General features: G+C 38.7%; 22 protein-coding genes, 1 long non-coding RNA gene and 2 other non-coding genes across 31 annotated transcripts; 12 read left to right on the forward strand and 13 right to left on the reverse strand.

The window, feature by feature from the left end:
- Window positions 1-6,151: 6,151 nt before the first annotated feature.
- LOC139953850 (uncharacterized) lies at window positions 6,152-11,755 on the forward strand. Its single transcript, XM_071953430.1, has 5 exons — window positions 6,152-6,427; window positions 7,683-7,787; window positions 8,643-8,735; window positions 9,756-10,022; window positions 10,596-11,755. Exons 1-5 carry the CDS (start codon window positions 6,310-6,312, stop codon window positions 10,853-10,855), a joined length of 843 nt encoding a protein of 280 aa, XP_071809531.1. The 5' UTR covers window positions 6,152-6,309; the 3' UTR covers window positions 10,856-11,755.
- A 16,526-nt stretch (window positions 11,756-28,281) lies between these two features.
- On the forward strand, window positions 28,282-33,605 carry LOC139954047 (uncharacterized). The gene is made up of 5 exons (XM_071953710.1): window positions 28,282-28,307; window positions 29,383-29,489; window positions 30,928-31,017; window positions 32,304-32,564; window positions 33,118-33,605. The coding sequence occupies exons 1-5, from the start codon at window positions 28,282-28,284 to the stop codon at window positions 33,375-33,377; spliced, it is 744 nt and encodes a 247-aa protein (XP_071809811.1). The 3' UTR covers window positions 33,378-33,605.
- Window positions 33,606-35,734: 2,129 nt separating this feature from the next.
- On the forward strand, window positions 35,735-44,549 carry LOC139953926 (uncharacterized). Its single transcript, XM_071953534.1, has 8 exons — window positions 35,735-35,838; window positions 37,234-37,496; window positions 38,072-38,795; window positions 39,199-39,444; window positions 40,203-40,414; window positions 41,007-41,082; window positions 41,972-42,097; window positions 42,205-44,549. The coding sequence occupies exons 2-8, from the start codon at window positions 37,255-37,257 to the stop codon at window positions 42,304-42,306; spliced, it is 1,728 nt and encodes a 575-aa protein (XP_071809635.1). The 5' UTR covers window positions 35,735-35,838; window positions 37,234-37,254; the 3' UTR covers window positions 42,307-44,549.
- Window positions 44,550-47,200: 2,651 nt separating this feature from the next.
- Window positions 47,201-62,769, reverse strand: LOC139953725 (uncharacterized). Its single transcript, XM_071953254.1, has 15 exons — window positions 62,598-62,769; window positions 61,315-61,464; window positions 60,456-60,617; window positions 59,703-59,800; window positions 59,136-59,218; window positions 58,046-58,177; window positions 57,724-57,800; window positions 56,321-56,528; window positions 55,290-55,376; window positions 54,542-54,975; window positions 53,956-54,064; window positions 53,222-53,677; window positions 52,824-53,024; window positions 49,934-50,098; window positions 47,201-49,683 (listed from the first exon to the last, which is right to left on the reverse strand). The coding sequence occupies exons 1-15, from the start codon at window positions 62,712-62,714 to the stop codon at window positions 49,583-49,585; spliced, it is 2,580 nt and encodes an 859-aa protein (XP_071809355.1). The 5' UTR covers window positions 62,715-62,769; the 3' UTR covers window positions 47,201-49,582.
- A 1,424-nt stretch (window positions 62,770-64,193) lies between these two features.
- Window positions 64,194-77,639, reverse strand: LOC139953707 (uncharacterized). The gene is made up of 9 exons (XM_071953230.1): window positions 77,525-77,639; window positions 76,145-76,291; window positions 75,504-75,669; window positions 73,050-73,159; window positions 72,359-72,522; window positions 71,987-72,006; window positions 71,441-71,577; window positions 70,863-71,050; window positions 64,194-70,381 (listed from the first exon to the last, which is right to left on the reverse strand). Exons 2-9 carry the CDS (start codon window positions 76,288-76,290, stop codon window positions 68,769-68,771), a joined length of 2,544 nt encoding a protein of 847 aa, XP_071809331.1. The 5' UTR covers window position 76,291; window positions 77,525-77,639; the 3' UTR covers window positions 64,194-68,768.
- A 1,850-nt stretch (window positions 77,640-79,489) lies between these two features.
- Window positions 79,490-96,060, forward strand: LOC139953968 (uncharacterized). The gene is made up of 3 exons (XM_071953585.1): window positions 79,490-79,986; window positions 89,285-89,366; window positions 94,730-96,060. The coding sequence occupies exons 1-3, from the start codon at window positions 79,927-79,929 to the stop codon at window positions 95,323-95,325; spliced, it is 738 nt and encodes a 245-aa protein (XP_071809686.1). The 5' UTR covers window positions 79,490-79,926; the 3' UTR covers window positions 95,326-96,060.
- On the reverse strand, window positions 87,315-87,396 carry Trnas-uga (transfer RNA serine (anticodon UGA)). The gene has a single exon. It is a non-coding gene; the product is annotated as a tRNA-Ser (tRNA).
- Trnas-uga (transfer RNA serine (anticodon UGA)) lies at window positions 87,842-87,923 on the reverse strand. The gene has a single exon. It is a non-coding gene; the product is annotated as a tRNA-Ser (tRNA).
- A 150-nt stretch (window positions 96,061-96,210) lies between the features above and the next one.
- LOC139953969 (COMM domain-containing protein 9-like) lies at window positions 96,211-104,196 on the reverse strand. Of its 2 annotated transcripts, XM_071953586.1 has the most exons (8): window positions 104,040-104,196; window positions 101,885-102,016; window positions 101,017-101,101; window positions 99,639-99,693; window positions 99,026-99,060; window positions 97,972-98,075; window positions 97,397-97,496; window positions 96,211-96,856 (listed from the first exon to the last, which is right to left on the reverse strand). In XM_071953586.1, the coding sequence occupies exons 1-8, from the start codon at window positions 104,082-104,084 to the stop codon at window positions 96,759-96,761; spliced, it is 654 nt and encodes a 217-aa protein (XP_071809687.1). In that variant the 5' UTR covers window positions 104,085-104,196; the 3' UTR covers window positions 96,211-96,758. The 2 variants fall into 2 exon arrangements, with proteins under 2 accessions (XP_071809687.1, XP_071809688.1); XM_071953587.1 differs by having other exon boundaries at window positions 96,211-97,496.
- A 2,254-nt stretch (window positions 104,197-106,450) lies between these two features.
- Window positions 106,451-125,794, forward strand: LOC139953966 (TNF receptor-associated factor 6-like). The gene is made up of 7 exons (XM_071953583.1): window positions 106,451-106,616; window positions 109,292-109,599; window positions 114,211-114,256; window positions 116,698-116,796; window positions 117,938-118,099; window positions 118,912-119,061; window positions 119,616-125,794. Exons 1-7 carry the CDS (start codon window positions 106,587-106,589, stop codon window positions 120,810-120,812), a joined length of 1,992 nt encoding a protein of 663 aa, XP_071809684.1. The 5' UTR covers window positions 106,451-106,586; the 3' UTR covers window positions 120,813-125,794.
- A 1,581-nt stretch (window positions 125,795-127,375) lies between these two features.
- On the reverse strand, window positions 127,376-138,759 carry LOC139953861 (protein lin-7 homolog C-like). Its single transcript, XM_071953445.1, has 6 exons — window positions 138,697-138,759; window positions 134,614-134,655; window positions 132,792-132,940; window positions 131,436-131,645; window positions 130,429-130,598; window positions 127,376-130,131 (listed from the first exon to the last, which is right to left on the reverse strand). The coding sequence occupies exons 1-6, from the start codon at window positions 138,752-138,754 to the stop codon at window positions 130,125-130,127; spliced, it is 636 nt and encodes a 211-aa protein (XP_071809546.1). The 5' UTR covers window positions 138,755-138,759; the 3' UTR covers window positions 127,376-130,124.
- Window positions 138,760-139,086: 327 nt separating this feature from the next.
- Window positions 139,087-146,311, forward strand: LOC139953688 (sorting and assembly machinery component 50 homolog B-like). The gene is made up of 12 exons (XM_071953200.1): window positions 139,087-139,223; window positions 139,925-140,023; window positions 140,113-140,302; window positions 140,432-140,538; window positions 140,946-141,079; window positions 141,481-141,568; window positions 142,109-142,237; window positions 142,813-142,977; window positions 143,320-143,458; window positions 143,959-144,105; window positions 144,218-144,362; window positions 144,821-146,311. Exons 1-12 carry the CDS (start codon window positions 139,203-139,205, stop codon window positions 144,864-144,866), a joined length of 1,410 nt encoding a protein of 469 aa, XP_071809301.1. The 5' UTR covers window positions 139,087-139,202; the 3' UTR covers window positions 144,867-146,311.
- A 57-nt stretch (window positions 146,312-146,368) lies between these two features.
- Window positions 146,369-152,759, reverse strand: LOC139953689 (transmembrane protein 53-like). 2 transcript variants are annotated; one of them, XR_011788002.1, is made up of 5 exons: window positions 152,606-152,759; window positions 151,576-151,833; window positions 150,264-150,509; window positions 147,081-149,968; window positions 146,369-146,997 (listed from the first exon to the last, which is right to left on the reverse strand). XR_011788002.1 is itself a non-coding variant. In XM_071953201.1 (4 exons), exons 1-4 carry the CDS (start codon window positions 152,663-152,665, stop codon window positions 149,546-149,548), a joined length of 987 nt encoding a protein of 328 aa, XP_071809302.1. In that variant the 5' UTR covers window positions 152,666-152,759; the 3' UTR covers window positions 146,369-149,545. The 2 variants fall into 2 exon arrangements, 1 of the variants encoding a protein (XP_071809302.1); XM_071953201.1 differs by having other exon boundaries at window positions 146,369-149,968.
- A 555-nt stretch (window positions 152,760-153,314) lies between these two features.
- LOC139953967 (branched-chain-amino-acid aminotransferase, cytosolic-like) lies at window positions 153,315-168,292 on the reverse strand. The gene is made up of 11 exons (XM_071953584.1): window positions 168,059-168,292; window positions 164,562-164,618; window positions 164,091-164,291; window positions 163,088-163,198; window positions 161,792-161,911; window positions 159,936-160,099; window positions 159,198-159,343; window positions 158,495-158,580; window positions 157,323-157,391; window positions 156,533-156,679; window positions 153,315-156,070 (listed from the first exon to the last, which is right to left on the reverse strand). Exons 1-11 carry the CDS (start codon window positions 168,110-168,112, stop codon window positions 156,029-156,031), a joined length of 1,197 nt encoding a protein of 398 aa, XP_071809685.1. The 5' UTR covers window positions 168,113-168,292; the 3' UTR covers window positions 153,315-156,028.
- Window positions 168,293-168,568: 276 nt separating this feature from the next.
- Window positions 168,569-171,960, reverse strand: LOC139953703 (archaemetzincin-2-like). Its single transcript, XM_071953224.1, has 2 exons — window positions 170,304-171,960; window positions 168,569-169,862 (listed from the first exon to the last, which is right to left on the reverse strand). The coding sequence occupies exons 1-2, from the start codon at window positions 171,126-171,128 to the stop codon at window positions 169,569-169,571; spliced, it is 1,119 nt and encodes a 372-aa protein (XP_071809325.1). The 5' UTR covers window positions 171,129-171,960; the 3' UTR covers window positions 168,569-169,568.
- Window positions 171,961-173,509: 1,549 nt separating this feature from the next.
- Window positions 173,510-181,455, forward strand: LOC139953720 (1-aminocyclopropane-1-carboxylate synthase-like protein 1). The gene is made up of 12 exons (XM_071953246.1): window positions 173,510-174,144; window positions 174,701-174,760; window positions 175,403-175,549; window positions 175,740-175,806; window positions 176,236-176,333; window positions 177,110-177,187; window positions 177,385-177,485; window positions 177,916-178,057; window positions 178,354-178,495; window positions 179,098-179,240; window positions 179,594-179,747; window positions 180,514-181,455. Exons 1-12 carry the CDS (start codon window positions 174,022-174,024, stop codon window positions 180,546-180,548), a joined length of 1,290 nt encoding a protein of 429 aa, XP_071809347.1. The 5' UTR covers window positions 173,510-174,021; the 3' UTR covers window positions 180,549-181,455.
- A 1,758-nt stretch (window positions 181,456-183,213) lies between these two features.
- LOC139953953 (choline/ethanolaminephosphotransferase 1-like) lies at window positions 183,214-219,407 on the reverse strand. Its single transcript, XM_071953563.1, has 18 exons — window positions 219,055-219,407; window positions 218,137-218,284; window positions 216,805-216,946; window positions 215,980-216,064; window positions 215,153-215,281; window positions 214,192-214,350; window positions 213,489-213,614; window positions 212,934-213,064; window positions 193,991-194,145; window positions 193,342-193,530; window positions 191,993-192,108; window positions 191,226-191,324; window positions 189,869-189,934; window positions 189,372-189,452; window positions 188,274-188,384; window positions 187,392-187,487; window positions 186,841-186,951; window positions 183,214-185,762 (listed from the first exon to the last, which is right to left on the reverse strand). Exons 1-18 carry the CDS (start codon window positions 219,397-219,399, stop codon window positions 185,718-185,720), a joined length of 2,334 nt encoding a protein of 777 aa, XP_071809664.1. The 5' UTR covers window positions 219,400-219,407; the 3' UTR covers window positions 183,214-185,717.
- Window positions 196,636-212,927, forward strand: LOC139953954 (uncharacterized oxidoreductase YjmC-like). Of its 2 annotated transcripts, none has more exons than XM_071953564.1 (11): window positions 196,636-197,500; window positions 198,633-198,790; window positions 199,472-199,660; window positions 200,016-200,131; window positions 200,649-200,747; window positions 201,375-201,440; window positions 202,317-202,397; window positions 203,000-203,107; window positions 203,406-203,501; window positions 204,289-204,399; window positions 204,859-212,927. In XM_071953564.1, exons 1-11 carry the CDS (start codon window positions 197,439-197,441, stop codon window positions 204,910-204,912), a joined length of 1,140 nt encoding a protein of 379 aa, XP_071809665.1. In that variant the 5' UTR covers window positions 196,636-197,438; the 3' UTR covers window positions 204,913-212,927. The 2 variants fall into 2 exon arrangements, with proteins under 2 accessions (XP_071809665.1, XP_071809666.1); XM_071953565.1 differs by having other exon boundaries at window positions 198,636-198,790.
- Window positions 219,408-224,175: 4,768 nt separating the features above from the next.
- LOC139953955 (uncharacterized) lies at window positions 224,176-280,727 on the forward strand. Its single transcript, XM_071953566.1, has 3 exons — window positions 224,176-224,314; window positions 260,942-261,066; window positions 276,286-280,727. The coding sequence occupies exons 2-3, from the start codon at window positions 260,967-260,969 to the stop codon at window positions 276,633-276,635; spliced, it is 450 nt and encodes a 149-aa protein (XP_071809667.1). The 5' UTR covers window positions 224,176-224,314; window positions 260,942-260,966; the 3' UTR covers window positions 276,636-280,727.
- Window positions 280,728-283,844: 3,117 nt separating this feature from the next.
- On the reverse strand, window positions 283,845-313,103 carry LOC139953722 (uncharacterized). Of its 4 annotated transcripts, none has more exons than XM_071953248.1 (7): window positions 312,942-313,103; window positions 292,114-292,203; window positions 291,924-291,972; window positions 290,642-290,731; window positions 289,333-289,404; window positions 285,329-285,443; window positions 283,845-284,903 (listed from the first exon to the last, which is right to left on the reverse strand). In XM_071953248.1, the coding sequence occupies exons 2-7, from the start codon at window positions 292,198-292,200 to the stop codon at window positions 284,897-284,899; spliced, it is 420 nt and encodes a 139-aa protein (XP_071809349.1). In that variant the 5' UTR covers window positions 292,201-292,203; window positions 312,942-313,103; the 3' UTR covers window positions 283,845-284,896. The 4 variants fall into 4 exon arrangements, with proteins under 4 accessions (XP_071809349.1, XP_071809350.1, XP_071809352.1 ...); XM_071953249.1 differs by lacking the exon at window positions 312,942-313,103 and adding an exon at window positions 310,262-310,339; XM_071953251.1 differs by lacking the exon at window positions 289,333-289,404.
- A 24,293-nt stretch (window positions 313,104-337,396) lies between these two features.
- On the forward strand, window positions 337,397-340,992 carry LOC139953495 (uncharacterized). Its single transcript, XR_011787981.1, has 3 exons — window positions 337,397-337,506; window positions 339,182-339,259; window positions 340,638-340,992. It is a non-coding gene; the product is annotated as an uncharacterized lncRNA (long non-coding RNA).
- An 86,740-nt stretch (window positions 340,993-427,732) lies between these two features.
- Window positions 427,733-437,076, forward strand: LOC139953913 (uncharacterized). The gene is made up of 4 exons (XM_071953517.1): window positions 427,733-427,952; window positions 434,014-434,121; window positions 435,057-435,134; window positions 435,886-437,076. Exons 2-4 carry the CDS (start codon window positions 434,036-434,038, stop codon window positions 436,085-436,087), a joined length of 366 nt encoding a protein of 121 aa, XP_071809618.1. The 5' UTR covers window positions 427,733-427,952; window positions 434,014-434,035; the 3' UTR covers window positions 436,088-437,076.
- Window positions 437,077-438,775: 1,699 nt separating this feature from the next.
- LOC139953912 (uncharacterized) lies at window positions 438,776-445,783 on the reverse strand. The gene is made up of 4 exons (XM_071953516.1): window positions 445,390-445,783; window positions 441,556-441,693; window positions 440,528-440,602; window positions 438,776-439,291 (listed from the first exon to the last, which is right to left on the reverse strand). Exons 2-4 carry the CDS (start codon window positions 441,651-441,653, stop codon window positions 439,093-439,095), a joined length of 372 nt encoding a protein of 123 aa, XP_071809617.1. The 5' UTR covers window positions 441,654-441,693; window positions 445,390-445,783; the 3' UTR covers window positions 438,776-439,092.
- A 3,611-nt stretch (window positions 445,784-449,394) lies between these two features.
- On the reverse strand, window positions 449,395-489,382 carry LOC139953869 (uncharacterized). The gene is made up of 5 exons (XM_071953457.1): window positions 488,997-489,382; window positions 464,201-464,314; window positions 457,253-457,368; window positions 455,008-455,088; window positions 449,395-454,205 (listed from the first exon to the last, which is right to left on the reverse strand). The coding sequence occupies exons 3-5, from the start codon at window positions 457,342-457,344 to the stop codon at window positions 454,040-454,042; spliced, it is 339 nt and encodes a 112-aa protein (XP_071809558.1). The 5' UTR covers window positions 457,345-457,368; window positions 464,201-464,314; window positions 488,997-489,382; the 3' UTR covers window positions 449,395-454,039.
- Window positions 489,383-523,701: 34,319 nt separating this feature from the next.
- LOC139953752 (uncharacterized) lies at window positions 523,702-545,023 on the forward strand. Its single transcript, XM_071953299.1, has 12 exons — window positions 523,702-524,172; window positions 526,543-528,533; window positions 532,920-533,063; window positions 539,281-539,563; window positions 540,100-540,285; window positions 541,158-541,324; window positions 541,677-541,839; window positions 542,401-542,549; window positions 543,157-543,295; window positions 543,487-543,696; window positions 544,152-544,318; window positions 544,506-545,023. Exons 2-12 carry the CDS (start codon window positions 526,567-526,569, stop codon window positions 544,729-544,731), a joined length of 3,801 nt encoding a protein of 1,266 aa, XP_071809400.1. The 5' UTR covers window positions 523,702-524,172; window positions 526,543-526,566; the 3' UTR covers window positions 544,732-545,023.
- Window positions 545,024-550,988: the final 5,965 nt, after the last annotated feature.

The following is a 550,988-nucleotide window of genomic DNA, read 5'->3' on the forward strand; positions in this document are numbered from 1 at the left end:
TTATAAGATTATTTTTAGTATATTTCTATTTTTACATTATATTTTATTTTGGCCGCTTGCTATGCCGACCTCCACTTACGTTCATACCTAAGTTTGTAAGCCTTAAAAAACAGTTTTGTCATTAAAAAAGTGTTTTAATTTTGTTTTATAGTAAAAAGTGTAGAGTTTATTTGGGCAGCTTGCCGTGTCCGACCTTAACTTATACTCTGACTTTATATTTATGTGCAAGTTTGTAAGCCATAAAACAGTACTCGCTCCGTCTTTAAAAACTTTCTTGTTTTGCTATATAGGCCTAATATTTTGTTTGAGAAAAAAACAATAAACGAATTGCATGAGCTGAGTTAACTCAAGTCTACTTAAGTAGTAATTTTGGTATTAAAACAATTTTTGACTATCCCGTATAATATACGGGATAGTCAAAATGCTTGTAATCTGTGTTTAATTAGCAACATGGGATATTTAAAGACAGTGGACACTATTGGTAATTGTCAAAGACTAGCCTTCACAGTTGGTATATCTCAACATATGCATAAAATAAACCTGTGAAAATTTGAGCTCAATCGGTCATCAAAGTTGCGAGATAATTATGAAAGAAAAATAACCCTTGTAACACGAAGTTGTGTGCGTTTAGATGGTTGATTTCGAGACCTTAAGCTCTAAATCTGAGGTCTCGAAATCAAATTTGTCGAAAATTACTTCTTTCTCGAAAACTATGGCACTTCAGAGGGAGCCGTTTCTCACAATTTTTTATACCATCAATCTCTCCCCATTACTCGTCACGAAGAAAGGTTGTATGCCAATAATTATTTTGAGTAATTACCAATAGTGTCCACTGCCTTTAACCCATATCGACTTGCATGCTGCTAACGACACTTCAGGAAAATCACGATCAAAGTGTACTTTGAAACTTGCAAGGAGCAAATGTTTTGGGTTTACCGCCATCATTGGCTTTGATTTAGTCATGGGTAAGAACTCCATGATTAAAGGCAGTGGACACTATTGGTAATTACTCAAAATAATTATTAGCATAAAACCTTACTTGGTAACAAATAATGGGGAGCTGATGATGGTATTAAACATTGTGAGAAATGGCTCCCTCTGAAGTAACCTAGTTTTCGAGAAAGAAGTAATTTTCCACCAATTTGATTTCGAGACCTCAGATTTAGAAATTGAGGTCTCGAAATCAAGCATCTGAAAGCACACAACTTCGTGTGACAAGGGTATTTTGTCTTTCATTATTATCTCGCAACTTCGACAACCAATTGAGCTCAAATTTTCACAGGTTTGTTATTTTATGCATATGTTGGGATACACCAAGTGAGAAGACTGATCTTTGACAATTACCAATAGTGTATAGCGTCTTTAAGTGAACATCTGACGTCACACTTTGAGGCTCGTGAATTACATCAGAGAGTGGCCATCAAGCCTTGGTCAATCCCCGTCCATAGTCACCTTTACCTACATCTTTCGCAGACGGTCGAAAGTTAAAGGAACACGTTGCCTTGGATCGGACGAGTTGGTCTATTAAAAGCGTTTTAAACCGTTTGTTATGAAATGCATATGGTTAGAAAGATGTTTTCACTCGAAATTGCACGGTTTTCCTTTTACGTCGCGAACTATCACGGTCGGCCATTTATGGGAGTCAAAATTTTGACTCCCATAAATGGCCGACTGTGTTAGTCGACAGGGTAAAAAGAAAACCGTGCAATTTCGAGGCATATTAATGTGTAGATCATTGTATTCTACTTTTACAAATCTTTCTAACCATATACATTTTACAACAAACGGTTACAGAACGATTTTCAAAGACCAACTCGACAGATCCAAGGCAACGTGTTCCTTTATGCTGCCAAACGTCACCTCGGACCAATCGAAACACAGATACAGAGAGCTTACGTCACAGTGCACGTTCATCCAATGAAATCATTGCATATAGGATTTGAAATCATTGTACTGAGCAAGAGGTTCGGGGGTGTCGCCCTAGGTTTTTCCCGTCTAAATGCGCCAGTCCGGGGTTTTATTCTAGATTTTATTATTATTATTATTTTTTCTGGGGGGGGGGGAGCATGACTTTGTGTCAAGGCGTGGTATTTGTTCCATCGTATTTGTGTTTACTTTGCGTCGCAACTGTTTTACATTTTTACCGCGTCTTCTACATTGTTATTATTGGGAGTGTCATTTTGTTCTGTTGCTTGTTTACTGTGGGTTTCCCGCCCCATTGAGAGAGCATGAGGCTTGGGTAGCCAACCATAGGGTTTTGCCGTCGAGTTGCGCCATTGTTTTTTTTTTTGTCGTAGATTTAAATAATGTATGATTTTTTTCTCTTGCGGGGGGGGGGGGGGGGGGCATGACCTTGTCTTCAGGTGTGGTATTTTTTCCATCGTAACTTTACTTTGCGTCGCAACTGTTTTTTAAAGCTTTTTTTACATCGGTTTTTATTTGGGAGTGACATCTTTCTGTCGCATTGTTACTATGGGCTTTCCCGGCAAATTGCAACACTTATCCACTTATTTTAGCACCGGCTTATTGGTTTGATGAATGCTCCGTTGAATCAGCATTCAACAGTCAAAAGAAATGATTCAATTTCTCCAGTTTAGCATTCACTGGCCAAAATAGTAAGATTATTCAAGTTTCAAAAGTTTAAAGCAATCGCACAACATCGGTAAACAGTTTTGTCCAAATGCCTACACTTCGTGTGTCACAACTTGTATATAAAATAACAAACCTGTAAAAATTTAGGCTCAATCGGTCATCGGAGTCGGGAGAAAATAACGGGAAAACCAACCCTTGTATCCGCACGTTTCGCCGTGTCATGACATGTGTTTAAAATGAATCGGTTATTCTCGATATCGAGAATTGATAATTGTTTTAATGTTTCCTCAAAAAGTGAAGCATTTCATGGAATAATATTTCAAGGGAAGTCTTTCACCATTACCTTCTATAAACCCTATAAGTTATTTATAAATCTGTAAACTTTTGGTTCTGTTCAGAAAGTGTCCAATGGCTTTAAATAGCATTTACGTCAAAAACAAATTCGCTCAAGTACTTACTTTAATACACAAACACCATACAGAATAGAAGTGTATGAGAGCATGAAATTGCATCTTTTAAAATACCATTATCGTCAATATTTAATAACAAGGCTTTAAAAATTCACAAACAAAGGACATGCAATAAACCGTGTAAGTCTAATAAAGCGATGAGTCCAGTTTATATTGTCTGATGAAGCAGTCACTAAATTATATCCGGATGACAAAAATTTCTTTCGGGGGAAGGCAAGGGCACTCTTTTTATGAAACAAAAACATTTGTACATAGAACTTACACGGTTTAAAGACCCTGGACACTATTGGTAATAGTCAAAGACCAGTCTTCTCACTTGGTGTATCTCAACATTCATAAAATTACAAACCTGTGAAGGTTTGAGCTCAAAAAGTTGCAGGATAATAATGAAAGAAAAAAACCCTTGTCACACGAAGTTGTGTGCTATCAGATTGTTGATTTCGAGACCTCAAATTCTAAATCTGAGGTCTAAATTCGCGGAACTTCTTTCTCGAAAACTATACGTCACTCCAGAGGGAGCCGTTTCTCACAATGGTTTATACTATCAACCTCTTCCCATTACTCGTTACCAAGTAAGGTTTTATGCTAATAATTGTTTTGAGTTATTGCCAATCGTGTTCACTGCCTTTGGTAGAAAGCTTCCCTCGAAATATTACCCGCTGAGAACTGAGACGAAGACTATTTTTCGTGATATTGTTAAACTAAACCATCAGGGTACATACGTATTATATTCTTAATTCGTTGTGCGTTGTATATCTTGTGCTTTTTTGTATCTACCTGTTGTTACATTTTCATATTTGGAGTGTTTAAAAAAAGAATTGAGTGAGCAATGCAATTTCTTCTTTTGGAGATCAATAAAGTTGTCTTATGTCTTGGACGGTTCATTCTATGACATCAAGAAATTTGAGCCACCCCCCCAATCACGACAATGATGATTTTTTTTATTTTTTATTATTAATTAAAGAATATTTGCACAGATCAACTTGACCCTTTCTGCATGCCCTTAACGTCAATCGATGAAATAAGTAATCAATTGATTCATTAAATAAGCGTTAAAGGCAGTGGACACTATTGGTAATTACTCACAATAATTATCAGCATAAAACCTCACTTGGTAACGAGTAATATGGGAAAAGGTTGACAAGGGTGTTTTTTTCTTGCAAAGTTATCTCGCAACTCCGACGACCAATCGAGCTCAAATTTTCACGTATGATGATATACAAGTGAGCAGACTGGTCTTTGACAATTACCAATAGTGTCCACTGTCTTTAAAGCCATTATACAATTTCGGTAAACAGTATTGTCCAAGTCCCACACTTCGTGTATCACAACTTATATATAAAACAACAAACCTGTGAAAATTTAGGCTCAATCGGTCATCGGAGTCGGGAGAAAATAACGGGAAAACCCGATCTTATTTCCGCGCGTTTCGCCGTGTCATGACATGTGTTTAAAATAAATCCGTAATTCTCGCTAACGAGAATTTATATTGTTTTACTGTTTCTCAAAAAGTAAAGCATTTCATGGACTAATATTTCAAGAGAAGTCTTTCACCATTACCTTCTGTAAACCCTGATTATTTGTAAATCTGTGAACTTTTTCCTTTTTTTCTGTACCGAAAGGGTTAACAAGGTAAGGAATTTAGATATTTTGTACAAAATAATAATAATAGTAAGAATATAATTATTAACTTAACTTTTGTTCTTTTTTTTCACGCAAATATCTTGCTCTTCCGTTGGTATAAATTTTCCAACATAATGTATTATTCACTGCACATGGCACACATTTGTGATATATAATTTACGGCTGCGTCAAAACGATCGCTGGTTAAATTGGTTCCTTTCCTTTATCTATTTGACCGTGTTGTGTTGGCATTGATCTTTCTGATTAAAAATTGATTTTCTTTTGTGTTGGTCGTGTATAGTATTATTGCCTTTATAACGACAGCTTTACTCTTTGCTCTGCCGCGTTGAAGTAAAAAGCTCTAGACATGCTTGGTAATAGTCTTAAAGGGATGTTGCAGTGAATTAAAATAAAACACTTAACTTTGCTGTCGTTTATTTCTGATATAAGTATCGAACATTAATCAAATGTGTTTTCTTTATCCCCGACATATCTCAATTGCGTAGTTAGCGAATAAGTCATGCCCCCCTTTTTGTGGATTGTTACCGCCCCCTACCATCGACGTCACGTCGGGAATTCAAACATATCGTCGGCAAAAAGAGTCTGGTCCCTAACTACACGCGCCTAGGTTCCAGGCCACACAGTGCACACGTCTCTATATGCACACAGCCAGGGGGGCCCGACGGCTCGGGTTACCGACATGACGTCACGTTTATGCAAATGAAGGACCCCTTTTAGAGACGGGGTGGGTTCCCTAATCTCTTGAAAACCATTTTTAAAATACTTGCGCATTTAATAAAAAATATAAAAAAATATTTCAGGTTTAAAAAGTCATGTTTAATGTCAAGTGTCAAGTCGTGAACTTTGCTGAATTTCATTTAAACATTTTCCAAGGATAAGGAATTCGAGTCATATTATTATTATAAATAGATTTTAATTGTGTAAAAAAAACCAATCATTTCGAATACCCTATCCAGCGCTTTTCTGAGAGATTTGCGAAAAGCTCCGTTACGTAATCACTCTCAAAACATCATAGTTTGGAGCTGTTGAAAGACCAGTATACTCGCTTGGTATTATCTCAATAAGTATAAAATAACAAACCTGTGAAATGTGGGCTCAATTAGTTATCGAAGGTGCACTACTTGATGTGCTTTCAAATGCATAAATAAAAGGCTTCAGGTGAAGCATTATGTTATTTTGAGAGAGAAATTACCTCTTTCTCAAAAACTAATTACTTCAAAACAACAGTTTTCACAATGTTTTATACTATCAACAGCTCTCCATTGCTCGTTACCACAGTAGTTTTTTTAGCAAATAATTATTTTGAGTAATTACCAATAGTGTACGGTGCCTTTAATTGAGCTGTTAATTTCGCCAAGCCATGCGATAAAAAGACTATAAGTATAATAGAAGCATTGCCATCGTTTCATTGGTAGTGCCGCTGCATCCGCCCTTCACTCGCTGACGGGATAATGGAATAATAACAATTAAGGAACAATTATAACGAAACGTCGGGTTAGTTTTCCGAGTGGATTGTCTCCCGCTGCAGCAAACAGGTCGGAATTCATTTTCGTGTAAGAATGTGTTAACTGGATGAGATTGGAATATAAAACTCGGTTGGAAAATGGTTTTGTTGAAGAGATTTGTCAGGCGACGCCTTTTCAGGGGAGATGTGGATATTCTTCTGGTGCGTATTGCGTTTCTTTGTTGCTTTCTACGCGATGGACAAAGTGAACTACAAGGTAAGGGAACTTATTTCAATTCAATTCAATTCAATTCAATTCAATTATAAAGGAGCTCTCTTCTCCCAGTATTTGACATAGTTTGTCTTCTCACTCTCATTTTACTATTGACTAGTTGTCAGCAAATATTTTTTAAATTATTACTTGAAATAATTATTATCATTGTTATTGGTATTATTAGCGTTGTTTAATTATTGTTCTCATCATTGTTGTCTTCATCATGTCTGTCTTTGTTCTTATTGTCTGTCCGTTCGTTCTTGTCCCCGTTTATTATCTGTCTACAGGCATCTCAACATACGCCTCGGCCTCCATACTCTTTTTATTTACTTTTCTATGCCTCATTAAATAACTTTGTTTATTGGTTATTTCTTTAAGCAAAAGTGTTTGTACTGTTTTCATGAAGTATGGAATTAAATGTAAGTTTGAATGAATGAATGAATGAACTAAAAGGCACTTGTTAATTGTCAAAGACCAGTAATCTCTGTATCCCAACATATGCATAAAATAACAATGTGAAAATTTTGACTCAATCGGTCATCGAAGCCGTGTTGCAAGAGAATAGTGAAAAAAAAAACACCCTTGTAGCACATGTGTTTTCATAATGATAATAAAACGGCTTCAGCTAAAGTCTTACTTTTGAGTGAGAAATTACCTCTTTCTCAAAAACTACGTTTACTTCAGTGGGAGCCGTTTCCCACAATGTCTTATTCTATCAACATTGCTTATTACCAAGTATCAAAATAATTATTAGCATAAAACCTTACTTGGTAACGAATAACGGGGAGAGGTTGATAGTATAAAACATTGTGAGAAACGGCTCCCTCTGAAGTGACGTAGTTTTCGAGAAAGAAGTAATTTTCAACGAGTTTGATATCGAAACCTCAAGTTTAGAATTTGAGGTCTCGAAATCAAGCATCTGAAAGCACACAACTTCCGGCGACAAGGGTGTTTTTTTCTTTCATTATTATCTCGCAACTTTGATGACCGATTGAGCTTAAATTTTCACAGGTTTGTTATTTTATGCATATGTTGAGATACACCAAGTGAGAAGACTGGTCTTCGACAATTACCAATAGTGTCGATTGTGTTTGGGTGTGCGTGTGTGTGTTTCCCCCGCAAACAATGCTTTTTACACAACAAGCAACTCCAATGTTAAGCCATCGGTTAATAACCAGTTTCAAAACTTTTTTAGTGTTAACGTTGTGTTTGGCAAAAAAAAATACTCCTTTTCTTCCCCCCTTTTTTGACCACCAAGCTTTTTCGTTGACTGGAAAGTCTACGTTACAGAGTACCACACATTCTGGTTCGTATACGTCGCAGATGGCAACTGATGGTAATCTAGCAACTTTCGCACATACTGGTAAGCCTATAGGATTCTCACTCACATGAGGTTGGGGTATTTCTTAAGGCCCGGTCACACAGGCCCCGATAACGAGAACGAAAACGAGAACGATAAAAATGCACGCCCTCGATTGGTTGAATGAGCGTGGGCGTATTCTGCGTGGAGCAAGTCAACCAATCGAGGGCGTGCAATTTTTATCGTTCTCGTTTTCGTTCTCGTTATCGGGGCCTGTGTGACCGGGCCTTTTATCCTCGGCTTTAGCTCCGGGTTTTTTCTTTTGCAAGTCGCAAGACACACAAGGCATGTGGACGATTTCACAAAGAGTTAGGACTAGTCATAGGAGAAATCATAACACCCCTTTCTGCCTGTTCATTTGTTTAGAGCGCGTCACATGATATGTCTTAATAGTTTTACTACACGGCGGCCGTGTGATAGTGCATCGTTTGCCGTGTGATAGTGCATCGTTTGCCGTCACACTGCGTGCAGTACCCAGACGTCTTTTTACCCACCTCGATCCCAATCAGTTGTGCATCTATATGTATCTGAAACGCGCGTACGAACGTACATGAAAAAGGTCTTTAGGACACTGGCTCCGGCCTGGGCCCAAATTCACAGAGTTGCTTAAGCACACAAAAGTAGTTAAGCACAACTAAATTATGCCTATAGTAGAATAAGGTGACAAGCCACGATACCATGTATCGTGTACACAATTAGTGACTATAGATACACCAAAGCCATATGTCTAAGCAGCTTTAAGCAGCTTTAAAACTGTATGCAGAAAAGACCTGCAAGCAAAGATGCATTATTTCATGTGATATCCTATGTACACATCGTTGACATTTATATTCTCACTTGGGTGTTTTCGTGTCTTAGGGCCTAGTGACCCTCATCCATGGTGGAAACTTGACTTGGGCGGTGAACACTGCTTGGGCCAAATCACAGTTGTACTCCGAAGAGATTGCTGCGGTAAGAATATTGTGTACATTCATTCAGGGTGTGATAATTTTTTGTTAGCTGAAGCGTTCACGGCCTTTGATGTATCCCTCCTCATGGACTAGGAGTGCGTTTTGGCGACCCCAACCAGAAACATTGGTCATCGGTTGAGCGTTTTCGCGAGTTCGGTTGAGCACGGTGACGATGCGGTTCAGACCAACCGGTAACCGACTTGTTGAGTCGGTAGGGCTTTGGTTGAGGTTGCCGAAACGCACTCCTTATATAACGCGTGGAATGAGGTGCATGCTGTTCTAGCTAGCGATCAAGTTTGATCGCTAGCCAGACCAGCGTGCACCTCATTACAGTTGCGCTTGCACAATAAGCATTTGCGAAATGTCTAAATGGCATTCATTTATATATTTTTTTGCAGTTTCAGTTAATGTTGCTCCAGCATTCACCCTAATGTCATCTTTCCTTTTCTTCTATGTCTACCTCAGTCTTTTTCTTTTCTCTGTCTGTGTTCCCTTAATGAAAGTGAAAATCATTCTGTGTCACTCTTTTTAATAATAATATTAACCGTATTTTATAACGCGCCTTTTTCTAAAGGATACGAAGTTTCTGAATTGTGAGACCTAATCCTTAGCACCATGTAATGGGTTACAAGGTGCCGTGGCGCAATATGCAGCCAATCAAACAAGGAACACCGGGGCGAACCCCTTCTCTTTCCGATAAGTGCACTGAGCTCTTTTACATGCGTTTACACAACACATGGAACCAACGGTTTAACGTCCCATCCGAAGGACGAAGGACGAAGCAATGGTTTGAGTGAAATTGGAAGGAACTTCACTCTAAATCGAGTTGAAAGTACTAGTCTTTCACTATAAAGAGAGTTGTCCGCCGTATGGCTCTTTGCAACTGTGATATGACGGACAAAACGAGTGGTTTCTTCCTAATGTCATCTCTTCATCTTCTTCTCTGTCTACCTCTTGTCGTTTTCCCTTTCCTTGGTTGCCAATCCATTCTTCATTGCGCTATTCCACTTTTGTTCTATAGGTTTTCGTTTCATTGGGGCTACGGCACGAGCCGGGCTTACCTCAGACTACGCCGTCAACCAGCGATGCGGTGAACCAGCCACGTCATCACAGGCCACTGCTGGGGCCACAAATATATTTTTGTGTGATCCGCCAGTGGTGGCCCGTTGGATAAGCTTCGATATTGACCGCTCTTTACCGGGTGTAAACCCGAACGAAGCATATCTGCAGCTTGCTGAGGTGTCGGTGAAGGTATATACACGGGAGTGTGACCCTACAACAACCCCAGGTGAGCGAGTTTCTATTTGCATCAAGACACTTCATCACTTTTCAAAGGCACCGAGGGTGGATTTCACAAAAAAGTTAAGACAAGTCTCATCTCGAGTTAGGATGAGTTAATCCTCCTTAACTTAGGACTAGCCTTTTTAAAATGTCATTATCTCATGGAGGCAGAAACCCCTGGACACCTTTGGTAATTGTCAAAGACAAGTATTCTCACTTGGTGTATCTCAACATTGTGTATAACATATACACATGAAAATTGTGAAAATTTGGGCTCAATTTGTTGATCATCGACGTGAGAATATTGAAAAAAAAAACACCCTTACTTTGTGAGCATTACTTTGTGTGCTTTCAGATGCACATGCAAGGCTTCAGCTGAAGTATTTTATTATTTGAGTGAGACCTTTGCCCTCACAGACGCACATTTACTCCTGGGTAAGGAGAAGTTATAATAGCTATCTTGCTCAAGGCCGTGTCAACGGGATGTGAACCCATTGTTAGCCGAACAGAGCAAAGTGGGTGTGGTTTGTAGTGGATACCTTACGATTAACAATAATGTGTTTAATCTGTCTTGAAACAGTGCCCCCCACAACGTTCAAACTGAGGTCTGCGTTTTTCGCTGCTCTACACAAAGGTTACAAGATGGGTAACCCAGGCCCTCTATCGTCGGATTCAGCACGGCGCCTCACCCAATGCGCAGGATACTGCATGAAGCACTCTCGCTGTTTCTCGTTTGATTTCTCGAGAGTTCACGGACAGTGCCATCTGTATAGTGTGAATGCTTCTGATGTCCAGCCTGTTGAAGACGTGGAGTTCGTTATTTATGAAATGATGCCCTGAGCTATCAGCGCTTACTGTTGAATGAGATACATGCTGGGGCCAATTTCATAGAGCTGCTTAAGCAAAATACAAAATGCTTAAGCACTAAAATAGCTAAAAAAGTTCATGTCGTATACTTTGCTTGGGACTGGTATTTAGCTGTTGTTTACTTAGCATAACAATTGAGTGGATTTATGGCTTGTAATATGATTTTACTAATTGCTGGCACACAAATTACATAAATAAAATGTGTAAGCGACCGCGTGGGCGGCAGACAATGGAAGCATAATTAATTTAGGTGTTAAATATTTTACGATGCACACGGTTCATGTGTGAGTGATAATGATATGAATGGTAAACTATCGATTCCTTTGACTTCTCTGTCTACATTGAAGAATTTGGTTAAAGCCATTATACACTTTCGGTTAACAGTATTGTCCAAGTCCCACACTTCGTGTATTAAAACTTATACTTATATGTAAAATAACAATCCTGTGGAAATTTAGGCTCAATCGGACATCGGAGTCGGGAGAAAATAACGGGAAAATCCATTCCTGTTTTCGCGCGTTTCGCCGTGTCATGTCATGTGTTTATAACAAATTCGAAATTCTCGCTGACGAGAATTTATATTGTTTTACCGTTTTTTTCAAAAAGTGAAGCATTTCATGGACTAATATTTCAAGAGAAGGCTTACACCACTACCTGCTGTAAACCCTGTAAATTATGTGAAAATTTGTGAACTTTTATTTTTTTTCTGAACCGAAAGGGTCCAATGGCTTTAAGGAGAAGTGTAGATTCAATGACAATTACCAAAATTGTCCGGTGTCTTCAATAAAAAATCTTATACACTAATATTTTTCGATGAAATTTAAAGGAACACGTTGCCTTGGACCGGACGAGTTGGTCAAAACAAAAGCCCTGTAACCGTTTTTTATATAATGCATATGGTTGGAAAGATGTTTTAAAAGTAGCATACAATGATCCACACAAGTTTGCCTCCAAATTGCGTGGTTTTCCTTCTACTGTGCGAACTATCACCGTCGGCCATTTATGGGAGTCAAAATTTTGACCCCCATAAATGGCCGACGTGTTAGTCGACGAGGTAAAAGGAAAACCACGCAATTTCGAGGCATGTTTGTGTGGATCATTGTATTCTACTTTTACAACATCTTTCTACCCACATGCATTTTATAAAAAACGGTTACAAAAGACCAACTCGACCGATCCAAGGCAACGTGTTCCTTTAAGTTAAGAATTATAATATAGGCCAATTTTGATATATCTCATGCCCTGACGTATGATATCAACTTTGACCTTGCTTCTGTAGCGGATGTTTTAATTATTCACAAGTAAAATGTATATAACTAAATGTGACGCATGGGAATTTAGTTTGCTTTCACAATTTTCGTAAAAAAGTTGTACCCTTTAGTACCGGCAACGCACGAGTTTGCTGAAAAAGTAATGCGTTTTTAATGGCTCTCGTTAACGGTGGTCGGTAATGTTTATGGCGATTATTTTTGTATACGGTTAAAGGCAGTAGACACTAGTCTTCATCTCAGTGCTCAGCGGGTAATATTTTGAGGGAAGCTTTCTACCATCATTATCTTTAAAAGCAGTGGACACTATTGGTAATTACTCTAAATAATTATCAGCATAAAACCTCCCATGGTAACGAGTAATGGGGAGAGGTTAATAGTATAAAACATTGTAAGAAACGGCTCCCTCTGAAGTAACGTTGTTTTCGAGAAAGAAGTAATTTTCCACGAATTTGATTTCGAGACCTCGAGTTTAGAAACATCATTAGCGTGGACATTTTACAAGGTTAAAGGAATATTTTAGAAATATTGTTTTGCCATCCAGCAAGTTATGTATCCACCATATAATTATACTTCTGACAATTCTGTAGCAGTTTTAGATCGATCGGCCATCTGGGTCACGGGAAAATAATTATGAATAATTTATTAGGCCTACATCTTTTCACGACATCGATTCAAACAATTAATAGAACGCTTCCTGAGCGATAAACTCCAAACGAGAATTTTTTTTTCTCTCATGAAATATAACTCTGACATTTTAGACAGGAATATTATTAGTTTTCTACTCATCTTTAGACACTGTAAATTTAATGTAAAATGTGATCGTTCCTCACATTATATATGTTTTTGTCATTTGATTTTAATTAATTGTTTTCTTAATCTGTCCTTGACTGTCTTCAACTTAGTTTGTTTATTATTCTCCTTTTCTGAACTATATTGAAATAAATGTTGATTGAATTGAAATCGAATCTTAGACGAGGTGTTTTCTTACCTTTTATGTAATGTTCCTTTTACTGTGAGGGGGTGGGGTTAATAATGAGCTAAAACCAACTAGATGAATTAAAGAAACTGTCTATTTGTCGTAATGGAATATAAATAAACCTACATCAATTGCCGAATGGAGAGTTTGTCAAATGGCAGAACTGGTTGGGGGGGGGGGGGGGGGGTGCAAAGAAAAGTTTTAATTTACCGGAGGTGCCCCCCGATTGGAATAAAATGGTTAAAGGAACACGTTGCCTTGGATCGGACGAGTTGGTCTATAAAAAAAGCGTTTTTAACCGTTTGTTATAAAAAGCATATGGTTGGAAAGATGTTTTAAAAGTAGCATACAATGATCCACACAAGTTTGCCTCGAAATTGCGTGGTTTTCCTTTTACTGTGCGAACTAACACGGTCGGCCATTTATGGGAGTCAAAAATTTGACTCCCATAAATGGCCGACTGTGTTAGTCGACGAGGTAAAAGGAAAACCGTACAATTTCGAGGCATGTTTGTGTGGATCATTGTATTCTACTTTTACAGCATCTTTCTACCTATATACATTTTATAACAAACGCTTTTCAAAGACCAACTCGACCGATCCAAGGCAACGTGTTCCTTTAACCATCGTACCTCCTAAAATATAACCCCAATTTTAGCTCTGTATTAATTAGACTCAACTTTTTGTTCACGAACATTACGTTTTTGGTGTAAGTTTTAGCGCCTCAGTTTGTGCAGTGTCACAGCCCCCCCCCCCACCCCAACCTAAATGCAGATAGGTTATTGCTAATAGGATGGTGTTTAAATTGAACAACTAAACAAAACAAGTCAGTTACAGATAGTCTCAGAGCGGGTGGTTTCAGTTATAGTATTCTTTACTTTATTTTCTTAAAGGATAGTTACAAATACAATTACACAATTTCATATTTAATGTCAGACAATTCAGTGGAAGGTTCAATATAGTTCACACCAATACTTCGTTGAATTACTTAGTCTTCTTTATTAATTACATAGTTGTATCACTAGTAGGCCTATATACGTAAGGAAATGGCGCACAATTTGAACATAGATTTCTTACATGCGGTTAAGTTTCAAGAACTGTCTTTGCCATGACAAGTTGTTTTAAAGTCTAGTAAACAAAATTACCATCTCTACATCATTTTACATAATATTATTGACCATTAACATGAGTTTACGTCATGTCAAACTACCCTGTCATCTAATAAAATTCTGTAGAATTGTAAAACATTTTTCATGTGACAATTCAAAAACAAGCACAAACATGAAACGGTTTACAATTTGAACGTAGATTTGTTGCCATGTGTTGAATGGTGGATGTGCTAAGACCAGTAAACAATTGAAGTTATGTATGACGTCATTTTCAGTATAGGGCGCCCTCGGCTAGTTACACGGTCATAAAAAGACAACTCACTGGCTGAGCAATCCTGCGCGTGCCTACACACAGCTAGCGGTGCGTTTCCATTATGCAAGATGACGTCATAGCATAAGATCCATAAATATAGTGAGTGCAGTTATTGGGGTTAGAGTGAGTTAGGATTAGTGTTAGGATTAATGAGTTTGGATTAATGAGTTAGGATTTAGTGATTTAGGATGACGGTAGTGCAAGTGTGGTGAGGGTTCGCATTGCAACTGATTCTACTTTAGCATCTTGTAAAACATACATTTTTATCCATTTTGCACTTTAATATTTCCCACACATCTTGTCATCTCTCTAAACTTGTATTCTTAAAGGGTTTGGGCTACTTTTTTGTAGGACACGATACACAATAGACCTTATCGCAAATACCAATGCGCAAGCGCAGACTGTTGAATGAGGTGCATTGTGGCATATATATGAATCAAATTTGTAATCAGCTAGACCACAATGCACCTAATTCCAAGCTTTACGCGCGCGCCCCAGTATTTGCGAAAAGGTCTATGTCCAATGTAAATTCTGTGGACATTGTGTTTTGTGTTGCAAGAAAAAGTAATAATAATAATAGACCGTTTTTATATAGCGCTTTTCACGCCGGAGGGCGTCTCAAAGCGCTTCCGACATTACTACCCCTGGTCACTGGGCCTTAAATCATTCTTTAAACCATCTCAGCTCCCTGGGGAGTATACAGCCTGTGCGACAAATACATGCGCTACTCGGCTAAACCAATCACAAGAACCACCTCTGCCCTCACAGGTACCCATTTACCCCTGGGTGGAGAGAAGCAATTATAGTTAAGTGTCTTGCTCAGGGACACAAGTGTCACGACCGGGATTCGAACTCACACTCTGCTGAACAGAAGCATCAGAGCTTGAGTTCGGTGCTCTTATCCACTCGGCCACGACACCCGAACCCTTATTAACTGTACACTGAATCATTCAACATCCACAGAACACAAGTTATTGAATCCGATGATTTTGATTTTCATTCATATTCCAGCAATGTTTGGCATCAAACCAGGTGTAGCAGATTTTATGCAGTCAACTAATGTGAATGCCAAGTTAAGACAAAAATGATATTGGATTCTGATGGATTCAGGGAACTGATTAAACTATACTAAAAACCAACACTGCAAAAAAATGGGGTGTTAAAATTGCCACAATGGGTGTTGTCATTGTTATGGGTGCCGCTGATCGATTCAAAATTGACACCACATGGTGTTAAAATAACACTAATTTCTGCCGAGTGATTACATTGGTGTTTGTTTTACACGATGTGATGTTAATAATTCGCTTTTTGGTATGTATATGTGACAACAAACATGGTGTCAATGTAAACACACCAGCTTTTTTGCAGGGTAGGATCGGAGTAAACAATAAACTGAGGGCATTTTCCAAACCCCGTCTTGGGCTCTGGCTCCTGTGCAGCAGCGTGAATTTTGCCTGGTGATCCGAACACCAAACAGAGTCAGTGCCTGAGCCCAAGTCGATGTTTGGAAAAGGCTATAAGATAGTCTTCTTCTCGAGTGTCATCATACAGTCTGCAGTAGGGCGCCATCATGGTCCAGCTGAGCTCATTTGAATAGTTGACCTTGTGGGGATTCATCTGGCTAGACTTGATGCAGTCGTCCCGGTTGCAAAATTCAAAGGCGTTGCTTGTCATCATCAGCAAAGTGTATCAAACTGTGGGAGAAAATTAATGATTTTTATTCACAGCAAATATTTCAAAAACTTGTTATTGTCTTGATGCTGCCACCTGTCACCAACTCCGACTATATTCCTTCAATGGGAGACTTTGGAACGCTAGGTGGCAGCAGACTTACCAGGTAAATTTCCATTGTTTACGTAGTTCTGAGCATGCGCACTTTACCGAGAACAATGGATTTTACCTGGTAAGTCTGCTGCCACCAAGCGTCCCAAAAGTCTCCCATTGCTCAGACACGATCTGACGTTTACACAGCAGTGACTTTTGTGTCCTGTCAAAAACGTAAACACAATTTTGAAAGTTGATTCCATGAATTGAATGGCTGTCTTTGTTTGTTGAAAAAGAATGAAAATTAGACTACAAAAACAAAAGTATTCTTAAAAAAGATGACGTTTTCAAGCCTTCACAAATATGATGGTTTGTGATTGGAACTCTTTCATAAATTTACCAAAAATTTGGGATGAGCTCGCAGGAAACGTTTGAAAGTAAAACACTCCCATGCTTAGGTGAGGTTTGCGGTAGCACCATGTGTAAATCTCTTTGAGGTATAATCTTGGTTCTAAAAAAAACGGTGGTTGAAACGTTGTTTCAGAACCAACACTACTCAAAGATGTTGAAAAATGGTGGTACTGTTTTTAGTTGTTGTAACCAATAACTGTTTCGGTCAATGGCCAGTGAACAGCTAATGACAAGTTCAACCGAAACAGTTATTTGTTGCGACCGCCAAAACGCACCGACCTAGCTCTCGCTATTCAAAGTTTCAAATTCTGCTTACTTCCATGCTGTCTGTTGTTGACTATCCTTCGTCGATGCGATGCACATTACAGCACCTCCGGTTGTGGTCCTCACTGCACAACTGCCGAACAGAGGAAAACAACAAAAGCATCTGACGATTTTGTTACTATGCAAAAAAAAAAAAAAAAATCGCAAAACGAGATGAATATTATTTCAAGACTGGGGCATTTATTGCTTAACTTCAGAAACACCGAGCAATAAACTTCATTGTTGAGATGCTTGCACTCTGGGAGGTTTATTGTTTTTATCTTGTTGCTTTGAAGTGTCAAATGAAGAAACAAATATCTCTGCTGGTTACAGGCAAAAAGGCAAGAGATTCCTTTTAGAGATTCAACAAACTATATAAATTTCTGATGCTTTTTCAGAAGAATTATCCGGGGGTTAGTATTCAGTGGTCACATCAAAATCAAGTTGAGGTTTGCCGTCATTCCTTGCAACCTTTTAGCAAACTGTCTAGATTTAGGGAAACTGAGTTAATAGACTCTCCTTTAACAATAACCAGGGGTGGATTTCACAAAGAGTTAAGACTAGTCTTATCTCGAGTTAGGAAAAGTCCTAACTTAAGACTAGCCCTAAATTTTTAATATCTCCTAGGACTATAGTCCTAACCTAACTCTTTGTGAAATCCACCCTGGTACTTTACCTTTTTACAAACCAGTTACTTAACCTTTGCAGCTAAAACCTGACCTCATTGACCTGGTTGACCTCAGGTCACACATCAACTACATAAAAGATAGAATAAGTCTTCTACTCATGTGCTGTCTCCGTAGTCATGCATCTGCTGGTATATCATCGTGGCTGAAGATGCAAGTACTTCGACCAGTTCCTCATCTTTAGAAGAAAACAATCTGCATTTGGAAGAAAATTATCTGAAGAGGTTAGTTATTGCGGTCATGTCAAGCCAGAGGCTTGACCTTTACGCAAATACCAATTGCGCAAGCGCTGACTGTTGAATGGGGTGCATGCTGGTCTAGCTAGCGATCAAACTTGACCGTTAGCTAGACCAGCATGCACGTGCGTGCATGAGTATTTGAGATAAGGTCTATGTGTTTACCCTGAAACCTTACCAAGCTGTCATCATCTACGATGTCTCAGAGTTGCCACCAAAGGATTTTTTTATTTACATCTTACCAGGAATGTTCGTATAGTAGACTTTGGAACGCTAGGTGGCAGCAGACTTACCAGGTAAATGGCCATTGTTCACGTATTTTTGAGCATGCGCGCATTACCGAGAACAATGGATTTTTCCCGGTAAGTCTGCTGCCACCAAGCGTCCCGAAAATCCCCTCTGCTGCAAACACCGCATCATTTGAAGATATCAAACTGGGGGGGAAAAAAAAAATTAAAATCATGTGGAGGGAAATGTTAGAAACTGTGGAGCGAAATCGTATAAGGCCCGGTCACACAAGCCCCGATAATGAGAACGATAAAAATGTACGCCCTCGTTTGGTTGAAATGCCCACGCTCATTTAACCAATCGAGGGCGTGCATTTTTATCTTTCTCGTTTTCGTTCTTGGTGAATGGAGGAAAGAATTCACAATTAAAACGGATTTTGTTTGTTACTTTAATTTTTATTTTATTGATTTCCTTCAAGTGCTACATAAGTATTACAGCTATTTTGAAATTGTTTTCCTCTTGTTTTTTTTGAACACCTTTTTGTCTTTGCTTTCTTTCCCTACTCGCATAAATTGTTTATATGGACTCGGTAAACAGTGGGAAATAATTCACAATTAAAACAGATTTTGTTTGATACTTCACTTTTTATTTTATTGAATTCCTTCAATTCAATTACTACATAAAATTACAGATATTTTGAATTATTTAACCTCTTTTTGCATACCTTTATGTCTTTGTTTTCTTTCCCTACTCGCATAAATTGTTTTTCGCAGCACCAATAAATGGTCTCGGTAAACGGGGGAAATAATTCACAATTAAAACAGATTTTGTTTGTTAGTTCACTTTTTATTTTATTGATTCCCTTCAATTCAATTACAACATAAAATTACAGATATTTTGAATAACTTCGTTTTGCACACCTTTGTTGTTTTGTTTCTTTCCCTAATCGCGTAGACATGGTGAATGGGGAAATAATTCACAACTAAAACAAAAATTGTTTGTTACTTCACTTTTATATTTTATTGATTTTCTTGAATTTTTAATACTACGCTTTAATTATAAAATCATGACAATTATTACAGAAACATGACAACTGGCGACTCGAAGTTACAACACCAAAAGAAATTTCCATATGGACCAGTCTTCTAATTAAAAAAAAGCATCATTGGCTTCGACCAATATGCACCTCTAGGAGACGCCTGAGACAGTGTGACATCGCCAAGAAAGATAAACATGTTAGGGACAACATCAACAAGTTTGGTTAGCATCTTGGAGTGGGGGTCGGGATTACAAAGGGGAGGGACTCTGCAAGAGAACGGTTAGATCTTCATCTACCTTTCGCCGTCTTCTTGATGCTCTCTCTCTGTCTTGTCTCCATTTTTGACAAACTTGGGGTATCCGACCTCCTTATATTTTCGTCAGTATTCTCATCTGGTTTTTTTTTAAATGGTCAATGGGCAGTGTATTTTTTTTCTAAACAATGTGAACTTTTCATTAAAATAATACTGATCGCATAGTTTTTGCATATTTTTGTTGATGTTAATGGTAAATAATCATTGTTTTGTTTTTTAACAATGTCAGCTTTTCATTAACAAAAAAATGGAATCGCATTAGCAAGAAAGGGCTTATCACCAGGTCAGGCGTTCCAATTATCATTTTCAAAACCAATTTAGTGTGGAGTGCAGTGGTTTACCTAAGTGGGATCGAAAACAAAAAAATGCACCTCATTTTGCCTATTAAACTTTTGGTGCTGGTGGTCCGACATTGGATAATGATATTGGAGAATTGAGACCACACACTAGCCAAACTGCGTAGTAAAGGGTTTTTAAAAATGAACAGTGGCCGGTCGGATACAGCAATTTGTCCCTACCTTGGTCCATTGGTGACTTGCTTAGTTCATCCAGATCCACAGACACAAACCACACAATCCATAGATAAAAAAATGCAATACCGCCCTCTCTCGTCACAGTCTCTGTAGTCTGTCGTCAGGCACTCACTAAAAAAATAACGAAAAACACACAACAATAATGAATATATATTGCACATGGAAGTATTACAAACAAGCGCAGAGACCAAACTCCCACAAAAAAAGAACTAATCGTAAACAAATTGGTCTTGAAGTTGGATTGGTGAAGATGACTGCTAAACAATGAGGGGGGTATTTCATATTAGAAGCCATTCAATATAATAATGGAATATTCTGCAACATCACCAACATTATCCCCAAGCACGGACTCCTTTTTACAAACGAAAAAAGTCCATGAGTAGGGCGTCAACAGCACATGCATTACCGTTCCTCAATAATTAGCGCAACCTCGGAATGGTGTTCATTATTGAATCTACATGTACTGGTTGTCAACGTGAACACTTACCTAATTTCTGCTGGATTTTCGGCTGAAAGAAGTGAGCTTTTCACCCGTTGGTTCCTTAACGCCTAACCGCACACGTTCTCGCAGAGTTACAACTGTTAAAACCAGTTTGTTTGTTAAGATGATCTTCCCGTCAAGGGAACTCGGCACACTCCCACAAGGGGATGTCAAGGCCAAGCTGGCCGCAACAGCCAATCTCTCTCTCATACAAACATTGATTTATTAAGTTCATCAGAAATGCAGCGGCCTAGACCCGTCGTACAGCTGAGAAGGTTCACACCCAGCCCGTGGTGGTGCAGTCGTTGTTCAGTACTGACAAAATGGCCATGCGGTCTTAATACGCATTGAGTGCTTTGAAAATGGCGCACAAACTCCCTGTGTGCATCAGTGCATAAAACTTCCAACGACAGTTATGCAGGTTGCTGAATGCAATAACTGTCTTCGCTACATTGTTCCGGTGATTTGCATGTTTACCATTCTTATGAATGGCTACTTATGTAACAGTTATTTCCAGGTTTGTATTCTGCCTGTCGTCGCTATTATGCAGATTAATGTAGAAAACGAGTCATTCCAACAGCTTTTCTAACCACACACTTCACCTGGGCCCAATTTCATAGAGTTGCCTAAACTCAAAATGTTGCTTAAGCAAAACTATCCTTGCTTAGTAAATTCATATTACCGGCCAAGACTAATTGTTATGATAAGTAAACAACAGCTAAATACCAGTCACAAGGAATTTATATGGCATTAAACTTTTGCCAGTAACTTGTGAAAAATAAGCGATCTATTTTCGTGCTTAAGCATTTTTTTTGCTTTATGAAACTCAGGCCCCTGTTCGGAACTCCCTCTGGAGTCTGGACTTGGTATTATTCTCCAATTTGTTTTAAGATTATTAACTTCAGGTTCTTATTTTGCTTTTTTTGTAGCCATTTTCCAAATGCAGTGGAATTTTCTTTTTTTTTGCGGGGGGGGGGGATTTGCTTGTAGAATGATTTGTTTGTAATAAAAAAAAAATGAAGTGAAGAGAGACTGGAAATAAACAGAAGAGCTGGCAAATTTGGAGCTGATGGGAGCCCCACCCACAATCCTGAGCAACACGACTAGAATAAGGGATGGCACATAACATGTCATCGAATTCCACCAATCAAATGACAATAAACATGTTCCAGGCACGAGTACATTTAGCTAGGTTTTAAACCCTTCAAGCCCTTTTCACACTGTATCTCTGTTCCCCGTGGATTACAGCCCCGGGGAGGCATTATATTGAATTCTGTTTAACCCAGCGTCACCCCGGGGCAAACGTTCACACTGTCCCCGGGGTTCCGGTTGCAAGTTTGAAGAATACCCCAGGCTTTTACCGCTCACCCCAACTCTACAGTAGAGCGGAGAAGTCAAATTTCCCGGGAAAGATCTGGGGTATTGTAATCAAAAGTGATTAGAAAGTGACAGTAGTTATTCACCGGAGTTGACATTTTGATAAAGCTCTTATTACCAGGGCCCAATTTCAAAGAGCTGCTAAGCACACAAATTTGCTTAGCATGAAATTTCTTCCCTGATAAAAACAGGATTACCAACCAAATTTCCGTATGTTGCATATTGCTTGTTATTAGTATTCAGCTGTTGTTTGCTTATCCTAAAAATCACGTGGAAATTTGGTTTGTAATCCTGCTTTTTAATCAAGTGAGAAATTTCATGCTAAGCAATTTTTGTGCTTAGCAGCTCTATGAAATTGGGCCCAGGGGGTCAGGTGGTCGCAACACAAGCGTTAGTAACAATGGTGTTCTCTTTGTTTGTTTTTCTTTTGTTCTGAAAAAACCCGAGTATTGGTCTGGCGTCTTCATAATTTTGCCAATTTGCCACCGACCGTGACCGCAATCTAACTGTACTAATACCCTGCCACTATGTGTAACGCGCGGAAATAAATAAAAGACAGTTAAAATAACAGGTCTTCTTAACTTCTGGATTAGATATTTTTCAAGATTGCAGGACGGGTTTATTCTCTCACCCCGATCACTGTGCAGGAGAGTTGCATCATTTTGAAAATGTCTTTGATGTGGAAATTTTTCCAGCGGTTTCTTTTCATGGGGGATTTTGATGTTTTTCTGGTTGTGTGTCTTTGCTGTTTTCTCAAGGATGCGGATGGTAAACTCGAACGTAAGTCTTTTGAGCTTTGCAGGTTTAACCCATATCCGCCTGAAGTGCTATTCACACGATATACATTTAACTGGGGTCTCTTGTTTAACCTCAGCATGGTTGTAAAATGTAGCAATGTGTGACAATATTTTGGAGAATTTGGAAATTATTACCAATATTGTTCTTTCACACGAGGTACATTTACGGCTAAGGCGCGCGCGTCTGCTATTCTGCGCGTCTGTGGTTCACTCGAAAGCTAATGTTTAAGGTGTTACTACAAACCTCTTATTAAAGGTACTGGACACTTTTGTTTAAAGCCCATGGTTTCATTAACACTATTGGTAATTACTCAAAATAATTGTGAGCATAAAAACTTACTTGGTGACGAGTAATGGAGAGCTGTTGATAGTATAAAACATTATGAGACACTGCTCCCTTTGAAGTAACGTACTTATCGAGAAAGAAGTAATTTTCACTAAAATTATTTGATGTTAAATTTTTTCGAGATCTCAGAATTAGATTTTGAGATGCCGAAATCAACCATCTGAAGGCACATAACTTCCTGTGACCTGGGTGTTTTTTTTCCATTATTCTCTCGCATACTTCGACAACCCAAACTAATTATCACATTTTCACATTTTTTGTTAATTTGTGCATCAAGTGAGAAGACTGGCTCGACAGTTACCAAAGGTGTCCACAGTGTCTTTAAGACAATGACATGTTTTTTGATAGATTCTCAAGCAATCTTTGTCTTATTCAAAAAGGTGTCCTGGTGAACACTATAGTAAACCAGGGCAACAGCACCAAATACAAAGAACAATAAAAACGTATAAACAAAATAGGCAAAACAAAAGCAGATTTTTATAAACATGAGAACAAATCCGCAATTAACAGAAAATAACAAGCTGCAGAATGGGGGTAATTACAAAGATATGTAATGGGTTAGAATAGTCGAATACCCGCGGCGGGGCTTGCACCTACTTGTGTAAAAATGACGCTTGGCAATTTTATTATATTCCCACCGATCATCAAGCAATCAATGTTTCTGGAAAGTCTACGTCACAGAGTTCAACATATGACTTCCGGTTTAAATCACCAAATGCTATCAATCGAAACTATGAAACTTTCAAGCCACACAGGTGAGTGTTTTCATATTCATACTTCAGGTAAAATCCATCGTACTCGGGAATAGGGAGCTTTCGATTTCGAGACGGTAGGCACACACGACGCATTTTTTCCCCAGGGAAGATGAGACCACTTAAGGCCCGGTCACACAAGCCCCGATAACGAGAACGAAACGATAACGAAAACGATAACGATACAAATGCACGCCCTCGATTGGTTGAATGAGCGTGGGCGTATTCTGCGTGGAGCATTTCAACCAATCGAGGGCGTGCATTTGTATCGTTCTCGTTTTCGTTCTCGTTATCGGGGCCTGTGTGACCGGGCCTTAAGTATCAAGTGACGTGTTTTACCTACTTTCTCACGTGGTGCAATTCCTACCAATGATGCACTCAGTGCGGTGGTGTGAACAAAGACGAAATACGGAATGTAGGCTAATGAGGCTACATGTTAATGCATGGAGCTGACGTGGAGACACATGTACATGTACATGTACTTATCTGCAATACAAGTATAGGGGGTACTTAAACACGCTTGGTTGGTTACCCCCATGTGAGAAATAAGGGGGCGGAATAAGCTATAAGGGATTGCTGATAACAATAGAGGGTGCGTTTCAGCTTCGGGGATAAAGAATATTATTATTTTTTTTAATTTTTATTTCTATTTACTTGATTTGTTTGTTGCTTTCTTTTTCTTCTCCATATTTTCAAAGTTGGCAAGAAAGGCCATCATCCGTGGTGGAAAATTGAGATCTGCGTCCTTCGCTGCTCTACACAAAGGTTACAAGATGGCAAACCCCGGCCCTCTATCGTCGGATTCAGCACGGCGCCTCACCCAGTGCGCAGGATACTGCATGAAACACTCTCGCTGTTTCTCATTTGACTTCTCGAGAGTGCACGAGATCTGCCACATGTACAGTGTAAATGCTTCTGAGGTCCTGCCGATTGAAGATGCAGAGTTTTCTATTCATGAGATTCAGCAGTAAGCATAGTCTTGGCCAAAGACGTCAGTGAATGAGCAAGTACTGCACACCGTGTTTAAAAGATGCAAGCACTGCTTCAGACAGCTTTATTCAAGTACTTGTAGCAGCAGGTTTGGGGAGTTGTTACATAAGAGTGGACTAACCATTAGGACCTGGTTGTCACTATTTTCATGTCTAAAAGATGTAAGCATATGCAAAATGACGTCATAAGGTCATTCTCGCTCGGGTATTCTCTGATGGGCCGAACCGCTGTGGAGTTTAGTATTTAGTGCCATCCGTAGTGTATCAAATCGCATTATTGTACTTAGTTCATTGATACTACAGCTTTTATAGTAGACTTGTGGACAAGTCGTTAAAGGTCAGTCGCGGTGATAGCGTTCCGACTCTCTCCGAGATTCCCGCGGTATTCTTGTGAGACTGCTGGCCCCGAAAGACTACTGCCCTCACGACTACGGCCCCATTAAAACGGGGAGTATAAGTTGGTCAGCCAGCAGTTCGCGAGAGAGCAGTGTTCTCGCGAGAGGACCGCCACGACTCGACTATCTCACCACGTCTGACAATTAACGACTTGTCCACAAGTCTACCTTTATAGCAATGGTTAATTCACAATTCATTAAATTTCGCATTATCTATACTATACAGGTCACTATTTCATGCGCTAGCGACCGGTCCTTCAGCAAAAAAAATAGTAAAACGAAAAAATTAAAAAAATCGCAAGGCTACTTAGTTTTCAGAATAGCAAAAAGGACACTTGGATCGATGCCACTACTGTGACTTGTTTTGGGTGGGTTGCTATTTGAAAACGAATAAACAAAGGGATGTGTCCATAATGATCAATTTATTAGTAAAATAATTAGTGTATGACACTTGTAGAAAGTATTTGTTATTAAATCAAAGCTATGTTCGCAACAGTTGGTGAGATGAAATACACTTCAAAGGCACTGGAAACTGTTGGTAATTACTCAAAATTTTAGTTATGCTAAAAAACTTATTCATAAATACCTCAGACAGTTTTGTTATTCCTGTTAGTGGAGAGCGCGTCACCTGGGTGTGTATAAACCTTTGTTTATGACCGGTAAAAAGTGTTGAAACATGGGCGTGACACGCGAGCTTGCACCTGTATAAGACAGTTTCTTCACTCCTTTTGGTCGAGAGCAACGGCCTGGGCCCAATTTCATAGAGCTGCTTAAGCACAAAATGTTGCTTAAGCGAAAAAATCCTTGCTTTGTAAAATCAGATTACCGGCCGAGACTCCACTCAATTGTTATGCTAAGTAAACAACAGCTAAATACCAGACACAAGCATGTATATGGCATGAAATTTTGGCCAGTAACATGTGTAAAATAAGTGAGCTACTTTCGTGCTTAAGCAAATTTTTTGCTTAAGCAGCTCTATGAAATTGGCCCCTGGTGGACAGTTGTGCCACATCATGCGATACGCGCGACGCGCACAGCATTCCCTTATAAGGAGTTGTTTACCCAAGGGCGGCAGAGGGCCTTACCATTTCATAGTTGGAGGGGTGTCATTTTGTGTTGAAAGAAATCATTGAACAATCTATAGTCTTTGCATTTAATTTACTTTTTGACCAAAAATGTTGATGTTTTTTGACCGAAAAGTTATTTATGAATGGGAATTGTGGAGAGCTGTTGATAGCATACAACATTGTGAGAAACGGCTCCCTCTGAAGTAACGCAGCTTTTCAGAAAGAGGTAATTTCTCACTCAAATAATAAAATACTTCGGCTGAAGCCTTTTTTGAAGCTTCTGAAAGCACACAAATTTGCGCAACAATGTTTTTTTTCCCTTCTAATTATCTCCCTTGCATCTTCGATGACCATATTATTAAATGAGTCAAAACTGTCACTGATTTGTCATTTTTATGCATATTATGTTGGGATACACCAAGTAAGAATAATGGTCTTTGACAATTACCCAACGTGTCCAGTGCCTTACGAGTGACATCATCATGACGTCATCGTGTGTAACGTGTCACTCATTTGTGGGAGTGCAAATTTGATGGAGTTTTAATGTCGGTGCCCTTTATGGACATTGACATGTACTTATAAGCGCGTCTATGTTGCCATAGTAACGAATGAAATGAGACAACAGGGTTACTATGGCCACGCAGCTGTACTGAGTTGATTTAACATATCAGAGTTGACACTTGTACCGTTGTGGGAAGACGCTTTATAAGATCATTGGCTGGAGAGTGTGGTTTAGGCCCTAATTCTGTTTTTGGAAATGTTTCGGGCATGGAGTGTTTTCAGGCGACGCCTTTTCAGGGGAGATGTGGATATTCTTCTGGTGCGTGTTGCGTTTCTTTGTTGCTTTCTACGCGATGGACAAAGTGAACTACAAGGTATGGGAACTTATTTCAATTCATTACTCAAAATCATTGTTAGCATAAAACCGTACTTGGTAACTAACAAAGGAGAGCTGTTGATAGTACAAAACATTGTAAGAAATGGCTCCCTATGATGAAGTAACGTATTTTTCGAAAAAAGAAATAATTTTCCACAAATTTGATTTCGAGACCTCAGAATTTGATTTTGAGGTCCCGGAATCAAGCCTGACAGCACACAACTTCGTGCGACAAGGGTGGTTTTTCTTCCATTATTATCTCGCAACAAATTTTCAGTGGTTTTGTATTTTGTGCATAATATGTTGAGATACACTAAGTGAGAAGACCGATCTTTGACAATTACCAAAGGTGTCCTTTGTCTGTAAAGGGTTTTGATATCCTTTTGTAGATCAAGTTTTATTTATTGCAGAAAATGAATCCCTTCTCCCTGTGAATGAAGATGTATGTATCTTAAAGGCAGTGGACACTATTGGTAATCACTCAAAATAACTATTAGCATAAAACCTTTCTTGGTGACCAGTAATGGGGAGAGGTTGATGGTATAAAACATTGTGAGAAATTGCTCCCTCTGAAGTGCCATAGTTTTCGAGACAGAAGTAATTTGCCACGAATTTGATTTCGAGACCTCAAGTTTAGAATTTGAGGCCTCGAAATCAACTATTCTAAACGCACACAACTTCCTGTGACAAGGGTGTTTTTTCTTTCATTATTATCTCGGAAGTCCGACGACCGATTGAGCTCAAATTTTCACATGTTTGTTATTTTATGCATATGTTGAGATACAACAAGTGAGAAGACTTATCTTTGACAATTACCAATAGTGTCCACTGCCTTTAAATAACTTACATGTAGAAGTTTCAGCTTCATATTTTCTCTACAGCACCTCATCAAACAAAATGTTATATCGTAAGCAATTAATTCTAACCAAAATTATCTTCAAACCGTTTAAGTTTAATGTGGCCATGGTGTTTTGTGTCGTACACAAAAGGTACCCACATTTCAGGAAAACCTTTATTTCCATATACTCTTGTACATTAGCAAATATTGTACCAGTTACGATAAAGAACAAAGTCAAATAACTAATTAGTGCAAATCAAATTTAAGTAAGTTAAACCTTGAAGAAATCAGCCTTTATTATGAAGACGAAGGCCAAGGAGAACAGGTGAGACGTTTTGAGGTTTGAATTTTTGAGTACTTTTTATGTTGTGATCAACGGGGTGATATGATTCTCATCCAGTGTCTGATTTCACAATGACTGGCCTTACATGGTCTGTTTATACGTTTGGTATAGGGTGCGTTCGATTAGCTTCCCTGGGTCGACCCCGCGATGCTCACTCGGGTGAGCCCCTGACAAGAGCTAATCCAACGATCACACTCGCCCTCTCGTGGTAACGTCACACCTCGGGTCACCCCCAAGTGACCCACTCCACAAGCAGGGCACTGGGGGCTGTCCCCAGTGAGCCACTGGAATGACGTCAAAGCTATTCGAACGAACCGGGGGCAGACCGGGGTTGACCCAGGGAAGCTAAACGAACGCACCCATTGACTCTGACTATGAATGACAATAGTCAAAGCTCACTTGGTATTAAGGGATACAGCAGCTTTTGCCAATAACGTGTTTTTTTTTTTTTATTTTTTTTTTACTTTTCACTTTGAAGTAGGATAACACTTCGTATTTCCCCCCCCCCAAAAAAATAATACAGTTGTGTTCTGTCATTAACCATTGATTTTACATAATGCATAAACTTGTCCTTTCTTTGTTTATACATTCGCTGGCATCAACACTACCAGGTCCACGTACAATGTCCACAGATTTTTACATCAAACTCACACAGTTTACAGATTATGATGGTAGAAAGCTTCCCTAAAAATATTACTTGCTGAGGTGCTGTAGTTTTTTGAGGAATGAGTAAAACAAAGTAAGAAAACAATTTTTTGTGACATTGTTTTACTCGCTTCTCAAAAACTACAGCACCTCAGCGAGTAATAATGGTCTAAGGGAAGCTATCTACCATCATTACCTCGAACCCGTGTTAGTTTAACGTAAATCTGTGGACATTGTGTTTTGTGTAAACAAAAAGGAACCCAAATCCAGTGGTTAAATTCACTGTAAAAAAAAACCCAATGTTTGATTCCGTTTTTTTCTCTTTTTGTTCTTTTTTTCTTTTTACAATATTGTGTACGTTTAACGTTGTGCATGCATGACGTCAACGTTTCTTACACGTACAAGATCTTAGAGTGATTGGAAAGCCTACGTCACAGAGTACGACTTATCATTCCGCCACATACTATTTTCCATCTTGGAAAGCTAATGATGGCAATGAGTACAGTTTCAGCCACACGGGTAAGTTTACTTCAGTTAGCAACTTGTTGATTAAGAATTTAAAGCACTGAGCACTATTGGTAGTTACTGTTAGCATAAAAATGTTCTTGTTAAAGACAGTGGACACTATTGGTAATTGTCAAAGGCCAGTCTTTTCACTTGGTGTATAATCTCAACATACATATGCATAAAATAACAAACCTGTGGAAATTTGAGCTAATATGGTCGTCGGAGCTGCGAGATAACTATGAAAGAAAAAATCACCCTTGTCACACGAAGTTGTGTGCTTTCAGATGCTTGATTTCGAGAACTCAAATTCTAAACTTGAGGTCTCAAAATCAAATTCGTGGAAAATTACTTCTTTCTCGAAAACTACGTCACTTCAGAGGGAGCCATTTCTCACAATGTTTTATACTATCAATAGCTCCCCATTACTCGTTACCAAATGAGGTTTTATGCTGATAATTTATTTTAGTAATTACCAATAGTGTCCAATGCCTTTAACGATCAATGGAGAGCAGCTGTTGATAGTATAAAACATTGTGAGAAACGGTTCCCTCTGAAGTAACTCGAAATCAAGCATCTGAAAGCACACAACTTTGTGTGACAAGGGCGTTTTATCTTATTATTATTATCTCGCAACTTCGATGACCATTAGAGTTCAAATTTTCACTTGTTATTTTCTGCATATTATGAGATACACCAAGACAGAGAGGACTGGTCTTTGACAATATTATCAAAGGGGTACAGTGTCTTTAAAGGAGCGTTACAGAGGTGGTAAGAAGAAAAAAACAAATCGTGAAGATCACAGATTTAAATAAAACTGGCCCGGTCGAATGATGATGATAGTAGAAAACATCCCTTGAAATAGATGAGAAATAAATAATCTTATTTTGCGTTTGCAGTTTATCGCTTTCTGTGCGTTTTACTCATTTTTATTTGCATCGATGTCATACAAAATAATGTTTTATTTCGATTGCAATCAATGGGAAACTTTGGAGCGCTAGGTGAAGCAGACGAACAGGTAAATTCCCATCGTTTACGTAGTTCTGAGCATGAGCACATTACCGAGAACAATGGATTTTACCTGGTAAGTCTGCTGCCACCTAGCGTTCAAAAGTCTCCCATTCCTGCTTGTTCGAGAATCATTTTATGTTTTTCGCTGATAGTAAGCATTACAATAGCTAAGAAAAAATTCACTTATTTGGTGAGTGGCCTCCTTTGGTGGCATATAGACCTTATGCATTGAAGTCATCCAGCGGCCATTTTAGTGGAAAAACGGTGACGAAACAATCGAAACGCACAGATTTGTACGCGCGGCGCACATGATTGGTCAATGAACAACCTCCTTTTGACCTCTAGGTGAGGGCGCCCTACTGAAATGACGTCATGTGCATAAGGTCTATTGTAATGTGGGGTTTTGTTTAATTAAACTATAGCTCTGTTTTTCGTGTATTAGCCAATGACGATCCTCATCCGTGGTGGAAACTTGACTTGGGCGGTGAACACTGCTTGGGCCAAATTACAGTTCGACTCCGAAACTGCTGCGGTAAGAAAACGTATACTCTTCCACGTTCGCTTCCGTCAAATCGATAAAACTCGGTTGCAAACCCTGAGCAAGTTCGAGTGTGCACAATGGTTAACTAAAGGTTGACCATTTTGACTCGAACCCAGGCTGGTTGACCATTGGTTGACTACTGTGGTCGACCATTTGGAACCAGCCTCGAGCCCATGGTTTCTTCACTGGTCCCAACAGCATGTTCCATTCTAACATGTGTTAAGCGCAGAGGGGAACCAGTGACACTTTAGCGAAAAGAGGTGGAAGGTTGACTAGACTACCAAACGACTCGTTCGGGTGAGTACGTCACCGCGCATGTGCGTTGCTAGTCTGTGGTCGACCACTGGTGGACTAAAATGTGCGCACTCGAACTTGCTTCCTATTGTTGTATTTGTCGAAAACATTTTTTTTACTCGACACTAAAGTTATAATGTGGAGGGGCCGGGGCCGAGGAGTGTTTTATATAATAGTAATATCGAAGTCTAATACAGCTCACGTATTAGTTTTACTCAGGTACTCAGGGCGCGTAGAACGCAAGTTTGTATACAGCAAGATTTGAATTCTGAGACCCAATTACGTGGCAAACTAAAAGGGTTTCGAGGTACAACAGCGCATTTAGCAGACAGCCAGGAGCACCGGGGCGAACCCTTCTGTTTCGATAATAAGTGCATTGGGTTCTTTTGCATGCGTTACACAACACATTGGATGAACGGCTTTACGTCCAATCCGAAGGACGAAGAAATGGTTTAAGTGTCTTGCTTAAGGATACAAGAGTCACGGTTTGAGATCTTCCATTAGTTAGAAGATGTATACAGTAACTTTGTTGAGGTTGCATTTTGGGAACTAGTCTGGTCAGATAAGTAGCCGGGCAACAACTATGTCGTCTCAGCAGAAAAAAACGTTTGGTAAAGTGTGACTTAATGGGAGACTATTGAACGCTAGGTGGCAGCAGACTTACCAAGTAAACTGCCATTGTTCACGTAGTTTTGAACATGCGCACGTTATCCGGGACGTTTGATTTTACCTGGGGTCTTTCTCAAACCACGGCTTGGGCTCCGGCTCAGGCTCCGCGCTGTGTGCGCAGCTCGGCCTTTAGCCTGCATTTCAAGCGCGTATTGCTGCTTGTACCTGCACGCGGAGCCTGAGCCGGAGCCTAAGCCGAGGTTTGAGAAAGGCCCCAGGTAAGTCCCAAAAAGTCCCCCATATGGACACGACCTTAGGCTGCTGCCACCTAACGTCTTAAAGGTTCCCATTGTTTTATAACATTTTTGCTGTAGGTTATCGTTTCATTGGAGCCACGGCACGAGCCGGGCTTTCCTCGAACTGCACTGTCAATCAGCGATGCGGTGAGCCAGCCACGTCGTCACAGAGCCAATCGGGTGCCACAATTCCATTCCTGTGTGATCCGCCGGTGATAGCGAGGTGGATCAGCCTCGATGTGGATCCTTCTTGGCCGGGTGTAACCGAGGCGGTCTTGCAGCTTGCCGAGGTGTCGGTGATGGTGCATGAACGGGACTGTGACCCTACAACAACCCCGGGTGAGCGAGTTTGAATTTGTTTTACTAGTTGGCCTAATGTGTGACTTGAAGGAAGACTTTTGAACGCTAGGTGGCAGCAGACTTACCAGGTAAACTTCCATTGTTTACGCAGTTTCTTGAAGTTCTTATAGTTGCATTTCATTAAACGTTTTTATGACGAGTGACAACCACTGATTAGTGCAAGTTGTCCTGTAGAAATCTGTCCCCATTACTATGGGAAATTAACATGGGCTGAAAATGATGATTCAAAAGAGGGCGCTATCAGACGTAGTTTGTACACAGTTAGCCGTTTTGGCGAACATCATCTCCGGGGGGCAGAATCTCCTGCCAGTCAGAACCCCTTGGTGGCAGCAGACTTACCAGGTGAACCCATTGTCTTAAACAATCGGCACATGCTCAGTAAACGAAGTAAACAATAGGTATTCCCATTGTATATCTGCTACCACCTAGCGTTCTAAAGTCTTCAATTTTGATTGTGTGGGCATGGATTGAAAGTGGCATTTGCATCGCGAAAGAACTAAACACATGCTTGTTTTTATTACTTTAAAAACAGTACCCGATACATCGCCCAAACTGAGATCTGCGTCCTTTGCTGCTCTACACAAAGGTTACAAGATGGTAAACCCAGGCCCTCTGTCGTCCGATTCAGCACGGCGCCTCACCCAGTGCGCAGGATACTGCATGAAACACTCTCGCTGTTTCTCGTTTGACTTCTCGAGAGTTCACGGACAGTGTCATCTGTATAGTGTGAATGCCTCAGACGTCCAGCCAGTTGCAGATGCAGAGTTTTCTATCTATGAGATACAGCACTAAATAACCCGTTTTTCACCTGAGTTTATGACTTCAAATTGATTTGTCATTATTTTAATTTCCACTACACACTTCGTGGTTAAAAGGGTGTCACAACATTAAATAATTGTAAGAGCAAACACATACATCTCCACAGATTTTAACACAACTTGCATGGTTTAAAGATGGTCAAGATGTTAAACTTCCATTGAACTGTTTTTATTTCAAATGCTTTGATATAGTTTTTGAGAAAATAAGTTAAAAACAGTTTGTCCCAAAAATGTTTGCACTCTCGGTCTATATTGGTTTGAGTCGGGGTTCTCAAGATGGTTTACAATAAATGACAAAAGTAAAGGCATGGGGCAGCACGGCTGGGTCACATCCCCCCCCCCAAAAAAAAAAAAAAAAAAAAAAAAAAACTACCCAAACTTATTATGCCTAAACGTCATACACACACAATTGTCTTTTCTCTTCTTCACCAATAAGTAATTTTTCGAGTTAGATTTTAATGCAGTCCTGTACACATTACTTTAGTCACAAGTTTTCGCTTTAATTTGAATTTCTCAGTCTCGGATGGTCCCATTACTACAACGCATGTAAAATAATCCAGGAGTGGATTTCACAAAGAGTTAGGACTAATCCTAACTTACGACTAGTCCTAGGAGATATACAAATTGCATGGATAGTCCTAAGTTAGGACGAGTAAATGGCTAACTCGAGATAAGACTAGTCCAAACTCTTTGTGAAATCCACCCCAGTGCACTTAAAGAAGAAGGGGTTCGCCCGGTTTTCCTGACTGTGGCTGCTAAAAAAGATTATGTGCCGTAGCACCTTACAAACCCTTCAGGTGCTACCTTTTTGGGTCTCATAATTCACTACTTCAAACATTTCTGAAAGTTTGTATAAAATACACAGCGGGCCTTGATCTACCTTGTAGATACGTGCGCTATTGTAAAGCCATTATACACTTTCGGAACAGAAAAAAAAAGTTCACAGATTTACAAATAACTTACAGGGTTTACAGAAGGTAATGGTAAAAGACTTCTCTTGAAATACTATTCCATGAAATGCTTTACTTTTTGAAAAAACATTAAAACGATCAATTCTCGACATCGAGAATTACGGATTTATAGTAAACACAATGTCATGACACGGCGAAACGTGCGGTAACAAGGGTGGGTTTTCCCGTTATCTTCTCCCGACTCCCGATGACCGATTGAGCCTAAATTTTCACAGGTTTGTTATTTTATATATAAGTTGTGATACACGAAGTGTGGGCCTTGGACGACACTGTTTACCAAAAGGGTCCATTACTGGCTTTAATAAGCCTTCGATATTATAATAAGATTATTATTAACCTCCAGATGAGGGAACCCTGGTACCTTATTTTTTGTTGTTCAATAACGTTCCTAAGGATCTGCAATAATTTTATGATTTATTTCGAGTTGGTCTGATTAAACACACCACCACGCATTCATCATCAAATACCTTTTGTTGTTCTACTTTTAGTCGAATGTGAACGCTTCAGTTGTTTGGTTTCCTAATTGCAATAACACCATGAGTTGGTAAATTGGAGAGAAGTTATCGAGCTTTGTTTCCGCATGAATGAACGGTAGCTCTCCGCCGTTAATGAATCCACCTGCCACTCGTGGCTATCCTATGAGCGGAGGCGGCTATAGATGTAAGGCTTCTTTTGACCTCGGATCAAAACACACAGCATTGGAAAGCTTACGTCACATCACCGTTATCCAATGAAATCATTTTTGGGACTTTCTATTGACTAGTGCCTGTCTTTATCTTTGCTGATAAAGACAGGGGACCTGCGAAGTCACTAACCTTTGACCTCAGTGTGAGCGCTATTTGAGCTTCTGACGTAATAATTTTATGAAGATGGGGTATTGAGTCTTTAGTAAGGCTAAACTGGGATGGTGCAGTGGCGTCACAGCCGTGCATGGTACGGTGCACGTGAAGAAAGAAAATGGACAAAGTGGTAGACCATGGTATTTGCAGATGATTATTTGCACGAACTCACCCACCCCAGCCATGTTGATGGTGAAGACCGAAGACTTCTCTTTGTTCTCCCATTGTTTGGACATCCCCATTGTTTTTGTACACAAAATCTACCGAGGACTGTCCCCGCCTTATTGTGACTTTTTCCCGGATCCCTTTTGTTAAAGTCCTCTGTTATCAATAGCAGACATTACACACACACAAAAGAGGGATTACAAGTAATCAGTTTGGTGCACGATTCTTTGCCAATCCGGCACACACCGGCGCACAGAAAGCCCGGATTGATCAGCAGCTGCGCTACATTGATTTCGAAAACGCAAATGCATCAGTCAATAGAGGGCGCTAGATGACATTTTGAGCATGTGATTTGTAAACATTCTTCAGCCATGACAAGGAAGTAACGAAGGCTCTCCGCAAAACAGGACTAGTTTTGCATTGAGATTGTTTCCAAAAGACCCGAGAAATGACGGTAGAGGTAACCAAATTTAACTTTGAGGCGCTGTTTACAGCTTTGTAATATTTCGTGATTGTCTGTTTACTTTGACTGCTTTGCATTTTTGCACTGGGGGTTGCAAATGCTTTTTAAAGTTTTGAATTCATCAAAATTTTACATAACAAACTGGCCCGCCCACTCTTTCTTATCTACACGGTAGATATTCCCTTCTTGTGTGGGAGTTTACCGAGTTCCCTTGACGGGAGGCTAGATCATCTAAACAAACATGCTTTTTATGGGCCCCCTCCAACTCCATCACCTTGTGCTCTGTATGTTTTTTGTTGTTGCTTGTTTTCCGTAATTTATATTTTGCCTTTCCTTTACTTGTAAATGTAGTAGTATTAATATTATACATTTTAACATTAAAGTATATCATTATTCCATTTGCTTGTAAAACATAGTTCTTTATTCACTGCTAATTGTTTTGTTTATTTGTTTGGATTTGGAAATAAAGTTAATTGAATTGAATTAAATTGAACTCAAACAAACAATTAAAAAAAAACCAAAAAAAAAAAACAGCCCTAAACCCTTATGAACCTTTCACTGATGGAAGACGACTTTTTCTTCAAATCAACTCAAGTCAAAGATTCGATAGAACTTAGAAGTTAAAACTATTGAGGTTCGTTCCGCTATTGTCTTCACCAGAAAGCGGAATAAACCTCATCATAGTTCTACTTCCTGGGAATAGGAGATGGAAGACTAGGCCCAGTAACTGAGGCTAGTATTTTCGAGACTGATAATAACAAATTTCGAAAAAAAAAGTACAGCGCACCTGTTACTGGGTGTCACTCTAATAGTGGAGGACGAATTTTCCTCCTTGATCTAATAATGAAAGACCAACTTCAAGCCTTTCTAGTTGGGTGAATAACACACTAGAATAATTCCAGCTAATGACATTGCTGATTGATGATTGAGGACTGACGAAAAAATGAGATGAACAAACAAGTTTCAAAACTAATTGGCATCAGTGAATGCACTATCAATTTTTTTTTTATATTCGATGCCATTTTGTTTGTAATGCGTGGGTTTACATGCGTGGGGTGGAGAGATTGGTGATTCTTTAGCAAGGTTGGTGTCTCTTCTAACAATACTGCTTTTTCCGCAATTAAGTCTTAGGCCTACTATCTTTTCTTATAGTGAAAAATCTCACTTAGAATGCACACCTAAAAATGGCACAAAATGAAATGTTGTTCTGCCCATCGAGTGTTTTAAAAGCACTATCATTCAAAAAGACAATGAATGAATCCATCAATCAATCAGTCAATTTTGGTAATGTTGTGTGTCATGGCCCAAGTTGTAAGTTCAAATCCTGTTAACTAGCAAATTCAGTTAATTAGCAAATTCAGTTAATTAGTTTTTGTTTAAATTTTATCACAGGAGATGTGCTGAGAAAGAACCATGGAGCTTAGCCATTACATCATGAAGTTTCCCGCCTACTGGCGAGGCGTCTTTGCCCCCCTCAGCAAAGACAACGCCCCAATCATTGGGGCCAACACCTGGATGCTTGAAAATCGTGAGGGCGCTCACACACTCCACAGCATGCGTACGACGGGTAGTCATAGCAACCAGGTCGACTGGGTCGGTTTTGTTGTTGCTCTGAGTGAGATTGAGCCGGTGGAAAGTGGGGACTGCCTTATTTTGTAAGTGTGCAAATGGACAAAATGCAGTTCTAAGTTTTGTTCAATGGAGCTGTTTGACTTTAAGGGAAGGTTTACGTTTTGTAACCACTCCTTAAACTAATGGTATTCAACACTTAGGGCCTACTTGTGGACTGTTGCAGGCTGGCAAAGTTTATATTTAAAGAAACCATAAGAGATGATGTTGAATGGTCATGCAGTTGGAGGGTTGACTGTGTACTGCATTATAGAACATTCACTGCATAATATCATATTGCAGGCGAGCATAGTTTTTCTTTCATGCAATATCACAGTAGATGATCTTATTGTTGGTCACACAGTAGGAGGGTTGACTGTGTACATCTAGATGCAATCACCACATGATACCATATTTCAGGCTGGCATACATGTAGTTTTCAAAACCAAAGTGCAATTGGCAGACAGTAGGAGGGTTGACTGTGTACTGTAGATATTTTCACCACATATTGCAGGCTGGCATAGTTTATCTATCATTCAAAACGCAGTTGATGATTTGAATGGTCAGACAATAGGAGGGTTAACTTCTTTGACTTTGTATGTTCATTTTTGTGTTATCACAGCTTGCCAAGAATTCTTCTTTTTCCTGTAAACATCCAGAGAAACACATTGGCCTTTCTCTCTGAACATCTGACAGAAGTTCCTGTCATATATCTTGATAAACTCCTTCAATCCTTGACCAATCAGAAGCTGACTGATGAATGGATAAAACTTCATCTCCGAAAAATCCAGGACTACGTTTGCTGGCGGCAGTGCCAATATTTCAATACAGGGTTTTGTGCGGACGATCAGAAAGCTAAGCTGACCAAAGCATCGTGGATCACTTTCACAAATATCTGCCAACAAATCAGGGACCATGATAACAGCTGCAAAAAGGATGCTGCAAGTAAGCTGCAATTTGATTGGCTGCCAGAAGCATTAACGACCAATCAGAGGGATTGTGGACACCACGGTCGTTTCGCAGCAGAGAGGGTGACAATAGAGAAAAGAAAAATGGTGGCTGAGATGTCGGTGGACGCCCAAATGGAAGAGGTTGAGGGCAGTCCTATGAAGAAGCGAAAAGCAGAGGAGGGTCGAACCACTCCCGATGTCATCATCATTGATTCGGACTCGCATTCCCCGATGGAACTTGGTGTCATCGACCAAGTCGAGAGAGTTGACGAGGATCTGTTAAGAAGCCAAACTACAGACAGCAAAGAGGCTGCTGGTCTGAGGGGCAGAGAAACGGGAGTAGCTGCGTATCGTCTCCATGACAACATGGATGATGTTATTGATGCTGTTACCAGGGTAAGAATGAGATTTAATTTCTTCCAAACATCTTAAAGAAACAAGGAGACACAACATGAAACTCAAGAAATATTCCTTCAGGCTAAACTAAAAGAAATTCTTCTTCTGACAAAGGGTCATAGATCTATAGAAGAAGTGAAGAATCTCTCTTAAGAAGCAGACTAAACAGCGCCCACTACTCGGGTTTAAGGAGGTAATAGGACAATACATGGGCTACTAATGGGCTTAACCCTCCTACTGATAGACCATTCAAAACCATTCAAAATAATTTAAACTCTCACATTTCACCATTGCTATTGCACACACATGGCATAACCATTTGAAAACAGCGTTGAGCATACTACATACTACTACCACTAAAAGCCATTCAGATGGTTTAAAAGGTAAACTCTTTTTTTTTCAGAACACTTTGACTGCAATTAAGAAACTTTTGAGTGACCCGTCAGCGGCTGAAACGCTACCACCTGACCTACTGAGACTACTCATTGATTGTCCATCGCACCACTTAGAAGCATACTGTGATTTTCTGATGCTAGACTCCATTCCAGCCGTTGGTTTGAATGCCTTGGCCCAAGAACTGACATGGTTCAAACTGGAGCTGAGTCATCTCAGCGCTGTCATTTTGGCAAGACGATGTTTCCTTAAACAGGTAAAGCCAATAGGGACCTTGACAATGGGGCCTTTATCTCTTATCCCCGTCAGGTACAGCCCTAGGGATGCCCCAGGGTTGCCCTGGGCACTTTCTTACCAGGTTCTGGTTGCACGCTTCAAGACTACCCAGGGATATAACCTCTTCCCCCCCACCCCAGACCAGGGTTGCTACTCCAAGGAATATGCCCATTTCCTGGGGCAGACGGAGGGTTAAGTAATCATAGGGTGCGTTCGTTTAGCTTCCCTGGGTCTACCCCGCGGTGCTCACTCGGGTGAGCCCCTGACAAGAGCTAAACGAACGACCACTCACTGCTCTCATAGTGACGCTGTTTACCTGGGGTCAGCCCCCAAGTGACCCACTCCAAGAGCAGGGCACTGGGGGCTGACCTGGGTGAGCCCCTGAAATGACGTCACAGGCTATTAGAACGCACCGGGGTAGACCGAGGATGACCCAGGGAAGCTAAACGAATGCACCCATTGTGGCAACCTCGGGATGTGAAAAGGGCTATAGTCCAGGATAAGGTCTACTACCCACAGTTAATTCACCTTGTTTGAAATTTGCATGTCACAGAAACCCTGGAGGAGCAAGTTCATAGTGCCTGGGCATTACATTGTTTACAAACCGCGGAGACAAGTTAGATCGCTATAAACTTGAAAACTGGAAAGTTTTTTTTTTTCTTTTTAATTGATTGGCAAGCATATTCCTTTTCTCTATAAAATATAATTTTTTTATTTCATTTTGATTTTGTACTTTAGATACAGGCTCTAAATCAGACAGCTCCTAGATCGCTCATCTCAGCTGTTGTCAACCACACTAAAGCATTTCCAAAACCAATGATAGAGGGCGCTTTAGTCCCCGCGTTGACCGAGGAAGGTCACTATGGGGGTGTGCCTGCACAGCAGTGCGACCTGGTTGCTAAAGTGGTTAAGGAAGCATTGACCAATGAGGAAAGAGTACATCTCGTTGGGTGAGTTGTGATTGGTTGACTCACTCTTACAGAGCAAAACTTACTCCCCTAGATTTCTGTATAGACCCCCTTGCATATGATGTCACACTCTCAAAACCGTCAAAAGGCAGATCTTTGTGCGCATGCACTCAGCGTTTCACATTATGCAAGGGGGTGTATTGTTTTCTATACCTTACACAACGCGGAACGCATCTCTGAACAATGCGAAACCACAATATTGCAATAATTTTGGAGTCAAATCTTTTGTGCATATTGGTGGTTGCACGATTTTGACTCCCAAAATGGCGATTATGGTGCATGTGTAATTGCTGTGCGTTAGACAAGGAGTGACCAGGGCTGTATGCAAGGGCAAGGGCACCAAGGCATTTTCTCTTTGGCAAAGGGCACCCTATGAGGAAATTGTAAATTTCTACTGGAGCATTTCAAGGGCACCAAGGCAATGGCAAGGGGCAACAGAGGCAATCGCCTTCATTGCCTCCGTGAAGTATCAGGCCTGGGATTGACATAATAACTAAAAGGGATTCTACATGTAGTGATAAGGTAATTTCTAAAAAAATTTAACTAAAATAAATGTCTTGTGTTTTGTTTCCAGGAAGATCTTTTCAGTTGCAGGGTTACAGTGGTCTGAAGACCTGACAATATTTATCCAGACAGTTGTCGGTTGCAAGGTAAGTGTTATGGTTGAGATGTTGAACTGGTTTACCGTATTCAACTGGTTAAAGACAATGTACAGTGTACACTATTGGTAAATGTCAAAGACCAGTCTTCTCACTTGGTGTATCTCAACATATGCATAAAATAACAAACCTGTGAAAATTTGAGCTCAATCGGTCATAGAAGTTGCGAGATATGAATGAAAGAAAAAACACCCTTGTCACACGAAGTTGTGTGCTTTCTAATGCTTGATTTCGAGACCTCAAGTTCTAAACTTGATGTCTCGAAATCAAATTCGTAGAAAATTACTTCTCTCTCGAAAACTACGTCACTTCAGAGGGAGTTGTTTCTCACAATGTTTTATACCATCAACCTCTCCCTATTACTCATCACCAAGAAAGGTTTTATGCTAATAATTATTTTGTTACTGGTTGTTGTGATCGAAGCAGTAATCTGTGGCACTGACTAATAAATCAAAGAAATGACAGTGAAGTTTGACGAGGATTACTGGACAGCATTGTGGGCAGATCAGCATAGGGGAGATTTTGGACATACTGTGACCAATGTCACAGGTAAGGGCTGCATAAATACAAGCAAAGACTATTACAATAACAGTTTTCTGCTTAGCAAACATGTGCTGGGTACCGGTCATAAATGCTACATGTTACATAGTATTTTGGCTGGTAACCCAAGTCTGATAAGCATCATACTACTGTGCTTGGCTGCTTTTTATGCTTATAAGCAGCTCCATGACATTGGGCTTCTTATTTCCTGAGCTCACATTTCAAAGATGGAAAACTGTTTATCTGTGAGGTAAATCAAAAATTGGGTGGTTTGCATATTTTTTCTTCTTGTAAGAATACTCTTCGTAAATTGATTTATTTCTTCACAATTTTGTTTTAGCTGGAACTGAATGCTGAGAGCCTGGATGCTTTCATAGTCGCCCTGGAGCATCACGGCACCTCCCAGAAGTCATGCGCCAAGTTTGCCAAGCTTCTATTGGCTGCCGTCAATCGATTCTCCAAACAGGTGGGTTGGTTTTAAAATAATCAATAAGGTTGTGATTGGTGGCACGCAGTTTGGTTTAGTCTGGTTAGTCATGTATGTGTGACCTAAATTCTTTGTTTTGTTTGCAGATCTCCCCAACAAGCCATGCTGCGCTTCAGCGACTCGCCGATGCAAATCAGACATTCTTAAAGAAAGCTCTAATCACTGCACTCAAGCGGGTCAAAGGTTAAAAGGTCAACCTGAGAGTCACTGATATGAACAGAATTATAGACCTTTCTTTTGATGACAAAAAAACTGCACTGGTTGGCATGGACAGCAGAATGTAAGCAATACGTTAAAACGTGTTAACAGATATTGTGACAAAATTTTACAGTCTCCTGACGATGACTAGAGCAAGCTAGTCGAAATGTTGAGACCAATTTAAGAACTCACTCCGCGGAAGTGCAGTTAATAACGACCCTATAAGCTAAAGTAGTAGTCCCGGCCAATTTACTATACCTTCCGCCCAGGTAGTAGTTAAAAAGAAGGACAGTTCTTTTCAGAACTGAGAGAACTGAGAAGTCTCCCAAACAATCCGATAAATCCACTCCGCGGTAGTAGAATAAAGCAATCAGTTCTCTAAAGAACAAACTCTACCTAGCAAGTAGATACACACATGGCGTTACTGCAAACCAAATATTATATATTTTACATTTCTGCAAACTTTTAATTAAAAAAAAAACTTCCCATGGTTGGTTGCTTTGTTTTAAAACAAATTTAATATTTTTTAAATATTTGCCTTACATTGTTACACTAAAACAATATCAATTCTCGATAGCGAGAATTACGGATTTATTTTAAACACATGTCATGACACGGCGAAACGTGCAGAAACAAGGATGGGTTTTCCCGTTATTTTCTCCCGGCTTCGATGACCGATTGAGCCTAAATTTGCACATGTTTGTTATTTTGTATATAAGTTGTGATACACGAAGTGTGGGCTTTTGGAAAAAAATGTTTACCAAAAGTGTCCAATGGCTTTAAAAGAGCCGGCATGGTCTCAATGTTTCGAACAACACGATTGTACCCGCAAGTTTACTATTAATGTATAGTTATCTACTATAAAGTGGGGTCATGCGGCGGGCCCTACATGAAGACACAAAAACTAGCCAACCTTTTTCCTATGAAACGCTGCCAAAATGGCCCTCTCCTTGGCAAACTATAGAGGGCGGTCTGTATCTGTACTGTGAAACCCACGTGTATGGTGTGCCAAGTTGTAGTTTAAGTAAGTCCATTTCTGGGACAGTTTGAAAGTGTCTCTGGTAATTATTTTTAAATGTAGGAAATTTTAAATTTTAAATTTTAAATTGACCACAGGACAGCTTGTATTTCATTTATGCATTATGGTGACTAATTTATTAAGTTTATTGCGCTGTGTTGTGCTATTATAGAAAATTTGCTTCCTTTTGATGCCCAATATTTAATAAATTTTTACTAAGACCCCGTAGGTCTTAGAGAACTCTGCAGTTTTTAACAGGGTAGTTGCTGGAGATTACAATTCGGTTAGTTCTCCACAAAAATCTAGTTGAATTTGAGTTATTAATGAGCAAACATTGCAGTTTTTAAATTTCGTGCGGTGTGCCATTTTTTTGACGAAGCAAACTTTGTTCCTTGCCTGATTGATTTTTGCAAAGGGTACACTGTGCAATCTTTGTTATTCAACAACTCTTACCACTTCGCAATGGTTAGGTAAGGACACAAGTGTCACGACCGGGACTTGAACCCTCACTCTGCTTATCAGAAACACCAGAACTTGAGTCAGGTTAGACTGGGCCCCTGTCTTTATCCGCAAGGATAAAAGACAGGTCCAAGCTTCTCAGATCCAGTGATTCCATTGGATACAATGATATTTGATAAACGTGCACAGTGACATGAGCTTTCCATAGATGCCCAAACAGTTCATTCCCGTCACGTCTGCAATAGAATTGGACTGCGTGTCTCTATCTGAAATGCATGGGGTTAAAGGTCAAAACATACGCCGGTTTTGATGCCGGTCTCTGGCGTTATTCATGAGCCTCAAAGTGTGACGTCAGATGTTCTTGTCCGCCCGGCCACAGCATGTCATAAATGTAGGTAAAGATGGAAAATGTTGGAACAAATTTTACGCCAACAGTTCCGATGCTATTGTATAAGGCATACGTCTACATAGAACATGATAATCATACCAACACGTAGAACTAATTTTCCTTTGAAAGTAGCACGCAGGGATCGCAAATAATAGGCTGCTCGACGTTTAAGCACTTTGCTATGAATAAAAAGAGCAAAGTTGAATAAATTTTGGATCAAAGGGTTTTTATAAGTTATGCAATAATTTATAACAAAAATAAACTTTACTTTTATAATATAAAGTTGTACAAATATTTCTATAAACCAGATAATTTTACTGTTGTGAAATTGAAATTTGAATAAAACAATTACTTGAATGGAAAAATTATTTGAAGAGCTGAGTGATAAACTCATTTAAGTATTTCACTGTTCAAAATTTGTGTTCATATTCACTTTTTAAAGGGAAAAAAAGACACCACAGAAAACAGCAGTTGAAGCCAAGAATGAAATGACAATACCACATTTTCAATAAAATCAACTTACTTTGTTGTTTTAATTTTTTTTATTCATGAAATTGCAAGCTAGTTCCAAAGAAAAGCATGACAGTTTCAGCAGATATTGGCTCACCCTCGATCATGTGACACCCATGTGACTCAAATCGAGTCACATGACACACACTTGCTATACAGAATTACAGCTTTTTTGTCACCATGACAAAAAACACAAAAGAAAATGAAAAGAAAATTTACTTCACAAAAACATAGCATTTCTATGGTTTGTTTCTGAAACATTAGCAGACAAAATAAATTTGATTTCACCTTTTTCTCAAACTTAATGTAAAGTAAACCAATATGTAAATATTATTTTAATAACGTTAGCAAAACAAAGTCCTTTTTGAAAAAAGTAACAAAACTAACAAAAACACACGGTGCACAATGACTGTGCCTCCTTTCAACTCGGCTGCAATCAACTCCACAGAGTTGCTAAGCATGAACAAACCCTGCTTAGCAGAATCGGCACCAGTTAAGTTGCCATGTAGACACCGCATATGACTGGTTCCCTATCAACCAAGTATGGCAAACTCTTTAGCTTAACAGCTTCATGAAATAGGTACCCAGGGGCTCATTTCATAGCGCCGCTAACTGGTAAGCAAATTTTCGTGCTAACTATATCAGGAAATTTTGTTTAAGCATAAGTGTACTTCACAGGTTAACAAGAAAGTCAGGCAGTCAGCTCACAAATACATTCACCATACATTTCCATTGTTACCTCTTTCATTTTCATAACATAAGCACCAGAGGGTAAGCATGTGCTTACAGTTAGCAGAGCCATGAAATTGAAACTCACACAGTAAGCACAAAAGCAGCCGTTAAGCAGCTCTATGAAATTAGGCCCCTGTCCTCAAGACACCAACTACAAGTTCTATAACATTGCAAACGGACTTTACATCTTGTCTCCTTAAAGTCGAAAAGTAAATTACAAAGTTAACACATACAGATTGTACATTACACTTACTGAATATAAGACTCGCATTACGCGTTTTTCTATCTACATAGACACATGATTTGAAATCACATAAAATGGTGGTCTGGATGACAACAAAGGGCGCTCTTCAGATTCCAATAACTAACAAAAAGTTTCATACTGAGAGATTTAACATGTTGGGTGTGTCAGCCTTTTAAAAAAATTTTCTTAACACAAACGTGAAATCTGAGGCCGTGATCAAATTAGCAACTTCAGCTACGGCTACATTTCCGCATCATCATGCGTTGAAGAATGATCCATACCTGGCAACAGCCGTAACCGCCAATTCAGATACGGCCTAATTCATGTAAAGAGTAGAGCGCCCTCACATGTCAAAAACATACACATGACCAAATAGATATCTTATCTGATATCTGCCCTGCCCTTTTTCAAAACCAAATTTTCGGCTTTGACTCTGTCCTAGAGTCTACGCCAGAACCAAAACCAATGCTGTAGTTTCAAAAAGGGCCATTATAGCAATAAAGAAATGAGTTGGGTACCAGTCGCAGCAATGGTAAACGTATTGTATTTTGGCCGGTAACCTATTTTTGCTATGCAAAAGTTTTCTAAGCTTTAGCAGGTTTTTGTGCTTACATGCTTTATGACTCTGAGACCAGGTCTTGAATTTCATGGCTCAGCTTCAAGCAATATTCGGCCCTCAGCAATCGCAATATTCTTCAAAAGCAAGGACTGCTTATTAAAGTGAAACACATACTTCAGCAAAAATTCCTCTGGCTACCCTTAGAAACTGTTTTACATGTAGCACAGATTTGTACTCTTCCATAACTGCCCGTCTTTTATGCTTAGAGTAGAAGAGCAATGATACTGGGCCCAGAGTTAAATTTTATAAAGCAGGTAAGCACAGAAGAAAACAGTTACCGGCCAACATTCCACACAGTTTACATCATTCCCACTGGTGCCCCACTCATTTTCTGCTTAGCAAAGGATTTAGCTAAGCAGCATTTTCTGCTACTCAGCTTAATGAAACTGGGTCCTGATCAGGGACTTAGGAGAAGTTTCTGTGCAGAAAAAGTTGTAGATTACAAACTTTTTAATCGGCCAATATTTTAACTTTATTTCAACTACCCCTCATGGTAAAATTGATACCACTCTCAAAAGTTAAACTACAGCGGACAATGCCACAGTATTATCACCTATTATTATTAAGGTGCTAGTGCAAGATATAATGATGAAAAAGTGACACAAAAAGAAACAAAATTCTGTGAAGAAGACAAAAAGTAGCCAATCTGTGTAAAAACAACTTTTTCTGCACAAAATCTTTTGGAAAAAAAAGAAAAGAAAAAAAAAAGAAAAGGTAGTTGAGGTCACATAATTGCTAAGCAAAATAGTGGATTGGTTTGCTTAGTACAATTAAAGTTAGTTGCTGAACAACTGTGAAGAGAATGACCTCACTCTGATCCGAAGCCAATTTAAAAAAACTTCAAAGTGGAACATCCTTTCTCCCAACCCAACCCCACCCCCACCCCCCCCCCCCCAAAAAAAAAAAAAAAAAAAAAAAACAATAAAAAAACCCCAACCAAACAACCAATCAGAGAACCGGTCAAAAACGTGGTTGACATATAATTTAGCATCTTAGTTGGTAAACTGTTACATAATTTTTCATCAATCTAACCGTTTTAGTATTTAGCTCTTTCTTTTGACACTAAATATTTTGTTGGGGTATAAATTGCCAGAACATTTTAATTGTTGTTGGGCCTTTTTAAAACCTTAACTTTAGATGCTGTGGCAACAATTACAACCTGGCCTGAAACTTCACTGATCTCTGCACAAAACCAGGATCGGGAAAACAACAAACATTTGAAAGTCTGCCAGTTCTTGTAAATTGGTGTATTAAAAATAGTAGCAGTGAGGTCTGTTAGCTCTTTTCAATTTAAAATTTGTAAGGTCAAAAAGCTAAAAGTAAACACCAAGTTTATTTATTTAGCACATTGGTAAAATAAGCAAGACTGTGTGTTCATTCTGCACACAAAAGTCATTTCACAGAATATGCAATCTTCCACCACTAACAAAACGACTAACGGGGGGTTTCCCTATGATGTCATAACCAACTTCAGCTATTTAGTCAGGTTCCCTGGCTGCTGCATGACAAAATTACCATCAGACAAAAAAAGGGCCAGGCATCTTTACAAACTGCACTGACGACCTTATAGTTCCAATTCGACGAACTGAATGTAGCATAACACCACATCAAATTACATCCCCAGGGTGTTCTCTTATACAAAAAAAAAAGAAGTTTCTTACAAGAAGTCATAAGAACTGGAAAACTCTAACAACAAATTTGTGTAACATTATTCATGTAAAAAAAAAACATGCACATGGGGGTCGCCCGGCACTTAGCACAGACGGAACAAACTTTTGCGCATTTTGTGATCGTTTCCCAACAGTTTCGTGTGCATTTATAACGAAACGACCCATCTCTACAATTACAATAAGGAGACGTTTCCGCATCTCTCGGACTTAAAGGAACATTACAGAATTGGTAAGAAACACAAAGCGTGAAGATCACAGATTTACATAAAACTTAAACGGTCTAATGACGATGATAGTTGAAAACATCCCATGAAATATTTCTGTATGAAATTTCATATTTGATGAGAAATAAATAATCTAATTTCGCGTTTGGGGTTTATCGCTCACTGAGCGTTTTATTCATTTTTGTTTTGGCATCAATTTAAAACTTCTACAGGTTTGTCAGTTTATGTATATGGTGGATTACATAGAGTGCTTACACTGCCAGTAACTTATTTGCTAGCAACGCCAATTCTGTCATGTTCCTTTAACATCTGTCTAATGGACCCTTTTATGATATACTCCAATAACAGTAAAAAAAAAAAAAAAAAAAAAAAAAAAACTACAAAAAGTACACACAAATTTCAATTGTTATACAACTGTAAAAGGCCATACTTGGTAGCGTCTTTTTTAGGAGTTGGGATTAAAACAAGTACCATTTTCAATTTGGCATTTTTATGGAACTTGGTTTTTTTTTTTAAGTAAAGAGGGAATATTCAAGGTTCTTGAATAGTTTCAGGATCTAGAAAAAAACTACTTTTTAAATATTGTGATATGAAGGTACCAAAAGTTCACGACAATATTCGATAATTATACAATATTTTGGAAAATTTTCACTTCTTTCCGCTGCAATTTAACCTCGAGGGGACAGAGTGATGGGATTGTTATGTCTAGGGTTGATCTTATATAACTCAGAGATCACCTTTTTTTATGGCCGGGGGTACAAAATTTACTCAAAAAAATAAACCAAAACCAAATTATTTAGTGAGGGAATTTGCATATTTTAAGAATTAATTTACTGTTATTTATTGAAGGAATGGCACATATCTACCTTGGGAGAATATACCTTACAAAATTATGTTTGGAAAAGTTGTTTGTGATAAATTTATTTTGGAAAAGTTGTGTGATAAATATTTTGCATATGGCAACTATTGCTCACTACAAATGAAATAATAACTACGTAACCAAAACAAACCATTTTTATTTTTTTTACTGAACAAATATCACCCTTCCCCCTTCACATTAGATGGGTACCTATGATGTAATGATTAAAGCCATTGACACTATAACCAATCCTTCCGGGTGCAAGACAAACAAAAAATGGCTGCCACACAAAAACAAAAATTCATAACCTACAAAATGGGACGTGAACTCCATGCAGCTTTGACTCTGGCTACACCAAGGTAGCCAAAAGCCAATAGCTAAAGCCAACACAAGTTCAATTTGGAAAAACTGCTTTACAAAATGGGACATGGATTTTGCTCAAATTTCTCAAAAATGGAACATGGATTTTGCTCACATTTCTCAAAGCTCTTCTCCTTTTTCCATACTCCAAACACGCTCACTACTTTCTTCAGGGAGGTGGGTTTAGACCGTCAACTGCGAAGATTGGGGCTTGAATCCGGTGCTGCCCCCGCGACCTCGGAAGTTACTTTGACCTCTGACCCCTCCTGGTCCTCCGCGCGCTCCTGGTAAAGAGAAAAAAATAAACATCAAAGTGTATTAAAGCTATTATCGCCTTCTTTAAACTCCTGGTAAACAAACACATCCAAATGAGTTGTAGGTATTAAGCTAGGATTGAGGGCATTTTCATTTTGCAAAGGGCACTTCTATTGGAAAGGACTTTAGAAAACTTTTGAAGGGGCACCAAGGCCACGACCATGGGGAACAAAGGACATGACCTCTGGTTGTTTTTCTCTTTATAATGAGTGACCTTACCTCTTGGTGCGCCCCGTTGGGTCGTCACCCTCCTATTGTTGTAGCCTCCATAGTTAGGATCTTGGGGCCGGTTAAAGGTATTATAGTTCTGGCTTGAGTTTCCAAAGGGCATGTCTTGCGCCCTCTGTTGAAAGTTGTCCCTTGGGAGGTACGAGTTGTACCCTCCTACAACAAGCAAGAATGGTATAGTCTTATTCAAGGTCGAAACAATGATAAACAATATTTATTTAGTGAAAACAATCGAACTAAAAAGGCGCTTAAGGCTCGCCTAAATAAAACTAAACTCCCCCACTGGGGTCGTCAGATATAGCTTAAACTGTAAAAAAAAAAAGAAAAAAAAAAAAAACACTCAAAATTGTAAAATTACTATTGATGAAACTCAAACATAACCTCCGGGGCGCTCCTGCAAACAGCAAGATTGGAATATTACTACTCAATATCAAATCAATGATAAGCAATATTTAATACGTGATAAAATCAACCTAAAAAGACGCTTAGTATATCTTGGCATTCCATGCCATAATCTAGGCACTAGATTAATTTGCACATTGAGTAGCACACCATTTAGGCCTATGATACTTTAGTTGTTCAGCATGTGGGGTGTCATGGCCGAGCGGATAAGAGCACCGAATTCAAGCTCTGATGCTTCTGTTCAGCAGAGTGTGGGTTCGAATCCCGGTCGTGACACTTGTGTCTCTGAGCAAGACACTTAACTATAATTGCTTCTCTCCACCCAGGGGTAAATGGGTACCTGTGAGGGCAGAGATGGTTCTTGTGGTTGATTTAGCCGAGTAGCGCATATTAATGTTGCACAGGCTGCATACTCCCTACCAGGGAGCTGAGATGGTTTAAGGAGTGATTTAAGGCCCAGTGACCAGGGGTAATAATGTGAAGCGCTTTGGGACGCCCTCCGGGTGTGAAAAGCGCTATATAAAAACGGGTTATTATTATTATTATTATTGATACCATAGAGCTATATATATATTGACTAGAGCGCTAACACCCCGTTATACACGCACTGACGTTTTGAAGCCGTGTGGGCGCATCCATGTTTATGTACAAACCAATACAAAAGCTTGAAATTTTGTACGGCAATTGTACGGCTATTTGCATGATAGAGCGTCTGTTCTTTTTTATGTGCCATCGAGGCAAAAAATGCAGTAAATGTGAACGCACAATCTGCTGATTGGCGCACAAACTGCGAGCGCGATGTGCGTCATGATTAAAAGGCGGGTATACCTTCTTTTTTTAGGGTTTTCGTAGCGCGGACGCACGCGAGTGGACAGTTGCGTACGTATACGTACACGCCGAATGTAAAATAATCGCGGCAATGTGTGTTCTCTTAAAATTCCGAATTCACGCAACACACCAAACATGTCTGCGCCCAGAGTGGCTTCAAAACGCAGAGCAAGTTAGCGCTCTAGTCAATATAAATAGCTCTATGGATGATACCGATATGGCGGACACAATGCTACATCAATATAAAGGTTTGGGTAAATGTGTGTGTATACACCAAAACCAAACAGTACACTCCTATTACATCCACCATACCTCAATAAGGCTTTTAACCACAATTGAATAAATCTGGAAACTTTTGATGTGAGGTCTTGTATGGTTTGAAATGGAACACAAAGGCCAATAAAATTGAAAAATTATGATTGATTAAACTTAAGCAATTACCTCTACTCTACCCTCACTATTCTATCTCTAAGCTCTTACTGCTAAGCCTATAACACAACACACTTCCTGAACAATGCTCAATCTTAAAGGAACACGTTGCCTTGGATCGGTCGAGTTGGTCTTTGAAAAGCGTTTGTAACCGTTTTTGATAAAAAGCATATGGGTAGAAAGATATTGTAAAAGTAGAATACAGTGATCCACACAAACATGCCTCGAAATTGCACGGTTTTCCTTTTACCTCGTCGACTAACACGGTCGGCCATTTATGGGGGTCAAGTTTTTGACTCCCATAAATGGCCGACCGTGTTAGTTCGCACAGTAAAAAGAAAACCACGCAATTTCGAGGCAAACTTGTGTGGATCATTGTATTCTACTTTTAAAACATCTTTCCAACCATATGCATTGTGTAAAAAACCAGTTACAAACCCTTTTTATAGACCAACTCGTCCGATCCAAGGCAACGTGTTCCTTTAACAGCAACGATCAAAATATAAAATAAAAACGCATTCAGTAGAAAACACAATTAATAATAACAATGACAGTAGGACTTTTGTAAAGTGCCTAAAGTGCCTAAAAAAAAAACATACAATGGGAGAAAGAAACAAATTACAAATAAGCAGATTACATAAGAGCTGCTTTAAACAAATTGTATCCTCATAGACAAAATTGACACCAGCTCAACATTTGGTAAAAATATATTAAATCACAAATTTCAAATAAAACCACAGTTATGAACATGAGATTTTCATCAGGAAAATTTTAACAAATCAATACATATCGCACAACAAACACAAATAACAATTCTGCCTGTAAAGACAATTATAGCAAACATACTTGTGTCATTACTTTTCACATAAGCTATAAATACAATGGCTGAATAAATTGTGCCCCCCTTCTTCATATCAAAAGTTGATAAAAACAACACAACCTATCAAGTCCCAGTATTCTCCACGCATGAGTTTTGGGAGAATCGGTCGCCCTTAAAAAGTTTAAGACCGCCCTGCCAAAGAATTGGCCCAAAAAATTGAAAAATAATCAATGGAGCGCAACTTCAATTGCAGCGCTGAGTGCACGTATAGATTTTCTTCGAGACAGATTTCTTTCCGCCGTGCACTCACTCAACAAAGGCAGTGTTTGGTGAGCTCGCTGATCGCCAAACTTTACAAGACCTTAGTCACAACCTCACAAGAACATTTCCTTTAGAGCTTACCTCTTGGGCTTTGGTTGGGGTTGGCGGGCGGGTACCGCCCTCCGCCCCTTCCTCCCATGTATGACATGCCTCCCCTGTTGCCACGGTAACTGGTGTTGGTGATGTTACCTCTGCCCCCTCTTGGGTTGCCGCGGCCGTTTCCTCCTCTTGGCTGGTAGGTGTTCGAATAGGAGGATTGGTACGAGGGGTAGGATGAGGGCCCTATAAAAAACCAATTATAACAAAAACTTAAACCTTACAAGACTTTACATGAACAAGATTAGAAATGTATGGGCATCTTGTGATGATTATACAGAAATGAAATGGTCTCTGTAGGGGTTTATCACTCAAGGAAGTTTGGGTTAAAGGTCAGCAGTAAGGGTCAAAGGGTACATCAATACTCGTCCAAACCCTCATACCTGTGCTATTGCTTGATTGGTTATCTGATGGCTGTTCCATGCTGTCCGCCTGCTCCCCCTGTGGAGACTTTGACGCCGCCGTCTCCGCCTTTGGGCTGCCGCTGTCACGCTCGCTCGTCTTCTCCGCCTGGGGGGTTGAATCCGTCGATTGGAATGTCCCCATCTCCGTCTGTGATTGGTCGATCGCCGACTGCTGCATGGCCTGCATCTGAGGTGACGACCTCGTGGAGTTGGTCATCTGGAACGGCGGAGCGCTGGCGTTCATGGTCGACTTCTGGGCAAGGGGGTTGTTGTTGCCTTGTTGCCCGTTTGGATGCCCCGAAGAGGAGCTCATGTCCCCGCTGTGGTGTTGTTGTTGTTGTTGCATCGAGGCGGAGGGGTGTTCCGTGTGGGATGATGAGTTACCCATTTGGGAGGTATGTTGGCTGTTTGGGTCTGATGACATTTGACTTTGGCCTTCAGGGGGAAAAACAAAACAAATATTGATCAAACTGTGGTCAGGGATGTAATAGGCCGAGTGCGAAGCCTGCTTACATACATTTATCTTTGGTTTTGAAAGCCCTACTCAGCAATCTGAGGTGTTACATATGGTATTATCTTCGTTTTCTTATTATAATAATAATATCTTGAAAATGAAGTTGTTTTGCAGCAGCAATCAATCAGCGCCATACAGAGCTGTACAAATGTTAGAAAACTAACCCTCAAGCTAAAAAGAAAACATAATAATATTTTACCCGATAGGTTCTGTGACGATAGCGATTGTGAGTAACTGGGGCCAGATCCCATGGATGACATGGAGCTCTGCTGCCCTAGCATTGAGGCCTGCAAACTTGAAGACTTGTCCTAAAAAAATAAAATAAAAGTATGAGAGAATAAAGGAATGATAAACAGAAAGATGGCCAAATCTTTTTCTGAAATTATTAAATGATCTTGATGTTTCAACAAAGGTAAATAATACCAAAAAGTTATTCAAGATGAAAAAGAAAAACTTGTCATCGTAGTTGCAATAAGATAATAAAATAAAACACACCCCTAAACCTTTGCATTAGCTCTTTTTCAAAAACTAGGTTTCTTCATATGGAGTTGTTTCACACACTGTTTAGTACTACTAACAGCTCTCTGTTGCTCGTTACCAAGTAAATTTGTATCTTAAATACATTTTGAGTAATTACCAAACAAGTCCAGTGCCTTCAAAAAAGGGTTACCACTAAGAGAGGCTATTATTAAAAAATTTCAAATTTCCGAACAAACCTACTGTCAAACTGTTTCCATGTTTGACAAACCTCTGGTTGAGTGTTGTGCTCAACTAACGAATATTACCTCTGCACTGGAGTGTTGTGCATCACCTGGCGGACTCGGGAACTCTGGAAGGTCACTTATCTGCTGATGCTGCGTCGACAGAATCGTCTGCGATTGTGAAAGTCCGTCTATCGTTTGCTGGCCCGGCTGGGTCGAGTGTCCGCGCTGCTGTCCTCCGTGACCGGCCTGTGCGCCCAAACTGGACGACTGCCCTAAGCTCTGTCCAGGCAACTGGCCGTGTTGGTGCCCGTGGCTCTGTGGCTGGACCATGTTGGATTGTTGGGTCTCGTACGGGGACTGCATTTGGTAACCGGGGTCGGACACCATGCCTGATTGGGTGTCGTATGCTGGGTGTGTCGGGAGTTGTGAGGGATGGCTGGGGTCGGAGAGGGGCATGTCCATCGTCTGTGGTTGGTTGAGCTGGTCGAGGGATTGGCGCTGCTGCATCGATTGTTCTGAAATGAGAAAAGTTGTTCATTCAATTCATGGTGTTTTGTTGCCAAACGGTCAAGCACACTGGATTTAAGCTATGGCTGGTGTTGCTGATCAGTGGGTTCAAGTCCTGGGCCCAGTTTCATCGAGCTGCTTAAGCACAAAAAGTAGCCAAGAACAAAATTATGCTTACCAGAATAAAGTTACCAGCAAAAATACCATGTCACATGTACAATTTGTGACTGGTACCATGCTTATTTTTCCTAAGCAACAAAATTTTCAGCAAAATTGTCCGATTAAGCAGCTCTATAAAATAAGTATTTGACTCTTGACTTACCAGCTTGTTGGTGGTTTAGTGCATTATATCCCTGAGGTGGTAGGTATGACTGGGACACTGAAACAACGGCTGGGTCCATGTGAGGAGCTAAAAATTGAAAGCAAACACAAACCAGGTTATTGGTATTAAAGTAGATTTGTTGGTGATAAAAATCATCATTGTTAATTCTAGTCTGAAATCTTAATGATTATAAAGTACATACTAGAACCGTTTATTTCTGTGGAACACTTCCATCATGCGTTTAAGTATAATACGTCCTTAGCGAGACCCTTATCAACAGTAATAGCTGTAGTCATAGCAACCAATAGACCGATTCATTAAGCTTCGCCCCATTGTGTATTGACCAATCACAACCCATTGCACAACCAAAAGTCCGACACTATAAAGTCTGACATGCGTGCATGTGTGCTTGGCATGCGCAACAGAGTTGTGTAGAATGGCATTGAAAAGGCTCATGTGTTCTTGCTCACACGTGCGCCCCGGGCCGAGCCTAATGGATCGGTGTATTCGTATATAGCTGAACCAAAGCCTTGGTTGTGAATTGGGTCCAAAACCCTTAAACTCATTGCATGCATGTTTGTTGGGCTCCCGATTTACCATCACCATTTAAAGGAACACGTTGCCTTGGATCGGTCGAGTTGGTCTTTGAAAAGCGTTTGTAACCGTTTTTTATAAAATGCATATGGATAGAAAGATGTTGTAAAAGTAGAATACAATGATCCACACAAACATGCCTCGAAATTGTAAGGTTTTCCTTTTACCTCGTCGACTAACACGGTCGGCCATACTCCCATAAATGGCCGACCGTGTTAGTTCGCACAGTAACAGGAAAACCACGCAATTTCGAGGCAAACTTGTGTGGATCATTGTATTCTACTTTTTCAACATCTTTCCAACCATATGCAATTTATAAAAAAACGATTACAAACGCTTTTCAAAGACCAACTCGACCGATCCAAGGCAACGTGTTCCTTTAAACAGCCAACACACATTTCAACCCCCCCCCCTCCTCCCCAGCACAAATCACTTACAATTTTCGTATTCAAGCATTGAGTCTTGCATGAAGTTGAAGCTTCCCTGCTGAACGGACGCCAAGATGTCAGACCCATGACCTTTGACCTTGTGGGGTGGCATCTCAATGGGCTTGGGGAAGGCGTGGTCCACAGGCTGCTGCACTCTGGACATGGGCGGCTCCTCGGGCGTGGGTGGGATGACTACTGGCGGGAGGGACGATGTCACCTGGGGATAGATCAAAATCCAAAAATATACAATGTATATATTTTAGAAATAAAGTATAAATTAATCTAGTTTAATCCCCACACCCACAACAGTTGGGGTGACGGGGCTTTTTCTCATGCTGGTCCTTTACTTTGGAATAATCTGCCTCTTAATATCCGTAACATGTCCTCTATTCATAAGTTCAAAGAGGCCCTCAAAACCCACTTTTTCACAGCTGCTTTTCATTAATTTTGTGTTTCTTCCTTGCGCCATGAGCATCACTTGTGGTGGATACCGGCGCTCTATAAGTGTTCATATTATTATTATTATTTAAAGTTGTTTTTATAAATTCATCACTGTAACTATCTGATGTAAGTAACACCCCCTTTTTTTCCACAGGTCCCTCATACCTATTTTTAAAATCATCATACCTTTGATCTTGCTATTCTTATTAATTGACCATTGTTAGTTGCATCATGATGCAACTTGCTCTCTAATCCTACCCTTTCATGTCTTCCTGCATTGTTGTCGAACAAAACATTTACCACTTTTATGGTCCAGTAACCCATCCTTTCATTCTAAACATCCTTTGTCCTCGCCACTTCACTCCTATTGGTTCATTCCCCTCTCTTTTTCTATAAATGGATATGTATTTGTTTGTACTTGTTTTATGCCTCTGAAGAAGGTCCGGATTGGATCGAAAGCTAAGGCCATCTACCCTATTCATTATATTTTAGAAATAATACATATAGTTTTATTTTTTAACCCTTATACCCAGGGCTCAATTTAAAACTTGACCACGGTGTTGGGGCAGTAAGTTCACAATAGGACAAGCCCGGTGGTCGTGTGTTTTTCATTTGAATGAGATATCTCTGTGAAAATATCTTTGTGAATAGTGTCGACTGTGAATGTGATAACTATCTTTCAACTCTGCTGTTTCAAGAGTATCGAGTATACTTTACCAACAAATAAAAATTCAATAGATCTTCTCCGAGTGCTTGTTCAACTAATTTGATTGTGGTTTTGTAAAATAAATTTCCAGCTACATGCCCTGTAGTCTTACAGATTTTCACCCAAAATTCGAGCCTATTTTTATTTTATGCATACGTTGGGAAACATTGAGGAAGAAAACTGGTCACTGTCAAAATACCAAATGTGCCCAGTCCCTTTATAACAAAAAGTATATCTAAATAAAATAATTTTTGGAACATCTTACCTCAGGTGCCTCTGGAGGCGGTACCTGGTCCTGCTGAATCACAACAAAGTCATCCTCGGGCGTTTCCTCCACCGGAGCTGTCAACAACAACAAAAACAAAAATTGCAAATGTGTACTTAACGTCACTAGACATTCTTCGCTTGTAGATCATTCTCAGATCCCGATCAATGGTCTTCAAGCTTGCTCTATTCTGCACAATACATTGGCGAGAGCCACGGAGTAATCTGCAATAAAGGTCTATATTGGCTCAGGACAGACTTTACTTTTAAGTGCAATTCTTGTTAGGGTTGTGGGGGGCGGGGGGTTATAACCAGTTACCCACCTGAGCTTGGGTCTGGATCTTGAGTGGGCTCCTCTTCAATCTCTTCAACCTCCTCCTCAGTGGGCTCAGTCGGTAGGTTGTCGAGGTAGCCGCAGCCATTAATCTGGGTTACCATTTCCTTCAGTGCCTTGTCTGTTAGTTTTAATGCTTGATAAGGAAATCAATGCTAACTAGTTGGGATGGTTAATTGGCTAAACGATTAAACTGTACCAAAAAAACCTGTAGAAATCTGTAGGGAAATCAATTTTAACTAGTTGGGATGGTTAATTGGTTAAACGGTTAAACTGTACAAAAAAACCCTGTAGAAATCTGTAAGGAAATCAATTCTAACTAGTCAGGATGGTTAATTGGCTAAACGGTTAAACTGTACAAAAAAAACCTGTCGAAATCTGTAAGGAAATCAATTCTAACTAGTTGGGATGGTTAATTGGCTAAACGGTTAAACTGTACGAAAAAAACCTGTAGAAATCTGTAAGGAAATCAATGCTAACCAGTTGGGATGGTTAATTGGTTAAACGGTTAAACTGTACAAAAAAACCTGTAGAAATCTGTAAGGAAATCAATTCTAACTAGTTGGGATGGTTAATTGGTTAAACGGTTAAATTGTACAAAAAAAACCTGTAGAAATCTGTAAGGAAATCAATTCTAACTAGTTGGGATGGTTAATTGGCTAAACGGTTAAACTGTACGAAAAAAACCTGTCGAAATCTGTAAGCTTTAGGAACATTCCTTAAAGGGTTTGGGTACTTTTTGTACGACACAGACAAAAATGTCACAGATTTACATTAAAATAACACGGTTTTAAGATAATGATGATATAGAAAGCTTCCCTTAAGATATTATTTGCTGAGGTGTTATAGTTTCTGAGACAGGAATAAGAACAATTCACAAATTCTTTTTAATTGGACTCTCCTGAAAACATTTTCACTTGTTTTCTCAAAAACTTAACAATTAATGGAGCTGAATCTTCTACATGTACATTATATTACATGCATCTTCATTCACAGTGAGAAGGAATTCATGTCATGGCCAAAAGCTTTATCTACAAAAGGTGTTAAAAACGCTTAAAAAAAAATATTTCAAAGGATACAAGTTGTGCCGAGGACTTCTTTTTCATCTTCTTTGATGTAGCTGTTCAGATGCTCACTTGCTGCCGTAACTTTAGTCTCAAAGCTGAGAAAAAAACACACAAAAACTCGCTTAGCACAAAACTTTTGCTTAACGAAAATAAATTAGCAAAAAAAGGTTACCAGCCAGAATACCACACATTACCATTGCTGCAACTGGTACACAGGTCATTTCTTGTTGAAGCAGAATTTTCTGCTGAATGAAATTGGGCCCTTGACCCGCTAGCTAGTTACTGAGAAAGTTAATTAATGGCAAATCCTGTAATCCGGAATGTGACAGCCTGTTGGAAAAAAAAAATTATGAACGAAATTCATTAACCTTTGGTTTTAAAAACCCCAATTTACATCTGGGGTGTTCCATATGGTTTTACCTTCATGTTCTTGTGAATTTTATCAAAGTTGTTAATAAAAAATATAACAAATAAAAAACCATCCCTAGTGTAAGGGATGTCTGGTTTCCTGTACCGGTATCATGAGGATGTATGGTATTTTTGATAGCCTTATCTAGAGTACCAATCTAAGCGGCTCACCTGACTTCCTTTCCTTCCGTCTCCTCCTCGTCCTCTCTGGCCGGGTTAATGAGCTTGTAAAACTCGTCAAGATGGTTCACTTGATCCTCAGTCAGTTTCTGTTGAAGGAAGGGCGACAGATTAGAAGGAAAAAAAGGAAATGAGAATCACAATTTCTGGGAATGACAACGCAAGAGTACCAGGGGATGGTGCACAAAATGGGATTTTAGTGCGGGATCAGTGGTTTTGGTTATGCAGAAAGGGTTTGCGTAAAAATGTTTGCACATTCTGTCAATCTAGCAGTGCCAGTTCAGTCTAGCGCCCTCTTGAGGTCGCTCTTTGTGCTCTCCTTGTTATGACATCTCTGTAATTGTAAGTGATTATACCTGACCTGTTGGCAGTATTAAAAGCCGTAGTTTCTCATGAAATCAAGTTTTTTTTATATCATGTATGTTTGGACAACTACTACTCCCATAGTGGAGCAGGAATAGTTTGATAAATTGTCACCCATCGTGCAGGAATGGTTTACCTAATTTGCTAATAGAGTGCAGGAATGGTGTGCGCATTATGTCGATTGTGCAGGAATTGTTTGCACAATTTGATTATCGTGCAGGAATGGTTTGCCTAATTTGCCAATAGTGCAGGAATGGTGTGCGCATTATGCCCATTGTGCAGGAACTGTTTGCACATGTTGATGATCATGCAGGAATGGTTTGCGCCCGGACAGAATTTAACCCATGTGGAGAACCCTGAACGGGGAAAGTGTTGACTCACCACTGCGCCATTCTTTCCTTCTAAGAAGTCGTTGCGTATGTGGTCCATACCCAGGGTGTTGAGGATGCTATTGAGGAGGATGACGTCCTGAATCTTCCGTAACTCTTGCTCGTGCTTCAGGGCGTTCTCTCGTTTCACTTGCTTCTTCGACACTTTAGTGGTCTAGGAAAGGCATGAAAAGATTTTTGTTTAATAAGAATAAGAAAAGCATTACCAAAAAAATGTATGACGCTTCATAAAGAAGCCTGTGTCATAGAAAAATCTTTCCCCTAGATGTTCTGTCCCCAAAATGGAAAATTAACATGGGATGAAGGAGGGTGATTCAAAGGAGGGCGAAGTTCATACTCTTGGGGAGGGGGTAAAAATCTCCTGCCAAGCCTAAACTTGTACTTGTAGTTTCAAGGGGCAGGCAAATTAATATTATGCAAGGACAGCCAGGCAACAGCCACATCAACTTCTTACAAACAGGCATGATGCTTCAAAACAGGCAGTACCCTGGGTACAAACAGGCCATGATGCCCCATGAAACGTCTTAATAGAAATTGACCATTACCTCATAGAGGTGCCCTTCACAAAGGAGAACCTGCCTCTGTGCCCTTGTCCTTTTTAAGAACAAAGCATCAGGCCTGCATTAAAATAATTATGATTAATGTTGCCTGCCTAGGGGCGCCCTTCTTGGGGCACAAGCCTTCTTTGCAACTGACTGTATCTGCCACTGGGGACTGACGAACTGAAGCAATAAATTTAAGTCGGAAATGCTTTGACTTTCAACAAATCTTGTGATCCTTCCGATTCCCCCTCCGTGCCCCCACCCCCTTCTCAAGCTAAAAGATGAAAGCATCCCTATATATAGCCTTACCTCCGACATGGTCACCGTAAACGTCTTATGCAACTCCTTGGCAAACTCCAAGTTGCTGACCACCTCATCAAAGTGAGACGCAGCCTGCACTTGGTCCTTGGTCAGTTCCTGACCATCCTTGACCATGTCTCGATACTGCTGTAACTTGACCTGTGGACGATGACCAGAAAGATTATCAAAGTCACAAATCACACTTTTGGGTGGACATAAATCATGCGAATTTTACACTTTTTAAGTCTTGAAGCTTTCATTGTCCATACAATGTTGCATGAAAATGGCGAATCTCCAAGAATCTGACCAAATTGGTACACGTAGGTCCGGACTCGGTGGACAAAAAAATAAATAATATAAATTAAAAGAGAGCACAATTCAAATTAAGTCTTGATGGTCGTCAATCAAGCGGAAAATAGCAATTTTGTGTATATGTATATGACAGATGGGGCTAGCATCAATCACCGCAGTTTCCTGGGTTGGTGAAAAACAACCATTAACATTTATTGTCCACGTTAAAAAACATAGAAAATGACATCCACTGGCCAAATACAAGGAATAAAGTGTTTCATGTCACTGTTTTGTATTTGTAATTGTGGTGTTTGTTAATGGTAATGAGTCAAATAAGGCAAACAAAATTAATTGGATTTGATTTATTCACAAAAGTAAAGAAAAATATTTATTAAAAAGTGATTTTTTTTAAACAAGAGAAAGAATGTTTGTCATGTTTGTAATACCTAATAAAAAAATATTAATATTCTATCATTTTTTTTCTTCAAAAAAACAAAAATATATTACAAAAGAAAACAAGCAAAATATTCTAGCTTGAGTAAAAAAGAATCATATATTAAACCGAAACTAAACATGATGAATGATAATGAAAGTTCACTTCAACAATTCAAAGTTCAATAGTTTGTCAATGTCAGACAAAACATCACCTGACTGACTGATCGATTGATCGAACGGATTGATCATTCGTCTTCAAATTCATTCAACAATTTACAAAACGGTTTTCAAAAATTGGAAAAAACATTTTGATTCTATAAAATCGAATATATCAGCCGTTGACATGAATTTTCACATAAAATCTACAATTTTCAACAAAATCCTTTGTTATCGCCACCAGCAAAAAAAAATAGTCACTCAAAAATTTCATTTCGTCATCGTTTATGACCAACCTTTGTCACACACGCATTGCAATACAAAACAACGGGCTGACTGTTCTTCCGGTCTGAAACACAACGTCACTTTTGGAACAACATTTTCGAGCGAAACCTCAGAACAAAACCTACCTTCCTCTTCTCCAAATTTCTCATTTTCTTCTCCATGATGGCCATAAGTTGCGAGGGGAAGTCTGTTGCCCCTTGCGGGGCATTTTGAGGGGTTGGTTTTGACGAAGCAGCGGGCATATCTGACCGGAGTTTGTCTTCAATTCAGCGCAATGAGATTTTTAGCAATGTCCGAATTGCGTTTTATTTCACGTGTTTCACATAGTGCTCACCCTGTACCTAGCTGCCATAAACAATTTCCCGAGATGCATCACACCAAGCTTAACATTAATTTACAGTAATTTCTTAATTAAAAAATTGTCACAAATGTTTCTAACTAAACAGAACAACTGATATATTAATTTGATTATATTAGACTATTTTTTTTAATAAAAGGCTCATATTTTAAATTTACAAACGCACAGTCGATTAAACTTTGGGACAATTAAAACTGCGGTAAAAATGACGTCATATTTAAAGGTGTTTCCTTCCTCGGCCGGCACACACTGGCGGACGGGTTGGTCCATTAATACCGGTCCATGAGTCTATTTATTACTCTAGAAAGTTTAAAATTTGAGTAAATTGAGGGATGGAGATGGTTGGAGATCAACTTATAGTTCTCCACGATAATCCACCACCAGCAGTGTTTATTATTGTTGCGCCCATTCATTTATTTTTTTTTTAAATAATGCACACCCATCCCCACTTGACACACACAAGACAATGGGAGCTACGAGTACTAGGCTCCTCGCCTGGGGGGGGGGGGGGGGGGGGGCGTTGCAGGCTACCGGGTGTGGCTAGCTGATCATGATGTGATAGACTCACTCATTTATTGAGACAATAGTCTACTCCTTGTTCCATATTCCCACATGGTTATACCCTTCATTGCCGGCCATCCTACAAGGCCCGCCCTTCCCTCTGTCTGGACATTTTTTTTTTCATGGGCGGCCAAAAGGGCAAACTGTTATAAATTTATAAACAAAGACACTCGACAACAATCGAAGAAAATTGTTTCCAGACAGAGAACAATTCGCAATCAAACTTTATTATTAAAAAAAGACTCTGAATCAAACCATGATCAAACTAGAGGAAAACGCAATCAAAAATCTATTAAAGCAAACAAATTAATAATAATGTAGTCTTGATTGGCGACGCTGTTTTTTTCTTTCCAAGCCATAACAGAGGGGCCTAGAGGGCGCAACATCGACTGTTGACTCGGAGGGACTGGGCAAGTCTATAAACCTATTTTTTTGTGTGTGTGGTAAAGAAATATCTCTTCTCCAGTAAATCGTGTTGTGACATTGGCGACTAAATAAAATGATCATCGCCAAATACAGGCACCTCATATGAGGAAATTTTAAAGGGACTTTTGGGTGCTGTTTTTTTTTTTTTTCACCCTCCCTTTAAATTTGGTTAAACATGGACATGCCTAGGGTAATAATGCGAAAGTATTATCATAAAATCCACAAAACAATGTTTATCAGTTCACCACTCAAAATAAATAAGTTTATTATTCACAAAAAATCACAACTCCAAGAACCGTTCCTTATTGTTGTATACATGGGTATAATATACTCTCCATATTGTGTAAAATAAATAAGTTCATCCTATCCTAGTATCTCAAATTGTTTATTCGCTTTAATGTGCTTAGTAATTAACACGACAAGTAAAAGTCTGTCCAAAAACAAAAAGTGACTCTCAACAGTGCTTGTACAGGCAATATTGGAAATTTCTCTGGGGCCGATTTCACAAAGCAATAAAATTTGTATAAGATTTGTATTGTCTCATCACACTTTACTTAGTAACTACGATTGATTTGCAGTTAAGATCAATCTTAGCTCTTTGTGAAATCGACCCATGGTGTCCATTTGAAAGCTGACCTGTCACCTCGCTAAATGGACTTTACTTTTGAGTGATACAAAATACAGAGAAAGTTCTCTACTGCTTTCTCACCAAGTAGGCATTGTATTCAGTTTAAACTTAAAAAAAAAAGTGACTTTTATTAGTTTTCTTGATAAGTAAATTCACCTGTAAATCAGCATTACCTTAACTAAAACCTAACAATGACCAAACTTTTAGTGTAAAAACAAGAAATAATGTCATTATGTTGGTCCTGTTCCCTAAATGCAATGGCAACCATAAAGACTAATTCTCTCTAACAAAATTAGTGCCAGACTAGTATTTCACCCCCCTCCCCTCCAGTTTGGTTGCATGAAAAATTCAACACTTTTTACCACAAATTCAAGTACCATTAACAATTTTGTTGTAGAAATTCCATTAAAAATCTGAAGGAGAAAACACCACTTCAACTTTATAGTCACATTTCTCACACCAGTTTTAACTTTCTGTGCTTCGCAAATATTATTGGTGTTCGATTGGCCTGATTTTGTAAAGATGTTGAGCAGAAAATATTAAGCAAAATAATAACAGGGCACCAGCTATAAAAATGGGATTGGAACTGCTGGTTTCCAGTTTATGCTTAGCAGTACTTCTCTGGCTTAAAGACACTGGACACTTTTGGCAATTGTCAAAGACCAGTCTTCTTACTTGGTGTATCTCAACATACACATAAAATAACAAACCTGTGACAATTTGAGCTCAATTGGTCGTCGAAGTTGCAAGATAATAATGAAAGAAAAAACACCCTTGTCACACGAAGTTGTGTGCCGTTAGATGCTTGATTTCGAGACCTCAAAATTCTAAATCTGAGGTCTCAAAATCAAATCCGTGGAAAATTACTTTTTTTCTCAAAAACTACTTTCTTTCAGAGGGAGCCTTTTCTCACAATGTTTTATACTATTAACCTCTCATCTACCCATTTACCAAGTAAGTTTTTTTGCTAACAACTATTTTGAGTATTTACCAATATAGTGTCCACTGCCTTTAAGTGAATTGTGCAGCTTTCACAAATTCATGTTGAGTTTAACGCATACCAGCATAATTCTTAGGAACAAACATAATTATGCAAATCATTCAAGCATTCAATAACTTTTATTGATAGAGTAACTACCAGCTAAAGTTTGTTTTCACATAAAGTCTGGGTTTGATTTTCAAGAAAATGTCCACTACACTGCTTTCGAGACTGCTTTACTTCTTTCATTGAAATTTAACGGTTCAATAAGAAGAAAAAAACTGAAATTAAAAAAGCAACCACATGCCTTTGTTTTGATGTAACCTAGTCCAGTGGCTTAGTCAAGCCCATTATTTGGCTTTTTGATAAGTCAAATAAATACTTCAACTATCATACAATTCATTAAGCTGTATTCAGTTATAAACACATCAATAACTGTAATTAATTCATAAGGGGATAACTTTAAATTGCACCTTTGAAATTTTTGCCATCTTTGATGACACAAGCTGCATACTCAAGATTTTTAAGAATCAAATGAAACAATTGACCAACTTCAATCAAAGCTCACAGTACATACCAGTACCAAGCCTTTAGACAAGTATTTATGTCTCAAATTCTGACAGAGTTGATGAAATAGCATTCATAAACCTTCTCGCTTATTTTGGTTGTTCCAATCAAAATATAGAAGGTGCAAACAAACCCCAACAAAAAATAGACACTTGTTTTCACTGAACCTGATTTTAGATAAAGTTTCACAGGTTGGTAGCAAGGGCTTTTTGACAATTAAAGGCAGTGGACACTATTGGTATTTACTCAAAATAATTATCATCATAAAACCTCTCTTGATTACGAGTATTGGGGAGAGGTTGATAGTATAAAACATTGTGAGAAACGGCTCCCTCTGAAGTGACGTAGTTTTCGAGAAAGAAGTAATTTTCCACGAATTTGATTTTGAGACCTCAAGTTTAGAATTTGATGGTCTCGAAATCAAGCATCAGAAAGCACACAACTTCGTGTGACAAGGTTTTTTTTTCTTCTTTCATTAACATCTCGCAACTTTGACGACCGATTGAGCTCAATTTTTCGCAGGTTTATTATTTTATGCATATGTTGAGATACACCAAGTGAGAAGACTGGTCTTTGACAAGTACCAATAGTGTCCACTGTCTTTAAGGATAGCATGAAATGGATTTTTTTTAAATCTTTTTTTATGTTCTTCAGAATTTCCGGGCCTGGAGTTTCAACTTTGAAAGGTCATTAACGATTTTTCAAAGGGAACTTCAATTGGAAAGTCTATGGGAAACCTTTTGAACATGCACCGAGCCCAAGACCAGGGCAACAGAGATTGATGCAGGCCTGTATGTTTCGGTTTTGAAAGGGCAAGGGCACCAAGGCATTTTCTCCTTGGTAAAGGGCACCATATAAGGACATTGTAAATATCCACTGGAGCATTTCAAAGGGCACCAAAGCAAAGACTGAGGAGCAAAGAGGCAACATACCTTTTTCATGGTGCTACCATTTTGATGTTCTCCTATTCAAATAAATGCAACCAAAACGAGGTTGGAATAGGAAATACATGTAGTCTGGTTCCTCTTTGTACATGTTGTCCAATCAATGTAAGCATTCATTACTGTTATTGGATACAGGGAACATGCCCAATATGGTGGCACCACGATAATGGTCTATCACCATCGTTGCCGCCATGAAGTATCGGGCCTGAATCAAGGACAAAACCAGGGCAACAGAGAGGGCAATGCTCTGATCCAATTGGTGTACATGAAGTGCCCTCCACTGGTGACTTATAAAAAAAAACAGACATTTTGTCTCAACGATAAACAGCTGCAAACAAACTTTAAATAAACGAATAAAATCATAAAAATTTGATAATCCACTAAAAGATACTTTTATAGTTCTGTTTTTAAACCTAACTAATCCATTATACGAGATTCTTCTCCTCGGCAAATAAATAAAAGGGATGGGTAGGGTAGGGCTTAGCATAATGGATAAATATTTTCAATATTGACTCTATTTTATTAATTCTGTACGGAGCTAAATATTACTAGCAAGAAAAATTATATCTTGTCACTAAAATGTCAAAATAAAGTTTTGTTAATTTCTGGTACAATTCTAGTCCTTCACAACATCACTTTCATATATGCAAGTTTATTTGTTTGTATAGTGAGATAATGCTGATAAACTCCTCAGTATGAAAGACATGGTAACCCAAAAATTTATTAAAACCGATCAACTAAAAATTTCCAACAGGGAATCCTGCGATACATTTGTGCCATACACAAAAAAGTTCATAGAGTGGTTATAAAGAAGGAAAAATGAAGAAATCTGCGGACAGCAGTTTAGTCTAGAGAACACATCAAGTTTCGACAGAATTCCGAGTTAAAAACACGCCACACCTGAAAAAACTGACAAATACCCTGATTACCTTTTGAAATATAGAAGACAAATCCTTGTAATTTTTGGGGTGGAAGATTTTTGCACACGCTTATTGATTGGCTTGTCCAATATGGAAAGTTAATTTCCAAAATTATAGTGCCCAGTCAGTTTGGCCAAACAAAAAAAGTTTGTGTCAGGGCAGACAAAGTTGGTGTCTAAAATGGAGTCATCCGCGTTCAGTGTTGTAAGTGTAGCCTCGATGGGCAGTGTTGGGCGGAACTGCCTAGAACTTACAAATTTCGCCCAGCACTCTGAGCAAAATACACTGTCCTGCCCAGCACAGATTTCCCCCAGATTGCCTTTCAGCAATGATGGCCCCATATCTAACCATGAATAATTTTGTCGAACCGCTCGCCATTGGTGAACTAAATTTGATTTAGGGCTCACCTTTAAAATTGTTCTACCTACAACACTGTCCACGTTGTTAATGTTTTTGTTATTTTGGGGGTTGAACAAAGACAAATTGACTTGAATGGGGATCAAACCTACGACCTCCGAATTAACGTTTAGTTCTTTTTGTAAGAATTTTCAGAGTGTGGGGTGGAAGGTTTTTCGTGTATATTTTGTGACTATTGTCAACGAAAATTGAAACGACAAGGATCTATGTATTAGTTTTATAAACAAATATTGAATTCATTTCATTCGTGCATTGATGCAGAGTATAATCACTCGGTGAAATCTGGCTATTCCACCCCTTAGGAAATGGAATAGTCCAGATTCCTACTTGTGATTACTGTACATGTACACTCTACAACAATGTACTACTTTAGTATCAAATATATTTTGAAGACATGTTTGAAACAATTTCTCTTAATTTTTTTAGTCTCTATAAGGACTGGATTTAATACTTCTGGAAAAAAAAGTGAATAAAAAATGTTGCAGCAAGACAAAGTTCATAGAGGCTTTGCTTTCTTAAGATAGCTACTGTCAGTTTTCGGAACATGGAAATCCATTGCTTCCTTATCGAAAATCAACCTGACCTTCCGCGTGTTTCTATTCTCCAGCGGTTTCGTAAAGAGTTTTAAGGTTTGCGTTGTCGGGCTTGTTCCGACGACCCCGTTAGACTGATCATCTTTGGGATAGAAATTCTTAACTTCACTGGGGTTGATTTGCTTTGGGGAGCTGACCTTCTGCGTTCTTTGACACAAGGGGTGAGGTGGAATCTCGTAGAGGTGTCGCAACTGTGACATGCTGCGCGGCGCGAACTGGAGACTTGTCTTTTTATATTCAGGGCCGTCAAATTGAAGGTTGACGCGAGCTTTGTGCACCCCTGGAGAACTTGGCTGCGATCCTAACGCTAAGGGCGAGGTAGGTGAGTGCGTGGATTTGGACGACGGGATGACGAAGCGCGCTGCTCGAGTCAATCGACTCGGCGAGTCAGGGATGGAGATGGTGAGCTTCTCCGGTGAACTCTCGCAGGAACTCGATGACTGTCTTGAGGAAACCTCATCCTCTGATGATGTGATCATCTCTTCGATGCATCCGTTGGGGTCTTTCATTCGGATTTTCAGTTTGGGGATTTTTTGCACTGCTTCGGCGATAAGTTCTGCGTCGTATTTTGTCATTTTCCGCTTTGGTAAAATCAGCGGAGGCACTTCTAATCCTCCATGATGTTTGTTGTCTTTTCTGGACGGATCCGAGATGAAGTTCCTTGAATCCGTACCTTTACAGGGTTTCTTTCCACCATGAGCTTTAGTTCTGTTCAGTCCAGATTCCATCAGATTACGTTTTACCGAGTGCACTCCTCGTTCACGTGGTACCCCACGAATCTTTAGTTTTGTCTCGCAGTCTGAGATCTCCGACTCATAGGTCAGGTTATTTTCAACCTTCTTCAGGATCTTCAAAGAAGGCAACTGTTTCGACTTGAACATCACTTCACTGTTCGTACTACTGCAATTGGACTGTTGATCAAGTGCCAATCCCGCTTCTGACACTAGTCGCGTCCGAGACCTAAGCCCGGGTATATCCCTTGCTGCTTCACCAACATAGGTTTCCTGAGACAACTGAGGCATTTCCTGTGCCTCTTCTTTCACAGACGTCCTCTTTTTAAGGCAATCACTCGACCTTCTTCGCTCTTTTCTTGAGATAATCTCACAGTTTGCCTCATTTTCATCGACCAACTCTCCATTTAGATGAGCCTCTTCAACCTTCGGCGATGGAACAGGCTCCTCATTCATCGACATCCTCCTCTCACGAACCTCTCTAGATCGCCTCCTCTCCTCTTGGCGAAGCTTCGAGGCGTACCTCACGCCTCCCTCCTCCACGGCCAGAGTTCCGTCCTCTTTTATTTTGTGAGGCGTCAAGACTACTTTGGCTTCCCTGAGTTTGTAGCCTTCGGCGACAAGGAGTTGAGCGTCGAACTTGGAGAGGCACTTTTTCTCGGCGATGAGATCTACAAGAGTTTGATTGGCCTGGATGGACGGCGAGAGAGGCTGTGACTGAGACAGAGAGCGTGTCCGACTCCAGGGGCAGGATTGTCCATCAGAGCTGCTACTACTTTCAGAATCTGAGAACAAAAATTAGAAAAAATAAATTTGAACAACACATCCGTCTTAAACTGATCTTATCCTAAACCTCAAGAAGTGGCTTTGGAACACTGTCAAAATTAGTCCAGGACAACCAGTGGGCAAGGTTCAGGACAAGGTTGCTTACCCACCCACTAATTATTCACCCTGTGATCCCAAGTGGGTCCTGTGTGATGGTTGTGTATTGCATGTAAAAGAACCCAATGCACTTATTGAAAAGATCAATGTTCCTGGTTTGATTGGCTGCATATTGCCCCACAGCACCTTGTAAAACATTACATGGTGCTATGTTAAAGGAGTAGGTCTCATAATTCAAAACAGAGTCCCACATATCTTGAAGGAAATACAGAAAGTTGAATTCCCTTGAGCGTTATGAGTGAAGAATATGAGAGCTATATAAGAAGCCACAACTTTATTATAAGCAAGTTGTTGTTCGATTCTTTGTATTTCTCCGTTACCTACCACTTCGTCGGAGCAGCCTTGACGGCAAGACAGACTTGATCAATGCACTCTCCTCCTGGATGACCCCACCGTCCTCCTCGTTCTTGGCTTTCTGCCAGCGAAGTCGTCGGTCAGTGTCCCTCAGGCTGTACTTGTTTTCATCGGTCTTGACTGGGGTGTCTTTGGGAGTGAATGCACCCAACTGCCTCCTGATGAGATAGGAGAAAGGAAAAGCCTTAAAGTACAGACATGCGAATTTCCTTGCGCCACAATTGGAAGGGGGAGCGTGTACTGATATTTGAACAAGGCTTTATTTTAGACCTAGAATCTTGGCAATGTTCATCACATTGAGAAATACAGGTTCTAACAAAAAAAGTGAACAATTTCCTTTTTGATGACTGGTTTACTTCTATGAGAAAATGTGACGACTTAACAAAACTTTGAGAAAATTTTGAAATTGGGAAAACAAAAATCATGAGAAATATCACTTGCCCATTAATTTACGCATCACTCAACTTTTGTACCATTAGCTAGCGTCAGGGACACTAACAGTAAAATGGAGTCAATTTTTTAAAAGCTTGATGCTGACCCTCACTCACCTTTCGCACGTTTCACATTCACAGTAACAGTTGCCTTCACCAAAGAATCCGTCACCATAGAAACAGGTGATTTCCTCCCCGGGTTCAATGTCACGCAGTACTTTGACGCAAGCCGTATCACGACCGGTTGATACAAACTAAATGGAAAATGTCAACAGTTGATAATGATGATTTTAATTGTGAATGTGTTCAAACGGGGAGGGAAGGAGAAGAGGTTGTTTAAGAACTGGGCCAAATTTCATAAAGCTATTAAGGTAAAATTGAGTAAGGCACAAGTCACAACAATTTAAACCTAATGTAATTTTGGCAGGTAACCTGTTTCTGTTAAGCAATATTTTTTGTGCTTAGAAGGTTTTTGCGCTGAAAGGCTTACAGGCCCAATTTCATTGCTCTGCTCACAGTAAGCAAAGAATAAGCACTTGCGGAAGCAGTGAATTCTGCATCACGTGTATTTCAAGAGTTAGAAGGGAGTTTACTAAATATGGTTTGGGGGAGAAAGGTGGGAGAGAAAAGGTGGGAATTAATAACAATGAAAATTCTACATACCTTGCAGTTTGGCCGACAATCTGTAGAGTAACAGACAAAATAATTTCATTAGTTGACATACGAATGAGGAACAGTTGGTTAAAGTTTTTCCAACAGGTCAAGAAAAAAAAGAAAATGAAAAAAAAAGTTTATAAGTGTGTTGTTGAGTAAATGGATGATTTCCATTGCAACAACTCTATGTGATTTTTTGACACCATATCGGGATTGTGTCACAAAACAAGTACCATCATTTACAAAAGCTTCTGGGTCACTTTTAATAAAAAAATAAATACAAAAAATTCAATGAAATGATCCCTTTTCTTTGAGGAGGGGAGAAACAAAATAGAATTGGAAAGTATTAAAAGCAAGAAACAAATCTAATTATTTTATTACCGTGATTTATAAAAGCTGCTGGGCCGAGCCAGAGTTGAGCGCAGTTCTTCCTCGTTGAGAACATGACGCTAAAATCGTTGACACCAGTCTTGAGGGAGTTCTCCTCGCACTCAGTCAACTCCGCGATGCAGCCAACTAGATTTGGTATCGTGTCGTTCTTACTCCTGTTAACCAAAAGTTGAATGGGAAAATGTATGTTATCTTTTAACATTTTTTGTGCAGATCCTTTACCAAAATATCAGCCAGATTTTGTTACATCCACGTAACAATGGTGCAAAAAGAGACAAATTTTTGCAAGAGTGAGTGAATGAGAGCTTACTTGTTCACCGATACAATGAGGCCTTACAAACAATACTTTTGTTTCCTGTAGCCAGATCAACCATTCAAACCTGCCGACAGAATTTGTATCAAATTTCTACGATTTGAAAAGATGAAAAATTGTTTTTCCTGACCAATTACATGTGTCACTTCTATACTATCAAAATATAAGTCAAACTAATTTTGGTTTTTCCCTTACACCCATGTGTGTTAGCACTGAAATAACTGAAATATTTTGTGCATACTTTTTGAATAATAATGCACTAAAGCATCATGTGAAATATCCTTTGATCGCATGAAATCAATTGAACTAAAAACTGAATTACCATACAAGCTACATGTAGGCTAAAATTTACACTAAATTGTCACTTACCAGTTTTGCGTGGCTACGATCTTTCCCCCGGCGCCCTCAAGTGAGTAACGGAAGCACGACTTTACCTCAAAACCCGACGTCTTGTCAAACATTGCCAGGTAACGGAAAACCTAAAAATTAAGCCAAAAGCAATCAAATTTACACAGCTGACTACCACGTACCAGTAAAATGTTTTGGACTGAGTGAAAGTTCACACCAATTAAACACAAAATGTTGCTATTTCAAATTCGGAAATATAAAACTGTCTCTGGAATGCAGTTACAGAGCAAACTCCTCATAAAGATTTTAAGACCAACTAATTGGTGATTAGGTGAGTGTCAACTATAAAATGAGTGAAATATTTATTAATCAACAGCTGTAGGAGCCAAAAATAGACTCTGGAGACAATAATGGATCTTAAAATAGCACAGATAAACTACTCAGTAGTGAAGCAAGGGGAGGAAGCCTTCCATTTAGAAGGGCAATTGACATCATCAAGGGAATTCCCCTGTTCATGTTCAATGGTGTGCATTGTATATGCAACAGCATCTGTTTATAAACAGATCCCTATACATTACATATGTACAGATGTACACATTGCACAACACATAAAACGTATCCTGAATATTATTACCATTGTTGCTAACAAACCCAAACATGCCAAATGGTTTCAGCCCCCACAACTCATGCAACTCTGGCCTAAAAAAAAAAACTGCAACATCCTGAATATTATTACCATTGTTGCTAACAAACCCAAACATGCCAAATGGTTTCAGCCCCCACAACTCATGCAACTCTGGCCTAAAAAAAAAAATGCAACATCCTGAATATTATTACCATTGTTGCTAACAAACCCAAACATGCCAAATGGTTTCAGCCCCCACAACTCATGCAACTCTGGCCTAAAAAAAAAAAACTGCAACATTGTTTTTATATTTTGTGGAGACACTGATCATTTCGTGTGTATGTAAAAACACCCACAACTGTATCCTGAATATTATTACCATTGTTGCTAACAAACCCAAACATGCCAAATGGTTTCAGCCCCCACAACTCATGCAACTCTGGCCTAAAAAAAAAAAAACTGCAACATTGTTTTTATATTTTGTGGAGACACTGATCATTTCGTGTGTATGTAAAAACACCCACAACAGTCTGGATACCATACCTGAGTGCCAGTATTCGTACTATCTTGCAATCAGGGAGATTTTGGTCAACTTATCAGGGAGGTTTATAGAATTACATTCAATATAATAGGGAAAGTTTTCCAACAATCAGGGAGATTTTCAACTTTGTTTATCAGAACATGGAAATATTCTTATGTTTTCAGGGAATGTTTTGCAGGATCAGAGAGAGCTGGCAGCTCTGGGATATTAAAAAAAGGAAAATATGAAGCGTCTCTCGTAGAAGAGTGATCTTTAAAGTGATTCAACTCTGATAATATCAGTGACTGATTTCCTTGTATAGCAGAGCAAAATGATTTGCAAAATGTCTCAGTTGCTACTCAAAAATCACCATTTGCTACTCAATATTACCATTCAGTGTGCACAAAATTTGTCAAATATTTTTCTATGCAAAAGTGCTGGATGAAATTTTTCCCTGAATATCACAAATAATTAGGTAAACATGGTAAAGACACTAGATCTACAATGTAGCTTGGTGGTGCAGATTAGAATCAAAACCATGCGGTTTTGGACTAGACGAAATGAGCTGCAAAAAAGTGAGGAATTCCCCTTTTCCCAACTTCTAAAAACCAAACATCAACAAAACCAAACCCCCTCAAGCGAAACACCCTTTCTGCAAAATACTGGGTATATTGTATTTCCTGTCTACACAATGTGTGGTGTTTCAGGTTTTTTTCCCCCATGGGTCGATTGCATTGCAACTATGAGTTGAAATAGAAACCAAAGGCACATGAAGTCACAAACCCTGGTCTTATGAAACTCAACATTAAACAACCAGTGTTGTCTGATTGTACTGAAACTGAAAAAAGAAATCCTATAAGGCCAACGAAAACAGGATGTCATGTACAAACAACTGTAAAAAAAACAACATGTTGTGTAAATAAGCTTGGGCGACTTGTGCAACTGCGACTAGTGTCGCAAGTTAACTTTTGTCTGTGTCTGGACTGCTGTGTAAACTTCCGCGGAGCAAGACTTTAAGAAACCTGGGGTGGATTTCACAAAGGGTTAAGACTAACCTTATCTTGAGTTAGGATGAGTTACTCGTTTAACTCGGGACTAGCCCTAAATTTGACCCAGAACCCTTATTTCTTTTCACTGAGCAATCTTTCTTTCATCAGGATTTTTTGCCCCAACCCAATTCAAATTATTTTTTCATGAAGCGTGATTTTGTTCTTCTTTTTCTGTTTTATAAATTGCGCAAATTCGTGGATCTGCGGAAGGGTTGTTTTGAGCTACAAGCCCTTTGCGCTATAAAAATGAATAAATTTTGAATTAAATTGAAAGAACTCACATGCTGTTTGAAAATCATCCTCTGATGTTTTGACTTGTTGAGGAAGAACACCCTCGCCCAGTCGCCTGAGATGAGACTCTTGTACGCCTTCTCGTAGTTCTGATTTTTTTTGAAGCGGAGGATGATATCTTTAAGGAAGTCTTTCCTTGCATCGGCAGGGCGGAACCTGAATGGAGAGATGGTAATAATTACTGTAATAATTGGAGTAGACTTAGAAACACAAAGCCGCTTGGCTCGGCCATGTAGTACGGCAGGGTGGTCTTGCAGTAGCAGTGCTTGACAGAACCCCACTTGGACACGGTCATTAGAAGACCCAATCTCTGCTAGAACAACGGACTATATTTCATATAGCTGCTAAGCACAAAAATGTGCTTAGTACAAAAATGTGCTTAGCATGAAATTTCTGCCTCGATAAAAAAAGGATTACCAACCAAATTTCCACGTAGTTTTCAGGATAAGCAAACAACAGCTGAATACCAGTAATAAGAAATATGCAACAATTTGAGATTTGGTTGGTAGTCCTGTTTTTGTCAAGAAAGAAATTTCATGCTAACTAAATTTAGCTCGATGAAATTTGGGCCCTGTGGAGTACACACCATCCAATGTGAAATAGTTTGATAAGTCGCATAGCCTGTTCTTACCTTGTGTTCATCTTGTGAGTAGTGAAGTTGAGGAAGGGGTCTAATACCAGGCTAGTTGCCAGATCATCACTCTCTCCCAATTCCTTCCAGTTCATGCCAGAGCTTGGTTTGAGCGGCCAGCCGGGCCCCATACCCTCAACACCCATCCTGTGTTAAGGTAAGGTTACAAATAAAATTAACAACAAAGTTTACAGTCAATGTATCTACTCCACGGCAGTAGAATAAGCAAGACAGTTCCCTAAGAACAACTCTACCTGGCAAGTAGATACACACATGGTAACACACATGGTGTTACCGCAAACCAAATATCCAAAGTTTACAGTCACTACAGAATCTACATTAAAAGTATGCAGTTTTTGTAAAATGCTTCATAACAATAAAATGGGTGTTTGTAGACCTACACGTTTGTCCGAATTATTTGTTTACATAGCACAAGTTGCAAGGGTTTATAATTTTTTTTTTTTTTAACCTTTGCGCATCGGCCGGAATTTGCACGGATCATCACATAAGTCACACGTACATGTACATGTATATCAGCCCGACACTAGGTTGTGCATTGACATGTATGGAGAGAACCCTGCGCACAACACTGTATATTACTATTAGGCTACTATAGCTTTGTCTTAAAAATTTTTTATTTAAAAGATCAATTTGTGAGCATTTGGCCGAAGTGAGCCTAAAAAACTTTGATACATTTTCAAGTTTGTTTTACACTTTTCATTTTATTATTTATTTTTTTATTTTTAGAATTCATTCATTTTTATTTTTATTTTTTTATTTTTAGAATTCATTGTCATGATTGATTTGATTGTTGTAGATACAAATGCCAAACAATTTAGGCCTATTCTGTATTATTCATTGATTTTGTACCGGAAACCAAATTCATTTGAATTTATAATTCATATTAGGAATAATATTTATCTCAAACATTTCGAATAAAAATACAAACAATACATACATGACGTCATGTGAGTTAGTTAGGGGAATGAATTTACGTCATCATCACCCTGCTGCGCGCACCACCCGATTGTCAATTTACAATTTCCTTATTAAAATTAAAAACCAAAACGTCTACATTTCCCTCCACAACAAATCCGAAATTCTAAACTTTCGAATAAAGTCTACGACAAATTTAACATACGATCGAAATTTTGAATCCCTCCTTCAAAAAACATAGTTTTAATTTTACAAATCAGAATTCAAATTTTGGGGCGGTTAGTAATTTATGCAAACGAAATTCCCTTTACGTAGTTAGAGATGCCGTTCAATGAAAATTGATCGATTTCCGAAAGTCATCGTCATATAAACAGACAAAACCTCACAATTACGCCAAAATTCATTGAACTTAGAACATTTTTTTCAAAGAAGAAATATTCTTACCTTGAAGAAGGAGGGTCTTTACAACTTCAGTCCCCACAAATTCCAAGCAAATTCGTAGCTTTAGCGGAAATTCTGTGCGGTGTTTCATTCACTCATTTGAAAAAATACGGAGGGCATAAAATGGCGGAGCGCCGAACCACTCAACATTATTCCTACGCCTTTACGCGTAAGTAGTTCCTCTTAGTTCTTAAAAACTTGCATATTCATCGAAATTTTGAACATAGTCAAACAACAAAGCAGTGAAAAATAAACAAAATATGTTCATAGGTAAAATTATGCTGAAATAATTTGTTTTACCGGAGTTTTATTGATGAACCCAATTGCGCATTAGTCACTACTACGCTTGGGTTAACAGGCCCATTTACGTCAGGGGTGTAAAGGTTCGGTTTACACAAAGCATGGAGGTTGTTGTGGTACGGTAACAATACAAAATTTTGTTTTTAACCCCGCCCATCTCATCTTTATTGAGTTATCTATTTCACTTACAGTGATTTTAAATATAACGGTATTTTCGTTCGTGAGTTAAGCATTTAAAACTATGCCTGTAAGCAGAGTCTGCATTTTCGTTCGAACAATAGTTTTATGTTCCCCAAGTTTTTGTAGAGGAAAATAAAAATTAAGTGTTGAAAAAGAAAGTTAATTAAAAAGGTGAAAACTATCTTTTTTTTTATATAAGTTAGGCCGGCAGCGACGCGACTTGAGCAAACTCCTCAATTCAAATTCATCAAAAGAATCAACTACTTCCTCCGAAAGGAGAAAACCCTTTAGTGAAGTTGACGCAAGAAAATAATTCAACTTTAGTCGCGTTTTAGGCGCATGCCCTCTATATACCGAACAGTGATGGCAACTTTCAATGCATGTTGTTTCAATCTACCGCGATAATTCGGTATATTATTATTCGATAATTGATACGCTTTCATTGTGTCAATCTCATCTTTAAAAATTGTAGTTTTTTTTTTGTTTTTTGTTTTTTTTTAAATAGGTTTTTTGTTTTTAGTGCGGCGCTACGTTCTGCAACAGCTCGGTGTTCCCTTAAGCAGACCTGGAGCAGCGTGCGGAGAGCGTCACTGCCGTCCGGAGATAGAGAGGGCGCCAGGTAAAGCAATCAAACCGTAGATGTAATGAGAGTTGAGCACCCCGCCTTTTTTTTTAGGGTGGGGCGTCAGGGGATCAGTGCCTGGTCTATACGCCTGTGAGTCTTTGAAGACTTTTGTATCGATTCTCAAGGAGAGAGAACACTTCGTCCAGTTGTATACTGCATGCCACTAAAATACTTCTAAGAAAAAGTGTTCGTACGGCTGCGCTGCCACGGCTAAAAAAAAAAACGACACCCGACAGCAGCTGGAGCTGTTGCGAAAACGCATCGGCGCATTTTCACGAATCATCAACGGTTTCGAGCACAACAATTATTTGCTAAGCACATAAAACGTCCGAAGTCCATAGAATTACATGTGACTAGTGCCCCACCCATTTTTGCCTAGAGAAATCTGCTAAGCAAATAATGAAATTGGGCCCATAATTATGTCTCAGTGGCAGACTTGAATAAAACATGCATACTTTTCGCCAACAATCCCTTTAAATACTGGCGAGGTGGACGTTAATTTATCAACATCATTAAACCGACAGTGAAATAATATTGAACATTTTACTTTTTCTCTCACACTGTGGGACATAGTCTTGGTTCGAGACCCTTATGTTTCTCGCGAGTACCAGGCTATCAACTTGAGAACCGCAGGACAGCGGTGAGAGCGCGCCCTCTTGTGATAGCACCACGGAGAGATATAAATGACGGGAGAGTCTTGAACCAAGCCTACGTACGTGTGAGCTGGAGACCGTGAGGTAGGCGGTCACATCGTCTACAAAATAAATAAAAAATACTCGATCCCATGATAGACATTTTGGAACAGCTGTTAAAAAACGATTGCATTCGTGTCGTCGGTATTGGACTTTGACGCTGCTTTAAAAAAAAACACGTCGATGGATGGATGGAGGAAAAACATACTTTCAGTTTTAGGTCACTGAGAGAAATAATAAATTACGGCACAGACGTATCTGATGTGGGAATTACTAAGAGTGTACAATATTGTACTATAAAGAGACAGTTACGCAACTAGTTAAATGCAGTGATTTCAGATTCGTGTACGAAACACATGCAACCCGGATATTTTACGGGATTTTTTTCAAGCGCTCGTGTTGTGTTGATGTGTTTAATTCACATATTGATCATTTTCAATTGAAAGGCCACATGACCAGTCGCCTCGGTGTAGTGGCTCGTCCACATCATCGGTTGATATTTTTGTTCCACGTTGACACAAATAATTTCTGTATACCCGACTTGAAATGAGAAACAGGCGAGTGTTTTTGGACTGAAAGCGCTCGTGTTCCGGGAAAGGTGGCGAAAAATGGCATCGGATGCTACCGGGGAAAGTGTTCAAACCACGGCGTGTGACGCTACGGATAAGGTAGGGTTTGTCTTTCTTCTCTTTCGACGAGTTTTTTTCCCCAAAAAGGGGCGAGGAGTTCAACACTCTTTCTCAAATGTGTTCCATAAATTTAGTGATGGCAAAAGTTCATGATTTGTTTTATTGTTTTTGTTTATTGCTCTATTGTACGCCCTAATAACTATTATTTTCGTTTAGTTAACTTTGATATAATTATAATTCTGCTGGTAGGTTACGTAACTGTAATAATATACCCCCCATTGGGCCCGTAATAACCCCACCCACTGCAAAGATACCGGTCTACAGGGAAAACAACATTTTCAATAACCATTGTATGGATAGTTCCCTCTCAGGAATTTGTATGCCACAAATAATTATACATTAACTTTCCGTTTTTCAGTTACAGTTAATAAACAAAGTGGACACTATTGGTAAACGCTCAAAATAATTATTGACATAAAAACGTACTTGGTTTAGAAGCAATGGGGAGAGGTTGGTAGTATAAAACAGGCGAGAAACGGCTCCCTCTGAAGTAACGTAGTTTTCGATAAAGAAGTCTTTTTCCACGAATTTGATTTCGATACCTCAGCTTTAGAACTTGAGGGCTCGAAATCAAGCATCTGAATGCACACAACTTCGTGTGACAAGGGTGTTTTTTTCTTTCATTGTTATCTCGCAACTTCGACGACCAATTGAGCTCAAATTTTCCCCAGGTTTGTTATTTTATGCATAATGTTGAGATACACCGAGTGCGAAGACTGGTCTTTGCCAATTACCATGTAGTGTCCATTGTCTTTAATGTGTTTTTTGCAATGATTTTCCCCATACGACAATAATCAACATGTCGTCACAGTTTTCACGAAGGGACAATATTGTAAAAAATCAATAAAAACTCACTTTGATTTTTTTTGGTGGTTTCGAATTAGTTTAACGGTATCTAACATTTCTCTAATTTATAGACCTAAAAGTCGTCTAGTTTCTTAGATATGCTAAGATGGTGAAGGACAAAAACCTCAAGATCCTTGATTTGCGTTTTCACGAACAGTTTCCTTTCTGTGCGTTAAAGACACGGCTGGCACAGCGCCAAAAAACAGTGCTCCGGTTTATACCTGTTACCTACATTGTTTAACGCGCGCGCGCCCCAAACGGGCACAAAATGGCCACAACTTGTTTTTTCGTTTTCACGAACAGCCACTTTGTGTATTGCTCTAACGCATGGAAATGTCCCCTTGCATAGCAAAAAAGTAGGAGATCCGGCTTTTGCGTTTTCACGAACAGCAACACGACGCGCTGCACACAGACCACATTTTTTACAGTTTTCACGAAGAGGCACTTTTGTTAATTGAATAATTACTCATTAATTAAACCATTATAAACAAAATTGGAAACAGATTTGTATGATTTAGGATCTCTACTTTCCTGATATGTAAAAAAATTTCAAAGATTTAACATCGAAAAGTCTACGAACCAGTGATTTCAAAATTAGCTTAACTTCAAACGCGATGTTCTCCAAACATACATTTTGGGCTGCAGGGGACAAATTGTCCCTTCGTGAAAACGGTGACGATGTGTTTTATATGGTGGACGACCCACCATTCAACAATGCACTGCAAATTTTCGGCAAAATAAAAACATGTCTGGTCACTGCACTGGGGCATGGAATAGCAGCTCCCTCACAACATATAGAAAACAATAACAAAAATGAAAAGAAGAAAATCATGTCTTGCTGATTCATTTATTAAAAATAAATTGTAGGTAGTGTTTTTCAAATGTTTTTATGAATAGGTTTGACAACCCCTTGGTAAAAGCACAAAGCATCACGTGCCCACAGTGAAAATAGGCGAGGTGCCCCCGGCAAAAGCACTTTCGGAGAGTAACAGCGCGTCCCACGATAGCCACTTCTGTGGCTCCATTCTCGTCCCATATAATGCGTAAAATAATCCTCACTGCCTTTTCTTGGTCCCCTTTTCTGATTACCGGCTACCGTCGATTTTCGCTCTGACACACAAAAATGTATTGATAAGTCAGGGTACACGACGTACTTTCTTTCGATGAGTATGTGTTAGGCATATCGAGCCTTGGGGCGGGACGCATGTGAATCTAAATTTAGGACCTCCAATTTTGATTGAATCAGTGCGTGGAAAACTTGTTATCGACACATTTTTGTTTTTCTCACGAGAAAATATATAGGTAACTTTGCAACCTGCTCACTAACCAAGATGACTTATTGGTAAAAAATGGTTAATGGCCTGACGTCTTGACCTAGTATTATTAATACTAAACCATGCAGAGTCTTTCCCGAACTAGGCTAAATCTTCCCAAATGGATTTAACCTCAGATGACTGTGTACATATTATTTTGAGAAATTACAACATCAAACACAGTAAACGAATTCAAGTCATTTTACGAGGCCAAAGTCCGCACTTTCCGACAGCCTGCAAGTTTCTTTTTTATAGCCTACTCCTCAACGTTCGTTTTTTTTTAAGTTTCTTTTTTACAATGTTTTATACTATCAACAGCTGTCCATTGCTCACTAACAAGTACGTTTTATGCCAACAATTAATTGGAGTAATTACTATTGTGTATACAGTGCGGAGTGCCTTCAGCTTTCAGAATATTGAGTTATTTTATCCTTACTAAATCCTGTACACATTTAAAAATTACATGCATTGTTGACACAGTTCAAGTGTAACTTAAATAATACCATTTGGAGATTCGGAAACAGCAGGTTATAATCTAGGCGCATCCTACTTATGTATTTATTTATTTATTTATTTATTTATTTATTTATGTGTTCGTTTCTTACGAAACGTAGTGTGAAAATAGGTCTCCGCAAAATGCAAACTCAAGTCAACATTGTGTTGCGCACACTACCGTCACACATAAAGTTGTTTAAATTGCGAATTGCGGGTTGCAGAACCTATGGTTGTTTAAATTGCAAATTGCAGATGATATTTGCCCTAGCCAAACATTGTCAGACAAAATAGCTTTATAATGACATTTCCCTTTGAGCTGGTCACGAATGTTATATGCCCCAAATTCAGCTTCAAAACAAAAACACAATTCTTTTTTTGTCGGAAGTGCGTTTTGTTATTCTACACCGAATTATATGGGTATGTATTCCTTGAAGCAGCATTCAGAGCATCAGACTAAAAATTAGTTAAAGGAACACGTTGCCTTGGATCGGTCGAGTTGGTCTTTCAAAAGCGTTTGTAACCGTTTGTTATAAAACAATTATGGTTAGAAAGATGTTGTAAAAGTAGAATACAATGATCCACACACATTGCCTCGAAATTGCGTGGTTTTCCTTTTAATTTGCGAACTAACACGGTCGGCCATTTATGGGAGTCAAATATTTGACTCCCATAAATGGCCGACCGTGTTTGTCGACGAGGTAAGAGGAAAACCACACAATTTCGAGTGATACTTGTGTGGATCATTATATTCTACTTTTAAAACATCTTTCTAACAATATGCAATTTATAACAAACGGTTACATACGCTTTTTAAAGACCAACTCGACCGATCCAAGGCAACGTGTTCCTTTAATATATTTGATGATAAACGCATGCAGTGCAATTGTGTTAGTGGTTACCGCGTTGATAAATTATCTATTGATAGTATTGATAGTTATAACATTATTTCTATATAAGCATAAATACAGGTTTGCATTATATCAATATGGTGACCTTCGTGCATCAGTATGTTATATATATTAATTTTACATCCGCAATTAGTAAAACACATTAACGGAGCTGGAACACACGCAGAGGCTCGTACATATCACATTATTTATACCTAATATAGGTTTTATTATATAGATTGTTATATTTATTCAAATCAAATACTACATTTACGTTCATATGTACTTATTTTACAAATCTGTCATGCAGATTAAATTTTAAACTTTATTATTAAAATGGGATTTGTAGTTATGTGAGAACACTGAATGAGTAGTGTAAACGTGGGTTCGACAAAATATATAACAGGCATAATAAGTTGTTGTCTCTGTAATTTTCTGCAGTTGCAGCCTTATTCGATTTCAAGTATTTGCTTCTGCAGTCCCTCAATGCCACCTTGAGGTGGAGGTGGAATTGAGGGACTGCACATTCGTTTAGACCTCAGGGGCCTATTAACCATCCAACTACGCATTTCTAGCCATGTGAAATCGGCATTCAATTTAGCAGAACCACACAACCACCACGAGGCTGTAAATCATTAGGACGACCATAATATTTGATTTATGTTGTCTCGTTTCACCCTCTTCAAATTGTGACATTAAAGGCAGTGGACACTATTGGTAATTACTCAAAATAATTATTATCATAAACCCTCACTTGGTGACGAGTAATGGGGAGAGGTTGATGGTATAAAACATTATGAGAAACGGCTCCCTCTGAAGTGCCACAGTTTTCGAGAAAGAAGTAATTTTCCACGAATTTGATTTCGAGACCTCAAGTTTAGAACTTGAGGTCTCGAAATCAAATCTAAACGCACACAACTTCGTGTGACAAGGGTATTTTTTCTTTCATTATTATCTCGCAAGTTCGATGACCGATTGAGCTTAAATTTTCACAGGTTTGTTATTTTATGCATATGTTGAGATACACCAACCGTGAAGGCTAGTCTTTGACAATTACCAATAGTGTCCACTGCCTTTAGTTTTGAATGTTCATTTATTATTAGCATATCCCAAGTATAGGAAAAATGATCATAGGACAGTCACGACTCACAACTGAAAATCACCAAAGCGAAGCTAAATCACATAACAGTGATACAATCACGCCTAGCCTGAGGCAAAACGGGCAACTTGGAGGCAACTGCGGTGATGCACATGCCTACAGGTCCACTTTGGCAGCACATGAGTAATTCTCCAAACATGGTCTTTTCACGTCCCTAAGAAAAATGTGGGAACAAAATAATGTGACTGCCCTTTCTTCTTGAAAATTAATTTTGACTGCATACAACTGGTTGCATGTAAGTTGCTTCGTGCGGAATGGCCTTAGAATGCACTTATCACATCAGGGAACTATTCCCAGACCACTTGGGGGCAACCAACTGCAGTGCGTGCTTCAAAGGACCACTTTGGTAGCACTTGGGTATTTTTTTCTTCAAGCAATGTCCATGACCCCCAAAGAAAAATGTGTGAACACTGAAATGTAACTGCCCTTTCTTCTTTGGCGATTGACTGCAACTGATTGCGTGTAAATCTCGTCGTGTGACATGCCCTTAGTAGCACACCAGCTGGGCCCAATTTCATAGCGCTGCTTAGCGGCCGATTTTGTGCTTACTGTGCAATTTCTATTTCATAGCGCTGCTAACCTTCCGCCGGTGCTTATCCCACGAAAATAAATGACGTCACAATGCAAATCCACGGTAAACACGCAATATGGCCCCCATTTTTTCTGCTTACCTGTGAAATACGCTAAGGCTTAAGCAATTTGTTCTGCTACAGTAAGCACGCAAATTTGCTTACCGTTAAGCAGCGCTATGAAATTGGGCCCAGGTAACTTTTTACAAGCAACTTGGAGGCAACCAACTGCAGTGCATACTACGCAGGATCACTTTAGTAGCACATGAGTAATTTTGTCAAACAATATCTTACGACCGGCGTCGCATGCAATAATGTCCTCTATGCAATGCTACCCGGAGGACATTATTGCATATGCAATATGCAAAACCGCGGACGCTGCTGCTGTGTTCGGCCAGACACATTTGCATATGCAGTTGTGTCAGCCCCGTGCAAAACCGTCCTTGCAGTAAATTAAACGCCCTTGGTCGACGGAACACGTTTGCCATTTTGTTTACAAGCTAAGTGCATGTCAACGGCATGGGAAATGTTCGACCGTTGTACATGTACATGTCATGTACATGTCCACCGGACGGTTTTTGCGTACCCCCGGACTCGATTGCATATGCAAAAGTGTCCGGAGCGGACAGTGTTGCATGGCGGACACAACTTTGCATCTGACACCGGCTCCAAGAAAATTAATTATGAACATAATGTGAACAAGAGAACACAGCACGTACAACATGAGAAATTGCTTGCCCATGCCTGAACTGCATTTTGGAGTTTCACAATAATCTAACAAAAAAACACGTATATTTTAGGCCTGCAACGTTCATTTAATCACCATGAATGATATGGTCGATAGCAAACTGGTTTACCCGTTACACAGCTGCAGCGCATCTGTAGATGTGACGTCACCAAGTGTGATTGTTGTACCAAGCTGTTCTAACACAGAGGATTTGGATTGCATTGAGTGCATCATAATAATGGAGTGTACGTAATGAAATATATGCGCATTCAAAGCGATGAAAGGGTTCATTTATATAGTCTGATGAATAAATCCTTTATCTTACAGACATTGGACACTATTGGTAATTGTCAAAGACTAGTCTTCACAGTTGGTGTATCTCAACATTATGCATAAAATAACAAACCTGTGAACATTTTAACTCGATTGGTCGTCGGAGTTGTGAGATAATAGCGAAAGAAAAAACATTTGTCACACGAAGTTGTGTGCTTTCAGATGCTTGTTTTCGAGACCTCAAATCCAAAATTTGAGGTCTCGAAATAAAATTCGTGGAAAATGACCTCTTCCTTGAAAACTACGTTACTTCAGAGGGAGCCATTTATCACAATGTTATACTATCAACAGCTCCCCATTTCTCGTTACCGAGAAAGGTTTATGCTAATAATTATTTTGGGTAATTACCAATAGTGTCCACTGCCTTAAAAAAAAAACAGCGACATGGTTTTACAACTAATATTTGGATAGACATGCCATGGATCATGTAGATGAGTAAATACTCCAACAATAAGTTACAATAAATAATAACATTTTATTTCAGTGAGAAGCACGCAGCTGTTGATATTTTCAACTGCCACCCCTGAGAAAGGATTCCCTTCGAAGCATTAGTGGGTGCGTTCGTTTAGCTTCCCTGGGTCGACCCCGGTGTGTGGCGGTTTTTTTTTCCAGGACAAACGTGGGTGTAATTATCTGCACACGTTCATCCTGGGAAAAACCAAGGGAAGCTAAACAAACGAACCCAATTAGGTTTGAATAAAAAAAAAATAAAAACAGACAAATCGTTACTCAGATTTCGTCGGTTCGATGTTTGCGAATGCGAGTGCTCTGTGAAATTTGGGCAAGTTTAAAACTTTTAAAACTATAAGCTGGTTTGGTTCTCGCATGAGCAAAAACCGGCTCTGCTCAGTGCCACGCACTCACAAAACAGAATTCTAACATGATGTCACTGCAAACCTCACTTTCTGAGTTCCCCTGATTCTACCACTAAACAAAAAGCTAGGTAAGAGCCGACTCTAAAACACAGGCAAAAAAGAACGTCGCGGGCAGGGTTCGAACCTACGCGGGGAAACCCCATTGGATTTCAAGTCCAACGCCTTAACCACTCGGCCACCGCGACTTATGAATATCAAATAAGCCTCTAAGTAGAGAAACTTGAAGAACCTTTGTGAATTTAGCTTATCACAAACAAACAAAATTGTGCATGGTCTAAATCTGAGGTCTCGAAATCAAATTCGTGGAAAGTAATTGTTTTTCTCGAAAACTTTAGTTTTATGGCACTTCAGAGGGAACCGTTTCTCACGATGTTTTATACCCACAACCTCTCCCCATTACTCGTCACCACTAAAGGTTTTATGCTAATACAATAAATATTTTGAGTAATTACCAACAGTGTCCACTGCCTTTAATCACATGAGGACTATAAACCAAAAGTTTGGCTGTATTTAAATACTTTGTATCTTTAACTAATAAGACACTTTACCGGCTGTTTCATAGTTTGGAAACTCGGTCTGAAGTGCACATATGCAGGATGAAGAACACTAACTATAAATGCAACAAAAGAACGTCGCGGGCAGGGTTCGAACCTACGCGGGGAATCCCCATTGGATTTCAAGTCCAACGCCTTAACCACTCGGCCACCGCGACTTGTGAACAATTTTGCAAGGCCACTGTAAACCAGCTTGAAGAATTTAATTAATTCGAATTCCTCATCGTTTTATTAAAAATTGTGGTGTATAGCTACATAAATAGATGGTTATTTTATTTAAATGCTCTGGACACATTTTGGGTATTTGCAAAGACCAGAATTCCCGTCATGAAAGCCGCAAGATAAGAATTTAAAAAAAAAATTTTTTGGTGTGCGCCTTTAGATGCATGTGATCGTTAATAAGTAAGTTTTTTATACCAACAATTATTTTGAGTAATTACTAATAATAATGTCTAGTGCCTGCAGTCAAGGAGGCGGGAAACATTCTAGCCATCCCTTCTGAAAAAATCGCTTTGGATATGAAAACAAAAATCAAATCAAAGTCTTCGTCCCCAACAAAGCGCCAGCTACAAGAGGGATGATGTTTCAACTTGACGTGCCAACAACACGATGTTCGCTTGCGTTTTGTCAATACGCATTGTTGAAATTAAAAATGTAACACTTCACTTGAAATTAGAGCTGCGCTAAAATGAGGTCGAATTTCGGGTGATAATGGGACAAGTTGCCTTGGATCGGGCAAGTTGGTCTATGAAAAGCACATGTAACACCGTTTGTTATCAAATGCACACCCGTCGTGGTTTTTTTTTTTTATATAATTAGATTTTCTTGTCTTAGTTTCCAGATGTCATGTATTTTGTGGAGTGTAGTGTTTTTGTACTGTTTTCTGGTAGATACCAACTGTATGTAAGTTTTGTAAACTTGATGAATTAAAGCCCGAAATGAATTTCTCTTCGTGGATAATGAAGTGAATTGAATTTGAATTTGATGCGGTTAGAAAGATTGTTTTAAAAGTAGAATATACTGATCAACATAATGTCTTGAAATTGCGAGGTTTTCCTTTTACTCTGCGAACTAACACGGTCGACCATTTTGTGGAATCTAAAATTTGAAAAGCTGAAATTGCAGCACATTAAAAATGCGCTAAATTTATGGACATTTTCGAAACCGCGGGTTTTGGCCGAGTCTCTACCATGCGCAAGTTCACTTATTGGGCTTAACGATACGGTGTGTTAAAGAGCAAGTTGCAGAGCCCCCTAGCCTATGAGCCATAGTTTAGAAAGCTCACACTAGATAAGGTATTTCATGTCACACGACCGCTTAAAGCTAGAGTCAATATGGTTAGAAACACGAACCGATGTCAATATTGCACCTTTGTATCTCATCAGTTGCCATGGTAACTCATGACGCACAAAAAAGTGACTGTTATAAATAAATGAAAAGATAATTTTACACTTTATGCGTACACTTCGTTGCTGTCAGTGTTTGAAAAACGAATAAAAGAAAATTTCCATTCATACAGGAAAATGGAGTAATTCACAAGAAACCAGATTCGGAGAAGGAGGTGTCAAAGGAAAAAGATGGAGAGAAAGGTGAAACAGAAGGTAAATGTAAAATAAGAATCTGTCTGTGGTTTAAAGGCAGTGGATACTATTGGTAATTACTCAAAATAATTGTTATCATAAAACCTTACTTGGTAACGAGTAATGGGGAGAGGTTGATGGTATAAAACATTGCGAGAAACTGCTCCCTCTGAAGTGGAGTAGTTTTCGAGAAAGAAGTTATTTTCCACGAATTTGATTTCGAGACCTCAAGTTTAGAATTTGAGGTCTCGAATCAACCATCTAAACGAACACAACTTCGTGAGACAAGGGTGTTTTTTCTTTCATATTTATCTCGCAACTCCGATAACCAATCGAGCTCAAATTTTCACAGGTTTGTTATTTTTATGCATATGTTGAGATACAGCAAGTGAGAAGACTGGTCTTTGACATTTATCAATAGTGTCCACTGGCTTTAAAGGATTTGGGTACCTTTTCAAAATGTCCATAGATTTACATTAAACTAATAGGGTTTGAAGATAATGATAGTGGAAAGCTTCCCTTCAAATATTACTTACTGAGGTGCTGTAGTTTTTGAGAAATGAGTAAAACAATGTCATGAAGTTTTTAAATGATTAAGATAATTTTCGCCTCATGAGACGAAAATTATTTTCATGACATTGTTTTACTCATTTCCCAAAAACTACAGCACCTCAGCACGCAATATTTTCAGGAAAGTTTTCTACTATCATTAATTTCAAACTGTGTATAAGTTTAGTGTAAATCTGTGGACAGTGTTTTTTTTTGTCCTAGAAAAGTTACATAGACCCTTTAAAGGGGCTTTTGGAATTACCAAAACAGGCCTGACTCACAGTGACTACACGAGTGCGCCATGAGAAGTGTTACTGCAGTAACTTTTCTCAGGTTCAAATTTTGGGGCATAAAAACGTATAATTACAACCACATTACTTCGAGGTGAAATTTTTCTCGAAAGCTGCTGTACCGGCTTCTAACCAACCGTTTTTATTACCATAAATTTTTAAGAGTGATTACCTTATACATTCCCTTTAAGTTGTTAATGGAGTTTAAGCCTACCCAGTGATGTATGCTCGACTGATGGTGGAGACAATTTTGAGACACAAGATTGGGAAAGAGATACGGAAGGGTGGAGAAACTCGTGTTCAAACGAGCTTTCCATTGACACCAAATTTGTAGAACTGTGAAAGGAAAAATGCGAAGCCCACCGAACTCCCTTCTGTATAGAAGTTGTCAATGGAGTTTACTCAGTGATGTATGCGTGATTGATAGAGACAACTTACTTAGAGACACGATTAGGAAAGATACGGCATGGTGGAGAAACCCGTGTTCAAACGAGCTTTCCATTGATACCAATTAATTTGTAGAACTGTGAAAGGAAAAATGCGAAAACTCATCAAAGTCCCTACTAAAGTTGTTAATGGAGTTTACTCAGTGATGTATGCGTGACTGATTGATGGTAGAGACCATTTGTGAGACACGATTAGGAAAGATACGGCTTGCGGGAAACTCGTGTTCAAACGAGCTTTCCATTTATATCAAACTTGTAGAACTGTGATAGGAAAAATGCGAAAACCCACCGATCTCCCGACTAAAGTTGTTAATGGAGTTTATTCAATGATGTGCGTAATTTGATACACAAGATTAGGAAAGATACGGTAGAAGAAGAACAAATAATATTTGAAGAACAAATAATGATTACGTTTTTGATGGAGAGAAACTGGAGAGATGTGTGACAAATCGACAGTCCACTGATAAGAAACAACAAAGGTGATTTGGAAATGATGACGATGAGGTCGATGCAAACAAGATGGAAATAATATACAACGAGAGGTTTTATTACCCAACATTTGATTTGAGGATCATCAAGTAAAAAAAGTACAAGTGAACTTTACTACTGTGAATGGTAGAGATAATGTTGACAATAAATAAAGAAGGTGAAATATAAAAAAGGGAGGTTACAGAGCGCCGGCCTCGGGTGCGTTCGTTTAGCTCCCCTGGGTCGACCCCGGTGTGTGGCGGGTTTTTTTTCCCCAAGGACGAACGTGGGTAATTATCTGCACACGTTCATCCTGGAAAAAAAAAAAAAAAAAAAAAAAAAAAAACGCCACACACCGGGGTCGACCCTCAAAATAATTTTATAATAGACATTGAGAGCTGGTCAAAAGACCAGTATTCCCAATTGGTGTATCCCAACATAGGCATAACATAACAAATCTGTAAAAATTTGAACTAAATTGGTCATCGAAGTTGCAAGAGGACAATGAAAGAAAAAACAACCTTGTTGCGTTACTTTTGGGTGATTTCAGATGCATAATAAAAGGCTTCAGCTGAAGTATTTTACTATTCGAGTGAGAAATTACCTCTTTCTCAAAAACCACGTTTCTTCAGAGGGAGCCGTCTATCACAATGTTTTAACAACTCTCCATTACTAAGTTAAAATTAAGTTTTTATGCTAAACAGGTTCATATTTAACTGTATTTTTTTTAGATTTGGTTATTTTTCAAATTTACAGCTTAAAATTGTCATTATGGTCTGTAAATTGCTCTCGAAACAGGATTTTAAAGCAACAAATTTTTGTTTTACCATTTTTTCCTCCAAATCGTGAAAAATATGCTGTAGATTTTACGACTCAATCTAATTTTGCTATGCTAACTTTTTTCAAAATGGATAAATCACACGTATTTATTGCATTATATCACACTCGTTGTCGTGTTTTAGTTTCAAGGGATACAACAATCTATCCCTTCCTTTTTTTCGGTTGTTTTTTAGCAGCAAAGGATAAACAAATCTATCCCTTCCACTTTTCAGCTTGACTTGAGCACCAAAGGATAAACAAATATTTCCCCTCCTCTTTTTGGCTAAGTTTGTGCTCCCGATATTGACGTTGTTCTCCCAAAGGTATTTTATGGAGAAAAACAGTATAGTTTTAACATTTTTTATTTAATTGTGAACCTGTTTATATTTGGTTATTTGTCAAGTATCTTAAAATATTCATTATGGTCTGAGAATTGCTCTCGAAACAGGATTTTAAAGCAATAAGTTTTTGTTTTACCATGTTGTCCTCCAAATCGTGAAAAACATGATGTAGATTTTACGAATCAATCTAATTTTGCTATGCTAACGTTTTAACCCTTTAGTCCCTGCACCGCCCGAGTTTGCTGAAATCCAATTTCTCAAGATTCTTGCAGTAAATTACTGGAATCGTAGTTCAAATTTTAAAAGATAGCCATGGCTTAATGTGTATGCACAATTTTTAACCCTTTCGGTAATAGTACAAGTTTTCATGGGAACAATAAATGCCTCACGTTAAACGGCTATGGTAATTTTTATGGCGAATATTTTTGTGCACGGATAAAATGAACACAATAGCTTTTCAAGGCTTTTGTCTGGCTGGCTCAATTCTCATACTGATTAAATGCGAAGGCGTTAATTTTCGACAATATCATCATAAATGATGAATAGTTTCCTGTTTACTAATGAGCGTTTTATTTTTCGTAAGAGCTAAATTATTTCATCATCATTAGCTTCGACAAGTCAACTGTGAAGGGAGAATTAATAACGATCTATAACAACTAGATATATAACAAATGCGTAGACCTACTAATGACTATCGAGTTTTCTTTTGATGTACCTTTTTTTCTCTACAAACACAAGCTAGCGAGGTTTCCTCGTACCGCATACAGTGTATCGCTATATGCGGCTGAGCGGTACAGTGGCTAAATGGTTAAAAATAGATAAATTCCACTTATTTGTTACAATATATCGCACATTTTGCCGTGTTTGAGTTTCAAGGTATAAATAAATCTACCCCTCCTACTTTTTGGTTGGTTTTGAGCAGCAAAGGATAAACAAATTTATCCCTTCCACTTTTCAGCTTGATTTGAGCACCAAAGGATAAACAAATCTAACCCTCCTTTTTCTTGCTAAGTTTGTGCACCCGATACTGAGTTTGTTCTCCCAAAAATATTTTATGCAGAAAAACAGCATAATTTCAACACTATTAAAACATCTTTGAGAAAATTTGCTATATATTACTGAAAAGGGCAAAAAATTAAAAATCATAGTTAATTGTGAACCTGTTGCTAACATATTATTTGAGATAATTACCAATAGTGTCCAGTGCATGTAAACGATATGCAGCAAGATCACTTGTCGTTTTCGTTCAATTCAGCAGAGCAATTACAGCAGGCGATTGAAGCCATTCAGATCAAGGGGATTCAAGACAGCCTTAGAGACTTATCTTTTTTAATGAATAATTTTCAGCTCATTTCCATTTTGGATTACCGTTCAGTCTCCATTGCTCATTACCAAGTTAAAGGGAGGGCACAGGGGTGGATTTCACAAAAGTAGTCCTAACTTAGGACTAGTCCTAGGCAATGCCAAGAGATAGGACCAGTCCTAAGTTAGGATGAGTTACTGGTCCTAACTTAGGACCAGTCCTATCTCTCAGCATTGCCTAGGACTAGTCCTAAGTTAGGACTACGTTTGTGAAATCCACCCCAGGTTTTGTAATTGTCAAAGACCAGTCTTCTCACTTGGTGTATCCCATCATAACCATAAAACAACAAGCCTGTGAAGATTTGGGCTCAATTGGTCATCAAAGTTGCGAGAAAATGATGAAAGAAAAAACACCCTTATGGGACGAATTTGTGTGCTTTCAGATAAGAATAAACGACTTTTAGCTAGAAGTCTTTTATTATGTTAGTGAGAAATTAGCTCTTTCTCAAAAACTACGTTACTTCAGAGGGAGTCGTTTCCCACAATGTTTTATATTATCAACAGCTCTCCAATGCTAGTTACCAAGTCAGTTTTTAAGTTAATATTTGTATTGAGTAATTACCAAACGTGTACCTTCCTTCAAATAAAAAGAGAACTGTATTTTGAACTTGTGGAAATTATCATGAAAAGAGGTTGAAGGAGGTTGTGGGGACAAAGGGAGAAAAGTAGACGGGATGTTAAAACCCTTTCATCCCTACACAGCTGGGTTTGCTGACAAATGCCGAGTGCGTTTTGGCGACCCGAACACAGAAACTTTTGGTCATCGGTTGAGCGTTTTCGCGTGTTCGGTTGAGGCGCAGTGACGATGCTGTTCAGACCAACCGGTAACCGACATGTGGACTCGGTTGGGCTTGATTGGGGGTCCACAAAACACACTCTATAATATAGGTGTGCGGTTTTCAAAAATCATGTAGTAAATTACTAGAATTGTGGTTCACATTCCTTTAAAGATACCAATTGCTTATTATATCATATTTCACAATTATCACCGTGTTCGATAGTGTCATAGATTGATGTTGAAAAAAAAAGTGACAAATCCATAGAGATGAATATCACTGTAATTTGAAAAAGGTCAAACGCTGCTTTGGTTTTTCATCTTCGTTGCACAGGTCTGGTAATGGACTCTTTGAGGTCTCCAAGGCAAACCCGTGTGCGTCGCATCTCACTGGAGCTCAGACTATCTGCAAGCTCCAGTGTAGAAAACTTCAAAAAGGCTGGCAAGGGACTCTCGTCCGGGCTTCATAACGTCGCCAACAAGCTACCCGTGCCAAGATCACTCCAACGGCGCAGCCGAAGTTACGAAAATCTAGAGGAGAACAGTCTCCTCCATCCGGACACCCCAAAGAAAGCAGACGGAGGCGATGGGGATATAAGAAAGAGCAAATCTACGGAGAATTTAAAGAAGATTAAAGACGAGAAGGAGGATGGGAGTCGTGGGGATAAGCGATTCTTGCGGAGAAAGTGGGAGGCTAGGAAGAACAGACAGCAACAAGAGAACAAATCCGACTGCGAGAAAGCGGAGAAGACTAGTGCCGAGGATACTGTCAGTGATGACGCGCATGCACCAGAAGACGATGGGTTGGCTGTAGACTCCATTCCAATCGTTTTTGAGCCTCTTACACTAGGACAGCGCCCTCTGACGCCCACTGTCACCATTTGCCTTACGGATGATGAAAATAGAAACACTAACCCATTTCTAGATTGAGAAATGATAAGATGGACTGATCAGGGCCCAATTTCATAGAGCTGCTTAAGCAGAAAACATGTGCTTTGGAAGTTTTAATGCTTAAATACTTTAAGAAATTAGGCCATTTTATAGATCTGTTAAGCAAAACGAATACTGCTTTGCTAAGCCAAAAATGAGTTGGGCACCAGCTGAAACATTGTTCACTTTATTGAATTTTGGTTGGTAACAAGCTTTGTATGTGCTAAGCAAGATTTTATGGTTACGTTCTTTAAGAAATTGGGCACAGGGCCTGATTTCATAGAGCTGCTAAGCAAAAAAAAATGAGTTGGGCACCTGTTGCAACAAGGTTAACTTTAATGAATTTTGGTTGGTACACGTTTGATTGTCAAATACCAATTTTCTCACTTGGTGTATCCCACAAACCAGTATGTGAAAGTTTGGACTTAATTGGTCATCAAACTTGCAAGAGAAAAACACCCTTGTTGCGTTACTATGTGTGCTTTCAGCTGCATATTAAAAGGCTTCAATTTCTCGCTGAAGTGTTGAACTTTTCAGAGATGTTTTGTGCAATAGCAGTATCCTTTTTTCAAACTGTTGTTTTATGCCTGCAGAGAAATGACATTTTATTAGTTATATTTGAAAATAAAAATTCTTCTATTGGTGCTGGTAAAGTCTTCTATAAAAATTGTTATTATAAATCTACATGAACTTGTTACTAATTTAATATTGTTTTTCGCATAACCTTTATTGTAAGTTGTCAGGTACCCTGTACATACGTTGATGACAATAGCAGTTAATCTCATTTCCTATAGAGGAACCAGACTATCTTTTCCATCTAGCAAAGGTTTGGGGTTATTTTGTTGATTTGAAAAATGTTGTCACACCTTGAACAAAACATAAAGATCATTCAAAATGATACATTTATTGTACAATATATTTTTAATACTATATTCAAAAAGCTTTTACAATCATTATCCTCTTTTTTTCAGTGACTGTTTTCTGAAATAATGTAAGAAAAAATAGATGACCATTAAAGGAACACGTTGCCTTGGATCGGTCGAGTTGGTCTTTGAAAAGCGTTTGTAACCGTTTTTTATAAAATGCATATGGGTAGAAAGATGTTGTAAAAGTAGAATACAATGATCCACACAAACATGCCTCGAAATTGCGTGGTTTTCCTTTTACCTCGTCGACTAACACGTTGGCCATTTATGGGGGTCAAAATTTTGACTCCCATAAATGGCCGACCGTGTTAGTTCGCACAGTAGAAGGAAAACCACGCAATTTCGAGGCAAACTTGTGTGGATCATTGTATTCTACTTTTAAAACATCTTTCCAACCATATGCATTATATACAAAACGGTTACAAACGCTTTTGTTTTGACCAACTCGTCCGATCCAAGGCAACGTGTTCCTTTAAAACAAGCGTTGCGTAACAGAACTACTGATCTTCAACAACGAGCAACTTTGAGGGCACACATTAAGACAACTACTAACCATAAACGCTCATGCGCAGTGTCGCACTCACTCAAACAACTCATTCGGAAGCCTAGTTACAATAGAAAATAACAATACTGATAAGTTGTCTTAAGATGAAGTTTATTCCTTTGTGAAATCGAGCCATGATGGTTTTGAAAAGCTACGTTGTTGGTCTTTCCACAATTATGTAAAACTCTTTGTTGTTAATGTTATTAAAACAAAAATCAACAGCACATCGTCCGTGGTTTATTGTCTTAAGTAAAGACTGCAAAAATAGAGCTCGGAGAAGGGTTGTTGTGCAGTTGTCTAAAAGAACCCAGAATAGAACACTTATCACCTAAGAGGTTAGATGTTAACTCCCAAGGTTTCTGGTTCAAGTAGTAAGCACTCTGGTTGACAGGTATCCTCAGGCTTGCCAGCAATAGTGATTAAGTTGTGCTCAGCATTCTCTGTGATTCCCTAACCCCTTTGCCCCCATTCATGATCTTCCCAAACTCCCCCAAAAATAATTCTCCCCCGTTTAAAAATCTCATATTATATTACAAAAAATAATAATGGGACTTCAAAAACTATTTCTTGGCCACGGAATTTAACTGGTCTCTTATTTTACCGAGTCCGTCGAGCATGGTGTCTAACGTCTCTTTGCTGAGCTCAACATTCATGGTTGACGTGTCTGGAGCAACGTCCACTCTGGTTGCATTCTCTTGGACCTATGGACACAAAATGTGAAGGTCAGATTTAAAGGTAGGGTCATAGATTGGCAAACAATTCAAAATTTAACATAAGAGCTTAATATTTCAGTTGGTAGTCACCGACACATTAATTTTTGTTTCTTTTTGGGGGCTGATGCTAAAAAATGCATTATTTTAATATTCATGAGTAAAAGTGTGACGTAATGTCTGGCAGAAATTTCAATGTTGCACAAAAAGTGGACAGAATTTGGGATATCTATAAATGTATTTCCAATACTTATTTTACTACGAAGTTACTTCCATGTTGTCTGAATTGATTTCTTTTTAGTATTTTCCATTAACTCAACCCTTCCTTAACAAAATGGACAAAACTAGGGAAAGTCCGCGTTTGATTGGTTAATAATCGTTCAGCACTTTGCATACAAGTTATGAATGTAAAAGACTCATGTGCGTGGTCTCCCTGCCCAGGATCTATGTTTAAGAGGTTTCTTACTTTGAGTTGGAGTACACATGTTGGCACGGACATTCTGGCCAGGGTGTCTGAAGACGTCTTGATATCGACCCGCCAATCAAAGTCAACAAGGCGTGGCAAGGAGACTTCGTGGGAGAAGAAAGGAAAGACAAATACAAAGGGTTTAATTTTTTTCTGTTCCATAAGTGTATAATGGCTTTAACAGCAAAATGAAAAGCATTATAAGAAAACAAAAAACTTGGGAGTATATTCCCAACTAAAGCCCACAACAAATTTATATAAAATTAGGCCAGACCAGCTGTTACCTAAATGAAACCATTAAAAATACTGCAAACAACTTCATGTATACTTAACACCAATTAATAAGGACACACATTTCAAACTGCTGGTGATGAGTTGCCTGGTGATACATGCAACAAACCATGAACAAAAAAACAGTTAATCGAATAATCAATTTCAAACATTCTGGAGTTTTTAATGAGTCTCTGCAATGTCTCGGACCTAGACTATCCGAGACCTTGCTGAGACCACGACATTCGAGACATAAAAACTGCCAAGACCTGAAAAATAATATGGTCTCGAGACCGAGACGGAGACCTCCAACACTGAACACCAACACAAAATCGCCGGACTTGTCCAGTCATTAGTTTAAAATACCTGCAGTTGATTTCACCAAACTCTTCCTAACTTAGGATTAATCTTAGGAATTAGGACCGGTAGTTCCCTATCCAAAGGCGTAGGACGCATTGAACCCATCCTAAGTTAGGGTGGGTTACTCGTCTTTACTCGTTCTAACTCGAGTTAGGATCAAACTTTGCGTTTCGTCAAAATGGCTGCTGGCCAGATACTTAAATCACCAGCCTCAGGTCTGTGGCCCAGTGTTAAACTAAGCCCTGATTGATGTTAACAAAAATAAGTTCACAAAAGAAGACGGTATGAGACCTGGGTCAATGGATAGCAGAGAAAAAGGAATTCAAAGTCGTAGGCAAGAAAAGACAAGATGATGGAGAAAAGTACGATTCACATAAATATACTAAATTTGAAGAAATAATGGAAATCACAAATTGTGACTTACTCTGGCTGTTGATAGATCTATTCCTCCATGTTGGCCTGAAAAAAAGAAGAAGGGGAACACAAAATAAAATGCAAGACAAACCAAAACAAGAAAACAACAAACACTAAGCAAAAAGGATGTCTAGTATTTGTTGTCCACCAAGTAATAACAAGTGATAACTTAAAGGCACTGGACACTCTCGATAATTACTCAAAATTAGCATAAAAAACTTACATAGTAACGAGCAATGGAGAGCTGTTGATAGTAAAAAACAATCATTGTGAAAAATGGCTCCCTCTGAAGTAACATAGTTTTTGAGAAAGAGGTATTTTTTTTTACTCAAATATTCATAGACTGCATGCCTGAAGCCTTTTCTATGGCATCTGAAAGCACACAAATTTGTGCCAGAAGTTTTTTTCTTTCTTTCCTTATAAATTCTCTTGCACCTTAATGACCAATTGAGTCAAAATGTTCACAGATATGTTACTTTATGTATATGCTGGAATAGACCAAGTGAGAATACTGGTGTTTGACAAAGGTGTCCATTGCCTTTAAACAAGGGTATGCAAAACAAACAAACAAAAGAAATAAAATCTTATATTAATAAGTTAAAACAAATCCTCTCTTCACTTACAGACTTTCTGTGATGATTTTTGTGAGAAGATCTTTTAAATTCTTGTGGAATTCACCTTAAAGAAAAGAGGGGAGCAGAGAAAGAAAAATTAACAAACAAGTTTCATCCTTTTGAGAATGTTTACCAAACATATTCAGTAGTGCCCAAGTCCAAAAACCCACAGCCATAAAAGAAACAATTTGAGTGTAATTTTATTTCTGCTAAGCATCATTTGTCTGTGCTTAGCAAATCTGCTACACCACATATTTGTTGTGTACCCCGTGTGCAGATAGCACGTTATTGTAAAATGCACTATTAGAAGAACTTGTTACTTTTATTTAGCGCGCATATTCATCACTCAGTGACGCTTAAAGGAACACGAACACGTTGCCTTGGATTGGTCGAGTTGGTCTTTGAAAAGCGTTTGTAACCGTTTTTTTATAAAATGCATATGGGTAGAAAGATGTTGTAAAAGTAGAATACAATGATCCACACAAACATGCCTCGAAATTGCGCGGTTTTCCTTTTACCTCGTCGACTAACACGTCGGCCATTTATGGGGGTCAAAATTTTGACTCCCATAAATGGCCAACCGTGTTAGTTTGCACAGTAGAAGGAAAACCACGCAATTTCGAGGCAAACTTGTGTGGATCATTGTATTCTTCTTTTAAAACATCTTTCCAACCATATGCATTTTATAAAAAACGGTTACAAACGCTTTTGTTTTGACCAACTCGTCCGATCCAAGGCAACGTGTTCCTTTAAGGCACTTTAACATACAGTATTTTCCTGCAAGGTATGTAGGACTGGGTTTAAATTATGAGATCTACTTCTTTTACATAGTACAATGTAATGGTTGACAATGTGCATGGTGTAAAACTATTACTCTTATATCCTTGCGGTACCCGCTGCCAAAACATAGGATTCGAACTGCCTCTAGCTACCGGGCAACCTCGGTAGTCTAGTTGGTAAGACACTGCTCTAGAATTGCAAGGGTCGTGGGTTCGAATCCAACCTGAGTAACATGCCTGTGATATTTTTTCACAGGACTCGGGGAAGTACTGAGAGTATACAAGGCTAACACACATCGGTGTACGGGTAAAAACCAAATATTAATATTCTTTATCCCCCGGTGCAAATTTAACATCTCTTATATCGTTGCGGTACCCGCTGCCAAAACATAGGATTCGAACTGCCTCTAGCTGCCGGGCAACCTCGGTAGTCTAATTGGTAAGACACTGCTCTAGAATTGCAAGGGTTGTGGGTTCGAATCCAACCTGAGTAACATGCCTGTGATATTTTTTCACAGAACTCGGGAAAGTACTGAGTATACAGTGCTAACACACATCGGTGTACGGGTAAAAACCAAATATTAATATTACTTGGAAATGATATTTACTTGGAAAGACGCTTTGGACAGAGGTGGCATCAGTACAGCCAATGAAGAGAACATTTCGGATGAGTTTGCTGAGAGAACACAACAACTGCAAGGCAAATACAAACAGATGTTAAAGGCAGTGGACACTATTGGTAATCACTCAAAATAATTGTTAGAATAAAAACTTACTTGGTTACGAGTAATGGGGAGAGGTTGGTAGTATAAAACATTGTGAGAAACTGCTCCCTCTGAAGTGACGTAGTTTTTGAGAAAGAAGTAATTTTCCACGAACTTGATTTCGAGACCTCTAATGTAGATTTTGAGGTCTTCAAATCAAGCATCTGAAAGCACACAGCTTCGTCTGACAAGGGTGTTTTTTCTTTTATTATTATCTCGCAACTTCGGCGACCAATTGAACTCAAATTTTCTGTTATTTTATGCATATGTTGAGAAACACCAAGTGAAAACACTGGTCTTTGACAATTACACAATACCAATAGTGCCAGTGTCTTTAACAATACCTCATAAATTCCACCAATACTCAAAAGCAATTACAGTCACAATTTAAACAACAACAAAATGAATTAGACAACGCTCTCCTGACCTCCTTGTCAAGTTCCTTCGTGGAAGTTTCAGGGATGAAAACCTACAAAGTATCAAGTACAAATAAATATAAACACTGCAAACTGCAATTTTTTTTTACTGTAATTGTCTCTCTGCATAATGTGCGCAAACTGTTTATTTGTTCGTTATTGTATGCCTTTGTGGTTTAAAGGTTTTCGGTATTTTTGTATTTTTAAATATTTTTAGACTCGCAAGCTGAAGTGAATTTCACTGTATATGTGTGACAATAAAAAAACAATTGAATCAAATTGAGCTAAATTTCTACCTTGTTGGCTTCGTCATCCGATGCAGAGAGTTGTTCAGCAATTTTGTGGACTACTTCAGTTGGAGGTTGGATGAGGTCTTTATACAAGACCGCCTGGTCACATAAACGGACCACGATGTCTCTGGAACTAGCCTGCATGGGGACCAGGTAAATGTTAGGTTTAGTTACATACCAGTGAGCAGTAGCTTCGGCCGAGTAAAAAAAGAAACATGTTTAGGGCTGGGTTTCTCCAAAAAAGGAAGGAGGGGCTTTTTGTTTTTTATTTCAAGATGGCCGCCATTATTTTTAAAATGTCAAACACCCATTGTTTTTTTCTACTGCTCAAACACATAATACATAAATAAAACATTTTGGACAAGACATTCAGACAAGACATTCAGATTAATTTAGCTGAGATCCTTTAAAATAACAATTTTCTCATAAAAAAATAAAAAAATAAAAATTCATAATTTCTTTTTTTAAATGTGCATAAAAAAAGTTTTAAAAAGAGTATAAAAGAAAAAAACGAGGCGGCCTCTAAAAAGGAAGCGAGCGGCGACAAGTGAGCTGGGCAAAATTTGTTGTGCTCAGTCACCTGGCTGGTATGAAAATGCAAAAATAGTCAAAATTTAAAAAAATTAATTCAGAACCCCAGTGACTGCACTTGGTCTCGTATAGTTGGTTATGTCTGATTTAACAATTCACTTCTTAGATTAAAAGTTGATTTTGATTCTAAAGAAAAAGTAGATTATAGCCACTCAGACCTGCACTTTTTAGCTAAAATACATCCATTTTCCACTTTTTAATTAAAGGAACACGTTGCCTTGGATCGGACGAGTTGGACTACAAAAAGCTTTTGAACCCGTTTGTTATGAAATGCATATGGTTAGAAAGATGTTTTAAAAGTAGAATGTAATGATCCACACAAGTATCACTCAAAATTTCACGGTTTTCTTTTTACGTCGCGAACTATCACCGTCGGCCATTTATGGGAGTCAAAATTTTGACTCCCATAAATGGCCGACCGTGTTATTGGACGAGGTAAAAAGAAAACCACGCAATTTCGAGGCATACTTGTGTAGATCATTGTATTCTACTTTTACAACATCTTTCTAACCATTATGCATTTTATAACAAACGGTTACAAAACGCTTTTCAACGACCAACTCGACCGATCCAAGGCAACGTGTTCCTTTAAGGCTGCTCGTGCCATTCCCCTTTATTTTGGGTGCGTTGGATTAGCTTCCCTAGGTCGACCCCGGTCTGCCCCCTAATGCGTTCGAATAGCTTCAACGTCATTCCAGGGGGTCACCCAGGTCAGCCCCCAGTGCTCTGCTTGTGGAGTGGGTCACTTGGGGCTGGCCCCAGGTGCATGGACGTCACCACGACTACGAACGACGAGAGGTACGGTAAGGTAACCGGTAAAAAGAGAAAGTACTTATTTTTATCCCTTTGCTTATTTATTTCTTGCATAAATTCTTGATCTTATTAAAAGAAACAAAGAAACATCTCAATAACTTTTAACTTTTAAAAGAAACATCTCAATAACTTTTAACGAAAAAGTTTCAGTATCATGGCGCCACCACTTTTTCATTCGATATGAAATAACGTAGGAACTTATTTACCTGATTGATATATCCCTTTTTGTAAAAATGAGGGATAACTTTCCGTATGGCGCCAACGCTTTTTTACAAATTTTTACAAAAAGGGATATCTCATTGCATTGAGGCAAATTATATACTTTATTATTTCATAATCATACCGAATGTCGAATGAAAAAGTGGTGGCGCCATACAGAAACTTTTCCAAAATGAGTGAAAAAGTGATGGCGCCGAACGGAAAGTTATCCCTTTTAACTTTTAATTAACTCTTGATTACTAACAAGAGTCTTGTAAGTTGTTGTTATTAAATTATAAATAAATGCATGGTAAAAATTAATGTCACTCAAGCATGTTGACAAGGCCGGTTCCTAGTCGGTCGCGCGATGGAAATCTTGCGCGCGATCCTAGGACTGAAACACAAACCTGTGTCATTTTATGATCGATTGCGCGTCAAGATTTCCATCGCGCGACCGACTATAACTCGGCCTTCTTTAGCAATCACACCAACATAAATTGAAAGCAATGTTTCCCAACTCAGCCCACAAATCTAATCTATCTCAGCTCATTATACTCACCTTTAGAAGTAAATTCAAGCTTTCATAATCAATTGTTTCTGCCATACTTAACCGAAAATAGACGGAAAAAAGTGGAGACAATGTCAAAGGAAGTGAACTCCTCGCTCAAAACAGCACCAACCTATCGAGCACTATTCCCAGACGTACGAATAGTTGAACCAGTTCAAATCTCCACAAACTTGTAGGCACCTGACTAAGAAAAAATAATGTGCATGCCTTTCAGTCAACAGGGGGCGCTGCACAATCAAGAAGTCTACGGGATGTGAGGGGGCGTGGCTGATTCATTGTTTATCATGCATGCCACGGTCTGGGCCCAGTTTGAACCCCAACTCAGAGGAGGTCTGGCGGGGTATTATTTTTGTTTTTATCAGTCTGGTGTGGGTTTTCTTCATTGGGATTTTCCCTCCGTTTATCTTAAACTGAACATGTTCTTCTCTTTTTCTATTTTATCATGTTATAATTAATTAATTTTGTGTGTGCTACATTGCAATTTCAAGGTTTGAACTATGGATCTGGCATGTTGATGGAGGAAGGAGTCCTAGATAGAACCATGGAGCTACGAGAATATAGCTCCATGATCATCGAGACCACTGGAGAAAGAACGAAAGAACAGATAGGAAAGGATTGAACGTAAACAAAAATAATGTTTACCAAACTGATTATTGTCCATGGGAGATAAACCAATAGAATATGAATAGGCATTTCACGAGGGCGCAAATCCTTCCTGCTGCGCGTAAAAAACAAAACCAGTCAACAACCAACCAAACAAAAAGCAAACAAGCAAACAAAACGATTATAAGCAATAAAACAAGCAATAAATTGACCTAGATAATCTTTGGTCTTCAAATCCTCGGTGTAAAGATATGTGAGTCAGTTGATGCATGATAATCTGATTTCAGTCATGTAGTTTCCAATCATAGACACTATAAAATAGTACAAATCGCTCATAAATTCCAAGTCCGAGAGGCTAATAGCCCAGCTTTTGCATGAGCCGGTCTGGGTCTATCTTTATTCATGGAGGTAGTTTTGCACGGGAATCACAGAAATTCTTAAAGGAACACGTTGCCTTGGATCGGACGAGTTGGTCTATTAAAAGCGTTTGAAACCGTTTGTTATGAAATGCATATGGTTAGAAAGATGTTTTAAAAGTAGAATATAATGATCCACACAAGTATCACTCGAAACTGCACGGTTTTCCTTTTACGTCGCGAACTATCACGGTCGGCCATTTATGGGAGTCAAAATTTTGACTCCCATAATTAATGGCCGACCGTGTTAGTCGACAGGGTAAAAAGAAAACCACACAATTTCGAGGCATATTTGTGTAGATCATTGTATTCTACTTTTACAATATCTTTCTAACCATATACATTTTACAACAAACGGTTACAGAACGATTTTCAAAGACCAACTCGACCGATCCAAGGCAACGTGTTCCTTTAAGGGTACACACTTTTGATCGAAATTGACCACTTACTCACAAACAATTTCCTTTTGCAATTATAAATTTAGCTAAATAAAAATAAGCCCTACTTGTTGACCCGTTGCATCACGTGGACGTGGCTGATAAAAATTGGCGGTTGTAAAGTGCGCCCTCATTTTTATTTTTGTGGAATTTGGCTTTTATTCCCGCTTATCTAGAGGTCAAGAGTGCTTTTCTTTCACTTGTTTATATAATTGATACTAAAAATGCAATGGAATGCACTTCATGGTTTGAGTGCCGTCACGTTGTGTACTTAAGAAAGACGTTTGCGCTTATACTGACCAATACAATCTTAAAAAGTCTTCAAAGAATTAGAACATACTTGCCCGGAATGACCGTAGGATTACAACAAGCATGATCGAGCATATCCCGTAGAACCGGTATAGATACGGGAAATTCCCTATTCTTAGAATTGCACGTGAGGGAGTTTCCCGGTAGTTCATGAATAGATTGCGGTGAAATGCATGAGTGGGCGATAGCAACTATTACGAAATACACGTCCGTTGCTACTCGTAATTCCCCTACTGCATACTGAGTCGTGGCAGAATGTCAGTCGAGCTGATGACCATTTTTGGTTTTCGTAAGTGGAGTTTTGACTTTCTGAAAATACTAAAATAGGGCACAGTCAGTGGGAATTCTTGGTTGGGCCGTGTATGTATAGTTTAGGACTTGATTTGGCCGGGTTAAGATTGTGAAGAGATGAGTTGGCATTGTTCATGGGATTACGCTGCATTTGCATAAACTGTGGACTTCATTGTTATTTACCGGTACTTGTGCACCTCTGTACCCGTACGGGGTATCACCTTGGCCCGATTAGCTTGGTGAATGGTCAGTGAGCAACCCGGATATGGAATCGAAGTGTGTTGTTCCAGGTAGGTGTGAGGTAGAATGGTTTATGATGATCACAATGACACTGGCTGTCTCTCAGTGCAGAGCCATACTCAGTCAAATGATGTTACTGGGTGTTTTTTGGTCAGCTTTATGGATGGTGGTTTTCTCTCAAAATTGTTCGTTTTCTTCAGTTTTCTTGAAATTGGATTTTTATATTATAGAAGACGGACGAAATGGAGTTCCATGTTCCAAGTTACATACATGTAAGTACTGTATTTGAAATGATCTGGGACAGACTATGTCTGGGACCATTGAACAAAATCAATCAACATTTTTTTTTCATTTATTATTTATTTAAATTTTACTTGTGAACTCACGGACTGGTAAATGTTTTACCAAATCCAAGCCAAGCATACTACAACTATGATGAGTTTCGCTCCGCTAACTTGGAGACGATAGCGGAACGAACCTCATAGTTCCAGGAGGAGTATAGCTAGACCCAGTAACTGGTTCGACTGAGAGTGTCAAAATTTCAAAAAAAGGAGTACAGCGCCCCAATTACTGGGTCTAGAGTATAGCCTACTTGTTGAGGCTAGCCTATAGTACATGTTTCCGTTTTGTAAAATTCGTAAAGTATATTTTGTACAAGATACATCTTTGGAAATAGTTGTGATGATCGTAACCCTCGATCCTCTTGACGAAGGATTGAGGGTAAGGATCATTGCAACTACTCCTAGCACTATGAGGTTCGTTCGGCTGTCGTCTCCACGGTAGCGGAACGAACCTCATAGTTCTAGGAATAATCTAGGAGTAGTACACATGTGTGTCTTCCGGGATTAAACAAAATAACTAGTTTGGAACATTGCCATGGAATTGCAGGGTGCTTTCCCAACTTTTAAAGTTGAAGGTTTTAAATTTGAGGGGTGGCGAGGGGGAGGGAACAATGTGAGTGGTAACTCAGAATGAAATACATGAATTTGGTAAGAGGTGATGAAAAAAAAACATGGCGCAGACAGATTTAAACCTTGCTATTTTGAGACTACATGAATATTCTACTGCAATATAGGAGAAGATTTTTGGTATTCGAGAGACTTCTATACTGCCGCAGAATAGATTTTTCAGAATTCAGGACACATCGCACTTCTGAAAACAACCGTCCTTCTATTAACTGCCTTCTGCCTACTCCTAGAACTATTTGGTTTGTTCCGCTATCGTCTCCACGAAGTGCGGAAAGAACCTCCATAGTTCTAGGAGTAGGCAGAAGGTAGAAAATCAGCTGGAGTACTACAGTTTGCCTAGTGGATCGAGGGGACTTCTCGTTGAAACTCAATGCCACAGATTGAGTTCTTAATTGGGTTTAACGTATCGACTAGCTTGCTCAGGAGACTGAGGACACAACACAGACTATGGAACTCTAACAACCTGGGCCCAATGTCAAGGCTCAACTTACTGTAAGCACAGAATCGGCGCTTACATACATGTAAGCAGGGAATTCTGTGGTTACGGCAAGCGTATTTCACGGGTTAGCGGCAAATTTTGGCTTTTGCGCGTGCATACTCCACATTACTAGGCATTCTATGCTTACAAGGCTAGCACAGAAATTGGGCGCTTGCAGGTAAGCGGGGAATCTTGATTGTAAGCACAGAATTTGGCGGTAAGCAGAGTCATGAAATTGGGCCCTGGAAAATGCAATGTTCAAATCCCATGGTCTACTTCCAGTCAAAGTATGTGGTGACAATTTAAAGAGAGAACTTAGATAACTAACACTTCCTGAAGTTGATTTAGTGTTTGGTAATTCACAGTGATCCAACTTATCTTTTACTTTTGTTCAATACAGTTTTATAAAGAAACCTGTTGACGTAAGCTTTCACTTTTGGTCATTGTTTTCTAATCACAGATTGTAAATTTACAGAACATTATGTCATCATAGAAAGCCGGTCTTTTTAAATCTTTTCCCGAAGCGCTGTCAAAGTTTCAGATCAGTTTCAGACTAATTTCCTCTTCCAGAATCAGTCTGGCAAAAAAAAAAAAAAACCCAAAGAGAAACACAAAGCTACTCAGTGTTCAGTGTTCCAACCCCAGCAAAGTATTCTTTGGAGAACAACAACCTTTACCCCCCCCATAACTAGACAAAAGTTTATACTTATCTTTTGTTGACCATCGTCTGGTCTCTGGTGACTGATTTCAAGGGCGGATCGTTGTACATGTACCTGTTTTTATACTTCCGGGACTCCAAACTTTATCGATAGAGTGATTCTAAAAGAAACCATCCTGTCTATTTGTAGTGTTCGGCATGGCCCATTTAACACAGTTGAAGCACGTTGCCAAAACTAGACTGGCCTACGGCTGTAGAGTTTAGCTGTATCTAGACACCAATTCGGATACAACAATTTCTTAGAACTCTACAGTCTTCCTAACAACCAGATTTCCTGTCTTCCATGCCTCTAAAACACCGCAGCCTGGATCGAGACGCTGTCTACAAAGTCTTGTTCTATCACCCCCATTCTGAAACAACTACACTGGCTCCCTATCTCTCAACGAATCATCTTCAAGCTGATGCTCATTGTCCACAAAGCACTTAACGGGAAGGCTCCCCACTGTACATGTATCTCAGAACTGCTTCAAGTTTACACTTCGTCAAGGAATCTTTGATCCAGTTCCATGCTTTTCCTCATTGAACCCAAGTCGTGAAACTTTGGGGTGACTTTTCTTTACCTGCGCCACTCATCTGGAACTCTCTATCACTTAATCTTAGATCTTGTCTTGTACCACAAAATACAAATCTTTTCTAAAAGCTTATCTTATGTCACAGGTTTTCAAGGACTAATAATTTTGTTGTGTCTGTTTTTTTAAAATATATTTTATAGTCTTTATGTTTAAGGTATAGGTATACAAATTGTAATTAATTTTGTTTTTAAATTTTTATTTGTCATCCCAGATCAGAAGATGTCCGCAACTTCTTGATACACGATTCGTTAAAGCGATGGAAGGTAAAAGCGACAAGGAGCTTGCCCTAGAAGAGGACTACCACCCTCCTCCCCAGAGTGCAAGTTTTCACCCAACCCCCGGCCCAACCTTGGACTCGTACGGCAGCATTAATGAGAGCACCGAGGGCTATGACCTCAAATTCGAGCCCCGACTCGAGCCCAAGTATGAGTGCCCCATCTGTCTGATGTGCTTGCGGGAGCCGATGCAAACAGAATGTGGGCACCGGTTTTGTGGCGCGTGCATAATACGATCACTCAGGTAAGTTTAGAGCGTTGGTTTTAATTTTTCGACCACCTGAACATAATAATAATAATCGGTTTTTAATAGCGCTTTACATTCCCGAAGGGTGTCAAAGCACTTCCAACATTATAACCCCTGGTCACTGGGCCTTAAATCATTCCTTAAAGCTTTTGGACACTTTCGGTACAGACAAAAAAATACAAGTTTAATGCTGAAAGGTAATGGTGAAAGACTTCTCTTGAAATTTTATTCCATGAAATGCTTTACTTTTTGAGAAAACATTAAAACAATATCAATTCTCGATGTTGAAAATTACGGATTTATTTTAAACACATGTCATGACACGGCGAAACGTGCGGAAACAAGGGTGGGTTTTCCTGTTATTTCCTCCCGACTCCGATGACCAATTGAGCCTAAATTTTCACAGGTTTGTTATTTTATATAGAAGTTGTGATACAGGACGTGTGGGCCTTGGACAACACTGTTTACACAAAGTTTCCAATGGCTTTAAACCATCTCAGCACCCTAGGGAGTATGCCTGTGCAACATGTGCTACTAAGCTAAATAAATCACAAGAACCATCTCTGCCCTCACAGGTACCCATTTACTGGATGGAGAGAAGCATTTACAAGTGTCATGACCGGGATTGGAACCCACACTCTGCTGATCTAAAACACCAGAGCTTGAGTTCGGTGCCCTTGTCCTGCAATGTGTTTGAAATCCATTCTCCAAATTAGGCTTTGAAAGCATGGCTTGCAACAGAAAGTAGAAGCTGTGGCTCTGAAAATTAGTCTTGATTTATTTCATTTTTGCAGTGGCAATCATATCTGCACATGGCTGCCTGCCCAAAAGCTTGGTGTCATGTAAATCTTTAAAATGAAAAAAATACATCTTCCCAACTTGTTTTCAAGCGTTGCCAACAGTGACACTGACATTTAAAGATGTGTGTTACATTGGAAAGAGTAAAAATTTAAATATTCACAGATTCAAAATATGGTTATTTTTTATGGTAGGAAAATCCCTTTGAAATGTTTTTGCTCAAAATGCAGTTTTAGAGAAATAAGTAAAACAATTATTCTTCATCTCGTGAGTCAAAAACTCAATATTTGAAAACAGTGACAAATTTAGTTTGTTTTGCCACTATTTTTGCTGACAGTTACTCCGGGACCAATTGAGCTTAACTTTTTACAGATTTGCTATTTCATATACACGTTGGGTCGCATCAAGTGTGGATTATACCTTGGCCTTTGACCAGTGTCAGAGCCAGGGTGGGCGGTGCTGGGCAGGCCTGCCCAGGACTCACAGGTTTTGGCCAGTGCTCTCCGAGCAAAATACATTGTGCCACCCAGCAACGATTTCAAAATATTGTCCACTGTGCATTGATCTGGGACACAGCTAAAGATAAGGATTGTCAGAGAAAGAACACAGTCAAAAGGCCAACTTTTGCATGGCCCCATACCATGAACATATTACTGGAAACCTGGCCCCACTTCAGCAATAATGGCACCATTTTAAAAACATGAATAATTTTGTTGATCCACTCGCCCCCTGGTGGACTTCCCAAAAAACTGGATATTATTGCCCGCCACTCAAATTGGTCTAGCTACAATTCCCTGCCTTTGACAATTGCAATGTGACACATGTGCACTCCAGGGCTAAGCTTCATAGAAGAAAATACAATACAATGAGTCTTGAAGGTCATTTAGAGTAAAGTTAGGTGTCAAAAAGGGAAATTCCCTTCGCAGTCTCTGAACGTGATTGTAGGAGATCGCACACACCAGTGTGAATAACCCTTTCCCTTGGCTGATCTACAGGACAGGGATATTGTTTCGTTATGCGTCGTTCAAAATTAAAAAGCACATCGGGATTTAGAATAAGGTTTAAAAAAAAAAAGTCTTGACTTTGGGGTGTGGTTTGGTAGATCATGGTGGAACCTTTTGGTATTGTCTGGGGATTGCTGTACGTATTCACCATGATTTGAATTTCTGCTTATGGTAAAGCTTTGGTGATTGTAGGAGATCGCACATACCAGTGTGGATAACCCTTTCCCTTGGCTGATCTACAGGACAGGGGTGTGTTTTGTTATCATGCGTCTCGTTCAAAACTAAAAAGCGCATCGTGATTTGGAATAAGGTTTTAAAAAAGAAGTCTTGACTTTGGAGTGTGGTTTGGTAGATCATGGTGGAAGCTTTTGGTATTGCATCTTGTCTGGGGACTGCTGTTTGTTTTCTCCATGATTTGAATTTCTGCTTCTGGTAAAGCTGTGGTGGGCAGTGACACCTTCTACTGACAGGTATGACTTGTAGTACTCTTTGGGTGGGTTCGAATCTCACCCGAGTAATATGCCTGTGATATTTTTTTCACAGGACTCGGGAATTTGTTTTTTTTAATTGTAACTTTTGTATGCAAGTTCGCCCCAAACAAGGCTTAAAGGCAGTGGACACTATTGGTAATATGGCACTTCAGAGGGAGCCGTTTCTCACAATGTTTTATACCATCAACCTCTCCCCATTACTCGTACTTAATAAAGGTTTTATGCTAATAATTATTTTGAGTAATTACCAATAGTGTCCAATGCCTTTAAAGCCACTCTAGGTAAGGGCTACAAGAAGACAAACAAACAAACAAACAAACAAACAAACAAACAAACAAACAAACAAACAAACAAACAAACAAACAGGCAAGGAGTTCCAAAGAGATAGTGGAATAAAGTTGTTGGAATGGCTCTTTGGTCTACATCTAACAAATCAAGAGTGTATGGATGGAAGGAATTATAACGAGTATACAGTGCTAAAACACATCAGTGTGTGATGGGTGTTAAACCAAAATTAGTATTCTTTATCCCCAATGCAAATTTAACATCTATTAAATATATTGCAGTATTCTGTACTGTAATATTTTACGATGAGGTGATTGATTTCATAGATGGAAATTTGCATCGGGGTTAAAGAATATTAATTTTAGGCTTTAACCCATAAACACAGCGATGTGTGTAAGCATTGTATACTCAGTACTTTCCAGAGTCCTGTAAAAAAAATCACAGGCAAATTACTCGGGTGGGATTAGAACCCACGACCCTTGCAATTCTAGAGCAGTGTCTTACCAACTAGACTACCGAGACTGCCTGGTAACTAGAGGCAGTTCGAATCCTATCTCTTAGCAGTGGCCACCGCAATGGTTTTATGTTAAATTTGCATCGGGGATAAAGAGTTTTAATTTTGGTGTAACCCATACATGTATCAGGCATGCAACTGTAACTTCACCAAAATAGAGGAAATTACAAAATTATGACTTTGTATAGTATTAATTTTTTTTCCAATTTTGAAACTGAGAGTAGCAAAAGAGGAAATCAGGCAAAAGAGGAAAAAAGAGGGAAAACAGAGGGGAAAAAAAGGAAAAGTTGCATGCCTGCATGTACACACCGATACGTGTTAGAAGCACCTTCTGCAACTCAGATCTGCACAAAAAGTTAAAATTCTAAGACATTTTTCGAGCCAGGTTTTTTTGGCGCAATGTCAAGGAATTTTGACAAAAAAGATGAGCTTCCTCTCAGGTTGAAAGTGTCTCCCCGATGAAGTGATTCATTTCCTAGTAAGAAAACTAGGCCACGGAAATCGGAACTTCAGGGATCATATTGAGCCCCTTCCTCTCCCCATAGTTTGGTGGAAGTTGATTGGTTGATTGGTGATGAGAAGTTGTATTTCCTGTCGGAGGGGGGGATACATGTAGCCCTGGGTGAGAGGCTGACACCAGACAGACGTCTAGTAGATCCCTACACTTCTGGGCATGATCCGGTCTGGTGCCTGAGTAGCCCAAACCTTGCAGGATTCATCCAAATACAGTCTCTACATGCCTTGAGTTTTGTTCTAGTAGGGGCACAGCAATTTTCCTGTGGTAAGGGGGCCGGGGCACACCTTGAAGACAATTTACATTTGAGGCTGACAACAGAGACGCCTAGATCGTAACTAACACTTCTGGGCATGATTCCAATCTGGTTCCTGAGTAGCCCAAACACAGTGTCTGCATGCATTGAGTTTCGATCTTGAAGGGGCGCAGCAATTCTCCTCATGTAAGGGGGCACCTCCTATGAGGATGATTTAAAAATTTGTATGTGAACTTTGCAAAGGGGATATCACAGCAAAAGCACCTCTAGGGTACCAAGTGCTGCAATTGCTTGTGGGTGGCCCCTGGTTATTTAGGCTGTCCTCTGGAAACTTCTTTCAGAGCTGCGGTTTTCAACCTTCCTGCCAGCTTCTGGTGAAGAGTCAGCGCCTCTGGTACTACAGCTTAGAGCAAGTTCAAGTGACACACTTAGTCGCCCCATGATTGACCACTGATGACCAGCAACACACATGCGCAGTGACGTACTCACTCGAACGACTCTAAACGATACCCTGGTCTTCAACACTTCCATTGCATTCCGCCTTTTCGCTATGTGTCACTGGTTCCCTCTGCGCTTTACACATGTAAGCATGGAACAGGCAATCAGGACCATGGAAGAAACTATGTTCCTCCTGAGTCTGGTTCCAAATGGTCTGGACCGCAGGCCCGAGAACAAATCTATATTTAAGTAACTCTTTTGAAGCATTATTTTTATTTATTTATTATTATTATTATTTTTTTTTACAGGGATGCAGGCAGCCGATGTCCCGTAGATCAGCTTCCATTACAAAAGGTTGGTAACCCTTTTTAAAAAATAAAACATTATATGTTCAAATGATTTTTTTTTAAATAAATAATAATTACAAGATTTATAGAGCACTAAATGTATGTTTTTAAGTGCTATTGAAATCAGATTAACAAAGCAGATGGGGTTTTAAAAGTAATGATTTAAAAGTGTCCAATGAAGGTGCCGCTCAATGTCGATGAAGTTGCACGAGAATAATGAAAGAAAAAACACCCTTGTTGCACAAATTTGTGTGCTTTCAGATGCATAATAAAGGGCTTCAGGCCTGATTGTCAGGCCTGAAGTTTTTATTATTTGAGCGAGAAGTTACCTCTTTCTCAAAAACGACATTACTTCAGAGCGAGCCGTTTCTCACAATGATTTCTACTATCAACAGCTCTCCATTTGCTTGTTACAAAGTAAGTTAAATATTATTTTTTAGTAATTGCCAAATTAGTGTCCAGTGCCTTTAAACCAGGATGTCATCTTTTTATTCCTGTCGACTTCTCGCTACCCAGGTTTATGACTATCGGTCACGCAGAGTGCGTACTCACAAGCTCTTACAAAATTAAAACAAATTGAAAGGGGAAAACCCTCAAAACATCTGGGATTTTCTGTTTAATGCATTGAGCAGGATTGCCAACAAAATTCTAAAGTGAAGTTGTTCTTCTAGTTGTGGGATGTAGTGATTTCTGCTCTATCAGCCAGGCTTCTGATGGATGATACCCAAGCCTACATCAGGGCTGTATGCTTCGTTTTTGAAAGGGCAAGGGCACCAAGGCATTTTCTTCTTGGCACCCTATGATGAATCTGCAAATTTGTACTGGAGCATTTCAAGGGCACCAAGGCAATGACCAGGGGACACGGAGGCAATCGCCTTCGTTGCCTCCAGGAAGTATCAGGCCTGCTACATTTGTTACATGGATTGTAAAAGGGGTAACCCTGTTTCAGCCCCAGGAGAGCTAGTAGGTGGCAACGGCCCCTGGAAAAGTAGTTGATTGTGCTCCAATCAACTATTGTCGCCCACACCTTAGTGTGGCCTTTAGGCTTGTGTGTCTGGCGACTTGCATACAACAACATATTGAAAAAAGTTATTGGATCAGGAACCAAACATATATATTTTTATCTTATGCAGTTTTTTTCTTGTGTTTAGCACAGATTTTAATTACTATTTTGTTTCCGAAAAGTTTCGTTTTTGGTGTTTTTAAAGAATTTCATAAATAACTTATTTATTCATTTGGTCTTTATTCATTTATTTTTGGACCCCCATCTGTGAAACATAAAAAGCAACAAAAAGAGAAGGGAGAAAAAAGTAAATTTACCCAAAGTAAAGCAGAAATTTGTTAATGAACTGACCGAGTCTCTTTGGACTTGTTAATGCGTGTGTTTTGTTTTGTTGTGTCCTTTTGTTGCGTCATTAGCCGTCCAGAAAAACTTTTTTTTTTGCATGTATACCCGTAGGTCCTTATGGTTGGTATGCAGGTTGCAACAGTTCATTCTCTTTCTCACAAGTTAAAGCAGCTGATAAACAAAGCCCAGAAAATTAATTATTATATATTGTTATGACATTCTTTTTATGAGCTCATAATGAGTTTCAATTTCAACATGAACTTTTTTCCTTGGTTAAGTTTTGTGACATGTTTTTAAAAAACTAAACTGAAAAAAGTGATACCAAGTAAACATTCGAAAAACCACAAGTGCCGCTTGTTGTGTTTTGAGTTTCATAGTTCAGCATTCAGCAATGGGGGCCTGGGTTTTTCATCCTGCAGCAGTTCTTAGTAATCTTTGAACAATCCACTTTTGTGGTTGTGCAGATTTGCTCCCAGTTTCCCCTATTGTTGGCAGGGGTTTCCCCAAGTGTGTAGGGAAATACCTGGTAGAGAATTGTGGTCGAACTCAATTGTGTTCAAAACTGATTGTGTTGACTTTGAGCACTTGCGGTTATCTATGATCCGGGTCATCACAAAGGGGGGCGCCCTGGGAATCGTGGAATCGGCAAGTTTTACCATGAACAAGTTTTGCTCTTTGAAAAACGCAAACACTGTGATTGGGGCAGTTCGTTGTAGCTCTTTTCATCATGTTCTTAAAATTGAGCTACATACACTTGAATGGCAACATTATTTGCTTGTATTTTGCAAGTTTCAAGCAGAATGTACAGCACCCAGGGGAGCATGGAATCGGCAAGTTTTACCATGAACAAGTTTTGCTTTTAAAAGACGCAAACATTGTGATTCCGGGCAGTTATTTGTAATTCTTTTCATCATGTTACGAGCCTCAAACACAAGGGCACACAATAATATGCTCTTTTCCAAGCAAAGCGTACAGTCAATCCAGCTATGTGCGTTCTGCACGTTAATCCGGAGGTCGTTGGTTCAAATCCTGCTTTATAGTAAAGTTTTCTTTGTTCAAGCCCAAAAATACTGAACATTTTTTTCTCTTTCTTGTTTTAGATGTTTCCAGATCTTTGTGTTCGAAGAGAAATAATGGACTTGATGGCGCATTGTCCCCACACCGATTGTGTCGACATCATTGAACTGCGAAACATGGAGGTAAATATCATTTCTAGGTGTCCCCCCCCCCCCCCAAAGTTGTTTGTTTTTCCCGGTCGACCGATTACATTTGCATCTTGACCAATTTTTTTAAAACTTTAATATTTTTATTTCACAATTTTCAGTTAAAGCCATTATACACTTTCGGTACAATAAAAATATTAAAAAAAGTTCACAGATTTACAAATTACTTACAGGGTTTATAGAAGGTAATGCTGAAAGACTTCTATTTAAATATTATTCCATTAAATGCTTTACTTTTTGAGAAAACATTAAAACAATATCAATTCTCGACAGCGAGAATTACAAATTTATTTTGAACACTTTATGTTATAACAGGAGGAAACGTGCGGAAAAAAGGGTGGGTTTTCCCCGTTTTTTTTTCCCGACACCGATGACTGCTTGAGCCTAAATTTTCACATGTTTGTTATTTTATATAGAAGTTGTGATACACGAAGTGTGGGCCTTGGACAATACTGTTTACCGAAAGGGTCCAATGGCTTTAAACATCTCAAAACTTTTTGTTAATTTGGAACAGGAAGAAATATACAGCAATTTTCCAACCCACAGTACATGTATTTATGCATTCCGCACTTGTAAGTCTGGGTCCAATTTCATAGAGCTTCTTAAGCAGAAAATATTGCTAAACACCTTTGTGCTTAGCAGAAATGAGCAGCATCCATTGGGCATGTGACATGATAATTAATGGGCTTGTAACCTTATTCTGGTAAGCAACCTTGTATTGTGCTTAGCTTCTTTTAGCAATTTGGCCCGTGTTAAAATGTCAGTACTACAGAAGTGGTATTCACTCTTCAGCTGGGGCCAATTTTGTAGAGCTGCTTAAGCAAAAAAAATTGCTTAAGCACGAAAATAGCTCGCTTATTTTACACATGTTACTGCCCAAAATTTCATGGCATATACCTTGCTTATGACTAGTATTTAGCTGTTGTTTACTTAGCATAACAATTGAGTGAAGTCTTGGCCGGTAATCTGATTTTACTAAGTAATGAATTTTTTGCTTTAGCAAAATTGTTTGCTTAAGCAGGTATAGCAGGTATCTCAACATCCGCAGTTGGTTAATTGGCATGCAGTTCGCAACAGCTAACTCTATTTTTCTCGTTTTCTTTTATTAAAACTTCAGGCTCATCAAGAAATGTGCCCGTTTGGGCTGCAGTCCTGCCCGAACCAATGCAGTGAGATGGTGCAACGTCGGTCCATGGGGGATCATATAAGAACGACCTGCCCAAAAAGAGAAATCAACTGTGATTCCTGTGATGCTTTGATCTCCTTTGATCACAAACAGGTAATTATTTTAAAGGGTTTTGAAATACCTTTTTGTAGATCAAGTTTTTTGCCATGACATGAATCGTTCTACTCACTGTGAATGAAGATGTATGAAATACAATTTACCTGTAGAAGTTTCAGCTTTAGTAGTTGTCAAGTTTTTGCGAGAAAAAAAAATCACAGAGCAATGTTTTCAGGAGAGCCGTGTAAACCCGTTGTCCTGCTCTTGAACTACTACCTGGGCAGAAAATAGAAAATCAGCTCTGAACTACTACGTACTTTAGATTTTAGTGGATCTATTATTAACTTCAAAACAGCGGAGTGAGTTTGGTTTAAAAGATTAGGTTACTCTTTGTTGTTGAATCAAATCAGTCGCGCTCATCTAGGATTGCACCCTCGCTTATAAAACAAGAACAGAATCACATTAACTATAGAAACACCTCACTTAATAATAAAAAGGAAAATGGATTAATTTAAACTGACACAAATGTTTCACGAGTGATGAGGTCTTAGAGCAGAAGGCAAAATGGTGCGCTCTTGTGATGAGACAGGGAGGCCTACCCAGCGCAGCTGTAGATGGTCTGCCTACAGGTACAATACGAGGCAGAGGCCGCCCTAAGCTGGGCTGCATAGACAACGTCACAAAGTGGAGTGGAAGAAGCGTCGAAGAACTGAGAAGAGCAGCGATTGAAAGCCACCAGGTGATGGCGGCAACTCCAGGAGTGCGCCCCCATTACAATCTGAGGACGAGGCGGCCATGGACGCAAGTCTATTCCGAATGATGATGATGAAATGTTTAAATAAAACATGGATTTTTGTCACCCTTTATAGGTACATCTTGACACCTGTCCGAAGGTCACCATATCATGTGATTACTGCAAGGAGTCCATGCTTCGGGAGACGATGATGACGCACCTTAAGAACCTCTGCCCCAAGATGGTCATTCTGTGTCGGTTTCATGCAATAGGCTGCACTGAGAGGGTGAGTCACACTCTAAGAGACGAGAAATGTCAGACTTGTGTCTGAAACCTGACACTTTTAAAGTCTTAAGAAGTAGATTTTTATATTTAGAAAACCCCCCAGTATGTTTTTGTTTTCATCTGGCAGACTTTAAAAGAATATCATTTTTGTTCTATACCCATGTACACACTGATACATGTGTACTAAGTGCTAAATGCTCAGTACTTTCCTGAACAAAAACAAAAATTATGCAAGTTTGCCCTAAACAAAGGCTAAGGCCACTCTTGGTATGGGGCTACAAGAAGAACACTTATTTAAAGAGAAAAGAACCCTGGGGAGCTGAAGGTAGGAATTGATATTCAGTCTAGATTGTAGGATGGAAGGAAACATGCACCAGGGGGTCCCAAAGAGATGCAGTACATGTAATAAAGCTGTTGGAATGGCTCCTTGTTCAACATCTCAGCAGATCAAGAGTGTATGGATGAGAAAATGCAAATTAATTTTTATTGAATGGACCATTTTCATGCTGAAACTATCAATGACAGACTTGTTTCCTCCTTTCCATTGACACACAGTTGGAGCGGGAGCTAATGCCAGGTCACTTAAAGTCCTCGATGGAACAGCACATGGAACTTATGGCATCACAACTAGAGCATATCCAGGTCGCTCCCAAACGTACATCATCAAGCCATCAAGAATACGAGGCGCCAGACTTGTCAATGTTTGAACATCACGAATATTCAGTCTACCCCCCGTACGCAACAAAATTTCAAACGCCGGACCCCTTTCCGACGACATCAACTTCTGGTTTTTCGACGTGCCAAACGCCGATTTTCACGCCTCCTTTCGTATCACCATCGACAAAACCTGAAGAGGCTGAGGTAGAGACGCTGAGAGCAAAGATGCCAGAATCGGCGAAGCTTAAGCGGGCGGATTTCAAGTCGTCTGTGAGCGTCCCGCCATCTGGGGACAACAAGCCTGTCATGCGTCGGTTTGCGTCGGCCGATCATCGGGTCCCAACAGTGGCCTCCATGGATCCCAGGGGTGTTGACCATCGATACTCAACTGGCGATCGCAGCGTACAGCTCCGCCACTTTCCCTCGTTCGAGCAAGAGCAGGGCGTGTCGCCCGACGGTGACCTTGCGAGGAGCTTTCAGAGGATGGAGGCGGAACATCGCTCTCTGAGGGAAAAGATGAAAGTTCAAGAGCAGTGGGCGGCAATGCAGAAGCAAGAGATGATCTCAATGCACTTGAGCACACAACACAAGATAAAGGAGCTCTCGGAGTCGCTGTCGAAACTGGAAACGAGATTGTGCGGCGGAGAGTTCTTCTGGAGGTTGGAAGGGTACTCTGAGCTTCTGCGAGAGGCGTCGAAAGGAGAGACCAGCGTCTGTCACAGCCAGGGATTCTACACCAGTTTCTACGGTTATAAACTGTGTCTGCGCGTCAACTTCAACTCCCCAAGCAGCGGGCATAGTCAGCACATCTCGTTGTTTGTGCACTTCATGAAGGGAGAGTTTGACGACATACTGGACTGGCCGTTCAGCGGTACAATCACTCTATCGATTCTCGACCAGAACGAAGACACATCGAAACGGAAGCCCATTTGTGAAACACTCGTCGCCAAACCCGAACTGGCAGCTTTCCTTCGGCCAAGAACGAATAGAAACCACAAAGGGTTTGGTTACATGGAGTTTGCCCCGCTGGAAATGTTAACCAGCGGCGCGTACATAAAGAATGATAGCGTGATAGTCAAGGTTAAAGTTCATTGACCCCGGTCAGAGTTTAATGATCAATTTAATTTATGCAAGGGCCGCATACTTCATTGACCCCGTGTCAGAGTTTAATGATCAATTTAATTTATGCAAGGGCCGCATACTTCCCAGAAAGTTGAAATTGGTTCAGCTTCGATTGATGACATTGTTAATCTTTACTGACCTTAATTACTAATAATAATAATAATCAATAACAACAACCAATAACAACAACAAAAAGTGGTCACCAAGATTAGCTATAGAATGAAAAATCATGAAAATTGTGAAAATAAAGCTCCCTGAATGTACAGATTTAGAGGATAGACTCTGTACATCATTTCAAATAGATATCTGAAGGTTGGTCCTTGTTAAAGATGCTATGTCAGATTTTTGGCCCCAAACATTAAAAAATAGATTTTTTTGAGTGAAGGGTATTTCAGAAAGAGTATCACCCGCTCTAATGAAAAAAAGTTCAACTTTTACTTTTAATGGTCAGGAACCATGTCAAAAATTTAAAACGTTTTTTATAACCTGATATATTGTCGGGATCCCGACAAAAACTAATTTTGAACACTTTATTTCACTGCTACTAATAATTGGCGGACTTTTTCGAGCAATCGCTCAAATGGAAGCTTGTAACTGTCTCGACCCCAATCAAAATACCTATTGAATTTTAAATCAAAATTTTTGGTAAAATCGGCCAAAAATCTGACATAGCATCTTTAAGGGGTGGACACACAGGCCTCGATTGGTTGAATTAGGGGGCAATCTAACCAATACAATGCATTCTCTTTGCGTCGTGATCGTTTTCGTTATCGCTGTAGTGGGACTCGGTCTTTGAGGTAAGTTTGCCTCTAATCTTAAGCTACAGGGATATCATTGAAAAATCCTGAAGTCGGGAAAAACAACAACCAACCACATACCTAAATAAATCAGGGCCCAATTTCATGGCTCTGCTTACCGTAAGCACAGAATCCTCGCTTACGGAAGCAGGGAATTCTGTGCCAACTGCAAGTGTATTTCACTGCTTAAGCGGCGAATTTTGGCTTCTGTGCGTGCGTACTCCACGTTACTAGGCATTCTCCGCTTACAAGGCAAGCGCAGAATTGCACATAAGCGGGGAATCGTGATCGTAAGCGCAGAATTCGGCGGTAAGCAGAACCATGAAACTGGGCTCAGCTGTGTTTTTGGGTTAGTACCATTTTCTTGATAGAATCCTAGGGAGGACCCTGCTACATGTACATGAGACGAGAATTTGTTAATATTAAATTTACTATAACCCTGTTTAGAGGAAGCATATTTACTGGTTCACGGTATGTTGTATTTAAATTTAAACCCTAAAAAACTGAATGGTGAAGAGATAAATTATTTATGTCTACATGTATATTATACCCTATAACCTCACAGCAGAACCAAGATTAATTTGATGATGTTGTCATGTGATAGATATTGTAGGAAATTGTCTCAAAATAAAAAGTAAAAAAAAAAAATAATAATAACAATAGTATCAAAGTCTTATATAGCGCACGTATCTACCAAACAAGGTACTCATCAGGCTGAGTATATACAAACTTTCAGAAAGATAGGTTATTGAAGTGATGAATTCTGAGACCCAATTATTTAGCATACAGCAGCCACAGCCAGGAACACCGGGGCGAACCCATTCTCTTTTCGATAAGTGCACTGGGTTCTTTTAATAATAATAATAACAAGTTCTTATATAGCGCATTTCACAATAAACCATATCAATGCGCTTTACATTAGTCCCCTGGTCATTGGGCCAATAAACATCCCTTTAATCTTTCCCATTTAGGGAGTATACAGCCCCGAGCTGCCGTGGCGCTCCGAAAGCTTTTCATTCACAATATCAAACTCTACCCTCGCAGGTACCCATTTATACCCCTGGGTGAAGAGAAGCAATTATAGTAAAGTATCTTGCTCAAGGACACAAGTGTCACGACCGGGATTCGAACCCATACTCCGGTGAATTAGCACCAGAACTTGAATTCGATGCTCTTAACCACGCGGCCGCGACACTCTTTTACATGCGTTACGCAACACATGAGGCCAACGGCTTTACGTCCCATCAGAAGGACGAAGCAATGGTTAAGTGTCTTGCTTAAGGACACAAGTGTCACGGCTGGGGATTCGAACCCATACTCTGCTGATCAGAAACACCAGAGTTTGCATTCTAAATGAAGCGTCGTGCATTCGAAATAAAGCGGTTTTGCAAAACATAGTTGTAGTGTTGGTATTTGTAGCTAAACGACTTGGCGGTTTTCCTTGTAAAAGCTTATAGTCAGTCAAATCAAAGCTGCTGTAATTTTCAAAACAAATTTATTGGAATTGTCATCGGTTGTACAAGCGCAGCATGCTGTTTACATCAAAACTTGCAAAAGAATCTCACTGAAACACATGTGCACTAATTTAGCAAAATAAATAACTTTAATCAAGAAACAAATTTATTGGAATTGCCATTGGTGTATACTGTTGGGAGTGGAAATGTAAGCAAATTACTTTTGAGCATGTGTTTAAAAAAAAAGAGGATTCAAACACATGCATTCGCAGCGTGCTGTTTTCACCAAAACTTGCAAGAGAATCTTTCTGAAAACATAAGAACTAATTTCCACAAAATGTTCACTCATAAATATTTTTAAAATAGAAACAAGTTTATTGGAATTGTCATTGGTTGTATACTGGTGTGGAAATGCAAGCAAAAAAACATAGAGTACTTGTTTAAAAAATGTGCTTCGAAAACATGCAATCGCAGAGAGCTATTTTCACCCAAATTTGCCCTTGGAAAAAAAATCTGCAAAATTGTGGTTCAAGGATTTGGGTACTTTTTCAAAATGTCCACAGATTTACATTAAACTAACAGGGTTTGAAGATAATGATAGTAGAAAGCTTGCCTTCAAGTATTACTTACTGAGGTGCTGTAGTTTTTGAGAAATGAGTAAAACAAGTCACAAAATAATTTTCGTCTCAGTGAGACGGAAATTATTTTAACATGTAAAAATGTATTAACCATTTATGATATTATAACATAACATACCATAATTGGTTAATAAATTTTAACATGCTAAAACAGACCCAAAAAAATTATGACATTGTTTTACTCATTTCTCAAAAACTACAGCACCTCAGTAAGTAATATTTTAAGGGAGATTTTTTACCATCATTATCTTCAAACTGTGTAAGTTTGTGGATATTGTGTTTTGTACATAAAAGCCTTTAAAAGCTACACACCACATGTAGGTCAGCCCTTAAAATCAGTTAAACTGTCCTTCTATTTTGTAAAAAAGTACCAAATATAATGGCTGTAAAAAGTGATGTCGGAAACATATGTATGATAAAAAAGAAAATTGTCTAAATTGGTAAAGCAATTGATGAAACATCTGTGCTCTGCTTAGTGGGTATGCTTCGCTTCAATGATGTTTTCTGGATATACACATGTAGGTATCAAAGAATTTATATAGGCCCTATTCTGCATTATAAATATCAAAAGGGGATTTCCCCAAAACAGTCCCAGATGATTTCCCATGCATTGGAACGAGAAGCATTTGAATGGGTTCAGAGGGCAGACTGAAGGTCATGAGTTAGTGATTGCAGAATAAAAAAAATAAAAAAATAAATTAAAAGTATGCTACAGTGGAATTTAGTGTTGTTCAATGGAAATAATATTAACAGGTATTTATAATGCGCCAAATCAATCTTAAAGGCAGTGGACACTATTGGTAATTACTCAAAATAATTATTAGCATAAAACCTTACTTGGTAATGGGGAGAGGTTGGTAGTATAAAACATTGTGAGAAACGGCTCCCTCTGAAGTGGAATACTTTTTGAGAAAGAAGTAATTTTCGGCGAATTTGATTTCCAGACCTCAAGTTTAGAATTTGAGGTCCCGAAACCAAGCATCTGAAAGCACACAACTTCGTTTGACAAGGGTGTTTTTTCTTTCATTATTATCTCGCAACTCCGACGACCAATCGAGCTCAAATTTTCACAGGTTTGTTATTTTATGCATATGTTAAGATACAGCAAGTGAGAAGACTGGTCTTTGACAATTACCAATAGTGTCCAGTGGCTTTAATAGAAAGCACACAGTTTTAAGGGTAGCACTCCCTGTCTGTGTGTGTAATAATTATATTATTGGTGGACATGTAATGAATAGAGCGATCTTTAGTGCTTTACAAGAAAAACAGCACAATAAGCGAATAAAAATCTGAAAAGCTGCGATATACATGTACATGAACATGTAGGCGATGTGACGTATCTTTACATTCAAACTGCCCTCTGTTGACAAAACACTGTATACGCCATGTTTTGTCGGGCAAAAAGACGCGTAGTCATGGTAAGATTGCGTGTACTTTCTACCTGGCTGCCAAAACACAAATTATGTTATGGTTTTCGAGTGATTTCAGAGGTCACATCGTCTATAGCCTGAAAGCCTAATAAACCCTACACCATAAGAACAAGTATTGTGTTCAATTCAATGTTCCTAATTTTTGTCCAAAGCACCAAATATCATCCCTAAAAAGGAGAATCTCCTAGTTCTTGTTACTTTATTTAAATTTTCTCAGGTATATATTTAAAAAACTGGAATGGATGCAATCTTCGTCCTAAAAGAGCATCAATGTGCCATCCTTTTAGGAGATTTAAAAGCGCTGGACAATGGTAATTACTAAAAATAATTATTAGCATATAAAACCTCGCTTGGTAACGAGTAATGGGGAGCTGTTGATAGTATAAAACATGGTGAGAAACGGCTCCCACTGAAGTAACATAGTTTTTCTAGAAAGAAGTAATTTTCCACTAAAATATTTGAACTTGATTTTGAGACCTTGGAACTAGATTTTGAGGTCTCGAAATCAAGCATCTGAAAGCACACAACTCCGTGTGACAAGGTTGTTTTTTTCTTTCATTATTATCTTGCAACTTGACCAATTGAGCTCAAATTTTCACAGATTTGATATTTTGGGCAGATGTTGAGATACACCAAGTGAGAAGACTGATCTTTGACAATTACCAATAGTGTCCAGTGTCTTTAAAAGCGCTGAACACAAAAGTAAGGTTTTATGGTCTTTTAGTTTTTATTAATTACCGAAGGTACATGTATACCCTCCAAACCGGAGACCAAACTGAATCTTTGCAGAGCCAACACTCCCTCATAAGAGAATTATTGCATGGTTGTACTCTTTAGTTAACTATTATTTATAGTTTATTCTTATCTGGTATACCCTCCCGTTAAATGTAATACAATTAGTGAAAGGTTTTAATTGATTAATTTTTTTTAAGCTCAGTTACTTGAACGATGTCAAACATGTCTATATACTCGACAGCAAGATGTAAAATGCACGTTGCATAAAAGGAAAAAAATAGGTACAGTGTACCACACAGCAGTCACCAATAAAAAAAGGTCAATGTTTTAAACTAAAACCGAATGTCTGTGTCTGTGATTATTTGAAGAAATGCCACGACCTGGACTCGAACCCACCCTCTGCTGACAAGAAATACCAGGGCCTAATTTCATAGCGCTGCTTAGTCTTGGTTACTCGTTACGTAACGTAACATAACGTAACAACGCAACGTAACATAATGCAACGTAAACGTAATGTAATTGTATAGCGCTGCTCAACTGCACAAGTTGCTATTTCATAGCGTTGCTTAGTCTTGGTTACTTGTAACGTAACAAAACGTAACGCAATGTAACGTAACGTAACGTAGCGTAACATAACGCAACATAACTCAACGTAACGTAACATACTGCAACGTAAACGTAATGTAACATGATAACCAGACAGACGGCATCCTTTTTCTTCTTTATTTCATTTCGGTTGACGACTGTGGAAGCTGGAAATTTAACTTATAATCGACTTACGCATAGCTAGCGGGCGATACGACGCACTGCCCGTAGTGAGGCTGGGAAATAATCTAAGTAAAGGTCTTGGAGCAAGACTAACGCTGCTTACCGTAAGCACACAAAAAGGCATTCTGACCTTCTGTTACCTTCATGAAAATGAATGAAGCAAAACAATGTAAATTCATGGTGAACGAACAAGCTGGCACCCTATTTTTCTTTTTTAACCTTCAAAATTAGGTTGTCTTTTAGGTGGCATGGTTGGCTTGTGCGTAAAGCGCTCGCCTCTCACCAAGGTGACCCGGTTCGACTCCCAGTCAGGGCCATACATGTATGTGAGTTGAGTTGTGCGTTGGTTCTCTGCTGTGCCACGAGGGTTTTCCAGACAATCCGGTTTTCCTCCCTCAGGAAAAAAATCAAACACTTTCGATCTTGGCTGTGCTCCGTGGTCATAATGGGTTGATGTGGCTGGCAGCTGAATGCGCCCTTGCATGCCTGCTTCTCGAACACACTGTAGCCGCGTCCTTCGCAATTCAGCTCTAGCTGCGAGTAAAGACGATTAGCCCCCCAAATTATTATTATTATTATTATTATTATAATTAGGCTAGCTATAGTTAGGCCTGCTATAGTGAGCACAGAAATTGGCTCCAGAGCTTGAGTCTGGTGCACTTAACAGCTCGGCAACGACACACAACAAAAATAAAAATGTAAGAAAAGAAAGCGACACTTACTGATAAGTTCTTTAATATTAGTGTTTATATTTCTCATACAATTAAATGGTTAACATATCAGACTACCATTAACAAGTTAAAAATAATGTACATAAATTAAGTCATCAATCTACACCAGTATGGCTTCTATATTTGGGGGAAAGCCAAAGGTGGGTGTTCAGGTTGGTATAGTGGCGTCTGGTCTCGCCTTCCCCCTCTAGGACCCCGGTTCGAATCCCACCGGGGGCACTATGTGGATTGGCTATTTTGGCTATTCGGTCCTTACCTGACTGGTTGGGTTTTCCCGGGAATAACTTTCTAGGGCTTTCCTCCCATATCTAAAACCGAAACCTCTTCATCGTCTTCTCTCTCAAGCGCGTCACACGCGACGACTGATGCCACGCTCACCATGTTGGTGGGCAGTTAGGTTTACGTGTGTTAACGCCGCGTCGCCTAAAATGTGCACTTCACTGCAGAACGCACAGCATAGAGTTATATATAAAAACGCACAGTAAATTGCACACCAGTATGGGGCATTCAAGATTTTTCTAAAGATGACGTCAGGTGAAATGGGTCATTAGACCCCTTGCATAACGTGAAAACGTTACACTGACGCGCACATTTTCACGCAAAAAGAACAGCTAACGTCCAACCATTTGACCCCAGTGAGGGTGTTTTTTTGACCTCAGTGAGGGCGTCTTTTGAGCGTGTGACATCACATGCAGGGGGTCAAATGGGTTCAGCGACTTAGTTCGCTTTTCTGAGAGTCCTTTGCTTCACAACCAGAATCAATCAATAAATGAAATAAAGAGGAGTCAGTAGAAATTAACTCTTACAAAGAAACCGTGGAAAAAATTCCAACTTGATTTTGAAAAGTTGATACTAGCAGATCGTTATATTTGATATCCACACAAAATCTATCCTTTCGATTCGGTAAAGAGCTTTTAAAAATGTTTTGTAATAAACCAGTATTAAACAAATTATGAATCAAGATTCAAGGTTAGTGCACCTTTAATCCCTCCCTTAAAGGGAGGGTCCCTTTAAAGAAGTCACCAAAAATATTGACAAAATAGGGGGACTGCCACCATAGGGCTAGATAGCTCAGTTAGTAGAGCGCTGGCAAGTCATCCGGAGGTCGTTGGTTCGATTTCCACTCTAGTCAACATTCTTTGTTCAACCCCAAAATCATTTAAAAGTAAATGATTTCAAAGATTCGATCTTAAAAGCTCAAATAAGGTGCCAGAGAGTGCTCCTTTAATTTGTCCCTTAAAGGTGGAGTCCATCTATAGAGGAAGCTGCTACAAATTAACGACTTCCCAAAATCTTTCTGAACAAACGACTTACTGTTTAACGACAATTCCCCACATCCTTGGGAATGACGTCAAAACAAAACCAAGCGTTTGTTTTGAGAAGCAACGTCGGGGGTCATCAATTCTCGAACAAAATGACAATCGCTTCTTCTAGACTTGCTAAGTATACTTGGTGACACATACTTAAGATGTCAAAATTTTGTTCATGGATAATTGGGAGATGACAAAGGCACCCCTTCCTCCCCTTTTTGCTGCCGCACCCTTTCTTTCCTCAACACCCAAACAAGACAAGAGCAATATGGTTGTGCTGTTCAGACTGGGATTGCCAACCCTTGGCCTGCAGTACAATGTTTATTTCGAGCCCTGGCCCTTCTTTTCAGTCATGTAAAATATGTAGAAGTCAGCAATTTTGACGCCTTTAAAATTTACAAAAACTGTTAGACACGCTATTATTGCCAGATCCTGCCTGGCATCCTGTATACCTAATGTCTACATTATTAAACCTCCTACTCCTGGGATTGTTTTCCAGCAAGTTGACCGACCATTTGAAACCATTCAACTGTATGGTGGCACAACTGTGCACAGAACTGACTGTGTACTGTGTAATATGCATTCACCACATGTTATCGAATTGCAGGCTGGTATCATTTATCTATCATTTAAAACCACAGTGGATTATATTAAACGGTCACACAGTAGAAGGGTTGACTTACCCGTCTGGGCTCATTTATCCAGAATTCAAAACCAAAGTGGATGATTTTGAAAAGTCAAACAGTAGGAGGGTTGACTATGTAGTGTAGATTTATTCACAACTTAAGGTATCATTATTGCAGGTTGGCAGAGTTTATATCATTCAAAACCACAGGCAGTGATAATAATAAATGGTCACACAGTAGGAGGGTTAATTCCTTCAATGCTGATAAACGTATATATATAGTATCATGACACTCGGTAATAAATATTTTGATTGATATAAAAAAAAGGAAAATGAAAAGAAATAAATTTGATGATCTACAAATCCTCAGGTAAGTATTTACAACTTTAAATCATAACTATCAATGAATCAAATGCGTTAACTTTGAATCGACAAAGCGCCCTCTAACGGAAATTGCTGCTAACTTTAAATTCAAATTCTTTTTAACCAATCCATCTAAATAAAAAACAGATGGTTGCCCTAAGAGATAATTCTACTCGAGACAAAAAAAAAAAAAAAAATGGAATATAAAAAAAAATGTCCACTTAATTTGCGCCAATCTTCAAATTTGTACAGCGCACTCCATAGTCAGCTGACATACTTAAAGTAATAGCTTTTTTTGAATACTAATTAATGTTAAAAATCGTGAAAATCCAGAAAGTTTACATACAGTTAGGGCACATACGATGACGATAACTCGTGACTTATTGAGACCACAAACCCACAACGCTTGATGATGAAGAATATATTGGTAGAAATTACACACTGTGAGAGACAAAAACAAAAATCCATATGCATTAAAAACATCAGAAAGTTGACAATCTGTAAAGATGAAATTGCATGCCTGATACTTTACAGAGGCAACGGAAGCGATTGCCTCTGTGGCCCCTGGTCATTGCTTTGGTGCCCTTGAAATGCTACAGCAGAAATTTACAATTTCCTCATAGGGTGCCCTTTACCAAGGAGAAAATGACTTAGTGCCCTTTGCCCCTTAAAAACGAAAGCATACAGCCCTGACAGTGGATTATATTAAATGGTCATACAGTAGGAGGGTTAACTAACCTGTCTGGACTCATTTGGTTAATGTTATGTCGGCGCGCTGCCCTTTGTCGGTCAAATCTTGCTTCCATCTCTTCCAAAACCTTCGGTGTGTAACGAACGACGAGCTTGACCCTGTCCTTGGCCGATTTCAAAAGTTCTACAGCTTTTTCATGTTGTTCTCCTTCAACGGACTATAATAAAAAATAATAATTATATTAATATAGTTTTTATATAGGGCAACATTCTGCCTAAAAAGGTAGTCAAGGCACTTTACAGATATAAAGATGTGAAACACGAAGCCATTAAACATGCCGATAAATATAAAACAACTTTAAACAGAAAAAGGAACTTCATGATCCTCTTAAAAACACGTAACCACTAAAAACTTAAACTATAGTGCTGCAAAAACAGCCCACCATACAATAAGGCCTAATACAAGAAAACACAATTAAGAAGTTAACTCAAAGCTGTGAACCTGAACATAAGTTCTGAAACTTCTAAAGTACTAAAAAATAATGACCTGTCTCTAAAATGTACAATAGTAAAATTAGAAAAATTACGAAGAGTTAAATTAAATATACAAGAAATCAATCCAGTGATCTCAGCCATGACATGCAAAAAACACATAATAATAACAATAACAACAATAATAGGTATTTATATAGCACTGTTATATACAAAAAGATTAAAGCGCTGAACTGAAAGACGAGAATCAAGCAGACAAAGATAAGCAATACGAAAACCAAAAATATTTAAAGACGTTTCCTGAAAATGTCCATAATAATACATGTAATAATTATAATAATAGTTAACCATTTTTATATAGTGCGTAACACATAGTGATAAAACATGTCTCTGTGCGCTGCAGAGAAAAAGACAACAAAATACAAATACATGTAGGTACCCCAAAAAAAATTCATGAATAAAATTTCAAAATAGGTGCGTCTTTAAAGCAATCTTAAACTTATCAATGGAATCAATGTAGCAGATAGTCGATAAAAGAAGTATTCCTGATAATAATTTCTTACAATTCCGTTGACGGACAACAACTGGTCTCCTCTCTTCAGCCCTCTGTGTCGGTCCGCCACGCCACCGGGGATGATTCTTGAGATGTAGATGGGTGAGTTCTGCTCCCGGCCCCCCATCACGTTGAAGCCAAGCCCCTCATCTGTCTTGGGAAGTTCGACGACGCGGGGATGGGCGTGGCCTTCACTTGCTGCGAAGGCTGCTACTGTTGCCTTTAGAAAAGGGGGTTAAAAGTGCGACTACAAATTAGGATCAGTTTCTGATTGTTATAGTTAAATTGTTTGACAGTTTTTGCAACATTATGAACTTATTTTTTAAAGAGTTAAAGGCAGTGTACACTATTGGTAATTACTCAAAATTAGACTGTTAGCATAAAACCTTTCTTGATAACAAGTAATGGGTAGAGGTTGATAATATAAAACCTCTGAAGTGACGTAGTTTTCGAGAAAGAAGTAGTTATCCATGAATTTGATTTCGAAACCTCAGATTTAGAAATTGAGGTCTCGAAATCAAGCATGTGAAAGCACACAACGTCGTTTGACAAGGGTGTTTTTTTTCTTTCATTATTATCTCGCAACTTCGATGACCGATTGAGCTCAAACTTTCACAGGTTTGTTATTTCATGCATATGTTGAGACACACCAAGTGAGAAGACTGGTCTTTGACAATTACCAAACGTGTCCACTGCCTTTAAACTTTGCCTGGGCCTCATTATATAAACAGATGTGATAGGCTGTTGAAAAAAAACCTGGAACCATTAGCGCAAAGGGTGAAAGCTTGCGAGTGCAAAAGCTTGCGGGTTTGAAGTCTGCTTACATACATTAATCTCTTGTTTTGAAAGCACTACTCTGAAATATGGAGTGTTTCATATATGCTTCTGTCTTCATTTTCCTATGAATTTGATCCAAGCTATAAAAAAACAAAACCAAAACAAAGAAATCAAATCCCTGATAAAGCAGCACAAAGAGATCTTCCTACTTAAATGCAGGGTACCAGGCTAAGTGCCATGTTGACTTTGAAGGATTGATTACTTCGTAACATCAAGACCAAACCTTCTCTTTTTCAGAGCCAACACTCCCTAAAAATGAATTATTACACGGTTGTACATGTACCAGCTAAGCTTGGGCGATATCAATTTATTTTATTCACAATATATCGCCTACAATATATCGCGATATTCGATATCAAAATCGTTTCCAAATTAGTATTGCGATATTCGATAATGTCGTGATATCGCCCAAGCTTAGTACCAGCAAGTTAATATTATTTATAGTTTATTCTTTGGATTGACCGTTTGTTGATCATGAAAAATTAAGGCAGAAGTTTCTGTGTTTTCAGAGGAGTCCAGACTATCTTACTTTTGCCGTCGCATTCGCTCTTATCTCCGGATCACCCTGTATGTCCACCGTCTCGTAGACATGCTCGTAAACTTCTCGGACCGCGGTGAAGAATTCACTCTCCAGAACCTTCTGAAGTGCTATGAGTTTTGGCGAAGGTATATCACGAGCTAAAAGACAGGAAAACGAGCATTTGGATGTCAGAAAATTATAATCATAAAAACTTGGACTGAATTTCCAAATTGGAATTTTTTAGCCCTGCTAGAACTAGTGAGACAGACTAATTTACCCTCGAGCCTCAATTTCATCCCTCTGATGCGAATATAAACATTCTGTAAGACAGTCAGGTCTGTGCCCAGGCATGTGCTTTGTTTTTGAAAGGGCAAGGGCACCAAGGCATTTACCCCTTGGCAAAGACACCCTACACGCTGTAAACCTTTACTGGAGCATTTCAAGGGCACCAAGGCCATTAATGACCAGGGGGCATGACGGCAATCGCCTTTGTTGCCTCCGTGAAGTAATGTACATGTATCAGGCCTGCAGCCGATTTCACGAAACTGTACGCAACTGCGTAAGTCCACTTGCGCAACGTTTATTGCATAAGTTGCGCCATAAACGTTGCGCAAGTGGACTTACGCAGTTGCGTAAAGTTTCGTGAAATCGGCTGCTGGAGTGATAAAGGTCTAGATTCCTTTTGACAACATTAGGTGCAAGACTAATTTACCCTAGATCCTCAGTTTCATCTTTGAATGTAAAAAAAAAGTTTTGCCTGGATAAACATTCTACAAGACAGTCAGGGGTCTAAGCCACAAAACGTAGCAAGACTGGTCTGGTGCAATCACAGAGGATGCAGGGACAGGACGCAATGACGGGTTTACCCTATTACACTAAGTCCCTGAGGCCCAAGTGTTTAAGGTCTAATTCACAACTTCCCAGGTTTTTTAGGGATACGGTGGAAGGGGGTTACTAAATTTAGATTGGTGCGGCTGAAACATGTTTGTATTCCTCACTTAAACACAATGAAGTATTGGTAGAATAAAATGAAAAAAACCCTATACCCTTGCTTTAGTTCTAACAAACAACACTAAAACACAATGAAGTATTGGTAGAATAAAGTGAAAAAAACCCTATACCCTTGCTTTAGTTCTAACAAACAACACTAAAACACAATGAAGTATTGGTAGAATAAAATGAAAAAAACCCTATACCCTTGCTTTAGTTCTAACAAACAACACTAAAACACAATGAAGTATTGGTAGAATAAAATGAAAAAAACCCTATACCCTTGCTTTAGTTCTAACAAACAACACTAAAACACAATGAAGTATTGGTAGAATAAAATGAAAAAAAACCCTATACCCTTGCTTTAGTTCTAACAAACAACACTAAAACACAATGAAGTATTGGTAGAATAAAATGAAAAAAACCCTATACCCTTGCTTTAGTTCTAACAAACAACATGCCTGCCCAATGCAACAAAATTCCTTGTTGCATTTTGTTGCATTTGGCATGGTTCTCATTTCAACTGTGTTGCATTCTGTTGTATTTGGCAGGGTATGCAGAGGGACCCTAATGGGGGTTAACATGGTTAAGGCTCGGTCCCACTGCAGCAATAACGAGAACGATAACGACGAAAAGAAGGCAGTATATTGGTTGAATTGCTCTGCACAGGATACGCCCACGCTTATTCAACCAATTGAAAGCGCACGTATTGATAACGTTTTCAGTCTCTTTGTCGTTATTGACCGGACCTTTAAAAGCTACATTTACTTCATGTTCTTGTGAAACAGTCCAAACTTGGGGCCCACTTTTGGAGGGATAACTTTTTAGACAATGTACTCACCCTGTTGAAGATGTTGAAGAAGCGCAATAGCTCTTGAGACATCTGCAAAACACGAGAAATTACCGGTCGTTAACATTCTGATAAATTTCAAAACAGTTTAAGACAATCTTCCAAGTCCAAGATACACAAGGGAACCTTCAACAGATCGTTATAAAGATCCGTCAAAATGTATTAATACTCGGAGAAAACTGTCACTGTTTCAATTCTCAATCTATCTTGTACCGATGAGTCTTGTGGCAGGGTACGCAAGATATTAATATTCCTTGACGACTTTGCAGTGAAGGATTTCCCTTGTATAGGCTAGCAGAGCAAAATGTTACACAAAATGTTTCACTTGCTACTCAACCAAACGAGATTTGCTAACTCAATGTCAGCATCCAGTGTGCACACAACAATTTCAGTCTTTAGATGCAAAATTGCTCGACGAAATCCTTCCCCGACTTGTAAGAGTTGTCAAATCTCTAACAGAAAAAGGAACTTAAGAGGTAGATCAATGTCCAGCACCGACCGGACAGCAGAAGTGTTGAGGCTTGACTCGATCCAAAACAAACCAGGGCCCAGTTTGCTGCTTAAGCACCAAAGAGAAGCTAAGCAGTAAGCACAAAAAGTTATGCTTACCAGTCAAACTAACACGTCACAGTTTGTGACTGGTATCCTGCACATTTCTGCTTAGCAGACAATTGTTGAGCAATATTTCATGCTTAAAAGCAGCTCTATGAAATTGGGCCCTGTTCTTTTCTGGCTCTGTGGTGATGACACAGTGTCCCCCCAAATGACGCTGGAGTATCTCCTACTCCCAGAGAGGAAGTTTAAGACAAGGTGGGGGTCAAGGAAACTCCTTGATGTTTCATCTCGAATTACCGAAGACAATCTTTGAGTTGCAAAACATCACTATCAATTTCAATAGACTGCGTAAACCTCAAGAAAATTCATCAAAACGAAGAACATATTTTTCCTGAAATTAATATTTTTTTTATGAAGAAATGTGAACAATCAAAATATTCATTACAAATTCTGACCGACAAATATAAAGGCTTTTCATCCCACTGGACCAGTAGAAATTGATATTACTCTTGGCCCAACTTGGCGCCCTTTCAGATATTTTCCATTCACAAGCATGGAACTTCATCTTTGAAATTAGGGAAAGGCCGTTTTCATTTTGTACAATCTTAAAGGCAGTGGACACTATTGGTAATTACTCAAAATGATTATTAGCATAAACCTTTCTTGGTGACGAGTAATGGGGAGAAGTTGATGGTATAAAACATTGTGAGAAACGGGCCCCCTCTGAAGTGCCATAGTTTTCGAGAAAGAAGTAATTTTCCGCGAATTTGATTTCAAGACCTCAGATTTAGAACTTGAGGTCTCGAAATCAACCATCTACATGTACATGTAAATGCACACAACTTCGTGTGACAAGGGTGTTTTTTCTTTCTTTATTAACTCGCAAGTTCGAAGACAGATTGAGCTCAAACTTTCACAGGTTTGTTGTTTGATGCTTATGTTGAGATACACTAACTGTGAAGGCTAGTCTTTGACAACTACCAATAGTGCCCACTGCCTTTAAAGTCTATATAAAACTTTTGAAGGGCCACCAAGGCCAAGAGCAGGGCAACAGAGCCTGTGGCCTCTATCAAGTATCAGGCCTGTATTGAAAGTGCCCTTTGCAAAATAAAAATGGCCTCGTCCTCTCAAAGATGAAATTCATGGCCTATACTTAAAAGGGTCAGCTTTTTGGTACATGTAGGAGAATTAAAGGAACACTTTGCCTTGGATCGGACGAGTTTGTCTATAAAAAGCGTTTGTAACCGGTTTTTTTAAAAATAAAATGCATATGGTTGGAAAGATGTTTTAAAAGTAGAATACAATGATCCACACAAGTTTGCCTCGAAATTGCGTGGTTTTCCTTTTACTGTGCGAACTAACACGGTCATGACGGTCGGCCATTTATGGGAGTCAACATAAATGGCCGACCGTGTTAGTCGATGAGGTAAAAGGAAAACCGTGCAATTTCGTGGCATGTTTGTGTGGATCATTGTATTCTACTTATTACAACATCTTTCTAACCATAAGGATTTTATAACAAACGGTTACAAACGCTTTTCATAGACCAACGAACGTGTTCCTTTAATGTCAATCTACATGCAGGCTGCATCCTTCACCCCCTGGTCTGGTGGGGATTACACAAGACTTTGCACTAGAGGAAGCTCCATCAATCTAATGTGCGTCAAACTACGTCTGGTTGTGTGAGATACATGCACGCTTATAAATCATTCTATACAAGGGGACTGCAGTTTTTTCCTGGTGAAGTTTTTATCAGGATTCAGCTCCCCATGCACAAGCTGGCCAATTGGGCCAATACGTGCTAACTTCAGTCTGTCAAGATTTAGGCCAAATAAAAACAATACGAGTTGATCGTCCCCGCCCGCACCCTTTTTGGGGGCCGCATCCTTTCTTTTACTACTGTTTATCATGTACTATTTATTTTTTTACTTTTTTTATTTTATTTTGTAATTATCCATCCATTCGTAAGGACTGGCCTAGGGGCTTTTCCTGAATCTAACGAGATGCTCTCAAAATTAGTGAATGTCTACTACCAGCAAATCTTTGTAATGTAATAATCTGACCCTGTTGTTAACCTGGGTCCTCATGCAACAAATAGAACTAAAATAAGTTCAAAGAATTTGAGGCCTGTTCGATTTTATACACTAAACGGCCATCTTGGCAAGAAAAAAAAAGGACCTCATCTTCCTCTTTTTAGAAAAATCCGGATGATCAACTGGTATTTTTTTTTATTTGGCCTTAATTGTGTTTATGGTAAAGTTTATTGTCAATAGCTTGAGTTCCATCAGTAGCCAACTAGAAATACAGTGTAGTTAAAAACGAATCCGTTTATAATACTGGTCAGTAATGAATTACTGTACATAATCAAGTTTTTTCTGTATTTTCTTTTCCCATCTTGATTTTTTTTCGCCATTAGTGGACACAGTCGATACACACAAAACTCATTTTTTTGTTTACAAAAATCATCCAAGATTAAACCATTTAAAATGCTACAGAATGCACATTATTCAAAACCTAGATAAACACCAAATAATAATAATGATAAAAATAATAATAACTTGGGGTGCTAATCATCCTCACTCGCAGCTAAAAACTGGCAGGCCAAAACGAAGCCAAGAAAAATGATGGTGAATGTGATAGACTAGAGAAATATGATTGGTCCCATTCACTTTCACGTCAGCTGCTGGCCACGGACATGGCATGGTGTGCCAGAGTTTGTAGCACGCGAATCTATGTGCACGCCACTAGTCGCCAGCCTTCCGAGTTTTGCCTCAAGTTGCTAGTACTGAAACTCTGGAGCCCCCCCCCCCCCCCCGCACCCCCCCCATGGAAAAGTGTACGTCTTTGCGATTGCCTTCCATCTCCGCCTGCCCGGGGCCCCTGAGCCCGCGAGATGCCTGTTTTTGTGCCGTCACAGAATGTTTGGAAAAGTTTCCGTATGGCACAACCACTTTTTCATTCGATATGATTATGAAATAATATATAATTTACCTCAAAAATGAGATCCCTTTTTGTACAAAAGGGTGAAAAAGTGGTGGCGCCATACGGAAAGTTCTCCGAATGTTTGGTGTGGCTGTGCCGTCTCAAAATGTCGGCCCTCCTGCCATCCCCCCCATCCCATCCCGTGTGCAGAATGGCCCTGTGTCTGTGTGCATCCACACAACACAAGCTTGCCCGCCCTGGACAACCCGTACCCGTAATTTTGCCCCTGACACGGACAGTGACAATGAACCCCACCTACCTCGCCCCAAATTGAGTCAGAGCAGGCATTTTTTTTCTTATGAGTATGACAATGACATCAATCAATGACAATCAATTCATCATCATGACTCTTCGTCAAATTCGTAACTTCTTCTTCTTAACTTTAATTTTAAAATACGATCTCAAAGTACACTTTTAGAAGGTAGAATTTAACCCAAAATACTTTCAAAGTTAAGCTCATATTGTGTGCTACCATAACAATAATTCAAATTGATAAAAATACCGAGCAATTAATAACAAAATGAGGGATTTCCTTACCTCTTTCAAGCGTCAACTCCGCAGTGGTCGCCATTTTGCTTGTGAGCTGTGACGTCATGATCATCTACGGCGCGCGTAGTTCGGAGGTCATTCGAGGGACTTTAAACTTCTTTGGAGGGGTGGTCATGTGGAATTAATGAATTTCACACAATCTTTGATTCACGAAATATTTGATGATCGCATTTGTTTAACAAAGTTTTCAAAATGTCGTTGCTCAAGTATTTCTAGCGAAAAAATATTCTTTGGAGATGGTTGAAAATTCTACTTTACATAATAAAATATCAACCCCCAAATTCCCAGCCGAAATATTTTGATCCCCGGGCCCGCCCACTCTCCTCTCGTGAACGAAAAGTTAAAGACCGCCCTCTGTTGATTGTTTGATATAATTTCGACAACATGGCGACCTCCATGGATCTTCGATCTAAGTAAAGAAGTCGGCGAAAACACCTTAAATTAAAACTTTGTCAATGAGAGATTTATTTTTACGGTAGAAATATCTGCTTGAAATGGGAACAGTTCATGCAAAGGTAATGTAAATACGAATAATCATCGAGACATTTCTATAAAACTAACCTGTATTCTGTAAAACCAGACGAAATCAGACTAACAACGAAATTAATAAATCATCAGATTCTCTTCACTTCAAAATCAGAGTGGCAGTTGTGTTAGCCCCACTTCACTTGTGTGGTCAAGGAAGGATAGCGGATTCAGATATCCCTGGCCACACAAGTGGGGCTAAGTGGCAGTGGGTGCTTCCACTCATAGCATTTCTGGTCCGCATTTCTACCTCCATGCTCAGACCAGAGTCAGACTCAGAGTGGCAGCAAAGCAATTGCAATGTCAATATACCAATAGTTATGAATGATGAAAATTCAATGCTGATCTTTTGCAGTGCAAGGTTTTAGGTTGGAAAGGGTTGGAAAAGGGTTGGGTTTGGTGACCTTTTTCGTCATGTTCGTAGGGAAATGTTATGTTGAAGTTAATTTCTGATTGAAATGGAACAAACACATTAGAATTAGAATTAGATTACTTTTAATTTATTTCTAACTTTATGTTATAAAAAAATATTAATCGTAAAAAAAATAAACTGTAATAAATTTTAATATGTGTAATTAATTCATGTGCCAAAGATATGGTGTAGTGTTGGCAGTTTTCATTAAAATTTAGATTTTCTTTTTTAATTTTTGAAGTTGGGTTCTTATTTTAAAATTTGTTTTTCTTGTTGAAGGAGCCAGAGATTAACAATATGAATGACCAGCATAGTTCCCATGACAACATGTCTGAAGACCATCATCGTAATCACCATGTCTTTCATGGTGATATAAAGGCAAGTGAAATTTTCAATTAAATTAAATTGAATGTAATTCAGCTTATTCTACAGAGAATTGTAACCCTTCGTCTTCTTGACCAAAATAGGTTAAGGTTGAGAAAGTTCACATTGAAGGCCTGGGGAGGACCAAAGATGACATGGTTACAAAACACGTCAATCAACTCTTCAAAGCGCAAACCTTCAAAGATGTCATCTTGAAGTCGGGTGTCGTGAAGCAAGAACTAGAGGAGCTTGGAGTGTTCCAAGGAGTCGGAGTGTTCATAGACACAAGCAAAGGTTAGTTCGGGGGAGGGGGGGGGGGTACCTACCCTCTGCCCTTGTTTCTGGATGTTTCTGCAGTGCCTTCGGAATGGTGTTTTCTTTTAGAATACTAACTTACTTTTTCTTATCTTGTTTAAAATTCAGGCCCAGAGGCAAGACCAGATGGTTTGGACGTCACAGTCATAGTCAAAGAAACAAGAAGGATTACTGGCAATGCGCACACCTCTGTAGGAAACAACGAAGGCAGCTTGGTAAGAACAATAAATCTCCACCATTGATCTCTTTTATATTGACTGGGTAGGACACATCTGGTGCATTGTACCACGTCTAGTGTAAGTGATCAACGGCGTGGCACGCTTTAGAGGGCTTACAAGTAAAAACACGCATGCGCAGAGGACTTGCACCTATTAATTATTCAACGGTTATCTAAACACTATAAGACTACATCACTTAAGAGGGAGCCATTTCTCACAATGTTTTATACTATCAACAGTTCTCCATTGCTCATTACCAAATAAAGTTTTATGCTACCAAGTATTTTGAGTAATTACCAATAGTGTCCAGTACCTTTAATAGTTATTTTCCACACCATGCAAATTTAGTATCGCTTTGACAGCAGGGCGGTTGGAGTAATTTGTCCGATCTTTTTCCCTTACAGGTCTTGGGAGTCAAATGCCCTAATTTATTTGGGCGGGCTGAGAATCTCGCAGCCGAGTATTCAAGAGGTACTAAGCACTCTATCGGATTCAACACAACGTTTACTAAACCTCTGCGTGGAAACCAACAGAAGAGGTAAGGGAACTTTGCAAAAATCAAACATGTGATATTCACAACACTACAACAACAAGAATGGAAACTGACATTTCTACACCAAGTCTGTTTTATGTGAGATACAAGGGTGAGAAAATAGAATAAGCTGTTGCAAACAACTTACTGACCAAAAACAGCAAGTAAGAGTAAATATAAATATAAATATGAATAGTAAACTTGCAGGTACAACCATAAGTAAAATCTCTTTTGAAGAACGAGGTTATCAATGCAAAAAAAATAGTTATTCGCCTGACGTTTCGACCCTAGCAGAGCCTTTCTCGAAGGTTATTACAAAACCGAGTTACAACTTTTTTTTTTGCACAGGGGTGCTGTTTTGTGCAGTTTCTCAAAATTCTGTTTGGAATTTTTCTCCTGAGCTGCAGGTTCACAGTGAGTGCTTTTAGGACGTCTGGCGATTTCCCATCGAGTTCCTACAAAGAAACTGACAATGGTGTCCTTCTTGATCTTGTGGTCAGTAGTCAGCTTCATTCATTCTGTATCTTCATTAGAATGAAGATACAAAACTGTATCTTCATTCTGTATCTTCATTCTGTATCTTCATTTCTTGTACCTCGTCGACTAGCTCGGTCGGCCATTTATGCAAGTCAAATTTTTGACTCCCATAAATGGCCGACCGTGTTAGTTCACAAGTAAAAGAAAAACCACGCAATTTCGAGGCAAATGTGTGTGGACCATTGTGTTCTACTTTTAAAACATCTTTCTAATCATATGCATTTTATAACAAGCGGTTTCAAACGCTTTTCGAATACCAACTCGAACGATCCAAGGCAACGTGTTCCTTTAAACTGTATTGGAACTTTGCAAAGGGCACCACAACAAAAGCACAGGACACCATGGCAATTGCCGTGGTTGCCTTCGGTTATTTCACGGCCTGAAAGTGTGATGTCACAATATAACAAAACGTGTAAAATTTGCCAGTATTGAATTTTCGTCATGAAGGCAGTCATAACATACTTCTCACTTTGTTTGATTTTTTTGTGCTTTTTGTAGCTACCAAGCTTTCTTGGTGAGCATAGCTTCAAATGGGAAGGCAACTGGAGGGATATTTCTTGTTTGACACGGACGGCGTCCTTTGCTGTACGGGAGATGTCGGGGCACTCTGTGAAGTCATCAGTCAAGGTAAAGGTCACAGGTCATACCATGCCGGGGATGCCCATTCCTAAGGAGTCTAATTAACAGAGGGGATTACATGGAGACTAGAGCAAGCTAGTCGAAATTATGAAACCAAAATTAATAATAATAATCAATCGTTCTTATAAAGCGCATTACACACGGAGTCCCAAAGCGCTGTTCAAAGTCAAAAAAGAAAAACAAACAAAGTTAGATAAACTTTAACAAGTGAGTTTTGAGATGGCGTTTGAATAAATCCAGAGTTTGTGCGTCTTTGGGGAGTTTGTTCCAAAGAGTAGGAGAAGACGTGGAAAATGCACGTTGGCCGTAAAACTTGCTTCGTGGTAGTGAAGTTAACAACGATCCACTAAATTATATTTGTAAAAATGTTTTACTCATTTCATAAAAAACTACAGCACCTCGGCAAGTAATATTTTAAGGGAAGCTTTCTACCGTCATTATCTTTAAACTGTGTAACTTTAATGTAAATCTGTGGATATTGTGTTTTGTGTCCTACAAAAAGTAGTACCCAAACCCTTGGAGCTTTCCAGTAATGTGATTGTTTATGTTGACTTACTCTACAGCATTTATATACGAGGGATACGCGTAACGAGCGCATCTACCCAACCCAGGGTTACCTCCTTCAGCTATCCCAGGAGCTTGCCGGGTTTAAAGCTCTCGGTGGGGACGTCCAGTTCCTGAAGGGAGAGGCAGAGCTACAAATGAACAGGAAGTTCTTCTCGGATTGCGTAAGAAAAATCTCGATTTCAAAGACCAGCTTTATTTGAATTTTTCGTTTTACCCATATACACTCATGTGTGTTAGCATTACATACTCAGTACTATACTCAGTTCTTTCCAAAGCTCTGTAAAAAAAAATCCCAGGCAAATCACTCGGTTGGGATTCGAACCCAGAACCTTAGCAATTCTAGAGCAGTGTCTTACCAACTAGACCACAGAGATTGCCCGGTAGCTAGAGGCTATACTTTAGCAGTGGTTAAACCGGCAGTAAAACCATTTAAGTTAATATTCTTTATCCCTGATGCAAATTTCCATATATTAAAACAGTTTTATTTGATTGATTTGATTTAGGTTCTCTCCTGCTCACTTCAAGCCGGCCTGATGAAACCGTTAAACTACACAGAAACAAGAATAAACGACAGGTTCTTTATCGGTGGGCCGACGTCAGTCAGAGGGTTTAACTTTCGAGGACTGGGTCCTCACACAGATGGTAAGTTAACTATGTAAAAGGTTGTGGATTCAAATCCCACACTAGTAATGTGCCTGTGATTTTTTTTACAGACCTTGGGAAAGTACTGAGTATTTTGTTTACAAAAGAGCCACAGAGCCTTGTACACAGCTCAATAGAAGAAAACATAAAATCTTACATTTTATGGAGATTGCACTGTCTAAATCTTTTTGATATGATGAAAGGGGGCACATCTCAAAACTCGTCCAGCTTTTACTTTCATAACTCTTGAATTTATGTGGAAATTATGACACAAACTGTCAACTTTCCCATAGGACCAGTGTAGTATCTTGCCTGCCAGAATACTCAAAGAATGTACACGGTCACACTTATTGTAAACGAGGTTCACATGGTCTATACAGTGCTTACACACATCGGTGAACAATGTATTATGGTTAAAACCAAAATGAATAACTAAATCTCATCGGGCTAGTTTTTAAATCGAAACACTAATTTCTTTTTGTCTCCTTTTTGTCTTGTAGGGGATTCAGTCGGGGGCGAGGCCTACTGGGCAACCGGGCTCCACCTCTACACCCCTCTCCCGTTTATGCCTGGTAGGGGTGGACTGGGCGACCTCATACGAACCCATGTTTTCCTAAATGCGGGGAATCTATGCAATCTTAATCTAGGTAAGTTTGATGATTTTCTACTGAACCTGTTTTCAAAACTGTAGTTCTTTTACCTTTATCTCCCTAAAGAACTTTTCCTCAACCAATTTTTTGTGTGAAAATGTTTCAACAGAAGAACAAAATATCCACCAACACCTAGAACAATTGAGAGAGAATTTCCGATGGAGCTACGGAGCGGGTATCATTCTGAGACTAGGTAGAATTGCACGATTTGAGCTCAACTATGTCATACCCAAGACGGCACAGCCGATGGATAGGTGAGTACAGCAATGAGACATTTAAGACTTGCATCGGAAAAGACGTTGCTCGCTCGCGTTTATCGAGAACGAGGAAGTCTATGTAAGAGGCGTATTTAGGAAATGCGGCAGTATTGCTCCCAGAAGGGGATACAAACATTGGTTTATCGCCTTTGATTATGTAATAGATGTTAAACTTGCATCGGGATAAAGAATATTAATTTTGGTTTTTACCCATACACCAATGTGTGTAAGCACTGTATACTTAGTACTTTCCCAAGTCCTGTGATTATGGTTGGCACAAAACAATCAATTAGGAACTAGACGACAATATTTATTCTAGTCATTGTGAAATCAGCAGTTAGCCTTGCCGGATTCGAACCCACATCCTTGTGACTGCAAGTTCTCTGGTTTAACCACTTGACCAATGTATCAGATATTACTGATTTACATTTTGTTCTTTTTCTTGCATTTGACAGTGTGAATGCTGGTCTGCAATTTGGCGTAGGTCTAAGCTTCTTGTAGGACGAATGACCGTCATGGCATGCCACCCCCACCCACCAACCCCAAGTAGCTGTGACTTATCAATGTGGCTCTCTATAGGCAGAAATGGTCCAACCAACAACAAAAGGCAGTGGGGAAGAGAGAGAGCGCAGAAATACATCTGTGCCCAATTTCATAAAGTTGCCAAAAGGCACTATTTACCAAGAAGAGTGTCCAGTGCCACTGGACACTCTTGGTAAACGGGTAAATACTCAAACTAATTGTTAGCATAAAAACTTTTACTTGGTAACGAGCAATGGAGAGCTGTTGATAGTATAAAACATTTTGAGAAAGGGCTCCCTCTGGAGTAACAAAGTTTTTTTTGAAAGAGGTAATTTCTCACTCAAATAATACAGCCCTTCAGGTAAAGCCTAAGGCATCTGAAAACACGCACAATGTGTGCAAGAAGGGTGTTTTTTCTTCCATTATTCTCTCGCAACTTTGACGACCAATGGGAGACTTTGGAACGCTAGATGGCAGCAGACTTACCAGGTAAATAGACCTTATCGCAAATACCAATGCGCAAGTGCAGACTGTTGAATGAGGTGCATTGTGGGATATATATGGATTAAATTTGGATACCAGCTAGACCACAATGCACCTAATTCCAAGCTTTACGCGCGTGCCCCGGTATTTGCGGAAAGGTCTATGTCCATTGTTTACGTAGTTCTGAGCATGCGTACATTACCGAGACCGTGAACTTTACCCGGTAAGTCTGCTGCCATTAAGCGTCCCAAAAGTCTCCCATTGAGCCCAAATTACACAGGTTCGTTATTTTATGCATATGTTGGGTGGGATACACCAAGTGAAAAGACTGGTCTTTGAAAATAACCAAAGGTATCCAGTGCCCTTACAGAGTGACATGCCATCCAAAATTGTACCTCCTCTAAGGATTGTTTTACGTTATGATTGCATGATTTTGATGTGATAATGTTATTGAATTTTAACCATCATTTTATCAAAATGAATCTGTTCAAAAAAAAAGAATCAGTGTTGAAATTTCCCCATGTAAGTGGCACTTCTTTTGACCCAATTCACCCGACTTCATCATCAGAAAATCTTGCATGCGCCATCATGGTGGGCATTGTCATTGTGCGTTATTCAGTGAAGTGCGCATTTTAGGCTACGCAGTCTTGGATGTAAACCTATTGCCAACCAAAATCGTGAGTGTGGCACAGTCGCCGACCGTGACATGCGTGCAAGGGGTCAAAAGAGAAAATGTAGCTTTGCGTTGGAACCTTACAGAGGGCACTACAGCAAAAACACAGGGCACCAAGGCAACTGAGGTGGGTGCTGAGGGTTTTATTCAAGTCCATGTTTTACACCCTCGCGCCATCAAAAATACTGCAAATTACCACATGTGTATTTGGTGAAATGTTGTCAAATTTTGGCGTCTTTAAGACAACTTTGTTAACAGTGATATAAGGAAATAAAAATGATATTTGGAATGAAAACAGATAATTTTTAGTTGACTTTTTCTTTTATTTGTGCTCATTTTCATAAACCTACAAAGTTTTTCGCACTATTGGATTCAAAATTTCAAGAAATTCTTCACTATCCCGACAGGTTTTGTAGGTCAGAGATTCTACTGAAATAAAAACATTGCATTGTTTTGTTTAAGATGAAGTTTTTAAGTTTAAAAGTTACAGAATAAAGCAGTCAAAAATACAAAAAAAATGTTAACAAAATAGTTTTAAGAAACAGGACTAGTCCTATGAGATACTAAAAACTTAAGGCTAGTCCTAAGTTAGTAACTCAAGATAAGACATCACAATATGCTTAGCATTTTAAGATTGATTTTACATTTGAAATCAAATTGGCACCAGGCTTCAACTGGATAATTTATTTAAATAATTGCAAAAACCACACCCAAACACTTTTGCACACACCGTTGTGGGGACTTCTTATTGCTATTGCTGTTTTTTTTAATTTATTGTTTAGCGCTTTGATCTGTGTTAAAGGTGCTTTATAATCACCTATATTATTATATATTATTATTATTCCCTTTTCCAAACATCATGTTGTGGGGCCAAGTTTAACAAAGAAAAACGTTGCTGAAACCTTTGTCCTGTTGTTTATAAGTCCCCACTGCTCTGGGTATGCCAACAAACACCTTTCGAACACTTAGAGCAAGTTCGAGTGTACACATTTAGTCGACTACTGACCAGCAACAGACATGTGCAGTGACGCTCTCACTCAACCGACTTGTTTCGAAGCCTAATTAGTGTTCAACAATCTGGGCTTTACACATGCAACAGGATATTGGGATCAGTGATATCAAAGTCTTATATAGCGCACATATCTACCAAACAAGGTACTCAAGGCGCTGAGTATATACAAACTTTCAGAAAGATAGGTTATTGCAGTGATGAATTCCGAGACCCAATTATTTAGCACCTTATAAGGGTTTACAAGGTGCTACGGCGCATTTAAGCAGCCACAACCAGGAACAACTCGGCGAACCCCTTCTCTTTTCGATAAGTGCACTGGGTTCTTTTACATGCGTTACACAACACATGGGACCAACGGCTTAACGTCCCATCCGAAGGACGAAGCAATGGTTAAGTGTCTTGCTCAAGGACACAGTGTCACAAAGAAACCATGGTCATGAGTCTGGTTCCAAGTGGTCGATCACGGTAGTCAACCAATGGTCGACCAGCCTGGGTTCGAATAAAAAAAAAATCGACCTTTAGTTATAACCACAGTGCACACTCGTCCGCTCGAACTTGCTTTAAGTTGTCCCTTGTCAAAAGAATTCCCTTGTCCAAGTTGAACACAGAAAAACAGAGAGCTTTGTTCCATAGTGTAAAAGACCCCACAATGGTATGTTCCTATCCAACCATCACCAACTAACCAAATAAAAAAAAATTTAATATAAAAAATAATTTGTTTAAATACAACAACCACAGCTAGAAATTTACAATGCACCTTTAAAGTTATTTCCACACACCGATATTGTTCAATAAAAAATAAATTTTACCTCATCATTCCTTCATTTCATGGTACCAAAGCTGGTACCTATTTCTGGTAACCAAAATTATTTTGCTAAGCTTATTTTTGTGCTTGATCAGCTCAATGGGTTTTGTTCTTTTTTAAAAGCTCCCTCATATATATTATTTGCAGCATAACAAAACAATTAAAATGTATAAGGCACTATTCCCTCAAGACCGCAGCGCACAAAATAGAAATGAACAGAATAATAATAATAATATAAATAGTGGTTTCTTATATAGCGCTCAGTGACGCTCAAGGCACTTTAAAGGCAGTGGATACTATTGGTAATTAAAAATAAACTCATTAGCATAAAACCTTACTTGATAACGAGTAATGGGGAGCAGTTGATAGTCAAAAAACATTGTGAGTAGTGGCTCTCACTGAAGAAATGTAGTTTTCGAGAAAGAAGTAATTTTCCACGAATTTGATTTCAAGACTTCAGATTAAGAATTTGAGGTGTACAAATCAAGCATCTGAAAGCACACAACTGTGTATGACAAGGATGTTTTTTCTTTCAGATCTCGCAACTTCGACGACCAATTGAGCTCAAATTTTTCACAGGTTTGTTATTTTATGCTGTTGAGATACACCAAGTTAGAAGACTGGTCTTTGACAATTACCAATAGTGTCCAGTGTCTTTAACATACAGTATTTTCCTGCAAAGTATGTAAGACTTGTCTTTAAGAATGAGATCTACTCCTTTTAAATAGCACCATATAATGGCTTACAAGGTGCTGTGTGGCGCAATATGCTGCCGATCAAACCAGGAAAACTGGGGAGAACCCCTTCTCTTTTCGACAAGTGCACTGGGTTCTTAAATGTGCGTTACACAGATAGAGGCGAGTCTTAGGAGCTTTTCAAAATAAAAGATAATCTAAAGAAGGCACACCGACAGCTTTTGGACCCATAGACTTCAGGCCTAAAGCCTTTCATTACACATCTGAAAGCACAACAATTTCTGCAACAAGTAAGGGTGTTTTTATTTCACTCTTCTCTTGCAACTTTGATGAGAAGTCTCCCGATTCTTAAAGGAACACGTTGCCTTGGATCGGACGAGTTGGTCTATAAAAAGCGTTTGAATCCGTTTGTTATGAAATGCAAATGGTTAGAAAGATGTTTTAAAAGTAGAATATAACGGTTCACACAAGTATCACTCAAAATTGCACAGTTTTCATTTTACGTCGCGAACTAACACGGTCGGCCATTTATGGGAGTCTATACTTAAAGCAACTCTATGAAATTGGGCTGATGTGATGTGTTAAAGTTGGTTAAATATTTTAAGTGAGATTCTCTACTAGCTGCAAGGTATTTTTTATGATAGTGATAAAATCAATCTTAGGAAAAAACTGTGTAATTATACAAAAATATAAAGCTATAATTTAAAGTTTGCTTAGCAAAAATAAAATCACAACCATGCAAGCAAAGTTTGTTATAAATTTATTACATGATTATTTGTTTTTCATCTTTGAATATGACGTCACCATTCAAATACCTGCCCTACAAAATGGGGTCTATGAGCGTGTGCTCACGTGTGCCATAGAAATCAAACCAGGACTGTGCGTGCTTCATTGATGTACGCGTTAAGACATGCATAGGCTTTGCCCTATAAGATGGCGACTTTCATAGCAACAAAGGGGTTATTCGAAACGGTCTAACGAGTGAACGACTTAAAACATTTCCACCTCCTTCCCCCGCATTTCTTCCCCGACAAGATCGGGAAGCTCCTTGTGTTCTTCCGAGGACTCTTTGAAATACTCCACTTTACTCAGGAACGCGTTCAACGTCGCCATGTACTCGTCCCGATGCTTATACATATGACTGACGTGCGGAGAGTCCTGAAAAGACTTGCTGTGGATGTTCCGATGCCCCATCTTGTCTTGGAGGGACGCGATGGCGCGCTGGCTGGCGTCGGCCGTCGCGACTAAGTCGCTGTGAGAGTAAAAGAAGAGGGAAGGGGCGGGGACTGGATTGTGGAAGAAGACCTCGGAGCTCTTCTGGTAGTGTTGGGTGACTGGTTTGTGCATTGCTTTCAGATAGAGGTCTATACTTTTTTGCATTGTCTTCTGGAGAAGTCTGTTCTTTAAAAGAGCCTGTTAAAAAGAATGGGACAGTTTGAGTAAAACAACTGAATCGATGGATGGATACACGGTAGACAGATAGATAAAAAGTTTATATATGAGTTCAAGTATATAGAAAAGACACAATTAGGCCTACTAAATTAATAACTAAATTGATTAGATAGATAAAAAAAATAAACAGTTTATGTATTATTTAACAAATATAAAAAAAGACACAGTGACAACATTAATAACATAATTGATTTGCTTGATGGATAGATAGATAACCAGTTTATTTATTATTTCAAAAATAGAAACACGGTTTTACCTTTGACATACCAATGGCGACTTCGTTCAGATCTACCGGACTATCGTAAATCTGGCCGATGATTCGGCCGGTAATCTCCTGCGACTCGGACTGTACCCTCATCATCTGCTGAAGGACCTCGCTATACTGGTACCCACCCACTGAGAAGCTGTGAATGAGGATCTTGCGATCACAGACTTCAGAACTCTGAAGAAATTTGACGACCTCTTTGGCGATGACTTGCGATCCTTTGGTTGGAAGCATGATCTGAAATTAAGGTTTTGAAAAAAGAAACTTCAGGGGTTGTTGGCTCACAAAAACAAGGAGTAAGAATATAGAACTTATCATATCACATCAACAGTTTTTACAAGTTTTAAATTTTTTTTTTAATGAAATTCAGAATTAGGGTGATGATTGCAAACAGTGTACAGGACAAATATTAATTAATAATGTTTTATAATTTAAATGATCTTATTATTACCTTCCATTTTCTTCCGTTTTATCTTCCGTTTTATAAAGGCATCCCAGCCTACAAGCTTTGCTTTAATGGGCCATGCCTCCAATACAGTTTTCAGTCTCGTAAAATCCCATTGCTTGTATTTGTAGTTGTGTTTGTATGGAAATAAATGTTGATTGATTTGAATAATAGTCAAGCATTTATATAGCATTCTTATGCAGAAATTATACCATTAACATTTGACCAAAAAAAATAATTACAACAATCAACAATTAACAATACAAAGGAATGAGTATGAAATAAATAGCGTACAAGTAGTAAGCAAAATAAGTCTGGATAAAGAAGGTGCGTTTTAAGCGATGTTTTGAATTCAGTTAGTGAAATGATATGACATATATTTTGATAAGAAAGATTGTTCCAAAAGTTTGGTTGGAGCAGCTGCATAAAACCTTCTGGAAGATGAAGAGTGTTTAGTTTGTGGTTTTGTGAGAATCCTTGTATCTGAGCTAGTATTGAATGAGCGATTAGACTGTAACAGAGTGCGATTATGCTTGCATGGAGGGACAAGTGCCAGGCCTGTATGCTTCGTTTTTAAAAGGGCAAGGGCACCAAGGCATTTTCTCCTTGGTAAAGGGCACCCTATGAGGATTTCGTAAATTTCCACTGTAGCATTTCAAGGGCCCCAGGGGCCTGGAGGCAAGTGCCTTCTTTGCCTCCGTGAAGTATCAGGCCTGATATTCTATAAAGGTAAAAGGAGGCACTTTCATTCAAACATTTATACTGACGGTTAACAACTTGAAGATACATTCCTGGTGAATAGGATAGGGCCTAGTTGTTGAAAGACAATTCAAGTGATGGAACAAAGAAGCCAGGTACCTGCAATGGCTGAATTCTCACAGTCAAAACATCACATCCTCGATTTGTGTAAAACTTGATAAAGTTGTCAAGGTGCCGCTGCTTAGCTAGAAGCCAACTTAGTACCAACACAAGAGGGCGCTGTTTGGACTGTTCTCCCTCGGGAAGTGTTGCCTTTTGTAGAGATAAGTTAGGGGTGATCTTTATAAGGGGCGGGGCTGGATTCCCTTGAGGAGGGGCGGTGCCGTACAGTCTCATACTGCTTGCCTGCCATGGTGCCTGCCAAATAAAAAGAAGAAAATCACATGGAAATTTGGTTGGTAATCCTGTTTTTATCACGGCACAAATTTCATGCTAAGCAAATTTTTGTGCTTAGCAGCTCTATGAAGTTGGGCCCTGTACATCTGTTGTGTGGGCTTCGGATTCTTTCGGATTACACTAAGCTGTTTCGCATTTTAAACCAGAAACTAGGGCGCTGTACTCCTTTTTTGAAATGTACACTCTAATCTACGGAGGCAGGAAGGTTACGTTATCGCTAGTCTAGCTAGCTAGGGGCCAACTTCATAACAAGCTAACAACCATAAGCTTTACGTCCAAACTAATGGATCCTGCTGAGTAAACCAACGTAAACGTAAACAATATTTATTAATATTATGAAGAAAAAAAATCGACAAAAGGATTACAGCACCCCACGCCCACTGCACTTGGCATAATTTCGCACCACGACAGCGCCATCTATGCAACTACTAGTACTACTACTAGTACTTACTACATCATGACATACAATACAACAATTGCGAGATAATCAAATCTATTGGATTGATCATATTCATGTAGACTACATTGTAGTCATCGCATTTGTCTGCACATAGTGGTGGTCGTGGTAGTTTATAGTCAACAGCTGCAGAACAGACGATGGCATAATAAAATGGGTGGGGTTTATAAATAACTTTAAATTTAAATAAAATACATTTTATAAATTAAAATATTAATACTGATGATAAACTAAAACCAGTACCCGTAATTAAACGATTTACTCAATCTTACTGACCTCTACCAGGCTACCTGAACTGGACCTCCGAACTCCGGCACTTACTGCTCTCCGTAGCATGTTTAGAATAGTAATCTGGGAGAATTATAAGGGGAAAAAATAACGTTGTTTGCCCTAACCTAAAGCTAAAAACTACACACACACTGGTCGTCCGGTCCGCCGTCGCTTTGCGAGCGCCCTCTGTTGCTTTAAACCAGGAGAGGGTACTGGTATTTAAACTTGTACAAGTCTTTTATTGTTTTCAAACGTACAGTTATTCCATTTGTAGATTGTTTTCTACGTGATTAATGTTTAAGTATTACAATTCAAGAATACAATTTTATCAACGGTGACTTGAATTTTATCTTGCACGATCTGATCTTTCGAATATGGCATGGCGGGTTTTAACAACGACTTGAACAAGTTTTATTGTCTCTATACGCGTACATCGTAAGTTGGGTGGAGGGTAGTCTTTTTTCAACGCGTTGCAGTCGCTCCGCTGTTTACACCAACGCAGGCCTTGACAAAAGGCTAGGTGGATGCTCTAGACACAACAATTCCCCCACACAAAGAAAAACTTTGCTTAACAAAAAGAGTTTGTGTCTACAAGGCATTTATGAAGTGAAAAGTTATCCGGCAAAAAAAAAAAACCAGATTAAAAACAAATTGTTATTACAACAAATCAAAGACGGACAAACTAAATAAAAATAATTTCATGTTAAAAAGTTGGTCTTCAAATTTTTTATTTTCCTTACAGGCATATGCAGTTGGGCTTTTCGAAGGTTGCGAGAAATATTATAATTATTACTCTATACATTTTTTCTTCTACACGAGAAATGTTTTCACAAGTGATAAACGAGAGTACAATTTCATAGAGCTTTATCAGCACAACCCAATTTCATGGAGCTGCTTAAGCACAAAGTTTTGCTTAAGCAAAAAAATCCTTGCCTAGTAAAATTAATTTACCGGCCAAAACTCCACTCAATTGTTATGCTAAGTAAACAATAGCTAAATACCAGTCACAAGCAATGTGTATGGCATGAAATTTTTGCCAGTAACATGTGTAAAATAAGCGAGCTATTTTCGTGCTTAAGTGAATTTTTTTGCTAAAGCAGCTCTTTGAAATTGGCCCCTGGGAACAAGTATGCTTACCAGAGTTTAAGGTTACCAGTCATAAACATGTACAATCTCAAGTATTCTGTGTATTTTTGTTAAACGCAGGAAGTTTTTAAGCAATGCAGCTCTATGAAAATGGGCCCAACAGACCAGCAGTCGATTTCACCAAACTCTTCCTAACTCAGGATAAATCTTAGGACTTTACAGAGAGTTAAGTTCCCTATTCACAGACGTTAGGATGCATTGAACTCATCCCAAGTTAGGACGGGTTACTCGTCCTAAACTCGCGATAGGATTAACCCTAGCATTTAGTGATATCGGCTGCAGGGCAGGCATCAGTAAAATAAATATATCACTAACAATTTTTTACATACTTTTGTTTATAAGATACCACCCAACTCACAAGGAAGGACGGCCACTTCAATGTCTTGGCCCAAGTGGATAGTGTACTATGCGCAGTTGATAATCGCCAAAGCACGCCAGCCACGGTATGATTTATTTTACTGAACGGCTTGAAATCTAGACTATACTGACAAGCTACTTAGTCTAGATTTCAAGCCTTCCACAAACTAAATCGTACCATGGCAGCGGGCACTCTCTGGCGATTTACAACCGCGCGTAGTACACTATCAAATATCAAGCACCATAGTCTTGGGTCCAACACTAACTTCAACCCAAATCAACTTTCACAAGACTAAGGCCATAGGCCCTACATGGGGCTGAAAATAAGACTGTTAGTCGATGGGTATCATCAACTATATACATAGGCCTGTTAGCAGAATGCACTACCTTCCCAACTTTTTTCCAAACTAAGAGAGTGATGAAATAGTTTAAGGGGCTCATACCATAATGTTGAAAATACGAAAATAAACTTGGCACACACCTCAAACTAAGTAATATATACACCCTTATTTTAGTACATACTGTTTTAAAATAAAAATCTGTTTTAAAAAAAATCTTATCCAAACTACCTCCATTGGCATATAAAGCATCTCAAAAGTTTTACCCAACATGCCATACCATGATCAAAATACCGTAAACTTATTTAAAAAAATGATAATACACCTGTCTTTTAATACCATAATTTGTTAACTCTATAAAATAACAAACCTGTGAAAATTTAGGCTCAACCGGTCATCAGAGTCGGAAGAAAATAACGGGAAAACCCATCCTCGTGTCCGCACGTTTCGCCGTGTCATGACATGTGTTTAAAAAAAAACTGTAATTCTCGACAATGAGAATTGATATTGTTTTACTGTTTTCTCAAAAAGTAAAGCATTTCATGGAATAATATTTCAAGAGAAGTCTTCCACCACTACCTTCTGTAAACCCTGTAAAATATTTGTAAATCTGTGAACTGTTTTTTTCTGTACCGAAAGGGTCCAATGGCTTTAAGTGGTTTCCCACAAGAACATGCAGTTAATCTTACCCCCCTAGCTGTTTAAAAAGTAGTATGGAATATCACATGCATCACAAAAAAGCAGGATTATTATACCTTTATATTTTAATATGTATAGTGCGTTTCAAAGTTCAACGTATCAACAATATTACTATTATTGCCAAGACTTTAAAAAATATAAATAAAACATTAATTCTTTCACCTCTAGATTAGTTTCAACTGCGGGAAGTCAAAGTATTGCATAATAAATTTTACAATGTGGACGAAGCTTAAGGCTGGTCTAGAACTTCAATAGACCGATCCAGTAAGCCCTGCCCCATTACGTATTGACCAATCACAACTCATTACAGAACCAAAAGTCTGACAAATCAAGGTCCGACATGCGTGCGCGTATGCTTGGCGCACGCGGCAGAATTGTGCAGAAAGGCATTGGAGAGGCTCACATGTTCTTGCTCACACGTGCGCCGTGGACGGAGCCTAATGGATCGGTCTATTGAAAGAGAAGAAAATAAAATATTTTGAAATACTTCTGAGGGCGAGGCCAGCATAAATTACATTTTATAAATGGAACCGGTTTGTTAAATACCGTCACCAGTCAAAAGACCATGTCATTTGTTTTGTTTATATCCGGCTCTCAGTGAAATTTTACCTAGCAGGAATATTTTGCTTAGCAATGTTTCAAAACCCTCTTAATATGAAATTTCAGACTAGACACTTTTTAAAATAAGGGAAAAAATATGCTAGCAAGTTTTTTCACTCAAAGTATTTCTCCTGAATGGAAAAATAGTATTGCTTAGCGTGAGAACTTGCTAAGCATGATTTTCCAGTTACCAGCTATTTTTCACAAACAAACACACACACACACACACTGTACATTTTGGCTGGTAGTTTGTTGGATGGTGCTAAGCAAGACTCCCTGTAGTTCATGTTCAATCCACGTTGTACATCCAGTCGTTCTGTACCCGACCGTACTGTGAACATGCAAAAAATCAATGAACAAAATTAAAGCTCAAGAAGTTTAATGACCTGGGGACAATTTCATTGAGCTGCTTAAACACAGAATTTTGCTTAGGCAAAACAATCCTTGCTTAGCAAAATTAGATTATTGGCCAAGACTCCACTCAGTTGTTATACAAGTCACAAGCAACATAATGGCATGAAATTTTGGCAAGTAAGTGTGTAAAACAAGCAAGATATTTTCGTGGTTAATCAATTTTGTTTGCTTAAGCAGCTCCATGAAATTGGGCCCTGGGCCCAATTTCATGGAGCTACTAAAGCAGAAATTATTCATATTGCTCCTGCGACAAACATCTGCTGCAATTCGTCTTGGGAGTTCATTAACAGTCACAACTAGTGTCAAAGTCGCGACTACATGAGGGGCAACTAGTTGAGTAGTAAATTTCACTGGTTGACGGGACCTACTCTCAACATACCTGTATATCATTTAGCTCGTTGTAAAACCTTGTGGCAAGCTTTGCTCCGTTCTTCATTGTCGGTATCTCAAGATCTTCATCTTTGTATAAAATGCTTGAAACAGGACATACTACACAGGCAGTACCGGCTCCAAAGATCTCATATATCTACATGAAATACAGAAGATAATAATGAATTGAAAGATGTTTCAGACTTAAAGGCAGTGGACACTATTGGTAATTACTCAAAATAGTTATTATCGTAAAACAATACTTGGTTACGAGAAATGGGGAGAGGTTAATAGTGTAAAACATTGTGAGAAACGGCTCCCTCTGAAGTAACATAGTTTTCGAGAAAGAAGTAATTTTACACGAATTTGATTTTGAGACCTCAGGTTTAGAATTTGAGCTCTTGAAATCAAGCATCTGAAACCACACAACTGTTTTTTTCTTTCATTATTATCTTGCAAATAAGATGATCAATTGAGCTCAAATTTTCACAGGTTTGTTAGTTTATGTACACCATTGAGATACACCAAGTGAGAAGACTAGTCTGTGCTGTGACAATTACCAATAGTGTCCAGTGTCTTTAAGTAATACTCTACTATCACAGAGTAGATTTTTCAGAATTCAGGAGACTTCTCAGTTCTGAAAAAAACACCTGTCCTGCTTTTTAACTACTACATGGGCTGAAGTTAGAAAATCAGCCAGGACTACTACTTTAGCTTTGAGTGGATCATTATTAACTTGATGTACAAAATTGGTCTCAATGTTTCAACTAAGTTGCTCTAGTCATCTACAGTAGACTTACCCTGTTTTCTTTAACGCCTTTGACGAGATCCTTCATCGTGAACGGTCTCTCTGACACTTTGAATTCACCCTGTAAAGAAGTAGCGGAAGTAATTCAATAAGACGATGACAAGACTTTTAGCAGACATGGGCCTCCACTTGGGCTGGAGGATGAATGCTTTTTAAAAGTCATTTAGGACGTGTCCGAATTGGTGGCTACGGCTGCGGCTACAACCGTTGTCTGGGGTGTTGCTAAGGGCGTCCTATACTTCAATGCATAATGTTGCGGCGATCCAGCCGTAGCCGCAGCGGCCAATTTGGATACCGCCTTAGTAAAAAGACAGGGCCCAATTTCATAGAGCTGCTTTTTTAAAAGCACAAACAAATAAGTAAAAGCACACCAAGGCTGGCAAGTCGCAAATCCGTGACAGCAGGAAATTGTTCCGAAAATATTTTCATCTGAAGCAGCTCTATGAAATTGGGTCGATGTTTCTCTTAAAGGCACTGGACACTATTGGTTATTTCTCAAAATAATTATTGGCATAAAACCTTTCTTGGTGACGAGTAATGGGGAGAGGTTGATGGTATAAAAAATTGTGAGAAACGGCTCCCTCTGAAGTAACATAGTTTTTGAGAAAGAAGTAATTTTCAACGAATTTGATTTCGAGCCCTCAGATTTAGAATTTGAGGTCTCGAAATCAAGCATCTGAAAGCACACAACTTCGCATGACAAGGGTGTTTTTTCTTTCATTGTTATTTCGCAACTTCAACAACCAATTGAGTTCAAATTTTCACAGGTTTGTTATTTTATGCATATGTTGAGATACACCAAGTGAGAAGACTGGTCTTTGACATTTAACAAAAGTGTCCACTGCCTTAAAAGGCACTTGACACTTTTGGTAATTACTCAAAAAAAATGTTATCATAAAATCTTACTTAATAACAAGCAATGGAGAGCTTGTGTAACACTCACATAAAACATTTTAACATGTTTAAGAAAAGACTTCAGGCCTGAAGCCTTTTGTAAGCCATCTGAAAGCACACAAATTTGTGCAACAATAGTGTTTTTACTTTCATTACTTTCTTGCAACTTCAATGACTGATCGAGTCCAAATATTCACAAACTTGTTATTTTATGCATATGTTGGGAGACACCAGATGAGAACATTTTGACAGTAACAAAAACCAACTTACCCATTTCCGCGCTAGTTCCAGTAAACTTTTTCTCGTTACTCCAGGTAAAATTGTTCCATCCAATGTGGGGGTGACTAATTCATCCTCTAAATAAATAAAAGGTAATAGACCGATCCATTAAGCTCCGCCCCGTTGCGTAATGACAAATCACAACCCTGATCGCGCAACCAAAGGTCCACAAAATAAACAAATAATATCTGTCATGCGTGTGCATATTCTTGGTGCGCGCGGCAGAGTTGTGCAGAATGGCATTGGAGAGGCTCACGTGTTCTTGCTCACACATGCGACGTGGGCGGAGCCTAATGGATCAGTCTATTTTTTTTAAAGAGTCTGGTTCCCTTATCACTCTACCAAGAATCAGCAGTTATTGTCCACAGGGAACATGGGCTTTTTTCATACCAGGGATAAGAAAGGGTGTTGGGAAAAAAAAAAAAAAATGAACTAAGAGCGCAAAGCGTGAAAAGCGTGAAAGCGTGAAAAGCACGAGCAAAAGTTCCAGTAAACTTTCAGCAAGGCGTGAAAGCTTGCGAGCGCAAAGCGTTGAAAGCCATACTCTGCAATACGGGGGTGTCATTTTCTTATGAATTTGATCTTAGTTACAAAATATAATTAGAACAATTTTTTTTCTTCCCCCTTTTGTTTGGGGGGGGGGGGAAATGATTTCCATTTTAAAATGAAGAAATCACATCCCTGTTTAACTGACCTCCTTGTTCGTTCTTCCAGTACATCATGATGTTCATGGTGCCCACCTCCGTTACGTAATGTTCATCTTCGTACAGCCAAAGTATCTGCTGACATCCCTTGTTATTGATGGCATTCACTTGTGGCATTATCGTAGGTCCATAATTACTGCAGAAGAGAAATAATCAAACAATGAGATTGTCAACTGTTGTTAATGTTTTTGGGGGTCTGATTTTCCTCCTTCTCTATTAATAATAATAATGACCGTCTCAGCGCTTTACACTGGTCATTGGGCCAATAGCATTCCTTAAATTTTTCCCAGGGGAGTATACAACTTCGCAATCGTAGCGCGCCTAAGGCTTTTTCAAACACAATATCAACCTACCCTCGCAAGTACCCATTTATGCTTATGGGTAGAGAGAAGCAATTATAGTAAAGTAGCTTGCTCAAGGACACAAGTGTCACAACCGGGACCCGAACCCACACTCTGGGGTGGATTTCACAAAGGTAGTCCTCACTTAGGACTAGTCCTAGGCAATGCTAAGAGATAGGACCCGTCCTAAGTTAGGACCAGTAACTCATCCTAACTTAGGACCAGTCCTATCTCTTAGCATTGCCTAGGACTAGTCCTACATGTAAGTTAGGACTACCTTTGTGAATCCACCCCTGGTGACTTAAGCACCAGAACTTGAATTAGACGCTCTTAACATCCATGACACCCCCCCCCCAAAAAAAAAAAAAAAAAAAAACTAAAACTTACCTTCCGAGTTTAGCGTACCCAACTCCACCTTTCCACGCTCGTACGTGTTCCGTGTCTGCGTAAAGTCTGACCGGGTTGAATGTGCCTGTTGAGAAGTAGGGACCCACTGGACCGATGATGACAAATAGTTTAGCTTGTGTCGGTGGACTAACCCCCAAAGATGGCTGAATGATTTAGAATTGAAACAGAAATATTATTTGTATTGTAAAAGTCAAAATCTGGACTTACCAAGGGACACCAGTAAGCCTGTGCAATGAGTGTGACTGGTTGCTTAGTCAATTGCTTTAAAGATGCTATGTCAGATTTTTGGCCGATTTGACCCAACAATTTTTATTTGAAATTCAATAGGTATTTTGATGGGGGTTGAGAAAGTTACAAGCTTTCATTTGAGCCATTGCTCGAAAAAGTCCCCCAGTTATTAGTAGCAGTGAAATAAAGTGCTCAAAATTGGATCCCGACAATATATCACGTGACCAATTCTTAATTTTTGTCATGGTTCCTGACCATTAAAAGTATCACTCAAAAATATCTATTTTTTAATGTTTGGGACCAAAAATCTGACATAGCATCTTTAAAGCCATTGGACCCTTTCGGTAAACAGTATTGTCCAAGGCCCACACTTCGTGTATCACAACTTCTATATCAAATAACAAACCTGTGGAAATCTAGGCTCAATCGGACATCGGAGTCGGGAGAAAATAACGGGAAAACTTACTCCTGTTTTCGCGCGTTTCGCCGTGTCATGACATGTGTTTTTAACAAATCCGTAATTCTCGTTAACGAGAATTTATATTGTTTTACCGTTTTCTCAAAAAGTAAAGCATTTCATGGACTAATATTTCAAGAGAAGTCTTTTACCATTACCTTCTGTAAACCCTGTAAATTATTTGTAAATCTGTTAACTTTTTTTTTTTTTTCTGTACCGAAAGGGTCCAATGGCTTTAACACAGTGTAATGATGTTAAAATGATAAATACAATACCATTGGACCACTACACATTCCCACTAGTGAGTTTAATTACTGGCCTGACACTTAACTCCCTATCCTCACACCTGGGGTCAAGGGTCAAGGGTCAATTTTGAGACCTGGCAGCCATGACCTTCATGCCCCTTCAAATAATCCCTACAGACGAGTCAGATTTTCAAACGGAAGTGCCCTGTCAGCATTCTCCCATAACAGTGGTCCACTGGACAAATGCTAGTTAAAATAACTAAAGGACCAGTCAAAGTTCACTCCAGGTGGTCCTGCTGGCCAGTAAAGTGTTGGAGAGTATCACCGTTTCATTTTCAACGTTTCAACTTTAAAATGTGGACCAGCGAAAAAAACTGGTGGACTTGTGAAAAGACAAGCTAACAGGTCTTGCTGGCCAGTTAGCTGAAAATGTTATTGGCAAATGACTGCCTCTACAAAAATGGAAACAATGTGTCACATCGAAGTGTCGTGGCCGAGCGGTTAAGATCACCGAATTCAAACTCTGGTGTTTCTGATCAGCAGAGTGTGGGTTCGAATCCCCAGCCGTGACACTTGTGTCCTTAAGCAAGACACTTGACCATTGCTTCGTCCTTCGGATGAGACATAAACCGTTGGTCCCATGTGTTGTGTAACGCATGTAAAAGAACCCAGTGCACTTTTCGAAAAGAGAAGGGGTTCGCCCCGGTGTTCCTGGTTGTGGCTGCTTAATGCGCCGTAGCACCTTGTAAACCCTTATAAGGTGCTAACTAATTGGGTCTCAAAATTCATCACTGCAATTACCTATCTTTATGAGAGTTTGTATATACTCAGTGCCATGAGTACCTTGTTTGGTAGATACGTGCGCTATATAAGACTTCGATATTATTATTATATTATCTACAAACCTCAGTGCCTATCATCGTCGGTCGTACATACAGCGAGCTCGTTGTCGAGTGTGGTACCCAGTCACGGTCTACACGAATCAACTCAGACATACATTTCAGTAACTCATCTTTATCAAACGCCTGCAATAAACGACAAATTACAAAAAATAAAAAAGTTTGTATATAAAGCGTAAAGCGTGAAAGCTTGCGAGCACGAAAGCTTCCGAAGAGAGCGAAGCCTGCTTACAAACATTAACCTTTTTTTTTTAAAGGCCTGAAGGCCACTTCAAGGTGTAGGTTACAATTGTTATTTCCAGGGGCCGTTGCCACCTACTCCTAGGGCTCAAATAGGGTTACCCCTATCACAGTCCATACGGATGTAGGCTTGGGTATCATCAGTCCGAAGCCTGGCCGGTAGAGTAGAAAGCACTACCTCCCCAAATTTATGTAGCAAGTGTCACGACCGGGATCTGAACCCACACTCTGCTGATCAAACACCAGAGCTCGAATCCAGCGCTCTTAACCGCTTGGCCATGACACCTTTGGTTTTGAAAGCCCTACTCTGCATTCTGAGCTGTTCTATAAAAGTATGGTTTATCCTCATTTTATATGAATTTTCTTTAAAGCCATTAGACACTTTCGGTAAACAGTATTGTTCAAGTCCCACACTTCGTGTATCACAACTTATATATAAAATAACAAACCTGTGAAAATTTAGGCTCAATCGGTCATCGGAGTCGGGAGAAAATAACGGGAAAACCCACCCTTGTGTCCGCGCGTTTCGCCGTGTCATGACATGTGTCGCTAACAAGAATTTATATTGTTTTACTGTTTTCTCAAAAAGTAAAGCATTTCATGGACTAAGATTTCAAGAGAAGTCTTTCACCATTACCTTCTGTAAACCCTGTCAATTATTTGTAAATCTGTGAACTTGATATTTTTTTCTGTACCGAAAGGGTCCAATGGCTTTAATACAAAAAAACTGAGAAAGATTATAATTATTTTCTTTTATTTTTATATTTACTATTATTTTTTTTTGGGGGGGGGTGGGGGTTAAAAACAAATCCAGGATTTTAGGTAAAAAAAAAGGGAAATGACATCCCAGTGTTTATAGACCTTTATCATGTTTATCACGATGTGGCCATCTTGATTTTACTCTATTATTCAAACTCATTGTAACCAAGCTGAGGCTGGACGAAATATTAGTCAGATGCCATGTTTGCGCAATGAATGTTAGCATTCATTACTGTTATTGGAAACAGGTAACATGACCAAAATGGTGACAGCGTGATAAAGGTTTAATGGTTGACTACTCACGGGTAACGCACACCTGGCCGCTGATATCGACATTCTATCCATGTTAGCGTAGGGTCGGAAAAGTCGTATCGTACCGTCCACTCCGCGGTATGCTTTCATGCCTTCAAATAACTGCAATCATACCAAACGGTCAAAAACAAACGTAAGGGAATATCAAGGAAAAGTGACTGGGAAATTTAAATAAATAATAATTTACTAGAGCGGGAAATTAACACGGGCTGGACGAGGATGATTCAAAAGAGGGCGCTATCAGAAGAAGTTTGTACACAGTTTGCCATGTGGGGGGACAAAAACTCCGGGGGACAGAATCTCCTTCCACACCTCAAGCATTTTAAGACGATGCCCCTTATAGACAATCCGAGGAAACAAATTGGTAGCGCCCTCTATTGAAAATTACCAACTGTGGTGTCTTTTTATGCACAATCTAGGCATTGAAGACACCACAGCAAATGGCGCGCGGTGCTCAACACTTGTGCGCCCGGTGCGCGTAGGATTGGGCTATTGACAGTTATTTTCATATCATGAAACTCATCGGGTCAATAGTCTCCACCTGTTTGGAAACCTGGCATCATAAAATGAAGCAAAAAATACAAGTCGCCAGAAACACAAGGCCTGATGGCCACTTTAAGGTGTCGGCTACAATAATTTTTTTCAAGAGGCCGTTGCCGCCTATTCCTTGGGCTGAAATAGTCCATACGGATGTAGGCTTGGGTATCATCAATCCGAAGCCTGGCTGGTAGAGTAGAAAGCACTACCTCCCCAATTTTACTGTAGCAAGTGTCACGACCGGGATTCAAACCCACACTCTGCTGATCAAACACCAGAGCTTGAATCCGGTGCTCTTAACCGCTCGCCAATGATACCCAAAATTAAACATGAATAGTTTTGTTTATCCGCTGGCGGGCTAGTTCGACTTCCCAAACAGTTGATATAATTTGCCCACTACTAAAATTGGTCTAGCTACAACTCTGGTTAGAAATAAAACCTCCTTACACTTCCTTACCTCGATGGCATAATGCAACGATGACGATGCAGGATGGATAGACAAGTTGCCAAACGGGACTATCGTCGGGGCCGTCCATCCGCCATCTTTGGTCCAGTCAACCACCAACATGTGATCCGTAAACTCCTTGCCGAAGACCAGGTTATTGGGATCGGGTTTCTGTTTGAGCTCGGTGGAAAGTTGTATTTGTAAGTCACTCGCCTAAAAGAGAATTAAATATTGATAACAAAATCAATTTTAAAAACTGTAAAAAAGGAGGAATATAAAAAGAGGAGCCAATAACCAAACAGCAATACACTTCTTGTTACAGGCACTGGATAAATATTAAACTTGCGGGTACAACCATAATTTACACATGGTTGTACCCCGTAAGTTTACTATTTACAGTGTTTTCCTAATGCGAACAAAATTAGTAAGATAAAGATAAAAAGTTCAATGAACATTGAATATTAATGATGTAATACTGCATACCTTAAAACTTGCAAGACTCCGCCTGGTCATGTGATTTATCCATGGTTGATGAGCAACCTGCAATGAGAAAAATTAACTGGGTGTCATCTGTTTGAACTCCACTTGGCTTCACAGAGAAAATGAAGACAGTCAGAGTATGCTGACTTAAAGGCAGTGGACACTATTGGTAATTACTCAAAATAATTATTAGCATAAAACCTTACTTGGTAACGAGTAATGGGGAGAGGTTGATGGTATAAAACATTGTGAGAAATGGTTCCCTCTGAAATGACGTAGTTTTCGAGAAAGAAGTTATTTTCCACGAATTTGATTTTGAGACCTCAGATTTAGAATTTGAGGTCTCGAAATCAAGCATCGGAAAGCACACAACTTTGTGTGACAAGGGTGTTTTTTCTTTCATGATTACATTGTATCTCGCAACTTCGATGACCAATTGAGCTCAAATTTTCACAGGTTTGTTATTTTATGCATACGTTGAGATACAACAAGTGAGAAGACTGGTCTATGACAATTACCAATAGTGTCCACTGCCTTGAAACATCCAGTTGTTAGACAGTCCAAGTCACTCGCGTGCTAATGGCTGCAGCAGTCATCAGAGTATGGAGAAACAATACCAGAGTGTGGGTTCGACTCCTGGGCTTGATATTTTGATTGGGCAAGACATGCTATGCTTCTCATAAAGTGCTTTTCACTGCCAGGAACACTTTTATAAGCAAAAACCAATGTAATGCTGCTTTAAAGCCATTGGACCCTTTCGGTTCAGAAAAAAAAATAAAAGTTCACAGATTTACAAATAAATTACAGGGTTTACAGAAGGCAATGGTGAAAGACTTCTCTTGAAATATTATTCAATGGAATGGTTTACTTTTTGAGAAAACAGCAAAACAATATAAATTCTCGTTAACGAGAATTACGGATTTATTTTAAACACATGCCATGACACGGCGAAACGTGCGAAAACAAGGGTTGGTTTTCCCGTTGTTTTCTCCCGACTCCGATGACCGATTGAGCCTAAATTTTCACAGGTTTGTTATTTGATATAGAAGTTGTGGTACACAAAGTGTGGGCCTCGGACAACACTGTTTACCGAAAGGGTCCAATGGCTTTAATGGCCACATGTTTGGATCTTAGCAGAGTCTCAAAATAAAAGTCAACAAGGGTTCTGAAGCTTTTATTGTACAGTGTCATTGCCGAGTGGTTAAGAGCATCGAATTCAAGTTCTGGTGCTGATTCACCGGAGTGTGGGTTCGAATCCCGGTCGTGACACATGTGGTCTTGAGCAAGAGGCTTTACTATAATTGCTTCTCTTCACCCAGGGGTATAAATGGGTACCTGCGAGTAGCTTGATATTGTGTATGAAAAAGCCACAAGCGCCTTACAGGCAGCTCAGGGCTGTATACTCCCTAGGGAGTTGAGAAAGACTACAGAGATGTTATTGGCCCTATGACCAGGGCACTAATGTAAACAGCATTGATACGGTTATTGTGAAATGCGCTATAAGAATTTGTTATTATTATTATTCTAGCTTGCCTTGAATTTGCTTAAATTCAAAAAAGACTCCAAGGTTGGGTAGTTACCACAAAAATTTCAAAAGTGCCCTTTTTATTGTCTTGCCACGATAATTTATCTCAGAAAAACAAAAACCTGGATGGCCACTCTAAGCTTCCATAAATAGTTGTTTTATGACTGAGCAATGTACACGCCTTCATTTTCAACCAATCAAAATCCTACTTTGTGTGGGCTGGTCTCTAACCACACAAACACAACCCAGCCCCAAATCTCAAAGGTCACTTTGATAAAATATCAACAAAAATAATTTTTGAGATCATTCATAACTTATGGCAATAGTCACGGAAATGACAAAAGAACCAAAAACAAACACACACCCACAGCGAACCCACCAAACTAACCAATGAGTTCACATTCAATTGTCACTTGATCTAAGGGTCAAAGGTCAAGCTTCACCAGCAGTGGAAAAATACAGAGTCTGTTGATATGTGTTACACACATCACATGTGTGTGCAGTGCGTTCATGAATTGTCATCTATTTTTTTGAGAATATCTGGTTTGAATCGTGTAGTTTCAGTGGGGAAAAAAACGCATGATTATGAATTAAACTTACAAGCAGGCAACTGCAGTGCAGGCAATGGCCTCGCCCCTATTGCCCTTGATATGCCTTGGTGCCCCTTCAAATGAATGCTTTCAGTTTTACACACATCACATGTGATGCATTTGTCATGTTTTCATGTATTTTGTTTTAGAAACAATGTATAAAAATGACTGGAATGGTTCTATTGCCCTAGTCTTGGCCTTGGTGCCCCTTACTTCAAATATTTTCCATTGTAGACTTTTTAAAAACGACTTTCGCAATGGAGCGCGCAGCCTATTTCACAAAGCGCTAGGATTAATCCTATCTTGAGTTAGGACAAGTAACCCGTCCTAACTTAGAATGGGTTCAATGTGTTCTACGTCTTCAGATATGTAGGGAACTCGTCCTACATCCTAAGATCAATCCTAAGTTAAAAAGAGTTTGGTGAAATCGCCAGCTGTACACTTAGCAAAATGAAAAGGCATTGCCCGCTCGATACACAGGATGAAACAGTTTTTCCATTGATTGCTGAGGCTCAGAGGCTGGCGTCGGCTTTTTAAAACTGTGTCACACATTAATTTCAAGCAATAAATAAGCTTGTCCAAGAGTTTTAATTTTGTTTCATTTAAAAAATAATTTGTGAACAATTATTATAAATTAAAGCCTCATATGTAAGACTCGAACAAAATATGTAATTTAATTGTTCACAATTCTTCATAATCATCATAGATTTAAGTTAAAACAAACATTTGATTTCAGTGTTTTCTCATTCTGGTACTCTATTAGATGAAATTCCAAGCTACAGTTGCAATAATCGTAACTTTCCATCCTCCCCGAGTCCCGATGTGGGACAATGAAGGGAAACCTTCTTCCTGATTGTATATGTTGGGCGCGATCGGTCAATCTGCGCGATCAACCGATCGCGCTGCGCTATTGAACGATCAAATTATGATCAATTGGTCGCGCAGATTGACCGATCGCGCCCAACATATACAAATGAAAAAGTGGTGGCAGGATACGTAAACATTTCTAGATGGAATGTTACGATTAAATCGCAACCAAATAAAAACTTGGCCCAATTTTTATTTATCATTTTTATGTTTTATATGCCGATGGTTGGTGCTATTCTAATCATCTTTACGAAGACTTTATCAAATACTTAATAATTAGCCAATAAATCTAATTTTATATTTACACGAGGGAATAATGATTGACACCCTTGCCTTGATTTTAAAAACATGGAAGTACAATTCAGAAATGATTTCAAAAAGCAAAATATTATAATTCGGGACTGATGAACTCAAAAACTTACAAATGAAATTTACAAAATAAAGTTTCTCTGCCCGCGACCTCCAATTATTTTTGAGAGAGAAAAAACCCCGAACAGACAGACTGAGGAAAAACTTACCCGCCGTCCCTGTTTGTGTGAAACTTGACACAGAACTTTGAAAACACCTGCCATATTTGCAGAAGCAATGTATGTTTTTTTTATATCCACAAATGAGGTTGAAAACAGAAGATTTTCAGGTAGACTTTCGACCGAGTTCTACCGAGCTAAACGCTGACCATTACAGAAATGTTTCTTGCAAAAAAAATATCGACCCACATTGCACGTGCGAGGTCGAGGGGTCGATGTAATGTGTAATCGAGGTTGCTTGCAGTGTATCACTAGACATAAAAAGCAAGTCCTTTGATCAGACTATTCCTTGAATTGCTTATTCGGATGCAGTCGTTGATGGCGCTGTAACACAATAACAGAGGTGACTGTCTTGTGGTTGGGGATGCGGGTGGGGATTGGGGGGGGGGGGGATTTGAAAGATGAAACTCCAATTGCAACAAAACTGAAAAATCGGAAGTCTGCACATGTGCAGGGCACAAATAACTCATTTCAAAAATGTAAAATTTAAAATATCCTTGTTTATTTTAATTTAAAATTGCTGTGATGAATTGCAAAACAATTTTGTTTTCCGCTCAATTTAGTTGAGAAATAAAATGATTTTGTTGAATCTATAATTATTTGGATTTCTATGCTGGTGTCCCTGGAAAATCTGTCCACTGGAGATTCTGGTCCCCATATGGGAAATTAACATAATAAGATAAGGATGATTTAGAAGAGGGCGTGGTCAGAAGAAGTTTAAGCGAACTTCGCCATATGGGGGACAAATCTCCAATTTCATATAACTGCTTTGCTTAAAAGCAGAAAATGTTGCTTAACAAGTTTCTGCTTAGCAAAAATAAGGATAGTCACAAACTGTACATGTGATATTATAATAGTAGTTTGGCTTGTACCCTTATTTTGCTAAGCAATATTTGGTTGTGCTTATCAGCTCAGGAGTGCAGCTTGTAAAAATGTACATTTCATTCTCGTTATAAAGAGCACTGGACCCAATCATAGAGCTGCTGTATCATAAAAAGCAGCTAAGCACTAAAGAATTATGCTTACCGAAATAAGGTTACCAGCCAAACTGTCATGTATTGTGTACAAGTTGTAACTGGTATCCTGCTCATTTCTGCTAAGCAGGACATTTTTAAGCAATATTTTTTGTGATGAAACTCTGCTTATAACTATTTACATTGTGAAGTCCCAAATCTCATTTACTGCTTTGTGTTTCTTTGCCTTGTTGTCCTAAAACAATCCTGTCATAAAAGTAGGTCATTTGGCCAGTCCCGATGACCATGCTATAACGAGAGTTGATTGTATGTATGACAAAATGACAATGACATGTCATGCCAATGACAAAATTTATCATGATCCGTTTCTGTAGTTAAAAATATCATGCACCTCTCTAGCCACTGACAAATTCTCTAAAATTCCTGTTACAAAATAAACGGGTTTATTTGGGCAGTCACAGCAACTGTGTAATAATGAGAGTTGATATGACAAAATGACAGTGACATGTCATGATGACAAAGTTTGGTCAATGATCCGTTTCTGTATTTAAAAATGTCATGCACCTCTCTAGCCACTGACAAGTTCTCTCCATTCCGGGCGATGGATAAAATTCTTGAAGCGTCCGACACACCTCAAAGAGCCCCTTGTAGCGTTCCTTGACGTCAAACTTCAAGAAGCGTTGAAGCTTACGGAGACAGATTGGGCAGAGGAAAAAGGGCTGGCTCAGTGCCTGGGAGATTGACTTGCTCTCGTTCATGGAACACTCGAAGAACACGCAATGATTGAGACCAAAGAGATGAGAAGTTTCATGTGTTGCTACCTGTAATTTGGAGAAAAAAACAAGTGGATTCAAGTTTAGGCCTATTACATTAGTTAAAGGCAGTGGACACTATTGGTAATTGTCAAAGTTCACAATAACATTTTTTTTTTTTTTTTTTTTTGAGATTGCATCGTTTGAAATACAATTTTAGTTTGAACTGACAGCAAAACCTGGTTCATACTTGCTGAGAATGCAAAATGAATGTTAATATGACAAATACGCAAAGAATATCTCGCAACAGTTAAACTGCATCCAAATCATGCGAAACATTCACTGCAAAAACAGTCATGTGACGTCAAAATTGGCAGGAAGTATGAACTGGGCTTCTTTAGGCCTACAGTAGGCCTATGTTTTGAATAATGAATTTCTTTGTTGTTGTAGTGTAACTGTAAGTGAAGATTATGGTAAAGTGCGTCGCAAAAATCCTCACAACAAATTTACCCGCAGTAATTTCCATAAAAGATCTCCGTCCACTCTAACAGATGAAGCCTCGTCTTCTTCGACATCATCATCGACGCCTTGGACCGTTTCCAAATCTTCGTTAACCTTGTAGCTTAAAGGTTCGTACCGACCGAAACTGAGTACAGCGCAACGATGCACAAACGACGCCTCTCCTAAAACAAAATTAAGTTCTTCCGTTGGATACAGATCCGTCCACGTCCAACCAAGTATGAAGTCTCTTTTCAGTGTACCAGTTAAAGAGTGTAACTGCGAATACAAGTCCGACACAAGAAACTGCTTTTTCTTTGTTTTCTTGTGGTACCGGCTAACGAGATTGCTGTCGTCTGAATTGATATCATGCAGATTTTCTAATCTGACGTCTAAACCCGGGAAATAAGTTTGCAGAAAATGGACCAAGAATTTGATCAAGTCGAAACCAGGAACTCTAAAATTTGACGTGACAGCATCAGGGAAGTTTTCAAGAGGCCAAAAGTGGAGGGTTTTTGGCTTGTCAAGAAGGTCTGCTCTGCTGAAAAGTCCCATGCTTAACTCCAATGATGCCTTCCACATTTTATAGGTCTGGCGTCCCATCTTAGGCACTGGTGATTTATGTTGAAATAGCTTCCCACGGGATCCAGTCTCTTCACATCCGCCATCATCTTCATTATCACTTGTTGATGAAGTTGAATTTGAAAGACAATCGGCTGCAAGCCTGAATAGTTTTTGAGTTGGTTCATCAAACTTACTCAAGTCATACACAAGATATCTGATATCTTTACGACGTCTACCCTCTGGTGTATTGGAACATAACAGCGACAAGGACATAGCTAATTAATTGTTCTGTACCGAACTAATTAATTGATCACAATTCACAACACGGACTGCACGGACGCACACCCACTTTCTCACCACAACAACAACGAGTAACACAAACAATGCTTATAAATGCTGCCACCAATCGGCCAGCAAGTGCAAGTCTATTAATTTTGTAGCTATTTTTTTTAAAGGAATAGAAAGGTGCCACTCCCGATAGCATTCCCAGTGCCAAATGCTTAATATTCAAAAATATACTGCGACAAATACTTGGAAGTCTCACAGCTTTTTACAAAAGGACAGTTATTCATAAGCTTTTGAACTCTTGAACATTTTAAAATCCTCTGCCCAATAGTTTAATAATAATTGAGTCCCTGGGCCCGTTCCAAGCCAAATGGGGCAGCACCCCTGTCGTATCTGAGTGTCATTTTCCCCCAAACATCCGAGAATCAATCTTGAACCCACAAATCTCGGCAATAACTTTTCAGGGGCCTTTGTCATCCTAAATACATCAAGTTGAAAGTCAACAGCCTCCGAATTGGGCACAAGTTGTTTTACACTCGGGGGGGCTTTAGCTCTCAAAATCTGTTTTCTCCTTATTTTTTTGTGGGCTGGTGGGGCGATGTGTTGCCCGCATTTTACAGCTTGTTCAGAATCTAATCGCGCCCTTATTTTGTTTGTGTTTTATAGTTACTGCTATGTTATCATCCATGGAACTAGCCTTGCTCAAGGCAGTCGAATTATTCACTCCGAAAAAAGACCGCCGCTGTATAAAAAACCCACCCGTATTCACTGTGCGTAAAACCCACCCGTATTCACTGTGCGTAACATCGCACGACACGATGCCCCCGTACACTATCCGCATGCGGAGGCCGTCAGGCAGCAACGACCTCCGCATGCGGTTAGTGGTGTACGAGTGCGATGACTTGTGTGAACCGAAACAGGTCAACTCGTACCCAAGTCAACTCGTACCCAAGTCAACTCGTACCCAAAATATTATACCCAAGTCAACTCGTACCCAAGTCAACTCGTACCCAAGTCAACTCGTACCCGGGTCAACTCGTACCCAAGTCAACTCGTACCGTATAACGTACGTTGTATGCCGATACGGAGAATCCGTGCGGCGTGATTTTGTTATATAAGCGACGGGAAATAAAATTGATGTTCTACTCACTTTTATTTATTAAAAATAATACCTTCTCACGAATTTCGTTTTAAATAATGCTAGATGTTCATCTCTCTTCTGACTTTTTTTTTTTTCTCGGTGTTTGGTGCTTATAAAGACATATGAGACATAAAAAGGGTTAACTTTTTTTTAAGTTCTTCTCTTTTTTACTTAAAAACAAACTCATTCAATATAAAAACATACAATGTATAGTACGCAAATGTTCCGTGTTTTTCTTGTTAAAGGGTTCCCATTAGAAAATTTCATGATAAAAATTCATTCAATTCATTCATCTGCGTATGTTCTGATTATCTTTTTACATGTATCTGCAACATGACAAAAAGAAATCATTACAATGAATAAAAAAAAATAAAAAATAAATCACAATATTTATCAGTACGAGTTGAAACTCCAAAATTTTGTAAAAATTTATTTGGTACGAGTTGACTCGGGTACGAGATGACTCGGGTACGAGTTGACTCGGGTACGAGATGACTCGGGTACGAGATGACTTGGGTACGAGTTGACTTGGGTACGAGTTGACTTGGGTACGAGTTGACTTGGGTACGAGATGACCCGAATTCGTGTGAACGGTATTCGTGCGATGTGACAGTGTGTATACGGGTGGGTCATTCGGTGTGATCGCACACACCATGCACAGGGTATACGGCGGGTGGGTTTACAGCTGCGTATTTTCAGATGCAGAGCGAATAATGCGACTGCCTTGAGCAAGGCTACCATGGAACCGGTGAGGGGCATGTGCCCCTCCAGTTTTAGGCTGAAGTGGAGGGAGAAACACTTAACAAATTTTAGGCTGATCATGGAGAAAGGAAAAGCCCCCAAATAGCTAACACTAAGTCAATGCATTCATGCAACTTAGAATGCAGCACCAGCGGCCATACGCCACCAGAGCTAGTTTGTTCATAATTAATAAAACAAAAAATTGTTTCCTAAAATGGGGGATTTATAAGTTAATCCAAAGGATTGTATAGGAACCAATCCATTATTTATGATTTATAAAACAAATCAGAAGCACTTAAAGTTCAAATCTAAAAGATTTATTTTTTAATCTAAAAATGAATTGGTCCCTACATAAATAATCCTTTGGATTAACTTTTTAATCCCTCCCATTTTAGAGTATAGGGGTTCAGTTTTACATTCATAGCTTAACGTGCGGGTAATAGTCTCGGACTTTGTTCTGTGTGTGTTTCCCGGTTGCAAAAAAAAAAAGAAAAATTAAAAAATTAAATACTTATGAAAGAACGCCCTTTTTATACAGTTGTCAAACGGTCTTGATGTTTTACCATAGACCATTCCATTTATTTAAATAGGGGGATTTTCAATCCCAAATTATTGTTATTTTTATTTGTTTAGCACATCCATCACAATTCGCATAAGACCGGTCCAGTACAAAATCTACCACCACACACACACACCCACACCCACCCCTACAGTCACATAGACAGTGCGACGAACTTTTCAGAAGACCAGGACAGTTACATTTGTTATTTATTATAGAAACCAGGTCAAAGCATATGGCCAGCCATAGTTTCTGATCTTTGTTGAATTGATTGGCCAGCGAAGGTCACCGGTGCAAAGGAATATATACTTCACTTCAGGGCTTTCGCCGAGGCAGTTTACTGTTGCGTGGATAACCGACCAGGCGTGAGGCAACTTCACAGGGTGCAGGCTGTGGCGTCTATAAAGCTCTACCCAAGTTTCTTCTAATACCTAGCAAATATGGCGTCGTCCAACTTATCGAAGAGAATTCAAGCAATGCTCAAGTACGAGGACAATCTCATCATGCCGCCGAGTGGGGGTGTTCTGAGCGCCGAGGAGTTCGACTGCTCCAGTAATAAAGACGTAAGAGTTTCGCTTTAACCATAGAGCTAGTTAACCCATAGAGCTAGGTTTTGGGTGTCCGTATCTTTTATAGAGTGGTTCGTAGGCCTACCTCAACTACCTGTTATGCACATCCCATGCATTAATACTCCATGCAAGGCCGGTGCATGATTGTAGAACTACTTCGTAGTCTGGTTTCCCCTCAATTCCAGCGTGCTGGTCTGTTAGACACCATCTGACCTGCATGGATGGTCGACTACACAATCAAAAGTGCACAGCTGTATAGAACGCCAAAGAGGCAATTAATCCGATCAACACATCGATCGGTCTTTTGCACTGATCGATTTTCTTCCGTTGATAGGTGGGTACTTAATACGTCGATCGATTGGTCTTTTGCATCGATGGATCGGTTCTTTGATCGATTGGCGGCTACATGCCTGACATGGAAATCGAGCCGTATATAGCTGTAACTGCAAGTTCGGACACGGCCGTAAGGTGGTTACAGGTACTTAAATTTGGATAATAACAATAATGTAAAATTACCCCCAATCTTATTTTTTCCCATTTTTTTTTACAGGGTGTAATAAACATGAGCATATCTGAAAACAGATTGGTTTTCGATTTACTTCGAGAAAAGGTAAGTGTGTTAATTGAGATGTTATTACAGTTGCCAATCAGTAACAATTCTGACAATGAGGGCGTGCCTTAACAGACGCCATAGACCTTTTCGCAAATACCGGGGCGCGCGCGTAAAGCTTGGAATTAGGTGCATTGTGGTCTTGCTGGTATCCAAATTTGATCTATATATATCCTACAATGCACCTCATTCAACAGTCTGCAATGCCTTAAAGGCAGTGGGCACTATTGGTAATTACTCAAAGTAATTATCAGCATAAAACCTTACTTGGTAACGAGTAATGGGGAGAGGTTGATGGTATAAAACATTGTGAGAAAGAGGCTCCCTCTGAAGTGACATAGTTTTCGAGAAAGAAGTAATTTTCCATGAATTTGATTTCGAGACCTCAGATTTAGAATTTGAGGTCTCGACATCAACGATCTAAATGCACACAACGTCGTGTGACAAGGGTGTTTTTCTCTCTCATTATTATCTCGCAACTTCGACGACCAATTGAGCTCAAATGTTCACAAGTTTGATATTTTATGCATATATGTTGAGATACACCAACTGTGAAGACTACTCTTTGACAATTACCAATAGTGTCCACTGTTTTTAAATCCCACGATAACTTCTTTCTTTGTCTACTTTAATACTCATCAGATGCAGAAATGCACGGTACAACCAGAGACTTGGGCCGATGACATGTTTATGTATTCCGAACTTGGAGGTGTTCCAGAACTCAAAGAAGCCATCGCAAAATACCTACGCGTTACAACAAGAGCCGTTATGCCCGTCGATCCAACAAAAGTACGGCTGCCTGAGCCATTAAAAAACATACTTTTTGTGTTGTTATTGACAGATTTGCTTCAAATTTAAAGCTTTGTTTTGCTATTATACCTTGGTCCTATAAAAAAAAGGTTATTTTTTTTTATGTCAAATAATTTTATCTTAATCAGTATAACTGTTTCGCCATTTTGACTTTTGATTTCCTTACCAGATGGCGGTTTTGAACGGCGCTGACTCGGGATTAGAGGCCTTCGGGCATATCATCTGCGACGCTGGAGGTAAACTTTGTCAACAGTCTGAGATTTTATAAGAGATTATAGCGAAATACATACCAGACATCATTTGCATTTTTGTAAAAGACCGTATGCACATGACGTCATTTCAGTAGGGCGCCCTCACTATATAGTGGTCAAAAGGAGGTTGTCATTCGTCACTGGGTGCGTTCGATTAGCTTCCCCGGATCGACCCCGGTGTGTGGCGTTTTCTTTTTCCAGGACGAACGTGTGCAGATAATAATCCACGTTCGTCCTGGAAAAAAAACCCGTCACACACCGGGGTCGACCCGGGGAAGCTAAACGAACGCACCCATTGTTTTACCTCTAAGATGGCGGCTGTATGACGTCAATGCATAAGGTCTATTTGGGGATGGTTGGGGGGGGGGGCATGACCCGGCCTGTTACCGTAATGTATCATTTGTGTTCCCTCAGAGGCCGTACTTGTACCTGCTCCATATTACTACGGCATCCACAGATCTCTCAAAGTACGATTTGATGTTAACGTTTACCCGATTCCACTTTCTAGCGAGGTAAGTTTTCATCCGTCGCATCGCAAAACCCTTTTTTCATAACTCCGTGTGACAGTGTTGTTTAAGTTTCGACAACAGAGGACTTGCATATAATAACGTCCGCCGGACGGTTTTGCAAATGCAGTCGTGTCCGCCCGGACGCTGCTGCATAATGCAATTGTGTCCGCCCGGACACATTTGCATATGCACGTGTCCGCCCCGTGCAAAACCGTCCTTGCAGTAAATTAAACGCCCTTGGTCGACGGAACACGTTCGCCATTTTTTTTACAAGCTAAGTGCATGTCATGAATGAAAGGGGAAGTGTTCGGCCGTTGGGTATTCGCTGCAACCGTAAAAATACGTGAATATTCATGATGCATATACGTAGGTTCAGTGGTAGCCCTGGCGGCCTTACTCTTTCGTTTTGTACTACAGTGACGTCCTGGACATCAGGGTACATTTCTGGGGCGGAAAATTTTCACAGCTTCATAACTCAAATCTTACCTGCAACAAGCCACTAATTTCAACAGATTCACATTCCATGGCAGCATATATTTTTCTGCGGTGGGTTTTGGTCGTCATATATGTTCTTCACAAATCCGTCATTTTCATGAAATAATGCAGCTCCCAACGTTAAGAAATTCCCATTTTTGTTCGTACTCCTCACAGTCTGCCGTGTGTACGCAAGACGCACGACGCACAAATATTACGTTGCATTATACGATGGCCCAATAAAATCTGCAACTTTTTATTGTTAAACAAGCGTTCAAAATAAAGTCATTATTTTTGTTTTGTAGCCGAAATCTGACGAAACCAAACCATTTGAACTGACTGTTGAGCGTGCTGAGCAGGCTTACAAGAAGGCAACACAAGAGGTAGGTTTTATATAGAAATATAATATAAAACCTATAGAGAAAAACTAGAGAAAAAATATATTAATGTATAAATAATTATAACTGTATTAAAACTCCCGATTTGAAAGTCAAATTTTAGGTGATGTGCGGCCCAATATAACTATTACACCAAAATGTAGTACTTTTTTTCTTTCTTCTTTCTTATCAAAATAATATAGGGAATAGTTGTCAAGGGCCTCTTTCTTGTAAACCCCAACAATCCACTAGGAGACGTTTACAGCAGACAACAGGTTCTAGATTTACTCAAGTTTGCCAACAGGTAAGTAAGTAAGCTGTTCCAATAGCAACATCAGAAAATCTTAGGGCCATGTCAAACGGCAATTGTTACAGGGCAATTGTTTCTGTGGGGCAACCATTTTGCACTGTATGCAAACGGAACACTTTGGCACAAGAGACATTCTTTTTGCTGTAAAACTCACTATCCCCAAGAAAGTCATGAGAAAACTGAATTGTTGAATCGATGTTCTTTATTGGAGATTGCCGGGAATTTGTTGCCTTGTGTGACATGGCCTTTGTCACAATCTTCCAAGGTTTTTGGGTATACGATTGCCTTGTCTCTTTCTTATCCTCTATGAGCAGTGGCTATGGCTGGCTTGCTGTAAAGGCCTATTCTCTTACGTTGCAGCAAACATCCAAAGCCGTAGCCGAAGTCGCTTGGTTTAAACAGGTCCTCTTTTTAACATCGACAGGCACGATCTTCACGTAGTCTTAGATGAGGTTTACATGAACTGCATTTTTGAAGAGGGTGTCGATCACTATAGCATCTTCCAATTCAAAGAAGACGAGATACCAGACTTACAGAAAGTTCACTTCATCTGGACGTTCAGCAAGGTATTGATTAGTCTCCATTCAAGTCGTATTGCATGTGGTTTAGATTAATTAAAATCACCATCACAATACGATTTCCACCTTTAAGTGCTAGTGTTTATGGAGCATGTACAACATGTTTTCAGCATGTTTGCGTTATTCGTAAAGTGAGGAGTTGTTTCAAGTTTTAATAAATAATTTCCTCCATGGAAAAATATTAGAAGAAAAAAGAGAGACATGTTTTGTCCTTGTTGAAACTATCTTTAAAGCAATGTATATTTACATGCAGCTGTTCCACCTTTACCCTACTCCCTCCGTAGGATCTAGCAATGGGTGGGATGCGAACCTCTGTGAACTACACTTGGAACAAGGACGTCCTTCAATCCCTGAATGGCATTGCACATTTTCATTCGGTTCCAACAGGATGGCAGAAGATGATGGCAAAGCTACTTTCAGATACAGGTGACGTTTGTTTAGAACTTTGGAGTGCGTTTTGGCGACCCCAACCAAAAACTGTTTCTGACGTCATAACCAAAACGGTAACCGAGCTCACAACTCGGTTATCGTTCAGTCTGAACAGCAGAACCAACGACCAACAACCGAAACAGTTTTTGGTTGGGGTCGCCAACACGCACTCCTAGACTCCACAAGCTTGACTTGTTCACTTCAAACATCATCTGATAGGCTTTTATAAATCCAAACAAATGCTACACCTGACCCTGTTTGATCATTCCGATTCAAACGGGAAGTAACAATCCAATGTAAAAAAAAAATCCTGAACCGCCCATTTGATTTGTACAATTCAAACATCATCTGAAATGTCATTAAGAGCCAAACAAACCATAAACAAAGTGTGACCCCATTTGGTCCCGACTTCCAGTTCAAACAGGAAGTTTGAAAAAAATCATATGTCCTGAACCACACATTGGATTTTTACAATCTTTTGCATGAAAATTGTCAAGTAATGCTACAAATTTATGACTTTCTAGATCCACGATGCAAGTAAATATTTCTCTATAAAATGATGTCATAGTCTAAAAACCAATTGTCATGATTTATTTCAGACTGGTGTACCGATGTCTTTTTGCCGACATCGGTGAAAAGACTAAAGGAAGCTTTTGATTACTTCACCGCTGGACTGAAAAAACTTGGCGTTCCCTTTCACGGGGGACCCGCAGGGCTCTATCTTTGGGCTGATTTTTCCAAGGTTTGTACCATACGTCGTTTGTGAGAGAAACATGACATTGTCTGCTGTAGGACAAATCTCTACATTTACTATGAAAGTGGTGCCGCAGTGCTCCATATTTGGTCCATCTTTGGGCTGTTTTGTTACTAAACAAAAGTTCTATATAGGTAGGTATCGTAATCTATATACGTGGACAGAATCGTTTGTTTTAAAAGCGATGAAAATAGAGACAAAAAAACTTTTGGGATCACCTGCCATTAATCTCAACCCCTTCTTCCCAGAACCATATCTTTCTACACGATATTATACTTTTACATGAAACAACATTTGTTTAACTTTAAAATCTATCTATATGTCAATGCTTCGTTTTACAGTTTCTTTCAGCACCCACTGCTGAGGCTGAGATTCAGTTCCATCACAAGTTAATCAAGACAGGTGTCGAGTTCTCTCCGTCTCTACTATGCCGAGGTAGTGAAAGAGGATGGTTCCGCGTGGTATTTGCTCGCAAGCTGGACATTCTAGAACTCGGTATGTATATTAATAATTATAATCCACACATGATCTACATTCAAGAACAATAATTTGGTTATCATTTTAAAACCACAGTGTCAGTCAGTAGGAGTTGACTGAGTACTGTGCAGATGCATTCAACACATGATATCATATTGCAGGCTGGCATAGTTTATCTATCCGTCAAAACCACAGTGAATGGAATTAAATGGTGAGACAGTATGGGGGGGGGGTGACTGTATACTTTGCAAATACATGCACAAAGTGTTTTATATATATTTTGTTTATGCAAGTCGCCAGACACGCAAGGTCGTAAGACCACTTCAAGGTGTGGGCTACAATCAACTATTTTTTTGTAGGGGCCGTTGCCATTTGGCTGAAACAGAGTTACCCCCTTTACAGTCCATACGGATGATGTCCAGGCTGGCACAATTTAATAATAATAATAATATCGAAGCCTTATATAGCGCACGTATCTACCAAACAAGGTACTCAAGGCGCTGAGTATATACAAACTTTCAGAAAGATAGGTTATTGCAGTGATGAATTTTTGAGACCCAATGATTAGCACCTTACAAGGGTTTACAAGGTGCTACGATTTAACTGTCAGCCTTTATTAAAACCAAGTTGTGGAGTGTAGGCGTCCGTAATTCTATGTTACATTGTCTGCAATGCTTTGATGTCCATACAACTCTACTATTTTGTTTTGTTATAGTTTTGCCGTTCGTTTTCGTTGTTCATCATAAGTTAATTTAAAGTTTTGTTTGATTTTTTTTAAACACAGCTCTGGAACGAATCCAGCGAGCAATGCAGTCTTAGGCTTACACTCTGCCGTCAGTAGTTCAACTGTATTCCTTTATTTTACGGTTGTTATCAAGGATAAAATCATAATTGTTTAATTGTAGTCCTAAGTCTTACTGGATACTAAGTTCAAAAAATAGTTAATGGCCTGACCTTTTGTCCCTAGCAGAGTCTTTCTCGAAGGCTAAATGACAACACAACAAACATCGCTTGACAAGGGTGGTTTTTCTTTCATCATTATCTCGCACTTTCGACGACCAATGGGAGCATCTTTAATGGATTTGGCACGACACAAATAAATAAATAAATAAATAAATATAAACTCAAAACAGAGCATCACTTCTTGAAGGTGGTAATTGACTGTAGCTTTTGCATAAATACTGGTAACGAGCAATGGAGAGTTGTTGTTAGTATAAAACATTGTGAGAAACGGCTCTCTCTGAATTAACGAAGTTTTCAAGAAAGAGGAAATTTCTCACAAAAAAAAATACTTCAGGGGCCAACTTCATAGAGCTGCTTAAGCCAAAAATTTTCTTAAGCACGACAATAGCTCGCTTATTTTTCACATGTTACTGGCAAAAATTTCTTGCCATTATACATTGCTTGTGACTGGTATTTGGTTGTTGTTAACATAGCATAACAATTGAGTGGAGTCTTGGCCGGTAATCTGATTTTACTAAGCAAGGATTTTTTTGCTGAAGCAAAATTTTGTGCTTTAGCAGCTCTATGAAATTGGGCCCAGGTCTGAAGCCTTTAATCCGGCATCTATAAAAGCACACACAATATTGTGCATTATTGGTGTTTTCTCTTTCATTATCCTCTTGCAGATCTGATGACCTATTGAGTAAAAATGTTGTCCCCTTTTAATTACTTTATTCATATTATTATTATTAATCATCATGGGATATAAATAGTACAAGTGAATTTAAAAACATTTCTTGAAAACAAAAATAAAGCAAAAAGGTATTCAAAGCAACAGAGTGCAATGTGATTAACAGTATGTACATGTACGACGTCCGGAATAGCGAAAATAGGAATAGCGAAAATGTCTGAGGTATTTATGAAAAATAGCAGACAAGTGAGACTGGCGACGAAACCCCCCCCCCAAACGATTACAAGCAGACAGGCCCTACCTACACTTCACAAAGATTACCCTGTCAAATAACTCCATGGCCTGTAGCTTAGAGTCTTCCGTGTTGAGGGATGAAACCAAAGACATTTTCACGAATTAGATGCAGCGCTAAGTTTATCAATCACATTATCCGTCACTTCAAACAAGGTAATTTTTATCATCAAAGTTTACCTAAATATACCACTGAGGAAAAATGTTCGCCATCTATGGGTTGATGTGAATCTGTTGTTGATCCTTTACAAGAGCAGCCCCCGATTTGCCCGAAACTCATCGTATGTAGCGACTGACGCATCGTAGGGTTTGCGATGCGTCGCAGACCTATAAGACACGTCGCGGCTGCGACGAGTTGGCAACTTACGACGTGTAAACGGTCGCAACTTGCACTTGCGACGCGTCGCAGCGCTTCGTGAAATCGGGGGCTGAATTGGTAAATTTTTTGGTACTCATTTATAACTGTAACCGATGACTTTAATGCCGCCCTAAAAGGTTTTCCCCATGACGAGTGTGACGTCATCAAGCTAGCAGAGCTGGGCACCTCTTGTGATGGCTCTGTTTGGCACAGTATTTTGACCAAAAACACGTCTAGATTCCAGACTATAGCTGCTACAACTTCCCAGTTCATTAGAATGGGAGACTTTCAGGACGCTTGGTGGCAGCAGACTTACCAGGTAAAATCCATTGTTCTCGGTAATATGCGCGTGCTCAGAACTACGTAAACAATGGAAACTTACCTGGTAAGTCTGCTGCCACCTAGCGCCTTAAAGTCTCCCATTGTGTTAAACCTGCGGTCATTCGGTTTATTAATGGGCGGGCACCCTGTTGTGAACAACCTAGCACTCCCTAGAATTGGCATTCACGTGATAAGCAGACCAAGGTATCAAGCCCATATATTGGGCCCATATGGAAAATATCTGGGCGGAGGCCAAACACGCCGGGTGAAATCAAGTCGATTTAACGTCAGGCTTAGGCGTCCAAACAACGTTTCCATCGCCATCGTCTGACGCTGTAATGACGTTGATATTATGCTGTGTAGCAGTTAAAGGAACACGTTGCCTTGGATCGGTCGAGTTGGTCTTTGAAAAGCGTTTGTAACCGTTTTTTATAAAATGCATATGGTTGGAAAGATGTTTTAAAAGTAGAATACAATGATCCACACAAGTTTGCCTCGAAATTGCGTGGTTTTCCCTCTACTGTGCGAACTAACATGGTCGGCCATTTATGGGAGTCTAAATTTTGACCCCCATAAATGGCCGACGTGTTAGTCGACGAGGTAAAAGGAAAACCACGCAATTTCGAGGCATGTTTGTGTGGATCATTGTATTCTACTTTTACAACATCTTTCTACCCATATGCATTTTATAAAAAACGGTTACAAACGCTTGTCAAAGACCAACTCGACCGATCCAAGGCAACGTGTTCCTTTAACTATTAGTTCAAGAAAAATGTAACACAGTGTGTCCGCGTTGCCGTCCCCCGGGATCCGCCGCTGTAGTGTATACCCTTAGATCATGCTTGGATCAAATCAAAAGACAAATACTTCTTTTTGTTTTTTACTTATTTTTTATTCCCCTCGACAAAGGATACCTATAGCTACAATCCAGTCAATCACATTAACAATGTCTAATTATAAAGCAATCAACACTATACAATTAAAAAACCATCATATCAATTAAATTGATATATTAAAAAATAGAAGATGTATATAAAAAAATCAGTTAATATCCCAACAAACCACACTCTCCCATATAAACACCTTTTTAGTATGTTGTCTTCTTCATACCATGGAGGAATAAATTAGCATTTCCTCCATGTTCATACCAATGATAAAACTACGGTAAACAATAGCCAAGCGAAGCTAATGTGATGCGTTTTGGTAAATTCATTCAGCCTCAATACCTCGCGAAATACTGTGTGTTTAAAATTTAAGTTTGTTAAACTGTTTCCAAAATACAAAGACGATGTACCTGTATCTATACAACAGGGTACGACTGACATAATATTTGCAAGTCATCTCGAAATGAAAGTGGAAAGTCTTGACCTGTGCGACTCAAGTAACATCATCAACGAGCAAAACTATAAATCCCTGCAATAATGGTAGGCAACTTCCCCTCGAAATCCCGGCTAAATTACGGGATTTTACATTCCCCTATCTGCGGTTCTTTGTGTTTCAATTTGTTCACAAGAATTGCATCCGAAATTCTTGTATCTTTAAGAAAATGTTTGAACCTCCAGTTTACTTTCCTTACAAAGGATTAAAAAAAAAGTAATCAACCAACTAACTACAAAGTACTGAAAGCTATGTGCAATTTCGACATTACATGATCATCTTTTTCGTTCACAATTTGTTTAATATAAAACAAGTGATTAATTCACTCTCCAGAAAATAAACTGTAACCTAAGAGTATCGAAATTTATTTGAATTTCGTCGCGAAATGTTGTCACTTTACAGCGTATCCTTGATTTTTAACCATAAGCTATACTCAGTGTGATCAAAAAAAGAAATTTGTCCCTAGGCAAAATCAGTAGACTGGCAAGATTCTGATAGCGCCCTCTTTTGATATCGCCCTCTTTTAAATTCTCCTAAAGTCCATGTATATTTTCCATATGGGATGTGGGGGAGATAATCAGTGGGACAGATTCCTTATGTCACTGGCAGAGGTTCAAATCCCCATAAAGCAAATAATTTCACCCAAAACTATCAGCAGATTATATAAAAGATAGAGCAAAAACATTACAATTCTATAAATTTCAATACAATTCAATGAAATGCAAATATTTCACACCAAACCAAACGGTTTGAAGATTATATTAAGAGCAAAAAATTAAATAACAAATAAAATGCAAAATTTCAATAAATGTCGATGTATTATCAATACAAATCTGATTTGATCATTAGACACATTCAAGTTCAGAACTCTTTGTGGTATTTCTACTAGCTTTATTGATCTCTCACAGATAAGTGACCAATCCAGTACGCTAATCCGGTCGAATGAAAACTTTCAGCAGGCTCAACATCCGGGAGCACCATTCCGACCAAACCCAGTCAGTCCGTAAAAAGTTCCTACTACCGTATGTCCACTCCGTTGGCACACAGTTTGAGCCCAGTCGGCACCATTTTTTAGAATGTAGTGAGAACAAATTCGGTGTGATGGGCGGGGCTAAACGCAAGATGACGCGGCAATCTGGCTATCAAAGCCAAAGCTACTCCTAAAGTCGAGCAGCGTAAACTGTTTGAAATGTCGAGACATCGGCTCTTTTCAGAGCCCTCCTTCAAACGAGATATTATTCATGGTAGTACTAGCCTTGATCAAGGCGCTACAGCCAGCCGCGATCTGCAAAATCCCAGTCCCCATCACTGAATTCCACCAGTGCACCCCCATACATAACACAGTGCATATAATACGTATACAGCGTATGTACACATACTTACTGTACATGTACATGTACCATCTGTATACGGTACACTTACGGTACATGGGTACTTCCTAAGTTTGAGCCACGTGTGCGAGGTTGAAAGTAGAAAGACACGACCGTACTCACGACTACGCTATACTGTTCTCGCTGTACAATGTATGGTAATGTACATTTGTGTATGCACTGCATGCGTGTGCAGCGAACCGGGCCGGGGAACAGTACGTCAACAGCCTTGATCAAGGCTATGGTAGTACCCAAAAGTTTACTATTAGTTACTTCTTATTATGGTATAATATGGTTACAAAATTTTCAGGCTACTTTTTTAATCAAAATTGTCTGATTTTTCCAAGGCGCACAAAATCGGAAATCAGACTTAAAGTATGGAGAGTATCATGTCTGTATCCATATGATAATAGGCAGCTCTTTATAAAAAAAAGACATGTGAATCCTGAGTAAGATGAAAAAAGGCAGAGAGTACTGCCTCATATGACGCATAAATTTACATAATTATAGAGCCTCAAAAAAATATACCTCTGTGACTGTATTAAAAATGCAATAGAATTCAAGAATACTTGCAGAATAACTGTTTGAAGTGAGTTGTGCATTTAGACATCTTGTAGGAGTAATTCTCGAAACCAGCTTCAGCATTTCATTGGTTCTGCTCCGAGTTCCTTGGCCATAGTTTCCTAAAAAATAAACACCACCAAAATACGAATTTCTACATATACATTGTAAGCACTGTGTACTTTCCCTAGCTAGTTCTATGAAGAAAAAAAAACCCACAGGCAAAACGTTGAGTTAAAAAGGATCCATAAAAATGATAGTTGGTTCTCAATCTCATATAGTGCACATATCTAGTAGCTACATGTACATCAAGGCCCTTCACAACATCATTTTCCCTGTAGTACAGAACATGATTCGGCCCCGTAGTGCCAGGCCAAGTCTGAGGTCATCTGGCAGCATGCTCTATGTTCCTCTGACCCGTTTATCCAGCTATGGGGACAGGGCATTCAGTAACATTTCACCACGCCTCTGGAACTCTCTGCCTCAACATCTCAAGGACGCACATGACATCTCTCGATTCCAACATTCTCTCAAAACCCATCTCTTCAGATTAGCCTTTGCAGATATTGAGTGAAGTTTTCTTCTTGTTCTTTGACCAGCGCCTTTGAATGTTCCACAGATTTAGTGTGCTCGATAAATGCTGTATTATTATTATTATTATTATTATTATTAGTATACACCGGGTACTTTGACCAAACTCTCTTAACTCCCTGGGGAGCATACAACCTCAAACTAAGGCCCGGCTCATAATTCCTGCGAATGCGTTACGAATTCTGACGCAGAAATTTGATGCTGGCACGAAAGCGTGGAATCATGATGGTAAGCGCAGAATTCCGCGCACTGGTGTTTCTAAACAGCAGAGTGTGGGTTCGAGTCCCAGTCGTGACACCTGTGTCCTTAAGCAAGACACTTAACCATGATGCTACATCCTGCGGATAGGACGTCCAGTGTGTTGTGTAATGCACGTAAAAGAACCCGGTGCACTTATCGAAAACAGAAGGGGTTTGCCCTGGTGTTCCTGGTTTGACTGGTACATATTGCGCCACAGCACCTTGTAGACCATTACATGGTGCAAAAAGGAGTAGGTCCCACATACCTTGCACGGAAATACTGTATGTTGAAGCCCCTTGAGCGTCACTGAGTGACGGTTATGAGCCCTTTATAAGAATCCACTATTGTTATTATCATTTCTCATCTTACCATTTCATGGATGAGGTTACGATGGTAGAAAACTCCGCCATCTGCGTCAACTTTCTTCATGTGTTTCCTTTCTGGATCACCTGCAACAAGGACTTCTGTCTCCCCTTCTGCCTAAAGTTTGCAGAAAGCAAAAATAACGATTGGAAGAGTTCTTTCTTTAAAGGGTTTGGGTACTTTTTGTAACACAAAACACAATGTCCACAGATTAACATTAAACTTACACTGTTTGAAGATAATGATAGCAGAGAGCTTCCCTTAAAACATTACTTGCTGAGGTGCTGTAGTTTTTGAGAAAAGTTTTTGAAATATGTGGACATTGTGCTTTTTGTCCTACAAAAAGTACATAGACCCTTTTATAAGCAAGCTACAGGAGTACTTATCAAAACCGAAAAAACAACAACTGTTTCAGTGTGAAAGATCTGAATCATCAAATTCATATCAGTACCAATTCTACACAGAAATATTTCTAGGCATGGAATTTTGTCTCTAAAAAGGCAAGGCTACTTTAATTTTGCAATAAGATTATTATAAAATGAATTGAAACCGCTTACTGGTTCAGTGTTTCTGCATTCCCCCATGAGAGTTGACATTCGCTGCGGAAAACCAGGAGCAAAAGCCTCTGGGTCAATGGCAATAAAACACTGCCCCTAAAACACAAAACGGTGACAAACTAGATTAAAAACAGTTCCAAAAACACATTTTCAAAATAGTACTTTCTCTTAAAGGAACACGTTGCCTTGGATCGGACGAGTTGGTCTATAAAAAAGCGTTTTTAACCGTTTGTTATAAAAAGCATATGGTTGGAAAGATGTTTTAAAAGTAGAATACAATGATCCACACAAGTTTGCCTCGAAATTGCGTGGTTTTCCTTTTACTGTGCGAACTAACACGGTCGGCCATTTATGGGAGTCAAAAATTTGACTCCCATAAATGGCCGACTGTGTAGTCGACGAGGTAAAAGGAAAACCGCACAATTTCGAGGCATGTTTGTGTGGATCATTGTATTCTACTTTTACAGCATCTTTCTACCTATATACATTTTATAACAAACGCTTTTCAAAGACCAACTCGACCGATCCAAGGCAACGTGTTCCTTTAACTTAAGAGAAACATTTACAATTTGAATTGGGGATAACGAATATTAATTTTTGATTTAACCCATTTAGTAAACACAGATGTGTTTGAGCACTGTATACTCAGTACTTTCCAAAGCTCTGTAAAAAAAAATCACAGGCAAATTACTCGGGTGGAATTCAAACCCATGACCTTTGCAATTCTAAAGCAGTGTCATACCAACTAGGCCACCGAGGTTGCCCAGTAGCTAGAAGCAGTTTGAAATCAAGATTAAATCAAAACATTGGTTGTCTACAGTTTACATTTTGTTGAAATGATCTTGTTAAAAAAATGAGAACACTAGATTGATCTATGCTTACCAAATTAGCCTGCGCGTCTGTTTTAGCCTTCCATTTTCTTACGAAGGGACCAAAGTTAGCTCCAGCCATTATACCGCACATGACCTCTACCATCATACCTAGTCCATAACCCTGAAAAAATAGAATAAAAAACAATTAAAAAAGGCAGTTATTGTGAGCTCTTCCCGTCGTCACCCTACAGGGGTATACAAGCTTAGGATGACGACACCAAATGCGATTGTGGCACATCACCTCAAACTAAGTCAAACCTTCTACGATGCCCCGACCTTGAGGAGCTGCCTTGAAGACCTGTCGGCAGCAAACGAGAAGAATTGAGATGCGCCCAATCCTGGCCAAACATTTGAATAAAAACAGATGATGGACTTGAAAGAAGAGTGGGCAAGGCTTCTTAGTTAAATTGCTTATACATCAAGTTATTGTTTTATTAGGAAGACAGACGTTTTGAACTTTCGACTGCCCTAAAATGTTACGACACACCCCTATGTTTTAACAACTAGTATGTTCCGACGCACCTAAACTTTGCACCGACACAATCTACATGTTCCGTTACCCTTTTTTGTTGCCTGACACACAAGGCCTGAAGGCCACTTCAAGGTGTGGGCTACATTTATTTTTTCCAGAGGCCATTGCCACCTTCTCCTAGGGCTGAAACAGGGTTACCCCTTTAACAGTCCATACGAATGTAGGCTTGGGTATCTTCAATTTGAAGCCTAGCCGGTAGAGCAGAAAGCACTACCTCCCCAATTTTATGTAGAAAGTGTCGCGACCGAGATCCGAACCCACACCCTGCTGACCAAACACCAAATGACCTCAAATTCTAAATCTGAGGCTTCGAAATCAAATTCGTAGAAAATTACTTCTTTCTTGAAAACTAAGTTCCTTCAGAGGGAGCCATATCTCACAATGTTTTACACTATCAACAGCTCTCCGTTACTTGTTACCAAGTAAGGTTTTATGCTAATAATAATTTTTATTAATTACCAACAGTGTCCACTGTCTTTAAATGTGTCCACAGTGCAACTATCTTCAATGTGTGAGGGTAACCAACCCAAAGGGCAAGGGCAAGATTAAGGCGGATTTGGGCAGCACCAATCTTACCTTGTATCCCCCAGAGGTTTCTGATCCGCCTACGGGCAACAAGCCCCCACCAGACAAAACCTGCGACGCATCCAAAGTCTCCTACAAAAAAAGGGAACAAATTGATTCAAAGATAGTAAGCATACCAGTAGAGCAGTTTTGACTAGATTACCAAAGCTGTAACTTGTTTTTATTTAAAGCCATACTACAAGCATTTTTCACTTTCTCCACTACTGAACCAGACTCAAAAGAGGTGAAAAATCGAGTTACAAAGCAGGGCCAAATTTCATGGCTCTGCGATCCCCATTTTACGCTAATTGTGCACGGCTTACAAGCGCCAAATTCCTAAGTCAAGTGCAGAATGCCTAGTAAAGTACACTATGCATGCGCACAAGCCGAAATTCCCTGCTAACCTGCAAAATACACTTGACGTAAGCCTGGAGTTCCTGCTTCTGCAAGCGCCACTTCTTTGCTCACGGTTTGCAAAGCCCAAAAATAAGGCCCTGTACTTTACCTACCTGTCCAGTGGCATCTGTTCCCCAACCATTAGGAATTGGAACTTGCTTCATGTTGTTCAGCTCTATCTAGACAGGTGAAGAACATCAATGAAATAAATGTTAATTTCTTTTGTTATGCAAGTTGCTACCCAGGAAAAAATTCCCATTGAGTCCCATTGATATTTTGAATGGGATTTAATGGGATCCCATTGTTTCAATGGGATTCAATGGGATCCCCTGTGGATCCCATTAGATCCGGTTGAATATGTCCCAAATTCCACCCCAATCCAATTGTATCCCATTAATCCCATTCAAATTTTCAATGGGATCCCATTAAATCCCATTGATTTTTTTCCTGAATTTTTTCCTGGGTAGAGACACAAGGCCTGAAGACCACTTTAAGGTGTGGTCAACAATCAACTATTCTTCCAGGGGCCGTTGCCACCTACTCCTTGGGCTGAAACAGGGTTACCCCCTTTACAGACCATACGGAAGTAGGCTTGGGTATCAACCATCCGAGGCCTGGCTGGTAGAGCAGAAACGGTAACTACCGCACTTAATAAAGGATACATTATTACAATATCATGTGGTGAAAGCAATTACTCACTACACATAGTCAACCCTCCTACTGTCTGACCATTTAATATCAGCCCCTGTAGTTTTGAACCATACATAAGCTATGCCAGCCACAGTGATAAGATATCATGTGATGAATGCACTACACATAGTCAACCCTCCTACTGTCTGACCATTTAATATCAGGCACTGCGGTTTTGAAAGATAAATAAACCATTCAAGCCTGCAACATGTATCTTGGTGAATGAATCTACATAGTATACAGTCAACCCTCCTACTGTCTGACCAATCCACAGTTCTTTAATGGTTGATAAACTATGCCAGCCTGCAGTAGTATATCATTGTTAAGGAACACATTGCCTTGAATCGGACAAGTTGGTCTATAAAAAGCGATTGTAACCGTTTTGTTAAAAAAAAATGGTTGGAAAGATGTTTTGAAAGTCCAATATAATGATCCACACAAATATGCCTTGAAATTGCATGGTTTTCCCTTTACTTTGCGAACTAGCACGGCCAGCCATTTATGGGAGACTTCCTTAAAAGGTCGACCGTGTTAGTCGACGAGGTAAAAGGAAAACCCTGCAATTTCGATGCATGTTAGTGTGGATCATTGTATTCAACTTTCACAACATCTTTCAACCCATTATGCATTTTATAACAAACGGTTACAATTGCTTTTCAAAGACTAAGTCTTGTGGAGGAGGTTGAGCCACCCTACACAGCCTGTGAGGTTGAGTGGTTTCAAATGGTTGGTCAACTCTCTGGAAAAATGGTACCAAGAGTGAGAGGGTTAAGCTCTTACCTTTCCTAAAGCCACGGTGGAAGTTGCCATGTCCAGCACAAAACTGTCGCCGTTTTCGGCTGGAGCGGTGACGGATATTGGATTTGTACCTAAGAGGGGCTGGGTAAAGATTAAAGATTAAATCAAATTTTAAAATATTTATTGTCATCAGAAAAGCATATTTGTTTACCCTGTGAATAAGGAGAATACATACAAGTAAGAGCGTAACAACAATAGACAACAAAAATACAATGTTACAAGTTAACAGAAGGTTACAAGTTAACAGAAACATCCAAATAAAAAAGAATGGGGGCAACATGTTGGCAGCACCTCAAATCTCTTTCTTTTATTTCGAGTGGTACCAACTGAGAGCACAAAATGATTTAAAGACTTTGGACACTATTTGTTATTGTCTACGACCAGTCTTCTCACTAGGTGTATCTCAACATATGCATAAAATAACAAAACCTGTGAAAATTCGAGCTCAATCAGTCGTCGGAGTTGCGAGATAACTATGAAAGAAAAAAACACCCTTGTCACACAAAATTGTGTGCTTTCAGATGCTTGATTTCGATACCTCAAATTCTAAACTTGAAGTCTCAAAATCAAACTCGCGAAAAATTACTTCTTTCTCCAAAACTACTTCACTTCCGAGGGAGCCGATTCTCACAATGCTTTATATTATCAACCTCTCCCCATTACACTTTACCAAGTAAGGTTTTATGCCAATAATTATTTTGAGTAATTAACAATAGTAACCACTGCCTTTAACACCAAAACAAACTAACCTTTCTTGCACGAGTTGGCACGACCAGTGGAGATGTGTTTGTCATTGACATACCAACAAGGCCAGCTTCAGCACAACGCATGGTATACCAACCTGCTATGCCGTAATGATTAGACCCTGTCATACAAAAATAAAAAGTAAATATTTACGATTAAAAAAAAAGAAGATTTTTTAACAGAGCTCAAGAAAGTTCTGAGTATACAGTGCTAACACACATGGGTTTATAATTATGGGTAAAACCAAAGTTAACATTCTTTTTCCCGATGCGAATTTCCATCTATTAGAAAGTGGAAAGCAAATACCTTCTTTAATAACAGGAAGTATGCATTTGGAATTTATTAACCAATTCTTATATAGCGCATTTTACAATATTCGTATCAATGCGCTTTACATTAGTGCCCTGGTCATAGGGCCAATAACGTCCCATTTAATGTTTCTCAGTACACAACCTGGGCAACAGTTTATATCGCTCCAAAGGCTTTTTCATTCACAATGTCAACCTCTGCCCTCGCAGGTTCCCATTTATACCCCTTGGTGAAGAGAAGCAATTATTAGTAAAGTATCTTGCTCAAGGACACAAGTGTCACGACCGGGATTAGAACCCACACTCCGGTGAATTAGCACCAGAACTTGAATTCGATGCTCTTAACCACTAAGCCATGACACCCTAGTAAAAATCTACTAAAATTAACGGCAATAAAAAAGTATAAAGCATTTTGAAAATCATTTCATTTTGAAGTAAATGCGAACACAAAAAATGATGTAAGTTTTTGATCACCTAAAAAGTTTAATTTAAGAAATGATACTGTCAGAAATGTTGCTCAGATTGTGTACAACAAATACAAATTATTCTTCCTGTGGGGTGCATTCGTTTAGCTTCCCTAGGTTGACCCCGGGCTGCCCGGTTCGTTTGGATAGCTTTGACGGGGCTCACACGGGTCAGCTTGTGGAGTGGGTCACTTGGGGGTGACCTGAGGTGCATGCCGTCACCACGAGAGGGCGAGTTTAGTCGTTCGATTAGCTCTTGTCAGGGGCTCACCCGAGTGAGCACTGCAAGGTCGACCCAGAGAATTAAGCTACACGAACGCACCCTGTAATTGCTGAATGAAATGCAAGCTGGTCTAGCTAGGGATCAAACTTGAGCACTAGCTAGACCAGCATACACCTCATTCAACGCATACAGCGCGCCAACCGAGTATTTGCGATAAGGTCTACTCAGGGGCGCGCGTTAGGCTTTGAACCAGGTGCATTCTGGTCTAGTTAGGAATCAAGGGGTATTGCCAAATATTGTCTATGGTGGCACTTAGCCCCCTCTGGTGTTCAATTTTAGTTAAAGTTATTCCTGCCAACCTTTTGCCACGACCATTCCTATTCCAGCTTCCTTTGCTTTCTTGATGGCTAGATCTGTGCAGAATCGCCCCACGACGGGTCCGAGTACGTTGTTGCCGTCCACCCATGCTGTGCCTGCCATTTCTTTCAGGATCACTGGTTCCCCGTCTTTGGCAGTGGTGCCACTCTTTACATCATCTACATACATTTCTGATGGGGAAATAAAATAGAAAAAATATCTTATTAAAGATTCCATACAGGCACACAGGCCTGATACTTCACAGAGGCAACGAAGGGGATTCGCCTCCGTTGCCTCCATGAAGTATCAGGTCTGCCTTTGCATCCTTCATATAGGGTGCGTTCGATTTGCTTCCCCGGGTCGACCCTGATCTGCCCCCGGTATGACCGTATAGCTTTGACATCATTCCAGGGGCTCACCCGGGTCAGCCCCCAGTGCCCTGCTTGTGGAACGGGTCACTTGGGGCTGGCCCGAGGGGCATGAAGTCACCATGAGAGGGCGAGTGATCGTTCGATTAGCTCTTGTCAGGGGCTCACCCGAATGAGAGCACCGCGGGGTCGACACAGGGAAGCAGCTAATCAAACACACCCATCTAGGCACTAGTCCCCCTCCTCCATACCCCGTGGTTTGGGTACTAGTGATTACACTTACTGAGTCTGTTCATTCCATGGCTGAAGTGTCCCCGATAGTCCGCACAAGCCAGCAGGGCAGACAAGTCCTTTGCATGGCTTGGTTTTGCACCGGCGGCCACCATGCTTCGTTGCATGAATGCTGATGCTTCGTCAAGGGACACCAGTGCATAGTCTCTGCAAAACAAAAACAGGTAAAAGAAAATATTAATGTTGGTTTTACGCACACACTTTATGTATGTTAGCGTTGTATACTCAGTACTGTCCCAAACCTCCCGAGTTCTGTGAACAAAAATCACTAAGCATAACTACTTGATGAGATTCAAACCCATGACCTCATGCAATTCAAGAGCAGTGTCTTATAACAGCTAGACCAATGAGATTGTCGTAGCTAGAGGCAGTTCAAATCCTGCTTTAGCAGCGGTTACCGCAATGATTTACATGTAATAGATGTTAAATTTAACATCTAGAAAGAGAGAGGGGGACAGAAAAAGTTCAGTGTGGTAATGATGCTTTAAATAGTGTGGTAGAACATCACTGGGAATGTGTAAAAAAGGAAAAGTTTACCTTTGGTCTTTAATAATAATAATAATATCGAAGTCTTATATAGCGCACGTACCTACCAAACAAGGTACTCAAGGCGCTGAGTACAATTTTCAGAAAGATAGATAATTGCAGTGATGAATTCTGAGACCCAATTATTTAGCACCTTATAAGGGTTTACAAGGTGCTACGGCGCATTAAGCAGCCACAACCAGGAACACCGGGGCGAACCCCTTCTCTTTTCTATAAGTGCACTGGTTTTTTTTACATGCGTTACACAACACACGGGTCCAACGGCTTTACGTCCCATCCGAAGGACGAAGCAATGGTTAAGTGTCTTGCTCAAAGACACAGTGTCACGGCTGGGGAACCATTCGGTCTTCGGAACCATTCGATTGTTTTAATCATATAATTGTAGAAATGGAAATAGTTTGGTTCTATTAGAAATTTGCTCAATGTCAGCCTTAACAAAGAACTTGTCAGCCCTCCCCCTTCAAAAGATAAAAGCAAATATTTGTTTAGCCGTCATACAAGCTTGTATTTACACCGTTTTTCTCACAGTCAATGATCACAGTTTATTCAAACTCAACCGAAACCTGGCATTTTTTGAACTTTGTACATTTACACTTTGCTTTCAAGCTTTTGTTTGTATTTGTTTAAAGGAACACGTTGCCTTGGATCGGGCGAGATGGTCTATAAAAAGCGTTTGTAACCGTTTGTTATAAAATGCTGTGATGTCTGAGTAGCAGTATCACAACAAATGCATATGGGTTGAAAGATGTGGTAAAAGTAGAATACAATGATCTACACATATATGCCTCGAAATTGCATGGTTTTCTTTTTATCTCGTCGACTAACACGGTCGGCCATTTATGAGAGTCATGGCCGAGCGTGTTGGTTCGCAAAGTAAAAGGAAAACCACGCAATTTCGAGGCAAATTTGTGTGGATCGCTGTATTCTACTTTTAAAACATCTTTCTAACCATATATATGCCTTTTATAACAAACGGTTGCAAACGCTTTTTTTAGACCAACTCGCCCGATCCAAGGCAACATGTTCCTTTAAAGGGTCTACAGTACATGCTTTTCCAGACATACTGTACATTGCAAGCATGACAAAAGTGTTGTACTGTATCCAAGTCTACATCTGGAAAAATGGCCACCTCCAAATGTTGGTGCAGGTCATGGGGTGTCGGAACACAGGGGTGTTTGGGTTGTCGGAATATAGAGGTGTCGGGTCGGAACATGTGTCGGAATATAGGGGTGTTGGAACATAGGGGTGTCGGAATATAGGTTGAGTTGTCAGAACATAGGGGTGTCTGAACCATGGGATGTCGGAACATAGGGGTGTCGGAACATAGGGGTGTCCGAACATAGGGATGTCGGAAAATAGAGCAGTCACCATTTTTGACAACTCATCATTTGGTATTGCTTGCACCATGCTCTGTGTCTGTGACCTACACGCTAAAGGGCTAGGGCTTTTAGGGTTTTCGGTTCTAGGGTAAGGTGAGGGTTTTGGTAAATGAAAACACGACCCAAGCATAAACAGTACACATTTATTAACAGAGTTTCCTTTTCAGTTCATAACACTAACTATCAACAGTAAATAAAACATTCCTAATTCTAAAACCAAAAATGGCAGATTGGCAGGATTTTAGTTAATTTAAGTGTTTGTGCAGAACATTTTTAATTTAAGCCATGATGAATGAAAAATATCACTCAGAGTAATATTAAGTAATTTTAAAGCTAAAGGCCTAAACATTAGTTAACAATTAAAATAAAAACATTTTATTTGAAAAAAATTAAAGTTAAACATCCATGGTGTTAATAAAAAAAATTAAAAATCTTCCACCTAAGAACATTTTTTTGTTTTGTTAGAACGCTAAAATACACACACGTGAACATTTTAGTGACGATAGAACACACCGGCCGGCTATGCGCGAGTCGATACCGAACGCCGTAAAACTGGCTCTCAAGCCCCACGGCAAAGTCAGGGTCGGTGGCACGGCAAACTCACGGACTTTCCAACTTACCCTTTAGTTGCCATTGAGTACGACGACGAACTTCTCCAACCTTTTAACCTGCAGCAACGTAAAAATATGCTTTGAGGGAAAAGTTGATGCATCTACTAGTTTGGGACAATTAGCCCAGCCTCTTTTACCTTTCAACTATTTCTACTAAATACTTTTTTATATTATACTTTGCAGACGACTACTAAATAAAATTGTGGGGCGGAGGGGGTTTGGGGACTGTGGGATCGATGGATGGGACGTGATTCTACTGCTAGCCTTGATTGCGGTAAGCTGCTTACAAGTACAACACGTACGGACAGCCTAATGACAGTGTTGCTAGCCCAGATGTCACAAGGACAGCCTTGAAATAAAGGCTACGCCGAACCTTTATGCCTACTTTTCGTGTTTTACCCAAACCCCAACTATAGTTGGGTGATCCCAACTCAATAAGAGTTACGCCCAACTACAGTTGCACACGTTTTATTCGTACTTGGGCAGAGTGTGTTTTGCTTAATCTCAATTTGGGTGGCCTAACTATGCTTCGGCCCACTTTGAGACATGGCCAGTTTTAGGATCACAGGGGTCAGCTTCTCGTCGGCGGGGTCGTCGGGTCACCACAAGGGACCAATTTGGTTGGTTGGCCTGGGTGGGCGTAACCTCACCCAAGTCAGCCATGCGTGCAGTTGTTGTTTACTGTTCGCCAAAAACAGCTGATCCACTGCACTGGGAAATGGAATTCATCAACAAAAGCTTGCTACTATGCTACAGTTGTTAGTTTGTCTTTATTTTCACTTTCAGATTTTTGTTGTTTAGCAACGACTGTCAAACTCTCAAGTCAAAGTCCAACTTTTGTTTGAACAAAAACTAAAGTTTTAACAATCAGACAGCATTTATTACCGCACCACCACAGCAATGAATGATGGATGCAGCACTGCCAGTTGATGACAAACAACAACACATGATGAAACCAGACTGCCAGTAAGTCACATTACAAATTAATACAAACAAGAGTAGTACTAGTAGGCCCTATAATATATATACCTATCTATTTATTATTAATTTTTAAAGCATCAAAGACAAGGAACACTAACTCTTGTTGACCAAATTAACTTGTTTTCTATTTAAAATAAAATGCACAAGTTGGGGATTTTCTTCTGGAGTGATAACTGGACAAGACTACCTCCATGACCAGTCTAGAGTGGTACAATAACGTTTATTATTACAGAATTTGAGTAAAAATATTCCAAACAATACCAGCAGAAAAAAAACAAAGAAAGGTAATTACTGTTAATTATTCTAGACAACTAAAACTAAAGTAATTAAGGAAAGGTTTCCGTATCCTGTCACTAATTATATAAATTGAGGGTATACTAAAACTACTTTGGTAGTTACTTAAAGCCATTATACACTTTCGGTAAACAGTATTGTCCAAGGCCCACACTTCGTGTATCACAACTTATATATAAAATAACAAACCTGTGGAAATTTAGGCTCAATCGGACATCGGAGTCGGGAGAAAATAACGGGAAAACCCACTCCTGTTTTCGCACGTTTCTCCGTGTCATGACATGTGTTTATAACAAATCCGTAATTCTCGTTAACGAGAATTTTTATTGTTTTACCGTTTTCTCAAAAAGTAAAGCATTTCATGGACTAATATTTCAAGAGAAGTCTTTCACCATTACCTTCTGTAAACTCTGTAAATTATTTGTAAATCTGTGAACTTTTTTTTTTTTTTCTGTACCGAAATGGTCCAATGGCTTTAAAAAATCTATTACCATAAAAATCTTACTAAAAGCTGTTTGATTTAATATTTTGAGAAACGTTTTGTACTGTCGTGCATGAAGTGTGTCTCAGATTGAAGTTATTTTATATCCCTTTCTTTAATTCCAGATTCCCTGGAAAGGATCTGTTTCTCAAAATGTTTAAAACATAAACATGGACAGCTGCACTGCTGTTCATTAGTTTCAGATACATTATTATAATAATAATTTATTCATGTTAAATGCTGCATTCATAAAACCATTGTAACTTTTTCTGGGAAACTTTTTGGTTAATTAAAAAGAAAATAGTTACAAATTGGGATTGACTGTAAATTATTTTTTTCCAGCAGTGATTATGTGCTAGTTCCGCTCGCCGAGCTAGAGTCATTCGTAGAGAGGTGCATCCTGGCTGTGGGCGCTAAACCAAGCCATGCTAAAGACCTGGCGACGCTAATTGCCTGTGCGGACCACCGGGGACACTTAAGCCATGGATTGAACAGACTCCGTAAGTCTCATCACTGGTAGCCTTGTCCTAAGGTTATTTACGCAAGCACCTTGAATTCACCAGGGCCCAGTTTTATAGAGCTGCTTGAGCAAAAAATTTGCTTGAGCTAAAAAATTCCTTGCTTAGTAAAATTAGGTTACCAGCCAAGAATCCACTCGATTGTTAAATGCTAAGTTAACAGCAGCTAAATACCAGTCACAAGCAATGTATTATGGCATGAAATTTTGGCCAGTAGCAAGTGTAAAATAGGCAAGGTATTTTTGTACTTAAGAAATTTTTGAGCTTAAGCAGCTCTATGAAATTTGCCACAGGTAGCGCGAATAATAATACTGGCACGGTACTGCAGTGGGTCAAAGAATGGTTTTTCAACCTCGGACAACGAAGCCGAAACAGAGCCGCATCATGGTTTCATTGTACATGGTTTAAAAACCATGCCTCGACTTCACTTTTTTCTGTTTACAAGTATTGCATGCGGTACCGTGCAGTTCTTTCTGGACAATTGACTACATTTGTCACTAAATGTGTGTTGTGTTGTCATTTGGTCTAGGTTTCTGAAAGACTCCGTTTGGGGTCAAATTGTTAGGCCACTATCTATTTTTTGTGTAAGAAAATGTATGAAGAATTGATCTGAAACTTTAAACATTTTTGTTTACCTTTGATTAAATAATTTTGAATTTTCAGGGATGTATGTTCAAGATATCAGGAGTGGAACCAATTCTAAAGACGGGGAACCAGTGATCTTGAAAGAAAAGGCGGGTACAGCATGGGTGGATGGCAACAACGTTCTTGGACCTGTCGTTGGGACATTCTGCACGGATCTAGCGATCAAGAAAGCAAAGGAGTCTGGGATTGGAATAGTTGTGGCAAAAGGTTGGCAGGGGCGAATTTCACAAAGAGTTTAGACTAGTCTGATCTCGAGCCAGGATGACTTGGTGTAGCCTTAAGTTATTAATTACTGTTAGCACTAAGTCCTAAGCAAGGACTATCTTTGTGGTATTGCCCAAGGAAACTCAGAGGTAACTTTCCATAATTGAACACCAGAGGGGCTAAAGCCTCACACTTCTTGGTGGCTTTAGGTTATTGTCTCAAAGTGTAGCCTAGAATGGTGGAGTGATGGGCACTGGATCAGAACCCTTACCCACCCCCCCCCTCCCCATGGAGGCAACAAAATCCAATCGCCTCCATGCCCCTTATCATTGCCCAACTGTTTCGTCTTGTCTTGAAGGTTCCAACCACTATTGCATAGCTGGATGGTACGCCATGCGATGCGCAGAGGCTGGACTAGTGGGCATGTCTTTCACTAACACATCCCCTGTGGTTGTCCCAACAAGAGCAAGAAAGGTAAGCATCCTTAATTGGGCAAGAACCCGTTAAAGAATTAGACATGATCGGTTGTCCCAACAAGAGCAAGAAAGGTAAGCATTCATAGATGGACAAGAAGCCGTGTAAAAAAAGTTAGAGGTGAATTTGTATAATTGGAAATTTTCTTACTAGTAAAAAAAAGTTAGAGGTGAATTTGTATAATTGGAAATTTTCTTACTAGAGTCTACTAAAGACCTATGTCACCATTGTATATTTCAGGCCTGATACTTCACGGAGGCAATGAAAGCTATTACCTCCATGCCCCTGGTCCATGCCTTTGTGCCCATGAAATGCTTCAGTAGAAATGTACACTTTCCTCATAGGGTGCCCTTTACCAAGGAGAAAATGCATTGGTGTTCTTGCCTTTTCAAAAACGAAGCATACAGGCCTGGTAAGTTTTACAGGGAAAGCTTAGAACATACAGAAGACCTGGCTATTTTCACTGCGCATCAGAGATCATGTTATCTACCCATATCAAATCTTCAAATTTTCTTAGCCTCTCATAGGTACAAATCCAATATCCATGGCTGCCCCAGCGGACAGAGGCGACAGTTTTGTTCTTGATATGGCGACGTCGACCGTGGCATTTGGGAAGGTATAATTTGTCAGATTTTTTTATTTTATGAGCAATCCCCTAGTTTTAAGATAATGACTAATGGTAATAGTAGAAACAAATTCTTATGAAGCGCATTTCACAATAACTTTCAATGCGCTTTACATTAGTGTCCTGGTCATCGGGCCAATAACATCCCTTGAAATCTTTCTCAGCTCCCTGGGGAGTATACAGCCCAGGGCTGCCGTGGCGCTCCAAAGGCTTTTTCATCATCAACCTCTACCTTTGCAGTTACCAATTATACCCCTGGGTAAAGAGAAGCAATTATAGTAAAGCATCTAGCTCAAGGAACCAACACAAGGAACCCACACTCTGGTGACTTAAACCACCAGAACTTGAATTTGATGCTCTCAACTGCACTCGGCCATAACATTCTATGTAGATGAATAAATAGCTGAATATTAAGACTATCCTACAATTGTATTTATGGAGTTGTTTCCCCCTAGTGGCTGATGATCTAAGCGATGTGGTAGAAATTCAAATCAATGATTGAAGCAAAATTATGCAATTTTCAAAAAAACAAGAACAAAGCGCTCGAACAGACCAAGTTGGGCTGGATACTTGAATGAGTTGCTGAACCCTGCTGTTTGTTTCCTTAATGGTTCCTAGGTGCAACTCAACAGCATGAAGAAAGAACCGATTCCAAAGGGGTGGGGAACAGACTCGACAGGAAAAGTAAGTTTACAAAAAACCATTGTTGTACAAATAACTCCAAGGTCACCTTGCAAGTCAATCTTGAGGTCCCAGGTTCGCTCAGGTACATTTTGTCTTTGTAGAATGGTTTACAAGAGAACAATAGATGGTGTGACATTCAAGAGTAGCTTACTAAACTACAACTTAAAGGCAGTGGACACTATTGGTAATTACTCAAAATAATTATTAGCATAAAAACTTACTTGGTAATGAGTAATGGAGAGCTGTTGATAGTATAAAACATTGTGAGAAACGGCTCCCTCTGAAGTGATGTAGTCTTCGAGAAAGAAGTAATTTTCCACGAATTTGATTTTGAGAACTCAGATTTAGAATTTGAGGTCTCGAAATCAACCTTCTAAAAGCACACAACTTCGTGTTTTTTCTTTAATTATTATCACGCAACTTCGATGACCGATTGAGCTCAAATTTTCACAGGTTTGTTATTTTATGCATATGTTGAGATACACCAAGTCAGAAGACTGGTCTTTGACAATTACCAATAATGTCCAGTGTCTTTAAACTACTACAAACTAGTGCAGTCAGGTTGGTGTGTAGTGGTGTCTTGCCTCACCTTCCACCTCTGGGACCCCGGTTGGACTCCTACCAGGGGGGCACTATGTGGATTGGGGTTTTCAGTCACTACATGTACCTGAAGGTGTGGGTTTTTCCTTGAATAATTCTCTTAGGTTCCCCCCACAGCTAAAAAACTGGAACTGCTTCATTGTCTTTTCTTGTTTGGCTCTAAAAGAGCACTGAGAAATATACATTGTATTATCCAGATTCAGAAACTCAAATAATTTGAGGATATCTGTATGTTGAGACTATTTCCTGCACTTATTTTTGTGTTAAATTCTGTAGGTGACTACTGTTCCTGATGATGTCCTGACAAGTGGGGGATTAATGCCCCTTGGTGGGGAAGAAGCTAGTGGAGGGTACAAGGTAAGAAAACAGTTTAAATGAAAAAATAACTACCTTAGCAGTCACTGTAAAAATTTACCCCCTCTGTTGACCAAAGTGGCTACTAGAGACGAGTGCAAAGATGCGCAGCCACGATCATTCAGGAAGTCAGCTAGTTCATCCTTAGATTTTTACTTCTGTCCTCTGTCAAAAAAGCTGTTTTTAAAGGAACTGGACATTACTGGTAATTACTCAAAATAGTTGTTAGCATAAAAACTTACTGGGTAACGAGCCATGGAGAGCCGTTGATAGTATAAAACATTGTAAGAAGTGGCAGCTCCCTCTGAAGTAACGTAGTTTTTGAGAAAGAGGTATTTTCTCACTCAAATGTTATAGGACTCTGAAGAACTTTTAATGTATTTGAAAGCACACAATTTTGTGCTATAAGGGTGTTTTTTTCTTTCATTATTCTGTTGCAACTTTGATGACCAATTGAGTAAAAATGTTCACAGATTAGTTATTTTATGCATGTTGGGATACACCAACTGAGAATACTGGTCTTTGACAATTACCAAGTATGTCCGGTGCCTTTGATTCATTTTATGACACAGGATGTCTTTTGATTTCATCTTCTTTATTTGCAGGGTTACGGGCTGAGCATGATGGTGGAGATGTTGTGTGGTGTTTTGGCAGGTGCAGCTTTCGGACCCTTTGTCAGACATTGGAGTGCGAAAGATGCTGTAGCTAATTTGGTAAGTCAAAATAGGGATGATAAATTTAAGACGTGTAATAAGGACTCATGACTGACTTCATGACTGACTTCACAGAGGCAACAGAGGCGATTGCCTTGATGCCCCCTGGTCACCTGCTTGGTGCCCTTAATTGTATCAGTATAAATGTACAATTTCCTCATGTGTGCCATTAACTAAGGAGAACATGCCTTGGTGCCCTTTCATTTTCAAAAATGATGCATACCAGACCTGTTGGCACAAAATGCATCATTTCCAGACAATAAAATATTCTTCATTTGATGTGATTTTTTTAATCTAGGGCCAGTGTTTTATAGCCATCAATACGGAGGCTTTTGCTCCAGGTTTCACTGGAAGAATGACCACCCTAATGGATGAATGCAGAAATAGTGAACCTGTAAGTTGTTTTGTGAGTTCCTCATGAGAACCAGTAGCAGTACATGGTTGAATATGGGAGGGGGGGGGGGGACGAGCCAACAAAAGACCATCAAAACCACACAGTCATGACAGTTGTGGAAAATATTTACTGAGAGCAGAATTTTGTTTACCGACTTAACATGCATTGCAGTGTAACTGTTCTTGAACAAGCACATTTAAGAGAAGATTGATTTCATTGTTTTGTTTAGTTTTAATCATTACTCAATAGAATCGATCAAAAGGTGTGAAGTTCAGGCAAAATCTTCCACAGACAGTCCTCCATAATAAAGCTCCACACTCAGCAGACGTTACCAATTCACATGGTAGATTTAAATAGACCCTTCCCATGAAATATGTAAATTGCACATAGCGCGTGCGCACTAACGTTTTGGTTGGCAAAATGAGGGAGTATCGCGCTGTTTTGTACACAGCTAATAGGTGCGTGACGCAGACGCGATTGCGCGTCTGCTTAGTGCACAACCATATGGTGTTTGCCAACCAACAGGGTCTGTACGCAATACGCATGTGTGAATGTTATTAGCATATTTCATGGGAAGGGTCCATTTGCCGCCACATGGGGATGCCGTTAAATTGGTCAACTCAACTCAAAATATAATTTGTTTTGCCAATGCCCAACACACGTGACCAGGGGTAATCTAAGCTGGACTGATGCACTCCCTGTCAAGGGGTGTGGTTAAGGTGAGGGGCAGGCCATACCAATATAAAAAGAGAGACTCTTGTTTTGTTTCCCTCATTTGTCTCTGCAGGCAGAAGGGGAAACAGAAGTCCTTGTGGCAGGTGATCCAGAAAGGAAACACATGAAGAAAGTTGATGCAGACGGTGGAGTGCTCTACCATCGTAACCTCATCCAGGAAATGGTGAGGCATTTTTTTAAAGTCCCTCTTCTTGCGTTTCAAGATCTTTGAGTCCCTAAAATAATAATATGTGACTTGCCGTCAATTTTATCAAACTCTTTCTAACTTAGGACTAATCTTAGGACTTAGGCTGGGTAAAGTTCTGTAACCATAGCTGTTATGACACATTGAACCTATCCTAAGTTGGGATGAGTTAATCACCCTAACTCGAGATAGGATTAATCCTAGCTTTTCAGGCGTTACATGTAAATTGACTGCAGAGAGGCACATTTTTTTAAGAGAATCATTGCATGCAGTTACCAATTTTTGAAAACCGAAATGAATTAAATCATGAACTGTGATGTATGCAAAAATATTTTCATTATTATAATTTAAGATTCAAGCATTGGAGAACAACCTTCCATGGCAAGAACAGTTAAAATTTTCAAATTTGATTGTTAAAATATTGTTCTTTATTTTCAGGACTCTTTGGCGAAAGATCTTGGTGTTGAAGCGATGAAATCGAAAGAGCCATGATCCAAATCCAGGAAAATATAAACAATTTTCAGCATTGTGTAATGCACTGGGACTAGAGGGCGTTGTTGTTTAAACGATTTTGTTGGTGTTTGTTATATTAATTGAATGTTTATAAAAAGGGGCGGGTGGAAAGTAGACCATTAAATATTTTCCCGTTGCAACACCCTGTTGTTCATTAAGTTGTAGCAAACTGCTTACCAACCCCAAGAACCTATGGTGAAGACGATGTGACCTCAGACGTCACACAAAAGCCATAACATGATTCGCGCACATACTGTCTGGCAAAACCTTGCAAAACCTTGTGTTTTGGCAGCCAGCTAGAAAGTGTATGCAATCTTACCATGACTACGTGTCTTTCTGCCCGGCGAAACATGACGTTTACAGTGTTTTTTTCAACAGAGGGCGGTTTAAATGTAAACATAGGTCACATCGTCTATAAATGCAAAAAATAGCTAATAGCCAGACGTGTTGACCCTAGCAGAGTCATTCTCCTAGCCTGAAATACTCTGCCATAGGGTCGAAACATCAGGCTATTAACTCCCTTTTGCAGCTCTGCGATTGGTTCAAATTGCATGACCTGGGCCCAATTTCATGGCTCTGCTTACCGCCGAATTCTGCGCTTACGATCGCGATTCCCCGCTTACGTGCAAGCGCCGAATTTCTGCGCTAGCCTTGTAAGCGTAGAATGCCTAGTAACGTGAAGTACGCATGCGCAGAATCCAAAATTCGCCGCTAACCTGTGAAATACGCTTGCCATAAGCACAGAATTCCCTGCTTCCGTAAGCGCCGATTCTGTGCTTACAGTAAGCAGAGCCATGAAATTGGGCCCTGATGTTTGCAGAAAACAAGTTTTGTCATAGTTTATTTTGCTCTGAAAGTTTGTTTTCCTTTCCCCCGTTTCTTTACGGATGGCGCCAATTTAAAAACGGAAGCATATCAAAATCATCTGCATAATAATATGCCATGGACAATGCAAACAAATACATCATGCAAACCTGTTTGTACAATGCTGATCAGCATACGAAAGTAACCCCGTGATCACAACAAAAATTCATTAGTTTAGTTTAATTGGCGCAACTCATTTTCAATAATTATGCAAAGCTTTCTCAAATCTATTTTTTAAACTACATTCAAATCTTATTTTTGGGGCGGAATTGGTCTAAATCAGACCTTAACTTTCTTACAGGGTATCGGGTTCATTTATGTCCGGAAAAACAAAACATTGGATGGTTGTCTATTTACCTCACAGTATTTTACTACAAAATGTATACATGTAAATCATAGTAAATTTTTCTATAAAATGTAAAACACATCGAGAAAAAAACAAAAACATTTTTGTAATAATTTAATAAATTGATTTATTGTCTTTTATGCATTATTGATTATGCAAGTTGAATTGTCGGTGAATAAATTCGAAGGAGGACAAATTCGAAGGAGGACAAATCCGAGGTTTGTCACTTTTTCTTACTAAGGTCTTGTAATTGAGGACTTAAAATAAATAATTGCCTTAAAAGTTTAATAGTGAGATGATCAATCAATATAACATTTATTTCCACATTCATGATGAACACCAACAGTAGCTTTTTGTTGATTTTGTTTGTTTAATACTTTTTTATTGGCGATAACCCATAATGGGAGAAAAGAAAATACATTCAAACAAACTTTTACACCAGGCAACACGTACTGATAAACATTAATACGTGACAGTTATGAACAGTGAATAAATAACCCAACCACTGTACTTGCCATTTTATTATACATTTTGAGTTACGTCTTTTCATAACTAAAAAGTCTCCCTAAAATCTTAGTAATCTACTCGGCGACTAGTAGAGTATGTAGAAAGACAGTTCTCTAAAGAACAAACCGTACCTGGCAAGTAGATACACACATGGTGTTACCGCAAACCAAATATATATTGATACCTCGCCATGCAATGCCTAAAATTCCATATAAATTTTGAGTTTTTATCATCATAACATTCAGACACTATAAACTGCACAGATCGATGGTTGATGATAATGAATGGTCGGAATAGTAGATGGGTTGACTGTGTACAGTTTACATGCATTCTATAAGCGTACTGCAGATTGGCACAGTTTATCATGTTTATTTATCATTCAAAACCAGAGTGGTTTATATTGAGTGGTCAGACAGTAGGAGGGTTGACTGTGTACTGTGTAGATGCACCCACCAAACCACAGATTGCTGGCTAGCATAGTGCATCTATCCTTCAAAACCACAGTGTATTGAATGGACAGACAGTAGGAGGGTTGACTGTATTCTGTTCAGATTAATCCACTACACACAATAGGAGGGTTGGCTGTGTACTGTGTGGATGCACTCACCACATGACAGATTGCTGGCTCGCATAGTGCATCTATCCTTCAAAACCACAGTGTATTGAATGGACAGACGGTAGGAGGGTTGGCTGTGTACTGAGTGGATGCACTCACTACATGACATATTGCTGGCTGGCATAGTGCATCTATCCTTCAAAACCACAGTGTTTTATATTGAATGGACAGGCAGTAGGAGGGTTAACTGTGTACTGTGTAGATGCACTCACCACATGACATATTGCTGGCTGGCATAGTGCATCTATCCTACAAAACCACAGTGGGTGATATTGAATGGTCAGACAGTAGGAGGGTTGACTGTATTCTGTTCAGATTAATCCACTACACACAATATCATAAACTGCACAAACTGATTTATCTATCATTTACAACTACTCGATGATTTCAATAAATGGTCAGACAGTATAAGGTAATATTAATATTAGTGCTCATACAATTTTTAAAACATTACTTGGCACATAAAATTTCAAATAAATTGCTTGCATGGTACATGTCCGTAGTTACGATATAATAATATAAACCATTTATATTTAAAATCAGTGAAATTTTGATACAACTAGTCTTATTTCAAGATGTAAACATTTCACCACAAATCACACATTGCTTGAGATAATAGGGACTTGAGCCAAGACTAAGTGTTGAACAGTATAATTTCTTTACATAATTTCCTTTAAAAAAAGATCTCACACAAACAAACAAATACCCTAACCAGATGGCAACAATTATCTAGATAATCTGTTGGCATGTAGTATGAACATTAAAAAGAAAGCCAAATAAAACACCATAAAACATCAACACAAATTAAAAAGTAAAATTATAATTTAAGGAAAAATAATTTTCTATATCTTTGGAAAACGGAGGGAAAAGTGCAGCTGGATAAATTAAAATATTAGTTTGAATGCACTGGACACCATAAGTTAGTGTTAAAGACCAGGGGCCTTATTCATGAAAAATAAATCGGTCACTTACGTGGCTCTAAGTAAGACGTTAGTAAGACTTTAGTAAGCCCTTACGTGTTATTCACGAAGCATTCGTATCGCTTTACTACCGCGTTACTTACTAAAAATCTCGTAACGCCTTCTTAAGCGGGAATGCGCTTGAGCTGAACAGTCATGGATTTGTTATGTAATTCACTGGAGCGTGATCTCATTGTCCAGAACGAGTATTTATACAGTGACTGGACTGGCTACGGTCATTTAGAAGATATTTGTCACCCTGCAAATGGAGAGCCAGACTAAAGCAAGGAGGAAGACCGTTGTCCCGCAACGCGAGGAGGAGGCAAAGGGGAATCATTGGAAGGCGAAGTTTCTCAACTGCTGAGAAAGTGAAGTTAGTTGACCTTGTTGCATTGAATTGGTAGGTGCTTTATAACAAATTTTCAGATGTTGTAACGCTGAAGAGAAAGGCCGACACCTGGGCAAATCGCAGAGAATCAACTGTGTTGGGAAAAGTCCTCAGAACTACCAGTGGTTCATCACAAATGGGATGACATTCAGAGATTTCGCAAGCTTTCACACGACGCGAACATGCAATGAGAGTACAAAACGTAGTTGGTTACCCCTAAACTAAAAATATAAAATAAATAAATAAACAAAGTAAATAAACAAAGTAAATAAAGTAAACAAAGTAAATACTACAGAGCAACTCGTTCGCACCTTTGTAACCTCCCGACTTGACATGGGAAACTCTCTCCTCTATGGACTGCATAATAAATTTACCGCTCGTCTCGCCTTCAAAATATTGCCGTCAGAATTGTAACCCGGTCCAACACTAGAGTCACATCACACCTATCCTACAAGATCTACATTGGCTACCCATTAAGGATAGAATCATCTTCAAGATCCTTGTGTATGTCTATCGCTCATATCAAAAGGCACTTTATCACCATATCTCTCAGAAGGACTCCAACCCCCATACATCCAACCGCCAGTCTATATGCGATCTAATAACAAACATATTTTAAGGAAACCCCTGGCCAAAACATCATGGGGTGAAAGATCAATTACTTCTGCTGCTCCTTCATTATGGAACGACTTGCCGGATCATGTTAAACTTTCTCCATCAATAGCTTTGTTCAAAACTTCCCTCAAGCCTCATCTAATGAGGACTTCATAACCTTTTTCCCGTTTCTTGTGTCACTGCGCCATGAGCTTATTTAGATGGATACCAGCGCATTATACATGCCCACTATTATTAATACTATTAACTAAATAAATAAACATAAATAATTATTTAATGACGAAATAAAATAACAAAATCACGAAAAAATTACTAAAAAGTGAGAAAAAAGAGGTTAGTAAATTTTCAAAAATTTTTGAGAAAGTTTGAGAAAATGTCGCAAGGATTGTAGAACATATTAAAAGTTGTTGTAATTGACATAAAGCTCAATTCGCCCGAAAATATTGGCCAGGAATGTTGAAAAAGGGTTCAAGAAAACGCTACGAAGCCGAAAACACCCCACGTAGCACTAGTAAGGACTAACGCACTCGATTGAAGTTACGAGTGCTTCGTGAATATGACGCAACTCGCTAAGAACGAACTAGTAACACGTAAGTGCTTACTAAGGCCTAAGAAGGCTTCATAAATAAGGCCCCAGTATTCTCACTTGGTGTATCCCAACATATGCATAAAATGTGGAAATTTTGACTCCATTGGTCATCGAAGTTGCAAGAGAATAATGGAAGGAAAAAAACACCCTTGTTGCACAATCGTGTGTGCTTTCAGATGCCTGAAAAGGCTTCAGGTCTGAAGACTTTTTCAGATTCAAATATTTTAGCAAGAAATTACCTCTTTCTCAAACACATCGTTACTCCAGATGGAGCTGGTTTCTCACAATAACTTATACTATCAACCTCTCCTTTGCCCGTTACCAAGTAAGTTTTTATGCTAGTTTAATTTTGAGTAATAACCAAAAGTGTCCAGTGCTTTTACAGCACAGATTTCTTAATAAAAGTAGCAGCGGGTTAGTGGAGTGCATGGCTATAAATCAGAAGATTTGTCATTGGTCTTCGTAAAAGTAATTTAAATTCCAGCTTTTATATTCCAACAAATCTGAAATAAGATTTGACGGAAGTGAAGGTTCCTGAACTAATGGTTTGAGCGCCTACAAGGTTCCTGAACTCATGGTTTGAGCAACTACATGTTTGGTAGATACGTTGTGCTATACAAATGTTATACTAATATTATTAGTATTATACATGTATGCAAGAGGACTTGTAGACAAGACGTTTCTTGTCTGTCGCGGTGAGATAAGTCGAGGCATGGTGGTGGCGTGATGATTCTGGGGCGGTTTTCAACAACGCTTTGCGATCATTGCAAACGCCGGAATCGTTCACTAAATCCAAAATCGATCGCAACTTAGCGATGGATTTTGAATAGCAATTTCTCTAAAACTTTGCAATATTAACTGCACTTTATCATAAAAATGCCTTTCATTTCGAGCGTGTTATGTCAAAGGTCACTACTTTTAGCCCTGTACAAAAACTTTATTTTCCTTTTTACGTCATTGCAATTGCGATGGGTTTAGTGAAACGCAAAATTAGCGATATCGCATTTGCGATGGATTTGAGGTTTGCGATCCCATCGCAAGTATCGCGCGATCACTGCTCTCGTGCAGAGGTGCTGGCTGCCGACTACGAGACTGCATAATGCGAGAGCAGTAGTCTCGCGGGACCAGCAGTCTTGCGGGACCAGCAGTCTCGCGAGAACACCACCAGTCTTGCAGGAATCGCAGAGAGTGTCGGAACGCTATCACCGAGACAGACACTAAATATGCAAGGGGTCAAGTCTTTCTAGAATAGCTATATAGGTGAACAAGGTTAAAACACCTAGACTACTTACTATTTAAAAGCTAAAAAAAAACTTAACTACTATATTTTGGGGTTTCCATACATTTTGCAGTATTTCAGATTGAAATAATTCTCTGGAAATTTTGCTTTAGTATCAGGACATCGAAGGAAGTAATCAACTAAAAAACAATCTGTAGTTTTGTAGTTTTTTCACCTAACGCACCCTATGCTGCCTAACTGAGTTGAGTGCTAAAAACATTAAGCCAATCGATAAGATCGAGCTGGAGCACACACATTGTTGATTAAACCGTTGGGTTTTGGGGATCTAGGCAGGCCCCTCAGCAAATAAATAAAGACTTCCAACACAAAAAGTGACCCAAACTTCTGAATATCTGACTTCTACTTGAAACATTTTTGAACACCCTGTTGTATGTGTTAAGTTTCTTGAGTGTTATTGTTGGTTACAACACCAGGTCGTATACTTCACGGAGGCAACGAAGGCACTTGCCCCCATGCTCTCTGTTAAATGCCTTTGTGCCCTTGAAATGCTGCAGTAGAAAGTTACAATATTCTCCTACGGTGCCCTTTACCATGGAGAAAATGCCTTGGTGCCCTTTTCCATGGAGAAAATGCCTTGGTGCCCTTTACCATGGAGAAAATGCCTTGGTGCCCTTTACCATGGAGAAAATGCCTTGGTGCCCTTTACCATGGAGAAAATGCCTTGGTGCCCTTTACCATGGAGAAAATGCCTTGGTGCCCTTTACCATGGAGAAAATGCCTTGGTGCCCTTGCCTTTTAAAAAACGAAGCATACAGGTCTGCAACACCTACATTGAACTCTGCTTACTGTACTTATTTATCTAGGAAGTGTAGCACGATTCTTTTGATACCACATTTACAGTATATGTACATGTACATGACACAAGCGTTGTAATACGAAGCAGCAATACCTTTGGGTTATGCATATGAGTTGCATTACACTGAACCATTAGAAATCTGGTTTAAGCAATCGTTTACAATGCATGGCCTAGCGGTTAAGAGCACCGGATCCACCGGTGTTTCTGGTCAGAAGAGTGTGGCTTCGAGCCCCAGCTATGACACCTGTGTCCTTAATCAAGAAAAACCAAAATGTTTTGTCCTTCAGATGGGACGTAAAGCTGTTGGTCCCGTGTGTTGTGTAATGCACGTAAAAGAACCCAGTGCACTTAATATCGAAAAGAGAAGGGGCTCGCCCCAGTGTTCCTTGTTTGATTGGCTGCTTATTGCACCACAGCACCTTGTAAACCATTACATGGTGCTATGTGAGGACTTGGTCTAATAAGTCAAACGTAGTCTCACATATCTTGCAGTAGAAGAAACGTATGTTAAAGCGCTCTGCGCATCACTGAATGACAGATATGCGAGCTATATAAGAAGCCACTATTACTATTATATACTAGACAACTGTTGGCTCCCGACAGATAACCGCTGGATATCTTGCGGCTGGAGAAGGATGTCTCCTTTTACGGACAAGAGTAATGCGGCCAGGGTGGGCGGTACCGGGTGGGCTCTGCTCGGAACCAAAGCATTTCCCCCAGTACTCTGAGCAAAAAATACACTGTGCTGCCCAGCACAGATTTCCTGCAACACTTGCACTTCAGCAATGATGGCCCCATATCTAAACATGATAATTTTTGTTAGAACCGCTCTCCCTACTTGGTGTACTATTTGGATTTAGAGCACATCACTAAAATTGGTCTAGCTACAACACTAATGGTCAATGAATCTTTAAATTATTTACCAATCCATAACCCGACCTTCATGACCTTTCGAAACCAATACTGACAGTGGAACTTGCGCTTTTTAAAAATAAATGATCGTTACGTTACTCGAGTTACTTGAGGGAGGGACGTGGCGTAACCTGGATGGGTCTTCTTTGGGTGATATCGAAGATGTAGATACCGAGATAGACCGATATCTGTTGACAAACGAGGGCAGCATATCGCACAAGGTCCGCCAGACAGTAGACCTGAAAACAACAAGGTGATCAAGATTGAGTTAGGAGTGCCTCTACTAAATAAACTCCCATCGCATACACTGCAAAATGCTAAATATTCAAAAATACACAAAATGCTAAATATTCAAAAATTCAAAAGTCTATAACAGGTTTTACAGCTTTTTACAGTAGAGAGGAAATTATTCATTAACTCTTGAACTTTAATCCTCTGCTCAATTTGAGTCCCAAGGCTCGTCGAGTTATTCACCCACCAAATAAAAACCCCCTAAACCAGTGTGACCAATGTCCGACCATCAAACTTAAAAAAATAGACGAATTAAGGTTTTCAATTAAGGGATTCGATTAGCCACAAGTTCACACACTACGCAGGTGGGGGTCGAACCACGACTTACTGTACAAACAGCAGACTTATCTTCCAAATTATAATTTGACTCACCATAGCAATCCATAGAAGTAGGCTCTCAGGTAGAGGCGTGTCAAAATACTGATTGAGAAAGAGAAGGCCTGGTCCGATGAAGACTGTATCTAAGAGATCCATCGGACTCTTGGTCATATGGGCAACCTAAGACAAAGGGAAATATCGGAATAAAAAACGATAGAATGGGTTCTTTTACATGCGTTGCACAACACATGGGACCAACGACTTAACGTCCCATCCGAAGGACGAAGCAATGGTTAAGTGTCTCGTTAAGGACACAAGTGTCACAGCTAGGTATTCGAACCCACACTCTGCTGATCAAAAACACCAGAGTTTGAATTCGGTGCTCTTAACCGCTCGGCCACGACAGTCCCAAATATATATTGAGAACCATGTTTATAGGATTTGAGGCATTGCATGGTGAGGTATCAATGTATATTTGGTTTGCGGTAACACCATGTGTGTATCTACTTGCCAGGTAGAGTTTGTTCTTAGAGAACTGTTTTGCTATATTCTACTGCCGCGGAGTAGATAATCGGGGGTTCGGGAACTGTCCTGCTTTTAACTATTACCAGGGCAGATGGTATAGAAAATAGACTTGGACTACTACTTTAGCTTACAGGATCGTAATTAACTGTACTGCCGCGGAGTCAGTTTTGAGTTGGTCTCAAGGTTTCGACTAGCTTCCTCTAGTCATCGTCAGGAGAACCATGTAACTTACCACAAGCTTGTTGATAATCTTAGCAGCAACAAAGCCGAACGTCAGAAGGTAGACGCAAGGCTGGTTCTCGTACAGACCCATGTGGGACTTTTCCTTGATGATTACTTCTAGAAGAATGACGAAGGCAATGTGGAGAGCTGGGGCAATCACGCTGGTATCCTGGAAATTGGGAAGGGTAAAATATTTGGTTTAAAAATTTACTTTATCTCAAATTACATGTTACAAAAAACAGCCTATTTAAAATATGGCATTTTAAAAATCGTTCTCCCATAACGTCATCGAAAAATAAAAACAAAATTCAGGCCTGGAAAATCATCTTTAAAAGGGAAAGTTCATTTTCATTTTGCATGCAAAGGTTACTTCCATTAGCAAATCAATGGGAAACTTTTAAAGTGGCACAAGGCCAAAACCAAGGTCAAACCAAGGTCAAACAAAGGCCATGGCCCTTTCAGGTCTGAAAAATTAACCTTTTTTGTTAAAACAGAAAACCAGCATATTTTTTGTAAACAACTATTCTGTGCCAGCAAAGAGTGCACAAACCGCCCGCCTTGCAACCATGGGCAGTGCGCCGTATTGATACCTCTCGCCACTAACCCCTGGGAGGGATGTACTGAGAAACAGCGCTGATTTGCTCAGGAAATTGGTTAGGTATTAGATGTCAAGTGCGTGCGCGCGTAGTTTTAAGATTATTGCATGTTGATCACGCCTGCATTTTTATGATACGAACACGTTTTTTAAAACAAAAACATTCTTTGAGATGAAAGACATGCTTACGCGCGTAGAAAAGATTGAATATATATGCTCATTTAAATGTCCTAGCATAAAGCACATTTAAATTTGTCAATTCCAGGGGTTATGCTCGAGAAAGGCATGCTGGGAATAAAATGGCGCGGCGAGATCGATCACCCCTGGGAACGAGGTTGGCTAACCGCACTCGAACATGTTACACACTGTAACTTACTGCAACGGTAGATCCATCCTTTCCTTTGCCTCCACCACCGAAGATAACTAACGTGTAGTTGAAGAATGAAACTACTGCCATAAGTACTCCACCTAGGAACACGAGGACCTTCAGTTCCAGACCGAAGACCTACAAAATAAAAATAATATATAGGATTTGAGGCATTGCATGGCGAGGTATCAATATATATTTGGTTTGCGGTAACTTCTTGTGTGTGTCTACTTGCCAGGTAGAGTTTGTTCTTAGAGAACTGTCTTGCTTAAAGGAACACGTTGCCTTGGATCGGACGATTTGGTCTATAACTGAGCGTTTGTAACCGTTTTTTTATAAAATGCATATGGTTAGAAAGATGTTTTAAAAGTAGAATACAATTATCCACACAAGTTTGCCTCAAAATTGTGTGGTTTTCCTTTTACTGTACGAACTAACACGGTCGGCCATTTATGGGAGTAAAAAATGTGACTCCCATAAATGGCCGACAGAGTTAGTCGAAGAGGTAAAAGGAAAACCGTGCAATTTCGAGGCATGTTTGTGTGGATCATTGCATTCTACTTTTACAACATCTTTCTACCCATGCATTTTATAAAAAACAGTTACAAACGCTTTTCAAAGACCAACTCGTCTGATCCAAGGCAACGTGTTCCTTTAATTCTACTACCGAGAACCATATAAACAAACTAGAGATATGGGAATGCCATAGTCAATATAGAGGTTTGAGGTTTCGATTGACGTTTCTGACATAACCTACCTCTGACGCACATTACTATATTGGATAGAGATAAATATTGCGCATTTTGTACTAAAAACAACTGGTATCATTCTGTTACCTTCAAAGCCCAAATCTGTGGTCCGAAGAATGCTGATATAAAGAAGATGGAGCATATCACTAGCTGTGATTCTGTCACATCAAATCTGAGAAGTAAAAAAAACAAATTAAACATCACTTTTGACCCTCCTACTGTCTGACCGTTCGATATCATTCACTGGTTTTGAAGGATGAACTATGGCATCATGTGGGAAAGGCCCATACATAATCAATAGTCAACCCTCCTACTGTCTGACCATTAAATATTATCTACTGTCAGGACTGTGGTGTTGGAAGATATCATGTGGTGAATACGGCAAAATAGTCCACATTTAACCCTCCTACTGTCTGATCATTCAATATGAGCCCTCTGATGTGAGGTGATCTTTCATAAAAAAAACAATAAGACATAAAAAAGCAAGAATTACACAGTTTATAATTTGATAAAATACTAATAACAACTGATTAAGCTTGGTGGACGGTTCCTTCAGTTACCCGGTTCAACTCGAGTTCAAAATTGAGAACCAGACCCGCGGGGCCACTCTTCTGAGGAACCGAGTACCCGCTTTCGTCGGTTCTGATTTCAGAAGACTCAGTTCCAATAAAAAACCGAGCCCATACCGTTCTGTATTTCCGGTTAAAATAGGTTGGATCTTTGTGCGTGTACAATGTATGCTCTGACCGAGACTGCTTATGTTTTTTTATCGAACTAATGGAACCGGTTACAACTCAGAACCAAGTCTTTTTTTCAGAACCAACCCGAGTCCGAAATTTCTGGAACTGCCCAAGCTTACAACTGATTAACACAAACTGCTGAGGTCTGAAATGACTAGATGTTATCACTCACTTTCCAAACTGAAGTGTTCCGGATACGTAAGTTTGCCAGTGGGCCCCATAAAACATAAACATAGATAGCACTGAAGTAACGAAGTAAAGCTCTGCCCATTCTCCTAGCTGCATCGCGATACTGAACTCAATGGACACAAACACTGCAATAGAACAAAGAGGAAGAGACAAAGTTATACATATTGACGGAAGTATAACAAGCAAAATGGCATGTCATGGCCGAGCGGTTAAGAACACTGGATTCAAACTCTGGTGTTTTTGATCAGCAGAGTGTGGGTTCTTTTTGAGTCTGATTTTGTTATCAAATTGAAACTTATTAATTTCTCTCCCTATGAAGTAGACTGTGACCATTGACCAACAGAAAAGATGAGTTCGAGTCCTTGTCGTGACACCTATGCCTTATAGGTACATGGGTCGATGTCACAAAGAGTTAGGACTAGTCCTAACTTAGGACTAGTCCTAGAAGATATACAAATTGCATGGATAGTCCTAAGTTAGGACGAGTAACTGGTCCTAACTCAAGATAAGACTAGTCCTAACTCTTTGTGAAATCCACCTCTGAACACTTTTGGTAATTGTCATAGACCAGTCTTCCGACTTGGTGTATCCCAACATAAGCATAAAATAACAAGCCTGTAAAAACTTGAGCTCCATTGGTCATCGAAGTTGCGAGAAAATGATGAAAAAAAACCCACCCTTGTTGGACGAATTTGTGCGCTTTCAGATGGGAATAAAAGTACATCTTTCTCAAAATCTACGCTACATGTACTTCAGAGGGAGCCGATTTTCACAATGTTTTATACTATCAACAGCTCTGCAATGCTTGTTACCAAGTAAGTTTTTAAGTTAATATTTGTTTTGAGTAATTACCAACCGTGTACCTTCCCTTTAACAAGACACTTAACAATGGTGCTTCGTCTAATTCAAGGTAACGTTCTTCCGTAAGGTGAATCTTTGTAGGCCTGGGCGACTAGTGAAACTTTATTACTCGACTAAATGTGTGGACTCAAATAGTCGCGACTTGGAAAATAGTTGTGACTAATTTTTAGTTATCAAGATGCATTGCGTCATAATGTTTGCGGCAGGAACAATAGTAATAATCAGGCTGAACACTGATGTCTGATGTTCGCGACTATGTTTGAAGTAGTCGTGGCGGCTTGATTGATAGAGTAAATGAAAAACGGTAGTCACGACTCGACTTAGAAATCAACAGTAAACTAGTCGCCCAGGCCTGAATCTTAGAGCTCTATGAAATAGAACTCAGGTGGCGTGTGTTGTTGTTGTAAGGTTAGATGGAGTGGGTGATAGGGTTGAAGGGGAGGGGAAAAATTACCAATAGAGACAGAGTCACATCCGTGGTCAAACAGCTCCCCCAACGGAGTGCTGGTCTGGGTCCGTCTAGCTTGCTTCCCATCAATGGCATCAAGAGATTGATATATAAAAAGGGTCAACGCAGCAACGATGTACGCCCAGCTTGGTGCCTGGAAAATGTTGCAAAATTTAATTTCATTTATTATAACTTTTTAATTCATTTGAATTTTGATACTCATTAGCAGATATCCGCCATATTTTTTAAAAAGAACAGATAAAAATTGTTTTTATGGTTTCATGCTAGTTAAAATTACAATTACACGGTTCATGACAACAACATAACAAATAGGCCTAGGGACAAACAAGTAAACTTAAACCTAGTGCCTTTATTTAAAGTCACTTTTCTTAAATTTTTCTTTGTATCATTTAAATTTGTTATCGTAATTTTCTAATGAATTTTTAATTGATTTAATGTAAATTCAGTTAGAGGCAATTCAACAAGAATGTTTGACTTTGTGTGATTGTTTTTTGTACTTTTATTTGACAAAAGAAGGACAAGTTTTCGTATCACCCCGCAAATTTGCAATTATAGTCCCAGAGCCTAATTTACCTTAATAATTATATCCCTTTTTGTGAAAATGAGTGAAAAGGTGGTGGCGTGATACGGAAAAATAGCCCTTTTAAAAAAAATCGAAATAATATTTTATAATAGGCCTGTTAATTATTTAATCATAATAAATAGTAGTAGGCCCCTAATTTATTATTATTATAATTAATATATATTATTATTTATTTTTTATTATTATCAAAAATATATAAAATTCAACAAGAATATAACAAATAAACAATGATTATTGATAATGAATCTATTTTGTTTTGCTAATTCTAATATTAGTCTCACAATTTTATTTGTACATTGTATAAAATGTCAGCAACTCACCTGTTCTTTCCCCGTTGGACAAAACAACATGAGAATCAAAGCTCCAATGACATTAGCAGTTAACCCAACAATCGTGATTGTGTTTGGTGCTATGGTTTTAGGAACCTGCTCGATCAACCACCTCCAAAAAACCTGCATCAAGGGGTCACAAACCGAGCTCCCTTCCGCACTGTATTTGTGCTCCTTTAGCCTTTTTAACTGGCTCTGTGAGAGCAGATCAGGAGTTGTAACATGATTAACAAGACTTTGAAGTAACGACGACATTTTTGACCGTTTAGGAGGCCGGTTTTTGGTCCCGAACTCGGTTGCACTTGTTTCGGTAATTTCTACAGTTTTTTCTGACATGTCGTCTATTGGTCTGGTCTCCATTACAATGGGTGATGATTTAGTGTGTGAATTTATGGCAAAGGTTGCGTCTGCTGTGCATGGGTACCACACTATGTTTTTGTTGAGATTTTTTTAGAATGGTTCTCAACCACATATTATGTGTAGATTGCGTTAAACGAGCCTGGGTATCTTGTCAAGGTTAAGCGGGCGGTAGAGGGCGGCCTTGACGTAAGCAGAGCTATAAACGTTCTACGACCGTCATTCTTTCTCAGTCTACTCCGGGCGGATGACCGGTGCTGTCGAAGGACTGAATGGTCTATGGCTGACGGCTGAGGTGCTGAGGGGCTGAGAGGCTAAGGGGCTGAGGGGCTGAGGGGCTGAGGGGCTTAGGGGCTGAGGGGCTGAGGGGCGATGAGGGGCTGAGGGGCTGAGGGGGCGATGAGGGGCTGAGGGGCTGAGGGGCTGAGGGGCTGAGGGGCGATGAGGGGCGATGAGGGGCTGAGGGGCGATGAGGGGCTGAGGGGCTGAGGGGCGATGAAGGGCTGAGGGCCGGCTGAGGGGCGATGAGGGGCTGAGGGGCTGAGGGGCGATGAGGGGCTGAGGGGCGATGAGGGGCTGAGGGGCTGAGGGGCTGAGGGGCGATGAGGGGCTGAGGGGCGATGAGGGGATGAGGGGCTGAGGGGCTGAGGGGCGATGAGTGGCTGAGGGGCGATGAGGGGCCGAGGGAATGAGGGGGGTGGGGGTGAGGGGGTGAGGGGCGCTGAAGGGCTGAGGGGGCTGAATGCTGAATGGATGAGGGGCTGGGGCGCTTAAGGGCTGAGAGTAGGGGGTGGGGTGAGTGAGGGGCTGACTGATGGGCTAGAGGGGCTGAGGGGCTGAGCGGGCTATATGGGCTGAGGGGCTCAAAGGGCTCAGGGGTGTTGAAGGGCTGATCATGTGGGGCTTAGAAGCTGAATGGGTGAGGGCGAGGCTAGAGGGGCTGGGCGCTAAAAGGCTGAGAGTAGGTGGGGGTGAGGGGCTGACTGATGGGATAGCTGGGGCTGACTGAGGCTGAGGGGCTAAGGGGCTGACTGAGGAGCTGAGGGGCTAGGGGGCTAGGGGTCTGGGGCTGAGGGGCTAAGGGGCTGAGGGCTGAGGTAGGGCTGATGGGTTGCCTCCTGTGAGGGGCTCTCAGGAGAGGGGTTGAGGGACTGCTGATGGGTTGATGGGCTGAGGAGCTGAGGGTCAGGCTGAGGGGCCGAGTGGTCGACTCCTGAGGGGCTGATGGGCGGGGGGGGGGGTGGGGGTGGGGGTGATGGGTTGATGGGCTGAGGGGCGCTGAAGGGCTGATGGGGGCTGAGGAGGGATAGGGGCTAAGGGGATGAGGGGTTGACTCCTGAGGGGCTGAAGGGGGGGGGGGGTCGAGGGTCCGATTAGCTGAGGGGCGCTAAAGGGCTGACTGAGGGGTTGCTTGGGTTGAGATGCTAAGGGAAAGAGCGGCTAATGGACTAACAGGGCTAAGGGCTGAGGGGATTATGGACTTGGGGGCTGAGGGGCTGAGGGGCTGAGGGGCTGAGGGACTGAGTGACTAAAGAGGCTGATGGGCTGGGGGGGGGGGGGGCTAAGGGCTGAGGGCCAAGGGACTGAGTGGCTGAGGGACTGAGGAACTAAAGGGCTGGGGTGGCTACGGGCTGAGGGGGGCCGCTGGGGGGCTGATGAGGGGCTAAGGGACTGGGGCTGAGGGGCTGGGGGGCTAGTAGCAACTGATGGGCTGATGAAGGGGGCTAATGGGCTGAGAGGCTGAATAACTAAGGGGCTAAGAAGAGGGCTGAGGGGCTGAGAACTAAGGGGCTAAGGGGCTGAGGGGTTAAGGGCTAAGGGGCTAAGGGGGTTGAGAAGCTAAGAGATTGAGGGACTGTATGAAGGGCTGAGGGGTTGAGGGGCCGAGGGGCCGAGGGGCTGAGGGGGCGCTCAAGGGATGATGGTGGGCTAAGGGACTGGGGGCTGAAGCCTTAAGGGGCTGAGGGTTTAAGGAACTGAGGGGCTGAAGCGCTAAGACGGGACCGAAGAGAGCTGAAGGGCTGAGAGTCTGAGGAGCAAGGGACTGAGGGGCTTAGGGGCTGAGGGGCTGAGGAGCTGGGGGCTGAGGGGTTGAGGAGCTGAGCGGGATGAGGGGTTGAGGGGCTAGGCGGGTGAGGGACTGAGGGGCCAAGGGGCTGAGAGAGGCTGATGAGGGAACTGAGGGGCTGAGGGGCGCTGAAGGGCTGGGGTGGGGGAGGGGTAAGGGGTGAGGCTGACCATACAATCTTAAAGGCAGTGGACACTATTGGTAATTACTCAAAATAATTATTAGCATAAAACATTTCTTGGTGACGAGTAAGGGGGAGAGGTTGGTGGTATAAAACATTGTGGGAAACAGCTCCCTCTGAAGTGCTATAGTTTTCGAGAAAGAAGTAATTTTCCACGAATTTGATTTCGAGATCTCAGGTTTAGAACTTGAGGTCTCGAAATCAACCATCTAAACGCACACAACTTCGTGTGACAAGGGTGTTTTCTTCTTTCATTATTATCTCGCAACTTTGATGACCGATTGAGCTCAAATTTTGAGCTCAGGTTTGTTATTTTATGCATATGTTGAGATACACCAACTTTGAAGACTAGTCTTTGACAGTTACCAATAGTGTCCACTGCCTTTAAAACAATCTTTAATATTAAAAAAAAAATGTAGCTAGCCTTTTCTTTAGTTGGGGTTGGACAAAGAGTGATAGACTCTCTACCAGCGCTCTACTGACTGAGCTATCTAGCCCATGATGGCAGTCTCCAATTTTTTTAATTATTTTTAATCGGATCCATATCTTTGTTCAGGCGCGCCAGCATGCAGTCACCATGGAACCGTTAACTGCTTAAAGCCATGGATCACAGCCAAATAAATTACGATTTTTTTCCCCCCTCCAAAAAATAATGACTGAGGTCAAGGGGTAAAAAAAGAAAAGAAAAAAAAAACACTATGGATTTATAGAGTCTGAACTACATCTTCATCAGCACTTTACATCAATAAAACAGCTTAGTCTAACATCTGCGACATCTATAGGCTTCAGAAAAAAACTGCTTTTCAAGGAGAAAACATAATAGATACCTCTTTTTCGTCTTAAGAGTTTCTGACTGTTTGAAAGAATCAACCACCCACTACATTTAAAGCTGTTTTGTTTCAGTTTGTTTAGAAAAGCCAAGGTCAAGAGAGACCATGCAACCGTGTTTAGAGAAAGGTTTAGACGTCTTTATAGCGAGCTCTTGCGTGCATTAGTCTTCAAGATGTCTGTTTTAAAGCTATTGGACCCTTTCGGTTCAGAAAAAAAAATAAAAGTTCACAGATTTACACATAACTTAAGGGTTTACAGAAGGCAATGGTGAAAGACTTCTCTTGAAATATTATTCCATGAAATGCTTTCCTTTTTGAGAAAACAGCAAAAAAATATAAATTCTCGTTAACGAGAATTACAGATTTGTTTTAAACACATGTCATGACACGGCGAAACGCGCGGAAACAAGGGTGGGTTTTTCCGTTGTTTTCTCCCGACTCCGATGACCGATTGAGCCTAAATTTTCACAGGTTTGTTATTTGATGTAGGTGTTGTGGTACACTAAGTGTGGGCCTTGGACAACACTGTTTACCGAAAGGGTCCAATGGCTTTAAAGGCACTGGACATATTTGGTCTATTGTTTTCAAAGACCAGTATTGTTTTCTCCATTGTCAGTTTCCAAGTAAGTTGTTTATGCTCACAATTATTTTGACTATTAACAAATAGTGTCCAGTGCCTTTAAACCCCGTAGTCATTTTATTTTGTATTGCATGAGCAAGGGATTTTGAGGGTACATTATGTTCAAATTTTTATTTTGTACAAAACATTCTCAATTGAATATTTATCAAGGTTATCTTCCATTAAAACCTTCATCAAATACAAGGTCATCATATAAAGCCTCACTTGATAACGAGCAATGGGGAGAGGTTGATAGTTACAAAACATTGTGAGAAACGGCTACCTCTGAAATAATGTAGTTTTCGAGAAAGAAGTAATTTTCAATGAATTTGATTTCGAGACCTCAGACTTAGAAGTTGAGGTCTCGAAATCAAGCATCTGAAAGCACACCCAACTGCGTGGGACAAGGGTGTTTTTTCTTTCATAGTTTATCTCGCCACTCCGACGACCATCGAGCTCAAAATTACACGGGTTTGTTATTTAAAGCATATGTTGAGATACATCAAGTGAGAAGACTGGTCTTTGACAATTTATTACCAATAGTTTCTAGAAATTGGTTCTCTTCAAAGCACACAAGTGTTTCCACATTGTCAATGCTGTGCCTTAGCTCATGTCGGGTTAAAAAAAAACACTTGCATTTTCAGCATAACTAAGAAGAAGTTTTTAATTCGGTTAAAGTGTCTATACATAGTTTTGTTTTGTTTCTTACTAATACGTCGTCCGTGACGTCATAACCAAATCAACGTATGACGTGTAAGGTCATCGATGACATCACAGCAAATATCGATCAATAAGTCCACGCACCAATACTTTCTCACCATGCGCATGCGCGAAACAACCTCCTCCCCTGGGAAATCAACACTTATGGTTTGAATAGATTACAGGGGAACGATAATAATATTAACCCCCTCCCCAAGGTTTTTGGGGTGTGACTATGTAATATTTGTTGTACCTAGGGCCACGCGCCACAAAATGCACTTATATAAAAAAGGCGGGAAATCTGTGAGTCTAATAGTCCAGAACAAACGTTTGGGACAGGAGCAGTCGAGCCTACGCCACAACTTACATCATCTTATAGAATAGAAGAAAGACAACAGCAACATCTTCCCGTAGTCTTGACCACTCCGCTTTTCTCAGAACTTTCTCCATCGAGGTGGCTGGAAAAAGCGACGCAAGAGGGCTTTCGAGTTTGTCAGGTTGGTGTCATTTTCTTGTCTCCAATCGCAACCTGTATTAATTGAGAGAAATAAATAACATGTAATTTTAATTTGTCTCACAAGATTATGCAATTTTTGTTGTTTGAACTGGTATATGTTTCTCAGCCACTCAATGGTCAAATTTCATCAGCGGAATAAAAAAAATCATACTTATAGACAGTTATTAGCAAAGCGAATTAGCCAATACTTGAGCCCAGTGGTGGATTTAATAAAGATTTAAGACTAGTCTTATCTCGAGTTAGGATGAGTGCTCGTTCTAACTTTAATAGGACTAGCCTTAAGTTTATAATAACGAAGTGTCAAGTTAGGTCTATCTTTTTGAAGTCGACACCGCCGCCCGTCCATGGGGAAACAGCCTACCACGAAAATTAGACCTGTTTTTACAAGACGATTTCTTCGTTGACTGATGTTTTTTAATTTTTTTATATTATTTTATATTTGAGAGTTTACAAGGCATATTATGTACAAATATATATCATATTTTTGTCCCTTTTTACACATTTGTCTCTTTTTGTATGGCCACTGCCTGCTTATCTCTGTATTATCCTACTTTTCTCAAAATATTCATTTTATCAAATTTGTCATAATTATGAGAGGACTGTCCATGTTCTTAACGGCTCGACGTGTCAGCTTGTCCCTCAAAGGAACACGTTGCCTCGGGTCGAGTTGGTCTTTGAAAAGCGTTGGTAACAGTTTGTTATAAAATGCATTATGATTAGAAAGATATTTTAAAAGTGGAATATAATGATGCACACAAGTGTCACTCGAAATTCCGTGGTTTTCCTTTTACCTCGTCGACTAGCACGGTCGGCCATTTATGGGAGTCAAATTGTTGACTCCCATAAATGGCCGACCGTGTTAGTTCGCAAAGTAACAGTAAAAACCACTCAATTTCGAGGTATATTTGTGTGGATAATTGTATTCTACTTTTAAAACATCTTTCTTGCCATGCATTTTATAACAAACGGTTACAAACGCTTTTCAAAGACCAACTCGTCCGATCCAAGGAAAAGGGTTCCTTTAAGCTGTCCCTTGGAACAACCATCTACTATAGTTCGAAAATACCCGATGTCCGATCGATAAACTAAGTTATCCTGATATTTGCGGGAGCGACTTATTGATCAGTATTGTGTTTGTTATAGGTTATCGAACATGGACTCAGTGTTGTCTCTGGGTTAATTAATGTTATACGTGTCAGCCCAGTTCATACTTCCTGAGTCTGCAAAATGTTGTGGTATGACTTTTGACTTCGGAAAATTAACTGGCAATGGAAATTTGCAACAGTTTGAAATAAAAAATGTGCTCAACCCCTGCCAAGGATTCGCTGCGAAAACAGCCGTTTGACGTCATAAGTCGCAAGGTTGCATTTGCATTCGCAGAAAGTATGAACCAGTGCCAAATTTCATAGAGCTATACAGCGGAAAGTATTGTTTTAACAGTTTAATGTTTGCAAAACAAAGATGTGTGTCAAATAATATTATGTCTACACATTCATACCGAGAACCTTTACAAAAGGGAGCCAGGAAAAATGAAATACCGGGGAAAGTTATTGGTTAGCTTCGTTTACCAGAAAGGGACTTCGCTAGGAGCCAAACAATGGGATGTTGTCGTTACACCATTTACAAACATAAAAACCTTTAGGCCTATGCTAAGAATACCCAAAATAAAAACAGTGATTGCATCAAACCTGTAAATTCAAGACACTGGACACTATTGGTAATTGTCAAAGACCAGCCTGCTCTTGCTGAATCTCAACATATGCATAAAATAACAAACCTGTGAAAATTTAAGCTCAATCGGTCATCAAAGTTGGGAGATAATAGTGAAAGAAAAAACACTCTTGTCACACGGAGTTGTGCGCTTTCCGCAGATGTTTGATTTCGAAACCTCAAATTCTATAAATCGGTTCCCGAAATCAAATTCGATGAAAATTACATATTTTTTTCAAAAAACTACGTTACTTCAGAGGGAGCCGTTTCTCAAACTGTTTTATACTACCAACCTCTCCCATTACTCGTTCCCAAGTAAGGTTTTGCACAGTGCTAATAATTAGTTTGAGTATATTACCAATATTGACCACTGCCTTTAAACCTGATAGTTTTTCTAATTATTCACAGTTGCCCTAAACTGAGATCCCCACTCCACATTTCTCTCCGCCCTCCCTTCCTCAAGATTTAGTCTGAATCAGCTTGTAGAAACTAGAACAGTAAATGGGCCGTGTTGGCCTATCTAAATCCAATCTCCCCAACCCGTGTTTATTTATAGCCCGTTTTTGTGTAGTTCATGTTGTTGGAATCTTGCGAAGCTATTAGTAACACTGCGTGTACGGTATGCGGCTAGCCTCCGTTCGAGTACCTAAGTGAGAATATACGTGCTACTCAAGATTACTCTTTAGTTTGGCTTTTTCAACTGGAACTTTAAAGCCTTAAAAACATATAAAAAAAAAAAAAAAAAAAAAAAAAAAAAAAAAAACCGCCAATACAAACTAAATGATCTGTTCCGTTGAATTTACAACAAACAAATTACTCTAAGACCCAAACCCTCCCCCAAAACAACAACAACAACAACAACAACAACAACACCCAAAAAATAAAAATAACAAAAGAGAGAAAAAAGCCAGAAGGCCTACACAAGATGATGCAAGCCAATACTTCTCAAAGTTGCTAAAAAGACGTAGAAACAATAGTTATTGTCATCAGCAGCAACATCAACAAACGTCAGCAGAAGCGGCAACAACGTCATAAACGACAATACATCTCTCTCTTTTGTTCTTCAAAATCATGTCCCCTTTAGGTTCTTAAAGACATTGGACACTAATGGTAATTGTCAAAGACCAGTCTTCTCACTTGGTGTATCTGAACATTATGCATATACAATAACAAACCTGTGAAAATTTGAGCTCAATCATGCAGTCTTCGCAGTTGGGAGATAATAATGAAAGAAAAAAACATCATTATAACACGAAGATGGTGCTTTCAGATGCTTGATTTCGAGACCTCACATTCCAAATCTGAGGTCTCGAAATCAAATTCGTGGAAAATTACTTCTTTCTCGGAAACTAGGCCACTTCAGAGGGAGCTGTTTCTCACAATGTTTTACACCACCAACCTCTCCCCATTACTCGTTACCGAGTAAAGTTTTATGTTAATAATTATTTTGAGTAATTACCAATAGTGTCCACTGCCTTTAATTGGTCATTTGTACATTGTGTACATGGTTGTGGCTGAAATGACAATATGTTCTTGCATGTACTTTATACGCATCTCTTAATATGTATGCATGACGTCATAGTTCGTACCCAAAATGAGGCTATGGCGCACGTCCCCGATCACTTGCAGTGGCTGCGCCCATCGCCTCGTTTTAAGTTAGTATTGTGACGTACCCCACGCATAAAATCATATTAAGAGAGGCGTATGGTAGGTGTTTGGGCAAAATGTGGTTGATTGTAATTACGCTAATTAGCATAAATATTTGCATTTACGGAAAGTCCGTAAAATAACGGCGAAATTTCACTTTAACGGCAAACTATGGACCTTTTCAGCGGTGTAGACCAATGACCTGAACTCTGGCACTTTTTGGAGTAATCTTAATCCCCGATAAGACGATCAATAGGGTTGGATTTAACAGATTGGAAACAAGAAGATTTAGGTGCTACTTAGCGATTTACACTTTTCGATTTCTACGATTTGTCGAGATACGAGAAAAATATCGGCCATGTCGTGGAAAATAATTTATGAGTTTTTAAAGTAAACTAAAGATTTAGAGCGAGTTTGTATCTCGAATAAAACTTCACAAAAGAGTTTTTATTGTTTAGTTTTATCGCTAAAACGTTTTTTTTTCAGCCAAAGTAACAAAGCTCTTTACGAAAGAAAAGGACTTAAGATTAAATTAGGCCGTTTAAAGTTAAGAGCAAAATGAATTTTTTACAAAATGCTCAAAGAATTAGGTTTCCAAGACTTCAAAGAAAGTTGCGTCGGTTGTTTTGTTGTAATGGAAGCGCTTTAGACACTGGACACTGGTAATTGTCAAAGACAGTCTTCTCACTTGGTGTACCTCACGATATGCATACAATAACAAACCTGTGAACATTTTAGCTCAATTGGTCGTCGAAGTTGCGAGATAAATATGAAAGAAAAAAACCTTGTCACATGAAGTTGTGTGCTTTCAGATGCATGATTTCGAGATCTCAAATTCTAAATCTGAGGTCTCGAAATCAAATTCGTGGAAAATTACTTCTTTCTCGAAAACTACATTGCTTCAGAGGGAGCCGTTTTTCGCAATGTTTTATAACATCAACCTCTCCCCATTACTCGTATCAAGTAAGGGTTTATGATAATAATTATTTTGAGTAATTACCAATAAGTGTCCACTGCCTTTAAAATGCATTTTACAAGATTTGTTTTCCATTTTCAATTGTTCATTTTGTTTGACACACATTGTGTTTCTTAAATAACCTTTAGTGATTTGTTTCTAAAGCTATGTAAGAGTCTCCACTATACCGGAGGGGAAAAAACCCACAAATTCTAAAAAAAATTAAAAAACATCAATTGTGGCGAAAACCCTCTATCGTTTTTTTATTTTAAACGCAACCAATCTCGCTCTTAATTTAGAAAGAAAAATATGGAATTTCTCCCCAGGGGAAAACTCGTCCATGAGGATTGTACAGAAAAGAATTGGCTCCGTGAAACGGAAAAATTGTCTGATTGGTTTTGCTCTTGGTGAAACAATTCTCGCCTTTTCTGATAAAACATAATTAATGGGCCGTCGTATGTGCACTTTAAAGGGACTAGACACTATTGGTAATATTTCTCAAAACATTTGGTATAAACCGAATTCTTACTTACTAATGATTAATGGAGAGCTGTCGATAGTGTAAAACATTGTAAAACAGCTTCCTCTTGTAGATTGTTTTAAGAAAGAAGTAATTTCTCACTAAAAAATAATAAAATACTTCAGCTGAAGCCTTTTATTAGGCCCTCTGAAAGCACAACAAAGTAATGCAAAAAAGACGTTTTTTCTCTCACTATTTTTCTTCCATCTCTTGCAAATTCGATGACCAATTGAGCCCAAAATTTAGCGTCTTTTTAACATTTATAGCAACCTTTGTTTTTCTCAATCGAAGTCTGTTTTATTGTCACACACATACACAACAATAATATACAGTGAGATTCACGTGGGTTTGCGACTCTTAAAACATTTTATTTACAAAAATTGTGCAGTTCCAGGGGAGGGGGAGGGGGGGGGGGGTGACCTCCCTATCCATAAAAGCAATGTAACAATTATACAACTCGGTGTGCAAAACCATAACAGATTTATAAGTCTTTGTTGATTTGAATGTCAGTTTCATATTTTCGACCTCTATGAGATGATTCAGTTAAACAAATTCAACCTGATTTTCTAGAGTCCATTATGACTAGCCGGGAGAGGAGATATCCTTTATCAATCAAGTTTCCAGTTTTAAAAATTTCATCATCATATTTTTTTTCAGCCTCTTAGTTTTAAGTGCGAAACACACAGAGCCCCTTGTGTCTTAACACTTACTTCCACCCGGGGTTTCCATGGTAACGGAATGTCAGGCCGAATCGGATGCCTAAATCACATTTCAGGAGTTGTATAATCTTTGTGACGATAACCCGATTAAGGCTCCGGGGGTTGAAGGAGAAATTTATAGACTGGAAAAAAGAGAGACAGCGCCATGCTGAAGAGTGAGAGCGAGAAACGGGGAGGCGAACAACAATGATGTCAACCGAAGGAAGGCGTGTAGCAACGCTAACATGCCGTATATATTAATTGTATTAATTTTGGTTTTACCCATATACACTGGTGTGTGTTAGCACTGTATACTCGGTATTTTCCCGAACCTTGTGAACAAATACAGTGGCATATTTTCAGGGTGGGATTCGAACCAAACACATTTAAGGGATAGAGTGTGACACTAGTAACGCGTATAGCAACGCTAACATGCCGTATAAAATTAGTTGTATTTATTTTGGTTTCACCCATATACACTGATGTGTGTTAGCACTGTATACTTGGTACTTTCTCGAGCTCTGTGAACGGAACCAGTGGCATAACATTTCTAAAGTGGGATTCGAACCCAAGATCTTTATGAGACAGGGAGGGAGACAATTATTATTTACAATTTGTTCGATACAATTCCAGTGAAAATTTCGTCAATGCCCCCAATAGTGTCCACTGCAGTTGACGTCACCTTTTAACCACATGGACACTATTGGCACTTGGTGTATCTCAACATGTGCATAAAACAACAAACCTGTGAAAATTTGAGCTAAATCGGTCGTCGACGTTGCGAGATAATAATGCAAAACCAGTAAATAATAATAATAATAATAATAATAATAATAATAATAATAATAATAATAATAATAATAATAATAATAATAATAATAATAATAATAATAATAATAATAATAATAATAATAATAATAATAATAATAATAATAATAATAATAATAATAATAATAATAATAATAATAATAATAATAATAATAATAATAATAATAATAATAATAATAATAATAATAATAATAATAATAATAACGCACACACACTTTTGTTCCGTTCGAGACCTCACATTCTAAATCTGAGGTCTCGAAATCAATATCGCAGAAAACTACTTCTTTCTCGAAAACTTGGTTATTTAAGAGGGAGCCGTTTCTCACAATGTTTTATACTATCAACCTCTCCCCATTACTCGTTACCAAGTGAGGTTTTATGCTAATAATTTTTGTTGAGTAATTACCAATAGTGTCCACTGCCTTTAAGTGTCTGTACATTTTTTGCTGCCGACAAATTCCTGAAACTTGATGATATTTAATCAAAACTGCAACAAACTTGACCTTTTTACTGATTACGTAAAACTCACTCTTTGGAATTCACGGACCAATTTTTTTGTTAAAATCCAATGACGTCACCATCTTTCGAATTTCGCTTTGAAAAGAGTATCTTATCAAATCATAGCCGTACAAAACTTAAAGGTTAAAAGCCTTTCCGTTCCCCATATTTCATAACAACCCTCTTTTGAAAAATGAATGCATCACAAAACCGACTTGACCTAGTAACCACTCTCTCTTTGAGAAACAATAAATTTGATCTTTTTTTTACAAGTTAATTGCATGATGTGTTTATTGAAAACTGTAGGATGTGAGTTAATTCATTCTTCTGAAAGCCAGTCACTCATTTTCCCTCGTGGTTTGAAAAAGCAAGTTTCCACGGCGCTGCAGCAGAATTCATCTGGATAAATATGTTTACGACTAATCGTAGAACAACCCCCCCCCCCCAAAAAAAAAAAAAAAAAAAATAGCCATGAAGTAATTGGTCTATAAGACAATTACTTCATGGATTTTTTTAGCCATGAAGTAATTGGTCTTAGACCAAAGTCTATAATGTCTAGGGAAAAACTGTAAACAAACAGTAAACTTGCGTGGTCCAACCATGTGTTAATCTCTTTTGTTTGAGTAGGGGCCTATTGGCTCTAAAAAGAGCCGGTGTGGTCACGACGTTTCGAATACTACACTCTGCTCGTCAAAAGAGAGTTTACACGTGGTTGTTCCCGCAAGTTTACTTTGTAATAACAGTTTCTTCAAATTAAATCCACACCATGAAAAGCTTCAAACAATATTCAAGGATTATGTCACAGCGCTCCAATTTCATTTCAACTAAAATTTGTTGTTTTTGTTATTCTTACATTTCGAACAGATCTTTTGTATTAGGAGACTCCAATCTGGGTCGGAACGAATGTTTTCAATTTAATCAACACTATATCTTCGGTTTTAAATTGATATCTTCGGTTTTAAATTGAATTGTATTCACTTTTTGATGCACAATTTGTCTGAGAATCTAAGCTGTCTGATTGCATTATCAAATTGGCAGGTTTTGTCTTCTGGGTCTAGCTGCCTTGCTCTTCAGGATTGAGTCTTTATTATGAGATTGCAGACTTTATAGTTGCGCCTTCTTCCGGACAGCTATTTCAATTATTGATTGTCAATATTTCTAGGTTAAAACTTCATCACAAGAAATCGGACACCAACAAAATGTCATATTGAACTAGATTTTATGCCAAACTCCTGTTAAAAAGAAGTTGGAGTTCAACAAAAATGTCATATTATTGAACTAGATTTTGCGCCAAACAACTGTTAAAAAGAAGTTAGTATTATTATTTAATTGTGTATGTGTTTTGTAATAAAGTTGTGTTTTGTTGTCTGAATATGGGTGTTTTTTTACTACACACTGGGACAAAACACAATGCCACTTCTTGAATTAAATTGAATTGAATACCTCAAAAATTGGGTCAAAAATTGTCATAAACTTTGGTAATTTTGAAATCATAGAGAAAGGACATCGACTTCCGGTTTTCTCGTGTTTTTTGTTTAAAGACAGTGGACATTATTTATTCATGGTTTATTTATTAAAACACTGCAATACAGCGGCTAAAAAGCCGAAATGCACAGTTTACAAAAAAGTCATTGAAAAACATTACTATTATATAGTAAAAAAGAAAAGAAAATATTAATGTATAAACACACAGGCAACAAATTTTGTGACAGCAACACATTAAAGAGACATGTTGCCCCAGATCGGTCGAGCTGATCACCAAAAAGCGCCCGAGATCGTCCCCCACTTTAAACTGCACGCGGCCGGATAGACAATTCGAGAGTAGAGCAGAATAATCCACACAAACACCCCCCGAAACTGCACGGTCTTCCCCCACGTCGTGAACAAACACGGTCGGCCACTCCACGGAGTCAAAATTTTGACTCAGCAAAATGGCAGACCACGCCAGCTCACGACGCATAAAGAAAAAACCATACAACCCCGAGGCATGCCTGCACGGACCACCATAATCCACTCCCAAACCATCCATCCAACCGCAAACCGCAAAGCAGTCCATAACAAACTGGTCTCAAACGCCCTCCCAAGACCAACCCGCTCGATCCAAGGCAACGCATCCCACAAAAGAAAAACAAAATTAAAAAGAGCACAAAAACAATTTGATAAGATTAGAAAACCAACCATCGCTCACTTAGAAACACCAATATAATTGTCATTAAAGTTACAGCAATGATTACTAATGAGACTAGGAGTCGCTACATGGCAAAAAAATAAAGAAATGACAAATTGGTAATTGTCAAAGACCAGTCTTCTCACTTGGTGGATCTCATCATATACATAAAATAACAAACCTGTGAAATTTTGAGCTCAATCGGTCATCGAAGTTACGAGATAATAATGGAAAAAAAACAAAAAACCTTGTCACTCAAAGTTGTGTGTGTTTAGATGGTTGATTTCGAGACCTCAAATTCTAAATCTGAGGTCTCGAAATCAAATTCATGGAAAATTACTTCTTTCTCGAAAACTATGGCGCTTCAGAGGGAGCCGGTTCGCACAATGTTTTATACCATCAACCTCTCCCCATTACTCGTCACCAAGAAAGGTTTTATGCTAATAATTATTTTGAGTAATTACCAATAGTGTCCACTGCCTTTAAAGTTTTAAACTTCAATAATCATTGTTTTTCAACATTGCCCTGCTTTTTAAATGTAATATCCGAATTCCGAAATTTATTCTACTGCAGTAGAATAAAACGCAAGCCCTTACACATGGCTGGAGACTGTGCGCCACCATAATGTAGCACTAAATGTATAGTACATGTTTGGGGCTACATTTAGGTCAGGCTACATTTAGGGCTCGGGCTACATTATGGTGCCGCACAGGTGACTCAATATACTTTGTTACCTCAACATGCAATGCATCAAAACCTATAAAACACTAATAACGTCATCGATAAGCTGTGTTTTGCGTAGCTTTGCTCAAGGCAGTCGCATTATTCGCTCCGAAAAGACGCAGCTGTAAACCCACCCGCCGTGTACCCTGTGCATGGTGTGTGCGATCACACCGAATGACCCACCCGTATACACACTGTCACATCGCACGAATACTGTTCACACAAGTCATCGCACTCGTACACAACCGCATGCGGAGGCCGTCAGGCCGACAGCCTTGTCGGGTCTGTATCTTCCCGTTTTAATGTGTTGTATTGAAAAAATTCCAATAGTGGAAGAAATTGGGGGGGCTCTAGGATATGCTAGTATGCAGCTCATGAATATGTATATCGTTCGTCAGACCTATCAGACAACACAGGATGTGAGGCAAATGAATTATTCATTTTGACGTCCAATCACACACGCCTATCATGCTCGCTGAGCGTCCGTGGTGGTGGTGTGTGATGATGTAGACGTGTCTCATCTTTCGCGGGCATTATGGTAATGAGCTGACCGTGGGAACTCTTCGCTTATTATAGTAATGAGGTCAGTGGCTTCAACACAGACCCTACAAGGCTGTCGGCCTGTCGGCCTCCGCATGCGGATAGTGTACGGGGGCATCGTGTCGTGCGATGTTACGCACAGTGAATACGGGTGGGTTTTACGCACAGTGAATACGGGTGGGTTTTTATACAGCGGCGGTCTTTTTTCGGAGTGAATAATTCGACTGCCTTGAGCAAGGCTATGTTTTGCGCCGATTGTTTGTCTGTTTGAACTCCCAGAGGTTCGGTAACAGTCTTAATATTATGCATTCTGATCTCACAAATTGTCGTCAATTTCAATCAATGTGTTACGAATGCCCAACCCATGATTTCGTGTCTTAAGTATAAATAGTTTGTGGATAGTAACAACACTTAAGTAAATTAAAATTACCACGTGGGAATCTTATATAACGAAATAAACAGCAGGGCCAAACTAAGCAGTTTTTTGCAATGGCTACATTTTGAACCATAAAACCTAATCCTAATATATAGCACCGTGTTATGGTTTGCAGGGTGCTGTGGCGCAATATGCAGCCAATCTAACTAGGACGAACCCCTTCTCTGTTCAATAAGAGCACTGGTTATTTAACGTGCATTACACAACACACATGACCATGGGTTTTACGTCCAATCCGTAGGACGAAGCACCATTGTCTAAGGACACAGGTGTCATGACTGGGACTCAAACCCACACTCTGCTGATCAGAAACACCGGAGTTTGAATCCGGTGCTCGTAACCGCTATATAGGCCATTACGCGGCACATTACATTCTGTGCCCAATTTCGAAGAGCTACCAGCCAAACTTCCATGTCAAAGTACAATTTGTGTACATCCCGCTCATTTCTGCTAAGCAACAATTTGTTATGCAGTATTTTCTGCTGAAGCAGCTCTGTTACTTGGGGCCTGATCACACATTGTCGTCAATTTCAATGTCAGCATTTTAGCTCTATTCTTCAGTATTGCCTCTGAAGCCAACGGCTATTACCGATAGCCAAAGCCGCTTGGATTGCACAATACCTAAGACTAATAATGATGCGTAATATTATTACGTGGATAGGACGTGGGTACCAGGTGCATATAAAGCACTGGCTTATAAACGAGCAGGGAGGCAATTCACTTACTACAAATACTATTATCGGGGAGTTGGTAAAGCTATTACTAAGTCCCTGATTTCCCCTTGTTCGTTCACAGGGAAACACAATGTTAGGAGCGCATGTTTGTTCTTCAATATTAACGGAACATTACTGAATTGGTTTTGCTAGCAAAAAAGTTGCTGGCAGTGTAATCACTTTATGTAATCCACCTTATACATAAACTGACAAACCTGTAGAAGTTTGAGATCGATCGGCCATCTATGTCACGAGAAAATAGCATCGATACCAAAACATAAAATTAGTAAAACGCTCACTGAGCGATAAACTCCAAACGCGAACTTTGATTATTTATTTCTCAATATGAAATTTCAGACAGAAATATTCCAAAGGATGTTTTCTACTGTCATCATCATTAGACCGTGTAAGTTTTAAGTAAATCTGTGATCTTCACGATTTTTGTTTCTACGTTCCTTTAAAGAAGTGTTGTATATATAGGGACTGCAATTATCAAAATTACAATTACAAAGTATATCCGTATTTGTTTTCGCTCAGGTGGATAGCTTCAACTGGAAAAACACTAAAATAATAAGATTTTTTTGTTAGCATCGTGCAACTATCTCTTAAACACCGCGTAAGCATTAAGGCATTGGACACCTTTGATACATGTCAAAGACCAGTATTTTCACTTGGTGTATTCCAACATTATGCATAACATAACTAACATGTGAACATTTTGACTCATTTGGTCATCGAAGTTGAGCAAGAATGATGACAGAAAAATCACCCTTTTTTCGCACACGAATTTGTATGCTTTTAGGTGCTTTTTTAAGAGTGAGAAATTACCTCTTTTTCCAAAACTACGTTACTTCAGAGGGAGCCGTTTCTCACAATGTTTTATACTACCAATAGCTCTCTAATGCTCGTTAGCAAGTAAGTTTTTATGCTAACAGTTATTTTGAATTATAACCAAAAGTGCCTTTGAACAAGAAGTATAGTTTTAAAAGAAAATAGTATTTAGGTTTCTGCCTTTTGCAAAGAAACGGCGGAAGAAAATAAAATGAAATGTGCAGAAACCTTTGCATACAACGTTAGATGCACTTGAAATGTGAAATGCCGGCGATCTCTTCCCTTAATCGCAACACCCAAGAACCCCTTGGGGAAAAAACTCGAGGAAAATAAACCAAGAAAACAGAGAGTCAAAAGAAAACAAAATCTGAGATTCCAAGGAAGTAAATTAACCGTATTCTGTTACGGTTGTAACCTCTATAGCTTTACAGAAAGAGCTTCCAAAGTCGGGAAGGTGGAAAGGAATTGCGTAAAAAGAGCTCGGGGGTTTATATTCGCGCCTCCGGGAGTAAACTCGATGTATGGACAACGATGTGTGCGCATCAATGGAAAGGCAACACCTCGAATCAACGGGTGAACATTGCTTACACTATACTACACTGGACGTAACTTAATCCACGGACTGTGTATACCTACGACATGCAGGGGAAAAAACAGGCAAGGGGTTTATGATACAGACGTAGATGATACAAAATCTCTACATGGAAAGGACAAAGTGCCTGGCCTTGGTTATGGCACCATGGGCAGATGTTTGAACGCTGGCTTTGACACGTGCAAGTGTGAAAACGTCTGCAGGTGATGGGGACAGGTTTCGACTTTTAGGACTTTTCTTTTCTCCTATTTCTTTCTTTTTCTTTTTAATCTTCGCTGATGCTAAGCCACCGGTGGGTGAACAAATTTTGTAGAAGTGGTTGTGTTTTGACAAATTTCATTACCCGTTTTTAGAGAAAACAACTCTTTTTTGTGTCCGATGTGCAGTGTTAAAATATTGGTTGGGGCGCCGGCGTTTAACATCTATGTTATTATATGAAACCAAATTCCATGTAAAAATGAACGCAAGGGATTTTCAGACCAGAAGCGTTGTTTTAGGGATGAAAACAGATTACATAAATATTTGTTTAGGCCTACCATAATATCACCATATGTTTATAACGAAAGAGCAGACGAAACATGTATATATTGATTGTTAATGCTACAAATCAATTCCGTGGTGAACGCGCAAGATGGCCGCCCTTCTTCTTACTAGGACCTGTGAAATACGCACATCTTCGCATTTTTTTTTCTGTTACAGTAGCGCGACATCTTGCTTACCGTTAAGCAGCAATGTAGTCCCGGTTAGAAAGCTAGTGTGCATTATACGGTGATATTACAATAAATATGCTTATGGTATGCGGCTCCATATCAGAAAACGTCTTTTTTATAGCCTTTATTGAAGTTGCCACTGCTGTGTAAAACACTTACAGTAGCATCCCACCCGAAGACGCGTCTTTCATACAAATTTTCTATGAAACATTTTTTTGTCAGGAAGCCACAACTTAAAATCATTTTCCACTTCATAAATCTTCAAAACAAAACACAGATACTGAAAGTGATAAGAGTAACTATAAATATAAATATGAATTGTGAACTTGCGGGTACAACCGTGAGTAAAATCTCTTAAGAAGGAGTGGTGGCTCTGAAAAGAGCCGGTTCGGTCTCGACGTTTCGAAAGTGATGTTGGTAAAAATAGAAATAAAAACAGGGGTGGCATTAACAGCCACTGTTCTCTATTTTCTCCCTCTGCTACAAAACCCAAGGGTATACGTAACATCATAATTTGGTTTTGATTTTTCCCCTGGATTCTAGCATCTTAAATGTCAGATGATGTAGTCTTCACAGACGTACATATTGCGGACTATTAACGTGCAGCAAATAAATAACAAATAATCATCTCATTCAGTGCAGTGCCGTGTAAAAATCGTAGGTTGGGGTTTTTTCAGCTGCTTTGAAGCTGGCTGACAAAACCGGATAGGGTTTTTTCCCTTGCGTGTGAGCTACGATCGATTGCTGCTTTTTCTCCAATTTTGGTGAGCTTTGTATTTTTTATTATTTGTAAATCTTTATTACGATATGTACAGATAAGTGTGTGAGTATGGGACTGTATTTTAGCACTATGTTTTATTTTAAGGTTGAGGAAAACTCAAACCTATAATGTTAGTTTTGTGACAACAACAGGTAAAATCTAGTTATGCCATTTCCTTTTATATACATTTTATTTCAGCTGATGACTAAAACAGCCTCAAGCATGTTGTGTGTTTTAAATTTTTTTAAAGATTTTTTTTTTCACTTCTACGAACCACTTCCTACATCTATACTTTTCTAAATAGATGGACAAAATTGTTCAATGAACAAAATTGCACACAACAGAAATGTTTAGTTGTCTTTCACACGAGGAACAAATTGAACAACTTTGTTCCAATTTAGCAAGGCTCCCTTGCTAGATTTCTCTCGTGTGAAAGGGGCCTTAATATTACGAGTCAGTTGTTTAACAAACATGCCCGTTCCTTATGGGGCTTCGTTCAGGTGCGTGGTTTCGAAAGGGCCTATGCACACAGTGTAGCAGATGCAACAGCAACTACAGTCCAAATTCAAAATGGCGCACCTGCTAACTACGTCACACCACTGAGAAAGAACTCTCTATGGTCACACCAGCATTCACAATGCGTTTCTTCGCATACATCACCAAAACTATTTGCATATAAATTACTAAAAAGTCTACCTCCCTACAGTTGTTTCACGCACACCTAGAGGAAATGAATAACTTGTAAAGGAATCGTGTTGTTCTAATGACGAAACAAAGAAGAATCGCCATGCTCTAAAAAAGAAAGAAAAAAAAAAGAAGTAATATCGCGCTGACCATTGTAGACCAAGAAAGCTGTCACATCATTTTAGCATCACACTAATCGATACTGATTTTGTATTTATATTCGGATTATGTTTCGGAACTGTAACCGGATATTTAGTAACCTTGAGCACTCTAGCGGTATCGATTCTTAGTATCCGCCTGACGCGTGGTTCGCCGCACTCTGGTTTAGAGACGTGAGCTTTAAGAATTGTCCTTTGTCTATCATCAAATTCGGATGAATTTACTCAATTGGTGTAGTCTACGCAACACCATGTGTGGTTTAAAGGTACTGGACACGTTTGGTTATTGTCAAAGAATAGTATTCTCACTTGGTGTATCCAAAAATATGCATCAAATAACAAACCAAACTGAAATGTTTACATATTTATTTCCCCTACTAATGGACGAGCATGGGGTACATTTGATATTTTCATTTCATCTCATAGGCCTAAGCTCAATGCAATCGAGTGTTCGTTAAGGGCACACTGGACACGTTGGGTAACTGTCAAAGACCAGTATTCTCACTTGCTGTATGATCCCAACATAATGCACAAAACAATAAATCTTTGACAGTTTTGTCTCGATTGGTCGTTGAATTTGCAAGAGAATATAATGACAGAAAAACACCCTTGTTGCTTTGCAGTATGCTTTCAGATGCATACTAAAGAGGCTTCAGCTAAAGTCTTATTATTTGATTGAGTGATAAATTACCTCTTTCTACAAATCAACGCTACTTCGGTGGGAGCTCTTTCTCATAGTGTTTTATATATAAAGCTTTGTACTATCAACAACTCTCTATTGCACGTTACCAAGTAAGTTTTTATGCTAACAATAATTTTAAGTGATTAACAATAGTGTCCAGTGCCTTTAACACATAAGACAAACATATCCAAGACAACTTCTGTAAGCTCAATGTTGCAGTATAATCAACACGGCTTTTTTATTAGACGTTCGAGCGCGTGACTGTGTTACATACGCCTTGAATTAAGACTACTGCTCGTCTATCAAACCAAATAGCAAACAAACGGTTGTATATTGAAGGGTTTAATAATATAACGTAGCCCCAAAATAAACGCAGCTTCTTTGTCTGGTTCACAAGATTATTGGAGAGCGGGAATAATTTAGAAGGCAAGTGTGCAACCATTGGTTTCTTGTGTCTTTTTTAGATGCTAGTGTGCGAGGAGCAAGTTGAACGTAAAAAGGTAGTTGAGACATTTGAAACTATATACAATTCTTCCACTGGCCGTATTTGAATATTTTGTGTCTACTGTTTTTATGTTTTCTTTTGACATTATTATTCACTTGTTTTTTTTTACCGACCCCTGTTCAGTGAGAAGTTAGTTGAGACTTGAACGACATTAAAATGAAGGGGAAAAAAGAAGAAAAAAGAAAAGAAAAAAAAAGAAAAGGCGTTTAAAGTTTAATTAAATAAAATTAAAAGTTTAGTTAAATTAAATAAGTTTATCAATAAATCTTACAACCATGGTATCCTGCTTATTGTAGCAAATCTTTACACGGAATTGTAGATTAAAAGACATAACAAACAATTGTGTCAATAGTTTTGATTAAAATGTATAATGTATCAAGTTTCTGGTTGACAAAAAACAATACAAATAATTTACATAATATAGTTTTACTACACTCATATTCGTCTCCACAATATTTAGAGGTTTCGACCGGTGATTTTATTACACAGTTAATATAAACAAAAATCCTTCAAAGAAACTTAACAACCTGTTTGCAATGGTTTTTATTCCCTCTCCTCCTCATTCTGTCCACAAACAAGAACAGGTTTTTCTCTTTCACTTGTACTCTGTCATGTTCGCAACTTTAACTGATTACTAAACCATGTCATACGCTGTGCTTTTCACTTAACGCCGATCTAGTTAGGTATTCCTGCCGTTTTTATTGCTTTCTTTTAAATGCTGCCAAAACGTTTCCACGCTAATCTCTGTCAGTTTGCACTGGGATTGAGGGCTTGGACAATGCGCACACACGCAACGTTTTCCTGCACGCATCGATTGTGGCGTTTAACTTGAATCCGTTTGCTGTGTTTTTCGATTGAAATGGAAGGTGGGGGGAATAGTTTGTCACCCATGCCACGTGTGGTAAGGCTAATGCATCAATTCACCGGCACTTATCAAGATTGCAGGAACCTCTGTTGACTTTTCCTTTCCCTCATCGTGTTTCTCTTCCCGTTTTTAACTTGATCATCTCATGCGCTTCACCCATGATTCTCGACGCCGTTAAATAGATCGGCGGAACCGGCGTACATACCGCGGACAGTTCCGCTAACAAACTACGGCTGTGGTCAATCGCGTCTTAAAAAGATCGCAACATGTAAATATTGACTTTGACAATTAATGCTGTAGTCATACATCTTGCTTCTCTATTGCTCAGAGGTTTTTGCCACCATTTATTGGTCGTGTCTTCTATTCTACATTTAGTGATTAACCGTATAGTGGTTACTGAGATACCTGATGGTTCCGTTGGATTACAGCCTCGTTTTCATCAGGGCTAACCAACTTCTACGGCTGTGGTCAGACGCTTTTTTAAAAAGATAGCCACCTGTAAATATTGACTTTGACGAATAATGTTATAGTCACACGACTTATTCTCTATTGCTTTGAGGTGTGTGTCACCATTATTCGTCGTGTCTCCTATGTGACATGCAGTGTTTTGTAACTGTAGTTGTAGTTAAGGAGCCTGACGATTTTGTTGGATTCAAGCCTCATTTTCATCAGGGTTAGGTTCGCAATGATGGGAAGAAGAATAAAAAATATTGTCAAGATATAAATAAAAAAAAAGAAAAAAAGAAAGGGGAGCAAAACTAGAGAATAAAAAAGGGTAGTTATTAATTCATCGGCAAAGTAGTAAGGAAAGGAAGGAAAAGAAAGAAGAAACGAGCAGACTAGACTCTGACTACTCTTGGTAATTGTCAAAGACCAGTCTTCTCACTAAGTGTATCTCAACATATGCATAAAATAACAAATCTGTGAAAATTTGAGCTCAATTGGTTGTCGAAGTTGCGAGATAATTATGAACGAAAAACACCCTTCTCACAAGAAGTTGTGTGCTTTTAGATGTTTGATTTCGATACCTCAAATTCTAAATCTGAGGTCTCGAAATCAAAGTCGTGGAAAATTACTTCTTTCTTGAAAACTACATAACTTTTTTTTAATAGAGGGAGCCGTTTCTCACAATGTTTTATACTATCAAAAGCTCCCCATTATTAAAGTTAAATCAGACACAAAGACCCTGCATCGTTAGTTCTTAATATAAAATTAATGTCAATATTTCCAACCCCTTTCGTTGTTTCTATTACTAACTTAAAACTTAACTGAAGCTTTTCGGTTGTCAATCACTCCAAATGACGTCAGACAAAAACATAATTATTGTTCAAATCGCAAGAGCATTTTGATTAAAAGTAATCGACGCTCTATAACATAATTTCCTGTGACTTCTAATTAATTAATTGCAACGAATGGCTTTTCTGAGTTAAAGGGAAGGTACACGTTTGGTAATTACTCAAAACAAATATTAACTTAAAAAACTGACTTGATCGCGAGCATTGGAGAGTTGTTGATAGTATAAAACATTGTGGGAAACGACTCCCTCTGAAGTATTCGTACAATACAATAAACAGTAATGGGTAGTTTAGTGTAACAAAAACAGTGACTCGTGGAAATAGGCCTACATGATACTTTTTGGAAGATTTTGAACTCAAAGGCCAAAGTTTTAAATTTGTGAATAAGGCAGGTTAAAAAGGGGATATCTGTGTAAAAAAAGAGAAAAGGAAAAGGGTTTTAGTCGTTTCCCTCTTGGATGTTCAGATCAAACAAATCAATACATTCTCACCAACAATAAAAATCAGTATTTTACCATACCAGCTGAGAGGATCGAATGTTCGTCTTCAAATACCGAAACAAAACCTCAAATCTAAAAGGCTTCTTCATGTACTTGTTGAACAAATAAATAACTAAAATCTAAAATATTAAAACTACTCTACTATATCATCAGCTTAAAGGTTCTATTTGGCTTCTTCATCATTCTTCTAAGCACTTGCGCTAGGACTTGTTGAACAGAAATCCTCAGATCCAAAAGGCTGCATCATGTACTTGCGCTAGTTCTTGTTTTACTATATCAGCTAGAAGGTTCGATTTCTCTTCGTCATACTTGCGCTGAACAACATCAACAAAAAAACTTAAATCTTATTTATTGACTTTATTGGCTTCCATTATGTACACAAGTAACATCGATTCCTTGTTGTATTAGACAATAATGATGGTGGGGATCTTTGGGGGAAAAGGAAAGACAAGTAATCGGACTCACCAGTCAGCAATTAGAGTGCATTATGGAGGGTTAATTACTTGATATTACGGAGTTGATTTTTCGGCGCCAGACTGAACTGGCACAAGGACGCTCATTGATGAAACGTCGCTTATATCGACAGCGAGGACGAGGTTGAGACTGGCAAGAAGTCGATCGAGGGGTAATTTCAGAGATGGAGTGGTGAATTGTAATTCTTTGTATTGCCATTACTGCGATGTGAAGATCTGTTTAAAATGTGGAAATAAGTTCATCAGAATTTAGATGAGAAAGAGTGGATTCGTGGATAGAATGTACGAGCCGAAGGCGACTATATTATGCTAACGAATCTACACTTTAAAGTCTATTTTCTGAATACATCTGTAACTATTTTCTTGCAAAAATGTATAAGAAAAGTACTTGCAACATTTTCAAGTACAACGTTTTGTTTAAAGTTATGTTTTTACCTAATGTTTTCCACATCACGTTTTCCACATCACGTTATTTTTGGAATGACAGACATTTTCTGTTAAACTATCACTGTAGTTTTTACACTCAACTATAGATTCGGTATGAGTCTACTACAGTATAGTGTAGATTCGTCAAAATAGTAACTTCCATCAATGTAATGAAGTCACGGAAATACTTTAAAATAATAGATTGAAACCACTATTTTTTTTTTAAGAATTACAAAATCCAGTTTCTTTACCTCAAAAGTAAAAAAATAAAATAAAAAAAGCCTGGGGATATGATCGAGTCAAGATGACCATGCTGTTATCAACCCTTAGTCGGGCCATTAATTTACCAACAACCCCGGTAAATAATCATTCCATTTTGGAGTTGATTTAATTATGGTATACTTAAGTTATTAAAATCAGTGATTAAACTAAGACAGAAAATCAGTTCTGAGTGGGCGTCTCAATGTGAACCTAGTTATTATATGATTTCCTTGTTCACCGATTGATGGATTAATGGTAATGCCTGGGGGCCAATTTCATAGAGCTGCTTAAGCAAAAAATTTGCTTAAGCACGAAAATAGCTCGCTTATTTTACACATGTTACTGGCCAAAATGTCATGCCATATACATTGCTTATGACTAGTATTTAGCTGTTGTTTACTTAGCATAACAATTGAGTGGAGTCTTGGCCGGTAATCTGATTTTACTAACCAATGAATTTTTTGCTTAAGCAAAATTTTGTGCTTAAGCAGCTCTATGAAATTGGGCCCAGTTCTGCAACTACTTTGGTTATTTGTTGTATAAACAGACAGTTGTAATAACAAACAAAGAAATCATGTTTTTACTTACAGGGTTTTGATTTTGTTGATTATTTTTTTTTGCAATTTGACCATGACATGAATCCCTTCTCACTGTGAAAAAAAGATGTGTGTAATTTTACCTGTAGAAGGTTCAGCTTCACTATAGTCAGAAAGTATTTTTGAGAAAAAAAAGTAAGTAAAAATTACAGAGTTTTTTGTTTGGAGAGTCGCGTAAAATAATAAACGTTGAACTGTCAAATTAATTTTCGTATCTTGAGATTAAAAAACAGTTTTCCTGATTTTGTTTTACTAATTTCTCAACATGGGAAGCTTTATACAATCATTATCTTTAAACCCTTTAAGTTTAAAGCCATTGGACACTTTCGGTACAGAATTTTTTTTTAAAGTTCACAGATTTACAATTAACTTACAGGGTTCAAGAAGGTAATGGTGAAAGAATTCTCTTGAAATATTATTCCATGAAATTCTTTACTTTTCGAGAAAACATTAAAGCAATTATCCATTCTCGTTGTCGAGAATTACGGATTTATTTTAAACACATGTCATGACACGGCGAAACGTGCGGAAACAAGGGTGGGTTTTCCCGTTATTTTCTCCCGACTCCGATGACCGATTGAGCCTAAATTTTCACAGGTTTGTTATTTTGTATATCAGTTGTGATACACGAAGTGTGGGCCTTTGGACAATACTGTTTACCGAAAGTGTCCAATGGCTTTAAACCCAGTCAGTTTAATGTAAATCTGTGGACATTATGTTGTGCTACAAAAAGTACATAGACCATTTTAGAGAAAATGAACAACTTGAACTGCAGAACAAACAACTCTACTCTTGTAATTCGTGGTAATTGTTGTCTGAAAATAGCCGTTCCATAACCGAATCAATATTAACTCGAACACACCATTCTACGTAAGATGGAGGATTGGCTGGCCTTCTGATTGTGCGGGTACCAGGTGGTCAACGGATGCTGCAGTAATCCAATTGATTGTCGCGTTACGTCGTGTGTGTTTGGTTACCAGTGCCCAATTTCATAGCGCTGCTTAAGCACAAAACAAGCTAAGCACAACAAAAATGTGCTTACCATAACTGAGCCCAGACCCTATATCCGAAGTAGCATTAACCTATGTAGCAAAGACACTACACCTAAATGTAGCCTCCAAAAATAAATGTAGCCCAAACCAGCATGTGCCCAAATATCCAATGAACTATAAGTATTGTTCCAAACCTGTACTGTCATCAAGTTTAGACCCTTTTCGAATCCACGGCTTCGGATCCAGATTTGGCTCAGATTAGCTTGGCCCCGCGGTTGTTTTGACAATATTGCGCGAGCTTTGCGTATACGTGCTCAGGGCTTCAGACGAGAGAACGGAGCCTGAAGCCGAAGCCAAAGCTGAAACCGTGGTTTCGAAAAGGGCAATTGTACTTAAGCATGAACCAAGTTCTGCGATTGTTTTTTTTTGTTTAGCTCTTTATTAGAGTTTGTTAAAGTAAATGACCGACCGTGTTAGTCGACGAGGTATAAAGAAAACCACGCAATTTCGAGGCATATTTGAGTAGATCATTGTATTCTACTTTTACAATATCTTTCTAAGACTAACTCGACCGATCCAAGGCAACGTGTTCCTTTAAAGGCACTGGACACGTTTGGTAAAGTAATTGTCAAAGACCAGTATTCCCACTTGGTGTATCCCATCATATGCATAAAATAACAAACCTTTGAACATTTGGGCTCAATTGGGCATCGAAGTTGCAAGAAAATAATGACAGAAAAGACACCCTTGTTGCAAAAATTTGTGTGCTTTCAGATGCATAATAAAAATAGACCCCTTTCTCAAAAACTACACTACTTCAGAGGGAGCCGTTTCTCACAATGTTTTATATTATCAACAGCTCCCCATTGCTCATTACCAAGTAAGTTTTTATGCTCAGTCACAACTGTTTTGAGTAATTACCAATGGTATCAAATGCCTTTAACCCTAATATTACAAAAACAGCTTTTTATGGCAGTGGCATATTTGGGGAGATGAACACGACCGATAGTTTTGATTAGTCAGATCTTGGAAGGGCAGTGCGTGCGACGGGATCGTGACGTCTATTCGTCTGCTGCGATTATTCCACATTATTAAAAGCGATCTCGTTCAGACAATATCACATACGTCACTAATCACTTAAAGGGATTAGGTAAGCTAATCCGTTATTTTAAAGGAACTGGACACGTTTTTGGTTATTGTCTTGGACCAGTATTCTCACTTGGTGTACCAAAACATGCATAAAATAACAAATTTGTACTCGATCGCAAGAGAATGACGAAAGAAAAAACACACTTGTTGCGTTATTTTGGGTGCTTTCAAGGCTTCAGCTGAAGTCTTTTATTATTTTAGTGAGAAATTACCCCTTTCTCGAAAACTACGTTACTTCAGAGGGAGCCGTTTCCCACAATGGTTTATAGTATCAACAGCTCCCCAATACTCGTTACCGGGTAAATTTTAATGTTAAAGTCACCTGGAAATAGAATGTGTTTTCTTTCAAACATAAGAGTATATGCTTACGAACAATAAAACCATTTTTTTTTAGTAATTGTTTGTCACGATTTATATGTTTACAAAATATATAAAGTTGTTTGGGGGGCTGACTCCGCCTACCCCTTTTGTGACGTCAATCGAGGCAGACTTTGCCTGCAATGCGTATAGTAAACACACGTGCAGAGTACATGTACGTCCAAGTCGTGAGTTGGTACATTTCAAAAAAATGTTTTTCTGCATTCAGCAGCAATACACCTGGTCGGCATTGCCGGAAAAAAACATTTTTTTTTTTTTTGGGAAACGTACAAACTCACGACTTGGTCCGTACATGTACTTTGCAATTGTGTTTACTCTACGCATTACAGGCAAAGTCTGCCTCGATTGACGTCACGAACAGCGCCCTCTCGGGTCGGGGTCTACTCTTAAATTTGTAAAAAACATAAGAACTGATTGTTTAAAACCTTAGTTAACTGTTTATTCACATTTCACTCATCAAAACACTTATATTAGTGACAAAAGCTTTATTTTGAAAAAATACCACTTCCAGGTGACTTTAAAGAAAAGGGTAAAACAGGAAAGTAATGAGGCAAAATCACGCTGGAAATGAGAGAGAAAATCACGTCTGTGTTTGAATCGACGGTTTCAATAATGCATTGATCAGTTTGTATCATATCCTTGAAGACCATTAACGCAGCGATCGAAACGTCGTGTTGTTATAGAAGTGGTTTGCTGTAGAAGACAAACAAAACTTTACTTTGGGTTTTATCTTAACCTCAGTCTAGGATAATTTATCGCCCAATCTTTCTCGATTTCTCCAAGAAGAAACATATTTAAAAAAAAAAAACACAACTGACTATTATTATGATACCACGGTAACCATTTCTATACCAATCTTTATTTGGCATTTAAATCAAGCATATACAGAGGAAATACATTTACTCTGGTTTAAAAGCCAATGATATCTCCCCCAAAGCTGATTAAAATACATGTTATTTCCATCGGGGTTCTTAAAAAACACAAGACAAACAAATAAATACAACACTAACAAATTCATTCAAACTGACTTTTACATTATGCCACGGTGAATTGTAAGCCAGACACAACGGCAGCGTGGTTCGCCCGGGTTCGAGGGGAGCTTCGGCCCCCACGATCGGTATGCGGGCACATGGGACATCGACTCCCGGAAACCAAACCAAGCGATTATCGCTGCCACTCTGGACCGGTCGATACCAGCGGATTGACCCACTAAACGGGGCTGGGTCGTCAGTGGGTCACAGTGGGTGACAAACCGAGTGAAACACGGCAGGTTGTGGATCGTCGAAGAAGGAATGATAGGTCTGCTATAAAAAACACAAAAAAAAAAACAAAAAAAAAAAAAAACATGTAAAACAAAAATATATTATCCGTTTTCAAAGAATTATTGTCTAAAAGTAAAGCCATTACTGAACCCAAAACAAACGTAGATATTGTACTACCAACTCTTAAATAAACCTTGAACACAAAAATGTCCCTAATACATTTCGTCGAAATGGGCGGTTTGGAAATTAGAATATCGACTCAAATCCTTCAGCAACCGCCGCATAAATTCACCCGTCCCCTCTCACTCCAAACCCTAAGCTCATGTTATTCCGAATAAAAAAGCCAACAAGACAGTGTTTATTTTGTGAACCCTCCACACAGGTTCCGCTGTTATAGATCAATAGACCACTTTACCTAACACCTCGTCAACCAACCATAAGCCCGAGTGGGTGAACCTCAAAGAGGATGCCTCCGAGAGCACCAATAAAAAAACCTTCCGCATTTAGACGTCTTCGGTAGATTTGGGAGACATTTTATTAAAACTTGTCCCTTAGCGAGGTGCAGAATTTACCTGTAATCGTATTTGGTTTCCGTTGAGTTGGGAATGCATACAAAACGAGCAGATCTAACATCCTTTACTAAGTACTTAAAGACATTACAAGAGTACAATGGCAGGTGTTTTCTTCTTCTTCGTCTTCTTCTTTTTTCCTTAAAGACACTGGACGCTATTGGTAATAATTATTGTCAAAGACCAGTGTGTCTCACTTGGTGTATCTCAACATATGCATACAATTACAAACCTGTGAAAGTTTTAGCTCAATTAGTCGTCGAAGTTGCGAGATAATAATACAAGAAAAGACCCCTTGTCACACGAAGTTGTGTGCTTTCAGATGCCAGATTTCAAGACCTCAAATTCTAAATCTGAGTTCACGAAATCAAATTCGTGGAAAATTACTTCTTTCTCGAAAGCTACATTACTTCAGAAGGGAGCTGTTCCTCACCATGTTTTTTACTATCAACCTCTCCCCGTTACTCGTTACCAAGTAAGATTTTATGCTTATAATTATTTTAAGAAATTACCAATAGTGTCCACTGCCTTTAAAGACATTACAATAGTACAATGGCAGGTGCTTTCTTCTTCTTCTTTTTCCTTAAGGGAAAACGATTTGTGTAAGACAGTTTATTAACATAAACGGTATGCTGTTAGCTCTTGCCTTGTACTATAGGAGAACGTGCGTTAGAATTGTCGTAAAAAGCCATTATACACTTTCTGGACAGAAAACAAAATAAAAGTTCACAGATTTACAAACAACTTACAGGGTTTACAGAAGGTAATGGTGAAAGACATCTCTTGAAATATTATTCCATGAAATGCTTTAGTTTTTGAGAAAACATTAAACCAATTGTCAATTCTCGATATCGAGAATTACGGATTTATTTTAAACACATGTCGTGACACGGCGAATCATGCGGAAACAAGGGTGGGTTTTCCCTTTATTTTCTCCCTACTCCGATGACCGATTGAGCCTATATTTTCACAGGTTTGTTATTTTATATATACGTTGTGATACACGAAGTGTGGGCCTTGGACAATACTGTTTACCGAAAGTGTATAATGGCTTTAAAGGCACTGGACACAATTGGTAATAATTATTGTCAAAGACACTTGCTGTATCCCAAAATATGCATAATAACAAACCTGTAAATATTTTGGCTTAATTGGTCATCGAAGTTGCAAGAAAATAATGAAAGAAAAACACCCTTGTTGCAATTGAGCTCAAATTCTTACAGGTTTGTTATTTTATGCAAGTGTTGAGATACACCAAGTGAGAAGACTGGTCTTTGAAAATTACTAGTGTCCAGTGTCTTTAATACACGAAATAAGAAACATGTTAACATTAACTGTGCTCAAGACAAACAAAAAAATAGTGAATAAACAATGCACAATTTTTTGAAAGTTAAAAACACCGTATCCTTTTGTGTTGCTACAAACAAATTTGGCTGTTGCATTGTTCTAAAGGTTTTCACATTATACAGTTCTCGCAGATAAATTAACTTCCGAGGGAAATATTTTGCATAAGAAATGTGTTCTATGTAGCCTTAATCAGAAGGCTTTTAGACTGAAAGCAGACAGATTTTAAAAACCCTACCACTCCTTTATAGCCTTCAAAATGCAACAAAACACAGCTCGATACTCGGAAATATTACGAACACCTTTGTCACTGTTTTCTTTCTCAACAACAAATTATCATAAGTTTTATGTATTTCCATGTCGTACCACTTGCAAGATTTTAAAATAAGATCTGACGAATGGCTTGGCCTTTACAAGCTTTTTAGCCAACCCCTTTTTTCTTAAGTGATAAATTGAGGGGGCGTATGGTCTTCCAAGATCCAATCTCACACCATCTTTTCTGGATGGAGTGAGTCCATAAGACGCATTTTACTCGCTCAGTCAAAAATTTCATTTCAGTCTCTGTCTGGTAAAATGTCATGCCTTTTTTAAGTTGGCCCAGTGAGATGCAGGTGCTAATGGGTGTTACACTTCTTAAAGGCAGTGGACACTATTGGTAATTACTCAAAATAATTATTACCATAAAACATTTCTTGGTGATGAGCAATGGGGAGAGGTTGAGGGTATAAAACATTGTGAGAAACGGCTCCCTCTGAAGTGCCATCGTTTTCGAGAAAGAAGTAATTTTCCACGAATTTGATTTCGAGACCTCAGATTTAGAACTTGAGGTCTCGAAATCAAGCATCTGAAAGCACACAACGTTGTGTGACAAGGGCGTTTTTTCTTTCATAGTTATCTCGCAACTCCGGCGACAAATCAAGCTCAAATTGTCACAGGTTTATTTTATTCAAATGTTGAGATAAACCAAGTGAGAAGACTGGATTTTGACAATTACCAATAGTGTCCAGTGTCTTTAAAGTCACAACAGTATGCTGTAGGTTTCTATGTAGGTGATCGAAAAGTGAATAAGTAACTCTTAGTTTACTGACTATGACGAAAGATCAGTGAATGATGCCGTACTGAAGCGCCTTTGAATCAAAATAATAACTTTCAAAATACACAGACACTCAATCAGCTTTTACATCAACGTAGCCCCTACATGAAACAAACAGATTTGATTAAAAACCAAGCATGCCTATCTTTTATCAACAACTGAAATATCTCAGTGGCAAAATAATCATTTTGTTTTTATCAAAAAGATGTTTCCTTATAAGTAGGCTTTTTGTCAAATTTTTAATTAAGAAATCATCTATATTATTGTATATTTAATGTAGTTTTTCCCTGACACTTTCAGCAATTTTGTGGTAAATTTAAATGTCGTGTTACTCTATTTCGTGCAAAATTGAAAGCCCCTTAAAGAAATATATCCTTAAATTTCACTTAAATGTGTGAGCAAATATTATGTTTGCGTCTTCGGCGATCGAATAACATAACTCAATTCAACGATCTATTTGAAAAGCATCCATACTTGTAGTAGAAATCTCTAGTACGCCGACTTTGCTAAAACTGAATGCCGATTTCGCTAGCCGAGACTATTTAAGGCACGATACACTATTGGTTATTATTCAAACTAACTGTTAGCATAACAAAAACTTGGTAACGAGCAATGGAGAGCTGTTGATTAATAAAAAATAAACATTGTGAGAAACTGCTCTCTCTCTATAAAAACTTGGTAACGAGCAATGAAGAGCTGTTGATTAAAAAAAAAAAAAAAAAAAAAAAAAAAAACAAACAAACAAACAAACATTGTGAGAAACTTCTCTCTCTCTGAAGTAACGTAGTTTATGAGGAAGAGGTTATTTCCTACTCAAATTTGATTTTTTTCCCCTGCAACTTTGAAGAGCAAAATAAGAGCAAAATAAAAGTGTACATTATAAACACATGTAACCATGATAAACAAAAACAATGGTAATATTGGTCTGTTTCGATTGCTTTATCCGAGCAAACAATAGATTGATAACGTCACTTTGATCTCTTTTTAATACACGCCCAGTTTATAACAACACGTAAACAAAGACGTACCACTTGAGTGGGTCTATAGCCAAGTGGAGTTTCGCTATTATCATTTCGCAATGTAAATATTTTCCAATGAAAATATAGCATTTCGTTTTCAATATGCCTCGTTTTGGTCTTAAAATAATATCAATTTTGTCAGCAACGGAACAATGTATACATACCACGCAACGTTGTGACGTTTTAAATTACTCTGAACGTATGTAAGGCACGTTGGCGCTTCAAAGCACGGTCAATCGAGTTTTTTTTTTTACCCGACTCGTTTCTAAATTTATCATCAGTGAAGGTCAGAAAAAGTACAAAACTGTCCTTCATCGGTGAAGCTGTTTAACTGAAGTAAGAATGGCTTAGCAACAACCTTTATAAAGAGCTTAATTGTAAAGAATGTTGTTTTCGCTGCCAGTAAAAACAAAACAGTCCGTGGGGAGGCGAGTCTGCATTTTGCTAGAATTCTATTTAAACTTCTCGTACGTTATTCAAAAACAGACATAATAATACGGGGGAAATTACCAATGGCATTATTTTTCAAGTCATACAAAAATATCACAAAATTATGAGCAAAGTTTCCTTTTTGTTGTTGGAATCGTTCGAGTGTTTTAGTCATAAAACTGTATATGTATACAAAACACGTATCAATGAACATGTCATTTCTGACTGAATTCTTTTTTGTAGCTTTTTGTCATATCACAGTTTAATTTTCTTAAACCGCTCAGTGAGATAGGAATAAATGGTAGGTGCTTAAGAGAGAAAAAAAGTATGAACTTCTTAACAAGAAAGCTTTCAGACTAAAATTTAAAAATAACATTGTTCTTATCTCACTAATCCTGTACAAATTTGATCATTAATCTTCACAAAAGAAAAGAAACAAGAAAAAAGAAGTTTCCTTGGGTGTTGATTTCTTTCTCTTTCAAATGATGATAAGAAAAGATTTCAAAATGTCCTTGCTTATTCCTATTATTAATAGATTTTCGCGAGCACACAAAGCAACGAGCCGCAATCACTAATAACAACAAGTTAAGTTTCTTTGGGTGTTGGTTTCTTTCCTTTTTAATTGTGTTTTATGACAGATTTCACATGTTCTTGTTTATTTTTGAATCAAATCAATTACCCAATATTATATCAAGTTACCATTATATATCAATTTCCTAGAACCCACAAAGCAACAAGTGTTCCTCTATAGCTTATCGTCGCCACAGTCTGTCAGTCACAAGAGCCATTCGCCCCAAGAAACACCAACAAAAAAGTACCGGGAATTTATTTTGTATAAAGCATAAAAACGAAAAGGCGCGAACATGAGAGATTCTATCACGAAAGTAGAAATAATGACATCGTGAATAACAGCCAGCCTCCGGTATACATCCATTAACCCAACAACCCATTGTGGATTCTTGCTTTGAGGTTAAGCCATTTATTACTTTAGTCAAAGCTCTTCCCTCTTGCATGCCTGCGGTGGTATCGTCTAAATTGAAGATGGCAACCTTAAAGATACAGCCGTCGATTTCACAAAGAGTTAGGACTCGTCTTATCTCGAGTTAGGACGAGTAACTCGTCCTAACTTAGGATTAATCTTAAGGTCTGCATGCTACAGTGCAGGCTTGGGACTCGTCCTAAGTCCTAAGAGTAGTCTTAAGTTAAGAAGAGTTTTGTGAAATCGACGGCTGGACGCTTTTGGTAATAATTGTCAAAGACCAGTATTCTCACTTGGTGTATCTCAACAAGATGCACAAAATGACAAACCTGTGAAAATTTCAGCTCAATTGGTCATCGAGGATGCGAGATAATAATGAAAGAAAAAACACCCTTGTCACACGAAGTTGTGTGCTTTCAGATGCTTGATTTCGGCACCTCAAAATCTTATTCCGAGATCTCGAAATCAAATGCGTGGAAAATTACTTCTTTCTCCAAAACTACGTTTACTTCACAGGGAGCCGTTTCTCACAATGTTTTATACTATCAACAGCTCTCTATTACTTGTAGCCTAACCAAGTTTGTATGCTAACAATTATTTTGAGTAATTACCAATAGTGTTCAGGGCCTTTAAGCTAAGAAGAGAAGAGAAACAATTGCCTCAGATGGTGCTCAATTCTACCTTGAAATCATTCTTATCTTCTTTTGCCCGACTGTCGAGATTACGATTGCAAGGGAAATCCTCTCCGGATATGTATTTCCGAAGTGTAGATTTATCTAGTATTGATAGCAAAACAATATATTTCTTTCCAGAAGGATATCTTTCTTTCAACGATTAATAACAGTGATTTATTTTCTTTGCCCTTATCAAGCTGGAATGAATTTAGTCTTAAAAAATACTGGACTGGACACTGTTGGTAATTACTCAAAATCATTGTTAGCATAAAAACTTACTTGATAACGAGTAATGGAGAGCTGTTGATAGTATAACACATTGTGAGAAACGGCTCCCTCTGAAGTATCATATTTTTTTGAGAAAGAGGTAATTTCTCACTCAAATAATGAAATACTTCAGCTGAAGCCTTTTATTATGAATCTAAAAGCATACAAAGAAATGCAACAAGGGTGTTTTTTCTTTCATTATTCCCTTGCATTTTCGATGACCAATTGAGCCCAAATTGTCACATGTTTGTTATTTTATGCATATGTTGGGATACACCAAGTGATGAGAATACCGGTTCTTTTTGACAAAATACCAAAGGTGTTCAGTGCCTTTAAAGACCACTCGATTGCACTGAGCCTTCAAAATGAAATGAAAACATCAAGAGTGCCCCATGCTCGTCCATCGTAAAGTAGGGGAAATAAATATGTAAAAAGCTGATATGTAAACTGCACTATTGACTTAGCTCTATAGACTGCAAGTGCCAAACACTTCACAATGCATTTTACTAGCTGGTTGTTGTACATTGTGTAGAGTATTATATCCTTTGAGGGGGTTGTAGGCGTGGTTGGCTCTCGTCATGGGGGGAGGGGACGAGTTGGATTCAGTTTTTGATCTCTTGCTTTTTTTGTCACAAAGGATTCTAAAACAATACAAATTGAAGAACCTGAATAGTACGCTTGTGGTGTTTTTGTTTTGTACAGGGTTTGGGAAAGTACCGATATACAGAACAGTGCTTTGCACCTTTAAGGGACAAACACAAACCTGTTACAGTATGTTAAAGGTGCAGGATACTGTTTGTTATTACTCACAATAATTGTTAGCATAAAAACTTACTTGGTATTGCTCGTTAAACGAGCAATGGAGAGCTGTTTGTAGTGTAAACCATTTTGAAAAACGGCTCCCTGAAGTGACGTAGTTTTTTGAAAAAGAAATACACGTCTTCAGAAGTATTTTATTATGCTTTTGAAATCCCACGAAGTTGTGCAGTAAGGTTTCTTTCTTTCAACTTTTTATTGCAAATTCGATGACCAATTGAACCCAAATTTTCACAAATTAGGTGCTTGGTTGCATAAGTTGGGATGCACCAATTGAGAATACTGGTCTTTGACAGAATTACCAAGCTTGTCTAGTGCCGTTAATAAAAAACACAAAAACAAAACACACACAATATTTTTTACAGACGACACAAGATGTTAAAAAAAATGACATAACAACAAATGAAAACATTCCTATTGGATTCGATTTAAACTGACGTTAACAAATCGCATTCGGGTTTAGGAAGTGTGGCATTTCACAATGTCAACAGATCTCAAGTTAATGAGTCACGCCGAGTTTACAGATTTTCAAAGAACATGATGAATCACGTCAGGATTTTTACTTCAAGTGTAGATTTTGAAAGACGGCATTTGCTTTTTTTCTGAAAGCTGAAGACGGAATGGTAGTAGTTTTTTTCAAAGTATGATTTTAAGGCGAATGGAATTTTATTTCAACATAACTTCCCAATGCACTTTAACAACATAAGTAACATCATATATATTTTGTTCATGTCAGTATAAATCATAAAGGGAATTTTTGATAATTTCTATGTTTTACAAAAAAATCCCAACACTAAATTTTGCAAATTAACCAAACCACAAAGAGATAATTGTTTATCTGATATTGGAAATAAGCAATGTTTGCCTTTTTGTCCCTCATTGCTGACTCCAAATCTGCTGATTACAGACGCATGTTCATTTTGAAGGCAGTGGACACTATTGGTAATTACACAAAATAACTATCAGCACAAAACCTTACTTGGTATTGAGTAATGGGGAGAGGTTGATAGTATAAAACATTGCGAGAAACAGCTTCCTCTGGAGTGACGTAGTTTTCGTTAAAGAAGTAATTTTTCCACAAGAACTGAATTTGACCATGGAGCCAAGTCTAAATATTCATGAAAAGCGACATCGTGTTGACTGTATAAGACAAGGGGTTTAACTTCGCTTGTCAGTGTCCTTATACTCACCCATTGTCATCTGAAATGCTTGAAATAACAATGCATGGCTTGTTGAAACAATGGATTGGTTTGAATTGTTGTTATTTTGTGCAATGTCTTATAGAACAAACCCTTTTGCGGTGGTCTTGGATATGAAATCAAGTCTAAGAAATTATAATAATACCAATAATAATATAACCATTTTACATAAAACAACAAGCCTGTGGACATTTTTGCATAATCTGATTTGGATGTCTCCAAATGCTTTTTCTCGACTTTGAGAGAATTAGTATCCGACTTAAGAGGTAGTTTGGGTTACATAAGAGGCAAATTGCATAACACGATGGTACCATGGCAATCCAAACAAACAACAGTGATTTGGATTTCTTTAAAGACACTGGACACCTTTGGTAATTGTCAAAGACCAGTCTTCTCACTTGCTCTATCTCAACATAATATGCACAAAATAACAAACCCGTGAACATTAATTGAACTCAATTGGTCGTCGACGTTGCGAGATAATAATTGAAGAAAAACACCCTTGTCACACCACGAAGTTGTGTGCTTTCAGATGTTTGATTTCGAGACCCCAAAATCTAATTCTGAGGTCTCGAAATCATTTTAAAATATTTTAGTGAGAAATCACTTCTTTCTTGAAAACAACGTTACTTCAGAGGGAGTCGTTTCTCACAATGTTTTATATTATAACACCTCTTACAAGTATTCTGCCTGCTCATTGGTTTAGAGCGCGTCACATGTCTTAGTTTTGCTAGACGACGGCCGTGTGATAGTGCGTCGGTTTGCCGTGCGCTAGTCCGAAGACTAGCACACGGCGTGCAGTACCCAGACGTCCGTTGCGTGTACGAGGATGATACATTAATAGTCTGTAACCGTTGCGTGTACGAGGATGATACATTAATAGTCTGTAACCATTTCGGATTGCACGACACTACATGCAGCACAGTAAAAGTTTTTGCAATCTGTATTCGCGTTGTCCGTGGATTGTAGCATTCAGGTCTGTAACTTAATAATAATAGTACAGTATTTAGAAATGTTTGGGGTGTTATAAAACAAATATTGACTGCTTTTACTCGTGCAATGGTTAAAGTATGACTCCCGAGGTGATCCCCGTTTAGCGTTCTATTTTCCCTCGGCTTCGCCTCGGGAATATAGAACGCTCCGGGGATCACCTCGGGAGTCATAGTTTTAACCATAGCACTCGAAGCAGTCAATATTTGTATACTATCAACAGCTCTCCGTTACTCGTTACCAAGTATGTTTTTAAACTAACAATTATTTGGAGTAATTCTTTTAATAGCTATTTTCTTAAACAAATGCTGAGTATTCCACATGTTACCAGACGCAGAAAAGTGCTTTCAGAATGAAACTAGTCAAAGTATTTACCGTGTTTACACGATCCACCTGAAAACATACATCGATATGTGATTGTATTTGTTTTTCCATCTCAAACATTACGACTAATGAAGCTGAAACTTCTAAAGGTAAATTATATTACATACATATTCAATCACGGTGAGTTGGGATTCATGCCATTGCCCCAAAAAACACAAGACATCAAACCCTATAAAAATAACAACCCGCCACCCACAACCGCAAGGTGTTTAGTGCAACTAAACGATACTTTAAAACGTCAGTCAGTCTTTAAAACTGTAAACCACATATTTATCAAAGATCATTCCCGTTTAGCTTCCACGGCTGATAGTTCCCTCCTAAATGTCGATTTCTGACTTAATAATCTTAGAATAAGACGGACGAGTCTTGGTCAGCTGACGAAAGCTTGAATCAGTTTATTACCCAACTTAGGCAAACGGCGCCAGTATGTTGGCTAGTGATTGATCAATGAAGGAATCAACTCAATTTCGAGAACGGAGCTAGCATGCCGTCATCACTCACCGAGTCAACCCCCTTCTTCATCTGCTTTTTTGTGCGCGGGAGTCTAACTGACAGTTAAAGGCACTGCCGTCGATTTCACCAAACTCTTCCTAACTTGCGATTAATCTTAGGACATTTAGGACGAGTTAAGTTCTGTAACCATTAGACGTTACGAAGCATAGAACCCATCATAAGTTTTAGGACGAGTTACTTGTCCTAACTCGAGATAGGATTCTATGAGAAGCGTTTTATAAAATAGGCTGCTGGATACGTTTCGAAGACCGTTTCGGTAGTTGTCGAAGACCAGGGCCCAATTTCATAGAGCTGCTTAAGCAGAATCAATCAATCAATCAATCAATTAATCAATCAATCAATCAATCAATCAGTCAATCAAAGGTCATTTGTAGAGCGCCAAAATCAAGAGTTTGTTCTAAGGCGCTGAGGCACAGTTGAATGGTTAGGCCTGCTGGAACAGGTGAGCTTTAAGGAGCGTCTTGAATTAGGTGAGTGAGCTGGCATTTCTGATCTGTGAAGGAAGCGTGTTCCACATTTTGGGGCCATATACAGAGAATGATCTCTCTGCAAAAGTAGAATAGCGAGTTCCTTGGCACAACAAAAAAGGGAGCATGAGGTAGTTGAACGAAGATGTCTTTGTTGAGATCTTAATTTGAGCATGTCCATGATATATCCAGGAGCTTGCTTATGGTACGCTTTATACATCAGGATCATAACAACTTGATTTTTAATTTGAATTCTGGATGTGTGTTATTGAAGAAAGGTTACTAAAATGTTGAAAAACAAAACAAATACTCAAAAGTACTTGTCCTTTGAAGTACGTGTATGTGTCATAAGCGAGCCACTCAACAATAACATCAATAACCCTGTTTCACAACGTGTTGCGACAGACCTCTAATAAACAACCGTAACTCGAAAATTGGTCATCAACATGAATTTTAACTCGAATTCCGTTCTCATTTATGAAAGAAAGACCTCTAAATTAATGTTGAAAAAGCACAAAATACTCCACAGTACTCCAACTTTTTGTTGAAGTACATTATGGTGTCAAGCGACCCAACCCATCTCAACAATACCTGAAATTAATATGTCCAATGGCTATTTCTACAGACCTCTGCAGATTATTACACAGCAATCACTCAAAAACCGGTTAAAATATTGATTTAAAACTCGAATTCCGGTCGTTAAAAAAGGTAGAAAGGTTACTGAAATGTTGTCAAAGCACAAAACACTCCATAGAAAGTACTTCAACTTGTTAACGAAGTACGTTATGGTGTCTTAAGCGACCCACTTCAACGAAATACAGCAATAACCTGAACTCTGTTTAACAACTACTTCAATATCTATTTCTACACAGACCTCAGAAGGATCATAAACATTCACCACTCAAAAAAAAAGAAAGGAAAAAAAGGCAAAAAAAAGGTTCACCATTTTTCTTGTGATTATGCCTACAGTGGACCAAAATTTGAGCCGTCCAGTCCTGTCATATCCGGCCATTCACAAACAAGAAATCAACAATTTCTCAGAATATTTCCCAAGAATATTACCCCCGTCACGGCTGATGTCAATATAAAATCAAGGTGACATAAATTTAAACATTTCCGAACACGTCTCTCCCCTCGCCCACCTATTTTTTTAAAACCCATCTCGCTCAATCCCATCGTTGAGGGCGTGGACTTGATCCCCACCGCGCAGCCTCACTGCGCATGTTTAGTTTTAAGTACCGCCCACTCAGAAAGCGCATGCCTGTATATAGCCCTCACCTACCTTTATCTGTATTCCGCTTTTCAAACAGAACCCTGAGTACGATCATTGACGAAATGGAGTGGTTTACGAAGTGTTGTCTGCTGGTGATTTTGGCCGTGTGCTTCGGCAGTAGTTTCGTGCTTGGTGACGGTAGGAACTTACAAGGGTACAACGGTAAGATAAAATTATTCTCGGTCTTTTCAGTTATTTTGTGTGATTAAGTAAGGTTTTGCGGTAAAACCATGTAATGATAATCCCTGAATGAGTTGGGGTGGTTCTGAAAAGAACCGTTGGTTCAACTCGACGTTTCGATCAGTATGCTCTGATTGTCTTCTGGAGAAAGATTAACATCGAGAATTGGTTGGTCGTTTTATGGTTTATGTCTTCCACGGAGCCTACACCATCTAATTCGAAAGACTTAAAGAAAGTGAAATCATTATTTGGTCGTATTTATAATAATTACAATTGTTTAGGTCTTCGATTTTAACTCCTGTCAGTAAAGTCAATTAATTGTTGGTGCTATAGTTGTACAACATCAAAGGAGCATTCACCGTCTTCATTAACAGACTTCTAGATAGTGGAAATAAAACACCTTTAAACAAAAGTTCATGGTAACCTTGCGTAAATCTCTTGTACAAGTCTTGTTCTTGTGGAGTAGCACATTGACGTTTCAATCAGTATGCTCAGACTGTCTTCAGCAAAAAGACCAAGACAAAAAACATTTTTTTTTTTCAGTTTGAACAAAAATGTTGGATATTTCTTTAAAAGCAATTTCCACGATAAAACATTCTGTCTGAACACTTGTATGTTGTGTGTGAAGCATTACATATACAATTGGGGGAAAACTACACGCGGTAAGCTGCAACTAAAATAAAGAAAATAAAGACAGGTGGCCGATAAGTAAATGGATGGGAAAAGTATATCGCCTGACGTATTGATTGAAAGAGAATAAAGTTAAAAGTAAGCTTACGACGGACGTATCATTTCAAGATTGACACAAACATAGATACGCATTACCAGTTTTCAGTTTGCATATTTTTGACAATTGAAATTATTTTGTTAAGAATAAAAAAAAAAACTTTTACGTTTAACCATAACATCTAAAAGACTTTATTTCCATTGTTGTGACTGACTTATTTGTCTTGGAACAGAGTATGTGGAGGTCAAGCCGTATAGAATAAAACAATTATGCTAGGTGTATTGCTTCTTAATAATATGTTCGTCATTTCTGTTTATAAACCACTCTTGGTTGATGATATTAAGCCCCAGGTTTTCGGCTGGAACTAAAAGGAAATCCAGGCCACTTGATAGATCTCTTTTTTAATTTACTTTTCGCTGGACAATAGCAACAAACAAATGAACAGTAGATGAGACGCAGCTTAAAAAAAGGGTAACGAAAAAAGAGCAAACAATAAGAAATAAATAAGTAACAAATTCCCAAATCAACAAACAATATTAATAAAGCGAATATTGTATCCATAACGGACGAAAACAGCCTTTAAAACCATTGAACTGGCCTAAATTTCAAGTTTGCATAAAAAAACAAAAACCCGAAAACAATGATGGAATAATTTGTAACAAAGTTTCAAGAAACGCAATACCTTGTTTATGCAAATGTTTGATACCATGTAGTTTTTTTTATACTTTTACTAACGATCTGTTTCTGCTTCTCAAGCGCACTCTTCCGTCTTGCACAAGCCAATTATTTGTTCACTCATTCAAATAATATTGAACATTGTCTGCATACGTCACAACCTGGATTCTACCTGTGCTGAAAACGATCCAGCAGCGTTTTATAATGTCACATTACTAGCGCAACCATGCTACTGTCTGCCCTTTAAAAAACATTGAAATGAAAAATACTTTTTTTTTTTTTGGAACAGGCATACATCCAGCCGCCTAATGTCCCGAAATATAACTTTATTATCAAATTAAAAAATTGAAAAATCTGTCCTGAGACACGTTATACTAGAATCGCAGTTGCAATTTCAGCGATTACCCTTTTTAGGTTAAATGGCCGGATCGAAGACTTATTTCTCCCCGAAAATAATGGTCAGAAAAATACAAAAATTACGGTACACTACTCGCGTTGTACGACTGTGAAAGCAAGAGATTTGTGCCGGGGGCGCACCGACCTATTTACACACGGGCACTACTTGTTTTTAACTCATGAAAATTCTGAAATTGTAGATATAATTAGACGGGAGATGGGCGTTGCACATTCTGATTGATTTTGACGTGACTCAAAGTCTTATAAATAAGGTCAAGGGTGAGACCAAATGAAATAACACAAAATGATATTCACACTGTTTGCAATGCAACTGAAATATTAAACAATAGGCAGTTTTTTTGGGAACCGCTCGATTCTTTTAATCGTCTATTGTAGATGGATATAATAAAACCAACACAACAAAATGTACACAATTTCATCTCATAATGTGGTCGCGTTTTTAAAAGCAGTGGACACTATTGGTAATTACTCAAAATAATTGTTATCAAACCATAAAACCTTACTTGGTAATGAGTAATGGGGAGAGGTTGATAGTATAAAATATTGTGAGAAATGGCTCCCTCTGAAGTTACGTAGTTTTAGAGAAAGAAGTAATTTTCCACGAATTTGATTTCGAGACCTCAAGTTTAGATTTTGAGGTATCGAAATCAAGCATCTGAAAGCACACAACTTTGTGTGACAAGGGTGTTTTTTCTTTCATTGTTATCTCGCAACTTCGGTGACCAATTGAGCTCAAATTTGCACAGGTTAGTTATTTTATGCATTTGTTGAGATACACCAAGTGAGAAGACTTGTCCTTGACAATTACCAACAGTGTCTTTAAGATATTAGCGAAAATCCGGAGAATAGGAGTAATAGAAATATACGAAGTGGAATATTTCTCAAAGTTGTTTTATCTATCAAAATGCTGTTGTAGTCGTTGACGTTGATACCAATATGTTCACCTAGTACAAAGGTTAAAACCAGCATTTTTTTTAAAGAAACACTAACAAAGCATATTTTTTTTTAACTGCGTAGGAAGGCAAGAAAAACAAATCGTAGTTTACAATTTGAATAGTATATACGTCACTACAATATGAATGATGACGACACTTTGTACACTCAGAACAATGGGTCCTTTGTTGAGACAACACTGTGACGCCATCAATGTAATAGGTGAGTGACGTCACCAACGGTCTTATTTATAGAGACTGCGAAGAATACTTTATATGCTTTGTACATTAGTTATTTAGTACGGCTTAGTTTGATTTCAACCACCGAAATAAGAGCGTAGACAAAATCCTAAAATAAAAAAGTTTCGATTTTAGGTTATGGTGGGTTGTTGGATTGAACAAAATGTGTTCTGATTAATTTACTTTCTGAAAAATAATATTCCTAAACAAACAACAAAGAAACAATCGGGCAGTGACTTTATTATTTATTACCAGCTAAATGACATGATGATGAGTACTGGGCCCAATTTCATAGAGCTGCTAAGCACAAAAATTTGCTTAGCATGGAATTTTGGCCTTGATAAAAACAGGATTTCTAACAAAATTTCCACGTGATTTTCAGGATAAGCAAACAACAGCTGAATATCAGTACAGGCAATAGTTTTTACGCATCAAATGGAAATTTTGTTGGGTATCATGCTTTTTTTCAAGGAAGAAATTTCATGCTAAGCACATTTTTGTGCTTAGCAGCTCTATGAAATTGGGCCCTGGTCATACACATGGTTCCCCGATTTCCTGATTAGAAATCAATCCATACTTATCATCAACTACTTTACAACCCACAATAACGCTCTAGCCCATTTACTGTTTTGTGTCTCAAGCTACAATGAAGTGTTAACACAAAGTGTGCTTGCGGCTTTCTCATGAAGATCACTAACTGGTTCTAATAGAAACGTCAGGTAGTAACACCTCCTGCCCGTATTTTCGCAGGTCCGCTCACATAATCAACCATAACGCACATAACAAACATGATTATTAATTCGACAACCCCCCCCCCCTCCCGATTGCGGACCAAAAACACATTCGGCTTTCTCATGAAGATCACTACTGCTTCTGATCGAAACGTCAAGTAGTTTACACCACCCGCGTATATTTTCACTGGTCTACTCACATAATCAACCCAACACAAAACTCATGATTTTTTATTCGGTACATCCCGGATTGCGGACCATACAAACATTCCACCTTCTCCTGAAGACCACTACTGCTTCTGGTCGAAACGTCAAGTAGTTTACACCACCCGCCTGTATTTTCACAGGTCTGCTCCCAAATTCAACTCCAACGCATTACACATGATTTTTCAGTCGGTACACCCCTGATTGCGGACCATACAAACATTCCGCTTTCTCTTGAAGATCACTACCGCTTCTAATCGAAACGTCGGGTAGTTTACCCCACCTGCCTGTAGTTTCACATGTCCGCTCTCATAATCAACCCAAACGCACAACTCCTTCGGTAACCTTCTCTCTGATTGCAGAGCCACCATACACATTCTAATTAAATTAAAAGCCCCGAATAATATTATCCACGGTAAATTTCACGCACTGAACTGTTAATTTTGCGCTTCGTTTAAGTTGATTAAAGATTTTTGAGTTGTCACTGCTTGAGCAGGGTCGATGCAAGCATTCACTATGTGGATAGGCAGGAAATTAGCGCTGCCAGACGCCACGTGTATTCCAAACACCTTCAAATTTCATATCCATTATCATACAATCTTTGATGGTGGTTTCGTCTTTAAAGTGACAATACACAGACATTTTTCTTTTTTATTATTTTTTAGTTTCTTTTATAGATTCGTTTTAACTATAGCGTATCCACCTGATTTAAAGGCAGTGGACACTATTGGTAGTTGTCAAAGACTAGCCTTCACAGTTGGTGTTTAAAACATGTGCATACAATAAAAAAACTTTGAAAATTTGAGCTCAATCGGTCATCGAACTTGCGAGATAATAATGAAAGAAAAAAAAACACCCGTGTCACACGAAGTTGTGTGCGTTTAGATGGTTGATTTCGAGACCTCAAGTTCTAAATCTGAGGTCTCGAAATCAAATTCATGGAAAAATACTTCTTTCTCGAAAACCATGGCACTTCAGAGGGAGCCGTTTCGCACAATGTTTTATACCATCAACCTCTCCCCATTACTCGTAGTCAAGAAAGGTTTTATGCTAACAAATATTTTGAGTAATTACCAATAGTGTCCACTGCCTTTAAAAACACTTGACACAGTTGGTAAGTGCAAAAGACATGTATTCTCATTTGTTGTATCTCAACATGCATATACAATGACAAAATATGTTGACATCTTGACTCAATCGGTTATCCTTGCGGATAAACAAGGGACCAATAATTATTCTGCCAAGACTGAACTCTGTGTAAGCTTTCTTGAAACACTAAGACAATGGTCTACCTCGTTGTAAAAAGAAAAAAAACACACGAAAGACCAAACACGACACACTGCATTAGAACAAATCCAATCCGGAAATCGGTGATCACTGTATACTTTTCAATCGATTTTGCCTTTGGCGCCGAGACCACATTAACTCGTACTGTACCATATGGGCCTGACCGATCAAACGCGCCTTGTAAGGGAGACTATACTGTTTGATGGTTTTACGTTACATTGATCCAGGCCGGACACTTCACTACCAAGTTTAAAGGCACTGGACACTATTGTCAAATGCTTGGAATAATTGCTAGCATATTTTGTTTTGTGGTAACGAGCAACGGAGAGCTGTCGATACCATCATACATTTTTTTGAGAAACGGCTTACAAAGTTTGAAGGCACAGCTATTGACAATTACTTACAATTATTGTTAGCATAAAAACTTACTTGGTAACGAGCTAGTGCAATTAGAGAGCTGTTGACTGTATACAACAATGTGAGAAACGGCTCCCTCTGAAATAAAGTTGTTTTTGAGAAAGAGTAAACTTTTCGCAATTTCTCTCACTTTGTTTTAATGATAAAGGACTTTAGGCATGATGTTTTTTTATAAAGCAAACATAGTTGTGCAACAAGGTGTTTTTGTATTTTCGTTCATTATTCCTTTTGCAACTTCGATGACAAATAACGAGCCCTTAAATTTCACAGGTTTGTTATTTTGTGCATAATGTTGAGATGCACCAAATGAGAAGACTGGTCTAAGACAATTACTAAAAGGTGTCCCAGTGCCTTTAAGGGAAGGTATAATTTGATATCAGCGGTTATTCGTGTACGACATTATGATGCTGTCTTTGAAGTTGAATTTTAGCATTGGAAAAGTGGTGTTACTCTAAGCTTCCCGTCTTTGAATCAAGATAATGTACAACATTGGTAATAATGGCAAAAATGCTGCTACTGGTATGCTTACTATCTTTGAATCAAGATAAGGTACACACATTGGTTATGTTGGCTTATCTGTTACTTCTGGTGTGCTTACTGTCTTTTGAATTAAGATAAGGTACAGCATTGGTAATGTTGGCAAAACTGCTGCTACTGGTTTGCTTACTGATTTTGAGTCAAGATAAGGTACAACAATGGTGATGTTGGCAACACTGCTGCTACTGGTATGCTTACTGTATTTGAGTCAAGATAAGTTACAACATGGGTAATGTTGGCCAACTTCGGTATGCTTACTGTCTTTGAATCAAGATAAGGTACAACATCGGTGATGTTGGCAAACATCTGCGTTGGTATGGTAACTGTCTTTAAATAAAGGTACGGCACATGCATTGTGTGCAAAATGTTCCTCCTTTGGATTGGTTTCTTTCTCTTTGACGACAACAGAAAAGTTTCCCCCAAAAAGTAATTTCGTGAAACTTTGCTGTTTATGAATCGATGGAGGTTTTCTTTTCGGTATCGACGGTGAACTTTGATCGTACAAATACTGTATGAAATTCAAACATCTTGTGGTTCGTTTTCTCAAGAATACAATCGACATTAAAAGTTCATTTACTGAAGAAGAAAAAAAATGACGAAGAACGGTGACACCTAGATGACGTAAAGTCAACTTTGACATTTTTGGCCATGGGAGATTTTCGAAAAGAAAAACCAAGTAACAAATCCAAAATAATTTATACATTATTGAAGCACAGTGGTTTATGAATTATTACATTAGCGTATCTAATGTCATAAAAAAAAATTCACACAATTATTTGTTAAAAGGAGAAAAATGGGCTATTAAAAATTGAAAACTGTTCTGAAGGATACTGTTTCGCACAGGGGGACAAAATAAGACACGCACATGAACTTGATCTATGAATAATGAATCATAATATAATAATTTAAAGATATTAGGTATCTTTAAAAGTGGAAGATAAACCCCTCATGGGAGACGATGATTTCTGATACTTTAAGTTGTGGTTAAAAAAAACCTTGACTGCTTTGGTGAGTGTTACGCCTAATGTGACCACCGACACGCGATTCGTTTAGAGATTACAGCGAGTTAGCGATACTTACTCGTGGGGCCCAGCGCTCGCTTTCCCCCACGGACCAAACCGGCAACAGCCCATCCAATTACGGAGTTCAACCGATCGTTGCGTGCGCCAGACGTTTGTTAAGAAACCCAACCGAATTAGGACTTAATTCACCTGGGGACGAGACATCAAATGGCATTATACAAATGATGGGTTTTGTTATCTCTAGTCATTTCCTCTTCGCTCGATCCCTTGCACTGTACATTTGCATTATCATTATTGATTTTTTTTTTTTTTTTTTTTTTTTTTTTTTTTTTTTGCGATAGCTGATAAATTGAGAGTGGGGAGGACCAAATATGAATAAATTTCTTCGACGTAACTTTATTTATTTACTGAATGTCACGACAGTACTTATAATTTGCCCGACTGGGGAGCTATTAAATTTCCGATTCGATGATCGAGATAAAGAGTAACCGGTCTATGCACTTACCGAGGACTTAGAAGAAAGCAAATTGCGTCCTGACAAATTTTGTAATCGCATAATATTTTCAAACAATATATGTTTTGTGAAACTTATCTTTGAATGTCAAACTGTTACGCCTTTGAATCAATATAAGGTAGGTCACCAGTTTTGGCCCTACCTGTTGAGCCAGGAAGATGCAATATAACCATACGAATCAACTTATTAACTGAAACTAGACTACCCTAAAGTAGAAGGCCCTACTTCTACTTGAAGCGGATTTGCATGTCGATGTCCCACAGGGATCAATTCTTGGACCTCTGCTTTTTATCATTTGTATTGACAGTCGAACACCCATTTCAGACAGGTAAGCCAGAGTTGCGCCGAACCAAATATATTAGGAGTGACTCTAGGTCGACCCACATGAGTTTCGGTTTCAGACAGGCGAAATATCCCAACATTACTATGGTTCAACCTTTTGAAATGAAAGTTCACTGACTAGTTGTATTGTAAATCATTTTAATAACAAGCCAAATCTATACTTTGCCTTTACACCCCTGAGCTGAACAAGCTTAAAAAATTCCCAAAACATCATTCCCCCACTTTATCTCTTCATTATCAATTGATGCAAAAGCTACGAACAAAATATTTTCCATTATAGACACAAATGGTATTGATTTTTGTTCTATCCAGTTCTGTTTACTTTTGTTCCGAGCATTTACCTCCCACGTTGTTTTCCCATTTAAACTTCCAGACAGCACATTTTAAGTTAGCCGTACATTACATGGATTTGCAAAAACACAGTATTTCCTGACGTTCCGACCCCAGCGGAGTTTTTACATAAAATGTACTAGCATATTAATAAGAAGAAATCCATAAAAACAATATAGAAAAATTGTCATTTAATGTCACTCTGTATCACACAAACACTTTCAAAATATCTTTAACTTTGTTAAGGACAAAACATCATCAAATTGTTTTTCATCAATGCAAGTGAAAATGAACTTTAGGCCTTCTGCCATTCATTGTATTGACATTAGACAATGACAAGTTATTGTCCTGTCATTGCTAATGACAAACATATCCTAGAATAATCCTCCGTGTCAACTCTTAATCACAAACAAAAATTAATATTTAAAATTAAAGTTACCGTATAATGTCATAGCTTATGAAAAGCGAATTGTCGAAGTGTTCCCAAATGTCATTGTTAAAAAGAAACACATCTTCAAAATTGTCCTTCAAGTCATCGTTCATGACAAACTAATCCTCGAACTCTCCCTTATGTCAATGTCTATCACAACAAAATTGTCTTGGATTTAATGTTTTTAAATGAGGAGTACTTCAAGAAAACGTTCTGTTTAATCATGCGTCAGTTTTGAAAACTATGAGTCACTGACGCCAACCATTCATTAAATAAATAGTCACCGCTGATTGGTTAAATTAACCACACGTGACGGGAAAGCTGAATGCAACAGCTTGCAGCGCTGTTTTTAAAGTAGGCGTAACCCCACGTGATCGGAGACCGTCCAATCAAAAGTCTGAATTTAATCAGGGTTTTCTTATTTTGGCTTGTAGGTGCTAAAGGCATTGAAAGCTATTAGTATTTGTACGAAATAATGTATCAGCATAAAAACTTACTTGGTAACGAGCAATGGGGAGCTGTTCATAGTATAAAACATTGTGAGAAACGGCTCCCTCTAAAATAACATTTTTTTTTTTTAGAAAGATGTAATTTTCTAACTGAAACAACAAAAGACTTCATCTGAAGCCCTGCTTTATCATGCATCTGAAAGCACACAAAGAGATGCAACAAGGGTGTTTTTTCTTTCATTATTCTTATGGAAATTCGATGACCAACAGAGCCAAAATGTTCACCTGTTTGCCTATTCATGCCTAATGTTGTGATACACAAAGTAAGAACACTGGTCTTTGTTGATTACCAAACTTGTTCAGTGCCTTTAAGGAAAAGTAACCTGGAATAACATGTATACTTTGACGACAATGTAGCGATTGTGCCTTTCTGTACACAAACACATTAAAATGCTTTTTTATAAATGTTTTTTCTTAAAATGGTGCCTAAGTTCTTCACTTTCCTTGTCTGTCTGAGCTTAGAATGTCATCCAACAGTCTCCATGTTTTTTCCTCCTTTCTAGTGAATTCTCTCAGACCGACTAGATGAATTTTTCATTCTTGCCTTAGCATGTCCAGAGTTTTTCCGGCGCATCTTGTGGGCTTGTCAACAAGTCATTCCGGCGAGGCACTTTACCGTGTTAAGTCCACACATCGCACGGGGCTCAGCGCATCGATTGACGGCGCAATGATCGCAGTGTTTGACCATAGACAAACAAAACCAACACGGGGTCATTATTGTGATTTACATGTCTTCTGGTGTTTAGGTATTCTAGAGACGGCTGCGAAAGACTAATGCTAGGAGTAGGACAGTACATTAAGTTCAATCTCTCACAGCGAACCAAAACGGATTAAGGGTCTCAGACTTGAAATGTGTGTATTCTTGAAATCACTCACGTCACAACAACGTCAGAGTGCAGGGCCCAGATTTCATAGAGCTGCTTAAGCTAAGCAGACTATATTGCTTACAAGTTTTGTGCTTAGCAAAAGTTAGCAGGAGGTGGCAACGAAAGACTACTGCTACTATTCAGACAGAGTACAGAGCTCACTCACACACACACAGCGAACCAAATTGGATTAAGGGTCTCAAATTTGAAATGTGTGTACTCGAACTGCTAACGTCACATTGTCAGACACGCCAGAGTCCGGGGCCGTACTATTTCATAGAGTTGCTTAAGCAGCCTATGTTGCTTACACATTTTGTGCTTAGCAGATAACAAGTGGCGGCTGCGAAAGACTAATGCTAGTACCATTTTATAGACAGTGCATAAAATACAAACTCGAACAGCGAGGCAAAACGAATTTTAAAAGGGGGTCTTAGATTTTTAATGTCTGTACTCTTTAAATTACCCACGTCGTCATAGTGCAGTACCCAATTTCATAGAGCTGCTTAATCGGACTATTTTGCTTACAGATTTTGTGCTTTATAGCAGAAATTACCAGGGGTGGCTGCAAAGACTAATGCTACCATTCGGACAGTGCACACAGTTCAATCTCGAACAGCGAGCAAAAATGGATTAAGGGTCTTGGATTTGAAATAATGTGTACTTTTTAAACTACTCACATGTTATTAACGTCAGAGTCAAGGCTTGTTATTATCGGAAACGCACATACTTTAATCAAATGAAGCTTAGCATAGACTGGAAGAAGAGACTAAATTTCCACTATTTTTTACTCGCTCTCGCCACAGATTAGTTTTGCTTCATTGCTTTCTTTAGGGGGTCCATACTCGACAAGCTTTGCTTTTTATGGGCCCCCTCCAACTCCATCACCTTGTATGTTTTCTGCTTTGTTTTCCGTAGTTTATATTTTGCCTTTGCTTGTAAATGTTGTATTATAGTATTTTTTTATGTATTATCATTATTCCATTTGCTTGTAAAAAACAATTGTTTTGTTTATTTGTTTGGATTTGGAAATAAAGTGAGTTGAATTGAATTGAATTGAATTGAATTGAGGAAAAAAGCTGTTGTTATCTTACCTTTAGTTTGTGCCTTAAAGACGAAGACAGACGTTGTGCTTAGACGCTCAGTCATAAGTCCAGGTTGGACTCCTCCATTGCAGGCATTGCGACAGTGGCACTGACCATGACGTCCTACCAGGGCTAGCTCAGTCTTTAGATCTTCGTTTGTAAACCAATTCCAATCACACCTTGAGAAACACTGTTCAAACCATCCATAGAAATACAGCCAATATCACAAAAATGTGACAGTTTTCCAGTCCAAGTTGGTCAAACAAGCGTAAGCTTTAAGTCCGTATATACATCCAGGTAAAATCCAGGTAAAATAAACAGACTGCCATTTTGCAAAATAATGGTGGACGACAACAGCGAACTGCCGCATGGCTGGGTTGTATGGTACTGCCCAGCCACCGGTCATGCCCGAATGCGTTATTACGTAACGTCCTAAACATAGTTGACAAAGGTCATGGGTTCGAATCCCACCCGAGTGGTTTGCCTGTGATTTTTGTTCACAGGGTTCGGGTAAGTACTGAGTATACAGTGTTGATACACATCGGTGTAGCCTATAATGAGGAAACAAAAACGAATGAATATTCCTTACACGATGCAAATTTAACATCTATTAAATAGTTGACAATCACAGATTTGGTAAGAAAACAACTCGTCTAAGATCTCATTTTCACAAAAAACTTTCACGGTCTAATGATGAGGCTAGTAGAAAACATCTCTTGAAATATTATTGTTGTCTGAAATGTCATATTTGATGAGAAATAAATAAACTAATGTGAGTTTATTACGCAGTGAGCGTTTTATTCAATTCTGACCCTTTAGAGTCTGGCTCAAAAAAGAATCGGCTTTGAGATGTTGATAGTTCTTGAAGCGCTTCCAACATTTTTACCTGACCACTGGGCCAATTTATTGACTCCTTAAACCATCTCAGCTCACTAGAAAACCTAAAATCAATTACAAGAACATTCTCTGCCCTCCCAGATACCCATTTACCTGTGGACATTAAATGTCTTGGTCAGGCATACACAATGGTGTCACGCCCGGGACTCGAACCAGCACTCTGCTAAACAAAAACACCAGAGTTTTGAGTTCGGTGATCTATCTGTTCGGCCACGACACCCCGGGCCTCACACAACCATCCTGAGGAAATGTTCACCAGTTTAGGATGTTTTTAAATGGCACTCGTTTGTGGAGTGTTTTTTTCACACTGGTTGTATACTTTTAATGAATATCACTTTTAATGGATTCAGCTATTGAAAGATACCTTGATATTGTTTTTACACGCCCAGTTATGTTATGAAGTGAATGAAATTGAACTACTATTGCACTTAAAAACCCAAGTAAAGTGTTGACATTGTCCATCTATTACTTCCTTAAGGTGTTAATTACTTCACACAATGATTTCTTAACCTGAAAATAATGAAATTAATATCACAAATTTAAAAAATATTATTCTTGAAAATAACAACACCCCTTTGGTGTATTGATGTAGCAGTTTTGGCTACATTTGACGTATGTACCTATAGTGTTTTTATAAGATTTAAGTTCCCGTGTGACGAGTCCAAACTTGGTTACTTAAAGTCTGCGTTTTGCCTGGGGTGATTTCCAGTTTACCTAACCATTTCAGTGTACCAACACATCCTCAAAACACTACAAAAGCTTGGCTTCTTTCTTCCCTTCATGAACCACCCTAGGTTTGTCTGTTATCCAAAGGAAGCAATATGGACAGTCATAACAATCACGGAGGAAAAACACGCTAAAGTTGAAGAGATGCCTCAAACCTTTAAAAGACGCGTGCTGTTACGCGCGGGGTAAAGTTACTGATACCCAACACTGAACTTCTTGCACTGCCCCACCGTGGCGAACCCCGGTGTAGGGCTACCAGGGAAAAGTCAACATCTAACGGTACGTCAATGTTGGAGGATTGAGGTCGGGCTTGATTCTCGGGGTATGAGAGCTTGAGCTGGTTGTCTAGGATTGTGACAGATTTCTGCTTGACCTGGGAGCGTCAGGCTCCGTTAAAGTTCGATACTTGGGGAGAGAGTAGACGTCTTGTTTGACGTCACGGCTTACCAGCAAGACATGAACTCGTCTTCAAAGGGGGATCCAGTGTAAAAAAATGTTTTCTCATTGTACATGCACGTTATGTTTAGATGTACAAATGTTTTAACTGCGAATCTCCGTGTGAAATGTGTGGGAAGATCCTGACGTAGGCTCAATGGGTGCGTTCGATTAGCTTCTGCGTCGACTCGGGTGAGCCCTCTGACAAAAGCTAATTGAACGATCACACTCGCTCTCTCTTGGTGACGCCATGCACCCCGGGTCACCCCCTAGTGACCCACTCCACAAGCAGGTCACTGGAGGCTCACCTGGGTGAGCCCCTGGAATGACGTCAAAGCTATTCGAACGTACCGGGGCAGACCGGGATCGACCCAGGGAAGCTAATCGAACGCACCCATTGTACCCCTACATGCCCATTTACATGTCTGATCAGTAGGCCTATGTGTATATATTATGTGCAACTGCTTTGACTGCGAATCTCCGCGTGAAATGAAAGAGTGGTCAAAGGTGCAATTTGAAAGATCCTGACGTAGGCTCAAGGCAGGCTTATGGCGTAATTCACGCGCCTCAAACTGTGACGTCAGATGTTCAGGCTACATAGAGTCACACCTGCAATACAATACACTACACACACAGTGCACGGTGTATAATATTGATTGTGGGTTAGGCATACACAGACCTTTTCTTACCGAGGTTGGTGGGGGTGGGGGGGGGGTGGGGATGAGAAAACATAAAGATAGACTGCAAAATACTAAAATTCAAAGTCGATACACGATAGTTCACGAGAGCGATATATTAAAACAGCTGAGGTGAAGGTATTATTGTTGGGTGTTATATAACACCGATTCATTTTTTGTTCTAACAAAAATAAATAACAAAAATCGTAACGGAGGAAATGGCAAATGGAGCCCAAAACCATTTATATATACTTTTGTTACGCGCTCATAATTCATACTTCCTGCAATTTTTGGTTTCATTTCAGGTACATTAATTTATTGTCAACATCAGACAATACAAAAATATGATGCGAAGCAGATTTTTACGTCACATGCCTGTTTTCAAACGAATATTTAGCAGGATTTGAACACAACCGAATCGTTTCGAATTATTCGTCGTGAATTTGCGTGGAATGAGGTGCATGTTCAAACTTGATCGTCCCCATAACATGCCTAACATTTGTCTGCTGCCACCAACGGCAGATCGTCTTATAGTAGGCCACCTATTTTCAAAGATTTGAACTTTGTAGATGGCAATTAAGACAAACTAGCTGAACTTTTGACGATGTGTCTGGTCCTGAGATGAACCATCGGTGAAATTATTAACCTTTCGACCAGTAAGCTCTGTTTGTCTTCACGAAATTGTTGATGCAAAGTGTTTGTTAATTATGTTTATTACTTGATTTGGGGTTGAAAAAAATATGACTCCAAGAGTGGGACTCGAACCATCAACCTCCGGATTAACGTGCCAAGTTAGTGAGCTATCCATCTCTATACATTGGCGGTCTCCCTATTTGTTAAAGGGGTGCGTTCGTTTAGCTTCCCTGGGTCTACCCCGCGGTGCTCACTCGGGTGAGCCCCTGACAAGAGTTAAACGAACGACCCACTCACCGCTCTCGTAGTGACGTCGTTTACTTGGGGCCAGCCCCCAAGTGACCCACTCCACGAGCAGGCCACCTGGGGCTGACCCGGGTGAGCCCATGGAATGACGTCAAAAGCTATTCGAACGCACCGGGGCAGACCGGGAATGACACAGGGAAGCTAAACGAACGCACCCAATATCTTTGTTCGCGGGTTTCAGTTGAAGCCATTTCAAATTTATCCAGTCATTTTACCTTGTGGTTTAAAATATGTGTTTATTTCTTCCTTGTACTCACTTTTACAGGCGATCTTTATAATGGCGAATTCGAGAACGAAGAGGGTGCGGAAGCTTTACAGAATATCATCGGTCAGATCATCGATGACGTCGACGCTAAAAATAACATCCGGACGGCCATCTTGGAGGACACCCTTGAGCATGCGCAGTACGAGCCAGACAAGAGGTCCGGCCGGTGCCGCTCGGGAACAAAGTGTATCATGAGAGGTCCCAACCCAAACACAGCCAGCCGGGTTCTACCATTCGGAAAGAGGGAGGACGACTCGCCCAACAAGCTAGCACGGAGGGGACGCGGACCGCCTAAGAACTCCAGAGCTCGGGGCGGCAGGACCTTACTGCCATTTGGGAAAAGACGCTAACTCAGTCGATTAATAAGTAATTTATTTCCCATAATTATTTTTGACACTATGTTTTTCCTTGAAAAAGAAGAAAAAAGAAGCTGTGTCCTTGATAAAATTCATTGCACATATTGATTAGGCCAATCATAAAAGTTGGTAAGCAGAATCAACTCTAACCATCAAGGAGCCAATTCAAAATCATGTTTTGACCGAAACCAACACAAATGCTTAGCAAAAACTGTAAGCACTAAGTATAAAACCTTACAGGGCCATGGAACTAGTACCTCATAGCAGATATTTACTTGTAAATAATACCCTTAGTGGAAAACACCGCCCTCTCGTGTTTAAATTTATGAAACTCTCTACAGGCATTGGTCCGATTGGATTGGTTATCATTCGATTATAAAAGACTTTTGATTGGTCATTGGCATTTGTCTGTTTTGCATATAAATAGGAGGGCAACTTTAAACTCAAGCTGTCAGTAGGTAGAAGACAGAAAGTAACGAAATTGAAATTTGAAATAGTCAAAAACACATTTTGCCTAATGAGCTTCAGTTTTGGCAACAATTTTTAGATGGTTGTTTTTTAAATTAATAAGCTAGAATCTGATAGTCGGTTATGATTTTGATTGGTAAGACTGCCTTTAAGTGTAAGATTCCCGTACTGCGCATGACTGAATGGTCTGATTGGTTATTTTTCTTATATGATTATTGCAAGCTCTTGGCATATGCCTATGCGGACAAAAAACAAACACAAATTAAACTTGGGTTTGAAAACCAGAGCCAAATTTTATAGAGCTGCTTAAACACAAAAACTAGCTAAGCACAAAAAATTTGACTTACAAGAAAAAGGTTACCAGTTAAGAATATCATTTCACATGTATGATTTGTAACTGGTATTCTGCCTAATGTTGATTAGCAGAAATTTTGGCACAGAAACCCAACAACTATCCAATGCAATGAGGACGAAAGTTACAAGAAAATACAAAAATGACTAATCCGGCAATTTAGGCAAATCCACTGCATCAATGTGAAAAAAGTAAATAAAAATCGGGAAACAATCGTGAGTGTTTAGACAAACAAACACACTTATAATATTGGTTCGCCTTATCTTTTTTAGCATCCAACAGTAGACTTTAATGTTTAACATCGCATATATATACATTAACATAAATTATTAAAATATTCATAATATTCAGTTTTATTTATCATAATAGTGAGATTGTATCAAACGCCACCGAAATTCTTGATATAAATTTAACTTATTTATTTGTTTCGAAGAAGCACGGTGATAAACTCGTATTGAATTAAAAAGTAGAGAATAGAAATATTAAATTCATGAACTGACATTGCTTGGGATTAGTGATGTTTTCTTACGCGATGTTGCGCAAGAAAACTTATTATTACGAGTAAAACAAATTTATGTAAATAGTAGAAATTATTTCAAGTTTAGATCTAACAGCTGACGCTAAAACGGAACAAGACTTAAGATAAAATTGTATACTCTAATTTTTCGTTTGCGAATTTGTTTTTTTCAGTATGACATCCGAAACCAATTTGAATAACGAACCTTAAGGAATATTATAATGAGCCGCTATGCCCCTGATGTGTATTAAACGAGCCCATTAGCCCAATTATCTTAAGATACATTTAAATAATTATATAGCTTGGAGCCAATTGCAATTTGTGTTTTATATAATGGTACACAACGTGTGACAATTATTGGGTGCATTCGATTAGCTTCCCCGGGTCGACCCCGGTGTGTGGCGTTTTCTTTTTCCAGGACGAACGTGTGCAGATAATTTACCACGTTCGTCTTGGAAAAAAAATCCCGCCACACACCAGGGTCGACCCAGGGAAGCTAAACGAACGCACCCATTATATATATATAAACCTGAATATCCTTATATGGACAATACCACACATCCTAGAGGGGTGTCGTACAACATGGATCGGTGATTTGGTCAGGAGGGGTAGGACAAAACTCTGCCACCATCCAATGTGGACAAAATACTAAGCCAACGGTAGATGATATTAAGGTTAAATTAACCTGTTGATCTTGCACGTTGAAAATAGACTAAGATTACCTCAAAAAAGAGAAGCACAAAAAACCCACCCCAAAACACTACGTTGGAAACTTGAGAAACCAGTCCTCTTAACATAGTGGAATAATCTTGGAGGAATGGTCCGAATCTTTCGAATCAGAATAATATTCCTTTCACCAAACACAAGTCCTTATTATAATTAAATGTGGATAATTATTGTTGCCCCATCATAAAAAAAAAAAAAATTTGTGTCAGACGATACTTGACGTGAAAGCTTGTTTGATAAATGAAATTACCAATGCACCCACCCAATTCATGTTAACGCCCCCTTCAGCCAGTATGTTTTTACTCTAATATTTTACGCCTAGGCATAGCTGATAAGCAGGCTGTTTAGAAATAAAAAGGGTTGTATTTATTTATGCTAGCTACAGAGTATTTTCTAAATCAGGGTTGAGACCCAGTTCAGGCTTCTTGGAATCACGGACGTAGTATAGCGTTATACTGGTGCAGTATTTTTGCAGAGTCAATGGGCGTTTTCGAAAGCTCAAATCAGGCATCGTCATGGTTAAGGCCGTGTATGGAAGTCACTTTGGCTACGGCCATAGTTAATAGCTACCATATAATTGTTGAAGTGCCTTAAAGTATCAGTTGACACTGCAACCAGATCCGAACTGGCAGCCGTGCTTTCGAAAACGTACCAACTTCAAAAGAGAAGGGCGCCCTTCTGTTGACGTTGCACACTATGTAAGTTAGGCCCCTTTAATATCATTATTATTTTCAAAAGGTTAGCCCGGGAAAATCGCCAGAATATCTGTCGAAACAGTATGTGTTACTTGTGACGTGTTTTTAGTCTAGCATGCAACGCGACGTAAATATCTTAAGACAAAAACAAAACTGAACCAAATTGTAGTATTACGAAACAATAGTTTTGCTTCACACGAAATAAATTATGTTTCTCTTAATAGGCAACTTTGGTATTTGTGAATCCAAACTCGTTGAAACTAAGTCTTGTTTCTCGTAATACTTTTATGACATCGAGCACGTAGTATTATTATGATCAAAATATTTTGTTTTCCTTTTGTTTCACAATGCTGCCTTTAATGATTGTTGGACAACAATTTATTGGTTCTTTTTTTTCTGCTGAGTACAAAAATAAATCATCTTTAACGAACATTTATTGGTAACTGAAGTGAATTATTTATGTCAGTAGTAATACAACGGGTGATTGTGGTAATCAGTTGTCGTGACCTCACTTGACCTCATTAAAGGCACCGGCCATCTTTGGTTAATTGTCTCAGACCAGTATTCTCACTTGGTGCATCCAAACAGTTGCATATACAAACAAAAATCAAACTCTTATGTGAATAAAACTATTTTCCCTAAAACTACAATACTTCAAAGGTAGTCATTTATGGAAAACGTTTTATAATTATATCAACATCTCTCTAGTGTTGTATATTAACCAAGTTAGTGTTCACGGTCAATATGTTTGTGGGAGTATTTACTTCCCCTTTAATATTGACGGAGTTCTGGAAGTGTCATTTGACATATAAACCCGAGATGGAGAAGTCATAATATGATGATGACTTGGAAGTAGGATGTTTTCTTCCCCAAATTTGTTCCTGCTTGTGGTGGTGACATCTTGAAAAAAAAAAGAAGAATGTTGCCTTTTTTTCAAGATAACTTATTCTCAATATTTTCCAGATGTTATCCTCTAATAGTGAATTATTTCCGAAACGTCTTAGAATGTCGACGTATTGAGATAGTTTATCGCAGGATGTCGACTTCTTATTTTCAAGATGTCAACATCCCAAGTTGAAGTATTATTATCGCAAAGTTCATGGGTTCGAATCCTACCCGAATTATATGCCTGTGATTTCTTTTACAGAGCTCGCTTGTTTGGTAGATTGTGCGCTATTCTAGACTTCGATATTATATGATGAGGAGCTTTATATTTCGGATGGCACTTCCAAAGCTCCGTACAAATGGGAATGATCTGATTTTCACTGTAAGACGAAACTTAGTCAAAACCGTACACTATTAAGCGAAGACCTGGCGAACTGATTCAAACAAACCAGCATCTATATCAATAAATCTGTATTGATACGAGATAAAAGTCCTACGTTTGCTTTATCTTATTTCATTTAGAATTTATGGTCACAAAACGTTCGGAAAAACATTGAACTTTGTTGTACTGTGGTGGTTTGTGTCTGATGTAGGATATTCAAGTGCGGCACGAAGAGTTATTTACTTTCCAGTTATTGCATTTAAGAGTCGTTCAATTATGCAGTCGTGGAATTTACACAACGATGTTATTGACTTAAGACAAAATGATTCTATTTTTGTATGTATGGATGTTTGAGACCAGTTTAAAGACAGAATTGACCCGGATTTGGGTCCCAGTGGACCAAACCCACTTCTGGGTCAGTTTGACTCGGAATCCGTGTCAAGGTGACCCGGAATTCGAGTCAAAATCCCAGCTTTTAACCACATGTTCTGGTCACAATGACACGGATTCCGGGTCACATTGAAACAGATTAAAGGAACACGTTGCCTTGGATCGGTCGAGTTGGTCTTTGAAAAGCGTTTGTAACCGTTTTTTATAAAATGCATATGGGTAGAAAGATGTTGTAAAAGTAGAATACAATGATCCACACAAACATGCCTCGAAATTGCGTGGTTTTTCTTTTACCTCGTCGACTAACACGTCGGCCATTTATGGGGGTCAAAATATTGACTCCCATAAATGGCCGACCATGTTAGTTCGCACAGTAGAAGGAAAACCACGCAATTTCGAGGCAAACTTGTGTGGATCATTGTATTCTACTTTTAAAACATCTTTCCAACCATATGCATTTTATAAAAAACGGTTACAAACTCTTTTGTTTTGACCAACTCGTCCGATCCAAGGCAACGTGTTCCTTTAACAGTGTGTGACCGGTGTCCCACTTATGGCTGCTTCACCCTGACATTAATTAAGTAATAGTTTCTGTTTAAAGACAGTGGACACTATTGGTAGTTGTCAAAGACCAGTCTTCTCACTTGGTGTATCTGAACAAATGCATAAAATAATAAACCTGTGAAAATTTGAGCTCAATCGGTTATCGAACTTGCGGGATAATAATGAAAGAAAAAAACACCCTTGTCACATGAAGTTGATGCGTTTAGATGGTTGATTTCGAGACCTCAAATTCTAAATCTGAGGTCTCGAAATCAAATTCGTGGAAAATTACTACTTTCTCGAAAACTATGGCACTTCAGAGGGAGCCGTTTCTCACGTTGTTTTATACCATCAACCTCTCCACATTACTCGTCACCAAGAAAGGTGTTGTGCTAATAATTATTAGTGTCCACTGCCCTTCAGTATAATTTGTTAAAATAGTTATTTTTTTAATCTTGGAAATCTTTTCTTGTCGTAGCCCTATCCAAGAAGAATGGACTTTTCGCTTCGTTTCCGGCATAAATACATTAATACAAAGTTACAGATGTCTTATTTATAAACGTCACCATCAATCCAAGTGGTATTTCTTAGGGCTATTTTCCAAGGTTTATTTCTGAAAAAATTCAACAAGCTTAACAACATCTTCAGCGAACGGAATGGGTGGATTTTTACTTGTGAAGGACCTAACGTTGCTCAAGTCTGTGGATAGAGTTTCAATTTATGTCAAATCACGTATGTCTACTGATATAGATACGTCAAAGAACACATTGTAATGAAATAAGAGGAACATAGAAGAAGAAGTTGATAAAATAAATAAACTTTTTTTTTGCCAAGAATGATACCGAACACCAAGACGTGAATATTGTTACCTGTATGAAGACTACACCTGGACTATCCAGGAACCTCCTAAACCAATAAACGAGACATTTTAAGAGGAGGAAATCGAAACCGATTTTTTTTCTTTCTTCTTGAAAAGACCGTGAGGGTAAACTGCATAGCGACACTCTGACTAGAACTTCAAACATTTTTCTATAAACTACAAACTGAACACGAATGTGATACTACAATGCTTTTGTGTTATTCAATTTCTGCTTTCGAGGTTTGTTTTGGGCTAATTCAATCACACATGTTTCCGGATAAGATAAGCAAGTTTCCGGATAAGATAAGCAAATCAAAGCTCGACAAGGTGTCGGGAAATAATATCATGTAACGTCAGTGGTTACCGTTAAAAGTGAACGTAGAAAGCTCCTGTGAACTGCCAACCAACAAAAAGGACCTAATGTATAAATACAGAAAAATAGTTGACCTTCGGACCAGCTTCGGAGGCTGCTCGGAGGGTTAATGGTCTGTCGACGTTTCGACCCTAGTGGAGAGTCTTTATAGCTAAACAAAACCGCGTGGTGAAACACCACGACGTTTCGATCAGTAAGCTCTGACTGTCTCTAACAGAAAGCAGATGAATGTAGGGTGCATTCGATTGGCTTCCTTGTGTCGACCCGGTGGTGCTCGACTCGGGTAAAGCCCCTGACAAGAGCTAATCGAACGATCACTCACCCTCTCGTGGTGACGTCATGCACCTCGGGTCACCCCCCATATGACCCACTCCACAAGCAGGGCAGTGGGGGCTGACTCGGGTGAGCCCCTAGACTGACGTCAAAGCTGTTCGAACGTACCGGGGGCAGACCCGGGTCGACCAAGGGAAGCTAAGCGAACGCATTCCTTAATGGACGACTTCGTGTAGAAAAGACAGACACTGACACCTACAACTGTATACCGATACAATAAATCGTTTGCATTTAATTTCGACATGTTCAATTTATTATTAATGAAGAATTTCCCCAAACTTAACATGGACGTGAATGTGCAATTGTATTAATAAAACACTGATATTGTGGCCTATTGATTATTATTATTATTATTATTATTATAGAAATCTGACTAGTTTGCCCAACTGCTTCCCCAAAATGAAAAATAGAAAACATGAAAGCATAAACCCAAGTTGATACTTTAGTAAATGAATCATGATATACATTTGGTGTTATAATTATTTCAAAAAGTCCACTTTAAAATAAATACAATTACATCTGTAGTTTAGCGGTTACTGCCAAATGTTTGATTCTAACATTCTAAATGCTGATTTCAACTTTGGAAAGATCTGAAACTTAAATCACATTTATAAGGGTTAATTGTTTGATTAAAACGGTCTCGTATTTACGATAATCAGTTGAATTCAATGGTATATCGATCATAATTCGTAAGTTGATTATCTTGACTGTGGTCGATACGTGACAAACATTGTGACTTTTGCTCAATTGGCTTCCAAACTTGAAAAACAAAAATCTTGTTAAAGTATTCTCTCCAGCTCAATATTTTTTAACAAACTCTAAAAACTTCGTAATTTAATGTACACTTTTATTTTCAACGCCAAGTAACATATCTCGCAAATGTGTTCGGGGGATGATCTAACAAAAAACAAAGCTTCATGTAACATGTCTATCGGTTACTTATGCGTTTGTTTGTTACAGGAAAACAGTCAACAAATAGGCCTCCAAAACAGTACACAGAGCTGAGTATTGGTCGGTTGCGACACGGAGGATCAAGTTTACGTTGGACACGTGGTTGCTGGACGCCATTAGTTTCGGTTCAAAATGTCGCACAGCCCAGTGTGCAGTCTCGTCTGGAACCCAGTATTCACATGCGTTTTCTAAATGCATGTTGTCGATTGCCAAGTTGTCACTCTCCCAATACGAAGCTCTCCTTGCAGAGCGAGTCTAGCGCCCTCATGAGTCTATATCCCTTAATACATATTACTTGGTATTGTGCTAATATCATTATAATGTTAGTTTATATACAATACTTTTAGGCAGAGAATTGCACTAGTGGTGTAATGACTTAAAATCATCTAAAAGTCAATTACAAGGAACTTCAATGAGCAAAGAAAAAAAAAAAAACGTAACCAACAACAATCAAAATGGCTTAAATTTTACTGACCATGCTTTTGCTGTCAATTAAGTTGAAAGCAAGGCGTAACAATGGGTAAACATAGTAATGTTAATGCATTGTTGTAAACGACTCGTGAATCGAAAATATACGTCAAGTAATTTTTGGTTTGAACTGTACTGCCATGCAAATATACAATATAATATATTGATAATAATTTTTTTGTCCGCTAGTTGTAATTCGTCTAAATTACTCTCCGATTTGTAGAATTGTTAACTTAATGTGTTCTTAAAGCAAATATTCAGGCAGCGGGTATTATAAAGAAATTCTACCAAACGAAGGTTATATTTTTGTTGTCTAGTTTCTGAAACAAAACAAAACAAAATATGAAATTACATTAGAATAATGCGCATAATAAATTGACAGGTTGACGGTTGGATTTATTGTATACATCTAGATTGAAAAAAGATTAAAACAATCGAACGGTTCCAAAAACCAAAGGGTATACTTTGTATTAAAAAACCACAATTCAATCTAATGAATATTCATTAACTTCATAACATTAGATGACGTCCAAGACCACAATTCAATCTAACCAAAAATCCATAATCAAAAATATTGGATGGCGTCCAAAACAACAATCAATCTAATGAATATTCATTACCTAAACTTTTTGATGACGTTCAAAACCACAATTCTATCTCATGCATATTCATAACCTCCAAATATTATTTAACGACGTCCAAACCACAATTCAATTTAATGATCAATCTAATGAATATTCATTACCTCAAATATTGAATGACGTCCTCCAATCTTGCTTCCTCATCGGCTGCATCATCTCTCTTGAACTCGCCTTCTATTCCTGACTCGGGTACATCTTCCCAATCTCTCTTATGTCCAGCTAGATAAAAACAACGTTTTAATAAAAATTACAATAATGCATAAAATGCAAATTTATGCAAATGTATGCAAAAAGGATGATGGTCGCTTAAAGGAGTAATGTTGTGGAAACATTGTCCAAATAAGTTTGAACCAGATGCTTGAATGATGGCAATAAGGCTTGCAATGAAAATATGCTAAATTATGCAAATGTATTCGAATTGAATGATGATCGCTTAACTGTACCGATATATTATGAATCAGATGCTTGAATACTTGTCTGATATTAGTGCATTGACTTGTGATAAAAACGTGTTAACCAATGGGCCTACCAAGTGTGCATCGGGCACCGCACCATGGCATTTAACGGTGTCTGTCATGTTTAAAGCCCGCCCTCTGTTGAAGGATATGAATGTAAGATTGTGGATTATGTCTTCGCCAGGTCACCGGAGTGCCTCCTCCAAGCCGGGATTGGCTGACGTAAGCACATGCGCATTAGACCACCCCGACTTTATACCCCCACCCCCATCATGTTTACGAAAAATTCGATTCAAGATCTATTGTGTTATTTAACTGCAAAATGTCAATTATTTGCTTTGCACTAAAAATAAGGCTCGTTCGCAACTTTCTTCTAGCAACTTTGGTTCTAAAAGAGAGACGCCTCTCTATCTCGAAACACAACTAATTATGACGCAGTGATAAATGCCTACATCGTTTTATGTTCGTGGTACTTATTCGTCTTTTCTAAAGAAACCTAACATGATGTGGGAATGCTTTGCTAAATGCTGGTCAGAAATTAACAGTTTGAAATGTACATAGAACAGAACAACTTAAGCAATGAGACAAAAGAAAAGAGAAAGATACAAAGATACAAAACGAGAAAACAAACTGTACAAGATCAGAAAAGAGTTTTTGAAGGTCGATCCGAAATCATTGGCTTTGGCTTTGATTGTTAACAAAAATGTCATAGTTTATTACTCAAGGTTTTCGTTTAAGCCACAAGCAGTAGCCGGAGTCACCGACTAAAGCTGTAGCCAAAGCCGTTTGACTTGGATGCGACTTGAGACATAGCCATTAACAGAAACAACACATAAAAACAGAGTATGAAATATCAGAGTTTGAAACTTCAGAGTATGAGACATTAAAGGAACACGTTGCCTTGGATCGGTCGAGTTGGTCTTTGAAAAGCGTTTGTAACCGTTTGTTATAAAATGCACGGTTATAAAGATGTTTAAAAATTAGAATACAATGACCCACACACATTTGCCTAGAAATTGCGTGGTTTTCCTTTTACTCAGTGCGAACCAACACGGTCGGCCATTATGAGAGTCAACAATTTGACTCCCATAAATGACCGACTGTGTTTGTCGACGAGGTAAAAGGAAAACCACGCAGATTCGAGTGATACTTGTGTGGATCATGCATTTTTATGCCACTTTTGAAATCTTTCTTATCATATGCATTTGATAACAAACCGTTGCAAACGCTTTTCAAAGACCAACTCGACTGATTCAAGGCAACGTGTTCCGTTAAAGTATGAACAGAAATACTGGAAGGCACATCTGCGAAGGAAATCATGAGAAAAATTAAATTCAAACACAATAGTTGAAATAATTATTAGAGAGTATAAAAAAAACATTCTTAACAATCTAAAAAATGATATATTGAAATTATATCTACACAGGTATCTGAAATACAAAAGTAAAATATGTCAGAATGAGTTTAAGGAAACACGGTGGAAATATTACAATAATGATTACTTTTTACTTGTTAATATTTACATACTATTGTCAGAATCTGTCCCAAGAACACACATAGAAGATCAAAGGTAAAACAAAGAGATTAGAGAGTTAGTAATACACAAGAAATGAAACAATTAACCTACACACCAAATAAGTAACATATCAATTTAATGGATTCGGTTTTCCCTAGATGAATTTTTTCGTTCCTGCAAAGTGTTTGATTTGGTTGAGGATTTGTAATAAAATGTAAGGACATCGTTTTTCTATGTCCATAACTTACCAGTATCACCTTCTGTATAAAGTAAAAACTTCGGGAAACAATCAGTCCGCAATTTCTGTTCGCCGTTTCTATCAAACCACGGCCCTACCTTAAGCATTGTCCTTAAAGCCGTTATACACTTTCGGTAAACAGTATTGTCCAAGTCCCACACTTCGTGTATCACAACTTATATATAAAATAACAAACCTGTGAAAATTTAGGCTCAATCGGTCATCGGAGTCGGGAGAAAATAATGGGAAAACCCATTCTTGTTTCCGCGCGTTTCGCCGTGTCATGACATGTGTTTAAAATAAATCCGTAATTCTCGCTAACGAGAATTTATATTGATTTAATGTTTTCTCAAAAAGTAAAGCATTTCATTGGACAATATTTCAAGAGAAGTCTTTCACCATTACCTTCTGTAAACCCTGTAAACTATTTGAAAATCTGTGAACTTTTTTTTCTGTACCGAAAGGGTCCAATGACTTTAAAGGCTTGTGAAACTGATCAGAATGAAAAAAAAATTGGCGATATTTGGATCACCTTCTGACAAAAAATAAACCCATTTGAACGTTGTACAAGTAGGTTCCTTTGATATTATGTGATTCAGTTACTTCGAAAGAGACAAACTCGAATTGATTATAGATAGAATACAAAGAATAAGATGATAGAAAGTTTGAAAGTTACATAGACTAAATCTAGGGAAGAGAATAGTCTACAAAACACAGTTTTAAGAACAGGAAATACAATCGTATTTAGAAAATAATGTTGATCCAATGCACCAGTGTCAAATCTTGACATTATGACGTATGGTGAACTGGGTCAAAGAAAATAGAGAAGAGAGATAAAAGTCATTAAAGAAAATTATTTGGGGAAAGTATAAACTGAAATAAACTAATTATAGTTATAGAAGTAAAACTCATCTGAAGATAAAAGAAAATATAATAAATAAATCTGGATATTCGTTAACACAAATGGGTTTCACTACTCTTTAGAAGTTGGGAGGTCAAGAGGGTGGTTTGAGTTGGGTGATTTGCAATATAGTGCGCCACCAAGTGCTAACCCTTGGAAAGTTTCCCCCTAAAACAGTCATAAGGTACGGAGATCACATTTTTCCGGGTTTTTTTCCAGAATATTTTTTGGTATAAAGGATAGGCCTAATTTTGTTTAGTGTTTTACTACTGTCCTGTGGATTGTGATGCTTATTACACGCAACACGTAAACATTCAATTTTTAAGCAAACAAATAAAAGTCAAGATTTCGCAGGAAAAGTGATCACCGTAAATTAAGAAACTTCTTGCTCGGACAAACTCTCGGTGGTGCTCTAAGTTGCGAATTCAACACAGTTAAGGCACAGTTGTTCATCTTGAAGAGTTTGGACTTTGGAAATTTGAGGAAAGCAGAAAAGTGTATTTTACCGCTTTTAAAAAGCACTGTGCTGTGGCTCAGAATTGAACCAGATTCCGTGTTTCAGGGGGCTTGACCATTTTGAGGGCGAGGTTGAACCTGACAGGAATCTGTATCAGTTTGACCTATTTTGGGTATTTTTTACACATATTCGGGGTCAAAACTACCCGGAGTGGAGTCAGGACATACTGATCCAGATCCGGGTCAATTCTGACCCAGATGTAGATCTGACCATGCGCACCTGTCAGTTTACAAATTATTTATGTGGTGCTGCCACCTAGTGTCACAAACATTCACACTTTGAAGTGAATATCACAATTATGTTGGGTACAGCGTGTCAGCTTTCACAGATTTGAGGTAAATTGATGATCATTTTTTTAAACATGTCTCTTTCAGACAAACTCTGGGTGGCGCCCCTTTTAACCATTGTTATTTAAGTGTTCAACTGTGCCTTTACAGTGATTATCAGAACTAAATGTACACAGTTTATCACCCACACTTACCACCTTTGTAGGGCATTCGTCTACTGCCCCATCTGCGGAATACCTGCCCTTCTTCCGTGAGATCATCTGGTTCTTTTTTACATAATTGAATATTTAAGGGTGGAGTTGGAAGCGGGGTAAACAAACAATGAGTAAAAACAGGCCAGCCATTACGTCATTAAAACATTATAAAGCTGAAAGTATAGGCCTATAACCGACATTTCTAGACGCGAGGTGGCGCCATACAAAGTATCAGTGTCTGTTACTGGCCTTTGTCAGTCCTAGTGCCTCATCCAAAGGCATTGTGATGACCTGACGTATGCAAATGCAAATGAACATCGAACATCCCCTCCTCTAACAATCGTGTATGCTGCCACCTAGCGTTTAGAAATGTTTACTCGGAAAGGTTATAAGCCTACAAGGAGTAAAGGTTGATAAAGAGGACGACAAATTTCATATAAAAAAAAATCATACAAAACATTGATTTCTTTCTCTACAATCCTTACACTAGAAAATCAGACAACAACGATCAGTTGACAAACGAACAGAGGATAACAAAAATTGCAAACCTCTTATCCAGAGAAATAAATAAATAATTGTCCCGCCAAAAGGAAGGTGGAGAACCAAATGAAGTTAGAACACAATGAAGTTTGAACCAAATCTAGTTGGAACACATGTTGGAACCCAAATAATTTGGAACCCAATTAAGTTGGAACCCAACAAATTTGGAACCTAATGAATTTGGAACCCAATGAAGTATAAAACCCATTGTAGTTGGGGCCTGAAACAAACCAGAACAACATTGAAGTTGGGGCCTGAAATAAACCAGAACCCAATGAAGTTGGAACAAAAGGAAGTTACCAAAGACGACTCTTTGCACCTAATAATTTGACTCGTACAGTGTTCGTACATGTATTTCGTCTCCGTGAGATAGTATCCCGGTAACCTAACACCTTTGTTTACGTAAAATCCACTTGGCGTTTATTTTAATAAGTGGTGTGACACCACTAGAGCCCCGTGATTCCCCGTCAAAGATAATCTATAAATATTAATAGCATATTAAAGTAGCTGCCATTTTAATTACAGTGAATCAGCAGTGAACATTTGAGTTAGCCACAAGCTATTATTGAGAACTTCCTAGATAAAAAAATCCCCTATATTTAGTTACACTCGAGATTTGATGTGAACAGTATAGTAAACAGTTTCTTTGCAATGTGCCAATACGCGACAGACTGTCTGCCCGTACAACATTGTCACACTTCAAAACCTGATGGTGTGAAAATAGTGCATAGTGACCTACGAGGAAACAGAAAATAGCAATTGTTTTTACCGTATGCCCGTGGTGCGCGTCCATGGGGTCTGCTTGCCGTGCGAAGTCGTCCGCCCCACCGGGACGGTCTCTGAAAGTGCTTAAAGTCATCTGCAATTCGGAGAAGGAACAAACTCTTGTCAGAAATCTCACCTTATCACCAACTTTCCCGTTCACATAAAGAGTGCTTGTGGTATCTTTTTGCTTTACCTTTTTTTACGCTGGTGTCCCACAGGGATTGGAGGGGGAAAAAACAGTGAGCAAAAAAAAAAAAAAACGAGTGAAAAAAAAAAAAAAAAATTGGAGATGTTACGGTTGATTAAATGTAAACAAGGAATTAACGGTGTTAAAAATACGTAATTGTGAGAGTTGTCGGGAGTGACGCTTTAAATTTTAGCTGTGATAATGAGTTATTGGCCATGGGAGAAATCACCCGCTTCGACCGAGCAGTCATCCCCGCAAATGTGTCAAGATAAGGAATGTTTTTTGACATTGGACTAACGTCTTGACGGTAGACTAGACCTATATTATAGGGTAACACCACGTCGTGTGTTTTTTTGCAGAGAGACTGGGGGAAAAGTATTCGGCAAGAAGTTCTTCAGCAATAAGCCATTTAGACTTTAATAGTGCATGGTACAATGACGTGCTTGGTCACAAGCGACACCTTTAAAGGCAGTGTACACTATTGGTAATTACTGAAAATAATTATTAGCATAAAACCTAACTTGGTAACGAGTAATGGGGAGCTGTTGATAGTAAAACAAAAAACATTGTGATATATACGGCTCCCTCTGAAATGACATAGTTTACGAGAAAGAAGTAGTTTTCCGCGAATTTGATTTCGAGACCTCATCTCATTATCAAACATCTGAAAGCACACAACTTCGTGTGAGAAGGGTGTTTTTTCTTTCATAATTATCTCGCCACTTCGACGACCGATAGAGCACAATCTTTCACATGCTTGTTATTTTATGCATATGTTGAGATACAATAAGTTAGAAGACTGATCTTTGACAATATCCAATATTGCAAGTGTCTTTAACTTCCTCAGACTAATTGACAGTTGCTATGTCGCATGATAAGAAGCAATTGCTTTTGCGTAGTTACGTAAGAGACGATGACACCTATACACGATTCTGAATGGATGTGAATGGCACAATGGTACCAGGGTTTGCTCATCTGTAGGTTGCTATAGAACAGTTTGCCCCGAACCATTTGACATAGCAACTGTCTCTGTATAGAGTCTAAAGGCACAATTTATGCCCGAAGTATGCCGAAAATGGAGATTTTAAACAAAACTTACGGAATATTCTGTTGCCAGGTAACCACGCTGAGTTCGATCTGGATGGTTCCTGTAAAAAACGAGAACATCGAAAAAATTATTTTGATTTTTTTTTTTGTTAAATGATAAAATAAGTTAAACAAAATGATGACGTACATTTCTGTGCAATTGTAATACTTCAATATAAATTTTTGTGTGTGACGTCACTTACCTCAACGGCTTCATCTGCGCATGACTGTGAAAATAAATCTAAAACGAGGACGAATGCTAGCGCACATAGAACGCACGTCGCTTTCATGATCTGCAAGATAAAAAGAAGCAAAACGAACTACAAGTTAAAAACAAGTTTTTATAATTAAGTCAGTCTGTGGAGTAAAATAAAATCCCTTATGATTGCTTTTCGTGCTTGTAGTAATTTGTTTCTGCTATTGTTGTACTTTTAAATATTTATATAATTTGTATCTTCTTTGCATTTTTTTTTATATGTATATTTGTTGTTGTAGTCTCTAGAGAGCTCGAGGTGCACTCCAATTTCCGAAATGTTTGCCTTTTGTGATTTTTAACGTTGGCTGAATAAATAAATTGTAATTCTAATCGTAGATTTTGCATATTTTTGATTTACTGTTTTCGTTTTGATCCCGTCCCTTCTGTATTTTTAAGTTAGAAAGTCGCATTAAGAATGCATCTCGTTTCTTGTGTACGGAATCTTACGAAACAGTCGAGAGATGCTAACTGCAACTTAAAGACAGTGGACACTATTGGTAATTGTCAAGACCAGTCTTCTCAGTTGGTGTATCTCAACATATGCATAAAATAACTAACCTGTGAAAATTTGAGCTCAATCGGTCATCAAAGTTGGGAGATAATGATGAAAAAAAAAAACACCCTTGTCACACGGAGTTGTGCGCTTTCAGATGCTTGATTTCGTGACCTCAAATTCTAAATCTGAGGTCTCGAAATCAATTTCGTGGAAAATTACTTTTTTTCTCGAAAACTACATCATTTCAGAGGGAGCAGTTTTATACCATCAACCTCTCCCCATTACTTGTTACCAAGTAAAGTTTTGTGCTAATAATTGTTTTGAGTAATTACCAATAGTGTCCACTGCCTTTAAAATGTACCATATTTACCAAACTGACTCTGACCTTCCCGCATTACAAGATTCAGATTGTATTAAACGTCGGTTACACCACACAATCTAAAGTTACAAAAGCTACTCTCTTTTTTGTTTAATTAGAAATCCTCAACCGTCACTTAAAGTTTACACGAGTACAACCCGAAGGTTTATTCAAGGGAATTGCATTAACGCTTTCCTCCTCTCCAATGTTCTCCTTTAATTAGGTCAGCCCATTCGTCCACGGTGTTTTAAGTGTTAATGTCAGCTCGTTCAATTTCCATTGGCACACACATGCGTCATCGCTCTGCAATGTTTCCTTCCGTCGTTCTTAACACCTTTTGTTTTCAGCGATATCTTTTCCCATCAAGTGAGTAAATGATTAAAACCCGACTGATGTATTTTGTTTAGGATATCGTAGTGTGTGGTTTCTGTGTTCAGATTAGACGGGGTTTATGTTAGATTTTGGAGGGAGTGTAGTTCTTCGATAAGTTAAGTTTGCCCTGTTTTGACTATGGAATCTTCGACTTATTCTGAAACAGCTTGTCTAAGAGAAGTCCACCCCCCAGCACCATAATGGTGTTGCCAAAAAACCAGACCACAAAGTTATTGAGTACTCTAAAGTTACCTAGAATAGAAACTGATAAAAAGTTGTAAAACCAATAGTTTGTGACAAGAGGCAAGAAGAGATTAGACTAATAACTATCAGTCTATGATGAAAACATCATAACTTCTGGTTGTGAAGTCAATGACTCCCAGTAAAGCAAACTTAATCAATGTACTAGCCAAGAACCCAAAATGGAGAGAAGACAAGGAAGGAAGATTCAGTTTTAGAAAATAAACCTACACTATAAGATTTTTAGATTATAAATTAAGTTTGCTAATAATTGATGTAAGAAAGAGCACAAAGAAATGTACACACTTAGAAAAAAACTAGGGGATGAACGCAACTGACTATTTTGTCTCATACATGTTTTTTTTTTTTAGGCGGGATTTGAACCGAGTCCCAGAAACTCAACAAACCATAGGGATACGCGTTGATTTTGATTCTGGGTCCTTCATAAGGGCCTGGCCCTCGGGTCAAATAACACCCACATTTTAATCTGTGATAAATTGAACCCCCTTTTCCGGACTATCTGACCCTAAAACGCGAGTCAGGCCCCACGGGGCCTAGACTTGACTCAAGTCCCAATCCCGCGAGAGTCCCTTTAATTTAAAGTCCCATTGCCTAACGTCAGAAAACTAACACAACCTAGTCTCATTCTCGGGACCACAATAGCTACGTTTTGAAGGCGGATATGCTTTACAGGGATATCTCGCACGGGAACGGGACTTGAATCAAGTCTACCGCAATTTCGACTGTGAGGACATTCAATGCTACACGGCTGCTAGTTGGTGAGGTATGACTTCTCGCATGAGAACAGGACTTGAATCAAGTTTAACACTGCACCCGGAATCGACCCGGGAGTTGATATTAAATGATGGTGCTGTCCCCACTCATTGACACACCAACTATGATGACCTGAGATACATTAAAGTGTAAAGATACGTTTACATGTTTTATGGGTAGGGCTCTGTGAATGGATATTATATTGGTATTTTGTTGACATATTGGCAGGGGCAGTTGACTCAGAGGACCATATGAACCGGGTTGACATAATGAGTCAAAGGTAAAGCAGTATTAAACGTCAATGTTCAAACTTACGCTAAAGGGGACAAGAAAATGATATGAAATAGTTCTGAAAAAAACAAAAAAAAACAAAACATACATAAAAAAAACGCGTTTAGTACTGGAATGGTTAAAGGTACAAGACTCAAGCTCTCGTGTTTCTTATGAGCACTTGTGTCATTGAGCACGATACTTTACCATAATTGATTCGACCTTCGGATGGGACATTAGGAGCTTGTCAAAAATCAATTTTTGCGAAATTATTTGTTGCGAATTAATTTGTGACGTCAAAATGAATATCGCATTCGCATTCGCAGGAAGTATAAATCGTAGCCATGTGTTTACAGGTTTCCTCAGGCTTGTAAACTACGGTGATTTAAGGCAGTGGACACTGTTGGTAATTACTCAAAATTAATTATTAGCATCAAACCTCTCTTTGTGACTAGTAATGGGGAGAGGTTGACATAGTTTTCGAGAAAGGAGTAACTTTCCACGCATTTGATTTCGAGACCTCAGATTTAGAATTTGAGGTCTCGAAATCAACCATCCAAACGCACACAACTTCTTATGACAAGGTTTTTTTTCTTTCACTAATATCTTGCAACTTCGACGATCGATGGAGCTCAAATTTTCACAGGTTTGTTACTTTATGCATATGTTGTTGAGGTACACCAAGTGAGAAGACTGGTCTTTGACAATTACCAATAGTGTCCAGTGTCTTTAAAGTTCACTTATATGAAGCATCTTTGGTCCAAGTTCCAGAAATGTATAATGATATAAATAACCTATGAAAGAGTTCCGGTTGGGATCGAAAGCTTAGGCCATCTACATATAAATAATGGATAAAAGATCGGAAATGCCATGCCAAGATATCATGCTGTCCCTTGCCTTTTACCAACAGAATCTTCGGGAAAAGCCCCACTTAAAATGTCATGTGTTCCGTTTCATTCTTCAAAGGTTTTTGGTTTGTTTTAGAAGCGAACAGTGACGGGACGGGCAAAGATAATTTCCCAAGGGATCTGCATGTCGTAACATCGTCACCTTTTGTAAATAAATTGAAATCAAATAACATACATTTTAACTCTCACTGGCAGGTGACGAGAGTTTAGGTGATATCTTGACTTCACCGCAACGGCACGCAGTAACCTTTTCGTCTTGTGTGCGAATGTTGACCCGTGTTTATACTACGCGAATAGATTTCGGTTGAGAAACGTTGTCGGTGTAATCCAATAAGCAAAACCATCGTGTATAGACCTAATTTCCGAATTAAAAAGACCTGCTAAAGCACAAAAAATAGCGAAGTCCAACAATTTTATATTATATATAGAAGAGTTTGCGGTAACACCACGTAATAAAAATCTTGAAAAGAGTTGGGGTGGTTCTGAAAAGAACCGTTGGATTAACTGGACGTTTGCTCTGATCTTCTTCTGGAGAAAGCAATGTGGAGAAGACGATCAGAGCATACTGATCGAAACGTCGAGTTAATCCAACGGTTCTTTTTAGAACCACCCCAACTCATTTAGAGATTGTTATTACATGGTGTTACCGCAAACTCTTCTATATCTTATCTCCACCATGCAAAGTTTCAAATCCTACTTAAATTTATATAAACCAAAGTATGATTACCGCCTAGCCATATGAAAAAAAGATGAACATATTCCAAGAGCTGACATAATATGAATGTGTGTACTGTGGTATTTGCTTCAGAAGACTTCTCATGTTGTTTAAACGGAAGTTTTGTTAATTTATTTAAGGGCCAAATCAATCGGAAATTAGACTTACTGGGGTGGGTATCACTATCAGTGAAAAATGCAAAGACTTTTATAGGCAGGGGAAACTGTTGGTAATTACTCAAAATAATTATTGACATTAAAACCTTTCTTGGTCAAGAGATATGGGGAGAGGTTGATGGTACAACACATTGTGAGAAACGGCTCCCCCTGAAGTGACGTAGCTTTCGAGAAAGAAGTACTTTTTCACGAATTTGATTTCGAGACCTCAAGTTTAGAACTTGATGTGTAAAAATCAAGCATCAGAAAGCAGACAACTTCGTGTGACAAGGGTTATTTTTCTTTCATTATTATCTTGCAGCTTTGATGACCGATTGAGCTCAAATTTTCACAGGTTTGTTATTTGATGCATGTGTTGAGATACACCAACTGTGAAGAATGGTCTTTGACGATTACCAAAAGTGTCCACTGCCTATAAGCACAAAACAAGTTCCAAAACTAAAATAAGCAGTACATATCCTGTATTTGTCTTTGTTTGAAAGTTGCCTTGACGTGTACAATCTTAAAGTTGAGGAAATCATTAATGTATTATTGTCTCCAATAATGCCAGCCATATGGAATCGACTTGTAAGCCGCTTTTAAATAATTCAAGAAGGACGTCTGAAATGTAAACCGTACCCACTAATGAGATTTGAATTACTTGGATTTGCTCGATCCCCTACACGTTGTATCATGATCTTCGGGGTGGTGTAAGGTTCCGAGACGAGGCTCATTAGATCATCGACAATATTGTATGGACAAATTTTCAAAAAAGTGCGAGCCGATCAAACACATCGATTAACAAATCCCAGGACGCTATTAGGTTGTTTGATGGCAATTTCGTATACGTATTGTCAAAAGGTCATTGAAATGAAAAATTACTACATAATTTGAAAATCAATCAATTAAAATGTAACAAAGCTATATTTCTTTTGACAGCTGTGCCGGGTATATCACAGATTGTTTTTTTATTTTTATGATTTCGTATACGTAATGATAAAAATAGGGCAGTTACCTTTGGAAACAAAAATCAAGAAAAATGAAACGAATATGTTTCTTTTTAGGACCAGACTTGTTTAATAAACCCTATTCATATACCTGGAACACTAACACAATGAAAAAACAACCACCAATATGTACATGAGATGTGTTGTTTAAAGGCAGTGGACACTATTGGTAATTACTCAAAATAATTATTCGCATAAAACCTACTTGGTTAAAAGCAATGGACGACACCGTCTTCATATCAGAAGATAGTTTTTTTTTTAAAGATATTTGGTGAATAAATCAGGCGATTGCCAATTGCCGGCAAAAAAATAAAAATGAAAATGCCCTTTTAAGAACAGCTTAGATATAATAAGATCCGTCTTCGCTCGTCCTCCCGATGTCAATTGGTTGACTTCATGCAATGCAAATCTTTTGTCCGATGGTATCTGGTGACAGGGGGTAATTTCTTTAAATCCCAACGGCTAGAAGGATGATGTGCTAAAAACAATAAGCCATTGCGTTCCCACCCCCATGCGTGTGCAAGGCGATACTGTGTTAATAACCTCAACGGACCTGACTCGCAAACGAGCGTAATGAAGAATTCTAACACCGCGATGAGGTCTATCCGCCGGCTTTACACGAGGAATCCGACCCCGGGGGATTGCTTGGTGTACGACCGGACGTGCCCGGACTACACATCATAGCTTTTTGTTGTCTTCGGTCTTGTGGGAGCGACTTTGAATCGCACTTTCCCGCGGTGTAACATATCGACTTTAGGTATCCCCTGGGACCCTAAACTTGAATCCATTGAAACGGATTTCTCCCAAATGTCTAACCTCTCAGCGGTCGAGGTACGTCAACACTAACCCATACCCATCAGTTAACAAATGTAGTTAGCCCAGATTATCGAACGAATTGGTTTTATTGATACCCGACACAAACAACACAACTAGCGCCAATGACAGGAGGGATAGAAAACAAGAATAAAATGTTCTATTTTAGATGTGGGAGGACAACCTCAAATGGGAAAAACCAACTTAATCAGGAAGGGATTGAAAAGCCAACCCACATCCAAGGCTTCAGTCTGAGGTGGGATTCGAACCGGGGTCAACAAAGGCTAAAACATGACTAGTAATTGACTGCATCTTATATAGCAATACAAAAAGTAACAAGCGACGTAGAATTAAGGACTGACGAAAAACCCTAACACTAACCCTAACCTAACGCAGTTAACAAAATAAAGTTAGCCCAGATCAGTGGATAAACGAATTTGTTTACGTAGTTGATTGCATTTTAAATAGCAATATAAAAAGAGCACGAAACAAAACAAAGAATAGACAAAACTAACCCTAACACTAACCCTAACTCAGGAGTTAGCAAACATAGTTAGCCCAGATCAGACGAGAAACGAGTTTGTTTTAGTAACTGGTTACACTTTAAATAGCAACAAAATAAGGACTAATGATATAAAACAAAGGAAAGACAAAACTAACCCTAACACCAACCATGCCAACCCTAACTTGTTAGCAAACATAGCTAGCCCAGATCAGTGGAGAAACGAGTTTGTTTTAGCAATTGAATACACCTAAATAAGGAACAACAAAATAAGGAACAATGATATAAAATAAAGGACAGACAAAACTAGCCCTAACACTAACCCTAACTAAGGAGTTAGCAAACAAAGTTAGCCCAGATCAGAGGATAAACGAGTTTGTTTTAGTAACTGATTACACTTTAAATAGCAACAAACAACAATGCTATCAAATTAAGGACGGATAAAACTAACCATTACACTAACCCTAACTCAGCAGTAAGCAAACATAGTTAGCCCAGATAAGGGGGAGGAATGAATAACTGTAGCCAATAATCATTGAAAAATAATCGATTTGGTTTTCAATTACTAGAAGTGTTCTGAATCCCCTGTGTGACCCTCTACTCCACCAACAAACAATTTCATCGTGTTTGTTATACAGCCCTAAACGTCATAATGTAAGAGGTAAACCTCATTGTGAACTTTGATTTTGTCTGAAGAAAGCTCGCCCCAAACCATTTGTTTCCCCGATACAAATTTTTCTTGAACCTTTAGCGGAAAACTCTCAGTAAAAATTTGGATTGGTTTTAAGAATTGATTGCATTTGAAATATAAAAAAGTAAACAAGAGGTGAGACAAAAAGGAGACGCAAGAGGAGTTATTTTTTTTGCATAACTACTATTCTTGAAGGAATAATAAGAAAATAAAATTAAGGATAGACAACAGAGGAGTTTTAATATTTTGCTTAATCCGACAGACTCATACTCTTTTATTTTGGTTTAGTTCATAGATTAACTATTTCCCCTCAATCATCTGTGCTTATTATTTCTGTTCATCTCATGTAATATTTGGTGTACGTTTTATCTTGAGAATAGTATAAAATAAGTATTGACCTAAACTGAATTGAATTTGAATTGCATAAATACACTATTAAAGGAATAGTAATGACGACAAAAATCAAAATGGAAGAATGGAAAAAGAAGAAGAAGAAAGAAAAAATAAAATAAAAATACACTGAGGTGACCCACTTGAAACTCTAAATTATCACATTATTCAAGTAAATTACGAATAAACTTCACACCGTCGATCTATTGTCAGTCAACAAAATAAACTAGGGCACGACATTTGCTCTAAACGATTCCTTTATTAGATTTCTGAATAAATCGGGCGTTTTTGAGGTCTTCAACAGATCCCAATCGTACCCCTGACAAGAACATGTTTTGTGGACACATAAAGAATTCAAAACTGCTAAAGGAAAACCATCTTGCTAATTCCAGGTTGATGTGAAGTCATAATGTCAAGTTAGCTTCACCCTTAACAAGAAAATATCTCCCCGGAGAAATCACTAACACTGGCCTACCTAAAGGCAACCAAACAACTGTGTTTTTACTTGTCACCGAAACATTTAAAGCACGTTCAGTTAAATATCAAAGAAAAAACACTTGACGGTTTACTGGAAATACCTGCCGGTAGGTCCTATAATTTCAAAAGCTTCGTAAGATTTGACAATTGCCAAATTTCAATCCCTGAGACCCACGAGACGTGAGATTTCTAGGTTTAAATGTCAGCTTTAAATTCGCAATCATTCAATTACTTGCAACACAAGCAGGAGAATTAGAAAACGAGATTAGAAAAAGAAACTCATATTTAATTCACGAGCCCCCCTATCACTCCGGTGTCTACTCAATTATATTAAGATTTGCTGTGGGTTTTGTTACACCAGAAGAAAACAAGAGAAAACAAATCAAAATAGAATCAAAATACGAACTACACACGCAGCTTAGCAATAATATATACAAATTGCGACATCCAGTTTTCAACAGAGGCGCAGACAGCCGTAGTATGAAAGGCATAAGTTCTTGACGATACATTAAACTCAGTCTCTTTTCAAAACGTATTTCCTTCATACTAACGATGATTTGGATGCAGTAATATCATCTAACAACACAAATACAACCGGCTAATTCGGTGTTGGCGTCCGTGAACGTCACGATGAACCGTAATGTATGCGTTTTCATTAAGACAGTGTTTCGAAATATATAGTGATGTTGAAATTATAGGCATATTGTTCATAAAATCATAAACAAATGACGCAACTGATAACTTCAGTATAAATTAAATTTGAAATACTCAAAAGAAAACAAGAGTTAGTACTCTTAAAACAACAACATGTTCTAGTTTTTCTTTTGTCATTAAACTATTTCCCGGGTTAGAAAACAAAAGTTAATGATACTCTTTTCAAACAATAATTTTGTTTTAGTTTTTCTTCTGGCAGTAAACTTCTTCCGTGATAAAAAAAAATTGAGAACAACTTCGAACTATTACTCTTAAAACAACAACAACTTTGGTTTTTCTTTGGGGAAAACACTAAAGCGTTTTAACACTGTCTTGTTTAGAACGCCAGTCTGCAGCATGACAAATGTTTCATAAAAACGATGAAAACTCAAAACATTCGTCGGCACAAAAGACGCCCACACTTCTGCAATTTTATAAACAAAACCTCATATGCGGTAATCAAATTCCATCTTGGAAAAAGACACAGTAAATTGCTCTTGCTCGATCCTCAAGCAACATTGCACTTTTCCTTTTATGATGGGATTTCTTTGGAAGAAAACTCAAAATCCGATAATGATGATGATAAACAAACGAGGGAAAAATCATCGCTTAAGTCCAACCGTAAGCCTTGGATAAATTTGAAACAATAATGATTGTCTTTCTTTCTTTATGGGAAGTGGACATAAATAAATCCATTGAAAGAGCTTATGAAACAAATTCAATCAAATAATTGTTTGAATCGACGTGAACTTCACGAAAGAAAAACAAACGGGGATTTTGTGAATGGTCGTTCGCAAGCGATTGTCACAAATTACAAATTTTTAAGAAAGAGTTAAAAGGTGTCCAAATTAAGTTAAAACACCTTTATGATGCTTTGTCTCAAACACTGTTTCCACGCGATAAGGTGTGCTGCAATTGACTTCGAAATTGTTAGATGACAGCTTCGGACAATAGAAAACACTCTAACACCTTTGATAATAAAGAATAATATTCTTTGTGTTTTTTATACTTTTGATATGTTTATCAAAAGGACATTTTTGAGTCAATAGGAATTTGACAATCTGCTACTGCCGAAGTATTATCATCTGAAAATGTCAGATGTGAAATTTAATGTGTGGTAAGTATAAGCATTCTAAGAAACCAAATGATTTGCACTATAGCGTTAAGCAGTTTTTTACTGTGAGGCAATTTTAATGGATTTTGTGTATGACATTGTATGGCCGGGGTGAGGTATCATTGTATTTTAGTTTGAGGTCACACCATATCTGTGTAAATTCTTCTCTGAAAAGTTGTTTTATTAATGCATTACATGTGTTTTACACCACAATCGCATATCTCCTTTTATACCTTCTAAAACTAACCCCTCAAATTATTTATAAGAAAATTACCCCAACGGTTCTTTCGACACCCACCATCTGACTCTAAGTGTATTTTTAAGGAATGTTTTTTTTGTAATTCTATTTTTTAAAACGTGGGACCATGATGTAAAACAGCCTTTGTGCTGATAATTGTATCATGTAAAAATATTTTGAAATAAATCACAAATAAATAAAATCCCAGCGAGATTATTTTCAACGTGTTCTCGAAAACTATGTTGATCAAATAACTGAAAAGCGCAATGATGTTTAACATTGCTTTAACAAGTTTAAAAGCTTAGATTCAGGAAACAAAACAAGACTTAGTAACCCTAACCCTTACCCTAACCCAAAACAAGACTACTAAACTCATAAGGAAATGAGAATTAAAACCAGCGGTTCTTTTCAGAACCACCTCAACTCATGTACAAGATTATCATTAAATGGTGTTACCCCAAACCATATATCGTATTTCCACCCTGCAAAATTTCAAATCCTACTCAAGATTAAGATGGCAATTCTCCAGCCCGCTCGGGATGCATCTTCGCAATTTGATATATTAAAAGTGATACCTCCCAGACGTCCCGGAGTAATTATTCAGGAATAATGAAGATCTGCAACAACTTCATAACATATTAGGAGAATATAATCGTCAATCAGGAAGTGTAGACCCGGAGGAATAGAAATTTCAGTTTTACTGTTTTTTTATGACGAGGAGATACAAAACATGGATATCAATTAACGATGATTATAAATCACAACATGTTAAATACCAGGGGGCCAAATAATATGGCTGTGCAAATGAGCTCTGGTCACATCGCTATAGTTATTTATTTGTTTATATATTTTTTTTATACTTTGATACAAGCAATGGGGAGTTGTTGACAGTATAAAAACATTGTGCAAAATGGCACCCTCTGAAGTTGACTAAGAGGTTTTTTCTCACTGTAAATATCAAAAGACTAATACAGGCCCGAATCCCTTCAAGGCATCTGCAAGCACATAAATTGTGCAACACGGGTGCATTTTCCATTAATCACTTGCAATCCGATGACTAATTGAGTCAAACAAAATGTTTACAGATTTGTTATTCAATTGATTTTAAAGTTTTGGTTCTGACTTATCAATGTATCCATGGTATTGCCCCTGTTTATCTTCAAACCTTAGTTCAGGAGTACAAAACAACCAGGAATCTGCGATCTTCAAATAAATCCCTTCTGACTCCCCCAGTTATCAAAACCAAGTCATACGGTTCCGGCTCTTTCCGATATGCAGCAGTTCAGTTATGGAACAGTCTTCCGGAGGTTGTCAAACAGGATGAGACGTCAGAACAATTCAAAACCCGGTTAAAAACAAATATTTGTTTACTTTTGTACAATAATTGTTGATTTCATTTTTCAGCGCAGAGGGACCTCACGGTGATATGCGCTAACAAATCAAATCAATCAACATTTATTTCCATACGAACACAATATACAAATACAAACAATAGGATGTTACAAGACTGAAAACTGTATGGAGGCATGGCCCATTAAAGCAAATCTTGTAAGCTGGGATGCCTTTATAAAACAAAGGAAGGTAATAAGATCATTTAAATTAAAAAACAATGCGTATAGTAACAACAATAACATCAAAACGAGACGGATAAACGAAACGCTATAATGGTTTTATTATGATAGTATGCATATTAAGTTGGGATACACCAAGTAAGAGATAATGGTCTAGGATAATTACCAAAGGTGTCCAGTGCTTTTAAATTGACAGTTCATTTCAGAGACAAGAATCTGAATTAGTTGTTATACACTCACAAGACGCCTTACTCGTTCACATTCACACCCACCCCCTACTCAAGAGAAAGTGTGTCCCATTAATCAACTTAATTTGAATAATTCAGGCGGCACACTTCTCACAAATACTTCCAAATTACAATCTCAAATCCTATTTCAGTGTAACAACATACCTTCCTTATAACAGTATGCATCCAAAACACGATCTAATTACATCTAAATGAAAGAAAAATAAAAAAACATAAAAGCGAGAATATAAGAAAAGGGATTTTTCATTTCTGTGATTACAAATCTCCATCTTGTATAAAATATTCTTCGGCACAAATGGTGAACTAGAAAAACTCAACAGGCTTTCGGCAGACAAAAGGTTGGACATGTATATTTATGAAATCGGGGGTGTGGGGGGGGGTAATTATTGTAATAATTGCACTGTAGATGGAGTCAGACTGACACTGGATACGGAATTAAAGTTGTCGACAACTCGGCGCCCCGTGCGTTGATTTTATTTTAGGATGTTAGGGCGTCGTTCATTATTTTGTGATTAACGATGTTGAATAAGTTTGACTCTTAAGACGAGCTTAAAAAGCTAGAATACAACGATTTAGAAACGGGTGATGCTAGCTTAACCTCTTTGAGTCAAGATAATGTACATACTGTTTGCAGAAGCTACTGTTACTGGTATGTATATGTCTTTGAATCAATGTGCAACAGTTGTACTATAGTCTTGGCAAAATTATGTCTAATGGTATATATGCTTACTGTCTTTGGATCAATTCACGGTAAAACATTGGTAATTTTAGCAAAACTGTTGCTACTGGTATGCTAACTGTCTTTGAAACAACATAAGGTACAACATTGGTAATTTTAGCAAAACTGTTGCTACTGGTATGCTTACTGTCTTTGAATCAAGATAATGTACAACATTGGTAATGTTGGCAACACTGCTGCTACTGGTATTATTATTGTATTTGAATCAAGATAAAGTACAGTATATATGCTTACTGTCTTTGGATCAACTTACGGTAAAACATTGGTAATTTTAGCAAAACTGTTGCTACTGGTATGGGTACTGTCTTTGAATCAAGATAAGGTACAACATTGGTAACTATTGCCAAAACTACTGCTACCAGACGGTACCAACTCAATTCGAACTATTCTACTGTTGTTTTTATTTTTTAACACTTTAACCTCTATTTGAATTAAAAAGACACGCTCTTGTTTACTATTGGACAAAGAAAGGGAAACGACAAGCAACTTTTATTGAAAAGCTAAACATTAATAAGTATTCTTTCCTGAAACTGATTTTGCACCAACTTTTGTTGCATGGACGTGATAAGATATTTAAGGATTGCCTCTTTAATAATGTGTTTTGCGGTGAATTAATGCTGAACGTTGCTCATGGCAATAGCTTTACGAAGGCTAAACGGCTCGTTGAGCAATGTCTAAATCTTTAGCCTTCCATGCATCTCATAAACGGTAGATTTGAGTTTTATCCGCACAGCCAAGTAAAAATGAAAAATCAATATTCATTTTGTATTCGAACTTTTGTATTTCTGAGCGTTAAGGTGAGGAGGGACCTCAAGGCCAGTCCCTTATTGGACATGAAATATTAATTTCATAGTTTGCTTCACTCCTTGATTCGCTGTTTTTGTTGAGATTTGGGTCTTGGTTAGGGTTTTGGTATGATCTTAGATGTTGGGAAAGGTTTGATTAAAGGCAGTGGACACTATTGGTAATTACTCAAAAATAAATAATTTTTAGCATAAAACCTTACTTGGTAACGAGTAATGGGGAGAGGTTGATGGTATAAAACATTGTGAGAGTGGCTCCCTCTGAAGTGATGTAGTTTTCGAGAAAGAAGTAATTTTTTACGAATTTGATTTCGAGACCTCAAGTGGTCTCGAAATCAATCATCTGAAAGCACACAACTTGGTGTGACAAGTTTTTTTTCTTTAATAGTTATCTTGCAACCCCGACGACCAATCGAGCTCGAATTTTCACAGGTTTGTTATTTTATGCAAATGTTGAGATACACCAAGTGAGAAGACTGGTCTTTGACATTTACGAATAGTGTCCACTGTCTTTAAGGTAGGCGAGTTTGGCTTTGGTTAGTAATAGAGTGACATGATATGATATAGCTCCCTCTTTACGGAAAAAACACACACAAAAAAACCCACCAACATCAGAACCACTGTGCTCAGACCGCATTTAAAGATAAATATTTCCATCTTTCCAAGTTAACATTTCAAGAAAAAAAGAACAAAAACGAGTTCTCATGTTCAGTAATATCCCCATCAATCAGAGTCAAAAGGTCTTGGGTTACCTCCAAGGAAAGGCCGCGACAACCCCACTCCTTCCACTCCTCCTCTCCCGGGTCTCGGCACTACATCAGAAAGGTTATGGAATTATAATGGCCTAATCTGAAAGTCAGGGTATTTGATTAACCTTGATTTTTGTTCAGTTCAGTTGAAGACGAAGAGGAAGCTTTGAGAGAATGCAAATTATTGTCTTGGATGTTTTTTTTTTATTTATAAGATGGATCGTAAATAACAATAGACGTCTTCGGGACTAAGAGCAGACAGCCCGGGGCAAAATGAGTTTATTTCCCCGAAGAATTTAGGATGAAACATTATAACTCTGGAGTTTTTGACTGTTTTTAAACATTGCATAAAACATGAAATTGTACCCATTGAAAAGTGTTGGGTTACAAACACACATAAAAAAGTATTGGCAATGGTAATTACTCAAAATAGAATACATGAATACCGATCAATACCCCAGGATTAAAGACACTGGACACTGTTGGTGATTGTCAAAGACAATTCTTCTCACTTGGTGTATTAAAACATGTGCATAACATAATAGTACAATTGGTCGTCGAAGTTGCGAGATAATAATGAATGAAAAAAAAAAAACACCCTTGTCGCACGAAGTTGTGTGCGTTCAGATGCTTGATTTCGAGACCTCAACATTCTAAATCTGAGGTCTCGAAATCAAGTTCGTGGAAAATTACTCCTTTCTCGAAAACTACGTCACTTCAGAGGGAGCCGTTTCTCACAATTTGTTTGTACTACTAACCTCTCCCCATTAATCGTAACCGAGAAAGGTTTTATGATAATAATTATTTTGAGTAATTACCAAAAGTGTCCAATGCCTTAAGGTATACATAAGTTCCAAATGGCTCTAAAGGTCGGTATATGGTTTACCTTTCTTTCGCCCAACAACTTTGCATCAAAATTGGGACCTACAAACGCATTTACAGCAAATAATGTTTTGTTTTATCCTAAAGTGACTAAACTGCCCACACATGATGTAGTAAGTTACACACTACTAGAGGTCTTTCGCATTTGATTTGATGGGGAAACATAAATACATCAGGACGTTTGGAAGGGTGAAGGTTGAATATTTTAAAATCCACGAGTTATTAAAAAACGTCAATCATATGAGGCATTATTTGTTTTTCAAAGGTTTTCTATTTATTGAGGCAAAATTATAGCGCAAAATATAGCCGTGATAAGGTCGTTTGACTCCACGGAATATAAAAACTATATAATAACATTGATATGAAAAATATTATTTCATGATCTATAGTTGTGTTCGTTTGCTGAGATATTAACTAAGTTTTGAAGCTGTAAAGATTCAACGCAGTAGAAAACAATTACTGATGTTGTATAACGTAACAATTTTTAAACATAAGTAACTTACTGTCTTCTTTATTCTAAATTCAATTTGCGTCTATAAGCTACACACATTAATCTAGAACTTAATTTTGCCTAAAAAGTCGTGTACTTTAAAGCGTCATTATAGGCAACAATAAGTAGGAATATTTATAATATCAAATTTTGAGATGATTTTTTTTCTACAAACATTGTTCGATTCTTCATGGTGAAAAAGCCTACTTGATAAAACATGATTCCTGTTCGAACAACACTTCCAATACTGAATATCATTTTATATCCCTAAAGGAAACCCACCCAATACTTGAGAATGTACGTAGACCCCTAACTATACACTAAGAATACGGTCCATTACCACCTACTTAAAAAAAAAAATGCATCTTTTGAGTCTCTTTTTAAAACCAGAAACAAGTGGTTTATTGATTCAACAAACTCGAAGTTTTTGTTTGTGGTGGGGGCTGGAACCGAGTAGGCGCCCGGGGCGCACGAAGCGAGTCCACGGCTTGTCTCATCCGTTGCCGTCGGGTGGACCACTTTACACAACACTCTTTTCGTGCCTAGCTCGTCCTTTTTCACTTCAGTTTTTATGTATGTAATGTGAGTCTCTATTTGATGGGGGGACAGTTACAAAATATGAAGAGCAGAGAAATGTAAGCCTGTACTTCTGGCGTTTGTTATACACAGAATCGCCAGCGGGAGGAGGGTGCCACAAGACGACAAAACACTTTAAGATCTTATTGCGAGGCGATGGGTTTGGTAATGGAATGTACACGCGCAGAGGGGTAGGGGAAACAAATCTTGCAAATGGACAAGACATTTTATCTTGTTGAGAAATAAAACCGTATAGAATAAATGTTTGACAAACCTATTACAATGGGGGGCCACGTTCTTAACGATAACAACGTCTTACAATTACGTGTTTTGTCGAATCAGTGTTTGCACAACCAATTTCCTTCTACCATTTGATCCAAACATGGGCGTCATGTTCGCAAAGATGAAGATTATATGAGCTGATATCTTAACGCTAGATGCAATAACACCATATATTTAATCTCTCGCTCTTTCAGATGTGATCAAAATATTAGTAAGCTTGCTTGACAAAATCGTCCCATCACAAACAACTTCTATTATAGAGCTAATCAAATGCGCTTTACATGAGTGACACGGTTGGGTCCGTTTTTGTCAGATAGTCCCAACTTAGGACTAGTCCCAAGACTATTTGGGAGTTATTAAAAACTTGAGAAAAGTCTTCTCTTTGTGAAATCCATCCAAGGTCTACGGGCCACAACAGCCCTGTACTGCCGTGGCGCCCCAGTCGTCTTTTCATATACACAATACATCAACATCTACCCTCGCAAGTACCCATGTATACCCCTGGGTGAAGAGAAGCAATTTTACTAAAGACATGTTGCCCACGGACCCCAAAAGTGTCATGGCCGGGACTTGAACCCACACTCCGATGACTAAACCTCCAGAAAAGTTGATAAAAAAATAAGAAAAAAAAAAAACTTTGAAAGACCTTGCATTAGGAATTTGTTTTCCCTTTTTGTGTAATTGTTTGTTTTACAAGTTCTCAGTGACATTTGAACTCCTTTGTGCCCTCACCTCGGATCTCGTTTATTAGGACGTCCCTAATCCCCGTCCCTATCAAAACATTATTTCCAGAAATTAAACCGCGGTTAATTTAGTTCTACTAATCAAACGATCCGCACCAAATGTTTACAACAATAACGGCACCTGCTAACATTTTAAACTTGACCTTGACAAGTAAGCATTATGAAATATCTGTTCTCTTTTAACACTAAGAGCAGCCGAATGGGCGCGGGTGTAATGACCAGCTTCATAGTTTGTTTAATAACTACAAAATGTGTGCATCAATTCCGCTTATTGTTAAATCTATAAATACCCTGAACGCTTATGGTAATTACTTAAAATAATATATTTCGAGACCTCAGAATTAGATTTTAAGGTCTCGAAGTCAAGCATCTGAAAGCACACAACTGCGTGTGACATGGGTGTGCTTTTTTTCTTCCACTATTCTCTAGCAACTTCGACGACCAACCGAGTTCAAATTTCACAGGCTTGTTATTTTATGCAAATATGTTGAGATACACGAAGTGAGAAGACTGGTCTTTGATAAAGACCAATAGTGTCCAGTGTCTTTAAGCATCACTCTTTTATAATCTAAGAGGTTGGCAATAGTGGGTGCGTTCGTTTAGCTGCCCTGGGTCTTCCCCGGTGTGTGGCGGGTTTTTTTTCAGGACGAACGTGGGTGGTTATATCTGCACACGTTCGTCATGGAAAGAAAAAACGCCACACGACGGGGTCGACCCAGGGAAGCTAAACGAACGCACCCAGTGTTGGACGGCATTTTATTGTGCACAAAGAAATATTGCCATATGTGGCAAAGCTTACCTTTGTATTAGCCTATTAGTAGTGAGCCAATGTTACATTTTCAGCTTCAATCTTTAGTCTGTGGGTCCACGGAACATCTATTTATCGGTTCAGACCATTAGAACATGAATTGTGGCCCCCAAACACAGTTATGTACCCATGAAGCAGTCTGCTTTCCAATGGTGCCAAGTTGTTTCAGCATGTACATTTTGTCCCCGGCTGCTCGGAGGGTTAAAAAAAACTCACGCCCTTCTATATAACAATGGTTCCAAAGCTTAATCGCATCCGTTCGTTTTGTAATTCAGACGGAAGGGTCAACCTTTTTCAGGGTTAAAGTAAACACAAAAGTGTGACTGTCGCGTGCCCTTTCTTGCAATTCCAAGCTGAAAGAGTTATCAGCTTCAATGAAAATGTAAAGGAAATTTAACATAACAAAGAAAGTACTTTCTACAAAGCCGCAACGCCCACAGTGCTCGGTCTGTACCAAGGGACGAAGGCCACGATGTCAGTGTCCTGCCAGTAAACTCAATACAGGACAAGTATGGTGGTATTTTTGGGGGTAGAAATTCAACATCTTTGTCACAAAATACTGATGATTAAAGGAACACGTTGCCTTGGATCGGACGAGTTGGTCTATAAAAAGCGTTTGAAACCGTTTGTTATGAAATGTATATAGTTAGAAAGGTGTTTTAAAAGTAGAATATAATGATCCACACAAGTATCACTCAAAATTGCACGGTTTTCTTTTTACGTCGCGAACTATAACGGTCGGCCATTTATGAGAGTCAAAATTTTGACTCCCATAAATGGCCGACCGTGTTATTAGACGAGGTAAAAAGAAAACCACGCAATTTTGAGGCATATTTGTGTAGATCATTGTATTCTACTTTTACTTCATCTTTCTAACCATATGCATTTTATAACAAACGGTCACAAAATGCTTTTCAAAGACCAACTCGACCGATCCAAGACAACGTGTTCCTTTAAATGTTGAGTTCGAGTCTCACAATAATATCGTGATGAATATCGACCATAAACGCAAATAGTCTTCACTTAGCGTTTGTTCATATAAAACTGTTAATATGAACAATTTGTTTATAATTTGTTTTTATTCAATCGGAAAAGTATCTAAACAAGGCATTCTTATTTGTACATTTCTGTATATGGGAGGTTTAATTATTTCACATCGATTGAAACAAAATAAAAAGAATAAACTTAGTTGTGTACTTCTAGTAGTTAGAAAAACAGATGAAGGGCATGTCACAATCTGAAATGTTAAATTTCAATAAAACGGTACATTTTGACAAATTTTACGAATTTACATTTTTATATCGTGTTCTTCTTCTCAAACAATTTCGATATTCTATTTTAAAGAATGTCTTCGTCTAATTATTTACATTGTTCGTTGACCAAATGAAGTATATGGTACAAACTTCATACAATTAATTTTTTAGTCCGATTTACAAAATAGATAAAATCATATTTGTAAGAAGTAAGCATAATTGCGGTGACAAAATAGTTTTTGTCGTTTTGTATATTGAGGAGTTTGAATAAAATTCCTCCTCAAGAAAAAATAAAAATAAAAAATAAATTATATAAATTATTTCCCCCGTGTTTTCCGTGTTCCTTGATGGGGATCAATAGACTTTACTTTCGACAAAAATAATTTGATTTCCTAGTATACACTTTTAGAACACTCAAGAAAGGAATTATTTTTGAGCGCGAGAATTAACCTGGAAGGCATGGAGTCGCGAACAGGATAACAAAATTAGCTTTTTAGCTTTTTCAATTGTCAATGAAAGAAAATCTAAAATCAGCACGGACTTGTTCATCAAAAACTGGGTTGGCCTTGAGGCGATGTGGGAAACACTGCCAGGTTATGTTTTTCATAACTTTACAATTTATCGGCAAAAAGTATGTGAAAAGGGGGAGAAAAGGTACAGAGCCAACACTCACACAAAATAGATGTTCAGATGATTTTTGTACTTGCGAATTTCGTATTTACTCATAGTTTCTTCCTAAAAATATAGCAACAATGATGAGCAGAAATGTATGGAAAGTAATCCAGAAAACAGTGGTAAAATTATAACAAATCATAGTTATTAATCCACAATCAAGAAAGGAGATAAAAAACACACGATGGTTGATATTACTAACAATTATTTGAAACAACCGAAATTATTTGTATTACTTCTTATTGTCTACGATCACTGTGAACCAAAATACGGAGATAATTTATGAGCTCAGGACTAAAGAGTCGTTAGTGCAATTTGCTCGACTTCCTAAAATTGCTTTTGCATATTTTGGCCTTCCTGACAACTCATTGGAGTTTACTGCTATATATTAGTCTCGAAATTTGTTTGGCAGCAAGAAACATTAATTTAACGGAGAATTGTGAGTTAAATTGTGAAATTAAAGCGAATTTATCATGCACCACCCTCTTTATCACTTCAGACATGAAATTGAAATACATGACCTTAAAGTTAAAAATATCTTCCTAAGGGTTTGACAAAACAATGTTTATATTTAGCTATAACAAAAATTAAATGCAATGCAAATGTTCAGAAGAAGATCATAGCATACTGATCGAAACGTCGAGTTGAAACCTACGATTCTTTACAGAACTACCCCATCTCAACATTAAAGATTGTCATTACATTGTGTTAACGCAAACCTTCCTGTATCGTAAAAAAAGCATTACCTTTGATGAAGAATCTTCTTACGGCAGAACACAATCAAGACAAGCCTCTGGTCGTCTTCTTCACACGAGATGGCTTCAAGTTTCAACGCAACTTTTCGTCCTCTTCCTTTAAACAAAACCGATTCCGTCGTCTTAAAATTATCACACTCTGAGGAAATTTGTCAAGGGGTAACAACTTTTATACCCGCTACGGACGCCTACAATCCCTCGTAATTTCATACGTCCAAATTGCGATGTGCGTCAATTCATGAATAAAACATGAGCGCCGCGCGCGGTGGTAATGGCTCGTACTCGACCAATCGCAAAGTGTGCGCGTCAATTCATGAATAAAACATGAGCGCTTTTTACGGGTAACAGACTGTGCTTGACCAATGCACGTCGAGGGTGAAATATTAGCCAATTGTGGTCGTGTGGAAACAACAATCACGATGGCAGATGGGTTTAAAATTACCACGTGCATGAGGGAAGCGACAACTTTCTCTCCTTGATCGTACGTGGACATGTGCGCAGACCAATCGCATTCTGAAAGGCAATCCTGATGCTCTCTTTGACTGGTGGTTCCAGTCTATTTATACTGTATAATAAATTAACAAGACGAGACAGGTATATAAGATTAAGCCTTGTGGGTACATGCACTGCGACCCACATTTCATGATGTTTAGTAAGGTAAAACTTCATTGTTTAATAATCTGAAAGCCAGATGAAAACACCGATATCGAAACGTTGAAGATTAATCCTTGTGGGTTCATGCACTGCAACCCACACTTCAGAATGTATAGTTAGATGAACTACATTGTATAAATCTGAAGACCAGATGAAAACACCGTTCGAAACGTCAAGGATATTGATCCTTGTGGGTACATGCACCGCGACCCATATTTCTAACAGATTGTATAGTTAGGCAAAATACATTATATAGGCTAAACCATGAAGACCAGATGAAAACGCTGTCATTATATTTCCGTAAAATGATTATGTTTTATTTTAAGAAAATATTAATATTGATTTGACTTGATGTTTGATTAAAGCTTCTACAATCCCGTACAGCCTCCAATAGCAGCTCTTAAAGGCAGTGGACACTATTGGTAATTACTCAAAATAATTATCAGCATAAAACCTCACTTGCTAACGAGTAATGGGGAGAGGTAGGTTGAAAGTATAACAAATTGTGAGAAACGGCTCCCTCTGAAGTGATGTAGTTTATTTGAGAAAGAAGTAATTATCCACGAATTTGATTAGTTTAGAATTTGTGGTCTCGAAATCAAGCATCTGAAAGCACACAACTTCGTGTGACAAGGGTGTTTTTTCTTTAATAGTTATCTCGCAACTCCGACAACCGATTGAGCTCAAATTTTCACAGGTTTGTTATTTAATGCATATGTTGAGATACACCAAGTGAGAAGACTGGTGTTTGGCAATTACCAATAGTGTCCAGTGTCTTTAAAGCTTCCACAATCCCATACAGCCTCCAATAGTAGCTCTCAAGTCAGTCAAACTATAGTATTTTCCCAATGGTACAATAAATCCACCGATTTTTCAGAGTACACGTAGTGCTTCCGAAATAAAATGCGAGAAGTCCAGCTGCAATTTTTACATTGTATCCAAATTTAATATTTTCCCAATAATACAATAAATCCGCCGATCTTTCAGAGTACACGTAGTGCTTCCGAAATACAATGCGAAAAGTCCAGCTGCAATGATTACATTGTATCCAATGCACTTATTTAACGATTGTTAATGAAGGAATGTGTGGACGGTAGATTTTCTGACAATTTTAAAACAATTGCTTTTAGATGTCAAATTGACGGGTATGTTTTGCATTAAGTTGATATGAATATTAGTTGTAGTTTAATGTTGTAAAATGGATTGATGTTTATCTTGGAATAATATTGTGAATATACAACACCTGTATTTTGTTATCTTCGTCATTTATTTAGCTAATGTGATAGATTTGACTACAAAATGTTTTTTTTAAATACATGTTAAAGGGAAGGTACGCGTTTGGTAATTACTCAAAACAGATATTAACTTAAAAACTGACTTGGTACCTAGCATTGGAGAGCTGATGATAGTATAAAACATTGTGAGAAACGACTCTCTCTGAAGTAACGTAGTTTTTGAGAAAGAGGTGATTTCTCACTAAAATAATAAAAGACTTCTAGCTAGAAGTCTTTTATTCCTATCTGAAAGCACACAAATTCGTCTAACAAGGGTGTTTTTTTCTTTTCATCATTTTTTCCCAACTCGGATGACCAATTGAGTTCAATTGTTCACATGTTTGTTATTTTATGCATATGTTGAGATACATTAAGTGAAAACACTCGTCTTTGACAATTACCAATAGTGTACTGTCCCTTTAAACCCAGTGATGTACAATGACTCGGGTTATATTAACTTCAAAGGCATTATTCACTGCATATTGCCCAACGATAAAATATTAGTAATTTAAAGTCGATTACAAAGTAGTGTCATAGGGAACAAACATTGTGGACAGACCAGACCACTCAGCGAAATGTAGAAGAAACAATTTTGTTATGAAGACCCTTCATTAAGCTTTCATCGAAGAAGATTTAACACAACATTCGTCTGTTTCAATATCAAACTCCATTGTCAAGACACATGGATTTACGACTCATAATATTTGCGTCAAACGAAACACGTTGCACATCCATCTCACATACTTGTGCCGCCTTTTTAGTCTAACGACTGGTGAAACATTGACACATGCGATGTTTCATGTTGGCAATGAATAGAAATGAGAACCGGTATGCTGAGGCATTGGGGCATTGCAAAAGACAGGAGGGCACATTTCAATCATAGGAACACTGAGCTACATTTAAGCGCAGATTTTGTAATGAAAACGTACAGCCAAGTTTTCGAGGAAACTAGTATATTGTTCAATCCAAAAAGAACAACGACGACGACAACAACAATGATGCCGACGACGACAGCAAGGGCAACGACAACGACAACACCGACGACGACAACGACAACGACAACGACAACGACAACGACGACAACGACAACGACAACGACAACGACGACGACGACAATGACAACGACAATGTCAACGAGAATAACAACGGCAACAACGACGAAATCAAAAACATTGACAACGACGACGACGATGATAAAGATGACAACAACGACGACAATGACAACGACAGCGACAACAAAAATGCCAAAAAAATGACAACAGCGACGAAAACAATTACACAGACGACGGCGACAACGACAACAACAACGAAGACAGCGAAAACGATGATGACAGCGACGACAACAATAATGACGACAATGACAACGACAGCGACAACAAAAACGACGAAAACGATGACAACAGCGACGACAAAAATGACGACGACAACGTCAGCAGCTACAGCCACATCAGCAGTAGCAGTGTCAACATCAATACAAAAACAAAATCAACTGCAAATAGCGCAAACAATCAGGGCGTCATTCGAACGCCCCACACATCAAAAGCAACAAAAAAGCCCAATAAATTTATAGGATAAAAGCTAATTGACAAGTATGAATATTGCCCCAAAATAGAATACGATTTGTTGCGTTTCACCTGTCAATTTAAAGAAAACAATTTACTAGACCTGTAGGTTATCCCTTTTTCGTTTCAGGAGAAATTCATTCTCTCCTCCCCAAGGCGCTCCATCAACGAGCTGAAACTACGCCTTAAGTCCCAGTCATCATTTTCAAGTCAAGTCTAGGCCTATCTCTTAAGCCAAAGGAAGTCAATCTCAAATTGCTTTCTTGTGTGAGAATGCTTGCTACTCAGAAAATAAGGTGTCTTCAAGGAGTTATGGCAGTGTTGAGGCTTGGGAAAGTGACGCAAGATATCTCAGCTTACGCCTTGGGAGTTGAGGTTAAAACATAATGATGGTGATGACAGTATAAATAAGTACATGGGAATTCAGAATTGCAACATGAATACGGGGAAATACAGCCCAAGAAGTGAATACAAAAAAACATAGGATTTGAAACTTTGCATAGTGGAAGTATTTATGTCGCCACTCTATTGCCACTCCCACTCTTTTGAACAACCTTCCCGTTCACACCCGAGCCTCATCTACACTGGACTAATTTAAAACTGCTCTAAAAACACACTTATTTAAATCCATCTAGTCTGTTCAGTTTCTGCTATTTCATCCCCCACTTTTATTTGTAATTTTTTGTTATCTTACACTTCCTGTTCAGCGCTTAGAAACCTTGTATTAAGCGCTATATAAATGCATGTTATTATTATTATTTTGTGAATATCGCTGAATCAGGGCATACTTACGGAAACGTTGCTATCAGCCAATGGTTCTTTTCAGAACCAACACCAAATACAAAGCAGATATTTGCAAATGGCTTTGTACCGCAAACTTCACCTTAAAACAACATAAATACTAATCCAATTAACGTAACAAAAAACATGAACGACAACAGCAAAGCAGCAGCAACGGCACCAACCACAATAACCCCTTTTGAATATTGAAAAACAAATTCCAATACTGTTTCTCAAAACAAGTCATTTTGATCGATCTTAGCATTAATAATAATGTTGAACAAAACAGCGATTCCATATGTCAACAATAACAGTAACATCATCATCAAGACAACAACAAACCATTTTTTAAGATTGCAAAACAAAATTACAATTGCATTATTAAAAACAAAACAAAAGTAACTTTGATCAATCAAATCAGTAAAAAATGCTAAACTATTAGCTAAAAACCCAAACAAGACATAGATACGCAATCAGCATAATTCCCCCTTCTTCCCATGGGTAGATCATCACTTGAGCAAATAAGTGTTTGGTCCACCGGGGAACATCAATTCCTCATCCTAGGCAAATATCACACCCGAGCTCTACGAGCCGGGAGAGAGGCCAGTCAAATGTCTTCCTGATCACGTTTAAAGTTGTCCTATATCACCTTCGTTAATTAGCTGCAGTATTTTGTTTGGCGATTTATCAAATCAAGGAGTGCTCGATAATAATGGTCATTGTGAAAGAAACAACCAGTTCTCTCCCTCTGGTTTTATATCTCTGTATAAAAAAAAAACAAGGAATGTAGTTAATTAGCTGCAATATTTGTTTGGTGGATAATCAAATCAAGTGATTGCTCAAATAATATGGTAATTGTAAGAATGAGGGAAACAACATTTTTTTCACCTTGTTTTTTCCATACCTCTATAAAACAAAAGCAAGGATTGTAGTGGGATCATCCACAGATTGAGTATTTGTATTTAATGATTAATTTTAAGGTACGTAACCTTCGTGGATTGTGTTTAAAACCTAGCTCATGTACATACCACGCGCTGGTGGCTTTGGTGTGAATATTCTAATTCCCCAACCCATGACGTCACAACAACTGAAGCGTTTGCAGATGTAATGACATACGCATGCGTTTTTCACACCCCTGGAAAAAACAACAGCTAAATGCATTTCGCAATTGTTAACCCTCACCCATATCTGATCAGCCTGCCCCCCCCGCATAGGTTATAAAACAAGTTCATCTCTCAGACAAAAACATATCACGTAAAGAACTGGTAAAACGCCACGCCCCCCCCTATTTTACTCTTTGAAATTATGCGACATTTTTTGGTCACATCTATAGTTAATTCCAGGCCGGCACACCATTTTGATTTTCAATTTGATTTTCAAAAATAATAGTTTTACCGTGTTCGACGACATTTTAATTCCTACCCGGTTTGATAGCTTAAAGGATTCGGGTACTTTACAGGGTTTGAAATTAATGACAGTGGAAAGCTTGTCTTCAAATATTACTAACTAAGGTTGTGTAGTTTTTGAGAAACGAGTAAAACAAGTCACAAAATAGTTTTGGTCTCATGAGACCAACATTATTTTAGCATGTAAAATCCCCTTAACCAGTTATTATATTATACCAAAACCATAGCATAACTGGTTAATACGTTGTTACATGCTAAAACTGAGACGAAAGTTATTACTTTTACTCATTTTTCAAAAACTACAGCACCCCAGTGAGTAAAATTTCAAGGGAAGCTTTCTACTATCATAATCTTCAAACTGTATAAGTTTAAATGTATATCTGTGGACATTGTGTTTTTTGCTAGGAAAAAGTACATATACCCTTTAAATATCTAAGTACAGCCAGGCCATTTTGTAACCAGCCAAACGCTCTTTAGTGTGACCCGAGCCTCAAGTACTACCCTGGAACGATGGTATCCAAATTTAGCCACGGGCAAGTAGCCCCCAAAACGTGGTCTTTGCCTAAATGTAGCCCCAACATGGTATAACCATTGCGGAATAAATTTTCTTTTTTCTTTCTTCATGGTATCACCATGACTGAAATGTAGCCCAAGAAGTGTACTATGTCTATACTGCACAAGCGGGGTGTTAAATTGACGCCATTGGTAGTGGCTGCCCAGTCAAGCCCGGTCTATACTTCCTGCAAATTTGCGAAACGAGTTTTGACGTCACAAAATTTGCACCGAACAATATTAACATCAGTTGACTTGTGCCCAACTCTAGGTAACCATTTGCTGCGAAAACAGCTCTGTGACGTCAAAGATGTCTTCGCATTCGTAGGAAGTATGAACCGGGCTTAATTCATACCACCTTATAAATTGGTCTCATAATTAAAAAAAAAAACAAAAAAAAAAAAACGTCTAGACCCGCGTCCTTTGAAAATTTAATATATATATAATATTGTACGATAACATGCCTGACTACTATAGTCATTGGTTTTATTTTACGTGCCACGCAAAGTATACACTTTTTAAAGTCATTGCCAAATTATTTGTCTATTACACGTAATTAGCATTAATTTGTTAAACGTTGGGGTGAAACGTTGTATGGACCGTGAACGGGATGGGATCTGACACGCCATAACGCGCCCGACTAGTAATCGAGTTGTGTTAAAGGCACTGGACCCCTTTGGTAATTGTCAAAGACCAGTATTCTCACTTGGTGTATTATCCCAACGTATGCATGAAATAACACACCTGTGAACATTTTTGGCTCAATTGGTCATCGAATTTGCATGAGACCAATGGCAATTAAAAACACACTTGGTGCATTTATTTTGTGTGCTTTCAGATGCATAATAAACATGGCTTAAGCTGAATATTTTATTATTTTAGTGAGAAATTACCACTTTCTAAAACAAAAAAACATCACTTCAGAGGGAGCAGTTTCTCACAATGTTTTGTACCTTTAACAACTCTCGGTTACTCGTAACCAAGTAAGTTTCCATGCATATATTTATTTTGAGTATTTACCAAGAGTGTCCAGTGCCTTTAAACCTTGATTTATTGATCATCATTGGAGTTAAAAATGGGTTAAAAAACATGGCAATAATCATGCATACAGAAAGTGTTAGAATCCTTTACATGCTAAGTGCGGGCGTCTGGCCTTAAAGCCATTGGACACTTTCTGAATAGAACAAAAATTAAAAGTTCACAGATTTACAAATAATGTACAGGGTGTACAGAAGGTAGTGGTGAAAGACTTCCCTTGAAATATTATTCCATGAAATGCTTTACTTTTTGAGAAAACATTAAAACAATTATCAATTCTCTTAGTGGTTTTTAGACGCGATGAGGTGGATTGGATGTATGGCAATGACAAAAAGACATATCTCGAAACAAAAAAAAACTGGATATGCACACAATTGTTATACGTACATGCTTTGTTATAATCACATAATGTTGGTTACATTTTGCGCTTTGTTCATAACGGCTGGTTCAGATTGCTAAATCGTCCATAATTTTAACTATTTTCGACTGAAATAATGTAAATGTGAAGGTAAAAGCATTAAAAGACAAGCTCTAAGGTCTTCTTCAGTGCGATGCACTCATTTTCCAAAAGACAGATCCCTCGAGATATTAAAAATGGTGTAAAATGCTATTATTTGATACTCTTTGTAGTCTGACTAAATGAAGCACTCTAAGAAATATAATATAACATCGTGGCATTTTACACAATTTTAACGTAGAGTTACAAACTTATAGTTCCCACATTCTATATAATTGCAAGAATGAGTGGATCACAAAAATGAACCTGACCTTGGGGCCGCTCCTTCAAGCCAACAATAGCAAAATGTAAAAGAGCAGCCGTCGATTTCACCAAACTCTTCCTAACTTAAAGGCAGTGGACACTATTGGTAGCTGTCAAAGACTAGCTTTCACAGTAGGTGTATCTCAACATATGCATAACAAAACCTGTTAAAACTTGAGCTCAATCGGTCATCGGACTTGCGAGATAATAATGAAAGAAAAAATGCCCTAGTCACACGAAGATGTGTGTGTTTAGATGGTTGATTTCGAGACCTCAAGTTCTAAACATGGTCTCGAAATCAAATTCTTGGAAAATTAATTTTTTCTCGAAAACTATGACATTTCAGAGGAAGCCATTTCTCGCAGTGTTTTATATCATCAACCTCTCCCCATAACTCGTCACCAAGAAAGGTTTTACGCTAATAATGATTTTGAGTTTACCAATAGTGTCCACTGCCTTTAATCCTCGGAATAGGACTCGACTTATTATTTCAAAATTTCTCTTTATAATCGTTGTAACTTATTTTAAAACGAATCAAGTTCAGATCATGGACATGTTTATTTATTAAGGGGAATAAATTGGTGTTAATACAAAAAAAAAGTGCCAATCATAGGTCAATCTTTTGCATTTTCGAAAGGTCTCTTTAGAATCTATCTATCTTATTTTAAAAGGGATGAACTTTAGATCACGGACATTTTTTCTTCTTCTTCTTTCCCCCCCTTCTTTTTCGCAGATGGAAGCATTTTCCCCTGAATAAGAAAGAGGAAATAATTGGACGTTAACTAAGCGATTACAATTCTGCCTTTTCATTCATCTGTGTTATTGCTGTAACTTATTTTTTAACTAATGGTGTTCAGATCATGTTTTATATTTTACATATAAAACGACAGGAACACGTCAGGAACACTTTTTAGAAGTATTGTTTTCACCACGAATATGAAAGAGGAAGTAATAGGTGTTAACTAAGCGATTACAATTCCACCATTGCTTCTTTGGGTATAATTGTTGCTAAAACAGGGAGCTGGAAAGTGCACCGGCAATTCTATTGACCGGGATTTTCTTCAGTGGAAACGCCGACTCCGGCACCCCGGCTTATAAATCACCGCTTCTTCAGTCAACTCTCAGAGGGTTTGACTCCCACGGCAGGACCCAGCAAGCCTTGACACGGCATAAATTCCACGGAGTCTAAACCGGCTTCATGTCTCCTATTACGGGGTGTGTATTGCCTTCTTAAACAGCAATTATACAGCCTGGCGTAGAGGGGATTCGAAGGGGATAAAACCCCCCACTTTCCAATGACCAAAATATCACCTTTGATAGCGTGGTAATTTCCCCACTGTTTAAAGAAAAGAAATTTATAGATAGACAAAAACCCGAAGAAACCATCCCCGTATCCCAGGTGGGTTTTATGTTGACTTTCAAATTGAGCTGAGAGATTTTTTTTCTTCTTCTTTTTTTTTTTCTTTTTTTTTTTGACTGAGTTGGACAGAAGTAATCAGATGGACTGGGGTTTGATTACACGAACTCTGTAATCGAATGTAGGGTTGATATTAATTATGTATGATAGTAAAGGTGTTAGTCGGTGTAAACAAAATCGCCGAGGCCAAGACGACCGGAACTGTTTTTATGACCTTCGGAAAATGTTGCCCTGCATTAGAAATAAAAATCATCCTAAAATGTATTGTCTATTCACTATGGTGCTAACATGACAAATGAAGAACCCCCTCTTTACTGCAAGCAAACTCAAAACAAAACGAAGAAGAACAAAGAACACGAACAACAAAATAAAGGGAGAATAGGACGTATAGTAGCCGAAAGTAGACATTAATTAGAAGAAAAAAGAAGAAGATTTTTTTCTTTCCTTTTTTTGTATATCTTCGATGACATTTTTTTATTTCAAACCGATCACCAATCATTTTATTAGCGACGTCCAAATTGGTTTTATACACGGAAATCAAAGCCAGGACGTTATCGGTACCAATTAACCCTGTTCCCTTTTGTTAAAGTTCTCGGTTTGATTAAGTAGACATTGCACATAAACACAACTCTGCTGATCCTGTTTTGGGGGGTCTTGCTGTTGTTGGTCTGTAACCCTTTTCTGCTTAGCAGAAACTGGTCAAGGTTTTAAAAGATTGGGCCCAGTGGTCCAATTTGATGATTTGTTTTGGACTACCCTTAAATATCACTCTGTCCTATACCGTAGTGATTTCTTGGTGGGTAAATTCAGAGGTTGACAAACATTGTGTTGAATGACAGTGCTGATTAGTCTATATGGACCCATACAACAAAATCATACTGTGGGCACACAAACTTATAGGCAGTGGACACTATTGGTAATTACTCAAAATAATTATTAGCATTAAACCTTTCTTGATTACGAGTAATGGGGAGAGGTTGATAGTATAAAACATTGTGAGAAACGACTCCCTCTGAAGTGACGTAGTTTTCGAGAAAGAAGTAATTTTCCACGAATTTGATTTCGAGACCCCAGATTCAGATGAGGTCTCGAAATCAACTTGCATCTGAAAGCACACAACTTTGTGTGACAAGGTTGTTTTTTCTTTCTTTATTATCTAGCAACTTCGACGACCAATTGAGTTCAAATTTTAAAAGGTTTGTTATTTTATGTATAATGTTGAGATACACCAAGTGTGAAGACTGGTCTTTGATGATTACCAATAGTGTCCACTGTCTTTAATTCTTTTTCTTTAAATTCTAAAAACCAAGGTGTAATCTTTCAGAATGTTTCAATATTTAGTGTGTGCAAGGGTCTTCTAGGGAACATCTATTCATCTGTTTAGACCATTTTTTTTAAACAAGAAATGTACCCCTCAAACACAGTTATTTACCCGTAACACAATCAGCCATCGCGCCCAGTAGATCCCGCATGTAAATTTGTGCACGCGGATTTGACTAGGAAGGTTAAAAAACTGGCTCTGTTTCAAAGCTGTAGTAAATGAGACAGTTCCTGACGCAGTGCAGTAAATCTCTGCTGCCAATTTGAATGGGGATTTTGGCGAGGGGGTTATTGAAATTGAACGCCTTGGGCGGGGGAGGGGGTTTAAATTGAGGGGGGGGGGGGGAGTGAGTGAGTGCGAAACCCAAGTCCTGACCTGTTCACAGTGTGACATGACTGCATTAATAGTTGATGTAAGGACTGAAGGATAAAATAAATAGTTTATATATTTGTTTATATGTTTGATTTAAGACCATGCAGTGAGAGCAGCTGTCATCACATATTTTGGATTGTCTTAAAGGCCTGGACACTATTGGTAATAACTCAAAATAAATGTTAGCATAAAATTTACTTGGTAACAAGCAATGGAGAGCTGTTGTTGGTATAACACTATGTGAGAAACGGCTCCCTCGGAAGTATTACGTAATTTTTGAGAAAGAGGTAATACAATTTGTCACTCAAAATGTTAAAATACTTCAGACCTGAAACCCTTTTAAAGCCATAGACACTTTCTGAACAGAACAAAAATTAAAAGTTCACAGATTTACAAATAACTTACAGATTTTACAGAAGGTAATGGTAAAAGACTTCCCTTGAAATATTATTCCATGAAATGCTTTGCTTTTCGAGAAAACATTAAAACAATGATCAATTCTCGATAGCGAGAATTACGGATTTATTATAAACACATGTCATGACACTGTGAAACGTGCGGAAACAAGAATGGGTTTTCCCGTTATTTTCTCCCGACTCCGATGACCGATTGAGCCTACATTTTCACAGGTTTGTTATTTTATATTATAAGTTGTGATACACGAAGTGTGGGCCTTTGGACGATACTGTTACCGCTGTTGTGTGATTGCTTTAATAGGCATCTGAAGCACAACAATTTCTAAAACAAAGGTGTTTTTTCTTTCATTATACTCTTGCAACGTCGATGACAAATTTAATCAACCAATTCCCAGATTTGTTATTTAATGTGTATGTTGGGATCGATACACCAAGTGATATTACTGGTCAACACAATTGACCAATACAATAAAAATAAATGTGTCCAGTGCCTTTAACCACACCGTACACTCTGATATCATTGATATCCTAAGCTGGATCATTCCAAATGTCCTACAGGGGGTGTCAATCAGCAGGGGACAGTGATTTCAGGCTGAGGACATTATAGCAACTTGTAAACTACAGCATGTCGTCCACCTTTACGCCCCACTTAACTTCGTTCTCGACTAGACTAGATATTATTTCTGATTTACCGGATCAACTATCAACATAGATATAAATCGGGATCTAAACAGCGAATGGGATTTGGATCGGTTTTTTTTTTAATGGAACTTGAATCTCCAAGTATCATGAACAATAAAATTAGTTGTTGCAAGCAACTTCCCAACCAAAATAATCAAGAGTGTAAATGGCATGGGCCCAATTTTTAAGCCTATAGATAGGCACAACAATTTGCTTAGCATGAAATTTCTTCCTTGATAAAAACAGGATTACCAACACAAATTTCCGTTTGTTTCACATTGCTTGTTGTTGGTATTCAGCTGTTGCCGGCTTACCCTGAAAATCACATGGAAATTTGGTTGGTAATCCTGTTTTTATCAACAGGAAGAAGTTTCACGCTAAGCAAATTTTTGTGCTTATTACAGGCTTTATGAAATTGGGCCCTGACATTCCGACCCAAAACAGAGTCGTTCTCGGGAAACTCCGCTAGAATATGGTCGAAGCTCCATTTTACTAAATTTTGTTTTCCTTCTCACCCTAACACACTTAATTGCAAACCAGTAGACTAGTTTTATGTCTCCCGTTTGATGTGTAGATATACTTTTTCCTAAGAAAAATGTGGCCCAGTTCGGAGAGTGGCTTGTCTCCTCATCACGCCGGGCAAACCGTAGCTGGTTCATGGGTCTCGAAAGGGTCTTACCTCCGGGCGATTCGGGCGTGAAGTGTTGCAATTTGATACCCTCGTTCCAACCATCACAGGCGTCTACTGGGGGCCGGTTTATCAGAAAATCCCCCTTAGGCATTCATCAACGACCCCCACCCCCATTTACACAGCTTTTTAAATTAAACGGAGTTAATTACAAAGCATTTGAGGTTAAATGGCAGACGAAAATGTATGAAAACTGTCGACCACTATAAAGGTAAAATGTCATGAACGCACGCTGTACTTGACAATGTCAATTTGTGATTTCAGAAATGAAATGTAGGTTAGCGCTAGCGGCAAAAACCAAAATGCATTGGTAGATTGAATAGGTTTTATGTGAACAGTGTTAATGGTCGTCCCATCAGACCGTAGTTTATATGCAATTCTTGTTATAAAAACAAAATGTGAAAAAATCTAAGATGAAAAGGCAAAGTTTGAGCAATTTTTACCTAATAAGTCATGTTTATCAAAAATAACAAAAAACGTGTGAAGTTGTTTTCGATCAACAAAGAGGGCGCTACGGGTTACTTTAATTTTACCCTGTATTTTTATTTATTGTATTGATATTATGTATCATTAGTTTTACCATGACTCCGTGTCAAAAGTATTTTCCAAACCAAAAATGGTTGGCGACCGTTTTGATGGCCTAAATACAACTGAATTTACAAAATGTAAATTCAGTGACACTGTATGGCTGGTGACTTGAACACCATAGGTTTGCAAAATATTTCATTTTTACAAATTTATTGTATCCGCCATGTTTGGCATTGTGACAGGAAGGTGTGACTGGTGGGCGAATAGTGGGGTTACCGTGGGAGCCATAACAACGGTTGCGTAATAATAAGAAATGTGAGTGATGGTGAGATCTAATCCCCTTCTAGAAACATCGCCAACTAGATTTTAAACAAGTTAGGCCTGTTTTTTTATTATCACATCCCCCAGCCTGCTTTTTCATCTATTTGGAAATCGGCTAAATTTGGCTACACTTTATAAATTGCGTTGATTGGCAATATAATTGCCTGAACTCAGCTTAACGACTTGAGCGCCCTGAAGTCTACAACTCACAGAAGTATCGGTTTACGAAATTCTTAATAATAATGCATTCCTTCAAATTGCCATTTATTCCGCGTTGAAATTAAAGCCATTGGACACTTTCTGTAAACAGTATTGTCCAAAGGCCCACACTTAGTGTATCGCAACTTATATGTCAAATAACAAACCTGTGAAAATTTAGGCTCAATCGGTCATCGGAGTCGGGAGAAAATAACGGGAAAACCCATCCTTGTTTCCGCATGTTTCGCCGTGTCATAACATGTATTTAAAATAAATCAGTTTTTCTCGATATCGAGACTTGATATTGTTTTAATGTTTTCTCAAAAGTAAATCATTTCATGGAAATTTTTTTTCAAGAGAAGTCTTTCACCACTACCTTCTGTAAACCCTGTAAGTTATTTGTAAATCTGTGAACTTTTATTTTTGTCTGTTCCGAAAGTGTCCAAGGTATTAGTATTAGCACCCTAAGAATTGACCACTGCAGGCAGAAAAATTGTATGTCATTCAGAGGATGTGTTTTTAGTTTACGAACACTAGTTTAGTCTGCTACTTTGTGTTTACTTCAAAATAATTTGAACTATTTAGTTTCATTTTGAACTAGATCCGTTGGAACGTGGAAGTACACGTTTTAGAAATCGACTACTTATATAATGAAGTTGATCTTCATTTTTTTTTCCTTTTTTTTTTTTACTTTTAAATAATATGTTGAATTACATTATTGGTATTACAAAAATAGCTTCTGTAGAGTCTTGAGGATAGGAGGTAGCACGTAGTCGAAAACCGGAAATGGGAAAAAACCCAATGGGACTGAAAACCACGATGCACCGTTCGCGTTTGGTTTCGAACACCGGGGGCCACAATTAATTGTCAATTGAGGTTAATGAACAGCCTAACCCAAAACAACATAGTTTTACAAAAATGATAGTATCAAGAAAATCACCCCAAACTCGTCTGCCATAATTATTATTTTATTTCATAATTGACAATTTGGTATTCCACCATACCATTTTTCTTTAATCCACGAAAAATTATCATTTTAACAAGTTACCATCGCAAATGAGTAAGCCGAAATTGGCAATCGACTTGCCATTTACATGTAACACTAGCAGAACCGGGGACGGGGCAAAGTAGCTTAACCGACTCTCAAGAAGGGCATATTTGCAGAAGGACAATATTTTTGCCCCCGGGTTACTAGCTGGGACTTGTTTCTTATTGTATATGACATGCTTTAATTATTTACATTCTTGATGACGCTGGGAATAATTGTTGATTACAAAAACAAGTCAAGAGCAAATAAGGGCATGGGTTAGGCGTTAAGGCCCCCTTTTAATACTGCCATTCTGAAACCATTTTTTTTTATTTTTTTTTTTATGCAATTAAAATGTCACATTGTGTCCCACTTCATAAAAAAAATATCAATTTATGGTTAATAAAAAAAAAACGTCAAAGGAAACAAGGGCATGGGTTCGGCGTTCAAACTATTTTCAATTCGACTTTGATTCGGGCCAGGTTTTAAGTTTTGTCGTTTATGCAATTAAAATGTCACATCAGGAAGGAATGTGTTTGTTGTGGTCTCCCACTTCATAAACAAATAATAATTGTTGGTAAAAGAAAAAGAAAAAAAGTCAGAGGAAATAAGGGCATGGGTTCGGCGTTGAAACTGTTTTCAATTTGACTCTGATTCGGACTAGGTTTCAAATTGTTTTTTTTACTGAAACCTGTTTTTGCTTACAACCGCTTTTTAGTTTTGTCCTTTTTGCAATTAAAATGTCATATATGAAAGGAATGCGTTTGTTGTGGTGTCCCACTTCATCAAAGAATAATAATTGTTGGTTAAACAAATAGATATATAAAAAAATAAGGGCTTCATTTGGCGGTAAAACTGTTTCTTGTTTGTTTTTGTCTTATGTAGGCTGCCAATATGGCTGGATGCAAAACAATTACTGGAAACTTCTCTCAACCGTTTTTTTTTGGTCTGGTTTCACACGGTAACAATTAATGCGTGTGTTTTGGTGTCCCACTTCATCAACAAAAATGATAATGTTAACATACACAAAAAGTCAGAGCGAACAAGATCATAGGTTTGGCGTCAAAGCTATTTAAAATGGTTAGGAAGGCTACCAATATGACTACGTTTGTTAACAATAATTACTTGACCTTGTTTTTGCTTTCATCCGTTTTTGTTGCTGTTTGGTTTTGTTATACGCAATTAGAAAGTCTTTTTAAGTCTGCTTTCAAACGTGACATTATCCCCCATTACGTATCCTAGCTTCCCATCCTATGTAATTGAACCACATCCATCTCTTCAATACTTGTCTTATTTATTTTCAGCTTAAACTGTTCGGCCATCTTGTCGCTTCTATTACGAATAGTAATGTATTATCTGTCTGTCTGTCTGTCTGTCTGTCTGTCTGTCTGTCTGTCTGTCTGTCTGTCTGTCTGTCTGTCTGTCTGTCTGTCTGTCTGTCTGTCTGTCTGTCTGTCTTTCTGTCTGTCTGTCTGTCTGTCGGTCGGTCTGGTTGTCTTGTTTTCTTGTCTGTCTGGCCGTTTTTTACAAGCTTATGTTAACCAAAACGGCCCTGTACCTCTATTTATTTATTCATGTTTACTCTTACTTAAAAAAAGGTTTTGCTTTACTCCGTAATACATGTAACTGTTGTTATTCTTTTATGAGAGTATGGAAATAAATGTATCCTTGAATTGAATTGAATTGAAAGTCACACGGTAGTAAAGCCTTGTGTCCCACTTCGTCAACTGTGCACACTTTGTATAGGGCAAGTAGCCTTTGAATGCGTCATCACTGCTAGACCAATCAGAGCGTTGTGTATCTAATGATTATGCATGAGGTACAGCGTGACAATTCGAATGTTTTGATCACAACACATTATCTTATCAATACAAAGAAATTTGGACTACATTTTTTGTATACGGTAAGTAAGCATTTGATTGCGTCATTACTACTGGACCAATCAGAGAGATCAACGTAAACAAATTAAACAATATTTTGTTTACACGGTAATTAGCACTTGAATGCGTCATGAGTACTGGACCAATCAGATAGTTTGTAGCTAATGAATATGCATGAGATACAGAGTGAAAACTCGAATGTTGTGACCACATCACATCACATTGTCTCACCAAATGTTAACTACATGCTGGATCCTTTGTTTAGTATCAAGGTAGATTTGTATCCTACCAAAACGTCAGAAATGAAAACGCTATAATGAACTTTATCTGCTAGCTTGACGTAATATGAAGTCACACGGTTGTTCGATGTTTGATGATTCCCAAGGTCTACTATCACATAATTGCTAAGTAAATACATAACAAGGGTTTGTTCGTAAAACATAGATTAATAAAATAAATTTTTATGAGAAAGTAAAATACGCGGTCGCAAAATGCTCACCAACCATAAGGACCCATACTACAAACGTAAACAAAAAAGGGGGTGGGGGAAGACAAAGTTGATGGGCTGACGTTCCAACACTATATCAGGGTCTTTCTTGAAGTATAAAAACATGTTTGTTGTTAGAAATTAGATGTATCTGTTGCACACTGTTTTCCAGGAAAGACGACATATGGTTTAAGTGTAAAAAGAACTAGTTAATGGACTGACGTTTCAACACTTTAGCAGGGTCAGTGTTTTTACCGTATGCGAGCATTTGATTTACCAATTCCAATTCAATTCAACTCAATTTATATAAGGCTAAGAATTATAGGATCTAATAAATATATTGTTTTATATTGTATTACATTGTATTATATTGTATTATATTGTATTATATTGTATTATATTGTATTATATTGTATTATATTGTATTATATTGTATTATATTGTATTATATTGTATTTTATATGGTATTGTCCTTCTATAAGACTCTAAAAGCATGTTTCTTGTCATACTGCTTTCCAGCCATGAGTACCATGGTATTTAGTGCAAAATATCCTAGTTTAGTTGCCCGACGTTTCAACAGAGTCTTTTTCAAAGTCTAAAAACACGTTTATTGTAACAAACATACAATTGTCTGTTGTAAACTACTTTTGCAGCCAATGGGATGTTTGTGCTCAGCGAATGTTTGCTTCTTGGGTAATGGAGAAACGTTTGGGTACTTCGTTAAAGTGGTATTGACGTGCACAAAGCACTGGACATGATTACGAAAGAAAAACTATAGAGATCTTAAAGCCAGTAGACACTATCGGGAATTGTCAAAGACCATTCTTCCACTTGCTGAATATCAACATATGCATAAAATAACAAACCTGTGAAAATTTGAGCTCAATCGGTCGTCGGAGTTGCGAGATAACTATGAAAGAAACAAACACCCTTGTCACACGAAGTTGTGTGCTTTCAGGTGCTTGATTTCGGGACCCCAAATTCTAAACTTGAGGTCTCAAAATCAAATTTGTGGAAAATTACTTCTTTCTCGAAAACTTCTCCACTTCAGAGGGAGCCGTTTCTCACAATGTTTTGTACTACCAACCTCTCTCATTAATCGTTACCAATTGTGGTTTTATGCTGATAATTATTTTGAGTAATTACCAATAGTGTCCACTGCCCTTAAAGGAACACGTTGCCTTGGATCGGACGAGTTGGTCAAAACAAAAGCGTTTGTAACCGTTTTTTATAAAATGCATATGGTTGGAAAGATGTTTTAAAAGTTTTACAATGATCCACACAAGTTTGCCTCGAAATTGCGTGGTTTTCCTTCTACTGTGCGAACTAACATGGTCGGCCATTTATGGGAGTCAAAATTTTGACTCCCATAAATGGCCGACGTGTTAGTCGACGAGGTAAAAGGAAAACCACGCAATTTCGAGGCATGTTTGTGTGGATCATTGTATTCTACTTTTACAACATCTTTCTACCCATGTGCATTTTATAAAAAACGGTTACAAACGCTTTTCAAAGACCAACTCGACCGATCCAATGCAACGTTTCCTTTAATTACTAATATTATAAGAAATTGGTTTCGTAAAACATAGATTAATATTATTGTTATGAGAAAGTGAAAGGACCCACGATACAAAAACGTAAAAAGAAAAAAAAAGGGGGGGATAAGAAAGAAGACACAGTTGATGGGCTGACGTTCCAACACTATATCAAATCTTTCTTGACGTATAAAAACATGTTTGTTGTAAGAAATTATATTTTTCTGTTGCAAGCTGTTTTCCCGGAAAGATGACATTATGGTTTAAATGTAAAAAGAACTAGCTAACGGACTGACGTTTCAACACTAGCAGAGTCTTTCTCGAAGGTTAAATACAATTTTGTTTTTAAATAATTATATAGTAGTTGCGAAAAAGCACACTTCTAGTTACTAGCAATCACACACCTAGTAGTAAAATCACCAACCTTGTCGTCGGTGTAGCACAACACACTGAATAATAAGCCCTTTTTATGGTTCGAAGAGCCCCAAATCTCAACGGATGTTCAGACACTTTTGCAATATTAATCTGAATTTAATTGTCGTGGGACCTACATCTGTACGAGTTAAAGACTTTTATAAATAGTTTATGCTCTTGTTTTATTGAAATGTTTCTGTTTAATAATTGATAATATTTTATGAAAAACAGTTCGTTGGACATTATTTCTTTTCACGCGACATTTTTTTTTGAAGGAAGCTAGTGTGTAGTATTATAGGGCTTATTGTTAGTCATGCCAATAGTTAAAGTAACATTAAATCAAATTAAATCAGTTGTTTAAGACATTCGTTTGTTTTTCGGATTTTTTTTGTTGGGTGCCTCTGCTGATGTTGTTGCTGATATTGTTGTTGATATTGATGTTGTTGTTGGTTTTCGTATTTTATTGTTTTTGTAGTTTTTGGGTTTAATTATCATTGAAGGCATTGTACACGTTTGGTAATATTGTCAAAGACCAGTGTTTTCACTTGCTTATCCCACCATAAGCATAAAATAACCAACCTGGGGTCGATTTCACAAAGGTAGTCCTAACTTAGGACTAGTCCTAAGCAATGCTAAGAGATAGGACTGGTCCTAAGTTAGGACCAGTAACTCATCCTAACTTAGGACTGGTTCTATCTCTTAGCATTGCCTAGGACTAGTCCTAAGTTAGGACTACCTTTGTGAAATCCACCCCTGTGAACATTTCGGCTTAATTGGTCATCGAAGTTGCGAGAAAATTCTGAAAGAAAAGCACCATTGTTGGACGAATTTGTGTGATTTCAGATGGGAATATAAGACTTCTAGCTAGAAGTCTTTTTTATTTTAGTGAGAAATTACTACATTACTTCAGAGGGAGTCATTTCCCACAATGTTTTATACTATCAACAGCTCTCCACTCGTTACCAAGTAAGTTTTTAAGTTAATATTTGTTTTGAGTAATTATCAAACGTGTACCTTCCCTTTAAGATTTCTTGTGTGGTAGTGTAGAAAAGTGTGTGTTTCATTTATTTGTTTGTTTTCATTTCAAGGTGCCGTTTCACGAGTTTTTTTTAATTTTTTTTTAATAAGTTTGTTGTTCTTCTTTAAATGTTTTCTTTGGCCAGTCACTAGTTCCTATTTATAAATTTAGTCAGCAGTAAAACTAAAATTGAGGAGCGCAATGTCGGTGAAAGTACGAAGAGCGTGGAACCTTTCGTGGGCCTCAAAATGTAACCTTTTGAAAGGAAAAGAGTTGATTTAAGGCTTGCTCTCATGAAGGTGCTCTTGCTCCTTCTGAGTAGAATACGAATCCGTAACTTGAGATGAGAGAGCACTAGGTTTGTTCTAGTTTGAATTAGATTACGCCTTCTAGTACAGTACAATTACCTGGCAATCTTGTGGGTGTATAAATACAGATTAACATCCATGTTTTCTAGAAAATTCTGTACACGGTTTGTTCAGGGTGAAAATAAGGTTTGTTTAGGGTATCGTACTCCTAGTGTTTTTTTTCCTTTTTTTGCTCAAAGGACTTATTCACATGACTGGTATGGATTAACAAATGTAATTAAGGGAAGCTTACTGATTAAGAAGTTATTTTTTTCTGTGAAATGTTTCCCTCTAAAATGAAGTCTTAAAAGGCACATATTGCCCCTAAATAAGTCTTTTTTATGTCAAGTTTTAAAGTTATCAAATTAATACGAACATAAAAACTGTGACAAATTTTCAAAGTGGATGCAGGGAATTAACAACCTACCGAACGAGGGCGCTGTTTGGTTCAGGTGTCTCATCCTTGTAGCTATATAGATATAGAAGAGTTTGCGGTAACACCATGTAATAACAATCTCTAAATGAGTTGGGGTGGTTCTGAAAAGAACCGTTGGATTAACTCGACGTTTCGATCAGTATGCTCTGATCGTCTTCTGGAGAATGAAATCCTTGTTAGCGTTATGCATAGCCTGAACATTTGACGTCACACTGCGAGGCTTGTGAATAACACTAGAGACCGACCTCCAGTCGGCGTTCACATGCACCTTTGACCTACATTCATTTCACATAGACGTGATAGGTATGTTCTGGTTGGGGATCTATGGAACTGCAGGTTTATCCAATGATATCATTGTATCCATGAAATCGCCCAGTCTACGGTATGCATAGACTGGGCACCTTTCTTTATCCGCAATGACAAAGATATGTACCTGCTATTCAGATCCGGTCCCATTGGGTAAAACGATGTCATTATGCAGTGACTAAATTGCAGTGACATCACGGACCAATCAAACACAGATATGCAAAGCTTACTGACTTTCGGTCGTCTGCATGCTGTGTGCACGTGTGTTTTGTATACAGTATGCATGTGCATGTACTTGCATGTCAAGTTGGTGTAGAATCAAATAGTGGGTGCGTTCGTTTAGCTTCCCTGGGTCGACCCCGGTCCGCCCCCGTAACGTTCGAATAGCGGTGACGTCATTCCAGGGGCTCACCCGGGTCAGCCCCAAGTGCCCTGCATACTTGTGGAGTGGGTCACTTGGGGGCTGACCCCAGGGGTGGATTTCACAAAGGTAGTCCTAATTTAGGACTAGTCCTAGGCAATGCTATGAGATAGGACCAGTCCTAAGTTAGGATGAGTTACTGGTCCTAACTTAGGACCAGTCCTATCTCTTAGCATTGCCTAGGACTAGTCCTAAGTTAGGACTACCTTTGTGAAATCCACCCCTGGTAAACGACGTCACTACGAGAGCGGTGAGTGGTCATTCGTTTAGCTCTTGTCAGGGGCTCACCCGAGCGAGCACCGCGGGGGTAGACCCAGGGAAGCTTAACGAACGCACCCAGTATGTGAATAGTCATAAAGAAGCGTTACCGCGGTTACGCTTCTTAGACTGTGCATATGGGTCTTATTCTTTCTGCATGCATGGACATTGTTAATTTTTTTTGCTCAAGTTGTTTGACATTACCTCAAAACGCTATAAACGCGCTATAGCAGAAACAAACAATGGACCATTTTTTCTAGACCCAGCAACCCCCCCGCCCCCCCTCCAACCCGCCAGCAGAAATCAACATGGTCCTATTCAATTGTGGTCCTCCTATAATGCAGAATGGACCCAATCCCTCTGAGTCACACCAATTAAACAAAAAGTTCGCAGCAATGCTAAACCAAACAAAAAGTAGAGAAAAAAAGGTTTAAATATTAACTACATGCATTATGGTTTCATCTATGAGCAGTACCACAATATTACCACTGACGGCACCCAAATCCATGATTCATACAAGTATTACATCCATGGGGTGGGTATTGAAAATGGGCCTATGTTTAGGGTTCCTGTGGTCCCCTTTTCTGTACCGCATGTCATTTGACGCAAGGGTTTTCGGTGCAGGATTTTCAACAGGCATAAACAAGTACATGTAATGGGTTTTCTGTATTTTATTTCATACGCACATACACACAATTGCATGGTCCCAAAGCGGGGGCTATGGCTTTGAACATCTTTAGCGACTATCCCATGGTCTATTAGTCAAGCCTAACATTAATAAAGGGGTAAACAAACCCAGGCCCATAGCATTATGTTGGGTCCCTTAGTTCTATTTCACCCAAGTGACCAGCTAGAAATTTCTTGACAATAAAGGAATCCACACATGGAGCTCCACGGTCCACCAAACTTTAGAAAATCCCGTTCGCTGAGCTGAACTGCTTATAAAAACACAGTATTGGTGCTGGTTCGTTTCATTACTTCTTCTGGAACTCCTAGCTCCAAGGGACTTTGACTTCAGACCTTGCAGTATTGTTACTGAACATTGGGCAGTGTCATCAGGTAAAAATCAGTGTATTTTAGTCATTAAGACACTGGTTATTATTGTCAAAGACCAGTCTTCTTAGTTGGTATATCTCAACATACGCACAAAATAAAACCTGTGAAAATTTGAACTCAATTGGTCGTCGATGTTGCGAGATAGTAGTGAAAGAAAAAAACAGCCTTGTCACACGAAGTTGTGTGCTTTCAGATGCTTGATTTCGAGACCTCAAATTATAAATTTAAGGTCTCGAAATTAAATTCAAATATTTTAGTGTGAAATTACTTCTTTCTCGAAAACTACATTACTTCAGAGGGAGCCAATTCCCACAATAGTGTCCACTGCCTTTTACGGCACTGGATACTATTGGTACTACTCTAAAGAATTGTCAGCAAACAAACTTACTAACGACTTCTCGTCGTGTATGACCATAGAAGTTCATAAATAAATTGTCTTTTAAAGACAGTGGACACTATTGGTAATTGTCAAAGACTAGTTTGTAACTTAACATATGTATAAAATAACAAACCTGTGAAAATTTGAGCTCAATCGGTCGTCGAAGTTGCGAGATAATAATGAAAGCAAAAACAATCTTGTCACACGAAGTTGTGTGCTTTTTTAAGCTTGATTTCGAGACCTCAAGTTCTAAACTTGAGGTCTCGAAATCAAATTCGTGGAAAAATACTTCTTTCTCGATAACTACGTCACTTCAGAGGGAGCCGTTTCTCACAATGTTTTATACCATTAACCTCTCCCCATTACTCGTAATCAAGAAAGGTTTTATGATGATAATTATTTTGAGTAATTACCAATAGTGTCCACTGCCTTTAAAGGCACTGAACATGTTTGGTAATTTTCAAAGACCAGTATTCTCACAATTGGTCATTGAAGTTGCAAGAACATGATGAAAGAAAATACTCGATAATTTTAACTATTGTTTTTCTTGTTTTCTTTTTTTACTTGCACTTATTTACTCTGCACGTACAACTTTCCACATGTTTCACGTCCACCTACATTACTCTTCTACATACATAAGTAAATTTTGCTGAATACCAGCGTATTGATTGATTGATTGATTGATTGATTGATTGATTGACTTTTTCAAAGCAAACACTTTATTCATACACAAAATATACAGAATTTACTCTGCACGTACAACTTTCCACATGTTTCACGTCCACCACATTACTCAGCTTCTACATACATAAGTAAATTTTGCTGAATACCAGCGTATTGATTGATTGATTGATTGATTGATTGATTGAATAAGGATTGATTACAGTGATTAATTTGTCCTATTACTTATTTATAGGTACCTCCAGACTCTCTCTAAAATGCACCGTCTCATTCTCGGACTCGCCGTACTGATCGGCTCTATCAGCCTCGTCCCCAAACCAGCAGAAGCCGTTTGTCCTCCAGAGTAAGAGGATGTTGTAGATCTCTCATTTTTAGGATGTAAACAAATTTAATGTAAAGTATTCCTTTGGATTTTGTAACCGCTTTATATTTCTTAACACAATAGATGTATAGACGATTTGACCTATGTTTACATTAAAACCGCCCTCTGTGGACAAAACACTGTACACGTCATGTTTCGCCGGGCAAAAAGACGTGTAGTAGTCATGGTATTAGATTGCGTGTACTATCTAGCTGGCTGCCAAAACACAAAGGTTTTGCCCGGCGGTATGCGCGCGAATCATGACGTTATGGTTGTCGACGTCAGATGTAACATCGTTTATACACAAGAACTAAATAATGTACAAACTTATGATCAAAAGGTAGTCGCGATTGTGAGGTATCGCCGAAAACCTGGAGCGGTTATGTCCATGCTGAAAGAATCACCCATTAAAGCAATTGGACCCTTTTGGTAAACAGTTTTGTCTAAGGCCCACACTTCGTGTATCACAACTTATATATAAAATAACAAACCTGTGAAAATTTTGGCTCAATCGGTCATCGGAGTCGGGAGAAAATAACGGGAAAACCCACCCTTGTATCCGCACGTTTCGCCGTGTCATGACATGTGTTTAAAATAAATCAGTAATTCTCGATATCGAGAATTGATATTGTTTTAAGTAAAGCATTTCATGGAACAATATTTCAAGAGAAGTCTGTCATCATTACCTTCTGTAAACCCTGTAAGTTATTTGTTAATCTGTGAACTTTTTCTTTTTTTTCTATACCGAAAGGGTGCAATGGCTTTAAAGGAACACGTTGCCTTGGATCGGTCGAGTTGGTCAAAACAAAAGCGTTTGTAACCGTTTTGTATGTAATGCATATGGTTGGAAAGATGTTTTAAAAGTAGAATATAATGATCCACACAAGTTTGCCTCGAAATTGCGTGGTTTTCCTTCTACTGTGCGAACTAACACGGTCGGCCATTTATGGGAGTCAAAATTTTGACCCCCATAAATGGCCGACGTGTTAGTCGACGAGGTAAAAGGAAAACCACGCAATTTCGAGGCGTTTGTGTGGATCATTGTATTCTACTTTTACAACATCTTTCTACCAATATGCATTTTATAAAAAACGGTTACAAACGCTTTTCAAAGACCAACTCGACCAATCCAAGGCAACGTGTTCCTTTAAACAAACTCTGGGAATAGTTACTGCAGCAGTAACGCTCCTCCAAGACTCAGTTTTAAAGAAACAGACACCTGTCAAAGACCAGTTTTCTCACTTGGTGAATCACACCATTATTCACACAATAACAAACCTGTAAAAAATTTGAACTCAATTAGTCGACGAAATTGCGGGATAATAATGGGAAAAAAATACCATTGCCACACGAAGTTGCGTGCTTTCATAAATATGCTTGATTTCTAGACCTCAAAATCTAATTCTGAGGTCTCGAAATCAAAGTCGTGGAAATCTTCTTCTTTCTCAAAAGCTACGTTACATCAGAGGGAGCCGTTTCTCACAATGTTTTATACTTATCAACAGCTCCCCATTAGTCGTTACCAAGTAATGTTTTATGCTTTAAATGATTTTGAGTAATTACCAATAGTGTCCACTGCCTTTAGCGTCTCAATAGTTTGTGTTATAGTTTGCTTGGTAAGAATAAATATCAACTATTGTTTGTTTGTACCCTGTAGCATAACACCACAGTAATGCTCCCTACTTCGCCATGGCGGGGTGCCCTATCGGAAAGCTATCGACGAAGCAACTGAACTGTAAGTTGTTGTTGTTGTTGTTTTGGTTTTGGTTCCGTGAATTGCTGACTTGTTTTGTTTATTGATTAGTTGCCGAAAGTAAAGTCTTGTACATTAAATGCCCGGTCACACAGGCCCCGATAACGAGAATGATAACGAGAACGATAAAAATTGCACGCCCTCGATTGGTTGAATGAGCGTTGATGAGCGTATTCTGCGTGGAGCATTTCAACCAATCGAGGGCGTGCATTTTTATCGTTCTCGTTATCGGGGCCTGTGTAACCGGGCCTTTATATGACACTTTGTTCATGAGAAAATATAGTAATGAGCCATTAAACATTTCACGTACAGGCCCCTACAATTAAATAGGTCTACTGGAGCAGCGCAAATAGGATTCCCTTTTCCAAAAGAATGCAACACTTGTGTTTATTATTTTTCCCAATCAGCAATAATTTCGAACGCTAAGGGCCATGTCGCACGAGGTAATTTACGGGCAACCAGTTCCAGGCAATCTCCAAGACGAAAAGGCATTCCCATTTGAATGTAGTTTTTTTTTTTCTGGTGTGGATCGTAAGACAATGTTCGAAAAATAGCACATGTGCAACCAAAGTGATCCTGCAGCACGCACTGCAGTTTGTTGCCTCCAAGCTGCCTGTAAAAGTTACCAGGTACCTGTCTTAGGTGCCCAGTCTAAGCCAACACGTACATTTTATATACATTCATATTATTCTCATTTCTATCAAAAAAAGCCTGCTTGTCCTTCATCGTCAAAGAAAGTGCTCGTTGACAATATTGATTAGTTCGATCACAAGAATCTTATTGGCCACTATTGGTAATTGTCAAAGACCAGTCTTCTCACTTGGTGTATCCCAACATATGCATAAAATAACAAATCTGTGAACAATTTGGGCTCGATTGGTCGTCGAAGTTGCGAGATAATAACGGAAGAAAAGAAAAACACCCTTGTCACATGAAGTTTTGTTCTTTCAGATGCTTGATTTCAGGATCTCAAAATCTAATTCTGAGGTCAACAACTTCATTCTCGAAAACTACGTTACTTCAGAGGGATCCGTTTCTCACAATGTTTTATACTATCAACAGGTCCCCATTACTCGTTACCAAGTAAGGTTTGATGCTAATAATTATTTTGAGTAATTACCAATAGTGGCCAGTGCCTTTGAAGTAAGAAATTTCCCGGTTAGTATAGCCAAATAGATGGAATTTGATCACCCCCTCCCCACACGCACACACACACACACCACACCCCACGAGGGACTTAGGGATATCTTGATCAAATAAACATTCATACAAGGCCAACAGTGGTATCAACTTCAAAATGGCTCATCAAATTCCAAATGTTCACTTGTTTGTCTTCTCGTTCTTGTTTCGCCTGTTTTAGTCGAAAACTCAATCTTAACGAACTGGACGATGACATCCTAAAGAGGGCGCTAGATACGCTGCTTGCTGAGAAAGAGATGAGGGAATTCGAAGGTGAGGAGATAAAGAAACGTCTCGAAGAAGAAAAACAGCCAAGATCACAGTACGAGCGAGTCCGGGATCTTCTTGACAAACTTCTTGAAGAATAGACAATCAGCATCCCCGGGGAAAAAAAAATCAACAAACAAACCCCCAAGTAACACATTGAACACACCCACATTGTTTGCATCCATGTGGAGACATCATTTGTTCTCTCATAAGTTGTAGTTCTGTGAAAATAGAATTAGCTGTTGCAAACAACTTACCAACCAAATGGACCGAGGGTATACTTGCAAAAATTAGTTAATGGCCTGACGTTTCGACCCTAGCAGAGTCTTTCTCGAAGGCTAAAAAAAGAAAGAAAAATAAAAGAGAAAGACTCTGCTAGGGTCAAAGCGTCGGCCATTAACTATTTTTTGAAGTTGTAGTTCTGTAATATTATTGGCTTTCTTAAGAATTTTTATATTATAATATTTTAATGTAGCCAGTGGCATGGACTCCGCGTCACACTTATTTCTTTTAGTTTTAAAATTCTAGGCATGTGGCTTATGGTTGTCCTTGCCGTTTTGATTAGTTATTTCTGTATTTTATGCTGTTCTTTTTGTTAAACCCGGGTATTTGTTAAAACATACAACATTAAAGGCAGTGGACACTATTGGGAATTGTCAAAGACTAGCCTTCACAGTTTGTTTATCTCAACATATGCATAACATAACAAACCTCTGAGAATTTGAGCTCGATCGGTCATCGAAGTTGGGAGATAATAATGAAAGAAAAAAACACCCTTGTCACACGAAGTTGTGTGCTTTCATATGCTTGATTTCGATACCTCAAGTTCTAAACTTGAGGTCTCGAAATCAAATTCGTGGAAAATTACTTCTTTCTCGAAAACTACTCCACTTCAGAGGGAACCGTTTCTCAAGATATTTATACTATCAACCTCTCCCCATCACTCGCCACCAAGCAAGGTTTTATGCTAATAATTATTTTGAGTAGTTACCAATAGTGTCCACTGCCTTTAAGTCCTACTTATAACGGAATAGTTATGTATTTTTGGTGATGGTTATTTATCTAGTAATCACATTGATTTTAAATGTTTTTTTTTTTTTTTTTTTTTTTTTTTTTGGGGGGGGGGGAAGGAGGGCAAAGTTGGACAAAATGTTTCCTTCCTACGGTTTGCACAACTAGTTCAGCTTTAAAGACACTGAACACCTTTGGTATTGTCAAAGACCAGTTTTCTCAATTGGTGTATCTCAACATATTATGCACAAAACAACAACCTGTGAAAATTTGAACTCAATTGGTCGTCGAAGTTGTGGGATAGTAATAGAAGAACACTACACATTATTTTTTTTGTACGAAGTTGTGTATTCTCATGAAAGGCAGGGTACAAAAAGATCGAGCAAGCCCGATTGAACAATTCATACGGATTCTTAACAAACGTTGCTCCTGGCAAAGCGTTCCCACGCTACTACATGTACTACTTTTGTTCTGATCGGTGTATGATTTCAATCACAACATTGTTGATTTCCCCCTTAATAGTTGTGTGCCCCCACAAAGAATTTGTCACCGCTGATGCATGCATTTTTGTATTTTAACCAAATTGTTCTCCTACCAGAGCAAAGGCAGTGGACCCTATGGTGTTGTCAAGACGAGTAGTAAAGAACGATTAATGTGGAGTGTAGAATGGATACAAATGAAGAAAATCTATGTATGGAAGGTATCAGAGGGCACACAGTGGAACCGAGTTTGAGGGTGCAACCATCAGCCCATGAAGTCATTTTTAAAATACTCTCTCCATGCGCTGACGATGATTAATACGATAAAAGAATGTTGTCGCCAAAACCACCCCTATAGCCACGTGAGAAGAACTGAGATAATAAGTCATGCATTCAGTTCAAACAGATTAAAAGTTTGTTGTTGCCACAACATTCAGTGAACCAATGCACAAAATAACACATTTTTCTAAAGAAAATCTATGTGTGGAAGCAAATTCACGTACACTGTGCGTGTATACAATGTATACAAACACACGGCGCAGTCAGAAAACCCAACCAAAAATAATAGTCATTCAAAAAATAGCCCCGGAGAATTAAAAACTTTCAGCAATGCTCTGGAAGAACTCTGGAACTAAAAATGCTATAGAGATGCAGTTTGTACCTTAGTCATCCTTGCATGTTCCTGCGTCCATTTTTTAAATGTTTAGGGCGACTTGCACACTTCTTGATAGAAAAAAAGCTCAAGTAGGTTGGGTTGCTCAGAAACGATTTCAACAACGTCCACTATGGGAGTTTTGTGCACAGAGCTGTCAGAGAGAAAAGCAAAATGTACAACGGGTAATTTCGATCCCAGTATCATGCTCAATCTTCAAAACTACCACAGGATTGCCATGTTCAAGGGCTTTCCTCTCATACAAAACTTAATGCTCTGATGATTTTTAAGGCGGGGCCAGATGCATACGAATTTAAACGTTTTAGGGCCGCTTCCAGAAGTCTTGATACCGAAAATGACAAGTAGGCAGCTATGCTCCGAAACGAACTCAAAAAAGCCTCACTACGGGATTTTTGTGCACAAAAAAAAAATCAAAAGTTCGACGGATAAATTTGACCCCAAATCATTACTCAATCTTAACAAGTTTAACACCACTGGAATGACAATTTTAAGGGCTTTCCTCTCGTACTAAACTTAGTGCTATGGTGATTTTCAAAGCGAGGCTAGAGGTCAGGGAGTGGAACCGACACACCACCGAGATGTAAGGCATTTAATGCTTTATACACACGGCACGTTGTGAACATTGGAGAAAAAAATATATTCATTGAAAAAAAGCCCGGACTTATAAAAACCTTCAGCTATACTTTTGATTAATTCTGGAACTAAAAATGCTAGAGAAACAGAATTTGTAGCTATATCATCCTGGCATATCCCTGCATACGAATTTCAAAGTTTTAGGCCGGCTTCCAGAGTTCTTGATACCGAAAATGACAAGTAGGCAGCTGTGCTCCGAAATGAACTGAAAAAAAGCCTCACTACGGGATTTTTGTGCACAAAGAAAATCCAAAGTTCGACGGATAAATTTGACCCCAAATCATTACTCAATCTTAACAAGTTTAACACCACTGGAATGACAATTAATAAGGGCTTTCCTCTCGTACTAAACTTAGTGCTATGGTGATTTTCAAAGCGAGGCTAGAGGTCAGGGAGTGGAACCGACCCCCCCCCCCCCCGAGATGTTAGGCATTTAATGCATGATACACACGGCACGTGGTGAACATGGGAGAAAAATATATATTCATTGAAAAAAAGCCCGGACTTATAAAAACCTTCAGCTATACTTTTGATTCATTCTGGAACTAAAAATGCTAGAGAAACAGAATTTGTACCTAAGTCATCCTAGCATATCCCTGCATACGAATTTCAAAGTTTTAGGGCGGCTTCCAGAGTTCTTGACACCGAAAATGACAACTAGGCAGCTATGCTCCGAAACGAACTCAACAAGCCTCACTACGGGTTTTTTGCGACAAAAATAATCAAAAGTCCGACGGATAAATTTGACCCCAAATCATTACTCAATCTTAACAAGTTTAGCACCACTGGAATGACAATTTCAAGGGCTTTCCTCTCGTACTAAACTTAGTGCTATGGTGATTTTCAGAGCGAGGCTACAGATCAGGGAGTGGAACCGACACCCCCCCCGAGATGTTAGGCATTTAATGCATGATACACACGGCACGTGGTGAACATTGGAGAAAAAAAATATATTCATTGAAAAAAAAGCCCGGACTTATAAAAACCTTCAGCTATACTTTTGATTCATTCTGGAACTAAACATGCTAGAGAAACAAAATTTGTACCTAAGTCATCCTGGCATATCCCTGCATACGAATTTCAAAGTTTTAGGGCGGCTTCCATAGTTCTTGACACCGAAAATGACAACTAGGCAGCTATGCTCCGAAATGAGCTGAAAAAGCCTCACTACGGGATTTTTGTGCACAAAGAAAATCCAAAGTTCGACGGATAAATTTGACCCCAAATCATTCATCAATCTTAACAGATTTAGCACCACTGGAATGGCAATTTCAAGGGCTTTCCTCTCGTACTAAACTTAGTGCTATGGTGATTTTCAAAGCGAGGCTAGAGGTCAGGGAGTGGAACCGACACACCCCCGAGATGTTAGGCATTTAATGCATTATACACACGGCACGTGGTGACCATTGGAGAAAAAAAATATATTCATTGAAAAAAAAGCCCGGACTTATAAAAACCTTCAGCTATACTTTTGATTCATTCTGGAACTAAAAATGCTAGAAAAACAAAATTTGCACCTATATCATCCTGGCATATCCCTGCATTAGAATTTCAAAGTTTTAGGGCGGCTTCCAGAGTTCTTGATACCGAAAATGACAAGTAGGCAGCTGTGCTCCGAAATGAACTGAAAAAGCCTCACTACGGGATTTTTGTGTACAAAAATAATCCAAAGTTCGACGGATAAATTTGACCCCAAATCATTCATCAATCTTAACAGATTTAGCACCACTGGAATGGCAATTTCAAGGGCTTTCCTCACGTACTAAACTTAGTGCTATGGTGATTTTCAAAGCGAGGCTAGAGGTCAGGGAGTGGAACCGACACACCCCCGAGATGTAAGGCATTTAATGCATGATACACACGGCACGTGGTGAACATTGGAGAAAAAAAATATATTCATTGAAAAAAAGCCCGGACTTATAAAAACCTTCAGCTATACTTTTGATTCATTCTGGAACTAAAAATGCTAGAGAAACAAAATTTGCACCTATATCATCCTTGCATATCCCTGCATTAGAATTTCAAAGTTTTAGGGCGGCTTCCAGAGTTCTTGATACCGAAAATGACAACTAGGCAGCTATGCTCCGAAACGAACTCAACAAGCCTCACTACGGGATTTTTGTGCACAAAAATAATCCAAAGTTCGACGGATAAATTTGACCCCAAATCATTACTCAATATTAACAGATTTAGCACCACTGGAATGGCAATTTCAAGGGCTTTCCTCACGTACTAAACTTAGTGCTATGGTGATTTTCAAAGCGAGGCTATAGGTCAGGGAGTGGAACCGACACACCCCCGAGATTTTAGGCATTTAATGCATGATACACACGGCACGTGGTGAACATTGGAGAACAAAAATATATTCATTGAAAAAAGCCCGGACTTAAAAAAACCTTCAGCTATACTTTTGATTCATTCTGGAACTAAAAATGCTAGAGAAACAAAATTTGCACCTATATCATCCTGGCATATTCCTGCATACGAATTTCAAAGTTTTAGGGCGGCTTCCAGAGTTCTTGACACCGAAAATGACAACTAGGCTGCTTTGCTCCGAAACGAACTCAACAAGCCTCACTACGGGATTTTTGTGCACAAAGAAAATCAAAAGTTCGACGGATAAATTTGACCCCAAATCATTACTCAATATTAACAGATTTAGCACCACTGAAATGGCAATTTCAAGGGCTTTCCTCTCGTACTACACTTAATGCTATGGTGATTTTCAAAGCGAGGCTAGAGGTCAGGGAGTGGAACCGACACACCCCCGAGATGTAAGGCATTTAATGCATGATACACACGGCACGTGGTGAACATTGGAGAAAAAAAATATATTCATTGAAAAAAAAAGCCCGGACTTATAAAAACCTTCAGCTATACTTTTGATTCATTCTGGAACTAAACATGCTAGAGAAACATAATTTGTACCTAAGTCATCCTGGCATATCCTTGCAAACGAATTTCAAAGTTTTAGGGCGACTTCCATAGTTCTTGACACCGAAAATGACAACTAGGCAGCTATGCTCCGAAATGAGCTGAAAAAGCCTCACTCTGGATTTTTGTGCACAAAGAAAATCCAAAGTTCGACGGATAAATTTGACCCCAAATCATTACTCAATCTTAACAAGTTTAGCACCACTGGAATGACAATTTCAAGGGCTTTCCTCTCGTACTAAACTTAGTGCTATGGTGATTTTCAAAGCGAGGCTAGAGGTCAGGCAGTGGAACCGACACACCCCCGAGATGTAAGGCATTTAATGCATGATACACACGGCACGTGGTGAACATTGGAGAAAAAAATATATTCATTGAAAAAAAGCCCGGACTTATAAAAACCTTCAGCTATACTTTTGATTCATTCTGGAACTAAAAATGCTAGAGAAACAGAATTTGTACCTAAGTCATCCTGGCATATCCCTGCATACGAATTTCAAAGTTTTAGGGCGGCTTCCATAGTTCTTGACACCGAAAATGACAACTAGGCAGCTATGCTCCGAAACGAACTCAACAAGCCTCACTACGGGATTTTTGTGCACAAAAATAATCCAAAGTTCGACGGATAAATTTGACCCCAAATCATTACTCAATATTAACAGATTTAGCACCACTGGAATGGCAATTTCAAGGGCTTTCCTCTCGTACTAAACTTAGTGCTATGGTGATTTTCAAAGCGAGGCTACAGGTCAGGGAGTGGAACCGACACACCCCCGATATGTTAGGCATTTAATGCATTATACACACGGCACGTGGTGAACATTGGAGAAAAATAAATATATTCATTGAAAAAAAAGCCCGGACTTATAAAATCCTTCAGCTATACTTTTGATTCATTCTGGAACTAAAAATGCTAGAGAAACAGAATTTGTACCTAAGTCATCCTGGCATATCCCTGCATACGAATTTCAAAGTTTTAGGGCGGCTTCCATAGTTCTTGACACCGAAAATGACAACTAGGCAGCTATGCTCCGAAACGAACTCAACAAGCCTCACTACGGAATTTTTGTGCACAAAATTAATCAAAAGTTCGACGGATAAATTTGACCCCAAATCATTACTCAATATTAACAGATTTAGCACCACTGGAATGGCAATTTCAAGGGCTTTCCTCTCGTACTAAACTTAGTGCTATGGTGATTTTCAAAGCGAGGCTAGAGGTCAGGGAGTGGAACCGACACACCCCCGAGATTTTAGGCACTTAATGCATGATACACACGGCACGTGGTGAACATTGGAGAACAAAAATATATTCATTGAAAAAAGCCCGGACTTCAAAAAACCTTCAGCTATACTTTTGATTCATTCTGGAACTAAAAATGCTAGAGAAACAAAATTTGCACCTATATCATCCTGGCATATCCCTGCATTAGAATTTCAAAGTTTTAGGGCGGCTTCCAGAGTTCTTGACACCGTAAATGACAACTAGGCAGCTGTGCTCCGAAACGAACTCAACAAGCCTCACTACGGGATTTTTGTGCACAAAGAAAATCCAAAGTTCGACGGATAAATTTGACCCCTAATCATTACTCAATCTTAACAAGTTTAGCACCACTGGAATGACAATTTCAAGGGCTTTCTTCTCGTACTAAACTTAGTGCTATGGTGATTTTCAAAGCGAGGCTAGAGGTCAGGGAGTGGAACCGACACACCCCCGAGATGTAAGGCATTTAATGCATGATACACACGGCACGTGGTGAACATTGGAGAAAAAAATATATTCATTGAAAAAAAGCCCGGACTTATAAAAACCTTCAGCTATACTTTTGATTCATTCTGGAACTAAAAATGCTAGAGAATCAGAATTTGTACCTAAGTCATCCTGGCATATCCCTGCATACGAATTTCAAAGTTTTAGGGCGGCTTCCATAGTTCTTGACACCGAAAATGACAACTAGGCAGCTATGCTCCGAAACGAACTCAACAAGCCTCACTACGGGATTTTTGTGCACAAAAATAATCCAAAGTTCGACGGATAAATTTGACCCCAAATCATTACTCAATATTAACAGATTTAGCACCACTGGAATGGCAATTTCAAGGGCTTTCCTCTCGTACTAAACTTAGTGCTATGGTGATTTTCAAAGCGAGGCTACAGGTCAGGGAGTGGAACCGACACACCCCCGAGATGTTAGGCATTTAATGCATTATACACACGGCACGTGGTGAACATTGGAGAAAAAAAAATATATTCATTGAAAAAAAAGCCCGGACTTATATAACCTTCAGCTATACTTTTGATTCATTCTGGAACTAAACATGCTAGAGAAACATAATTTGCCCCTATATCATCCTGGCATATCCCTGCAAACGAATTTCAAAGTTTTAGGGCGACTTCCATAGTTCTTGACACCGAAAATGACAACTAGGCAGCTATGCTCCGAAATGAGCTGAAAAAGCCTCACTACGGGATTTTTGTGCACAAAGAAAATCCAAAGTTCGACGGATAAATTTGACCCCAAATCATTACTCAATCTTAACAAGTTTAGCACCACTGGAATGACAATTTCAAGGGCTTTCCTCTCGTACTAAACTTAGTGCTATGGTGATTTTCAGAGCGAGGCTAGAGGTCAGGGAGTGGAACCGACACACCCCCGAGATGTAAGGCATTTAATGCATGATACACACGGCACGTGGTGAACATTGGAGAAAAAAAAATATTCATTGAAAAAAAGCCCGGACTTAAAAAAAACTTCAGCTATACTTGTGATTCATTCTGGAACTAAAAATGCTAGAGAAACAAAATTTGCACCTTTATCATCCTGGCATATCCCTGCATACGAATTTCAAAGTTTTAGGGCGGCTTCCATAGTTCTTGACACCGAAAATGACAACTAGGCAGCTATGCTCCGAAACGAACTCAACAAGCCTCACTACGGGATTTTTGTGCACAAAATTAATCAAAAGTTCGACGGATAAATTTGACCCCAAATCATTCATCAATCTTAACAGATTTAGCACCACTGGAATGGCAATTTCAAGGGCTTTCCTCTCGTACTAAACTTAGTGCTATGGTGATTTTCAGAGCGAGGCTAGAGGTCAGGGAGTGGAACCGACACACCCCCGAGATGTAAGGCATTTAATGCATGATACACACGGCACGTGGTGAACATTGGAGAAAAAAATATATTCATTGAAAAAAAGCCCGGACTTAAAAAAACCTTCAGCTATACTTTTGATTCATTCTGGAACTAAAAATGCTAGAGAAACAAAATTTGCACCTATATCATCCTGGCATATCCCTGCATTAGAATTTCAAAGTTTTAGGGCGGCTTCCAGAGTTCTTGATACCGAAAATGACAACTAGGCAGCTATGCTCCGAAACGAACTCAACAAGCCTCACTACGGGATTTTTGTGCACAAAATTAATCCAAAGTTCGACGGATAAATTTGACCCCAAATCATTCATCAATCTTAACAGATTTAGCACCACTGGAATGGCAATTTCAAGGGCTTTCCTCTCGTACTAAACTTAGTGCTATGGTGATTTTCAAAGCGAGGCTAGACGTCAGGGAGTGGAACCGACACACCCCCGAGATGTTAGGCAATTAATGCATTATACACACGGCACGTGGTGAACATTGGAGAAAAAAAATATATTCATTGAAAAAAAAGCCCGGACTTATAAAAACCTTCAGCTATACTTTTGATTCATTCTGGAACTAAAAATGCTAGAGAAACATAATTTGTACCTATATTATCGTGGCATATCCCTGCATTAGAATTTCAAAGTTTTAGGGCGGCTTCCAGAGTTCTTGATACCGAAAATGACAACTAGGCAGCTATGCTCCGAAACGAACTCAACAAGCCTCACTACGGGATTTTTGTGCACAAAATTAATCCAAAGTTCGACGGATAAATTTGACCCCAAATCATTCATCAATCTTAACAGATTTAGCACCACTGGAATGGCAATTTCAAGGGCTTTCCTCTCGTACTAAACTTAGTGCTATGGTGATTTTCAAAGCGAGGCTAGACGTCAGGGAGTGGAACCGACACACCCCCGAGATGTTAGGCAATTAATGCATTATACACACGGCACGTGGTGAACATTGGAGAAAAAAAATATATTCATTGAAAAAAAAGCCCGGACTTATAAAAACCTTCAGCTATACTTTTGATTCATTCTGGAACTAAAAATGCTAGAAAAACAAAATTTGCACCTATATTATCGTGGCATATCCCTGCATTAGAATTTCAAAGTTTTAGGGCGGCTTCCAGAGTTCTTGATACCGAAAATGACAAGTAGGCAGCTGTGCTCCGAAATGAACTGAAAAAGCCTCACTACGGGATTTTTGTGCACAAAGAAAATCCAAAGTTCGACGGATAAATTTGACCCCAAATCATTACTCAATCTTAACAAGTTTAGCACCACTGGAATGACAATTTCAAGGGCTTTCCTCTCGTACTAAACTTAGTGCTATGGTGATTTTCAAAGCGAGGCTAGAGGTCAGGGAGTGGAACCGACACACCCCCGAGATGTAAGGCATTTAATGCATGATACACACGGCACGTGGTGAACATTGGAGAAAAAAAATATATTCTTTGAAAAAAAGCCCGGACTTATAAAAACCTTCAGCTATACTTTTGATTCATTCTGGAACTAAAAATGCTAGAGAAACCTAATTTGTACCTAAGTCATCCTGGCATATCCCTGCAAACGAATTTCAAAGTTTTAGGGCGACTTCCATAGTTCTTGACACCGAAAATGACAACTAGGCAGCTATGCTCCGAAATGAGCTGAAAAAGCCTCACTATGGGATTTTTGTGCACAAAGAAAATCCAAAGTTCGACGGATAAATTTGACCCCAAATCATTCATCAATCTTAACAGATTTAGCACCACTGGAATGGCAATTTCAAGGGCTTTCCTCTCGTACTACACTTAATGCTATGGTGATTTTCAAAGCGAGGCTAGAGGTCAGGGAGTGGAACCGACACACCCCCGAGATGTAAGGCATTTAATGCATGATACACACGGCACGTGGTGAACATTGGAGAAAAAAAATATATTCATTGAAAAAAAAGCCCGGACTTATAAAAACCTTCAGCTATACTTTTGATTCATTCTGGAACTAAACATGCTAGAGAAACATAATTTGTACCTAAGTCATCCTGGCATATCCCTGCAAACGAATTTCAAAGTTTTAGGGCGACTTCTATAGTTCTTGACACCGAAAATGACAACTAGGCAGCTATGCTCCGAAATGAGCTGAAAAAGCCTCACTACGGGATTTTTGTGCACAAAGAAAATCCAAAGTTCGACGGATAAATTTGACCCCAAATCATTACTCAATCTTAACAAGTTTAGCACCACTGGAATGGCAATTTCAAGGGCTTTCCTCTCGTACTAAACTTAGTGCTATGGTGATTTTCAGAGCGAGGCTAGAGGTCAGGGAGTGGAACCGACACACCCCCGAGATGTAAGGCATTTAATGCATGATACACACGGCACGTGGTGAACATTGGAGAAAAAAATATATTCATTGAAAAAAAGCCCGGACTTAAAAAAACCTTCAGCTATACTTTTGATTCATTCTGGAACTAACAATGCTAGAGAAACAAAATTTGCACCTATATCATCCTGGCATATCCCTGCATTAGAATTTCAAAGTTTTAGGGCGGCTTCCAGAGTTCTTGATACCGAAAATGACAACTAGGCAGCTATGCTCCGAAACGAACTCAACAAGCCTCACTACGGGATTTTTGTGCACAAAATTAATCCAAAGTTCGACGGATAAATTTGACCCCAAATCATTCATCAATCTTAACAGATTTAGCACCACTGGAATGGCAATTTCAAGGGCTTTCCTCTAGTACTAAACTTAGTGCTATGGTGATTTTCAAAGCGAGGCTAGACGTCAGGGAGTGGAACCGACACACCCCCGAGATGTTAGGCAATTAATGCATTATACACACGGCACGTGGTGAACATTGGAGAAAAAAAATATATTCATTGAAAAAAAAGCCCGGACTTATAAAAACCTTCAGCTATACTTTTGATTCATTCTGGAACTAAAAATGCTAGAAAAACAAAATTTGCACCTATATTATCCTGGCATATCCCTGCATTAGAATTTCAAAGTTTTAGGGCGGCTTCCAGAGTTCTTGATACCGAAAATGACAAGTAGGCAGCTGTGCTCCGAAATGAACTGAAAAAGCCTCACTACGGGATTTTTGTGCACAAAGAAAATCCAAAGTTCGACGGATAAATTTGACCCCAAATCATTACTCAATCTTAACAAGTTTAGCACCACTGGAATGGCAATTTCAAGGGCTTTCCTCTCGTACTAAACTTAGTGCTATGGTGATTTTCAAAGCGAGGCTATAGGTCAGGGAGTGGAACCGACACACCCCCGAGATTTTAGGCATTTAATGCATGATACACACGGCACGTGGTGAACATTGGAGAACAAAAATATATTCATTGAAAAAAAAGCCCGGACGTATAAAAACCTTCAGCTATACTTTTGATTCATTCTGGAACTAAACATGCTAGAGAAACCTAATTTGTACCTAAGTCATCCTGGCATATCCCTGCAAACGAATTTCAAAGTTTTAGGGCGACTTCCATAGTTCTTGACACCGAAAATGACAACTAGGCAGCTATGCTCCGAAATGAGCTGAAAAAGCCTCACTATGGGATTTTTGTGCACAAAGAAAATCCAAAGTTCGACGGATAAATTTGACCCCAAATCATTCATCAATCTTAACAGATTTAGCACCACTGGAATGGCAATTTCAAGGGCTTTCCTCTCGTACTAAACTTAGTGCTATGGTGATTTTCAAAGCGAGGCTAGAGGTCAGGGAGTGGAACCGACACACCCCGAGATGTTCGGCATTTAATGCATTATACACACGGCACGTGGTGAACATTGGAGAAAAAAAATATATTCATTGAAAAAAAAGCCCGGACTTATAAAAACCTTCAGCTATACTTTTGATTCATTCTGGAACTAAAAATGCTAGAAAAACAAAATTTGCACCTATATCATCCTGGCATATCCCTGCATTAAAATTTCAAAGTTTTAGGGCGGCTTCCAGAGTTCTTGATACCGAAAATGACAAGTAGGCAGCTGTGCTCCGAAATGAACTGAAAAAGCCTCACTACGGGATTTTTGTGTACAAAAATAATCCAAAGTTCGACGGATAAATTTGACCCCAAATCATTCATCAATCTTAACAGATTTAGCACCACTGGAATGGCAATTTCAAGGGCTTTGCTCTCGTACTAAACTTAGTGCTATGGTGATTTTCAAAGCGAGGCTAGAGGTCAGGGAGTGGAACCGACACACCCCCGAGATGTTAGGCATTTAATGCATTATACACACGGCCATGGTGAACATTGGAGAAAAAAAATATATTCATTGAAAAAAAAGCCCGGACTTATAAAAACCTTCAGCTATACTTTTGATTCATTCTGGAACTAAAAATGCTAGAAAAACAAACTTTGCACCTATATCATCCTGGCATATCCCTGCATTAGAATTTCAAAGTTTTAGGGCGGCTTCCAGAATTCTTGATACCGAAAATGACAAGTAGGCAGCTGTGCTCCGAAATGAACTGAAAAAGCCTCACTACGGGATTTTTGTGCACAAAAATAATCCAAAGTTCGACGGATAAATTTGACCCCAAATCATTCATCAATCTTAACAGATTTAGCACCACTGGAATGGCAATTTCAAGGGCTTTGCTCTCGTACTAAACTTAGTGCTATGGTGATTTTCAAAGCGAGGCTATAGGTCAGGGAGTGGAACCGACACACCCCCGAGATTTTAGGCATTTAATGCATGATACACACGGCACGTGGTGAACATTGGAGAACAAAAATATATTCATTGAAAAAAGCCCGGACTTAAAAAAACCTTCAGCTATACTTTTGATTCATTCTGGAACTAAAAATGCTAGAGAAACAAAATTTGCACCTATATCATCCTGGCATATCCCTGCATACGAATTTCAAAGTTTTAGGGCGGCTTCCAGAGTTCTTGACACCGAAAATGACAACTAGGCTGCTTTGCTCCGAAACGAACTCAACAAGCCTCACTACGGGATTTTTGTGCACAAAGAAAATCCAAAGTTCGACGGATAAATTTGACCCCAAATCATTACTCAATATTAACAGATTTAGCACCACTGGAATGGCAATTTCAAGGGCTTTCCTCTCGTACTAAACTTAGTGCTATGGTGATTTTCAAAGCGAGGCTAGAGGTCAGGGAGTGGAACCGACACACCCCCGAGATGTTAGGCATTTAATGCATTATACACACGGCACGTGGTGAACATTGGAGAAAAAAAATCTATTCATTGAAAAAAAAGCCCGGACTTATAAAAACCTTCAGCTATACTTTTGATTCATTCTGGAACTAAAAATGCTAGAAAAACAAAATTTGCACCTATATTATCCTGGCATATCCCTGCATTAGAATTTCAAAGTTTTAGGGCGGCTTCCAGAGTTCTTGATACCGAAAATGACAAGTAGGCAGCTGTGCTCCGAAATGAACTGAAAAAGCCTCACTACGGGATTTTTGTGCACAAAGAAAATCCAAAGTTCGACGGATAAATTTGACCCCAAATCATTACTCAATCTTAACAAGTTTAGCACCACTGGAATGACAATTTCAAGGGCTTTCCTCTCGTATTAAACTTAGTGCTATGGTGATTTTCAAAGCGAGGCTAGAGGTCAGGGAGTGGAACCGACACACCCCCGAGATTTTAGGCATTTAATGCATGATACACACGGCACGTGGTGAACCTATATCATCCTGGCATATCCCTGCATTAGAATTTCAAAGTTTTAGGGCGGCTTCCAGAGTTCTTGATACCGAAAATGACAAGTAGGCAGCTGTGCTCCGAAATGAACTGAAAAAGCCTCACTACGGGATTTTTGTGCACAAAGAAAATCCAAAGTTCGACGGATAAATTTGACCCCAAATCATTCATCAATCTTAACAGATTTAGTACCACTGGAATGGCAATTTCAAGGGCTTTGCTCTCGTACTAAACTTAGTGCTATGGTGATTTTCAGAGCGAGGCTAGAGGTCAGGGAGTGGAACCGACACACCCCCGAGATGTAAGGCATTTAATGCATGATACACACGGCACGTGGTGAACATTGGAGAAAAAAAATATATTCATTGAAAAAAAAGCCCGGACTTATAAAAACCTTCAGCTATACTTTTGATTCATTCTGGAACTAAAAATGCTAGAGAAACAAAATTTGCACCTATATCATCCTTGCATATCCTTGCATACGAATTTCAAAGTTTTAGGGTGGCTTCCATAGTTCTTGACACCGAAAATGACAACTAGGCAGCTATGCTCCGAAACGAACTCAACAAGCCTCACTACGGGATTTTTGTGCACAAAATTAATCAAAAGTTCGACGGATAAATTTGACCCCAAATCATTCATCAATCTTAATAGATTTAGCACCACTGGAATGGCAATTTCAAGGGCTTTCCTCTCGTACTAAACTTAGTGCTATGGTGATTTTCAAAGCGAGGCTAGAGGTCAGGGAGTGGAACCGACACACCCCCGAGATGTAAGGCATTTAATGCATGATACACACGGCACGTGGTGAACATTGGAGAAAAAAAAATATTCATTGAAAAAAAGCCCGGACTTAAAAAAATTTTCAGCTATACTTTTGATTCATTCTGGAACTAAAAATGCTAGAGAAACAAAATTTGCACCTTTATCATCCTGGCATATCCCTGCATACGAATTTCAAAGTTTTAGGGCGGCTTCCATAGTTCTTGACACCGAAAATGACAACTAGGCAGCTATGCTCCGAAACGAACTCAACAAGCCTCACTACGGGATTTTTGTGCACAAAATTAATCAAAAGTTCGACGGATAAATTTGACCCCAAATCATTCATCAATCTTAACAGATTTAGCACCACTGGAATGGCAATTTCAAGGGCTTTGCTCTCGTACTAAACTTAGTGCTATGGTGATTTTCAGAGCGAGGCTAGAGGTCAGGGAGTGGAACCGACACACCCCCGAGATGTAAGGCATTTAATGCATGATACACACGGCACGTGGTGAACATTGGAGAAAAAAATATATTCATTGAAAAAAAGCCCGGACTTAAAAAAACCTTCAGCTATACTTTTGATTCATTCTGGAACTAAAAATGCTAGAGAAACAAAATTTGCACCTATATCATCCTGGCATATCCCTGCATTAGAATTTCAAAGTTTTAGGGCGGCTTCCAGAGTTCTTGATACCGAAAATGACAACTAGGCAGCTATGCTCCGAAACGAACTCAACAAGCCTCACTACGGGATTTTTGTGCACAAAATTAATCAAAAGTTCGACGGATAAATTTGACCCCAAATCATTCATCAATCTTAACAGATTTAGCACCACTGGAATGGCAATTTCAAGGGCTTTCCTCTCGTACTAAACTTAGTGCTATGGTGATTTTCAGAGCGAGGCTAGAGGTCAGGGAGTGGAACCGACACACCCCCGAGATGTAAGGCATTTAATGCATGATACACACGGCACGTGGTGAACATTGGAGAAAAAAATATATTCATTGAAAAAAAGCCCGGACTTAAAAAAACCTTCAGCTATACTTTTGATTCATTCTGGAACTAAAAATGCTAGAGAAACAAAATTTGCACCTATATCATCCTGGCATATCCCTGCATTAGAATTTCAAAGTTTTAGGGCGGCTTCCATAGTTCTTGACACCGAAAATGACAACTAGGCAGCTATGCTCCGAAACGAACTCAACAAGCCTCACTACGGGATTTTTGTGCACAAAATTAATCAAAAGTTCGACGGATAAATTTGACCCCAAATCATTCATCAATCTTAACAGATTTAGCACCACTGGAATGGCAATTTCAAGGGCTTTGCTCTCGTACTAAACTTAGTGCTATGGTGATTTTCAGAGCGAGGCTAGAGGTCAGGGAGTGGAACCGACACACCCCCGAGATGTAAGGCATTTAATGCATGATACACACGGCACGTGGTGAACATTGGAGAAAAAAATATATTCATTGAAAAAAAGCCCGGACTTAAAAAAACCTTCAGCTATACTTTTGATTCATTCTGGAACTAAAAATGCTAGAGAAACAAAATTTGCACCTATATCATCCTGGCATATCCCTGCATTAGAATTTCAAAGTTTTAGGGCGGCTTCCAGAGTTCTTGATACCGAAAATGACAAGTAGGCAGCTATGCTCCGAAACGAACTCAACAAGCCTCACTACGGGATTTTTGTGCACAAAGAAAATCCAAAGTTCGACGGATAAATTTGACCCCAAATCATTCATCAATCTTAACAGATTTAGCACCACTGGAATGGCAATTTCAAGGGCTTTCCTCTCGTACTAAACTTAGTGCTATGGTGATTTTCAAAGCGAGGCTAGAGGTCAAGGAGTGGAACCGACACACCCCCGAGATGTTAGGCATTTAATGCATTATACACACGGCACGTGGTGAACATTGGAGAAAAAAAATATATTCATTGAAAAAAAAGCCCGGACTTATAAAAACCTTCAGCTATACCTTTGATTCATTCTGGAACTAAAAATGCTAGAGAAACAAAATTTGCACCTATATCATCCTGGCATATCCCTGCATTAGAATTTCAAAGTTTTAGGGCGGCTTCCAGAGTTCTTGATACCGAAAATGACAAGTAGGCAGCTGTGCTCCGAAATGAACTGAAAAAGCCTCACTACGGGATTTTTGTGCACAAAGAAAATCCAAAGTTCGACGGATAAATTTGACCCCAAATCATTCATCAATCTTAACAGATTTAGCACCACTGGAATGGCAATTTCAAGGGCTTTCCTCTCGTACTAAACTTAGTGCTATGGTGATTTTCAGAGCGAGGCTAGAGGTCAGGGAGTGGAACCGACACACCCCCGAGATGTAAGGCATTTAATGCATGATACACACGGCACGTGGTGAACATTGGAGAAAAAAAAATATTCATTGAAAAAAAGCCCGGACTTAAAAAAAACTTCAGCTATACTTTTGATTCATTCTGGAACTAAAAATGCTAGAGAAACAAAATTTGCACCTTTATCATCCTGGCATATCCCTGCATACGAATTTCAAAGTTTTAGGGCGGCTTCCATAGTTCTTGACACCGAAAATGACAACTAGGCAGCTATGCTCCGAAACGAACTCAACAAGCCTCACTACGGGATTTTTGTGCACAAAATTAATCAAAAGTTCGACGGATAAATTTGACCCCAAATCATTCATCAATCTTAACAGATTTAGCACCACTGGAATGGCAATTTCAAGGGCTTTGCTCTCGTACTAAACTTAGTGCTATGGTGATTTTCAGAGCGAGGCTAGAGGTCAGGGAGTGGAACCGACACACCCCCGAGATGTAAGGCATTTAATGCATGATACACACGGCACGTGGTGAACATTGGAGAAAAAAATATATTCATTGAAAAAAAGCCCGGACTTAACAAAACCTTCAGCTATACTTTTGATTCATTCTGGAACTAAAAATGCTAGAGAAACAAAATTTGCACCTATATCATCCTGGCATATCCCTGCATTAGAATTTTAAAGTTTTAGGGCGGCTTCCAGAGTTCTTGATACCGAAAATGACAAGTAGGCAGCTGTGCTCCGAAATGAACTGAAAAAGCCTCACTACGGGATTTTTGTGCACAAAGAAAATCCAAAGTTCGACGGATAAATTTGACCCCAAATCATTCATCAATCTTAACAGATTTAGCACCACTGGAATGGCAATTTCAAGGGCTTTCCTCTCGTACTAAACTTAGTGCTATGGTGATTTTCAAAGCGAGGCTAGAGGTCAGGGAGTGGAACCGACACACCCCCGAGATGTAAGGCATTTAATGCATGATACACACGGCACGTGGTGAACATTGGAGAAAAAAAAATATTCATTGAAAAAAAGCCCGGACTTAAAAAAAACTTCAGCTATACTTTTGATTCATTCTGGAACTAAAAATGCTAGATAAACAAAATTTGCACCTATATCATCCTGGCATATCCCTGCATTAGAATTTCAAAGTTTTAGGGCGGCTTCCAGAGTTCTTGATACCGAAAATGACAAGTAGGCAGCTGTGCTCCGAAATGAACTGAAAAAGCCTCACTACGGGATTTTTGTGCACAAAGAAAATCCAAAGTTCGACGGATAAATTTGACCCAAAATCATTACTCAATCTTGACAAGTTTAGCACCACTGGAATGACAATTTCAAGGGCTTTCCTCTCGTACTAAACTTAGTGCTGTGGTGATTTTAAAAGCGAGGCTAGAGGTCAGGGAGTGGAACCGACACACCCCCGAGATGTAAGGCATTTAATGCATGATACACACGGCACGTGGTGAACATTGGAGAAAAAAAATATATTCATTGAAAAAAAGCCCGGACTTATAAAAACCTTCAGCTATACTTTTGATTCATTCTGGAACTAAAAATGCTAGAGAAACAAAATTTGCACCTATATCATCCTTGCATATCCCTGCATTAGAATTTCAAAGTTTTAGGGCGGCTTCCAGAGTTCTTGACACCGAAAATGACAACTAGGCAGCTATGCTCCGAAACGAACTCAACAAGCCTCACTACGGGATTTTTGTGCACAAAGAAAATCAAAAGTTCGACGGATAAATTTGTCCCCTAATCATTACACAATCTTAACAAGTTTAGCACCACTGGAATGACAATTTCAAGGGCTTTCTTCTCGTACTAAACTTAGTGCTATGGTGATTTTCAGAGCGAGGCTAGAGGTCAGGGAGTGGAACCGACACAACCCCGAGATGTGAGGCATTTAATGCATGATACACACGGCACGTGGTAAACATTGGAGAAAAAAAATATATTCATTGAAAAAAAAGGCCGGACTTATAAAAACCTTCAGCTATACTTTTGATTCATTCTGGAACTAAAAATGCTAGAGAAACAGAATTTGTACCTATATCATTCTGGCATATCCCTGCATTAGAATTTCAAAGTTTTAGGGCGGCTTCCAGAGTTCTTGATACCGAAAATGACAAGTAGGCAGCTGTGCTCCGAAATGAACTGAAAAAGCCTCACTACGGGATTTTTGTGCACAAAGAAAATCCAAAGTTCGACGGATAAATTTGACCCCAAGTCATTACTTAATCTTAACAAGTTTAGCACCACTGCAATGACAATTTCAAGGGCTTTCCTCTCGTACTACACTTAATGCTATGGTGATTTTCAAAGCGAGGCTAGAGGTCAGGGAGTGGAACCGACACACCCCCGAGATGTTAGGCATTTAATGCATTATACACACGGCACGTGGTGAACATTGGAGAAAAAAAATATATTCATTGATAAAAAAGCCTGGGGTCGATTTCACAAAGAGTTAGGACCAGTCCTAACTTAGGACTAGTCCTAGGAGATATACAAATTGCATGGATAGTCCTAAGTTAGGACGAATAACTGGTCCTAACTCGAGATAAGACTAGTCCTAACTCTTTGTGAAATCGACCCCTGGACTTATAAAAACCTTCAGCTATACTTTTGATTCATTCTGGAACTAAAAATGCTAGAAAAACAAAATTTGCACCTATATCATCCTGGCATATCCCTGCATTAGAATTTCAAAGTTTTAGGGCGGCTTCCAGAGTTCTTGATACCGAAAATGACAAGTAGGCAGCTGTGCTCCGAAATGAACTGAAAAAGCCTCACTACGGGATTTTTGTGCACAAAGAAAATCCAAAGTTCGACGGATAAATTTGACCCCAAATCATTACTCAATCTTAACAAGTTTAGCACCACTGGAATGACAATTTCAAGGGCTTTCCTCTCGTACTAAACTTAGTGCTGTGGTGATTTTCAAAGCGAGGCTAGAGGTCAGGGAGTGGAACCGACACACCCCCGAGATGTAAGGCATTTAATGCATGATACACACGGCACGTGGTGAACATTGGAGAAAAAAAATATATTCATTGAAAAAAAGCCCGGACTTAAAAAAAACTTCAGCTATACTTTTGATTCATTCTGGAACTAAAAATGCTAGAGAAACAAAATTTGCACCTTTATCATCCTGGCATATCCCTGCATACGAATTTCAAAGTTTTAGGGCGGCTTCCATAGTTCTTGACACCGAAAATGACAACTAGGCAGCTATGCTCCGAAACGAACTCAACAAGCCTCACTACGGGATTTTTGTGCACAAAATTAATCAAAAGTTCGACGGATAAATTTGACCCCAAATCATTCATCAATCTTAACAGATTTAGCACCACTGGAATGGCAATTTCAAGGGCTTTGCTCTCGTACTAAACTTAGTGCTATGGTGATTTTCAGAGCGAGGCTAGAGGTCAGGGAGTGGAACCGACACACCCCCGAGATGTAAGGCATTTAATGCATGATACACACGGCACGTGGTGAACATTGGAGAAAAAAATATATTCATTGAAAAAAAGCCCGGACTTAAAAAAACCTTCAGCTATACTTTTGATTCATTCTGGAACTAAAAATGCTAGAGAAACAAAATTTGCACCTATATCATCCTGGCATATCCCTGCATTAGAATTTCAAAGTTTTAGGGCGGCTTCCAGAGTTCTTGATACCGAAAATGACAACTAGGCAGCTATGCTCCGAAACGAACTCAACAAGCCTCACTACGGGATTTTTGTGCACAAAGAAAATCAAAAGTTCGACGGATAAATTTGACCCCTAATCATTACTCAATCTTAACAAGTTTAGCACCACTGGAATGACAATTTCAAGGGCTTTCTTCTCGTACTAAACTTAGTGCTATGGTGATTTTCAAAGCGAGGCTAGAGGTCAGGGAGTGGAACCGACACACCCCCGAGATGTAAGGCATTTAATGCATGATACACACGGCACGTGGTGAACATTGGAGAAAAAAAATATATTCATTGAAAAAAAGCCCGGACTTATAAAAACCTTCAGCTATACTTTTGATTCATTCTGGAACTAAAAATGCTAGAGAAACAAAATTTGCACCTATATCATCCTGGCATATCCCTGCATTAGAATTTCAAAGTTTTAGGCCGGCTTCCAGAGTTCTTGACACCGAAAATGACAACTAGGCAGCTATGCTCCGAAACGAACTCAACAAGCCTCACTACGGGATTTTTGTGCACAAAGAAAATCCAAAGTTCGACGGATAAATTTGACCCCTAATCATTACTCAATCTTAACAAGTTTAGCACCACTGGAATGAAAATTTCAAGGGCTTTCTTCTCGTACTAAACTTAGTGCTATGGTGATTTTCAGAGCGAGGCTAGAGGTCAAGGAGTGGAACCGACACAACCCCGAGATGTGAGGCATTTAATGCATGATACACACGGCACGTGGTAAACATTGGAGAAAAAAAATATATTCATTGAAAAAAAAGGCCGGACTTATAAAAACCTTCAGCTATACTTTTGATTTATTCTGGAACTAAAAATGCTAGAGAAACAGAATTTGTACCTAAGTCATCCTGGCATATCCCTGCATACGAATTTCAAAGTTTTAGGGCGGCTTCCTTAGTTCTTGACACCGAAAATGACAACTAGGCAGCTATGCTCCGAAACGAACTCAACAAGCCTCACTACGGGATTTTTGTGCCCAAAAATAATCCAAAGTTCGACGGATAAATTTGACCCCAAATCATTACTCAATATTAACAGATTTAGCACCACTGGAATGGCAATTTCAAGGGCTTTCTTCTCGTACTAAACTTAGTGCTATGGTGATTTTCAAAGCGAGGCTAGAGGTCAGGGAGTGGAACCGACACACCCCCGAGATTTTAGGCATTTAATGCATGATACACACGGCACGTGGTGAACATTGGAGAACAAAAATATATTCATTGAAAAAAGCCCGGACTTAAAAAAACCTTCAGCTATACTTTTGATTCATTCTGGAACTAAAAATGCTAGAGAAACAAAATTTGCACCTATATCATCCTGGCATATCCCTGCATACGAATTTCAAAGTTTTAGGGCGGCTTCCATAGTTCTTGACACCGAAAATGACAACTAGGCAGCTATGCTCCGAAACGAACTCAACAAGCCTCACTACGGGATTTTTGTGCCCAAAAATAATCCAAAGTTCGACGGATAAATTTGACCCCAAATCATTACTCAATATTAACAGATTTAGCACCACTGGAATAGCAATTTCAAGGGCTTTCCTCTCGTACTAAACTTAGTGCTATGGTGATTTTCAAAGCGAGGCTAGAGGTCAGGGAGTGGAACCGACACACCCCCGAGATGTTAGGCATTTAATGCATGATACACACGGCACGTGGTGAACATTGGAGAACAAAAATATATTCATTGAAAAAAGCCCGGACTTAAAAAAACCTTCAGCTATACTTTTGATTCATTCTGGAACTAAAATTGCTAGAGAAACAAAATTTGCACCTATATCATCCTGGCATATCCCTGCATTAGAATTTCAAAGTTTTAGGGCGGCTTCCAGAGTTCTTGACACCGAAAATGACAACTAGGCAGCTATGCTCCGAAACGAACTCAACAAGCCTCACTACGGGATTTTTGTGCACAAAGAAAATCAAAAGTTCGACGGATAAATTTGACCCCTAATCATTACTCAATCTTAACAAGTTTAGCACCACTGGAATGACAATTTCAAGGGCTTTCTTCTCGTACTAAACTTAGTGCTATGGTGATTTTCAAAGCGAGGCTAGAGGTCAGGGAGTGGAACCGACACACCCCCGAGATGTAAGGCATTTAATGCGTGATACACACGGCACGTGGTGAACATTGGAGAAAAAAAATATATTCATTGAAAAAAAGCCCGGACTTATAAAAACCTTCAGCTATACTTTTGATTCATTCTGGAACTAAAAATGCTAGAGAAACAAAATTTGCACCTATATCATCCTGGCATATCCCTGCATTAGAATTTCAAAGTTTTAGGGCGGCTTCCAGAGTTCTTGACACCGAAAATGACAACTAGGCAGCTATGCTCCGAAACGAACTCAACAAGCCTCACTACGGGATTTTTGTGCACAAAGAAAATCCAAAGTTCGACGGATAAATTTGACCCCTAATCATTACTCAATCTTAACAAGTTTAGCACCACTGGAATGACAATTTCAAGGGCTTTCTTCTCGTACTAAACTTAGTGCTATGGTGATTTTCAAAGCGAGGCTAGAGGTCAGGGAGTGGAACCGACACACCCCCGAGATGTAAGGCATTTAATGCATGATACACACGGCACGTGGTGAACATTGGAGAAAAAAAATATATTCATTGAAAAAAAGCCCGGACTTATAAAAACCTTCAGCTATACTTTTGATTCATTCTGGAACTAAAAATGCTAGGGAAACAGCATTTGTACCTAAGTCATCCTGGCATATCCCTGCATATCCCTGCATTAGAGTTTCAAAGTTTTAGGCCGGCTTCCAGAGTTCTTGAAACCGAAAATGACAAGTAGGCAGCTATGCTCCGAAACGAACTCAACAAGCCTCACTACGGGATTTTTGTGCACAAAAAAAATTAATCAAAAGTTCGACGGATAAATTTGACCCCAAATCATTAATCAATCTTAACAAGTTTAGCACCACTGGAATGACAATTTCAAGGGCTTTCCTCTCGTACTAAACTTAGTGCTATGGCGATTTTCAAAGCGAGACTAAAGGTCAGGGAGTGGAACTGACACACCCCCGAGATGTAAGGCATTTAATGCATGATACACACGGCACGTGGTGAACATTGGAGAAAAAAATATATTTATTGGAAAAAAGCCCGGACTTATAAAAACTTTCAGCTATACTTTTGATTGATTCTGGAACTAAAAATGCTAGAGAAACAAAATTTGCACCTATATCATCCTGGCATATCCCTGCATTAGAATTTCAAAGTTTTAGGCCTTAATTCTTCCAGAGTTCTTGAAACCGAAAATGACAAGTAGGCAGCTATGCTCCGAAACGAACTCAACAAGCCTCACTACGGGATTTTTGTGCACAAAGAAAATCAAAAGTTCGACGGATAAATTTGACCCCAAATCATTACTCAATCTTAACAAGTTTAACACCACTGGAATGACAATTAATAAGGGCTTTCCTCTCGTACTAAACTTAGTGCTATGGTGATTTTCAAAACGAGGCTAGAGGTCAGGGAGTGGAACCGACACACCCCCGAGATGTTAGGCATTTAATGCATGATACACACGGCACGTGGTGAACATTGGAGAAAAATATATATTCATTGAAAAAAAGCCCGGACTTATAAAAACCTTCAGCTATACTTTTGATTCATTCTGGAACTAAAAAGGCTAGAGAAACAGAATTTGTACCTAAGTCATCCTAGCATATCCCTGCATACGAATTTCAAAGTTTTAGGGCGGCTTCCAGAGTTCTTGACACCGAAAATGACAACTAGGCAGCTATGCTCCGAAACGAACTCAACAAGCCTCACTACGGGTTTTTTGTGCACAAAAATAATCAAAAGTCCGACGGATAAATGTGACCCCAAATCATTACTCAATCTTAACAAGTTTAACACCACTGGAATGACAATTTCAAGGGCTTTCCTCTCGTACTAAACTTAGTGCTATGGTGATTTTCAGAGCGAGGCTACAGATCAGGGAGTGGAACCGACACCCCCCCCCCCCCGAGATGTTAGGCATTTAATGCATGATACACACGGCACGTGGTTAACATTGGAGAAAAAAAAATATATTCATTGAAAAAAAAGCCCGGACTCATAAAAACCTTCAGCTATACTTTTGATTCATTCTGGAACTAAAAATGCTAGAGAAACAGAATATGTACCTAAGTCATCCTGGAATACCCCTGCATACGAATTTCAAAGTTTTAGGGCGGCTTCCAGAGTTCTTGACACTGACAATTTCAAGGGCTTTCCTCTCGTACTAAACTTAATGATATGGTGAATTTCAAAGCGAGGCTAGAGGTCAGGCAGTGGAACCGACCCCCCCCCCCACCCCTGAGATGTTAGGCATTTAAAGCATTATACACACGGCGCGTGGTGAACATTGGAGAACAAAAAATATATTCATTGAAAAAAAAGTCCGGACTTATAAAAACCTTCAGCTATACTTTTGATTCATTTTGAAACTAAAAATGCTAGAAAAACAAAATTTGCACCTATATCATCCTGGCATATCCCTGCATTAGAATTTCAAAGTTTTAGGGCGGCTTCCAGAGTTCTTGATACCGAAAATGACAAGTAGGCAGCTATGCTCCGAAATGAACTGAAAAAGCCTCACTACGGGATTTTTGTGCACAAAGAAAATCCAAAGTTCGACGGATAAATTTGACCCCAAATCATTACTCAATCTTAACAAGTTTAGCACCACTGGAATAACAATTTCAAGGGCTTTCCTCTCGTACTAAACTTAGTGCTATGGTGATTTTCAAAGCGAGGCTACAGGTCAGGGAGTGGAACCGACACACCCCCGAGATGTAAGGCATTAAATGCATGATACACACGGCACGTGGTGAACATTGGAGAAAAAAATATATTCATTGAAAAAAAGCCCGGACTTAAAAAAACCTTCAGCTATACTTTTGATTCATTCTGGAACTAAAACAGCTAGAGAAACAGAATTTGTACCTAAGTCATCCTAGCATATCCCTGCATACGAATTTCAAAGTTTTAGGGCGGCTTCCAGAGTTCTTGACACCGAAAATGACAACTAGGCAGCTATGCTCCGAAACGAACTCAACAAGCCTCACTACGGGTTTTTTGTGCACAAAAATAATCAAAAGTCCGACGGATAAATTTGACCCCAAATCATTACTCAATCTTAACAAGTTTAGCACCACTGGAATGACAATTTCAAGGGCTTTCCTCTCGTATTAAACTTAGTGCTATGGTGATTTTCAAAGCGAGGCTACAGATCAGGGAGTGGAACCGACACCCCCCCCCCTGAGATGTTAGGCATTTAATGCATGATACACACGGCACGTGGTGAACATTGGAGAAAAAAAATATATTCATTGAAAAAAAGCCCGGACTTATAAAAACCTTCAGCTATACTTTTGATTCATTCTGGAACTAAAAATGCTAGAGAAACAGAATATGTACCTAAGTCATCCTGGCATATCCCTGCATTAGAATTTCAAAGTTTTAGGGCGGCTTCCATAGTTCTTGACACCGAAAATGACACCTAGGCAGCTATGCTCCGAAACGAACTCAACAAGCCTCACTACGGGATTTTTGTGCACAAAAAAAAACATCAAAATTTCGACGGATAAATTTGACCCCAAATCATTACTCAATCTTAACAAGTTTAACACCACTGGAATGACAATTTTAAGGGCTTTCCTCTCGTACTAAACTTAGTGCTATGGTGATTTTCAAAGCGTGGCTAGAGGTCAGGGAGTGGAACCGACACACCACCGAGATGTAAGGCATTTAATGCTTTATACACACGGCACGTTGTGAACATTGGAGAAAAAAATATATTCATTGAAAAAAAGCCCGGACTTATAAAAACCTTCAGCTATACTTTTGATTCATTCTAGAACTAAAAATGCTAGAGAAACAGAATTTGTAGCTATATCATCCTGGCATATCCCTGCATACGAATTTCAAAGTTTTAGGCCGGCTTCCAGAGTTCTTGATACCAAAAATGACAAGTAGGCAGCTGTACTCCGAAATTAACTGAAAAAAGCCTCACTACGGGATTGTTGTGCACAAAGAAAATCCAAAGTTCGACGGATAAATTTGACCACAAATCATTACTCAATCTTAACAAGTTTAACACCACTGGAATGACAATTTTAAGGGCTTTCCTCTCGTACTAAACTTAGTGCTATGGTGATCTTCAAAGCGAGGCTAGAGGTCAGGGAGTGGAACCGACACACCCCGAGATGTTAGGCATTTAATGCATGATACACATGGCACGTGGTGAACATAGGAGAAAAAAAATATATTCATTGAAAAAAAAGCCCGGACTTATAAAAACCTTCAGCTATACTTTTGATTCATTCTGGAACTAAAAATGCTAGAGAAACAGAATATGTACCTAAGTCATCCTGGCATACCCCTGCATACGAATTTCAAAGTTTTAGGGCGGCTTCCAGAGTTCTTGACACTGACAATTTCAAGGGCTTTCCTCTCGTACTAAACTTAATGATATGGTGAATTTCAAAGCGAGGCTAGAGGTCAGGCAGTGGAACCGACCCCCCCCCCCCCACCCCCGAGATGTTAGGCATTTAATGCATTATACAAACGGCGCGTGGTGAACATTGGAGAAAAAAAATATATTCATTGAAAAAAAAGCCCGGACTTATAAAAACCTTCAGCTATACTTTTGATTCATTCTGGAACTAAAAATGCTAGAAAAACAAAATTTGCACCTATATCATCCTGGCATATCCCTGCATTAGAATTTCAAAGTTTTAGGGCAGCTTCCAGAGTTCTTGATACCAAAAATGACAAGTAGGCAGCTGTGCTCCGAAATGAGCTGAAAAAGCCTCACTACGGGATTTTTGTGCACAAAGAAAATCCAAAGTTCGACGGATAAATTTGACCCCAAATCAATACTCAATCTTAACAAGTTTAGCACCACTGGAATGACAATTTCAAGGGCCTTCCTCTCGTACTAAACTTAGTGCTATGGTGATTTTCAAAGCGAGGCTAGAGGTCAGGGAGTGGAACCGACACACCCCCGAGATGTAAGGCATTTATTGCATGATACACACGGCACGTGGTGAACATTGGAGAACAAAAATATATTCATTGAAAAAAGCCCGGACTTAAAAAAACCTTCAGCTATACTTTTTATTCATTTTGGAACTAAAAACGCTAGAGAAACAAAATTTGCACCTATATCATCCTGGCATATCCCTGCATTAGAATTTCAAAGTTTTAGGGCGGCTTCCAGAGTTCTTGACACCGAAAATGACAACTAGGCAGCTATGCTCCGAAACGAACTCAACAAGCCTCACTCCGGGATTTTTGTGCACAAAATTAATCAAAAGTTCGACGGATAAATTTGACCCCTAATCATTACTCAATCTTAACAAGTTTAGCACCACTGGACTGACAATTTCAAGGGATTTCTTCTCGTACTAAACTTAGTGCTATGGTGATTTTCAAAGCGAGGCTAGAGGTCAGGGAGTGGAACCGACACACCCCCGAGATGTAAGGCATTTAATGCATGATACACATGGCACGTGGTGAACATTGGAGAAAAAAATATATTCATTGAAAAAAAGCCCGGACTTAAAAAAACCTTCAGCTATACTTTTGATTCATTCTGGAACTAAAAATGCTAGAGAAACAAAATTGGCACCTATATCATCCTGGCATATCCCTGCATTAGAATTTCAAAGTTTTAGGGCGGCTTCCAGAGTTCTTGATACCGAAAATGACAAGTAGGCAGCTGTGCTCCGAAATGAACTGAAAAAGCCTCACTACGGGATTTTTGTGCACAAAGAAAATCCAAAGTTCGACGGATAAATTTGACCCCAAATCATTCATCAATCTTAACAGATTTAGCACCACTGGAATGGCAATTTCAAGGGCTTTCCTCTCGTACTAAACTTAGTGCTATGGTGATTTTCAAAGCGAGGCTACAGGTCAGGGAGTGGAACCGACACACCCCCGAAATGTTAGGCATTTAATGCATTATACACACGGCACGTGGTGAACATTGGAGAAAAAAAATATATTCAATGAAAAAAAAGCCCGGACTTATAAAAACCTTCAGCTATACTTTTGATTCATTCTGGAACTAAAAATGCTAGAGAAACAGAATTTGTACCTAAGTCATCCTGGCATATCCCTGCATACGAATTTCAAAGTTTTAGGGCGGCTTCCATAGTTCTTGACACCGAAAATGACAACTAGGCAGCTATGCTCCGAAACGAACTCAACAAGCCTCACTACGGGATTTTTGTGCACAAAGAAAATCCCAAGTTCGACGGATAAATTTGACCCCAAATCATTACTCAATCTTAACAAGGTTAGCACCACTGGAATAACAATTTCAGGGGCTTTCCTCTCGTACTAAACTTAGTGCTATGGTGATTTTCAAAGCGAGGCTACAGGTCAGGGAGTGGAACCGACACACCCCCGAGATGTTAGGCATTTAATGCATTATACACACGGCACGTGGTGAACATTGGAGAAAAAAATATATTCATTGAAAAAAAGCCCGGACTTAAAAAAACCTTCAGCTATACTTTTGATTCATTCTGGAACTAAAAATGCTAGAGAGACAAAATTTGCACCTATATCATCCTGGCATATCCCTGCATTAGAATTTCAAAGGTTTAGGGCAGCTTCCAGAGTTCTTGATACCAAAAATGACAAGTAGGCAGCTGTGCTCCGAAATGAGCTGAAAAAGCCTCACTACGAGATTTTTGTGCACAAAGAAAATCCAAAGTTCGACGGATAAATTTGACCCCAAATCATTACTCAATCTTAACAAGTTTAGCACCACTGGAATAACAATTTCAAGGGCTTTCCTCTCGTACTAAACTTAGTGCTATGGTGATTTTCAAAGCGAGGCTACAGGTCAGGGAGTGGAACCGACACACCCCCGAGATGTTAGGCATTTAATGCATTATACACACGGCACGTGGTGAACATTGGAGAAAAAAAAATATATTCATTGAAAAAAAAGCCCGGACTTATAAAATCCTTCAGCTATACTTTTGATTCATTCTGGAACTAAAAATGCTAGAGAAACAGAATTTGTACCTAAGTCATCCTGGCATATCCCTGCATACGAATTTCAAAGTTTTAGGGCGGCTTCCATAGTTCTTGACACCGAAAATGACAACTAGGCAGCTATGCTCCGAAACGAACTCAACAAGCCTCACTACGGGATTTTTGTGCACAAAGAAAATCCCAAGTTCGACGGATAAATTTGACCCCAAATCATTACTCAATCTTAACAAGGTTAGCACCACTGGAATAACAATTTCAAGGGCTTTCCTCTCGTACTAAACTTAGTGCTATGGTGATTTTCAAAGCGAGGCTACGACTCAGGGAGTGGAACCGACACACCCCCGAGATGTTAGGCATTTAATGCATTATACACACGGCACGTGGTGAACATTGGAGAAAAAAAATATATTCAATGAAAAAAAAGCCCGGACTTATAAAAACCTTCAGCTATACTTTTGATTCATTCTGGAACTAAAAATGCTAGAGAAACAGAATTTGTACCTAAGTCATCCTGGCATATCCCTGCATACGAATTTCAAAGTTTTAGGGCGGCTTCCATAGTTCTTGACACCGAAAATGACAACTAGGCAGCTATGCTCCGAAACGAACTCAACAAGCCTCACTACGGGATTTTTGTGCACAAAGAAAATCCCAAAATCGACGGATAAATTTGACCCCAAATCATTACTCAATCTTAACAAGGTTAGCACCACTGGAATAACAATTTCAAGGGCTTTCCTCTCGTACTAAACTTAGTGCTATGGTGATTTTCAAAGCGAGGCTACAGGTCAGGGAGTGGAACCGACACACCCCCGAGATGTTAGGCATTTAATGCATTATACACACGGCACGTGGTGAACATTGGAGAAAAAAATATATTCATTGAAAAAAAGCCCGGACTTAAAAAAACCTTCAGCTATACTTTTGATTCATTCTGGAACTAAAAATGCTAGAGAGACAAAATTTGCACCTATATCATCCTGGCATATCCCTGCATTAGAATTTCAAAGGTTTAGGGCAGCTTCCAGAGTTCTTGATACCAAAAATGACAAGTAGGCAGCTGTGCTCCGAAATGAGCTGAAAAAGCCTCACTACGAGATTTTTGTGCACAAAGAAAATCCAAAGTTCGACGGATAAATTTGACCCCAAATCATTACTCAATCTTAACAAGTTTAGCACCACTGGAATAACAATTTCAAGGGCTTTCCTCTCGTACTAAACTTAGTGCTATGGTGATTTTCAAAGCGAGGCTACAGGTCAGGGAGTGGAACCGACACACCCCCGAGATGTTAGGCATTTAATGCATTATACACACGGCACGTGGTGAACATTGGAGAAAAAAAATATATTCATTGAAAAAAAAGCCCGGACTTATAAAATCCTTCAGCTATACTTTTGATTCATTCTGGAACTAAAAATGCTAGAGAAACAGAATTTGTACCTAAGTCATCCTGGCATATCCCTGCATACGAATTTCAAAGTTTTAGGGCGGCTTCCATAGTTCTTGACACCGAAAATGACAACTAGGCAGCTATGCTCCGAAACGAACTCAACAAGCCTCACTACGGGATTTTTGTGCACAAAGAAAATCCCAAGTTCGACGGATAAATTTGACCCCAAATCATTACTCAATCTTAACAAGGTTAGCACCACTGGAATAACAATTTCAAGGGCTTTCCTCTCGTACTAAACTTAGTGCTATGGTGATTTTCAAAGCGAGGCTACGACTCAGGGAGTGGAACCGACACACCCCCGAGATGTTAGGCATTTAATGCATTATACACACGGCACGTGGTGAACATTGGAGAAAAAAATATATTCATTGAAAAAAAGCCCGGACTTAAAAAACCTTCAGCTATACTTTTGATTCATTCTGGAACTAAAAATGCTAGAGAAACAAAATTTGCACCTATATCATCCTGGCATATCCCTGCATTAGAATTTCAAAGTTTTAGGGCAGCTTCCAGAGTTCTTGATACCAAAAATGACAAGTAGCCAGCTGTGCTCCGAAATGAGCTGAAAAAGCCTCACTACGGGAATTTTGTGCACAAAGAAAATCCAAAGTTCGACGGATAAATTTGACCCCAAATCATTCATCAATCTTAACAGATTTAGCACCACTGGAATGGCAATTTCAAGGGCTTTCCTCTCGTACTAAACTTAGTGCTATGGTGATTTTCAAAGCGAGGCTAGAGGTCAGGGAGTGGAACCGACACACCCCCGAGATGTTAGGCATTTAATGCATTATACACACGGCACGTGGTGAACATTGGAGAAAAAAAATATATTCATTGAAAAAAAAGCCCGGACTTATATAACCTTCAGCTATACTTTTGATTCATTCTGGAACTAAAAATGCTAGAAAAACAAAATTTGCACCTATATCATCCTGGCATATCCCTGCATTAGAATTTCAAAGTTTTAGGGCGGCTTCCAGAGTTCTTGATACCGAAAATGACAAGTAGGCAGCTGTGCTCCGAAATGAACTGAAAAAGCCTCACTACGGGATTTTTGTGCACAAAGAAAATCCAAAGTTCGACGGATAAATTTGACCCCAAATCATTACTCAATCTTAACAAGTTTAGCACCACTGGAATGACAATTTCAAGGGCTTTCCTCTCGTACTAAACTTAGTGCTGTGGTGATTTTCAAAGCGAGGCTAGAGGTCAGGGAGTGGAACCGACACACCCCCGAGATGTAAGGCATTTAATGCATGATACACACGGCACGTGGTGAACATTGGAGAAAAAAATATATTCATTGAAAAAAAGCCCGGACTTATAAAAACCTTCAGCTATACTTTTGATTCATTCTGGAACTAAAAATGCTAGAAAAACAAAATTTGCACCTCTATCATCCTGGCATATCCCTGCATTAGAATTTCAAAGTTTTAGGGCGGCTTCCAGAGTTCTTGACACCGAAAATGACAACTAGGCAGCTATGCTCCGAAACGAACTCAACAAGCCTCACTACGGGATTTTTGTGCACAAAAATAATCCAAAGTTCGACGGATAAATTTGACCCCAAATCATTACTCAATATTAACAGATTTAGCACCACTGGAATGGCAATTTCAAGGGCTTTCCTCTCGTACTAAACTTAGTGCTATGGTGATTTTCAAAGCGAGGCTAGAGGTCAGGGAGTGGAACCGACACACCCCCGAGATGTAAGGCATTTAATGCATGATACACACGGCACGTGGTGAACATTGGAGAAAAAAAAATATATTCATTGAAAAAAAGCCCGGACTTATAAAAACCTTCAGCTATACTTTTGATTCATTCTGGAACTAAAAATGCTAGAGAAACAAAATTTGCACCTATATCATCCTTGCATATCCTTGCATTAGAATTTCAAAGTTTTAGGGCGGCTTCCAGAGTTCTTGACACCGAAAATGACAACTAGGCAGCTATGCTCCGAAACGAACTCAACAAGCCTCACTACGGGATTTTTGTGCACAAAGAAAATCAAAAGTTCGACGGATAAATTTGACCCCTAATCATTACACAATCTTAACAAGTTTAGCACCACTGGAATGACAGATTCAAGGGCTTTCTTCTCGTACTAAACTTAGTGCTATGGTGATTTTCAGAGCGCGGCTAGAGGTCAGGGAGTGGAACCGACACAACCCCGAGATGTGAGGCATTTAATGCATGATACACACGGCACGTGGTAAACATTGGAGAAAAAAAATATATTCATTGAAAAAAAAGGCCGGACTTATAAAAACCTACAGCTATACTTTTGATTCATTCTGGAACTAAAAATGCTAGAGAAACAGAATTTGTACCTATATCATTCTGGCATATCCCTGCATACGAATTTCAAAGTTTTAGGGCGGCTTCCAGAGTTCTTGATACCGAAAATGACAAGTAGGCAGCTGTGCTCCGAAATGAACTCAACAAGCCTCACTACGGGATTTTTGTGCACAAAGAAAATCCAAAGTTCGACGGATAAATTTGACCCCAAATCATTACTCAATCTTAACAAGTTTAGCACCACTGAAATGGCAAATTTCAAGGGCTTTCCTCTCGTACTACACTTAATGCTATGGTGATTTTCAAAGCGAGGCTAGAGGTCAGGGAGTGGAACCGACACACCCCCGAGATGTAAGGCATTTAATGCTTGATACACACGGCACGTGGTGAACATTGGAGAAAAAAAATATATTCATTGAAAAAAAAGCCCGGACTTATAAAAACCTTCAGCTATACTTTTGATTCATTCTGGAACTAAAAATGCTAGAGAAACAAAATTTGCACATATATCATCCTTGCATATCCTTGCATTAGAATTTCAAAGTTTTAGGGCGGCTTCCAGAGTTCTTGACACCGAAAATGACAACTAGGCAGCTATGCTCCGAAACGAACTCAACAAGCCTCACTACGGGATTTTTGTGCACAAAATTAATCAAAAGTTCGACGGATAAATTTGACCCCAAATCATTCATCAATCTTAACAGATTCAGCACCACTGGAATGGCAATTTCAAGGGCTTTCCTCTCGTACTAAACTTAGTGCTATGGTGATTTTCAGAGCGAGGCTAGAGGTCAGGGAGTGGAACCGACACACCCCCGAGATGTAAGGCATTTAATGCATGATACACACGGCACGTGGTGAACATTGGAGAGAAAAAAAATATTCATTGAAAAAAAAGCCCGGACTTAAAAAAAACTTCAGCTATACTTTTGATTCATTCTGGAACTAAAAATGCTAGAGAAACAAAACTTGCACCTTTATCATCCTGGCATATCCCTGCATACGAATTTCAAAGTTTTAGGGCGGCTTCCATAGTTCTTGACACCGAAAATGACAACTAGGCAGCTATGCTCCGAAACGAACTCAACAAGCCTCACTACGGGATTTTTGTGCACAAAATTATTCAAAAGTTCGACGGATAAATTTGACCCCTAATCATTACACAATCTTAACAAGTTTAGCACCACTGGAATGACAATTTCAAGGTCTTTTTTTCTCGTACTAAACTTAGTGCTATGGTGATTTTCAGTGCGAGGCTAGAGGTCAGGGAGTGGAACCGACACAACCCCGAGATGTGAGGCATTTAATGCATGATACACACGGCACGTGGTGAACATTGGAGAAAAAAATATATTCATTGAAAAAAAGCCCGGACTTATAAAAACCTTCAGCTATACTTTTGATTCATTCTGGAACTAAAAATGCTAGAGAAACAGAATTTGTACCTAAGTCATCCTGGCATATCCCTGCATACGAATTTCAAAGTTTTAGGGCGGCTTCCATAGTTCTTGACACCGAAAATGACAATTAGGCAGCTATGCTCCGAAACGAACTCAACAAGCCTCACTACGGGATTTTTGTGCACAAAAATAATCCAAAGTTCGACGGATAAATTTGACCCCAAATCATTACTCAATATTAACAGATTTAGCACCACTGGAATGGCAATTTCAAGGGCTTTCCTCTCGTACTAAACTTAGTGCTATGGTGATTTTCAAAGCGACGCTATAGGTCAGGGACTGGAACCGACACACCCCCGAGATTTTAGGCATTTAATGCATGATACACACGGCACGTGGTGAACATTGGAGAACAAAAATATATTCATTGAAAAAAGCCCGGACTTAAAAAACCTTCAGCTATACTTTTGATTCATTCTGGAACTAAAAATGCTAGAGAAACAAAATTTGCACCTTTATCATCCTGGCATATCCCTGCATACGAATTTTAAAGTTTTAGGGCGGCTTCCATAGTTCTTGACACCGAAAATGACAACTAGGCAGCTATGCTCCGAAACGAACTCAACAAGCCTCACTACGGGATTTTTGTGCACAAAATTAATCAAAAGTTCGACGGATGAATTTGACCCCAAATCATTCATCAATCTTAACAGATTTAGCACCACTGGAATGGCAATTTCAAGGGCTTTCCTCTCGTACTAAACTTAGTGCTATGGTGATTTCCAAAGCGAGGCTAGAGGTCACGGAGTGGAACCGACACACCCCCGAGATGTTAGGCATTTAATGCATTATACACACGGCACGTGGTGAACATTGGAGAACAAAAATATATTCATTGAAAAAAAAGCCCGGACTTATAAAAACCTTCAGCTATACTTTTGATTCATTCTGGAACTAAAAATGCTAGAAAAACAAAATTTGCACCTATATCATCCTGGCATATTCCTGCATTAGAATTTCAAAGTTTTAGGGCGGCTTCCAGAGTTCTTGATACCGAAAATGACAAGTAGGCAGCTGTGCTCCGAAATAAACTGAAAAAGCCTCACTACGGGATTTTTGTGTACAAAAATAATCCAAAGTTCGACGTATAAATTTGACCCCAAATCATTCATCAATCTTAACAGATTTAGCACCACTGGAATGGCAATTTCAAGGGCTTTCCTCTCGTACTAAACTTAGTGCTATGGTGATTTTCAAAGCGAGGCTAGAGGTCAGGGAGTGAAACCGACACACCCCCGAGATGTTAGGCATTTAATGCATTATACACACGGCACGTGGTGAACATTGGAGAAAAAAAATATATTCATTGAAAAAAAAGCCCGGACTTATAAAAACCTTCAGCTATACTTTTGATTCATTCTGGAACTAAAAATGCTAGAAAAACAAAATTTGCACCTATATCATCCTGGCATATCCCTGCATTAGAATTTCAAAGTTTTAGGGCGGCTTCCAGAATTCTTGATACCGAAAATGACAAGTAGGCAGCTGTGCTCCGAAATGAACTGAAAAAGCCTCACTACGGGATTTTTGTGCACAAAAATAATCCAAAGTTCGACGGATAAATTTGACCCCAAATCATTCATCAATCTTAACAAGTTTAGCACCACTGGAATGACAATTTCAAGGGCTTTCCTCTCGTACTAAACTTAGTGCTATGGTGATTTTCAAAGCGAGGCTAGAAGTCATGGAGTGGAACCGACACACCCCCGAGATGTAAGGCATTTAATGCATGATACACACGGCACGTGGTGAACATTGGAGAAAAAAATATATTCATTGAAAAAAAGGCCGGACTTATAAAAACCTTCAGCTATACTTTTGATTCATTCTGGAACTAAAAATACTAGAGAAACAAAATTTGCACCTATATCATCCTTGCATATCCCTGCATTAGAATTTCAAAGTTTTAGGGCGGCTTCCATAGTTCTTGACACCGAAAATGACAACTAGGCAGCTATGCTCCGAAACGAACTCAACAAGCCTCACTACGGGATTTTTGTGCACAAAAATATACCAAAGTTCGACGGATAAATTAGACCCCAAATCATTACTCAATATTAACAGATTTAGCACCACTGGAATGGCAATTTCAAGGGCTTTCCTCTCGTACTAAACTTAGTGCTATGGTGATTTTCAAAGCGAGGCTATATGTCAGGGAGTGGAACCGACACACCCCCGAGATTTTAGGAATTTAATGCATGATACACACGGCACGTGGTGAACATTGGAGAACAAAAATATATTCATTGAAAAAAGCCCGGACTTAAAAAAACCTTCAGCTATACTTTTGATTCATTCTGGAACTAAAAATGCTAGAGAAACAAAATTTGCACCTATATCATCCTGGCATATCCCTGCATACGAATTTCAAAGTTTTAGGGCGGCTTCCAGAGTTCTTGACACCAAAAATGACAACTAGGCTGCTTTGCTCCGAAACGAACTCAACAAGCCTCACTACGGGATTTTTGTGCACAAAGAAAATCAAAAGTTCGACGGATAAATTTGACCCCAAATCATTACTCAATATTAACAGATTTAGCACCACTGGAATGGCAATTTCAAGGGCTTTCCTCTCGTACTAAACTTAGTGCTATGGTGATTTTCAAAGCGAGGCTAGAGGTCAGGGAGTGGAACCGACACACCCCCGAGATGTTAGGCATTTAATGCATTATACACACGGCACGTGGTGAACATTGGAGAAAAAAAATATATTCATTGAAAAAAAAGCCCGGACTTATAAAAACCTTCAGCTATACTTTTGATTCATTCTGGAACTAAAAATGCTAGAAAAACAAAATTTGCACCTATATCATCCTGGCATATCCCTGCATTAGAATTTCAAAGTTTTAGGGCGGCTTCCAGAGTTCTTGATACCGAAAATGACAAGTAGGCAGCTGTGCTCCGAAATGAACTGAAAAAGCCTCACTACGGGATTTTTGTGTACAAAAATAATCCAAAGTTCGACGGATAAATTTGACCCCAAATCATTCATCAATCTTAACAGATTTAGCACCACTGGAATGGCAATCTCAAGGGCTTTCCTCTCGTACTAAACTTAGTGCTATGGTGATTTTCAAAGCGAGGCTAGAGGTCAGGGAGTGGAACCGACACACCCCCGAGATGTTAGGCATTTAATGCATTATACACACGGCACGTGGTGAACATTGGAGAAAAAAAATATATTCATTGAAAAAAAAAGCCCGGACTTATAAAAACCTTCAGCTATACTTTTGATTCATTCTGGAACTAAAAATGCTAGAAAAACAAAATTTACACCTATACCATCCTGGCATATCCCTGCATTAGAATTTCAAAGTTTTAGGGCGGCTTCCAGAGTTCTTGATACCGAAAATGACAAGTAGGCAGCTGTGCTCCGAAATGAACTGAAAAAGCCTCACTACGGGATTTTTGTGTACAAAAATAATCCAAAGTTCGACGGATAAATTTGACCCCAAATCATTCATCAATCTTAACAGATTTAGCACCACTGGAATGGCAATTTCAAGGGCTTTCCTCTCGTACTAAACTTAGTGCTATGGTGATTTTCAAAGCGAGGCTAGAGGTCAGGGAGTGGAACCGACACACCCCCGAGATGTTAGGCATTTAATGCATTATACACACGGCACGTGGTGAACATTGGAGAAAAAAAATATATTCATTGAAAAAAAAAGCCCGGACTTATAAAAACCTTCAGCTATACTTTTGATTCATTCTAGAACTAAAAATGCTAGAAAAACAAAATTTACACCTATACCATCCTGGCATATCCCTGCATTAGAATTTCAAAGTTTTAGGGCGGCTTCCAGAATTCTTGATACCGAAAATGACAAGTAGGCAGCTGTGCTCCGAAATGAACTGAAAAAGCCTCACTACGGGATTTTTGTGCACAAAAATAATCCAAAGTTCGACGGATAAATTTGACCCCAAATCATTCATCAATCTTAACAGATTTAGCACCACTGGAATGGCAATTTCAAGGGCTTTCCTCTCGTATTAAACTTAGTGCTATGGTGATTTTCAAAGCGAGGCTAGAGGTCAGGGAGTGGAACCGACACACCCCCGAGATGTTAGGCATTTAATGCATTATACACACGGCACGTGGTGGACATTGGAGAAAAAAAATATATTCATTGAAAAAAAAACCCGGACTTATAAAAACCTTCAGCTATACTTTTGATTCATTCTGGAACTAAAAATGCTAGAGAAACAAAATTTGCACCTATATCATCCTTGCATATCCTTGCATTAGAATTTCAAAGTTTTAGGGCGGCTTCCATAGTTCTTGACACCGAAAATGACAACTAGGCAGCTATGCTCCGAAACGAACTCAACAAGCCTCACTACGGGATTTTTGTGCACAAAAATAATCCAAAGTTCGACGGATAAATTAGACCCCAAATCATTACTCAATATTAACAGATTTAGCACCACTGGAATGGCAATTTCAAGGGCTTTCCTCTCGTACTAAACTTAGTGCTATGGTGATTTTCAAAGCGAGGCTATATGTCAGGGAGTGGAACCGACACACCCCCGAGATTTTAGGAATTTAATGCATGATACACACGGCACGTGGTGAACATTGGAGAACAAAAATATATTCATTGAAAAAAGCCCGGACTTAAAAAAACCTTCAGCTATACTTTTGATTCATTCTGGAACTAAAAATGCTAGAGAAACAAAATTTGCACCTATATCATCCTGGCATATCCCTGCATACGAATTTCAAAGTTTTAGGGCGGCTTCCAGAGTTCTTGACACCAAAAATGACAACTAGGCTGCTTTGCTCCGAAACGAACTCAACAAGCCTCACTACGGGATTTTTGTGCACAAAGAAAATCAAAAGTTCGACGGATAAATTTGACCCCAAATCATTACTCAATATTAACAGATTTAGCACCACTGGAATGGCAATTTCAAGGGCTTTCCTCTCGTACTAAACTTAGTGCTATGGTGATTTTCAAAGCGAGGCTAGAGGTCAGGGAGTGGAACCGACACACCCCCGAGATGTTAGGCATTTAATGCATTATACACACGGCACGTGGTGAACATTGGAGAAAAAAAATATATTCATTGAAAAAAAAGCCCGGACTTATAAAAACCTTCAGCTATACTTTTGATTCATTCTGGAACTAAAAATGCTAGAAAAACAAAATTTGCACCTATATCATCATGGCATATCCCTGCATTAGAATTTCAAAGTTTTAGGGCGGCTTCCAGAGTTCTTGATACCGAAAATGACAACTAGGCAGCTATGCTCCGAAACGAACTCAACAAGCCTCACTACGGGATTTTTGTGCACAAAATTAATCAAAAGTTCGACGGATAAATTTGACCCCAAATCATTCATCAATCTTAACAGATTCAGCACCACTGGAATGGCAATTTCAAGGGCTTTCCTCTCGTACTAAACTTAGTGCTATGGTGATTTTCAGAGCGAGGCTAGAGGTCAGGGAGTGGAACCGACACCCCCCGAGATGTAAGGCATTTAATGCATGATACACACGGCACGTGGTGAACATTGGAGAAAAAAGAATATTCATTGAAAAAAAGCCCGGACTTAAAAAAAACTTCAGCTATACTTTTGATTCATTCTGGAACTAAAAATGCTAGAGAAACAAAACTTGCACCTTTATCATCCTGGCATATCCCTGCATACGAATTTCAAAGTTTTAGGGCGGCTTCCATAGTTCTTGACACCGAAAATGACAACTAGGCAGCTATGCTCCGAAACGAACTCAACAAGGCTCACTACGGGATTTTTGTGCACAAAATTAATCAAAAGTTCGACGGATAAATTTGACCCCTAATCATTACACAATCTTAACAAGTTTAGCACCACTGGAATGACAATTTCAAGGGCTTTCTTCTCGTACTAAACTTAGTGCTATGGTGATTTTCAGAGCGAGGCTAGAGGTCAGGGAGTGGAACCGACACAACCCCGAGATGTGAGGCATTTAATGCATGATACACACGGCACGTGGTAAACATTGGAGAAAAAAAATATATTCATTGAAAAAAAAGGCCGGACTTATAAAAACCTTCAGCTATACTTTTGATTCATTCTGGAACTAAAAATGCTAGAGAAACAGAATTTGTACCTATATCATTCTGGCATATCCCTGCATTAGAATTTCAAAGTTTTAGGGCGGCTTCCAGAGTTCTTGATACCGAAAATGACAAGTAGGCAGCTGTGCTCCGAAATGAACTGAAAAAGCCTCACTACGGGATTTTTGTGCACAAAAATAATCCAAAGTTCGACGGATAAATTTGACCCCAAATCATTACTCAATCTTAACAAGTTTAGCACCACTGGAATGACAATTTCAAGGGCTTTCCTCTCGTACTAAACTTAGTGCTATGGTGATTTTCAAAGCGAGGCTAGAGGTCAGGGAGTGGAACCGACACACCCCCGAGATGTAAGGCATTTAATGCATGATACACACGGCACGTGGTGAACATTGGAGAAAAATATATATTCATTGAAAAAAAGGCCGGACTTATAAAAACCTTCAGCTATACTTTTGATTCATTCTGGAACTAAAAATGCTAGAGAAACAAAATTTGCACCTATACCATCCTTGCATATCCCTGCATACGAATTTCAAAGTTTTAGGGCGGCTTCCATAGTTCTTGACACCGAAAATGACAACTAGGCAGCTATGCTCCGAAACGAACTCAACAAGCCTCACTACGGGATTTTTGTGCACAAAAATAATCCAAAGTTCGACGGATAAATTTGACCCCAAATCATTACTCAATATTAACAGATTTAGCACCACTGGAATGGCAATTTCAAGGGCTTTCCTCTCGTACTAAACTTAGTGCTATGGTGATTTTCAAAGCGAGGCTAGAGGTCAGGGAGTGGAACCGACACCCCCCCGAGATGTTAGGCATTTAATGCATTATACACACGGCACGTGGTGAACATTGGAGAAAAAAAATATATTCATTGAAAAAAAAGCCCGGACTTATAAAAACCTTCAGCTATACTTTTGATTCATTCTGGAACTAAAAATGCTAGAAAAACAAAATTTGCACCTATATCATCCTTGCATATCCTTGCATACGAATTTCAAAGTTTTAGGGCGGCTTCCAGAGTTCTTGACACCGAAAATGACAACTAGGCAGCTATGCTCCGAAACGAACTCAACAAGCCTCACTACGGGATTTTTGTGCACAAAATTAATCAAAAGTTCGACGGATAAATTTGACCCCAAATCATTCATCAATCTTAACAGATTCAGCACCACTGGAATGACAATTTCAAGGGCTTTCTTCTCGTACTAAACTTAGTGCTATGGTGATTTTCAGAGCGAGGCTAGAGGTCAGGGAGTGGAACCGACACAACCCCGAGATGTGAGGCATTTAATGCATGATACACACGGCACGTGGTAAACATTGGAGAAAAAAAATATATTCATTGAAAAAAAAGGCCGGACTTATAAAAACCTTCAGCTATACTTTTGATTCATTCTGGAACTAAAAATGCTAGAGAAACAGAATTTGTACCTATATCATTCTGGCATATCCCTGCATTAGAATTTCAAAGTTTTAGGGCGGCTTCCAGAGTTCTTGATACCGAAAATGACAAGTAGGCAGCTGTGCTCCGAAATGAACTGAAAAAGCCTCACTACGGGATTTTTGTGCACAAAGAAAATCCAAAGTTCGACGGATAAATTTGACCCCAAATCATTACTCAATCTTAACAAGTTTAGCACCACTGAAATGACAATTTCAAGGGCTTTCCTCTCGTACTACACTTAATGCTATGGTGATTTTCAAAGCGAGGCTAGAGGTCAGGGAGTGGAACCGACACACCCCCGAGATGTTAGGCATTTAATGCATTATACACACGGCACGTGGTGAACATTGGAGAAAAAAAATATATTCATTGAAAAAAAAGCCCGGACTTATAAAAACCTTCAGCTATACTTTTGATTCATTCTGGAACTAAAAATGCTAGAAAAACAAAATTTGCACCTATATTATCCTGGCATATCCCTGCATTAGAATTTCAAAGTTTTAGGGCGGCTTCCAGAGTTCTTGATACCGAAAATGACAAGTAGGCAGCTGTGCTCCGAAATGAACTGAAAAAACCTCACTACGGGATTTTTGTGCACAAAGAAAATCCAAAGTTCGACGGATAAATTTGACCCCAAATCATTACTCAATCTTAACAAGTTTAGCACCACTGGAATGACAATTTCAAGGGCTTTCCTCTCGTACTAAACTTAGTGCTATGGTGATTTTCAAAGCGAGGCTATAGGTCAGGGAGTGGAACCGACACACCCCCGAGATTTTAGGCATTTAATGCATGATACACACGGCACGTGGTGAACATTGGAGAACAAAAATATATTCATTGAAAAAAGCCCGGACTTAAAAAAACCTTCAGCTATACTTTTGATTCATTCTGGAACTAAAAATGCTAGAGAAACAAAATTTGCACCTATATCATCCTTGCATATCCTTGCATACGAATTTCAAAGTTTTAGGGCGGCTTCCATAGTTCTTGACACCGAAAATGACAACTAGGCAGCTATGCTCCGAAACGAACTCAACAAGCCTCACTACGGGATTTTTGTGCACAAAATTAATCAAAGTTCGACGGATAAATTTGACCCCAAATCATTCATCAATCTTAACAGATTTAGCACCACTGGAATGGCAATTTCAAGGGCTTTCCTCTCGTACTAAACTTAGTGCTATGGTGATTTTCAGAGCGAGGCTAGAGGTCAGGGAGTGGAACCGACACACCCCCGAGATGTAAGGCATTTAATGCATGATACACACGGCACGTGGTGAACATTGGAGAAAAAAAAATATTCATTGAAAAAAAGCCCGGACTTAAAAAAAACTTCAGCTATACTTTTGATTCATTCTGGAACTAAAAATGCTAGAGAAACAAAACTTGCACCTTTACCATCCTGGCATATCCCTGCATACGAATTTCAAAGTTTTAGGGCGGCTTCCATAGTTCTTGACACCGAAAATGACAACTAGGCAGCTATGCTCCGAAACGAACTCAACAAGCCTCACTACGGGATTTTTGTGCACAAAATTAATCAAAAGTTCGACGGATAAATTTGACCCCAAATCATTCATCAATCTTAACAGATTTAGCACCACTGGAATGGCAATTTCAAGGGCTTTGCTCTCGTACTAAACTTAGTGCTATGGTGATTTTCAAAGCGAGGCTATAGGTCAGGGAGTGGAACCGACACACCCCCGAGATGTAAGGCATTTAATGCATGATACACACGGCACGTGGTGAACATTGGAGAAAAAAAATATATTCATTGAAAAAAAGCCCGGACTTATAAAAACCTTCAGCTATACTTTTGATTCATTCTGGAACTAAAAATGCTAGAGAAACAAAATTTGCACCTATATCATCCTTGCATATCCCTGCATACGAATTTCAAAGTTTTAGGGCGGCTTCCATAGTTCTTGACACCGAAAATGACAACTAGGCAGCTATGCTCCGAAACGAACTCAACAAGCCTCACTACGGGATTTTTGTGCACAAAGAAAATCCAAAGTTCGACGGATAAATTTGACCCCAAATCATTACTCAATCTTAACAAGTTTAGCACCACTGGAATGACAATTTCAAGGGCTTTCCTCTCGTACTAAACTTAGTGCTATGGTGATTTTCAAAGCGAGGCTATAGGTCAGGGAGTGGAACCGACACACCCCCGAGATTTTAGGCATTTAATGCATGATACACACGGCACGTGGTGAACATTGGAGAACAAAAATATATTCATTGAAAAAAGCCCGGACTTAAAAAAACCTTCAGCTATACTTTTGATTCATTCTGGAACTAAAAATGCTAGAGAAACAAAATTTGCACCTATATCATCCTGGCATATCCCTGCATACGAATTTCAAAGTTTTAGGGCGGCTTCCAGAGTTCTTGACACCGAAAATGACAACTAGGCTGCTTTGCTCCGAAACGAACTCAACAAGCCTCACTACGGGATTTTTGTGCACAAAGAAAATCAAAAGTTCGACGGATAAATTTGACCCCAAATCATTACTCAATATTAACAGATTTAGCACCACTGGAATGGCAATTTCAAGGGCTTTCCTCTCGTACTAAACTTAGTGCTATGGTGATTTTCAAAGCGAGGCTAGAGGTCAGGGAGTGGAACCGACACACCCCCGAGATGTTAGGCATTTAATGCATTATACACACGGCACGTGGTGAACATTGGAGAAAAAAAATATATTCATTGAAAAAAAAGGCCGGACTTATAAAAACCTTCAGCTATACTTTTGATTCATTCTGGAACTAAAAATGCTAGAGAAACAGAATTTGTACCTATATCATTCTGGCATATCCCTGCATTAGAATTTCAAAGTTTTAGGGCGGCTTCCAGAGTTCTTGATACCGAAAATGACAAGTAGGCAGCTGTGCTCCGAAATGAACTGAAAAAGCCTCACTACGGGATTTTTGTGCACAAAGAAAATCCAAAGTTCGACGGATAAATTTGACCCCAAATCATTACTCAATCTTAACAAGTTTAGCACCACTGGAATGACAATTTCAAGGGCTTTCCTCTCGTACTAAACTTAGTGCTATGGTGATTTTCAAAGCGAGGCTAGAGGTCAGGGAGTGGAACCGACACACCCCCGAGATGTAAGGCATTTAATGCATGATACACACGGCACGTTGTGAACATTGGAGAAAAAAAATATATATTCATTGAAAAAAAGCCCGGACTTATAAAAACCTTCAGCTATACTTTTGATTCATTCTGGAACTAAAAATGCTAGAGAAACAAAATTTGCACCTATATCATCCTTGCATATCCCTGCATTAGAATTTTAAAGTTTTAGGGCGGCTTCCAGAGTTCTTGACACCGAAAATGACAACTAGGCAGCTATGCTCCGAAACGAACTCAACAAGCCTCACTACGGGATTTTTGTGCACAAAGAAAATCAAAAGTTCGACGGATAAATTTGACCCCAAATCATTACTCAATCTTAACAAGTTTAGCACCACTGGAATGACAATTTCAAGGGCTTTCCTCTCGTACTAAACTTAGTGCTATGGTGATTTTCAGAGCGAGGCTAGAGGTCAGGGAGTGGAACCGACACAACCCCGAGATGTGAGGCATTTAATGCATAATACACACGGCACGTGGTAAACATTGGAGAAAAAAAATATATTCATTGAAAAAAAAGGCCGGACTTATAAAAACCTTCAGCTATACTTTTGATTCATTCTGGAACTAAAAATGCTAGAAAAACAAAATTTGCACCTATATTATCCTGGCATATCCCTGCATTAGAATTTCAAAGTTTTAGGGCGGCTTCCAGAGTTCTTGATACCGAAAATGACAAGTAGGCAGCTGTGCTCCGAAATGAACTGAAAAAGCCTCACTACGGGATTTTTGTGCACAAAGAAAATCCAAAGTTCGACGGATAAATTTGACCCCAAATCATTACTCAATCTTAACAAGTTTAGCACCACTGGAATGACAATTTCAAGGGCTTTCCTCTCGTACTAAACTTAGTGCTATGGTGATTTTCAAAGCGAGGCTAGAGGTCAGGGAGTGGAACCGACACACCCCCGAGATGTAAGGCATTTAATGCATGATACACACGGCACGTGGTGAACATTGGAGAAAAAAATATATTCATTGAAAAAAAGCCCGGACTTATAAAAAAACTTCAGCTATACTTTTGATTCATTCTGGAACTAAAAATGCTAGAGAAACAAAATTTGCACCTTTATCATCCTGGCATATCCCTGCAAACGAATTTCAAAGTTTTAGGGCGACTTCCATAGTTCTTGACACCGAAAATGACAACTAGGCAGCTATGCTCCGAAACGAACTCAACAAGCCTCACTACGGGATTTTTGTGCACAAAATTAATCAAAAGTTCGACGGATAAATTTGACCCCAAATCATTCATCAATCTTAACAGATTTAGCACCACTGGAATGGCAATTTCAAGGGCTTTGCTCTCGTACTAAACTTAGTGCTATGGTGATTTTCAGAGCGAGGCTAGAGGTCAGGGAGTGGAACCGACACACCCCCGAGATGTAAGGCATTTAATGCATGATACACACGGCACGTGGTGAACATTGGAGAAAAAAATATATTCATTGAAAAAAAAGCCCGGACTTATAAAAACCTTCAGCTATACTTTTGATTCATTCTGGAACTAAAAATGCTAGAGAAACAAAATTTGCACCTATATCATCCTGGCATATCCCTGCATTAGAATTTCAAAGTTTTAGGGCGGCTTCCAGAGTTCTTGATACCGAAAATGACAACTAGGCAGCTATGCTCCGAAACGAACTCAACAAGCCTCACTACGGGATTTTTGTGCACAAAATTAATCAAAAGTTCGACGGATAAATTTGACCCCAAATCATTCATCAATCTTAACAGATTTAGCACCACTGGAATGGCAATTTCAAGGGCTTTCCTCTCGTACTAAACTTAGTGCTATGGTGATTTTCAGAGCGAGGCTAGAGGTCAGGGAGTGGAACCGACACACCCCCGAGATGTAAGGCATTTAATGCATGATACACACGGCACGTGGTGAACATTGGAGAAAAAAATATATTCATTGAAAAAAAGCCCGGACTTAAAAAAACCTTCAGCTATACTTTTGATTCATTCTGGAACTAAAAATGCTAGAGAAACAAAATTCGCACCTATATCATCCTGGCATATCCCTGCATTAGAATTTCAAAGTTTTAGGGCGGCTTCCAGAGTTCTTGATACCGAAAATGACAAGTAGGCAGCTGTGCTCCGAAATGAACTGAAAAAGCCTCACTACGGGATTTTTGTGCACAAAGAAAATCCAAAGTTCGACGGATAAATTTGACCCCAAATCATTCATCAATCTTAACAGATTTAGCACCACTGGAATGGCAATTTCAAGGGCTTTCCTCTCGTACTAAACTTAGTGCTATGGTGATTTTCAAAGCGAGGCTAGAGGTCAGGGAGTGGAACCGACACACCCCCGAGATGTTAGGCATTTAATGCATTATACACACGGCACGTGGTGAACATTGGAGAAAAAAAATATATTCATTGAAAAAAAAAGCCCGGACTTATAAAAACCTTCAGCTATACTTTTGATTCATTCTGGAACTAAAAATGCTAGAAAAACAAATCTTGCACCTATATCATCCTGGCATATCCCTGCATTAGAATTTCAAAGTTTTAGGGCGGCTTCCAGAGTTCTTGATACCGAAAATGACAAGTAGGCAGCTGTGCTCCGAAATGAACTGAAAAAGCCTCACTACGGGATTTTTGTGCACAAAAATAATCCAAAGTTCGACGGATAAATTTGACCCCAAATCATTCATCAATCTTAACAGATTTAGCACCACTGGAATGGCAATTTCAAGGGCTTTCCTCTCGTACTAAACTTAGTGCTAAGGTGATTTTCAAAGCGAGGCTAGAGGTCAGGGAGTGGAACCGACACACCCCCGAGATGTTAGGCATTTAATGCATTATACACACGGCACGTGGTGAACATTGGAGAAAAAAATATATTCATTGAAAAAAAGCCCGGACTTAAAAAAACTTCAGCTATACTTTTGATTCATTCTGGAACTAAAAATGCTAGAGAAACAAAATTTGCACCTTTATCATCCTGGCATATCCCTGCAAACGAATTTCAAAGTTTTAGGGCGACTTCCATAGTTCTTGACACCGAAAATGACAACTAGGCAGCTATGCTCCGAAACGAACTCAACAAGCCTCACTACGGGATTTTTGTGCACAAAATTAATCAAAAGTTCGACGGATAAATTTGACCCCAAATCATTCATCAATCTTAACAGATTTAGCACCACTGGAATGGCAATTTCAAGGGCTTTGCTCTCGTACTAAACTTAGTGCTATGGTGTCTTTCAGAGCGAGGCTAGAGGTCAGGGAGTGGAACCGACACACCCCCGAGATGTAAGGCATTTAATGCATGATACACACGGCACGTGGTGAACATTGGAGAAAAAAATATATTCATTGAAAAAAAAGCCCGGACTTATAAAAACCTTCAGCTATACTTTTGATTCATTCTGGAACTAAAAATGCTAGAGAAACAAAATTTGCACCTATATCATCCTGGCATATCCCTGCATTAGAATTTCAAAGTTTTAGGGCGGCTTCCAGAGTTTTTGATACCGAAAATGACAACTAGGCAGCTATGCTCCGAAACGAACTCAACAAGCCTCACTACGGGATTTTTGTGCACAAAATTAATCAAAAGTTCGACGGATAAATTTGACCCCAAATCATTCATCAATCTTAACAGATTTAGCACCACTGGAATGGCAATTTCAAGGGCTTTCCTCTCGTACTAAACTTAGTGCTATGGTGATTTTCAGAGCGAGGCTAGAGGTCAGGGAGTGGAACCGACACACCCCCGAGATGTAAGGCATTTAATGCATGATACACACGGCACGTGGTGAACATTGGAGAAAAAAATATATTCATTGAAAAAAAGCCCGGACTTAAAAAAACCTTCAGCTATACTTTTGATTCATTCTGGAACTAAAAATGCTAGAGAAACAAAATTTGCACCTATATCATCCTGGCATATCCCTGCATTAGAATTTCAAAGTTTTAGGGCGGCTTCCAGAGTTCTTGATACCGAAAATGACAAGTAGGCAGCTGTGCTCCGAAATGAACTGAAAAAGCCTCACTACGGGATTTTTGTGCACAAAGAAAATCCAAAGTTCGACGGATAAATTTGACCCCAAATCATTCATCAATCTTAACAGATTTAGCACCACTGGAATGGCAATTTCAAGGGCTTTCCTCTCGTACTAAACTTAGTGCTATGGTGATTTTCAAAGCGAGGCTAGAGGTCAGGGAGTGGAACCGACACACCCCCGAGATGTTAGGCATTTAATGCATTATACACACGGCACGTGGTGAACATTGGAGAAAAAAAATATATTCATTGAAAAAAAAAGCCCGGACTTATAAAAACCTTCAGCTATACTTTTGATTCATTCTGGAACTAAAAATGCTAGAAAAACAAATCTTGCACCTATATCATCCTGGCATATCCCTGCATTAGAATTTCAAAGTTTTAGGGCGGCTTCCAGAGTTCTTGATACCGAAAATGACAAGTAGGCAGCTGTGCTCCGAAATGAACTGAAAAAGCCTCACTACGGGATTTTTGTGCACAAAAATAATCCAAAGTTCGACGGATAAATTTGACCCCAAATCATTCATCAATCTTAACAGATTTAGCACCACTGGAATGGCAATTTCAAGGGCTTTCCTCTCGTACTAAACTTAGTGCTAAGGTGATTTTCAAAGCGAGGCTAGAGGTCAGGGAGTGGAACCGACACACCCCCGAGATGTTAGGCATTTAATGCACTATACACACGGCACGTGGTGAACATTGGAGAAAAAAAAATATATTCATTGAAAAAAAAGCCCGGACTTATAAAAACCTTCAGCTATACTTTTGATTCATTCTGGAACTAAAAATGCTAGAAAAACAAAATTTGCACCTATATCATCCTGGCATATCCCTGCATTAGAATTATAAAGTTTTAGGGCGGCTTCCAGAGTTCTTGATACCGAAAATGACAAGTAGGCAGCTGTGCTCCGAAATGAACTGAAAAAGCCTCACTACGGGATTTTTGTGCACAAAAATAATCCAAAGTTCGACGGATAAATTTGACCCCAAATCATTCATCAATCTTAACAGATTTAGCACCACTGGAATGGCAATTTCAAGGGCTTTCCTCTCGTACTAAACTTAGTGCTAAGGTGATTTTCAAAGCGAGGCTAGAGGTCAGGGAGTGGAACCGACACACCCCCGAGATGTTAGGCATTTAATGCATTATACACACGGCACGTGGTGAACATTGGAGAAAAAAAAATATATTCATTGAAAAAAAAGCCCGGACTTATAAAAACCTTCAGCTATACTTTTGATTCATTCTGGAACTAAAAATGCTAGAAAAACAAAATTTGCACCTATATCATCCTGGCATATCCCTGCATTAGAATTATAAAGTTTTAGGGCGGCTTCCAGAGTTCTTGATACCGAAAATGACAAGTAGGCAGCTGTGCTCCGAAATGAACTGAAAAAGCCTCACTACGGGATTTTTGTGCACAAAGAAAATCCAAAGTTCGACGGATAAATTTGACCCCAAATCATTACTCAATCTTAACAAGTTTAGCACCACTGGAATGACAATTTCAAGGGCTTTCCTCTCGTACTAAACTTAGTGCTATGGTGATTTTCAAAGCGAGGCTAGAGGTCAGGGAGTGGAACCGACACACCCCCGAGATGTAAGGCATTTAATGCATGATACACACGGCACGTGGTGAACATTGGAGAAAAAAAATATATTCATTGAAAAAAAGCCCGGACTTATAAAAACCTTCAGTTATACTTTTGATTCATTCTGGAACTAAAAATGCTAGAGAAACAAAATTTGCACCTATATCATCCTTGCATATCCCTGCATTAGAATTTCAAAGTTTTAGGGCGGCTTCCAGAGTTCTTGACACCGAAAATGACAACTAGGCAGCTATGCTCCGAAACGAACTCAACAAGCCTCACTACGGGATTTTTGTGCACAAAGAAAATCAAAAGTTCGACGGATAAATTTGTCCCCTAATCATGACACAATCTTAACAAGTTTAGCACCACTGGAATGACAATTTCAAGGGCTTTCTTCTCGTACTAAACTTAGTGCTATGGTGATTTTCAGAGCGAGGCTAGAGGTCAGGGAGTGGAACCGACACAACCCCGAGATGTGAGGCATTTAATGCATGATACACACGGCACGTGGTAAACATTGGAGAAAAAAAATATATTCATTGAAAAAAAAGGCCGGACTTATAAAAACCTTCAGCTATACTTTTGATTCATTCTGGAACTAAAAATGCTAGAGAAACAAAATTTGCACCTTTATCATCCTGGCATATCCCTGCAAACGAATTTCAAAGTTTTAGGGCGACTTCCATAGTTCTTGACACCGAAAATGACAACTAGGCAGCTATGCTCCGAAACGAACTCAACAAGCCTCACTACGGGATTTTTGTGCACAAAATTAATCAAAAGTTCGACGGATAAATTTGACCCCAAATCATTCATCAATCTTAACAGATTTAGCACCACTGGAATGGCAATTTCAAGGGCTTTGCTCTCGTACTAAACTTAGTGCTATGGTGATTTTCAGAGCGAGGCTAGAGGTCAGGGAGTGGAACCGACACACCCCCGAGATGTAAGGCATTTAATGCATGATACACACGGCACGTGGTGAACATTGGAGAAAAAAATATATTCATTGAAAAAAAAGCCCGGACTTATAAAAACCTTCAGCTATACTTTTGATTCATTCTGGAACTAAAAATGCTAGAGAAACAAAATTTGCACCTATATCATCCTGGCATATCCCTGCATTAGAATTTCAAAGTTTTAGGGCGGCTTCCAGAGTTCTTGATACCGAAAATGACAACTAGGCAGCTATGCTCCGAAACGAACTCAACAAGCCTCACTACGGGATTTTTGTGCACAAAATTAATCAAAAGTTCGACGGATAAATTTGACCCCAAATCATTCATCAATCTTAACAGATTTAGCACCACTGGAATGGCAATTTCAAGGGCTTTCCTCTCGTACTAAACTTAGTGCTATGGTGATTTTCAGAGCGAGGCTAGAGGTCAGGGAGTGGAACCGACACACCCCCGAGATGTAAGGCATTTAATGCATGATACACACGGCACGTGGTGAACATTGGAGAAAAAAATATATTCATTGAAAAAAAGCCCGGACTTAAAAAAACCTTCAGCTATACTTTTGATTCATTCTGGAACTAAAAATGCTAGAGAAACAAAATTCGCACCTATATCATCCTGGCATATCCCTGCATTAGAATTTCAAAGTTTTAGGGCGGCTTCCAGAGTTCTTGATACCGAAAAAGACAAGTAGGCAGCTGTGCTCCGAAATGAACTGAAAAAGCCTCACTACGGGATTTTTGTGCACAAAGAAAATCCAAAGTTCGACGGATAAATTTGACCCCAAATCATTCATCAATCTTAACAGATTTAGCACCACTGGAATGGCAATTTCAAGGGCTTTCCTCTCGTACTAAACTTAGTGCTAAGGTGATTTTCAAAGCGAGGCTAGAGGTCAGGGAGTGGAACCGACACACCCCCGAGATGTTAGGCATTTAATGCATTATACACACGGCACGTGGTGAACATTGGAGAAAAAAATATATTCATTGAAAAAAAGCCCGGACTTAAAAAAACTTCAGCTATACTTTTGTTTCATTCTGGAACTAAAAATGCTAGAGAAACAAAATTTGCACCTTTATCATCCTGGCATATCCCTGCAAACGAATTTCAAAGTTTTAGGGCGACTTCCATAGTTCTTGACACCGAAAATGACAACTAGGCAGCTATGCTCCGAAACGAACTCAACAAGCCTCACTACGGGATTTTTGTGCACAAAATTAATCAAAAGTTCGACGGATAAATTTGACCCCAAATCATTCATCAATCTTAACAGATTTAGCACCACTGGAATGGCAATTTCAAGGGCTTTGCTCTCGTACTAAACTTAGTGCTATGGTGTCTTTCAGAGCGAGGCTAGAGGTCAGGGAGTGGAACCGACACACCCCCGAGATGTAAGGCATTTAATGCATGATACACACGGCACGTGGTGAACATTGGAGAAAAAAATATATTCATTGAAAAAAAAGCCCGGACTTATAAAAACCTTCAGCTATACTTTTGATTCATTCTGGAACTAAAAATGCTAGAGAAACAAAATTTGCACCTATATCATCCTGGCATATCCCTGCATTAGAATTTCAAAGTTTTAGGGCGGCTTCCAGAGTTCTTGATACCGAAAATGACAACTAGGCAGCTATGCTCCGAAACGAACTCAACAAGCCTCACTACGGGATTTTTGTGCACAAAATTAATCAAAAGTTCGACGGATAAATTTGACCCCAAATCATTCATCAATCTTAACAGATTTAGCACCACTGGAATGGCAATTTCAAGGGCTTTCCTCTCGTACTAAACTTAGTGCTATGGTGATTTTCAGAGCGAGGCTAGAGGTCAGGGAGTGGAACCGACACACCCCCGAGATGTAAGGCATTTAATGCATGATACACACGGCACGTGGTGAACATTGGAGAAAAAAATATATTCATTGAAAAAAAGCCCGGACTTAAAAAAACCTTCAGCTATACTTTTGATTCATTCTGGAACTAAAAATGCTAGAGAAACAAAATTTGCACCTATATCATCCTGGCATATCCCTGCATTAGAATTTCAAAGTTTTAGGGCGGCTTCCAGAGTTCTTGATACCGAAAATGACAAGTAGGCAGCTGTGCTCCGAAATGAACTGAAAAAGCCTCACTACGGGATTTTTGTGCACAAAAATAATCCAAAGTTCGACGGATAAATTTGACCCCAAATCATTCATCAATCTTAACAGATTTAGCACCACTGGAATGGCAATTTCAAGGGCTTTCCTCTCGTACTAAACTTAGTGCTAAGGTGATTTTCAAAGCGAGGCTAGAGGTCAGGGAGTGGAACCGACACACCCCCGAGATGTTAGGCATTTAATGCATTATACACACGGCACGTGGTGAACATTGGAGAAAAAAAAATATATTCATTGAAAAAAAAGCCCGGACTTATAAAAACCTTCAGCTATACTTTTGATTCATTCTGGAACTAAAAATGCTAGAAAAACAAAATTTGCACCTATATCATCCTGGCATATCCCTGCATTAGAATTATAAAGTTTTAGGGCGGCTTCCAGAGTTCTTGATACCGAAAATGACAAGTAGGCAGCTGTGCTCCGAAATGAACTGAAAAAGCCTCACTACGGGATTTTTGTGCACAAAAATAATCCAAAGTTCGACGGATAAATTTGACCCCAAATCATTCATCAATCTTAACAGATTTAGCACCACTGGAATGGCAATTTCAAGGGCTTTCCTCTCGTACTAAACTTAGTGCTAAGGTGATTTTCAAAGCGAGGCTAGAGGTCAGGGAGTGGAACCGACACACCCCCGAGATGTTAGGCATTTAATGCATTATACACACGGCACGTGGTGAACATTGGAGAAAAAAAAATATATTCATTGAAAAAAAAGCCCGGACTTATAAAAACCTTCAGCTATACTTTTGATTCATTCTGGAACTAAAAATGCTAGAAAAACAAAATTTGCACCTATATCATCCTGGCATATCCCTGCATTAGAATTATAAAGTTTTAGGGCGGCTTCCAGAGTTCTTGATACCGAAAATGACAAGTAGGCAGCTGTGCTCCGAAATGAACTGAAAAAGCCTCACTACGGGATTTTTGTGCACAAAGAAAATCCAAAGTTCGACGGATAAATTTGACCCCAAATCATTACTCAATCTTAACAAGTTTAGCACCACTGGAATGACAATTTCAAGGGCTTTCCTCTCGTACTAAACTTAGTGCTATGGTGATTTTCAAAGCGAGGCTAGAGGTCAGGGAGTGGAACCGACACACCCCCGAGATGTAAGGCATTTAATGCATGATACACACGGCACGTGGTGAACATTGGAGAAAAAAAATATATTCATTGAAAAAAAGCCCGGACTTATAAAAACCTTCAGTTATACTTTTGATTCATTCTGGAACTAAAAATGCTAGAGAAACAAAATTTGCACCTATATCATCCTTGCATATCCCTGCATTAGAATTTCAAAGTTTTAGGGCGGCTTCCAGAGTTCTTGACACCGAAAATGACAACTAGGCAGCTATGCTCCGAAACGAACTCAACAAGCCTCACTACGGGATTTTTGTGCACAAAGAAAATCAAAAGTTCGACGGATAAATTTGTCCCCTAATCATGACACAATCTTAACAAGTTTAGCACCACTGGAATGACAATTTCAAGGGCTTTCTTCTCGTACTAAACTTAGTGCTATGGTGATTTTCAGAGCGAGGCTAGAGGTCAGGGAGTGGAACCGACACAACCCCGAGATGTGAGGCATTTAATGCATGATACACACGGCACGTGGTAAACATTGGAGAAAAAAAATATATTCATTGAAAAAAAAGGCCGGACTTATAAAAACCTTCAGCTATACTTTTGATTCATTCTGGAACTAAAAATGCTAGAGAAACAGAATTTGTACCTATATCATTCTGGCATATCCCTGCATTAGAATTTCAAAGTTTTAGGGCGGCTTCCAGAGTTCTTGATACCGAAAATGACAAGTAGGCAGCTGTGCTCCGAAATGAACTGAAAAAGCCTCACTACGGGATTTTTGTGCACAAAGAAAATCCAAAGTTCGACGGATAAATTTGACCCCAAATCATTACTCAATCTTAACAAGTTTAGCACCACTGCAATGACAATTTCAAGGGCTTTCCTCTCGTACTACACTTAATGCTATGGTGATTTTCAAAGCGAGGCTAGAGGTCAGGGAGTGGAACCGACACACCCCCGAGATGTAAGGCATTTAATGCATGATACACACGGCACGTGGTGAACATTGGAGAAAAAAAATATATTCATTGAAAAAAAGCCCGGACTTATAAAAACCTTCAGCTATACTTTTGATTCATTCTGGAACTAAAAATGCTAGAGAAACAGAATTTGTACCTAAGTCATCCTGGCATATCCCTGCATACGAATTTCAAAGTTTTAGGGCAGCTTCCAGAGTTCTTGATACCAAAAATGACAAGTAGGCAGCTATGCTCCGAAATGAGCTGAAAAAGCCTCACTACGGGATTTTTGTGCACAAAGAAAATCCAAAGTTCGACGGATAAATTTGACCCCAAATCATTACTCAATCTTAACAAGTTTAGCACCACTGGAATGACAATTTCAAGGGCTTTCCTCTCGTACTAAACTTAGTGCTATGGTGATTTTCAAAGCGAGGCTAGAGGTCAGGGAGTGGAACCGACACACCCCCGAGATGTAAGGCATTTAATGCATGGTACACACGGCACGTGGTGAACATTGGAGAAAAAAATATATTCATTGAAAAAAAGCCCGGACTTATAAAAACCTTCAGCTATACTTTTGATTCATTCTGGAACTAAAAATGCTAGAGAAACAGAATTTGTACCTAAGTCATCCTGGCATATCCCTGCATACGAATTTCAAAGTTTTAGGGCGGCTTCCATAGTTCTTGACACCGAAAATGACAACTAGGGAGCTATGCTCCGAAACGAACTCAACAAGCCTCACTACGGGATTTTTGTGCCCAAAAATAATCCAAAGTTCGACGGATAAATTTGACCCCAAATCATTACTCAATATTAACAGATTTAGAACCACTGGAATGGCAATTTCAAGGGCTTTTCTCTCGTACTAAACTTAGTGCTATGGTGATTTTCAAAGCGAGGCTAGAGGTCAGGGAGTGGAACCGACACACCCCCGAGATTTTAGGCATTTAATGCATGATACACACGGCACGTGGTGAACATTGGAGAACAAAAATATATTCATTGAAAAAAGCCCGGACTTCAAAAAACCTTCAGCTATACTTTTGATTCATTCTGGAACTAAAAATGCTAGAGAAACAAAATTTGCACCTATATCATCCTGGCATATCCCTGCATTAGAATTTCAAAGTTTTAGGGCGGCTTCCAGAGTTCTTGACACCGAAAATGACAACTAGGCAGCTATGCTCCGAAACGAACTCAACAAGCCTCACTACGGGATTTTTGTGCACAAAGAAAATCCAAAGTTCGACGGATAAATTTGACCCCTAATCATTACTCAATCTTAACAAGTTTAGCACCACTGGAATGACAATTTCAAGGGCTTTCTTCTCGTACTACACTTAGTGCTATGGTGATTTTCAAAGCGAGGCTAGAGGTCAGGGAGTGGAACCGACACACCCCCGAGATGTAAGGCATTTAATGCATGATACACACGGCACGTGGTGAACATTGGAGAAAAAAATATATTCATTGAAAAAAAGCCCGGACTTATAAAAACCTTCAGCTATACTTTTGATTCATTCTGGAACTAAAAATGCTAGAGAATCAGAATTTGTACCTAAGTCATCCTGGCATATCCCTGCATACGAATTTCAAAGTTTTAGGGCGGCTTCCATAGTTCTTGACACCGAAAATGACAACTAGGCAGCTATGCTCCGAAACGAACTCAACAAGCCTCACTACGGGATTTTTGTGCACAAAAATAATCCAAAGTTCGACGGATAAATTTGACCCCAAATCATTACTCAATATTAACAGATTTAGAACCACTGGAATGGCAATTTCAAGGGCTTTCCTCTCGTACTAAACTTAGTGCTATGGTCATTTTCAAAGCGAGGCTAGAGGTCAGGGAGTGGAACCGACACACCCCCGAGATGTTAGGCATTTAATGCATTATACACACGGCACGTGGTGAACATTGGAGAAAAAAAATATATTCATTGAAAAAAAAGCCCGGACTTATAAAAACCTTCAGCTATACTTTTGATTCATTCTGGAACTAAAAATGCTAGAGAAACAAAATTTGCACCTATATCATCCTGGCATATCCCTGCATTAGAATTTCAAAGTTTTAGGGCGGCTTCCAGAGTTCTTGATACCGAAAATGACAAGTAGGCAGCTGTGCTCCGAAATGAACTGAAAAAGCCTCACTACGGGATTTTTGTGCACAAAGAAAATCCAAAGTTCGACGGATAAATTTGACCCCAAATCATTACTCAATCTTAACAAGTTTAGCACCACTGGAATGACAATTTCAAGGGCTTTCCTCTCGTACTAAACTTAGTGCTATGGTGATTTTCAAAGCGAGGCTATAGGTCAGGGAGTGGAACCGACACACCCCCGAGATGTAAGGCATTTAATGCATGATACACACGGCACTTGGTGAACATTGGAGAAAAAAAATATATTCATTGAAAAAAAGCCCGGACTTATAAAAACCTTCAGCTATACTTTTGATTCATTCTGGAACTAAAAATGCTAGAGAATCAGAATTTGTACCTAAGTCATCCTGGCATATCCCTGCATACGAATTTCAAAGTTTTAGGGCGGCTTCCATAGTTCTTGACACCGAAAATGACAACTAGGCAGCTATGCTCCGAAACGAACTCAACAAGCCTCACTACGGGATTTTTGTGCACAAAAATAATCCAAAGTTCGACGGATAAATTTGACCCCAAATCATTACTCAATCTTAACAAGTTTAGCACCACTGGAATGACAATTTCAAGGGCTTTCCTCTCGTACTAAACTGAGTGCTATGGTGATTTTCAAAGCGAGGCTAGAGGTCAGGGAGTGGAACCGACACACCCCCGAGAAGTAAGGCATTTAATGCATGGTACACACGGCACGTGGTGAACATTGGAGAAAAAAATATATTCATTGAAAAAAAGCCCGGACTTATAAAAACCTTCAGCTATACTTTTGATTCATTCTGGAACTAAAAATGCTAGAGAAACAGAATTTGTACCTAAGTCATCCTGGCATATCCCTGCATACGAATTTCAAAGTTTTAGGGCGGCTTCCATAGTTCTTGACACCGAAAATGACAACTAGGCAGCTATGCTCCGAAACGAACTCAACAAGCCTCACTACGGGATTTTTGTGCCCAAAAATAATCAAAAGTTCGACGGATAAATTTGACCCCAAATCATTACTCAATATTAACAGATTTAGCACCACTGGAATGGCAATTTCAAGGGCTTTCCTCTCGTACTAAACTTAATGCTATGGTGATTTTCACAGCGAGGCTAGAGGTCAGGGAGTGGAACCGACACACCCCCGAGATTTTAGGCATTTAATGCATGATACACACGGCACGTGGTGAACATTGGAGAACAAAAATATATTCATTGAAAAAAGCCCGGACTTCAAAAAACCTTCAGCTATACTTTTGATTCATTCTGGAACTAAAAATGCTAGAGAAACAAAATTTGCACCTATATCATCCTGGCATATCCCTGCATTAGAATTTCAAAGTTTTAGGGCGGCTTCCAGAGTTCTTGACACCGAAAATGACAACTAGGCAGCTATGCTCCGAAACGAACTCAACAAGCCTCACTACGGGATTTTTGTGCACAAAGAAAATCCAAAGTTCGACGGATAAATTTGACCCCTAATCATTACTCAATCTTAACAAGTTTAGCACCACTGGAATGACAATTTCAAGGGCTTTCTTCTCGTACTACACTTAGTGCTATGGTGATTTTCAAGGCGAGTCTAGAGGTCAGGGAGTGGAACCGACACACCCCCGAGATGTAAGGCATTTAATGCATGATACACACGGCACGTGGTGAACATTGGAGAAAAAAATATATTCATTGAAAAAAAGCCCGGACTTATAAAAACCTTCAGCTATACTTTTGATTCATTCTGGAACTAAAAATGCTAGAGAATCAGAATTTGTACCTAAGTCATCCTGGCATATCCCTGCATTAGAATTTCAAAGTTTTAGGGCAGCTTCCAGAGTTCTTGATACCAAAAATGACAAGTAGGCAGCTGTGCTCCGAAATGAGCTGAAAAAGCCTCACTACGGGATTTTTGTGCACAAAGAAAATCCAAAGTTCGACGGATAAATTTGACCCCAAATCATTACTCAATCTTAACAAGTTTAGCACCACTGGAATGACAATTTCAAGGGCTTTCCTCTCGTACTAAACTTAGTGCTATGGTGATTTTCAAAGCGAGGCTAGAGGTCAGGGAGTGGAACCGACACACCCCCGAGATGTAAGGCATTTAATGCATGGTACACACGGCACGTGGTGAACATTGGAGAAAAAAATATATTCATTGAAAAAAAGCCCGGACTTATAAAAACCTTCAGCTATACTTTTGATTCATTCTGGAACTAAAAATGCTAGAGAAACAGAATTTGTACCTAAGTCATCCTGGCATATCCCTGCATACGAATTTCAAAGTTTTAGGGCGGCTTCCATAGTTCTTGACACCGAAAATGACAACTAGGGAGCTATGCTCCGAAACGAACTCAACAAGCCTCACTACGGGATTTTTGTGCCCAAAAATAATCCAAAGTTCGACGGATAAATTTGACCCCAAATCATTACTCAATATTAACAGATTTAGCACCACTGGAATGGCAATTTCAAGGGCTTTTCTCTCGTACTAAACTTAGTGCTATGGTGATTTTCAAAGCGAGGCTAGAGGTCAGGGAGTGGAACCGACACACCCCCGAGATTTTAGGCATTTAATGCATGATACACACGGCACGTGGTGAACATTGGAGAACAAAAATATATTCATTGAAAAAAGCCCGGACTTCAAAAAACCTTCAGCTATACTTTTGATTCATTCTGGAACTAAAAATGCTAGAGAAACAAAATTTGCACCTATATCATCCTGGCATATCCCTGCATTAGAATTTCAAAGTTTTAGGGCGGCTTCCAGAGTTCTTGACACCGAAAATGACAACTAGGCAGCTATGCTCCGAAACGAACTCAACAAGCCTCACTACGGGATTTTTGTGCACAAAGAAAATCCAAAGTTCGACGGATAAATTTTACCCCTAATCATTACTCAATCTTAACAAGTTTAGCACCACTGGAATGACAATTTCAAGGGCTTTCTTCTCGTACTACACTTAGTGCTATGGTGATTTTCAAAGCGAGGCTAGAGGTCAGGGAGTGGAACCGACACACCCCCGAGATGTAAGGCATTTAATGCATGATACACACGGCACGTGGTGAACATTGGAGAAAAAAATATATTCATTGAAAAAAAGCCCGGACTTATAAAAACCTTCAGCTATACTTTTGATTCATTCTGGAACTAAAAATGCTAGAGAATCAGAATTTGTACCTAAGTCATCCTGGCATATCCCTGCATACGAATTTCAAAGTTTTAGGGCGGCTTCCATAGTTCTTGACACCGAAAATGACAACTAGGCAGCTATGCTCCGAAACGAACTCAACAAGCCTCACTACGGGATTTTTGTGCACAAAAATAATCCAAAGTTCGACGGATAAATTTGACCCCAAATCATTACTCAATATTAACAGATTTAGAACCACTGGAATGGCAATTTCAAGGGCTTTCCTCTCGTACTAAACTTAGTGCTATGGTCATTTTCAAAGCGAGGCTAGAGGTCAGGGAGTGGAACCGACACACCCCCGAGATGTTAGGCATTTAATGCATTATACACACGGCACGTGGTGAACATTGGAGAAAAAAAATATATTCATTGAAAAAAAAGCCCGGACTTATAAAAACCTTCAGCTATACTTTTGATTCATTCTGGAACTAAAAATGCTAGAAAAACAAAATTTGCACCTATATCATCCTTGCATATCCCTGCATTAGAATTTCAAAGTTTTAGGGCGGCTTCCAGAGTTCTTGATACCGAAAATGACAAGTAGGCAGCTGTGCTCCGAAATGAACTGAAAAAGCCTCACTACGGGATTTTTGTGCACAAAGAAAATCCAAAGTTCGACGGATAAATTTGACCCCAAATCATTACTCAATCTTAACAAGTTTAGCACCACTGGAATGACAATTTCAAGGGCTTTCCTCTCGTACTAAACTTAGTGCTATGGTGATTTTCAAAGCGAGGCTAGAGGTCAGGGAGTGGAACCGACACACCCCCGAGATGTAAGGCATTTAATGCATGATACACACGGCACTTGGTGAACATTGGAGAAAAAAAATATATTCATTGAAAAAAAGCCCGGACTTATAAAAACCTTCAGCTATACTTTTGATTCATTCTGGAACTAAAAATGCTAGAGAATCAGAATTTGTACCTAAGTCATCCTGGCATATCCCTGCATACGAATTTCAAAGTTTTAGGGCGGCTTCCATAGTTCTTGACACCGAAAATGACAACTAGGCAGCTATGCTCCGAAACGAACTCAACAAGCCTCACTACGGGATTTTTGTGCACAAAAATAATCCAAAGTTCGACGGATAAATTTGACCCCAAATCATTACTCAATCTTAACAAGTTTAGCACCACTGGAATGACAATTTCAAGGGCTTTCCTCTCGTACTAAACTGAGTGCTATGGTGATTTTCAAAGCGAGGCTAGAGGTCAGGGAGTGGAACCGACACACCCCCGAGAAGTAAGGCATTTAATGCATGGTACACACGGCACGTGGTGAACATTGGAGAAAAAAATATATTCATTGAAAAAAAGCCCGGACTTATAAAAACCTTCAGCTATACTTTTGATTCATTCTGGAACTAAAAATGCTAGAGAAACAGAATTTGTACCTAAGTCATCCTGGCATATCCCTGCATACGAATTTCAAAGTTTTAGGGCGGCTTCCATAGTTCTTGACACCGAAAATGACAACTAGGCAGCTATGCTCCGAAACGAACTCAACAAGCCTCACTACGGGATTTTTGTGCCCAAAAATCATCAAAAGTTCGACGGATAAATTTGACCCCAAATCATTACTCAATATTAACAGATTTAGCACCACTGGAATGGCAATTTCAAGGGCTTTCCTCTCGTACTAAACTTAATGCTATGGTGATTTTCACAGCGAGGCTAGAGGTCAGGGAGTGGAACCGACACACCCCCGAGATTTTAGGCATTTAATGCATGATACACACGGCACGTGGTGAACATTGGAGAACAAAAATATATTCATTGAAAAAAGCCCGGACTTCAAAAAACCTTCAGCTATACTTTTGATTCATTCTGGAACTAAAAATGCTAGAGAAACAAAATTTGCACCTATATCATCCTGGCATATCCCTGCATTAGAATTTCAAAGTTTTAGGGCGGCTTCCAGAGTTCTTGACACCGAAAATGACAACTAGGCAGCTATGCTCCGAAACGAACTCAACAAGCCTCACTACGGGATTTTTGTGCACAAAGAAAATCCAAAGTTCGACGGATAAATTTGACCCCTAATCATTACTCAATCTTAACAAGTTTAGCACCAGTGGAATGACAATTTCAAGGGCTTTCTTCTCGTACTACACTTAGTGCTATGGTGATTTTCAAGGCGAGGCTAGAGGTCAGGGAGTGGAACCGACACACCCCCGAGATGTAAGGCATTTAATGCATGATACACACGGCACGTGGTGAACATTGGAGAAAAAAATATATTCATTGAAAAAAAGCCCGGACTTATAAAAAACCTTCAGCTATACTTTTGATTCATTCTGGAACTAAAAATGCTAGAAAAACAAAATTTGCACCTATACCATCCTGGCATATCCCTGCATTAGAATTTCAAAGTTTTAGGGCGGCTTCCAGAGTTCTTGATACCGAAAATGACAAGTAGGCAGCTGTGCTCCGAAATGAACTGAAAAAGCCTCACTACGGGATTTTTGTGCACAAAGAAAATCCAAAGTTCGACGGATAAATTTGACCCCAAATCATTACTCAATCTTAACAAGTTTAGCACCACTGGAATGACAATTTCAAGGGCTTTCCTCTCGTACTAAACTTAGTGCTATGGTGATTTTCAAAGCGAGGCTAGAGGTCAGGGAGTGGAACCGACACACCCCGGAGATGTAAGGCATTTAATGCATGATACACACGGCACGTGGTGAACATTGGAGAAAAAAAATATATTCATTGAAAAAAAGCCCGGACTTATAAAAACCTTCAGCTATACTTTTGATTCATTCTGGAACTAAAAATGCTAGAGAATCAGAATTTGCACCTATATCATCCTGGCATATCCCTGCATTAGAATTTCAAAGTTTTAGGGCGGCTTCCATAGTTCTTGACACCGAAAATGACAACTAGGCAGCTATGCTCCGAAACGAACTCAACAAGCCTCACTACGGGATTTTTGTGCACAAAAATAATCCAAAGTTCGACGGATAAATTTGACCCCAAATCATTACTCAATCTTAACAAGTTTAGCACCACTGGAATGACAATTTCAAGGGCTTTGCTCTCGTACTAAACTGAGTGCTATGGTGATTTTCAAAGCGAGGCTAGAGGTCAGGGAGTGGAACCGACACACCCCCGAGATGTAAGGCATTTAATGCATGATACACACGGCACGTGGTGAACATTGGAGAAAAAAAATATATTCATTGAAAAAAAGCCCGGACTTATAAAAACCTTCAGCTATACTTTTGATTCATTCTGGAACTAAAAATGCTAGAGGAACAAAATTAGCACCTATATCATCCTTGCATATCCCTGCATTAGAATTTCAAAGTTTTAGGGCGGCTTCCAGAGTTCTTGACACCGAAAATGACAACTAGGCAGCTATGCTCCGAAACGAACTCAACAAGCCTCACTACGGGATTTTTGTGCACAAAGAAAATCAAAAGTTCGACGGATAAATTTGACCCCTAATCATTACACAATCTTAATAAGTTTAGCACCACTGGAATGACAATTTCAAGGGCTTTCTTCTCGTACTAAACTTAGTGCTATGGTGATTTTCAGAGCGAGGCTAGAGGTCAGGGAGTGGAACCGACACAACCCCGAGATGTGAGGCATTTAATGCATGATACACACGGCACGTGGTAAACATTGGAGAAAAAAATATATTCATTGAAAAAAAAGGCCGGACTTATAAAAACCTTCAGCTATACTTTTGATTCATTCTGGAACTAAAAATGCTAGAGAAACAGAATTTGTACCTAAGTCATCCTGGCATATCCCTGCATACGAATTTCAAAGTTTTAGGGCGGCTTCCATAGTTCTTGACACCGAAAATGACAACTAGGCAGCTATGCTCCGAAACGAACTCAACAAGCCTCACTACGGGATTTTTGTGCCCAAAAATAATCCAAAGTTCGACGGATAAATTTGACCCCAAATCATTACTCAATATTAACAAGTTTAGCACCACTGGAATGGCAATTTCAAGGGCTTTCCTCTCGTACTAAACTTAGTGCTATGGTGATTTTCAAAGCGAGGCTACAGGTCAGGGAGTGGAACCGACACACCCCCGAGATGTTAGGCATTTAATGCATTATACACACGGCACGTGGTGAACATTGGAGAAAAAAAATATATTCATTGAAAAAAAAGCCCGGACTTATAAAAACCTTCAGCTATACTTTTGATTCATTCTGGAACAAAAAATGCTAGAAAAACAAAATTTGTACCTATATCATCCTGGCATATCCCTGCATTAGAATTTCAAAGTTTTAGGGCGGCTTCCAGAGTTCTTGATACCGAAAATGACAAGTAGGCAGCTGTGCTCCGAAATGAACTGAAAAAGCCTCACTACGGGATTTTTGTGCACAAAGAAAATCCAAAGTTCGACGGATAAATTTGACCCCAAATCATTACTCAATCTTAACAAGTTTAGCACCACTGGAATGACAATTTCAAGGGCTTTCCTCTCGTACTAAACTTAGTGCTATGGTGATTTTCAAAGCGAGGCTAGAGGTCAGGGAGTGGAACCGACACACCCCCGAGATGTAAGGCATTTAATGCATGATACACACGGCACGTGGTGAACATTGGAGAAAAAAAATATATTCATTGAAAAAAAGCCCGGACTTATAAAAACCTTCAGCTATACTTTTGATTCATTCTGGAACTAAAAATGCTAGAGAATCAGAATTTGCACCTATATCATCCTGGCATATCCCTGCATTAGAATTTCAAAGTTTTAGGGCGGCTTCCATAGTTCTTGACACCGAAAATGACAACTAGGCAGCTATGCTCCGAAACGAACTCAACAAGCCTCACTACGGGATTTTTGTGCACAAAAATAATCCAAAGTTCGACGGATAAATTTGACCCCAAATCATTACTCAATCTTAACAAGTTTAGCACCACTGGAATGACAATTTCAAGGGCTTTGCTCTCGTACTAAACTGAGTGCTATGGTGATTTTCAAAGCGAGGCTAGAGGTCAGGGAGTGGAACCGACACACCCCCGAGATGTAAGGCATTTAATGCATGATACACACGGCACGTGGTGAACATTGGAGAAAAAAAATATATTCATTGAAAAAAAGCCCGGACTTATAAAAACCTTCAGCTATACTTTTGATTCATTCTGGAACTAAAAATGCTAGAGAAACAAAATTTGCACCTATATCATCCTTGCATATCCCTGCATTAGAATTTCAAAGTTTTAGGGCGGCTTCCAGAGTTCTTGACACCGAAAATGACAACTAGGCAGCTATGCTCCGAAACGAACTCAACAAGCCTCACTACGGGATTTTTGTGCACAAAGAAAATCAAAAGTTCGACGGATAAATTTGACCCCTAATCATTACACAATCTTAATAAGTTTAGCACCACTGGAATGACAATTTCAAGGGCTTTCTTCTCGTACTAAACTTAGTGCTATGGTGATTTTCAGAGCGAGGCTAGAGGTCAGGGAGTGGAACCGACACAACCCCGAGATGTGAGGCATTTAATGCATGATACACACGGCACGTGGTAAACATTGGAGAAAAAAATATATTCATTGAAAAAAAAGGCCGGACTTATAAAAACCTTCAGCTATACTTTTGATTCATTCTGGAACTAAAAATGCTAGAGAAACAGAATTTGTACCTAAGTCATCCTGGCATATCCCTGCATACGAATTTCAAAGTTTTAGGGCGGCTTCCATAGTTCTTGACACCGAAAATGACAACTAGGCAGCTATGCTCCGAAACGAACTCAACAAGCCTCACTACGGGATTTTTGTGCCCAAAAATAATCCAAAGTTCGACGGATAAATTTGACCCCAAATCATTACTCAATATTAACAGATTTAGCACCACTGGAATGGCAATTTCAAGGGCTTTCCTCTCGTACTAAACTTAGTGCTATGGTGATTTTCAAAGCGAGGCTACAGGTCAGGGAGTGGAACCGACACACCCCCGAGATGTTAGGCATTTAATGCATTATACACACGGCACGTGGTGAACATTGGAGAAAAAAAATATATTCATTGAAAAAAAAGCCCGGACTTATAAAAACCTTCAGCTATACTTTTGATTCATTCTGGAACAAAAAATGCTAGAAAAACAAAATTTGTACCTATATCATCCTGGCATATCCCTGCATTAGAATTTCAAAGTTTTAGGGCGGCTTCCAGAGTTCTTGATACCGAAAATGACAAGTAGGCAGCTGTGCTCCGAAATGAACTGAAAAAGCCTCACTACGGGATTTTTGTGCACAAAGAAAATCCAAAGTTCGACGGATAAATTTGACCCCAAATCATTACTCAATCTTAACAAGTTTAGCACCACTGGAATGACAATTTCAAGGGCTTTCCTCTCGTACTAAACTTAGTGCTATGGTGATTTTCAAAGCGAGGCTAGAGGTCACGGAGTGGAACCGACACACCCCCGAGATGTAAGGCATTTAATGCATGATACACACGGCACGTGGTGAACATTGGAGAAAAAAAATATATTCATTGAAAAAAAGCCCGGACTTATAAAAACCTTCAGCTATACTTTTGATTCATTCTGGAACTAAAAATGCTAGAGAAACAAAATTTGCACCTATATCATCCTTGCATATCCCTGCATTAGAATTTCAAAGTTTTAGGGCGGCTTCCAGAGTTCTTGACACCGAAAATGACAACTAGGCAGCTATGCTCCGAAACGAACTCAACAAGCCTCACTACGGGATTTTTGTGCACAAAGAAAATCAAAAGTTCGACGGATAAATTTGACCCCAAATCATTACACAATCTTAACAAGTTTAGCACCACTGGAATGACAATTTCAAGGGCTTTCTTCTCGTACTAAACTTAGTGCTATGGTGATTTTCAGAGCGAGGCTAGAGGTCAGGGAGTGGAACCGACACAACCCCGAGATGTGAGGCATTTAATGCATGATACACACGGCACGTGGTAAACATTGGAGAAAAAAATATATTCATTGAAAAAAAAGGCCGGACTTATAAAAACCTTCAGCTATACTTTTGATTCATTCTGGAACTAAAAATGCTAGAGAAACAGAATTTGTACCTAAGTCATCCTGGCATATCCCTGCATACGAATTTCAAAGTTTTAGGGCGGCTTCCATAGTTCTTGACACCGAAAATGACAACTAGGCAGCTATGCTCCGAAACGAACTCAACAAGCCTCACTACGGGATTTTTGTGCCCAAAAATAATCCAAAATTTGACCCCAAATCATTACTCAATATTAACAGATTTAGCACCACTGGAATGGCAATTTCAAGGGCTTTCCTCTCGTACTAAACTTAGTGCTATGGTGATTTTCAAAGCGAGGCTACAGGTCAGGGAGTGGAACCGACACACCCCCGAGATGTTAGGCATTTAATGCATTATACACACGGCACGTGGTGAACATTGGAGAAAAAAAATATATTCATTGAAAAAAAAGCCCGGACTTATAAAAACCTTCAGCTATACTTTTGATTCATTCTGGAACAAAAAATGCTAGAAAAACAAAATTTGTACCTATATCATCCTGGCATATCCCTGCATTAGAATTTCAAAGTTTTAGGGCGGCTTCCAGAGTTCTTGATACCGAAAATGACAAGTAGGCAGCTGTGCTCCGAAATGAACTGAAAAAGCCTCACTACGGGATTTTTGTGCACAAAGAAAATCCAAAGTTCGACGGATAAATTTGACCCCAAATCATTACTCAATCTTAACAAGTTTAGCACCACTGGAATGACAATTTCAAGGGCTTTCCTCTCGTACTAAACTTAGTGCTATGGTGATTTTCAAAGCGAGGCTAGAGGTCAGGGAGTGGAACCGACACACCCCCGAGATGTAAGGCATTTAATGCATGATACACACGGCACGTGGTGAACATTGGAGAAAAAAAATATATTCATTGAAAAAAAGCCCGGACTTATAAAAACCTTCAGCTATACTTTTGATTCATTCTGGAACTAAAAATGCTAGAGAATCAAAATTTGTACCTAAGTCATCCTGGCATATCCCTGCATACGAATTTCAAAGTTTTAGGGCGGCTTCCATAGTTCTTGACACCGAAAATGACAACTAGGCAGCTATGCTCCGAAACGAACTCAACAAGCCTCACTACGGGATTTTTGTGCACAAAAATAATCCAAAGTTCGACGGATAAATTTGACCCCAAATCATTACTCAATCTTAACAAGTTTAGCACCACTGGAATGACAATTTCAAGGGCTTTGCTCTCGTACTAAACTGAGTGCTATGGTGATTTTCAAAGCGAGGCTAGAGGTCAGGGAGTGGAACCGACACACCCCCGAGATGTAAGGCATTTAATGCATGATACACACGGCACGTGGTGAACATTGGAGAAAAAAAATATATTCATTGAAAAAAAGCCCGGACTTATAAAAACCTTCAGCTATACTTTTGATTCATTCTGGAACTAAAAATGCTAGAGAAACAAAATTTGCACCTATATCATCCTTGCATATCCCTGCATTAGAATTTCAAAGTTTTAGGGCGGCTTCCAGAGTTCTTGACACCGAAAATGACAACTAGGCAGCTATGCTCCGAAACGAACTCAACAAGCCTCACTACGGGATTTTTGTGCACAAAGAAAATCAAAAGTTCGACGGATAAATTTGACCCCTAATCATTACACAATCTTAACAAGTTTAACACCACTGGAATGACAATTTCAAGGGCTTTCTTCTCGTACTAAACTTAGTGCTATGGTGATTTTCAAAGCGAGGCTAGAGGTCAGGGAGTGGAACCGACACAACCCCGAGATGTGAGGCATTTAATGCATGATACACACGGCACGTGGTAAACATTGGAGAAAAAAATATATTCATTGAAAAAAAAGGCCGGACTTATAAAAACCTTCAGCTATACTTTTGATTCATTCTGGAACTAAAAATGCTAGAGAAACAGAATTTGTACCTAAGTCATCCTGGCATATCCCTGCATACGAATTTCAAAGTTTTAGGGCGGCTTCCATAGTTCTTGACACCGAAAATGACAACTAGGCAGCTATGCTCCGAAACGAACTCAACAAGCCTCACTACGGGATTTTTGTGCCCAAAAATAATCCAAAGTTCGACGGATAAATTTGACCCCAAATCATTACTCAATATTAACAGATTTAGCACCACTGGAATGGCAATTTCAAGGGCTTTCCTCTCGTACTAAACTTAGTGCTATGGTGATTTTCAAAGCGAGGCTACAGGTCAGGGAGTGGAACCGACACACCCCCGAGATGTTAGGCATTTAATGCATTATACACACGGCACGTGGTGAACATTGGAGAAAAAAATATATTCATTAAAAAAAAAGCCCGGACTTATAAAAACCTTCAGCTATACTTTTGATTCATTCTGGAACAAAAAATGCTAGAAAAACAAAATTTGTACCTATATCATCTTGGCATATCCCTGCATTAGAATTTCAAAGTTTTAGGGCGGCTTCCAGAGTTCTTGATACCGAAAATGACAAGTAGGCAGCTGTGCTCCGAAATGAACTGAAAAAGCCTCACTACGGGATTTTTGTGCACAAAGAAAATCCAAAGTTCGACGGATAAATTTGACCCCAAATCATTACTCAATCTTAACAAGTTTAGCACCACTGGAATGACAATTTCAAGGGCTTTCCTCTCGTACTAAACTTAGTGCTGTGGTGATTTTAAAAGCGAGGCTAGAGGTCAGGGAGTGGAACCGACACACCCCCGAGATGTAAGGCATTTAATGCATGATACACACGGCACGAGGTGAACATTGGAGAAAAAAAATATATTCATTGAAAAAAAGCCCGGACTTATAAAAACCTTCAGCTATACTTTTGATTCATTCTGGAACTAAAAATGCTAGAGAAACAAAATTTGCACCTATATCATCCTTGCATATCCCTGCATTAGAATTTCAAAGTTTTAGGGCGGCTTCCAGAGTTCTTGACACCGAAAATGACAACTAGGCAGCTATGCTCCGAAACGAACTCAACAAGCCTTACTACGGGATTTTTGTGCACAAAAATAATCCAAAGTTCGACGGATAAATTTGACCCCAAATCATTACTCAATCTTAACAAGTTTAGCACCACTGGAATGACAATTTCAAGGGCTTTGCTCTCGTACTAAACTTTGTGCTATGGTGATTTTCAAAGCGAGGCTAGAGGTCAGGGAGTGGAACCGACACACCCCCGAGATGTAAGGCATTTAATGCATGATACACACGGCACGTGGTGAACATTGGAGAAAAAAAATATATTCATTGAAAAAAAGCCCGGACTTATAAAAACCTTCAGCTATACTTTTGATTCATTCTGGAACTAAAAATGCTAGAGAAACAAAATTTGCACCTATATCATCCTTGCATATCCCTGCATTAGAATTTCAAAGTTTTAGGGCGGCTTCCAGAGTTCTTGACACCGAAAATGACAACTAGGCAGCTATGCTCCGAAACGAACTCAACAAGCCTCACTACGGGATTTTTGTGCACAAAGAAAATCAAAAGTTCGACGGATAAATTTGACCCCTAATCATTACACAATCTTAACAAGTTTAGCACCACTGGAATGACAATTTCAAGGGCTTTCTTCTCGTACTAAACTTAGTGCTATGGTGATTTTCAGAGCGAGGCTAGAGGTCAGGGAGTGGAACCGACACAACCCCGAGATGTGAGGCATTTAATGCATGATACACACGGCACGTGGTAAACATTGGAGAAAAAAATATATTCATTGAAAAAAAAGGCCGGACTTATAAAAACCTTCAGCTATACTTTTGATTCATTCTGGAACTAAAAATGCTAGAGAAACAGAATTTGTACCTAAGTCATCCTGGCATATCCCTGCATACGAATTTCAAAGTTTTAGGGCGGCTTCCATAGTTCTTGACACCGAAAATGACAACTAGGCAGCTATGCTCCGAAACGAACTCAACAAGCCTCACTACGGGATTTTTGTGCACAAAAATAATCCAAAGTTCGACGGATAAATTTGACCCCAAATCATTACTCAATATTAACAGATTTAGCACCACTGGAATGGCAATTTCAAGGGCTTTCCTCTCGTACTAAACTTAGTGCTATGGTGATTTTAAAAGCGAGGCTAGAGGTCAGGGAGTGGAACCGACACACCCCCGAGATTTTAGGCATTTAATGCATGATACACACGGCACGTGGTGAACATTGGAGAACAAAAATATATTCATTGAAAAAAGCCCGGACTTAAAAAAACCTTCAGCTATACTTTTGATTCATTCTGGAACTAAAAATGCTAGAGAAACAAAATTTGCACCTATATCATCCTGGCACATCCCTGCATACGAATTTTAAAGTTTTAGGGCGGCTTTCATAGTTCTTGACACCGAAAATGACAACTAGGCAGCTATGCTCCCAAACGAACTCAACAAGCCTCACTACGGGATTTTTGTGCCCAAAAATAATCCAAAGTTCGACGGATAAATTTGACCCCAAATCATTACTCAATATTAACAGATTTAGCACCACTGGAATGGCAATTTCAAGGGCTTTCCTCTCGTACTAAACTTAGTGCTATGGTGATTTTCAAAGCGAGGCTAGAGGTCAGGGAGTGGAACCGACACACCCCCGAGATTTTAGGCATTTAATGCATGATACACACGGCACGTGGTGAACATTGAAGAACAAAAATATATTCATTGAAAAAAGCCCGGACTTAAAAAAAACCTTCAGCTATACTTTTGATTCATTCTGGAACTAAAAATGCTAGAGAAACAAAATTTGCACCTATATCATCCTGGCATATCCCTGCATTAGAATTTCAAAGTTTTAGGGCGGCTTCCAGAGTTCTTGACACCGAAAATGACAACTAGGCAGCTATGCTCCGAAACGAACTCAACAAGCCTCACTACGGGATTTTTGTGCACAAAGAAAATCCAAAGTTCGACGGATAAATTTGACCCCTAATCATTACTCAATCTTAACAAGTTTAGCACCACTGGAATGACAATTTCAAGGGCTTTCTTCTCGTATTAAACTTAGTGCTATGGTGATTTTCAAAGCGAGGCTAGAGGTCAGGGAGTGGAACCGACACACCCCCGAGATGTAAGGCATTTAATGCATGATACACACGGCACGTGGTGAACATTGGAGAAAAAAAATATATTCATTGAAAAAAAGCCCGGACTTATAAAAACCTTCAGCTATACTTTTGATTCATTCTGGAACTAAAAATGCTAGAGAAACAGAATTTGTACCTAAGTCATCCTGGCATATCCCTGCATACGAATTTCAAAGTTTTAGGGCGGCTTCCATAGTTCTTGACACCGAAAATGACAACTAGGCAGCTATGCTCCGAAACGAACTCAACAAGCCTCACTACGGGATTTTTGTGCCCAAAAATAATCCAAAGTTCGACGGATAAATTTGACCCCAAATCATTACTCAATCTTAACAGATTTAGCACCACTGGAATGGCAATTTCAAGGGCTTTCCTCTCGTACTAAACTTAGTGCTATGGTGATTTTCAAAGCGAGGCTAGAGGTCAGGGAGTGGAACCGACACACCCCTGAGATTTTAGGCATTTAATGCATGATACACACGGCACGTGGTGAACATTGGAGAACAAAAATATATTCATTGAAAAAAGCCCGGACTTAAAAAAACCTTCAGCTATACTTTTGATTCATTCTGGAACTAAAAATGCTAGAGAAACAAAATTTGCACCTATATCATCCTGGCATATCCCTGCATTAGAATTTCAAAGTTTTAGGGCGGCTTCCAGAGTTCTTGACACCGAAACATACAACTAGGAAGCTATGCTCCGAAACGAACTCAACAAGCCTCACTACGGGATTTTTGTGCACAAAGAAAATCCAAAGTTCGACGGATAAATTTGACCCCTAATCATTACTCAATCTTAACAAGTTTAGCACCACTGGAGTGAAAATTTCAAGGGCTTTCTTCTCGTACTAAACTTAGTGCTATGGTGATTTTCAAAGCGAGGCTAGAGGTCAGGGAGTGGAACCGACACACCCCCGAGATGTAAGGCATTTAATGCATGATACACACGGCACGTGGTGAACATTGGAGAAAAAAATATATTCATTGAAAAAAAGCCCGGACTTATAAAAACCTTCAGCTATACTTTTGATTCATTCTGGAACTAAAAATGCTAGAGAATCAGAATTTGTACCTAAGTCATCCTGGCATATCCCTGCATACGAATTTCAAAGTTTTAGGGCGGCTTCCATAGTTCTTGACACCGAAAATGACAACTAGGCAGCTATGCTCCGAAACGAACTCAACAAGCCTCACTACGGGATTTTTGTGCCCAAAAATAATCCAAAGTTCGACGGATAAATTTGACCCCAAATCATTACTCAATATTAACAGATTTAGCACCACTGGAATGACAATTTCAAGGGCTTTCCTCTCGTACTAAACTTAGTGCTATGGTGATTTTCAAAGCGAGGCTAGAGGTCAGGGAGTGGAACCGACACACCCCCGAGATTTTAGGCATTTAATGCATGATACACACGGCACGTGGTGAACATTGGAGAAAAAAAATATATTCATTGAAAAAAAGAACGGACTTATAAAAACCTTCAGCTATACTTTTGATTCATTCTGGAACTAAAAATGCTAGAGAAACAAAATTTGCACCTATATCATCCTTGCATATCCCTGCATTAGAATTTCAAAGTTTTAGGGCGGCTTCCATAGTTCTTGACACCGAAAATGACAACTAGGCAGCTATGCTCCGAAACGAACTCAACAAGCCTCACTACGGGATTTTTGTGCCCAAAAATAATCCAAAGTTCGACGGATAAATTTGACCCCAAATCATTACTCAATATTAACAGATTTAGCACCACTGGAATGGCAATTTCAAGGGCTTTCCTCTCGTACTAAACTTAGTGCTATGGTGATTTTCAAAGCGAGGCTAGAGGTCAGGGAGTGGAACCGACACACCCCCGAGATGTAAGGCATTTAATGCATGATACACACGGCACGTGGTGAACATTGGAGAAAAAAAATATATTCATTGAAAAAAAGCCCGGACTTATAAAAACCTTCAGCTATACTTTTGATTCATTCTGGAACTAAAAATGCTAGAGAAACAAAATTTGCACCTATATCATCCTTGCATATCCCTGCATTAGAATTTCAAAGTTTTAGGGCGGCTTCCAGAGTTCTTGACACCGAAAATGACAACTAGGCAGCTATGCTCCGAAACGAACTCAACAAGCCTCACTACGGGATTTTTGTGCACAAAGAAAATCAAAAGTTCGACGGATAAATTTGACCCCTAATCATTACACAATCTTAACAAGTTTAGCACCACTGGAATGACAATTTCAAGGGCTTTCTTCTCGTACTAAACTTAGTGCTATGGTGATTTTCAGAGCGAGGCTAGAGGTCAGGGAGTGGAACCGGCACAACCCCGAGATGTGAGGCATGTAATGCATGATACAAACTGCACGTGGTAAACATTGGAGAAAAAAAATATATTCATTGAAAAAAAAGGCCGGACTTATAAAAACCTTCAGCTATACTTTTGATTCATTCTGGAACTAAAAATGCTAGAGAAACAGAATTTGTACCTTTATCATTCTGGCATATCCCTGCATACGAATTTCAAAGTTTTAGGGCGGCTTCCATAGTTCTTGACACCGAAAATGACAACTAGGCAGCTATGCTCCGAAACGAACTCAACAAGCCTCACTACGGGATTTTTGTGCACAAAAATAATCCAAAGTTCGACGGATAAATTTGACCCCAAATCATTACTCAATATTAACAGATTTAGCACCACTGGAATGGCAATTTCAAGGGCTTTCCTCTCGTACTAAACTTAGTGCTATGGTGATTTTCAAAGCAAGGCTATAGGTCAGGGAGTGGAACCGACACACCCCCGAGATTTTAGGCATTTAATGCATGATACACACGGCACGTGGTGAACATTGGAGAACAAAAATATATTCATTGAAAAAAGCCCGGACTTAAAAAAACCTTCAGCTATACTTTTGATTCATTCTGGAACTAAAAATGCTAGAGAAACAAAACTGCACCTATATCATCCTTGCATATCCCTGCATACGAATTTCAAAGTTTTAGGGCGGCTTCCAGAGTTCTTGACACCGAAAATGATTTTCAAAGCGAGGCTAGAGGTCAGGGAGTGGAACCGACACACCCCCGAGATGTTTGGCTTTTAATGCATTATACACACGGCACGTGTTGAACATTGGAAAAAAAAAATATATTCATTGAAAAAAAGCCCGGACTTATAAAAACCTTCAGCTATACTTTTGATTCATTCTGGAACTAAACATGCTAGAGAAACAGAATTTGTACATAAGTCATCCTGGCATATCCCTGCAAACGAATTTAAAAGTTTTAGGGCGGCTTCCATAGTTCACAACACCGGAAATGACAACTAGGCAGATATGCTCCGAAACGAACTCAACAAGCCTGACTACGGGATTTTTGTGCACAAAAATAATCAAAAGTTCGACGGATAAATTTGACCCCTAATCATTACTCAATCTTAACAAGTTTAGCACCACTGGAATGACAATTTCAAGGGCATTCTTCTTGAACTAAACTTAGTGCTATGGTGATTTTCAAAGCGAGGCTAGAGGTCAGGGAGTGGAACCGACACACCCCGAGATGTAAGGCATTTAATGCATGATACACACGGCACGTGGTGAACATTGGAGAAAAAACATATATTCATTGAAAAAAAGCCCGGACTTATAAAAACCTTCAGCTATACTTTTGATTCATTCTGGAACTAAAAATGCTAGAGAAACAAAATTTGTACCTATATCATTCTGGCATATCCCTGCATTAGAATTTCAAAGTTTTAGGGCGGCTTCCAGAGTTCTTGATACCGAAAATGACAAGTAGGCAGCTGTGCTCCGAAATGAACTGCAAAAGCCTCACTACGGGATTTTTGTGCACAAAGAAAATCCAAAGTTCGACGGATAAATTTGACCCCAAATCATTACTCAATCTTAACAAGTTTAGCACCACTGAAATGACAATTTCAAGGGCTTTCCTCTCGTACTAAACTTAATGCTATGGTGATTTTCAAAGCGAGGCTAGAGGTCAGGGAGTGGAACCGTCACACCCCCGAGATGTAAGGCATTTAATGCATGATACACACGGCACGTGGTGAACATTGGAGAAAAAAAAATATATTCATTGAAGAAAAAGCCCGGACTTACAAAAACCTTCAGCTATACTTTTGATTCATTCTGGAACTAAAAATGCTAGAGAAACAAAATTTGTACCTATATCATTCTTGCATATCCCTGCATTAGAATTTCAAAGTTTTTGGGCGGCTTCCAGAGTTCTTGATACCGAAAATGACAAGTAAACAGCTGTGCTCCGAAATGAACAGAAAAAGCCTCACTACGGGATTTTTGTGCACAAAGAAAATCAAAAGTTCGACGGATAAATTTGACTCCTCATCAGTACTCAATCTTAACAAGTTTAGCACCACTGGAATGACAATTTCAAGGGCTTTCCTCTCGTCCTAAACTTAGTGCTATGGTGATTTTCAGAGCGAGGCTAGAGGTCAGGGAGTGGAACCGACACACCCCCGAGATGTAAGGCATTAATGCATGATACACACGGCACGTGGTGAACATTGGAGAAAAAAAATATTCTCATTGAAAAAAAGCCCGGACTTATAAAAACCTTCAGCTATACTTTTGATTCATTCTGGAACTAAAAAAGCTAGAGAAACAGAATTTGTACCTATATCATTCTTGCATATCCCTGCATTAGAATTTCAAAGTTTTAGGGCGGCTTCCAGAGTTCTTGATACCGAAAATGACAAGTAGGCAGCTGTGCTCCGAAATGAACTGAAAAAGCCTCACTACGGGATTTTTGTGCACAAAGAAATTCCAAAGTTCGACGGATAAATTTGACCCCAAATCATTACTCAATCTTAACAAGTTTAGCACCACTGAAATATAAATTTCAAGGGCTTTCCTCTCGTACTAAACTTAATGCTATGGTGATTTTCAAAGCGAGGCTAGAGGTCAGGGAGTGGAACCGACACACCCCCGAGATGTAAGGCATTTAATGCATGATACACACGGCACGTGGTGAACATTGGAGAAAAAAAATATATTCATTGAAAAAAAAGCCCGGACTTACAAAAACCTTCAGCTATACTTTTGATTCATTCTGGAACTAAAAATGCTAGAGAAACAAAATTTGTACCTATATCATTCTGGCATATCCCTGCATTAGAATTTCAAAGTTTTAGGGCGGCTTCCAGAGTTCTTAATACCGAAAATGACAAGTAGGCAGCTGTGCTCCGAAATGAACTGAATAAGCCTCACTACGGGATTTTTGTGCACAAAGAAAATCAAAAGTTCGACGGATAAATTTGACCCTTAATCAGTACTCAATCTTAACAAGTTTAGCACCACTGGAATGACAATTTCAAGGGCTTTCTTCTCGTACTAAACTTAGTGCTATGGTGATTTTCAGAGCGAGGCTAGAGGTCAGGGAGTGGAACCGACACAACCCCGAGATGTAAGGCATTTAATGCATTATACACACGGCACGTGGTAAACATTGGAGAAAAAAAATATATTCATTGAAAAAAAAGGCCTGGACTTATAAAAACCTTCAGCTATACTTTTGATTCATTCTGGAACTAAAAATGATAGAGAAACAGAATTTGTACCTATATCATTGTGGCATATCCCTGCATTAGAATTTCAAAGTTTTAGGGCAGCTTCCAGAGTTCTTGATACCGAAAATGACAAGTAGGCAGCTGTGCTCCGAAATGAACTGAAAAAGCCTCACTACGGGATTTTTGTGCACAAAGAAAATCAAAAGTTCGACGGATAAATTTGACCCCTAATCATTACCCAATCTTAACAAGTTTAGCACCACTGGAGTGACAATTTCAAGGGCTTTCCTCTCGTACTAAACTTAGTGCTATGGTGATTTTCAGAGCGAGGCTAGAGGTCAGGGAGTGGAACCGACACAACCCCGAGATGTAAGGCATTTAATGCATGATACACCCTGCACGTGGTAAACATTGGAGAAAAAAAATATATTCATTGAAAAAAAAGGCCGGACTTATAAAAACCTTCAGCTATACTTTTGATTCATTCTGGAACTAAAAATGCTAGAGAAACAGAATTTGTACCTATATCATTCTGGCATATCCCTGCATTAGAATTGCAAAGTTTTAGGGCGGCTTCCAGAGTTCTTGATACCGAAAATGACAAGTAGGCAGCTGTGCTCCGAAATGAACTGCAAAAGCCTCACTACGGGATTTTTGTGCACAAAGAAAATCCAAAGTTCGACGGATAAATTTGACCCCAAATCATTACTCAATCTTAACAAGTTTAGCACCACTGAAATGACAATTTCAAGGGCTTTCCTCTCGTACTAAACTTAATGCTATGGTGATTTTCAAAGCGAGGCTAGAGGTCAGGGAGTGGAACCGTCACACCCCCGAGATGTAAGGCATTTAATGCATGATACACACGGCACGTGGTGAACATTGGAGAAAAAAATATATATTCATTGAAGAAAAAGCCCGGACTTACAAAAACCTTCAGCTATACTTTTGATTCATTCTGGAACTAAAAATGCTAGAGAAACAAAATTTGTACCTATATCATTCTTGCATATCCCTGCATTAGAATTTCAAAGTTTTTGGGCGGCTTCCAGAGTTCTTGATACCGAAAATGACAAGTAAACAGCTGTGCTCCGAAATGAACAGAAAAAGCCTCACTACGGGATTTTTGTGCACAAAGAAAATCAAAAGTTCGACGGATAAATTTGACTCCTCATCAGTACTCAATCTTAACAAGTTTAGCACCACTGGAATGACAATTTCAAGGGCTTTCCTCTCGTCCTAAACTTAGTGCTATGGTGATTTTCAGAGCGAGGCTAGAGGTCAGGGAGTGGAACCGACACACCCCCGAGATGTAAGGCATTAATGCATGATACACACGGCACGTGGTGAACATTGGAGAAAAAAAATATTCTCATTGAAAAAAAGCCCGGACTTATAAAAACCTTCAGCTATACTTTTGATTCATTCTGGAACTAAAAAAGCTAGAGAAACAGAATTTGTACCTATATCATTCTGGCATATCCCTGCATTAGAATTTCAAAGTTTTAGGGCGGCTTCCAGAGTTCTTGATACCGAAAATGACAAGTAGGCAGCTGTGCTCCGAAATGAACTGAAAAAGCCTCACTACGGGATTTTTGTGCACAAAGAAATTCCAAAGTTCGACGGATAAATTTGACCCCAAATCATTACTCAATCTTAACAAGTTTAGCACCACTGAAATGAAAATTTCAAGGGCTTTCCTCTCGTACTAAACTTAATGCTATGGTGATTTTCAAAGCGAGGCTAGAGGTCAGGGTGTGGAACCGACACACCCCCGAGATGTTAGGCATTTAATGCATGATACACACGGCACGTGGTGAACATTGGAGCAAAAAAATATATTCATTGAAAAAAAATCCCGGACTTAAAAAAACCTTCAGCTATACTTTTGATTCATTCTGGAACTAAAAATGCTAGAAAAACAAAATTTGCACCTATATCATCCTGGCATATCCCTGCATTAGAATTTCAAAATGTTAGGCCGGCTTCCAGAGTTCTTGATACCGAAAATGACAACTAGGCAGCTATGCTCCGAAATGAACTGAAAAAGCCTCACTACGGGATTTTTGTGCACAAAGAAAATCCAAAGTTCGACGGATAAATTTGACCCCAAATCATTACTCAATCTTAACAGGTTTAGCACCACTAGAATGACAATTTCAAGGGCTTTCCTCTCGTACTAAACTTAGTGCTATGGTGATTTTCAGAGCGAGGCTAGAGGTCAGGGAGTGGAACCGACCCCCCCCCCCCCGCCCCGAGATGTTAGGCATTTAATGCATGATACACACGGCACGTGGTAAACATTGGAGAAAAAAAGATATATATTCATTGAAAGAAAGCCCGGACTTATAAAAACTTTCAGCTATACTTATGATTCATTCTGGAATAAAAAATGCTAGAGAAACAGAATTTGTACCTATATCATCCTGGCCTATCCCTGCATACGAATTTCAATGTTTTAGGGCGGCTTCCAGAGTTCTTGATACCGAAAATGACAAGTAGGCAACTGTGCTCCGAAACGAACTCAACAAGCCTCACTCCGAGATTTTTGTGCACAAAGAAAATCAAAAGTTCGACGGACAAAATTTGACCCCTAACCATTACTTAATCTTAACAAGTTTAGCACCACTGGAATGACAATTTCAAGGGCTTTCCTTTCGTACTTAACGTAGTGAAACAGTCTTTTTCAAAGCGAGGCTAGAGGTCAGGGAGTGGAACCGAAACACCCCCGAGATGTTAGGCATTTAATGCATGATACACACGGCACGTGGTGAACATTGGAGAAAAACAATATATTCATTGAAAAAAAGCCCGGACTTATAAAAACCTTCAGCTATACTTTTGATTCATTCTGGAAGTAAAAATGCTAGAGAAACGGAATTTGTACCTAAATCATCCTGGCATATCCCTGCATACGAATTTCAATGTTTTAGGGCGGCTTCCAGAGTTATTGATACCGAAAATGACAAGTAGGCAGCTATACTCCCAAACGAACTCAGCAAGCCTCACTACGGGATTTTTGTGCACAGAGAAAATCAAAAGTTCGTCGGATAAATTTGGCCCCAAATCATTACTCAATCTTAACAAGTGTGGCACCACTGGAATGACAATTCTAAGGGTTTTCCTCTCGTAGTAAACCCAGTGCTATGGTGTATTTCAAAGCGAGGCTAGAGGTCAGGGAGTAGAACCGACACACCCCCGAGATGTAAGGCATTTAATGCATGATACACACGACACGTGGTGAACATTGAAGAAAAAAATATATATTCGTTGAAAAATAAAGCCATGACTTATAGAAACCTTCAGCTATATTCTTGATTCTTACTGGAATTTAAAATGCTAGAGAAACAGATTTGTACCTGAATTTTCTGGCATGTCCCTGCGTACGAAGTTCAAAGTTTACGGACGGCTTCCAGAGGTCTTGATGCCGAAAATGACAAGAAGGCAGCTGTGCTCCGAAACAAACTCAACAAGCCTCATTGCGGGATTTCTGTGCACAAAGAAAATCAAAAGTTCGACGAATAAATTTGACCCCAAATCGTTACTCAATCTTAACAAGTTTAGCACCACTGGAATGACAATTTCAAGGGCTTTCCTCTCGTACTAAACGAAGTGCTATGGCGATTTTCAAAGCGAGGCTAGAGGTCAGGGAGTGGAACCGACAAACCCCCGAGATGTAAGGCATTTAATGCATGATACACACGGCACGTGGTGAACATTGGAGAAAAAAATATATTCATTGAAAAAAAGCCGGACTTATAAAAACCTTCAGCTATACTTTTGATTCATTCTGAAACTAAAAATGCTAGAGAAACAAAATTTGCACCTATATCATCCTGGCATATCCCTGCATTAGAATTTCAAAGTTTTAGGCCTTCTTCCAGAGTTCTTGATACCGAAAATGACAAGTAGCGACTGTGCTCCGAAATGAACTGAAAAAGCCTCACTACGGGATTTTTGTGCACAAAGAAAATCAAAAGTTCGACGGATACATTTGACCCCAAATCATTACTCAATCTTAACAAGTTTAGCACCACTTGAATGACAATTTCAAGGGCTTTCCTCTCGTACTAAACTTAGTGTTATGGTGATTTTCAAAGCGAGGCTAGAGGTCAGGGAGTGGAACCGACACACCCCCGAGATTTAAGGCATTTAATGCATGATACACACGGCACGTGGTGAACATTGGAGAAAAAAAATATATTCATTGAAAAAAAGCCCGGACTTATAAAAACCTTCAGCTATACTTTTGATTCATTCTGGAACTAAAAATGCTAGGGAAACAGCATTTGTACCTAAGTCATCCTGGCATATCCCTGCATATCCCTGCATTAGAGTTTCAAAGTTTTAGGCCGGCTTCCAGAGTTCTTGAAACCGAAAATGACAAGTAGGCAGCTATGCTCCAAAACGAACTCAACAAGCCTCACTACGGGATTTTTGTGCACAAAAAAAAATAATCAGAAGTTCGACGGATAAATTTGACCCCAAATCATTAATCAATCTTAACAAGTTTAGCACCACTGGAATGACAATTTCAAGGGCTTTCCTCTCGTACTAAACTTAGTGCTATGGCCATTTTCAAAGCGAGGCTAGAGATCAGGGAGTGTAACCGACACCCCCCCCCCCCGAGATGTAAGGCATTTAATGCATGATACACACGGCACGTTGTGAACATCGGAGATAAAACAAATATATATTCATTGAAAAAAAGCCCGGACTTATGAAAACCTTCAGCTATACTTTTGATTCATTCTAAGACTAAAAATGCTAGAGAAACAGAATTTGTACCTATATGATCCTGGCATATCCCTGCATTATAATTTCAAAGTTTTAGGGCGGCTTCCAAAGTTCTTGATACCGAAAATGACAAGTAGGCAGCTGTGCTCCGAAACGAACTGAAAAAGCCTCACTACGGGATTTTTGTGCACAAAGAAAATCAAACGTTCGACGGATAAATTTGACCCCAAATCATTACTCAATCTTAACAAGTTTAGCACCACTGGAATGACAATTTCAAGGGCTTTCCTCTCGTACTAAACATATTGCTATTGGGATTCTAAAAGCGAGGCTAGAGGTCAGGGAGTGGAACCGACACACCCCCGAGATGTAAGGCATTTAATGCATGATACACACGGCACGTGGTGAACATTGGAGAAACAAAATATATATTCATTGAAAAAAAGCCCGGACTTATAAAAACCTTCAGCTATACTTTTGATTCATTCTGGAACTAAAAATGCTAGAGAAACAGAATTTGTACCTAAATCATCCTGGCATATCCCTGCATACGAATTTAAAATTTTTAGGGCGGCCTCCAGAGTTCTTGATACCGAAAATGACAAGTAGGCAGCTGTGCTCCGAAACGAACTTAAAAAGCCTCACTACGGGATTTTTGTGCACAAAGAAAATCAAACGTTCGACGGATAAATTTGACCCCAAATCATTACTCAATTTTAACAAGTTTAGCACCACTGGAATGACAATTTCAAGGGCTTTCCTCTCGTACTAAACGTAGTAACACAGTCTTTTTCAAAGCGAGGCTAGAGGTCAGGGAGTGGAACCGACACACCCCGAGATGTTAGGCATTTAATGCATGATACACACGGCATGTGGTGAACGTTGGAGAAAAACAATACATTCATTGAAAAAAAGCCCGGACTTATAAAAACCTTCAGCTATACTTTTGATTCATTCTGGAACTAAAAATGCTAGAGAAACAGAATTTTTACCTAAATCATCCTTGCATATCCCTGCATACGAATTTCAATGTTTTAGGGCGGCTTCCAGAGTTCTTGATACCGAAAATGACAAGTAGGCAGCTGTGCTCCGAAACGAACTCAACAAGCCTCACTACGGGATTTTTGTGCACAAAGAAAATCAAAAGTTCGACGGATAAATTTGACCCCAAATCATTACTCAATCTTAACAAGTTTAGCACCACTGGAATGACAATTTCAAGGGCTTTCCTCTCGTACTAAACTTAGTGCTACGGTGATTTTCAAAGCGAGGCTAGAGGTCAGGGATTGGAACCGACACACCCCCAAGATTTAAGGCATTGCATGATACACACGGCACGTGGTGAACATTGGAGACAAAATATATATTCGTTGAAAAAAAAGCCCGGACTTATAGAAACCTTCAGCTATACTCTTGATTCATTCTGGAACTAAAAATGTTAGAGAAACAGATTTGTACCTGAATTTTCTGGCATGTCCCTGCGTACGAAGTTCAAAGTTTACGGACGGCTTCCAGAGGTCTTGATGCCGAAAATGACAAGAAGGCAGCTGTGCTCCGAAACAAACTCAACAAGCCTCACTGCGGGATTTCTGTGTACAAAGAAAATCAAAAGTTCGACGAATACATTTGACCCCAAATCATTACTCAATCTTAACAAGTTTAGCACCACTGGAATGACAATTTCAAGGGCTTTCTTCTCGTACTAAACAAACAAAATAATCCTTTTTCAAAATGTGCAAACTCGCGACTAGGACTTGAATGTATACTTGCACGTACGTGTGTTCGATGTTCGATAGAGGCAAAGTCTGCCTCGATTGACGTCACAAAAGGGGTAGGCGGAGTCACCCCACCCACAGTTTTATTTATTTGTTAAAACATATAAATCGTTAAAAACAATTACTAAACAAATTATTCTATTGTTCGGAAAAATAATCCTCTAATGTGAAGAAAACTACTAAATATTTCCAGGTGACTTTAAATCTGTCTAATAATTTATAATCCTATAACTTGAATAAGTTTACAAATTTAAATAACAATACCAAAGGGGTAGGTAAACCCAAAGCCCATACCAGTTGAATCCTTCAATTCGTTTCGCCCCGAGGGTAAACACAGTCCCCCACATTCTATGAAACGAAAAGACAACGCCAAAGAATTGAACACCGAACTTTGCAAATCCCGTTCGCTGAGCTGAACTGTTATGAAAACACTAGAGAAAACAAGGTTCAATGAGTTGAGAAATACACGAGTATATGGTTATCAATCAAATCAACCTTTGTACTCGGGGTACAATCAATCGGTTGGGTGAACTGTTGGTGTTACCTGAACCACGCATAGCTTCACAACAGAGTGAACAGACCCTTGAACTTAGGGGCACATAGTGTGGTTTGGGGAGCGGTTTGTTTCACTACTTCTTCGGAATCTCCTCTTCAAAAGGACCTTTACTACAGAACCTTGAAAACTTGTTACTGATCATCGGGAAGTTTTATCAGGTAAGATCAGTAAGATTATGTAATATGTTAGTGATATTGTAAGGGCAATGGACACCTTTGGTTAATTGTCAAGGACCAGTTTTCTGACATAGGTGTGTCCTAATTTATGTGTAAAATACAACATTTTGTGAAAACTTTGACTGGTTGTCAAAGTTGCTAGGTATAAGATAACTTAACATCATGTAAGATGTTTAGTAATAAAGGTACTGGACACCTTTGGTAATTGTCAAAGACCAGCCGTCGATTTTAACAAAACTCTTCCTAACTTAGGATTAATCTTATGATTAATCAAAAATACTTTTATGTGGTAAGCAACTTTGCTTAGCAAAAAAAGTGGCTCTGCTTTTATCATCCAATATGGGACTAATAACGCTACAATTGCAGCACACATTCAGCGTTGCAATGACCAGAATAGTGATGCATGGGAACGATGTTAAGTTTTAGATGTGGGAAGAAAACCAACATTTGGGAAAAGTCAAACAGTTCAGGTGGGGGGTAATGAAAACCACACCCACGTGGAAGGCTCTATACTAAGGGTGTGTTGACCTCAGGACTCCAAAGGGGCTGAAAGGCAGGGAAAGAACCACTGGTAACAAGTTTCTTTTTGTAACAAGTTTTTGCTTCAGGCAAAACATTTCCAACGCTATTTATTACTCCCTTTTCTGACAGTGTAATTTAATCACAAATTTCGATTGCCCCCCGTAATAGTTGTGTGCCCCCACATTGAATTTGTCACCGTTGATGCATGCATAGCTGGATTTTTAACCTGGGTGTTCCCTTATGGTTAGAAGTTCCCATAAGGCGTTGGCACAATTATTGTTAAAGACATTGGCTCATTGGCTCAAAATGGTTCCCTTGCAACCTTGGTGACTAAATGAGTCAAAATTCTCTCAGGTTTGTTAATCAATTAATAAGTTGGGATACACCAAGTGAGAATACTGGTCGTTGACAGACGTGTCCAGTGTCTTTAAAAAAAATAAATAAAGTTTCAGAAAAAAGAGCAGTGCATACGAACGGAAACCGACGTTTTCTTCAACATAATACCAACGAACTTTCCCACCTGAGGTTATTGTAACGCTTATCAAATAGTGAGTCCTTCAAGAATAGAATTCCAAACAATGGGGCTTTGTTTACTTTGGTCGCACCTTTTGGGACACCTTAAACCGGTCACTGAAGTCTCTATAACCCTTATCGGCCTTGCCCAAACACCCCGTCAAGGTGTTTTCTTTGAGCTTGGATTAGTTCGCCCCCTTTGATGACGTCAAACACATCGCTGGCCTTTTTGCGTCTCTTTGACGAAGGCTCAAAAAAAAAAAAATCGTCCCCTTCTTCGTCCCTTTTAGAGACCGCACCATTTTTTTTTTCTTCTTCGGAAAGACAAACTTTCTTTAAATTCCAATTAAATTTACTGATCTTCTAAGAACTCGTACCTATAAAGTAGGTGGCGACTTTAAACTGAGGACTTGGTGGTCAATGTATAAATATCAATGCTTTGGGGCAACCTTTGGGAAAGAAAAAAAGGACCCTCATCTTCCTCTTTTAAGGGAAACCCTGACGATCAACTGGTAGTTTTTATGACTTGGCCTAAAAGTTCAAGGAAGGGTAGCCGTGAGAGCTCAACTTTAGTTTTTGACAAAAGGGTTAAATCTACTGGAAAATGGACAGTTTCGGATTTCCGGATTTTTTGTTGTTTTTGTGTGTGTGTGCGAAAGTACCTTTGTATTAAAGTACAATACCTTACTGTTCTTAGATATAGGTTTTCTGGTCACTTGAACAGAAAAACCATTCATTTTAATACCTAGCTCATTCAATTTCGTTTTAAAATGAATGCTTTGTTGAATCAGCATTTAATGGTCAATAGGAGTGATTCAATTTCACAAGTTTGCATTCATACTGCTCAAATAGTTTCATTCAATTTCACGAAGCCGCAATATCTATTAAATTTCGTGCATGCCAACAGCCAGAGCTGGTCAACCATTTAATTAATTCCAGGTGTAAATAAGTAGGCCTACAGCAAGTTAGTTAAAGAATGGTTAAAATGTATCTTAATTGCCTATAAATATTAACTAAATTGGCTGAAGTGAGTTTTTTTTTTCAGTTAAAAAGCGAAATCATGTGTCCACGAAAACGAAAATAAAACACATTAAAAGCTGGACTAAAATTCTAGTTTGAGTGGACTAGGGGGAAATGTACGAGTCTAAATGCGTGTTAATATTAAAATTAAAATTCTCCTGATCAAGTTTCACCTCATGAAGAGGGACTGGAGTTTCAACCACCCAGTTTTTAAAACGAAACCGCGCAAACAGGAATTTGAATAAAAAGTCTTTTTGCATTCCACTTTAAATCAACACTTCAAAAGACGACCCTAAAACCACCTTTGTAAGGTTTCGCAGAACTTATTTAACCACAGCAAATACAAACAAATTTGTATTAAAAATTTCAGGCGTTGGAATGTCATTCTATTTAAATATAGAGGTACTTTGACATCATGGTTGTGATTTGAAAAGGTAGGCACGGATTTGCCGGAAATGAAGTGTTTAGTTAACGGGCTATAAAACTATTATTTCTCGCTTTTACAGAGCAGTCAAAGCATTAAAGACAGTGGACACTAATGGTAATTGTCAACGACCAGTCTTCTCATTTGGTGTATCTCAACATATGCATAAAATAACAAACCTGTGAAAATTTGAGCTCGATTGGTCGTCGGAGTTGCGAGATAACTATGAAAGAAAAAACACACTTGTCACACGAAGTTGTGTGTTTTTAGGTGCTTGATTTCGAGACCTCAAATTCTAAACTTGAGGTCTCGAAGTCAAATTCGTGGAAAATTACTTCTTTCTCGAAAACTATGGCACTTCAGAGGGAGCTGTTTCTCACAATGTGTTATACTTACTATCAACCTCTCCCCATTACTCGTAATCAAGAAAGGTTTAATGATGATAATTATTTTGAGTAATTACCAATAGTGTCCACTGCCTTTAACGGGCTTTAGAACTATTATTTCTCGCTTTTGCAGAGCAGGCTAAAGCTTTAAAACCAATGCGTCCTGCATACGACCTTTCATAGTAAAAAAAAACATGGAGGTTCCAAAGTCTAAGGAATTCTCCACAAAGGTGGATCGTGTGCTATTTAATAGGCATAGCGATCGAGACAACCTTTGACAACTTTTATTATCCATTGATTATCCACGGTCACAACACAGCCACAACGGAAAACCAGTCAGCCATTACTTTATCAAAAAAATAAATAATCCATGACAATTTATTTCTAACACCGAATCATGGGTTGACAGGTTACACGTGTTTTGTCTATATCAATGTTTTGTGGGCAATTGACAGTACGTTTCGCCCCCAAAGATTTGTTGTTGTTGTTGTTGTTGTTGTGGATTTTCATATCTGCAAAAGTGATAATGAGTTTTGACAGTTTTGCATTTTTGGCATTCTCACGTCAAAAGCTTGCAACTATAGCTTCACACCAAAGTGTGGATATTCAAATGATTCATTCTATTCAATAAAGAAGTTCGAATAACAAATAATTTAATCATCAATCAAACAGACACAAAAATAATGTGTGGCCTGACGTTTCGGCCATGCAGAGTCATTTTTTTTTTTTCGCCCAAGAGAACTGAGAGAATTACCAACTGCTAGGGTTGAAATGTCAGGGCACCAATTTTGTCTTTGCATGATACCGTTGGTCAGAATTTGCAACAACAATACTTCATTAACCTGTACTTCAAGTTGGGTATTTAGGAAGAGGGGGGCAGGGGGACACACCCGTGGTCACGCATGTCTGATACTTCACGGAGGCGACAAAGGCGGTTGTCCCTATGCTCCCTGGTTATTGCCTTGGTGCCCTTGAAATGCTCGACGGTAGACATTTACAATTTTCTCAGAGGATAGGGTGCTTTTACTAAGGAGAACATGCTTGTGTGCCCTTGGCATTTCAAAAACGAAGCATACATGGCTGGTCACAGAACATAAAGGAACTTTGACAAAATGTGTGTGTAGAACTGACAGCAGGGTGACAGACAGTGTTCATGTTTGTGTAATCAACCAAATAAAACAACAAGCCTCGCCTGTGAGAATGTTGGCAAATACCTTTGTGTGATTCAGAAGAAATTGTAAAGAACCATGTGCGTTTTTCAGCATGTGAATGTACCTTGTTCCTAATTTGATATTTCTTTGTTAAGGCTTACAATCTGTTGTATGAGACAAGGAGAAAGGAATGAACAAAATCAGGTGCATTTTGTTAACACTGAGGGGGGGGGGGGGGGGCGGCGGTATAAGGACATGGTGTTGTCCTTAGTTTAGCTTATACAACCGAAATCAGCGATTTTGTTACTACATGTACTCAGATTCAGTTTTGTCAAATATGATTTAATTTCAGAGGGAAATATTTCAAACAGAAGTTGGGTCTGGTATTTAATTTCGTTTACATTAATCTTTCAGATTAAAATTGAACAATATTATTTGTTTGCGTCCCCACGTTCAAAAAGAAAAAGGAGTTGAACTTGTGTATTCATTTAACTCATATTCAATAAGTTCATGCAAACTTTGCGTTTCCAAACCTAACCTCACGTAAACTAAACACTCCCTGCGAAAATGTTTTCTTAACAATCGACAAATTTACCAAGGTTTGTTTACAATAGATAAGTGCAAACAATGCCAGAAGTTCTATGATGTATAGGCCCATACACAACCAGTGTATACCATTGGATGTTTTATAGGGCAATTCCAAAGAATGTTCATTGTACTACGAACTTTATCAACCCCTGTCACTGGGCCATCTATTTCATGTCATAAACTATCTCATCTACACGAGCATAGAAACCAAACCAACTCTTTTCAGAGTCAACACTCCCTCAAAAAAGCATTACAACATGGTTGTTTCCGCACGTTTACTACCATTTATAGTTTACTCTTATTATACGAGTATCGTATGACATGTGCTGCCAAATATTTAGCGCATTTTAACTTAAAGTTTTAACTTTAAGTTAAAGTTACATTAAATGAAATCAAATTAAATTAAAATTACAATCGATTAAAGTTACATTAAATTAGATTAAATTAAATTAAAACTACAATAGATACATAGTGCGCTCTTACTCACCAAACGATGGTTATACACATCGCTTAACATTCTGTATTTTTTAAAGTAATGTTTTCCTTTTCCCTTTTTTGTATTACACATGACCATAGCGTAGTAACGCTGTTAAGCTGATTTTTATATCCTGTAAAAAGATCTAAAAAAAAGAGTATAAAAAAAACAAAAAAAAAACCACCCAAACCCTCAACCACAAGAATCATCTCTGCCCGAACAGGTACAAATTTTGGCCCTGGGTGGAGAGAAGCAATTGTGGTTAAGTGTCTTGCTCAAGGAGACAAGTGTCACGACCGGGATTCGAACCCTCAACCTGTTGACTCTGCACCATAAACCTAGAGTATGATGCAATTGTGACTGGCTTTTTGATGTTTGTAGTGCTTTTTAAACTTGTGCGAGCAATGTAGTAATTTCTTCTTTAAAGACACTGGACAATGTTTGCCAAAGACCTGTCTTCACAGTATGCAACATATGCGTACAATTTGAGCTCAATCGGGTGTCGAAGTTGCGAGATGAACTTAATGAATGAAAAACAGAAACCCTTGTCGCACCATGGTCACACGAAGTTGTGTGCTTTCGGATGTTTGATTTTGATACCTCAAATTCTAAATCAAAGGTCTCGAAATCAAGTTCGTGGAAAACTACATTACTTCAGAGGGAGCCGTTTCTCACAATGTTTTATACTATCAAACTCTCCTAACTACTCGTTACCAAGAAATGTATTATGCTAATAATTATTTTGAGTAATTACCAATAGTGTCCACTGCCTTTACGGAGGTTAATCAAGTTTTCTTATGGCTCATGTCCGATGTCTTAGATTGACTAACTGGTCGCCTGTAAATTGCCTCGAGTTACATGTTCCTTCAGAACCAAGCACAAATTGAATTGATTGATCAATAATTGATTGATTGATTGATTGATTGACAAATTAACAGTGATTATTGTTTCCTATTATTTATAGGTACTTCAAGACTCTCTCAAAAATGCACCGCCTCATACTTGGACTCGCCGTGCTGATCGGTTGTATCAGCCTCGTCCCCAAATCAGCAGAAGCTAGTTGTCCTTCAGGGTAAGAGGATGATGTAGATCTAACATTTGTAGAGTGTAAACACGTTAAAGGCAGTGGACACTATTGGTAATTACTCAAAATAATTATCAGCATAAAAACCTCACTTGGTAACGAGTAATGGGGAGAGGTTGATAATATAAAACATTGTGAAAAACGGCTCTGAAGTGACGTATTTTTCGAGAAAGAAGTAATTTTCCACGAATTTGTTTTCGAGAACTCAAGTTTAAAATTTGAGGTCTCGAAATCAAACAGCTGAAAGCACACTGCTTCGTGTGACAAGGATGTTTTTTCCTTTCTTTCTTAGCTATCTCGCAACCCCGACGACCAATCAAGCTCAAATTTTCACAGGTTTGTTATTTTATGCATATGTTGAGATACACCAAGTGAGAAAACTTTAAAGGCACTGGACTAATATGGTAGTTCTCGAAGACCAGTCTTTTTATTTGGTGTGTCTCAACATATGCATACAATAACAAACCCATGAAAAATGGATCCAAATGGTCGTCGAAGTTGCGAGATAATAATGAAAGAACAGACACCCTTGTCGCACAAGTTGTATGCTTTCAGATGTTCGAAATCGAGACGTCAGCTGAGGTCTCGAATTCAAATCAAATATTTTTTTGATAAATTACATCTTTCTCGAAACTAAAAGTGAAAGACTTTTATCAAACCTAGTAAAAAGCTCAATTTCAATACTTTGAATAAGTTTCAGTTTTGACACGGAACATAGTTTTGTTTTCACCATTATGCCGTACAAGTCACTTACACGCATTTATAGCTCATTTTTATTAATGAAAAACCTGGCTTGTCTTTAATCATCAAAGTGTGCACCTAACGACAATGTTTCGATAAATTTCAACATATTGAATGAATTTTGCTTTGTACGTTTTTGATTTTGTTTTATAATTATCAATTATTGATTGTTTTTACTTCAGCTTGACAGAGTTCCAATGCCACCAATTACGACAGAGCGGAAGTTCGTTTAGCAGATCCCTCGACGAGTCAACAGAACTGTAAGCTTTTTCCCCCGGTAAAAGGTTTTATCGGTCACACTCGGCAAATGAGCAGCTAATTTCATTTTCATGCGTTTGAATTAAAGCTGTTTGCCTCTCCAGTTGTTACTGTTGATTCAAATTCAGAATTCGGCCATTTAATTTCCTTTTGAGTTGAGTCAAATTCATTTAGCACTCTGTTCAATTTAGCGTATCGTCATTCTTTTTCGTGACAAACACGCCTCAATAAGCGTCTGTGAATTTGAATGCTGCTTTGATGAATTGTATTATTAAATTGAATTGAATGATTACTTTTGTTAAATCGAATGACGCAACAGTACATTTTGACTAATCAAAAACCAAATAGAATTACCCTTTTCATAAACATTCGATTTCGCGCGAAATAGAATAGCTTGGTGGTTGAAATGGCTGCTCATTTGCCGAAATTGACCGATAATTTTTTTTACATGAAAACAATGAGTGATGAGCCGTGTGTTACGTACAATTAAGTACTGTACCAGGTCTCGAATTTCTTAGATGTGCTTAAGCACAACGAGTGGCCAAGCACACAAAAATGTTACCAGCCAAAACACCATGTCACACGTACACATTGTGACTGGTGTCCTGCTCATTTCTGCTAAGCAAGCAATTGTTGAACAACAGTTTCATGAGTCACACATAGAGGGCAAACATGGCATTCAATACAAAATTACTCCTCGAATTCCTATCATTTCACTTGTTTGTTTTCCCTTTCTCGTTTCGTCTGTTTTAGTCGAAATCTCAATCTTAACGAACTGGACGATGACACCCTAAAGAGGGCGCTAGATATGTTGCTTGCTGAGAAAGCGATGGAGGAATTCGAAGTTGAGGAGACGGAAACCACAGAGATGAGGAAACGTCTTGAAGAAGAGAAACAGCTAAGATCACAGTACGAGCGAGTCAGGGAACTTCTTAACAAACTTCTTCAAGAATAGACCATCAGCAACCCCAAAATAAAACAACTGAATCCCATTACAAACTGAAACACACATATTTTTTGTTGTCATACACGGGACCTACACGGGAGCTTAGTGTCCCAAGCGAAGAAAAACTCATTCCTTGTTAAGTATTAAAATTTTTGCAAAAAAGATTAGCAGTCTACGTCCGGGGTTTGAACAAAAACACCATTGAGTCCAAAGCTTTTAACTTTTCGGCCACGACAGGTAGGCCAAAATTATTATCTATAATTTGTCTGCCTTTTCGATCATACTACCGCTGACCAAAACTAAAGAGGTGAAGCCAAAAAAATGACAAGAGCTAAGAAAATTCACACATTCTATATTTTGCATCCCGTGGAGACATCTGTTGTTTTTTTACTGAACCTTTAGTCAATCAATTTCCTTACGTTGTACACAACATTTCTTGTCGAGCACCCGAGTCTCATTAGAACTTCCTTATGAAGAATCTTAGTTTTTCCTTATCTGTCTTGTTCTATATACCTCCTGGAAGTAGTGATTTTTTAAAAAAATAAATAAATAAAAAAACTTTTTCATGACTTGTTCTAAAACGTTTCGCTTTAAAGGCCGAGTCACACTGCAGCGATAACGAAAACGAAAACGATCACGACGCAAAGAGAACGCATTCTATTGGTTGAATTTCTCTGCACTACGCACACGCCCATTCAACCAATCGGAAACCAATCGAGGGCGTGTGTTGTTAACATTCTCGTTTTCGTTCTCGTTAAATATTGAGGCCTCTGGTATCGGGCCCTTTTTTCCATTAATAGTGTTTATTATATTAAGGGCATTAAACTAGTTTTGTCAGACGTTCAATCTCAAACGTCGTGAAATATTTCAATTTTTGTGATGCAACATGCGCGCTTGTGGGCATTTGTTTGTGAGAGGAAAGCGTTTGGGCCACAGCGCCTTTGAGCAAACTTTTGATTTAGGCGCTTTTCAAATTATGTTTGTTTGATTGATTGGTAGCACGCATATAAAAAGGAAAACTCTTTAAAGTGTTTATATTATTAAATATTATACCAGTTTCTATGCCCTAACGTTGTATACATGTCTTTCAGTGTAGCCTATGTTTTTAAGTTTAGTAATCAATGTATTATAAATCAATTTATTTTACAACGATCAATTACGCCACAAACGTCACATCACAACCAGTATGCATACTTTTCGAATCCGCGCGAGACTTGCAAGAGTCTTGCGAGTGTTCGGGACCAGTTGGTCTCACTTACATTCGACTCAAGGGGGCGCTATTTCGAGATTAGGACGTCATATTATGCAAGGTGCCTTTAATTGGATCCGAAACTAATCAAGGGAGTACAGCATGGTCGCTCTCGCATGCTTTTGAACTCGTCGTCCATGCATTGGATGAAAACGAGGCTAACAAAACGAGAACAACGAAACCGAGGCTATATACCTTAAACACGATTGAATGATCACTACAACATTGTTTGACAAACGTACTTGCAAAGTGATTGCAACAAGTATGAAATAAACTCACACACAATATTATTTTGAAACACACTGTGTTTATTTGTTGTTTATTTACTTCGTGTTTAAAAGCTTTGTATCTAACTTTAGCATGAACAAACAGCAGTAAGGCCCCCGAAACTGAACAACACATAAATCCAATAAGTAAATAAATAAACCTGCATTTAAACTAGCATTTTTATTTCAGAAAAACATGTATCATAAGCGTGCTCCGGACAACTCTGAAACTAAAATAAGGATAGAGGGCGGAGGATAAGAAGGATAGAAGTTTCTTCCACACTTTGCCATTCATTGCAATTGCTTCATCAAAGTTGTGTTGTTTAACCTTTAACTTTGCATATCTTCCAGAAAACTCCAACTAAATCTACCGGGTTCTTTTAGAAAAATAGCATTGATTTCCATACTTTTCTATGAATGTATTGCTTTTGTTTTTAAATTGCATTAATAACATTGCTTTCAATAATAAATACTTACAATTGCGAGAGGAAATAAGCCGCTATGTTTTGATTTTTAAAAGACGATCTGAGCATCAGATTGAAACCAAGTTGAAACCAACGGTTCTTTTCAGAACCATCCAACTCATTAGGAGATTATGATTACATGGCGCTACCGTAAAGCTTAATATATCGTATTTCCACCATGCAACGTTTCAAATTTTACTTAATAATAAAAAAAAGAAATGGCAAATGCACTTGCCACCCCCCCCCCCCCCCCCCCCCAAATGGCAACATTTAATTTCTGCTCGAGGTTTTACCTTTGTTGACAAAAAGACCCAGTTGTTAAAGGCAGTGGACACTATTAAACATTGTGAGAAACGGCTCCCTCTGAAGTGACATAGTTTTCGAGAAAGTAGTAATTTTCCACGAATTTAATTTCGAGACCTCAGATTTAGAATTTGAGGTCTCGAAATCAACCATCAAAAGCACACAAAACTTCGTGTGACAAGGGCGTTTTTCTTTCATTATTATCTCGCAACTTCGACTAACGGATTAAGCTCAAACTTTTACAGGTTTGTTATTTTATGAATGTTGAGATACAGCAAGAGAGAAGACTGGTCTTTGACAATTACCAATAGTATCCATTGTCTATAAAGGCAGTGGACACATAATGGTTATTACTTTAAAAAAGTTGTTAGATTACGAACTTCTCTTAGAACGAGTATTGGGGAGCTGTTGATGGTAGAACACGTCGTGAGAAACGGCTCTCTCGGAAGGAAGTCAATTTTGAGAAAGAGTTAATTTTTCACTCAATTAATAATAAAAGACTTCAGCTGACGCCTTTTATTATGCACCTAAAAGCACACAAATTAATGCAAAAAAATGCATGTTTTTCATTCATTGTTCTCTTGCAAATTCGATATGACAAATTGAGCCAAAATTTTCGCAGGTTTGTTATTTGTATGTATATCTTAGTTGGGATTCACCAAGTGAGAATACTGGTCTTTGATAATTACCAAAGGTGTCCAGGGCCTTTAAGCAAAATATCTAACGTTTGCATTAACCAGTAGGGGGCCTCCGTCTTACTCTTAGTTCACCCGCCACCAGTCTCTCATCTCCAGTTAACAGTCTTAGATCTTCTTCTTGTTGAAGGTCCCGGAGTAAATCTCTAAGGATGCGCAGTTTTTCAATGAGGTCATTTTCCTCGATTTCTCTGTCGGCCTCCGTCTTCAAAAATGCTCCATTGTCAGTTTCCTCCCTGGAAAAAAATATGCAGAACTTAGTTATTATAATAACAATACAAAATATGTATATCTTATTTGGTTTGCGGTGACCCCTTGTGTGTATATCTATTTGCCAGGTAGATTGTGTTCCTTAGAGAGATGTATTGCGTTTTTATAACACCCCTTACAAATATTCTGCATTTTCAGTGGTTTAGAGCGCGTCACTTGATATGTCTTAGTTTTACTATAAACGCGGCCGTGTGATAGTGTATCGTTTGCCGTGTGATAGTCCGACGACTATCACACGGCGTGCAGTACCAAAACGTCCGTTACGTGTACGAGGATGATAAATTAATAGTCTGTAACCATTTCGGATTACATGCAGAGCACAGTAAAAGTTTTCGCAATCTGTATTCGCGTCGTCCGTGGATTGTAGCATTCAGGTCTGTAACTTAATAGTACAGTATTTAGAAATGTTTAGGGTGTTATAAAACAAATATTGACTGCTTTTACTCGTGCTATGGTTCGCCTCGGGAAAATAGAACGCTCCGGGGATCACCTCGGGAGTCATAGTTTTAATTATATAACTGACATACAGATCCTTGTCATTTGATTGGTGGAACTTACTTCACGTGACATTCACTATTACTCCCATCCTCACCGGCGATCAAAAAGACCTATTCGCCCATGGGGAGTAGCATTTCACATTCGACAGTTAGGATCATCCTTGTTCCCAATGTTATTGAGCAGTACAGCGCCGCCGCGCCGCTGCTAAAACAAAGGAGCACCTGTGCAAAAGGTTGTGATCCGATGTGTGCATTGTTGCCGCTACGTGGCGATATATGATTTTTGGTTGTCAGTAATTTGTGTGATTTATATGTCAGTTATTTAAAACAAATATTGAGTGGCTTTAATTCGTGGAATGGAAGGAATTTTACATTGCGATAACATTCCTCAATATTTGTATACCATAGCACTCGAAGCAGTCAATATTTGTATAATATTCAACTATACCGGATATTTTTTTGGAGGTTTCTCAGTTCTGAAAAGGACTGCCCTACTTTTGAAATACTACTTGAAGCTTTAAGCTCACCACCAAAGTAAACAAAACTCGTTAGCAGTCTAAGAAATCACTAATTAATTGCAAATCACTATACTCGATATATCTGTACCATTCAGTAAAGAATCACTAAGCTCATTCTAAAAAATGTAAACCAAACATGGTCACTAGAGGGCGCTGATCTACTTTACGATTCCATATTATGACTTACTCCCTTTTGTCGTCCCCATAGAGCCTCTTGATAAAATTCACACTGCTGTTGCATTTTTGTCCTTTACGAGATTTCCTGTTGAGAAATAATAAAAAAGAACCCATAATTATTATCACCATTGTATAAAAAAATGAGAACACAAAATCGGTTAAGCTGCTTATTAAAAGCTCCGGGTGAAATTTGAGTGACATCTTAAAGACACTGGACACGTTTGGTAATTGTCAAAAACCAGTCTTCTCACTTAGTGTATCTCAACATATGCATGAAATAACAAACCTGTGAAAATTTGAGCTCAATCGGTCTTCGAAATTGCGAGATAATAATGAAATAAAAAACACCCTGGACACACACATGCTTTCAGATGCTTGATTTCGAGACCTCAAATTCTAAATCTGAGGTCTTAAAATCAAATTCGTTGAAAATTACTTCTTTCTCGAAAACTACATGTACGTCACTTCAGAGGGAGCCGTTTCTCACAATGTTTTATACTATCAACCTCTCCCCATAACTCATTACCAAGTAAGGTTTTATGCTAATAGTTATTTTGAGTAATTGTCAAATGCTTTTAAAGGATTTGGGTACTTTTTCAAAATGTCCATAGCTTTACATTAAACTTACATGGTTTGAAGATAATGACAGTAGAAAGCTTCCCTTCAAAATTTACTTACTGAGGTGCTGTAGTTTTTGAGGAATGAGTAAAACAATGTCATAAAAATACGTTTGTAAATGATTAAAATAATTTTCGTCTCATGAGACGAACATTATTTTCATGCCATTGTTTTACTCATTTCCCCAAAACTATAGCACTTCAGCACGTAATATTTTCCGGGAAGCTTTCTACTATCATCTTCAAACTGTGTAAGTTTAGTGTTCATCTGTGGACATTGTGTTTTTTTGTCCAAGAAAAGTTACATAGACCCTTTAATGAAGAAAGCAACTTCTAAAAGGGTAAAGAATTAAAGCATTTATATTTATTGAACTGCCAAAAACAAGAGAACATGACAAAGTATACAACTAAAATAACTTACCCACAGTAGAGCCCCGAACGTCGAGCAAGGGTTGGCCTAGGTAAGTCTGACAGCACTAACACAAACAGCACTGATGTCACGAGTGCCGCGAACTTCATTATGGCGACCACAGTGTAACGATGATGAATAATTATAAATCTGGGGGGGGGGGGAAGAGGATTACATATTAAACAAATTCGAACAGATGGACACACTTGTAAGCCAGGTTTGGGTAAATTTGTCTGTATACACTCCCAAACCAAACAGTGCACTCCTACTAAATTATCCACCATATCAGATAAAGGCTGGTGGGGTCATTTGATTATTGCAACCAATCAATGGATACTATTATAAATTGCACACGATTAGTACAGGCCTACTCAAAATACGTATAGGCCTTTTGAGCAAAGTGAGCAATTATTTAAGCTTTAGTTGAACACGTACTATTAACCCATACGAAATAGTTAGGCAGTGGTTTTGATGATTCTGGTTAAAGGCATTGCACACTATTGGTAATTGTCAAAGACCAGCCTTCACAGTTGGTGTATCTCAACATATGCATAAAATAACAAACCTGTGAAAATTTGAGCTCAATCGGTCATCGAACTTACGAGATAATAATGAAAGAAAAAACACCCTTGTCACACGAAGTTGTGTACGTTTAGATGGTTGATTTCGAGACCTCAAGTTCAAAATCTGAGGTCTCGAAATCAAATTCGTGGAAAATGTCTTCTTTCTCGAAAACTATGGCACTTCAGAGGGAGCCGTTTCTCACAATGTTTTATACCATCAATCTCTCCCAATTACTCGTCACCAAGAAAGGTTTTATGATAATAATTGTTTGAGCAATTACCAATAGTGTCCACTACCGTTAAATGTTTGTAACTTGTACAAGTTTAGCATGCACAATAAGTATATAAATCATGCAAAGATAGGCATCTTAAGATACAGCTCGACACATCATGATTAAACACATAGCAAATAGTTAGTGGTTTAAGCAAGACAATAACAACATTTGTGTAAGTCGATATGAAGCTAGAGCTTACAAGTGACAGGCACAAAATATTTGTTGACCTGCACTTCAAAATCCACATATTATTATAACTTATAATATACCACAATATGAAAAACACATTCAAGTATCGCCCCAGGTATGTAATTTGGACCTAGCGTTGTCTGTCTCGAAGGCTAAAATGACAACACTACATATCCATTTAGCCACTGTACCGCCCAGCCGCATATAGCGATACACTGTATGCGGTACGAGGAAACCTCGCTAGCTTGTGTTTGTAGGGAAAAAAAAGGAACATCAAAAGAAAACTCGATAGTCATTAGTAGGTCTACGCATTTGTTAATATATCTAGTTGTTATAGATCGTTATTAATTCTCCCTTCACAGTTGACTTGTCGCAGCTAATGATGATGAAATAATTTAGCTCTTACGAAAAATAAAACGCTCATTAGTAAACAGGAAACTGTTAATCATTTATGATCATATTGCCGAAAATTAACGCCTTCGCATTTAATCAGTATGAGCATTGAGCCAGACAAAAACCTTGAAAAGCTATTGTGTTCATTTTATCCGTGCACAAAAAATATTCGCCATAAAAATTACCGTAGCCGTTTAACGAGAGGCATTTATTGTTCCCATGAGAACTTGTACTTTTATACAAATAATTATTACCGAAAGGGTAAAAAATTGTGCATACACATTAAGCTATGGCTATCTTTTAAAATTTGAACTACAATTCCAGTAATTTACTGCAAGAATCTTGAGAAATTGGATTTCAGCAAACTCGGGCGGTGCAGGGACTAAAGGGTTATACACGCATGAACAGCGGAAGGGGTAAACGAATAGAGAGAGAGAGAGAGATATGGGGGGTGGGGTAGGGGGTCAGTGGTAAACAAAGCATAGGGAGACAGAGGAAGTGGGTGAAGGGAAGGGGGCTGGTTTGACCTAAACTTAAAGTTTGAAGCACAAAGGACAATATTATAAAAGGTGGGAGAGGGAGAAAAGTGAATAATTAGTGACCGAGGCAGGCTAAAAAGGGAGATAACTTTGGACGAGAGAGAAAGCAAAGACAATGGGGCATGGTTGTTAGTTTGAACAAAATTGTATGTCTCCCCCCCCCTATTTTAGACCCAGAATCTCACAGATTTATGGGGTCTAGAGAGTCATTTAATCGCACAATCTCCCGTTATTGACTGCTGTACTTTCGTTATAATCATAATTAGCTCAGGGAGGTTTTGAGATTATTAACTTAATTGAACAAATCTGGGAACAATTCGAAAAATCACACAGCTGTAGCATTTGACAAGCAATTAATTAGGACCCACAAATTATGCGAAGATTGGCAAGCTTATTTCATTGTCAGCAATTTGGGAAAGGCATTGAGTGGACACAGTAATACAAATTTGGTTGTAAGTCGACATGGACATAGTGAACAATGTGATATCTAAACGAAGGCAAAAAAAAAACAGAAACCTAGACATGAACAAGCACATCAAATGGTCGGTTTATGAAATTGTTTAAAGCAAGGCCACAAATCATACGAAGCTAAACAAGCTGTAAGTAAGCAAGCAGTAAAAAAAGAAAAAAAAAAAAAAAAGGACACAATAATAAATTTATATGTATATTGTACACCAAACAGTTGACTATAACCTATCAACACACAACATGAAGAGCATTACAACATAGTTATGATGATTTTGTTTTTATTGCACATTTCACAATAAATTTCCAAATGCAATTTTCACTAAAGCGCACTCGTCATTTGATCATTTTCAGCTCCCTTGGGAGTATATACATCATGAGCAACCGCAGCGCTTCAATGGCTTTTTCATACACAGTATCAACCTATACCCTCAAAATTATACCTTTGTATACCCATGCGTGATGAAAAACAAATTATAGTAAAGTGTCTTGCTCTACCGGGACGGACACAAGTCCACGACCGGGACCCGAACCCACACTCCGATGACTAAAAACAAAACAAAAACATGAATTCGGGTCTCTGAACCACTCGGTCAGATACCTAATAAAGCACATAAAATCCATAAACAAATTAATGAAATAGTTTCCTATCTGTTTTATAAGGTGTGTCCAGCAGAAATACCCATGAGTGAAGAGAATTAATTATAGTTAAAGTCACCTGGAAATATAATTTTTTTTTCTTTCAAACATAAGAGTATATGCTTACGAACAATAAAACAATTTTTTTAGTAATTGTTTGTCACGATTTATATGTTTAAAAAATATATAAAGTTGTTTGGGGAGCTGACTCCGCCTACCCCTTTTGTGACGTCAATCGAGGAAGACTTTGCCTGTAATGCGTATAGTAAACACACGTGCAAAGTACATATACGTCCAAGTCGTGAGTTGGTACATTTCAAAAAGTGTTTCTGCATTCAGCAGCAATACACCTGGTCGGCATTGCCGGAATTTTTTTTTTTTTTTTTGAAACGTACAAACTCACGACTTGGTCCGTACATGTACTTTGCAATTGTGTTTACTCTACGCATTACAGGCAAAGTCTGCCTCGATTGACGTCACGAACAGCGCCCTCTCGGGTCGGGGTCTACTCTTAAATTTGTAAATAACATAAGAACTGATTTTTTAAAACCTTAGTTAACTGTTTATTCACATTCCACTCATCAAAACACATATATTAGTGACAAAAGCTTTATTTTGAAAAAATACCACTTCCAGGTGACTTTAAGTCATCTTGCTAAAGGACACATGAGTGTCACGACCAGGACCCAAACCCACACTCCGATATGACATTACTACAAGAACATGAATTCAATTAATTATGAATGAATGAATTATAAATGAGTGAATGAAATGTTTTCTTACCTGTTTTAAAACGTATGTCCAACAGCAACAGAACCTAATCCCGAGTCTCGATTCAGCTTATATTCAACCTCCTCACACCAAACCAAAACGAACGCTTTTATACCCCTTTTAAATAGAAATCACCGAGTTCACACACACCACATCAAGCACAAATCAGTTTGTGTTGATCATGACTCAACCTAACTCAAACTCCTTAATGTGTGCACGGATGCATAATTGCTGTAAAGCTGCATAGACCGTCATCAATCGCCCGACACCATTACGGTAAACTTTTGTGTCCCGCTGTCACCCGATAAATCATCAACATCATATTAGATTGTTTGCCGTAGCCAGATAACAAATTCAATCCCGTGACCTCTGACCTATCTATTACGATTGCTAATAAAGTAAATCCAGTCCGGGCTTATGGTGGCGCTACACAAACACTGTCTATTATAACTGAGGCACTCAAATTCTAACATAAAAACCCAGACGTTTCGCTAACAATGCAGCTTTTAAAGCCCGAGGTGAAATTGAATCTAAGCCCACATTTATTGACTAAACTCATTCAAGGCTGTTTGCTCTAGTAATTTTCTTTTGTCGGCGTACTTGTTGGCACATGGAGTTATTCGTATTGTACGTGATTCTAGACACAGTCCAAAGTGCTAATATTGCTAACGCGGAGCAGACTATGCAAGTCTAACACGGACTAAAGTGTGAAAAAGTATTGTGCTCAAACAAAAAACACAAGGTTCAGCATCTGGGCCCCCAAAAATACTTGCTAGTAAAATCAGATTTCCTGCCAAGACTCAACTCAATTGTTATGCTAAGTAAACAACCGCTAAATACCAGTCACAAGCAATGTATATGGCATGCAATTTGGGCTAGTAACATGTGGAAAATAAGCGAGCTATTTTCGTGCTAAAAGCATTTTTTTTTTTGCTTAAGCAGCTCTATGAAATTGGCCCCAGGATCCTAAGAAACTTGAATACGCCGAAGATCTGGTCTTTCTACTGAACAAACACGAACAATACATGTGACGTCACAAGGTATCCGAGATTCAAATACACTCTTGAAGCCATTATACACTTTCGGAACAGAAACAAAAATTAAAGTTCACAGATTGGATAACTTTCCGTATGGCGCCCACCACTTTTTCACTCATTTTTACAAAAAGGGATATATCAATCAGGTAAATTAGATACTATATTATTTTATTTCGAATGAAAAAGTGGTGGCGCCATACGGAAACTTTTCCAAATGCTTTTCTTTTTGAGAAAACATTGAAACAATTATCAATTCTCGACAACGAGAATTACGGATTTATAGTAAACACATGTCATGACACGGTGACACGTGCAGAAACAAGGGTGGGTTTTTCCCGTTACTTTCTCCCGACTCCGATGACCGATTGAGCCTAAATTTTTACAGGTTTATTATTTTTTATAGAAGTTGTGATACACGAAGTGTGGGCATTTGGACAATACTGTTTCCCGAAAGTGTCCTATGGCTTTAAGGGGCACTGGACACCTTGAGTAATAATATTGCCAAACACCTGTGGGCCTAAATAATCCTCTGACTCTGCTTAGCGCTTACAATCACAATTCGCGGCTTACCTGCAAGCGCCGAATTCCGTTCCCTATGGGAAATTAACATGGGCTTGAGGAGGGTCAAGAGGAGGGTTAAAAAGAGGACGCTATCAGAAAAAGTTGTTTAAAAGTTTACCATAATATGGGGGACAACGACACTCCGCGGGGAGGTGGGGGTGGGGGGTGGGGGGGGGGGGCAGAATCGCTTGCCACACAACGGCGTGCATAATACAGGGTGCGTTAGTTTAGTGTTTTTTTCTTTCATTATTTTCCTCGCAACTTCGACGACGGATTGAACTCAAATTTTCACTGGTTTGTTATTTTATGCATATATTGAGATACATCAACTGTGAAGACTAGTCTGATGACAACTACCAATAGTGTCCACTGTCTTTAAGTCTTATTTGAGTGAGAACTTCCATCTTTCTCGGGGTAGCTGTTTCTAAAAAAATCTTTTTTTTTTACAATGAACAGCTCTCCAATACTGGTAACCAAGTGGTCACGATAACAATTAGTTTAGGTAGTAACCAAGTGTCTTTAGTGCCTAAAGCTGGAACAACAATTTCATAAAAACAATGTGGATATAACGTTACCAGTTGGATGGTTGAGAACGTTGGTACAACTACCAAGTGCCCAAGATTCTTCTTCTGGCGAACGGCTCCAGTCGCATGATGTTCCTTTCGGTGTCGAGTCCTAAACCGGGACACGTCGACCAGGCGAGGTGAGCAGAGGTGACCGACTTCAACGGGCTTTAACCCCATTACGTAGAGGTGACAAAATCGGCATCTCTGGCCAGTTCGCATTTCCATCCATTGAGACAAAAACTACAAGTAAGTGTCTTTATTAATTGCAGTTTTACTCATTTACACCGATGTGTATATCCCACCCGAGTATTACGCCTGTGATTTGTGTTAGAGCACATTGTTTCAGAGAGAGTCCAGATCTTGAAACCAACAATTTCAAGACTAGTGCGGAAGGGACTGCGGGGTCAACATTTTCTGTATGGCATTGCGAAATGTGTGATGGGATAAATGCCGATGCGCACACACCTCCCAACATCTTGCCGTTGATCACTGCATTGAATTTGACCATCGGCCATGCATCAATGCTAGTCAAGAATGTATTAAACAAAAGTAAGTTGGAAAAGTTGTGTAACATTACCTAATAGGTTTTCTATCACTTTGACAAAGAGCAAAGGAGTGCTGTGGTCGGACATTGGATGTTTGGAATGCTTAATACAACATGTGTGACTTTCCTTGTATCTTTTTGTAGTGGCAATTGGGTAAGACCTTGTTCAGTAGAGTGGATTGAAAAACAAAACAAAAAAACTCACCTTTGAAAACCTATTGAAAACTAATTTCCCCAGTGTGGGATAATAAAGTTCTTCATCTTATTTAATGCGTTGAATATTATGAACTGTAACAAAGAGCAAAGGTTGTGCAGAGTCGGACATTGAAATGCCCGATGGTTGAAGCATCGTTCGTGACTTTCCTTGTGTCTTTTTTAAGTGGCACTACGGCAAATGGATGGGCTTCCTTGCATGGGCCTTCAATGGGTGCGTTCGTTTAGCTTCCCTGGGTCGACCCCGGTCTGCCCCGGTACGTTCGAATAGCCCTGCTTGTGGGGTGGGTCACTTGGGGTGACCTGGAGGTACACATGCCGTCACCACGAGAGGGCGAGTGTGATCGTTCGATTAGCTCTTGTCAGGGGCTCACCCGAGTGAGCACCGCGGGGTCGACCCAGAGAAGCTTATCGAACGCACCCTATAAAATGAAACTCACCTTTGAAAACATTTTTTAGCTTTGGCAATACACACACATCTTAGTAAGATCAGAAGACACATGAGTCCGAGTCCGATCCCGGCTACACCTGTTTCGTGCTGGGCACACCCCGGTTAATAACACATGCTGTTTCAACGTATGACTTTGAAGTGGTGTTGGTGAGTTGTAGAAATGGAAACGAATAATGTTGGTAGTTTACTGCATTAATGGACACCTTTGATATTGCCGAAAACCAGTGGTCTCACTCGGTGTGTCCCAACATAATTATGCATCAAATAACAAATCTTTGACAATTTCGTAATCGAAGTTGAAGGAGAATAGTGAAAGAAAAAAAGAAGAAAAAAAAAACACCATTATTGCCCAAGTTTGTTTGTGCAAAGGAGGTGTTCAGTAAACTGCTTCAGGCCCAAAGTATTTTGTTATTTGAGTGAGAAATTAACTCTCTCTCAAAAACTAACGTTACTTCAAATATAGAAACATTTCTTACAATGTATGTTACTGTCAATAGCTCTCCATTGCTCGTTACCAAGTAAGTTACTCATAAGCCATCTTGAGTATTACCGTGTCCATTGCCCTTTAATCAATACACAATTTGGCTTGCAGACGCAAAGATACAACATTAAAATACAAAAACATTGTTTGTTTTTTTGCAATTTCTGATACTGCTATCTTTAATGATCCGTATGTACAACCCATTCTATTAGTTTAGCGTTAACTGTATAATTATCCAAATCAAAATGATGAAAATAAGGTAACACAAATCCAAATTAAATCAAAATAAATGTTTATAAAGGTTTAGAGTCATGGTTTAAAGGGGAATGAACGTTGTTTGTTGTGGACAAAAAAATTATATGTAGGTTTAATTATAAACACACCATCCAACCAATAATCATTATCATCACTAGGCCCTGGGTGTTGTCAAGTTTGAGTAAAAACAACCAGTATTCCTTCCCTTTGTCTTTGGAATTGTGAACTTTTGCATTGAGTTTATTGCGATTTTGGCCACCATCAAAACCAATGCAATGATGCAAACTGCTAGTCTCGAGTTTGACGAGACACTTTCTCCTGAGATTTGGGACTGGAATGAACTTTTATAAGATTTCAGGTTGAAAACTTGTGGTTTGGTTCCGTTTCTAATTTAAAACTACGTTTATCTTAAATTAAAACTGGCACTGCAGCAAATGTTTAACAATATATTACTTTGTTGGGACGCGATGGAGGTATGTTTACCTTCCATCTTATCAAATAATAAATATCTTCTATTGTAACCGAATAACGTAATTACAGTTCATGAAGTTGTAATGCTGTTTTCCCATATAACATCGTCAGCAACCATGTTAGTATAACTACCTATTTTGTTTTTAAACAATAAGCTAATGTTTTACTTTAATAAATTTTAAACACTCTTCCCATCACCAATGACGTATCATATCTAAATTATTCTAAAAATACAATTGAACTTATTTTTTCCCGGACAAGTATACTAAAATATCTTTACATACAGGAACCTTTTTTAAATTACAAAGGTCTTCGTTGTTTTAAACAAACAATTATGTATTTTTGTATATACCGGTCGGAATTTTATTCCGTTATAACTGGTATTTTAATAACGCTAGGTGGCAGCAGACTTGTTGGTCCATTAACTTGCATGGGCCGCCTTCTTTGAGCGAAAAGTGGCAACGTGTACCCATGCAACGACTCTCAACCAATGGTAGCTCTTAATATACCACGTGAGGAAACAACTTTAGGTTTGTGACATCATACTAAAAGTCTGCTGCCACCTAGCGTTGAGAACACACTTAGTCTTGTTTGTCTACCATAAAACTATTATTCTGATTAAGCATCAACTCAAAAAATTGAGAATTGCACCCCGTCCAACGTGGACTTATAGTTCAGTAATAGTTTTTTCACACATCAACACAACCCATTAACCATAATTCTGTAATGAAATGTACTAATAGCCTTCCTCAGCTAGCACATGATGAAGCAAAACTGAAAAGAAAAAAAAAAAAAAACAATAATGCAGCGAAGTCGTAAGAAAGTAAATATCATGACCTCTCTATGCAGAGTTAAAGTTTGGCCGCTAGTAGACTTGGTTACAAGTCTGTGATCGCGGCAAAAATATGGCTCTCGTGTCGTGGGAGTTGGGACGTTTAATAGTTAATATGTTAGAAAGTTTTGCATGACTGATGCTGATTATATACTTGAAATCAGACTTAAAATCAAATATTGGGCGCTAGCGGCAAGTATAGTTAGCACCGTAACTTCAATATCTGTAATTATTTATTAGGCTAGTCTAATATTGGATGGTAAAAAGGAGATTTTTCTGTGCCCCACATGCGTACATTATTGGTTTACGTCAAAGATGGCGGCTTGATTAGGTCTGTGCATAAGAAGGACTGCAGACATTTGTAAGCTCCAGGGTAAATAAGTTGTGAAACTCATTCGTTCACATTTTTGTTCGTTCCCATACAACTACTCATCTAGTCTTGGCCCAAGACTACAAATGTCAGTGCGAAGCAGTCAAGTTGGTTAAACCATACCGTAGGAGGGCGCACTGTAGCAACTTGCAACTGAGCTTAGTACACTATCCGCTAGCAGTCACTGACGTCTTGGGCCAAGACTACTACCCATCCTGGTCAGCACTCACACTCGGTCGACTCACGCTCTTCACACTCACGTCACGTCACACTTGCTTGCAATAGGAGACTTTGGAACGACTGGTGGCAGCAGACTTACCAAGTAAATGTCCATTGTCTTTGAGTTCTGAGCATGCCCACATTACCGAGAACAATATATTTTACCTGGTAGATCTGCTGCCACCAAGCGTCCCGAAAGTCACCAATTGAATCAAACCATGGGTTACGCCTGCTCTCATCCTCGTACACTCTTCAAAACAATATAATTATGTGCTACTCGTTTCCTTTTCCCTCGCATCTTTTCCTGAACTCGTACCCATTATTTGTTTTTGGCCACGTCATGTATAATGTATTTATGTGTGATGTATTTTGTAACTTTTATTATTTTGTTTTGTTACATCGAATCCAATCCGATGATTGTTGCAAATAAATGATCCCTGCCTTCCCTGTAATATAATAATAATACTTAAGGGAGGAGGACTAATCATCCTACTCGCAGCTAAGAGCTGAACTGCGAAAAGCACAGGCATACAAGGGCGCCTTTGGCTGCCAGCCACATCAACCCATTATGACCACGGAGCACAGCCAAAGATCGCAAGTGTTTGCTTTTGTTCAGTAAGCCAAGCCCTGACAGTGCAGACTTTAATAAATCAATTATACTATTGATATTTTAGTTTCTTTATTCCGATAGTTGTACATTAATACATCAACCGACCTTCAAACGTCGCCATATACAAACCCAAGTTCAACCAACCCAACTCAAGGTTGACCCAATTTTCTTTTTACAGAAGTATTTTTGTTTTACAAAAGGTAAATATATGTGTGTTGACAATCCAGTTCTGTCAGGTGATTCATTTCAAAGTGTTCTTTAGTAAAAGGGAACTCCCATTTTTTAGCAATGCAACCTCAAATGCGTGGGCTTTTACGTGGGCCTAAATGAACACAATCACTTTCTATCATTTCTCCATAAAAGCCGAAATACTATGCAGACATGTTGTCAACAAGTGAAGACTGTGGGGTGTTTTTGAAAGCATGTTGTACCTTTGGTTGGTTTTCAGACGCCATGTTCACCCGATTTCACAACTGGGTTCGAGAACGCCATGTTGGCACACAAAACTTCACTGGGAATGTTGTTAAAGCTCACTACTTTCCCATTCTGTTCTAGAGCTTATGGTTCATTTTCAGACGCCAGGTTGGCCCATTTTCACTGTAGCCTTCACATACGCCATGTTGGCACACATAATATGAAGTCCTAATTATTTTTTATTAGCCAATTACTTTCCCATTCTGTAATAGAAAAATAGTCTCAAAAGTTGTTGTTAGGTACTACTAGTCACTTCTCATACCAGAATTCCATAATGTTGTTTATCAGAAGACACTGCTAAGCATGAACAGGTAACGAAGTGATACATACTACACACTTGGCTTTCTCATGAAGACGAGCAGAGTATACTGTTCGAAACGTCGAGACCATATTATAGTTTCTTTATACTTAGTTACCTGTGTTCATGTTTGTTGTGTGTCATTTAACCTTCGATATTGACTCTGCTACATGGGGGCGAAACGTCAGGCCATTAACTATTCTATTTTGTAAAATTAATCAGATAACAATGTTACTGGCTTTGTATAGAGCACATTGCATTTGCTGGGTTATCTATTTCATATATATAAAGGAAATAAAGTGATTAATTAATATGCGTGTGTCTAAAAAAATTGAGGTTCTGTGGGCACTTTCAAGAATGTCTGAACATTTTTTATTTTTTTCGAATTTTAGAATAATACTACCCTTATCGCCCTGTATCGATGAGGGATAACACAGGTCAAATAACTTAAATTGTCATCGTTTGCCGATTATAATCATAGATTCAATTATTCATATATAAATCCCACCTGCGACCCTATCACCAGCCAATAAAAAACACAAAAACAGTTGCCCGTAATTTATTAGGGTTGTTTTTAGTGGTCACGTTGGTTGCAATGTTTCTCGGGAAAGCTTATTAAACATTTTAATTTGAGCGTCTTCAAGGAATTCTCATCAGTTATAACCGGTTAGTAGAAATTATTAAAAATTGGGCCATAAATTTTACATTAATTTGTATAATGATGACACGATACTGTGGTATTTGGTGACCATATTAGATTAAGAATACTCATTTGGGGTTAATCAAAACATGGTTCAATGACTATTAGCATTGGTTGAAATTTAATTACCCTTTTGAGGAAAACAATGTTTACTGATGTTCCGCAAGGTTTAGTCTTCGGGCCAAATGCCTCTGCCTTGCTACTGGTGTATACCATTTTATCCCCGAAACGAATTTCCGTAAAAAAAATCGTTGCGGCACCCGCTGCTAATTCGGGCTAATTCGGTCTAGTTGGTAAGACACTGCTCTAGAATTGCAAAGTTCGCGGGTGGAATCACTCCCGAGTATATACCAATGATTTGTTTTAAAGAGCTCGGGAAAAAACTGCGCGTTTACTGCTTACGAAAATGAATATTATTTTTCCCTTTTCTATCTATTGTAAACCTGTTTAGCGGTGTATAACCTCCACTGATGCATAAATTAATATGGACAGGGCAGTTTTAACAGAAGAAAAGATGTAACGTAAACAAAATAAAGAAAACAAAATGTTGTCTATTTCAGTTGAGACGGGATTGCTAGACTCATTTCAAGTCGCTATCCTCCAGTTCAAGCTCTTCAAGGATCTCAGTCAAGATCCTTAACTTCTCTTCCTCGTTTTCGAATTCGTTGCTTTTCTTCTGGTAGTTTGGCTCTGCGACGTCTAGGTCCCAGTCCCGCCTGTCGAGTGTGTCGGCTTCTTCAACTTGACTGTAAGTTCAATAATGTTGAAACGTTATTAAGCATAATACCTTACTTGGTAACGAGTAATGAGGAGAGGTTGATAGTATAAAACATTGTGAGAAACGGCTCTCTCTGAAGTCTATTTAGTGCTATTTTCTTGTTTTGTTCTGTAATTTTGTAACGGGCACATCCGCCACAAGCCTCGGCGTTTAGGATGATGCCTCCATGTGATGTGAATGTGGCAATAAATGTTTTATTGATTGATTGATTGATTGATTGATTGATTGAAAACAGTTTTCGAGACGGAAGTAATTTTCCACGAATTTGACTACGACACCTCATATTTAGAATTTGAGGTCTCGAAATCAAGCATGAAAGCACACAACTTCGTGTGACAAAGGCGTCTTTTTTTTTGCTATTATCTCGCAACTTCGATGACCAATTAAGCTCAAATTTTCACAGGTTTGTTATATTATGCATGTTGAGATACACCAAGTGAGAAGACTGTTCTTGACAATAACCAATAGTGTCCATAGTCTTTAAGCAATATATTTATTTGGGTCCTCTCTTTTGTTTGTGTGGATAATTGTTTGTGTATTTGTTTGTTTCTTTGTTTTTAGAACCAATACATGTATATTACAGAGGTTTATGGGTCAAGACATTTGCTAAGGTTGTTGCTATTGAATTAAGACACAAAAAGCAAAATGTCTATTTATGGATGATTTGGGGTTTGGACAGCATTTACAAAGTGCGTTCATTTAGCTTCCCTGGGTCGACCCCGGTGTGTGGCGTTTTAGAGTGTAGAGTGTAGAGTGGGGGAATGACTTACCCTCTTTTGTATTCGTCGAATAATCTTTTAAAAAACGATGTGTTATTCTGACATCCTCCACTGGTTCCCACCGTGCCGCCTCTGTGATAAAATAAAATCAGAAAAATGGAACTGATTAAACGAAGATCATTGAAATGAAACGTTATTCATAAATACCTAAGACAGTTTATCCATGAATGCGTTTTGGCGACCCCAACCAAAAACTGTTTCTGACGTCATAACCAAAAAAGTAACCGAGCTCACAACTCGGTTATCGTTCAGTCTGAACAGCTGAACCAACGACCAACAACCAAAACAGTTTTTGGTCGGGGTCGCCAAAACGCACTCCATTCTGAATGGTCGAGAGGGCATCACGAGGTGTTGTTTGAACGGATGATATAACACCTGTAAAACGTGTTATAACATGGGCGTGACACGCGCGCTTGCACCTGTGCGTATAAGACAGTTTCTTCATTCCTATTGGTCGAGAGCAACGGATGAAACAGTTGTGCAACATCACGCGATACGCGCGACGCGCACAGCATCTCATTATAAGGAGTTGTTTACCCGAGGGCCAAGCCATTTAATAGCTGTTATGTTGAAAGAAATCATTGAATAATTATTTAAACTACTAGTTGAAAACCTTTGCACCACACATTGATTCCCTTAATAAAAACTAGTATGTTCTTGTGAAGTGTTTACTACCATCCATAATGAATAAAAAAAATTATTTACTTAAAATGCTAACAGAACAAAGCAAACAGGTTGATTCGTAAAATCTAGCGGATGTTTTAACAAGTTGAAGGAGAAACGGGCACTAGACCAGTTTGTTGCTCTGCAATTCTGTTTTGATAGCAATTGTTTTACTACACAATGAAAATTAAATGTGTAAATTTGAAGAAAGAGGGGCACACGTAGCACTGTTATAGCCTAAGTTAAAGTCACCTGGAAATATAATTTTTTTTTTCTTTCAAACATAAGAGTATATGCTTACGAACAATAAAACAATTTTTTTAGTAATTGTTTGTCACGATTTATATGTTTAAAAAATATATAAAGTTGTTTGGGGGCTGACTCCGCCTACCCCTTTTGTGACGTCATTCAAGACAGACTTTCAAGACAGACACCTGGTCGTACAAACTCACGACTTGGTCCGTACATGTACTTTGCAATTGTGTTTACTATTATACGCATTACAGGCAAAGTCTGCCTCGATTGACGTCACGAACAGCGCCCTCTCGGGTCGGGGTCCACTCTGAAGTTTGTAAATAACATAAGAACTGATTTTTTAAAACCTTAGATAACTGTTTATTCACATTCAACTCATCAAAACACATATATTAGTGACAAAAGCTTTATTTTGAAAAAATACAACTTCCAGGTGACTTTAAACGTTTTGACCGCTCCCCCAGAAATTTACGACCCTTTGAAGGCACAGGACACTATCGGTAATGACTCACAATATTTGTTAGCATAATTTTTTCTAATAGTTTATAACGAGTAATTGGGAGAGGTTGATAATATATAACATTGTTAGAAACGGCTCCCTCTGAAGTAATGGTTTTCGAGAAAGAAGTCATTTTCCACGAATTTGATTTCGAGACCTCAGATTTAGAATTTGAGGTCTCGAAATCAGGCATCAGAAAGCACACAACTTCGTGTGACAAGGGTGCGACAAGGGTGTTTTTTTTTTCTTTCATTAATATCTCCCAACTTCGAAGACCGATTGAGCTCAAATTTCCACAGGTTTGTTATTGGTTGCATATGTTGAGAAACAACAAGTGAGAAGACTAGTCTTTGACAACTACCAATAGTGTCCACTGTCTTTAAAGGAACACGTTGCCTTGGATCGGTCGAGTTGGTCTTTGAAAAGCGTTTGTTATAAAATGTATATAGGTAGAAAGATGCTGTAAAAGCAGAATACAATGATCCACACAAACATGCCTCGAAATTGTACGGTTTTCCTTTTACCTCGTCGACTAACACAGTCGGCCATTTATGGAAGTCAAATTTTTGACTCCCATAAATGGCCGACCGTGTTAGTTCGCACAGTAAAAGGAAAACCACGCAATTTCGAGGCAAACTTGTGTGGATCATTGTATTCTACTTTTAAAACATCTTTCCAACCATATGCTTTTTATAACAAACGGTTAAAAACGCCTTTTTATAGACCAACTCGTCCAATCCAAGGCAACGTGTTCCTTTAAGATTACTCAGCCGTTAACCGATAAAAGAGGAGTCATGTATAAGTTCTGACGTCACTAACCTGCATTTTGATTTGCGTTTTGATTCCAATGGATTACTGGCTACTGCAAGAACTAGCAATAGTAAAACTGTAAGCGTTAGAAACTTATCCATGCCTCGGTAAGATGTGTACGTGCCCTGTAAACAAAAACAACAAAACAACAAATAATGAATAATTCAGTGATGGTATTTATTAGTACATCTTTCTGTAGAAACAATGTAAAGAACAATATAGTTTTGTCTTGATCATAGCAGTAAGTGAGTTTGCAAGTATCAAGCTTAACTGCTAAGCAAAGTGTGACGCCAGCTAAGCAAAGTGTGACGCTAGCTAAGCAAAGTGTGACGCCAGCTAAGCAACGTGTGACGCCAGCTAAGCAAAGTGTGACGCCAGCTAAGCAACGTGTGACGCCAGCTAAGCAAAGTGTGACGCCAGCTAAGCAAAGTGTGACGCCAGCTAAGCAACGTGTGACGCCAGCTAAGCAAAGTGTGACGCCAGCTAAGCAACGTGTGACGCCAGCTAAGCAACGTGTGACGCCAGCTAAGCAACGTGTGACGCCAGCTAAGCAAAGTGTGACGCCAGCTAAGCAATGTGGGACACCAGCTAAGCAAAGTGAGACGTCAGAACACATCATAGGGTAACTTGTTTGTCTCCTGTCACCTAAATCAAACGTCACTGAATGTTTCGAAAGATTAAAATGCAACTTTTGTCTGAATCATAGCAGTGACCTAGTTTAGGTGTACTAATATCAACTGCTTAAGCAAAGTGTGACGTCGGCAAGCCAAGTGTGACGTCACTATACAAGTAAATATCATGGGCAGCTCATAATATGTATCTTAGCTCCTGGTACAGAACATAATCTCAACTGCTCAGCAAAGTGTGACGTCAGCAAGCCAAGTGTGACGTCACAACACAAATCACTGTGGTACATTCACAGCTCATAAGATGGATCTTGGCTCTTTAAGACATCGATGACAGTGCCCCCCCCCCCCCCTTTGGTAGGAGATTATCAAGTCCCCCCATCCGGGGATTGTGATGGCGCTCCTTCTTCTGATGGCGCCCTCTTTTGTATCCTCCTCCTCCAGCCTTTAAGAATACATGGCTTCGGCTTCAGGCTCCGTTCTCTCTTCCAAAGCACCCACAATTTGTAAGCAAAGCATCCACACTGGGCCAAGCTAGCCTGAGCCGAATCCGGAGCGGAAGCCGTGGTTTCGAAAAGGGCTAGGTATTTGGTGCGTTCGATAAGCTTCCATGGGTCGACCCCGCAGTGCTCACTCGGGTGAGCCCCTGACAAGAGCTAATCGAACGATCACACCCCCCTCTCGTGGTGACAGCATGTATCTCAGGTCACCCCCAAGTGACCCATTCCACAAGCAAGGCACTAGGGGCTGACCCAGGTGAGCCCCGTCAAAGCAGCTATTCGAACGCATCGGGGCAGACAGGGGTCAACCCAGGGAAGCTAAACGAACGCACCCATTGTTAATGTTCCAAATAGGTCTAAGAATCTCCGTCGGACAGATTTCCATAGAACTACTCCTTTAAGCCCCTGAAGTGGGAAACGCGGCGAGGGTGCACCTTTAAGATCGGCAGACTGAGTCAGGCAGATGACTAGTGACTGCAGGCTAAGATATCTTACCGACTTCGCAAGATACGCATCGCATGATCGAGCTCCTCTCTCTTTCTCTATTCCTCTCTCTACTTAAATCCCATTAGCCCTATTATGTCGCCCGAGATGCAACCAGGATGCAATCTCTTCCAGATTGTCCAAGTTTCTTTCCATCTTCTTAAAGGAGTGAACACTATTGTTAATTACTCAAAATAATTGTGAGCCAAAAACCTTACTTGGTAAACGAGCGATGGAGAGCTGTTGATAGTATAAAACATTGTAAAGAAACGGCTCCCTCTCAGAACGTGCTTTTTTAGAAAGAAGTAATTTATCACTAAATTTTGAGGTAATAAGAGACGTCAGCTGAAGTCTCGAAATCATGCAACTGAAAGCACGTAGATTTGTGCGACAAGGGTGTTTTTTCTTCCATTATTCTCTCACAACTTGCACGCCCAAATGCATGGGTCAAAATGTTCACAGGCTGTTAATCTTATGCATAATGATGAGATACACCTAGTGAGAATACTGGTCATTGACAATATTACCAAAGTGCCTTTAAGGAAAGGACTTGCCGTCAAGTCGGCTTCCCCTAATGCATGTAATCGGTCTCTTTAAAGGCAGTCGTCTATGCGTGAATAACTACTTAGAATAAAGTTCATCAAACACGCAATTGAAAGCTTGTCACAATTTTTTGATCAAGTATTTACGCCTTGGACTTAATGTTTTCAGGCCCAATGGAGTCTGATTGAAAACTGTTTTTTATGTATGGAGGTTGCTCTCGTAATACACCTACACTGGACACTATTGGTATTTGTCAAAGACCAGTCTTCCCACTTGGTGTATCTCAACATGTGCATAAAATTGTCGCATGAAGTTGTGTGCTTTCAGATGTTTGATTTCGAGACCTCAAAATCTGAATCTGAGGTCTTGAAATCAAGCATATGAAAGCACACAACTTCGTGTGACAAGGGTGTTTATATTTGTTCATAGTCATCTCGCAACTCCGATGACCAATCGAGCTCAAATTTTCACAGGTTTGTTATTTTATGCATATGTTGAGATACACCAAGTGAGAAGACTGGTCTTTGACAATTACCAATAGTGTCCAGTGTCCAATCCGATTCCAATTTTGCTCAATACATAATTATGCACATAATGCTAATTATTTTGCAAGGTTTTCGCACTTCCTTATCTCATTATGCTTTACTTTCTTTCTTAGGCGTCTTCTTCCTGTCTTCGACCAAGCTTTAACATGCACTCTAAGACGTTTTGTCAGCATAAAGTAAACTCAACGACCTATGATCAGTAAGAATAAACTTAATCTGAAGTCAAGATACCACCGTCATCAACAAAATTTATATTCATCATTGAACAATATTTGGAAACAAAATTAGATTAGCGATTAGTTCACGCCGTATTATATTGTCAAGCTTTAACTGACCATTGTGTACTTACTTATACACTGTTGTGACACGAGTTAGGAACCTAACACTGACGTTTATATATCTAAATTGTGTGATGTCCGCATAAAATTACAAATAAATGAAATTCTAACTGCGTTTTAGATGAGGAAAAAGATAAATAAATGTCGACAGGATGACGTTATAATCTTAGGTGACTGAACGCTGTTAGGTTTCGCGAGAGAGATGAAGAAAACGAGATAAGTAGAAATAAATAAACAAAACACAATACACATGAAATAACAAATAAATGAAATAAAATAAAATAAAATAATCGATAAATGAAATAAAATAACATAAAATAACATAATATATAAAATACTACGATAAATAACGTGCTATTTTTTTATTATCATTATTATTATTTTTTTTTTCGAATATCGATGTTTTATTCAGTCGAAGATAGACTTTTAAATCGATATTTTTGTAGTCGATCGAATATCAATATCGTGCACAATTAAATGTATCAGGAATCAAACAAAAAAGTGTTTTTAAATCGATCTGTCTGAAGCCGGTTCACACTTCATGCGAATTCAAATACGATGCGAAGAATTGTCGTCTAAAAAGTCGCAAAGGATAATTCAAACTTCGGAAAGGATAGTTCACATTAGTTGACCTGTGAACCGATCGAAGCGAAACAGCCTGGTGACGTCAACATTCGTTTCGCATTTGCATTGTTGATAGTTATTGTCAGAGACCAGTATTCTCATCACCATGTGTATCCATTGCATACAATTGGGGCTCGTTGCAGATAAAATACCATTGCTGCACACATTTGTGTGCTTTCAGATGCCTAATAAAAAGGCTTCAGGCCTGAAGTCTTTAAAATTATTTTAGTGAGAAATGATTTCTTTCTCAAAAACGTTGCGTTACTTCAGAGGGAGCCGTTTCTCCAAACGTTGTATACTACCAACAGCTCTACATTGCTCGCAAATATTGTGAGACAAAGCAGTGTCCAGTACCTTAAACTGTGAAAATTTTGACCCAGTTGGACGTCTAAGTTGCGAGATAATAATGAAAGAAAAACACCCTTGTCACACGAAGGTGTGTGCTTTCAGATGCTTGATTTCGAGACCTCAAAATCGAATTCTCGAAATCAAACTCAAGTATTTGTTTAGAAGATAATTGCTTCTTTCGCAAAAACTACGTTACTTCAGAGGGAGCTGTTTCTCACAATATTTTATACTATCAACAGCTCTCCATCGCTCGTTACCAATTAAATTTTGATTCTAACAAATATTGTGAGTAATTACCCATAGTGTCCAGTGCCTTTAAACGTACTGTTACTCATACCTAAAACAAATTCCGCTTTGATGTTGTGCTTTCAAACGATCCGGAACCGATTCGGAACCGATCCTCCTTAGGGGTCTTTGTGAAGTCAAAGCTCCGGAAATATGCGGTTCCTATGTGCTCCGACAGCAGTGTTCTTAAAAGGGGAGTATTCGGCATGGTAGCTTTTCAAAGACCAAGACCCCTTAAAATGGCCGCCATCGTTCGATAGAAGTGCACTGACCCCTCTAGAAAAAGGGTTATCATTGGCCGCGAAATGTTCATCAAAGTTGCAAGAAAAAGACGAACTCTAAAAACACTCTTATTGCACAAATATGTGTGCCTTCAGACGCCTGTGCGGCACCTAAATGTAGGCCAAGCCTTAAATGTAGCCTGACCTAAATGTAGCCCCAAAATTGTACCTAGATGTAGCCGCACATACGCCAGAATTGTTTTATTTTTTTATTTTTTTTTCTGATTCAAATATTTTAGTGAGAAACTATCCTCTTTCCCCCAAAAACTACATTGCTCAAATGTTTTATACTTTCAACAAACCTTCTTTGCTGATGAATCCAAAAACGTGGATGGGATTGACGTTCTTGTGAAAATACAGTGACGATTTTTTGATGTTTTTTTCAGCAAGCACACTGCATTCAGCTGAATTATTCAGAGGTGACTTTGATAGTATCTTTATTTGTAACATTTGCCTAGCAAAACATTTGGCACTAACCATTTCGTGACCAAATTTTCTTTATCATTTTGCTCAGCACTCGAACATAGTTATTACGTAGTCAGTTTACGAAACCAATGTAGCCTTTGGAAGTGTAATTGCTCAGAGAAGAAGCAAAGGGAAACAAGACTCGACGTTTCGATCCAGTCAAACCGGTATATTCAGAGTGATGTAGGAAACCCATGCTCTTTGCTCTAAGACATTCAAGTTTGAAGCCCCAGTCCAAGCTTCAAATATCTTTCAAAATTGAGTAATTCACATTCTAGTCTTCTTTCGAGTCAAATGCCACTCTAGATCTAGGGCGACCTAAGTAATTCTGACGACCACTTGCTCGGTGAAACGTCAACTATGACGTCACGTTTGCAATGCTTTCACGGGATTGATCATTGGGTATGGGGTTAAGTAAATTGCCCCCCCCCCCTCCCCCACCAGGTCTATTGCCCCCCCCCCCCCCACCAATCGTGTTCATACAATAGTTTGTGTGCAACCCCCTACGGCTGGCTATAGAGCACTGTGTAGTCATATATACAAACCGGCGTTCGGCAAAGTGTTGTAGAATAATTAAGTTATAGACCCAACACAAATTAGTATAGAAGGGTCGTCCTTAAAGGGAGTGGTGGCTGGAATGTGTTTCATTCATTAGGGGAAATGCCTTCGATCGTACACATGACAACTTGTGTGATTAAATAAATGTTGATTTGTTTATAGGTCACCATCAATTCTGATTGTTTTTAGTAAATGTACCAGGCGTTTCATTGCCGTAACGTCAATAAGGTGTTTTTCTTTTCCGGTAACTCCGTCGGCATCTGTCGTTATTGAAATGGACATTACTTGTTTTAACTGATTGCTTTGGAATTTGTTTTGCGGTTTTGTTGTGTGTTGGGCATTTTTGTGTGAATTGGTTGTGTGGTTGGGAAAGAGGCCCCTTTGGCTGATGACTTGCTCTTGTCGATTTCTCGTCTCAGTTGACAAACTTTAATTGCCCCCCCCCCCCCCCCCTCTCCCTGGATGACCTATAACAAGGTTTGGAAGACGGGTGTTGTGACCCTTTGACTGAAAATTGACCCGAATAAAAATATCATTTGGCGCCTGATGACACAAGCGCCTGATAAAACAAACTTACAAATACGAATGTAACCGGTTAGTCTCGGTGCAAGACGTGTCTTGTTACGGGCGATGCGGGCGCTGTCGGTGAGTTGGCCGCGCTGTGTGTGAAAGAAAAACGAGAACGTCTTGCACCAAGACTGCAACAGGCACGAACGGATATGATCCGGAAACTAGGCGCCTCAGTCATAACAATGCAACACATAGACGTCGTACATACAGAGCTCAAGCACTTCGGAAACGGATACGTTGTACAGAGTTTCTTACTTTATTACGCTTTTTAACCAAAAAGGCATTTATGAATGGGAATAAAAGAGTAGTGACTCATGCCTTGGTAGTGGCTCGGGCCTTTATCACACGGCAACGACCCTACCTGCTTGGATTTGAGTACTTTTTTTAAAATGTCCATAGATTTACATTAAACTTACAGGGTTTGAAGATAATGATAGTGGAAAGCTTCCCTTCAAATCTTACTTACTGAGGTGAATTTCATGAAAATACGTTGGTAAAATTTAATTTCGATTAAAAAAAAATTCGTCTCATGAGACGACAATTATTTTCATGACATTGTTTTACTCATTTCCCCCAAACCACAGCACATAAGCACGTAATATTTTTAGGGAAACTTTCTACTATCATTATTCCAAACTGTGTAAGTTTAATGTAAATCTGTGGACATTGTGTTTTGTGTCCTACAAAAGTAAACGGCCGTTAAAGAACTCGCCGCTACCCTTTTATACTCATTATGTTGCATTGTGTTTGCTACTAACAATAAGAGGACAAAACAAAAGTATAAAATGTACCTTTTCAAGAGCGGGCGTTCTTGCGTGTTCTGAAGCGGAGACGTGTTGTTATGAGGTCCAACTACTCACAAAATTAAGACGCCGTTCAAAAGATCCTATCAATGGAGTTTAGATCTGTATCAAAAACAAAGAAAAATGAATCAACATATCAATAAATAAACACAGGGAAAATAAATAATGGGGGAGGGGAATAAATACCTCAGACAATATTTTTTATTTTTTTTTATATTTTTTGTTATAGGTTGATGGATAACGTGAGGTTGAACTCAAGCTAGCAGACAAAATACATAAATAAATTACGAACGAACAATACAGTAAATAATGGGAGAAAAGAAACAATTGAAATCACAGAGCGATTTTGTTTTAGAGTGATGGATTACAACTAGATATTTCAATGAAAGAAACATTTTGTAGTAAACTATTTACAATCTAGTACGCTGGATGACGGAACCTGGACACAGATTCACTTTCTGGCCTTTGGCCAAAATAAAAACCATAGCTAGTTTATAGTCGGCATTTAGATACTGCATTTCTTTTTTAATGGTTCATTTCGTATAAGTGTTGCTTTATGGTGAAAAGAGTTTGATATGAGACACAAACCTAGATGGAACACTTGATATGTATACTCCCCAGAAGGTTATTTAAATTATTGCAGCAACGGATTTATACAATTTTTTCATTGCACTTTGTAAAGATTTACAATGTGATGTGGCGTAATATATATGCTGCCAATCATATACCAGGAACGCCAGGGCGAATCCCTTCTCTTTTCGATAATTGCATTGGGTTCTTTTATATGCGTTACACAACACACGGGACCAACGGCTTTACGTCCCATCCGAATGACGAAATATTTATGGTTAAGTCAAGTATCTTGTTTTAGAACACTTATTTCACCACTGGGACCCAATGTAGACTTCCATTTTGCCATGTGAAAGTTCTGCTCGAAAGAATTCAATGTCAGTGATGTCTTGGTTTCTTTAAAATTTAAGGGCAGCGACGACGACTGGCACAGACAGCCGAATGTTAGTATAAATTTTAGCCAATTTGTAAACATCTGTATATTTGAATGTATGTCTCGACTTATTTAATCCTCTTTGAATCTTTCGACGGGGCATTTATCTGTGTATATCCTGTCCTTGCTTTTAATTTACATGGAAATGAACACTCTATTCATCAGATAAACACCGGGCATAAATCACAACGCTGTACATACCTAATTATTGTGGATTGAATTTAATTTGGATAGCGTTTGATTATGAAAATGTCACTTATTTAATTTACACATATCGTATACTTGGATTAACATTTTGAGAATGAGGTGTCAAAAATGCGAACCCATTCCAGTGGCTCGATTAAGTTATCTAGACAGTCAGTTAATTTATTCATTTAAACAGTCGAGACTATATCCTTTAAAAAAAAAATATAGTATTTCATTCTGAGGAGCGGTGAGGCACAAATAAGCCATGAATTTTGTTTTGTAGGCCTATTATTGAGAGTTTACGTATGCGTACAAGATAATGAGCTTTATAATATATGCGTACACTTTAAAGACAGTGGACACTATTGGTAATTGTCAAATACTAGTCTTCACAGTTGGTGTATCTCAACATATTCATAAAATAACAAACCGGTGAAAATTTGAGCTCAATCGGTCGTCGAATTTGCGAGATAATAACGAAAGAAAATAAAAAAAACCTTGGTCAGGAAGTTGTGTGATTTCTGATGCTTGATTTCGAGACCTCAAATTCTAAACTTGAGGTCTCGAAATCCAAATTCCCGGAAAGTTACTTCTTTCTCAAAAACTACGTCACTTCAGAGGGAGCTGTTTCTCACAATGTTTTATACCATCAACCTCTCCCCATTACTCGTAATCAAGTCAGGTTTTATGATGATAATTATTTTGAGTAATTACCAATAGTGTCCACTGCCTTTAAGAAGGGACTTTATAATGTGTGTGGCAGCAATCGTTTCTGCAGTAGGCCTACACTCTTGACAGATATGGCCTTTACAGTTTTACAAATTAGGAAAAAAAGAATTAGCTGTTGCAAACTACTTACAACCAAATATTATATGGTTTAAAGACACTGGACACTATTCATAATTGTCAAAGACCAGTCTTCTTAATTGGTGTATTTCAACATGTATAAAATAACAAACCTGTGAAAATTTGAACTCAATTGGTCGTCGAATTTGCCAGATAATAATGAAAGAAAAAATTCCCTTGTAACATGAAGTGTGTGCGTTTAGATAGTTGGTTTCGAGACCTCAAATTCTAAATCTAAGGTCTCTAAATCAAATTCGAGGAAAATTATTTCTTTCTCAAAAACTATAGTTTCTCTCAATTGCTCAGTTAGCCTTCCAGAAAGACTCAGATGTAAAATTCGAAATGTCAGACCATAACCCCCTTTTTTTGCAGTTAAAAAATTTAGCAACATGCACATAATTGACAGTTCAGATAAAACTGACGGACTATTCATGTTTACCAGTTAGTGGGTCAAACTAACCCAGCATTTGACCGGCCTCTCTTGAACTAGGAATCCTTAAAATTATGTAACTATGAAAATGTCAAAAGAATCAAGTGTCGACAGAACGGAAAAAAACTAAACAATTAAACAAATACATGGTGTGGAGGATGCCCGAATCAAAGATTACAAAAAAGTACTCTTGCAAAATCATATTTTTTGGTGTGATGAAAATATGTTTAGATAGTTCCACAAACTGAAGTTAAATCTTTGAACGTCAAAGTAACTTTTCTTCACAATCTCCGTGTAGGCCTAATTGTTTCTTTCTCCAGACAGATGGTATTTGATGAAGTAATAATGACTAAACAAGCCGAAACATCTGTCGTGCACCGACGGTAATAATTGTGAAATCATCTGAAATTAACATTCCTATAACTCCCATTATTAAACCGGGAATTAAATGACTATTTTTAGAGGCTAATTTTACTGACCACTAATGACATCTAAACTTATCAGCGAGCTGTGAACGCTTTTCGAGCACCTGATTTTAACTGTGGCAATGTACGGGCAATGGCAAATATTATACACACCTCACTTTCTTGTTAACGGGTTATAGTGACGTTTGACAGCTTTTCACCATCAACAGAGCAGCATAACATGTGGATCGATCGAGATGTCCTGCACGCGGATTCATTTTCTTGTAATTCACATACATGTTCCATATGAGAGGATTTTTTTCAAAAAGGGAAACAGAGCCAGAAACGTTGCAACGTAGTCAAAGACCAGTCTTCTGACTTGGTGCATTACTCAGTTGGTCATTTTAAAGACCTGAACACTATTGGTAATTGTCAAAGACCAGTCTTCTTACTTGATGTATCTCAACACATGCAAACAAATAAGAAACCTGTGAAAGTTTGAGCTCAATCGGTCATCGAAGTTGCGAGATATTAATGAAAGAAAAAAAAAAACACCCTTGTCGCACCATGGTCACACGAAGTTGTGTGCTTTCAGATGCTTGATTTCGAGACATCAAATTCTAAATCTGAGGTCCCGAAATCTTAATTCGTGGACAATTACTTCTTTTCTCGAAAACTACGTCACTTCAGAGGGACCCGTTTCTCACAATGTTTTATACTTACTAACAACCTCTCCCCATTACTCGTAATCAAGAAAGGTTTTATGATAATAATTGTGTCCCCCGTCTTTAAGTTACACGAGAATATTGAACGCAAAAACACCCTCGTTGCATAATAATTTGCACAATAAAAGGCTTTGGGCCTGTCACGTCGTTTTATATTTGATTGAGAAGTTAACTCTTTCACAAAAACTACGTTAATTCAGGGGAGCCGTTTCTAATAAAGTGTCATATACTATCGACCATTTGAAAGTAAGTTTTTGTGCCTACTATTATTTTGAGTAAACACCCATAATAATATCCAGGGCCTATACTTGTCTTTTTGACTGGGAAAACATGCAAAAAAGTTTCGTTTTTATGATAGTCAACTTTGCTATAAGGCTCATGGCCATACACCAGACACTGAAGCATTAACTGGCACCAGAGCTCTCTTAAGTTTTCCTTATTTTCTTTTCCTTCCGGAGTTATAAAATATTCAGACAATAATTAATTATACACGATTTTAGACATTAAGGAATTACTCGCTTCGGTTGAGCTTCCTCTTATAATTGATCTATAGATTGGACTTTAAAGAGACAACGGAGAGGTCTAGTTCAGTATCAATTATTTAAACAAATGAAGGTCACACTTGTGGAGGTTATACACATGTCATCTTGTAAGAAGGGGAAACAAGAACAAGGAACAAACAAGTGGCAATGAATATTGTCCAAAGGGATGGGTGTCATTTCGTTTGCGTCTTCCAGGAAAGCACATACCAATAATTGTTAAAATGTTAACTTGAAGACGGAGAGAGAGAAAAGAATTAAAAGAATTATATCAGAAATTTTAGACTGGTTTGAATTGCATTTTTTTTTCAAACAGCTTTACTCAGTTGTCTTGTATTTATCTCATCTTACTAATATTTCTGTAATATTTTTGTATTTCTCTCATCTTTAATAAGCATAAAGCCCCCCCCCCCCAACACCTCCAATCAAAACAGAACAAATTCACTCATCTGCAAACGTCATGGATCATTTCACTATACCTGTCTGAACAACGCCGACCCTTTTTTTTTAGTGCAGCAGAAGGAATGGAAATTAAAGTTTGTCCTTCTTCTCAAATGAAGCGAGGGCTCCATTCAAAGTGTTTTTTTGCCTTGAACTCTTCGGTTGAGTTTATGTTCAACTACCTGATTTATCTTCTTTTATTTCTGTCTATGGTTGATTGGTTTTTGCTATCGATTGATATTGTTAAGGTGTGTTTCTGGATAAGGTTTCTCGGTTTTGTCCTCTATTTTTGTTTTGTATGATCGTGGTTTGCTGTTAGTGCATATGTATGAAATGTACAGATTTGCCTCCCAAGGTTTTTTTTTTTTTTTTTTTTTCAGTTTTGCGAAACACTCAAATTTCAATAGAAAGAGTACCCATGAAAATGGAGAACAGTTTACACATAAAGTAGAACTTGAAACGTTGCATAGTGGAAATACGATATAGGAAAGGTTTGCGGTATCACCATGTAATGATAATTTCTCTAAATGAGTTGGTGTTAGTATAACACATTGTGAGAAACGGTTTCCTCTGAAGTAACGTGGTGTTTGAGAAAGAGGTAATTTCTCACTTAAATAATAAAATACTCTAGCTGAAGCCTTTTATTGTGCATCTTATGACATTTCTTTGAACTTAAAACCAGAGGGGAGTGGAATGAATGAACTTTTCCCAAAACATCAATCGATGTACTCTCGGACAATCTGACAATAATGATGATTAAACATTAGGTTTGAATTACTTCATCATTTCATCCTGACTAAATTTAATTTCATCATGACTAAATTTAATTTAAAGTTGACAAAAAACATAAGTATAATTAAATCAAAAATTAATAATGTACCATCCACTCATGACATCTCTTTCGGTTAAAACCAGAGGATTGGAATGAATGGACCTCTTCCCAAAGTATCAATTAATGTATACTGTTATCCACCATTATGTGACAATAATTATGATTGAACATTAAGTATGAATTACAACATAATTTCATCAAAACTAAACACAATAGAATTAAATTAAGTTAAAGTTCACAAAATAACAATAGTGTAGTTTTAAATCAACACTTAGCACTCGTGTAAGCTTCCATCGCCGAAGACAATTTATTATGCACACATGTTCACTCAACTAATCAACCAATTTTATTCACAAACACCGCGTGCAATATACTGTTGAATACATGTACATTCAACTCTCCCCCACACATAGTCCTTCGTATTGTGTGATGACGTCACTGAGCGGTGGGTATTGATGTCGGTTATTATCACCTGATGGTAAATACTAAAAAAAAAATAGCCTTAAGTGCTTGATTCAATGAGATAATAATTATCTCACACGTTGGTATCGCTTTGTGTAGTTTACTCTCGATAGCTCTAAATCAAAGACATACTGCTATTACTTAAACACATTGTACACGATTGGTGATAATGTCTAAGACCTGTATTCTCACTTGGTGTATCCCAACTTATGCTTTCAATAACAAGTCTGTGAACAATTGGGCTCAATTGGTCATCAAAGTTGCAGGGAAATACTGAAGACGAAACAAACTTGCTGCACAATTCTGTGTGCTTTCAGATGCATAATAAAAGGCTTCAGTTGAAGTATTATATTTGTTGAGTGAGAACTTATCCTCTTTCTGAAAAACTACGTTACTTCAGAGGGAGCCGTTTCTTACAATGTTTTATACTTATCAACAGCTCTGAGTTGCTCGTTACCAAGGAAGTTTTTATGATAACAAATTATTTTGAGTAATCACCAATAGTGACAATGCCTTTAAGTGCTTGATTCTATGAGATTTTCTAACTATCTCACACATAATTATTGTATCATGGATAGTTCGTAGTTATAGTGTTGTACTTATATAACTTAAAGGTAGTGGACACTATTGGTAAATACTCAAAATAATTAGTAGCATAAAACCTTACTTGGTAACGAGTAATGGGGAGCTGTTGATAGTATAAAACATTGTGAGAAACGGCTCCCTCTGAAGTAACGTAGTTTTCTAGAAAGAAGTATTTTTCAACGAATTTGATTTCGAGACCTCAAATTTAGAATTTGAAGTCTCGAAATCAAGCATCAGAAAGCACACACAACTTCGTGTGACAAGGGTGTTTTTTCTCTCATATAATATCGCAACATCGATGACCGATTGAGTTCAAATTTTCACAGGTTTGTTATTTTATGCATTTTTTGGGATACACAACGTGAGAATACAGGTCTTTGAAAATTATTAAAGGTGTCCAGTGCCTTTTATATTGTGATTAATCATTTGGTTTTAGAGAAAGGGTGAACACATGTCCATCCTTGGTTTCCTGAAGATAATTGGGTTGTTTGTGTGTTTGTGCAGGTGTATTTTTTTGTCGGGGAGTTTGTTTCTTTGTTTGTTGGATTGTTCATCTGGTTTTTTTTTGTTTTTTTTTTTTTTGGGGGGGGGGGGTTTAACCGTCGATTTAAACCGATACTTTCGTTTTCAAGAGACCCTTCATCCAAACAGCCAGTGATGATTTCATTAAGTGTTTTTGGCAAAAAAAATATTTTAATGAAAACAACCATAAATTTATTGTTAATTTGTCAGCCTGTAATGTTAAGATTTTGTTTTGTAATACAATAACACTCAAAAGCTCATTATTCCCCAACAGTTTGTACAAACCCAAATATCGAATGTATTATGACAACATAAATGTTATAATTTTAAGTTTAAAACCAATTCTGAAAGGGCCAGTTTTTACCCCCAAATAACTCGGTGAGTCCACAGTACCCATGATGGGCGACCACAGCGCCAATGATCGGTGGGTGTGTTACCCTGGGCGGCCCCTGCCAACAAAGAGTTCATGTTTGAGAAAGAAAAAAAATAAAAATAAAAAATAAAGGATAAATCTTCACCCGGAACCGGATTACCAAACAATAAAACTGTAAATATTTTTCACACAATACAAATACCATAAAATATAAAGAGCTATATTCTCTACAATACGTGCACTTCCCTATCACCAAGTTCTTCCATCCTTTGTGACAGTGGTCATGCTATGAACCAATAACAACAAACAAGAATTTGTGTCAGTTGTGAGTCACCAAGGACGAACGGACAAAAGAAAATGACGAATGGTAGAAGTAAAAAATAAAATAAAAAAAAAAGTTTTGGTGAAGGTCATTTATAAACGTACATTCAATGCGACCATCTATATTACAAGAACAGCCGCCGATTTCACAAAACTCTTCCTAACTTAAGATTAATCTTAGGACTTAGGACGAGTCCCAACCCTGCACTGTAGCATGCAAACTTTAAGATTAATCCTAAGTTAAGACGAGTTACTCGTCCTAACTCGAGATAAGACGAGTCCTAACTCTTTGTGAAATCGACGGCAGAAAACTTAAGTGATCATTGGCTAGCCTAATTACATTAATTGAAATCATTTAGTTTTCAAGAAACATATCATAATGGGTTGGTACAACATTGGTTATCGGATAAGTGCATTCATTCAAATCCTCTAGTTTTCAAGACACATAACATTAAGGGATGGTACATAATTGGTTATTGGAAGAGTACATTCATTCCAATCCTCTAGTTTTCAAGAAACATATCATGAAGGGATGGTACACCATTGGTTATTGGAAGAGTACATTCATTCAAATCCTCTCGTTTTCAAGAAATATATCATAAAGAGATAGTACATCATTGGTTATTGGAAGAGTACATTCATTCCAATCCTCTAGTTTTCAAGAAACATATCATAAAGGGATGGTACATCATCGGTTATTGGAAGAGTACATTCATTCAAATCCTCTAGTTTTCAAGAAACATATCATAAAGGGATGGTACATCATCGGTTATTGGAAGAGTACATTCATTCAAATCCTCTAGTTTTCAAGAAACATATCATAAAGGGATGGTACATCATTGGTTATTGGAAGAGTACATTCATTCAAATCCTCTCGTTTTCAAGAAACATATCATAAAGAGATAGTACATCATTGGTTATTGGAAGAGTACATTCATTCAAATCCTCTAGTTTTCAAGAAACATATCATGAAGGGATGGTACATCATTGGTTATTGGAAGAGTACATTCATTCAAATCCTCTAGTTTTCAAGAAACATATCATAAAGGGATGGTACATCATCGGTTATTGGAAGAGTACATTCATTCAAATCCTCTCGTTTTCAAGAAACATATCATAAAGGGATGGTACATCATTGGTTATTGGAAGAGTACATTCATTCAAATCCTCTCGTTTTCAAGAAACATATCATAAAGAGATAGTACATCATTGGTTATTGGAAGAGTACATTCATTCCAATCCTCTAGTTTTCAAGAAACATCATAAAGAGATGGTACATCATTGGTTATTCGAAGAGTACGTTCATTCAAATCCTCTCGTTTTCAAGAAACATATCATAAAGAGATAGTACATCATTGGTTATTGGAAGAGTACATTCATTCCACTCCTCTAGTTTTCAAGAAACATATCATGAAGGGATGGTACATCATTGGTTATTGGAAGAGTACATTCATTCAAATCCTCTAGTTTTCAAGAAACATATCATAAAGGGATGGTACATCATCGGTTATTGGAAGAGTACATTCATTCAAATCCTCTAGTTTTCAAGAAACATATCATAAAGGGATGGTACATCATCGGTTATTGGAAGAGTACATTCATTCAAATCCTCTAGTTTTCAAGAAACATATCATAAAGGGATGGTACATCATCGGTTATTGGAAGAGTACATTCATTCAAATCCTCTAGTTTTCAAGAAACATATCATGAAGGGATGGTACATCATCGGTTATTGGAAGAGTACATTCATTCAAATCCTCTAGTTTTCAAGAAACATATCATGAAGGGATGGTACATCATTGGTTATTGGAAGAGTACATTCATTCAAATCCTCTCGTTTTCAAGAAACATATCATAAAGAGATAGTACATCATTGGTTATTGGAAGAGTACATTCATTCCAATCCTCTAGTTTTCAAGAAAAAAAAAACATAAATGGGTGGTACAACATTGGAAATTGAAAGAGTGCATTCATTCCAATCCTCTAGTTTGCAATGCACTTGACATAATGAGATAGTACACCATTTGTTATTGGACACATTTAGAAGAAATTGAGGGATGGTAAACCATTCACGACAGTCAAGTTTAACACAAAAAACCACTTCCAAATCCCAAAATACATTTTAAAGAACAGAACATAATATTGCTTTGTGTGAGAGTGCTTTCTTTCCAATGCTCGGTTACACACAAAAAAAAAACATCAAAAAGGGATTGTACCTAAAAGGACACTTGGCAATCTGGAATCATTTATCGAGCGCGAAAACATTTGGAGACCGTTAAAAGCCCAGACGTCCTCGAAATAATACTTACATAGTTCAAAATATGATTACATCTCATGTCCCATAAGGAGGACCTGAAGAAATTAAATCAACATTCATATCTCACAATGACCCGATTTTTTTTTATATTATGACTAGTCTCTTGCAACAACAAAATATCAAAATATACTCATTTCATTTATTGAAGTCACCACTTAAAGACACTGGACACATTATTTTGTAATAAATTGCCAAAGACCAGTATTCTCACTTGGTGGATCCAGAAATTTAGACTAAATTGGTAAACGAGGTTGCAAGACAATAGTGAAATAAACCTTTACTTTGTGTCAACACTTAAAGCAATCGCACAACATCGGTAAACAGTATTGTCCAAAGGCCCACACTTCGTGTATCACAAGTTGTATATAAAAACACAAACCTGTGAACATTTAGGCTCAATCGGTCATCGGAGTCGGGAAAAAAAATAACGGGAAAACCCACCCTTGTTTCCGCACGTTTCGCTGTGTCATGACATGTGTTTAAAATAAATCCGTTATTCTCGATATCGAGAATTGATAGATTTTGTAATGTTTTCTCAAAAAGTAAAGCATTTCATGGAATAATATTTCAAGGGAAGTCTTTCACCATTACCTTCTGTAAACCATGTAAGTTATTTGTAAATCTGTAACCTTTTAAATTGTTGTTCTGTTCAGAAAGTGTCCAATGGCTTTAACTCTGTTTAGATAACTAAATTTGCATCTTTATGATTCAATGCCAAGACTGTACTGTAGTTACAACATCGTTTTCTCATAACCTGCGCCAGGAGAGTCAAGTTGACAGATATGTCGCGTTACAATTGCCATTATTATTAATATTTGTATGGCCAAATAAAAACACTTTCTCACATTTTCTTTTCTGAAATCTACGCATTCTGCACCTTCTCTGTCATGTTAAATATTCCGGAGGGGTAATTGATAGACTTTCTGCATTCCACCTCAGAAGATCGTGGGCGCCGACTTGAGTAGAATTTTAAAAAGCAAATGATCGTTTTTATAGAGGATAATGTGACAGTATTTTTGTTACCGGCTTGTCAAAACACCGAACGCTAATGTCAAATGAGCTTCGAGACGTCTTAATCGATAGCACTTTGAAACTGAATTGACACTATAAGTGAGAAAGCTTCTTCAAATTATTACAGGCTGACCCGGTTCAGGTCTTTCTTTTTAGTCGTCTTAAAGGCACTGGACACTATTGGTAATTACTCAAAATAGTTTTAAGCATACAAACTTACTTGGTAACGAGCAATGGAGAGCTGTTGACAGTATAACACATGGGGAGAAACGGCTCCCTCTGAAGTTAAACTTAGTTTTTGAGAAAGAGGTAATTTCTCACTAATTCAGAATTTAATTTGAGACATCAGCTGAGGTCTTGAATGGTACTTTTTAGTTCTCTTTTGCAATCGTTAGTTCTAAAACAAAGCATGTTTTCAAAGAACTCGGGAAAGTACTGAGTACGCAGTGCTAAACTACACACATCGGTGTGTATGGGTTAAACCAAAATTTTAATTATTTATCCCGATGCAAACGTCAAGCTATTCAAGCATTATGATTCGAACTTCCTTTAGCTACCGGGCAATCTCGGTAGTCTAGTTGGTAAGACACTGCTCTAGAATTGCAAGGGTCGTGGGTTCGAATCCCGAGTAATAAGCATGTCATTTGTTTACACAGGGACTCGGGAAAGTACTGAGTATACAGTGCTAACACACATCGGTGTATTGGTAAAAAAAAAAAAAAAAAAGTATTATTTATCCCCGATACAAAATTTAAATCATTGCGTACCTGCTGCCAAAACACAGGATTCGAACTGCCTCTAGCTACCGGGCAACCTCGGTAGTCTAGTTGGTAAGACACTGCTCTAGAGTGCAAGGGTCGTTGGTTCGAATCCCAGCCCGAGTAATAAGCATGCGATCTGTTTTTACAGGACTCGGGAAAGTACTGAGTATACAGTGCTAACACACATTGATGTATGGGTAAAAACCAAAATTAATAAAGCATATTTTGTTTTCGAATTGTTTAATGTTCAGTTTTGCATGGTGGTTGCAGTCTCGTGTAGGAAGCATCGAAGGTTATGTAAAGAGCTAAAGGGTGAGTTTTGTTATGTTGATTGTTTGCTTTAATTAGAGACCATGGGGTCGTAAAAAAATAAATCCGGAATTTGTGAAATAATTGAAATAATATTCGAAGCGCTTTAAAGGCGTTATGTATGTGCAGCAGTTATCGCTTCTGCCTTTTCGACAATTTTGTCTAGTCAGCTCGACGGTCCTTCCTCCTTGGACAGAAGTCTTAGGTATTCCAGGCTAGTTATCTGAGGTGTTTTAAAACATGATTGATATAAGGATATAACACTATTATTAATATTATTATTATTTTTTTAGTCTGGGAGCTTACTGCTTATGAAGTTCATTATACTAGGATCATGGGGCCAAAATATAAAACAACCATTGTTATTTTTTTTTTGTGAACGGTATGGTATTGTGACCGGCTTTAATAAAGGACCCTGCGGGACACAATCTTCATTGTTATCTGATCGGTCGACATATAAATGATGTCAGTCTTCGACGTCAAAGGAAAGAGTGGCCCTCTGACGTCTTGCGGCCGATGAGGGCGCGCTAACCGGTGTATTTGAAAAAGTGAGTATGAATAAATTACAAGTACCCGGATGTGAATTATTCTACTTGTCACAGTATGATTATACGTCATTAAAGACGAGTCGCCCTTTTGGTCCTTCATTTCTCCCCGAAGGTTTTTTGGGGAAAAACACAGTGAGTGTTTCATTGTTTTTTTAAATCGCCTGGAAAAATAATTATCCCCGATTCAAGCTTCCATCTATTAAACTTCCACACCCTCATTAAACTTCGAGTGTTGAGAGCATAAGTCTAAGTGACGAGAACTTGAAAACGAGCTTAAGAAAATATGACTGAAAATAATATGTCATGATCGCATTTCTTCACAGCTCCCACGATGTGTTGGAATATTTTTTGTCCTATTTCTCAAGTTTCCAGATTGTAAAATCAAAAGTCTGGATATAGACTGATAGGTTAGGCAAGAGTGGGTCTATCGGGGGATATTGATTTCATCGAGTGGGGAATAGATATTGCAAATTTCGTTAATAAGATTCCATCAATCAGTCAGAAATCCCATCACTATTTCCTGATGAACTCTAGTGACCAGGGGCCAATTTTGTAACGCTGCTTACGGGTTAGCAAATTAAAGTTCGTGCTTATTGAGGCAGAAACAGTTGCTGAGGTGTAAACGGTTTTTTTCACAGGTTAGCGAGAAAATTGGGCGGCCATTTTGTGCGTTTTGCCTGGATTTGTTTGATGACGTAATTCATTTCCGTGCAGGGAGGTTAGCAGGCCTTTCAAATGTGCTTACGGTTAGCAGCGTTAAGCAGCTCTATTAAATTGAGCCATGGCGAGTCATGAAGTCGGGCTTGGGTGAGTGTTTTTCTATAAAACAGGGGGTGTCAGCTACCTAAATTAATTTCACTTGTCTTTGAAGCTTGCTCCCCCCCCCCCAAAAAAAAAAAAAAAAAAAAAAGTAATGTTGATTGGGTGGAGACATGTGTAAAAGCTACAAGATAAATGTGTATTTCTTGTGAAAGATGAACTGTGATTGACGTCTTAGGAATCACATAATTACCTAAGTTAACAAGACTGCATCGTGTTCGTTTACGAAGCATACCTATCAAACAACAACATCAACAACACAACAAAAATAAAAACAACGACATCAACAACAACACCATTTACGAAAAAAAACAGCTTTAGTTTCCCGAGGCGAACCAATAAATATATTGTTGATATGTAGTATGGGTGTAGGAGTGTTTTGATGTTATTGATATCTGCAGATCTCAACAATTGTTATTGTTATTTTATAAGTGAAAACAAAATATTCATTAAGTGTGAATACCACTTATTCCTTTTGACTGTCGGCAACAGCTACCGTGCAGACGAGTAGTGTGTTCTCGTTAAGTTCACAAGATACACGAGGTGTTAAATTAAATCACTTCTCACCCAAAATAAATAAATAAGGTATTAAATTTTCCCTCAAAAAAAGAGAAAGAAAAAAAAATGACGCTTGATAAACTCCGTAACAGATGTCAGCAGTAACGGATAGCGCCATATACAATAATCATGGCTACACATTGCCAAATCGTCAAACTTATAAAACACTCCTTTCACACCGCAAGATAATAAACTCATTCTAAGAAAGTGTATTTATAGCAACAATCTGGACTCGACGAAGCAAGATTTGACACGAAGAACTCTTGTCCAGTCGACCGACTTTTTGATGTATTGATTGCTTGAACACCTTAAAAGAAAACTCGTGACAGATGCTATAGTGGGGGCAGTGCGATGATGGGAAATCAGGTTTTGGGGTCGAGGTGGACAGTTGAATGGTTGGCAGTTGCAATTTGAAAGGGTGAGGGCAAGTTCCTTGATAACTTGTCATTCTTCTTATTTCTTCTTTTTGTGTTTTGTTCGCCTTAGTCTTCTTCTGCTCGTGGGGCAAGGGGATGATATGTACTCAGGTATTGGGGTCGAGGTGGACAGTTGAAACCAGAATTGTGTTCAGTTGAGAAGTGGAGAGGTGGCGTTCGCAATTTGAAAGGGTGAGGGCAAGTTCCTTGATAACTTGTCATCCTTCTTATTTCTTCTTTTTGTGTTTTGTTCGCCTTAGTCTTCTTCTGCTCGTGGGGCAAGGGGATGATATGAACTCAGGTATTGGGGTTGAGGTGGACAGTTGAAACCAGAATTGTGTGCAGTTGAGAAGTGGAGAGGTGGCATTCGCAATTTGAAAGGGTGAGGGCAAGTTCCTTGATAACTTGTCATCCTTCTTATTTCTTCTTTTTGTGTTTTGTTCGCCTTAGTCTTCTTCTGCTCGTGGGGCAAGGGGATGATATGAACTCAGGTATTGGGGTCGAGGTGGACAGTTGAAACCAGAATTGTGTGCAGTTGAGAAGTGAAGAGGTGGCGTTCGAAATTTGAATGGGTGTGGGCATGTTCCTTGATAACTTGTCATTCGTATTGTTTCTTCTTCTTTTTTGGTTTTTGCTCTCCTTAGTCCTACTCTACTCGTGGGGCAAGGGGATGATATGAACTCAGGTATTGGGGTCGAGGTAGACAGTTGAAACCAGAATTGTGTGTAGTTGAGAAGTGGAGAGGTGGCGTTCGCAATTTGAAAGGGTGAGGGAATTTTCTTGATAACTTGTCATTCTTTTTATTTAATCTGGTCTTTCGTTTCTGTTCTTCTTGGTTTTCTTCTTCTTAGTTTTCTTCTTCTTTTGGGGGCAGTGCGATGATAGGAAATATGATATTGGGGTCGGGTCGGACAGTTGAATCCTAAATGGTGTACAATTGCAGCGTGGGCAGTTGCAATTTGGAAGGGTTGGGGCTTTTACTTGACAACTTGTCGTTATGTTTTAGTTTGCCTTGTCTTGTTCTGTTTGCTTTTGATCTTGTTGGTCTTTTCTTTATTGATAAACACAAATTGTTGTTTGTTTACGTTTTATTTTTTGTGAAGGGGGCAAAACTGGTACCCCCCCCCCGCCCCAATGATCGAGCTTTTGGTGACAAACGACGCTAAATGTTAAATATGTTGGACCCATAATATCAACCAGCCGAACATGTTTTTACTTCATATGATGCAGACTGCACCATAGCACCATATACAATATATACCTTTAGTACTATCTACAGTCTACAATTTAAAACCCCATGTTTTATTTGCCCGCCGAAAGTCTACCTTTGGGAAGAATAAGCATGAGTTGTGTTCTACAGCTTGAACGCATTTTATTCCATGATTACTTCAACATGGCATGATTTTCTCTTTGCACGTATCGGTCACTTCCCTTTCAAGACCGGGGCGATGACTTTTGTTCAAGTGACATCTAGAAATAATTTATTCAAATCATTTTTTTTTTTTTTAGTACATTGTCTTCACTTGTTGTTGTCCATAAACATTACAAAGATACATTCGTCATGAGTCTTTGGAGGATTACATAAATTACTAGAGTTAATCGTTTCTGTTCGTAGTTTAGGAATTAATTTATTTGTCAAATGTCAGATGGATTACAAAGTAAAGGGACGTCTATGTCACTAATAGGAAATATCAAATCACCTTTAGAAAGATAAATCCAAAGTTTCTAGCGGTGGCTAAACCCTTTGTTTTTTGAGCTGTCAATAATGTATTTTTTAAATTCATGGACATTTCGCTTTGTTTGGTAATTTGATTTGATCCTTGCCCATCTCTATCGATTCACTTTAAAAAAGTCAACCTACTCAACATAACGCGTATTGTTTGAAGCTTGGCATGGTGTGGATACATATAATGAAGAAATTATGAATAAACTTTCGGGACTAACCATGTGATTATCTCTTTTGTTGGCTCTGAGACGAGCTGGTGTGTTCTCGACGTTTCGAACAGTATTCTCTGCTCATCTTCAGGACAATACTAAAGCTTTGCATAGTGTGGAAAATAACAAGTTACTATGTAACATTTTGAGTACAGTCATGTGCAAGTCTCTTAAGTTTGAGTGTTGGCTCAGAGAATAGCCGGTGTTGTTTCGACGTTTCGACGGGTATACCCTACTCATCTTATAATATAATATAATAATAATATCGAAGTCTTATATAGCGCACGTATCTACCAAACAAGGTACTCAAGGCGCTGAGTATATACAAACTTTCAGAAAGATAGGTTATTGCAGTGATGAATTCTGAGACCCAATTATTTAGCACCTTATAAGGGTTTACAAGGTGCTACGGCGCATTAAGCAGCGACAACCAGGAACACCGGGGCGAACCCCTTCTCTTTTCGATAAGTGAACTGGGTTCTTTTACATGCGTTACACAACACATGGGACCAACGGCTTTACGTCCCATCCGAAGGACGAAGCAATGGTTAAGTGTCTTGCTCAAGGACACAGTGTCACGGCTGGGGATCTTCAAGACGAACATGACAATTAAATGCACTGAACACAATCAGTATTACGCCTTCATCAGGATGCAATTATGAATGTTTTGTTGTGTATCCTTGCCAGTCCTGGGGCCGATTTCACAGAGATCTAAGATTGGTCGTTACTGCAAATCAATCGTAGTTGCTTAGTAAAGTGTGATGTCGCAATATAAATCACTATCGTGACACTGACAAGTTTTCTTGCGATGAATATTGCTATGTGAAATCGGCACCAGTACCTTTAAACAATAAAGCAGTATGGTTTTTAGGCATTGGACACTGTTGTAATCACTCAAACTTTGTTTACGTAAAAGTTTATTTGGTATAACGAGCAACGAGGAGCCCTTTAATGGTATTTAACATTGTTAGAAACGGCTCCCTCTGAAGTTATACGTAGTTTTCTAGCACGACCGTTGATAGGGGTGTTACTAATGACGTCATACTGCAACGCATGACGACGCGGCGATCCAGCCGCATATTTCTTGATATTCCTTTGGGTTGGCACTAATAACACAAATAATCAATTTACTCCAAGATTCTAACACTTTTTTCCCATGAATTTCTGATTTGATTTCCATACTATTACACATAATCTGCGTTCATTGTAGTTTTTTAATCAAAACAGATTTCCATCGTGGCTGTATAGGAAAACGAAAGTCACATTTTTTCTTGTAATTCCTTTGTTACTGCGGCCCTATTCCCTCGTAAGAACGACTTCACAACGTTGTTTGAAAAAAAATACCTAAAAACCATTAAAACAATTTAACAACAGCACAGTCTTTTGATGTAAAAGCAAGTTCACTGTACTTATCTCAGTGGAAATAAAAATTACGGATGAAACCATAAACCACATCAAAATGGCAAATTATGTTACCCTTGGGTGCCAACGGAAGCATTAACGCCACAACACACCAACACTGACAGCAAATAACAAACTTGCGTAAATATAACATAACAACAAATTTTGCAACCTTGGTCGAGCGAATTCAATTAAAAGGAACAAAAGACCCCTCTGTCGAATCGTTTTGTCAGTTAATTAGATAGCCTGATAAAACAGAGACGAGTTTCGGCTAATTTCACGTCACCTTGGTATAGATTGACACCGTCGTCAGTTAGTGTTTAGGGTGACAGACAGTTTTAAAAACTGTCTGTGATTGTGTTTGGTTGTCGTTGTTTTCGGTTTTGTTGTCAAGAGTGCGGGATATTAGGGAAAATCACACGTGATTTAAAACCACACGTGATTTAAAACCACAGTTATTTTCAAGAAATGCATGGTGCAGTGAATTCGAAGGGGTTGCAATTAATTTCGGTAAATTTCTCCGAATTGTTTTTGGTTTTCTTTTTATAGCAAAATCTCTCTTTTTTGATAAGTGTGTAACAGTCAGACAATATAACAAGGTTGATTACGTCAGGTACTTACGAAAAACACACTGAAATAATCAAGCATGACATTGCGGTCTAATGAAAATTGCACCGTTTGATGTTCACTTTAACTTTTGATTGAAGAAAATACTGAGATGAATTTTTTATTTTTTATAACATAATTCATGAGTATATATTTTATCCCGATGCAAATTTAACATCTATTTTATACTTTTAACATTGTGAAACTTGAGTACACTTTCTCATGGATTTGAGTAGTGTAAAGGTTTGCCGACCATGAAATGCCATGGAATGGAGACGGGTCACTTTATTATTTTCCGTAACTCATTGTTTAAGTCATGCTCTTGTCTTTCCTTTGTACCTCATCTTGATTCAAAGACAGTAAGCATACCGGCCAGTAGCAGCAATTTGACACCATTACAAATAATGTAGCCGGTACTACAGTATTACCAGCTGCATTAATTTGCCATTGTCACCAAAGCTGTGGATTTTGTGATGTAATAATGTTTACTGATGTGTATGTTATCTATTTCAACTGAACCTCGATGCTTTACTTTATGTCATAGTATGCTATACTCTCAAATTGGGATATCAGCCAGTACCTCAAGGGTCTATCCTTGGACCTTACAAGTTTGTGACGTGACATCACACTGTAGTGGGCATAATTACTTTGGGTTGTTGAACTCGTTGAATAGGGAACATTATTTACCTTTAAGGTTATTTAACTAAGGTTGTCTGCCGACCCTTTGTCCGAGTGAATCGTAGGATTTCAAATTAGCGGTTGGTCTAATATAATCTCGCTGAATAAAATATGAAGTACACCATAATACATGTACTTGTAAAAGGAAAACTGAACAAAGCTATTGTACCTGAATTTGTTTGATTGTATTATAACAACTCAATTCAAGGTTTATTTTTCCATACAGTGGAAGTTTGCTTTGTCAAACATGCTCATAACAGAACGGATTTGTATACAAATTACAGAGTAGCAAATTGCTGAAGTTAAAGACACTGGACACTATTGGTAACTGTCAATGACAAGTCTTCTCACTTGATGTATATTTCAACATAGATGCATTAACTATAACAAACCTGTGAAAATTTGAGCTCATTTTTGTCATCGAAGTTGCGAGATAACAACGAAAGAAAAAACACCCTTGTCACACGAAGTTGTGTGCTTTCAGATGCTTGATTTCGAGACCTCAAATTCTAAATCTGAGGTCTCGAAATCAAATTCGTGGAAAATTAGTTCTTTCTCGAAAACGACGTCACTTCAGAGGGAGCCGTTTCTCACAATGTGTTATACCCTCAACCTCTCTCCATTACTCGTTACCAAGAAGGGTTTTATGCTAATAATTGTTTTGAGTAATTACCAATGGTGTCCACTGCCTTTAGGATGTGCCCATAAACTTTGTACACACAAATCTTTGCGGATTTTAATTTCTCATTTGGTCTTGGAGAGTACATTACAGTTGAAACTTTGGTAGCAGACGAGATGTTAACTCTAATATCCTCCAGCGTGGGCTGGTAATTTGTTTTTCTATACATACTTTTACCGACATGTTTATTTGTTTCCCCAAAACCCGAGACCACACGGAGGGATTTTCATTCAAAAGTTTTTTTTTTTTTTTTTTTTTTTGTAAAAGGGCATGAAACGCTTGACCGATCTTTTCTAATAAGTAAGGATGGGTTACTCTGAATGGCGCACCCCGACCATGCAGCTAGCGGGACACAGAGCCCGTATAACCAGAAATAAAAAGGTTTTGTGGTCTGCAACTGAGGCATAACTTTATTGACATTGCTGAGATTCATTGTGAGTAACTTTCAATTTTCGAAATAGCAACAGTATATTATGGAAAAATACCCTAGTTATGCTACAAATGCGTACGTTCTAATATTTGTGCAGTGATGAGAGGCACAAATATTTCTTGTCATAAATTCAGATGGTGCACTGTAAAACTGATCACTGTTCGCCCTTGTGTTGTTTTGGGTGGGGTGCATTTGTTTCATTGTTTGTTGGTTCGGGTGCGTTATTTTGTTTGATTGTTTGTTGGGTGGGGCTGGCTTGTTTGTTTCGTTGTTTTGTGGGTGCTCTCTAAATGTAAAAGAATGAAAAACACCACTCTTTACATTTCGAGCTGTCCTCCATGTGGCCCTTTAAAATAAGTGGTAATTATTTCACTATTTTAAGGGGTTTCACTCCAGGACAGAGTGAGAAATCACTCAAAAAGATGCAAACTTCAATCTAAAAGAGTGGAAGACCACTCGAAAAAGAGTTGTCCTTGATATGGCTCTTCAAAGAGTACCTTTTCACTCTTTTACCTTAAAGGAACACGTTGCCTTGGATCGGTCGAGTTGGTCTTTGAAAAGCGTTTTTTGACCGTTTATTAAAAATGCATATGGTTAGAAAGATGATGTAAAAGTAGAATACAATGATCTACACAAATATGCCTCGAAATTGCGTGGTTTTCTTTTTACCTCGTCCAAAAACACGGTCGGCCATTTATGGGAGTCAAAATTTTGACCCCCATAAATGGCCGACCGTGATAGTTCGCGACGTAAAAAGAAAACCGTGCAATTTTGAGAGATACTTGTGTGGATCATTATATTCTACTTTTAAAACATCTTTCTAACCATATACATTTCATAACAAACGGTTTAAAACGCTTTTTATAGACCAACTCGTCCGATCCAAGGCAACGTGTTCCTTTAAGAGAGTGGGGTGCCTCGTTTGATTGATTGTTTGTTGGTGGGGTGCGTTGATCTACTTGTTTGTCGGGGTGTTTTTTTTTTTTTTGTTTTTTTTTTACTTTGTTTGTCCGATGGACAAGAAAGTAAACACATACTTTAAGAATTATAATTTAAAACCTCACACGGTCTTTTAACACCAGTAACTATCCAGCTTTTATTAGTTCTAACTTTTTTAATATTTTGTTTCTGATAATAACGGATCCGAGTGGAAACTCAAATTAATTCATAATTAAACCAATTATTGATCCGTTCAAGCGCGACAAGTTCCTCGATTAACTCTATTAATCTATCTAGAAAATACCTTGAGGACCCCCCACCCCTCCCTAAAACTCAAACTATGTCCAAAAGCAAAACAAGGACCACTTATAATCATTTATTTTATTGACAACAATAAAGGGGAGATTCATTCAAAGTTGAAGTGTGCTTGAGGCAAGATCGTAACGAAGACACGATTGGGTGTCAATTCCGTATAGGTTCTAATTTCAAATTAAGAAGTATAAGGCAAGTGTTCCACTTGTTGTCATATCTGGGTTAATTGTCTGATTGTTTCATTTGTTGTGGGTATCGAATGACCGTTCAGGCCAAGGGATAAATTAAATGAATGCAATTTGCTTTCTTCCATTGAGTTGTGAAAAAGTCTACCCCCCCCCCCCCCCCCAACCCCATCCCCATCTTTTGAATTGGTCACGCACAACAGTTATTTTTTTTTTTGTCATTTAATTTATATTTCTATCCTCTATATTACTTTGTTTCGTCTAATTAAATTGTTATGATAAAAATTTACATTGTAATGGACAATGGATAGCTGATGATAGTATAAAACATTATGAGAAACGGCTCTCTCTGAAGTAACGTAGTTTTTGAGAAAGACCTAATTTCTCACTCAAATTATAACAGATTGATTACAGAAATGTTGATTCAGACGACACTCATTCTTCTAGTCATTGTGAAATCATCGATTAGCTTCGGGGATTCGAACCCACAACCTTGTAACTGCAAGTCAGGCACTTTAACAACTGGTTCACGGTGATCAGAGTTCGACGGATTTCTGATAGGTTTAGATTTCGTTATACGATAAACATCTTAACTTCGATGTAATATGTTTGCATATAAGACTATAATCCCGTTTAACTCTGTGTATTTTTGTGTGTGTCCAGCGACTGACGTGTTATTTGTGGGGTCAGTCCGAACAAATTTGTCACATGCAGGTATAGAATCCGGGTTTGTTTTTGTTTATCGATGAGAACTCGAAGTCATCCGTAGTGAATGAAAACCCGAGCTGGAAGCTTGTCAGTTTTACTGCTGCATTGGTCACCCATTCTCCTTTTAAACTCAACAGTTTGGGGGCAATTTTGTGTCAGGTGCTCGGTTGTTTTTTATAAAAACGTTTTCTCAAACCAGCAGCCGATTTCACGAAACGCTAGGATTAACTTATCTCGAGTCAAGACGAGTAACCCGTCATAACCCAGGATGGGTTCATTGCGTCCTGCGTCTTCGGATAGGGAACTTAACTCGTCCCAAGCCCTATAATCCTAAGTTAGGAAACGTTTGGTGAAATCGACGGCAGCTCACATTTTCTACCACTGCATATAGCCTACACGTACTAGCATTACGTTGGTATCAGTTTATTTATGTCACACGAGGTTGTTTTGTGAATAAATTGCGGCAGTTTTCTAGCATAATGTTCTATTTCTGTTATCGGTCGACGGTGAGTGATTTGATTTACGATAAATTACTTGTTCTCATAATACACCAATGTGATTGCAACATGGCACTTATATTTGTCCCGAAATAGCAATAAGCACGTCCTCAGATCACGGACTGGTCGCATCAGGCTACATGTCCCAAAAGCTAGTCATGTAATCATCTGTTCCTATAGCCACGGTTGTGTGGAACACTCTTCCCTTACAATCTTATAGGAAAGCATTTATCATCTTCCAAAAAATGCTTAAACTTATTTTGTAAAATAAACACAAAAAAACGAATGAATGTATGTATTGTTTCGATTTATGCATGTCCCTGTATTGTCTTGTCATGTATTTTGCTGTACATGTATTTATTTTGTAAAGTAATTGGAACCGTGAATAACGTTTGATAAACATAAGTGTGTATATGTATGGTATGTTTGTATAATAATGTTAGAAAGGGAAAACAATAAATTGACAATAAACCAGAGAAAAAGGAAAGCAATTAAATAACAAGTACACACAATAGACAATGTTCGTCGACAACTGTACAACGGTAGAGGGACAAAGCATTCAACTTAAGCCTCGTAACAAATGCAAGATTAGCTTTTATGAAGCTATTTTTATAAAAACCTCTTATTGTCTGGTGATACAGACGGGAGGGCGTGTTGTTCAATTGCCATAAATTCTACAATTCTACAAGCGGATCTTGAATCAAACTTTCTATACGTATTTTAAGTATGAAATAATATAGTCAACATTTGGAAATGTGTCGTTGTAAAACATTCAGTAGTTAGTTAAATAGTGTTTAACGTTTTACTTATTATTATTTTTGGGGGAGGGGAGGGGGAGGGGGAGGGGGAGGGGAGGGGGAGGGGGAGGGGGAGGGCATGGTGGAAAAGGTATGCCGGCTTTATTCCGTAATGCTTTGTTTTGTAATTTATGTGAGTTGTTTTCGAGTTGCGAGACGATTGATAGTCATAAAAATAAAAAAATTGCTGTTTAGTTTCTTTTTGCGTCAATAACATTGAATTAAGTAAATTTCATAAAGTTTTGTTTGGAATAGAAATACTTTTCGAGTTGCGATTCGATTGATTTATTTCGTTGGCTTCAATAACACTGATTCACTTAAATGTCATTATAATTTGTTCGATGTAAGATCTGTTCAACTTGTGAGACGATTGTCAGAAATAAATTATTTCTGGATTATTTATTTCGCGTGAGCTAATTTTAATCGAGTGACGATAAGCTATAGCAAACTCAAATTGCAGTAAGTTTTCTAAAAGAACAGAAAACCTTTTAAGATTCGAAACACAAATTTTTCAATTGGAAAACGAACAACACACAATTAGAGTTATTACAGTATTGCACGGTTTGTAAAGGGTAATACAACACGGAAAATTATACACTACAGATGACAAAGGTATCAAAAAGACTATAATAAAAGAAACCAAATCAATGTTAGACAAATAACAAAAAGTGCAGAATTGGTGAACTATTTACAGCCATATCACGAACTAACGCACTATTGTTTGTTTTAATGTTTTTCTGACAATGCATGCCATATTAAATTCTTGTTTTTCTTCCTACTATTAATTTTCTATTTGATGTGTTTTAAATATATAATTCGATAGTCGCATGTGCATTTTTCTTTTTCTTTTTACTGCGACACATCTTTTAATAAACCATTATTTGTTAATCGAATTGGATCGAATGCGAGTCAAAATCGACGGTGTAGCTAAAATTGCCGACAAGTGACGAACTATGTCATGACAAGCCCTATTATGGGATATCAATTATGTCATTGTTGACAGCGAGCCATCGTTGAAGATTTTGACGAAAAAGAATACTCACAAAGCTACCAATCAAATCAAACAAACAATATCACTGAATGACAAAAAAATTCCCTACCGGAAGATAGACCGACCGAAGTTGACAAACCAAGTGGGGTTCGTGTCAACGACGCGGAAACGAAACAATACAATTTTAGAAGATCAAAACAAACATGTCAAACACTCACCTGTCTAAAAGAAGTCCCTCTCGTCCGACCCGTTTGATTCCCAAGTACCAAACTCCAAAAAGAAACGTCTGTCAAATAAAAGGCACTTCAGAAGAAACTGTGTTATAAAACCACCTTGTTTCGCAGAGCACGACTGTAGAAGGAGTTTCGGCTAAGTCACACTGCTTTGAGGACACTGTTAAGACTGACTGGTTATGTGTGTGTCGGGGTGTTCTTATGATGGGCGCCCGGCCGTGCGTAGGGGTTGTATGTATGCGACGCGCTGATGTGTTTCAGGTTTGCGCTCCGTTGCTTCTCAACCACTTCCATTCTCAATTCTCAATCGGCCACAAGGTATCTCGAGTCCGAAGTTTAATGGACGATTTCATTTGCGTAATAGGGGTGGTTGATTAATTGTAATGGCAATGACCTTGAGGGTTGGGATTTTTTTTTTTTTTTTTTTCCGTCTCTCTTTATTTTTTTTTTACGGGTGAAGTGGTTGAGTTTGCCCGGCGGAGTTTGAGCGTGACTAGACCGCTTCAGGCCGGCCGTGTTTATTGAAGAGTTGTCCCGCTGATTATCTTACTGTCAATCAAGGTCAATTAATTAACAAGATGGGAATGATGGGAGATTTTCCTACACAGCTTTTAAAACCATCAGACTGATGACTGTGGTAATAGTTTAATGCATGAGTAACTACGTATTTTTGGGGGGGTTTCGTATGTAACTGAATACATGTTGACATGAAATCACAGTCTTCACAAACCACTCAGTATATCATTTTATTAACAACAACCATGCAGCCATGTTGGTCTTAATCCCTAGTATGCATAGTCACAACAAATAAAGTGTGTTTTATAAAATAAAACTATGCTTGGCACAGGCTCAGTAATTAATATGCATGTGCGGTTTTAAAACATGAGTTTAAGCAAGGGACTTTTAATTGTTTCTAAATTATGCAAATTTTATATATGCATGTGCCGAGAACTAGAGCTGTAGGCTTGTAAAGACAAAATTTGATTTTGGGATAAAATTGTATTCATGGTTTGGCAGAGAAAATAAATTACTTGAGCAGGATTTAGAACTTCCAACTTTCCCTGCCTTCATTGTTAATTTTGTCTCTATTTTGTCAATAAATTTGGTCGACCGTGTAGCTAGGGATCACACACAAAGTTTGCGATACAACCTATATAAAGCGGCAGCCAAGGGATCACTTTAAGGGGATGGAACTTTGTTCTTTTCTTTTTTCAACCCCAAATTATTCAATTACAAATAGATTATCTGCATTATGTCGATTGCCAAGAATTAATGCCTTAATTTTAAGTGCACTAAAGACCACATACCTTTGTTTTAATTTTTTATTTTTATTTCTTATAAATGTTATACATCATTAAATATTAATCATTCAAATGGCATACAGTTGCCGGTAACCTACTTTTTATTAAACGTCTCGCTGCTTTCAAAAGCACCTCCCCGCTATAGGAACATGACAAACCCCTCTTTGGTTATAACAAAACGACCACCCCTATTAACAAAATGCAACCGTCTCGTTTATCTTCCTATGACGCGATAACTATTTGATAGCATTAGATCCGTTCATGTCGATTTATTATCCTACTGTATACACACGATAGTAATAGTACTGGCATATTACAGTATAAAGTTGGTTTGATATTGGATATCGGACATTCACATTATTTGTACAGCGAATGTATTACTGTCTTAACAATCTAAAAAGCAACATCGATATTTGATATACAAACCTATATGAATGTTCAATATCCAATATCAATGATGACATTAAAGACACTGGACACTATTGGTAATTGTCAAAGACTAGTCTTCACAGTTGGTGTATCTCACATATGCATAAAATAAAAAACCTGTGAAAATTTGATGTTTGTATCAAAAATTTAAAAAGCATCATCGATATTCGCTCCTGAGTGCCCTTTATCCAATAACTGAAAAATACTTTTTTGATGTTCACTGCACCGACCTATCTGAATGTCCAAGTATCCAATATCGATGTAGCAGGTAGAGGATCACTGTACAAACATTTGTGAATGTACCGACGAATGTCCAATAACCAATAATCTAAAGAACTACATCGATATTTGATGAAAGGAATAATATCCTTATTCAATATCAATGTTCAAGGTAGACATTATGATGTTCAATATATAATAAACAACATCGATATTCGATGTACAAACTAAGTCTAATACACAAACCTAAGATAATGTCAACAATTCATTATCAAACTAACTTCACTGGCATTGTTTGGGTATCAATGGTTAGACGTAAATTGTAATAATCGCTAAAGAACACCTTAAAAACTTCTGTCGACTACGATCTAATGTGCATATTGTTTTCAGGCAATTGAGTGTAAACAAAAACAAATTAGATGATTGATTTGGAATAAAGACAAATGCCCAAAACCATTCTGTTTAATAGCGTAGCTCTGACTTCAGCATTTCGCAGTCCGTGTGTTACTAGGATATATCAAAACTGATCCAAGCTATCTGAATATATTTATATATATATATAAGGTGAAGGGTCAACAATCAATTCAACAATGGAGGTAAAAATAACCCTTTTGATTCTACGCGCAAAACAAACACAGTACTTGACAACAAACATGTTTATTGATGTAGAATACTCTAGACTCTGCACACAAGGGCTAAGTGCTATGAAATGCATGGAGGTCACCGAATTGTAACCATTTTTGTGCTCCGAATTGGGAATCCTTTGAGGTGTGTTTAACTTCGGTTTGCTTGCTCGACTAGGAATACAAAATGTGACCGAGAGACGGATTACACTTTAGTAGTCATGAACTGTTTTTTCCCTCTTTTTTTGTTGTTGCTGTTTTTGCTCTATGGTTTTATGTTCTGCAGTAGTTTTGTTTGCGTTGCAAAATCGTATAACAACAAATTGATCATGTATTTAAAACAAATGTTTTATTATTATAATGACGATCGCATAAATTAATTGATGAATTAATGACAGATTCAAAATTTGTAGGTACGTTTTCTTTTATTATGAAGGTACTTTAAAGGCAGTGGACACTATTGGTAATTACTCAAAATAACTATCAGCACAAAACCTTTCTTGGTATTGAGTAATGGAGCTCTCTTGATAGTATAAAACATTGTGAGAAACGGCTCCCTCTGAAGTGATGTAGTTTTCGAGAAAGAAGTAATCTTCCACGAATTTGATTTCGAGACCTAAGATTTAGAACTTGAGGTCTCGAAATCAACCCGTCTAAACGCACACAACTTCGTGTGACAAGGGTGTTTGTTTTTTTTCTTTTCTCATAAGTTCGATAACCGATTGAGCTCAAATTTTCACAGGTTTGTTATTTTATGCATATGTTGAGATACACCAACTGTGAAGGCTATGTCTTTGATAATTACCAATAGTGTCCACTGCCTTTAAGATGTGGTTAGATTGATAATAACAGAAAGTTTCAAGGGCCAAACTCAAAAGGTACACTACTAGCGTCGGTAAGTCTTTGATGTGGTAGAAAAAAACAAACCAGCTATACGGATAACATATGCATTGTTTGTTTAAGAACAACAGTAAACAAGTAAGTAAACAATCGAAACTATCTAGGTTTTTTTAAGGACCCAATTTTTGGGAGATATTGGTAAAATTTGTTTGTTATCTAAAATTGAAAGATCTGGGAGAAAAGAAGGAGCAAGTACTGAGTTTGTTTGTGTCACTGCTGGACTTGAAGGCACCTGCAGCTACATGAAGTAAATAATTGTTTTAAAGATAACTTGTTGATAAAGTTACAGAGTGAAAACTACTCAATGATGTTGTGTTTTATTGATAGCATGATGGACATTATGCTCTCAAGAGAAATATTAACAAAATTAAAAACTGGAAATGCTGGTATAAAGTGACTCAGTGGTGGGAACAAAAAACTCCTGAGAATTGTTTTTTGTCCTATATGGTTTTGAATAGGATTCACAGTTTTTGTCAAAAGTAAAGTTCAGGCTCAAAATGACTGGATCAATTTTGGGCTGCACAAAAATGAACTAAAAAGGAAAGTTGGTCAAAAAACATAGGGTTGAACTCAAACGGGGTCATAACCAGATTTAGAGCAACCCAAACTCGGTCAAGCGAAAAAGAAATTATCCATGCGAATCAATTGCTTTCAAATAATGTCTAGATCCCCTACACCCCCCCCCAAAAAAAAAAAAAAAAAAATTAAAAAAAATAAAAAATAAAAATAAATGAAAAAATGAAAACTCCATGTCCATGAAACTTCCAAAGGCTTTTAGAATTAACATTTAATGTATATCCTTTGGCGTGAATCATTCAGAGGTAAACGACCCTGAGCACTTGATAAATATTTGGTAATGTCTATTCCATAATAGAGTGGTGGCCTGCCTTTTGAACACTCATTATAATTGACAAGGTAATTGACGTGTGTTGCATACACTCTGTGGGCATTCTCTTTTTTCCGAGATTTGTGATAATTTTGTCCTTAAAGACACTGGGTTGGGTTTCACAAAGAGTTAGGACTAGTCTTATCTCGAGTTAGGACCAGTTACTCGTCCTAACTTAGGACTATCCGTGCATTTGTATATCTCCTAGGACTAGTCCTAAATTAGGACTAGTCCTAACTCTTTGTGAAATCGACCCCTGGACACCTTTGGTTATTGTCAAAGACCCTATTATCACTTGGTGTATCTCAAAATATGCATAAACAAACCTGTGAAAATTTGAGCTCAAATTGTCGTCGAAAGTGTAAGAGAATAATTGGAAGAAAAACAATTCCCTTTTCGCACAAGTTGTTTGCTTTAAGATGCTGGATTTCGAGACCTCAACATTTAATTCAGAGGTCATGAAATCAAATTCAAATAATTTAGTGATAAATTACTTGACCAGCTGTTACTTTTTATAAATCTTGGTTTTATGTGGAAATTATTACACAACATGTCAACTTCCCCCATTGGACCAAGAATGTACACGGTCTATAGCCTCGGGTCCAACCCGTATGTAACGCTAAAATTAAAACAACCGTTCCAGCTAATCTCGAAATGAGGTTTATATCGATCTCTAGACTGCTCTTCTATCGTTTAGAAATCATTTATTTTATCGAAAACTCCATTGCTTTCGCACACAAGTTCAGACAGACAATGTCCTTTACCTGTCAAACCACCGAATATGCAATTGTTAAAAATCCTCTGTCAGCGGTTAGAAACTCTCACACAGTGCACCCAAACTCTACACCAACCTTAAAGGCTTGGACACTATTGGTAATTACTCAAAATAACTATCAGCACAAAACCTTACTTGGTATTGAGTAATGGGGAGCTGTTGATAGTATACAACATTGTGAGAAACGGCTGCCTCTGAAGTGACATAGTTTTCGACATAGTTTTCCACGAATTTGATTTCGAGACCTCAGATTTAGAATTTGAGGTCTCGAAATCAAGCATCTGAAAGCACATAGCTTCGTGTGTGAAGGGTATTTTTTCTTTCGTTATCTCGCAACTTCGACCACCAATTGAGTTCAAATTTTCACAGGTTTGTTATTTTATGCATATGTTGAGATACATCAAGTGAGAAGACTGGTCTTTAACAATTACAAAAGGTGTCCAGTGTCTTTAATAGCTTCAGTGGTGATTGTATGTTTTGCATACACTCCCACTCAAGTAGACTATCTAATGACTATAATAGGGTTTAATGCGTAACGCAGTAAACCGATTTAACACCAGGAAATATGCATAATTATAGTCAGGTTGCACAGTCGGGGCTATAAGCGATTGGGATGTCAGGGCGCATTCAGACGTGGTTCCATTGTTCTTTTCAACCAACCAAAGCAATGCATTTGGGGAAAGGGTGATTGTCTTTCTGGGAACCGTCATTGAATATTCTGCCACCGAGGAGTTAAGATAGATTGTATAGTTTCGCAAAATTCGGTACCTTCTTGGCAACTCGCTGGAAGTGGGAACCGCATCGAAGAAATCCAAGTGATACCTGATGAGGAGGGCGAAGATGGGCGGCTACAGAGAGTGGTGAAGCCGATGGCTTACTAGCCGGGCCAATCGGGTGAGTCGCTACATTTTCAGACCTAATGCTGGGGCAAGTACAGCCCCAACAGTAACGCTAGTAGGTAACACGAGTACCGTGAATACGGAAAGGTTTCAAACATCTAGTATGTATAAAGGGCCAATAATTGCGAACATCCCACAGATTAATAATCAGGATATTTCATGGCCTTTACACGTAACTCGGGGTATAACGGACCAACATTCTCAAAGCATGAGTACAGGTACACAAGGACAAGAAAGGGCGGACAATCATAATTTTTCTGGCAGCTTGCCGTTTAATATGAAAGTTAGTCAGAGCTTGTGTCAGTCAGGCCAATCAGGAATAAGTAAGCCTAGTAGTTTAGTGTACAACTTGGCAAACTCTAGTCAATATTCAGGGTATTCCATACATAACAGGGATGGGGCATGTAGTAGGTTAGGAGGGACATCATCTTCAATAGAACTGGGTGGTGCCCAACTTTCAAATGCAGGGTGCAAAATAAGTACAGTAGGGAGCAGTTGCATGTGGAGGTCCATTGATTGCACAGCGGGCTCTTGAAGCATACCGATGGCGGATAACATGCAGCATATGAATTAACCATCAACTCCCTTTAATCCATTGATATCTGTTTGTAGCGAATTGGGCGAGGGCCTACCGCTAACCTTAAAATTTTTAAGATTATTCATAGCGAGTTTGTGGATTTTGCTGTGATCTTACAAAGAAGAGTGACCCTATAGTAGTACAAATAGCCTACCGCTAACCTTAAAATTTTTAAGATTATTCATAGCGAGTTTGTGGATTTCGCTGTGATCTTATAAAGCAGAGTGACCCTATATTAGTACAAATAGCGGTCAAGACACAATAATTCTTGCTGGCTGTAAACGAGGGGTGTATAATATGGAAAGATAATAAACACAGGCGTCCAATTAATTCTATACATTACATGGACCTCTGCATTTTTTGACTTATGTAGCAGTGTATTTGCGAGCTCATCTCCATAGAACACATAGAATTATTGAAATAGTGTCAGATCGTACGCACAGAGAGCAGCAGCTCGTCCAATAAGGGGGGATGGCGCACTTTTAGAATGAGGCAGCAATTAACACCAGTTAGATCATGGGCATAATTGACGATGAATTATGGGCATTGCACGTCACAGCACCATGTGTTAATCAAGCTCTAGAACAAAGTGTACATAAAGAATAGAAGGGCAATACCAAGTTTCATTATGACCTTTCGGAATGATTGATCATTATTAGGCACTAAATGGCCAGCTTCCATAAATCAAGGGGTAGCCTATTGCATAATATTAAAATTAAAGACCTTTGCATCTTCTTCCATTTGTACATACGTATCTGGTAGTTCATATGTTTAATGAATAGGGTGGTATAGATGGCCTTAGCTTTCGATCCAAACCGGACCTAGTTCAGAGGCATAAAACAAGTACAAACAAATACATATCCATTCATAGGAAAAGAGAGGGGAAATGGATTAAAGGAAGAAAGAAGCGGGAAAGAAAGAAGCGGGAAAATAACAGCCAATCAAAGTTTCTATTTCAGAAACAATTGGTGGCTATGAACCAATACGAGTAGAGTGGCGAGGACAAAGGAGGTTTCATATGAAAGGATGGATTACTGGACCATAAAAGTGGTAAATGCATCGTTCGTTAACAATGCAGGGAAACATGAAAGGGTAGAATTAGAGAACAAGTTGCATCATGATGCAATTAACAATGGTCAATTAATAGAGAAAAGCAAGATCAAAAGTACGATGGTATTAAAAATAGGTATGAGGGACCTGTGGAAAAAAAGGGGGGGTTACTTACATGAGATAGTTATAGTAACAAATATATAGGAACAACTTTAAAAAACTAATTTATACTTGAGTTACAGAATATAAACAACATTATAGTTCTCAAGCAGAAGTGAAGTGGGGGTAACGGGAATTTATTTAACACCAGTGTTTATGTTTAGTCCAAAGGGCTTGACTGTCTTGAGTTGGTGAATCCAGTGTGATTCTCTATGCTTGCAGTTATATTTCATATGTTCACAAATTGCACAAATGGGAGGATCCCACGGGTAGTTTCATTGTTTCTAAGATGAAAGAGGATTGTAGCCGCTTGGACCCTCGGCAAGATTCAAGATGTTCCATTACATTTCCAGTGCTGAGCAGTCTGGTTAGTTTTTACCGCCAGTCTGCAAAATATTGAATTATTTGGTTGGGTCCTGAGGCGAATTAGAATAAATCTGCTTTATACTTGTTAAGTATAAAGAGTTACACGGTTGAATGGTTTGGCGGGAACATTGAATAGGACTGGGTGCGGTACCCAGGGTAAGGCTTATCTGGCTATGCTATCAATATACACATTAAAGCTTTGTTAATTTAGTCTTTTTTTAGTCGTTATATAGATTAGCAGGGAGGTCAGTACTAGCTTGAACCTGAAAGCGTTGATTTGCATAGATCAGGTGTACGTTTCCAATATCGGTTGGTTTTTCGTATCTGGCGGTCAACACAGCACTGATGTTCCATGGCAATGACACGTTGTGTCGTAAAAATGTCGGTACAAAATGTAACGAACAATGGAGGCGGGCTAAACCGTAAAGCTTACGTATTTGAACAACAAAGGCGCATGATTAAAAATTATCAGTTGATCCGGTTATTCAAGTTACAGGGTGTAATTATTGTCAGTGAAGACGAAAATTCGGTCATTACAAAAAGTAACAAACATTATAATGTGGGACTAAACGTACAGAGTATGTACATGAGATGAGAAGACGCATGATTAAAAATGATCGAGTGATCCGGTTATTCAAGTTACAGGGTGTAATTATTGGCAGTGAAGATAACAATTCGTAAAGTGGTTACAAAAAGTAACCCATTATAATGTTGGATTAAAATGTAACAGAGCATACACATGAAATGACAAGATGCATGATTAAAAATAGGTTCAATTACAGGGTGTAATTTTTACAGTGAAGACAAAAATGTTCGATGCAAACGTAGAAGAGTGTGAAGATGAAAAGAGAAGATGAATAATTTAAAAGGAATCAGTTGCTCCGGTTGCAGCATAGCTTGCAGACATCTTCATCCGGTTGCAGCATAGCTTGCAGACATACCATATTTGACCTATATGACCTTTATTAAAGTAGCATAGTTAATGTTTAAAGTATAATCAGCATATGAAGCTCTGCTGTTAAAAGCAGCATTCTTGGTTGCCCTTTTCGGTTATTCTGAGGGTGAGTGAGTTTACAACTCACGATGGCAAATTCCCGGGCGTTGCGTATTGGTGATATTTCCTTTAATCAGGAAGGGAATTTGCAAGTAGTTCTAAGATATTCAAAAACGGATCAAGTGGGTAAAGTTCAATCATTTCTATTGACAGGAATGCCAATACTTCACCGTTTGTACATTGAGGGGGGACCCTATGTCAGCCAGACAAGTTAATCACATCTTAAAGTAGGGATTAAGGCCTTCAGGTAAACCCCACACCCTTTTCAGTTCATAGTTGCAGGATATGTTCGGGGTTCGGGAGGAACAAATCAAAAGTATGGGGAGATGGAAGTCTGGAGCACTTGAATCCTACATTAGGCCAGACTTAATGTTTTCAATTGTCTAAAAGGGGGTAGCTTGTAGCAAGGTCATAAATAAGCAGTGTAGACAACCGCTTCTTTAATTAGCATATTGCCGTTTAAGATAAATAATCAGTTACAAGATTGGTGAATGTTGAGTTGGTTGTTAACAATTTGTGTACAACATTTTCAACTACATACAAGACTTTGACAAGATAAAATATTGGTCAGAACAGATTACCCAGGCTGTTTTTCTTTGAATTTGCTTTTATACAGATGTTTATCGGGGACAGTATCATTCGCCACAGCAGCGGCACAGTGGTGGTACAGTGACATGGAAAGGCGTGTCTGGGGCACGCCTGGACGGCTGGGACTAGGCTCAGGAGATACGGCAAAAGGCGAGGTCCCGACGACAATAGTGTTACATCTAAGGACCAAAGATATCTTGAAGGAAAATTCGGGACAGATAACACATAGGGTAAAAGGGAGCCTAAAGATGTTCATCAATCCGATGCAAGAACGTGGGTACCGGGACAGTATCATTCGCCACAGCAGCGGCACGGTGGAGGTACAGTGACATGGAAAGGCGTGTCTGGGGCACGCCTGGACGGCTGGGACTAGGCTCAGGAGACTCCTGGCAAAAGGCGAGGTCCCGACGACAATAGTGTTACATATAAGGACCAAAGATATCGTGAAGGAAAATTCGGGACAGATAAGACATAGGGTAACAGGGAGCCTAAAGATGTTCATCAATCCGAAGCAAGAACGTGGATACCGGGACAGTATCATTCGCCACAGCAGCGACACAGTGGTGGTACAAGTGACATGGAAAGACGTGTCTGGGGCACGCCTGGACGGCTGGTACTAGGCTCAGGAGATACCTGGCAAAAGGCGAGGTCCCGACGACAATAGTGTTATATCTAGGGACCAAAGATATCTTGAAGGAAAGATCGGGACAGAGTAGACATAGGGTAATGAGAGCCTAAAGGTAATTAGGAAAATCCTACCCAACACACGGTTAATTTGGTCAGAAATTTGTTAAGGGTGAAGTATCAAGGTAAAGTTAAAGGAGGGCAGAAAAACGCTGCACTTGGGATTTAAATATGTATGCAAAGAAGATACTTCGGGAGATGCAAAACGCACCTGTTATAAAACACCCCCATCTCATTAACCCTTCCCGGAAGGTGCGTACTGGCAAGACATGATTCATTTGGTTCCATCAAAATTTATCAGACGGGTTGACACTCGGAGAAAGTTTTGTAAAAAAAAATAAATAATAATTAAAAAAAAAAAAAAAAAAAAAAAAAGGGGGGGGGGTGTTTGGGCAAATTTTTATATCAAAATTTGCTTTGGCGGTAAGTTTAGTTTGTTCCTATAAACAAGAAGCTAATAGGCATTGTAGCCTGTGAGGAAGTGGTAAATTAATTTATGTGAATTGATATGGATAAATATGGTGGTAATAAAATGATGTGATTGTATATAAAGAAGTAGATTAATTTGGTACCTTCTTGGCAACTCGCTGGAAGTGGGAACCTCATTGACCCGGAGTTTTCTCCAGTCAATGAGTGCATTTATAATTATAATAATTGTAATTAGTCTGGTACCTTCTTTGGCAAATCGCCGAGAAGTGGGAACCTTTGCGGATTGGAAATTTACCGTTCGCAAAGTGAGGGATTGGGACCCTTTGCGAATTGGTCGCAAAGTGTATTATAATGGGAACTGGTATACTTCTTTATGAGTGTGGATATCACTGGATGGAATTAAATAAAGGGAAATCCCTTATATTATTATGAATTGGCGTTTTACCACCGAATTCAGAGTACGGAATAAATTAACTCTTGGCAGAGTTCACTACAACAACAAATCCTTGTGTCTGTGTATATTTATCAGGTGGTAATAGGGTTTAATGCGTAACGCAGTAAACCGATTTAACACCAGGAAATATGCATAATTATAGTCAGGTTGCACAGTCGGGGCTATAAGCGATTGGGATGTCAGGGCGCATTCAGACGTGGTTCCATTGTTCTTTTCAACCAACCAAAGCAATGCATTTGGGGAAAGGGTGATTGTCTTTCTGGGAACCGTCATTGAATATTCTGCCACCGAGGAGTTAAGATAGATTGTATAGTTTCGCAAAATTCCCTCCCTCCCTCCCTGGGGTTAATGGAAGGGTCAGGGTATTACGGAATACGTGGTACAGATTGATATGACTGATAATCTTACAACTTACACTTAAAGCGGTAAGTTTACGTTGTTCCAATAAACAAGAAGCTAATAGGCATTGTAGCCTGTGAGGAAGTGGTAAATTAATTTATGTGAATTGATATGGATAAATATGGTGGTAATAAAATGATGTGATTGTATATAAAGAAGTAGATTAATTTGGTACCTTCTTGGCAACTCGCTGGAAGTGGGAACCTCATTGACCCGGAGTTTTCTCCAGTCAATGAGTGCATTTATAATTATAATAATTGTAATTAGTCTGGTACCTTCTTTGGCAAATCGCCGAGAAGTGGGAACCTTTGCGGATTGGAAATTTACCGTTCGCAAAGTGAGGGATTGGGACCCTTTGCGAATTGGTCGCAAAGTGTATTATAATGGGAACTGGTATACTTCTTTATGAGTGTGGATATCACTGGATGGAATTAAATAAAGGGAAATCCCTTATATTATTATGAATTGGCGTTTTACCACCGAATTCAGAGTACGGAATAAATTAACTCTTGGCAGAGTTCACTACAACAACAAATCCTTGTGTCTGTGTATATTTATCAGGTGGTAATTAACTGTTAGGGATAGCTAGAGTGGCATTTATTACACAGTCGTACGTCAACTATCGCTAATAAATTCCCGTTTCCTTTTGTTGTTGGACCTCAATTGGTTTTGAGCACTAGGCTGGATTGTCGGTGATATTCAAAAAAAAAATCCATTGCAATGTTTAGTGCACCTATATTGTTAAACCCTGTGAATGTATCAGCTGTTCTGGGTTTCCAATAGTATGACTATTTCGTTGTGTTATTCTGGGTTCAACTCTATAAATTATTCAAAAACTACCGGGCTTGTTTCTCGACAGACCAGTATCATGTTTCCGCCATCTTGGTCATGTTCCTCGTATCGAATAACAATAATGAATGCTTATAATCGTTTTGGGAAATAGGAACCAGTCTCGGTTTGGTAACATTGGGAGAAATTCAAGATGGCTGCACCCCAATAACGTATTGGTAGTTGTGTATTACTTGGTTGTAACTTGACAGTTTTTATTCCATGTCTCGTTCATTTTGTATGCTGTAGTTTTCAAAATTCTTATCAACTTGTTTGGAAAAATGTTTACAGAAAAAGTTGCATAGGACTATTATGTGGTATTTGTGTATTTTAATAGATGGAATTTTTCATCGAGGATAAAGAACATCAATTTTTGGTTGTACCCTTATACCGATGTTTATTCGCACTGTGTACTCAGTACGTCCACGAGCTCTGTGAAAACAGTCAAGGGCATATTACTCGGGTGAGATTTGTACCCGCGACCATTGCAATTCTAGAGCAGTGTCTTACCAACTAGACCACCGATGTTGCCCGGTAGCAGAGGCAGTTGGAATCGTATAATTCAAAGGCCGTGGGTTCGAATCCCAACCAATGAGTAAGCCTGTGATTTTAAATAATAATCGAAAATTCACAGACATTTTTACGAGGGTGGGATTCGAACCAACGATTTTGGGTGAAACCATATTGTTATTATTTTAGAACTATTTTAATTTATACATGTATAGACAATTTGTGTCAAATTTATTGTGTTCAGACCAGCCCTTCCTTCTTTATATATCAACCATTTGGTCCATTATTCAGGGTTTACCCTTGTTTTTTCTGAGTGCTTTTTGCCTGTCACTTTTTCTCTCCGTCCCTCTCTCTAGCTATTCATGTATTTCCACTTCAATGCTTCTGCTACACTTGTTCATCTATTCATGTGTGTCTTGTCGTATTTAGCCGTCTAGAAACACTTCTCTGTTAGGGTCAACAAGTCAGGCCATTAACTATTGCTTCAGTTTAATTATAAAGGATGCAATGTGTTCATTAATTTATTTGTTCGACCTTCAAAATAGTGAAAACTTGATGATTGGTGGTTCCCATCGGAACCGTGTGTAAAAATAAAATGCATACAAGGTTTTTTTCCTCTTTTTTTTTTCTAAGCGCTTGAGCCATTGATTTAGTAATTAATTCGAATAATGGACAATAAATTATCGCAAACAAATAGCTAGTGGCCTGACGTTTCGACCTTTGCAGAGTCTCTCTCGAAGGCTAATCAGAACAAATGTGAAAGGGAACATGACTATAAAACATGTTAGCAATATAAGTACGATATCGAACATTTCAGAAAGCGAAACATTTGTTGCAGATAGCTCTTGTTATGATAGTCATATATTTTCGACAGTTCAATTCTGCCTGTTACGAAAAAAGGCACTCTTTTACATGCATTTTACAATTTCACGAATATTCTCGAGCCAAGTGAAATTTAATTATCTGAGTGTCTCGCTGAAAAATTGTTTTCAACCCAAACCCTTCAAACTTCAGGTGAGAGACACGCCTAACCAATGCATGCTCACGTTTATTAGAAAACGTAATTTAGCAGTTACATATCGCTAAGAAAAAAGAATACATTCAAAATAATATATGCACTACTTAAAATCGGGAATATTGTTTAACAGCAGCATACTATGCCTGCTCACGTTGACAACAAAATAAGATTATAATACAACAAAATGCGTTCGACCTTTAATACAAAGCATGTTTTGGATGATATCGTTTAAGAAACAAGGGGAAAGAAGCTTCGATTGATATGAAGTTTATGCAGACATTAAATAACCGACAATTTGGGCTCAATCGTTGGTATATCTCAGCATATGCATAACATAACAAACCTGTGAAAATTTGAGCTCAATCGGTCGTCGAAGTTGCGAGATAAACTATGAAAGAAAAAACACCCTTGTCACGCGAAGTTGTGTGCTTTCAGATGCTTGGTTTCGAGACCTCAAATTCTTAATCTGAGGCCCCGAAATCAAATTCTTGGAAAATTACTTCTTTCTCGAAAACTATGGCACTTCAGGGGGAGCCGTTTTTCACAATGTTTTATACCATCAACCTCTCCCCATTACTCGTCACCAAGAAAGGTTTTATGCTTATAAATATATTGAGTAATTACCAATAGTGTCCACTGCCTTTAATATAGGCCTTTTATTGTCTTACTAATAATAATAACCGAATTTATAGAGCGCATTTTCCAAAAGATACAAAGCGCTGGGGATAATGCAACCAAAAACCCAAAAGAGAATAGTAAGCAAAAATACAAAAAAAAGTTACAGCATCAAAAACACATTAGTTGAAACGATTAAACAAATGTGTTTGTAAAAGTCGTATAAACTGTTCGACAGAAGAAGCGTTCCGGTTATTTTGGGGGGAGTGAGTTCCAGTTGCGGGGACCAGCGATGGAGAATACACGGTCTCAAAACTTCTTTGAGAGAACAAATAAATAAATTATTAATAATAAAATAAAACAAAATATAAATCGCGGTCAATTCTATGACGATTTTGATTTAGACACCACTTAATGCAATTACTAGATTCAATTCCAGTCCAAGTTTGCTGTGTCCTTCTCTCTTCCAGGATAAAAACATTAAACATATACTTTTCCCCCGCTACATCGAAGGACGCAATATTATTAAGTCTTAAATTCTTGCAAATTCATCGTCGTGCTTTTTTTCTCCAACCCGATGACGAAGTTCTGCCTTTTATGCTCCATTTACTCTAACTTAACCATCGCTGTATTCAGTTTGCGAAGGGCATTGCTTTTTAAATAAATTAAATTCGACAAAATATGCTTTAAATCAAGAAAAGGGGTAGAAAATGAACAAATCTAGCCGGAATTTCTTTTATTCACCCATTTCTCGATAGTAAATGCAATTTGTAAAGAGCAGTATACAGGGTTCGCACACAATGCCCTGTTCCTACGACAGTGACATGTCTATTGTCCGTAATTGTGACTGTTTATTGTCATTTTGAAAAATTCTAGGATAAGGGACACATCCTTTCTTATCGAAATGAAAGAGCCAGATACATGAGAAAGAAGTAATTATAATCAGCGAGATTGGTATGGAGTATTTGTAACTATAGGTTTGATTTATTTGGATTGTTCAGGTTGTACTTGCATAAGACAAATTAAAAGTAGGGAATTCTGGAGGAGATCGGTGGTCTGCTAAAGTTGGAGGTTTTAAAGCAGTCTTTGCAAGTACGATAATAATTGTTAGTATTTTTGGTGTGTGCCTTTTTATACTTTGTTAATAATGTTGTTGTTTTCGTCGTCGTCGTCGTCGTCGTTGTTGTTGTCATTGTTACCGTTGTCGTCTTTTTCCTTGTTGTGTGGGAAACCCTTAGTTCAAGAGATGACCCGAAATAACAAAACGATTTAGGAAAATAATGACAGATTCCCTTAACGCCTTTGTTAAGTGCGCTCATATTATGTTGTACCTTTTGGAGAACAAGGGAAAAACCAAAAAGGGAAAACAAAATGACTCCATAGTGGAATTTTAAAGACCTGGGTGCCCCATAATAACCTTTTTGCATACAAAGTCTGTGGGAAAAGTTAACAGTACAGGGACAACTGAAAGAACAAAAGATGTCTCTACAGGAAAGCATATCAAATGTGAGAGTATACCCGTGTTCGCACTGGATTAATATTTTGGGTAACTTAACCATGACACTGGGTAACATTTCGACGGGTTAACTTTCCCACCGTCCGCACTTGGATTTATTTGACTCGGGTAAACTTACCGAGACCGTGGGTAAACTAACCGAGCTGGCCCCCTGCGTAACATTGAATAATTCGATAATCACGAAAAACGTATTATTTCATGACAATAAAATGTCAGCTTCTTCGGGTCACGGACGGATGGCAGATTTAACCGAGTCGTCGCGTCCGCATTGGACTTTCTGGCTCGGTTAAACTGACCTGGTCAATCTTCCTGGGCACATTTGGCTCGGTTAAACTACCCATTCGGGTCGGGTAAGTTACCTGGGAGGAAAATGTCCTGGGCAGTTCAACAAATCCTGGGCTGTTCAACAAATCAACCGATCATACTATAGTGTGCCCATGGTGAAAATCATGTTATTACTGATGATGAGAATAGACATTATATCAATGACGAGAAAACGGGAGGTTGTAAAAACACGCACAGAATATATACATGCCTCCTTCATTGTTCTGGTCGATCAATTTCTTTGATTGCTCGAACAGTAGCAATCCATTATGGTACAAAAACAGATCTTACAATTCAGTATGTCTGCTATAATTAGTTTTTTTTCTTCTTTTTTTCCCTTCGTCTTTATGGAAAGCCCACAGTCTTCATTTATTCTTGGCAATGGATTTGTGTGCATCTCTTTTGGAATGCGGTCGCGTTCCGAGCGTGGGTGATGGATACAGGCCTAGGTTCCGGACTTTGATTACAATTTATAAAAATGTTTAACCATGAATTCCTTCTTCAAGTTAGATACTAGGAAAAACCAAGATCTTCAATGAAATATGCTGTTTCAAAACTCAGCCACGTGTACGCTTCATATTTGTAATAATTGCACATTTTTAACCGCATCTTACGCAAGACTTGGTGTTTATCATACACACTTTTTGCTTTGACCCGTAAAGTGAAAATGTTTTGGGAAAACAATGAATAATTGGTGTAAATTTAGCAATCCGGATCTCTTGTTTGAACATTTTGTTCGTTTAGATTGACAGTTTATGTTACAACGTATAAATAGAGATAGAATTGACAGTTTGTTAAAGTCAATTAAATCAGGCCAAATCTGGGTCAAGTGACTCATGTGTCAGACTGTTTTATAAATGGGGGATTGTCTGCAAGTTTATTGATTGTTAAACAGACATCCTTCCCTTGAATGTGGGTATCACTTTAGCCTAACGTATACGGTGATCAATTTTACTGACTTGGTCCGGATTTGTAAGTAACAGAATGTTTAGAAAAAGGATGCGGCATTCACCCACCGTGGCTTCAAGGCATAGACACTATTGACAATTTCTAAAAATAATTGTTGGCACAAAAACGTACTTGTTAAAGGCAGTGGACACTATTGGTAATTACTCAAAACATTTATTAGCATAAAACCTTTCTTGGTGACGAGTAATGGGGAGAAGTTGATAGTATACAACATTGTGAGAAACAACTCCCTCTGAAGTGCCATAGTTTTCGAGAAAGAAGTAATTTTCCACGAATTTGATTTTGAGACCTCAGGTTTAGAACTTGAGGTCTCGAAATCAACCATCTAAACGCACACAACTTCGTGTGAAACGGGTGTTTTGTTCTTTCATTATTATCTCGCAACTTCGGCGGCCGATTGAGCTCAAAATTTCACAGGTTAGTTATTTTATGGGTATGTTGAGATACACCAACTGTGAAGGCTAGTCTTTGACAATTACCAATAGTGTGTACTGCCTTTAACAAGCAATGGGGACATATTGATAGTATAACACATTGTTAGAAACGGCTCCTTAAGAAGAACATACTTTGGGAGAAAGAAACTACTATCACTAAAATATTTGAATTGAATTCGATACATCAGCTGGGGTCTCGATTTCAAGCATCTGAAAGCACACAACTTGTGCGACACGTTTTTTTTATTCCATTATTCTCTCGCAACCTCGACGAGAAGGGCCCAATAAATTACAGCTGCTAAGCATGAAATTAAACTGAGACGTATAATATGCACTTTATGATCGTTCAGTAACTCGATATTGAGTAATAAATAGTAACTTTAAGGTGAGCAAACCTTGTCACTTTAGGCTTTGTCATGAGAGGTGTGGATCAATCGGAATAAATACTATTATTTGATTATATGTGTTCAACATTTTTCCGATTTCGACAGTCCTAGACGAGACACGGGCGCCATCGGTGCTCTGTAAATCAATCGGAATTCGGAACATTTTGAGCTAACCGAATGGAAATGCTTTTAAGCACCCCGGTACTCAAGCAAAAAATACTTATACTTGAAGAATGTTGTTTTTAAGACACCGAACACCTTTGATAATTGCCAAAGACCATTCTTCTCACTTGGTGTAACTCAACATATTAAGCACATAATGACACACCTGTGAAAATTTGAACTCAATTGGTCGTCGAAGTTGCGAGATGATAATGGAAGAAAAACACCCTTGTCACACGAAGTTGTGTGCTTTCAGATGCTAGATTTCGAGACCTCAACATCTTAATTTTGAGCTCTCGAAACCAAGTTTAAATACGTTAGTGGAAAATTACTTCTTTCTCGAAAACTACTTCAGAGTGAGCCGTTTCCCACAATCTATCGAACTATCACCAGCTCTCATCTGATCGTTAACAAGTAATTTTTGATGCTCGAAAATTATTTTGAGTATTTACAAATAGTGCCCAGTTCCTTTAATACTGAAAACTGCTTTTTAGAACATATCTGAAGGCTCCGCAAACATTGAAACTGGTTACGGTCGTAAAAACAAAACTTGTTTTATTTTAATCTGAAAGCTCACAATTATAAAGCTCCGTTCTCAATGACGAGACAATACAAATCTTGAAGACCTCCAAATACACATTGATTGTTTCGATAACCGCTTTGCTTTCAGAATGATATGCCTTAGATAAACAGTCCAGATATGACAACACAATACAGTATTCCTATAGTTATGATACAAAAAGAAACCAATTTATGTAATGGTATGTCAAGGGTTGTTTCCTTTGTTTCGGAAGAATGGAAGATGACGGTTTATTGTCTTTGCCAAAACCCAGACTTATTTCGAGTCTGTTCGAATGGGTACTCAGCAAAATAGAAGGAATACTTTCTGAAATGAAATTCAACCTAATTCATGTCAACAACATTTATTTATGGGGGTCCTGAAACCGTAATTTACTGATTGTGAAAAAAAACATCAAGTAACCCCCGTATTATGACTGCTTTATAAACGGGGGGGGGGGTGATGGGGGTCCTGAAACCGTGTTTTACTTATTGTGAAAAAAAGCATCATTCCCTCGCCGGATTTGCTTTAAAATAACGTTCAGTGAACAATTTGACAAAGCGAAAGCATTTTTGCCACCACTTATAATAAATAATCTCCCATCATCATTTTTAATATCATTATGATGACCCTTTACCGGATGCGTTTTGGGGGTTTTAGGCTACAGTAGAAAGCGCTGTGAACCAACATTAAATCATCTACGTTCGCTCAACAGATAACAATCTGGCTTGCCTTTTATATGGGATGGGTTAACATCCGTTAGGAGAATTCACTCTGTTTTAAAGGCAATGGACACATTTTGTAATTTGTCAAAGACCAGTATTCGCACTTGGTTTATACCAGCATATGCATAAAATAAAAATTCTGGTAAAAATTTGGACCCAATGGTCATCGAAAATGAAGGTAAATAATGAACGAAAAAAAAAATACCTTTGTTTCATAACGTCCTTTCAGATTCCTAAATAAAGCATGTCAAGCCTAGAGTATGTTAATATTATTGGAATGGGAAATTACCTCTTTCTCAAAGACTATACGTTACTTCAGAGGGAGCCGCTTCTCACAATGTTTTATACTGTCATTAGCTCTACTTTGTTCGTATAAACAAGTAGATTTTATGCTAACAATTATTTATTTTAATTACCAAAAGTGCCCAGTATCTTTAACCCCACGCAAGACGACGTTTTCCATTCAAACCATGATGTCACAATGAAAACAAATATAAAAATCCGACTTCGGATTTTGATGACGAGCAAAGCTCGAGAATTTATTGGCGGAGGTTTCTCGTCCCGGCGTTTCCGCCAGCGCGATCATTTGAGAAGGCATGCCGTAAAATCCGCCGAGGGCAGGGTGGGAAGGGTTGTCCAATCAAAGCCACGCGCCTCGTAGCCTCGTGAAATCCTAGACAATAATAAGAACAAGCCTAGTTTTTTTGTGTTGTCACTCTCCCGATTTCTCTACCTCGCATACCTCCTGGGCACAATTTCATAGAGCTGTTAAATTTGACAGATATCTGCTAAGCACAACTAAGCAGGATACCAGTTATATTTAGAACATGTAACATTGTCTTTTAGCTGGTAATCGTATCCTGGTAAGCATAATTCTGTTGTGCCTATAGCAACTGTTATATGCCTAACTAGCTCTATGAAATTGGGCCCAGTTTATAAGCAGAAAATACTGCTGGACAAATGTATTTGCTAAGCAAAGTATGAGTGTGGCACCGGTCACAATAATATCAACCAATGTAGTTTTGGCTTTTTACCTGTTTCTGTTAAGCAATACTTTTCTGTGCTTAGCAAGTTGTGCTTACAGGCTTTATGAAGTTGGGCCCTGGTTTTTGCTAGTTTGTTTGTTTCTGCCAGGACTAACCGTACTACTACACCTGTAAACCACTGCCGTTATTTGGAGGGACCAGTAATTTCCCTTTCTAAGACAGGTTTTAGGGGAGTTTGTGACGGGGCTTGAAGAAAACAAGAAAAATCCTGAGGTTATGTAACAATAATTAGTTTTTTACTCACTGTAACCTGGGTACCGTATGCCGTTAGGGAGGACTCATTCCCCCCTTTACGGTAGGGTTTAGGTGAGTTGGGGACAAGGCGTGAACCCTCAGTTCCCCGGGGTTTTGTAATACTAATTAATATATTGAAGGAGAAATATTTTCTGAACTCACTGTACTACAGCTTTTCTCCGGTACCAAGACTATTGGGGACCAGTAATTTCCTCTGTGCGGGAGTTTTAAGGGGAGTTTTTGACGGGGGATGGAATAGAAGGTAAACCCATAGCTATAAGAACCCCGAGGTTTTGTAATATTTTTAGTTGTTGAAGGAGAAAAGAAACGCTGTACCCACTGTGCGACAGTGGTCTCTCTCAGGTACCCTATGCCGATGTGAGGGGACTAGTAATTTCCCCTGTATGGGTTAAAGGGGAGCTGGTGACGGGGCTGGAAGAAGAAAAGTAAAACCTAGCAACCCCGGGGTTATGTAACAATAATCAGTTTTTGATGGAGAAAGACTTTCTATAGAGTTGCCAACTAATTGGATGTTTTCTACTCGAGACGTATCCGATGAGATTTCGCCTCCTGGCGGAGTGGGAAATATTAGCCGCAAATCAAGATTTGACATTTTTATGTTTTTTTTTATATTATTATTCTTTTTTTCCTATTTGAAAGGATAGCCTAACTATTTATTTCATTTCCTTCGCATTTCTTCATAATTTCACAAGTGATTTACCGAACAAAACCTCGTTTTAATAAAAAGCCGTCCCGTCAGAGAGGCTCGAGGTCTGAAAAGTGTTTTCCACTTTTGTCATTGCCTCACTTTATAATTATTTCTTAATTTCAACATTTCATTTATGTCGAGATTAGTGTCAGCGGTAAAAAAAATCGAACACTGCAGAGAAAAACATGTTTTTTTTTTTTGAGTAAGCACAATTAACTTGTTATATGAAGATATATTATTTGTACTTGTTTGGTTTCCAGCGAAAATTACGCACTTGTATCAGCGAGAACCTTAATACATTTCCAGTTCTAGAACCAAAATATAGTATGGTTCACGGAACCAATTGTTCGGCATTTAAAGGCATGGATACCTTTGGTAATGGACCCTTCCCATGAAATATGCTAATCATATTTACGCATGCGTACAGACCCTGTTGGTTGGCAAACGCCATAGAGTTGTGCACTAAGCAGACGCGCAATCGCGTCTGCGTCACGCACCCATTAGCCGTAGACCTTTTCGCAAATACTGGGGCGCGCGCGTAAAGCTTGGAATTAGGTGCATTGTGGTCTAGCTGATTACAAATTTGATTCGTATATATCCCACAATGCACCTCATTTAACAGTCTGCGCTTGCGCATTGGTATTTGCGATAAGGTCTGTGTACAAAACAGCGCGATGTTCCCTCATTTTGCCAACCAAAACGTTAGTGCGCACGCGCTGTGTGCAATTTACATATTTCATGGAAGGGTCTATTATCAGAGTATCATTATTATTGCATGGTGTATCCCACTTTGCATTCATTAACAAACCCGTGAACATTTGGGCTTAATTTGTCGTCAAAGTTGCAAGAGATTACTGAAAGAAAAATACCATTAGTGCACAAAGTGTCTGCTTTCAAATGCCTTACTAAAGGCTTCATACCTGAAGTCTTTTAATATTTTAGCGAGAAATTACCTTTTTTCAAAATCATGTTACTTCAGAGGGAGCCATTTCTCACAATGTTTTATACTATCAGCAGCTCTCCATTGCTCGTTATTAAGTTATATCTCGTGCCAACAACTATTTTGAGTAATTACCAATAGTGTTCTGTACCTTTAATGGTGTTGATTTAATTTTGCATCTACGAATTCACAATTATCATCGCCTTCTAAATCTATGGACTTCAACATCGACGAAACAAATCGACTCGTGGTTTGTATCACCTTTCTCATGTACAATATACATGTATATACACATACAATCTTATTAGAGGAAAACAAAAACTTACGCTTGACTAGGTTTAGTTTACGAGGCCGGGACTCGTTACGATTCGATGCAACTTGAAATGACTGTTTTCGTTCCACCGTGAATTTCGATCGTCGATAAAATTGTTTGATAAAAACGCCCGGGTAACCAGCGACATCTTAATTCACCAAATGCTCGTCTATGCGAAAAGAATTAAATTCCTCCCCCTGCCTTTTCTAATACAGATAGGCCTTTTGGATGAGTCTTTGGTATAGTATTAGTGGACTGTCTTCGTGGGGAATCAACCCTCCGGATGTTCTAACGTGTAGTTCGGGGGAGCTTGGCAGATAACAATCGTTGTCTTTCCATTATTGGGATAATTTTAACGAGGCTGGTGCATTTACGAAGTGTGAAGGGAGAGTGGGCTGGAAGCTTCCAATCAGTCTTCAGGTTATTCCTCTAGGTTTGTATTATGTGAAGTGACAAGGGATTCATGAACTACGCCACATGAGTGAGTGGACATAATAGGCCACATAAAAAAAAAATTGTTGATCGTCCACGCCCGACCGTTCAAAAACCCCTGACCCCAATTTTTATTATTATTGTTTTTTCAATCATAAAAAAACAACCTTTTCAGCTGATTGTTTTTTTTTCTTCAAAATGTACAGGTTTTAAAAGATGTTTAAAGAAGGTTTTTATTCATGTTGGCAAAGCAAGAACAATTCTTAAAATATTTACTTGGGCTACACTGTGCTTAGTTGTTTGAACAGGTTTACAGAAAATGTCATCTAGGAGTTTAATTTGTTTGACAAAACTATTGAAAACATCAAAAACACACAACCCCTCTGTTTTATAGTGATTGTGATGATTTCTTTATTCTTGATTTCATATTTGGCATGTCCAAAAAAAAAAAAACTCCCTCCCTCCCCATATGGCCTCATAAAGCGTTTGGCAGACTTTTTGTTTCTGTCTTACACAGTTTGAAGAGTATGACAATAGAAAGCTTCCCTTGAAATTTTACTTACTGAGGTGCTGTCGTTTTTGAGAAATGATTAAACAAAAACATTGTTCATGTCAGTTTTAGCATGTAAAAACGTATTAATCAGTTATGCTATGGTTTTGGTATAATTATCATAACTGGTTAGTGGGATTTTACATGCTAAACTAATGTTCGTCTTCCTGAGACGGAAATTATTTTGTGACTTGTTTGACTCGTTTCTCAAAAACTACACTACCTCAGTTAGTAATATTTGAAGGAAAGCTTTCCTCTGACATTATCTTCGAAACCTGTAAGTTTAATGTAAATCTTTGGACATTTTGAAAAAGTACCCGAATTCTTTAAAACAACAACAATGCCAACATTAACTATCACAACAAGAAACAACAAAACAACAGAAAACGAAAAAACAAAAAGGCGAAACAAGAACAATTACAGCTGCAACACGAAAAAAACAGCAACACAAGACACAAACAACAATAAGAAAAACACGAACAACAACTACTACAACCAAACATTAACAGAACAACACAACCAACAACAACGACAAGTTTTAAAAACAACAACGATATCTACAAAAACAACAACAATAAAATCAACAAAAACATCAGCAACAACAAAAGCAACCACGTTACTAAAAATTGTAATAACGAACAAGGATTTAGGTGGGTGTTACCTGAGATTTCAATTTAAAGTAACTCAACATTAATATGAAAGCTATACTTAAACACTCTTGCCAAGAGTGTCAAGAGTGCAGAGTGTCTTGGTAATTGTCAAAGACTAGCCTTCTCAGTTGGTATATCTCAACATATGCATAAAATAACAAACCTGTGAAATATTGAACTCAATTGGTCGTCGAAGTTGCGAGATAAAATGAAAGAAAAAACACACGAAGTTGTGTGCTTTCAGATGTCGTGACCTCAAAAAATCTAATTCTGAGGTCTCGAAATCAAATTCGTGAAAATTTACTTCTTTCTCGAAAACCACGTTACTTAAAAGGGAGCCGTTTCTCACAATGTTTTATACCATCAACAGCTCCCCATTACTCGTTGGTTTTATGCTTTAATAATTATTTTGAGTATTTTAACAATAGTGTCCACTGCCTTTAGTATTATACTTAACAAAACAACGGAATAAAAAGACAAAGTCTAACATCGTAAAATTATGTATGATCTTTGACATTATTTCAACAATTTAAGTAATTTTTACATGAGTACCCCCCCCCCACGAAACAAATTAAAAAATTCAAAACATTGAGAAAATAAAACAATTTAATTGTTATCAAACATTTATGAAAACATTTCAGTGCGATCGTGTGTTGTATTTCCCCAACCGATTCTCAGAATTTAAACTCATCTATACATACCATTTTAATTTAATGGGCTAAACCTATAGGCTATAGTTATCCAATTTGATACGAAGGTGCAAGTAAAATACGTGCTTAAGGCCATTGGAAAAGTTCACAGATTTACAAATAATTTACAGGGTTTACAGAAGGTAATGGTGAAAGACTTCTCTTGAAATATTAGTCCATGAAATGCTTTACTTTTTGAGAAAACGGTAAAACAATATAAATTCTCGTTAGCGAGAATTACGGATTTATTTTAAACACATGTCATGACACGGCGAAACGCCGGGACTTGGACACTACTGTTTACCGAAAGTGTGTAATGGCTTTAACTTAGCTTGGCGTGATTTTGATATAGCTGCACAATATACGAAACTATAGGCTACCCGTCACGGGTTCGACTGACAGCCGACTACCCTATTTTATGCGATGTGGATTTGTATCGACGGATTGAATAATTTGTAAAGAATTACGATATCCAGAGTGGCGGTGTAAAACTGTAACTACTACTACTTCAATGTTTGTTTTTCATTTTTTTCTGAATGATATTTATTAGGGGAAAAATCACTTCTAATATCGAAGTGTAAAATTTGATCGATTCAAGTTGTTTTATTAGTCTATTCCGAGTGTTATTCAGAGAAGGAATGTGAAATTATATCGAAGACTTATTTAGCAGTTTTCTTCCTCTTATTATTACAATGTTAATTCAATATTCTAGGCTACGTTTTCGTTTCGGCTCATCGTAGGTGCCCCGACAACTAAAATGCATAGCCCTTTTAAGTATGTCTGCCTAGTCTGTCAAAATCAAAATGTATCATGTTTATTTTATTTTGTTCTCGATGTGGAGTTATACTACTCCGTTTATTCAACAACAATTATCAGCAACAACCTACATCAATACAACAAGCTCCATTACATACTGCTATTATATAACAGATTAAATGAGCTACGGGCTGTATCATGTTTATTTGTTTATTTATTTATTTATTTATGTATTGATTGGTTTATTCCATAAATAAAAGCTTTACAGCCTTAAGAAAGCTGAATAACAAATTAGATAAAAGTTCTGGCAGTAAACAAATTGAAAAGTATTTTCGAATCGAAATTTGTTGGTGTTTATAATAATGTACTTTCTGTCTCTCCCGGTCACTTGTATTTTCCATCACGGTGACGAAAAAAAAAAAAAAAAAAAAAAAAAAAAAAAACAGAAAAAAATCATCATCTGTGTCTCGCATAGCCTCAGCTTTATCTTTAGTGCCCGTGGTGTATTAAGAAAGAAAAAACACTTGACTTCTACCGTGGTTCGGGTATAACATCAAGTTAAATTAATAGAGAATGTTTCTGCAGGTTTGAAAGTTAACTCGCACTTTCCGCTGTTATTTTTTGTTTATCAAAACAGGAGAGAGTGTGGCTCGAGTCGTCATGTTACGGACTCCGGTAAGTGTCATCGTCATCTTGCCGGATTTCACAGAGCTGTTAAGATTAAAACAAAAAAAAATATGGGGCACAATTTCGTAGAGATTCCTATAAGCACAGAAATAAGCTTAGCAAATGTGTTTTCGTAATCTTGACAGGGTTTCACATAGATGTTAAAAAAAAAAAATAAATAAAAAAAAAATGCTGGGCACCATTTCATAGTGCTGCTTAAGCAAAACAATAAGCTGAGCAGAATATGTTAACCAGAATTCAAAGTTACCAGCCAAAGAAACACATGTCACATGTACATTTTGAGACTGGTGTCCTGATCATTATTGATAAGCAGGAACCATTTACGCGGTGTTTTCTGCGTAAACAGCGCTTGCTTGTAGCAAGCTAGAATGACCCATCACTTGTAGGTCAGATCTCAATTAAGGGACTTGGGATTCCTGGTCTTTTCTATACCGGAACTTTTTAAGGTGTGTAGTATTATTTTGATAACCAATGAAAAGGTAATCTGCAATGATTTATGTTTGGTACGAAGGGATACTAATATTAATGTAACGTTACAGATGGGTTTACCTCCCCTTTAGAATTCAGAATTATTTTCACGTAACTCACCTGTTACTTTTGTCACAATGGCATAATTTTTTTTCCGGCGGTGAAGTGAAGAACATAATTGTATTGAACAACAACATACATGCATGTTCAGGCTCAAATTTATTTCACACACGAATCCAAGTGGGTTGACCATTATTACCGGGAGCGCGGGCGGGGGTGGGTTGGCTGAGGGGGTCTGTTGAGCGGGGGCCACCCCATGGCCTATTTTGGTTATCGTAAAGGTCTGTACACTTAAAACACGAATTCAAAACAGAGCGAACAGAGTGTTACTGAGTACTGACACTGAGTGACCACTACGCCTTTCTTGAATTCCTGAACCTATTTTCAAATCGACCTTTCGCTTCTTCCTTTCATGCAACAAAGAACAAAACAGGAAAGAGCGGAGTGCTCGTTAATTAGGAAAGGGCGCCCCCAACAACCTTGCCCTGCCACAGATTGAGATCACCAGAGTGTGCTGTGTAAAATCCATAAGACAAGCGCGCGGCAAACACAATTAAATTACAGATGAATCAAAGCGCCTACAACCAGTTTGGAGCAAACCTTTCGAAAGCTCTTAGTGTTAACAGGCAGAGAGAGTTTAACCAGCCATAAAAGGAGTCGCGTGTATAAAAGAAGAAGTCCCTTTGCCAGCACCGTTGGTTGTCGTGGGTTGGTGACCGCCGACATAAAGCGCGTCCGGCCCGCCCTAGTTAACTCTGACTTGATGTGGAATTTCCCCGGGTCTATTCAAAAGAAGAGAAAAACAGAGGCAGCAAATTAAATGTTGTCTAATATTGTTCGCATTAAAACAAAAATCCTCCACATACTAAATAAATATATTCCGTTTTAAATCATGTTTTAAATATATTGTTTAAACATGTCTTTTCAATGATTGATGTTACCAACCCTCGGGGAGAAAATAACTTCAGCGTGATGTAAATATATGTATGTGATAAATGTGTGGACATTCCTGTGTTCTGTGCTCCTGATGAAAACCATACTTAGTAGGATTTGAAACGTTGCATGGTGGAAACACGATATGGAAAGGGTTGCGATAACACCATGTAATGACTATCTCTAAATGAGTTGGGGTGGTTCTGAAAAGAACCGTTGGTTTCAACTCGACGTTTCGATCAACAATAACAACAGTTTTCAACACTGTGAAATAACACTGTGTGGACGAATGTAAGTCCACAATGTGTTTCAAATCCTAACATCATGTGGACTTCTTTTTGTTCTCAAGTCTACACCTAACGTATAACATTAAACAGATTAGCCCATAGCCTAACTTGGTTATTCCATGCATATCAGCTTGATCGACTCCAACACAAACCATAACAAAATAAATCAAAAATGCAAAACGAAATGTTGAAACAGCGCAAAATGATATAAAGTAATTATAGGTCACGTCAATCTTTATACCGTTGGGGTTTACGCAACAGTTATCACCCTGTATCAAATTAACTTTAACTTATTACAGTCAGCTTCATGTAATTCACAGGTGCTTGCTTCAAATCTTAACATTATTATTACATTCTCTGTTTTCTGAAATTGTTTTCATCCTCCTATTAAAAATATATTTCTCCTTTTTAGATTTCCCTTCTACTTCTTTTAAATATAATGTTTTCCTTTTTTCCCTTACTCATTTAAGAAACATATTGTTCCCCTTGTTTCTATTTTTCTTCTTCTTTGTGATAATTATATGGTTTTCTTTCTTTATCTGTTTCCTTATCCTTTTTTAAATCTAATTTTTTGTTTTGCTTTGTTTCCCTCTCTCCTTCTCTTTTAAACTTTTTTTTTTTTTTTTTTTTTTTTTTACCAGCCTGAACACACTTCAGCACTCCATTTACCTTGCTGCCCTTGGCATTAAGGTGTAAAGGCCAGCCCCCTCCCATACAGATTCCGGTGATACTACTAACCTAAAGTCAACCCGGTCATAAAGGAGGAGTCTTTCTTTTTCTTGTTTCCTTTATTTTTCTTCTTTTTAAAACCTGCCCTGTTTTTTCCTCTTTTCCAGCTTGAACGCACCTCTTCACGTCATTGGACTCGTTGCCATTGGCATACAGGTCAACCCCCTTCCATACAGACCCCAACTAACCATGGCCCACTTTCATGGCTGTGCTTACCACATACTTCTGCGCTTACGGAACCTTGCAGCACACAGTTCTAAGATACGTAAGCGCAGAAGCGGTAAGCAGAGCCACGACAATGGCCCTGAAGACACCTCCGTCACGGAGGATGGAGGGGTAGGAGTAAGGGTCAAGCTCCCAGCAAGTCATCAGCCAAGAAAGTCGTCAGCACGCGAAGCAAAAAAGGAGTAGACAAGGTTTTTGCGATATTGCCTCAGCAGAAATGACCGTTGGAGCAGAAGGCTGTATCCCAACAGCGAGATTGTGGTTCTCGATTAATAAAAACCGTGGCAATGTTTTCAATAAGAGGTAAGTGACATTAAGTGACACTACCTCAAAGTAGTCCCGTTAAAAAGCCCCCCCCCCCCCACCCCGATCGGAAGTGGAGATTTTCCGTTCAGGCTGAAACATTTTTTTTGTGGAGAGAGAAGATGAGAAAACTACGGAGTGCGTAAAAGTTCTTTATTATGCGTTCTGGGAAAATGTGGCTGAGAGAGTGACAACATATATTGATTGTTTTGTTTTGTGGGGGTTGGTTTTGGTTATTTATTAGGTAATAACTTCTGTTCCCTTCATGCTAATTAATTGGTCTTAGCCTTTCGACTAGCTTACTCCAGTCATCGTCATCATGAGACTGACGTCAACAGTGTCAAACATCTTCAACTTCTTGTGGACTAGCATGAGCTTGTTGCTAAGAAGTATCGTGTGATATAGCCCAATAGATTAACAGTTGGAGAAAAATGTACATATTGTTTCCAATGAATGCCACTTCTGACCAAACAATAGAAACAACTAACTGCCAAACACATCCCCACGAACTGTCAAACACTCCATCATAATACAACACTAGCGAATCGATAATCTTGTCTGATGGATTAAGCTGTATCGGGACCGAATTATCGATTATTCGATTAATGACCTCCAGCAAGATTCAAAATCGTCTCGACCTTCGAAGGTAGCGATCAAAACATTAGGAATGCGTTTTCTACACATGTCACTATTGATTTTTATAATAATTCGAAATTGGGTTTCAGGCCTGATACTTCACGGAGGCGATTGCCTCCGTTGCCCATTGCCATTGCCTTGGTGCCCTTGAAATGCTCCAGTAGAAATTTACAATTTCCTCATAGGGTGCCCTTTGCCAAAGAGAAAATGCCTTGGTGCCCTTGCCCTTTCAAAAACGAAGCATACAGCCCTGGGGTTTAATTGTTTACTGCACGAATTTGTTCCACACTTGTTAAATTGAAACATGTTCAAGTCAAAATGGTACGACTTGTTAAAACGAGTTTAAGATTAGAGGGACACAAATTTATCACAACATTTACACTGTTTGAATTGCGCATAGCAAGACAAATTATTAGGCACGTACTTGCATCATTGTAAACAAACTGACTTCAATCAATACTTGCCAATGTTCTTGGTCCTATTATAATCACAATTGAAACACCACCCACTCATTTGGCTCCGGCAACCGAAATCATTCACCCACAATATCCATTATCCACCCTCGTACTTAATTACGCAAAGGTGGTGATAAGCAATTATGGTTAAAAGTATAGTTCAGTACACAGGTGTCACTTTATATACACCACTTCAGTTAACGTAGGTGAAACTCCCTCCTTACCGAATAAACTATTTCATAGAGCTGCTAAGCACAAACATTTGCTTAGCATGAAACTGTTGCCTTGATAAAAACAGGATTACCGACCAAATTTCCATTTGCTGCATAATTGCTCGATACTGTTATTCAGCTGTTGTTTGCTTATCCTGAAAACCACGTGGAAAATTGGTTGGTAATCCTGTCCTGGTTTATTCATGCTAAGCAAATGTTTGTGCTTAGCAACTCTATGAAGTTGGGCCCTTGTTCCGTGTAATACGTTCCCGGAACCTTTTTCGGAAACCTAGAAACCTAGAAACCAAATCCTTATCCAACAAGGCAAGACTCACAAACTCTCAGTTTCAAGGATGGAAATTTTATTCTCAAGTTGTGCGAACAGACTGCACTACACATACCAGAAAAAAAGCACCAGTTGAAATTCTAAATCGCAAATGAATCATTCAATTACTTGTTGTGGCATCGTGTCAGACGAGGTGTTGCCAATCACTGCTCGTATTCGGTTTTGTTTTTCAAATAGCCAATTTAAAGGCCCTTGACACCTTGATAGTACCTTTAAAATGCAATTATGCTCACTAGTATATCTTAACGTATGCATAAGAAAACCAACTTGTGAAAATTTGAGCTCAATTTGCCGTCGAATTTGCAAGGGAATAATGGAATACAAAACACTTGTTTAATTACTATACTGTGTGTACTTCTACAAATGTAGATGCATAAATCATACAGCTGAAGTATTATTTTTGGGGGTGAGAAACTACCTCTTTTTCAGAAACGACCTTACTTTAGAGGGGGCCGTTTCTCACAATATTATTTTATACTATCAACAGCTCCACATTACTCGTTACCAAGTAAGTTTGTATGCTAACAAATATTTTGAGTAATTGCCAATAGTATCAACAGTGCCTGTTTAATGTCAAGTTTGAATTTGTTAAAGACACTGGACTCTATTGGTAATTTTCAAAGACCAGTCTTCTCACTTGGTGTATCTCAATGTATGCATAAAATGACAAACTTGTGAAAATTTGAGCTCAATTGGTCATTGAAGTTGCGAGATATGACTGAAATAAAAAACACCCTTATCACACGAAGTTGCATGCTTTTAGATGCTTGATTTCGAGATTCTAAATCTGAGGTCTCGAAATCAAATTCGTGGAAAATCATTCTCGAAAACTACATTACTTCAGAGGGAGCCGTTTCTCACAGTGTTTTATACTATCAACCTCTCCCCATTACTCGTCACCAAGTACGGTTTTATGCGAATAATTATTTTGAGTAATTACCAATAGTGTCCATTGCCTTTAAGGTAGCCCTACCCGTTTCGGGAGGGACTGCAACTTTAAAGTACAAGGTCCTCATCAAATGTATAGGCTTGATCAAGACGTGTTGCTCGCGGCTTGTCCATTACACTCGCATAAATAGTTAATTCCCATTTGAACAGCTACTGAAAAAAAAATCATGTAAAATTCATGAGTTTCTAGCTAATGTGCCGTTAGTGATGAAGCTCTTACCGGAAAAGAGAATTTTAACTTCCAAAGTACAGTTTCGATTACTTTACCAAGTAAAGTTTTATGCTAATAATTCATTTGGAGTAATTACCATTAGTGTCCACTGCCTTTAATGAAACTTGCCACAGTCGGAGTATGTCACAAGAAAGATATTTGTCCATTGGATTATCACATATTATTTGTCCTTTTAAAGTCACCTGGAAGTGGTATTTTTTCAAAATATAGCTTTTGTCACTAATATATGTGTTTTGATGAGTGGAATGTGAATAAACAGTTAATTAAGGTTTTAAAAAATCAGTTCTTATGTTATTTGCAAATTTAAGAGTAGACCCCGACCCGAGATGGCGCTGTTCGTGACGTCAATCGAGGCAGACTTTGCCTGTAATGCGTAGAGTAAACACAATTGCAAAGTACATGTACGGACCAAATCGTGAGTTTGTACGTTTAAACAAAAAAATGTTTTTTTTTTTTTTTTTTTCCGGCAATGCCGACCAGGTGTATTGCTGCTGAATGCAGGAAAACACTTTTTGAAATGTACCAACTCACGACTTGGACGTACATGTACCGTGCACGTGTGTTTACTATAGGCATTGCAGGCAAAGTCTGCCTCGATTGACGTCACAAAAGGGGTAGGCGGAGTCAGCCCCCCAAACAACTTTATATATTTTTTAAACATATAAATCGTGACAAACAATTACTAAAAAAATTGTTTTATTGTTCGTAAGCATTATACTCTTATGTTTGAAAGAAAACAAATCTATTTCAAGGTGACTTTAAACAATATAGGTTGCCAACATCCCCTGATCATTGTCTTGCATCATTTACATTCCAGTCTTTCTTTAAACTTTGGTTGAGCTTCCCTTATGTGTCGCTATTGCAATGAGAACACAATGATTAATAAAAAAACAAAATGCTTTTGTCTTACTTACTTCAATTTATGTTGAAGAGTGATTTACACCTTTTTTTTACGCTACTTATTTAAAGACAGTGGATCCTTTTGGTAATTGTCAAAGACCAGTCTTCTCACTTGGTGTATCTCAATAAAAAAAATATGCATAAAATAACAAACCTGTGAAAATTTGAGCTCAATTGGTCATCGGCGTTGGGAGAAAATGATGAAAGAAAAAACACCCTTGTCGGACAAATTTGTGTGCTTTCAGATAGGAATAAAAGACTTCTAGCTAGAAGTATTTTATTATTTAAGTGCGAAATTACCTCTTTCTCAAAATCAATGCTACTTTAGAGGGAGCTGTTTCTCACAATGTGTTGTACAACATCTCTCCAATGCTCGTTACCAAGTCAGTTTTTTAAGTTAATATTTGTTTTGAGTAATTGCCAAACGTGTACCTTCCCTTTAAAGAGTGAGTTACACCTCCTTTTACGCTACCTATTTAATTCACCATGAGAACACTACCTTATATCGTGGCGTTTTCAGTTTGTCGAATTGTTTAACATTAATTTGAGCTCCTATGTAAATTTATTTAAGCATTTTACCGAGTCCGTGCAATCAATTTAAAACTGTAAATATGTATTTTCTCAACTGTGTGTGTTTTACATTTACTAAGTAACTGCGTTTTCCTTTTCATTTTAAACTTTACCCTCTACTCTCTTTTAAGTCTTAGAAAACTCGAAATGAAAAATATTGATCATTGTTCAAAATATTAACCAAAGTATATAACTGTCCACACTCTGACCATACGTCATATTATAATGTTTACACCAGGTCGTTTAGGCTCCAATACAAGAACACTATCGATTATATCGATCCAGAAGCCGTGTAACAGTCGCCTGGTGATGTACACAAACACTTTTCAATGGAGATTAAGCGGCTTTAGAAACTTCTAAAGAATAAGTCTTAGAATAACATCAAAAGGGCCCAGACGCACCTGTATGGTTCCTGGCCATTCAGGTATTATTGGATTGTAAACTTACAGCGAGACTTACTAGGATTCCGGCAAAGCTATAATTGATGATGGATTGAAAACTTCAGAGGGGGTTTACAAAATTGTTTGGGTAATGTGGTGCACACATCGCTGCCCAGTCGCTTTGTGAGGCACTTTTAGTTTTGTGTACAGCATAAAGAGCAGTTCTTAGCTTGTTTGTGTTTCTGAAGCAACAAGAGTCATGCAAACTGCATTTGGATTTGATAAGGAAATTCAGTTGGAAGTAAACTTAAGAGTGGTTTGTAAATACCACAATGTGGATATCTCTTTTAAGTAGTGTCGGTTCTAAAAAAAGTACCAGTGGAAGTAAACTAGTACTTCTCGATCGGTTCGAGCACTTCTCGGTTCAGGACATGCCCGAACTCAAGACTCTGTCTCGCATAAGATCACCATTTTCTTTATTCTGACCTTTTGCAAGATTTAACAACAACCTTCAAGTACCAAGGAGTCAGGGGGTGTGCTAGGCATGATGAGTTGCAAGCTAGGGATTCTAGTCGTGGAGTGGGGAAATTAACCTTCGTGTAGGAAAACAGTTATTCTTGTTTTTGCAGAGAGGTGAGTTTGTTATACTAGTATGACTGTTGTATAGTGAACAATGTAAACAATGCATGTGTACACCAGCCTTGTTGCTTTAAAGGCAGTGGACACTATTGGTAATCACTCAAAATAATTATTAGCATAAAACCTTACTTGGTGACTAGTAATGGGGAGAGGTTGCTGGTATAAAACATTGTGAGAAACAGCTCCCTCTGAAGTGCCATATTTTTCGAGAAAGAAGTTATTTTCCACGAATTTCATTTCGAGACCTCAGATTTAGAACTTGGGGTCTCGAAATCAACCATCTAAACGCACACAACTTCGTGTGACAAGGGTTATTCTTCTTTCATCATTATCTCGCAACTTCGATGACCGATTGAACTCAAATTTTCACAGGTTTGTTATTTTATGCATATGTTGAGATACACCAACTGTGAAGGCTAGTCTTTGACAATTACCACTAGTGTCCATGGCTTTAAAGGTTCTGGGTTATTTTTCTACGACACAACACAGATTTACATTAAACATTATACACAGTTTTAAGAGAATGATGTTAGAAAGATTCCCTTACACATTCCTTCGGTGCTGTACAGAAGTTGTTTGAGAAAATGAGTAAAACAACGTCACGAAAACAATTTTCTACCCAGGAGACAAAGATTAATTTAGCATGACATCGTAATTATACGACTCGCCTGAAAATGATGCTCTGTGATTTCAATGTTTGTCTCAAAAAATTGACGACTAATGAAGCTGAAACTTCTTCAGAATAATTAAAATACATACATCTTCATTCACAGTGAGTAGTGTTTCATGTCATTGCCAACAACTTGGTCTACACAATGTATCGAACCCCTTTTAACATTGTCAACATATTATTAAAGCCAATGGACACTATTGGTAATTGTCAAAGACTAGTCTTTACAGTTGGTGTATGTCAACATATGCATAAAATAACAAACCTGTGAAAATTTGACCTCAATCGGTCGTCGAAGTTGCGAGATAATAACGAAAGAACAAAACACCCTTGTCACACGAAGTTGTGTGCTTTCAGATGCTTGATTTCGAGACCTCAAATTCTAAACTTGAGGTCTCGAAATCAAATTCTTTGAAAATTACTTCTTTCTCGAAAACTACTCCACTTCAGAGTGAGCCGTTTCTCACAATGTTTTATACTACCAACCTCTCCCCATTACTCTTTACCAAGTGAGGTTTTATGCTGATAAATATTTTGAGTAATTACCAATAGTGTCCACTGCCTTAAATACAAATGAACGGTGTATTGACGAAAAACATTTTTTGGGGGGAGAGTTCGACTTTATTCAGTGCATTGTTATTGTTTGAAAGCAAAAGGCGCCCAGGTTCTCTGCACTGGTTGATAAGTAAACAACCAACCAGAAGGGACTATTGTAAAATTAAGATTACATTCATAAGTGGTTGTATGAAACATAATAGTTATTAATCCTGTATAACATTAAAGGAATTGTGTGCTTTTGGAGGCTTTCAAAAAACTGTATCCTTGATGCGTGGCAACATACGCAAAAAGTAACAAAACCTGTGTAAATTTGTCTTTGAAATAATTATAAGCAATCTTCGAGCACGAGCATATCAAAATAATAAACACTCTTAACACAAACTGTTTTGTTGTTGATTTTACATCAAACTTGATCATCAATAAATTTATTTAAAAAAAAAACCTAGAAAACTGACGGATTAACTTCGCCCCCCCCCCCAAAAAAAAAAAAAATAGGGATGCTTGAAAACATTTAAATCATGGACTTGCTTAAAACTGCCATGTAAAAACGTCAACACTCGGTCGTGTGAGAAAACTGACGGATTAACTTCGCCCCCCCCCCCAAAAAAAAAAAAAAAAAAAAAAAAAGTGATGACTGAAAACCTTTAAATCAGGGATTTGCTTAAAACTGCCATGTAAAAACGTCAACACACGGTCGTGTGAGCTACCTTTAACTGATGTACATACACAATTTGTACTTGACCCAATTTCATATTTTACCACTTAACTTTATTCACTTAGTCGTTTCCTATTTTGTGTGGTTTTGTTTACAAAGTGGCTATTATATGTCTGTACGCATAGGTATTTGAAATCGGTAAAATAATTTGTTTCCAGCTTCGGCCTCCAATTTGACATTGTCCTATCAGTGACTCCAATTTATCAACCTATTTTAGACAATTTATTTAAATTTCAATGTCATCAAAAGGTTATATCTATTCTTATTTTTACGCATATGTATTTCAATTCAGTATTTCTGTTTCCGGCTTCAGCCTCTCTTACTTGACATTTATATCCTGAATCAAGTTTATCAATTTAGGCAATTTATTTAATATTGTCAATGTTGTCAAAAGGTTATCTCTAAATTCTTCTTTTGTCAGAACTGAAGAGGAACAGCAGACAGTATGGTTTTATGGCGAACGAGGAGGACTATTCCACTGGTTCAACCAGGAGACTCGCACACCGCTGCCAGTCTCCAATCCGGCCCAACGCCCCACCAGCCAGGTCCGGTATCCGTTCCATATGCGGTACAGACCGTTACCTTAACCGGAACGCAGGATCCCATAGCTGCCGTGCAGAGCGCGAACACACCCGATGGAACCTCCAAGTATGTTCCGAGGAATGCACCACTGCGAAGTCCCGGAACCCATGCAGGACGGAACCACAAGCAACAACAACGTGCAGCAGAACCACCAGTCTTAAGACATAGTCCGTCCTCTGTTAAAGTAACACGAGCCGGGTCAGCGAAAACAAAACGACATGTAACTGTAACAACGAAAGTTAAAGCTGAATCTAATTCAGATTCAGTTTCACAAAACGCAACAAATCGAGACGCTCTGCTCTCATCGAGAATTAGGCGAGAAGAGATCAGTGACGATGGCGTTCCTGACTCTCAACTAACCTGGGCCTGGAATGGAAGCCTAACTTCTAAACCTAGTGCTCTAAATTTCGAAACAAAGACCCCTGAAATGACCAGGAAAAAAACAAATTCACCGAACTTCACAAGGACTAGACGAAAGTCTATAGCACTTCCGGTGAGCCACCCGAATCAGTATGAAAACCACCCGAATCTTTACGAAAACCACCCGAATCTACACGAGGTGCATTCGGGCGCCAGGCCGAAGAGTGGGTCTCTTTCAGCCAGGAGACAGAACCCACGGGCAGGTGTGTCTTCTATGAGTTGGGTTAGACCGACCAGTCCAAGAGAATCAACCTGCCGGGAGCTTGCTACCAAGAGCCCGGGGTCTACATCCCGGTGCCCCTCCCCACAGCCTTCTTTTGCGAGCGAGTACATTGCCGAGATCTTCCAGACCAGTGATAGGTTCTTAATGTCTAGGCCTAGCTCCGGGAGGCCTGGGTCGAGTAGGCCAGGCTCTGGGAGGCCAGGCTCTGGGAGGCCAGGCTCTGGGACGCCTTCAAGCGCCTGTCCACGACCGCCTAGACCTGCAAGTGCTCGCCCCCCATCCGGCAAGTCAGGCTCATACAGGGCACGCCCAGCAAGCGCCTTCCCTACAACTAGGTATGCCAAGAACAGTGCTCATGTTGACCGAAACCTGCATCTTAAAGAGGATGACACAAGGCAACATTTGAGGGTGAAACTAGACAACGAAATGTTTCAGGAAGAAGAGACTAAAATGTCATCCGGGGATAGTGGAAAGGAAGTTAGCCAAGCTAAAAAGAACTTTACGGATGAAATCAACGAGACTTTTTCTATCACCGACAACCGTGTTTCTCAAGCCAGATTGTCAGATTCGGGGACAACCCCCGACTCGGCAGTTACTGATCGATTTCAGAACCTTTCGATGGAAGGAGTTGATTTAGGCAACCCATCCCGTCTTTGTGATGAAAGTGATAAAAGTAGCCAACCAGAAACAATCATGGAGAGTGAGCAAGCCTTCCTTCCGCATGACCCCACAAGGGTAGAAGATTGCTCGCAACCGCTCGACTTCAAATCAAATGAAAGGCATGGTTGCACAACAGAGAGTGAAGTAGAATCATACTCAAGTGGGATTGGCGAAAGATCAAGGGTAGTCATTCAATCTCAGCTCCACGCCCAGCAGCTCCCTGGTGACCAAGTCGAAAGCTTCGCTTCGCTGGGCCTCCGGGACAGCAGCTCCGGGGCTGCGAAGGGACACGTCCCTCACCCGGAGGGACCTCGACCTTCTACGGCCACCAGGGCGAGCTTAGAGGCGCGATTCCAAGAAGAGAAGGCGGCCATACTTGATGATCTTAAGAGGGACTTGGCGCAGAGGTTGAAACTGAGAAAGAAAAGTGGCATTATGAGCGATAGTGTCTTCCAGCAACAGATCAGAAGTAGTTTCTGGACTGCGGATATGTTGTATCACCGATGGGGAAGTGATCTTCTTGAAATGTAAGTTTGATTCTCCCACTTCAGAAGGAATTTTTTTTTAGTCCTCAATTCAACCAAAAATAGAATTCAAAACAGGTAAAGCCTTGTCCATAGTTACTGCGAGTGCGAATGCGAAGCGAATTTTGACGTCACCACAAGGCTACCCTTGCGAATTATCCGTTGCGATATTGTGACGTCAACATTCGTATCGCATTCGCACTCGCAGGATATATGAACCAGGTTTAAAGGCACGGGACACTATTGGTAATTACTCAAAATAATAGTTATCATAAAAGGTACTTGGTAACGAGGAATGAATAACTATTGATAATATAAAACATTGTGAGAAACGGCTCCCTTTGATGTAACGTAGTTTTTTTTAGAAAGGGGTTATATTTTTCACTCAAAATTTAATATTAAAAGATACTTTAGCTGAAGCCTTTTTATTATGCATCTGAAAGCAAACAAAGTATTATGCAAGAAGGGTGTTTTTTATCATTATTCTCTTGCAACTTCGATGACCAATATAGCCAAAATATTCGCTGAACATTTTCAATATTCACCAAGTGCGAATACTGGTCGTTTACAATACCAAACGCATCCCGTGCCTTAAAGACTCTGAATACCAGTGGTAATTAACTATTGGTAACTTGCTGCATCTCACTATATGCAGCTAATAACAAACTTGTGAACAATGTGAAAGATTGAGCCCAATTGGTCGTCGAATGTGCGAGATAATAATGCAAGGAAAAAAAGCTTGTCACACGAAGTTGTGTGCTTCCAGATGCTTGATTTCGAGACCTCAAATTCTAAATCTGAGGTCTCGAAAAGAAATTCATGAAAAATTACTTCTTTCTCGAAAACTACGTTACTTCAGAGGGAGCCCGTTTCTCACAATGTGTTATATTGTCAACCTCTCCCCATTACTCGTTACAAAGTAAGGTTTTATGCTTATAATTATTTTGAGTAATTACCAATAGTGTCCACTGCCTTTAACATTCTGGATGACTATTTACAATCATCTAAAGAAAAAATTAGCTGCCAAGGCTCGCAGGTGAGTGACTTGGTCAGATGAAGAGATTGTCATATTAAGAGATGGGTCTTTAGTTGTAACGGTCTGTAACTCGAGAGTCGGTTGACGCACCTCCATTCAACCACTCCTAATTAATATTGCATAAAATCGACGCAAAGGCATTAATGCATTCATAGAGTGGATATTCCCAAGGTGTATCATACTGATGTATCACGTGACCTCCATCAAGGTCTCGGCCGTTCCGATTTCTAGGGGATTTCATCATTCTTTTGAGTTGAGGGCTAGCAAGATCGATTCACTTGATGTATGGTTAACTGTCGCTAGTATAATTGGTATATTTGAATCAAGATAACGTGAATTGTTTATCTTTGAATCAGCTGGTACAACATTGATGATGTTACAACTTCTGCTATCTTCACTGTTATTTGAATTAACTTGAAGATAATGTTTGCCTATGTCCACCGTCTTTTGAGTCAAGATAATGTTTGGCAAATGTAATAATGGCAAAGCTGATATGACTTATCTTTGAATCATCATAAAGTACAGCATGAGTAGTGTTGACAACATAAATGCTACTGGTACATTGTATGTGTAACTGAATCAAGACAAGATACATTTGTAACAATAACAAGCACTTGTTCTCACCTGTATACTCATTATCTTTGAGTCAAGATAAGGTACGGTGTTTGTAATGTTGATACAACTAATGTTACTGGTATGGTTACCGTCTTCGAATCAATACAAGGTACAACATGTGACATTAGCAAACAACTATTGTTACGTGTATGTTCACTATCTTTGAATCAAGATAAGGTACAGATTTGCTTTTGTTGAAAAAAAAAGTACTTCTACTTATGCTTATACTTATTGAACCAAGATAAGTTTCAACGTGTGTAATGTTTGCAGAACAATGTTACTGGTATTGCCTACTGTCTTTGAATCAAGATAAGGTATGGAAGATTAATGTTGGCAAACTTCCCTGTCTTGTGTGGTACATTTGCATCAAGATAATACCAGATGGTCGTTAAAGATGGCAAACTTTTGTTACTGTATGTTTACGGATAAGGGCGTTATGCCATTGGCGGTCAAGGGCGGATCCAAACAGACACTTTAAAGGAACACGTTGCCTTGGATCGGACGAGTTGGTCAAAACAAAAGCGTTTGTAACCGTTTTTTATATAATGCATATGGTTGGAAAGATGTTTTAAAAGTAGAATACAATGATCCACACAAGTTTGCCTCGAAATTGCGTGGTTTTCCTTCTACTGTGCGAACTAACACGGTCGGCCATTTATGGGAGTCAAAATTTTGACCCCCATAAATGACCGACGTGTTAGTCGACGAGGTAAAAGGAAAACCACGCAATTTTGAGGCATGTTTGTGTGGATCATTGTATTCTACTTTTAAAACAACGTGTTCCTTTAAGGAGGGTGGTCGGAAGATCCGTCAAATATAGAGTATGCGAGCGCGAAACGCGTAGCCTTCAGGGCGTGTGATTGGGGTTGCGCTTAAAGAGCCCATGTTCTGTGCCAGTTAAAGGCATCATTTATGAATGAAACAGAACAAAAAGGCCTTGAAATCTGAGCTGTAGGGGGCATGGTCCGTTGCCCCCCCCCCCCGCCCCCCCCCCCCCCCTTCACGTGCACCAATAGATTCGCCCTGGACAGTGGTCGTAATACGTAATACTACAATAGTACATGTTACCATGTGTGCGTTTCGGCAAATTAGATATCGCCCATCACATTTTAGTTTCGTAAACCAAGTATGAGATCGCAACCCCTTAACCTGAAATTCGATACTATGCAGAGAGAATTCATATGTCGATTTCGATTGCATGTAATCGAATACACTCCAACTCCGAGTTTAAAACAAAAATCGAAACTGTTTAAGAATGCAGTGATATTTGAAGTTCACAAACTCGGATGTTTATTCGGTTTTTATAATCGATATTTCATTGAGATTGTAGTTTTACGATCAAAGGAACACTCGGTTGTATCCCATCATTAACAATTCACGGTGAACATATTCTGTTTGGATAGTGTGTTCTTCTTAATAAATACTATCAATCGATAAATTATGAGAAACCGATCGCTGTAACAGAAGCTCGGGTCAAAGTTATGTTACGCAAACATAATAGAGAAGCAGGTTCGAGATCAACAACATGAACAATAAAGCTCTCAAATTATGTGTTTATGTATAATTAGAGGGAAACATCTACGTTATATTTACACATAACAATAATGCAGTCCCTATTTCATGTCCATTTTTTCAGATAAAACATACAAAATAGCAGTCCTCGTCTTCAAATCCCTTTGCGGAACATTACATGAACTTGAATCTGTTTTAAAAATGACATCCAAAATTTTCAAACTCACAATGGTTCAGTGGTTAAACTACATGTCCTGCAATTGCACGGTCGTGGCTTCGAAGCCAACCAAACTAAGCAACGATTTCACAATGGCTAGAATAAGAGTTGTCGTCTGGTTAGTGAATCATAGTTTCTTGATTTGTACAATTCTTAATCATAGGCGTTAAAGGCAGTGGACACTATTGGTAATTACTCAAAATAATTATTAGCATAAAACTGTACTTGGTAATGAGTAATGGGGAGAGGTTGATGGTATAAAACATTGTGAGAAACGGCTCCCTCTGAAGTGACATAGTTTTCGAGAAAGAAGTATTTTTCCACAAATTTGATTTCGAGACCTCAAGTTTAGAATTTGAGGTCTCGAAATCAAGCATCTAAAAGCACACAACTTCGTGTAACAATGGTGTTTGTTTCTTTTATTATTATCTCGCAACTTCGACGACCAATTGAGCTCAAATTTTCACAGGTTTGTTATTTTATGCATATGTTGAGATATACTAAGTGAGAAGACTGGTCTTTGACAATAACCAATAGTGTCCACTGTCTTTAAACCAATCTTTGTACTCTTTGAAGAGCCATATGAGGGACAACTATTTTTTCGAGTGGTCTTCCACTCTTTTAGATTGAAGTTTGCATCTTTTTGAGTGACTCTGTCCTGGAGTGCAACCAAACTAGTAGAGGAAAATAATCACCACTCTTTTTAAATAGCCTTTTGAGGGTCAACTCGAAAAGTAAAGAGTGGTGTTTATGACTCTTTCACATTTAGAGAGTATGAGAGAGCGATTGGCTGTTGCCAGCTTGGCGTTTATATCTGAGTCCCCTTTTGAGAGTTTGCCGAGTTCCCTTGACGGAAAGATCATCTAAACAAACAAAATATCCAAGTGAACATTCCATCTGACCAACATTTCAATCGCAGTTACGAACCGTCGGGGGGGGGGGGGGGGGGGGGTTACTTTACCTAACGCCATTTTTAATCTCAATCTTGGGCGTTTATTGTCTTTATTAGGAGGACTAAGTGGAAAGCTGCTACCGGCAACTTTGAGGATATTGAGGATGACGTCAGGGAACCAGACTTCCCAAGGGAACGGCGATTGGCGTTTTCCAACGAACGAAACGAAGAGACGAATCTACTGGACTTTGAAGCGCTCAGGTAGGACAAAACAATTATTCAAATGACATGAGCCCGGTTCATACTTCCTGCGAATGCGAATGCGAATGCGATACGAATGTTGACGTCACAAATTCGCACTGAGTTGAGCCGTGTTCAAGTCACTTGCGAATATCGCTGCGAAAGGAGAGTTGTGACGTCAAATTCACGTCAAATTCGCTTCACATTGGCATTCGACGGAAGTATGAACCTGGCTTGAAACATGGGGTTGTATACTATTTGGGTTAAAACGCCATCAGTCGCAGTTGGTGTATTTCCTCGTAAGGAAAATAATACAAACTAAAAAAAAGAAATACCCCCTCTGGCATCGGTAAACTGATCGCTCCATTTTGACAAGAAGTTTAAGAGTGCAAGTTACTTAACAGCAAAGGTGATCCTTCCCTTTTGGCACACTTTTTTTTCTGACGAGTGAAGATCTTCGCAAAAACAAAGCATAAACGTAGGAAGAGTGAATTGGGAAGTCAAACAAAAGAGTTCAGATGTGAGAAAATCATAAAAGGAATAATATTTAACTTATTGTGTGGAACCAGCTGCAACAATGTAAACTTGCTGCTGCAATATTTTGGGTAGTAACCGGCAGCAGTATTCTGTGCTTAGCAAGGCTCTAGGCCCAATCCCATTGCCCTGCTTACCGTGACCACAGAATCGGCGCTTACGTAAGCTCGTACTTCCGGCAAGGGTAATTGTTTAAGGGTTAGCGGCGAATTTTGGCTTGTGCACGTCCGTACTCCACGTCACAGAGGCGTTCTACACGCTTAGAAGGCTAGCGCAGAATTTCGGCGCTTGCACATAAGCGGGGAATCGTGATCGTAAGCGCAGAATTCGCCGGTAAGCAAAGCCATGAAATTGGGTCACGATCATTCAAACCAAAGCCTCCGCCCCCCCCCCCCTCCCACCACCACCAACGCACCCACGAACACCTTGCAAGGAAATACATCTACCAACTGCAACTGTAGGCGTTTTAAACCAAACGGTACAAACCCCATGGTACAAACTAGAAACTGAGAACTACAAGTGTCAAATGTTACCCTAAATTCTGGAAGATCCGATAAAATATACTGCAGCTTAATATCATTCACTGTACTCCTCAATGTCCTTTGAAGAAACGGGAACTACACCCCCCTCCCCTTCCAGCACAACTATTTCTTCCTAAACTCTCGAGTTCTAGTTTTTGTTTTTCTTCAACTACATGTACACCTCTTTCCCTTTTTTTACAATTGCCCGAAGTATCGTAGATTAACAGTACAGGCTTGTTCTGAGCTTGCTTTTTCTACGCTGTTTTTCACGAGGCTATTCGAAGCTAAATTACACCGTAAGTGTGGGGCTTTGCTATCGAGAGTTTTACTCTTAGCGATGTGATGTGACGCTGTGTGTGTGTGATATGTCGTAGCGATTTCTAATCGATACAACTTTTTTTTTTACAAACGCAAACCAAAACCACATTAAGTACATGTTTGTTCAATGCAGTACATTTTTTATATGGTTTGCAAAAAAAAATGTATTCAATATTTTTATTTTAGTCAATTGAAGTTGAATTTGTCATTGAATGGGGCAGTTCTGATACACGCAAAAAAAAAAACAAGAGTTTGTCTACCGGAACACATTATGGAGTACGCCATCTAGAGTATAAAAACAGTTTTATTCTGAGGTACAAACAAAAAGATTTTGTAAAGTGAAATCGCTTATTCGCAAATGATAACCAAATCAAAATCATTAGGCTAAATCTTTATACCTTTTTAGACAAAAAAAAAACATCTCAAAATGGCACGTTAACCAAACACTTACCCTCCTTCCAATAATAAATTATGATACGGTTTTCAACCGTTAAATCAACATTTCCTGAATAACTCCCACATAAGAACATCTGCAAACGAAATTTCGTTACTTTTCATACTTCTTCCCAAAATTTACATTCATTCAAACAACAATTTATGAGACGGTTTTTCAGTCGTACTTAAGTCGTCCTTTACCTCTCACCAGAAATAACATCTGCGAACGTTACCTAAATTATCTTGTGAGTTTTACCAATGACTGAACTCGATTATTAACTGCAGCTCTCCGTCCCAATCACCCAGCATTATAGCTGTATCTCCACGAACAGAACAACATTTGAAACACAACTACCTGCTGTGTTTTTCCTTTGATATCCCCCATGGCACTCCGTCAGCGATATATTGCCACGCAACTTCACCGGGCCCTCTCAAGTACTAAACAAGTTGTCCCAAATAGGCAGAGTTTCCTAAAAAGAAAAACCTAAGTCAGGAATCCGGGCGTCCTTTGAGGCGTCAGTGCGTGATCCGGCGATTTAATTAGTTTAATTTACAGCCTTCCAAAATACTATCAAATTTGGTGGAACTCTCTTTTTTCGGTCATGGTCCACGGTGGGCGTTTTTTTGAGTTGTTTCTAATGCAGCACCGATAACACTTTCTAAAGACGGGGTGGAATTTCTCCTAGCGAATTTGAGTCCATGTGAAAAATAGAGAAAAATGTTGTGCCCCCTCGCTACATAATAGAGAAACGTCGCTTTTGATAAGCTTTTTCAAGTTTAAAAAGACAAATTTTGTGGGATTTTCTTCCCCCTATTTTTATTCACGGTCCACTGTGAGGTATGTGTGGGTTGTTTTTAATACAGTACCGATAACACTTTGCAAAGACAGGGTGATATTTCTCCTCGCGAAATTAAGTCATTGTGAAACTAGAGAGAAACTACAAAAACAAGAGACATCGCTTTTGATAAGCTTTTACAAGTTTAAAGGACAATTTTGTTTTTTCCCTTTTTTTTTTTTTGTCCACGTTACGCGGTGAGGGTTTTGTGAGTTGTCTCTAATACAGCTACGTAAACACTTTTGTAACTACGGGCTTGAGTTTCTCCTCGCAATTGATTTTTTGTGAACCCTGGGGTAGTCGCTTTTGATAAGCTGTTACAAGTTTAAAGAAAAGGCTTGTCGCTTGTGCAAAAATGCAGACGTTGGGGAAATTGCTTCATTGTGAGGTTTTGATAAAATGACTGTTTAAAGGGCGGTTTAAAAAAAAAAAGAGAAATATATGGGTCATAACGTCATAATATGAGCAAAAAGTTTGTTTTCTGGCGGCAACGGTTTTTTTCCAGTTATTATAGTAACGATGTGCCTTATCTTAATTTCCAAGTTGCTTTTTCAGAATGACGTACCTCATATTGACTCAAGTAACTGCGGTTTGAAAAACAGTATCGTTGCTGTTGTACTTTAGATTGATTGCCAGATATTACGGATACCAAAAGCAATTGCTTTGCTATAATATTAAATAGTTTATAATAGTATTTGTCTTAATGCTCCTGTGTAACCCCGTGGTTGTGCAAATTTGTGACCCGCTCTGTGAAATTGAGTCAGATGTAGGCAATTTCAGGAATTGAGTTATATGCATGGCTGGAAAGAACACATCAGCAGCAGTAACTTGGTATGTGTCTATGCTTTGGGGTGTATCGCGTTACCGAGTTACTCCCGTTTGAAATTAGCCACTACACCATGTTTTGTGAAAAACGAATTACAAGTAAAATGATATTTTAAACTACCACTGCGTGCAAAAGGATACAAATTAGACATAAGTATGATCACAAAATTGTTGTATTCATAGCTTTATTGACTAAAAGTAAGTGTTCTAAAGGTTAACCATGCAACTAAAGATCTTTAAAATATTTTTTGTTTTCCATTTTCCACATTAAACTGTCCATCACTTAATATTGCATTGGGCGACATCTGACTCATTTTGACAGGGCGGGCCACATTTATGTATTTTTTTTGTCTGCAATTGTTATCAACAGTTTTACCTTGTAATGCCACATAACAAGATGGTGATGATTGTTAATATTGTTTTGTCATCTAAGTGTCTTTTAAAAAACAAATCAATATTATGCTTGTTTATTAAATTACGCAATTAAAATGATTTATTAACTTATGTAGTATCGGTTAGGTGGTTTTGTTTAGTTGTTTTTTTAGTTGCTTTTTTTATTTTAGTTTTTTTTTTTTTTTTTTTTTTCATGACTCCTATAACGGCATGTTAGTCCTTCATAATGCATCAGACATTCCACTCTTCATCCCGTACCATCAAAATTATAGTTGATTCCATTCACCCTTTTAAAATTGCACAAAGAACATCCGGTGTCATTTATAAGTGTATTTACCCTATACCCGTTCTACCGTATCGTCTAAAGTGCAAACAGGTTGAAATAATGATGATGCATAGCCTCCAACCTTCCATGTCTATTTTAATTATGAATGTCAATGTTGCAGGTAAAATGATGTCACATTTTTGTGGGGTTGTAATTTTTTATTTTTGACAAAGTTGTGTAATGAGTGGCACGCAGCCTGCACTCTATAGACGATAGATTGGAACTGTAATGGTTGGGAGCAGCTGAACAGTACATTTAACCCAGTAATTTTAAGAACAGAATTATGAACGGTAATTGCTTTGTGGTAGGGCTTTATGATATAATTTGTCTTTTAAGTTGTCATGGCATTCATTTATTTTTCTCAAGCATGATATCAAAACATGAATTCCATATCCCTTGTTAAAAAATGAAATTACTATTTTTTATACAAGAACTTGACATATGAACAAGAATTAGTACAAAAAGTACATCACATAAAAAACAATGTTCTAGTATCATTACATTAACCATGTTAAAATGTGCTGTTCAATTTGTCTTCTTTATTATCGTTTTGTTCAATCGATTTATAAGAACAAATTTCCCTTTGAAAAGCGTGCAAGAGAGACTCGCAATTTCGTAGTGCAGAAAAAAATGCAATTAACGAGTGTTTTGTATTAATTTACTCCTCGCCTTCATGTTACAAATATTTATGTTCGTCTAGTTTCAAAAGCCCCTGCATATAAACATGTAAACCCTTAAAAGAGAAACCGACTCTTGAAAGTTGCTAAATCTGACACAAGAACTCCCAAATGACGTCCACACAAGCTTTTAAAGCCACAATACAAAGCAAAGCAACAGCGACAGGAGAATTATGTGTTTGACTCTAAAATAGCAGGGGCCTCTGCAAACTGCAAAATGTAATAAAAATATCATCAAGATATTTCGCTGCAACAGTGAAGTTCAATGGGTGTTTAATCGCATTGGTAACATAACACTATCAGGTGTCACCGTAAGGGGACTGTGGAAAGAAACATTGCACAGTTCCCCACGAGAATTGTTGCCAAGTTTCAACGTGTCCTTAAAGGCAGTGTACACTATTGGGAGTTACTCAAAATAATTATTATCATAAAAGCCTTTCCTGGTTACGAGTAATGGGTAGAGGTTGCTGGTATAAAACATTTTGAGAAACGGCTACCTCTGAAGTGCCATAGTTTTTGAGGAAGAAGTAATTTTCCACGAATTTCATTTCGAGACCTCGGATTTAGAACTTGAGGTCTCGAAATCAGCCATCTAAACGCACACAACTTCGTGTGACAAGAGTGTTTTTTCTTTCACTATTATCTCGCAAGTTCGATGACCAATTGAGCTCAAATTTTCACAGGTTTGTTATTTTATGCATATTATGTTGAGATACACCAAGTGAGAAGACTGGTCTTTGACAATTAGCAATGTTTAAAGGCAGTGTATTCTATTGGGAGTTACTCAAAATAAGTTTTAGCGTAAAGTTTACTTGTTAATGAGCAATGGATATCTGATGATGGTAATCTGAAGTAAATCTCCCTCTGAAGTAACGTAGCTTTTAAGAAAGAGGTAATTCTCACTCAAATGATAAAATACTTCAGCTGAAGCATTAATGCATCTGAAAGCAACTAGAGAGTGTCTGTTTTCTCTCTTGCGAATTCGATGACCAACTGAGCCCAATTTTCACAGTTTTGTTTTGTATTGTTATGTAAATGTTGGGACACACCAAGTCATAGAAGGGTGGGTTCGAATCCCGGTCGTGACACTAGTGTCCTTGAGCAATACACTTTAGTATAACTGCTTCTCTTAACCCAGGGGTATAAATGGGTACCTGCGAGGGTAGAGGTTGATATTGTGTATGAAAAGGCATTTGAAGCGCTACGGTTGCCCAAGTTGGTTACTCCCAAGGGAGGTGAGAAAGATTAAATGAATGTTAATGGCCCAATGACCTGGGCACTAATGTAAGGCGCATTGAGACGTTTTTTTGTGAAACGCACTATATAAGAACTAGTAAATATAGTATTATGTGTTTTCCTTCTTCTTGGCTATAGATCTATGGCGGCTGCCATGAACCCAGCATTACGTCGCACAAAATCAACTGATACGCCCTCTTCCGGTGGTTCCCCGACAACCTCCCAGGTCAACTTCGCAAAGGCACATCCGGTTCTGAAGCGAGCTATGACGAGCGGCAGCCTGAAGTCAACGCCTCCACTCAGCAGAACCGGAAGTCGAGTTGATATGCGCCCTCTTGTGTTGACCTTAGCCGATTATAAACCTGTAGAAGTAGCGGACGGAATGGCTGATGACGAAACTCCAGAAGACAGGAAATCAAGGGTAAAGTTCAAAGTTTAAAGTTCAAAATGTTGCAGTCTACCCGAGCAGGAAAAACAATTATTTCAAACGAAAAGTATGATTTTTGTTTTTGAATCGTATTTTTCATGCAACGGTTATAATGAGTAACTTTTGTTGCCATTATAAACTTTTGTGAATAGAAATGATAATACACTTTTAGCGAGATGGGCCAAACACGCCAGAATTAAATAACTATAAATAGGTTTAAATCCATTTAACTTGAAATGTTTCTTGTTTTTAGGTTGATTACTTTAAACAACCAATATTATTAATACGATGCGAATGCTTTGGCCCAATTTCATAAAGCTGTTTTAGAAGAAAGTACTGCTTGACAAAATAATTTCTCTGCTAAGCAAGAAAGAGTCGCAACAGTCGCAACAGTGTAATTGTATACAACAGTAACCTGTTTGCTTAGCATTATTTTCCTGTGCTTAGCAAGGTTTTCTTGCAAAGGCTTAATGAATTTGGGCCCTGGCAGTTTATTCCAACAGTAATTATTGTTTTATATTTTTCAACAGCTGAGGGCGCTCTTCGTAGCCATCGTGATGAAAGTGGTGAGAATTACTCGAGTTGCAATCTGTATGATCCGCACTTCTAAGGAGCTGAACATCGACACATTCTTGGCCCAGCTTCACTTCTATAACACGAGAACCATGGAGGAAGAGCTGACATTCGAAAAAGAAAAATATTCGAGAAAATACTCCGTAAGAATTGTTTTTGTTTTTGTTGTATTTTATTGTTTCAGGAATAGTTTTGGATAGGAGGAAGAACTGACATTCAAAAAAGAAATATAATCGAGAAAAAACTCTGTAAGAATTTTATTTTCGTATTTTATTACTAACTTCCAAATTTATTGATGAAGCCTCATTCGGGGAGATTTTGAGTTTAAGTTTCAGTGTTTTGTTCGTTTGATATGCTGAAAGTAACAGAACAGTATGTATATCTGAACATAATACGAGGGGCAAACTAAAGGGCCGTTTTGTTAATATTATGAAAAGTTCTTCTTAAAGGCAGTGGACACTATTGGTAATTGTCAAAGACTAGCCTTCACAGTTGGTGTATCTCAACATATGCATAAAATAATAAACCTGTGAAAATTTGAGCTCAATCGGTCATCGAACTTGCGAGATAATAATGAAAGAAAAAACCACCCTTGTCGCATGTAGTTGTGTGCGTTTAGATGGTTGATTTCGAGACCTCAAGTTCTAAATCTGAGGTCTCGAAATCAAATTCGTGGAAAATTACTTCTTTCTCGAAAACTATGTCACTTCAGAGGGAGCCGTTTCTCACGATGTTTTATACCATCAACCTCTCCCCATTACTCGTTACAAAGTAAGGTTTTACGATAATAATTATTTTGAGTAATTACCAATAGTGTCCACTGCCTTTAAATTTCACCTTTGGACGGACAGTTGTCACTGATAAGTTTTTTCTGATCGCTAAGACACAAATGCTGGTGTTTGGCAAGAGATTATGTCCCCCTGAGATTCTGCCCCCCCCCCCCCCCCTCAGCCCCCCCCCCCCCGCCCACTCTCGTCATTTATTATTGTCCAACTTGTCGTTAAATCCCGTGCAGAAACTTCACGTTCCGAACTGGGCTCGAAAGATTGGCCTGAAACCACCCTGGGAGCGTACGCCCGATGACGTCATGGCCCTCTATAGTATCCTGAAGAATCTGAAAAGTTTCGAACGATTCACACACCAAATGAGAATGGAAATATGTAGAGCGGCTACCTACAGCTGGTAAGATGCTGGGTTATTCTTATCAATTGCAAAATGTCATGTTGTTTAGAATATAGAACGCCACCAAGAGGATGCTCATTCACAAGGCAGTTTTAGGAAAGGCCTCTGTGGCAGGATATCCTGTGGAACCCACCAGCCCCCCCCCCCCAAAAAAAAAAAAAATAAAATAAAATAAATAAAAATAAAAAATAAAAAATAAGGCGAAATGTGTACAAACGCTTGTGATAGCGCCCTCTGTTGAATGATCCACCTTCAGCCTATGTTTACTTTCCATAAAGAGGGACAGAATCACGAGCCTCGTCAGATGTTCAAACTAATGGCAATAATCATTGTTTGGTGATTTCTTTTTCAGTTGCGAAAAGGGGCGTGTCATATTACGTCAGGGTCACGTGGGACACAACTTTTACTTCATCTTTTCGGGGTCCGTCTTCGTTCAGATTGACATTGCTGACGCTCAGACAGGGGTCGTGACCCCAGAGACAACGTGCGTCATGGAGAAGGGGTCAAGCTTTGGGGTAAGTGACGTCACTCGTGTGTCGGGTAGGGGGACCAACAACTGGAATTGTAATATTTTGTGCTTAACAATTCAGAAGCTGTTAGCTTAGATTTACATATTTGTTTAGTGCCATTACCAAACGTAGACAAACACTAGGCAGTGGACACTAGCGGTTATTCCTCAAAATAATTCTTAATAGCATAAAAAACTTCTCGGTAATTAGCAGTGGAGAGCTGTTGGTAGTATAAAACATTGTGAGAAACAGCTCCCACAGAAATAACGTAGTTTTTGAGAAATAGGTAATTTCTCACTTAAATTAATAATACAAGACTTCATGCTGACGCATTTTAATATGCATCTGAAAGCACACAAAGTAATACAACAATTATTTTTTGTATGTTATTCTCTTGCAAATTTGATGACCAATTGAGCACAATATTGGGATACAACAAGTGAGAATATTGGCCTTTGATAATAACCAAAATAATGTGTATTGTGCCTTGAAGACGAGTTTCAATATTGCCACTTCTTGAACAACTTCTTAAAGTCTTAAGTTCTTCCAATATTCTGTTTGTGGCAGGAGCTGGCTCTTTTAGGAACTGGTAGACGGACTGCCTCCATCATTTGTCGAGAAAACACGGAACTCTTTGAGATCGAGAAAGAAACATTCATGGAATTGTGCCCTGATATGTTCGAGAAGGAACTGGAAGAGAAAATTGATACTGCAAAGTAAGTGATTGTTTTCTTTGTCTTACGTGTTGTCTTCTGAATCACTTACATATTGTTGGTCTAAGACATTGTTGCATGAAGGTGACACAAAAGTTAAACTGATATGTTTTTGGTTTTAGGGGCACGTTGTCTTTAGACGCTTTGGGGCTCAACAAGCTTTTAATTTTAAATGAACTTAAAACAGTATTTCAATAAAGAGAATAGTTTATGTTGTTGTGTATTTTCATGACAGAACATAGTCCGCTTTTTGTAGAACCGAATTTGTTTCTTCAAAACATGGAGAACGTGATGTTCTGCTGTTTCTCAAGAAACAAATTGACTTTGTTTTTGTTTAATATTACTCATTACAACATACTGTTTGTGGTTTTCTACAACTTTTAAAAAGTAAATTTAAAGAAGAATTTTCAAACAGAAACACTGTGGAAGATTTAAAAACACGTGCCCCTCAATAACTTTTTTTCCAAGAGAATGTTGAGTAATTAACTTGTACAATTTGTATTTTCCATAGTAACAATACATATGCTTACATTATGCTTACTCCGACTCATTTGTATAACTATTATTCTAAAATTTCTTAAATACTTTTTCTACTGTTTCTGGTTTTCAGGAGGCAGGACATTTTCTCAAAGTTTCCAGCCAGCGACTTGAAGCTGTTGTGTTTTCACTCCTTCATTGAAGAGGTTGCTTATGGGCAGGTCATTGAGCTAGACACTGCAAATACAGACACCATTTATTTCATTATCAAAGTAAGATTTACGTATTTTAAACTCATTTTTTTTCCACGGTTATTTTATTCATGTACAATAGCCGACATGCGCAAGGGGTGTCGTAGAACTGTTAGGTTAGGTTTAGTCCAATGACCAGGACACTAATGTATAAGAGAGTAATTGTGAAATGTGCTCTAACAAAAAGTTGTTATTGCTGTTTTGGTTATTAGGGTAAAATCACTTTATTGAAGGAGTTTGACCTTTCAACTATCCAACCCGAAGACCGCATAGCGATCCAGACATTCGGCAACAAGGATCTACCGACGCCGAGACCTGGCCAGGAATGTAACAATAGAGGGCGGCAGATGTTGCTTCCACAGGCTACAGACACCAATAAATGTTTTTTGAGGGTTGGTGAGCTACGCGATGGTGGATGTACGGTAAGAGCATAAATGACCAAGCTATAGTAGCTATCTTCGTTTATAAAATGTTTTAACCAGATTTGAAGAAAAAACGTTTTTTAGACGCTCTCTGTCATGAGACCAAAATTATTTTAGCCTGTAAAATCCCCTTAACCAGTTATGATATTATACCAAAACCATAGCATAACTGGTTAATACGTTTTTACTTGCTAAAACTGAGACGAAAATTATTACTTTTACTCATTTCTCAAAAACTACAGCACCTCAGTAAGTAAAATTTCAAGGAAAGCTTTCTACCATCATAATCTTCAAACTGTGTAAGTTTAATGTAAATCTGTGGATATTGTGTTTTTTGTTAGGAAAAAGTACTTATACCCTTTAAGCTACTTGTTGCCTTTCTGTACATTCGTTTTAAAGTTTTTTTCACATGAAATAAACCAATACAAACTGAAATCAATGTTCCCTTTTCTCAGGAAATTTCCATATTGCACCCAAACACAAAGATCCAGTCGCAGGCAGCCGGCGTTACGCTGGTAAGCAACGGCGTCCGACTTATGAGGATGTCCAAACGGACATTCGAGCAGTACGCGCCTAGAGTAGTCATGGAGATACTTTGGAAACAACCGGTGAAACCACTGAGGTAATGACATGTGACCTGTTCTTGTTTATTTTTTATTATTATTATTATTTTTTTTTTTTAAAGATTTGTATACAGGATACACAAATCAGCACAAGAACTGCATTGCGATAAGATCCAGTGTAATATAAAAAATATACATAGTTGCCATGCTTATAAATAAGGGCACACAATTATTTATTTTAACCAGAGTTCCGTGCCAGGAAGAGCTGTACCGGAAGTACTTGGGAGATGTCAACTGGTCTGGTTTCAAGTCGAAAGTGGTGGAGACGTTACACCAAGAGAAGACAGGCGCCCTCATCGCCAGCAAACCGTCAACATCAAAGGGATCTACTGGGTGGGCGAAATGGCCAGGATCAAGGTCAAATGCTAAACGTGTCAAGAGTGGTGTACGTATTGTCGCGATAGCCAAATAGCTACCTACACTCCCCATATTACAACACACAATAATTTACGAAGCGCTCATAGATCATAGCGCAAGTTAAAACAATTGAAGTAAAAAACGTGAGTATTTAGAACATATTATTATTCCCAAATGACAGTTTGAAGACTGTTCAAAGTTGGTGGAACAACTACACTGGCAGCTTTTTGGCCTAGAACTTTGTTTGTGGAACGTTCAAGTGAGTGATGTCAAGTGTGGACCGAACAAATCGTGAAGGAGTGTAACGTGACAGAAAGTGAGAACGACACACACACACAAAACAACTTAAAGGATCGGTCGAGTTGGTCTTTGAAAAGCGTTTGTAACCGTTTGTTATAAATTGCATATGGTTAGAAAGAGGATTTAAAAGTAGAATACAATGATCTAAACAAATTTGCCTCTAAAATGCATGGTTTTCCGTTTACTTTATGGGAGTAAAAAATTTGGCTCCCATAAATGGCTGACCGTGTTAGTCGACGAGGAAAAAGGAAAACCTTGCAATTTCGAGTGATACTTGTGTGGATCATTATATTCTACTTTTAAAATATATTTCTAATCATATGCATTTTATAACAAACGGTTAAAAACGCTTTTCAAAGACCAACTCGACCGATCCAAGGCAACGTGTTCCTTTAAGTCACACCGAAAAACGAACAACTGCAAAAAGAACATTACAAAAAAAAAAAACGAACCAGAGACAGAAAACAAAAATGAATAAAGGCAGAACATAATTATAAAACGTACAATGTAAAAATGAAAGTTGACACAAAGTGCAGCAAAGCCAAGAGATAATATTAACTATTGCTGGAAAGAAAAACTTCACCCACCCACCCGGTGATTATCGTATCCCTAGCACTCCTGAAAACCCATCCTTACATCACAAAATACACTCCCCTCATCCCACGCACCCGACCCCCCGTCCCAAGGCCCTTTTCTTCACGAAGAAACAAAAAGAGGGAGATAGTTTAGATAAATAATTCATAGATCAATAGATATCCATTTACATTATCGTTTGAAAGAAACGGAACGATTCTGTTTGCTTTGTTTTTGAAAAGGCAAGGTCCCAAACACAGTTTCTCCTTTGTAAATGGATATAAGGAAATTGTAGTTTGAAAAGTAAAAACACCCTTGTCACACGAAGTTGTGTGTTTTTAGATGCTTGATTTCGAGACCTCAAATTCTAAACTTGAGGTCTCGAAATCAAATTCGTGGAAAATTACTTCTTTCTCGAAAACTATGTCACTTCAGAGGGAGCCGTTTCTCACAATGTTTTATACAACCAACCTCTCCCCATTACTCATCACTAAGTAAAGTTTTAAGCTAATAATTATTTTGAGTAATTACCAATAGTGTCCACCGCCTTTAACTTACTGGAGAGTGCAACATTCAGATAGACCTAAGTCATTAAAATGATGATTAAACTGGTTGGGATATGAAGGACAACTTTGTAAAAAAACGCGTTTTCGAATTGCCATAGATTTCTTTTTTTAAGCTTATAAATATATATTATATATATTATAGAAACCTATACATGCTGTTGTTTGAATAATGTTTACTTTCTTATTACTTATGCCTGCAATAAACTGAATCAGTCTAAAAGAAGAAGTGTGACTTGTTTGACAGAGGAAATTGTTATTTTGTTTCAAAACAAAGTTGTTTGAGTTTGATCTCTAACACGTGTTAATTTGCTCTAATGTTCCAGTGCTTTGAATAATGAGGTAAATGCCAACAGTCCCGTGTCGGGTGATGCACTTGTATAAGGAAAAACAGTCGCTTAAAGACACAGCCGTCGATTTCACCAAACTCTTCTTAACTTAGTATTGGGGACTGTATAGGAAGAATTAAGTTCCGTATCCGAAGACGTATAAGGACGCATTGAACCCTTCCTGAGTTAGGAAAAGTTGCTTCTGAACCCTTCCTGAGTTAAAGGAACACGTTGCCTTGGATCAGTCGAGTTGGTCTTTGAAAAGCGTTCGTAACCGTTTTTTATAAAATGCATATGGGTAGAAAGATGTTGTAAAAGTAGAATACAATGATCCACACAAACATGCCTCGAAATTGCGTGGTTTTCCTTTTACCTCGTCGACTAACACGTCGGCCATTTATGGGGGTCAAAATTTTGACTCCCATAAATGGCCGACCGTGTTAGTTCGCCACGTAAAAAGAAAACCGTGCAATTTTGAGAGATACTTGTGTGGATAATTATATTCTACTTTTAAAACATCTTTAAACCATATGCATTTCATAACAAACGGTTTCAAACGCTTTTTATTGACCAACTCGACCGATCCAAGGCAACGTGTTCCTTTAAGAAAAGTTGCTTGCCCAACTCGAGATAGGATTTATTCTAGCGTTTAGAGAATATGGCTTCATGACACATGATTGCTAGCATTAACGAGCAATGAAGAGCTGTTGATAGTATACAACATTGTGAGAAACGGCTCCCACTGAAGTAACGTAGTTTTTGAGAAAGAGTAATTTCTCACCCAAATAATATTTGAATTGAATTCGAGACCTCAGCTGAGGTATCGAGTTCAAAGCATCTGAAATCACACAACTTGTGCGACAGGGGTGTTTTTTCGTCCATTACTCTACCTGGCAAGTAGATACACACATGGTGTTACCGCAAACCAAATATACATTACTTCATCTTCTTTTTGTTTTTCTGTGTTTAGACCCAAACTAAAAACATGTGGATACCAAGGGGACACAACCTACCACATTATTTAACACAACCCCCCTCCTTCCCTCCCCCGTCCTCATAATGTAGATCTAAAATGCACTACCCTAGTACATTGTGCCGCCCTTAAAGGGAAGGGACACGTTTGGTATTACTCGAAACAAGTATTAAATTAAAAACTGACTTGGTAATGAGCATTGGAGAGCTGTTGACAGTATAAAACATTGTTAGAAACGGCTCCCTCTGAAGTAGCATAGATTTTGAGAAAGAGGTAATTTCTCACTAAAATAATAAAAGACGTCGTATTTGTATTCCTACTCTCTTAATGTAAAAGAGTGAAAAGCACTCTTTGAAGAGCCATATTAAAGACAACTCTTTTTTGTTGAGTGGTCTTCCACTCTTTTTGATTGAATTTTGCATCTTTTTGAGAAATTTTGTATTCTGTCCTGGAGCGAAACTCCTCTAAAAGAGTGAAAAAACACCACTCTTTTTGAAGAGCCATATGGAGGACAGCTTGTTTAGCATGCTGGGATAGACCAGGTGAGAAGACTGGTCTTTGACAATTACCAAACGTGTACCTTCCCTTTAAATGTAAACAGTGTTTACTTTCCATTTAAATGCAACAGGTGGAATTTTCAGCAACATTACATTTAAATGATCCATCAATGTGGTAAAATGTATTAAGCATCACTTGTTTGTTCTTCTTGTTGTTTTTCCTGTTCTTGGACCCAAACTAAAAACATGTTGATGCTAGGGGAACACCGCCTACATTATCTAGCGCACCCCGCACCCCTCTCGGTCCCGGTGTAGGTTTGAAATGCACGAGCCTTTCCCTCGTGCGGTCCTTCAACGTATTGGTTTTTCAATCCTCTGTTTACTTTCCATTTAAATGCAACAAGTGGAATTTAAATGGAACATTACAGAATTGGTAAGAACAAAACTCGTCCAAGATCACAGATTTACATGAAACTGTGATATGAACGGTTATATGATGATGATGATGATGATGATAGTAGAAAACATCCCTTGAAATGTTTCTGTCTGCAATGTCATATTATTATATTATTATATTATATTAAGACTGGTCTTTACCAATAGTGTCCACTGTCTTTAAAGAAGCATCCTTACATAAGGATTTCATTTAGGTTATCTCCGAATGTTGAATTCAGATTGATTTACAGGGCACCGGTGATTTCCTATCAGCAACTGTTTTGTTAGCCAAAACCAATTCCGGAATGTTCCTTTAAGCATAAAAAAAAAAAAAATGAAAATTATTTGTAAGTCCAGACCGCCAGCTGCCACCTTTTAAGTCAAGGTCCATCGACATGAAACACCTCGCCATTCAGTTCCTTAAGATGTAATGAAAAGACGCGACGTTTCACTCAACCCAAAAGTTCGAAATTATAATTGAAAATGCCGAGGAAATAATGAAATCTGGAGTAAGTTAACCTTGGGTTGTTGTATCACTTGTATTATGATCTGGATGCCTTTGCATAATAACATACAGTATTTCTACTATACTAGCTGGGTAGTCTTGAAATCAAGTCGGTAATGCGGTGTTGTTACGGGGACGGGTACCCACATCCTCAATCCCAGATACATACATGTAGGGTGTTTGAGTCAGTGGCTACCTACGACCGTTGCATGAATGTATTACTATTATTGCACTGTGACTATTGCATGAACGGCACAGTGTGTGTTTGTAACATGCAGCGCTAACGACTTGTCATCAAGTCTACTAGCTGGGTAGAATTATGTTCTTTTGGGAAATTATCTTGCCTATAATTCATATAAGATCGTGGAGAAGAATTTTTCGGAATGTTGGTTGATTGGTCTTATCAATCGGTCCCATAGTTCGGTTCTATCATTTTGGTGGTATCATCTGTTTCCGTTATCGCATGGGCCCAATTGCATAGAGCCGCTTAAGCAAAAGATTTCGCTTAAGCAGAAACATCCTTGCTTGGAAAAATCAGAGTACCAGCCAAGACTCAACTCAATTGTTATGCTAAGTAAACAACAGCTAAATACCAGTCACAAGCAATATGGCATGACATTTTGGCCATTAACATGTGTAAAATAAGCAAGCTGTTTTCGTACTTAAGCTTTTTTTTTTTTTGCTTAAGCAGCTCTATGAAATTGGCTCCTGGTCACCTTAGGCAACTTTTACACGCAATTCGGAGGCAACCAACTGCATGCAGTGCATTCTACTAGTCCACTTTGGTAGCACATTGTTAAAACGATTTCAAACGAAAACGGAAACTTTAAGATATGAATGAATTATCTAAAGATTGTCTGGAACTGGTGACGTACATGACCCTTACAGTCTCATCACTTGACTGTGTCATTTCCGTTTCAACGTGCGTCCGCTAAACAAAAATCAGTGGAAAACTTCGTCTTGTGGGAATATGGTAAGACATTTTGTCACCATTAATCAAACAAAATTAACCCAGGAAAATAGAAAGGGAATGGAATTACTGACAATGAGGTTTGTTAAATGCAAATACATTTAAAGACACTGGACACCTTTGGTAATTGTCAAAGACCATTCTTCTCACTATAGTTTATAAGTATGCATACAAAAATAACAAACCTGTGAAAATTTTATCTCAATTTGTCGTCGAAGTTGAGAGATAATAATGGAAGAAAAAACACCCTTTGTTGCACAAAGCTTCCAGATGCTTGATTTCGGGACCTCAAAATCTGATTCTGAGGTATCGAAATCAAATTCGTGGAAAATTACTTCTTTCTCAAAAATTACGTTACTTCAGAGGGAGCCGTTTCTCACAATGTTTTATACTTTCAACCTCTCCCCATTACTCGTTACCAAGTAAGGTTTTATGTTTATAATTATTTTGAGCATTAGCAATAGTGTCCACTGCCTTTAAGTAACAGGTGGGTATGAAAAGTAACAAGTTAGTTTTAAAAGGGAAGCCCATCTTTAACATTCCTTTAGTATCGAAATCACATAAAATCATACAGAAAATTTTCCAGAAAACATTATTATCCATGGTCCATATTATACTAACATAACAGCTTTCCAAGATCCCGGTTCATAAAAGACAAGCGTTCTTGTTTCCTTGCAACTTCGACGACCAATATTGAGCTCAACAGTTCTCGCTTACCTGTTATTAAGTAAGTCTTTATTCTACAAATTATTTGAAGTTGTCTCCAGTGACTTTAATGGTGTTGATGCGGATATCACTTAATTACCTGATGAACTCTCGGCTGAGCAACAGTAAACAGAGAGTTTGTTTGAGTTGTAATGAATGAATTAATACTAAATTACCTGCAGCGGTGAATAATGTGGAACCTTTGACTTTGTTCTTTTTAGCGCCTTCAATGTACGATACGAAGTGCTGTACGGGTGACCGGGACAACATTGCAGCATATTTTTGTTTTGCAACATTGTTTTAAAGCTCTATAAAACAGCATATCAAAAATAAATTAAAACCAAAATAAGTACAGAAAATATGCATAATTTGCATAAGAAAATAAAATAATCACCAATGTAGGCCCTATGAGTTTATGACGGCAGCGCAATATATTGCACGCGAAGACCGACTAGAAAGGCC

This window comes from Asterias amurensis, chromosome 22, assembly GCF_032118995.1.
Source record: "Asterias amurensis chromosome 22, ASM3211899v1".
In the NCBI taxonomy this organism is placed as follows: domain Eukaryota; kingdom Metazoa; phylum Echinodermata; class Asteroidea; order Forcipulatida; family Asteriidae; genus Asterias; species Asterias amurensis.

Bases quoted from the DNA above. Each gene is read 5' to 3' on its own strand.
- LOC139953861 (XM_071953445.1), bottom strand. From the start codon at position 138,754: ATGACGTCACAGCTCACAAGCAAAATGGCGACCACTGCGGAGTTGACG. The intron at 134,656-138,696 runs GTAAGGAAATCC...CGTGTTTTGCAG, and splicing joins GGAGTTGACGCTTGAAAGAG to ATGTCTCAAGAGCTATTGCG. The intron at 132,941-134,613 runs GTGAGTACATTG...CCTGTCTTTTAG, and splicing joins TCTTCAACATCTTCAACAGG to CTCGTGATATACCTTCGCCA.
- LOC139953913 (XM_071953517.1), top strand. From the start codon at position 434,036: ATGCACCGCCTCATACTTGGACTCGCCGTGCTGATCGGTTGTATCAGC. The intron at 434,122-435,056 runs GTAAGAGGATGA...TTTTTACTTCAG, and splicing joins GAAGCTAGTTGTCCTTCAGG to CTTGACAGAGTTCCAATGCC. The intron at 435,135-435,885 runs GTAAGCTTTTTC...CGTCTGTTTTAG, and splicing joins CTCGACGAGTCAACAGAACT to TCGAAATCTCAATCTTAACG.
- LOC139953688 (XM_071953200.1), top strand. From the start codon at position 139,203: ATGGGAACAGTTCATGCAAAG. The intron at 141,569-142,108 runs GTCAGTAGTCAG...TGCTTTTTGTAG, and splicing joins GTGTCCTTCTTGATCTTGTG to CTACCAAGCTTTCTTGGTGA. The intron at 143,459-143,958 runs GTAAGTTAACTA...TTTGTCTTGTAG, and splicing joins ACTGGGTCCTCACACAGATG to GGGATTCAGTCGGGGGCGAG.
- LOC139953966 (XM_071953583.1), top strand. From the start codon at position 106,587: ATGGAGTTCCATGTTCCAAGTTACATACAT. The intron at 116,797-117,937 runs GTAAATATCATT...TTAAAACTTCAG, and splicing joins TTGAACTGCGAAACATGGAG to GCTCATCAAGAAATGTGCCC. The intron at 118,100-118,911 runs GTAATTATTTTA...CACCCTTTATAG, and splicing joins TCTCCTTTGATCACAAACAG to GTACATCTTGACACCTGTCC.
- LOC139953955 (XM_071953566.1), top strand. From the start codon at position 260,967: ATGGAGTGGTTTACGAAGTGTTGTCTGCTGGTGATTTTGGCCGTGTGC. The intron at 261,067-276,285 runs GTAAGATAAAAT...TCACTTTTACAG, and splicing joins GAACTTACAAGGGTACAACG to GCGATCTTTATAATGGCGAA.
- LOC139953725 (XM_071953254.1), bottom strand. From the start codon at position 62,714: ATGCCCGCTGCTTCGTCAAAACCAACCCCTCAAAATGCCCCGCAAGGG. The intron at 58,178-59,135 runs GTATCCTTTGAA...TAAAACTAACAG, and splicing joins AGAAGTCCTCGGCACAACTT to ACAAGGCACTGAAGGAAATG. The intron at 56,529-57,723 runs GTAAGATGTTCC...ATCTATCCCCAG, and splicing joins CGCCTCCAGAGGCACCTGAG to GTGACATCGTCCCTCCCGCC.
- LOC139953752 (XM_071953299.1), top strand. From the start codon at position 526,567: ATGGTTTTATGGCGAACGAGGAGGACTATTCCACTGGTTCAACCAGGA. The intron at 541,840-542,400 runs GTAAGTGACGTC...TGTTTGTGGCAG, and splicing joins AGAAGGGGTCAAGCTTTGGG to GAGCTGGCTCTTTTAGGAAC. The intron at 543,296-543,486 runs GTAAGATTTACG...TTTGGTTATTAG, and splicing joins CCATTTATTTCATTATCAAA to GGTAAAATCACTTTATTGAA.
- LOC139953968 (XM_071953585.1), top strand. From the start codon at position 79,927: ATGGCATCGGATGCTACCGGGGAAAGTGTTCAAACCACGGCGTGTGAC. The intron at 79,987-89,284 runs GTAGGGTTTGTC...CCATTCATACAG, and splicing joins CGTGTGACGCTACGGATAAG to GAAAATGGAGTAATTCACAA. The intron at 89,367-94,729 runs GTAAATGTAAAA...TTCGTTGCACAG, and splicing joins AGAGAAAGGTGAAACAGAAG to GTCTGGTAATGGACTCTTTG.
- LOC139953967 (XM_071953584.1), bottom strand. From the start codon at position 168,112: ATGGCAGGTGTTTTCAAAGTTCTGTGTCAAGTTTCACACAAACAGGGA. The intron at 160,100-161,791 runs GTTTGTAGATAA...TAAATCATTCAG, and splicing joins CGACGATGATAGGCACTGAG to CCATCTTTGGGGGTTAGTCC. The intron at 158,581-159,197 runs GTCAGTTAAACA...TTATTTATTTAG, and splicing joins CTGGAAGAACGAACAAGGAG to AGGATGAATTAGTCACCCCC.
- LOC139953707 (XM_071953230.1), bottom strand. From the start codon at position 76,290: ATGGGTGTTGAGGGTATGGGGCCCGGCTGGCCGCTCAAACCAAGCTCT. The intron at 72,007-72,358 runs GTAATAAAATAA...GTTACTCTACAG, and splicing joins AGCAGCTTTTATAAATCACG to ATTGTCGGCCAAACTGCAAG. The intron at 71,051-71,440 runs GTGAGTGAGGGT...CTATCTCATCAG, and splicing joins GAATGTGAAACGTGCGAAAG to GAGGCAGTTGGGTGCATTCA.
- LOC139953926 (XM_071953534.1), top strand. From the start codon at position 37,255: ATGGAGCTTAGCCATTACATCATGAAGTTTCCCGCCTACTGGCGAGGC. The intron at 37,497-38,071 runs GTAAGTGTGCAA...GTGTTATCACAG, and splicing joins AGTGGGGACTGCCTTATTTT to CTTGCCAAGAATTCTTCTTT. The intron at 38,796-39,198 runs GTAAGAATGAGA...TTTTTTTTTCAG, and splicing joins TTATTGATGCTGTTACCAGG to AACACTTTGACTGCAATTAA.
- LOC139953912 (XM_071953516.1), bottom strand. From the start codon at position 441,653: ATGAAGTTCGCGGCACTCGTGACATCAGTGCTGTTTGTGTTAGTGCTG. The intron at 440,603-441,555 runs GTAAGTTATTTT...ATTTCTCAACAG, and splicing joins CGTTCGGGGCTCTACTGTGG to GAAATCTCGTAAAGGACAAA. The intron at 439,292-440,527 runs GTAAGTCATAAT...ATTTTTTTCCAG, and splicing joins TATGGGGACGACAAAAGGGA to GGAGGAAACTGACAATGGAG.
- LOC139953850 (XM_071953430.1), top strand. From the start codon at position 6,310: ATGGTTTTGTTGAAGAGATTTGTCAGGCGACGCCTTTTCAGGGGAGAT. The intron at 8,736-9,755 runs GTAAGAATATTG...TTTGTTCTATAG, and splicing joins ACTCCGAAGAGATTGCTGCG to GTTTTCGTTTCATTGGGGCT. The intron at 10,023-10,595 runs GTGAGCGAGTTT...GTCTTGAAACAG, and splicing joins TGACCCTACAACAACCCCAG to TGCCCCCCACAACGTTCAAA.
- LOC139954047 (XM_071953710.1), top strand. From the start codon at position 28,282: ATGAAGACGAAGGCCAAGGAGAACAG. The intron at 28,308-29,382 runs GTGAGACGTTTT...ACAAGATCTTAG, and splicing joins ACGAAGGCCAAGGAGAACAG to AGTGATTGGAAAGCCTACGT. The intron at 31,018-32,303 runs GTAAGAAAACGT...TTTTTGCTGTAG, and splicing joins TCGACTCCGAAACTGCTGCG to GTTATCGTTTCATTGGAGCC.
- LOC139953869 (XM_071953457.1), bottom strand. From the start codon at position 457,344: ATGGATAAGTTTCTAACGCTTACAGTTTTACTATTGCTAGTTCTTGCA. The intron at 455,089-457,252 runs GTTAGTGACGTC...ATTTTATCACAG, and splicing joins AAACGCAAATCAAAATGCAG to AGGCGGCACGGTGGGAACCA. The intron at 454,206-455,007 runs GTAAGTCATTCC...TTGAACTTACAG, and splicing joins TTCGACGAATACAAAAGAGG to TCAAGTTGAAGAAGCCGACA.
- LOC139953722 (XM_071953248.1), bottom strand. From the start codon at position 292,200: ATGAAAGCGACGTGCGTTCTATGTGCGCTAGCATTCGTCCTCGTTTTA. The intron at 291,973-292,113 runs GTAAGTGACGTC...CGTTTTTTACAG, and splicing joins GCGCAGATGAAGCCGTTGAG to GAACCATCCAGATCGAACTC. The intron at 289,405-290,641 runs GTAAAAACAATT...TATGTAAAAAAG, and splicing joins ACGCGCACCACGGGCATACG to AACCAGATGATCTCACGGAA.
- LOC139953969 (XM_071953586.1), bottom strand. From the start codon at position 104,084: ATGGCAGAAACAATTGATTATGAAAGCTTGAATTTACTTCTAAAG. The intron at 102,017-104,039 runs GTGAGTATAATG...GTCCCCATGCAG, and splicing joins GCTTGAATTTACTTCTAAAG to GCTAGTTCCAGAGACATCGT. The intron at 96,857-97,396 runs GTAAAATAAGAG...TATTGTAACTAG, and splicing joins CACCATGCTCGACGGACTCG to GCTTCCGAATGAGTTGTTTG.
- LOC139953953 (XM_071953563.1), bottom strand. From the start codon at position 219,399: ATGTCAGAAAAAACTGTAGAAATTACCGAAACAAGTGCAACCGAGTTC. The intron at 213,615-214,191 runs GTAAGTTACATG...CCTTTGTCTTAG, and splicing joins AGATTATCAACAAGCTTGTG to GTTGCCCATATGACCAAGAG. The intron at 213,065-213,488 runs GTGAGTCAAATT...TGTTGTTTTCAG, and splicing joins TACTTCTATGGATTGCTATG to GTCTACTGTCTGGCGGACCT.
- LOC139953703 (XM_071953224.1), bottom strand. From the start codon at position 171,128: ATGTCCTTGTCGCTGTTATGTTCCAATACACCAGAGGGTAGACGTCGT. The intron at 169,863-170,303 runs GTAAATTTGTTG...TCCAAATTACAG, and splicing joins TTTTATGGAAATTACTGCGG to GTAGCAACACATGAAACTTC.
- LOC139953954 (XM_071953564.1), top strand. From the start codon at position 197,439: ATGATGGATGCAGCACTGCCAGTTGATGACAAACAACAACACATGATG. The intron at 200,132-200,648 runs GTAAGCATCCTT...AAATTTTCTTAG, and splicing joins TCCCAACAAGAGCAAGAAAG to CCTCTCATAGGTACAAATCC. The intron at 200,748-201,374 runs GTATAATTTGTC...AATGGTTCCTAG, and splicing joins CGACCGTGGCATTTGGGAAG to GTGCAACTCAACAGCATGAA.
- LOC139953720 (XM_071953246.1), top strand. From the start codon at position 174,022: ATGGCGTCGTCCAACTTATCGAAGAGAATTCAAGCAATGCTCAAGTAC. The intron at 178,058-178,353 runs GTATTGATTAGT...CTCCCTCCGTAG, and splicing joins TCATCTGGACGTTCAGCAAG to GATCTAGCAATGGGTGGGAT. The intron at 179,241-179,593 runs GTTTGTACCATA...TTCGTTTTACAG, and splicing joins TTTGGGCTGATTTTTCCAAG to TTTCTTTCAGCACCCACTGC.
- LOC139953689 (XM_071953201.1), bottom strand. From the start codon at position 152,665: ATGCTACGGAGAGCAGTAAGTGCCGGAGTTCGGAGGTCCAGTTCAGGT. The intron at 151,834-152,605 runs GTCAGTAAGATT...TTTATTTGGCAG, and splicing joins GTTCAGGTAGCCTGGTAGAG to GCACCATGGCAGGCAAGCAG. The intron at 149,969-150,263 runs GTAAAACCGTGT...TCTTTTTAACAG, and splicing joins TCGCCATTGGTATGTCAAAG to GCTCTTTTAAAGAACAGACT.